Source organism: Oryctolagus cuniculus, chromosome 1, assembly GCF_964237555.1.
Source record: "Oryctolagus cuniculus chromosome 1, mOryCun1.1, whole genome shotgun sequence".
NCBI lineage: Eukaryota > Metazoa > Chordata > Mammalia > Lagomorpha > Leporidae > Oryctolagus > Oryctolagus cuniculus.
Genome location: NC_091432.1, coordinates 217,634,902 through 218,121,574, shown reverse-complemented (window position 1 = coordinate 218,121,574; position 486,673 = coordinate 217,634,902). Strand labels below are relative to the sequence as shown.

The window sequence follows — 486,673 nt, the reverse complement described above, 5'->3', positions numbered from 1 at the left end:
TCTTCCATCCACCGGTTCACTCCCCAAGTGGCTGCAATGCCCAGGACTGGGCCAGGTGGAAGCCAGGAGCCAGGAGCTTCTTCCAGGTCTCCCACATGGGTGCAGAGGTCCATGCATTTGGGCCATCCTCCACTGCTTTCCCAGGCACAACAGCAGGGAGCTGGATGGGAAGTGGAGCAGCCAGATCTCCAGTTGGCACCCATGTGGGATGCTGGTGCCCGCAGGCTGTGGCTTACCCCGCTGCTCCACAATGCCTGCCCCTTGGGTCTTTTTCTGAACCTTCTATTCTATTCCACTGATAAATCTGTCTACTGATACCATCTTGCTTTATTCTTGCATCTTAATTTTTAACATAAATGTTAGCATCAATTTGTCTAGGTCAATAAAAAATTTGATGGCATTTAACTGTGATATGTTAAATTTACAAATTATGTTAAATTTACAAATTAGCTTAGGGGACATTAAAATCTCTATGATGTTGTTTCTTCCTATCCATAAACAAATGGCTTTTCACCTTGTCACTTGTTCAAAACTGCTTTTGTTCTTGTTGTTACTGAGGATTCTTTATTTTTTTAAGTTGGTCCCTTTTTATTAATTTTTATTTTTTATTTATTTGAAAGTCGGGGCAAATTCGGAGAGAGATCTTCCATCCACTGGTTCACTTCCCAAATGTCCAAAATAGCTAGGGTTGGATGAGTCCAAAGCCGGGAGCCTGGAACCCAATCTTTGTCTCCTGCATGAATAGCAGGAACTACATGAGTTATCACCTGCTACCTCCCAGGGCGCACATCAGCAGGAAGCTGGAATCAGGACCAGGGCTAGGAGTGGAACCCAGGCCTCTGATTTGGATTCCGACATTAACTACCGTATCAAATGCTCCGCCTCCGGGGCTATTTTTTAATGTCCTTCATATAAATTTTGTAAATTCCTTATTAAACATATTGCTAAGAAGGTTTGTTGTTCTTATTGTCGTTGGGGTTTTCTGTGTCAATGTTGTTGTAACCAGTTATGGCTGGTGTGCGTTAACATTGAGGATCATATGTCAATCCAATGCCTTGCCTCCGTTTTGAACTCCTGCATGGTTTGGGCTAGTTTTGTCATTGATTCCTTACGGCACACCAGGGATACTATCATGTTATCTGCAGAGACAGCTTCGCTTCTTCTTTCTTTAATTTGTGAGTCTTTGATTCACCTTATCCATTTGTAATGGTTAATGCCATTGTCACCCAGTGGAAATAGTGGGTATCTGTGCTTTACTCCTGATTTTAAGGGAAGTTTTGCAAATGTTTGCCCAATTAAGTAACAAGCTGACTTTGGGACAAAGATTTAAAAGATGATAGACACGTGATAGGTGGTAGATATGATAGGACGGTGACGCTATTTTATTGTTAGGAAAACACCCAGTAATTCCATCTTCTTCTTTTTCTAGCATCTATGGGGGAGGGTGGGAGAATCATATAATTTTTCCCTCACAGTGAAGCCAACTTCCATTCTATAGATAAATTCCACTGATCAGGATGCTTTATTTTCATAATATGAGGTTGGACTACGTTCACTGATCTCTCACATGGCATTTCACATCAGCATGGGTAGGTGATATTGCTCTGTAATTTTCCTTTTTGCATTGTCTCTGTATTATCAACATTCTATGCTCTGTCTCACTTCATACACTCTGGAACAATTTGTGTCATACTGGAACTAGTTCATGTAGAAATCTTGGTCAAATTCCCATGTGAAGTCACTTGGGCCTCTTGCCTTTTGAGGGACAGTAACTCCTTGATAAATCTTTCTATTTCCTCTATGGAAAATGATAGAGTTTCTGTCTCAAGTGTGGCCAATCTGATAAACTGTATTTTCCTTGGAAATTAACCACTCAACTAAGTTCTCAAATTCATTTGCATTCAGGTACATTAAGCACTCTCAAGATTTTTAAAATTTCTTCTGTGTCAGTGGTTATTTTCTCCTTATCTCTTTTTTTTTTCTTAAAGATTTATTTATTTATTTGAAAGTCATAGTTACACAGAGAGAGAAGAAGAGGCAGAGAGAGAGAAGGGTTTTCCATCCACTGGTTCACTCCCCAATTGGTCACAACAGCTGGAGCTGAGCCAATCCGAAGCCAGGAGCCAGGAGTTTCCTCCAGGTCTTCCAGTGCAGGTGCAGGGGCCCAAGGACTTAGGCCATCTTCTACTGCTTTCCCAGGCCACAGCAGAGAGCCAGATTGGAAGTGGAGCAGCCGGGACTAGAACCGGCACCCATATGGGATGCCAGCACTGCAGGCAGCAGCTTTACCTCCTGCGCCACAGCACCCACACCCCTTATCTCTTCTAATTTTCCATTTTCATTTTTCTCCCTCTTTACCTGTTACACAATATTCTTATTTTAATTTTTGCAAAAATAATTTGACATATTACTTAGATCCACTATTTTTCTATACTCTAGTAATTTCTGTGTTCAGTGTTGTACATTCCCTTGGTTGCTCTGTCATTCCCCTTCTAGCTTTTGGAACTAGGACTTTATTCATTCTTTTATTGGCAGGGGTGTTTAAAGACTGTGATAGGCAGAATAATGCCCCTCACCCCACACACCCAAAGACATCTTTGTCCCATTCCCTGGGATCTGTGACCCTGTGACTTTACATTGCAAAAGGAGAGTAAGGCAGGAAGCACACAATTAAGGCTGCCAACTAGTGACCTCAATAGAGGCAGATAATCCCTGGTAGTCTGGGTGGGCCCATTCTAATTACTGGGAGACAACCTGCAGCCCAGCTCAGGAGCAGAGAGCACATAGCACAGAGGGCAGGACTGATGGAGGGCAGGTGGCAGCATCAATGGGGTTCAATTGGTACATCCCACTCATAAAGCAACTAGGCCTCAGCCACTAACCCAAATCTCTCTCTGCCACTTATTTACTGCGTCACCTTGGTCAATAAACTCTGTTTACTCATCTGTAAAACGGGTACAGTAATGGCCCAGTGAAATCATGCCCCCCACATTCTCCACTCTGCTTGGCCGTATCTTCTCTGGTGAAGCGTACTTTCCTGCCCGTTGGGGTCCGCTGTGTGACTTCCTTAGCCAATGGAAACTTTGCAGATGGCTCACCAGCAGGGGTCCAGGAATCTGGCACCCCCATGGGCAGAATGTGCCTGGCTAGCCTCTTAATACCAGAAGAAGAGGAGAGAGTGAGGCAGGACCACCCCAGCCACCCTGAGAAGCGTCGTGGGCAGAGGGACGGTGCACTGCAGACAGCACCAGCAGATGCTGCCCTCATCCCTGCCTCCAAACCCAGCCCCCACCCCAGCCCCAGCATCGCCTGGTTCTCCATCTCTGTGACATCACAGTAGGTCTCCTGTCCGCTCTGCCAGCTCCAAGTAAGTGGGAGGGAGTTGTTTTTCTACACTACTAGGACAATGCCCCCAGCACTGATGGGCGCCTACCCACTGCTAGAGGAAGCAGACAGCTCACCACTTGCCCTGGACCGCCATCTCCCTGCCTGTGCTCAACACCCCCTCTAAGGGCGCCTCCAATTCCAGAAATCATCCCAGTTTTCCTCGCTGATCTTCCTTGCTCTGGCCAAGGTGCCCTGGGGTCACTAGAGACCTGGGGCTTACTAGGACAAGCCAAGTGCTCTTCTCTGCGGCACCTGCTTCCATCTAGAGGAGGGCACTGGTAGTGCAGGAAACACCACCCTCACTGTGCCCCAGCATGGTCCTTGGAACTACTATGTGAAGGATCCCGTGCCCTATTTTGTATCTTTATATCACCCAACCCTCACAGCAACATTCGGAATAAGATAGCGATCTCATTGTGCAGGTAGGAAAACTGAGGGTCAAGGAGGTTGGATTGCTCTAAATTACATGGCAAGGTGTAGCAGGTATCAGGAACTCAAGTTCATCCAAGTAAAAATTGGGTGCTCTTCACTGCTGCTCTGGCAAGCCCCATTTGGAGCCTGTCCCTTTATTAAAAAGAAAAAAAAAACAGCCTGCCATCAACTGTCAGAGGACAAGAGCAGCTCATTCTGGAACTGCCCAGAGGGTGAGGCCATGGGCAGCACAGGCTCCGGCTTCAGACAAAATCACCTGAAAATCCAGCTATTCCTCTTGGCTGTGACACCTGCAAAGGCACCGGCTGAGGCTCGATTCCTGTCTTCTGAAAACAGGACAAGACCTTGCCTTGCACCGCAGATAGAACAGTGAGATGGGTTTGTAGAGCCCGAAGGACCTGCCCAAGCCGCTCAGCACAGGTCAGTGTTCTTGGCACCTTGGCTGCGTCTCTTCCTGTTAACTCCGAGGCTGGAGTCGCAGGGGAGAATGAGGACGTCTCAGATAAGGACGCTTGCACTGATTCTCCAAGAAGAGAGTAAAAACGCTGCTCGTAGAAGGCAGAAGGGGGAAAGCTTTGGGCAAACTCTTGTCCCCCGGTCAGTGAAGGACACTTACTCCGTGTACAGCCCAGTGCTCAGGCTGAGCCTCAAAGGGGAGCTGCCTCCCTGAGAGCAGGAATCCATCGCTCTGATCCACCGCAGTAAGCCCAGCACCTCCCACAGTGCCTGGCCCCAGTGGTAGCTCCTCCATAAGTACATGCAAGATGTTTTTATAGGCAAAAATATAGGCAGTGAAAATATAGTCCTTTCTCAACAAATAATGACTGAGCGCCTGTGATGGTTTAGGCAGACCCTGTGCAGGGACAGGTAAGGACCATGATACAGGGAGGCCCAGGGGTTCTGGGAACCCAAGGGAGAAGCCCTCCTTCACCCCAAGTACTCCCGAGCTCAGCCTACAAGCACGATCGGCTAAGAAATGTGGCAAGGCCGTGATGATGGAGAGGACAGCATGTGCAAAGGCACAATGGTGGTGCCTCAAAGGCAGTGAGCCAGGAGTGAATGAAGCTGGCAACACCACAGGGCCAGAGGCCGGAGCAAGTATGAGCAGCCAAGCAGGGGAGCCACTGAGGGTTTGAGGCAGAGGAGGGACTTGGTGGGATTGGCACTGGAGGGCAGATCTGGCTGCAGGTGAGCCAGAGAGATCAGCGGGCAGCTGTTGTCATGATCCAGTGGGACAGGGGACGGTGGTGAGGGCAGCGGGGATGAGGGTGGCAGCTGAAGGAGGAGTGGTATACAAGGGAGACGCCAAGGCCTCAAAGGATGATTGAATGTGGGAGGAGTGGAGGGGAGAGGCAGGAGGAGGAGAGGGGGGTCCCATGTCTAACTTGGCACAAAGTGAACAGTGAGTTTGTCCCCAAAACATAGAACAGAGGGAGGGTAGAAGCAGGCTTGGGTTGGGGAGGGTGTGGCAGGTGGCGGGGAGCAGCTGACCAGGGCCACTGAATCAATCACCCGTAAAACCATCAATCAGTTTGGCAGTGCAGTGAGGCCAGCAGGGTCCTATTGGTTGTAACATTCCTGGAACAATCCAGTGCTCACCTCTCGCTGCTCCCTGATACCCAGGACCAAAGCAGAGTTAAGTGCAGGTTCACGAACCATGCCACACCCATCTGTTAGCTGCCTACTCATGCCCTGTCTTGGGCACCCAGCAGAAACCAAGGAAATTTCCTGCCATCATGGGTTTGCCAGTACAAAGCCAACACTGCAAGCTGACAGATTCTGGGATGTGTCAGAACGAGGCCAGGGTTGAGGGTCATGGCCGGGACCATGAAGAATGGAGTGGAGAAGGGAAGGCAGGACTGCTAGGGGCAGGGCTTAGACCCTGTGCCTAAACAGAGAGAACTGGGTTGGGGACCAGGCCTGAAGCGCCTCTGTGAACGAAATGGGCCCCTTGGGAGGAGCACTGTGGGCGGAGGAGGTGGGGGGTAAGCAGAGAAAACACAGAAAGCCACAGGTCTGGTGCCACCCAACAGCAGGTGGGAGGAGGGGCAAGGGAAGGGTTAGAGCATGACTTTGTCAGAGACACCATGGGTCCCCGGCCACAGTGACGGGATCTGACTCCCATGGAGAGAGCTGACGTGGGGGAAGACCAGCTGAAGGATGCAAGGAAAACAGATAGGGTCCAAGTGAGAGATGATGGTGGCCAGGGAAGACTCAGAGGGGTGGGACACTGGTGCCCAAGGACGAGGCCAGGAGTGAACCCGGTGTACTGTGACCAACACACAATCGCCATGACGGAAATTGCCAAAGTGGGGCTTTGGCCACCGCGAAAGGGGAGCCAGAGCGAGAGACGGCCAGGATCTGGAAGAGAGGTAGGTGATCAAGCCAATGATGGCTGCGTTCTGGCACAGCTGGTTAAGCCACGCCTGCAAGGCCACCATCCCATGGGGTGCCGCTTTGTGTCAGCTGCTCCAGTTCTGATCCAGCTCCCTGTAATGTGCCAGGGAAGGCAGTGGATGCTGCCCAAGTCCCTGGGCCCCTGCCACCCACGTGGGGACCCCCATGGGAGTTCCAGGCTCCTGGCTTCAGCCTGGCCCAGCCCTGGCTATTGTGGCCATTTGGGGTGTGAAGCAGTGGATGAAAGCTTTCTCTATCTCTTCCTCTAGTTCTGCCTTTTAGACCAATAAATAAAAATCTTTAATTTGAAAAAAAAAGGAATAAGATGAACTTTCAGCTTGGGGCCACTGGTGCGGGACGGATCCTTGGAGGTACAATGCACAGGCCAGGTCAATCCACACAGCAAGTGAGCGGCAGCTCCAGGACTTGAACTGGTTAGGGTGAGCTTCCTGGTCATAGCCCCAGGAGGACTCAATCCCAGGGGAGTTAAGGAGCCACATGAAGGGAAGGGGCAGGGGGATAAAAGAAAGACAGAAAGACAATGGGCAGAGTGCACATTTGTGTACCTGCCACTACACTGGCTCACATTCAGCTAGAGAGGGATTCCTCTACTGCTAAACCCACTTTTTTTTTTTTTTTTTTTTTTGACAGGTAGAGTGGACAGTGAGAGAGAGAGACAGAGAGAAAGGTCTTCCTTTGCCATTGGTTCACCCTCCAATGGCTGCCGCAGCCGGCGCACCGCGCTGATCCAAAGGCAGGAGCCAGGTGCTTCTCCTGGTCTCCCATGGGGTGCAGGGCCCAAGCACTTGGGCCATCCTCCACTGCACTCCCGGGCCACAGCAGAGGGCTGGCCTGGAAGAGGGGCAACCAGGACAGAATCCGGCGCCCCGACCGGGACTAGAACCCGGTGTGCCAGCGCCACAAGGCTGAGGATTAGCCTAGTGAGCCACGGCGCCGGCCTGCTAAACCCACTTTCTAGAGAAATGAGGCTCAAAGAGATGACAGAACCAGCCCAGGGCACACACCTAGCAAGCAGACAACAACCCAAACACGAGCTCATCTGTGTCCACTGCTGTGCGTGCTTGGGGTCCCACTGCCAGAGGCCTTGGCAAAGGACAGCCCAGCAGACTGCAGCCACAGTCTCATGTGCATTTGGGAAACAGCTCTGTCGCGAGAACGATGTCAGACCCTCAAGTTCAGCTGACTCAGAGAAGTGTCCCTGCAGGTGAAGACTGGCCAGGTAGAGGTTCCAAGCCCCCACTGCGCAGGTAGGGGACAGTAGAGGAAGGGCTGGCCTGGAGAGGCGGCTTGGGGCATGTGTGCCACAGGGAGCTACAGGAGGTTTGGGAGAAGGGAGGGTCCAGTGTGACCCACTGCTTAAACAACAATGGGCTTCAGGGGTTGGGACTGCACAGCCAGATGCCCAGTGCCCTTTCCTCTTCTCAAAGCCACCAAAACATGGTGTGCAAGCTCTTCTGTTGTTGCTGCAAGGACAGAGAGGAGGCTCCTGACACTGTGGTCTCCTCCACCCCACGAATGTCCCAACAGCATCATCCACGGACCTTCAGTAGGTTCCACACTTGGGTGTGTGCAGTTGGCCCAGGTTCCCGAGACACCACCTCCTGCTAGGACGTCCACAGGTTTCTGCCAGGCTTTTGGTGGTGGGCAATGGGAGTTATGAGCCTAACGTGTAACAAGTCCATCTAAAACCTCTCTTGGCTATTAGATATTAGTTACTGGATGTATTTTTTTTAAAGATTTATTTTATTGATTTGAAAGGCAGAGTTACAGAGAGAGAGAGAGAGAGAGAGAGAGAGAGAAATCTCCTCTAGCCCTGGTTCATTCCCCAAGTGGCCTCAATTGCCAGGGCTGGGACAGGCCGAAGCCAGGAGCTGGGAGCCAGGTGGATCTCCCACCTGCTTCCCCAGGTACATTATCAGGGAGCTGGGTCAGAAGTGGAGCAGCCAGGACTCCAACTGGTGCCCATACAGTATGCTGGCATCACAGGCAGTTGCTTTAACCCACCATGCCACAACACCAATCCCTAGTTACTGGATGTTTAGTGCTAGTTAAGATCCCTGGCATTCGTCTGATGTAGTAGTTTAAATTCTGCCCTGGCTGCTTATTGAACTTGAACTTGACCTTCAGCTCGGAGCTTCAACATCATCTATCTCTGCCAAACAGAGACAAGACGAACATGTTCCCTACTTAGCAGGCTGATGGCAGGATGAAATGCAGTGAGGTTATGTGAATGCCTGGTGCAGCCCCACCACTGAGGCACTCAACAGCTGGGACTGCATGTGTCTATTAGGACCAACTAGGCCATGCTACAGTCTCCATCACTTAACGCAGCTTGCGGTCAGTCTGAGCTCAAACAAGCAGAATTTTTTTTTTTTCTTAAGCCATGAATACTTCAAGGAGTCCCTTCGTGGGCCAAGCCTGCTTGCTTGGGCATCACTCAAAGCCTTGCTCTGGGATTATTTTTGCCTTCATTCTTTCAGATCTGAACACAGATTCTCGCCGAAGGAGTGCACAGCAGAGATGCCCACGCCACTCACCCAAAAAGAAGAAGGGTTGCAACTTGGGAAGACCCTGAACCTTCTAGTGGGTGGCCCCCAAGCCTGCCCCTGAGCTGTGCAGCTGCTGGGCGTATCCACAAGGAAGAGCCGGTGGGCAGGAGTCATGAAGACGGATTCACAAACTCCCCTGGAGGAGAAGACGTCTGAGCCACCCCTGTGCACCTGCAGGAGCGCCTCCAGCTTCTGAAACGGCCAGAGCCGCAGAGGAGCTGCTTCCCATTAAAGTCCTTGGTCCATCAAGGTCGTGTCCCTATTCTTTCCCCCTTTCCCAACGCTGCTTCATGAATGTGGAGCAATTAAGACCCAGGCACCTCTCGTAACGGACGGTGGTTATCTCTTGTGGAAACGCCGTCAATCACTCCTGACAGAGCCGGTGAGGCTCTGCTTAGGAGCAGCTGGGCAGCAAGAGAGACGCTGTAGAGGGATGTGCAGTCAGTACTAGAACCAGAAGGCACAATCTGCCCTCCTAACATGACTCTGCCCAGAGCGCAGGGCCATAATGGACAGAGGAGCAGGCTATGCAGAGCCTAGCAACTCACTGCCGGAGCAGAGGTACAGGGCTGCGTGCAGACATAAGGCACACGGCGGACACCCAACTGCCTGCTGCGCTAGCCAGGGAGCCCGGCATAGCAGCCTGCCACTTCCACGTACCAGGACGCCAGCTTCGGGAGCAAAGAAATGAGGAGCAGTTTTGCAACTGCCTTGGGAATCTGAGGAAGCCCACCTGGAGGTGACGGTGCCTATGTTTTCTGAAGGGTGCAAGGGAACCAGCCAAGCCAGCAGGAAGGGAAACTACTCCAGAAAGGAGAACAAAATCAGCCAAGTAGGGAAACAGAGAGCTGGTAGAGGTGTGCTATGGCTTGGATCTAGTGTAGATGTTAAAAGCCTGGTCTCAGAGTGGCTGTGTTAAGAGGCGGTGGGGCATTGAAGGGGAGGGGCTTAGTAGGAGGTCATTTGGCCACAGGGGGCATTGCCCTCAGAAGCCAGGTGGCCTTCCATCTCCTCCCACCTCCTCTCAGCGGTCACTCTCTGGCCTCCAGCCTGACCACTGACCTCTCTCTCTCACCATTGTGACACCGTCCACCATGAGATCCTCACCAGAGCTGTGCTCATCCAGGCCCATGCCCCTGAACCTCCAGAACGCCCAGTGAAATAAACCTATCAAGTAAGTACCTAACCACAGGTATTTTAATATAGTACTAGGCAGTGAACCACCAGAGGGTCCTACAGAGCACAAGTGTGGTACTGATCAGTCGAGAATGACCTGAGTGTCTTGGCAGAGCAGCTTGGCCCCCACCGGGGATGCCCTCATGCTGTCTCCCAGAGCCTGGGTTGAGTCTCAGCTCCTGTACTTCCTATGCAGCTTCCTGCTAGTGCACATACCATCCCGGGAGGCAGCCGCGATGGCTCAAGTCATGGGGTCACCAGACGAAGTTCCTGGCTCCTGGTTTCATCTCTGTCTCTCTCGCCTCTCCTCCCCTCCCTCTCCCTCTCCCTCCTTTTTCCATCAAATGAATAAAAAGAAATAAAATATTAGGTTGTTTTCAATGAGCAAAGTGAAAAACCTGAGCCAAACCGTGGGTGGGAAGGAGACAGGCCACGTGCCAGCAAGAGCCTCGTATCCAGGGCAAAGGAGACGAACTCCACCCTGAAGACGATGGACAGCCGCAGTTGACCCCTAAGCCACAAAGTAACACAGCCAACGTCTAATGTCTGCAATACAAACAGCGCCGTGGCCCCCTCGGGCTGCTATGACAAAACGCCATACCTGGGTGTGCTTCTCCCAGTTCCAAAGGCTGCTGCAGTACCTGACGAAGGCACCAGCACACCACAGCTGGTGTCAGATGAGGCCCCACTTGCTCGCCGATGGTGCTCCCCACAGCACCCACGTGCAGCGTGAGGGGTGGAGGGGACAGCTCTCGGGCCTGTTTTATACAGCGTGCCCCAGTGCTGCTGCAGTAGAATGACACTCCGTGACTACACTTGGCCCCAGACTGCTCATTCATCGCCTGCAGTCCATTAGAGATTTTTCCTTTCATAACTGGTGATGTTGAGGTTTGTCAGGGCAGGGGGCGGCGGGGGAAGAGCTGCGGAGCTGCAGACCCTGGAGAAGGAACGGGCTGTCCTTGGTTCTGTCCTTGGTTCCCAGTGTCCCGCAAACAGGGGAGCACCCCTGAACAGTCACCATGCCCTGACAGCACCCTAGAGGGAAGACTTCTAGAACATTCTGCCAATGTAGCACCACAGAAATGTCCCCACCTTTCAAAGGCCACAGCCGTGCCCTTCACAAGGTTCAGGGTCTCGGCACAGCTCTTTCTTGGGTGCCCTGTCTCAGCCGCAGGGGCTGTGGTTGGGCCTGTATATGCTGTGCCTATATCCCTGAGAGTCTGCCTCACTTCTTACTCGCCAGGTCTCTGTGACTAATCCCATCATAGCTAACACTGTTTTTCTCCAGAAAACTTCCCTGGTCACCTTACTGTGTAGTTTCCGTCTGCTGATGGGACCCTGACTTACACAGTCGCCCGCTAAGAGGCAATGCAGGCCAGCAGGACGGCCAGTGCTCAGGCCTGACCGAGGGCAGCAGCAGCGGGAGACGGCCCCAAGCTCCACCTCTCAGTCGGGCTGGCCAGCGCTCGCTCACAGTCACGGGGGGAAGAAGGCACTGGGGGCGGGGTTGCCAGCTTCTTCTACAAGGCCCACATCTTCAAAGGAGGCGGCAGTGGGGCCAGGCTGACACCACACAGCAGCACAGCATTTCGCTTTGGGCTATGTTGGGCAGAGGGAGCCCATGGCACAGCCAGATGGCCAAGTTCAGACACTTTAGAAATTTTTTTTTTTGACAGGCAGAGTGGACAGTGAGAGAGAGAGACAGAGAGAAAGGTCTTCCTTTTGCCGTTGGTTCACCCTCCAGTGGCCACCGCGGCCCGAACGCTGCGGCCGGCGCACCGTGCTGATCCGAAGGCAGGAGCCAGGTGCTTCTCCTGGTCTCCCATGGGGTATAGGGCCCAAGGACTTGGGCCATCCTCCACTGCACTCCCTGGCCACAGCAGAGAGCTGGCCTGGAAGAGGGGCAACCGGGACAGAATCCGGTGCCCCGACCGGGACTAGAACCCGGTGTGCCGGCGCCGCAAGGTGGAGGATTAGCCTAGTGAGCCGCGGCGCCGGCCACTTTAGAAATATTTAGCAGGAAAGGATACATGACTGCGGCCGCAAGGGAGCAAGGGAGCTGGTGTGCACTAACAGTTCACGTCGTCACAGCCCCTCCCCGCCATGACAGGTGAAGGGGCAGCAAACACTCCCAAGCCTCACCATCCAGGCCCCCCTTCCACCCCCAGGTGTCACCCCGTACCCCCTGGACCCACCCTCTCGTCCTGTGCTCTCCCACGCCAACGACTCACTTTCCTTCTCCAGCAAATGCCACCTCCTCGCGTCTTGGAGCTGCTTCCTGTGACGGCTGACAAAGGTGTTTGCGTGAAGATGCTCCATAAACACTACTCCTCATTCGGATCGTTCTGAAACGCTTTTACATGGCTCTTAGCCTCAACGACATCTTCCCAAGAGATTTTCAAATGATAACTTTAAAAAATGGAAACCACAGCTGGGTTTACTTCCTTATATAAAATATTTTAAAATGTATTCTAAAGGCAGAGGGAAGGAGAAAGGGGAGGGGGAGAGAGAGACAGAGAGACAGAGAGAGGGAGGTCTTTCATTCAATGGTTCACTCTATAAATTCCCACAATCAGCTAGGACTGGCCCAGGCAAAGTCAGGAGCAGGGAGCTCAATCTGGGTCTGCCATGTGGGTGGAAAGAATCCAAGTACTTGATGGGGCCGATGCCATGGCACAGTAGGTTAATCCTCCGCCTGTGGCGCCGGCATCCCATATGGCCACCAGTTCTAGTCCCAGCTGATCCTCTTACAATCCAGCTCTCTGCTGTGGCCTGGGAAAGCAGCAGAAGATGGCCCAAGGGCTTGGGCCCCTGCACCTGCGAGGGAGACCTAGAAGAAGCTCCTGGCTCCTGGCTCCTGGCTCCTGGCTTCGGATCGGCGCAGCTGTTGCAGCCATTTAAGGAATGAACCACTGGAAGGAAGACTTTCTCTCTGTCTCCCCCTCTCACTGTCTGTAACTCTACCTCTCAAATAAATACATTTTAAAAAATCTTTAAAAAGAATCCAAGTACTCGAGCCATTATCCGCTGCCTCCCAGAGTGAGGAACGGCAGGAAGCTGGAATCAGAAGCAGAGCCAGGGACTCAAACCCAGGCACTCGGGTACTAGACGTGGGCATCCCCAGTAGTCTCAGTGCCGTGCCAAATGCCCACTCCCAGATTTGCTTCTGACCCACAGCAAACGAACTTCCACCAGACCAATCTACCCTCAGACTGATAACGGTAAAAAGCTGGGGTGTTTTCCCCTTAAATCTGCACAACAGAGCTACGAACACTCGGGTCTTGAGGAGCTAAGATCCTGGACAGAAAGGCAGTAGAGGGAGAAGAGAGGCTCAGAGAGGGCTTCTGATCCCCTCAGGGCACCTGCCCAGTCCCAAGCCAGGTCTAAGAGGCAGAAGACTGGCACTCTCAGTAGTCTAACAGCTTGGGGAAACAAAACTGGAGGCTTCAGGGTCACCATGAAGACAGAACCCTAATTTTCTTAAAAAATATTTTGACAGGTTTTCAGTTAAAACTGCTGAAAGGCTACCACTTCAGATCAAGGGCTCACCAGAAATAGGCCAGTGCTCAAAGGTCAGACCTACCCCAGTGGGACTCTCCCAGAACAAGAGCCTGGTGTCAACTTCTCATTTTAAAAAATGTCCAGCACTGAATCAAAACCCATGAGGAAGAGGAGATATGACCAACAGTTGATGGAGAAAGAAGGAGAGAGAAATAAGTCTAAAAAAGAACCAGATTTAGAACTAACATGGGCTTTAAAATACATAAAATTAAATATTGAAGGAAATAGATTACAAGATGCATAGTTTCATCTGAAAACTGGAAACAAGTGAAAATGATAGAGCTAGGGGCCGGTGCTGTGGCATAGCGGGTAAAGCCACCGCCTGCAGAGCTGGCATCCCATATGGGCGCCAGATCTAGTCCCGGCTGCTCCACTTCCAATCCCGCTCTCTGCTGTGGTCTGGGAAAGCAGCAGAAGATGCCCAAGTCCTTGGGCCCCTGCACCTGCATGGAAGACCCAGAGAAAGCTCCTGGCTCCTGGCTTTGGATCAGTGCAGCTCCAGCCGTCGCAGCCAATTGGAGAGTGAACCAGTGGATGGAAGACCTCTCTCTCTTTCTCTCTGCCTCTCCTTCCCTCTGTGTAACTCTGATTTTTAAATAAATAAATACATCTTTTTTTAAAAAAAAAAGAAAATTATAGAACTAAATACTGTATCAGCTGCCATCACATTGAGGGGTAGGCATTGTGGCCCAGCAGTTAAGTTGCTGCTTGGGATGCATGCATGTCATATCCAAGTGCAGGTTTGGGTCCCAGCGACTGCACTTTCAATGCAGCTTCCTGCTGATGTGCACCCTGGGAGGCAGCTTCAGTCCCTGCCACCCATGTTGGAGACTGGGACACAGTTCCTGGCTTCTGGCTTCAATCTGGCCTGGAGTTAGCTGTTGCAGGCCTTTAGGGAGTGAACCAGTGGATGGAAGATGTCACTTGCTCACTCGCGCTCTCTGTCACACTGCCTTTCAAATAAATTAATTAATAAAAAGAAAACAGGATTAATAATCAGTTAACAACAAGGTTAATAAATCAGAAAATATCCGAGTGACTCTGGAAGAGCCAGGAGAATGGATAACACCAGCGTCTTGGGGACACGAGGTTCAGCACGCGCATCGTTAGAGTCCCAGGGCCGGGAGAGTAGACGGCAGAAGCTGTGCTGAGAGACACCATGTCAGACCCTAGATGTGCTCTGAACTCCTGGCAAGATCGACATGAAGAGAGCTGTGCCTAGCCACGGGGACTACAACTACTAAAACCCAAAGCAATAAAAACCAAAAAAACATGGCATCTTCAAACGGTAGAAAGAAAATAACTAACAAGAATTCTTTACTTACCAAAAATACCTTACAAAAATAAACACAGTATTTTCAACGAACAATTTTCCATCGTAAGTCAAATACATAGATACACCATATTAAATGCTACATTAAAGACAAGTGTATCATCAGTTCTGGGGGAAGGAGATTGGTTTCGGTTATATGGAAACACAGAAAGGAACAAAGATGTATTTTTAAGCAATAAATGAATAATAAAAAATGAACATGTAGATAAATCTAACAATATTGACAGTATAGAGCATCAGTGATAATGCTTGTTGTGGTTTATAATACAGAGAGAATTTAAATCCATCACAAAAATAGCCTAACAGACAGAAAGGTGAAGGCTGTGAGGAGTCTGGTTCTCCAGGAAGCAACACAAGCAGTCACAACAGATTTGAGTAAGCCAAGGATGCTCCTTTTATCCTAGCAGGGGTAGGGAAACTTTTTTCTGCCAAGGGCCCTGTGGATACTTATAAAATTATCCACAGACCATACAAAAGTATCAACTTTTTTTTTTTTAAAGTATCAGCTTTTAAAAATTAGCCTGCTATACATTTACTGAATTTCAATTCTCAACATGCAGTAGCCTTGGCAGGTCCAGACTGAATGAACTGGCCTCACACAGCCAGCCAGTGGGCCATTCCCTAGCCCTGCCTAAGGTAACCATTAAATGAAAAGAATATACACCATAACTCATAGGCTAACAGATGACAAAAAAAAAAAAAAAGGGAAGAAGAAGAAGAAACAAGGAAGTCTTTTTTTAAAGATTTACTTATTTGAGAGGCAGAGTTACAGGAAGGGGTAGGTAGAGACAGAGAGAGAGATCTTCCATCTGCTGGTTCACTCCCCAAATGGCCAAAACAGCTGTAACTGGGTTGATCCAAAGCCAGGAGCCAGTAGCTTCTTCTGGGTCTCCCATGCAGGCCCAGGGGCCAAGCAGTTGGACCATCTTCCACTGCTTTCCCAGGACATTAGCAGGAAGCTGGATCAGAAGTGGAGCAGCCAGGACTCAAACAAGCACTCATAGGGGATGCCGCTGCCACAGGCATAGGCTTAACCTACTATTCCACTGCACTGGCCCCAAGAAGTCTTCATCTAAAAGAAGGCAAAAAGGAAAGAAAAAAAATAAAAGAATACAGAAAAAGTACACAAACAGAAAACAGTAAAAGGGTACCTATCAGCAATTAGACACAGCACAATACTCCAATTAAATTAAAATCCAGAGACAATTTTTTAGAAGTAAATAATTTTTCAGAATTAAATAATCCCTCTATAAAGGGGTTATCTGAAATATTAGGATACAGATACGCTGAAAGTAGGATGAACAAAAATGTGCAATGTCATCCCTCATCAAAATAAAGTTGACTTATTAGACAAAGTAGATTTTTAAGGCAAAAACTCTACTAAAGATGGACATTTGGGGCCAGTGTGGTGACCTGGAGGGAAAGTCACCGCCTGCAGCACTAGTATCCCACATGGGCGCCCATTCAATTCCAGCTGCTCCACTTTCAATCTAGCTGCCTGCTGGTGCACCTGGGAAAGCAGCAGAGGATGCCCAAGTCCCTGGCCCCCTGCACCCACTTGGGAGACCAAATGAAGCTCATGGCTCCTGGCTTTGGTCTGGCCTACCCCTGGCAGTTGCAGCCATTTAGGGAATGAAACAGCAGATGGATGACTTTTCTTTTCTCTGCCTCTCTGTAATTCTGCCTTCCAAATAAATAGTAAATGTTGAAAAAAAAAAAAAAAAAGAGGAACATTTCATAAACACAGAAGAGTCACTCCATCAGGAAGTTTCAATAATTCTAAATTTGTATATATGAAATAGCAGCAATACTTACCAGAAGTGAACTAAAATAAATGTTCACACAAAAACCTGCACTGGGCCGGCGCCGCAGCTCACTAGGCTAATCCTCCGCCTTGCGGCGCCAGCACACCGGGTTCTAGTCCCGGTCGGGGCGCCAGATTCTGTCCCGGTTGTCCCTCTTCCAGGCCAGCTCTCTGCTGTGGCCAGGGAGTGCAGTGGAGGATGGCCCAAGCACTTGGGCCCTGCACCCCATGGGAGACCAGGAGAAGCACCTGGCTCCTGCCATCAAATCAGCGTGGTGCACCGGCCGCAGCGTGCCAGCTGCGGCGGCCATTGGAGGGTGAACCAACGGCAAAGGAAGACCTTTCTCTCTGTCTCTCTCTCTCACTGTCCACTCTGCCTGTCAAAAAAAAAAAAAAAAAAAAAAAAAAACCTGCACTGACTGTTCATAGAAGCCAAAAAAAATGAGCAACTCAACTGATGAAAGTATAAACAAAACGTGGTGTATCCCCACATTGGAATACTATTCAGCACAGAAATGAAAGTACCAATATATGCTACAATAGGAATGAACCAGAACATGATGCTACACAAAAATATCTAGACATAACAGGCCACACAACAAGTGATTCTGTTTAGAAGAAATGTGAAAATGCACAGAGCAGTGGTTGCCAGGGAGTGGGAGAGGCGGGAGCAGAGAGTGACTGCTAATGGGTGGGGGTTTTGGAGGGACAGCGGTGGTGATGAGGACGGTCTAGAATTAAAGCGTGGTGATGGCTGTACAGTCTGGTGAATATATGAAAAGCCCACTCAACTGTATGATTTAAAAGATGGTGAATTAATGCTGTATGAACTGTCTCTTTTTTTAAACTAGAGAATTTTTTTAAAAGTTGTTGGAAGTAAAAGGAGAAGGGCTGGTGCTGTGGCATAGCAGGTTAAAGCCCCAGTCTGCAATGCTGGCATCCCATATGGGTGCTGGTTCGAATCCCAGCTGCTCCACTTCCAATCCAGCTCTCTGTATGGCCTGGGAAAGCAGTAGAAGATATCCCAAGTGCTTGGGCCCCTGCACCCACATGGGAGACCAGGAAGAAGCTCCTGGCTCCTGGCTCAGGATTGGTGCAGCTCCAGCCATTGCGACCAACTGGGAGTGAACCATTGGATGGAAGAACTCTCTCTCTGCCTCTCTCTCTCTCTCTGCCTCTGTGTAACTCTTTCAAATAAATAAATAAATATTGAGAGAGAGAGAGAGACAGAGACAGAAGAACTAAAAGAAAAAAAATCTACAGTCATAGTTGAAGATTTTCTCATCTTGGTCCCTGATAGAACAACCTGACATCGGTAAGGTAACAGACTTGAACACGGCACTATGGACGCCTTGCTGATGCACACAGGCAGAAAGCAGCAACCGGAGCTGCAGAAGAAGCTGCCTTCGACTGGGCCCTTCCTGCGGACTCCAGGGAAACCAGGCCCTGTGTTATGCATGCATCACCTCCTGTGACCCCATTCTCTCTGGAGGCAAGAAATGGAGGTGCAGGAGGAACACAGAAGGTGAGTGCCTGGCCCAAAGTCCCCAGCTGCCTCCTTACCCCTCCCCTATGTACAATCTGCCAAGAGATTGGCCTAGACTTTTCCTCACATAGATATACCCCATGGGGCTGGAGTCACTGCAGTCTGATGCAGACTGGAATAAACACCAACAGTTAATGACCCACATCATCAACAAGAATACACATCACACACTTACCGCATACCAGACAGGGAGAAACTTTTTTTTAAAAAACAAAATAGCAACAATTTATTGAACTCTCCTCAAGCTGGTCATGCAAAGCTGCAAGCATTTGAAGCATTCAACACTTTTAATGCCACTGAATCCTCACAGCAACCTGCCAGTGAGCTCCTGCCTATGAGGAGGGAGACGCGAGGACAGCAAGGATGCTCGCTGTCCCCAGGCGGCAGGACTTGGATCTGAACCCATGTAACGTGAGAGCCCAAGCAGGGAGCTGCTGCCTCCACCCCCACACGATGACGCTGCGCCAGCCCCACGGGGGACATGTCTGCTTTTACACGGAGCCGCAAGCCACTGGAGCATGCCCGTGTGTGGACCTCCCCGTCCTTGTAGCCCTGTAACCCAGGAGGGACGGGGGTCACCAGGATCCTATGCAGGAGGAAACCATGGCTTGGATGCAGAGAAACGTGTCTGATGAGCGTGACCCTGCACGCCCCAGCCCACGCTGAGACCACCCCAAGCGCTAAAGAAAGGGCAGCAAAGAACACAGCAAGGGCTCTCAGTAGAACTTTAAGTTGGAAAACAGCCATCTTGTCATCCAACAGGTACATTTTTATTCTCTATTATCATACTCACCAAACACAGGCTTCGCCCTGTGCATAATTTCACCGGGCACACTTGCCCTTGGACTTGGCTAAAGATAGACACCTAAAACAACCGCTTTCAGGGGGCTGATCCATGCACAAGACCCTTCTCCTCTACCTCAGAGAAAGTGAATGATTGGATCTGTCCCCAGGGTGGCAAGTGAGCTGCATCGTTAGCTTTCAAGTTCGCCAGGTCTGTTTTATACAGTAGTACAGAGGGTAAGGGACTCAGCCAGGTGACACAGCCGGGAGGCTGCATGGATCCAGGACAAGAACCCAGGCCTCCTGCGAGCCAGGCCAATCTTCTGCCCAGTGGCACATCAGGCCCAGGCCACCGGAGCCAGGCGGGGCTGCGAGACTGTGACGTGTGCAGTGACACCTGACAGGCCAAGGACTAGGGGGTAGCAGAATAAGCTGGGACTGCCACAACTCTCTTCCTGGAAGGACCCCCAGACTCACACAACCCACCCACCACACAGATGAGAAACAGACCCCCAGCCAAAGCAAGCACCTCGGCAGAGGCAGGTCGGGTCCAGACACAGGTCCAAACCAACCTTACCATTCAGCTGAGCTGGGAGAACAATCTGCAACAGTTGCTATGGAGATGGCAAAGCAATCGATCCACAGGATTTTTTTCCTTGAGCAGGTCTAGGTCATGCATGGAAAGTATAAAATGAAGTCTGTGTCCTCGAGGAATTTATCAACTAGAGAGAAAAATAAGCAGGTGCACAGGAAAGCAGAATTGACAACACAAAACATCAATATAGGGAGCAGCTGTATCAGGAATTTAAAAGAAGGCAAAGAACAGGCAGGGCTGGCTGTGGTGGACAGGTTCCTGAAGGAGGATTATAGAAAGTGGGGCTTTGAGGCATGAACAGGAGTCCAGTAGATTAAAAAAAAAAAATAGGTACTTCCAAAAGAATACTCCTAAAAGTTCTTGGAAAAACTGAAGGAAATGGTAAGTGTAATTTAGTGCAAAAATCAATTTAATTCCATGCAGTTTTTTCATCCTACACATTTTCCATGAACCTTTTGAAGACCCCTCATACACACAGATTTTGAACACTTTTGCACCAAAACAAACTTATTTTTTAATTTGCTTTCTCCAAGCTTTTTAAGGTACCCTCGTAAGTCGGTTCAAGAGTTTCAACTTCAGAGGACAAACCTGCAGAGGAAGGCCAAGTCCTGGGGGCCGCAGGGCCTTCACATCCCAGGCCGGGGCTTTTGACCTTGGGCCCGCGGGGCACTGGGTCTTCCAGCCAGCCTCTGAGCTCATCACAGAACCCCACGAGGGTCGATCACATTGATTCCAGAGCAGCATTAGTGTTAGAGACCACACATGTCAACCAGCGTCTGGAGCATGGAACCACGACCACAGCGTGCGTGCCGTGGACCAAGGAAGGCCGGCCAAACAGGCCCGGTCTCCTCCAGCGCTCCCCTCGGCAGCTCACCGCCCTCCGTCTCCGTCCTCCGTCTCTGCCTTCTGTGGCTCGCGGCTGGCGGCTGACAAGCACAGGTGCCGCTGTTCTTACACGAAGTAGGGGGCAGAAAAGCTCCAGGATGCAGGAAGTTCTCAGTGCGCTCATGTTCTCCAGACTGGAAGGAGGCAGTCTCAAACGGAGGAGGTCAGAGGCCACAGCAGAAAAGCAGTGTCCTCTTTAAGAGGCTCAGTTTCCCAGCCTTCCACGGTGGGGCCGGGGATGGGCTTGCCACGGAGACCAAGCCCTATACACGCCACTGGCCCAGTCTGGTCACCTCTGGACCTCCGAGCAGTGAAAGGGCTGGGAGACCGGCCCTCCCATCCATGCCCACGGTCCTCCGTGGCATAGAGTAGCTCGGACTGGGGCCAGCCAGCAGCTCCTCGAGAGGCCAAAGCCACGCCGACAGGGCCCCAGCTGCACCCCTCCTAGCTTGGGGCTCACCATCGGCCATCCCAGGTGCCAGAGGTCTCCCCCACTTCTCAGTCTTGGAGGAAAATGAGGCTCTTCATCCCGAGGTCACCTGGCCAGGAATGGGCAGCAGCCGGCGCCCAGGAGGTGGGCTTCTATGAGCTGGCAGGGACAGGGAACCTTTGGAGAGTCCAGGTGCCGTGTCCCCGCGGCTTGGGGGAGCTGGGAGGTCACCAGAAGCCGGGTGTAGTAGCCACCGAACACCGCCAGCAGCTGCTGGGCCATTTCCTAGGAGAGGCAGGGAGTAGAGTGAGGGCCATGGGGACGCACCTCCAGGGCAGGGGCACTGGTGCTCACAGGGAAGAACCAGAACCAGGCCGGGCCGGGCCAGGGCAGTCCAGAACCCCAGCTCTGCGGCTCCCTGGCGCTGGGGGGCCCACAGACTCAGCGTCCCCACCACCACGGTGGGTGGGTAACTGCTGACTGGCAGTGCACAGCGAGACGCAATCCCAAAGCACCAAAGAAGCCACCAACTGCACCCGCACACATCTGCGCGTTGCAGTGTGCTCAGTCTGGAAGGTACATGTGGTCAAGGTGAAGCAAACCCCGCTTCAAGATGAGGGGAGCATGTTGTGGCTCAGAGGGTAAAGCCCCGGGTCCGCAGTGCCAGCATCCCATACGGGCACTGGTTCACACACCAGCTGTTTCACTTCCAATCCAGCTCCTTGCTAATGCACCTGGGAAAGCAGTGGAAGATGGCCCAAGTGCTTGGGCCCCTGCATGCATGTGGGAGACCAGGGAGAAGCTCCTGGCTCCTGGATTCAGATCAGCTCAGCTCTATCCATTGCGGCCATTTGGGGAGTGAACCAGCAGATAGAAGATTGCTCTCGTTCTCTCGCTCGCTCGCTCTCTCTCTGTTTCTACCTCTCTGTAACTCTTTCAAATAAATAAAACTAAATCTTTAAAAAAAAAAATATGTGGAGGGAAGCGGTCAGCCTTGTGGTGTAACAGGTTAAGCCACCACCTGCAAAGCTGGCATCCCATATGGTTGCTCATTGGAGTCCCGGCTGCTCCACTTCCAAGCCAGCTCCCTGCTGATGGCCTGGGAAGGCAGCAGAGGAGGGCCCAACTGTTTGGGCCCCTGACACCCTTGTGGGAGACCTGGAAAGAAGCTCCTGGCTCCTGGCTTCAGCCTGACCCAGCCTCAGCCACTGAGGCCACTTGAGGAGTGAAACAGCAGATGGAAGATCTCTCTCTCTCTCTCTCTCTCTGTCTCTGACTTTCAAATAAATAAATATTTTTTTAAAAAAACTGAATTTAACACAAAAAGATACTGTATGATTTGTCACTAATTGGTGGCACCAGGGTGGTAAATTCATAGACACAAAGCAGAATGGTGGCTGCGAGGGTGGAGGGGGGAGGGTAAGGGAAGCTTGCATTGGATGGGCATGGAGCCACCGTGGGGAGATGAAAACATCCCAGAGACAGATGGGGGTGCCAGGTCACACGTGTGCATGCACTGATGCCACGGAACCACGGGCTTAAGAGTGGCCATGACGGTAACTTTAGTTCTTGATTCATTTTTAACTTATTAGAAAAGTGGAGCAACAGAGAGAGAAAGAGAGACAGCGACACAGAGCAATCTTCCAACAGTGGTTCATGTCCCAAATGCTCACAACAGCCAGGGCAGGGCAGAGCCAAAGCCAGGAGGCCAGAACTCAATGGAGGCCTCCCACGTGGGTAGCAGGGACCCACCTGCACCACTGCATTGAATACCCAACCCAAGATGGTAAATTCTAAATGTATATTTTACCACAATGGAAAAAGTTTAAAGGTAAACTTTGAAAAATAATTTTAAGAATCAGAAGGAACGCACGCTCTGAGCACAGCTTTGTGTAAAGTTCCGCTCGGTTACCCAGAAGCTGGGATTACAGGGAAATGCTGGACCTGCTGTCCACTCTGTAACAAACTCCGCTCTAAGTTCCGGCCGGCCGTCTCCATCTACAGAGTCAGTCAGCAAGAACAGGCTTTCGGGGACAGCGCTGTGGCTTAAACTACCACCTACAGCGCCAGCATCCCACATGAGCAAGGGTTCGAGCCCCCGCAGCTCTCATTCCGACCCAGCACCCTGCTAATGCCCCTGGCTTCAGCCTGGCCCAGCCCCAGCCACTGTGGCCATTTGCAGAGTGACCCGGCGAACAGAAGACACCTTGTGTGCGCATGCGCTCTCTCGTGTTCTCTCTCTAACTCATTCTTGCTCTCCTTCTGTCACTTATTGCCATTCTCCCTTCAGATAAATAGTCTGAATGAAAAGGAAAAAATTGCATAATCTTCAATCAGCCGGGCTGGCTTCCGTCCTTGGCCGTGGCACACTCTGCCTCGCTCTGTGATGCTGGACAGGTCAGATGCTGTCTGGGGACCTTATTTCACCCATCCAAGCAGAAAGAAGATAACGCAGACCTCGGACGGTGAGTGCGAGAACCGCACACATGACAAAGGCGCTGGAAAAGCCAAGCGGCCATCCTCACGCTCTCTGCAGGCTCCTAGTGAAAGGGGAGGCGCTGGCCATGCTGAGACTCAGGCACTGGCTTTACTTCCTCTCCGAAATTACCAGGGCAGCTACTTTAAAAACCTGTGCACACACACTTGCTACTCGTGACAGGAAATCGTACTGCTATCGGTCTGAGTGATTTTGAAAAAAATAATTTGAAAGATTTGTATTTAACGGGCTATTGCACATAAACCCAGCCACGCATGCCAGCATCAAACATGTGATCTTATCCATCTTTTCGGGTCTTTTTTAAAAAGCCAGCGGGATGCCGGTGAAGTTTAACACATTTATCCTCTTCCCTTTAAACAGTGCAAACTGCACGTCTCCCACTCCCCACCAGAACGAAAGAGAAAGTCTGAGCTACTATGGATCTTGAGTCCCCAAAGCTCCTGGCTGAGCTGGAGAGCAGGAGCTCTGTGGAAGTTCCAGCTGTCACCCAAGGCTGCCCCTTGTGGCTTTTCTCCCTGCCAGCAGGGTGCCCTCATGGCAAGAAGCAAGCTCAAGCTGAAAACCAGACTTCCGGATTGCTGGGCTCCCGACGCTTAGCCTTATCCAACAGAGAGCGGGACCCAGCGGAAGTCTACAGCTGGAGGGATAAGCAGTCAACGGGGCTGCACACAAATTCTACCACCCAGCTGTGATTGAAGTAGCTGGATAGATGGATGCTGGGAAGGATAAACGGATAACTGAGTGACCAGCTGATAAAGACCCAAATATTCATCAGTATGTTCATGGTTAGGAAAGCTACCATCCACCAAAGCACTTTTTATCTATCCAGTGCAACTATCAAAAATACCATCTGGAGTGGACATTTGGCCTAGTAGTTTAAAAGATGCCCATCCGTGTCTCCTATCATAATGCCTGGGTTCAAATCCCGACACTGCTCCCAATTCTAGCTTCCTGTTAATGCACACCCTGGAGGCAGCTGGTGATGGCTCAAGGAGTTGAGTCCCCACCACCCATGTGGGAGACCTGGACTGAGTCCCTGGCTCCTGACATGAGCCTGGTCCTGTCCTGACTGTTGCAGACATCTGAGGACCAAATTAACGGATGAGAGTTTGGTCTTCCTCAATGTCTCTGTCTCTGTCTCTCCACTCCAAATAAATAAGACAATTTTTAAATATTTTACATAATATCCAAGATATTAAAAAGAACAACCAAAAAATCCTATAAATCAACTTTAAAGGTGCCGGGGTGAAGAGAAACAGACTGGAAAGTGGGGTTTGGCTAGAAGATGGGTATGGTTCAGAGAAGCCACGACTCCAAGAAGCCGGAGCCGTGCAGACTCGCCCCGCGAGGGGGGACGCCCCGCCGCAGCGCCCTCACCTCCGGCTCAGCCTCAGGAACCAGCTGGTGCAGCTCGGTCTGCATGAGCGCCCTCTCTGGAGGGCGAGCAGTGCTGGGCAGGAGGGGTGCAGCCTCCAGGTCCGCCGGCCCCTCCACCACCGACGCCTCTGGGCTCACCCCGGTCTCCATGACGACGCATAACTGGCTCAGTCTGCTTCTCAGCAAAGACTGCAAAGGAAACAAGGGGGTTGGGGGGCTCAGGTGTGTCCTAAACCTGGGTGGGGTCTGAGGGGCTGTCATTCCGTCCTCCTGCGGGCCCAGCAGAGGACGGAGCCACGGACAGACTCAGAGGCTGACCTCAGAAGAACGGAGGAGCTGAGCCATAGTGGTGAGCGCACATCATTCCCCAGCAGAGAACGGGCCTCCTAAAGTACTGCTCCATCCATGGTTTCATTTGTTCTCCAAGGCAGCCTGGGATGTGGGGCATCTCTAACCGCACATATGTGGTTACAGTATATGGGGTGAGACCCCGATGCCGGCTGCAAGACTGGCTGCAGCACTTCCAGGACCCAGGAGAGGCTGATCCTGGGGCAGGAGCCCAGCCTTGGAGCCACAGGCCTGGCCTCCAGGTGGGCATCAGCACCAGCTCCGGGACCACAGGCGGGCAGCAGGGCTTGCCAGAGCCTGTTTCCCCCTCTACTATCAGAACACGATCTCCCTGGACTTCGGGGACAAGGCCACTTTGAACCAGGGACAGCCGTCTAAACCTGTGACACTTAGAGACCCACCAGGATTTACTGTGAATGTTATTGTAGGGCACCTTTTGTCCTCCAAGGGCCATTTGGATATTTACAACAACATCCGCGGGTCACACAAAGTTCTCAACTTAAAAATCCGCCTGCTACAGATTTGCTGGAATTTGAGTGCCGCCTGCGGCTGCCTTGGCAAAACCAAACCACATGATTTCATGGGCCTTGTGCAGCCCTCGGACTGGACGGTCGCCACCCATTATAAAGAAATAAACACCCACTATTGGAGATGTGCAAGGTGTGATTAATTAAAAAGGAGCAGACAAACAGCCATGATTCCCAAACAAAGCATCCACAGGGTCCATGCACGCCTTCTTCCTCCCAGGTGACTCTGGGGACTTTCCTCCAAGGCTGAGGGGAGGCCACCTGCACAGCACGGCCCTCTGCTTTTGTTGGGGCTTCGCTTCTGTTTCACTCCAGATGCTTACCTCTTGGCTGGTCTTCATTTCTCGCACGTGGTCAGACAAAAACTGGGTGCAGTCCTCCAGGTCGAAGTAGACAAACCAGAGCTGTGGGGAGAGGCTACTGTGACCGCTGCAGCTCAGCCCACCACCCGCCTCCTGCAGCTCACCCAACGGAGGGCCGCCTGGTTTACCCCGGGGTTGGCAGACACCTGCTGCTCTGCTCTCTCCCAGAGCCTCTCGTCACAACCACGTGGCCCCGGGAGGACGGCTAGGAACAGGGCTTGCCGGCAAACTTCAGACACGTCCAGCCCGGTTCCGGCCGGCTGCGGCCCCACCTCCCACAGGTCACTAAGCACAGCGGCCAGACTCCAAACCCTCCCAACACCACACATCCAGCCACGGCCACCACCTCTGTTGTCGGTGGTGGGACACCCTTCTGTCAGGAACCAGAACTTGCAAAGAGGTAAATCTCCATGCCCTGGCCAGGTCTCAGGTGAACAGCTTGGGGGAAAAGGCTAAGTCTTTCCCCCTCTCCTACCTCACCTTCTGCTTGAACCTCAATAGTTCCCAGAAGGTCAAGTTCAACTTAACCAGGCTGAACTCCTCCACGTTCACTCATCACATGACATTTGTCAGGGCCACACCTCCCACACATCATAACCAGTGTTCTGCACAAAACTGGTGACCCTTGTCTCACACCTCCACCCACAGACCCCTTCCCTCCTGCCAGTCAGATGCAGGGGACCAAGGTCACATCCCTCTTTGCCTACCCATCTTGCCACTGTCTCACCCCCAAGGGAGTGTTTTTCAGTGGGCTTTTAAAAAAATATTTATTTTATTTATTCAGCTGAAAGGCAGAGTGACAGAGAGAGGAGAGAAACAGAGACAGAGACAGATCTGCCAACTGCTGCAACAGCCAAGTCTGGACCAGGCTACAGCCTGGAGTCAGGAGCTCCATCCAGGTCTCCCACATGGGTGGCAGGGGCCCAAGGACTCGGGCCATCACCGACACGCCGCTTTCTCAGGTTTGCTAGCAGGAAGCTGCATCCGAAGTGGGCCAGCTGGGATTCAAACCCGCACTCCATCCAATACAGGATGTCAGCCTCGCAAGCAGTAGCTGAATCCACTGCACCACAGTTGGCGGTCCTGATTTTTTTAAAAGGCTTTTACTATGAAAATTTCCAAACATGAACAGAAGAAGATGGCACCAAGCCATTGTCCTCCTTCAGCCATTAATCACTGCGGCCACGCCGGTGCCCTCTCTACCCTCACGCATTGCGCATCCCCAACACCCCCCACCCACTACTGCGCACCCTAGTAAATTTGAAGGACATCCTAGACATCGTGGCACCTCGTCCCAAAATAGCGTCTTGAACATGAAAGAACTCAAGCTGTCTGAAAAGATGAGGCCATCCATTAGTCACCCATCTATCCATGTATTCAGCTAACGTCCAAGCCAATTGCCAAAGCTGACTCAGCGGTGAGTAAGGTAAACGAGGCTACAGAGGACCCCAGGTGCCAGGAGCTCCCAGCCTGGGAAATCACACCGGAACTGCTTCACCCCCACACTGGACAAGACGGCCTCACACCCCACGCTGTCTCAGGTGTGATCAGTCCCCACAAAGACAGGGGTCTGGGGTGTTCTCTGCTGCAGCCCCAGCAGCCAGAACACAGCAGGCTCTCAGCAAACACTCAGAAGATGTGCAAGGCACATGGACATGGTGCTTCTTCCAGCTTCCCTGTGAACACCACGACCACCCCCGACAGTGCATGGGCTGTGACTGGTGACATCACAGACCAGGTGCCCAGCCCAGGAGACTCTGCAAGCAGGTGGGCGGTGGGCAGAGCCCAGCCAGGCTCAGGTGACTGAGGGCTTATTCAGCCCCAGCTGTGTCCCCACCCCTGAGTGACCTTGTCCTGGGCACTTTAAGATCTCCCCACTGCCTTTAGGACAAAGACAATGATGAAGCCAGGCAGACAAAGCCTGCAGGACCTGAGCCTCCCTCTCTAGCCTCATCTCTCTCTCTCTCTCTCTCTCTCTCTCTGTGGGGCCACTCCTTGGGGCCAGGGAGGCTGCTCTAACAGTATGCCTGGGAGCTCCGGCAGGACAGGGACCTTGTAGGGTCCCTGAGCATCTTCACTGGCCACAGGGCTTAGTGCAGAGCAGGAGTAGGTACGCGCTGTTCACAGCCATCTCATCAGCAGACTCCCAGACACACAGTGCAGGCTGGGTGAGCGTGAAGCCACCTCTCGCAGTTAGCCCAGCCCCGAGGTGGGCCACGCGGGGGCGGTCACTCCAACACGCGGTACCTGGATCACACTCTGGCATCCTTCCACCGTGTCCGTCACCCCCAGCAGCACCCGGTGTCTCAGCAGGGCTCCATTGGCAGCCGCCAGCCTCAAGTCAGTGTTGGTGTTGGCCTGTAAGACAAGCATCAGCCCCTTAGTCAGAACTCCAGGCTGCCACCACCCCACCCCTAGACACCATGGGACAATCCTCACCCTCGGGTCTCTTTCCTTCCCTGTGAACCCCAGGGATTGTGGGGTTGTCAGGATAGTAAACTCCAGCGTTAGGCATCCCTGGCTGTGTGGCCCTCAATGAGGTATGTCCCATCCAGCCTTGTTTCCAAATACAAAGTGTGTCCTGGTTTCCCAGGAACGTGGTGACAGCTAGCTGAGACTGCATAGGAAGCACTTCACCTTGGTCCTTGGTCTCGGCCGGGGTGCACAGGGAGCTGTGAGAGGCGGTGGGAACAGACGTTGCACCTGCTTGGTCTATGCAGCACACAGCGTGGTGCCTGGCCCTCACACGAGACTCTCAGAATCAGAGTAAACAAGGCCCAGAGGGGCTGAGCTATAACCCAGCCTAGGCTGCACAGCTAGCAAATGACAGAGGTATCCTGCCCACTTGGGAGGTTGCGTCAGGCACAGACATCAGGCCTCACGCACAGAGTAACTGCTCCTTAAATGCGGGTCGTTATCAGGACGGAGCAGATCCTGCAGGGTCTCCTGGATGAACAAACAGCAACCGTGGTGCTGTCACTGTGCCCCCGGGGCCTCCATGCTGCACCTGTGAGCACAGGCCCGGTGGTGTTCGTCTCCACTACCTGCGCCCAGCACGTTACCTGGTACTCACAGGGCTTCATAAATCCCAGCTGAATAAAAGAAGGGGTGGGCGTGTTGGGGGGGGAGAGGGGAAGCAGAAGAGCAAAGCAGGCATTCCCTGAACTGCATGAGCGACGCCTGCGTCGTTGAGGCACCTGCCACGGGCCGGATTTTTTTGCTTGCTTCTGCTAAATCAGATCGCGCTGTTCTCTCCCCTCCCCGAGAAAAGCTCCTTGTGGCAGGAGCAGCCAGCTCAATTTTATTTTTTTATAGCCAAGCACAGGGGCCATGAAAGCATCAACAGAGCCCAGGGGTAGCATTAGTTTTGTCATCTTTTCAGAATGATTAAGCCATAAAATTCCTATTTGTCCCTGTGAACGTAGGCACTAAATGGAACTCATTCCCCACCACCCTGCCCTTCCCCTTGTGAGCGAGGCAAGGGGGCGTCTTTGCTCCGGGATCTCAGAGCTCAGCTCTGTGCAGGGGCTGCAGGCTGAGGGGACAGGAACTTTCCAAGGAGCCTGAAACACAGCGTCAGTGTGGCACACAGCACAGTGGTCCCCTGAAGATGTGTGCGCCCCATTCCCCAGAACCTGTGACTCTACCGCTAGTGGCTAAGGGGAGCTGAGGTGCTGGGCAGAACGTGTGCTGCTAACCGTCTGTCTTTCAGGCTCGGAGACTACACTTCATTATCCGTGTGGCCCAATGCAAGCCCCACGCCACGCCCCAACAGTGGAAGAGGGAGGCCCAGGACTCTGAGAAGGAGACTCGGGCTGTCAGACGGAGGAAGGGGCTGTGAGCCAAGGAACGCACGGGGCCTCTGGGAGCGGGAAACATAAGGAAACTGCTGCCTTCAGAAGGCATGCAGTCCGGCCTTCCTGGTTCCAGCCCACTGAGACCACGCCCACTTCTGCAGAGCAGGAACATGGGCTGCCACCAGACATCCCGCTTCTGCCATGTGTTAAAGCAGCAGCATCGGACAGCCCCCGAGGGAGGGGACAATCTGAGCATCCTGGCCTTGAACTCCTCTCTGCCGTTATCAGCAGCCTGGCCTTGGGCTACTCCTCGGGCCTTTCTCGGAGCCTCTGCTTCTTCCTCCTCTGTAAAAGGAGCGTAGCAGCCTCTATGCAGACAGGTGTGGGGGAGGGGGAGGTTAATGAATTAGCGTGCAAAGCACAGGAGGGTCTGCAACACAGGACGTGCTCAGAACGTAGCACAATGCACACACGGAGGAAACAGAACACAGTGAGTGTCCTATGCATCAGCAGGGGCCGCGGATGGAGCAGCCCTCAGCCACAATGCTGGGGAGCAGAGCTGCCCCACACTTCAGATAGCGACTTGGCGATACCTGCAGCAGCAGGACCTAAACACACAAAACTCACTCACACTTCACGTGCACCTTGCACATATAGCCTGGAGGTGACTTTATACACTACTTCAGTGCCTCCGCATTTGACTGAGACCGGTCACGCGAGGTCAAGTGTGGAATTTTCCACTCGTGGTGGCACGTCAGTGCTTTCTGAAGTTTTGGATCTTGGAGTGCTTCAGATTTGCAGATTAGGGATGCTCAGCCTGCACCCATCTTTCCTCTGAAGATGACCAGGGATCAAGAGGACTTGAGTTGGCACCCTGGCTCTGCCACTTACAGCAAGATTCAGAATAAGTTACCTAATCTCTCCGACCACTCATGCTGCCCCAAAGGGTACTGCTGGGATTAAATGAGGCATGGCTACCGCTAAGGGACCATGTCAGTGTCTGCCCAACACAGGAGGGAGCAGTAAATCACCACTCTCCAACCTTCCTCTGCACACGTCCAGGGCACGTCACTGGTGAACTCCCAGGGACACGGGGGCATGAAATGGTTCAGTTAACTAAAGGACCGCGAGGATACTGGTCATCGATGCCCTCCTCCCAGGCTTGCTCACTCGCTTTCCACACAGCTTGTTCCCAGAAAAGCAATCCACAAGGATTAGGTAGAAAACAGAGAACATAGTCATGCATGTGATTGGATTTCTTTTCGGTGCTGGGCATATGGGCTGGTGTGCACGCTGCTGCTTGGAGACATGCTTCGAGGTAGGTAAGAGAGAGATGCTGACTCAGGAGTCTCATGGCCCCGCTACCCTGCTGCAGGAGGCGTCTCACCTTCCTCTGGTGTCTCTCGAAGACAAGCATGAGGGTCAGGGTCAGGCTGACCGCGGCCAGGGTCACGAGCAGCACGCCCGCCCAGTGGCTGCCCAGGGCAAACATCTGGCTGGTGGAGTAGATATTGGCCCACACCACCACGTAGAAAACCTGCCGGGAGCCGGGAAGAGAGCGTGGTCAGGTACCTCGATCCTCAAACAAAGGAGCTCCGCTTGAAGGAACACACTGGGGACACTCCTGCCACCAGGAGGCTGATGCAGGTGCCCGGGTCTGTGGGGTGAGCTCCTGCTCCTTGTTTATAAGGAAAGGGGCTGGCAGCCACTCCTAACTGTAAGCCACCCTGACTGCAAGTAAGCTCAGAAATGGCAGGAAGCCCTGGAGTGAGATAAATGTTAGTCCAAAGCCCGCAGGGATCCTTCAATTGCTGTGGGGCCTAGGAAAAGTCAGAACACCTCTCTGCGCCTCAGTTTCCACATCTGTACAATGGGGGTAAGATCCCTACTTCACAGGGTTGTTCCAGAGTTAATAAGGTAATGGATTATCACCCAGCACTCATTAGGAGATCAAATGCTGGTTCCCCACCCTTCCCCTTCTCCTTAGACGTGGCACGTGGGAGGCAGGTGCGCTGTCTGACCACTGACACACAGAAAGCAGCAGCAAATCATCGTGGCTGAGAGCACACGTGCTGAACAAGACTGCCTGGGTTCCAGCACTGCCTGTGCCATACGTGTGTTCATGTATGTATGCTTACATGTATGTACAAAATACACACACTCATCAGATTGGAGCTAAAATGGACTCCTCTGTTGATGAACAGGAGGAGAAACCAAGTCCCAGAGAGGACAAAAGTCTTGGCCAAGGTCACAGTGCAGGTGGGTCTGCAAATTCCCAGCCCGAGCCGTGCTCAGAGTAAACCCTTACTTCCTGCGGGGACCGGGTCAGCACTCCCTCCTGAGAACTCTTTAGACTAAAGCCAGGTCCACGTGGCACAGCTGGGTCACCAGGCCCCAGCCCCAATCTGCTCTAGGACACACCACTGAATGTCCTAGAGGTGCCCCAGGAGCCAGGCGGGGCCGGGCAGGGTCACTGTGCGGCCCACACCCCCTTACCACAGCAAAGGCCAGCCGCATGGGCCTCGAGTTGTAGATGATGTATCTTCGCACTTGGGGCTCCAAGAGGGCGCTCTCTGCCAAGCTCCTGTACTGGTCAGCCGGCACCTGCTCAGGCAGCCACAGGAAAGACAGCAGTCAGCCCCAGGACCATCACACCGGCCTCCTTCCTGCCAGCAAGCCCATGGCTCCCAGTTCAAATGACCGTCCCATTCCAGGTCACCCCAGAGGGCAGGGCGAGCTTGGAACACCAGGTGGAGATGACAGGGTGCAGCTCTCAGGTCAGGCAGGCCTGGCACCCATGGGGAGCCGAGACAGCTGGACATCCAGCAGGGTGTTCTGCAGAGGGACTGCCATGCCCGCAACTCCCAGGCCTCGAGGCAAACACAGAGCAGCCCAACCACTAAGGCACAGGCCCTGGCTCAGACAGCCCTGGGCCTGCACCCTAGCCCTCCCAGAAACGTGCTGTGTGACCTGAAGCAAGGCATCCTACTTCTCTGAGCTTCCGTTGCCTCCTCTGTAAAACAAGGAGGACCTGCATGGTAGGGCTGAGGTGCACATTAAACAGGATAATACATCAACGGGGCTTGGCCAGGGGCCAGCCCCCTGGGGCTCCCATCACTACTGCACTGCCACCACCTGTTGACACAGACCAAATACCTGCTAACAAAGCTGTCCCCACACTGACAGCTGCACCCCAGGGCTTCTCAGACCTAGGTTCTGAATACCTGCGTCCTCCTGCCCAAAGAAAACTGTGGACACAAAGGCCCTGTGAGGGTAGACCCAGGAAAACAGAATCTAATCATCAAACATTGTATTGAGGAACACGCATGGCAGAAAAATATATGAACTGTGCACCAGTTAGAAAAGCCAGTTTGGGGGCCAGCACTGTGGTGTAGCAGGTAAAGCCACTGCCTGCAGTGCCAGCATCCTATATAGGCACCGGTTCGAGTCCCAGCTGCTCCACTTCCAATCCAGATCTCTGCTATGGCCTGGCAAAGCAGCAGAATGGCCCAAGTCCTTGGGCCCCTGCACCTACATGGGAGACCCGGAAGAAGTTCCTGGCTCCTGACTTCGGATCCGCACAGCTCCAGCCGTTGTGGCCATTTGAGGAGTGAACCAGCGGATGGAAGACCTCTCTCTCTCTCTCTTTCTCTCTGAGTGTAACACTGACTTTCAAATAAATAAATAAAACTTGAAGAAGAAAGAAGAAAGGATTTTCAGTTGTTAGATCTCTTTTCATCAACCTGCTATCAAGAATGCTCTACATGCAAGTTTCATACCTATGCAAAAACAAACCCAAATTAAAAGTATTTAAATTCTAATGGAGAGTGCACAACAAATACACATGAAACCAAAACAAAAGAGAGCCGACACTGTGGCATACCAGGTAAAGCTGCCGCTTGCCATGCTGGCATCCGTATGGGCACCAGTTCATGTCCTGGCTGCACCACTTCTAATCCAGCTCCCTGCTAATGGCCTGGGAAAAGCAGCAGAAGATGGGCCAAGTGCTTGGGCCCCTGCTACCCTCTTGGGAGACCTGAAAGAAGATCATGGATCCTAGCTTTGGCCTAACTCAGCTCCAGCTATTGAGGCCATCTGGGGAATGAACCAGCAGATGGAAAATTTCTCTCTCTCTCTCTCTCTTTCTTTCTCTCTCTCTCTCTCTCTAACTCTGGCTTTCAAATAAGTAAATAAATGTTTTTTAAACCCCCCCCCAAAAAAAAAGAAAAAAAAGAAAGAAGAAGGGAGAAGAGGAAGAAGGGAGAGGGGGAGGAGGGGGAGGGAGGAGGAGGAGGAGGAGGAAGAAGAGGAAGAGGAAGAAGAGCCAGTCTGAAGGCAATCATTTAAGAAAGGCATGCTAAGGGCCAGCACTGTGGTGCAGGGAGTTCAGCTGCTTGGCCAGCATCGATATCAGAGCCCCAGTTCAAGTCTTGGCTGCTCTGCTTCCAATCCGGCTCCCTGCTAATGCACCTGGGAAAGCAGCGGAAGATGGCCCAAGGACTTGGGCCCCTGCACCCACGTGGGAGACCCAGATGGAGTCATTGGCTCAGTTTCAGCCTGACCCAGCCCCGTTGTTGCAGCCATTTAGGGAGTGAACCAACAGCTAGAAAGTGCCCCCCCCTTCCTCTCCCTCCCTCCCTCCCTCTCTCTCTCTCTCTCTTTCAAATAAATAAATAAAAAGAAAAGCTGTCTTTCTGTGCAAAGACTGAAGGAAAAGGGATGGATCAACCCACTGGTGCTGACGCGGAATCAGCTCTGCTGATGTGGGAAGTCTGCCCTTAGAGGTGGCAAAGCGTTGATCTAAACAGCGCTGCGACTCAGTTTTAAAGGCATACCTTCTGAAACCCTCAGGGTGACAATAACAACGTGTCTCCCCCACCCTTCATTACCGCCCTCGGCTAGCGCAGGGATGACCTAAAGGTGTCAGGGGCTTGGGGAAGAGAGAGAGTAACCCACACCCGTGTGCTTCACAGCTTCCATAGCTAGCTACCCTGTGTCGAGCAGAACAAGTGCTCAGGCACGATTCCCTTTAATCCTAAGAACCCCTACATAAAGGCATTAACATTGTCCTCACTTACGGATGACGACGCTGAAGCTCGGAGAGGTCCCATCACCTGCCTAAGGTCACACGCAGAGCACAGCACGGCTGGATCGGCACCCAGACCTATGGCTGTGCAAAATCTGGGCCCTAATCGCCGGCCCATCACCTAATGAACTCATGTGCGCTTTCCCTTGCACACGCGATTCCCTCTCCTAAAATGCTGTTCACGGTGTTCAGCAAGTTGGTTTCTCTCTCCAGTTGGCTTATTGGCACTGTTTCCTGCAGACTTGCTACAGAAGAGCATCTTTTTTTTTTTTTTCAAGATTTACTATTTACTCATTTAAAAGTTAGAGTGAGAGACTTTCCCTCTGTTGGTTCACTCCCTAAATGGCTGCAACAGCTGGGGCTGGGCCAGGGTGACACTGGGAGCCAAAGATTCCAACTGGGTCTCCCATGTGGGTGCAGGGGCCCAAGCACTTGGGCCATCCTCCGCTGCTTTCCCAGGTGCATTAACAGGGAGCTAGATTGGAAGCGGAACAGCCAGGACTTGAACTGGCACTCTAATGTGGATGCCAGCCAAGCACCTCCTCTCCACCTAGCACACCCAGATTCAGCTTTCAAAACTGCCATGCACTGCCCCTTGCAGGCAAGCTGACTGTTTTCCTCTGGGAAGGTCTTCAGTGCCTGGGGCATTTATGTCATGTTGTCCTGATTTAGCCAATGCATGTCCATCTCCCCACTGGGCTTGCTGAACACTGTGTCCTGTTCACCTACAATGTTGGGCCAGCCTGGTACAGGGCAGGTACCCAAAACACACATGTGTCAGGTGACCTAACTGGGAACAGAGGCCAGTTGTAATACACCTTCCTGATATACCACAGCTAGAACAAAGTGTTTGATAAATATTTTGCGAATAACTAGACAAATGGATACATGACTGAATGGGTGGCTACCTGGGTGGATGACAGGTGAGTGGATGGGTAGACAGACGGGTGGTTGGATGAGAGGATGGATGGATGGACAGACAAATGGACAGATGGAAAGATGTGTGGATGGAAAGAAGCAAAAATGGTAGTGTCTCGGTAAGAGCCGCACTCACCTGAATGCCCCAGGCCTGCAGTTGGTCTTCTGCCGTCCCCAGATCGAAGGAGATGGGTGCACAGGTGTTGTCGACCCGGAGAACCGTGAGCACCTGGCCATTGCGGAGTTCTGAAAGCACACCAAGGGGAGCCCAGGGCCTGAGGGCATCACCTCCCTGGCTGGGAGAACCTCGTGACGAGGACGCACACAGTGGGACAAAGCCTGGACTTGCCAGGGAGGGGCCTGGCAGGCAGATGTGAGGCCAAAGTGAGGAGGCCACTGGCATACAGTGTGAGGCCACGTGAGTGAGGCTGGCGGTGAGTTCCCTGTCACAAGGGGTATTTAAAAAGAAGAAACAAGTAACCACAGAGGGGATGATGCAACAGACAGGAATTCGAGCTCTGCAAAGGGAGCGCAACCAAATAAAATTCCCAGCAGGCTCGGGTAGCCTGCGTGACAGATACCGGCCACGGGGAGCAGAACAACGGCTCCTAAAGACGTGGATGCCTAGCCCCCCTGGACCTGTGAACTGAGGCTGCAGATGGACTTCAAGTTGCTGATCAGCCTGTCTCACAGAGGGAGACGATCCTGGATCGGCTGGGTGGCCGGCCCCATGTAACTCCAAGCATCCTTAGAGGTGGAAGAAGTGGGCAGAAGCAGTCAGAAGTAACCATGAAGGAAAGGCACAGACGCCTTTGACCATGGAGGAAGAGGGCGTCCAGCCAAGAAATGCTGGCAGCCTCCAGAGCCGGGGAAGGAAACAGCTTGTCCCCTAGAGGCCCTGGGAAGGAGCTGACCCTGCCGACACCCTGACCTCAGCCCAGCCAGGCCAGGAGCAGACCTAGAACCTACAGAACCGGACGGTGACAAATGTGCATGTTTTAAGACAGTACCTTAGTGGCAATCTGTTACAGCAATCATAGCAGATCAATACAGGATGCATTGGTTAACCCTTCCCAATCCTATCTGTGGCTTCTTGTCCCTCTAAGAAATACACACCGGGGTGGGCATTTGGCACAAAGGTTAAAACGATGCTCAGGATGCCCACATCCCATATTAAAGTGCCTGGTTCACACCCTGGCTCCTCTGCTTCCAACCCAGCTTCCTGTCAATACGCACCCTGGGAAGACGCGCATCAGATGGCTCAAGTACTTGGGTCCCTGCTACCCACACGGGAGATCCAGGCTGAGTTCCGAGCTCCCGGCTTCAGCCTGGTCCATCCCTGACTGCTGCGGGCATTTGGGGAGTAAATCAGCAGGTGAGAGATCTCTGTCTCTCTATCTGCCTTTCTTTCAAATTAAATGAAAATAAATGAATTTTAAAAATTTAAAAGTGTGCATGGGTGCATGCTCACACACATGCCCCCACACAGGCAGGTCATGACAGCTATCAAAACTCACTCTAACAGTGTCGGGATGAAGCCAGGCCCCAAGAGCAGCTGGGGGCTGAAAACCCAGGAGCCCGGGGAAGGAAGGGCAGCAGCACAAAGCCCAGCCTGCCTGCCCTCGCGGGTGAGGAAAGGAACTCTGGACTCAAGGACAGAGACCCCCTTCGACCACGGCAGGTGGCCCTGCAGGCCGCCCATCAGACCGCTCGTCAGGGATCTTTGTTGGGCGGAGGGAACTCTCAGCCCTGGATCCTCGGGTCCCAGCATTCAGCCACGCATCGCTGAGCACTGAATGTTCTGGTGTGTTCCTGGTGGCTTCTGCTTAGGCCATAAGGCAGGACTGGAGGGACCACACTGTCAATACGTCCTCTGCTGGCCAAAGCTCCCGTCACCGCAGCACAGCTCTGAGCAACTCCTGAGTCTTCAAAGCCACAGGACTAGCTCTACCTGCCTGCAGAGTCCCGCCCCTCCCCCTTCCCTCCCTCATGCAACCCATCACTCAGCCCTGCCAACTGGGCCACCAGAATCTCTCTGCATCCACACACCTCTGCACCTCCTTACCTCTCCCTTGCACCTGCTCGGGGGCCTCCTTCCTCGCTTCTCCAGCGGCAGAGCGCGAGTCGGAGGAAGCCAGTCCCCTGAGTAAAGCACTCAACAGCTTCCCGGTGCCCTGACGACGAAAACCAACCTTCCTATCCTACCTTCCCAGCCCTCGGGAGAACAGGCCTCTCCCAGACTCGCCTTGAGCCACACCATCCTCCTTTGCTCCTTGAACATGCGGCATTCGTTTCCCACTCCTTAGAACGCTTCCAGCGAGCTTCTCCCAGTTAAATCCCGTGCACTATTTGCATCCATTTTCATGGGGAGGTCTCCTTGACCTCCAAACTCTTAGCAGATCATTTTCTTCTGTTATACCTACCTACGCCTTTTGCTCTTCTTTCCATGCACCCAAGAATGAAAATACCCACATATACAATTGTTCGATGAAACGTCATCTTCCTTCCCTACCAGACCAGCTACCCCACATCGGCTGGCTCATCACTGAACTCCCTGAGCATACAGGAGGCACTACACATAAGCTTTAGGTATAAATGAATGAATACGACAGGACTCTGGTCCCCAAACCTGTTAGGGGTCTTTTCTCACAGGGTATCAGTGATGATCGCAAGGATTCCATAATTTCATAATTCTCTGATCCAAGGATCCCTTTCCTTGCATCTCACCAAGCAGAACTTTGCTTTGTTGCTGCTCTCACTGCCTCTCTTGTTTTGTTCCATGGGAGGGGTGAGGGATGTGGAGGCAGGGGGGTGAGTTGGAGGAAGCACCCGCCAGTGTTGGGGTTCGAATTGTAGCTCAGCCTCTCGGGAAGAGAGCAACCTGAAGCCCTGGGCCTTTCTCCTCTCTCCCAGGATGCCCAGATCCCCTGCAGAGGACTTGAGAAATAAGCAAGAGAGAAAGGACGAAGCGCTGACCACAGATGGGCCCCTGAGGAGCTGCTGCTCTGGTCATCTGCCAAAAGCCAGCCGGGCAGATTGGAGAACGCACGGCCGAGCAGCACTGATCCGCTTCTCCTTGGTTTCCGCCCCCTCCCCCCACCTGCTGCCAGAAAGGATTTAAGGTGGCTTCATAAAAAATAAAATGAGAAAACTGAATTTTAAAATAGCAAATCAAGAAAATTAGGCAAAAAGAAAATAAAGGCACGGGGCTGGCGCTGTGGCGCAGCAAGTTACCTTGCCGTCTGCAACACCGGCATCCCACACGGGCTGCCCCAGTCCCATTCCAGCTCCCTGCTAATGCACCTGCGAAGGCAGAGGGAGATGGCCCGAGTCCTTGGGCCCCTGCCACGTGAGAGACCTGGAAGAAGCTCCTGCCTTTGGTCTGGCCCAGCCTTGGCCGTTGCAGCCATTTGGGGATGGAAGGTCTCTCTCTCTTTTTTCTTTTTTTTTTATTTTTAATTTATTTGAAAGACAGAGTTACAGAGAGAGGTAGAGACAGAAAGAGAAGTCTTCCATCATCTGTTGGTTCACTCCCCAGATGGCCACAACGGGCGGAGCTGCGCGGATCCGAAGCCAGGAGCTTCCGGGTCTCCCATGTGGGTGCAGGGGCCCAAGCACTTGGGCCACCTTCTACTGCTTTCCCAGGCCATAGCAGAGAGCTGGATCAGAAGTGGTGCAGCCGGGACTAGAACTGGCACCCATATGGGATGCTGGCATTTCAGGCCAGGGCTTTAACCCACTGCGCCACAGCGCCAGCCCCATCTCTCTCTGTCTCTCCTTCTCTCACTCTTGTAACTCTGCCTTCCAAATAAATAAATAAATAAACAGGTTCTGGACTCCTAGCCCTCTCTGTGCCCCAGGCATGGGGCTTTGGCCTCAGGCCAGATTGCACTGACTCCTCCAGAAGCCCTAAAACATGGGAACCATGAACAGGGAGAGTGAGAAGGGAAGTCAGCGCCTGGAATGGGGGCAGTCACGCGGACGGGGCCTCAGGCTAGCCCTGCACTTTCCCACACAGAACGACAACCCTACGTGCACTGGGACCGGGGCGTGGAGAACCTGAACCCTGCCCCAGCCCGGCTCTTTGCACGTGGAGCCAAGTGTCTGCCAGTGCGATGATGCAAGGATGCGGGCAGTCCACGGTGTCTCCTGGACTCTTGGCAATGGTATCTTCCATCTGTTCTTTAAAGTCAGAACAGAAAGTCCTCCACGGAGAGATACTAGTTTTTATGGCTAAGCCAAGAAAGGCTACCAATGGGGAAGGGAGGGAGGGAGGGAGGAGCAATTTCCTGCAAAGGGGCAAGAACTGGCCTGCCAGCAGTCGGTGAAACCCGTCTTCAAAGTCCTGCCAGAAATGACCGCCCCACTCTGTTCTGCCGCTGCGTGTGCGTACTCGCATTTATACAGACTCCTGTCCTCGTTACAGTAACAAGAGATGCTTGGTTCTGAAGCCAAGCTTTAAAAGCAGCCACACTCCATGGACCCCTGCCTATACCCCGCCACCCATTCATTCATTCAAGAAAGTACCTCTGGGCCGGTGCCGCGGCTCACTAGGCTAATCCTCCGCCTTGTGGCGCTGGCACACCGGGTTCTAGTCCCGGTCAGGGCACCGGATTCTGTCCCGGTTGCCCCTTTTCCAGGCCAGCTCTCTGCTGTGGCCAGGGAGTGCAGTGGAGGATGGCCCAAGTGCTTGGGCCCTGCACCCCATGGGAGACCAGGAGAAGCACCTGGCTCCTGCCATCGGATCAGCGCGGTGCGCCATCCGCAGCGGCCATTGGAGGGTGAACCAACGGCAAAGGAAGACCTTTCTCTGTCTCTCTCTCTCACTGTCCACTCTGCCTGTCAAAAAAAGAAAAAAAGAAAAGAAAAAAAATAAAAAAATAAAAAATAAATAAAAAAATAAAAAAGTACCTCTGAGCATCCACTATGGGCCAACCCGTGTCCTAGGTTCTGCAGGGACAGGGAGGAAAAGACCCCACTGGGCCCCCCACACCACCCCCCGGCCCCCGTGGCACTGGCATTCTAGTGGGGAAGGGATCATTCGGCCTTTCTCACACAGATCGTTATTTCCAGACTGTGATAAGTGCTGCAGGGGGAAGCAGGAGAACCCTGGCTGAGGCTGGCCCGTTAGGAAGATTCCTCGGGGAAGGGATGTTTGAACCAAGCTCTGAAGGATGAATGCGAATTACGCAGAGGGAAAGAGGCAGGGAAAAGCATGACAGGCAGAAAGAGCAGCAGCTGCAAAGGCCCTGAGGTTGAACTATGGCAAAGAGCCAAGAAGAGGGGGTCGCAGGAGGCACCAAGCAGGCATGACAAGCTGGGGGGACGCTGGGTCATCACGCTGTGCCCAGGGGAACACTGGAAGAAAGCGTGGCATGGCCGGATGTGCATTTTAGGAAGCACGAAGCAGGAAGGAGAAGGGAAGATCAGATGGGAAGCTACAGTCAGAGGGCGATGGCAGAGAGCCAAGGACAGAAAGTGGCCTGGAAACACACCCGTAGATAGAAGAATTCCTGCCTCACACACACACACACACACACACACACACACCCCAGACCCTCCATCATGCTATGCACGTGCAGCACAGGCAGAAGGTCCTGACCTTACCTTGCCCCCAGCCAGGAGGGTTCCCCGGAGGCAGGGCGCTCCAGCCATGGGAGGAAGTGGGCAGGGGGCCCGCGGCCCCGCCAGGGTCCATCTGTGGTTCACAGGCCATAGCGGAGGCCCTGCTGGGCTTCTACTTCCCCTTCTCGGAGCCGAGGTTCATCCTGGAGCGGCCGGCTCAGCAGCGCTTGCCTGCAGAACACAGCACAAAAAGGAACTTCAGCCCGGGGCCCGAGCTGCCTCGGGCTCTCTGAGACCAAGTCACCAAGGCCAGGCAGAGCCGCCGGGGGTCGTTCTGCTGACCTTGGCCTTTCGGGCTATGCCGAGGAAAATTCTGGGAAGGAGCAGGAAAGAAAATCCTCCGAGGCCTTTACTGAGAACTTCGCTCAGGTCCCACGGGCACAGGGTGCTCAGCAGCTGACCAGGCCGTGCTCCCAACCCCTTCCTGAAGGCACCCCAGGTCCCCAGGCCCAGGCCAGCTATATTCTCTATAGGAAGCCTTGCTGACAAAAAGGATCTCAAATGGTTTCCCACAGGACATTGCGAAATACAAATGAAAAAAATCAGGTGGTGGGAAAAACAAATTACCAAAAAAAAAAAAAAAAGCCTGACAACCACAAAGAACAAAAATACCCAGACGCTCAGACAGGCAGGTTCCCACACAAAGGCAGAGGGGGACTGTGTGCATGAACATGGACTCCACAGTCAGGCCAGCCAGGCCTCCGTGCCAGCTCTCCTCATCATGGGCCACCTGGCCGGACAGCTTCAGCTCTTCCAGTCCAAGAACCTTCCCTACAGAGCTGCCGCCATGAATGGATGGTTGATGATACACACAACAGTGAAAGCGGCAACGCCCACTGTTCCACCAACGGCAGCCCTGCTGGCTGCTATTTCAGGATGTGACACCTGGGGCCGGCAGAGTGGCTGGCACAGCAACACCAGCATGCTCTATGGGTGCCGGTTCGAGTCCTGGCTGCTCCACTTCTCATCCAGCTCCCTGCGAATGGCCTAGGAAATCAGTGGAAGATGGCCCAAGTGCTTGGGCCCCTGCACTCACATGGGAGACCTGGATGAAACTTTGGCTCTTGGCTTTGGCCTGGCCCAGCCCCAGCTATTGCAGCCATTTGGAGAGTGAACCAGTAAGGTGGAAGAATACCTTTCTCTCTCTCTCTAGCTCTCCTTCCCTCCCTCCCTCTCCCCCCAACCCCGTAATTCTGCCTTTCAAATAATATAAAATAAATCTTTTTTAAAAAAAGGCAGATTTGAGGGGCTGGCACTGTGGCTCAGTGGGTTAACTCCCTGGCCTGAGGCGCTGGCATCCCATATAGGCGCCAGTTCGAATCCCGGCTGCTCCAATTCCTGTCCAGCTCTCTGCTGGGGCCCGGGAGGGCAGCAGAGGATGGCCCAAGTCCTTGGGCCCCTGCACCCATGTGGGAGACTGGGAGGAGGCTTCTGGCTCCTGGCTTCGGATCGGCACAGCTCTGGCCATTGCGGCCAATTCGGGGGTGAACCAACAGATGGAAGACCTCCCTCTCTTTCTCTCTCTCTCTCTCTCTCTGCCTCTCCTCTTTCTGTGTAACTCTAACTTTCAAATAAATAATTAAATCTTAAAAAAACAAACAAATAAATAAAAAGGCAGACTTGACATAGTTGCTGCACCTGAGCCAATCATTTGGTTTTGTGTTTCCAGGGAGCCAAAGCTGCAAGGGAAGCACTGTCCATTAGATGGTGGTCTGTAAGGAGAAAGGAGGGGAGCGGTGTGGCTTCCGGGCACTGAGCCCTCAACGAGCTGGGCAATGCTGCCCAGGGCTCCAGGGCCACGTCACAGGGAGGCACAGGTGGGCAGTGTCCTTAGCCACTTTCTTCAGCAAAAGCCGGGAAGTTTCCTGGATGAAAAAGTCTCCATTGACATCTGCTCTGGCAGCACCCTGCACACGTTACCCACCTGGGGCCCCAGAACCACCCGCTTACCACATAACGTCATGCCGAAGCCCCCTGACATGACACACAACCCCTTAAATGTCAGGGTGCAAAGGCCACCGGCACCTTCTGCAGCTACTCCGGTTCACAAGGTAGGGCAAGACGTGAAGTGCTCGGCGGGCACCTGTTCTCACGTCCTCTTGATCCTGAGCTGCCCAGGGCTCAGCACCGACCAATGCCCATGAAAGGGTGACTCCCCTGTCCTCACCATCTTCCACTCCTCTCAGGATCATGACCGGCAGTGCCCAGTGCAAAAGGAAAATGTGAGGCCCCTTGTTCAGAAATGATGAGGAAGGGCCGGCACTGTGGTGTAGGTTAAGCCTCTACCTATAGTGCCAGCATCACATATGGGTGCTGGTTTGAGTCCTGGCTGCTCCACTTCTGATCCAGCTCCCTGCCAATGGTCCTGGGAAAGCAGTGGAGGATGACCAAAGTGCTTGGGCCCCTGCACCCACATGGGGGACCTGGAAGAAGCTCCTGGCTCCTGGATTCAGCCTGGCCTGGTCCCAGCTATTGTGGCTATTTGGGGAGGGAGTCAACAGATGGAAGATGTTCTCATTCTCTCTTTCTTTCTCTCTCTCTCTCTCATTTCTGCCTTTCAAATAAATAAATTAAATCTTAAAAGAAATGATGAGGAGTTTCAAGATAGTGACAGCTCAGCATGAAACCAAACCAGGGATACTGGAGCCAGGATGCAGGTTAGGCTGCTGCCTGCAACGCTGGCCTCCCATAGGAGCACGAGTTTGAGCCCTGGTTTCCCAGTTCTGGTCCAGCTCCCTGCTAAATGCACCAGGGGAAGCAGCAGAGGATGGCCCAAGTGCTTGAGTCCCTGTCTCTGACATGGGAGACCCAGATGGCATTCTGGGCTCCTGGCTTCAGCCTGGCTCCATCTCAGCCGCTGCAGCTGCGGCGGGGGGACTGCACCAGCAAAAGAAAGTGCCCTCTCGATCTCTGTCACTCTGCCTTCAAATAAATAAATAAATCTTTTAAAAATAAAAAAAAAACTGGGGGGGGGGGTAGGGAGCCCCTGGGTGGAAGGCCCTGAGTTCAGGTTGCATGCACCTGAAGTTGGCCCCGACTTCAAGCTCTGGACACTCACTTGGGAGTGCTTCCAACCAAGCACATATAAAAGACGAGCGTTTCACTAGCAATTATCACACCAGCCTCGAAGACTGGAAGGCAAAATACCATGAAACGCTAAAGCCTTTACAGCCTGCAAACACGGGCTGGAATCCCCACTCGGGTCGTTCATGTGATCTGTGACATCTGCTGCCCCAGGCACTCAGCCCAGATCTTCCTAGCCCCGTTTGGAAAATGGGGGTCAGGAGAGAAAACTGAGGCTGAAAGATGGGAAGAGCCCTGCTTAGGGCGGGGTGGCTGTCAGCTACAGAGCCACAGCGAATCCAAGCCAACCGGCTCCAGAGTCCAAGCCATAGCTGCCATGTCCTTGTACCTCTGGACTCCGGTTCTGGCTGTCTCTTAGGCACCTTTGAAAAAACGGGGTGGGGGGGGGGGTCAAGGAAAGGGCATTGCCCAGGCCCAAGCATGGTTAAGCAACAAATGGCTCACTGTGGCACTCAGATACGATGAGCGTTTACTGTCAATCTGTTCACACCTCACTTCCTTCCCCTAACCTCGAACCCACCAGAGGCCTGAACAGGGCAGGATACCAAATATAGCCGCCAGGCACTCACCAATCACCCGCCCGCCTCAGCCGTCCCCTTCCGAGGCTCAGGAGGCACACACAACGCTTGCAGTCACGGGCCAGAGAGCCTGAGAGCGGGGCAGCTGGGAGCCCGCGGCCCAGAGACATGGGACTGGAGTCTCAGCATGGACTGGGGGACCCCGGAGCAGGCAGGGCCCACACACACAGGTGGAACTGCACAGGCCCCTCCCAAAGTGCCTGGAAGGTTTGTGCCAGGAAGTCACTGCAAAATCCCACAATGAAGTATGGTCTTGGGCAAGAAACCCCAACTCCCTCGTTGGCCTCATCAGCCACCCACAGGTCCCCGTCAGCAGCCTTCACTCGTTCACCTGGACGCTGGGCTGGGCCGGGCTCCAGGTATCCTGCCCGGTCCTGCCACTTCCAACCCAAGGCACCCAGAGCCAGTTCCTTAACGTCTCTCTGCCTCAGTTTCCCCCTGTGTAAATGAGGATACGTTCAGGTCGTTGCGAGGGTTAAGTGCCCGCGGGTACAGCACTCAGAACCCCAGGAAACAGGAGTCACTGGAGGGGCGGAGCTGGCAGCATCTTTACTCCAGGAAGCCTGGAGGCCCGGGTCCTGCACCTTTGCAACTGCAAAACCCAGAACAGAACCTGAAGGCCCAGCTCAGCCCTGCCTGCTGGGGACCCACATCTGGGGAGAAAGACACAGTCACAGAAGAACTGAGAAACAACCACCCAAGAAGAAGCTCCCCGGGGCTGGGGAAAGGCTCTTCCGAAGTGCTTCCAGGAGGAGGCGAGCATCAGCACCTGCCCAGAGTACAGACCAGAGGCCAGGATGGGGCCCCCAGAGCCTCTGGGGCTGCACACCCTAAACTGCGCACTCACCTCCAGCCCCGCCCCCACGGCCCACTGACTAGCCCGAGGGCTGGCTCTGACCCGCAGTACCGCCAGCGTGTCCAGGGTCCTTAGACACACAGCAGGCTGCAGGCAGAGCAGGGCGGACCAGAGCTTTGAGGCGGGCGACCTGGGTATAAACGCCTGACTTCTGAGCTCCCTTGGCCAATCCTGCACTTGAACCAGTCCTGCCAGGCACCCGTCTTGCACAAGTTCGGCTCCCCCAGAGTCTCCATCTCTGCAGACCGTGAGCGCCCTGACTCCCCCAGGAACGGTGTGCCTCCCTGACCTTCAGCCCCCATAAAGAGAAACTTATTTGCCTAAGTTGATTCTGTTTTTGATTGTTACTATGGAGCTCCAGGCTCTCTATTTTACAGCTCAGAAAATTAAGACCCAGAAAAGCAGATGAGGTACCCAAGGTCCAGGACCCAGGGCAGAGCCGAGCCAGAACCAACACCCCGGCTCCTTCAGCCCGGGAGTCCACCACAGGGGCACGAAGCCTTGGCCTTGGGCATTTGCGTCTCAACGGGTCTCTGCTTCCCTGGGGACAGCCTACCGCCCTGCCCCCGCCGCGGCTTCCAGGAGGCGCCGGGAGACCGGTTCCCACGCCCACCGCGTGGCGGGGAAGGGGCCCAAAGGCGCACGGAGAGGCGGGGACGCTGCCCGCGGCGCCCACCCCAGAGCCCTCGGGATTGGAACGCAGGCCGAGGAGGGCGCGCGCAGAAGGCCGCGCAGCAGCCGCAGCCGCGCCGCACAACAGCGCGACCTCGGGCGCGCGCCCCGGGCCCGCGCACACTCACCGTCCGCGCCGCCGTCGCCGCCACCGCCACCGCCACCGCCACCGCCCACGGACGCGGGAGGTCGGAGGGCCCCGCGCCCCTTCCGCGCCGCAGCCTCCCGGTCCCGCCGCGCTGCGCCCCGCCCGCCGCTCGCGCCGCCCGCCCCCCGGGTCCGCCCCCACCGGGAGGAGCCGCCCGCCAGGCTCGTCTCGGGCCCTGAGGGAACGCTTCTCCCGGACCCGCGGGCCGCGTGTCATCAGCCGGCTCCCCCGGGACGGCGCCACGTGCCCGTCCGCGCGCAGCTTACCGGTGCGGTCGCTCGCAGTCACGCGACCCGGCGGATGAGGCCGTGTGTGGGACCGAAGGTCCTGGAGCGCTTGCTCTCGGTGTGTGCGAGGTCCTGCGAAGAGCGTGGGTTTGGGGTCAGAGAACCCGATCTCTAATCCGGCTTGCTCCACTTCTTACATCATCGGCTAAATTAGCTCACCTGGCTGTGCCTTTTCTGCAAAAAGGGGTTGGGGGCGGGTTGGCCAATACAACTATGTCGTGCGAGGGGAATTAAGGAGAGCAGCTGGGAGAAGTGTTGCGCAGCCAGCAGGCGCATAATTACTGCTCAAAGTTGTGGCCGCAACTGCTGGACAGGCCAGAGCTCCCTGCCTGCGGCTGTCACCCCCACGGTGGCAGGATCTGCCGTGAAAAGTAAGTGCCCTCTCCCTTGCAGAAGGCACGACCCGAGCGTATTTTTCCTTAGAGCGCAGGGTGGCAGGACGCGTGTTTTATAGGAAAGGGGGTTCCGTTGTTGTGTGCTGTGGGGCCCTCTGCTTTTGGCATTCTCCGCTTGCAGGGGCACTGGGCTCTGCCTCCCGTCCCCTTGCAGGGCTCTGAGCTCCCCGACTGGCAGGAAGGCACTTGACTCTCCTGGCCCTCCGTCCTGCCCACGAAGGCGGTCCCCACTCCTGCTGCCTGGCCTTGCCGGGATGCGGCTGGGACTTAACGTCCACGCGGCAGCCTGCACTTTTCTACGGGTGGACTCAGAATGCTCCTGCGCTTTTTAATTTCAACAGATCTTGCCAAATGGTTGGGGCCGGGGTGGGGGGGGTTGCTCTTCGAACACAGGCTTGGCTGGCTGTGGTCAGTCAGCCCCACCCCCACCCCCAGGCAAAGTGCTTGGAGGCGGTGGGCGGTACCTGAGAACCCTGGCTCCATCGTTCACCAGGCAACTGAGTGTCCTAGCAGCACTGTCTGCTAACTGCCAGGTGTTGTCCTGGGCAGCGGTAAGCTGTGTTTAGTGCCTGGTGTTCCAGCAAAACGACTTGGAAGCATGAGAGCAAGGGGCCCAAGGAGCTTTGGAGTTTCACCAAATGCTGATAGGCTACTGAAAGACAGCTGCAGCAGGGAGGCGGCCTGGTCCCCAGCAGGACCCCTCTGCCTGGTGAAGCTGGGTGGATGGTCTCTGCCCTTTCTGCTAGGCTGCCTTTACCCCTCCTCCTCGCTGCGGTCACCCTAGCATGCACTTACATGACACATCTGTGTCCTGTATTAGGGAGGCACAGAAGATAGAGGACTTGGGGGCTGGCCAACCTGGCTTGGGGGCATGTGACCTCAGGACGGCTCAGTTCACTTTATTAAAAAAAAAAAAATGGAAAAAAAATTTGTTTGAAAGGCAGAGTGACAAAGAGGGAGAAAGACTTTCCATCTGCCGTCACTCCTCAAACAGCTGCAACGGCTAGGGGTGGGCCAGACTGAAGCCAGAAGCCCAGAACTCCATCCGGGTCTCCAACATGGATGGCAGGGGCCAGAGCACTCGGCGCCATCCTCTGTTGCTTCCCCAGGTGCATCAGCAGGGAGCTGGATCTGAAGCAGAGCGGCTGGGACTCAAACCGGTGCTCTGATGTGGGATGCTGATGCTGCGAGGGCAGCTTACCCCACTGCACCACCCCAGCAGCCCCGCAGTTTGCCTCCTGAACTTCAGTGTTTTTGCAGAGGGTGGACAATGCCTGCTGAAGGGGTGACTGCACTAATGAAATGAAATGAGGAGTTGCTCCACAGAGTGAAATGCAGGCTTGAACAGCAAGGCGTCTTGTGTTTGCATCTCGAAACTCCTGCACGTGGCCAGTCCTGTTACTGTGCCACGGCGCAGTGGCGGCTCCATGTACAATGGAGAAAGGACAATAAAATCCAGCCACGTGTGCTGGAGAGCAGACTTCAGTACTGTTATTCTGATGAATTCACAAAGCCTTTGGCAGTGAGCCCAAGCCCTTCCCTGCCTTCAGCTTGGCCTGGACTAATGTTTATCCACTCTCCCAACCCCTAAAATACCCTAAGCTCCAAGAATACACAGTATCTTTCAGTTCCTCCTACACCCCAAGTTCTCACTTCCAGTTCTCCGGGGTTACCATTCCCTCTTCATTGGGAAGGCCCGCCCCAAACCCCACGGACAGCTGTCTCAGGTCTTGACCGACAGTCTCTGGGAGCCCTTTACTGTCCTGGGCCTGGCTGCACCCCCCGTTCACAGTTACCTTGTTGGACCTGCACCCCAACCTGTCACCTGGTATGCTCGTCATTCAGTTCTTCCCCAGAAAGACAGTATACCTCTGGGGCACGAGGTATTTCTGCCTGTGCTCGGAGCTGTCTTCCCAGCACCCTACCCTCAGAATGTGTTAAATGCATCTGAAGTGCATGGATAGATATGAATGACATCATCAGGGTCTCACCTACAAATAAACCCAAGCCGTCACAAACCCCAGGCAAAGCCACCCTTACGCAGCAGTGGCTCCACCTGTCCTGCCGTGACCCTTGGCAGAGGGCCAGCTGCCAACGCGATTTGGCAACCTGGATGAAAATGATAAACTTCCCAGCTGGTGTTGCTGCAGATGGTACAGGGGACAGCCTCAGCCCCTCGGGGTAAGTGAAAAGGCAAAGATCGAAAATGAGATCTAGTTTTTTTGGAGCTGCCACTTACAGATTCACTGTCTTCCTAAACTTTAGAAATGCACTGTTGAAACATGACCAGAGCCTGAACAACTTGCACTAAAGTTGCCGGTGCCATAGTGGTGGCGTTACTCCCTAGACCCACGCCAGCCCCCTGGTAAGCTATTTTTTAAAGTATTTGCAAAAATGTGCCTGACAGAATGTTTATTGCTGGTAGCTCCATGACACTTGTTTCAACTGCTGAAGTCCCCGGGCCAAGTGACAAGCTCCACTGTTAGATACAAGACACGGGCTGACAGCGCGTGGGAGCTTGGGACTGAACACGCAGCTGTCCTTGTCAGAAGGTGCGCTGGGAGTAAGACAGATCGTGTGCTGTTTGTCAGGAAACTGGGGCACATCAGACGAAAACAAACCCTCTGAATTCCTGACAGGAAGGCCAGCAGCCCTCCTAGGCCATCAGGGATCCCTTTCTACACTGAAGACTGGACAAGTGCTGCCAGGATAGAAAACGGGCAGGGTTGGGGGGGCTCACCTCCAGCTGGGGCGAGGAGGGGAGGGCGATTGAAGGTAACCAGGCTTTAACTAGAGCTTTCCTGCTTTAAAAACACGGGAGGCAGTGGCAGACAGCCCAGTCCTGTCTCAACCACTAGCCTAGCAGCCTCCCCTGAGCTCACCTCCAGCAGCTACCAACGGTTCTAGGACGCTGCCACTCTGCCTTTAGTTATTTTCAAGTAGAAAGGGGCCGGGGCGATCTGCTCCCTGACTCTCAAAGCCTCCCCACCCCACCCGCCACCCCCCACAGGGAGCTATGGCCTTAAATTCACACTTGACCCAGGAGCCAGTCGTTGTCATCTGAAGTCTTCTAAAAGCCGGAGGAAGCAGATGTTGACACGATCCGGCAGCTTCCTCTCCTCGAACCACTGGCCAAGCTTCCCATAAAGCACGCGCCTAGCATGCTGCTTAAAACTGACCTATTTGCAAGGGAAGTGGGGGCTGGGGGCACAGCTGCTTGCTGTGTGTGGAAACTGCTGCAGTCATTTCACAGCCACCAGTCCTGTGACATCAGCTGACAGGAGAAAACGCTCCTATCTGCCGGACTGTCCCTGAACAGGTAGAGGTAGAAATGAGGGGCCCAGAACACACACAACCCTGACCGGCTTCCCTACCCCTGGTGCCATCAGTCTTCCTGGTGGAATGGTGGGGCCAGAGCTTTACTGGGCTGAAGGAGGCGAGTACCCTGCTCCCCAAAGCATTCTGAAAACACCTGAGAGCACAGCCAGGCTTTTGCTTTGCGGCCTCTGAGCTGAGTGGACTTCACGTCCATCACTTCCTTCCTCCACACCTCGAACATTCTCTAAGCCTCTGGGCCGCATCTCTTCTCCGTGGAAATGGAAAGCCAATGCCTAACCTGCAGGGTTGTTATATGAAGTGCTCAGAACATAGTGGGCTGGTTCCCTAACCTCTCTGCCTAGCAGCTCATAGTTGCCTAGTTGCTACGAGGATTAGTTATGATAAAGGCAGCTCTTAGACCAATCGCCAGCCCAGAGACACCTACACTTGACAACTACAGCAAACATTTTTTGCTCATGGAACATCCATGGGCTTCCTCTTTATTTCTCGGCTCCCTCCTGGTTAGATTGGGTCACATGACCTCCGCTGATTAAGCAGCTGAGAGCAAGTGTCCTGTGTCTTTCAGCACTGAAGCATGTTTGCCAGCTTTGCCTTCCCATCCCTGCACCTGAGGAAACCAGCAGCAGAGATGGTGGGACGGGAGTGGAAGTAAACTGAATCACTGTGAAGGCTGTCCTGAAGTCACCCAAACTGCAGCAGGCACTAGAAATAAAATTTTGTTTTATTAAGCCACTGGGATCGCAGAGCCTGCCCTAGCCTCACCACTACTGCTATTATTACACTTTTAATAATGAGTAGAGCGAGAAAATTATGGCTGATTTCAAAAAATTAAGAAACCCTTGCTGAGCACCTAGATCGTTCCAGTACTACATGCAGTGCTTCCCTCTAAGAAACAGATGTATCAATCTGGAAGGGAGAGTGGCAGGGATCTTCCATCCACTGGTTCACTCCCCAAATGGCCTCAACAGCAGGGCTGGGCCAGGCTGAAGCCAGGAACCGGCAACTCCATCTGGGTCTCCCACAGGGGGGCAGAGGTCCACCCACTCGGGCCATCCTCTGCTGCTTTCCCACGAGCGGGGCGCTGAGGCACAGCGGCCAGGACTCTAACCGGCACTCCTATGTGGGATGCGTTTCAGCAGGTGCTGAACCCTCCATGCCACACCAGCAGCCCCTGTGCTTTATTTTTAATCCTTCTGTTATTGCTGTGCAAATAGTTCCCATCTGGGGATGGTGTGGGGACCCAAAAATACGTACCACTTCCCTCAAGCCAACTCCCCCCACCAGCCACTACTGCATCCCTCCCTCAAACCAACTCTCTCTACACACTTTATACTAGGTTCCTCTCCCAGGTCACCAAGCCCTTTACTTTTCAGATGTCTTGTTCTGTCGACTGACCACTGGTCACATCCCTTTTCTAAATACTCCCCTCGGCTTCTGTGACTAGCAACACAGGGCTGCTTGGTTCAACCAGTCATAAAATAAGCAAAGCCTTACCAATCCAGGATGAAAATATCGGTGGCAACCAGGTTAAAAATCTTGGGTCAGTGAGTCTAAGTGTTGCCTCCTGTCTCTCCAGTTTAGGAAACCTGTATTGGCAGGGGCAGCAGGTAAGGAGTTGCTACAGTTAGCAGTCACACCAAGAGTTAAGCTGCAGTAAGCGCAGGATGTTAAGATGGAGGTATTTACTAAACATTCATGTCAAAACATCAAATAAGCAATTTGACAGGAGTTTGAGATACAAGTATCTTCAATACAGACGACAATGCCAGGAAATGAGAGTGGTTTCATCAGGAAATATGTACAGAAGGCCAAGAACAAAACCTTGGGAAAACAGGAGAAGGCACTGGGAAGAGACTGAGAAGCAAGGTAGCTCACCACTGGATAACAGAAGGAAACTAAGAGTGTTTCAGGGCCAGCGCTGTGGCACAGCAAGTAAAGCCACTGCCTGTGGCACCAGCATCCCATAAGCGTGCCACTTCAAGTCCCAGCAGCTCCACTTCCAACCCAGCTCCCCGCTAATGCACCCGGGAAAGGGCAGAAAGTAGCCCAAGTGCTTGGGCCCCTACACCCACGTGGGAGACCCAGATGAAGCTCCTGGCTCCTGGCTCCGGCCTGGCCCAGTCCCAGGCCCTTGCAGCCATCTGAGTAAGCCAGTGGATGGAAGATCACTCTGTCTCTCCCTCTCTGTAACTTTGCCTTTCAAACAGATCAATCTTTCAAAAAAATTAATAAAATGTTTCAGGGGAAGAAGAGTGGCCAAGCCCATGAAATAATCCTAAACGTCAAATGGTAGAAGGCTGGGTTTCTCAGTGTGGACACCACCACTGACCCTGACGAGCAGTTTCAGGGAGTCAGGCGTGGGTGTTTTAACAGTAAAGTCAAACAGCTTGCATAAGAAAACTTTCTGAGTTCTTCTACTACAAAACAGACATGGGGGCCAGCGCTGTGGTACAGTGGATGAAGCTGCTGCCTGCAATACCAACATCCCATACAGGCGCCCATTTGTGTCCCTGCTGCTCCACTTCTGATCCAGAAACTGCTGGTGGCCTGGGAAAAGCAGCAGCAGATGGCCCAAGTGTTTGGGCTGCTGACACACTCGTGGGAGACCTGCCTGGCCTTGCCCTGGTCGTGTGGCTATCTGGGGAGTAAACCAGTGGATGGAAGATCTTGCTCTCTCTTTCAAATATATTTTTAAAAGTCTTATCTTTCAAGCCGGTGCCGCGGCTCAACAGGCTAATCCTCCGCCTTGCGGCGCCAGCACACCGGGTTCTAGTCCCGGATGGGGCGCCGGATTCTGTCCCGGTTGCCCCTCTTCCAGGCCAGCTCTCTGCTGTGGCCAGGGAGTGCAGTGCAGTGGAGGATGGCCCAAGTCCTTGGGCCCTGCACCCCATGGGAGACCAGGATAAGTACCTGGCTCCTGCCATCGGATCAGCGCGGTGCGCTGGCTGCAGCGCGCAGGCCACGGCGGCCATTGGAGGGTGAACCAACGGCAAAGGAAGACCTTTCTCTCTGTCTCTCTCTCTCTCTCACTGTCCACTCTGCCTGTCAAAAAAAAAAAAAAAAAAAAAAAAAAGTCTATCTTTCAAATATATTTTTAAAGTCTTTCTAGCTGTATTGGTAAGGAAATCCCATGCTCTTTCAACCATTTCTACCAGAAATTAGTTTCAAACCAACAAAAGACTTGCAGCTAACAGAAAGACATTTAACTCTTATAAGTAGGAGTGTGAAGTCACTAAGAGCTTCAGTCACGTCCTTTAGCCCACCAGGAGGACACAGGCTGATAAACTGCCAGGGCAGGCCGGTATCAAGAAGCAGCAGCGAGCTGACACTACTTCTTGTTTTGTAAACCAATTTTTAGGTAAAATTACAAGCATTTTGCTTCTTGCTAAATCTGTACATCTTGAACAATTTCTAACTATGAATGCAAATGTGATATGTGAGCTAATTTCCTAAGTGGAATTCTGCAGAATCTGAAGAATTCTGTAGGCCAAAGTGCATTTTGCATTATCATACAGGATGAACCAGAGAAGTGTGAGAGATAGAACACATGACAAAGTCTTTACTTTTAAATTATCAGTACACCAAGTAATAACATGCAATAAGTTCTTAAATTCTATCATCTAGTAATTTTGATTAAGAAGCTAAAAGCAGCCTAAACAATTACACGAGTAATTCATTGCTTTTGCCTTTGGAATAGACATTAAGGCTGGCTGCTGCTTCACACAAGTTACAAGAAACTATTTACTACTTTTTCATAGATAAAGCCCCTGACCTTCAAGAAAGCATAGGGGAAACAAATTGTTTAGTCCCTTTCTTTCTTCAAAGAATTTTTTTTTATACAAGATCTAAGATAGAAAAGTCAACACTGACATATATGTTGCTTGAACTAAAAGGCACAGGAAAACACACGACATATACTTATTGAATGTCTCTAAGAAATATGAAGTAAAAAGATGAACTCTTTGGAAAGTCTGGATAAAGAAGCTAACGAGTGAAGGCCCTCCTATGAAACACACAGAAATAATTTAATGCCTTGTCATGAGGGCAGAGCGTGAGCTTTGCTGAGGCTCCATGCTCCACGAGAGCATCTGAAACGCCCAGCCGTGGAACAAGGGCAGCTTTCTTCTATCCATTTATGCGGTAGTTCTCATGGATTTCTGGCCGGATGTCACAGACAAAGGCCAAGAGGTTATCCAAGACCTCATCCCTGTTCTGCTGGAAGTAGGTCTGCAGGATGGTCATCTTCTCCTGGGTCTCCTTCTCTACTTCGCTGCTGCAACTGCCGTGGGATCCCAGCGCCTGCAGTGGGAGGAGGACACAGAGGGAACGTCAGGAATGGCCAGGACATCCAGAAAGCTGCTTGCTGACTTGGGGAAACCCGGGCTCCTCCATGAAGGTAAGCGACCAGCAGCAGACAATGTAGCCTCATGACTGCACAGCATGTGGGGAAGCAGACACTGCCAGAGTTAACGGGAGTCACGTTCATCCAAAGGTCAGCTGCACGGCCTTCCCACTGCTAGAACCCTACTCCAGAGACGATACTCACATCTCTCCAGAGTCTAAGTGTAGCCTTAACCAGACTAGAATTGATCTTCAAACTCAAAAACTGAGGACTGGTTAAATAAATTAAGGTGCTTCCATGGATGAGTTCTTAAAGTACACAAATTAGGGAGGAAAAAAGCAAGACACAGAGCACTAGTCAGGAGATACACACAATAACACATATGTATAGATATAGATATTTGTGTGTGTGGTTTTAAAAGAGGAAATACATGGTATCTTAAACACTCTTTAAAAATGGCCTGGGAAAAGCAGCAAAAGATGGCCCAAGTGTTTGGGCTCCTGCATCCACAGGGGAGACCCAGATGAAGCTCCCGGCTTCAGTTTGGCCCAGCCCTGTCCGTTGTAGCCATCTGGGTAGTGAACCAGCACATGGAAGATCTCTGTCTTTCCCTCTCTTTAACTCTGACTTTCAAATGACCCAGCAATCCCACTCCTGGGAATTTACCCAAACAAAATAAAATCAGTATATCAAAGAGTTATCTGTACCCCCATGTTTATCGCTAACACACAATAACTAAGATGTGGAATGAACCCAGATGTCCATCAACTGATGACTGGATAAAGAAATTATGGTGTATAAACACACACAATGGAATACTACTCGTCATAAAAAATAAAATCTTGTCTTTTGCAACAAAATGGATGCAACTAGAAACCATTATACTTAGTGAAATAAGCCAATTCCCCAAAAGACAGGTATGTTCTCCCTGATCTGTGGTAACAGAGTACCAAAAATGTAATGTATAGGAGTGAATTTGACATTTTAAGTTTCAATGATTGTTTAGAGCCCTGAACAGTGGTTTCTATTTTTCTTATTCTTAGTATCTGTTTAACTCTTTACTTAGCGTATGGTTAATCTTATAAGTAAACCATTGCTTACATCTTATAAGTATAAAGTAAATCACTGTAAAAATTAAGAAAGGGATTAGGAGAGGAAAAAAGAGGAAGGGTGGGAGCATGGGTGGGAGGGAGGGCAGGGTGGAAAATATCACTGTTTCTAAATCTGTATACATGAAATTTGTATACCTTAAATAAAATTTTTTTAAAAACTATTTAGAAACAAACACAATGAAAATATAGTTTAGGACAAGTATATAAGTTTCACCATTACTGGTTAATGTTTAAGCTCTCAAGTTCATCAGTAGATTCACCAATATTATAAATACATGACATCTGTTCTTTCAAATAGATATTCTAGAAGAACTCACAAAACACTGCTACCAATGTTGAGCTCTGAGGACTTCCAGGCTGGGAGAGAGGCAAACTGATTTCTCACTGCCACCTTTTCTACTCAATATTTTTATCTTATTACACTTTACTCTTCAGTTTTTATTCATAATTTGAGACACGCTGGTTGATGAATGTTCTTTTACCTTCTATGATCTTCACAGTCAGGTAGGCTCTTTGTTAACTGCGATAGTTTATTTGAACTTGACCTATCAGGTTCTCCAAGACATAATTTCATGTCTGAATCTTCTCATCAGCTAGTGTGCTATTTTCTCATATAGATTTATACATTAGTTTACAAAGCATTCTCTCATATTGCCTGTTCCTCACAACAACCAAGGAGGAGGCTATCACCCCTTCTTAGATTAGGAAAATAAGGCTCAAAGAGGGCAAAGTAAACACGCAGACTCAAACCCAAGTCTTCTGAGTGCAAACTTAAGAGCTGTTCATACTACATTATAACTGCTTGTATTATAGGAATACCCTGGAGCAGTTAGTAAGAGATCAGTCACTAATTCATATTTTTAAGTCCATAACCTCTACTCGGGATAAAAACTCATTTCTGTTACCAATATAAACCGCTGCCAAGTTCCCTAAGTTACCTCAAGATGGAAACAATTATAGATGAAAATCACTAGAAAACTCAGCTTTTGCTTTAACAGTACAACACTGATAACATCTCTGTAATTGCACAGTAGAGGGTAAAACTACAGAGATAAGATGGCCGCTGGACACAAGTATTTCTCCACTGTTTTGTTAGTAGTCTGACGACTTATAGCAACAATCAGCCTAACTTCAAGCATCAGGAAACAGTTTAAGATTTTTTTAGATAACATAATTCAGTTTTTGTATTTATTTTTACTTACTGGAAAGACAGACAGAGAATCTCCCATCTGCTGGTTCACTCCCCAAATGTCCACACGAGTCAGGGATGGGTCAGGTCAAAGCCAGGAGTTTGGAACTCAGTCTGGGTTTCCCATGTGAGTGGCAGGACTGAAATGCCTGAGTCAACATCTGCTGCCTCCCAGGGTGCACATTAGCAGGCAGCGGGAATCAGGAATCAGAAACAGAGCCAGGATACGAACTCAGGCACTGAGAGGGGACATGGGCAGCCCAAGAGGTGTCTTAGCCACTGTGCCAAAACTCACCCTGCATTTTAAATTTTAATTTAAAAAATCACCCTGTGCAAAGATGGTGGAAACTTTTGTTACTGAAGGCCAAGAAGGACGCATGTGCCTCTTAATACCAGACGCAAGCCACCACAATGTAGAACTTGAGAACAAAGCACACAAAATCAAAAGCAGAGCTCAGAAAGCAAGAATCCTGAGCGTATTTTTTAAGCTCAGGATCAAAATAAAGTTAGCCTTTCACCTAGGTTTTTAGTTATACCGGCCAAGAAATTCCACTGTGCACCAGTATGAACTGCGTTTTCCAAGAGTGTTGACGGTTTTCCTCCTCCACTCTTTCCCTTTACAGACTGATGATCCCTGCTTCCTCTGTATTTTCTGTGATCTGTTTTTGTACTATGATCCAATGCGTATACTGACTAGTGGTAAATGCCTCTCACTATACTACACTAAAGCAGGGCTCTGTTTATGCTACTTTACAGCTAAAGGTCTGCAAGACTGGAAGCTAAGCTCTGTGAAGGCAGGGGTCAGATCTCTTTCTGTTCACAGCTGATTCCCTATCATCTGTCTCAGTACTCGGCACTATTTGATAGATTATTTGTTAAATGACTGAATAAGTGAAGACTAGGATTCAATGTTAGTAAACAAGACTCCTAAAAGATGCAGCCTGAGCATACAATAAAATGCATGATACCCAAATTTGCAGAACTCTACAAGAGCCAGAACCTCTGAGCTATATTTTTAAGAGCCTGGGGGAAAGAGGAAAGGAAAGTGATGAAAATAAATGGGGGTGGGGGGTGTGGCGCTGTGGTATAGCGGGTAAAGCTGCTGCCTGCTGTGCTGGCATCCCATATGGACACCGGTTTGAGCACTGGCTGCTCCGCTTCTGGTCCAGCTCTCTGCTATGGCCTGGGAAAGCAGCAGAAGATGGCCCAAGTGCTTGGGCCCCTGCATACGCATGGGAGACCCAGAAGGAGCTTCTGGCTTCGGATCGGCTCAACTCCAGCTCTTGCAGCCATCTGGGGAGTGAACCAGAACATGGAAGACCTCTCTCTCTCTCTCTCTCTCTCTGGCTCGGCCTTTCAAATAAATAAATAAATCTTTTAAAAAAAGAAAAAGAAAAGGGGGCCCACCGCAGCTTCCTTGGCCTTGAACTCCTTCTCCCTCTGCAGGCGGTACTGTTCAATTTCAGCCTGTGCTTCTTCTTTGGCCTGCTTCAGCCTCCGGTTCTTTCCTGTTTTCAAAACAGAGAACTAATCAGGAAGTGGTTAAAAGACAAGTAGAAAAGCAGACACCAAAATAGTTAAGTTTTAACAGTAAACAAGGGGAAAAAGTTAAGACACAATCCCAAGAGACAGAGACATGCATGGGAATAAGAGAATTCAAAGCTAATAGGTTCCTGGCGCCACAGGCTGTACCTAAGAAATTACTACATTAAAAAAGATGCCTTCATAATTACAGGCCATGAAAATGATGGAAAAAGTTGTGCAACGTGTCAGAATATTCTCTGCTAGGAACCAACAGGGAACTCCTCTTCCCAAGAAGTATACACCCTAGTATGGGGCTGGCGACAATTGGAGCTCTGATGAGAAGCTCAGCAAGGAGCTAATAGGTTCACCAGGGACATCAGCCTAAAATGTACTAATGAAAGATGATGTAATGCTGGAAACTACCATGCCTGTCACAAGGCAGCCATGAAAGCAGTGACTGGGAGGGCAGGCTGAAGAGGGAGCACTGAATGGGAAGCTGCACACTGGCTGAGAGGGGAGGGGACACAGGTGCCCTGGATTCTAGAACAGGGTAGTTTTTAACACACAGCTGGGAAAAAAGTCCGGTCCTGTCAAAGCCCATATGAAAACAGCACAAGACCAGCCACACATACTCTCTGCTTTCAATCTCTGTTCACCAGATGGAATAAAAAGGGTCTCAGATGATCAACCTGAGTATCTAATTCAGAACAAAAGACACTGTGCACCTGCCAGAACCATACAGATGAAGGAAACTCAGCCTTCCACTTCCTGAGGAGGAACAGAATTTTGAACCTATAACTACACTGACAACATCAACACTGCATGAGCTAGTCTAAAATAGGCTTCTCTCTAAGCACTTCTCTCTAAGCACTCACCCAAGAACTATTTCTACCAGTCTGTATTACTCCAGTACTACTTCAGGCCTGCTATCCCCCTGTACCCCAACATTCGCATGCTATCCTCCGCACTAGTTATACTGGGCCATATTTCAAAGACAAAGATCTTTGTCAAATCAACAATCTACAAATAACATTCAGGGCCCAAACAGTATGCAGTAGCTAAACCTGATTTTATAATACGTTACTCCCAAATCCCACTGCTAACTGAATCCATCACCTCTGCCTCTCAGTAAACATCACAAAGTTCAATTTGATCGGCTTCTCTGAAAATCAAAATATTTGCACAGGAAATCCTATTTCCTCCAAATCTCATTTTCCTCAGGCCTCACACTGGGAGCTGGTGTTTTTTTGTTTTTGTTTTTGTTTTTTTCCGTCTCTTCAATGAAATAAATCACAACAGTCTTTTTTTTTCTTCTTACTAGTAAGGTCCAAAGCACTGATTTCATTAAAACTTGGGTTGGATCATTTTACCACACCAGGCACAGCCTCTTCCCCATTCCTAACTGGGCACGTCAACCATAATTACAGATCAAGATAGGTGATCACTTTTTCAGCCATAGCTCTGAGATGTACACTAACCATAAACTAACTCTCGTGAGATAAATTCACCCAGTAACTACCTAAGGGCTACCCAGGCTATGCAGCTTTACAGGTTCACAGTGCCTCCAAGGCACTCACCTGTTCTTACCCTTTCACCCTACATGCTTGTTCCTGCGCTTCCCCCAGACAGTTCCACATCCTTCCCACTGACACAACTTATTCCCTGATGAGACACCACTGGACAAACTCTGAGAGGTCATTCTGGAAACGCTGTGTCAAGGGCATGATTGGAAAAAGTCTACAAGGAACACAAAACCTTCCAGTCCTAGGCCAAGAAAAGGATTCTTCCCATTCCCCTCAAAGAAAGCTCTCCCTATGGAATGCAGAGTATCACACAATCCTAACTGAGAATGGACAGGAGCCACGCGTGAATCCTACTTGGATGGGGGACAGATTCTAAGTCTTATACCAGGAAACACACTGCTTGGTAATTTACCCTTGCATGGTGAATTTATCCACGCCTCTAAGCCCCAACTAAGCTAATTCCCAAGCTATGGTCAAATCATTTCCCTCTGTGCCTTAGTATCCCATCTGTAAAGTGGGGGTACAAACACCTTTCTCACCAGATGGAAAACTGGATACATAAAACTAAGTCAGACAGTGTCTACTCCCCAGGAACCTGGTCTGGGGACGCAGCCATGTAAGCAAGCACTGAAGAGGGTCCCCTGACCCAGGCTGAGGGGAGGAGCATCAATCAGGGCAGACTTCCTGGAAGAAGCGCTGCCTAAATTCTGAGGTCCAAAGAAAGACGAAGGATTAGAGAACGCGGGGCAGGGAGGAGAAAGCAAAAGCTCGCAGAGGGAATGGACCAAGGTGCCTCGGCGGAGTCACAGTCATTCCGCGTGCTGGGAGACTCGGCGCCTTGAAGGGGCTGTGCTGGATTCTACAGGCATAAAAGTCCGCTGACCCAAAAGGCGGGCTGGCTGACCGCGAAAGGGTGCACCAGAAGAGACCGGCTTCTCCTCCCTGGAAGATGAGACTACGCCCCACCTATTAAGTTCTTTGGCAACCCTGCATTTCCCAACTGGAGCCTTCAACTCACCTGCAATCACCCTACCCAGGGTTTGCTTCCTGGTTTCCTGGGACGTGGAAAACCAGGATGGGGGAAGACCACAGGAGCAGTGGGCACTGGCGCTGGCAGTTATTAGCCGCGTAAAAAATAAAATGAAATAAGAAAGCAACTTTCGTTTTCGGCTGTTCATGGGAGCTCCGAGAAGTTGGTGTCCTGAGCTTAGGTGCCGGCGATGGCGATGGGGGGGGGGGGGGAGGGGCAACCAGACACACAAAGCCTGGGCGACCCAGCGTGGCGATCGGGCTAAGGGGAAGAGCAAGGAGGGCCCCGGGTTCCTAGCGCGAGCAGTGGTGCGGGTGGTGGCTCGCTTCCCGAAGCTCCGTTTGGACAGCCTGACTGTAGACGCCAGCCAGACCCCGAAGAGCGCGCTAACCCACCGTTGTCTCTACACTCAGAATTGTTCTCGCGTAGGGCAGCCTCCGGGCGGCCCACCAGCCCTTCCAGGGCTTCCAAACACACAGGCCTCCGGGACTACCGCCACCCTCGCCCCGCGCCGTTTTTCAGGCCGCCTCCCGAGGCCTAGCCGCCTTCCTCAGCCTCGGCCCCCCGCGGGCAGCCCCACCCCGAAACTCACGCTTGCGGGCCTCCGACACCTTCTCCGCCGCCCGCTTCTCGGCCTGCAGCAGCTGCTGGATCCCCTGCGACTGGCTGGCCATAGCGACCGGCACTCTGGAAGCCCAGAGCAGCGGCCTAAACCGACTCGAAGGCTCCTCTGGTCACCTGACCCACCCACCGGGCAAACTGCGCCTGCGCCTCCGGCCGGCGCCCCGCCCCTACGTCACGTGACCCGCGCAGCGTCGCGTCGGCAGACAACCCAAGGGGCCCAAGGCTCGGGCGGGATGGGCGGGTCGGAGGAGGGATGAGGGGGAGTGGCCGAGTGCGCCTGCGCGGGGACTGTGGCCGGCTTCCTCTCTCCCCGCGCCGGCCGCCTTGCTTGTTGCGTTTTAGCCACGGTGCCACGTCGTAGTTGCCGTAGAGACCCTTACTTTACAGCCAGTGCACATTAAGGTGCCGCGAGAAGGGGCCAACCTAAATCCCGTTCTGCTATCCCGCACACGACTTTTACTCTCTCCTGTTCGGGCACTCATATTAGGGAACAGTTTAGAAAAAAATTATTATTTTAAGTTTTCATTTATTTGACAGTCACAGAGTTAGAGAGGTCTTCCAGCCGCTGGGTCACTCCCCAAATGCCCACCATAACTGGAACTGTGGCTAGGGCTGGACCCCAGCCGAAGCCAGGAGCCTGGATTCTCAATCCGTCTGACACACGCATGACAGGGACTCAAATACCTGAACCATCGCCTGCTGCCGCGCAAGGTGTGCATTAACAGGAGGCGGGAGTCGGAGCTGGGACTGGAATCCAGCCATGCGCATGTGGGATGCTGGAGTCCCATGGGTATCTTAACTCCTGTGCCAGATACCAGTCCATTTTCAGTAGGTTCTTTGTTTTTAGGTTTAGAAAAATTCTTGCCATTTCTAGAGGTGGAGTCCTGGGTTGCCAGCAGGGAAAATTGGGATCAACTCTGTTAAAAAAAATCCGAGTGATTTTGAACAGGTCCCTGTCCATTTCTGAATGTGGGTTCAGGAAAAGCTTGTACTATTTTCCATACACATCTGTGGAACACCTGCTCTGACCCCGGATGTCCTTCGATACTTGACACAGCAGAGAGCAAGATAAACAAGGTCTCTGGTGAGTCTCACAGTTTATGGATCAAAAAGAGGTGAACTAAAATAAATAATCACAAACCGTGGTCAACGCAGCCAAGGAGAAGTGTTTTTAGAAGGATCCAGGGGCCGGCTTCAGGTGCAGACTCATGCTGATGTACCTGGGAAGGCAACAGAAGATGAGCCTAGTGCTCAGGTCCCTGCACCCAGATGGAGCTCCTGGTTCCTGCTTTTGGCCTGGCCTAGGCTTGCATGTTGCCACCATGTGGGAATAAACCAGTGGAGGAAAGATCTCTCTCTTTTTCTCTGGTGTGTGTGTGTGTGTGTCTGCCTGTCTCTCCGTTGTTTAAATAAATCTTAAAAAAAAAAAAATAAGAAGGACCCACTTAATAGCAGGAGGCAAATATGGAGGCTTCTGGGAAGGTTTTTTTGTTTTGTTTTGTTTTTGACAGGCAGAGTTAGTGAGAGAAAGAGAGAAAGGCCTTCCTTTTCCGTTGGTTCACCCCGCAAATGGTCACTTGGCCGGCGCGCTACGCTGATCCGAAGCCAGGAGCCAAGTGCCCTCTCCTGGTCTCCCATGGGGTGCAGGGCCCAAGGACCTGGGCAATCCTCCACTGCACTCCCTGGCCACAGCAGAGAGCTGGACTGGAAGAGGAGCAACCAGGACAGAATCCGGCACCCCAACCAGGACTAGAAACCGGAGTGCTGGTGCCGCAGGGAGGATTAGCCAAGTGAGCCGCAGCACCGGCCAAGGTGTCTGGGAGGGTTTCTGTGAGACATGGCATTTCAAATGACCTCTGAAGAGTGAGAGAGTACCCAGAAAATGAGAGTGGAGGGTGGCAGGGTGAGAGATGGTCTGGGGAGAAGGAACATTGTGTGTGGAGGTGGGGACAGCAGTTGCTATAGACACCCTGATAGTAGGGACTCTATTATGGAGCACCCAAGACTCCATCTTGAGAAAGCACCCCTCCTGTGAGACTATGGTCTGAAACTAAAACATCAGTACACTGCATCCCACTTCACTAAACATAGAAATCCCCTAGAATGATTGTTCAAGCTTAAAACAGATAGGCTGCATCTGGATTGATGTTAAGATTGTAGTTTGCCTATGTCCACATATGATTGAGGTCAGTACCTGGACTAATGTCAAGACTATAATGGGGGGCCAGTGCTGTGGCACAGCGGGTAAAGCCATCACATGCAATGCCAGCATCCCAATAGGTGCCAGTTCAAATCTGATCACTCCACTTCCAATTGAGCTCTCAACTGTGGCCTGGGAAGACAGAGTAGGATGGCCCAAGTCCTTGGACCCCTGCACCTGCATGGGAGACCTGGAGGAAGTGCCTGGCTCCTGGCTTCAGATCAGCTCAGCTCCGGCCATTGTGGCCATCTTGGGAGTGAACCAGCAGATGGAAGACCTCTCTCTCTCTCTGCCTCTGCCTCTCTGTAACTCTGCCTTTCAAATAAATCTTTTAAAAAAATAAAAGACCGAAATTAGTATTGTCAAGATTGTAATTGATATTAGTTTTGCATATGCTTTAGGTCAGCTTGACCCTAGCAACCATGTATTCTCCCTTGTGGTTTTTACCTTTTTAAACCCTGTTGCTTTGAGTTTCAGGGTTGAGAGTTCTTTAGGGCACGAGCCTGCTCTCCACCACCGGCAATCAAGTACTCCCAAGTTTATCAGTGTGTGGCACTCTTCTGTCAGCTCTCGCTCAGGCACAACACCACCACCACACACAGGGAGCTGGGAAGGCAGTGGCTGAGTTTGCCAATGTGACAGTCTTGCAAACACTTGACTTACTCCTCAGCAACTTCAGAGTACTGTTATTAATTCAATTGTATAGCAACCAAACGGAAGATCCGCAGGTTCAGTAATTCGTGGTCACACCACTGACTGTCACACCGTGTGCTTGGACCCAGCCAGGGCTGCAGGGGGAACCTCCCTCATCGTGCTCTTGTGTGAGATCTCGTGGGCTGTGGAAAGAAGCAGATGACTTCTTAGAGACCACCAGGCACAGAGGAGGGAAGATGACGCCAGAATTGTTCTTGATAAGATCTCTGTACCCAAGGAGAAGCTGCATTCATGGTTATTTCACTGAGGTTGGGGGTGGGCTTGGAAAGATGACGTAACCGCAGAATACCTATCGCTTCCCGGCATGAGAACTGGATCTTGATTGCTCTCTGCGAATTTTAAATCCCATTTCAATGATTTCTTGGAAAGATTTATAAATATCTGTGTTCTCAGAAAAAGTGATTCGCCGTCTTCAGAGGACAGACGTGCGTACTTCTCGGGGTGGAGTGAAGACTCAGAGAGTTGATGGTAGCCAACAGTGGAGTGGATACATGAAATGTGGTATATGCACACAATAGAACTGCAGTTGGTCATCAACATAAATAAAGGACTGGTACAAGCTACAGCAGGGACAAGCCTTGGTGCCACTAGACAAAGCAAAAGACACCAGACACAAAAGGCCACCTGTCATACAGTGCTGTGACCTGAAACACCCAGAATAGGCAAATCTCTAGAGACAGACAGAGGCTGGGGGAGAGGAAATGGGGAGTGACTGCCAATTGGAATGGGATTTCTTTTTAGGGTGATGAAAATGATCTGGAACTAGATAGTAGTGATGGTGGCACACCCTTGGGAACATGCCAAAAAACACTTAATGGTAAGCTTTAGAAGGGTGAGTAACTGCTCTATGGCTTATATCCTCCAATAAAGCTGTTATTTTTTAAAAATAGGAAGAGAGGATGATATGATGATGATGACGATGACCACGCTGATGATTGAATGTGAGGGTCTCCCACAGTTTCTTGTTCCTAAGATTCTAAGTACATACAAATCCCAGAATTCTGTTGCCGCTGGAAGCATTTCCAAAGTTTATTGGGTAAAGAGAGAAACACTGGACAGTCCCTCCTCTGAGACTGCCCAGACTGGTTCAGATTTTCTGATGATCTGAGTGGGTGTTTGTTGTCAGAATGGGGGTACCCCGGGAAGGTGTCCTGCAAGAACTAGGAAATGAGATTGAAGCAATTGTCCTCTAAAGGAGCCGAGAAGTCTTGAGCAAGCAGGCAAGAGCAAGCAGTGACAAGGTTATCTGAAGGGCACAGAGGGAGTGTGAGGCTGGTTCCTCTCACCAAGGAATGCAGTAGCAGATCAGAGCAAAGAATGTGGCCACTATTGGGTGTGGTTGTTCAGACACAAACTGCAAACAAGGAGAAGGCACAGGGCTGCTCTTTGTTGGCTCTAGCCTAGCAGTGACTAAGGCAGGCGGGGGTCTCTCACGGCCTCAGCCAAGAGAGCACTTGGCCTGGGTTCAAATCCTAGCCCCCACATTCAGTTCCTGGGTGACCTTGAGCAAATGACTTAACCTCTCTTGAGTTTCAGGCTTTTCATTTGTTAAACATGGCATTAGAGCAGGTGTTTGGCACAGCAATTAAAATGCCACTTGGGGCACTTGCATCTCATGTACAAGTGCCTGGGTTCAAGTATCAGCTCTGCTCCTGATTCCAGCTTCCTGCTGGTGTGCACCCTGGGAGGCAACCGATTTGAACCCTTGTCACCCATGTGGGAGGCCCAGATTGGGCTCCTGGCCCCTGGCTACCCTGCAGGCATTTGAGAAAGGAGTGGTTAGAAGTTCTCACTCTGTCTCTCAAGCTTTCAAATAAAATAAAATAAATAAATAATTTTAAATGGGGTTAATAACAGTATAATATGGTCAGTAGGAATATTAAATCTGGGGCCAGCACTGTGGCGTAGAGGGTAAAGCCACCGCCTACAGTGCCGGCATCCCATATGGGCACTGGTTCAAGTCCCAGCTGCTCCACTTCCAATCCAGCTCTCTGCTATGGCCTGGGGAAGCAGTGGAGGATGGTCCAAGTTCTTGGGCCCCTGCACCCGCTTGGGAGACCCAGAAGAAGCTCCTGGCTCCTGGCTTCAGATCAGCACAGCTCTGGTCATTGCGGCCAACTGGGGAGTGAGCCAGAGGGTTGGAAGACCTCTCTCTCTCTCTGCCTCTCCTTCTCTCTCTATGTAACTCTGACTCAAGTAAATAAGTACATCTTTAAAAAAAAGGAATATTAAATAACTAACTTTGAATGTACTCACCACTCATGAAAATGGAGATATCTGGTCCCCTTATAACGATTCCTCAAAAATAATAATAAATAGGCTTTTAGTTTTTATATGTCAACCTAGTATACTCAGTTAACAAACAAACTGCTTCTAGAGACTGCATGGTTGGACAGGTTGTTCACTGCACAAGGAAGCAAGATTGCTGAAATCCAGCCTGTGCCCACCGACTGCCCAGAGGAAACAGCTTTTCCTAATTTATGATTTTCAAAAGCACGTTGGTGCCCAGCAGTAGTCCAGAGACAAAATCCAGGGTGAGGACGTGACTTGCCCCGGAGGAAACTCATGAGAGAATGAGCTGCCCCACCCCCATCTCCTCCACCCCACAGTGGGTGGCCTCCCAGTAGACAACTTCCTGGCCTCTGCCTGAGGTGACCCCTTAAACATTTGCCACGTTGGGATGTTGAGCATTAGCGGTTAACCCTTCTCCTTTGACTTAGTCTGAAGATAACTGAAGAGACGGAGCCGAGAGTCGCAAACGTTGGGGAGATCCTGTTGATCACCCAGTGGAGCCGGTCAGTGGGCTCTGTGTGTTTATAGGAAGGCGTCCGCTTCCTGGCTCAGTGTCTTCACCGCTAGCAGCTCCAGGATAGGCCTGGCTCACGTTTGCTCCTCTGCCTTCCCAGAAGCTAAGGAGCATGTCTGGAAAATGGCTGAGGGGCCGGCGCAGTGACGTAGTGGGCTAAGCCTCCACGTGCGGTGCCGGCATCCCATATGGATGCCGGTTCAAGTCTCGGCTGCTCCTATTCCAATCTAGCTCTCTGCTGTGGCCTGGGAAAGCAGTGGAAAATGGCCCAAATGCTGGGGCCCTTGCACCCACATGGGAGACCCAGAAGAAGCTCCTGGCTCCCGGCTTCAGATCGGCCCAACTCCAGCTGTTGAGGCCATTTGGGGAGTGAACCAACAGATGGAAGACCTTTCTTTCTGTCTCTCCCTCTCTGTCTGTAACTCTACCTCTCAAATGAATAAATGAAATCTTAAAAAAGAAAGAAAGAAATGGATCAGCAAAGAAACAAAGAACTGCACGTTATTCCTGTAAATTACCTACAAAGACATCTGAACAAAGGCACCAGAGAAGAGGAATTAACAGTATACTTCCAGAAGAAGCTCCTGGCTTAGGCCTGGCCCAGCCCCAGCCATTGTGGCCATTTGGGGAGTGAACTAGTGGATGGAAAATCCCTTTCTCTGTCTGTCCTCTCTCTTTCTCTCAGACTTTCAAATAAATAAATACATTTTTTTAAAAAAAGAAATGTTCTGTAAGTAGGAGATACACAGTCGATTTCTAAGACTTCATACCCAAAAAGGTGTAAAATATCCCATTAACAAATTTGTTAGTGATGACAGGTAAACTTAATAGCTTAGATGAGACTATGTAAAATGTCTTCTTGTCATTAATCTTACCACTTCATCCTATTAAGATAGCTGCTGTCAGGAACAAAGGAAACAATGAGAGCCTATGAGGATGAGAATAGGAACACTTGGGCATTGTTAGTGGGAAGGTAAAATGGTACAGTCACCAGGAAAACAGTGCGGCAGCTTTTCAAGATACTTAATAGAATTCTCTGATGACCTAGTTACTTTGCTTCAGGCTATATGCTCAAAAGGATTGAAAGCAGCGTCTCAAATGAATTTGCTCATGTTGTTAGAGTCATGATTCACAGTAGCCAAAAGGTAGAAGTAACTCAGTATCCATCAAAGAAAGAATGGGTAAACATATGTGGTATTTACCTATTTATATGTACATAACAGAAATATTATTTAGTCTTAAAAAGGTATGATATTTTGATCCATGCTATCACACAGATAACCTTGAGGACATGATGCTAAGTAAAATGAGACAGTCACTGAAAGAGAAATGCCATCGATAGAAAGACAGATAGATAGACAGATAGATGTCGGACTCAGTAGAATGGTGATTACCAGGGGCTGGGAGAAGAAGGGAATGGGAGCTATTAAATGGGTGTAGGGTTCCAGTTTGTGTAGATGAACAAGTTCTGGAGGTCAATTCCACAACGTTGTGAATATACTTAACATGATTGAACTGTACATTTGAAAATGGTAAGATGGTTGTACTATACATATTATTACCACAATCAAATATAAAAACAAAAAAAATCAGAAAAAGATAATTTCACCTTCTCTTCTTTACTTTTTTAATTATACCAGTAGGAAATTTCAATATTATTCATGGGACTTAAGTTGTATTTCTAAATTGCTCTCTAAAAGAACAGAATTTTGAGCTCCAAAGGTTTTTAACAAAGGAAGCTGTTTGAGATTGAAGAAGGAGAGGAAGATACCTACCCAAGCTCCACGTGTCTGTACGGGGCTGAGGTTTGAGGTCAGAGGGCATGAGGAGCTTTAGAGAGAGGGAGAAAGGACAACTTGAGCAAAAGAGAGCATGGAAAGTTCTAGAAACAGCACTAAGGCTGCAGCACACCGAGGGAGGGGTAAGAGGCTCTGAGATGAGGCCAGAGAAGCAGAGGGGGGCCAGCTCGGGGCGGGGGGAGAGTGGGGGCCTTGCTCAGGGCTTTGCTCTCTATCTGAAAGGCAATGAGGATGCACTCAAAAGACTGTTCTTGCTGCCATCTGTAAGGGAGGGGACCTGAACATGCATGTGTGTGCATGTGTGTGCATGTGTGTGCATGGGTATGTGTGTGCGTATATGTGTGTCACTTTCTGGGGGCTGGTTTGTTTTGTGTTAATAAAATAAAAGAAATAAAACCAATGAACTTAATTAAATAAATAAAATCCTTGTCTCATGAGTGATTAACTGAGATTAGAAGTTTGTTCCCCTGAAACTAGCCAGACACCAAGGCAAACATTCTCATTCAGTTGACTAAGACTTCCTCTGATTGTGAAACAATTTCAAGTGTGTGTCTACTCTGTACAAACGTCCGAGATTAAGCCAACCTGTTGTGTCACTTTGATGTTCACATCTGGATGGCTGTTCTTACTGCAATAGCCGAAATCAAATCATCTCCTTAATTGTCCCATGCACTTTTGTCTTTGACAAGATCTTTCACATAAACGAGTTCACAAATTGGAATTTCCTGGTTTAGAAAACATGATCTCAGCATGTATGTGCAAGGCAGCAAGGAGAGATTCAGTCCAGGTGAACACACCACTGGCTTGGCATCTTCTGTGTGCAAAGCTTTGCCGAGCAACAGACTGTGCGGTGAAACAACCTGCCAGGAGTGATTTATCACCTTCCAAGTAAAATGACCATCAAACCGATTTTCATTGTGTGTTAACAGCAACCTTTACTCTCTGTTATCTAAGCCGTAGTTTTCTCATCTGGAAAATGAAAATAAGAGTGCTTATGTTACAGGGGTGTTGGGAGGAGTCAGTGAGATAATGCTTGACATGAGATTCTACTTCGTTATGGGAACATGTTGGAAAACCACTGTGGGCCCAGGGAAGGATTGTTCATGTCCCCTCCAAAATGCACACATTGACACCTAACCCCAAGGTGATGGTATCCGAAGTGCGGCTTTGGGGAGGGTTCGGATCAGGAGGGCAGAGTTCTCTTGAATGGGATGAATGCCTTCATAAAGAGGCCCCAGGCAGCCGCCTTGTCTCTGCCACCATACAAGGGCACGGTCTGAAGGCACCATAATCAAATGAGCACCCCCACCAAACACCGCCTCTGTTGGTGCCTCGATCTTGGTCTTCCCGGCCTCCAAAGCTGTGAGCGATAGATCGCTGTTTATAAATTACCCAGTCTAACGTACACACAGTCCTTGACTTACGGCAGTTCACTTACAATTTCTCGACCTTACGATGGTTTTTTTCCAAGCATTAAATGCATTTTTGACATAGGATATATTCAACATAACTCCATTGTGAGTCAAAGAACATCTGTATTTTGTTGTTGCAGCCTGAATTGACTAAAAGTGACAGACCATAGCTTGCAAGTGAAACAATAAGAAATATATATATGTATGTGTGTATGTGTGTGTATATATATAATTATATATATAAATATATATATATATGTGCACACACATATAAAACTGCCTTCTGGTTCCTGACACACCAAGCTCCTAAAATCTCTGTGATCTCCTGAGTGATATGGCTTCTAGTTATTTTATTCTAATATTTGATCTTTGACTCCAGTTCCTGACATAGAACTTCTTTAAACTTTTTTTATTTACATAAAATGGAGAGGAGAGAGAGCAAGAGCGAGAGTGAGAGAGAGAGAGAGAGAGAGAGAACCATCCATCTGCTGATTCACTCCCCAAATGGCCACAACAGTCAGGTCTGGGTAAAGCTGAAGGCAGGAGCTAGGAACTCCATCTAGGCCTCCTGCGTTGGAGGCAGGGATTTAAGTACTTGAGCCATCCTCTACTGTTTCCTAGGCATGTTAGCAGGGAGCTGGATCAGAAGCAGAGGAGCTAGGACTCGAGCCTGCACTGCGACATGGGATCCCTGTGTCCCAAGTTGCAGGTTAACCCACTATGCCACAACATCCCCTGACATAGAACTTCTAAAGCCCTAAGATCCCCAGAGTGATAACAGTGTCATTTTGAAAGCCACTGGAATGCCTGGGGGTGGTGACCCCTGGATCTTCCTGGACAGAGACCAGTCACCAGAAACACTAAACCCAAGTTGGAAGCTTGGAACCCTTAGCCTCACCCCTCCATTCTGTGGGGAGGGGAGAACTCAAGATGGGGCTGGAGATTGAGTCAGTAATTGAGCATGCCCACATGCAGAAGCCTCCACAAAGCTCGCTAAAGCACAGGGTTCCGAGAGTTCCCAGCTGGTGACCATTCCCCCGCCCCCAGCTTCAGAGAGCCAGAGGCTCCTGCACTTAGTACTCGCCAGAACTCATCTATGTCTGTTACCCAACTGCGCATCCGTATCCTTTGCCTTATCTTTGTACTAAACCATTAAGTGGAAGCTGAATGTGTTCCTGAGTTCTGTAAGGCATCCTAGCAAATGAATGAACTGAGGAAGGGGGCCATGGGAACCCTGATTTAGAGCCGCTGCACACAGAAGCAGGGGGACCTGGGAGCCTACTGCTTGTGATTGGCGTCTGGGGTGGGTGGGCTCTCTTGAGGGAGAGTCTGTGCTCACTACAGGTAGCGAGGGGTTGTGTGAGTCCAGAAAAGGGGTTGTCTCCTTTAGTGCCAAGGAGGAGATCTCACTCCGCATTGGCCGCTCCCTCAGCTCATGGTGGGAGCCGAGTGGCCGAGGGCAGTCCTCGCATGCAGGGTTCCACACTTCTCGTAGGACCTCACAATTCTGTCGTGGTAGAAGCTGCCGTTGCTCCCACCAGATTCCCTGTGATCTTTCAGTGAGTGGGCTGCATCCCATTTCCAACTGCCACCAGCAGCACCTGCCAGCCTGAAACTTTCTTCCTGTGAGAACTGAGGGAGGAGGGTCTTCCCAGCTACAGGGCAGGAGGAAAGTGGCTGAGAACCAAGACCCCCAGGGAGCAGCCCTGGACCAGTGAGGCCAGGGAACTGGCATGGAAATACCTTGTCTTCCCTCCACTCTGGAAAGAGTTAGCCCTGAGGCAGGTTTGCCCTAGACTCCTCCCTCACCTCCCCGGGAATTAAACTATTTGCCCACCATAGCAGCTAGCTCACCATGGCTGCCCCCTCATGTACAAGGCATATGTCCCAAGACCTCTAGTGGATGCCTGAAAGCATAGACAGTACCAAGGCTCACATGCACTAAGTCTGTACCTACACATATACACTTGTGACAAAGCTTAATTTCTAAGTCAAGCACAGTAAGAGATTGACAACCATCACTAATAAAAAATAAAACAAGTATAATCATAGGCTGTGATAAAAAGCTACGTGGATTGTGGTCTGTCTCTCTAATATCTTATTATACTGGACGTCTTTCTTCCTGTGATGACGTGAGAAGCTGCAGTGACATGAAGAGGTGCAGTCAAGGAAGGACTTGGACCCGTGATGTAGTGTTACACTGCTACTGACCTTCTGACGATTCAACACAAGCCGGGTCACCTGCTTGGTTTCAGAGCAGGTCGGTGTGAGATCTCATCACGCTATTCAGAATTTAAGACCTGTATGTTGATTATTTCTGGAATTTTCCAATCAGATTTTTGGCCCACTGTTGACCGCTGGTAACTGAAACTTCCAAAAGGGAAGTCACTGTAATGAGAGACTTGTGTAAGACATCCTCCCTCCCTGGGGCACCTCTGCAGTCCCCTACAAGTCTGTTGCACTTCCCAAATTAAACGTGGTGCTCACAGCCTTACTTCCAAGTCTAGCTCCGATAGAACCCACACTAGCCACCAGACTCCACTGATTGAGCAACCCGTCATCGGCCGTAACTCCACTGGGTGCACGATCCTGGCTAGGTAGAGGAGCCCGGTTCTTCCAGGGAGCACAAAAGGAAGAAAGTAAAGTAACAGAAATAGGAAGGCAACAGATGAGCCAGACCCTGGGGCTGAGGGCATCCGGAGGGAGGTAGGGATCCCCACTGATGTGCCGCCCCCAGGATGTCTGTGTGTCTGTGCAGGTCATTTTCACTTTATTTATCTATCCCCACTTCATCTGAAAGGTAGAGACAGACAGACAGGCAGACAGAGATCTTCCATCTGCTGGTTCACTTCCCAGATAACCACAACAGCCATGGCTGACTGGGCCAAAGCCTGAAGCCCAGAGCTCTATCTGATTCTCCCTCATGGGTAGCAGGGGCCCAAGTACTGGAGCCCTGATCTGCTGCCTCCCAAGGCGTGCATCAGCAGGAAGCTGGATGGGAAGTGGAGTGGGGAGTGGCACCCAGGCTCCAGTATGGGAAGTGAGCATCCGCAACCCAGACTTCACTGTTGCTCCAAACACCTGCCTCGTCTGGCAGTTTCAGAGCAACTTCCACCCTCTGGCCAACAGAAGTATAGTGGTCTGTACAGTCTTATGGATGCTTGAAACTCAAACAGACCTGAGTTCGGCTCAGTTCTGTGTGGTCTTCAACAATTGGCCCTGAGTCTCTGGGCCTCAGTTTTGTCAGTTCTAAGTGGGATGATAGTGAGCACCTCACAGGTATCTGTTAGGAGGAAATAAAGCAATAAAACAATGAAATAAGCAACCTGGCACATACAGAGTTGGTTGCTAATAACTAGTTCTGTCCCTTACCTGAGATCTTTCATAGGTGCTGGCATCTACAAATACTTCCTGTCTTTTGGTCACCATGGCAACCCTAGGCAAGCTATAAATTTTCCCTAATGAAGTTGAGATATCTTTGTTTTTCCCTGCTGGTGCCTGTCTGTGCCTTGGACAGATTTAAAACTCCCAGAGGAGTCACATTTTAGAGAGCACAGCCTGATCATTTATAATCCACATCCCCAACGATGACATAGGCAAAAACAGCCAAACAGGGAAATTAGAAAAGTACCAAGTCAGTGAGCTGAGCATCAAGGTGCTCTGAAGTCTGGGACACTCTGGAGCACACAGGGATGAAGAAATTGGAAAATGCTGGTTGGCACTGGGCGGAGGAGTAGCCTCGGTGCCACTCAAGAGGTCAGCAAACGTGTGCTCCTGCCTCTCCTCCTTCCGCCTTCCCTCCCCGTTTCAGTACACTTCACTTCGCTCAGCAAGCACACCTAAGTACCCGAGTGGGCCAATCCTGAGCCAGGTGTGAGAGTCTCAGACAGGAACCTGGCCCAGGGCCTGCTTCAATACACTCAGAGTTAGCAGCATCGCGTTCCTTCCGTGTAAGAGGAAGCTATTGTGAGTCCCTTCTCACCTCGAGCTTCTCAGTTTTTATGAATGGGAAATCAATTCTCATAGGTTGCCCTTTGAAGGAAGGCTTTACTCAAAGATAAGGATGGGAAATGATCACCGGATCGCAGCTTTTTGCCAGGGTGGGTGTTTGACACAGCAGTTAAGATGTGCACTCTATGCCAGAGTCCCTGGGTTGGAGCCCTGGCTCTGCTTGCAATACAGCTTCCTACTAATGCACACTCCCTGGGAGGCAGCAATGATGGCTTAAGTACTTACGTTCCCTCCACCCACCTGAGAGACATGGATGGAGTTTCTGGCTCTTGGTTTCAACCTGGCTATGCTCTGGCTGTCTCTCTCTCTCTCTCTCTCTCTCTCTCTCGTGTGTGTGTGTTTCTGTGTCTGTCTGTCTCTGTCTCTCTCTCCCTTTCAAATACACACATACATACATAAAAATAAATAAATAAAAACACTCACCTGCCATCTCTCTTTCCCTAATTTAAAAGAACTATCATGTAACAGGGACCTTGGCATGCTAACAGCTGTATCCACCCCTAAGGTTCCAAAAGTGTGGACCAGACATCAGCAGTCAGTTTTGCTTTCATGTTGTTTTGAAAATGCAAATTTGTTCCAAGGCAACTGATTTATTCGAGAACAATTTGAGTATAATGCAAATTCTGCATTTACTTCTGTGTGACTTCATCCACCACCTCCACCAGGTGAAAGCTGCGAGCTGCACTGAGCTGCCTAGGGTCGAGTGAAGAACAAATCCAGGCCAAAGCAAGGAAATTCTTTGTGAAAGAATTTGCACTAAGGGGGGTAAGAGGAAGGACGACTATTGCAAAAGGGAGACCTCTTTGAGCACAAGGCTTGTGAGCGTCTCAGGGGTCAGGCTTTTCTGTTGCACGTGGAGCCCATCCTGAGCAGTGGCGTGAAGGGCTGTGTGATGGGTAGAGGGGCTCAGAGAATGGGAGCGACTCTCAGTAGGATGCTTGAGGAGGGCCTGGAGGGCACCCAGTGTGAAGGTGCACCAGAGCTCAGGGGCCTCACAGGAAGCAAGAAGCATGATTAAAGTTTGGTGAGCAAGAATTGTGGCTCTAGTTAGTGAGACAAAAATTCTAGCTCATTATTTATAAGGTGAAGCATGGAAACTGGAGGGTTTGTGTCTGGCCCTGTCACAGGTTACCAGAGCAGGGCTTCAAAACATGAGGTTTCTGTAAGTCTCAAGAGTCAATGTGGGACTTCGGAGGAAGCTGTTTCCAGAACACAGGAAGGGGAGGGGACTTCTCTAGCCAACACTGTCTTCCAGGATCACAGGACTTCAATAAAATCCTACATCGTCCATAGGAATATGCAAAACACACCCGAGTGTATACTTCAAATATCTACCAGCTGCCTCAGTTCACCATTGTGTTACAAGCCACATCCAGCCTCATGCTGAGTGACAGCTGTCATTCAGGTTTCAGATGACCCCTCCTCCACCACTGCATAATAACCCAGAGGCTGTGCCACTGAGAAACTTTCTGAGTATTGTGCCCAATGCCATCTCCCTTAAGCCCTGTGGCTTCTAACTGCATTTCTTCCAATAGCATGGTGATAATTAGGAACACGTCTGTCATGGTATAGCAGAACTGACTACATTTGCAATGGTGCCTAAGGGGCTTATAGGAGAGAAAGTAGCCTAGGGCAATAGCACTGCACAACTCCGGGGGACCACAGCCACGTGGCATCCTCTGCAGTGCATAGTCCGTGGAGTGCTGAATGTGTTATGCCCAGCACGAGGGTCCTCGGTTGAGGAGCGGAGAAGGCAGTATTTGCTGTGCTTGCCAAGTCCATGGTGCTCCCTGTCTTTCCAGAGGGAGCTCCTGGTCTTAACTCATAGCACACAAAAGAGGGGGCAAATGAGTTTTCATTGCATTTGGAATTGAAGTGAGTTAATTGAATGAGCAGGGATCTGTCTTAAATGCCAAAATGAGACTTTATTAATAATCTAAAGCAGTGCTTCCAAAACCCATAGATAAGGATGACACTGATTGAACACATATTGTCTAAGGCAGCTGGCCAGGAGCTCTGACTGCCTCAGGTCCTACTCAGGCTACTCTGAGAGCTAAAGGGACCCATTCCTCCTTATGTCCCTGCACCTTCACAGTCCAGTCTGCCATGGCTTTGACATAAGGTGAAGGTAAATTAAAGAATCTGTCCCACATGACATCACAGGACCCACAACTCGGAGGAAAAGGCAAGGCAGGGGTCAGGGAATAGGGACTGGCACACCTATTGGGAAAAATACAGCTGTTTTTCTATTAAGGAGACCATGCATCCCAAGTTGGCCAGGATGTTCCAAACAGTCTTCGTAACCTTATTTATAATCCAAGGAGTTGAGACGTCTTAATAGAAATTTGGTAGAACACTGTGATAGAAGAAATATGCACTTGGACTTGATCCTATCCTGGTTCCTGGCCAGGAGCTTCTAAGTGCCTTAGGATTTGCTGAGTGATAGGAGCATCTCTCATTGTTCCCAGGGAGCCCCTTTAGACCGCACACGAAAATGTCTGCTACTGAGACATTTCTTGGTGGCCCCCAGGTAGCTGCAGTTCTGGTCATGTGATTAGAGGGTTGGCGCTTTCAGCTCCACCCGATCCCTGGGGAGGGGAGAGAAGGTGAAGACTGAGTTTGATCAAGGGCCAATGTTTTAACCAATCATGCCACTGTAATGATAGCTCCAGAAAAATCCATAAACAGTGGGAGTAAGGGAGCCTCCAGGTGGGTGAGCACCTCAATGTGCTGGGACGGTGGCACGCCCTTCTGGATCTCATCCTGTTAAAGAGATCGACTGCTCAGTTGTATCCTTTACAATAAACCACTGTCATCAGGATAGCATTTTCCTGCGTTCTGTGGGTTGCCCTAGCAAATTATGGAAACTGAAGGGGAAGGGGTCATGGAGATCCCTGAATTTGTCTCCAAGCTGGGCAGGAATAAAGATAGCCTAGGGACCGAGGACTTGTGGCTGGCCTCCAAAGTGAGGGCTGTCTCATGGGATGGAGCCCTTAAGCTAATGGAATCTGATGCTAACCCTGGGTACTTAGTGGCAGAATAAGGTGGAATTATTGGGTGGCCAGTAGGCAGCCCTTCAAGTTTTAAGAGTACTTTGCTCTAGAAGATCTAACGACACAGACAAATGGTTTGGGAACAGGTCTTAGAGGCAAATGCTGGCCCCTTAATTACCATGACTCTGCCCATGTGCTTTTGGGCTCCCCTTTGAGATGCACCAGGGCTGCCCCATGGCACACCTGCTCAAGTGCCACTCACGGAGCATTCTTGCTTTGTTTTGTTTTGTTCTTTTAAAGATTTATTTATGTATTTGAAAGGCACAGTTACAGAGAGGTAGAGGCACAGAAAGAGAGAGAGAGAGAGAGAGAGTCTTTCATCTGCTGATTCACTTCCCTTACGGTAGCAATGGCCAGAGCTGTGCTGACCCAAAGCCAGGACCCAGGAACTTCCTCTGGGTCTCCCACGGGGTGCAGGGGCCCAAGGACTTGGGCCATCTTCCACTGCTTTTCCAGGCCATAGCAGAGAGCTGGATCAGAAGTGGTACAGCCGGGACTTGAACCAGCTTGCATATGGGATGCCAGCACTGCAGGAAACAGCTTTCCTTGCTACACCACAGCACTGGCCCCACACAGAGCATTTTATAAGAAGATGTGTGGTTCATCTTCTTCAATTCCTAGGAGTAGGAACTCTCAGTGACCTTTCTGGCACCTTCCCTACTCAATTACCATCTACTGTGCCACTTCTTCCATGATTTTCTTTTCTCTGCTCAGATCTGTTGGCTCCACAGATGTCCAACCGTGGGAGGAAATGCCAGTGCCCTGGCTTCGCTTCCAGACACCCTAATTGGAGCCTACTCTTGTCTTAGCCTTAGGGAGGGGACAAAGGGTGGCTCCCTGCTTGAGCACTGCACCATCCACAGGGACAACAATCTACACCTCCCACTCACCTGGGAAGACGGCGGCAGGTCAAGTTCATGTTTTCTCAGTAACACTTGTGGGGCCGTGAATGCTCTGAGATGGGAACACTCTCAGGGCAGGCGACATGATTGACACATCTACCACGGGGTTCTGCTGTCTGGATGCTGAGGCTAGTCAGTCCTTCCTTCTCAAGCATTGGGGAGCCTGCCCGAGAGGCCTCCTAGAAACGTTAGATGGGACTTCACTGGGCTCTGAGATCCTGCAAATAATTGAATTATCCAATCCTGGATGTGACTATCTAGATTTATTCAACAAATATTGATTGAGCTTCATGTTAGGCACTGGTCATTTCAGCCTCATCCAGTAGAAGGGAAAGAAAGTTGAATCTTTCTTCCTGGCCCAAGGTCACCTTCAAGCCTTCCTCCGTCTCCTCTCTTACTCCACCAGGTTGAGTGGATCGATCACTCCTTTCTCTGAACTCTTGATATACCAAGTCCATGCCCTACAGGAGATCTGAACTATTTGCTGGCACCCATGAGGGATGTTTTTGGCGTAAGTCGCAGAAAACTGCCTAACGGTGGCTAAATGAAAGAGATGTTTATGATCTCACTTAAGAACCAGAGTAGCAGACAGAGCATCTGGGGCACTCAGAGGTCCGATGAGCTCATCAAGAGCCCAGTCTCTTCTTACCCTCCGGCTCCTCCCTCCTGAGCAGTTAGCTTTTCATTCTCACGCTTAGGTGGCTGTAACAGTGAGGCTTAAGTCCTCAGACCAACCAACGTCTCCAGGGAGAAAGAAGGAACACAAGTGAACTGTCTCTCCTTCTGAGGCTCTCATGTTTTTTTCATTTTTGTAAGAATGAAAGCCCCCATTTCAGTTTCTTTGGCGAGAACCAGGGCTAGAAACGGTCACATCAGAGGAAGGGATTGTCAAGGCCAGGTTACACACATGGTGACTCATCCCTGGGGCTGGGGACAGGCTCTCACCCTTACAAGCCAGGAAAGCGTGTGGAGGGGCAGGGGATGGCTCTGAAGTCAGCCAACCTTGACCACGGGTCAAATTCTTCAGTGCCTCTGAATCTCCAGCGCCCAAGGCCTCCTTGCACACACCCCAGCTGGAGATCCCTTCTCTTTTCTTGCAAGAACATTGCACTTGGCCCAGGGAGTGGTCAGCCCTGGATCCACGTTTCATAAATAAATGAAAAGGAAAAAAAAAGACAAAGTAATGATCTTACATGGGATCAGGAATGGGGGATGATGGTGGTGCAGAAGTTGAAAGAGATAGATTTCAGGGGCTGGCGCTGTGGTGTAGCAGGTAAAGCCACCACCTGCAGGACTGGCATCCCATACGGGTGCTGGTTAAAGTCTCAGCTGTGCCACTTCTGATCCAGCTCTCTGTTACAGCCTGGGAAAGCAGTGGTAGATGGCTCAAGTCCTTGAGCCCCTGCACTTACAATGGGAGACATAGAAGAAGCTCCTGGCTCTTGGCTTTGGATCGGCCCAGCTCTGGCTATTGTGGCCATTTGAGGAGTGAACCAGTGGATGGAAGACCTTTCTCTCTGCCTCTGCCTCTCTGTAACTCTGTCTTTCAAATAAATAAATCTTAAAAAAAATACATTTCATAGACTCATTGAACAAACAGAACAGAGATCAGATCTCTGCCCAGAGCCCATGGCCAGGTCTCAGGGGGTTCCACAGCCCCCTGAAGTTGTATAGAAGATTTTGCAAACATGTGTATGCATTTGGGATAGGGTGTGTGCTTGGTTTACTTTGCAACCCTCCAAAGACATGGAAGCCCCATCTTAAATGATCCCAGCCAAGATCTCCAATAACCGGTGGATGAAGCAGGAGCCAGCATCCCACCGAGCAGGGCAAAGCACCCGGGATTTTCCTCCCATAGCCGCAGACTCCATTGGTTCTATTTTTAAGAGGCAATTGCAAAGCTGTTATTATTCTGTCTCCCAGCCCAGCCTGGAGTGGAGTAGCCAGACAGGGGAAGGCGTCTCTCAGAGTGACTCACCACCATCTTCCCCTGAGTAATGGTTGTGGGCTCTATCACTCATTGTTGCCAACACATAGGACTGGAAAGCACTCATCCTGAGCCAGGGGTTGGTCAGGTGAGTTTGTGAAACACCAGGTAGCAGAGGCAGAGGGGAAGAGCTGGGGTGGAGGTGGAGCAGGGACCCACCATCCAGGTTCACCACACCTAGAGAGGGAGAGAGTTGGATCATAAATGCTGGAGATGAGTGAGCCACCCAGTTGGCTTTAAAATTACAAACCTGCCCTGCAGAGCTGCTAGTTTTGTAGGTGGGGGTGTGGGGAAATGGGAAGAAGCCCCTCCCTCACTCGGGGGACAACAGCTTCCCATCTACGAGGATGGAGAACAGCTGCTGCTGAGTCCACCTTCGGGGCTGGTGAGCTCATTGCAGGACAGACGTCACCCCCAAAATGCAGGAGTGAGCCCAAGCCCAGGGGAGCTGCTACCATTCAGCCTCCCAGGCTTGCATTCTGTTCGTGAAGCCCTGGACTTGCAGTGTGAACTTGACAAACCCAATTGTCTTCTCTAGTCCTCAGTCAGCTTCCTTACACGGGGTGCACTGGATCAGTGGTTTCACATATTAGCTCCCCAGTGGCCTCTGATTCCACAAAGGGGACTCTGGGTAGGTCACAGTCAGAGAGGGATGGTTCCATTGAGGGGCTTTAGAGAGTAGAGACACCTTGGGGGGAAAAGGGAAGACCCCCCTGGAAGAGACAGAGGGATGTGGCTTCTGGACACTTGATGCCCATGATTCTTCCACATGGCGCCCTTTGGAACTGGGCAAGCTTCAAACAATCGCGTGATTGCTTTTCCCAAGCCTACTAACTGGAACCTGTAGGACCGGCGCCGCGGCTCAATAGGCTAATCCTCCACCTAGCGGTGCCGGCACACCAGGTTCTAGTCCCGGCTGGGGCGCCAGATTCTGTCCTGGTTGCCCCTCTTCCAGGCCAGCTCTCTGCTGTGGCCAGGGAGTGCAGTGGAGGATGGCCCAAGTCCTTGGGCCCTGCACCCCATGGGAGACCAGGAGAAGTACCTGGCTTCTGCCATCGGATCAGCGCGATGCGCCGTGGCGGCCATTGGAGGGTGAACCAATGGCAAAGGAAGACCTTTCTCTCTGTCTCTCTCTCTCGCTGTCCACTCTGCCTGGGAAGGAAGGAAGGAAGGAAGGAAGGAAGGAAGGAAGGAAGGAAGGAAGGAAGGGAGAAAGAGAGAGAGAAAGAAAGAGAGAAAGAGAGAGAGAAAGAGAGAGAGAGGAAACTTTCAAGCTACAGAGGTTGGAAGTCCAAGAGGAGCCAATCCCACGCACTAAGTACCTCTTTCCCGGCAGCCCCCTTGCCACCCTGCAAATGCCAGTTCCAGGAGGCAGCCCCCTCTTCAGAAGGAAAGAAAAAGCTCTCTGAAGCCAGGGAATCTCTGAGGGTAGTTGATCCTGCCTGCAGATGTGCCGAGTGCTTTCAGCTCACAACATCTGTCTCCCGTCTCTTCTGAAAAGCATCATTTCCAGAGCCATGCGTCCATCAAGATCCCGAGTAGAAATCTCATCCCCACTTAGCTGGCGATAGATGGAAACCTAAGAACCGTGTGCTTGTTAGCGCTGGAGAGAAACTCGGAATGGGGTCTTGAAGAACTGTGGAGTGCCTCACGATGTGCGGGGTTCGTTCTCCGGCTCAGTTCCGCTCCTCCCTGGAATGCCTTCGGCCCTATTGGCTTCCGAGATCCCCTTCCTAGATGGAGGATGTGATGTAGCTGGCAGACTGCTGAGAGGAGTGGGGGAAGGGCAGCCTCAGAGCGGGCCAGGGGGTGGTTGCCTAGGGAAGCCATGATCCTGGCTGGAATCCATCATTACAAGGACAGAGGGTCCCACCTCCAGGTGGTTGAAAGGAAGAGGAAATTGACCTGTGTCCAGGAGCTGTTGGCTAATTCCCTAACCTGACCTTGGGAGACAGTGTCACCCTAACCCGTACCTGAGTCCCTCAGGCTCCTGACTGCTCTAGTGTCCCTGTGCTCCATTTCGTTTCTTCAGGTCCACTGTCACCACTCAGAGAAGCTGAGAGCTGTGACTGTCTCCCTCCCTCCCTCCCTCTCTCTCTCTCTCTCTCTCTCTCTCTCAAAATAAGGACATTCACTTTTTCTCGCATTTTAAATTTATTTGAAAGGCAGATAGACAGAAATCTCCTATCGCTGGTCCACCCCTGCCAAGTACCCACAACAGCCAGGGCTGGGCCAAGCTGAAGCCGCGAACCAGGAACTCAAGCCTGGTTTCCCGTGTGAGCGGCAGATTCAGACATTTGAGCCATTGTCTTCTGCTATTCCAAGCCTTGGGACACTTCCTCTTCCTTACCTTTCCCTCTTTCTAGAATGCTCTCTTTTCTCTCCCTGATTGAGACTTGGCTCTAATGTCACCACCTCCATGAAGCCTTCCTTCATTGCCCTCCAGACCTCTTAGCTGGGTAAGAGTACCCTCATTCTGATCCCATGCCCCGGGGCTTCCCTTGGCCATGGCAACTATGAAACTGTGTGGATGGCATTGGTTTTTATGTCTGTTCCTCACACGATGATCTCTTAGAGGACACAGATTTGAGCTTTGTTTTCTCGTCTAATGCCAATGCCTGGCACAGAGCCTAGCATATGGTTGACATTCAGTAAATGTTTATTGGATGGATAAATGGTTGCTCATTATTTTTCAGACAATTCTGAAAAACAGGATAATAAACCTTAAAAGTCAGCTAACATACTGGCAAAAACACCAGAAACAGTTGTTATATATATATGACCAAGAGTTAATACATCTATTCTCCAAAGTAAAGCGACAAAGACACACTTCATCGCCTAAAACACACGAACAAAAAACAATAAACACAAACTGCCGATGAAGCTGTAGAAACACATTGAACAAAGCATTCCAAATGAGACATCATCCAACTTCATTCTCCGTATCGGTAAAAATAAAGAAAAATGGCAATGCATGGTTTTAATGAGGTTTGGGGGCATTGCTGGGAAGGGACACTCTGGTACACTGCTGGTGGCAGATTCCCAAGCTCAACCTCACAATCTGTTCTCAAAGCCTTTAAAATGTGCAGGCTGTGTTAACAAATTATCCTCTTTCTAGCATTTTTACTTCAAGGAGTTAATCGGGAATGCACACACCTCTTCACAGAGAGCTTTCCTAGATTTCTCATTCTTTTCTCTGCCTTGAAGAGCAGCCTAACAGTACCGTGAAAAGATCTGACAGCATCTTCCTGATAACTTAGTGGTGATCCCCTAGTCTGATGGCGGTTGGGTTCTTGGCCAACAGCCGATGGCGGACATTTCTAGAGTTGCTGTGATGAAGTTGTTTGTGATTATGCAGAGTCAGCAAGTTCATCATGTGCTGGCCCATTTGGAGAAGATCCAGCAATTAATTGAAAGATGGATTTGGGAGGTGAATTCTGGCTTTGCCAACTAGGAAGGAAAATATTTATTGAGCACTTTCTATGGGCCAAGAAGTTACTTATGTGAGGCCAAGAAGTTACTTATGTGATCTCATTCTTTTTTTTTTAAAGATTTATTTAGCCGGCGCCAAGGCTCACTAGGCTAGTCCTCCGCCTTGCGGCACCGGCACACCGGGTTCTAGTCCCGGTCGGGGCACTGGATTCTGTCCCGGTTGCCCCTCTTCCAGGCCAGCTCTCTGCTGTGGCCAGGGAGTGCAGTGGAGGATGGCCCAAGTGCTTGGGCCCTACACCCCATGGGAGACCAGGAGAAGCACCTGGCTCCTGCCTTCGGATCAGCGTGGTGCGCCAGCCACAGCGCGCCAGCCGTGGCAGCCATTGGAGGGTGAACCAACGGCAAAGGAAGACCTTTCTCTCTGTCTCTCTCTCTCACTGTCCACTCTGCCTGTCAAAAAAAAAATTATTTATTTATTTGAAAGTTAGAGATACAGAGAGGCAGAGGCAGACAGAGAGACAGAGAGAAAGGTCTTCCACCTGCTGGTTCACTCCCCAGATGGCTACAATGGCTGGAACTGGGCCGATCTGAATCCAGGAGCCAGGAGCTTCTTCCAGTTTCCCACATGGGTGCAGAGGCCCAAGGACTTGGGCCATCTTCTACTGCTTCCCAAGCCATAGCAAAGAGCTAGATTGGAAGTGGAGCAGCTGGGACTCAAACTGGCACCTATATGGGATGCTGGCACTGCAGGCGGCTATGCCATAGGGCCGGCCCCTGTGATCTCATTTTAGCTCTTGCTGGACAGCCACAGTTATGCCCATTTTATTGATGAAAAAGCTAAGATAATGAGTTGAGTAGCCCTTATGGGAAATGCTTGGAACCGGAAGTATTTTAGATTTGGGATTTGGGTACATTTGCATATGTAAAATGAGACATTCTGAGGATGTGTTATGGGTTGAGCAGGAATTGTTGCTCCCCAAGTCCTGCAGCTGTTTTAACTCTAGTGTCCTCCTGTTAATGGTTAGTTGATGAAGGGTGGAGACTTGATCTAATGATGGCATCTGAGAGGTGGGGCCCGACGGGATCACTGGAGACACGCTCTCTTGGTGGGAGGGGTGTTTCTCATGAAAGGCGTGAGTGTTGCAGTTCAAGTTCAGCCTCAGAGTTCCCTTCTTCTTCCTGGCTCGCTATTTGATCACCAAGGAACCTGCCATTTCCAGCCTCCCACAGACCCAAGACGACAGGACCACTCAATCCTACAGTCACAAACTGTAAGATGAAATAAAGCTTTTCTTTCCAAAAGAAATACCTCTTGGGTATTTAGCTAAAGTAGTGAAAGGCAGACGAGTATAGCCTGGGACCCACAACTAAACACAAAATCCAGTTATGTTTCAGACACACTTTACACACACAGTCTGAAGATAACTTTATGCAATAATTGTTGTGTACCTGCATTTTGGCTAACGCAGCCCATGATGTCGGCCATGGAGTTTTCCACTTGTGATGTCAGTGCTAAAAAAATTTTGGATTTTGGAGCATGCAGGGTTTTGGGTTTTCAGATTAGGGACGCTCGATCCGTATAGCATAAGGAGCCAAAGTAGGCTACGAATTAGGTCTGCCTCACTGCAAAACCCCATGAAATTTTCCACTTCAGCACAGCGCACTAGTCCTGAACAACTTAGCACTGGGCTGTGTCACTGGTTGTCAAAGCAAAGGCGATTAAATACAGCTATTCTGGTTGCTCTTTATTAAATTGCATTGAGTGAAATTTTACATTACACCCACGTTCGGCAGCTTCTAATCATTACCCAGGTACGTAACAATAACCTATCACTCAAATGAGGGGGAAACATCTGATTCAGAGCAGGACGGGGGAACACGTTGTCGGATGGCTTGGTGCTTAGGGCAATTGCCTTTAAGCAAATTCTCAATCAGAGTAGCCGGGCATGTTGAAATTATTGATCGGAGACAGGCTGCTCTGTCCTGGCAGCTTGGAAGTTCATCTTAAGTGATTCTTTTTCTTATGCATTTTGTAAAAGAAATACATAAGCCTCATTGCCTTTGCATCCACAACATGAGAAAAGAATGATTATCTGACTCCTGCCTACACGTACGCAGGAACACAGACACACACAGACCACATAGTCACATGCATTAGTTTGTCACGCCTGAGAGGAACCCTGTGACGGGGATAAGGACCCTGGACTGGGATCTGAGGTTGGAATCAGGCACCAAGGAGGAAGGACTACAAAAAGAAAACCTCAGGCCAGTTAGAAATAACTCACTGAGTCTTTTGTTTGCTTTCTTCTTGTTTCCTAGGCATCGGTTCAATTCTTGAATTTTTAAAAAAGATTTGATTTTGATTTGTTGGAAGTTCAACAAATGAGTGACTACTTCAAAGAGTTCTTGGAAAAATGGAATTAAAAATTAAATGGTGCAAAAAAATTCTGAAATCATTGCTTAACTTCTTTTCATGAGACATATCTTGCACAAGCCTTTTGGAGTACACTTGTACTTGTGGTTAGTTTTGGATTTTTACTTGTTGTTTGGCTTTTAAATATTTATTTATTCATTTGAAGGTCAGAGTTACAGAGAGAGGGAGATACAGAGATACAAAGAGGTCTTCCATCCGCTGGTCCATTCCCCAAGTAGTTGCAATGGCCAGGTCTTAGCCAGGAACTAGAGCTTCCTCCAGGTCTGCCTTGTTGATGGCAGGGGCCCAAGCACCTGGGCCATCCTCTGCTGCTCCTCCCAGCCACTGGCAGAGAGCTGGATTGGAAGTAGAGAAGCTGGGACACAAACCAGCGCCCATGTGAAATACAGGCAGCAGCTTCCCCATGATGCTGGTCCCTGTTTGTTTTTTAAGGATGTATTTATTTATTTTAAAGGAAGAGCCAGAGAGAGGAGGAGGAGGAGGAGGAGGAGGAGGAGGAGGAGGAGAGAGAGAGAATTTTCTATCTGCAGCCATTTGGTTCATTCCCCAAATGGCTGCAATAGCAGCGGCTGGGCCAGGCCCACACCAGGAGCCTGAAACTGGCAGGTGGCAAAGGCCCAAGCACTTGAGCCATCCTCTGCCTTCTTCCCAGGCACACCTGCAGAGAGCTGGATTGGATGTTGAGCAGTAAAGACACAACCGTAGCCCATATGGGATGCTGGTTTGCAGGCAGCAGCCTAACCCCCTGCACTGCAATGCCAGCCCTGGTTTTTAGTTTGTGCTAATTTGTTTTTTGGTAGCTCTATATTCAAACATCTGCTTTGAAGATAGGATGAAATGTAAACCCAGTCAACACACAGATATGTACACAGCAATATAGCCAAGGCATACAATTTTAATCATTCATGACAAAAATCAAATTGTACCACTCATGTCTTTCTACAATGATCATAAAGAATCTAAAAATGAGGGGTTGGTCCGTGGTGTAGCGAGTAAAGCCACCGCCTGCAGGGCCGGCAGCCCATATGGGCACCAGTTCAATTCCCGGCTGCTCTACTTCCAATCCATCTCTGCTCATGGGCCTGGGAAAGCAGCACAAAATGGTTCAAGTGCCTGGGCCCCTGCACCTGCATGGGAGACCCAGAAGAAGCTTCTGTTTCCTAGCTTCAGTCTGGCCCAGGTCCAGCCGTTGTGGCCATTTGGGGAGTGAACCAGTGGATGGAAGATTTCTCTCTCTCTCGCTCTCTCTCGCTTTCTCTCTCTCTTCCTGTAACTCTGCCTTTCAAATAAAATAAATAAATCATTAAAAAATAAAAGTAAAGTAAATAAAATAAAAAAGAATCTAAAAATTATAAGAAATATTTTCACGTTACCTGTTTCATTGTATCTACTTGGTGTTCCTGACACCACCATTCTATAGCTGGGAGTTTGTTATGAAAGCAGGTTAACTACCTCGTGTCTCGTCCAGTATCCACAGTCAGCAGTTTTCAGACTTCTCGTGTGAAGAACGCCTTTGAATTCTGCGCTTCGGGATGGGCCACTTGGAGGGATTAGAGGACTTACATCCCCAGCATGGATTGATCAGTGGTTCTGTACAACGGCTGCAGGAGTGAGAGAGTGTTGTGCAGGGTCGCAAAGCCCTGCTGTGATGCTCTTTCCAGGGAAGGACACACTCCGCGGATTACACCTCTCACCAGGGAAACTTCTTTAGTGCCCTCACCATGCCCCAGCTCTTTCAGACTCGCACTATCCAACACAGTAGCCATTGTCCAGTGTAGCTATCAACCAGTCAAAATGTCACTGTTCTGAACTGAGAATCCTACCAGGATCCAAAACACATAAGACCTTGAAAAATCATTATGAAAGGATGAAGATAAAGCCATCCAAAAAGAATTTTTATTGGTTACATGTTATAACATGTTGGATACATGGGGTTCAGTGAAATACTGGTATTCATTTCACCTGTTTCCTTTACCTCCTTAAATATGGCTGCTAGAAATGTAGAATTACATCTGTGGTGCACATTACATTTCTATTGCATTGTGCTACTCTACATGCCAAGTTCTCCAATATTCCAGAAACTCCACAGCACCTCCTTGGAGCTGATTTGGTGTCACCTTTTGTGCCACACCTCTGACTGGGGCAATGCACATGACCTGGTTCCCTGGAGACCTCACAAGATGCAAGACAGACCTTGACCGAGCAAGGCAGCTCCCTGCTGGAGAGGCACCGCCATAAGTCAATAGTGAAAACTCGGGGCTGGTGCCGTGGCTCACTTGGCTAATCCTCCGCCTGCGGCACCGGCATCCCATATGGGCACCGGGTACTAGTCGCGGTTGCTCCTCTTCCAGTCCAGCTCTCTGCTGTGGCCCAGGAGGGCAGAGAGGATGGCCCAGGTGCTTGTCCCCTGCACCTGCATGGGAGACCAGGAGGAAGCACCTGGCTCCTGGCTTTGGATCAGCACAGCGCTGACCATAGCGGACATTTGGGGAGTGAACCAATGAAAGGAAGACATTTCTCTCTGTCTGTCTCTCTCTCACTGTCTATAACTCTACCTGTCAAAAAAAAAAAAAAAAAAAAGAAAGAAAAAGAAGTGAAAACCCGGCGCTCAATTCATCCCACCCCTTTCTGGTCTGGAGATGATTCTTTGCATTTTGCAGTTTTTACAATTTAGTAGAAGATGCACTATTTGAAATTGTGCACAGCTGGCCGGCGCCGCGGCTCACTAGGCTAATTCTCTGCCTACGGCACCAGCACACCAGGTTCTAGTCCCGGTCCGGGTGCTGGATTCTGTCCTGGTTGCTCCTCTTCCAGTCCAGCTCTCTGCTGTGGCCCAGGTCCTTGGGCCCTGCACTGGTATGGGAGACCAGGAGAAGCACCTGGCTCCTGCCTTTGGATCAGCGTGGTGCGCCAGCCAAAGTGTGCTGGCCACAGCAGCCATTGAGGGGTGAACCAACGGCAAAGGAAGACCTTTCTCTCTGTCTCTCTCTCTCTCACTGTCCACTCTGCCTGTCCAAAAAAAAAAAAAAAAGAAATTGTGCACAGTTAATATTTTATATCGTAATATTTATAGTTCACAAAATTCTGATTACATAAAATTGTGTCCATCAACCATGTGATTCCATTGCTCATTCAGTAAACAAAATGGACCAGCAGCTCTTCTCAGAGCAACAACAATTTTACATAATGACCGAAGCTTTGCACTGCACACATAAAGACAGTCCAGTGGCTGGGAAATGCTGACCTAGTCAGGACTGGGGGCAGGCAAAGACCACTTTTCACCCCTAACCTCATGAAAATGGGTCTTCAGAAAGTTCGTGGAAAATGTATATTATGAAAACACAGTGCATGGATTTCAAAACATTCTTACATCAAAATAAATTACCTTTAAAGTTTTAAAAATGTATTTCTTTGGGAGGCAGAGAGTAAGAATTAGATTGGAAGAAAGAGACAGCTTCCATTTGCTAGTTCACGTCCCAGTACAGCCCCTGCGACAGCTGGACGTTTAGTCCTGGTCCCCCCCGTGATTGACAGGGACCCAGGTCCTTGAATCATTGCCACTGCCTCCCAGGGTCAGCATTAGTAGGAAGCTGGAGCCAGGAGCCGGAGGTGGGACTCAAACTCAGGTTCTCATCCTGAGTGGGTGTGGGATGTGGGCACCCTAAACAGCACCATGAACTTTTTTCTGTCCACTGTATAACAGCAGTGTTCCCTTAGAGTGAGTTTAGCATCCCTGTCGTTCAGAGACCACAAGATCGGGGGAAGGGAAAGTCCGAACTTGTCAGCTCCAGCTTCCACACCATGTAGAGGTTTCTTTGCACAAATCTATCAGAAAAAAAAATTTATTTTGTTTGAATAAGACAGAGACAGAGATAAGAAAGTTCAAGATCTTCCACCTGCTGGTTTGCTCCCCAAATGTCTGCAGCAGCTGGGGTTGGACCAGGCTAAACGAGGAGCCCAGAATTCAGTCCAGGTCTCCCATGTGGGGGACAGGGACCCCAGTAGTTGAGCCATCACCTGCTGCCTCGTGGGATGTGTATTTTTTTTATTCTTTTTTTTTTTTTTTTTTTTTTTTTGACAGGCAGAGTGGACAGTGAGAGAGAGAGACAGAGAGAAAGGTCTTCCTTTGCCGTTGATTCACCCTCCAATGGCCGCCATGGCTGGCACGCTGCGGCCTGCGCACCGCGCTGATCCGATGGCAGGAGCCAGGTACTTATCCTGGTATCCCATGGGGTGCAGGGCCCAAGTACTTGGGCCATCCTCCACTGCACTCCCTGGCCACAGCAGAGAGCTGGCCTGGAAGAGGGGCAACCGGGACAGAATCCGGCGCCCCGACCGGGACTAGAACCCGGTGTGCCAGTGCCACAAGGTGGAGGATTAGCCTAGTGAGCCACAGCGCCGGCCTCGGGATGTGTATTAATTAGCAAGGAGCTGGAATCAAAAGAAGAAATGGAACTTGAACCCAGGCACCCTGACACAGGATGCGGGCTTGAGTCTCAGTGGTGTCTTAGTGACTGTGCCAAATGCCTTGTCGCAACCTGTGCATAGTTTCTGATCACAGCCATTTGGCTGCTCGGACTCCTCTTAATGACAGAAAGCCTCTGCCTCCAGAAATTCGGGTGGGTTTCATTGTTTCACTCCCACGACCATGGCTGTAAGAAGTTCGTGCTCACATTGAACCCTGTGGTCAGGTGTTCACTCCGCCATGACCCAAATGAGATCTAGGATTGGAGCAAACTCCCTTCCCCAACAAAGATGAGTTTGAATTCAGGCTCAGCTATTTAGACCTCTTCAAGCCTCAGAGCCAGCACTGGTTGCTTTGTCTGAAAAAAAAAAAAAAAAAAGAAAAGAAAAGAAAAAGAAACCTGAGGGGAATGGTATGAAAACACTGAGCTTACAAAGTCGTTGCAAAGGGCCAGGCAAGAAGAAAGGGCTGTGGACCTGCGAGCCGCTGCCCGTGAGCTGGTCTGCGTGTCTCAGTCTGCGAGTGCTATTTCTCTAAACCAGGCAGGGGCTTCCTTCCTAGTGCCCAGCAAACCCTGACTTTCACAAAGATGGCTTGGCCATTACTCAGAGTCCTATTCTCTTCTCGACGTTTGCCAGTAGATTTGTCCCCACATTTCCAAGTGTAGAAGGTATAGAAACAGCTGAGTAATGAGGCATGGGGAGCCCGGGGAGTCCAGGATGGGCTTTCTGTGTGCAGGAGCAGGTGCAGAGTGAGAAGCAGGTGATCTGAGCTCCACGGGAGAGCAGGGGCTGTGTGCATGCTGTCCACAGACTGCAAGTAAATGGCGAACACTTAGGGCAGCTGAAGTAAGTGCCCTGGATTTGCAGTAAAACAGACACAGGTGTAAATCCCAGCTCTGTCACTTATCAGCAGTGTGACCTTGGGGAGGTCATGCCCTTCACTGTCATTTTTCATCTATAAAATGGGGATAATATCTACTTCGCAGTATCAAGTATTGCTTATGCATTTTGTATACGGAACAAGACTGCTATCTATGAAATGTGTGATCTTTGGAAACTTGCTTTTGTTCACCCATGTTTTTTATTTTTTAAGATTTATTTATTTGAAAGCAGAGTGATACAAGAGAGGAGAGAGAGAGAGAAAGAGCTCTTACATCTGTTGTTCACTCCCTAAGTGACTGCAACAGCCAGGCCTGAGCCAGGCTGAAGGCAGGGGCCCAGAACTCAACCCAGGTCTCTCATATGGGCAGCAGGGACTCTAGCACCTGGGCCATCTTCTGCTGTTTTCCCAGGCTATCAGCAGGGCGCTGGATAGGAAGTGGAGCAGCCAGGACACAAACGGGCACCAATATGGAATGCTAGCTTGCAGGCAGTGGCTTCCCAGGCTGTGCCACAACACTGGCCCCTTGTTCATATTTCATTGAGGGAAGGTTGACACAGCATAAAGTGCAGACTTCAAAGTGTACGATTTAATAATTCTTGCCACCTGTGAATGCATGGGAACCCATCACTACAACCGTCATCTTCACAAGTTTTCTTGCCCCCCCAACCTCTCTCAGTTACCCTCTTCCCAGAAAACCACAGATCTGCTTTCTGCCACAATAGAGTGCATTTTCTAGAAACGCATATAAATGAAATTATATGTCATATGCTCCCTTTTCCCTGGCTTCTTTCACACAGTTGCATAATTTATTTTGAGAGTCAGCCACATTGTTACGTACATTCCTTTTTAGTCCTGAGTATTATTCCCTTGTATGCACACATTACAATATGCATATCCATTCATCTGTTTGTTGACTGACATTTTAGTTATATCTATTTTTGGCTATTACAAATAGTGTTTCTATGAACATTCATGTGTAAGTAGTTATACAGACATATGCTTCCATTTCTTCTAGATAGGTATGTAGAATGAGAATGGTTGGGTCATATATAATTGTTTTTCAAAGTGATTGTACCATTTAAAATTTTTTTAATTTTATTGTTTATTTGAAAGACAGAGAGAAAAAGAGAGAGGGAGAGACAGAGAAAAGAGGATCTTCTATCTGCTGGTTCACATCCCAAATGTTTGCAATGGCTGGGGTTGGGCCAGGCCAAAGCCAGGAGCCTGGAACTCCATACAGTCTCTTACATGTGTGGGCCATCTTCCATGGCTTTCCCAGTGTGTTAGCAGGGAGCTAGATCAGAAGTAGAGTAGGGGCTGGCACTGGTGCAGCAGGTTAAAGCCCTGGCCTGAAGTGCTGGCATCCCACATGGGCACCGGTTCTAGGCCTGGCTGCTCCACTTCCAATCCAGCTCTCTGCTGTGGCTGGGAAAGTAGTAGAAGATGGCCCAAGTCCTTGGGCCCCTGTACCCATGTGGAAGACCCGGAAAAATCTCATGACTCCTGGCTTCGGATCGGCTCGGCCATTTGGGGAGTGAACTAGCAGAAGGAAGAACTTTCTCTCTGTCTCTACCTCTCTCAAATAAAAATAAAAATAAAAAGAAGTAGAGCAGCCAGGACTTGAACCAGTGCTCATATGGGAGGTTGGCACTGCAGATGCTGGTTTAACCTGCTGTGCCACAAAGCTGGCCCTGGTTGTACCACTTTTACACACCACCAGTGGATTAAGAGAGTTCTGATTGCCCCACATCCTTACCCCCTTACCCTTACTCTTGATTTGTCGCTTAGACTGGACTATTCTCGCAAATACTCAAAACTAGGTAACTTATAAATAAAAGGAATTTATTTCTCACAGTTTTAGAGGCAGGGAAGTTCAAGATCAAGGCACCAACAGGTTTGGTGTCTGATAAAGTTCATAGAGGGCACCTTCTAGCTGTGCCCTTACACAGCTGAAGCTCTCTGGGCCCGCAACAATGACATTAGTCCATTTATTTTAATTTGGTTTTTGACACTTCCTCAGGTTTATTTGCACAAACAGCCCAGAAGGACCCTCAGCAAATGCAAATGGCATCCGGAGAGGGGCTCACACATTAGCAGATGGAGGTCATTACTGTGCAAGTTTCATGGTGGAGGGGGGCAGTGGCTGACCTAGAGCTGGAGCTGCAGCCTGAACAGGCCTGAGGCTCAGTTTGAGCCTTGACCTTGCCTCTGGCCAGGACAGCGTGAGACTGTTGGCAATGCAGGCACAAGCATACTTCTTGAGCTCAGGGTGGACAATGCAGGCAAGTTGATTGAGCTTGCAGCTGACAGCTTATGAATCTTGAACTTAACTTCCTTAAACTGGCAAAGGCCCCGACAGCCCTGGCAGGTGCACACCCAGCCTTGGTATTATTGGCCTGCCTCTGTGTCAGATCCTTCTCATTGTGCTTTTTGGCCTCAGGATGACATTTCTATGCCATTCTCGGGGCTGGGTGTGTATGGTGTGATTCTTGAATTTGGCCATGTCTACACTACAACCCTTGGCTCTGGAATTGCTTGGGATAGAAAAAGTCATTAATCCCATCTATGGGCCATTATGCAGTGCCTACCCAGCACATGAGCAGGAAGCTGAATTGGAAGTACAATGTAGCTGGGACTCAAAGGGGCACTCTGAAACTGGATGCCAGTGTCCCAACACAATGCTGGCCCCTATTTATCCTTTTTACATGTGGTTAGATTCAATTTACTAAAATACCATTAAGAAATTTTGCATTTTCTCATTAAGACTCTGTATTCCTTTGGCGCTGTGGCATAGTAGGTAAAGCCACCACCTGTAGAACCGGCATCCCATATGGGTGCCAGTTCAAGTCCCAGCTGCTCCACTTCCGATCCAGCTTGCTGCTGTGGCCTGGGAAAGCAGTAGAAGATGGCCCAAGTCCTTGGGCCCCTGTATCCATGTGGGAGACCTGGAAAAAAGCTCCTGGCTCCTGGCTCTTGGCTCCAGATTGGCGCAGCTCTGGCTGTTGCAGCCATCTAGGGAGTGAACCCACAAATGGAAGACCTCTCTCTCTCTCTCTCTGCCTCTGCCTCTCTCTAACTCTGCCTTTCAAATAAATAAATAAATCTTTTTTTTTTTTAAAAGAATCTGTGTTCCTAAGACCTCTTGGTGTGTAGTTTTCTTTTCCTATAATGTTTTTGAGATTTTCCATTTTTTTTTTTAATGTAGGCGATTAATGTTCTCAGTTCTCCCCATGTATTACTTTATGGCCATCCTTGTGTGCACGACATGGTATCTCATTGTGGTTTGGGAATTAAATTTTGCCACTTGAAATTGTCTCATTTTCCTGATGCTCTGTTCTAATTTTTCTCTGTGTCTGATTTTGGACAGTTTCTCTTGCTATGTCATCAATTTCACTCATCTCTGATCTCTAACCTGCCCTGAATCCCATCTGATGCACGACCTTGTCGTTTTCATCTCCAGAACTTCAATTTGGTGGGGTTTTAATTTTTAAAATGTCTTCCCTGTGTCTAGTTGACGTGCTCAATCTTTCCTCTAGCCTCTAGAAGACATGAAATGAAGCTATGATGACTGACTTAATATTCTTAGCCGCCGATTCTATCATCTATGTCATTTCTGGGTCAGGTTTGATTTATTTTTCACTTATTTTATTACCTTTATTTATTTTTAAAAGATCTATTTATTTCATTTGAAAGGCAGAGTTACAGATAGAGAGAGAAGCAGAGACACACACACAGGGAGGTTTTCCATCTGCTGGCTCACTCCCCAGATGGCTGCAACGGCCAGAGCTGGTCTCATCTGAAGCCAGGAGCCAGGAGCTTCTTCCAGGTTTCCCATGTGGGTACAGGGGCCCAAGGACTTGGGACTCCTCTGCTGCTTTCTCAGGTGCATTAGCAGGGAGCTGGACCAGAAGTGGAGCAGCTGGGGCTCGAACCTGTACCAATATGAGATGCTGGTGCTGCAAGCAGTGGCTTTACCCACTGGACCACAGTGCTGGCCCCATTTTCTTGCTTTTACATGTCTGGTTGTTTTATTTATTTTTAAAAGTAAGTTCATCTTATTAAAATTTTTATTCATTTTGTTCATTTTTTAAAATTTATTTGACAGATAGAGAGAGAGACAGAGAGAAAGGTCTTCCTTCCGTTGGTTCACCCCCCCAAATGGCCGCCATGGCAGGAGCTACACCAATCCGAAGCCAGGAGCCAGGAGCTTCTTTCTGGTCTCCCATGCGGGTGCAGGCGCCCAAGCACTTGGGCCATGCTCCGCTGCCTTCCCGGGCCACAGCAGAGAGCTGGACTGGAAGAGGGGCAGCCAGGACTAGAACCCGGCGCCCATATGAGATTCTGGTGCTGCAGGAAGAGGATTAACCAAGTGAGCCACAGCGCCGGCCCCATTTTGTTCATTTGAAAGGCCGAGAGAGAGAGAATCTTCCACCCACTTTTATTCTCAAAATGCCTGCAAACTCCTGCGCTCGGCAAGGCTGAAGCCGCGAGCCTAGGAGTCAATCTGAATTTCCCATGTGGTTGGCAGGGACCCAAGGACTTGAGCTGTCACTTACTGCCTCCCAGTGTGTGCATCAGCAGGAAGCTGGATCAGAAGCACAATAGCCAGGACTCAAATAGCCAAGCACTCTGATCCAGGATGGAGGTCTCCCAAGTGACGACTTCACCACTGCCCCACCATGTGGCCTCCCGAGTGGCCTCTGAACTGCTGCATCTTGACATTTTATCTTACTATGTGCTGGATAGTATTGTGTTTCTAATATAAATACATAAATAAAATGAAGACTATTTGGGAATTGGTATTGTGGCATAGTGGGTTAAGCCGCCTCCTGTGATGTTGGCATCCCATATCAGCGCTGTTTTTTGTGACAGCTGCTCTACATCCAATCCAGCTCCCCTGCTAATGGCGTGGGGAAAAGCATCAGAAGATAGCCCAAGTGCTTGGGCCACTGCCACGTCTGTGGGAGACCTGGAGGAAGTGTCTGGCTCCTGGCCTGGGCTTGGCTCAGCCCTGGCCATTCCAGCCACCTGGGGAGTGAAGCAGTGGATGGAAGACCTCTCTCTCTCTCCCTCTCTCTCTGTAACTCTGCCTTTCACATAAATAAATAAATCTTTAAAACAAATAAAGACTATTTTAAAGCTATGTTTGTGTCCTCTCTCCACCCCCATTCGGGATGACTGGCCTTATAAAAAAGGCCAAAGAGAGCTCCCGGGCCTCTCCTCCCACGTGGCGACCCAGCTGGGAGGTGCCATCCGTGAACCAGAGAGCAGGGCCTCACTGCAATGACTCCACCACACCATGATGTAGGCTTTCCCTGCAAGGAGAGAAATGTAGAGTTTCTGACCTTTTCTACACATATGGAGCTCATCCACTTATTTTATCTGGCGGGGTCAGAGCTTCCATGTGTGTCTGAAACACATCTCTGCACTGCTTCTCTGGGGTGTGGTTCAGTCACCCTGGAGCACTGGACAGCTGCAGGATTTCTCAGTTTTCTTGGGCCTGAGCAGATCAGCACTTGGTCCAATGGTCAACTTCCCCCAAAGGAGTCGAACCCCTTCTTAGTCCTCCAACACATGCCCCCTAGGTCACGTGCACTTTGGCTTCAGCCCTTGGGAGTTCTGCATGAACTCTGAGCAGTAGCCCCTCCCCGACGGTGCTTTCCCTGGCCTCAGGCGGGTTCCGCATGTGCTCTGACCCAGAAGCAGTACTTGGGAGTAACCCGGAAGCAATACCTGGGAGTGCTCTGGCACAGAGTTCTAGAGTGTGTGTGTGTTCTCAGTCCCTCTTCCTCTCCTCCTCCTCCCCTTCTCCCTCTCTGCCTCTCACTCTCTCGCTCTTGAGCTCCCTTCTCTCTAGTACTCAGCCCTACAGACTCTTGACTCTCTCAGCCGCCCACCTCGGCATCCCCAGCTCCAGCAGTAAGCAGGGCTCTTCCTGGCTTGCCCTGTCTGCAGTGTGGACTGGACGCTCACCGCAGGCACTCAGATGGGGCAGTCGTGAGGATCAGCTCATTTGTCTCCCTTCTCTCAGTGTCATTGCCCTCCAACAACTCCTTTCCAGTGTCTTGCAAGCTCCTGTTTGTTTTTTCAGTTGCTTTGGGAGAGAGAGTGAATATGGTCCCTATCATTGGGCTTAGTCAGAAATAGAAACTGGGAAAGTTATTTAAATCTTCTATGGGACAGTTTTCTCACCTGATATATGAGAATAATAACAGTGCCTTTTATTTCATTCAGCTGGTGCAAGGATTCAATAAGGCTTTAGTACAGGACCCGGTACATGGTAATTGCTCTGTAAGTAGAAGCTATCGTTGCTGTTATTGTTTTGTTGTTGTTGTTGTCGTCTGTGATAACCTGGAATCTATGGGCAGCTTCCCGGGACTCCTGAATTCTCAGTCCCAAGCACAGTGCCTGATACTCCATTGGTGTCAAATATTTGTACTTCACTTACTCTGTCCCCTACCTCTCCAGCAGGTATCGCTTGTCTCCTTGCTTTGGAGCAGGCTAAGAATGACCTTTGAGATCTTTAACAGCCATAATTTCTATGCCTCGGCGATCTAATTGATAGTCTCATCGGGCAAGTTAGCATTTGCAGCAAACATACTTTACTTCAGATTTTTTATGTGCTTTAAATTAATGCAACAAGGATGCTCTGCAGCACAAACCACAGTTTAATTCATAAGAGGCTGGAGGCTGGTCTCTGAGTTAGCTGAAGGTGCTCGGGGCAGGAAAGAAAGAGCATAACCCAGTCCTTGCCAGGCTGAGCGTATGGGCAAGTGAGCTGTTGAGAAAAGGGGAGAAGGCTATTTGAACCTGCAGCGGATGAGAAGGGAACAGTGGCCTCAGCTCCCTGGTCCCCGTCAATTCCTCCTCCTGCCCTCAGACATCTTCTCTAAGTGTTTATGTCGTTGGGGTCAGACATGCTGCTCAGGCACCCGGCTGGGCCCCCCTGGAGGCCAGGATGAAGCCAGCGGAGTGAGGCAGATCACCATGTGTCACCAGGGTAAGTAGGATGTGTTCCGCGGTGGCCTCACACTAAGCCCATGCTTCAGTTTTCTTATAAGATCTCTCTTCCCTCTGCCCCGCAGTTTTGATCAATAGAAGACAGGAGGCTGGAACTCCATCCAGGGCTTCCATGTGGATACAGGGGCCCAACTGCTTGGGCCATCCTCTGCTGATTTTACAGGTATGTTAGCAGGGAGCTGGATCAGAAGCAGAGCAGCTAGGACTGGAACCAGCGCTCTGATAAATGGTGCTGGCATTGCAGGTGGTGGCATAACCTGCTGTGCCGCGACACCAGCCCCCCAAGAACTAAAATTCTCATTCTTAAATCAGCAGCAGCTACTTGATTCTCCTGGTTTCTCAGAGTGGTACTTGCCGTGGTTAATAACCGGCATGGGCTATTTTTTCATTTCTAAAATCAAGATAATCACAAATACAACGTCTTAAAAAACCTGAACACTAAAATGGACGAAGTCTGGTCCCAAAGGGCGGAGCGGGGTCAAAGGACCAGGGATGGATCCATGGCAGGGAGCGTCTCTGCTTCAAAGCCATAAAGTGAGGCAGCATCGATTCTGCTATTTGGCAGTTATTAAGAAAGGATCTAAAATATCCTTCTAGCCTCAGAGAGCTGGCGTTCAATATGGGGTAAGAGACAAGGCCGTAAACAATGGGAAGTCAGTAGAAAATGCTTCAGGCTAGGGAATGGTGATGCATACTGGTTAAGATTTTGAGCACTGAGGTACAGGGAGCTAAGCTTCCACCAGCAATGCTGGACTTCCGTATGAGCACCAGTTCTGGTCCCAGGTGCTCCTCTTCCCAACCAGCTCCCTGCCAATGCACCTGGGAAAGCAGTGGAAGATGGCCCAAGTGCTTGGGCCCCTGCACCCACATGGCAGATAATGTTCTGGTTCTTGGCTTCTGCCTAGCTCAGACCAGGCCAGTACAACCATTTGTGAAGTGAACCAAGGGATGGAAGTTTCTCTCTCTCTCTCTCTCTCTCTCTCTCTCTATATATATATATATATATATACATATATACATATATATATATATATCCACCACCCCCTCTCTGTCATTCTGACTTTCAAATAAATAACTCTTTTAAAAGAGGATTTTGAGAGGCCAGTGCTGTGGCGTAGTAGGTTAATCCTCCTCCCGCGGTGCTGGTATCCCATATGGGTACCGGTTCTAGTCCTGGCTGCCCCTCTTCCAATACAGCTCTCTGCTATGGCCTGGCAAAGCAGCAGAGGATGGCCTAAGTGCTTGGGCCCCTGCACCCATGTGGGAGACTGGGAAGAAGCTCCTGGCTCCTGGCTTCGGATCAGCGCAGCTCCTGCCATTGCAGCCATCTGGGGAGTGAGCCAACGGAAGGAAGACCTTTCTCTCTGTCTTCCCTCTCACTGTCTGTAATTCTACCTGTCAAATACATAAATAATATCTCTTTTATAAAAAAAAGATTTTGAAACTCGGAGTTAAATCTGGGTTCACCTGCTGGTTTTGACCTTGACTAGGTGTGTGCCCCTAGGAAAGTTTGTTCTGTTTCCTGAGCCTTCGTGCTCTGGTTTGTAAAGCAGCCCTACGGGAGCAGTTGTATGGATTTAACGAGATGAGATTTGTGAAGTCCTTAGTGCATTGCTCCGAGCTGTCACCCAGCCCACATTAGCAGTTGTGGTTTTTTCAGTCCAGAAGAGGACAAGATCTTAGATGGTTTCCTGGGGACAGGGTGGGGGTGGCTGCTGGTGGCTCCCCACCCCAGAGAGAAGGTGGAGCTTTGGAACCGGCAGACCAGAGGCTTCGAGGAAAATTCGAAGCAGTTCTACTTCCTTCTGGAGACCTGGGCATCCCCAGTGTGGGGCACATACAGCTCCGGGGGCCCCGGCGTGGCTTATTCCATGCCCTTTGTCAGCTGCATTCATCCGTAGACTGAGCTCCCACCAGAGATGCTCTGATTTCCCATTTCTAAACAGCACCACTTCTCGCCTTGTGGGTTGAAAACTCGCTTATGAATGGCATCCTCTTCCTGGGACGGAAGGCGGAACCCTACAGACATCTTCGGTGCCTCCCTTCCCTCCCTTCCTTTACCCCATGCTACAGATTGTGGAGGGGAGGGTGGTTGCAGGGGCAAGTCCCATGGGTTCTTTTCCTCAGCTTAGTAGAGAAATAAAAAGCTGGGAAACAATTTGCAAAGAGGCAGAAACTTTTATTTGACAGAAACGCGTCTGGTCCGAGAGGAGAGCCGGCGGCGTCCCCGAATGGGACGCCTGCTTTCAGGAAGTGCCCAGGGTTTTTCAGGCATTCTGTGGGGGTGCCCTTTGTACGGGGGGGTTCACATACTGTATGTTGATTGGCTTGGGGCTCATGGAGATGGCCCATCTCCCCCCGGGGGGCTCATCTCCCTCCTCTGCCTGCTCAGGGTGGAAGATTGCAACTAACTTGAAGAGGTGATTTAAAACTGCAAAGTCACTCATGCAGCACAAGAAGCTATTAGTAGGGGTGATGCCCGCCGGTCTGGAAACAAGCTTTTCAGCCACAGCTGGCAGCCGGCTTGTGCAGGACGTTCTACCTACGTCTCAGGGGCCCCCAGGCCCCCCAGCCCCACTGGACAGCCTCACGCTGCATTGTCCCCTAGACTGTCCACAGCCCCATTCAGACCCCATACAGTCCTTCACATCTTGTCAACTGTGCGTGAGCACACGTGCACAGACACCGCCCTGTGCAGGTTACTGTCATCTTTCCGGTGATGGGCTGCAGTGACTGCCCGCCAGCCCCTCTCCTTCTGCCTTGACAAGGCCCGTGGTCCATCCTTCTCTACTCTCCGGGGTCGGGGGTGGATTGAAATGCACCTGTAAGTCTCCCCAGCTGGAAAGCCTTCCCTGGCTCCCTTCACAGCATCCTTCCTACTCATTCATTTATTTACTTACTTAAAAGGCAGACACACACACACACACACACACACAGAGAGAGAGAGAGAGAGAGAGAGAGAGAGAGAGAGAGAGAGGGAGGGAGAGATGTTCCATATGCTGCTCCATTCCCCAAATGGCCACAATGACCAGGTCAGGGTCAGGCTGAAGCCAGGAACCAGGAATACCATCTGGGTCTCCCAGGCAGGTGGCAGGGGCCTGGGGACTTAAGCCATCCTCTGCTTCCTGCCCAGACACATTAGGAGGAAGCTGGATCAGAAGCAGAGCAGGCAGGATTCAAACTTGAACTCCGATGTGGGATGCCAGCGATGTAAGCAGCAGCTTAATGCACTATGTCACTACACCGGCCCCCTGAAGTCCCAATTTTGGACTGGGACAGCAGGGCTCAAACCTTAGTTTTCCAGGCTCCCTCATGGCTTCGTGGCCAGGTTCTGGTGCGTGTGATGTGAGCAGAGGTCCACAGTGCGATGCTTCTTGGGAAGCTACAGTCTTCCTGATAGCAGGGGGTGGATTCAATGGGCACAAAGCACCTTTGCTCTTCCCTGCTGCGTCCAGTAGGGCACACAGTCTAATGGCCAAAGGAGGAGTGATCTTGATGCCGACCAGGAAGACGGAAGGCAAATGTTAGGGATGGTGGAAGAGGAAGCTCCAAGGAATCTGTTTTCACTATGACTTCCTGGGGCAACCACAGTAACCCAGGCCTGTGGAGCTCTGGACTTGTTATGCAAGCAAAAACAATCTCTGTTTGATTAAGCAATTGCATCTCCATTCCTGTTCCTGAAGTCAGACTCAATCTTAACAGACACACTCTCCCATCAACTGGAGGAGCAGCCTGCAAACTGGACTGGCTTTTGGGTCACTTGGCACTGATTGAGATGCAGCATTGGGACCCCACCACCAGATTCTCTCCTAAGGAAATCCTGCCACTGGGATTGTTTAAAAGCACCTTAGGAGCTTTATGTTCCATTGATGACAATTAGAGAAACACTAAATTCTGAACATCACAATTAGACAAAGAAACGCACACAATTTGGATTTACAGGGAATTTAATAACTGGCCCTGGAACTTCTTCAACCTCATCTGGGGTCACTTCCTGCTTGCCTGTCCTTGCCCACAACCTTCTGGGACTTTACAGATGTGGTTCCAAGTTCAAAAACCCCTTGCCACTTTTCCATACCCGGGTCCTTCCTAGGCCACAGGATGCAGCTCAGGAATCACCTGAGATGGGAAGACTCCCATGATTCCCCGGCTGTGCTTGCTGTCAGTCACTGAGGAGCCTTGAAAATCCTGGACGGAAGACTCAGGAGATGGAGAGAAGTGGAGAGGCACCTGCTCCCACTGGCTTGAATGGGAGTAAGTGGGGTGGGGAAAGAGGCCTTTGGAGGATCTTCAGTTGTATTGGTTTTCATTTCATCCTTCCTCTTGTAACTCCTGCAGCCTGGAATCCACAGCCAGAGTTGAATGTCTGCTCCAGAAAGTCATTATCTTTGGTAGACTGTTTTCTCCTTTTCCCTTGGCGTTTACATTTTGGGAGTTAGAGTCAACACCGTACATGCTAGAAGCCATCAGAGAGGCCCCAGTGGAAGCCAGGAACGTCTCATTAAGTCCTTGTATTTGCAGGTGGAGCTGTCAAGGGGAAGAAAAAAATGTTGACTAGTTTGATGTTTACAGAACTCATTCACTCATTCAATCATACATTCACTCATGTATTCACTCCCCCATCTCCAGACAAGACTCTCTTGGTTACCAGTGAAAAAAATACTTTAACTGAGAGAAGGGAAATTCATTGGCTCATGTGGCCGAGAAGTGTTACGTGTTCAGCTGGCTTCCCGCACCGGGGGATTCGACCATGGCCCTGAGGTCTCTCTTCCTCCGCCTCCTACCCTTCTTGCGTCCCCCGTTTCCCCTTTTCCTCTTCTTCTTCATACCTCCCATCTCTCATCCTGCTATCATCAGTCAGGCTCTGTCTTTATGGCAACCAGAAGAGCCTCCGGCAGCCCTAGGCAAACCCCCCAGCAGCTTAGCAACCCTGAGAAAAGAGGTTCTTTACTGCTGGCACCAGCCGCGACATCCCAGGGAGGACACTGGTCTGGCTTGTGCTGCATGTCCTTGACTGACACCAGTTTCTGCGGCCGGAAGTTCAGGGATGTCTAATTAGCAATGCCTGGGGTGCATAGCCAGTGTAAGGTATGAGGGGTCAGGTTCAGCACATTTGTTTACAAGAAATGTGTATCCCTTAGGAAAGAGGGATCCTATTTCCAGGAGCCATAGGAAAGGATACAGATGAGACATAATCAACAGATTCCACCATTATATCCATCCACCATCCACCCATCGACCCATCCATCCATCCATCCATCCATTGCCCCATTCCCCCTCATCCCTCCATTTGTCTGTCCACCCATTTGTCTACCTTACAAGCATTTCTTTTTTTATTTCTTTTTACTTTTTTTTTTTTTGACAGGCAGAGTGGACAGTGAGAGAGAGAGAGAGAAAGAAAGGTCTTCCTTTGCCGTTGGTTCACCCCCCAATGGCCGCTGCGGCCGGTGCACTGCGCTGATCCGAAGCCAGGAGCCAGGTGCCTCTCCTGGTCCCCCATGCGGGTGCAGGGTCCAAAGACTTGGGCCATCCTCCACTGCACTCCCAGGCCACAGCAGAGAGCTGGCCTGGAAGAGGGGTAACCGTGACAGAATCCGGCGCCCCAACCGGGACTAGAACCCGGTGTGCCGGTGCCGCAGGCAGAGAATTAGCCTAGTGAGCCACGGCGCTGGCCTCCTTACAAGCATTTCTATGCATCGTTTTCTAATGCTGGACCCTGTACAGGCACTTATATACAGATCCTCTATCGAACAGTTAAAGGGCTTAGCATGGACTTAGGATAAGGTAGGCACTCACGAAGTACTCAATGGATTAATAGATGAAGGAGTCTTAAGCATGGGTTGGTAGGACTATGCTGATAGCCTCAACAGAAAATGAGAATACAAGCAGGCAGGTGTCTCTGGGATGAGAAGGGCTGGACTGGGCAGAGTATTGGAGCATTCCACGTGGCCCCCATAACTGGTGGTCCCATCACTTCTCTGCTGGCTACAGGAAAGCTGGGCAAACACAGAAATTCTCTGCTGCTCTGCGCTGCCAAGCTCGGAGGCTGGGGACAGAGACAGCTATTCTGAGCCAGCAGATGAATAACTATTTTGGACTGTAGTGAGAGTCAGTGGGGAGTCGTGATGGTACCGCCATGGCGGCACAGTGTGCAGGCTGCTCCGGGGAGCCCTAGTTCACAGCAGGAGGGAGGGCCGGGGAGAGCAAGGGCCCATCGGCCAGGCCGCTGTAGGCTGTGACTTCACACCTCCCACCTTCCTCTCTTTCAGCGGGTGATCCCAGACAAGGGAAGGACACTCTGCCCTGCTCTCTCTTTGGCGATGGCCACCAGCATTTGGATCACATCACTGGGTACCTGTGTGTCCCCAGTGATGGGAAATCTCCTGGGGAGGGAGGCATGGCATGGACATTTCCACGAGGACATCACCGCCAAGCACTAAATCACCATTAGCTCTGTGCAAGCCACTCCATGCAAGCTAGGTAGGGTGCAAACCCAGGGTTGGTTGGAGGACAGGATTCCAATACGCACTCTCACGTTCTAGGGCATTCTTTCATTTGTTCAGTGGTCAATTAACTGATAAAGTCTTTCCTTCAGTTCACTCAGGCCTTCAAAAATATTGGCGAGGTTTGTCATCAGTGCTCCACACAGACTCCTTTCTGTTGCTGTACCTCAAAATCCTCGCCTTTGGGGTGCTTTCCCAGTCCAAAGGCCAGCACCTGGGGCCCCTTTCAGGCCTGGGCGTTCCCACCTTCCCTGTTGCCAGGCGGCCTTTCATCGTGGACCCAGCAGTGCAGAACTCAGAAAGGTCCTGACACCTGGAGCTAATCAGGAACATGCTAAGGTTCTACTTATACTCCAGCTTTTCTGAAGACTTAAAAAATGTTTGTTTATTTATTTGAAAGAGAGAGAGAGAGTGTGTGTGTTTCTATCCGCTGGTTTGCTCATCAGATGGCCACAAAGGCCAGGGCTGAACCAGGCGACAGCCAGGAGACAGGAGCTTCATCCAGGTCTCCCACATGGGTGGCAGGGGCCTAAGTACTCGGACCATTCTCTACTGCTTTCCCAGGCCATTAGCAGGGAGCTGGACAGGAAGTGGAGCAGCTGGGATAAGAACCAGTGCCCTTATGGGAAGCCAACACCACAAGTGGTGGTTTTACCCACTACACCACAGTGCCAGCCCCTTCTGAGGGATTTTGTCTGAAGTCACATCCTTTTCCAGAGGGCTGGGACCTGAGTGAGGCAGGAGGGTCGCCCAGAATTTAAGGAGAGGCTGACCTTGCCAGTCATGCACAAGCGACCTTGTCCCTGGCGCTGCCGCTGGCAGCTTGCTTGTCCTCTCTAGCCTTGGCCCTGAGTGCTAATCTTCCCCCACTTCCCTGTCCGCGTTCCCTGCTCCTTCTGGGCTTCCCGTGAGAGCACTTCCATAATAACCCACCTGCGCAGAAATCTTCATCTCTATTTATGGGAAACCTGACTGAAGGTAATGGAGTAACTGCTGTGTTCTGGAATCCGCTGTGTGTGTGCACGCCATCTGCTCCCAGGAGCTCCCAGTCTGATGGGACTGCATGGCTCCAGGTCTTCCGTTTGCAAATAACTGTGCCACCACTGGGTACAGCCCAGAGAAAGGGAGAAGCCCACCGTCATGTTCAAGTGAGTTTGCGACTGCCTCGGGGCTCACACGTTCCCCGGGGCTGCTGCCGTAAGGAGAATTTGCAGCATCTGGGTAATGAAAAGCACTTCTAGAGCTGACTGTGTGCAGTCAGTGGCTGCAGTCCACCATGCATTTGCATGCTGCGAAGGTTAGAGATTCCTTCTTCACTGACTTCTCTCGCAACATTTGGATTCGAGGTTTAGTGCAATGCCAACTGCAGAAAGACACCCACCTCTCATCACCACCATGCCTTGGCAAGAGGCCAGGGTGCTGGGGAACAGCTGTGTGGAGGAAGTACGGAGCCGACAAAGGGATCTCAGGCTTGGAGTCAGTCCCGAGAACCCCACGTAGGGCAGAACAGGGCCCCCGCTAAAATCCCTGTCCGTGTGAAGCTCAGAAGGTGAGGTTTCGGGGTAACTGACCAGCCTGAGGCCACAGAGCTGGGAAGTGGTGAACCAGGTCCATCTCATCAGAAGCGCATGCTATTTCCAGATGGGAGAAACCAACATCTTCAGCTGGAAACAGAACAAAACAAACAACAAAACAAAACAAAACAAAACAACTGAAAACTTTCCTTTGCTTCAACAGACACTTAACAATTTTGTGGCTAAATAAAAGCAGTCTATCCATGTAGACCCCAAATCTCTATCTCACTCTCTCATCCAGAAGGATCTCAGTGACGGCTTCAGGCCCGTCACGATCTTGAGTGTCTTCTAGAAGCTTCATCAATGAAGAGGAGGTGAGGTTGCTGCATGCAATGCATCCTGTATGAAGTACCAGTTCAAGTTCCTGCTGCCTGGCTCCCGATCCAGCTTCTGCTAATGCACCCGGGAAAGTGGCAGAAGATGCCCAAGTCCTTGGGCCTGCCCCTGCCACCCACATGGGAGACCTGCGTGAAGCTCCTGGCTGTTGGCTCTGGCCTGGCCCAGCCCCGGCCTTTGCGGCCATTTAGGGAGTGAACCAGCCGACCTCCCTTGTTCTTGCTCTTACTTGCCTTTCAAATAAATAAAATAAATGTTTAAGAAAAAGAGAGGGAGAGAACATCCAGACAGAGAAGGCCACAGGAAGGCAGAGGCAGAGATCAGAGTGGTGAAGCTGCAAGATGAGAAAAGCCAGGACTTGCCAGGAGTCCCCAGAAACTAGGGAGAGGGGCCAGTGCTGTGGCGCAGTGGGTTGAAGCCCCAGCCTGCAGCATCTCATATGGGTTCTGGTTCAAGTCCCAGCTGCTCCTCTTCCCATTCAGCTCTCTGCTATGGCCTGGGAAAGCAGTAGAAGATGGCCCAAGTCCTTGGGCCCCTGCACTCACGTGGGAGACCTAGAAGAAGTTCCTGGCTCCTGGCTTCGGATCAGCGAAGCTCTGGCTGTTTCGGCCAATTGGTGAGCGAACCATCGAATGGAAGACCTCTCTAGCTCTCTCTCTCTCTCTCTCTGCCTCTCTCTGTAACTCTGTCTTTCAAGTAAATAAAAATAATAATGTTTTTTTAAAAGAAAGAAACTAGGGAGAGGCTGGGGAGCATCCTGCCCTAGAATCTTCTAGGAAGCATTCTTCTACTGACCCCTTGAGTTTGGACTTGCAGCTTCCAGAACAGTGACAGAGAATCAATTTCTGTCTTAAGTCACTCAATAAACTAATACAACCCCGTCTCTTAAAGGTTTACAGAGAAGGTGTTCAGATGAAGTTATAAGCCAGGGTACAGGCAAGTCAGCCATAGATTAGGGATCAAGAAATTGCAGAAAGGAGGCCACTGGCTCACAGCTGTCAACGGGGCCCCTCCCAGCTTCTCACTAAATCCTGATGACCCCACTGAAAGAGAAGCAACGGTCCCTCCCAGCAGCGTGGGACATGGTGGTTGTCAAGTTAAAGGCAGCATTTAAGAGGGACTAACACCAACACAATGCTGCCCCTCCGGTTCATAAAAAACCTGCCCAGAGGCAGGCATTGTGGCCCAGCGTGTTAAGCCGCCACCTGTGACACCAGCGTCCCATATGGGTGCTGGTTTGTGTCCTGACTACTCAATCTTGATCCAGCTCCCTGCTAATGGCCTGGGAAAAGCAATGGAAGATGGCACAAATGCCTGGGGTGCTGCTGCCCACACGGGAGACCCGGATAAAGCTCCTGGCTTCAGCCTGGCCAGCCCTGCCCGTTGTGGCCATTTGGGGAGTGAACCCGTGCAAGGAAGGCCTCTCTGTCTCTACCTCTCCTTTTGGTGCAAGCTCAGAAGAGACCACCAGAAAAGAATTTTGCAAACTTACAGGCCCACCACTCGCCTGGGGCCTTCTAAAAAGGCACATTCGGATTCAATAGGTAGGGGGTGGGGTGTGGCAGAAGGTAGGATTCTTGGGAGATCCCAGGTGCTGCTGGGGTAGCCCAACTAGCCTTGGATAACAAGACTCTCAAATGTCTCAGAAGCGGGTGGAACCAGGTATGGGCCTAGAGGACACTACAGTCAGGGCTGATTGGGTGGTCAGCAGGTAGAAGCCCGCTAGGATTTGGGGGAGGAATTGAAGCTGTGGGGAACTCTGGGATTTATGCTTCACAATATTGAGTGATCCTTCGTCCGGGAGAATCATTCTCTCCTGTCCCGTTGACATCGGGGCTTGGAGTGGAGCAGGGAGGGCTGGTGTCACTTGGAGACCATGGCATGGCTCATTCGCCGCACCCCTCTTCGGCTGCAGAGCTGGCTCTGCCTGTGTGTCTCGGCAGCCTTGCTCCATCTCTCAGTGCACTCCCCTTGGCCATGTTATCAAGCGGCAGCTTGCCATTGGACTTGCCAGCCTCCAGAACCACGAGCTGGATAAATTCCCGTTCTTTCTGAGTCGCCCAGCCTGTGGCTCTCAGTGACAGCAACAGAAAACAGACCTGGCCACAGCCCAGGAAGCTTACACTAACACGTTTTGCGTTTCAAGTTGGGTTTAGTAGAATTTGTGTGAGAAGCCGGAAATCGGCATTCTTAAACATTACTCACGGAGGACGACACTTGTATAGTCTTTTGATGGATGAATTGGCAAAATGAATCACTTATAGCCTTATCAAAAGAAAACACCCTTGGAACTAGCAGTTATGTTCCTATGAATTAATGGCAAGGATTAAAAAGATAAAGAGATTGTTTATTATAGCTATATTGACAATATGGGGAAGTTAAAAATTATCTAAGTGTAAATAATGAGGGATTGCTTAGTAAATCAGACACATCTACTTGGTCTTTAAGAAAGACACTGTGGCATAGCAGGTAAAGCTGCTGCCTGCGCCACTGCCATACCACATTGGCACTGGTTCTAGTCCTGGCTGCTCCACTTCTGATCCAGCTCTCTGCTATGGCCTGGAAAAGCAGTAGAGGATGGTCCAAGTGCTTGGGCCCCTGTGCCCATGTGGGAGACCCAGAAGAAACTCCCAGTTCTGGTCGTTGCAGCCATTTGGGGAAGGAACCAACAGATAGAAGATCTCTCTCCCTCTCTCTGTCTGTAACTCTGCCTTTGAAACAAATAAAAAATCTTAAAAATAAAAAAGAATGGTGATGTATATTTAGATGTATTACCATAGAAAGGGGTTTATGATGTATTGTTGGAATTGTAGAGAAATTTAAAATATCATATGCGTGTGTATATATATATAAATATTCTTGTTTTTTGTAGGGAGAGATATATTTGAAGAAAATTCAAAAATTTCATGGAAACATGGAATTAAAAGATAAGTTTAATTTTTAAAAAAATTTGCAGTCAATGCATAATTTTATCCTAATATGCTTTTTCCATGAACTTTTTGAAGACATTTTATACATGATTTCAAAAATTTTTTGTACCAAAATAAACTTGTTTTAAAAAGATTTATTTATTTGAGAGGTAGAGTTACAGAGAGTGGGGTCTTCTATCCACTGGTTCACTTCCCAAATGGCTGCAAAGGCTGGAGCTGGGCTGATCTGAAGCCAAGAGCCAGGAGCTTCTTTCGTGTCTCCCATGCAGGTACAAGGGTCCAAGGACTTGGGCCATCTTCTACTGCTTTCCCAGGCCATAGCAGAGAATTGGATGGGAAGAAGAGCAGGCAGGACTCAAACCGGTGCCCATATGGGATGGTGGTACTGCGAGTGGTGGCTTAGCCTACTATGCCACAGTGCCAGCCCCAATAAACTTATCTTTTAATCCCATTTTCCATGAAAGTTTTGAAGTACCCCTCCATGTTTACATAGATACACACACACACAAAAATGTCTGCAAGGTTTAGTAAGAGACCTGACAACGATCCAGCCAATAAACCCTGAATGTTTTATCTGTACTCACACTTAGTATGTCTGTACATTGTGGATTTTTTCCCTCAGTTACCAAGTCTCCTAAACCTGCCAGGTGTCATACAATTCAATTCAGTTCTGACACCGTCTCCCTGGAGTTGGCCCAAATCCCATAAAATTGCCCTCACGTCAGAGGCCAATCACAAGCCCAGGTTGTCACCTGCACTCCCAGACAACGGGCTGTGAATCTGACGTTCCCACGGCCCCCTCCAGGGTCCCATCATTTGCGAGAACGGCTCACAGGGCTCAAGGAGACACGTGTTTTTGTTTACCAGGTTGTGGTAGAAAACATTGCAAAGGAAACAGATGAACAGCTGGCTGAAGGGGTACCCAATGCAAGAGATGTGGGAGGGGGCTCAGGGCTTTCATGCCTTCTCAAGGCGGGATGGAGGGGGCGGGGACAGCCTCCCAGCACCTCCACCTGTTAAGCAACCGGAAGCTCTGAAAACTTGTAGTTTCAGAGTGGTCATGGCCTCTTCCATCTCCGGTCTCTTTTCCTCCTGCGAGGATAGGGGCTGCAAATTCCAAGCTTCTCATCACAGTTTCATTTTTGGGGTGACCACTGCCATTCAGAAACCCACTAACCAGTGCTCCATCTGAACAAAAGGTACTCCTGTCCACCTAGGAAAGTCCAAGGGACCAGCAGTTCTGCATTGGGAACTGGGGTCAAAGACCAGATATTAGCCCGAAAGATGAGATGCACCTAGCACCCCTCTCATTTGGGAAAGCACAAGGGTTTTAGGAACTCTGGGCCAGGTACCGGGGACAAAGCCAAAACTAGGTATTTCTTTTTTAAAATTTTGTTTTTGGGGCTGGCATTTGGCACAGGGGTTGAGATGTCACCAGGGATGCCTGCAGGCCATGCATAGGGCCTGGGTTCGAGTCCTGATACTCTGCTTCTGATCCCACTCCCTGCTAATGTACAGCCCGAGAGGCAGCAGGCGATGCTTCTAGTCCCTGCTGTGCGCGGGGGACGTGCAGATTGAGTCCTGACTCTGTTCCGACCCAGCCTGACTCTGTTCCGACCCAGCCTGCGTTGTTGTGGACATTTGGAGAGTAAGTCAGCAGATGGACGATCTCTTCTCTCTCCTTGCCTTTCAAATAAAGAAATAAAAATAAAAGAAGATTGTTTTCATTGACACATAATAATTGTGCATATTCCTGGGTACAATGTGATATTTTGATACATGTACCCAACATACAATGATCAAATCTGGGTAATTCACATATTCATCATCTCATTTATCATTTTTCTTATAAATCACATTATCATACTGAATAAATGAATGAATAATTACGTGAGTAAAAGTTAAAGACAAAAATGTTTGTATTTGCTTCCTATAGGTGGATATTATAGATGATCTTTTTTAAAATGTGTTTTCATTCTTTTAAAATTACATCTATTTTCTAATTTTTATACAAAAAGCATATCACAAGAAGAAGGAAAAGAAATGTGGGTTTCTGTTAAATTCTGCCTCAACTTAATTTATGATCTGGACACCTCAACCACCCTATCAGCCACAGGGTCACCAGTAAGAAATGGGGTACTGGAGACAGGTGTTTGGCACAGGGGCTAAAATGTCACTTGAGATGCCTACATCCCAATCGGGGTGTGCAGGATTGAGTCCCCTCTCCACTCCCAATCCAGCTTCTTGCTAATACACACCCTGGTGGGCAGAGGATGATGACTCAGGTGCTGGTATCACTGCCACCATGTGGGACACCCAGCTGGAGTGCTGGGCTCCCGGCGTTGGCCTGGTCCAGCCCTGGCCGTGTGGACCTCTGGGGAGAAAACCAGCAGGGGGAAGCTCTCTCTGTGTTTATGTCTGTCCATCTGTCTGTCTGTCTCTCTCCTCCTCTTTCTCTGTTGCTTTTTTGAATAAATAGATTTTAAAAGCTTTAAGAAATGAGAATTGATTAGATGACCCCCAGGGCCTCCTACAGAGGCTGGCTGGCTCGGGGAGGGCTCCAGGCAAAGGCAGGCTGACCCACAGAAGAAGGAGTTAAATCGGTGATGGTTGTTGGAGGTGTGGTGTTGTACCCTGTGCTGTGCAGCAGGTGCTGACACATTCTGGTTCGAATGTGTGAGAATTTCTCCAGGAAATGTACTGAGACATGAAGCTGTCGGCTACAGCGTTGGCATGCTTGCAAGTCTACCAGCTACTGCCAAGGAGCGCTCTGCCATGGTCGTGCCAATTTCCACTCCCACCAGCCCTGTCTTCCTCTTGCATCATAATCTTGTCAGTACTTGGTAATGTCAGATACCTTGATTTTGCCAAGTTGGAACGTGAGAGTTGCTATCTCGCTATTGGTTTAACTTGCAAGTCTCTGATCCCAAGTAAGGCCCAAGAGCTTTTCTGATGTCCATTAGTTGAATGAGATTTGTGCAAAAGAAGTGACCTTGATCAGACTTGGGTTTCTCCACCCTCTAGATCTGGGGGACACCCTTGTATTTGCCAGTTAAATATTAGGCTTCACTTAGTGGGTGCCCTCCCTACCTCTTTCACCCGCCTTCTCCTTGAAGACTCAGTGTGGGCATTCACTTCTTCAGGAGGCCTTCCTGACTTCCAGTCTTCACCTCGGGTCAGGTGCTCCACTCCCACACCCCATTTGCTTCCTTCTCCTAAAATGTCCACTCCCGTTGAATCATAATTGTTCAACTCTCCTTCTAGAACATTCAATTAATGTTCGTTGTATGGATGGATACAGCCCAGGCTCTGTCTCCTTATCTGTTAAATGGGATGATACAGAGATCTTGGAGAGTTGGCATGAAGAACGGAGCATAATGTATCTGATAGAGGAAACACTCGATAAAGTGAACCCGGTATCATTTACAATAGGCAGATCTTAATCTTTTTAGATCACGGATCACAGGAAAATCAGACATTGTCACAAACTTGCGCAAACTATCCTGCACAATCCCAGGAACTTCACAGGTGCTCTTAAGCCATGAGCCCCCAAATCAAGAACCCATAATTTAAAAATATTTATAAATGGCCAGGATGTTTATTTTTATACCCACGCTCAGTTAAAAAAAGAGGGTGTTGCTTAATGATTTGATTTTGAGAGTGGATCAGCTCCCCGCCGACTTCTGAGCCAATGAGCATCTCAGCCCACGGTTGGCTTTCCCACTCCATCACCCGTAAGGAAAGTCGACTCCCAGACCTTGACATTTTCTGTCAGGTGAAAACAATGGCACAAGACCTTCTGCATGGGCTCAGCAGAGCCTCCCAGTCTCCCTGGGCCACCCTCCCCAACCTGCTCACAGTCCTGGAAAACAGTCTCTCTTCCTCCAACCCCGCAATCAGAACCATGCAAATCTGAAACGTAACTGTAATCTCCTTGCTACAGTGCTTTTTAATTAGGCGTCAAAAAGCCCTGGAGATCACACGGCTTCCTTGTAATGGTGTGTTCCAGAAAATTACTGCCGTCGGATTCCATTAAAGAAAGGTTATTCCTCTGATTCGTTAGGCCCAACTCAACAATGCTGGGGCTGTTGCTGCTGTTATTGTTATTGACAGAGAAAGGAATTTGAGGGCACATCTTTCTGGAAGGTTACTGATGAGACAATTGAGTTCTCATAGAACAGCTAGGAGAGGCTGAGAAGTGGGGCCTGGAATTAGGACATCAGGATTTGTGCCAACTAGAGGTAGGGAAAGAAGCACCTAACATCGGTTGAGAATACGTTCAACAACATTGGGCTGAATCGTGTGCCCCTATATTCAGCGGTTGAAGTCCTGACCCCCAGTACTTCAAAATGCAACTGCATTTGGAGATCTTTATAGAGTAATTAGGTTCAACTGGGCTCCTAGGTGATCCCGATCCAGTATGAGTTGCATGAAAAGGAGATTTGAATGCAGACAGGTGCATACAGATAGGTGAAAAAAAAAAAAAAAAAAAACTCGGGAAGACAGACGAAGCAGGCGGCCAAGGAGAGAGGCCTCAGTAGAAACTATCCCAGCCAACACCTGACCTTGAACTCCTAGGCTTCAGAACAGGGAGACAATATACCTCTGTTGTTCCCTGCCCGCCCCCACCCAGGCTGTGATACTTTGTTACAGCAGCCCTAGTGAGCTAACAAATGCTCTATATGCCAGGCGAGAGCTTGGCGTACGTAGGCAGCTGCATTTAACCATCCCTGTACTCTTTATTGTCCACTGAGTGGATGAGGACATTCCGAACCAGAGGGTACCATGTCACTTGCTGCAGGCAAGTGGCAGAACCAGGCTCTGAACGCAGGTCACTGTAACACGGACACCTGCCACACCCTGCCAACCTCGTGAAACTGAGATGAGGGGAAAAGGCAGTCGCTGGCTGGTCTGGATTTTGAACGTCTCCTCCAACCTAAGCAGCCTGTGGTTCGGCATACTGTGGAGCTCAGACGTATTTTTAGCGAGCGCCCGTGTCTATCATCCTCCTGAAAGAGTGCCACACTCTCTGAGGATCTTTATGGAGTACAAGAGTGTCTATAAATCTTGGAGAGCTGTTAAAGAAGGTGCCTGATGCTTCTCCAGGAAAACTCAGAGCCTGCACCTGCAAATTGATGGCTTTCAGAACCCTGCCAAAATCGCTCAGGCCAGCAACCCATGTCTGACATGACCCCACCTCTTCTCACCCCTCTCCAGCCAGATCTCTGGCCATGTGCTGGCTGCATCCGTATGCCTATGCAGAACTTCCTTCAAGTTCCTTGAACATAATTACATCTTTTCTTGCTTCCGGGTAAACCTGCTTCCAAACTTGCGGACTTGATGACAACCCCGTCCCCCCCTCAATTTAGTGTCTTCTTTCAAATGTTCCTTCTTTCAGGAAATCTTGACCTCACCTGCCAGACCCAGGGGCCTCTTCCTCAGGGCACCTGTTGCACTTTGCCATCCTCCATGTGCAGCTACACTCTAAGGGGAGCCCCAGTGGGTGGCACCCTTGTATATTCTCCTCCCCTTCAGTTTCTGCAGAACCTGTGACTTGCTTCTGACCCGCAGAACATGGCCAAGGCGATGGTGTGGCACTTGCTTGAGTGGGTTACTTTATATGGCAATGAGGATGGGGTGTCGTCCCTCTGATTGCGTTATAGAAGGCACTGCTTAGCAGGTGAGAGAGAGGAGAGAGAAGAGAGGGGAGAGGAAAGAGAGGGAGAGGGAGAGGGGGAGGGGGAGGGGGCGGGGAGATTAGTTTACTGTCTTTGAAGGAGTCGGCTGACAAGTGGGGCCCTCAATCACACCATCATGAGAGGTGATGGCCGATGGCGTCTGTATGAGCTTATCTGGGGAAGGGTATCCTTCCTTCTCAGGGAAGATGTCAAGTGAGAACACAGCCTTGTCCTGATTGTTGCCTTGTGAGACTCTGAGCAGAGAAACTGGCTAAACCAAGCCCAGACTCCTGGCTCGTGGGAACTGCATTACAATAAACGTGTGTCCTTGAAGCCATTGAGTAAGCAACAATTGTTAAACAGCAACAGATGACTAATATACTCTCTCATAGCATATAACTGGTAGTGCATTTTTTAAAAGCATTTTTGTTTATTTATTTATTGAGGGGGGGAATGCTTTCATCTGCTGGTTCACTCCCCAGATGCCCGCAGTGGCTGAGACTGGGCTGGAGTCAAGTCAGAAACTCAGTCCGGGTCTCCCACGCAGGTGGCAGGAAACCAACTACTTCAGCTGTCATTGCTGCCTCCCAGGACCTGCATTAGCAGGAAGCTGGAATCAGCAGCAGAAACTGAGAATCAGATCCAGGTGTTCTGATGTGGGATGCAGGCATCTTAACCACTAAGCTAAACACGCACTCCCAGGATTATCCTTTAAATGTGCTTTCCACATAGACGGGAGCTGTGAGAACAAGAGTCTGAGCTCAGCTCTCTCACCCCCCACATGATACCTGGCACACAGAAGGCACTTGATAAATGTTGGTTGAATGGAAAAAAAAAATGAATAGGATCTTTAAGATTCCACCTGACTTTTATTTTATTTTATTTTATTTTATTTTATTTTATTTTATTTGAAATAGTTACAGAGAGAGAGGAGAGAAAGATCTTCCCTCTGCTGGCTCACTCCCCAAATGGTTACAATGGCCCGGGGCTGGGCCAAGGCAGAAGCCAGGATCCAGGAGCTTCCTCAAGGTCTACCATGTGGGTGCAGGGACCCAAGCACTTGGGTCATCCTCTGCTGCTTTCCCAGGCACGTCAGCAGAGAGCTGGAATGGAAGTGGAGCAGCTGGGACTCAAACTGGTACCCACATGGGATGCTGGAACTGCAGGTAGCTTAACCTGCTATGCCACAGCACTGGCTTCCAGTCCACCTGATTTTTTAAAAGAAGGCTATGATTCTAGGCTGTTGAAATTCCATTTACTGTTACCTTCATAGAAGGTCAATGAGAATATCAAATTTCCAAGGAATAAAGAATGCAGAGAGCAAGCATCCATCTGTAACAGTTATGGATTCCTTGACACAATTTGCCAAGTAGTTGGGCACACTGGGCCCTATGAATGTAATAACAATGTCTGCTGAGTGACTTTGAACGTGGTCAAAGTCAAAGGCAGAAATCACAAAACTGGCTGAAAGGCAGCTAGGATCATTAACTGCTATTTGAAACCCGGAGGCAAAGAGACATTGAGAGCCTGGAACCAGTGTGAGTGGCAGTCATCATTCAGCTGTGGAGCCAGGGACACACTCGCAAATCTGCAGCAGCCCCCAGAAAACTCTTCATGCCCCCCCATCCTCCTCTGCCCCTCTGCCCTCCTCCTCCTCTGCCAAAAGCCAAAATAATACAACATGCTTCCCGATCACCTCCTCCAAGCCCCTTACCGTGCAAATGGCAAGCCTGAAGCACACAGATGATGGATTTGGCCAGCAGCGCACAGGGGAACCTGAGAACAGCATTCAGTTGCCGAATTCCCTGAAGACTGAAGTTTAAAGCAAAGCAAAACAAAAAGCTTCCTTGAGGACCAGTGAGGAAATAAGGTGATCATTCAGGAAGTCAGACATCTCACTATTAAAAAAAAATCTTGGTGGGAGATCGAAAGATCTGCAAAGCTACAGAGTGATGTCTCAAAGCATTGCAGTCTTCAAAGCCAACCCTGAGCTGCCCTGGTTCCGTGTTTTTTGGTCCTAGGTGCTGTGTGACTCTTCACATTCCTCGTCTCTGTTAGTCTCTCAAACAGCCCCTTTCAGTAGCTCAATTTAGCTATCTGTTTTTTTTTTTAAACTGTTATTTTTTTTTTAAAAGTTTATTCTCATCTACTTGAAAGGCTGAGCCCGGAATCCCATCTGGATCTCCCACATGGGTGGCAGGGCAACAGGGACTTGAGCTGTTATCTGCTGCCTCCCAGGGTGCACATTAGCAGGAATGCTGGATGAGAAGCAGAGTAGCCAGCACAGCCAACATGGGATGTGGGCATCCCGAGTGGCGACCTAACCCATCGCAGCACAACGCCCACTCCTAACTCTCTTTTATACGGATGAAGAAACTGCGGTACTGACCATGCTGCTTTGATGCTGGGATGAGTCGGGGGGCTGAGGCATTACAGAAGGGGATGCCGGCTGGGAAGCCTTGCTTAGAACACCCACTCCACAGCTCACAATGTTCCCATTTGTCCACCCATGATAACAGTTGCTACACACAACACTGAAGCTCCCAGCGGCTCCAGGAGGGCAGGAACCCGGGGAGGTCAGGGGCCATGGCACCCCTGCTCCTGCTGAGTGCTCAAAATGTTATCTGCCAGAGCAGACAAGCCCCTCCCACTGGGGGGTGACACGTGAACAGCGTGAAAGCATGAATGGAAGCCCCAGCTGACCATGCTGGTGTGCCCATGGCAAGGATGTTTCTCCCAGGGGCTTCTCTCCCCTGAACCAAGCTGGGGTTGGAGTGAGTGTCCTAGCGTTACCAATACATAATCCCCTAATTAAAGAAGCTCTTAGAGACTTCCCAGCAATCGGCTTACAGCACAGCAAGCTCAGTGAGGTCACTTCCACCGCTCTGCCACTTCCAGCCCACAGATGGGCTCCCAGCAATTTATTTTTGTTATGGTGACAGTTCTCCACCCCCCGCCCCGAAAGTGGAGAAAGAGAAATCAGCATGAATTCCATCTGTTTTACTACGAAGCACAGTGAGCACGCAGACTCTAGGGAAGTTACCTGTTGCCCAGACACTCAGTTTACCCAGCTGTCAAGTGGAGTATCCGTTTTGTGAGAGTGGGAGGATTGGAAGAAACGACCCCAGTACAGCATTTAGTCTTCTGCAAGTACTCAGTAGCACTCCCTTTTGGCTGCTAACAAAAGAGGCCAGGACGAGCACCATGGCTCCTGCGATTGTCCCATCTGTAACCCAAAGGCAGAGAGGGAGGGAACCAAGGAACCATTCGGCAACTAATTACTGAGTACACGCTCATCCTTGGCCCAGCACCAGACACAGAGATAAGGGAGCCATGGCCCCTATTCTTATGGGGCTCCCATGTGTAAGAGTTTTTTTTTTTTTTAAGATTTACTTATTTATTTGAAAGTCAGATTTACATGCAGAGAGAAGGAGAGGCAGAGAGAGAGGTCTTCCATCTGCTTGTTCACCCTCCAATTGGCCGCAACTGTCAGAGCTGCACCGATCCGAAGCCAGGAGCCAGGAGCTTCTTCCAGGTCTCCCACGCGGGTACAGGGGCCCAAGCACTTGGGCCATCTTCCACTGCTTTCCCAGGCCACAGCAAAGAGCTGTATCGGAAATAGAGCAGCCGGGACTCGAACTGGCACCCATATGGGATGCCGGCACTGCAGGCAGCGGCTTTACTGGCTATGCCACAGTGCCAACCCCTAAAAGTTTTAACAGAGATGGGTGCCAAGCATTGCAGGAGCACCAGGTGCATGCCAAACACAGTGATGGATACTGCACACAAGAGCACAAGGGATAGTCACAATAATGCCATGTCCCCCCTTTTTACGATTTTTATTTGTTTGAAAGAGTTATGGAGAGAAGGACACACACACACACACACACACACACACATCTTCCATCCATTAGGAGTGAGCTGGACTGGAAGTGATGCAGCTGGGACATGAACCGGCACCCATACAGGATGCTGGCGTCACAGGTGGCGGCTCTACCCTCATGCCCCCGTTTCACAGGCAAAAGAACTCTGGTAGAAAAGCCCTCCATGATTTACCCAAGGTCACAAAGGTAGCAAATAGCAGAGAAGGGTTGTGGCGCCCTTCCTGCACAAAATCCCATGATTCTCTGTGACCATGAGACAGGCCCTTTGGGGATTACACCGAGCCCAAGATAGAGACCTGCATCCCTCCCGTTCCTGCCATTGCTCTGCATTCTCTTTCTCTTGCCTCTCTTATCTCCCTGCACTTCCATCAATTTCACTGCATTATCTGGCAGTCATAGAGGCAGCTGTTTCCCCTCTCTCAGCCAATGCCATCCCCACTGACACAGCAGCCTACAGGCAGCCCATCGTCGCAGGCCTGGCGCCCGAGCGATAGCTCCAGTTGCTAATGTCTTTTCTCCAAGGACCCCAGAGCTCAAAAAAAGCCTCCGCCTGTCATCCAGCATCAGAGAGCTTTGCACCTCCTGATGAGCAGGCTGAGGACCCAGGTCCTCTCCACCACCTTGTCTCAGCACTGTCTTCTTCACAACCCCCTTCCCCTTCCTTCCACCACGGCTTCCCAGGCAGGAATCCTTAGCAACCTCACATGCGCCCAGCCCTGCTGTCTAGAGAGCATGTGGTCCTCACACCAGGCCCAGCAGGGCTGCTGGCCAGTTCAGCACCCTGAGTCCAACACCTGGGAGGCTGCGCTGCACCGTGGTTAACAGTCAGAGCTCTGGGGCCACACTATCTGGGTTCAGATTTCAACTCTTCCATGAACTACTTCCATGCCCGCGGATCTACCTACCTCTCTATGTCTCAGTGTCCTGTCTGCTTTACTAGGAGGAGGATGACAATTACGATGACAACGAAGATGATGACATCTCGCCTATAGAGTATCAGGCAGATACAAGTGTTTAGGGGCCAGCATTGTGTTACAGCTAATTAAGCCACCATTTTCAGTGCCAGCATCCTATATTGGAGCACCGGTTTGAGTCCTGGCTGCTCTGTTTCTAATCTAGTTCCCTGGGAAAGTGCCTTGGGAGGATGGCCCAAGTCTTTGGGCTCCTGACACCCACTGGGGAGACCTGGGATGGAGCTCCAGGCTCTGGCTTCAGCCTGGTCCACCACTGGCTATTGGGACCATTTGAAGAGTGAGCTAGCAGAAGTTCTGTGTGTGTGTGTGTGTGTCCTTCTCTCTATTACTCTGCTTTTCAATAAAATAAAATTTAAAAACACTTTTAAAAATGCAAGTGTTAAAGCAGTATTTGTCTCTCAATAAACATTAGCTATATTTTCTATATATCCTATATGGAAATTATGGACATGATCTCAAATTAATCTCTATTACCTTCTATGGAGACATTCCAGTGGATAAGAGGGAAGGATATATGCTCTGACTCACTGTGAAATAGAACAAGACTTTTTAACACTGTCATGGAAAAGAAGGAAGAGGGCCGGCACTGTGGCGCAGTGGGTTAATGCCTTGGCCTGAAGTGCCGGCATCCCATATGGGCACTGGTTCTAGTCCCGGCTGCTCTACTTCCGATCCAGCTCTCTGCTATGGCCTGGGAAAGCAGTAGAAGATGGCCCAAGTCGTTGGGCCCCTGCACCCACGTGGGAGACCTGGAAGAAGCTCCTGGCTCTTGGCTTCCAATCAGCGAAGCTCTGGCTGTTGCAGCCAATTGGGGAGTGAACCATCTAATGGAAGACCTCTCTCTTCTCTCTGTGTAACTTTTCCTTTCAAATAAATAAATAAATATTTAAAAAAGAAAAAGAAGGAATAATGGAAGGCAGTGGGTTAAGCCGATGCCTGCGATACCAGCCTCCCATATGAACGCCTGTTCCATGTCCCAGCTGTTCCACTAACAGGCCAGAAGCCCTGGAGCTAGTGTGCCTGAAAAGGCAGTGGAAGATGGCCCAAGTGCCTCTGTCACCCACATGGGAGACCAGGATGGAGTTTTTGGCTTTGGCCTTGCCCAGGCCTGATCTTCGTGCCACTTGAGGAGTGAACCAGCAGATGGAAGATATCTCTCTCTCTCTCTCTCTCTCTCTCTCTTTCTCTCTGTCTTTCCCTTTTTCTTGGTAACTCTGCCTTCCAAATACTCTTTTAGGACACTTGAATTTGCAACACGCTCTCATTTGCTGCACAGGGCACAACACACGCAGCCAGCAGCTGGCCTCTGGGGAGCCCCATTCCACCGAGGGGCGGTGAAGCCGCCTGCTGTGGCTCACACCGCTGGCGAAAGGGGAGCTTTGTGATCAGGAGAAGGGTTCTCTGCCTGATATCCAGAGTGCAGCTCCCTGTGTTGCCTCTTGGTCAAAACCAACACATAAGAAACAAACAGCAAACCAAAGCCCAGCTCAACACAGAGTACTCCTAAGCAGGTGCAGGCTGTGCGAAGCACAAAGCACCACCCAGTTCAGGCTTCTTCCTTCTCCGTCTCTTCCATGGCTGCACCTGGGTGTCCCAAGTTTCCAAGAATATGCACGGGGGATTGGCCAGAGCTGGGAAGCCACAGTGAAGAGAAATTAGCACCACGCTAGGAGAATAACGTTTTCCTTCTGAAGAGGGCAGTATGCAGCCGAGGCCAAGTGCTCTCTGACAGGTTCCTCCCAGCTCCTCCGAAGCCCGCATTCCCCAGGGCTTATTTCTGAACAACTGACACATCTTCAGACATGGAATTGAATTCCTGGGGTTTGAGCGCAGTCACACTGCCTCTGATCTGAGGGTGCACAGTGCCAGCTAATAGTAAGGTGGCTGTGCTGCGGGGCTGGGCTGTGTGGCTGCAAGAATCCCCAGCGCTTTCTTTTTCTGCTCTCTCACAAGTGTCTGCCCTCCCAAATCCGCCTCTAAGAAATTAAACAATAGCACAGGATCCCAGATGGTCTCGGATGTTTACAGAAGAAACTGTTTCTTTTTCTACTAAGACTTTTTGTGACAAGGTTTCTGCCGCCTAAGGCAAAACACTTTCTTGAAAACAGCCTTTGCTCAGAGATAAAATGTTAAGGGATCTTAGCTCCCGGGATGCATTTATTAAACCAATCACAGTCATTATAATTAGAATAGAAACTAGGTGAAAGCTAAGTATGAAATACATTTGCAGAAAATCTGAACCTCATACAATTAAGCCCTGTTTGGTGGCATTTTGAGGTATGCCATTAATACATTTTGGGAATGGAGATTAATTTTTTTCTACATATCTTAGGCTAGTTGCAGTAAAGTTTTCAAAGGCAGTTAAGAAGGAAGAATCTGGAAACATACTACAAAGTGCTAAACTTAGACCTGTAAACCGAATGTCCAATGTAGCCTGATTCTGGCTATTTAAAAAAATATTCCTCATACACTCCATCAAATATATTCACTGGGCATTCATTTAAGCTGTTTCAGTGACAATGAAGAAGAGAATTGATGCTGCCTAGAAAAAATATAGCTTTAATTCCTAACCTCCTGTTTTTGAAATACATGAAGTCAACAGTGTTGAAAAATCTTTCCACCGTTCCACGTTGTCCAGAGAAGAAAGTTCATCCTAGGGTTTCTTCACTCAGGTGTCACCTCCTCAATAAACCCCTTTAAACCCAAGCTCCCTCCGCCCTTACGACGCTGGTTCTCCAACTTTGCCTATTTACACCATCTTTCTCCCCAGCCAGACTGTGACCTCCCTCAGGTCAGAGTTCTTGTCCTTTATTATTTTTTTTTTAGATTTTAGATTTTATTTATTTATTTGAGAGGTAAAATTACAGACAGTGAGAGATGTCAGAATTACAGACAGAGAGAAATGTCTTCCGTCCGCTTGTTCACTCCCCAAATTGCCGCTATGGCTGGAGCTGCACCGATCCGAAGCCAGGAGCCAGGAGCTTCTTCCAGGTCTCCCACGTGGGTGCAGGACGTGGGCCATCTTCTACTGCTTTCCCAGGCCACAGCAGAGAGCTGGATGGGAAGAGGAGTAGCCGGGACTAGAACCCGGTGAGCACATGGGATGCCCACGCCGCAGGCGGAGGATTAACATACTGCGCCATGGCGCCGGCCCCTCTTGTCGCTTTAACCCAAATCTCCTGCATCCAATCCACCACTCGGGAGAGAACAGGTGCTTGGAAAATGGTGAGAGAGGCGTGATCAAATCAGTAAATGAATGACTGGCCCCTCCACCCAGGTCCAGCTCAAACCTACTGCTCCAGGTGAGACCCCATCTCTCTGCCACCCCGAAGGGAAGCCATCTGGCTCCGCAGTGACAATTCCAGGGCAGTTTTAGGGGAAACCGGGTGAAAGGTACATGGCTTGTCTGTGCATCAGTTCTTTTTTTTTTTTTTTTTTTTTTTTTTTTTTTTTTTTTTTTGACAGGCAGAGTGGACAGTGAGAGAGAGAGACAGAGAGAGAAAGGTCTTCCTTTGCCGTTGGTTCACCCTCCAATGGCCGCCGCTGCAGCCGGCGCACCGCGCTGATCCGATGGCAGGAGCCAGGAGCCAGGTGCTTTTCCTGGTCTCCCATGGGGTGCAGGGCCCAAGCACCTGGGCCATCCTCCACTGCACTCCCTGGCCATAGCAGAGAGCTGGCCTGGAAGAGAGCAACCGGGACAGAATCCGGCGCCCCAACCGGGACTAGAACCCGGTGTGCCAGCGCCGCAAGGTGGAGGATTAGCCTATTGAGCCACGGCGCCGGCTTGTGCATCAGTTCTTACAACTGCACGTGGTTCTGCAATTATTTCAGAAATTACTGTGCATATGGAGCTGGGGGGAAGTATTCTAGACCTTTCCATCTCAAGTCAAAACGATAAAATACTCCAGTCTTTCATCGCTGCCCTCTTGCATAGGAGAATGGCTTGGGAGAGGCAGTTTAGACCGGCAGGGATTGTGGTCTGTTTGTGTGCCTGCTACAGAGCTCCTTCAAAAGCCACTTTGAGGTATATGCAAGAGCTTAGCTTAGATTGTATTTGGGGAAGGAGGGCAGCGATGAAAGACTGGAGTATTTTATCGTTTTGACTTGAGATGGAAAGGTCTAGAATACTTCCCCCCAGCTCCATATGCACAGTAATTTCTGAAATAATTGCAGAACCACGTGCAGTTGTAAGAACTGATGCACAGACAAGCCATGTACCCTTCACCCGGTTTCCCCAGTGATGACAGATCACAGCCAGGAGGCAGACATCCAACACAATGTCACAATGCTCCTGTCTCGTTCAGACTTCAGGAATTTTTTTTTTTGCACTCGTGTGTGTGTGTGTGTGTGTGTGTGTGATGCGCACACTTTATACTTCTGAAAACAGCTCCCAACCCGCCCTGGCGCGGTCCTGGAGACTGGGCAGGGGTGCGGTGTGATTTTTCCGCGCACCAGCAGGTGCCCAGCAGTGCCCACACACACGCTGGAACTTGCATGGCAGAGCGTGCGCAGGAGGGCTCGCAGTGTTCTAAGGCAGAACACCGAGCCCCGAGCGTCCAGTGTCTGAGAAACAAAAAGTTGGCAATTTCCCCTCCACAGTTGTGAATTAGCTGGCCGGCTAATTACTCCAACCCGATCCTGGTGCACAGGCTGCGGTCGCCGCAGAAGCACAATTTTTAAGGGCCCTCTTCCCCAGGACCCCGGAGCCGCAGAAGAGCGGAGCTCCAAGGGTCCGCGATGCTCCCCCGCCCCTACCCCCACTTTCACCCCCTGGCTTCCCGGGGCTGGCCCGTTTCACCCCGTCTCCAGGCAACCGTCAGGCTCGCCAGGCGGGACGTCATTTCCTGAAGAGCCCGCGGGGGGGAGGGGGCGGGTAGGGGGAGGGGCGAGGGGGCGGGGCCAAGGCTGGGCTGGCGACGGCGACGGCGTCGGAACTCGCTGGAAGACTCGGCCCCGGGCTGCTCAACAGTTCGGAAAGTCCGGGCTCCGCGGTCGCGCGGCTCCGTCTGCGCCCCGGCGGCGCAGGGGCGCGGGGGCCCCCGGGCTGCTGCATCCCGGGGCGGCCTCGGACATGCCCCGCACCCCCTGCCGGACGCCCGCACGGCTCCGCTGGCGGCGACTCGGGAGGCTCGGGGACTAGCGCGACCCCTGCGCCAACTTCAGACTTTGGGGTCCCCCAGCCCGAGGGGAACGAGCAGCGCGGCTGGGGGAGCCCCGGGCGTGGTGTGACGGGGCGGTCGGCTTTACTGTGCCCGCCCTCCGGCCACCCGTGGGCTCCTTGCCCTCCGGGATGTAGCTGCGTCCCGGTGCCCCCCGGACTCCAGCCGCAGTGTCCGCGAGCTCCGGGCTGCGCCGCCAACTCTGCCCCCCGGGAGCCCGGCGCCGTCTCCGCGTCCTCTGGATCCCGGCCGACGTCCCCGCGTCCCCCGGACTCCAGCGTCCCCGCGACCCCAGGACTCCAGCAGCGCTGCTCGCCCGCCCCTAGGATCCAGCCGCTGTCGCTGCGCCCCCCACGCCCATCCTCCAGCCGCCGTCTCCGCGTCTCCCGAAGCCCAGGCTCCAGCCTTGATCTCCGCGTCGCCGGCGTCCAGCTGTCGCTCCGGAGCCCGCGAGTGCAGCGCCCCCGGGCGCGCGCCCCGAGTCCGGCCGGGCCCGGCGGGGAGATGAACGCGCAGCTGGACGGCCTGTCGGTGAGCTCGTCCTCCACCGGCTCGCTGGGCTCGGCGGCCGGGGCTGCCGGGGCGGGCGGCGGCGGCGGCGGCGGCGGGGGCGCGGGGCTGCGGCTGCTGTCTGCCAACGTGCGCCAGCTGCACCAGGCGCTGACGGCGCTGCTGAGCGAGGCGGAGCGGGAGCAGTTCACGCACTGCCTGAACGCGTACCACGCGCGCCGCAACGTCTTCGACCTGGTGCGCACCCTGCGCGTGCTGCTGGACAGCCCGGTCAAGCGGCGCCTGCTGCCCATGCTGCGCCTGGTCATCCCGCGCTCCGACCAGCTGCTGTTCGACCAGTACACGGCCGAGGGCCTCTACCTGCCCGCCACCACCCCCTACCGGCAGCCCGCCTGGGGCGGCCCCGACGGCGCGGGGCCCGGGGAGGTGCGCCTGGTGAGCCTGCGGCGCGCCAAGGCGCACGAGGGCTTGGGCTTCAGCATCCGCGGCGGCTCGGAACACGGCGTGGGCATCTACGTGTCGCTGGTGGAGCCGGGCTCGCTGGCCGAGAAGGAAGGGCTGCGGGTCGGGGACCAGATTCTACGCGTCAACGACAAATCCCTGTCCCGCGTCACCCACGCGGAGGCAGTCAAGGTAGGGCTGCGCTTTGGCGAAGGAGTGGAGGGCGGAGTAGGGGCAGAGTGGTGGGGGCTTCGTGCTGTGTGTCTCCAAGCAAATCGCTAGACCTTTCTGGGCTCCATTGAGACTAGAATAGCTTCTTAGTTTATGGAGCAGATAGGTGCCCGGCCCTGGGGAAGTGCGGATGGTAATGTGCAAAATATGCACGGGCCTTGCCTTTGCGGGGCTTACAGGCTGCCGCAGGAGGTGGCTCTTAGTAAACACTCAGGCAAGCGTGTGATTACAACAGTCGAAAGGACTGTGGATTCCTGAGAGCGTTAGGAGCTGGGCTCTGCCTGGCATACTGTCAGTCATCAGTAGGTGGCCTCACCTGCTCTGCCCTGCTGTTGTGATTCTCCTCATCCTGTAGGTTTTGCCCCTAAGAGAAAGTTTTGTTAGTCCCCTAAGTGGCCTGCAGCGTCTGTTGGGGTGACGGCAGAGTTCCGGCACTAGAGCCTGCAGGTGTCGTGAACAAGTCACTTGGCCTCTCAGAAGCCCTGCTTCTCTCTACTTGGGCAGTTGCTCCAGCCGAGGGGGTCCCTAACGGTCCTGGAAGTCAAAGAGAAATCCCCCTGCCCAGAGAGAGAGAGAGAGAGAGAGAGAGGAGAGTTTGCGCCTCTCGCGGCTGTTAACTGAGAAAAGTGATCCTGTGGCCGTGAGCTGCCAGGGATTCAGCGGTGCTGTGGAAGGGAGTGTGTGTGTTCTCTCATCTCCTGGCCTGGGGCTATGGAGAGCCAGGTGCAGTGCACATGGTGGGTGGTGTTTGGTTCGGGGTGGATTCAAGGATCCCTTGCAGGCATTGAGCACCCCAGATGCTCCCCCATTTGTGTACAAGAAATGAGGTGTTTGGGAGGAACAGAGCGACGCACGCTTTGCTGCAGAGAAATGCTTCCCTGGGTGGGGGGGGCTGCCCGTGACCATCCCTCCACCCCGAGGCCTCCCGGTCCTCCCCAGCACTGGTGTTTAGAACCCTGGCCTGTGGCCTCCTGAGACACAGAGACCTGCGGCCTCTCCCTGTGTGCTGTCCCCTGACCTGTGGCCAGGTGGGTCTTGAGCCACCTCCCGACCCATGCACCTGGGACGCCACCATCTGCTTCTTGACTTTGTCTTCCCTGCCGGTGGACCCCTGGTGGGGGTTGGGGAGGCCTGGGGCTTTTGGAAACTTCTTCGCAGCTTCTGGACAAAGGCCAGTTGATGGATACTGTTCCGGGGTGCGGTGGGCAAAGCTCTCGGTGGGTTTCTGTGCTACAGCTCTGTCTGCCTCTGGCCACATCAATCTTTTCCTTTGATCTAGCCTTCCAGATATTTATAAAGAAGTCCATTAGCCTTGCCCTCAAAAGGTCTGGAGTTCCCAGATGATAAATTTCTGCTCTAAAGATACTCGATCCAAATGGTCATTTATAAATGTGGATTCAATTTTAGTGGCAATTTAAAAAAGACTTGGGGGAGAGGTGAGAGGCTCTGGAATTGCTGTCAGTTAACCCAGATATGAAAAACCCCGACTCTCCATTCCCTTTGCACCTCAGCCGTGGCCGTGCGCAGAGGGTCGGGCTGCTTGGCCGTGAACTTCAGCTGATTGGCACGTCGCCCCCCTCCCTGCTCCCGTTAGGGTGCTCACATGCGGGATCTCCTGGCTGACCTTTCCTGAACAGTACCCCAGGGCCGCGCTGTGACTCGGGGCAGCACCAGGCCTTTGCTTTCGTGCATTTACTCCTGTTGCTTCCAGAACAAAACCTGAACCCTGCATGGCCGGGATAGGGTCCTTGCCGGAGAGGCTGAGAGGAACGGAGCTGCTCTTGGAGCGTGGGAGCCGGTGGTGGCGCAGGAGCCTGTGTGCACCAGGCCACCAGCCTCCCTTCGTCCCTGCCATTGTGCCGCCTTCTGATGGCGGCTGCTAGGCGGAATGACCCCCCTGCCCCTGGGCCAGTGCCAGACACCTAGCCTGCCTGGGCTGGACCCCTTAGGGCCCTTCAGAAGCCGCAGGTGGAGTGAGTGCCGCTTTGTGTCACCTTAACTCCGGGTGGGAGAGAGGCACAGACTAGACTGCAGCAGGTGCAATTTAAACCGGAGGAGGCGGAGCTTAGTCTCTGAGGCCATGGCCTTGGCGGGGTTGCCTGATGGGCAGATAGCTTCAGGGACAGTTTAAAAGAGCACCTGGGAGAGAGCCCTTGACACATTCCCACAAAATGAGGAGCACTGAGTCACCTCACTGCTAGCCTGGCACCGGTGGTCCCTCGGTCCCCCGGAGGGTTTCTCCCGCTGTCGGTGGGCCCAGCTCTGCGTGGCGCCTGGTCAGGATTGGATGGTAAGATGCATTACTGCTAACCCCACTGCAGACTCACCTCCAACGCCGCTGGCTCTCCTGCTCACCCCTCTGTCTGTTCCAGGACATGACCTTGCGTCTAGTAAGGGGTGTCTTTGCAATCTGAAAACCTTCAGTTTTCTTCTGGGATGAAAAGAGAGGTGCGCGGTGAGGGGAGACCCTCGGAACTTCCCAGAGGGAGAGATTAATAGAGGGATTACTTTTCTTTTACTTAAAAAAGTGAAATAAATTTTAGGTTGGGAGTCGAGGAGGGTCGCAGCTTTTTAAAGGGAGGATTGAGCTGACAAATTTTTTCCCGCTTCTCCTTCTGACAGATCTCATGGTCCTTGTTTTCCCAGAGTGTTTTGTCCTCTAGGAGGCCAGGCTGCCAACCCTCTTGGGGAAAAAACCATTTGCCAAATCAGCCCTGACAGGTCCAGGTAGGGTGAGCCTTTTGCTAGTTGCAATTATGTTGAAATGTTTGATTTTTGGAGAAATGTATCTTGAGTGAACAGGAGCCAAACTAATAACAGTAAAAGGTAGATCTTTCCAAGGTTTTCAGCCAAAGATGCTTGCTCCATCGGGCAAGGAGTCCACAGCCCCGGGCTGTGGTAGGCTCTGCTGCGCTCGCTTGCTGTGTGACCTTGAGCAGGCTGCTCGGCCTCTCTGGCCCCAAGCTCAGTCTGTGATGTGCTCTACACGTGCTGCACAGAGGCGTGGGGAATACCTCCTCTCATGTTTGCCTGTTCTGGAACTGCCTTTGGCGAAGGCAGAGTAAAGCAAGTTGGCTAAGGATCGGGAGGCAGGAATCTGGGCAGCCTGTCTGCCATGCTCCCAAGTTAGGAAATCAATGGGTTCCACACTGTTCTGGGAGACCTTGACCTCTGTCTCTCAACCCAGGAACTCATTGCTATTGCCAAGTACATGAGAAACTCACAATAGGATTCTGTCGCCTCAGGCACCACCCTGGGAGTGCTCAGAATCAAATTCACGTCCCCACTTGTTTCCTGAGTCCCCCGGTGATGTGGAGAGCAGAACACGGGGTTTCTGAGTGCTGCTGTATGCATGGGTGTGTTTCATCTCAATAGAAAGAAAACTGCTTCACTGTATCCTCAGTGTCCCCGTGGGTAAGTCTAAGGAGTGTCACAGCATTTGGAATGTTCTGGAAGTTAAAAACTCTGGCTGGCTCTTTGAATCAATTCAAGAGTTATCACATGCTCCTCCCTGTGTATAGTAACCCAGGCAGAACCTGTTAGTAGCGACACACGTTTGTCAATTTCCCCTTACGCTTGGTTAGCCGACACTGTTACACATCACTGCCAGTCCCAGCTTGCTATCTGCAGCGTGGCTTCGCCTGCTCGGCTCCCTCCAGTATTCCCATCTGGAAACCTTGGGTGTTTCCTCTGGCCTTGCTTGTATCCTTGGGCCCTGCGAGCCCTGCCAGCCGTGACACGTGGAAAGTCCATGATTCATAAACCCTGTCTGGAGTGGCGTTGCGGCTGCTGCGTGTCTGGAGTGCGAAACAGTGCATGCAGAGGGTCCATGTCTTTAATTTAGTCTCATGTGTTTATTTGGCTCAAACTAATCCTCCAGGTTTTAGAAAATTATGATGCCTACCTAGGACAAAATCCTAGCTGAGCTGGCTGTTTACTGTTTGGATCAAGGGAGCGTTTTGTAGGGTGCAAGACAGTACCGTTATTTATTTTGAAGGATCCACAGATTTTGAGAAGATTCTCACCTCCTGATTTGCGGCTGGGCACAAAAGAGAGAGACTCGCCCCAGTGCCAGCTTCTTGTTCCCTGCCATTCTTCCGTGCTGACAAGCCCACTGGTGCTTGGTCATGTGATGAAGCTGCAAAGAGAAAGGTGGGCCCTTGGCCCTTGACCGGGACACTGTGTGTGCGGGCACTTGCCTCCTCTGCCCGCCTTCAGCCACAGGCACGGCAGGCCAGCTATGTGCACCTGTCAAGTGCACACAGCCGCTTGCCTGCGTGCCTGTGAGCTCTGCTCACTGCTCATGGAGCCCTCCTCACCGCCCTAATCCTCCTTACGTCCTGCAGAGGGTTTTGCATGGAGGGAGGTGTCGGTCAGGGATTAGGCCCCAGCTGGCTGCCCCTAGCAAGGCTCTTGAATGCCCTCCTGCCACAGCCTTTGGTCTCCACAGCTGGGGAACCACAGACTTGTCCCCAGCCAAGACCAGAGAATCTGATTAGAAGAAATGACATTAAATGGTGCAGGTAGCTGGAGGCTGAAATCTGAGTCTCTCAAAGCAGATTCTTTTTCTGGTTTTAAACCCCCAAGCAAGAACCTGATAGGAATTCGGAGCTCACACAGTCTTCTGATTGTGCCCCAGGGTTGGGGCTGGTGCTGAAGGGTTCTGTGCTGCTGGGTTTCCCTTGTACTGTAGCAGCCTGGCTCGAGGAAGGGGTGCAGGGAGCAGGAATCCAGCTCTCTCCTCATTCCTTTCCCGTGCATTCTGGTGCCAGCACTGAAAGTGGCACCCTGGGGCCGGAGCACTTGGAGTTTTTTTTTTTTTTTTTTTTTTTTTTTTTTTTTTTTTTTGACAGGCAGAGTGGACAGTGAGAGAGAGACAGAGAGAAAGGTCTTCCTTTGCCGTTGGTTCACCCTCCAGTGGCCGCCGTGGCCGGCGCACCACACCGATGGCAGGAGCCAGGTGCTTCTCCTGGTCTCCCATGGGGTGCAGGGCCCAAGTACTTGGGCCATCCTCCACTGCACTCCCTGGCCACAGCAGAGAGCTGGCCTGGAAGAGGGGCAACCGGGACAGAATCCGGCATCCCGACCGGGACTAGAACCCGGTGTGCCGGCGCCGCAAGGCGGAGGATTAGTCTAGTGAGCCGCGGCGCCGGCCGCTTTTTTTTTTTTAACAGACTTTTTATTTTCTTAGAGGGGTTTTAGGTTCACGGTGAAATTGAGGGGAAGGGGCAGAGTCGCCTCATATCTGCTGCCCCCACACCTGCAGAGCCCCCTGACATAAGCACCCCCCACCAGGAGGTACAGGTGCTGAGCTGATGAACTCACACTGACACGGTCCCTAGTGTCCATGGCTCTGTTTAACTTTGCTCTGCCGGAGGGACACTGGGGAGCAAAGAGGAGTACCTGCCGTGCACGGCGACCCACCTGTCCCATTTAATCTTCCCCAGAGCAGGCAGGGAGGCCCGGGGCAGATGAAATTACAGAGTCCGAGGTCACCTTTGGGATTAGGAACCAAGTGGCTTCTCTGCCCGGAGCCTGTCTTTGGGAAGCTGGCGTCAGCCCCCTGCTGGAAGAAAGGAGGATATGCTGGCATAGGGGCCCTTTACCAACCGCCCAGAGACTGACTTCCTGTTACTCAATGGGGACTCGAAATCTGCTCGGCCAAGTCCAGTGTGTCTGTCTCCGCCAACTCCGTCGTCAGAGGGATCATTCAGCCCACCACGCGCCAGTGGCTGCCACTTGCAAGACAGAGATGTACAGGGGACACGGCCCCTGTCCTCATGATGTCATAGGGGACGGAAGGGCATGGACCTGTCCACGGCCAAGGTCACCAAGTGTTTCCACTACTGCGATTGTCCTCTCCAAAGCAGCACCCGTCCCTCCCAGCCCCCCAGCGCTGTACCCTGCTGTAATTCCCTTCAGTGCACCTGTCGCTACTAGGAGGACATTGTTCACTGTCTGCCTCCCCCGTGACAGGTGAGCTCCCCAGGGACCAAGGTTGACTCCCTCGCTTGTTCGCAGCTCCCCAGCTCCTGGCACACAGTAGGAACTTGAATCAGTGAGTGAGGCTTTACTGAATGAACGGAACGATGTTGGTCCTAATCTATCACCAGTGAGTTCAGGCGTCCCTGGTCCCTGAATAGGAGATTGAAGAAAGCTCCCATGTGGCAGCATAGTAGGTGTGGCACGGAAAATTGGGGAAAACCGCAGGCTCTGGCATGTGCTTTGTCACATGTGTTGGGGTGGGCAGTGCACATGATATCTTAGAACCTCAGTCTTTACAGCTGTGAAATGGGCATAGCTACTTCCCTCCAGGGATGGTTGTGGGGACGAATGATGTACTGGGCATGAGAACATTGGAAACCCTCCCTGAGTGTTTCTGTGAAATGCCTTTAAGAAACGTGGTCTGTGCCTGGGTGGGCAGCAGCTCCCCTCTGCCCACCCCCCCCGCAGCCCACATCCATCCTGCGAGGCCTCTGTGGCTGCTTCTTTAGCCCCTCTGCTCTTAATTGAAAAACCCCATTCCCAGATGCAGCTTCTTTGAGCAGCTCACCTCTGTGATTCCAGAGTAGAATTATTTTTGCATTCTGAAGCAATCAATGAACCAGTTTGGAGTGAAAGACATCTTCTGGTATTTTATTTAAAAAAAAAAAAAAAAAAAAGCAAAAAACCCCTCCACTTTGGGTAGCAGGAAGCACTCATTCCCGGCAGAGGCCACGCCCCCAGCAGTCGCTGGTGTGTGGAAGCTGCTATGTTCCAGCGTCTAGCATGCATGCGTAGCTTTGTTTTTTCCTCTGCCAGTCCCAGCACCTCGCCTCCTTCCTCCTTTGAGGATTTGTGTTCTTTGGCTAGATTGGCTGGGGCTTTGCTTCAGCCGGCAGCTGGTCTCAGAATTATTTTTCCTCTCTACCTGAGTTTCATAAAATCAGCATCCCTTCAGCACGGAATGCAAAGCCAATACATCAGCCCTCTGCAAACAAGCCCTGTGATGTCTTCTCCCCCGGTTTCAAAGGCTGCAGGCGACAGGAGGAACATGGTTAAGTGACATCAAAGAGGCTGATTCCATATACACAGGTGTTAGGGGCTTACAGGGGGTGATTCACCAGCCAGAGCTTGCTTGAGAGTTAGCCAGCCCTGCAGGCAAGTCTTCACTGCACTAAGGCTTGGGAACCCCTCCCTTCCCTGAGGACCCCTCCTCAGCGCCCCCATCTGGAGCCACAGAAAGGGTTGACCTGTCCCAGCCTTCGCTCTGGTGGAGCCAGACTCCAGACGTGCAAGCTCATCTGATAACACTGGAAAAACACAAGGAAGAGAGCCCTGGACCCAAGAGGTCAGAGCTGGAGTGGGGTTCATCTGACAGTGTTCCTGGGCTGTGACCTGGGCAGGTAGGTCCTTTTAGAGACCCCTCCCCCCGCCCCACATAAAGAGAGAGAGAGAGACAGGCAAGTCTTTTTGCCTCTCTTAGAGACCCCCCCACATAAAGAGAGAGAGAGAGAGAGAGCGCGACAGGCAAGTCTTTTTGCCCCTCTATGACTTAGAGACCTCCATACACACACACACACACACACACACACATACACACACACACACAGGTAGGTCCTTTTGCCTGACTTAGAGGCCTCCCTACACACACACGCACACACACACGCACAGCTCAAGCTGGCTCCCAGCCCTCACAGACATCACAAGTTCAGAAAACATGGCCCTGGAGGTCCCGCCGCAGGCATTGTAATGAAGAGAGTTATCGACGGCATTCACTTGGCTTTGAATGTCTTCCATTGTGCCTGCTTGGTTTTAGTGCTCTTGGAAGAACCCGTCGGGCCGCAGGGGCCGCGTGTGCGCGTGGTCCATTGTCGCTGTGTGAATTGCCGAGTCATTTCCTCCATGTGATCAATATCCCCGCCTAAACGGGATATTTCTTTCAGGATGTGATTGCGCCTCTCTCTGGCTTTGGGCCTCTGCGTTTTCACTTTACAGCGGTCTGTTGTCAACCCCAGGGGTCGAATGGATTTGTGTGTCCCTACCCTCCCGTCCGATTTTCTGTGACGTTGTCGTAACAAATGTGGGGAGGCCGCGCAGCCAGCGGCCCAGCGTGTGACGGCTGCCGCCTCACCTTGTTCCACAGCATCTTTCCCTGATGGGCTCCCCGGGGGCTCTCACGAGGCGGGAGAGGAGGTGGCAGTTTCCAGAGCCCATTAAAGCAATTAATGCAGGCGAACGTGGTGATTGGAGAACTTGGGCTTCTGCGCTTGAAAACAAACCCAAACCTGTAATTTATTTGAACTGCGTCTGAAATAATGTGCCAGGCCACATCGAGAGTTTTTCCAGCGAGGACAAGGAAAGAAAAGTGGTCCGCCTTTCAGACGTGGACCTGCCACATAGTGGGAGACCTCCCACCAAAGGTGGGCGGAGGGTCTTCCTCCCGCCTTCCCACTCCTCCCCGCCCCCGAGCAGGGGCTGCCTGCTGTTGGTGCCTCTGGGCCCAGCGTACTTGTGTCCTTGGCTTCATTGCCTTGCTTCTGCTCCCCTTCTCTCTCGAGCCCTCTTCTCATTCCAAGAGCCCTTCCCAAACTGAGATTCTAAGACCCGCACGCAGCCATCTCCCCCTGTTCCTTCCCCTCTCTCCAAACCTCTGTGTCTCCCCGGTTTCCTAGCCTTTGCATCTCTGAGCAGGATCCGCGCCTGATATCAGTGGATTTATTTGTTGTCTCTATTTTTAGCTCGTATCCAGCCTTAGGAATCATCTTTATTTGCTCCGGAAGTCCTGGCTCCTCTCCCGCCCTGGGATGGCACCTTCCCTTGCCCTTAAGCCATGGCCATCTCCCAAGGCATTGACCTTGGCCGGTTTCTGCCCCACAGGGTCCTGTTGAGGACTGCACCAGCCCCAGGGGGGTTGCTCTGAGCTCCCTGCAGAGGTCTCAGTCCACACACCCCCTCCTTGGTTGTGGCTGCTTCCTCCACACACAGCTCAGTCCGTCTGTCTCCTCTCTTGCTCACCTGCCCTGCAGCCCGTTCTCCATCCTGGGGATAGGATGGCTTTTTGATGTTTCTGTCTGCTCCAGCCATGCTCTGCCTGGATCCCTGCTCCTGAGCTGGGGGGCTGCAGGCCAGGGGCTGAGCCCTTTCCCCTGGCCTTCAGGCTGCCTGGGACCTGGTCCTGTTTATCTGCGCACAAGCCTCTTCTCCAGCTGCTCCCCAAGCGGAGACCAAGCCAGCAAGCACGCTCCTCTGAGACAAGGCATGGATTCGCTCCACCTGTTGACACCCATGGGTGCTGTTAGGCCTGGCCTCTGTCACCTTCCCCAGCAGACCTGGCCACCCACCCTGTCACTGTGCCCGTGGGTGGGATCCTTCCCTTCCTCTCCTCGGTCCCCTCACTGTCACTGCCTGCTTTGCTTCTGTCATAACACAGATAATATATTTCCCGCTGTTTTCTTCCCTCTGTTGCTCAGTGTATGATAATAACCTTTGTATTGAGCGAGGGCTCGCAATGAGCCAGACACTGTTTTCAGACCCTGTCTGTACAAACCCATTTCAGCCTCACAATAGCCCTTGCAGGGAGTTTGCCACTTGCTAATTGTCACAAAGATAGAAAGTGGTGGGGCCAGTGCTGGTGGGGCAGCGTGTTCAGCCACTAACTGACGCCGACATCCCGTATGGGCACAGGTCTGAGTCCTGGCTGCTCTATTTCTGATCGAGTTCCCTGCTAGTGTGCATGGGAAGGCAGCAGATGATGGGCCAAGTGCTTAGGCCCCTGCACTCACGTGGGAGACCTGGATGCACTTCCAGGCTCCTGGCTTCAGCCTGGCCCAGCCCCAGCTGTTGTGGCCAATGGGGAGTGAACCAGCAGATGGACAATATCAGTCTCTTTGTAACTCTGCCTTGCATATAACTGAATCTTAAAAAGAAGGGAGAGAGGGAAGGTGAGGGGGAGGGGGAGAGTGGCAGAACCAAGCTATGTGTTGGCCCCAGTTTTGCTGACTTGAGGGATTGTGCCTTTACTGCCATCATGGAGAGAGGTGAGATCCACGGTGGCTCTGGAGCCACGTTTCTGGGTTCGAATCCCGACTGGAGCCCTGAACAAGCTTCTAAACCTCTCTGATTCTCAGAGTCCTCCTCAGTCAAATCACAATGTGAGCCAGTCTCTTCACTTCCGGGCAGGTTTCCTCATCACCATGACAAGGATACTGACGCACTGCCGCGGACCTCGTACCGAAGCACCGGGCGCACCTGCGGGTCTGAGCATTCGGTGCTTACCTGCTGGTTCACACCGCTGCCTTGGTGGAGCTGTTTTCCTGTACGATGGCACCCCTCCTGGCACTGGAGAAGGCACAAAATACATCCCCAAGGTGCTGCGAGTGTTAATGAAATGCACCACGTTGACACTCTCTGTGCCCTCTGGAGCTCTGCCCGGCCTCCGGGTGCAGCCCCGTGGAGGGGAGAGGAAACAGAATCGGAAGAGGAGGTGGATTAGAACCCAGGGCTTCCTGCCTTTTCAAGTGCACAGTCATGACCAGGACCCTCGGCTGCTTTAGCGGGGAAGCAGGGAGTGCAGCCCGTGTGGTGGCAGCCGGAGTGGAGGTTCTGCAGATGCTTAAGTGTCCTCCCCCGTCTGTCCTTTAAGGAAATGGAGCCAATTGATGAAGAGGCCCAGGTGGCAGCCGCCCTGCCCTCTCCCAGACAAGTCCACGCGCTTTATTGACCAGGCGTCAGGGACAGAGGCGGCGCTGGGCACTTTAACCCTTTTCTTCTTCCTCTTGCCATGCCTGATCTTTATCAGGTTTTTATGCTGTTCCGTGTCTGTGTCGGTTCCCTGCTCGGGGGCTGTGATCTGTGCTTAAGCCCCATTGGACTAAACCAGTGCCCGTGAAACCATCACATTGAAGGGTGGGGTCTCTGATTCCTCTGCGCTACCACGGAACTGGGTCAGAACACCCAGGGGTGAGAACAGGGTCACAGACTAGACAGCCTGAAGGACTGCGGTTTTTTTTTTTTCTTTTAAAGATTTATTTTATTTATTTGAAAGTCAGAGTTACACAGAGAGAGGAGAGGCAGAGAGAGAGAGGTCTTCCATCCGATGGTACTCCCCAGATGGCCGCAATGGCCGGAGCTGTGCCGATCTGAAGGCAGGAGCCAGGAGCTTCTTCCCAGTCTCCCATGTGGGTGCAGGGGCCCAAGAACTTAGGCCATCTTCTACTGCTTTCCCAGGCCATAGCAGAGAGCTGGACAGGAAGTGGAGCAGCTGGGTCTCAAACCGGCGCCCATATGGGATGCCAGCGCTTCAGGCCAGGGTGTTAGCCCACTGCGCCACAGTGCCGGCCCCAGGACTGCTGGTTTTGGTTCATAGGAAATGGGTAGAGAAGAATCCGTGGAGACTCATCTTAAAAGCCAGTGCTTGTGCGTCTGTGTAGGTGTGTTTATTTCTGCCTGTATCTGAATGACCTCAGATCTGTGAACTCAATTTAAACATTGTGGAAAGCCCCCAAAACAGAAGAAAATCACAAAAATCATTGATATTCATACCTACCTACCTACCTACCCATGAAGTAATTGCTGTTAATAGTTTGATTCCTATCTCCCCCAAAAGACGTTTCTGTGGGAATTCGCTATAAACCTGCCCTTCCAGAACACGGGGGTCTGACCTGCCCCCTCTGCCCAGCCGTGTGTCCCAGCTGTTTCCCCACTTTGACATGTTTTTAGAGCTTGGATTTTTAATGACTGCATGGTGTAGCAGAGCACGGAGGTACCTGATTTATCTAACTAATTGCTTGTTGGACAGTTTGTTTTGTTAAATATTATCCATAATGCTGCTTCAAAGATCCTTGGGCATTAATCTTTAAGCACATCTCAAATGATTCCTCGGGCTGTCTGGCTCGCAGTGGTGTGGGCTTTGCAAAAGGCATAATTTTCAGACATTTAAAAAAAATTCATTTATTTATTTGAAAGGCAGAGTTACAGAGGGGCAGTGGCAGAGAGGGAGAAAGGTCTTCCATCCACTGGTTCACTCCCTAAATGGCTGCATCTCCAGAGCTGAGCTGATCCAAAGCCACAAGCTTCTTTGGGGTCTCCCATGTGGGTGCAGGGGCTCAAGGACTTGGGCCATCTTCTGTTTTCCCAGGCTTTATCAGGGAGCTGGATTGGAAGTGGAGCAGCAGGGACTCAAACCGGCACCCACATGGGATGCTGGCACTGCAGGTGGCAGCTTTACCCACTGCACCACAGTGCCAGCCCCCAGACTTTTGATAACTGTTACTGTTGCCAAACAGCTCTTAGGAAGGACGTTAAAAAAATCTTATTTTTTTTTTGAGAGACAGAAATGGACAGAGTTCTTTCTTCTCCAAATGCCCACAGCGGCCAGGGCTGAGCCAGGGCTGGAGCGGGGAGCCAGGACTTTGATCCAAGTCTCCTACATGTATTGGCAAGAATCCACTTACTTGGACCATCACCACCACCCCAGGTCTACAACAGCAGGAACCTAGAGTCAGGAGCCGGAGCCAGGAATCAAATCCAAGCACTGTGATATGGGACGTGGTGTCTTAACTGGCATCTTAACTGCTAGGCTGAACACCTGGCCCTAGAATTCGGAATTTTTTGTACTTCCTACCAACATTAGCAGTGGGAGGTTACATTTCTTTTCTGTTTTTTTTTTTTTTCAATCTGATAGAAAAGTATCCTATTTTAATTTGCATAATTTAAGTAATAAAATTGAACTCTTTTACATGTTTTGTTTATATGTGTGCATATGTATTCACACACTTTTTTTGGTGCATAACTTCCTTGATATCCTGTGCCGATGTGATCACAAGTTTCGTGTTTTGATATCATCAAATTTATCAGTCTTTTTAAAAATGTGTACATTTTTATTTGAGAGACAGAGAAAGAGAGATCTTCCATCTGCTGGTTCACTCTCTGAATACCTGGGGCAGACCGAAACCAGGAGCCAGAATCTCTCTCCAGGTCTCCCACACGGGTGGCAGGGAGCTCATTAGCAGGAAACAGGAGCTAGAAGCAGAGCTGGGACTTGAATTTAGGGACTCTGATAGGTGATAAGGGCGTCCCAAAGGGCGGCTGAACCCACTGCACTACAATGCCTACCCCTCCATGCTGGTATCTGCTGAGCAGACTTTTAGGAGATGGTTGATTCATCCACCTGGACTCCAGCTCCTTCCATCCGAGGTTGAATTAAATGGGGAGCTCATCAGCTTTTCAACTGAGAAGGGCCAGAGGGTGTTGAGTGTGGGCTGTAGGATGCCTGGGAGGGGAATAAACTCCATAGCGTACCGAGAGAAAGAGATGAATGTAAACAGATATTCCTGACGGATCTGAGTGCGTGTGACATTGATCCGAAACTATAAAACGCTCCATTGCTAACTCACTCTGGCTCATGTGGAGCGATTATATTTATAACTGCTAGAATCTTGTTTGTTCTTCCTTTACCCAAAAAAAAAAAAAAAAAAGCATAAAGAGACAAAATTTAAAAGAACATTCGTAAAGCAATTTACTTAAGTTACAAGGGACTAAAAGCCAGGCTTAGTGGATAATTGAAGAATTGCATTAAAAAGGAATCGATACATTTCTGGAATCTGCTCTGTCCTCTGCTGAGTTGTTTGGCTGAGAAGTGCGCCCCCTGATGGCCACTGTTCTGCAGGCTTCTGGGAGGGTCATCCCCGAAGGTTAAGGTTCTTTGCCCTTCTTTGCTTGCTGATGCTTTTGTTTCTCCCGCAGCCATGGCTCACTGAGACGTTTAGGAGCAGTCACAGCAGAGAGCCGGGACCTTCAAATGTCAGGTCCCTGTTCCAGCCCCTGCGCGGCCCGTGTCTCCGGCACAGGAGCGGGGGTCATGTTCTGCTCCATCCCAGCCTTGGAGAAGTTCACACTCATAAAGAGAAGAGGGTGCTGGGAGCAAACCGTGGATTTGTGTAAACCGCTTTTGTGAGGCTCAAAGGAAAGGCACATTTAAATAGCATTAAAGAAAACCGGGAAGAGGAGAACTCTGCATCGCTGTCCTCCCACCTGGTCATCGGCCCTTTCTCTGCCACCTCCTCTGGCCTTGCCGCCGGGGACCCCCGTTTCCTGATTGTTGAGCCTCCTGCTTGCTGGCGCTTTCATGTGGGGCAGATGCGGTCGTGTTGTTTTGTGATCTTGAAGTTGAGCTGTTTCAGGGAGGGGCCTTGGAGGGGCGCACACAGCTGCCCTGCAGCAGCGCAAGCAGACGAGGGAGTGGGGAACAGACGGGCCGCGGGGAGGCCTGGTGCTGCCTCGGGGCCCGGCTCCCTGATGAGCACACAGATGTTGGGGAAGCTGTGGTTCTTTGAGAAATAGTGAATTCTTACCACGCCGCGACTGGCCGTGTCATTATTCCAAGAGAATATAGATGAGAGAGCAGTTTGTGGATTTTGATTGAAGGGAGATTTACAAATGCCATGCGTTCTCAGACCAGACGTGGCAGCTGCAAAGCATTTGTGGGGAAGGGGGGAGCGAATTCGGAGGAGAAAGCAGAGTAACTGCCCAGGCATCTGGGACGAGCGGCTCAGCTCCCAGCTGCACGGAGAGGCCAGGATTGAGCATTCACTCATCCACTCCGCAGCGGGATTCGAGCCTCTATAGTGTCACGTCGCACTCTCTGTAAACCCCACATAGCTCATGTACGTACTTGTTAGTGTGCTTATAATTAATACACTTACTGATGTCAAAAATCAGATGACCTGAACAGCACATTCTGAAAACGAGAGATGAGTGTGTGTGTGTGTTGCCTTTTATAGGGACTGTATTTCATCATGTTAAAAATATTTAGTTATTTATTTAAAAAGCAAGATGAAGAGTGCGAGAGAGAGAGAGAGAGAGCAGCTGGGACTTGAACCAGCTCTCTGATGTGGGCATACCCAGGTGTGGCTAAACCCACTGCACCATGACACTGGCCCCAGCATTTCATCCTTAAATTGAATTCGGAGCTTCCTAGCAACCAAGGCAAAAACGGAAAATGTATTTTTTTGACTTTTCTAGAGAGGTGGCTGATTCCAAGAGGGAGGCATCCTTGCATTTGGGGACTCACTCACCCCCGACGGTGTTTTCTGCTTATTGATATATTTGTGACCCAGTGAAGAGTGTCCTGGCTTCCTGACCCATTGAGAGAGGCGTAGATCAGGTGATCATTGTATAAGAATGTTGAGAGGTGTCCTTTCGGAGGTGGGGAGCAGCACGTGTGAAGGCTTGCCGTGGAACAGAGCTGAGAGCACTTGATATGTACGGAAAGCTCAGGTGGCAGGGGCTGGCTGTGCGGGCCTCAGGTGCACTGCTCGGGGTTTGCGTTTTCCAGCAGAAGCAGTGCGGAGAGCCTAGGGCAGGGGAGGGACAGGGCCCACTTTTACTCCCGATGTTTATTTTACCTTAATTTGAAAGGCGCACACAGAAAGAGACAGAGATCTTCCATCTGCTGATTCACTCCCCGGAAGCCCACAATAGCCAGGGTTCAGCCAAGCCCAAGCCAGGTGCCCAGAGCTCATCCCAGGTCTCCTACATGGGTGGCGGGGACCCAAGTACTTGACCTGCTGCCTCCCAGGGTGTGCATCGGCAGGAAGCTGGAATTGGAAGGGAGGCCAGACAGGAACCCAGGCACTCTGAGTGGTGTCTTAAATGCTGCACCAAATGCCCGCCCCCTACTTAGCATTCTTAAAGGATCCTGTGGTGGTCTGCAGGTGCCAGTGCTGGGGACTGAGAGAGGAGGCTTGGAGCCATTAGTGGCTGCCATCAGATGAACCTGACGCAGATAAAAATGGTGCAGGTGGAAGGAGTTCTATGGACAGCGTGCTCATTAGGACTTCACTTTCCCGTGTCATTAAAATATGCCACTGGGGCAGAGTCCACATCGCCAATTTCTTCCCTTCCTGTAACTGGGGCTGTGTGGGGAGGTCTTGCTGGCCCATGTGGCTGGACCTGGCACCCAGTAAGGGCTCAAGAGTCTAGGGCCAAGATGGAGGTTGACCTTGTGTTATCTGAACCCCTTGAGCTGCAGGCGAGAGGCAGTGAGGAACAGCAGAGAGGGGGCTCAAGTTGAGGGAGTGCAAGGTTTCTATGCAAGCCCCACCTCTTATCCGCTATGCCTCTCGTAGGACACTTCACCACCCGGTCTCTGCATCCGTGCAATGGGAAGAAGAAAACCTGGTCGCCATTGCAGCTTGGCTGCTGCTGCTAACCTTAGCCACCGTTTGTGGTGCACCTGCTGCCCGGTGTCAGATGTTGTGTGCCCCTTATCTCATCAGTCCTCATTTGGCCCACACAGCAGCTCTGTGGGGCCAGGCACGGGTAACCCATTGAACAGGTGAGAGAGCTGAGGCCCACAGAGACAAGTCAGTCGTCTGAAGCCTCCTAGCTAGGGAGGGGCGGAACACTGTATGGTAATGGCTTCCTGGCAAGTGTGTCTTCCACTGGAAAGCTCTGGGAGTGCAAGTCTCCACCCTAAGACATCAGTTACCCTTTGTGTTTCAAGATCCTTTGCAAAACTTTAGGGAGCAAGGTTTGCCTAACCCCAGATGAACTGGGAGATGGGGCTTGTGGAGGAAAGCTTGCAGGAGAGTGGATCCCTGCACCAGAGAGAGCACTGCCTTGGGAGAAAACTACAGCGGAGGTCTCTCCCAGCCCCATCCAATGGCCCAGAAAGCAGGGCTTCTGTAGGCCCAGGTGGCATAGTGCTGCCCCCTGCAGGTGGTTATAGGAACTGCGTGGGGGAGAGAGGCTTGCCCCCTCCACCCCTGCACATCCTCCCAAAGAACGCGATCCCAGAGATAAAGAGGCACTGCCCCTTGCCCTAGGAGAGTGAGGTGCACGTGCACGTGTCGTCAGGCTGACATATCAAAGGATGTCCATTGCATGTGTCTGTGCTGGCAAAAAACTGGTAATTGATAGGGAAGTGAAATCCAAAGTGGGGAACCTTGGCAGCCAGTGGGCCGTAGTGCCGAGGAGATGAAATTAACATCCCTGAACAGGCGCCGGAAGACCCCGCAGTCCGTTTTCAGCAGGAACGCGGAGGCTGCAGCAGGAGATGCTCAGAGTGCGTCCATTTCTGTCAAAACCAGGTGACAGCGTTGTGCATGTCCGCACACGTGTTTACGACATACAAGGACGAGTGAGGAAGGCCAGACGCCAGAATGCGGCAGTGCTTTCCACGGACGGGAGCTCGAGGGCCCCGCTCTGGCGTCTGGGTTCCAGGAAGAGCAACCCCAGCCCTCTTGTAGCTCTCCACGGTGTTCCGGGACCGAGTGCTTTCTGTGTTGCCGCATTTCCTCCTCGTCACAGCCATGCTGTGAGACGATCCCATTGCGAGCCCTCGTTATGCCGGGGCAGCTGGGGCTCAGGAGGAGGGATGAGTGCCTTGCCCAAGGCTGCCGTGGGCAGGTAGAGCTGGGATGGGCATCTGCAGGCTCCTTCTTCTGCTTCGCTTTCCAAACTCCACCTGTGTCTGCTGGGCTTACACGCACATCAGCGTGGAGTAGCAGGGACAGGGACCTCCATCTGCCTGACTCTGAGGGTTAGTGTGGTTCTTCCTCATCTTCCTCTTCCTCCTATTCTTCATCTTATATGAAAGACGGAGAGAGACAGAGAGAGAGAATCGTCCATCCACTGGTTCACACCCCAAAGCTCGAAGCTGGGAACTCAGTCTGAGTCTCCCACGTGAGCGGCACGGACCCAAGCTCTGGAACCCTGGCGCTCTGATATGCGATGCAGGAATCCCCGGCAGGGACCGTGCTGGGCCACACACCCGCCCTATGCACTGCCCTTTCTGGGCCCTGATTTGCACTGAATCCTGATCCTGGAGACCACCAGACATATGTGAAACTTACTAGGTATCTTGTTGGGTGAATGAATGGGGAAAAGACTGGGCGTGAAGAAACAGGGAGATTGTGAAGGAAATAGCCCACAGGGTGCCTCACCGACAGCCTTACCAACAGGAGTGTGAGTGTCTGAATGTTGAAGGTTAGAGGAAGGAAGTCTAGTTCCTAAGAGGAGGACAGCTGAGGGCCTGGAGGTGGGGAGTGGCCGGAGCTGCTATGTGTTGGGCCCCTGTAGAGGACAGGTTCAGAGGAGGTCCCTGGCTCGAGTCTGGGAGGAGGAGCCGGCAGAATCAGGAAGAGATGAGCTTGCATTGAGGACCTGCTGTGTACTAGGCACCTTAGTTTATTTCTACTTTCAAATTTATTTCTAAGAGAGAGAGAGAGAGAGAGAGAAAGATCTGCTGTTTGCTCCTCAAATGCCCACAATAGCTAGGACTGGGCCAGGAACCCTGAACTCCATCTGGGTTGTCCATGTGGGTGGCAGAGGTCCAAGCCCTTGAACTATCATCTGCTGCCTCCCAGGGTGCACATTAGCAGGGAGCTGGATTGGAAGCAGGGTCGTCATCCTAAGCAGTGATATAAGCAACTGTGCCTAACGGCCACCCCCTTGGGTTTTTGTTTTTTTTTTTTAGTTTATTTTTTAAAAGATTTTTTAAAATTTATTTGAAAGGTAGAGTTACAGGGAAGCAGAGGCAGAGAGAGAGAGAGAGAGAGAGAGAGAGGTCTTCCATCTTCCATCCGCTGGTTCACTCCCCAGATGGCTGCAATGGCTGGAGCTACGCCAATCTGAAGCCAGGAGCTCCTTACAGGTCTCCCATGTGGGTGCAGGGACCTGGGCCATCTTCTACTGCTTTCCCAGGCCATAGTAGAGAGCTGGATTGGAAATGGAACAGTCAGGACTCAAACCAGCACCCATATGGGATGCTGGCACTGCAGGCTGCAGCTTTACCCACTACGCCACAGCGCCAGCCCCTGCCCCGTGGGTTATTTTCGTAATCCTTATAACAGTTGCTTTTCAAATGCAGAAACAGACACAGAAAGGTTAAAGGATCTGCCTAGTGTCACACAGCAAGTCAGCAGCAAAGCCAGGCTCCCTGTCGCAGCTCGGCAAGGTGAAGTCTGGAAGAGCACGGTCCTTTTGTCCCTTCCAGGTCACTGAGCCAGGTCTGGTGACTGTTCTCAAGGTCAGCACCCTGAAGTAAGCGGGCAGAGTCACTGTGATGCGTCCTTGTCGGGACCTTGTCGGCACACTGCCTGCACTGCCTGTGCACCTGCCCCCCGGCGCAGTGCTCTGACAGTCAGGCGGCCTCTGGAAGTCGGTGCCCGTGTCTGCCGTGGCAGCACCGCCCTGAGTCCCCGCCACCAGAGCCCTCCCCAGACTGTTTCGTAAGCCTCCCTGCCGTGGGCTCTCCCTGGATGTCACCTTTTTCTTTTTGGCCATAGATCGTTGAATCCCAGAGGGGCAGGCACAGGCTGCCAGGGCTCCCCTACCGGCAGGGAGGGTGGGATTCTGGTCTTCATTGTGCAGCAGAGGAAACAGATGCACAGAGTGGGTTGGTGGCTGGGGAGGGGGGGCACCGCTGGCAGCAGGCAGTTGGTTCGGGCTGGCTGGCCCTGCAGGGTTGCCATCGCGGGAGAGGGTGCGGGGGACTGTCACCAGCCATGGGAAACAAGCCCACTGGAGACCATGTACCCACCAAAGGATGGACTCAGGAACATGAAGGAAGGAAAAAGCAAAAGGAGGAGGCATTTGTCGATTCCTGGCCTCGAGAGCAGTGGCCAGCGGCGGAAGCGGGCACACTCTCAGAGGGTGAGCTGCTTGTAGAGCTATCGTGCAGAAGCTCCAGGAGGCGGGGCCAGGGCCGGGGGTGGGGGGAGGTCGGTGTTGCTGGGCAGGTAGGCTGGGGGAGGGGGAGTTTACCCTGTGCTTCCATCCTTGAAACTGTTAGGAGCTTAGAAATGGCCCCACGTGTGAGTGAGGGCCTGAAAAGTTGCTTTAAACAGGAAAGTAACAGCCTCTAGTATTTCCTACTACAAAAGCCTGTCCATAGCACAGTTGCTCCGGGCCCAGCCTTCCCCCCGGGGGATCATTCTGCCCGAGTCAGGTGGGGCTCCCCAGTCTGATAACACTAGGTTGGGAGGAATTTTCCATCATGTGCACTCAGCAAATCCTTGGTCCAGGGAGAGGGAGGAGAGAGCGAGCCCGATGCCTTAGCAACCTCAGTCTAAATGCACACTGGGCACTCAGATCCGCTCACCTGTTCGATGGGTGACCTGCTGCATCACACCTGGCTCCCTTGCCAACCACTCCTCGCTGTCTCACGTCTGAATTCTTTCTTGTGCCGAGACAGGAACCTGGGCCCCTCATGTCTGCTAAGTGAGTTCATCAGTTTTAATTTTTTTCCTTAGTCCCCTTTGCAGCTGGGGACTAGGCCCTGGCATGATGGCTGTACTTAGGCTGAGCTAAGTTCTCACAAACATACACCACTGGCTCGCTTCTAACACCAACACACACAGACAGGGCATGCAGGTTGCTTTAAGGTGGGTGTTGGATGTGGTTTGTCTGCAGAGAGCAAGGTCACAGCTGCAGTCCCTTTGGAGGGTGACTCCCTGGCCTTCTTGTCATCAGGTCCCTGCTAGGGATGATGCTATACCTGAGATACCCATCTGCCCTTCTGGTGTTTTCTTAAACCCTCTTGGCCCCTCCCAACTGCTGTGGAGCCTCAGAGCCTTCAGGGTCTGGGTCAAGTTCAAGGACTGGGTCACTGACCTGATAGCAACACTTGCCATGGAGGACGGTGTTCCAGCCCCAGCCTACAGGCCCGCCCAGAGTCTGTCCCTGCACATCCCAGAGGCCTGGATCGCTCTGCCCTCGTGACCTGTGACCACTGTGCCAGTCAGTGTTGCCTTTCCTTCTAACTGCAGCCCTGAACCAGAGAGACCCAGACACTTAGCTGGGGCCAGGACCTTAGCCAGGACTAAGTCCATCCAGGAAGGGGGAACCCCAGTGAGCCAGGTTTGTCCCTGGGTCCCTGGCCCAAGGGCAGCCTAAGGCCCATTGCTGTGTAGGCTCTGGGGAAAGAAGCAAAATGAATGGCTTTGTGCACTTGATGTTGAGCAAGGACCGACCCGTCCCCCTGGGGGCTGGAGCCTCAGGGTGAGTGAGCTGGAGGGCGGGTGGAGCAGCTGTCACGTGCAGAAGGCATTGGGCAGCTCCCCGTAGGAGCTGACTCCAGTGTTTAATGATGTCCTTAAAAATAAGCAAGTGGTGGTGGTGTTTTTAGAATTGTTTTGCTTTTGTGCAAACCTGGAGAGAAGGCAGCTGTAAGATGGGAGAAGCCCACTCCTGAGCCCCCCCCCCATCCCTGTCCTTGTCCCCGCCTGATGCTCAGACATTTCAGTTCAGCTGAAGAGCAGGGGCTGGAGCCTCCCTTCCTGCGGGACCCTGTTCCCAGGGCTGCTTAGGTCCTGAAAGTGCTGTCTCAGGAATCGTATTTTTCTTGGGTTTTGCCAGAAAAATAAGGCAAGCAGCCAAGGATGATGATAGTCCCGCTCCCCTGGACCCTGCGCAAGGTGCGCCTGTCTCCAAAGAGCAGTCAGCATCCAAGGGTCCCGAACGGGCTAAGCCTGAGTGGCTGTCAGATGGGATGGGGCGTCGCCGGCCTCCGCGCATGGCCTGGGCTGTGCCTGCCGTACCCACACCCTGTTCCGTGGCACACTGGCCACCTCCCAAGCCCTCTGCGCACCAGCTCGCTGTGGTGTTCTCATCAAAGGCGTTCACCCCCTCTCCTTTCTCAAGGTTGCCGCTTGCCTATTTATAGAACTGGCCAGGAGGATCTACTGTTGCCGGCGATAAAGAATACGAATGACGCTCCGTGCATTGTTTTCCAGTCTCGGCCTCGCTCTCCATTTAACTCCTTGGACAGTGCTTTGCTGTGGCCTGGTTTTCCTTCTCCATGGAGACCCCATGGAGCAGAGAGGGTTGGGAGGGCTCTGTCATTTGCTGCGCTCCTACTGTGTGCAGAGGCTCAGGATGTCACGTGCAGTGCCGCGTGTAATCCATGCTGCCCAGGGAGGGGCTGTTGTCCTGCTGTCTCTCACCTGCTAGTCCTGTTTGGAGCCAGTTGTAGGCCCAGGACTCTGAGCTAAGCAGAGGCAGAGGTGCCGCCTGAGTGTTGTTGCGCCCCCAGTGTGTTCCCTCCCCAGAAATTCTTCTGCCTTCAACTCTAGCCGTCCAGAAGCAGCCACAGCACGGAGCCTGTGGAGGTCGGGGCTCCCTCTGGGGGCAGGGTTTATTTTCTTGTCCAGTCAGGCCCGTCTTTTCTTAGGACCTACTATGTGCCGGGCGATGCCTCACCTCTTCTGGGACACAGATCTCACAGAGACCTACTGTGTGCTCTGGATGAGGTCGTATTTTTTACCAGATGCAAGCAGCACAAGGAACTGCTGTACACCTGGAGATGCCTTGTCCCTCACTGGGCTGCAAGAGACATGAGATATGCCCGCTGTGTCCCTTCTAGGCCTACACACAGTAGGGCCTCTGTCGGCCCTTGGTCAATGCAGGCAGAGCTTCCTCTCACAGTGTGTCCCGGAGCGAGCAGAGGAGGAGGCAGGCCAGGTGGGAGAGCGAGCTCTGCGCTGAGGGAGGGGAAGCAGTGGGCAGGAGGAGGGGTCGGGGAGACTGGAGGGGCTTGGGGGGACACGGTGGCTTAGGCTCCAGCTGACGCCATCTACCTCCTGGGCCCCACTTTCCACTTCTGGCCGGCCCGCGCCTGCAGCTTCACAGACGTCTGATTGTCCTGACTGTTCCGGCAGGACGCCCCGGGGGATGCTAGAAGAACACTAAATCTCTCCCTGCTCCTCATCTCAGAAATCTCCACGAGCAGAGCTTTGGAGAGCCGCCATCCTCTCATTAGCCCTGCACTGGGACTGCCAGTTAGCGGTGAGGGGAGGCGGGCCCTGGCATCTTCCTCCTCTGGGAGAGGACCAAGTGTCGGAGAGTCCCCTCTCCTGTACTCCTGCCCGGCCAGGGCTCCCATGCATCCACGAGCCCGGGTCCCGGTCACCCCATCTGCAGACATGGATTGCGGGGTGGGGGACTGGCAGGCACAGGGCCGCCGAGGCTGAGTGTCTCCCTCCCCTTCTTTTATTCTTTTAAGATTTATTTATTTATTTGAAAGGGTTAACAGTGAGAGACACAGAGAGACAGAGATCTTTCATCTGCTGGTTCATTCCCCCAGATGGCTGCAGCAGCCAGGGCTGGGCCAGGCCAAAGCCAGGAGCCAGGAGCTTTTCCTGGGTCTCCTATGTGGGCAGAGGGGCCCAAGCACTTCGGCCATCTTCCTCTGCTTTCCCAGGCCATTAGCAGAGAGCTGGATCAGAAGTGGAGCAGCCGGGACTCGAACCAGCATCCATGTGGGATGCTGGCATTGCAGGTGGCAGCTTTACCCGCTACACCACAGCACCAGCCCAACCTCCTCATTCTTAAGAGTACTATTTTCTTTTGATGTTGAGAGCCACATACCCTCAGTGTGGAACATTTGGAAAATATTGAGAGACAGGAAGAACAAAATCTCATCACTCAGCATCCTGCCGGCCAGAGAGCGCTGCACGCATCTTAGCACAGTGCCTGTCTGTTTTGTTCTTTTCTGTGTGATTTTTCCCTTAACATCACTGAGATCACACGGTAAGACCTGACTGGGTAGCAGCCTTCTGGCCCGACTGATCATCACAATATCTCACAGTTCCATAGCGTTACAAACGCGTGGTCGATAGGATTTTAACAGCAGCATAAAATTTCACCACGCATGGATGCCACCTCTTATGCACACAGCCAGCCCCGTCATGGGGTGTGTTAGCCGGCTGGGGCTGCCACAGCCGAACGCCGTAGACCGGGGATGCTGAGCCACAGCAATGTGTTTCCTCCTGCTTCTGGGGACTACATGCCTGAGAGCAGGGTGCCAGCCTGGTGTGGCTGTGGTTGTCTCTTTGTGTCCTCCCACGGAGGACTGAGGGCAAGCTGCGGTCCCTCTTCTCACAAAGCTGTGGGTCCCACTGTGACTTCCTCTCATTGCCTCTCCGAGGCTCCATCCTCACGTCACCACCGTGTTGTGGGCTGGACTTCAACGTATAGAAGTCGGGGAGACACTGGCATCGGGCGTGTCTGCTGCTTGTCCAGATGCTGAGTGACAGGCTCCCGGGGTGAACTGCCCTGTCTCAGCCACTGGTGCCTGGCGGTGTGGCCCATCTCAACTTCTACCCCGTGATGTGGTGTTTGGGCTTCCCGGTCTGTGTGCTTGTTCTGTCCCCCAGCTGTTTCTAGTACAGGTGGCTGTGGGAGGAACCCCTTAATAGCTGTGTAGGCAGATGATTTTCCTCCATTTCTTCATCTGAGTGGTGAGGTTCCCACCCACAGTGTGGATTCCATGAGATACGGCCGGGCAGGTGCAGAGCAGTGTGCCTGGCCCACCAGCCCCTTTGCAGACGGGAGGCTGTGGCTATTACCAATGCTTTTTTTGCTTGACCCTCTTGTCTGATGTTTCCCTGGAGTCCCTAACACCACCGCCTGGTTCGGCGACCCACTACGGAAGCTCCCAGGGCTCAGCATGTGCCATCGTCCCTAGGTGTCTCCCGGGGAGATTGGTTCCAGGATGCCCCATGGATACCAAACTCCTTGGATGCTTAAGTGCCTTATATAAGAGGACATAACTTGCTCATAACCTCTGCACGTCCGCCAGTATACTTGCACTTTAAGTCTTTTCTCTAAGTTATTTATAACACCTAATGCTGTGTAAATAGTTGTTAGACTGTTTCATAGGAGATCGTGACACGAAAAAAGCCTGTACATGTTCGGTACAGATGCAGTTTTGGTTTTAGATTTTATTTATTTTATTTTAAAGGCAGAGAAAGAGACAGAAAGCTTACATGCACTGATTCACTCCCCAACTGCAGCAGCTGGGACTGGGCCAGGACCCTGGGTCTCCTACATGGGTGGCAGGGAGCTAAGCACTTGAGCCATCACTTGCTCCCTCCCAGGGTACGCATTAGGTAGCTGGTTCAGAAATAGAGCCAGGACTCTGATATGGGATGTAGGCATCTCAAGCAGTATCTTAACCTCTGCCCCAAACCAGATACAGTTTTTTTAGAAGATATTTTTGGTGCCCCGTTGGTGAACCCATGGCTGCAGAGAGCCAGTTGTGCTTGTATTCTTGGCTAAGGTTTTCCCATTGAAAGGGTGCAGAGTGGACTGGTGCAGCTGTGATGCAGGTGGTTAAGCCACCGCCTGCAATGCCGGATGCCCTATGGGAGCGCCTTTTCGAGTCCCAGCTGCTGCACTTCTGATCCAGCCCCCTGCTAATGTGCCTGGGAAGGCAGTGGAAGATGGTCCAAGTGCTCAGACTCCTGGCACACACATGGGAGACCCCAATGGACTTGCTGGCTCCTGGCTGCAGCCTGTCCCAGCCCTGACCGTCCAGGCCGTTGGGGGAGTGAACCAACGGGTGGAAGACCCCTTTTTCTCTCTGTCCCTGTCTCTCTGCATGTGTGTGTGTCTCCATCTTTCTGTGTCACTCTGCCTTTCAAATAAATAATAAATAAATAAAATCATAAAAAAGAAAGGGTGCAAAGCATATGAGCACAAGGATAGGTACAGTGGGCGAAGGCCAGAGGGAAAGAGACACAGCTTCAGGGTCTCCTCGCCGTGAGTCCCATGGGACACACTTCATCCCTCCGACACCAGCTGTGACATCCATGCAGAATATTGCCTGTCTGGGAAGCGGGGCCGGGCGGGGTGGGGGGTCCCTTACACCACCTGGCTGCTTGTAACCCCTGTGTCCCTGTCTCTCTAGGCGCTCAAGGGCTCCAAGAAGCTGGTGCTGTCGGTGTACTCAGCGGGGCGCATCCCCGGGGGCTGCATCACCAACCACATCTACACCTGGGTGGACCCCCAAGGCCGCAGCATCTCCCCGCCGGCCGGCCTGCCCCAGCCCCACGGCAGCGCCCTAAGGCAGCCCGACGGTGAGCGCAGGAGTGCCCTGCACCTCCTGCAGAGCGGGGATGAGAAGAAGGTGAGCTCCCGGGCCAGAAACACCGCTTCTGCTTCCATGAGCCTGGAAGGAAGGCTCTGTGCGGTCCCTCTAGTCCTTTCTGAACAGTTTTGTGTTCTGTCTTTTGCCTTTGTTTTAATAAAATAGGTTTACTTATTGTATTGGAAAGTCAGAGTTACAGAGAGAGAGAGAGAGCAGAGAGAGAGAGAGAGAGAGAGATGTCTCCCATCTGCTGGTTCATTCCCCAGATGACTGCATTGGCCAGGGCTGGGCCAGGCGGAAGCCAGGAGCTTCATCCTAGTTTCCTATGTTGGTACAGGGGCCCAAGCACTGGGCCATCTTCTGCTTTCCCAGGCCATTAGTAGGGTGCTGAATTGGAAATGGAGCAGCCAGGACTTGAAGCGGTGCCGATATGGAATGCCTACGTCGCAGGTGGCAGCTTTATCTGCTGCGCCACAGCACAGCCCCCTTTTTCTTTGCTTTTCGATCTATGCAGCATAGAGTATGAAGCAGCCTAAGCTGACACAGGAGAAGAGCCCAGGTTCTGGGATCTGCGTGAGAGGCCTTTCTCCTGCACGTAGTGGAAGAGAGGGGAGCCTCCAGTCTCTCCAGACTCGTGCCCTCTGAGTACCACCTGCTAGAGTTTGGCCCCTCCAGCTGCCTGGTTTAGCCCCCAGGAAAGGGGAAGAGAGAGATCCCAGGGCATCCTTTTAAGATACAGGGGATAGAATTCCCACGGCCCAGACCCCAGCGTGTGGCCACATGGAGCTGCCAGGCCTCCAGGCCACACAGCACCCTTGGCCATGTGCGCTTGGGTCTTCAGTGACAGAAACCCAGGCTGGCCAACTTCCACAAAGTTGGACGGCGTCGGGAGGCCGTGGGCAGCCAGGGAGTGAAGCTGGGGCTCTGGGGAGGGGGCATCCACCCTTGTGTCCTCTCTGTCCTGCCCTCTAGGTCCGCGTACCCGGGAGGGGGCACGTGATTGGCTGGCGGGGGCACTTTGATGGACAGGACCGCCCAGATTCTGTGGCCCAGAGCACTGTGGGGTGTCGCCACCTGAGGAAGGCCAGACCTGGCCTGTGTTTCCAAAAAGACTGAAGTGGTCCCCTGATGGTTCCACCTTCTCTCTGCATGGTGTTGGCGCTGTGTCCCACTGGTGTCTCTGGGACCGAGAGCGTGACTCCGGCTGGCAGCTCTCTGGTGTCCTGGGACCTTGACACTGACAGCCAGGAGGCCGCGCAGCTTGGGGCTCCGGGCAACCCGCCGTCCCTCGGGAGACTTTCTCAGCTTTCCTTTTCCAGTCGATAAAACCCTAGTGTTGATTTAACGCATCTGGGCTTTGCACAGACGTCAGCCTGCAGAGTGTGGTGGCCACTGGGGCCGCTGGCTGGAGCTGGCAGAGACGGCCTAGCTGCCTGCTCTGCACCGTGCAATCCACTGGGGCTTTCTTAAGGGGGCGCCAGGGGAGGTTGCTCTCTGGCCATCTCTAGAGAGCGCTGCCTGTGACATGGAGTCAGGTTCAAGGCCAGCTTCCAGCACTGACTGAGAACTTGCTTTTTTTCTGTGTGAGGCAGGAGCTTAAAGTAGTGAGTGCCATTGGCCAGGGGCTCCCTGTGTGCCCAAGCTGCCCTGCAGGGTCAGTGTTGCCACCTCTTTTTATAGACAAGGAGTCCGAGGCCCAGCCGAGCTGTAACCAGGACCGAGTCAGCGAGGCACCTGTGTGTACCGAGCTCCTCTGGTGCGCCTGAGTGTGTTCTTGGGGGGGTGCAAATAAAGCTGTGGACACAGGAGCTGGGGCTCACCCAGGGAAGCGTCCAGTGAGTATGGAGGTGGTAGGAGAGGGAGGCCGAAAGAGACACAAGCATGGACAGTTTTGGCTCAGTCCATTTCCTGTTGTTGCTGTAACAAAATTCTGCTGCCTGGGTGACTTTTTTTTTTTTTTTTTTAAGATTTATCTATTTATTCGAAAGGCAGAGTTACAGAGAGAAAGGGAGAGACCAAGAGAGAGAAAAAGAGAGAGAGAGAGCAAGATCTTCCATCTGCTGGTTCACTCCCCAAATGGCTGCAATGGCCAAAGTTGGGCCAAACCAGAGCCAGGATCTAGGAGCTTTTTCTGGGTCTCCCATGTGGGTGCAGGGGTCCAAGCACTTGGACCATCTTCTGCTGCTTTCCCAAGCCACTAGCAGGGTGCTGGATCAGAAGTGGAGCAGCTGGGACTCGAACCATTTCTCGTATGGGATGCTGGCATTGCAGGCGGCAGCTTAACCCACTATGCCACAGCGCTGGCACGGTGTAAAAGCCTCATTGCCCAGATGGCGAGGGGTGTGGGCTCAAGTCTCTGTAGCCCTTGCTGCCGGATCCTGGGCATGCCGCCTGGGGGGCTCTGCTTCTCTTCTCCCCAGCAGCCTGGTCTCACCGTGTAATACTGCAGACAGCAGGGCGTGCCTGCTCTGTGCACCGGTCTTCGTGGTCAGCTCCGGGAATCCACTTAGAGACGTGGTGGGGTCAGGGAGAGCCAGGACTCAGACGCCCCACAACTTCCACCTGCTCCTTTGTCCAGGAGCCTATGGTGGCCTCCTGTGTCCCTTGTGGTGTCCACACCCCACGGTCCCCAATCCTGCAGCATCCACAGCTCCTCCAAGCTCCATTACAGAAACAAGATGGGACCTGCCCTTCAGCTTAGCTTGGGAGGAAGGGGCCTTTGGGCTCAGTGGTGCTGGGCTTGAAACCCATTTTCAGAACTTCCTGACTGCAACCTTGTGCAAGTCGCTTAACCTTGCATGAGTCCTGTAAGTGTCCCTGAGTGTGGTTTGGGGATCATCACACCAGCCACAGGGTGCTGATTGAAGGATTAGTAATCACACACAGAGTTCGGCACCTGGGACACAGTAGCCGGTAGCAGCTGTCAGTTCACCAGTGCCAATCGGGTGCTATGTGCATTTGGTACCTCCCCCTCAAGATGTTTGTTGAGCCCCTATAATGGGCCCAGAACTGTTCCAGAAACTGGGAACAGTAGTGGACAGGTGAAGATGGCCACTGCCAAGGGCTCACCTGCTCGTGTGTGATAGGACATTCGAGTAAAAGGTAGAAGATTGCAGTGTGGAGGGAGGAGGGCGAGACAGGGCATGGGGAGGGGTCACAGGGGTGCAGGGACGGCCTCAGGGAGTGCCCGCGGATGCCCACCCTGTGGGGGCAGGGCGCGCCTGGCCGGGGAGGCCTTGATGGCAGTGGCAGGGCCCTTCTGAGGGCGAGCAGAGGGTGAGGCAGCAGCAGTGGCTTCAGGCTGTGTCTGTGGGGTGCACCCTGAGTGCGATGGGAGCCCTGGCAGAGCTTAGAGCAGCAGAGGGGCCAGAAGCAGGTGAGGTTCCTGCAGGTCCACTCAGGCTGCAGGTAGAACAGGGGTGGATGCAGGGAGCCCAGCCGCCCTGATGGCCACAATGTCCCCACAGTGCACCTGCAGCTAGGGTTGTGTCTGGCTGCAGGTAGCAGCACACCTGTATTGCAGGTGCTTGTGCAAGGGGCCTTCAGAAAGGTCATGGGCGCTGCCTATCGCCAGTTCACTCTCTTTTCCTGGGAGCTTTTGGAAGTCCCTTCCCTCGCCCCATGAACGGGGTCTGTTGTCTTCAGGTGTGGTGGGCCAGGTCGCAAGTCTCTCCTCCCTCTCCTTCTTGGGCTAAACAAGCAGCATCCCCAGGCTTGTTGCTTCATGGCTGCAGCATGGCAGCATGTGCCCCTGCCATCACAGCCCCTTCCAACCTGGTCCAAGCAGAGTGGATGGAGGGGGCAGAAGGGCTTTCTCCTACTAGGTGCAGGCCTACTAGGGGCAGGGGCCCTGCGAGCTGAGCCCCTGAGGCCAGGCCTGGCTTGGTCTCCCCTCTCCTGCACCTGCACCCCCAACCCCCAGGAGTCTCTTGGAATCTGCATGTGAACCTGCCAGGCACCTGCTGCTTTCCAGGCCCTCTGCTTGGCTCAGGCCCCTGCAGGCCGAGCACGCCCCTGCCCCCACCCTGGGTCCGGCTTCGCTGTGGCTGTGTGGAGCTGCACCCCGGCCTATAACTGGGCTTTAGCACACGCGGTGGCCACAGCACTACCTGTCTCACAACCTCTCCCACAGCCCCTCAGCCTTTGGGGCCATGTTTCTAAGGAGCTGCACCTGCAGCCAGGCTCCCAGGACTGCCCTGAGAGACGTCTCTGGAAGGCAGCAGTGTCCCCAAAGATGTCCCACCTCCAGGTCCCTGGAACCTGCACAGGGCACCTTAGTGGCAGAAAGGACTTGGCAGGCGTGGTAAAGAGAAGGACCTCCAGGTGGGGGCTGGCCTGCGGTAGCCGGGTGGCCTGGGGGCATCACAGCGTCCATGCAGGTGGAGGGAGATGTGGTAAGGGGAACAGAGAGAGGGAGGGGCCAGGGGACACTGCGCTGCTGGCATTGCAGAGGGAGTGTGGCGCCATGAGCCCAGGAGCTGGGACAAGCAGGTCACAAGGTCACCCCAGGGTCACCCCTAGGGCCTCCAGAAGGGCCGTGGTCCTGCCAGCCCCCTTGGGAGAATCAGGCTGTGCAGTCTGAAGCCCCTCGCTTGCACGGCTTTCCCACACAGCAGTGCAGTACCCTGGGGCCAGCGCTGGGGGAGGAGTGAGGGACACGGGCCTGGGCCGAGGGAGGAGGGGGCTGCAGCAGCACTCACACAGCAAGCCCGGGCTGGTCCCATGGGGGCTCCGGAGCAGAGTCGTCCTGAACTGAGGCAGGGTTGGCTCTTGACCGCCCCGTCCACCAGGCGTTGGATGGAGAAAAGGTGTGATGGGGGCAGGGGGCAGCCCTGCATCCAGCTGTCAGCTGTCAGCTGCCGGCGCCCGCAGCCCCTGGGGGCCGAGTGCCTTGGTCACCTTCCCAGGAGGCCCACACAGACCCATGCTTCCTCTTGGCCTTGTCTCACTGCCCTGCAGTGTCAGGAGCCTCTGAGAGTCTCCCTTGCTTGTGCCCAGCACAGCCTGCGTGGACCCGAGCTTTGACAGGTGTCTGCCTGGAGCCGGGCATCGGGTAGCCCACGCGCGTCCTGCCTGGGAGGAAGGCCCTGCCACTCTCGCCAGCGTGCACCTGCAGAAGCCTGGCCTCATGGCCTGTCCTGGATGCTGTGTCGCAGGTCGCAGTAGCCAGCATCCTGTGAGGGCGTCCTCTGTGTGGGTGCTCTATGGAAGGGGTCCGTTCATCCTTTGCAGCAACACGGTGAAGTACCAGGGCCCTTCGAAAAGTTCATGGAAAATGCATATCCTGAAAAAATGGTATGTGGATTGTACAACATTTTGCACTCAAACTTTTTTTTTTAAGGAGAGGTCTTTTTTTTTTAAATTTATTTGAGAGGCAGAGTTACAGACAGACAGAAGGAGAGACAGAGAGATCTGTATGCTGGTTCACTACCAAATGGCCACAATGGCCAGAGCTGGGCTGATCTAAAGCCAGGAGCCAGGAGCTTCCTCCTGGTCTCTCACATGGATACAGGGGCCCAAGCACTTGGGCCATCTTCTGCTGCTTTGCCAGGCCATAGCAGAGAGCCGTATCGGAAATGCAGCAGCCGGGACTAGAACCGGCACCCACATAGGATGCCAGCACTAGAGGGAGAGGCTTCACATTCTATGCTACAGCGCCAGCTCCCCAAATAAACTTTTAATTCCGTTTCCCCTGGACTTTAAAAGTTGTTTATTGGAGAGACAGAGACAGACATACAAAGAGAACCCCCAGCTGCTGATTCACTTCCCCAGTGTCTGTAACAGCTGCTGTACAGCGGGGGGGCTGAAACCAGGAACTCCCTCCAGCTCTCCCCGGGGGCTCAACTCCTTGAGCCATCACCTGCCGCCTCCCAGGGTGTGCATAGCAGGAAGCTGGAGGCAGGAGTCAGAGGCAGGAGTGGAACCCCGGTCCTCTGATAGAGGACACAGGCGTCTTTATCGCCAGGCCACCCCCGCGCCTCCAGGAACTCTGAAGCAGCTTCGCGTGTGTGTTGTGTCTCCTGGTATTTCAGCGAGGGAACCGAGGCACAGAGAGGTGAAGCTGCCTGCTGGAGGCCACGCACGCAGCAGGTGTTGTTGCCAGGATTAACCTGCAGCAGCCCCACACCGTGGCACCCCCCAGGGGCACCTGCGTGTGACCAGGGACTGGGCTGGGCCCCTGTGGGCTTGGAGGCAGCACTGCATCAGGGCGGGGAGGGCACGTCCCAGGGGCTGCCCTCCAGTGTCCGCGGAGCCCGCTGTCTGCAGGAGCCCATCTGCCTCTCTCACAGCTCCGGGTAACTGCGCGTGAGTCTCCCCGCCCCAAGCTCTGTGCCCTTCCTGCCGCTGTGGTCGGATCTGCCTGAGGAGGAACCCCGTGCCAGCCCCAGACCCCAGGGGGCTGGGCCTCCCCGGCTCTGTCCTGCCGGATGGGCCACCCTGTCTTACGGGGGAGCTGTCGCCTTAGGAGCAAACGGAGGAGGCCCTGGCTGCCAGGCCCTTTCCCGACACCCTCTGGCAGTCAGGAGGGAGCCGAGCTGCTGCAGCCTGGTCCCAGCCAGCGGAGAAACCAAGCCTGGAGAGCTCTGGGCTCCAGAAGCGGGCAGAACCCTGCACGCGGGTTATTTAACAGGGCCACTTGGTTGTGCAGTGGCCAGTGTTAATTGCGCACTTGCTGTGGGCTGGAACCTCATCTGCAGACTCTCCTTGCTCTCCTAATTTGATCCTCCATCCAATAACCTTACAAGGCAGGCAGTCTGATTTTCATCCTCATTTTCAGATAGGGCCCAGAGAAGTTAAGTAACTTGCCCAAGGTCTCCCAGCTGGGTCCTCCCTCGGGCAGCTTAGACCGGAGTCTCTCTTCTTCACCACCAGGGGGTTGAGGAGTTCACTGAGAGAATCCGTGTCACAGGCTTGTCCCCGTAGCTTGGGCGGAACAGTGCACCGAAAAGTCACTTTTCAGAGGCAGAAAGCCAACGGTGTGGCCTTGCCTGGAGCCGAAGGTCCCTGCCCCTGCCTGTCCCCTAGGGCAGGCACACCATGCTCCAAGTCACTCAGTGTGCCATCGAGGCTGCCTGTGTGGTGAGGCGGGTTTGGCTCTGGGCTGGGTTCACACTTTCTCCGCCGATCCCCCTCTCATGCCCAGGACCCATACAGTCCTGCAGGTGCCTGCGTGGTTAAGGCAGCCTCCCAGAGTCTGCCGCCAGCCTCTCCTGGAGGGCCCCGCGGCTGCCTCTTCCCAAGCCGAGGGCCTGGCTGTCCAAAGCCTGCTAATGCTGTGTCTCCCTGTTGCAGGTGAACCTGCTGCTGGGTGATGGCCGCTCCCTGGGCCTCACCATCCGAGGGGGAGCTGAGTACGGCCTGGGCATCTACATCACCGGCGTGGACCCAGGCTCTGAAGCGGAAGGCAGTGGGCTCAAGGTGAGGGTTGGGGGAGTGAAGGGGGACGGGGAGAGGGGAGGACCCGGGCCCAGAGCTCTTTGTGGCTTCAGCGGTGCAGTCAGCACCCAGGGAGGAGCCGTCCCCTGGCTCAGAGCAGCAGCAGGGGCCTCCTCTGGTCCTGGGCAGCAGGCCGGCTGGAGTTACTCCTGACTGCTGTTTTGTAAACACTGCTGAGGTCTGTGATGGCCCCGACTTGCGTGTTTCTCATGGTGCATGGAGATGGGAGAGGAGAGGAGGCTGTGGCTGGGGTGTGGGTTGCACGGGGCAGCGTCAGGGCTGGCATTGAGTCCGGGGAGTCGGCAATGATCTGATGTGATCAGCACATGTTTTCAGGAGGGCTACCCGCCTGCCCAGCCTTTGTGATGCACCACACATGTGTCTTCCCCGGAAGACACTCGGGCTGCCCTGCGGGGCGGATTGTTTTTCCTGCATTTTCCAGCTGAGGCCCAGAGTAGTGGACCCAGCCTACCCAAGCTCACACAGCTGGTGGGCTGCAGAGCCAGATTTGAACCCAAGCCGTGGTCTTTATGCTACCTGGGGTTTGGGGGCGGGGTGGGCAGGAACTTGTTTAGGCAGAGAATCTGTGTCTGAGGACAACGAACCTAGGACGTGTGCTTGGTCGAAATCCTGATGCCCTGGATGCCAACACAGCAGCAGTGCGGGAGGGTGACTGTGGCGCGGGTGCTGTTGGAGCCAGGCCTGGGTTGGGGACCGTGCGTGAGACAGGTGGGTAGTAAGGGGGCTGGGGCAGAAAGGGAGCAGTTGGCTGAACCGTGGGTGGAGGGCAAGGCCCCGGGGCTTGACGCACAGGTGAGACTGTGACTGCAGCAGGGGCTTGGAGTGCCCTCGGCTCGATCGTCCACACAGGCAAGGAGAAAAGGTGACGAAGAGCTCTGGCCTTGCAGTCAGGAAGGCCCGGCTCAAAGCCCAGTTGAGCTGTGGGACCTTGGGGCGGGGGCCCCTCCACCTGTCTGGGTGTCCCTTTCCAGGATTTCTGAAAGGGCGGCGCAAGGGACAAAGGGACGTTATTGTTACTGATCATAGTGAGCACTGCTGTGGACCGAATGTGTCTCTGCGAACTCCCCTGTTGAACTCCTCACCCCAAGGAGGTGGTGTTGGGGGGGTGCCCTTTGGGAGGTGATGATGTTGTGAGGTGTAGCCCTCATGAGTGGAGCTTGCGCCCTTGTTTGAGACCCTCGCCCCTTGTGCCGTGTGAAGATGCAGCCAGAGGCACCAGCTGTGAACCAGGAAGTGGGCCACCCCCTGACACCTTGATCTTGGCCCTCGCAGTCTCTAGGGCTGTGTCCATGAGCCACACAGTACTCACAAGTACTTAGTTACGGCAGCTCGAGTGCTAGGAAAGTCGTCGTCAGCATCTTAGTATTAGAAACATCATAATGAGCACTTGCTTGTGTCTCTTCTTTCCTGGTGCTCTTCCGGGCCCCCCACACTGCCCCGTTGTGAAATCTCCTGATGCCCCCGCGAGCAGGTTCTTTTCTGTGGCTCATTGCACAGGTGCAGCAGCTGAGACTCAGAGTCCCAGAGCTAACACGAGGCAAAGCCAGCATTCCCATCCTGGAGTCTGGGCCCAGCTGGGCTCATAACCAGGCCAGCTGGGGAGGCGGCAGGTGCCCCGCAAATGCCACGTGGGTCCAGTTGATCGAGGTACCCCGGTCACTTACTGTGCTTTCACCAGCACCTCGTTGGGACTCCGAGTGGAAATGGTCTCGTGATGTTCCACGTACAGGTTTCATTTAATAAATTTGTCCTTTTAGACACGTTAAGATTTAGTTGCAAAAGGAGTTCCCAGGTATCCCTCCCTTGGTTTCCCCTGGTGTTGGCATCATCTGTGTCCGGGGTGCAGTGCTCTGAGACCCTGACACTGGCATCAGACTTTTAAACAAACTGCAGATCTGTTCAGTCTCCCCCAGCCTGCCCACTGACACCCTTTTGTGACTCTCTAATCCGGCAGACCACAGTGCACTCAGTCTGTATGCAATTTTCATGCTATTGCCTTCCTCCCAAAATTCCAACGAAGACTGGTGACAACTTCTAAACACAGAAGATTTTTTTAAACTGAGTGAGGGGGGCCGGCGCTGTGGCAGTAGGTTAATCCTCTGCCTGTGGCGCCGGCATCCCATATGGGCACGGATTCAAGTCTCAGCTGCTCCTCTTCCGATCCAGCTGTCTGGCCTGGGAGGGCAGTAGAGGACAGCCCAAGTATTTGGGCCCCTGCACCTGCATGGCAGACATGGAAGAAGCTCCTGGCTTCAGATTGGCTCCGCTCTGGCTGTTGTGGTCATTTGGGGAGTGAACCAGCAGATGGAAATCCCTTCTCTCTAACTTTCCCTCTCAGTGTCTATAACTCTGCCTCTCAAGTAAATAAATCAAATCTTTAAAAAAAAATGAATGAGAAAGGGCTTGGCATCCTGGCGCAGAAGGTGAAGCTGCCACCTGTGACCCTGGCATCTCGTATCAGGATGCCTGTTTGAGTCCCGGCTGTTCCCCTTCCAGCCCAGCTCCCTGCTAGTGCGTCTGGGAAGGTAGCGGAAGATGGCCCAAGTACTTGGGCACCTGCACCCATATGGATACCTGAATGGAGTTTCTGGCTCCTGACTTTGTCCTGGCTGTTGTGGCCTTCTGGGGGAGTAAACCCGTGGATGGAAGATTTCTCTCTCTCTCTCTCTGTCTCTGTCTCTCTCGTTCTCTGCTTTTCAAAGAAATAAATCTCTTGTTTTAATGAGTTGGGAAATGGGGGACACCGATTCCCAAGGGCGGTCTCTTTCATCATCTTGTCATCCTCTGGTTGGGCCGCTGCCATGTCGGCAACTGTGCTCCGAGCTTCCCATTCATCCTCCTAAGTTTTGCAGCAACCTATTTCCATAGGGCTGTTCCTGTCCCCACCTTAGAGCCCACAGACTCAGGAGCAACGTGAAGCGGCCTCACCCGGCTGAGGAGTGCCCGAGCTCGATTTGAGCTGACAGGCCCCCTCCAAGCCCACGTCCCAGCCACCAGCTTCAGCTCCTCTCGGTGACGGCGCCAGCCTGCCCGTCCCCGGCCTACAGCTGAAGAAACCCAGGCTCGCACAGCTCAGAGTCAACTTCTTTCTCAGGTCAGAGCTGGGGTTGAACCCGGGCAGCCTGGTGTTGCCGTGGGCAGGAGAGGACAGGAGCCGTGCACCTGCCCCTGAGCAGGTGTGTGAAGGTGGGCGTGTCCATGCAGTCTGGGTGATCTCGGAGGTCTGCTCCTAGGTCGGCCTGTTTTCCCAGCCTGGGAGGGGCAGAGGGTGCCTAGACGCCAGATCATTCTCCACGCTCCTCCCGCTGTGGGCTCCGTGTTCATAGAGAGAAGCTTGCCCGTGACCTGCCGGCGCATCCCTCCTTTGTGTAGGCGTCCTGGCTAACCCGCTCCCCTGCCTTCTCATCGAATTGGCAAGTGTTCGCTGGCACAGACGCTGGCTCTGCCCCCTGAGCCAAGCCAGAGAGATTCAGCCTCAGACCTGCAGCTTATGTTCTAGCGGGAAGACTAGAGGTGGTGGGCGTAAACACATCGCACAGCCATTCGTGGGATTACGGCCGTGGCGATGCACACGGAGCCTGCGAGTGTGCAACAGGAGGGACACCTGCCCAGGTCTCGGATGTCTGGAAGACTTCCTGAAGGAAGAAGCATTGCAGTTGAAATTTACAAGAAGACAAGGGCCAGTGTCGTGGCACAGAGGGTTAGGCTCCCTCTTCAGATGCCAGCATCCATATCAGGGCACTGGATAGTGTCGCTCCCCCTCTTCGTGGAGGAACGACACAGGACCCTGCACTGTTCTTTTGTCTGCTCGGCCCTCCCCGGGTTTGCTGCTGGTTCTTCCCGGGTTGGCTACTGTCCCTTCCACCTCCGTGGAAGGGCGGTTCCCCCGGCCACTTTCCCCACTTCCGCGGGGGAGCAGCACACCGCCGGCCGGCTCTCGCGGGGGCTGCACAGGTGTTCCCTCAGATGTTCCCCTTAGATGTTCCTGGTGCATGCCGTCTCTCTCCTCCTTTATAGTCCTCCTCCGCCAATCCCAACTTGGCTGCCCACACGCCGAGTACGCTGCTCTCCTCCAATCAGGAGCAAGTCCTACAGTTTATTGGTTGAACTGGAGGCAGCTGTGTAGAAGCTGTTTCCCTTCTCAGCACCATATTGTGGGAAAGCAGATGCATAGAATAAGTCTTAATTCCAGTAACTTAGTCTAGTCCGAGTTGCTCCCCACAGATCCCCCTTTCTTTTTATTTTTGGCGTTGATACGCGCCTGTCTTCGGTGCCCCGCAGCACACACTCTGCTCTGCTTGCTAGAGTTGCCCACAGGTTCTTACAAGTCCTATCAATCAGGCAAACCGAATCCGGGTCCTCTGTTCGCCATGTTGTGAGGAGGTTTTTAGGCGCTGATGCATGCCTGAGTTCGGTGCCCTGCAGCGCATGCTCTACTCTGCTAGAACTGCTTGCAGGTGCTTACAAGCCCTACCAATCAGGCAAACCGAATCCAAGCCTTCTCATTGCCATATTGTGGGGAGACTTATTGGTGTTGATTCGTGCCTATCTTCAGTGACCTGCAGCTCATACTCTGGTCGAGCTGCCTGCTGGTGCTTACCGCCTTACTAATCAGGCAGACCGAATCCAAGCCTTCTCATTGCGGTATTGTGGGGAGACTTATTGATGTTAACTCGTGCCTGTCTTCGGTGACCTGCGGCGCATAAACTGCTAGCCGCCCGCAGGTGCTCACCACCTCCCTAATCAGGCAGACCGAATCCAAGCTCTCATTGCCATGTTGAGGGGAGGCCTTATTTTAATCTATTTCTCTATCTCCAGGCATTCCTATTTCTCCCATTTTACTTCTATCTGCCAGCATTCCTATTTCTCTCATTTTACTTCTAAACTTCTGTTTCTCTTATCCCTGTGGCTTCCCGGCGCCCGCCCCGAGGCTGCTTCTCGGCGGCTTCCCGGCTCTGAGCCGCTTCAGCCCGCGCTTCTCTCATCTGCGTGGCTTCCCGGCTTCGCGCACGCACTCCGCGGTCTCCACGCCCTTCGCGTCCGCACCACGGCCTCGCGCCAGCCCCGCGTTCCCTATCTATTCACGCCCCGTGCTCTCTCTGCACACAGTGGCTTCCGCGAGTCACACAGCCCCAGCTCACGTTTCCGCCACTAGTATTCAATCTAAGTTCCCCGGGCTAACCTGGCGAATTCAACCTAGCTCACGCGTCTGCGCCTTTCGGTCTGGCTTCCCGTCCTTTGCTCCCCGGGCTAATCTGACGGATTCCAACCTGGCGGCCCACGTCTCTGCCTCTGGTTCCAGATTTTTGCCTTTTGCCCCCCGGGCTGACTTAAAGAATTCCAAACTGGCTTACGTCTCCGCCTCGGCCTGCCCCCCGCGGCTTCAATTTCCCTAACATTTTTCTCTACCCGGTATGTTTCCCTAAGTTTTCTTCCAACAATATTCCTCCCTCATTTCTCCTGGCTTCTCCCCACAGTCCGTATCCGAGTCTGTTTGTTCTAGCTTTCACTTTCGCTTTCGGCCTTAGAGATTTCTCCCAGCTTCCCCCCGTAGTCAGTATCTGAGTCTATGCCTAGGCTTTCAATAGCTTCTTCCGGCACCTTTTTCGTCCGGCTTTTCCCTAGGCTGTTTGCTAGTCTCTCTCTCCGATATTTTCCACTTCTTCCCGTTTCTTCCCTCCTAAGTTTCCTATCCGAGTCACAGCACCATTATGTTGCTCCCCCTCTTCATGGAGGAACGACACTGAACCCTGCCTAGGCTTCATATCCGAGTCACGGCACCATTATGTCACTCCCCCTCTTCGTGGAGGAACGACACTAAACCCTGCCTAGGCTTCATATCCGAGTCACGGCACCATTATGTCGCTCCCCCTCTTCGTGGAGGAACGACACAGGACCCTGCACTGTTCTTTTGTCTGCTCGGCCCTCCCCGGGTTTGCTGCTGGTTCTTCCCGGGTTGGCTACCATCCCTTCCACCTCCGTGGAAGGGCGGTTCCCCCTGGCCACTTTCCCTACTTCCGCGGGGGAGCAGCACACCGCCGGCCGCTCTCGCGGGGGCTGCACAGGTGTTCCCTCAGATGTTCCCCTTAGATGTTCCTGGTGCATGCCGTCTCTCTCCTCCTTTATAGTCCTCCTCCGCCAATCCCAACTCGGCTGCCCACACGCCGAGTACGCTACTCTCCTCCAATCAGGAGCAAGTCCTACAGTTTATTGATTGAACTGGAGGCAGCTGTGTAGAAGCTGTTTCCCTTCTCAGCGCCATATTGTGGGAAAGCAGATGTATAGAATAAGTCTTAATTCCAGTAACTTAGTCTAGTCCGAGTTGCTCCCCACAGATGCCGCTCTGCTTCTGATCCAGCTCCCTGCTAAACACCTGGGAAGACGATGGAAGATGGCCCACATGCCTGGGCCCCTGCTACTCGCATGGGAGACCTGGGTGAGGTTCCTGGCTCCTTGTTTAGGCCTGGCCATTGCAGCCATTTGGAGAGTGAGCCAGCAAATGGAAGATCCCTCTGTCTCTGTTTCTGTATCTCTCTAACTCTGCCTTTCACATGAGTAAAATAAATCTTTTTAACAAATGTAAGAGACCATAATTAGATGAAAGAGGAACTAAGAACCTCGGGCAGAAAGAACGGCTCAGGCTGAGCCCTGGCTGCAGGAGGAAGTGGTGCAGGGTGCTAAGGTGCCACCGAGAAAGCGGGGTCCAGAGAAGGTGGCAGGCGGTGCCAGCAAGAGTGGAGGGAGCTGATCACCCAGGACGTGTCCTTCGCCCGAGCCGTGCAGCCGTGCGAAGCTGGAGATGTGGGTGCTTGTCCCTGGTCTGTGGTGAAGTGGGAGGCACAGTGCAAGCTGCAGGGTCTCGTTTGCATTGTGTCTGTGCATGCAAATGGGCCTGGAGAAGCCCGGGCGCCAGCCGACGCCCAGCAGGAGCCAGTCCACGCACACGGGTCTTGGCTGTATGTGATTTCCACTTCGTTCCTCCCTTCCTTCTGCAGCCTCCGAATGGAGCAGGGATTACTTTTATCATTGTGAAAGCAGCAACAGTCAAGCCATTTCCAGTTCGAAACAAGGCAAGGGGAGCATATTCCAGAGAAGTCCGGCCATCATGTTAGCTGGCCTCTCGGTCGCAGGCAAGCAGAGGCCTTGTTTGCTCCCAGAACGCGCACCTTCCATCATGTCCTCCCCTCTGCAGGCTCGGCCCTACCACGCCCTGCTGTGAAGCACCTTCTGTTCCCTGCCACTGTTTCCCTTTCGCTCCCAGGCCCCTCGACTAACACCTGCCCACACTCACTCGCGCGGCCGGCGCTGATGAATTCTGCTGATTGCCGGTGCACTTCCAGTGGAATTAGGCGTATTGAAATGGAATAAAGGGGCTTGGCTGTGTGGGTGGTGGAGCCAGGAACAGGCTTTATTTGTAAATAGGGCTCCTGGCTGCTGTGCGGAGCTCTGCTGGGGTGAAAGTGCCGCCTCTCCCCCTGGCTGCCAGCTGTTCTGCCCACTTCGCTCCCGGGGGCCCCGTGTGAGTCCAAGCAAGGGGAAGGACCAGGCTGCCTGAAGTGGAGAGGCACTTACGAGGTCAAGCCGGCCCCCAGCATTTCCTCTGGAGGTGGCCTCGCGTGACTGGGGACTTCTACCCCGCTCTCAGGAGGGGCAGGTGCCCGTTCCCCCTCCCCCACCAGCCTCAAACCCCATCACTAACTGGCTCATAAAGCCTTCTTTGTTCCTTTAAGAGCAGCTGAGATGGATGGTTTAAAAATAGTCCTAACGGTAACAGTTGCCACTTATGAACTGGTTGTTAGGAATGGGCACTGTGCAAAGCAGGTTGGACGCACCTTGATTTAACCCTGCCTGTAGCCCTGTGATGGGCACTAATAGCACCGTTTGGCAGCTGAGGCTCAGAGAGCTGCAGCAGCTTGCCCAGGATCACACAGAGGGATCCGGGCCCCAGCCCTTGAGATCCTCTGAAGGCCATGTGCTTTGATCGCTGTCTCCCTAGTATCCTAACAGGACGGAGTATCAGAAGGATGCCCAGAGGGGACACAAGGCGTCAGGCAGCCTTTGAAATGTCCAAGCTTCCGAAGCCCAGCGTGGTTGCCTTGGCCCTTGCTCGGCCCCTGGGTTCCACTCCTGAGGTTGTCCAGGGAGGGAAGGCCCATTTTGTTCCTGCTCATGGGGGCCGTTTCCCGACCTGGCTGAGGTCCTTAAAGCAGAATCTCTGTCCCCATGCATGTTTCCCTTGTGCTATGGGTCAGGCCCGTCAAATGGTATGGGAACAGCATCTCAGTGCCCCTGGTGTAGACGGGGCTGCCGCAGGCACTGGGTGTGCTGGGACTCAGGGCCGTGTGCCGACACCATTGGTGCAGCCAGGGTGAGCCCCTCCCAGGCTGCTTTTGCCATGTTCTGTTCTCACGACCTGGCCTCTCTGCACTGAGCCCTTGTACAGTGCCCTTGGCCATGAACGCCCACCTAGAGGCAGGTGGTCTCCATGCGTCTGGAGCTATGGGTGGGGGGAGCTCAACCCCACCTGTAAATTAGCAGGGTTCAGTTAATGACCTTCTCCAGATTGTGGCAGCACGGGGCAGAGACAGGGTGTCCTCGACACCCCATGTCCCTTGTCCCAGACAGTGCTTGCCACAGGGTAGGTGTTCAGGAAATAGTTCTGGACTTGAAGGAGCAGCTGTGCCTGAGACAGGACCGAAGCCCGGTGCCCTTGACTCTGAGCTCCATTTAGAAGAGTTCTAGTGTCTAGCCCTAAACATAGACAGGGCCAGCATTTTTTTTTTAATTGAAGACTTTTTTAAAAAAGATTTATTTATTTGAAAGAATTTTAGAGAGGGATCTTCCATCTGCTGGTTCACTCCCCAGATGACCACACAACTGGGGCTGGGCGGAGCCAAAGCCAGGAGCTTCCTCTGGGTCTCCCACATGGGTGCAGGACTCCAAGCACTTGGGCCATCCTCCACTGTTTCCCAGGCTATTAGCAGGAAGCTGGATCAGAAGTGGAGCTGCTGGGACTCAAACCAGTGCCCATGTGGGATGCCGATGTCACAGGTGGCGGCTTTACCTGCTACGCCGCATCACCAGCCCCAGGACCAGCATTTTTCAGAAGGAATCAGTCCCGCTCAGAAGCGTCAGTGCTCACAGCCCCACTTGCTCAGGCTGTGAACTGAGCCGGCAGACTCTGCAGGCTGCAGGGAGCTGAGTAGCAGCCACGCCCACACTGAGCTTTGCTTGCCACATGCTCTGTGGGCGTCAGGTGCCACCCTCAGCTCTCCTCTGATGGAGGGAACGGCAGGGGTCCGTCCACACACATGGATCTCAGCCTCCAACTCTAGGGTTTCAGACAAGAGGAGTCTGAGGGCCTGCAGGAGGGCACGGCACTGGCTGGGTGGAGGGTCCTGGTGTCTGGATCCCCAGCACTGAGCTGTCACCATCAGGGCTGACCCTGTCCTGTGCCCCCCAGGATAAGCCTGACTCACTCTTCAGGAACAATCGGTTTATTCTTAGTGGACAAGGGATGTGGTTACTTAGACAATTTGTTTGATAAGCAGACTTTCAGTGTACTTTTTCCTGTGTTGTGGCTGGTTTTTATGGAAGTCCTAATGAAACTGACAAAAACAGTGTCTTTAAAATTAATAACTCTGTGCCTTTAAGTTCTATAACTTAGATGAATGAACCAGTTTCTTGGACGGCACAAACCACTAACACTCAGGAAAGAAAAAATAGATAGTCTATATATCCTGTATTGATTTGTATCAAAGAAATTGAGTTTTTAGCTAAAAATCACCCTAAAAGAAAGCTGGAACCTAAGATGCTTCCACAAATGGAATCTACCAGGCACTCACAGAAGGACTACTGTGTTGTGCCTACTTGAAAGGTGAGGGAATACTTCCCAACACTTTATCTGAGACAGAAGTATGGAAGAAGACCAAACACACTGCAAGAAAAGAAAACTGCAAACCACTGTGCTTCGTTAATGTAGGTTCAAAAATCCTCCACAAAATATCTGCAAATAAAATCCAGCCATCAAAGGACAGTAAACCAAACCCAGTGAGCTTCATCCAAGGAATGCAAGACCAGTTCAGCATTGGAAAATCACTGTGATGATCAAGACAGAAAAGCCATGTAATCATAAAATTGTCTTTTAAAAAATGCAGTACCCATTGATGATAAAAAGGAAGCAAACTACTGGGGCCAGCACTGTGGCATAGCGGGTAAAGCCGCCGCCTGCAGCGCCAGCATCCCATATGGGCACTGGTTGAGTCCCAGCTGCTTCACTTCCAATCCAGCTCTCTGCTATGGCCTGGAAAAGCAATGGAGGATGTCCTGGGTCCTTGGGCCTCTGCACCTACATGGGAGACCCCGAAGAGGTTTCTGGCTCCTGGCTTCCAATTGGCCCAGCTCTGGCCATTGTGGCCATTTGGGGAGTGAACCAGTGGATGGAAGACCTTTCTCTCTCTCTCTCTCTCTCTCTGTCCCTCCCTCCCTCTGCCTCTGTCTCTCTCTGTAACTCTGCTTTTCAAATAGATAAATACATCTTTTTAAAAAAGTAATCAAACTGGAATTTAAAGGAAACTTTCATAATCTGATGACAGGCATCTAACAACACCTACAGTTGATGTATTTCACAGTGAAGAACTCTGCACTTTTTCTCAGATTAACCTATGCCAAAAATGTCATCTCTCAATGGTCCTCTGCAACATCATGCTAGAAGTTGTAGCTAATGCAATAAGCTAAGGAAAATAAATGAAAGGCATACAGGTCAGGAAACAAGAAATAAATCTCCCTTTATACAGAGACAGACTATATGGAGCTCCACAGAACCTGAAAAAAAAAAAAAGCTCTGAAAACTGGCAAGTGAATTTACTGAGGTGAAAGGATATGCAAAGTCAGCCTAAAACAAGTTGTATCCCCTCCCCATATTTGGAGTAAGCAACCAGAATTCAAAGTTATTAAAACAATATCAATTATAATAGCACCCAAAATCCTTAGGTATAAAAATCAAACAAAATATGCGCAGTTTTTGTATGCTGAAGCTATAAAACAAAAAAGACCTAAATAAACAGAGAGATGTACTATGTTCATGGATGGAAGACTTAATAGTATGAAGATGTCAGATTTCCCCAGTTTGATTTAGATTCAATACAGTGCCACTTCTAATCCCAGCAGACTTTTTTGTAGATATTTATAAACTGATTCTAATTTTTTTATGCAAAGACAAAGAAATTGGAGCCAAGACTGTTCTGAAGGACAGGAACACAGTTGGAGGATCCTGTACTTGATGCCATGACTTAGTGTGAAGCTACAGTACACAAGGTAGTGCACTATTAAATGAGAGACACGGAGATCAATGGAACAGAATTAAGAGTCCAGAAATAAACCCACACAAATACTCCTGATTCTTGGCAGAAGTACAGAGGTAATTTAATGGAGACAGGTGCTAGAACAATTGGAGTCTGTTTGCCGAAAAAATGAACCTCAACCTCACACTTCATGTGAAAATCAACTCAAAATGAATCATAGATTTAAATGTAAAATGCAAAACTCTACTTCTTGAGGAATACGAAGGGTAAAATCTGCATGACACCGGGTTAGGCAAGGAATATTTCACAAAATAAAAAAATTGAGCCTTGTTACAATTAACAACTTTTGCTCTTCAAGAGACACCTTTGAAACAATGAAGACTGGTCACAGGAATAGGATATTTTCTGATCACACTTCTAGCAGAGGGCTTGTTTGGAGAACGTACACAGAACTCTCAAAATGGACAAAAGGTGGTGGGAAACTTTGATGTTGGAACTGTAGTGACAGACACATGACTGCGTTTGTCAAAACCCATAGAACTGTGCATCGCAGAGTGAACTTCACCCAACTTTCTAACACTCCACCAGGATGTGAGTGTGTAGGTTGCGGATGGAGAGATGGATGTGGCTGAAGTGGATGAAAACAGAGGAGTTTAACTCTATTGCCAGTGGTTCCCATAAACACACCAGCAGGGGAGAGAGAAGAAAGGGACTGATTTAAGTATTTGAGAAAACATTGATTCAACTAATATTGTAAGGCAGAAGACAAAAAGGCATACAAACACTGCACTCCAGTTGGCAGATATTTTTCTTTTCTTTCTTTTTTTTTTTTTTTTAGAGATTCATTTGCAAGGCAGAATGACCAGAGGGAGAGAGAGAGAAAGAGAGCTCCCATTTACTGGTTCACTCCCCAAATGGCCACAATGGCTGGGGCTGGGCCAGGTCAAAGCGAGGAGCCTGGAACTCCGTCTGGGTCACCCATATGGGTGGCAGGCACCCAGGTGCTGAGGCCATCTTACACTGCTTACCCAGCCACATCAGGAGGAAGCGGGATTGGAACCAGAGCAGCTGGGACTGGGACTGGCACTCAGGTATGGGACGCTGGTGTCGCAGCATAGGCTGACCCCTCTGTACCGACAATTTTTTTTTATCCTCAAAAGGGTATAGATTAGTAATTCTGAAGCTATTTTGTTTCAACTAATGTTGGAAAAATAAGTGATCCTGTTTTAGATAATGAAAGTTTTCTCACTCTTGGGAAAAGTTATAAGTAAGGAAAGGAGGGAGAGAGAATTAACGGTGTGGTGCTAGGGTAGAGTCAGCTGTATCAACATGGACTGGTTTATAAAAAGAAAAGAAATATGTGTGTGTGTGTGTATACATGCAGAAATATGAGGGTACTTCAAAAAGTCAATGGAAGATGGAATTAAAAGTTTTATGTTAGTGCAAAAATTTTTTTGCAGTCCATGCGTACATGTCAGTATGGATGTGCATATGTGTGAGCTGTTAAACATATGTGTGGTCCCTCACTATCCATGAGGGGGCGCAAGGCAGGGACACCCCGATAAAAAAGCACACCTAGCACTCAGCTCTCGGTCTCTAAATGTCCTTCTCCAGATAAAAGGAACCAGGGCTCTTTGTAGGAGTGGTTGGTTCTAGAGTTAGCACAAGGAAGGTACAGGCCTGCTATAAAATAATCGGTCCATAAGCTTGTCAGGCGGCAGAGACACCAATCAAAAATGCACTCCCAGTGGCCCAAGGAGAGCAAAAGAAGCATGCAGGAGCCTGCGCTAATACTGAATACATAAACAAACAAACAGGAGAGGCGAGAGCGCTACCTGAGGGCTAAGTTCCTTAATGAATGTGGAAGGAACAGAGGGTAAGAAAGTCCCCCCCCACTGCCCGAGCACCTAGCATCAGTCATCACCGCTGTGGCCAGGTGCCCCTGGGAGTGCTGGAAAGAGGGCAAAAGTCTCAGCAGTAACAGGGCTTTGGGGGTAAAGTATCAAAATCTCTGGATACTTGTCTTTCATAATTATAATGCATGTACAGTGGAAATTTCTGGCTGTCTCCCACAAATATAATACTTAAAAAACATCTTTCTTGACTGTGTTTTCCAACTGCAGAAGTGTTCCTTGCTGGCTGTGGAGGGGAGAAGCAATCTGCAGGCTCCTGGTTGCTCGGGAAGTCCATTCTCTCTAGCTCTGTCCAGCCTAGCGTGTGACAGCTGGGGACCCTCCTCGTCCATTCTCTTCCTTTTGTGAACCAACCATCAGCTTCTTAGAAAATGACTTGCCTTCTCTTTGAAAGCCTGACATCGCTGATTTATGAGATTCCCACTGAGATGGGCACACACGTAGCGAGCATGTATTTTAGAGTCTCGTTGCTCTGTTTTTCTGCTAAGATTTAAAATCTATAACGTTCTCTCTTCTGCTAAAAATCAAGGCAAGAGACCCCACAAAAGGCCCCTGAAGGTGCCTGCTTGCTCATCTTTCTTGACAGCATTTGGAGAGAGCTGTTTGCTGGTGGCAGAGGGGGCAGCTGTGTCCCCCCCGGACACCCCAGGGCCCCCTAGGTCTTCCTTGTGAGACCACTGCGGGCATTTGGGGGGCACCAGGTGCTGGTGATTCCCCAGGCCAGGACAAGGTGTGTGCGACCCCACATGGGGACCTGCATCTGTTGCGTGTTCCGTGTGGAAATGATGTCAAACGGGGAGGGTGGGAGTGGGAGACGGAAGGCAGCAAGGACTGGTGGCCCAGGGGATGCGCGTGCTGAGTGCTGGCAAAGCGAAGGATGACAGCACAGCAGAACGTTCTAGGCTGGGCCCCTGTCGAGCACTTTTTCCGATGTATGCTAATGACTCCCGGAACAATCTCCCAGGCAGGTTTGGTACCGTCTTTCACTGAAAGAGGAGCAAACACAGGCGAGGAGCGGTCATCACTCGCCCAAGGTCCCACGGCAAGGAACTGACGGAGGTGGTTCGGGGTTCTGGCTCCAGGACGTCCCCTGTGAGCCCTAGAACTGAGTGTGCAGGGTAGAACAAAGCTGTCAGCCCTGGGCCGGCAGACGAGCAGTCAGCCTCCTGGCTTCAGCCCCGAGCGCTGCCATCAGCACGTTAGCACTCACCTGCCCGCTGTTTCTGCACACTCTGCTTTTGGATTTGGGACCTGGAGGATCCTCTGGCCGTTCAGCATGTGTTTAAGGAGAGGCCTGATGAAAATGGTGGAAGATACAGCGGCATGAGGTGGCAGTGATCATAGGGCGCTATCTAACAGACGTAAATTAGGAGAGCAGTCTTGCAGTTACTTTTCATTTATGCTCCCTCTGTGCCGACCATGGTGCTTAGAGAGGGCTGTGCCTGCAGGGTGTTGTGGAGTCCCCAGAACCTCTGGGAGGAGGCGCCGGTGTCATCCCCATTGTTGAACTGGGCAGCTGAAGCCCAGAGAGGTGCGGTCACTTGCCCATGGTCGGGCAGCTGGTAGATGGAAGAGCTGGAATTACAACTGAGGTGAGTCCGTACACAGTCACAGAAGGGCCCTTCCCATCTCTTCCCTCCCCCATGCCTCTCTGGGGGCTTCTGGTGGGTCTTACAGAGCTTGGAGGGGTCAGCCCTTTGTAGAGAGGTTCTCAAACAGAGCCCTGAGTTCCCGGATCCCCGCTGGAGGGGAAGGAGTGAATGATAGACACCTTGACTCCAGGGTCTTTCTGTGTGTGTGTGTGTGGTGTGTGTGCACCTGCCGGCATCTTCCTGATGTCTGCAGAGCAGGCACAGCATGGATGCACCTGCTTTCTGACCCCACCAGCTGGCCCCCTGCCCTGCAGGTGCTCTGTTCTGTCCCCTTGGTAGTCCCAGGAGGAGGCCCTGATGAGCTTAAGCCACTCGTTCCACAGCATATTTTTTAGTTGGCAGAGAAGCGGCGATTCTAAAGCAGGGCTCCCCGCGGCCACGTGCGTCACCTCTGAGCACTGCCGCTGGCACGGCCCGCTGAGCACAGCAGTTGAGTGCTGGGCACTGTGAAAACGATTTCTGTTTTACATTGGGAAGGGCTTTGTCCACGTTTCTCTGACCCCAAATCCAATGCTCTGCAGGACAGCAAGCAGTGTAGGTCGTGCACGCCAGCACCATTTCACTAGCGTGACTGTGGAAGCGTTTATGCATACGTGGGTGCAGTCGGCTGCTTCAGAGCGGGTACTTGACTACTGATGCAAAGACTCGCTCTGCGGTGTGTCCTGGGGGGCAGGACACACTGGGCAATGGAGAGTCTGCTGGATCCATGTGACAGCATGGATCTGGCTCTACTTTTAAGACTAGTTAAATAAGAATTCTCGACTATCCTGCTTAGCCAGAAAATGTGTTTTGGGGCAACGCTAATAACAACAGGCTGGCACCGCAGCTCACTAGGCTAATCCTCCGCCTTGCGGCACCGGTACACCGGGTTCTAGTCCCAGTCGGGGCGCCGGATTCTGTCCCGGTTGCCCCTCTTCCAGGCCAGCTCTCTGCTGTGGCCCGGGAGTGCAGTGGAGGATGGCCCAAGTGCTTGGGCCCTGCACCCCATGGGAGACCAGGATAAGTACCTAGCTCCTGCCATCGGATCAGCGTGGTGCGCCGGCCGCAGCGCACCAGCCGCGGCGGCCATTGGAGGGTGAACCAACGGCAAAGGAAGACCTTTATCTCTGTCTCTCTCTCTCACTGTCCACTCTGCCTGTCAAAAAAATAAATAAATAACAACAACAGACGCTGCTACTTACTGTGTGCTGGGCGCTGGGACGTGAGCGGCGCTGGTGGTTCAGTGCGGGTGCTGTGGAGTGAGGTTCACGGCTGTGTCCCTGTGTCTCCTCAAGACTTGGTTTCCTCTCCAGCAAAGCCGGGGTGCCTGCGCCTCAGTAGGAGAGTGGCAAAGAAGTCGGCAGGGAGTCTGGAGTGCAAGGGGTAGTGGCCAAGACAGTGCTGCCTTAGCCCAAGTCTGCCCCTCACTGTAGCCCTGTAAGGGAACCACCCTCAGCCTGGTTGGAGGCCCAGAAAGTGTGTGTGGGGGGAGGGATAGTCACCCCGTATCACATGCCACGAAAGGACTGCCCAGGGCTGCGGGCCCAGCTCTGTCCTCTGACGCCAGGGCAGGGCTGTTTGCACTGTGGCCCCAGGGGACAGTCTCAGGCTGTTCCACCTGGGACAGGGTAAGTGACGCTATTCCGGCCACTCCCTCTTGGGCACAGCAGCCCAGGGCCCCAGGTAGGGAATCAGGGCTGAGCAACGTGCTTACAAGCCCCTGACTGGGGCCCTGAAGATCCCCCCAGCTCTTCCTACAAGAGGTGGGGTGACCCCTGCCACACTGTTGGTGCGTCCCCGCTTAGCCACCCCTCTCCTCCTGGGCAGGGAGGCGATGATGCGGGCCGAGCTCTGGGTGCTTGGTCACATGTGTGTGGATCCCCGTGGGACAGGGCAGGTGCAGACTGCGGTCAGCTAGTGGTGCAGTCACGGTGGCTGCTGGAGCATCTCGGGAGTAGCCGTGGTTCTGCTCACGACACCAGGAGTCAGGAAGTGGACAGGGCCCAGCAGGGCAGCCTCGATGCGTAGACATTGGCATCCTTGGGAGGCCAGTGTCTGTAGGTGGGTGCTGGCTGGCAGCCAGAGGCCCGGTCTTCTCTATCTGGGCCTCTCTGTGCTGCCTTGCACAGGGTGGGCTCAGCATGGTGGCTTAGAAGGGCACCCGGAGCCAGGTGCCGGGAGAGAGTGGAGTAGGGGAGGGGGCCTGTCTTCTTTCTGTGACCTAGCCTCCAAAGCCACCAAGACTCACCCAGCTGGGCCTGTGTCCAGAGGAGTCACATGTTGGCGAGGTGCAAGGGGAGGGACTCTTCCTGTCTGAGACAGCAGTGACCGCGAGCTGGGTGCTGGGAGACAGCAGGTGTCTGAAGATGGAGGGCCCAGAGGCCTGAGAGCGAGGCGTCAGCAGGGTCGTGCCCCCCCAGACTTCCGGGAGACCCCTTCCTTGCCTCTCCCAGCTTCTGCTGGCTCCCGCAGCCTCACTGCCGCCTCTGCCTCTGGCTCCACAGCACCGTCCTCCCTGTGTCTCTGCGTGCATCCAATCCCCTCCCCTTTCACAGCCATTACATTTAGGGTCCCCCTAAATGCAGGATCCTCAAGATCTTGTTTCCAAAGAAGGTCAGATTCACAGGTACTGGGGAGTAAGACTCCAGCATTCTTTTTTCTCATTGTATTTGAACCACAGAGAGACCGAAACCTTCCATCTGCTGGTTCACTCTCCAGATGCCTGCCAAGGCAAAGCCAGGAGCCTGAGACTCAATCTGGGTCTCCCGGGGTGGGCAGGGACCCAAGTCCTGGAGCCATCACTGCTGCCTCCCAGGGTGCACCTTAGCAGGAAGCCGGAATCAGAAGCGGAGCCAGGACTCAAGTGCAGGCATTCCCATGTGGCTGCCCCAGGTGGCATCTGAGCCACTGCATCAAACACCCGCCCTCAGACACAGCTTTTTCGGGGGACACAGTTGAATCTACCACACTTTACGGTGGGTGGCGAGGTTCTAGGGCACGCATGGAACTTGGAACAACACAGACCACCTCCAGAGTTTTGGGACAGAGCCTAGGATCTTTGCTTTTCCTGCCAGCCACAGATTACGTTGACAGCCGCTTGTCTTACTCTGTCCGCCTGCCATAACTTCATACCTGAGCCTGACTCCCGGTTCTGGAGGCTGAGAGAGGGAGAGCAGGGAGGCCAGGAGGCAGAGCCCTCATGGCTGAATCACCTCTTAAAGGTCCACACCTTAATATTGCTAGGACAGCAACTGAATGTCCATGTGAGTTTGGAAGGGGACAGACATTGAAACCACGGAGTGGCTGGTCCACAGGCAGAGACACAGGAGACTGCTTTTGAATGGCTGAAGACCTAGTGAGCAGGAGCAAACAGTAACCAGCAAACTGGGAGCGAGATCCTTAAAGAGGTACTGTCCTATTACTACCAGCAGCGCCTGATGCTTCGGTAACGCACAGCACCTACTGTGTATAGACACTGCTGTAGACACTGGGCACATAGCAGCTCCTTCAGCCCTCACAGCAACCTTGTGATAAGGATTCTTTATTTTTAAAATTTATTTGAAAGACAGAGTTACTGAGAGAGAGAGGGAGATCATCCATCCACTGATTCACTCTCCAAATGTCCTCAAAGCCCAGAGCTGGTCCGGTCCAAAGCCATGAGCTTCTTCCAGGCCTCCCATGTGGTTGCAGGGGCCCAAGCACTTGAACCTTCTTCTTCTGCTTTCCCAGGCACGTTAACAGGGAGCTGGATCAGAAGTGGAGCAGTCAGGACTTGAACCAGTGCCCATATGGGATGCCAGAGTTGCAGGCGGCTGCTTTACCTCCTGTGCCTGCTATGCTACAACTCCAGCCCCATGATAAGGATTCTTATCCCTTGTTCATCAGTGTGAGCTCAGAGAGGTTAAATGACTTACCTAAAGCCACACAGCCAGGACATGGGGGAGCCAGGACTTGAACCCGGGCCAGCTGGTCCTCCTAGGTGGGCATTGCACGGTGCTGTCCATGCTGGATGCCCAGGAGGGAGCAGTGAGTCCAGGTAAATGGTCAGTTGTGATGGCAGAGAGCAGGTGGCTCCCTAGCTGGGTCGTGCGGGGCACGTATGTGGTGAGCAGATCCTTGCCCAGCAGCTGTGCGGGCATGACATGCCAGCGTGAGCCCCAGACCACGTGATCTCAAACCTTCAGACGTGGCCAGGCTGGTTGGGGTGTTGACGGTGCGGGACAATGCTAGCAGGGAATGGAGGGAGACATCTACAAGGCAAGAGGAGAGGGGCAAAGGCACTGGGGCATGGGGTGGGGGTGGGGCCGAGTTTGCTGAGAGGAGCCGAGGGGCTGAGAGGAGCCGTGGGGAGGGGGCCTGCAGTAGGGTAGACACGGGTGCCAGCAGCTGGCTGGGCACGCCTAGGATTGCACGTGGCAGTAGGATTGATCGTATTGATTCCAGAGTCACGAGCTGTGAGCCGTGTGGCAGATGGAGGGAGAACGCAGCTTTCAGAGCCGGGGGTGTCCAAAGAACCGGGGAGGGGGCTGCGCCAGAGCCACTGACCCTTTGAGGAGCCTGGTTCATTTCAGTTTCTTCGATTCCCCCATCTAGCGTCATGCTAAGCTCAGTGTCTAACACAAATGCACGCACAAACACGCGTGGAAAGTAGGATGCTCCAGACACACTGCCTCCTCAGGGCAACCTTACCATAAAATCCCTCTTTTTAACGGTAGAAATCGGTGGTATTCAGTATCTTCACAAGGCTGTACAGCATCCACTATCTACTTTCAAAATGTTTTCATCCCTCCCCCCATAATCCCTGTACCCCTTGAACAGTCTCTCCACATCCTCCCCTCCCTCCACTCCCTGAAATCCACGCATCTACTGTCCGTCTCCATAGAGGGACCTGTTTGGGGCATTTCATAGCCATGAGTCACGGAATATGTGGCCTTGTGTCTCGTCTCTCACTTAGCATAACGGTGTAGCTTGCAACAGAAACATCCCTTTTTATGGCCGTAATCTATTGTGTGTCTACCCTGTGTTGCTTCTCCATTCATTAGCTGTGAGCATTTGGGTCGCTTCCCATCTGTTAGCATCTCGATGTCATTTTTTTCCTTCTTTTCTCTTTTTTTTTTTTTTTTTTAATGGGATCGCCGTTATTTGGCACGTGCTGCTTTGCAGTCAACGTTTTTCACTCGTGTCCTCCCGCGCATGGTAATTAAAAGCTTCTTGCAAGCACAGTTCGTAAGAGTTGCAGAATAATATTGCGTCTGCAGCTGAGTTTCCCTAGCCAGGCCCCTGAAGTCAGGTGTTTAGCAGTTTCTAATTGGAATAAGGTTTTCAAAGGAGAGAAACCTCACAGGGTCTTCCCGGAGCAGTTTAAGCCGCCTCCGAGTCTCTGAGCCAGCAGGCTCCCGAGCCCGGAGACAGTGGCAGGAATGATTAATCCTCAATTACTAGGAGGCCTCCATCACACAGAAGATCCTGCTCTGGCTCAGCTCGCAAATCTGCTGGGGCGCAGACCCCCTCGTCCCCAGAGCCCTGACAGACGGACGGACGGACGGAGAGCGGAGGAGAACGTGGAAGAAGGCTGAGGAGGTGACAGCCCCTACGGTGTCTGCTCCCAGATTTGTATCTTTGAGGACTTTTTTTTTCCTTTTTTAAAATTTTTTTTTATTTTTATTTTTTGCCAGGCACAGTTAGACAGTGAGAGAGACAGACAGCAAGAGAGTTATAGACAGTGAGAAAAAGACAGAGAGAAGGGTCTTCCTTTTGTTGGTTCACTCCCCTAATGGCCACTACGGCCGGCGCTGCGCCGATCCAAAGCCAGGAGCCAGGCACCTCTTCCCGGTCTCCCATGCGAGTACAGGAGCCCAAGCACATGGGCCATCCTCCACTGCCCTCCCAGGCCACAGCAGAGAGCTGGACTGGAAGAGGAGCAGCCGGGACTAGTACCCGGCACCCCAACCAGGAGTAGAACCCAGGGTGCCGGCGCCGCAGGCGGAAGATTAGCCAGGTGAGCCACGGCGCCGGCCTCTTTGCAGTCCTTTTAACCCGTGGATGGGTAGTGTTATGACAGCAGGAAAGCAGCTGGAATGCAGAAGTGAGGCATGCGCACAGCAGAGAATCCTACACTCGGGGGAGAAGTCCTGCAGCCACCTCAGACTGTGTCCATCCTTCGCATATTCTTTTTATTTTATTTTTTAAGATTTTATTTGTTTACTTAAAAGAGTTACAGAGAGGCAGAGGCCGAGAGAGCAAGGTCTTCCATCCACTGGCTCACTCCCCAGATGGCCGCAGCGGCCGGAGCTGCACCATAGGGAACCAGGAGCCAGGAGCCTCTTCCAGGTCTCCCATGCAGATGCAGGGCCCCACACACTTGGGCCATCTTCTGCTGCTTTCCCAGGCCGTAGCAGAGAGCTGGATTGGAGGTGGAGAAGCCGGGACTCAACCAGTGTCCATATGGGATGCCGACACTGCAGGTGGTGACTTTACCCGCTGTGCCAGAGCACCGGCCCCACCTTCTGGCATGTTCTGCCAACGTGGGCTAGAATTTGGATAAGACTATTTTAACATGATTGCGATCAGGCTGTTTTCTCTCCCCCAACTTCCATAACAAGGTAGCATTTGGTTGCTTCCGTGTCAGAAAGACCATTGCAGAATACCAAGTGAAGAAAGCAAAGGGAGAGGTTTTGGTTTCTGAAAGAGGGAAATAGATTTGAATGTCTACATTTCTTGGTGCAGGTGCTGAGACTTCGGTACCGGAGCTGTGTTTTAAAGGGAGCAGGACTGGCGGAGGAAGGTTTACAGCTTGTCTATACTCCCTCTTCCCCATTGGGCCGTTTGTACTTGGTGCTTAGATTAGGCTTGTTGCTTTAAAAGTGTTTAATTAGGGAAAATCAGTACATGCCATTAGATATTTCATAACATTACTTTTATTTAATTTTTAAAAAGATTTATTTATTTATTTGAAAGGCAGAGTTACAGAGAGGCAGAGGCAGAGAGAGAGAGGTCTTCCATCTGCTAGTTCACTCCCTAGGTTGCTGCAATGGCCAGAGCTGCACCGATCTGAAGCCAGGAGCCAGGAGCCAGGAGCTTCTTTTGGGTCTCCCACATGGGTTCAGTGGCCCAAAGATTTGGGCCATCTTCTACTGCTTTCCCAGGCCTTGGCAGAGAGCTGGACCAGAAGTGGAACAGCCAGGACTCGAACCGGTGCCCATATGGGATGCCGGCACTATAGGCGTTGGCTTTTCCCGCTATACCACAACGCCAGCCCTATAACATTACTTTCAATAGCGTTACAAGCACCACTGTATGGGTCTACCAATTGATGTTTAATCACTGACTGCTAGACATCAGGGGAGAGTCCAGATTCTTGGTATAAATATGAAATTTGCACAGATGGGGTTGTTTGAAGGTTAATTCCTAGGAGTCAAGTTCAAGGGTTTTGGCACTGTTCTGCCAGATGCACCTTAGCAAGTTTCTACCATGTCATGCTGCAGCTGACGAAGAGCTGGATGCCCTGGTAGTCCTTTCTCACCCAGATGGGGAGGCGGTGGCAGCCTTTTGGTGTTTAGTTGTATTTGGTTAAACCATGGTGCTCACCGTGTATTTGGTGCCACAGGTGTGGTGGGCAGAATAATGGACCCCAAACATCCGTATCCCGGTCCCTGGAAGCTGTGAATGTGCTCACTCATCAAAGGGAACTAAGGTTGCAGGTGGACTGACTTTGCAAGTAGGAGATGATTCTGGGCTGTTCCGGCGTGATCACACACGTTCCTTAAAGCAGGAAGGAACCAGACAGAAGTGGAGAAGTGACTGCGTGACGTCTGGGCCCAGTGATGTTAGCTTTGAAGGCAGAGGAGAGGGCCCCCAGCTTAGGAATGTGGGCGACCTCTAGAGGCTTGGAAAAGACAAGGAAACAGATTGACTCTGAGGCTCTCTGGAGGGGAGCGTGACTTGAGCCCAGGGAGATGGCTCCAGGACTTGGATGCGTGGGGGTGGTTTTCAGCCACTGCGTTTGCAGTGCTTTGCTACAGCGGCTGCAGGGGGCTCACACCATGGGTACTGTGTTGCCAACACCCCTTAGAGCTCTGGCCCCTGGGGAGCACGTAGCTCTTGCCTGTCGGCTTCCGTGCCCTGGTGTTGGCCTCACGTGCGTTGCCTTCTTCCAGGTGCCAGGCTCTCAAGTGTCTGGAGGGGCAGATCCGTCTCCTTCATGCCTGTCAGGCACGTTCTGGTGTCTGATGCTCCCTGTGGAAAGATGGGACCAGGACGGTTTTGTTAAGTGCTGGACTTGGAAAATCCTGCAAACAACTCCCGTATACCCTTCACCTCCACGAACCGATCATTAATGTCTTGCCGTTTGTCTTATCACTCTCTCTCTGTTGCTGTCTTCTGTATGAACCACAGGACTTGTACACCTCATGCTCCTGTCTTCCTGAATACTTGAGCAGCTTTTTTTTTTCCTATGAACAAGTTCATTCATGTAGCAAAATCACAGAGCAGGGATCAAATTCGGTCAAGGTAGCATCAGTGCCGTGCTGTAATCTGATGGCGATGCCTCATTCCCATGTTGCCCCTGGTCCCAGGAGAGTCCTTTTGTAGCAGTGCATTTTTGTTTCAGCGCTGAAGCCAGTCCAGGGTCACACATCGCATTTAGTTGTCCGACTGTTTGATTGCATTTCCTTTGGAACTGGTCAGCCTTTCTATATCTGCCTGTGGCGTCCATGCCTTTGAAGGATTCCAGCTCATTATTTTGGAGAATTTTCCTCTGTTTTGGTCCCAACCATGAGGCAAGGCCCCAGGTGGATCCCATGATGTCAGTGTGTCCCATTATTCGTGAGGGCCACCTCCATCCCCTGGGTCAGTACAGTCTGTGCCAGATTTGAAATTACCCTTTCTTCCTATTGTAATGTGTAACTACTTTATGGGTGATATGTATCCACTTGCTCATGAAATGTGAGTTCTGCCTGATTTGGAAATGACTTACTCATTTTCTCAGCAACTCTTGATTTTTTATTGTCAGGATGACTAGTGTGACCATTATATATATATCCCAACAGTAGTCCATGCAGTCCCCAGGGCTCCACCCCATCTCTCCCTGTGGTTCACCCGGCACCTCTGGCCTCCTGGCAGAACGAGGGCTCCACTTCTCCTTTATTTGCAACAATTTATGGAAACTCTTCTGTCATTTTACCATAGAGAGCAGCTTGGTTCTCTTCTGTATTTATTTCGTGTAGACATGAGCTGGTGCATTCTTGCCTTATTCCTTGTGGTCATGAATTATTTTGGTACCCAAAGTGTCCCAGATTTGGGCATGGCTGTCCCTTCGAGCTGGCTTCGGTGTCATTTTGACAGGTGCCCATCATGCTTTGAGCACTTCCTTACTTTCTGGCTCAAGAAAATGGTGCTGACTCACCTGGCTGTTTTCCTGGCCCAGCTGTGGACTCAGCCATTCTGCAGTAGGCCCTGGCTCCCTCAGTGGGACTGGCATTGGGAAATCAGGGTCTGGAGCTGTCTTGGACTTGGTGCTACTGTGCTGCCATTGCTGACAGGCTCTTCAGTGGAGCAAGCTAGGAGAAGTATTTGCATGTCTTTGTGTGCATGTATGTGATGCATACTGATTCCATGTACTGCATGTGTGTATACACGCGTGGGAAATGTATTTCAATATCTGTCTGAAACTGTGTGTCCATTCCTACTGGACCCTCCTCTTCCTCAAAGCCTTCACCTATCTCTCCAACAGCAGAAAATCAAGAAGCCCCCTCAATGGATTAACTCCTTTGCGCCTTTTTCCAATAGGCAAAAGCAGTTGCCGAATCACTGCTGCCCACCCCCGTGGAACAGGATCTCAGGAGAGTCCCCGAGCTGTTTGAAGCCCGTTCGGTCTTTAAGCTGAGCGTGCACTGAGGGCTGTGCGCTGGTGTCAGTGCCTTGGGCACGGTGATAGCATTCGTTTGAGATAAGGTTGATTTATTTCTGGTGGCATTTGGTGGGGTTCCCCATCTTTATTGGGGTGATTTTACTTTCTGAGTAACTACAGCTAAGCCAAATTCTACAGGAAGGTAGACTTGGAATATGACTTCTCCCCCACATCCATTCTACCCACATGTGCCTACTTCTTGAACGTAACCAAATGAACAGGTTTCCAGTTTATTTCAGCCAAGCTAAGCAGGCTTGTGGGTGCTGCATCTCCTTTCTTATATAAAAGGTACTATGCTGCACATGTTTACACTAAATTTTTAAAAATTTATTTCATTTATTTGAAAGATAGAGTGACAGAAAGAGACAGGGAGAGATCTTCCATCCCCCGGTTGACTTCCCATATGGCCACAATGACCGGGGCTGGACCCGGCAGAAGCCAGGAGCCAGGAGTTTCATCTGGTTTTCCCATGTGAGTGACAGTGACAGACACATTAGCAGGGAGCTGCATTGGCATTAGAGCAGCCGGGATTCGAACCAGCTCTCCACTGTGGGGTGCCGGTGTCCCAGGCAGTGCGCTCCACACAGCGCCGGCCCCTGCACTTAATTTTTTAAATGTGGTAGGTTCCTGGGACTCACCTCATGGCGTCTCCTCTTTGCAGCAGGCTGCTCTCTGCCTGGGACTGTCCCATGCTTCATTCAGCTGCTGTCCTCTGTGTGGGCATTCAGGTTATTTTCAGTATTTTGTAGCTGTAGGCGGCGCTGCAATGAGTAACCATGTGTACCTTTTTTATTCGTTTGTTTTTACTTTGGAAGCAGTCTTCGTGGGCGATTGCTCACAGTGGGATCCCATAAGTGTTTTACCTCCGGAATTCCCGTCCGCCGTGCAGGGGGTCCCTGTGTCCCGTAGCCTACAAGTGCTGTCGTGTTTGTCGTGTTTTCTGGCTCCTTCTGATCAGATGTGTGAGAAATGGAATCTTTTTTTTTTTTTTTTTTTTTTTTTACAGGCAGAGTGGACAGTGAGAGAGAGAGACAGAGAGAAAGGTCTTCCTTTTGCCGTTGGTTCACCCTCCAATGGCTGCCGCGGCTGGCGCACCGCGCTGATCCGATGGCAGGAGCCAGGTACTTCTCCTGGTCTCCCATGGGGTGCAGGGCCCAAGCACTTGGGCCATCCTCCACTGCACTCCCGGGCCAGAGCAGAGAGCTGGCCTGGAAGAGGGGCAACTGGGACAGAATCCGGTGCCCCAGCTGGGACTAGAACCCGGTGTGCTGGCGCTGCTAGGCAGAGGATTAGCCTAGTGAGCCGCGGCGCCGGCCTGAGAAATGGAATCTTGATGAGGCTTTATTTTGTAGATTTCTTACTATGAGTGAAGTTAAGCATCTTCAATTTTAAATCATTTTTAAAAGATTTATTTATGTATTTGAGAGGCAGAAATAGCGAAAGAGAGAGAGTGAGAGAGAGAGAGAGATGGAAACATCCTCTGGCTCACTCCCCAAATGGCCACAACAGCCATGCCTGGGCCATGCAGAAACCAGGGACCTGGAGCTCCATCCAGGCCTCCCACGTGGGTGCAGGGACCCAAGCACTTGGGCTGCCTTCTGCTGCCTTCCCAGGCACATTAGCAGGGAGCTGGATTGGAAGCAGAGCAGCTGGGACTGAAACCAGCACTCAGATAGGAGATGCCAGCGTCACAAGCCACGGCTTGACCTGCTGCACCATGACAGCGGCAAACTGTGTTACGTTTCTTAAAACATTTTTTTTTTCCAGTGCTTGCTATAAGCCATCTTTGGCTGTTAGTGTTTTGTTTTTTTACTTTTTAAAGTGAATTTATTTTTACTTATTTGGAAAACATAGGGACAGAGAGAAAGAGAAAGCGAGAGAGAGATCATTTGCACGGAGACCTGAAGGTGAAGAAGGGAGGGGAGAATGTTCTGGGCTGAGGAACAGCAGGTGCGGAGTTCCTGAGGTGGGAAGGAGCTCTTTCTGTTCGGTGAATTGACAGATGTCAGTTACAGCTGGGTTGGAGGGAATCTGGGGAGGGACATGCGAGATGCGGCTGCGAGCTAAGCCCCCCACAGGTTAGAGGAGGAACTTGGAAGCCACTATGGAGTTTTGAGGAGGGCGAGACAAGATCACACGTGCAGTCTGAATCAGTGCCGTTGCTACCTGGGGTAGCAGGGGGCAGGGAGACCACTCAGGACGCCGTGGCAATGGTCCGAGTGAGAGCTGATGGTGGCCGGGAGCAGAGTGGACGTAGTGGATATGGAGGGTCCTGTCGGGGGAGAAGAACTCTGCCTTTAAGTAAAATAAATCTTAAAAAACAAAACAACAACAACAACAAAAAAACCTGAGGCAGACCAGCCCGTACCTGAGCTCAGCGTGTGCCCTTACCTTTCTATTATATTTATTTTTGAATATGAGCAAGGTTTCCTGACTTCTGAACTGTTGGGAAAAAAAACAAGTGTTGTCTCATTAAAACTGCATTGCACACTTATCCTGAAAGGGAAAATAAAGCCCATTAAAGTTTTATACCTGACATGGAAAACTATTAAAGATTCATAATTGCAATAAAACTCTTTCATCGAATTTGGATTTTCATTGTGGTGATGCTGCCGCCAGCGGGATCCTCACTTGAAGCCACAAAACCCGTTTCAGGGCAGCCTTGGGGAGGCGGCGGGGGAGGCGGAGAGGCAGGCGGGGCCGAGGCCTCTTGGTGAGCACTTTCCCGGCACGGCTTGCACCTGCCCGCCTGTCCCAGGAGGAGGGACTCCCCCTCTCTGGCTCCGCACAGGATCAAGTTGTTGGCTTGCTCCCGACAGCCTCTGGCTAGGGAGCTCAGAGCTCCTGTCGCCTGCTTGTCTGTTTCCAAGTTGTCCTCACCAGGCGTGAACAGAGTCCCTACTGTGTGCGTGGTAGAAGCCCAGGACCAACTGGGGAGAGGTGGATGCAGGGCAGGCTGGCTGGCTGTTATTACAGGAGGCATGGTTGGTATGGGTTCAGGCATGGGTTTTGCAGGCTGGCGGCCACATCCCAGCTCTTGTCACTTCGCTTCTCGGCCTCATCCTTCTCGTCTGTAAAATGGGGAGAGTGGTGGGTGCTTCATGACCCCAAGGTCAGTGCATGAGGTCAGCTGAAGCTGGAGGCGGGGCCGAAGGAAGGGTAGAGGAGCTCAGAGCACGTGGAGGGCACCCTGCCGGGTAGCCGGCCTCACGCTGCAGCGGTGGGTGATCCGGCTCCCAGCACGAGGGAAGGAGGACTTGGAGTGGGTGAATTGCTTTCCCAGTGGCAGGGGACAGTCACCCAGGCACCCAGGGTCCGGCAGCCTTCCCCCACCCCCATGCTCCTGTGCCTGCCTCCACCCTTGGGCAGCGAATTCCCTGCCTGCTCGTGGTTGGCCAAGTTCAGAGGATCTCCGTGTCCTGCCCTCGTTCAGATCCCTTCGCTTCCTCCTCCCAGGGCTGTGCATGACAGATGAGTCCTTCCCTGGCCTTGACCCGCAGGGCACGCCCATGGCCCGCCCCCACTCCTCCTCACTACTGATAAATAGGACGCCATGGTGACGAGGGAAATAAACTGCCTGATTCACGTCTCCTTCTGTGTCCTCCTGCCAGCGCCAGAAGTGGGCTGAGCAGTGACAGAGGCCTGCTCATGCATTGCCATCGCTCCTGTCCCTGGGAATTCGGGGGTGCCTAAGAGGGTGCTGTCAGTTAGAACCAGGGTCTGTGCCTCTCCATCGCAGGTCCGCACAGAGGAGTCTCCCAGCTGCAGGAGACCCCTCGGAAGACCCCAACACCTGCAGCCTCTGTTTGCTGCCCATTTGCCACTGCCATCTGCAGGGAATCCCCAAACAGAGCACGTGGCGTTCTCTGGGAGAGAGCAAGATCACGCCCTCTCACTGCCTGTCCCCCCCCCCCCAACCTCAGATCGCCCCGACCGAGGAGAGGGAATAAGAGGGAAGTGACATGGGGAGAGGGAGGACAGGTGGCCCCATCGCTCACCGTCCACTGATCTCCTGCAGACCAGCACTGTGCCAGGAGAAAGGCAGCCCAGGTGGGAGGAAGGCTAGGGGGCGGGTGGGCTCCACTGCTGGCTCCGTGTTTGCTTCCTGTGTGATGAGTGACCTTGAACTGGCCGCTGGACAACTCTAAACCTGTCTCTTCTGGAAAGGAAGCCAATGAAGAGCTTAGCTCGTGGCTTCAGCCTCTCCTGTCTCAGGCTCTGTGGTCCCATTTGATTGTCACAGCTACCTGGGAGTTGGTTGAATCACACCCATCTTACAGATGAGAAAACTGAGATTTGCAGCACACCTGAGTGCTGTGGGCAACACGCAGGTAGTATGGCATGGTGGCCTGGCGTCTGAACGAGGGGCTGCGCTTGAGGGGCAGAATGCCACACCCCCCTGGCCACTCAGGGCTGCTGTGAGAGCTAGGGGGACGGGAGTAGGTTGAGGGTAGTTTGGGATCTGTGAATCACCCTGTCCTGACAGGGCTTACAGAACTCTGGCGCTTTCCAGCAGGTGGAGCAACTGAGAGCGCTGGGCACGCGAAATGGCCCAAGTCAGACCACCTGGGCTGCGGGGAGACCCTGGAAGCAGCCTCGAACAGATCTTGGAAAACAGACCCCCGAGGAAGAAAAGACAGCAGCGCCCTGCAAAGAGATTGGGAAGATGGGTGCACCGACGCCCGCTCAGCAGGGGCTTCCTGAGTCCGACTCCCGTTTCCCAGCCGCTCCCCCGCTGGATGACCTCACGCTGCCTCCTGCAGATCTGGCGGGAATGTATCTATTTGGCAGGCCTGAGCGATAATGTGGCCAGCACAGCAAAGCTGTGATTTCACGGCTGTTACTGCTGAGGGTGAGGTCCGGGGGTGCTGCGTGAGTCACAGGACTCAGGTTGTGTAAGGGACAGGTGCGGGCGCAGGGCGAGGGGCAGCACTGCAGTGTGGACACCAAGGCACCGCCTCAGCCCCGGCCCGAGAGCCCGTGGCTGCAAGGTCACCGACACCCCTTCTCCAGGGCTGCCAGCTGTGGGCGCACTGAACAGGCTGCACATTGAATGTGGAGTTTCAGGTCAACAGTGAGCCTTTTTTTTTTAGACTATGTATTGTGTATGCAGTATTTGGGACATACATTATATTTCCAAGGAATTGGTTGCTTATCTGAAATTCAAGTTTAACCGGGCATCAGTGTTTTATCCAGCTGCCAGGGAGAGGCTGGTGGAACAGAGTTGGTCGCTCCCCCCCCCTTCTCCCCCAGGAATGCACCTGGGGGCAGAGTCTGCAGGTAGGGGACATCCTTATGTACCTGGTCTCTCCAGCGCTGGTTCCTTCAGTTAAACTGTGGGGATGGCATAAAGTGCATGAAAGGAAAGATTCAAATTGGTTCCCTTAGTGCAACGAAGGCTAGAGCTGTAGAGGGAGATATTAAGCAAACAGTGGCTGCCCGGCACAGCCTGGACTCCGGCGTGGAGCAGTGGGTGCTGTGGGGAGGACTGTGCGGGCAGAGACGGAGATACAGCTGCCCCCCGATCAGGGAGGGAGGCTGTTTAATGAATCTGGTGCGAGTGGAGCTGGCAGGATGTGTGTTTCTCCTCCACTCTCAGAAAGTCCTGGGGGCCTGGGGCGGGGCGGGGGAGTCTCCTTCACTGCTGCTCTGCTTAGCATCAGAGAGAGAGGCCAGGAGGGGGCTGTGGAGGCAAAGTAGGAACTGTTGAAATCCCCACCTCCGTGCATAAGCACACATCGAGCGCCTGCTGGATACCAAGCCTGAATCTGTTGTTGGGGCTCCTCTCAAGAGGTATACAAAGAGACCAGCTAGGACTGCCGAAGCTCCAGGGGCCCAGGCTCCTCACTTAGGGGGCTCAGAGCCACAGAAGGGAAGGAGTTACAGAAATCTCTGGGGGATAGGTAAAGGGTGTGGCATTCGGAGACAGGTGGGACAACGGGCGTGGCCTTGGGACACAAGCTCTGGTGACCATAAAACTGAGAGGGCAGTCCTGAGCCAGGACCCCTGTTTTACACCCAAGGAAAGTGAGGCACAAAAGCTTGTTGAGGGGCTTGTGGGGGCCACACGGCATGCAGTAGCAGAGCCAGGATGTGTGAACCCAGGTCGGTGGGCCCCTGAACCATAGCAGTTTGCTGCAGGGACGGTCACTGGGGATTTTTAAGCAGAGAGGAGCATCCCAAAGCAAGAGGGTGATGAGATCCATCTGGCGCTGTGGCTGTAGGCTGTTTAGACGTGAATGCGCTGGCTCAAGAACCTCAGCGGGGGCAGCCGGGGCCCAGGGCCAGGCTGCTGGCATGGACAGGGCTGAAGGTTGGAAGGGACTTGTTGAAGAAGCCACTCGGAGACCGCAGGGCAGAGTCAGTGCTGGGGTCTGGCGTTCAGATCTAGCTGCTGCAGTGGGGCCAGGGAAGGGTGGCAGGACAGTGGGCTTGGACATGCTGGACTTGAAGTGATACCACGTGGTCCCCGCACAGAGCCCCTGGCAGCAGCCCTGGAAGTGCGAGGGCCCAGCCGCCCCCTGCACGTGCTCTGTGACCGCAGACCACGGGCTTGCCCTCTCTGAGCCTCCATTTTCCCCTGTTTATGGAGAGCAGCGATGCCTCTTCTGTAGGATGTTGGGGGCGGTGTGGCAGGGGAAACGTGTCACGATTCAGACAGGGCTGGCGCCGGGCAGTTGGCCCTGCTGGGCTGGGGCAGAGAGGCTTGTGGGAAGGAGCGCCTTACTCGCACGATCACTTGTCACTGAATTCCCACTGTGGGCCAGGCCCTGGGGAAACAGTGTGGAGCCGCTTGTGGAAAAGCCGGTGACAGCACCCAGCGGAGGCCACTCGCACCGTGAGCGACTCGAAGCAGGAGCCAGTCGCCCCACGCAGCGCAGCGCCTGGCACATAGTGGGGCTGCAGCAAATGTTGGGGGGACACTTGAAACCCAGCACAGACTGCCCACTGTGCCTGGGTCCTGGACACCCAGTGTGGCTGCAGGTGCAGAGGGGAGAGGTCAAGTCTGAGTTAGAATCACTTTCTGTCCCAAAAACTCCCCCGGTGGGGGGCCAGACAGTTCAAGGAGAGACAGGAGCCTGGGGCCAGGGTTTTGGCTCTCAGCCTGGTTATCACATCGCCTCTCAAACTCATTTTACTTGGGGAAACCCTGGGGATGACTGGGGGGGGGGGGTCGCTCACGTGCCATCCGCAGGTTGGAAGCTGGGGAGAAGGCGGAAGTACTGAGGGTGACAGACCTTGGGCGGCTGCCCCAACAAGCCCCGGTGGGTGGGGCTGCCCCTGGGCGGCCCCCACACACCCAAAGACCATCTCGCACTGCCTCTTCTTCCCTCCCGACTGCTGCTTCCATTTTTGTCACATATTTATTTTTATTGCAAAGGCTGGGGTTGTTTGCAGTTTTTTGCCTCTCTTTATTATCCTTGCATAAAAAATGGTTTTTGTGTTTTTTTTTTTTTACATGATACAATAAAGCTGCCCACTTGTGGTAGGATTCCAAGTAGTATATATTGCTCTAATGGGAAGCTGGTTTTCTCATTTATGGCTTTAATAAATTAAAATGTTGCTTACAATTTAAGGTGGTGTAAGAACGCATGCTTAGGGCTAAATTCTCAACAGTGTCGAAGCATGGAAGAACACAGAAGTCTGACCTCTTCCCTCTCCACTTCTACCCGCACTGCAGCCTGTGCAGTGACTTATCTCTGGATGAGGGGACCCTGGGGGTGTCGCTGTAGACCCTGCAGCTCTTGCTCGGGGCAGCGTGGGCTCATGGTCAGAATTGGGAGGCCAGCTCTGCCGCTGACTTTGCTGTGTGACCCTCGGGCATCTGCACGACCTCTCTGAGGCTCCCGGGAGGAGGAGGAGTGTTGGGGGTCAGCGTCCTGCCAGCAGCCCTGGTGACGGTGTGTGTGGTGGTCCTGACAGGTCGGGGACCAGATTCTGGAGGTGAACGGGCGGAGCTTTCTCAACATCCTGCACGACGAGGCCGTGAAGCTGCTCAAGTGCTCGCGGCACCTCATCCTGACCGTGAAGGACGTGGGGAGGCTGCCGCACGCCCGCACCACCGTGGACGAGACCAAGTGGATCGCCAGTTCCCGCATCACGGAGATCGCCGCGAACTCTGCAGGGTGTGGCCGCTCGGCGTGCTCTGAGCTCATGTCTGCAAGCCAGGCAGCCCCTTCCCAGCCCCCCCCCCACACACACACACCTGCTCACGGGGTCCCCTTGCTTTGCAGGGCCTGGCCTTGAGCACATCCTTTGCTCCTGCTGGCCTCAGTTTCCCCGTGGGAAGCGGAAATGCATGATCCCATTCTCTGCTTTCTCTGTCCTCAGGCAAACCCCTTGCCTCACTCTCGGTCCTTCCTGGCCACACCTGAAATGTGGGTGTCGTCCCCCTGCCCCGTCCCCAGCTGCTGCTAGTGAGGGGCCTGTGAGGGAGTGGGAGCGACAGGGTCTTGGACATCACTGAACCATGACGCATGAGCCAGGCGGCTGCACAGGTGCTGACAGTGCACTGTGTTACCTGTTGGGCCCCTGGCAGCTGTGGCCCCCAAGCCAAACACACCCCAGAGCAGCTCTTCTCGCTCTGCTCCCCCCCCCGCCTTTCTTCCACCTGCACTATATGATGCCTTTGAAGATATCAATGGCCAATTTTTTTTGAAAAATCTTTCCCATAAAAAATCAGGTCTCAGCCAGCGCCATGGCTCAATAGTCTAATCCTCCGCCTTGCGGCGCCGGCACACCGGGTTCTAGCACTGGACGGGACACCGGATTCTGTCCTGGTTGCCCCTCTTCCAGTCCAGCTCTCTGCTGTGGCCAGGGAGTGCAGTGGAGGATGGCCCAAGTCCTTGGGCCCTGCACCCCATGGGAGACCAGGATAAGTACCTGGCTCCTGCCATTGGATCAGCGTGGTGCACTAGCCGCAGCGCGCCGGCTGCAGCGGCCATTGGAGGGTGAACCAACGGCAAAAGGAAGACCTTTCTCTCTGTCTCTCTCACTGTCCACTCTGCCTGTCCAAAAAAAAAAAAAAAGGGTCTCCAGCTGCTGCCTCACCCTCAGGAAGTCGGGCACCTGGCACCCACTTTTTGGTGTGAAAAACATGGGCAGGAGCCAAGCCACCCACAAACTGCATCTGGGCCCTCCAAGATTCCCGTCCCCGTCCTGCCGAGGGTTGGGGGCCCTGGTGCAGGGCAGTCACCCGTGCCCTCTGCTGTCTCCAGGTGTTGCTGGCCTGCTCCTGTGGGGCTGGAAACAGCCTGAGACCCCGCCGTGTGGGTGCTGGGGGCTGGGAGCCGCCCATCTGGCCAGGGGTTCATGCATCCCCGAGGAACCCCTGGCCTGAGGCCGAGACGCTGTGGTTTTCTTAAAGCTTCTCCCTGCCTGTCCCTGGTGGGAGCCAGTTGGGACCACTCGGATGTGCACCTGAACATGCTTGTCTTTCTTCACAGGTTTCCCGGGGACCTCACAGCAGAGGGGACACACAAGGTAGGGCGTTCTCCATCTCGGGGTGTTGTGGGCTTCCTCACAGATGCCCGGGTCAGGAGCTCGGGGCTGGGCAGCAGGTGCCAAGTTGACTTTGGCACAGTGTCCCCTGTGAGCCTACAGTCCCCTGACTGCCCTTGCATCCCCCGTCCCTGGTGTCCCTGAGTGCCTGCCAGGTTCCAGCGTCACCCCTGGCCCCAGGGTAATGTCAGAGAACAAACAGATCAGGTCCCTGCCCACATGGAAGCCCCACCCAGGCAAGGACAGAGATACACAAACCGGTGATTACACAAGGTGCTCAGAGCCATCGAGGTGGGCTGCGGGGGATCAAGAGAGAGGTAACAGCGAGGCCAGACCTCCGTGGGGTGGGAGGGCAGAGGGAGAGGGAACCACCCCTCCCCCGGTGGTAGCAGAATTCTGGAGCTGTGAGCTCATCGCTGAGTGGAAGTTCATGGGATCAGAGTCTGGTGGGGGCAGGGGTGGAACACAGCAGGTGCCAGGGCCCTGAGGCAGGGAATGGCTTGGCTTGCTGGCAGAGCAGAAGAAGGCATTTGTGGGAGGAGCTGGGAACTAGCGGGCAGCTCATGGGATGGTAGGATCACGTGGGTTTGGGGAGTGGTGAGGGCGTGGCTCCTAACCTGAGATAGGAGATAGCCCTGGAGGGCTGTGAGCAGGAGCCACACGGCAGAGGTGCTGTGCTTGTGGCTAGGAGATCTTTGCAGCAGCTCCTGCCATTGATAGAAAGGGTCCCGGGGGCCCAGGGGAGACCTGACGGCGTCTGGGACACAGTTGGCCACATCTGAAGAGATGACAGAGGCAGAGGTGCTGTGTGGGTGCTGTGCCCTGGCTGTGGCCACATGGGGGACATCCATGGGGCTTACTGCGTGTGCTGACACCACCCGGGGGCCGTGCGGACCGTGCCACCCCTGTGTAGTGCTGCCACCGGCTTGGCCCGCTCGCCTGGCCACAGAGCAGCTCAGAGTCACCGGGCTGCTGTCTTTCTGTCTTTCAGCTGGGATTTTACAGGGGCCCGGTGGGCTCGCAGGTGACCCTGAGCAGCCTGGGAAACCAGGTGCGTGTGCTGCTGGAGGAGCAGGCTCGGCACCTGCTGACCGAGCAGGAGCGCGCCACCCTGGCCTACTACCTGCACGAGTACCGTGGGGGCAGCGTCTCCGTGGACGCCCTCACCATGGCCCTGTTCGAGCTCCTCAACACCCACGCCAAGGTGACACTCTGCCCTCCGCCCTCTGCCCCCAGCTCCTTGCCCGAGCACCTAGGAAGAGGCAGGCCTGGACTGAACCCCAGGCAGAGACTGGGATCCAAGACAGCCCCCCCGCCCCATCCCCAGGAAGCTGTCATATCGGTGGGCAGTGGTGTGGTGACTGCTAATGCAGTGCCTTTCAAGGCTGAATGCGTTGTAGAATCCCCCATCCACCCACCTACCCATTCCCCATTGCTCTTAAAGCAGCGCCGGGCCCCATCCCAGGCTGGCCGAGTCCTCTCGCCTGTGCACGGCGCCAGCCAGCAGGGCTGTGCACAAGATCCCCAGGGCACTGGGCCTTGCAAGCCTCCAGCTCTGGTGCAGCCACTCTGAGGCCCAGAAGTGTCACAGAAGAAAGGGATGGAGTCCGCTGGGGGTGGAGTATGTTTTGGGAGACTTAACAGAGTGAATGTGGCGTGGAGACAGGTTGCGAGAAGGGGGAGCCAGGGTCTCCTGGGGTGACTCGTGCAGGTATGTGCCTGCAGGAGGCAGGTGACGCTGGGCCCCGTGGCCGGGCACAGGTGTTTGGGCTTTGTCCTGAGAGCACTGGGAAGCCATAGAGGGTTACAGACAGAAGGTCTGATGTGTATTCAGCAGGGGTGCAGGGGGTCTCACCTCCTGTGCTGGAGGACTCCAGATTGAATGCCCTGCCTGTCTCCTCCTCCAGTTCTCACTGCTCTCGGAGGTGAGAGGCGTCATCTCCCCACAAGACCTGGAGCGCTTTGACCACCTGGTGCTGCGGCGTGAGATTGAGTCCATGAAGGCGCGGCAGCCCCCGGGCCCTGGGGCCGGGGACACCTACTCCATGGTCTCCTACAGCGACACGGGCTCCTCCACAGGCAGCCACGGCACCTCCACCACCGTCAGCTCGGCCAGGGTGAGCTGCCCGTGCCCTGTCCCCAGCTTGAGGGCCAGGGCCAGAGTCCAGATTCTGGCCTTGGAGCTAGACCATTCTGGGTTCGAATCCCAGCACCACCACTTTCCTGCTGTGTGCCCTGTCTCTCCAAGCCCCAGTTTGTCCATCTGTAAGAACCCGGTAGTTAACTGAGTGCCTACTGAATGCCAGGGAGACTGGTGAGCAAGAGCCATGACCCTGCCCCAAGGGGCTCACAGCCTGGGGGCCAGGGGCGGAGGTTAAAAAAAAATCATTATAATACATGGGAGGACCAGATGGGGAAACAGCAGCCCAGTGCCTGGCCCCTGGAGAGCACTTGGTAAATGGTGGCAGTCAAGGCCACAGGGCCATGATTCTGGTTTTCTCAGCAAGCCACTCTTTGACTCTGGAGCCCCAAGCCCAGCCTGACTTCCTTGCAGACTCACCAGCCCACCAGAAAGGCACCAGGGCCCTCTGGAAGTATGGTTTCACCCCCAGCACCCAGAAGTAAATTCATGCCAGGAGGCGTTGGCCGGGAACAGCCTGGGGGAAGGGCCTCAGGGTCGTGCCATGAGCAAGGTGGCATGGATCAGGGGGCTGCTGGGCTCCACCAGTCCTCCATGCTCCGAGATCACCCCTCCCCACCATCACTGGGAAGGGAAGGGGAGAGGAGTGTTTCTTAGCCACTGTTGTTCCTAGATGCTGAGCTGGAAGCCTCCTGGGGAAGTCTGAGCCCCGAGGCAGACGGCGTTGGACAGGGGCAGCAGAGGCTCTGGGGGTGCAGGGACGTTCAAGGCTACAGACGCATGGCTTCCTGGGCATGGGGGAGCTGGCAGCTGCCGAGACACTGCGTGCCCCTCTTCCACGGGCTCCAGCTCCCAACATGGCTTTAGCTCTGGGGCTGGGGCTGTCTTGAGGATCTTCTGCTCCGCTGCCTCTATCCTGGCCATCTCGGGTCACCTTCATCCCCAAGGGTCCTCGTCCCCTTCCTGGGGCGACCCTAGAAATCACCACGCATCCCTCCAGGGCTCTGGACGAGGCCGCAAAGGAGGCAGTTTCGTGTTTTAGAACAAGGCATTTCTATGTTGTTTGTTTTTATATTTGACTTTCTGAGCGGCAGAGAGAGAGAGAGAGACTAACGGAGAGATCACCCATCTGCTGGTTTGCTCCCACATGCTCAGTCCAGGGCTTCCACGTGGGTGGCAGGAACCCGGTCACTTGAGCCATCACCGCTGCCATCCAGGGTCTGCATTGGCAGGAAGCCGGAGTCAGGAGCTGGGGCTGGGAGTCACACCCGGGGCCCTTCAGTGCCGGCAGGAGGAAGCTGGCCCTGCCTATACTGTGTCTGCGCTGAGCACGTGCAGTGACGCCACACCCCGGCAATGGGCTGCTGTTGGCCTGCAGGGACTTGGCCAATGTGACTGCTTTCTCCTGGAACCGGCTCCACGGAGATTGGATCCCCGGGGGTTCTTCAGGAGCCCGGAACCAGTGCTCTACAGCCTGGGGTTCCCTGTTGCAGTCCCAGCGTTGTTCCTTTAGAATGAGGGATGCGAGACCCTGTGGGCAGGCCGGCGTGTACTCCAGCCTGGGAAGCAGGAGATCTGCATTTGAGCTCTGGACTCCTGTCCAGAGTTTCCCCGTGGTCTGACGTCACTGCTGGCTCTGGTCACGAAGCCTGAAGCCCCAGGCGCGGATCAGGCTGGAGCATAGGAGGATCCAGGTGACCCTTACACCTGGAAAGGGCTCTGGGCAGGGCTCAGGACCCCCAGCCCAGCCCCAGCTCAGCACTGGCCCGTGATGACCTTGTCCCAGTCTGGACCCCAGCGATGGCAGTGGGCCCTGCCCTGCCCCAGGGGCCCTTGCTGCAGATGGCGCCCCCTGGAGGCAAAGCTCAGAAAGGCCTTGCAATGGCTTTGAGAGTGAGTTTCGGGGGAGAGGCAGCAGGGGTGGTCCTGGTGCCTTCTCTGAGTTCTCAGGATGGGAAAGGCCCTGGGGACTTGGCAGTCCACGGCCCACCGGGTGGACACATCCGGGGTAGGGCTAGCCTAGAGCGGGACGAGCTCCCGAGAGAGTCGTACAGAGAGGTCACTTGGCCTTGGGGCCTCGGTTTCCCCGCTGGCGGAGGAGTGCTGCTGTATCCTCCCGCTGTGCACTGGGAGGGTTAACCCAGAGAAAGGACCGAGGCCCAGCATCCGGCGCAGTCAAGGGTGGGGGGCACCGCTCTTTCTGACCATCCCCAGCCTGCCCAGGGAGGTCCAGCGGGTTTCTCTCCCGGGTCTGTGGACACCCGGAGGCCCCAGGAAGCTCAAGGCTGGGGGCATGGCATTCCCCACTCCCGACCTGCCTCCCGCCAGGCGCCCTGCCCATATACCCCCGGGGCTGTGCTCTGCGTCACGGGGCTTGGGCCTCCCCAAAATGCAGGCCTCCTCTGACCCAACAGGGCTGTCTTCAGGCTCTGCCTCTTCTTAGTAGGCATGGCCTTGGGCAAGTCTCTGCCTTCCCTGAGCCTGTTTGTCCATTTGCCAGGTAGGGGTGGGACCGGACCTGCCCAAGGGGAGCAGCCATCTTCCACAGGCCAGGATGTGTGCATTTCGTTATTTTTTTTAAAGATGTATTTATTTATTTGAGAGGCAGAGTTACAGACAGAGAGAGGGAGAGACAGAGAAAAGTCTTCCATCCGCAGGTTCACTCCCCAAATGGCCACAATGGCCAGAGTTCCGCCAATCCGAAGCCAGAAGCCTAGAACTTCTTCCGGGTCTCCCACATGGGTGCAGGGGCCCAAGCGCTTGGCCATCTTCTACTGCTTTCCCAGGCCATAGCAGAGAGCTGGATCGGAAGAGGAGCAGCCGGCACAAGAAACAGCACCCATATGGGCTGCCAGCGCCACAGGCGGAGGCTTAGCCAACTGTGCCACAGCGCCAGCCCTGCCAGGTGTCATTTCTTCAGGGCCCCGAGGACTCCTCAGTGTCCCCCAGAAGCAGGCAGAACACAGGGTGCTGGTTGTCACAGGGAGGCCTTTTTCTCCCATCCCCCCCCCCCCCGCCCCCTCTATCTTCCTGCCTGGAGTAAACAGAAAAGGCCCTGGAAGGTCACGCGTGTTTTGCATGTGTGTGTGTGTGCTTTGGGGGCGGGGTTGTTGCTGTGCCCACCCCTCTCCCTAATGTTTATTTGATGCATTTTTCTTTTTGCCTTTTGCCCGACCTTCCTCCCCAGGAGCGGCTGCTGTGGCTTATAGACCTGATGGAGGTACCGTCCTTCCTGCGGGTGGGCGTGGTGGGCGTCCCTCAGCCAGGGGCAGAGGCAGGGGGCTGTGGCCCTGCTTGCTGCCCCCTTGTGATGGAGACCAGGACTGCTGCGTGGTGCTCTGGGTCCCTCCTGGTCACCAGGTGGTCAGGTGTCACAGGCTCTGGTGTGAGCGTGGCCCCTCCAGATCCGACTCGGCTGCCCCTGGCGGTGTGGCCTCGGGGACAGGTCCCCTCTGTGGCTGCAGCTTTAGGGTCTGTACAGTGAGGGGGATCGTTTCTCTGCCCTGAGGATGAGAAGCCTCTTGGCCTTTGCATATACCATGTACTTTCTCCGGAAAGTTCTCCTTCCCACTTCTTACAGCTTGACTGCCTCCTCTGTGGCCTCCCCACTCAGCTCAGCACCACCTCTCAGGAGAGAGGACCCCCCCCCCCAATCCTCTCCAGGGGCTGACTTTTACCCCCAGCTCCTCTAGCCCCTGGGGCCTCCTGTGGTCTCAGCCTCTGTCTCAATGCATTCTCTGTCTACTCAGTTCTGCCCAGCGCTGCCCCTGAACACAGCAGCTGCAACTGTGCCTGCCGTCACACACTGAGTCCCCAGTGCCCACCCAGATCCTGACCTGTGGGAATGATCCAGGCCTTTGTTAGCGGTGGTAGAGGTGGAGGACAGCTGTTGAGAGCTGGCTGTGGCTCTGTGAGAATACTTCTCCCTCCCGGTACTGCTGTGAGCCCCATTGACGGCGAAGAGAGCGGGAGCTCAGAGACACAGCTGGCAAGTGTGGAATCAGGATTCGAACCCGGGTCTGCTGGCCTCCGAGGTGGCCCAGGGGACCTGTGCTGCTGGCAGCGACTCTTCCCTGAACCTCGCCAGCTGCTTGTTAGCTGCCTGTCTCCTCCTCGTCCCTCCTCTCTGCTAACGAGTCTTGAGTGCTCGCTGTGTGCTCTGTATGGTTCTAGGTGCTGGCAACCTTTTCTGTTGTAAATTCAAAGGCAAGCAGGGGTGACAAGCAGTGTGCAAGATGCATATCTGAACTCAGGGGCTTCTTTTTTTTTTTTTTTTTTTTTTTTTTTTTTTTTTTTTTGACAGGCAGAGTTAGACAGTAAGAGAGAGAGACAGAGAGAAAGGTCTTCCTTCCGTTGGTTCACTCCCCAAATGACCGCTACAGCCAGCGCCGCGCCGATCCGAAGCAAGGAGGCAGGTGCTTCTCCTGGTCTCCCATGGGGTGCAGGGCCCAAGCACTTGGGCCATCCTCCACTGCACTCCCTGGCCACAGCAGAGAGCTGGCCTGGAAGAGGGGCAACCGGGACAGAATCCGGCGCCCCGACCGGGACTAGAACCCAGAGTGCCGGGAGGGGGTTGGTGGGGTGATTGGAAAGTGGCACTTGTGTAAGGACCTGCAGGAAGGGAGGGAGAGAGCCAAGAGAGCCACCCCCTGGGAAAAGAGCAATTCAGACAGCAGGAACAGCGTGTGCAAAGGCCCTGGGACAGCGTTGTGCCTGGGCCAAGTCCAGGAGGCCCAGAAGGCCAGAGCAGAGTGAGCGTGTGCGGAGGACTTTCTGGCTTTGAGCGAGCTGGGAGTCCTTGGCAGGTAAGAGCAGGAACAGGCATGGTCTGACTTAGTTTTTACAGAATCCCTGTAGTTATTCACATGCAGGGATGGGCTGGTACAAGATGGACAGTTTCCTTCCCAGGAGCCAGCTGGGCCCAGAGGTGTGTGGACCACGCAGGGCCTGGGGCAGTGGTGCAGCCTGAGCTGCTAGGAGCCGTGCTGATGGGGCTTCGCAGGTACGGCTGCCAGCCCAGCCCCTGCCTCGGTATCTCCTGGGGAGGACTTGTGTCGCACACACAGCAGGCCTCAGCCTGGAGACCCCATGCACCTCCTCCACCTGGAACCCCTCCTGCAGGGCCTGAAGGGCACAGGAACTCATCCTGGGAGCCCAGAACCCCACTGAAGACAGCCCATCACCACTGCATACGACCCAGGGAGACCCCCCGACTCCTCCCACTGTGCGGGGAGGGGCCGGAAGCTACACAGGGAGGCACAGCAAGGATTGGTGACCCCGTGTCCCCAACAGCTGTGTGCATCTGGCAGGGGAGAGCTCGAGGCCACCCTCAGTGTGACTGTCCCACCCCGGGTGCCAGGTTCTGGCCTGCGACGCCCCTGTCTGCGTAAGCTTTTGCTGCAGTAGTGCTGGGTAGCAGACAACTTCAGAATCTCTGTGGACAGCAAACAAAAGCCTTTCTTTCTCAGGGCCTGATCCCTTCCCTCGTGGAGCTCCTAGGCTTTTAAAACTCATTCATTCATTTGTTCTCCATTCATTCATTTTGGTATTGGAGAGACAGAGAGAGCCCCCATCCACTGGGTCACTCCCCCAGTTGCCCGCAGCAGCTGGAGCTGGATTGAGGCCACAGCTGGGAGCCTGGGACTCATGCCCAGTCTCCCATGTGGGTGGCAGGAACCCAAGTCCTCGAGCCGTCACTGCTGCCTCCCAGGGTCTGCAAGAGCAGGAAGCTGGGGTCAGGAGCCAGAGCCCAGTGTCAAAGCCAGGTTCTGCAGTGTGAGACGCCGGTGTCTGCACTGCGAGGCCAGCGCCTGTCTGCCGTTCACTCCCTGCTGGGACACTTAGCACACACTGCTCCCTCTGCCCGACTTTCCCATCCCCAGGACATGGGGAGAGAGGGCAGGGACCTCATCTTTCTCCTGGCATGGGGTAGAGGCCTGGGGAGTGTGGAGTGGAGCCACCCCCCAGCTACCTGCAGGCTCATCTCTGACCTCTCGCCTCCCACACTGTAGGAAAGTCCCCTTGGCTCTGGCATGCAGTCGGGCTGGCTGCCGGTGACCAGATGTCCCGGCCATGGCTTCGGTCTCGCCCGTGTTCCCTGGCTCGTGCTGTGCAGTCGGCTGTCCCTGCTTAGACGCGGCTCGTTCCGCAGCCAGTGTCCCCCAGACCAGATGCAGTCAATGAAAGGAACCCTGATGCGGCCTCCTCCACCAGCAGATCGGGTTTGTTTCCATGTGTGGAGCAGAGTCAGCCTTGGGCCCCTCTGCCGCCTCCAGGCAGTATTTCTTACCAACAGGTGGTGGCCAGGACAGCGGGGCAGAGAACGGCCTGAACGACGTGACTTGAATTCGTCTGGTGTGAGCAGGCCCGTGGCAGAAGGGCTCTGGACCCCTACCCTCTGGCTACTGCCCCCCAGACTAGTAGCCCTCTCAAGCAAGTGACCAGGCCCTCCAGGCCTCAGCTTCCACATCTGTGCAGTGGGCTGTTAGAACCAGCCATCTGTGTGTTGAGAGGAAGCGTCTCTGGGAGAAGGGATGTGTGGTTGTAGGGTGTGTGGGGGTCAATTCTGTGGCTGGAAGAGGGCACTGCAAAGGGTTTTGGAGGACAAGGGATTGTCAAGGTCAAAGCCAGCCTTAAACCCTGGTGAGGTCAGAGCGTGGCAGCTGGGTGGAGCCCTGCCCTTGACCTCAGGAGTCTTCCACCTGCACTTGAGAGGTTTTGTGCTCCGGGCCCCTACTGTGCCTGGAAAGAGGCTCCCAGGGCCTGCCCAAGGGTGTGGGATGGGGCCCATGCCCCTGAAGGGCCGGGTCTGCCTCCCTCCTCCTGCCCCCCACAGGAAGGTGAAAATCAGGCCCGGCAAGGCCGTCAGGACTTGGCTCCGTCCGCTTCCTCCCCATGCGGCCTCTGCATATCCCTCCTCGTGGGGAAGCCCAGGCCTGGCTCGGGCTCCTTTAGCTGCCGCGTGCCTGATCGCCAGACAGCACTTTGCAGAAACAGGGAGCAGAGTATCGGGGCCTTCTCCCTCCTCCTGCGTTCTGAGCGCGGCCCCCCGTGGATGGGCTTAGAGAGCCTTCCGCTGGCCAGGCCTCTCCCAGGAGCACAGGGCAGGGTGGGAGAAGAGACTCCAGCTGCGCACTCACTCATTTGTTTAGCCACTCCTCCCAGTCTGCAGCAAGTGCTTGTCAGGTGCCTCCTGCCCAGCGGGCGCTCAGCCTCCGCTCCCGGCCTCAGGACGGCTACTGGAGGAGGCAGCCTCAGGGGAAGTCAGCCACATCATTCACCTGATGACCCTGCGGTGTCCCAGAGAGATGCTCAGGCGAGATGGGAAATTGGGCACCGGCCAGGCAGCAGATGAGGTGAGACGGCTTCGTGGTGACTGAGCTGGGAGGCACATGACCACTTGGAGGAACCGAAGGGGTCAGAGGGGCCACCAGGCCAGCAGGGGTGGGAAGAGGGCAAAGGTCAGGGACAGGAGGTACCAGGGACCTGCATTCAATCTGAAGCCATGGGACACCGTCCGTGGTCCTCCGTAAGGAGGTGGCCAGGTCCTGTGTTTGCGTCTTTTCTAAGCCTCCCCGGTACATGGGGAGTGCTGAGGGGCAAGGTGAATGGGATCCCCTGGTGCAGGGAGGACTGGTACTACTGTCCAGGTGTGCAGGTGCATTGCTGATGGACTGACCCCACGTGCCCCACCCAGGAAGCTGCCCAGTGCCCAGGAGGAGCTGAGCAAGGCTGGAGGGTGCCCACCGCCCTCTCCATCCCAGGTGCACCTGACCCTTGTACCGCCACATTCATGTTAGCCACAGGCATGAATGGCCCTCAGGGTCACCTTGGCTTTACCTTGGCTGGAGTCTGAATAGGACTCCACCAGTACCTTGCTTTAAAGAAAAAAACAAACTTTTATTTGATTATTCATATTTATTTGAAAGAGACTTTCCATCCACTGGTTCACTCCCCCCGAATGCCTGCAACAGACAGGCTGGAGCCAGGAACCCCATCTGGGTCTTCCATATGGATGGGAGGGACCCAAGTACTTGAACCATCCCCACAGCCTCCCAGGTTGTGCATTAATTAGCAAGAAGCTGGAAATGGAAGCAGCGCCGAGTCCTCCCATATGGGATGCCGGTGCCCCACGTGGCGTCTTAGCCACTGCACAAAACCCCACCCTCAGTAGTTTTCTTTGTCTGCAGGGGTTTATGGGACACCTGCCTCCCGGGTGAGGACCTGGGATGCTTCGAGCTGTTTGCACCAAAGAGCCGAGGCCATGGCACGTGGCTGCTGTGTGCCTCCCACACTGTCACACCAGGGAGTTGGTCTGAGTCTGGCTCAGGACTTGGTTCTTCTCTGCTTTTGTGTTGTGGAACCCTGCCGCCAGCTGGTGAAGCCCTGCCCCCACCTCAGAAAAACAGTTTTAAATGTTTAAAAAAGAACCAAAACACCTCAGTCAGCCATAAACCCAGCCTTCTAAAATCACAGTAGATATCGGTGGGTCATCTTGAGGCTTACATGAACAGTACAAAATGACCACAGAACAAGCTGCACTTTCAAAAATTAAAATACTTCGATTGACAAAGGGAAGAACCATATAATGAAATACTTTTTTTTAAGATTGATTTATCTGAAAGGCAGAGTTAGAGACATAGAGAATACTTCCATCCTGTGGTTCACTGCCTCCCTGGGGTGAGAAGAGCCGGAGCCAGGAGCCAGGAGCCGCTTTCAGGTCTCCCACATGGGTGCAGGGGCACAAGCACGTGGGCCACCTTCCGCTGCTTTCCCAGGCACATTAGCAGGGAAGAGGAGCAGCTGGGTCTTGAGCCATCGCCCGTACAGGATGCTGGCATCACCTCCGTGCCACACGCTCAGCCCCTGAAATGCTGTTTCCAACATGAGGGAGCACCTGTCATCCCGGCTGCTTAGCGAGCACGCCTGGGGCCGAGGTGGGGCCGGGTCAGTGACGGTGTCCTCCTGAAGCCTTGGCGAGCGGCCATGGGCCCCGGCCGCATCTGTGACGACTGCGCCGTGGTCAGGAAGCCGAGGCCTCGTCCCCTCTGTCCCCTTGTGAGAGCTGGGTGGAAATGCACTGGCGCCCTTCGCCCACCACACCGGTTCTCGGGCCCCTGCCCCCACTCCCCGAGCCCCGCTTTCCAGAGCTCATCCTGGGGCTCCTGCAGCCCTGACCGCCTGCAGATTCTGGGTCACGTTCTCCTCAGCCAGTGACCTCCTTCTCCCGACCGTAGCAGGCTGCATCATAGCAGAGGGAGGAGCATCTGGCCAGCCGTGACACAGGTCTCCTGTGACAGCAGTGACCCGGCCCCGGCCCTCACATCCCCGCCCCGGCTCTGGAAGCTTCCTGGAGACCCTTCTGCTTTAGTGGCTTGGTGCTCAGATGTGCTAAGTAGAGTAGACTGTCGACTACAGGATGCCAAGTGCCACCCGCCCCCATGGCGGGGGTGGGGGGAGGAGCTCAGCCACACCTGCTCCCAGGCCGCCCCCCTGACCTTGCCTTTCGCCAGCCAGCTCCCAGCCCCACTGTGTGCTTGAAGTTGGAGGGGGGAAACAGTGATCCCCTGTCTCTGCCAGCATGGCTGTCATCCCGGGGTCCAGTCCCACAAGTTCTTCAGCTCCCTGATGGCCACCCCTTGGCTCTGGGCAGCCCCACTGTCCCCAGGAATCTGGGCCCACACAGGTGACCTTCCAGAAGCTTTGTGCCTCAGTTTCCCCGTAGAGTGGGGGATGGGCTAGCTCTCCCAGAGCTCTCGTGCCTTTGGGGGTGAAGGGAGTTGGCCTGAGTCACGGTGAAGAGCAGGAGGAAGAGCGAGCAGGAAACAGCGCCTGGTGCACGAGCCCTGCCGTGGTGCGGTGAGGAAGGCCTGGGAGGTGCAGGGATGGCCCCGGCCAGCGCCTGACCCTGGACAGCACCCAACCAGGCCTCCTCTGCCCACTTCAGCGCCCAGGTCCGCCAGCAAAGGCTGGCGCAGGGCAAGCCCCCAATCATCCCACGTTGCTCCATTTACCCCTCACAGTCGCCCCAAACCAGGCTCCAGCCACCCCTGCAGCTGTCTGGGCCAACTCGAGCAGGCAGGGGTGCGGGGTGGGGGGCGGTCTGTCTACACGGGAGGGGATTGTCTGAACCGGCACAGGCAGGGGAGAAAGGCAGTGGAAGAGCCTGACCTGGAGTTCTGTTTCCTGCTCTGTCCTTGCTGTGTCACCCGGGCAGGTGACCCTCCCTCTCTGAACCACAGTCACATCAGCTGTGCAGTGGGGGAGGAAGACGCACTGAGCCGCTGGGCTCTGGTTTCCACAGGCTGGGGGAGAGGGTCCTGGGCAGCTGGGGTAGGGGGTGGCCAGGGCGTGCAGGCTGCGGCTCTGACCTTGAGCCTGCTCCGGACGGCTGCGTTTCTGCTGACGCACCCCGCGGGTTCTTAGCCTGCTGTCTGAAGCTATTTCCGACGCACACGCAACATGGCTCGGGGACTCGGGGCTCCTGAGTGTCTGGATTCAGCAGATGGAGTCTGGCAGGGCTGGGCCCTGGCCCGTCTGCCGTTCGCTCCATTTCAGGCCTCCCTCCCTCCTGCACCCCTCCCCCTCCCCCTCCCCCACCTCCTGTCTGGCCGCCAGGATGCCATTAACAGTGGCCAGTGGTGGCTGTGCTCAGCACAGAGAGGTCCCCACGATGTCAGGGTCCTGTCCGCTGCTTTGGCTAGGCCGGAATAGCATGGGTTTGGGGGTGACCCGGGCCGTTCTAGAAACCTCATCTGCTGTAGGACAGCCCTGTGATGAAGCAGGCACCGTTGCCTCTGGGCTGTGGGAAAGCCAAATGAGATAGAAGTGACCCACCCAGCCCGGAGCTGGGCCCCCTGTGGCTTGTGGTTCTCCAGCACCCTTTCCAGCAGACGGTCGTGAGTTATGGGTGCCCAACGAGTGTTTGTTGAACGACTGAGTGAGTGTTCCAGGCTCTGAGTGCCCCAGGACAGGACAGAACAGGGGGCCCCCCATGCGCTGTCATCCAAGCCTCACCAGCTTCCCCCAGAATGCCCGTGGCTGCACTGAGTGGCAGAGGCCCCTGCTGAAGCCAAGGCCATGACTGCGAGTCTTGGGAGGAAATCGCAGGCCCCAGCCCTGCCGGTTGTCTTAGCTCTGTGTCTTCAGTGTTTCAGGGGGCAGTGGGCTAACTGCGCCTCGGGAGAAGGGGCTTGTACAGTGCGGCTTCCGTGCCCTTTCCAGCATTCGTTTGATGGCTGGGCGAGCTTTCGAGGCCCCTGAGCCCTCAGATTTATGTCACAGCCGCCTTTCCCTCGTACGTCGTGCCAGGTTCTGTTACAGGTGTTTTACAGGTGTCCACATGCCCTCAGCATCCGGCACACACTGCCCATTTTACAGCTGAGAAAACCGAGGCACAGAGGGACTCAGGGATTTGCCCACCAGCGCTCAGCTGTGAGCCAGGTGGGATCTCAGAGGAGGCAAAGCAGAGCCGGCGTCGCTCGTCAGTGGGTGGGAGAGCGCCACCCCCCCCGGCCCTGCAGTGTCACCCAGGCTGTCAGCCTCTTCCTGGGGGGGAGGCAGGCAGCAGTGAACTTGTCCGGAGGCTGCGGGCTGCACAGAAGCCTGTTGTGCTGGGACAGTGACAGCGGGGCCCAGGCCTGCCCATGTGGCAGTGGCATCGTAGGGCAGAAGAAGAGCTGGGGGCAGAGCAGGGAGGGCTCTGAGCCTGGTGGGCTCTGGGCTCTGGTGTTTGGGGTCAGAGGCCCTGGGCTTAGGGCTTCAGGGAGACCATTGGAGGTGGGGGTCTCCCGGCCTCTGCCCTCAGTCCAAGCGGTCACCACTGCTCCCACGAGGGCTGCAGCAGCACCCGCCCCCTGTCTGCTCAGGGCTCCTCCCCTCGAGGCGTAGAGCGATCCGTGGGTTCCTGCATGGCTTCATTCATTCGCTTGGCGAACACTCATCAGGCAGCCGCCGTCTGAACACCGAGGAGAGAGTGGGGGTGGGGTAGTCACAGGTTCTGCCTTCTCAGAGTTTCTTTCCCCTGGAGAGACTGGCAGTAAGTTAGCAGGCAGGACGAAGTCGGGTCGTGATAGAGGAGGGCAGGGGCACACAGGGTGAGCTGGTGCACCGTGCTGTTGCAGACAGGCTGGTCTAGGGGGAGGGGGTCTGCTGAGGTTGCTGCCAAAGGGAATGAGCAGAGAGCAGGGGTAGGCAGTGAGAGCAGCAAGTGCAAAGGCCCCGGGGCAGGAACGAGCCCACCAGCTGGAAGAGCAGCAGTGAAAGGCACAGTGAGTGTGGTTTGAAATTTCCTGCAGATGAGCCAGCCCCCAGGGCGGCGGCTGAGCTGGGAGGAGACAGGACCTGATTCACATTTCAAAGGTTGCATCCTGGCTGCTGCTCGGTGGAGGAGAGACCAGAGAAGAGGAGAAAACAGCAGGGCAGGGCTGGGGTGTTCAGTAGCCGGGCCGGGTAGACCTCCCAGAGGAGGTGGCGCGTGAGTGGGGTCTTAGGGAGGTGAGCAAACACCGCACTGTGCGCCGCCCAGCAGAATGTTCCAGGTGGAGGTCCTGAGACGCCTGCCTGTGGTGCTCGGGCGTGGCGAGAGAAGACAGGAGCCCAGGGCATCCTGGGAGAGGGCAAACTTGACCCTGTCTCCATAGCAACCTGCAGTGCTCAGGCACAAGCCCCATAGCACCCACTCAACTCCGGCGGCTGCTCAGCGCTTCTCACACCCACTGTTTCCTTCCTGCCTTGGGTACTCTTTCCTCTGTCTGAAACACTTGGCCTTCCCTCTGCCCTGTTCACCCACAAGACCCCACCTTGAGCTGCACCCCCTCCTTCAGGAAGCCTTCCTGGATGCCCCCCACCTCTCCCAGCTGTGTTTTATGGCCTCGTCTGCCCACTTGGTGCCCTTGCTGCATGGTCAGCTGACCCCGCTCTCTCTAAGTTCCGGGAGGCGGGGGTGGTGTCCCCAGTCCCACATCCGTCTGGGGCTCAAGAGCTGCTCAGTATGGATTGCTATGCAGGAGACGAAAGCCGGGTGTTGGTGGCTGTCACTCAGGCTCCCCCAGAGCAGAGCCCAGGGGCTAGCTGCATACAGACACAGGAAGTGCTTGGTGATGGGGGCTGGGAAGGCCCCCATCTGCCATCTGCAAGCCAGGGGCCAGGAAAGCTGCTGGCTCCCAAAGTCCAGCCCAAGTCCAGGGCCCAGGAGCCAGCAGCCTGGGGTCTGAGGGTCCCAGCTCCAGGAGGGCAGGTCCCCCTGCCCACCTCTGTCGTCCATTCAGGCCCTTGACTGACACCCACCCACAATGGGGAGGGGCGCTCTTCTGCCCTTGGCCTGCCAATCAACTGCCAGTCTTCCCCAGCAGTCATGCAGGTACACCCAGAAGTACTATTAGCGGCTGCTGGCCGTCCCTCAGCCCGGCCAAGCTGACACGTATTGGAGTGGCCGAGGCAAACTGACCTCCCGGGCTCTGGGGCAGGTGAGAGTGAGCCCAGCAGGCCAGAGCTCTGCGCGGCCACCCTGCAATGGCTGGGGATGGCCCTGGGCAGCTCCATGTCACTTGCGGGCCGGCGCGTTGGGCTGCTTCCGGTGAGTTAGGGAAAACAGGTGCACGTTTCCACAGAATAAGCCCATTTCAGCCTTCGACCGCTTTCCCCACTCCGTGGGCCTAAGACAGTTCAGAGAGGGGCTCTCCTGCGACTTCTCACCTGCCCCTGCCACTCGCACAGCCTCTCGGGATTTTGTCAGTGCACAGAGGAGACTTGGGCTTCGGGGGTGCTGAGCTCTCACAGCCAAGTCCAAGAGCTGGGGCTGGAGACATCCCTGGGACCTCCTCCCCAGAAGTGCAGGGAGACCTGACATCCCCAAAAGAACCAGCTGGGAAGTGCCTGGCGTGAGAGGTGACGTCAGTGTAAGGGGTAAAGCAGAGTGTGCCCAGGGTCACGTGAGCCGCGGGCAGGCTTTGGTGTCCTGGCGAACAAACTGTTTTCCCTTCGCTTTGTTTTCTCACCCTGCTTTCCGTCCCTTTCCAGAACACTCTGGACCTCGAGGAAACTGGCGAGGCCGTCCCGGGCAACGTCAACGCCCTCCCAGATGTGTCCGTGGTAAGGCCTGGCTGGCCGTGGCACTGGGTTCTTCCCGAGGCCTGGGGACACTCTGGGGGACAGCCATGGGGAGGGGGTCAGATGATGGCTGAGAGGACAGAGGCACCTGCTGGGAGCCCCCAGCCCAGCTGCAGGCCCGGGCACAAGCACCCACTGTGCCATCTGCAGCAGGGGCCAGAAAGGCTGGGCCTGGCGCTTTGGGGTCCAGCCATGAGGCTGACCAGACACCTGCTCGCTCGGTGACCCATCAGAGCGGGTACTGACCCCTGGAGCGGGTGGCAGGCGCTCTGAGAGGCCATGTGCCCAGGCTGGAACTGGAAGCTAAATGTGACATCATCTTCCAGTACTTCTGAACCACCACGTGGCTTTTGAACAGCCTGGCCTATGCAGCCAGACTGCCTGGGCGCAAATCCCACTTCTGTCACCCGCGGTGCGACTTGGGATGAGTTTCTGAGTCTCTCTCGGCCTCAGTTTTCCTGTCTGTAAAACAGAGATGATAACAGCACCCAGCTGCCCCGTACAGTTGAGCCTGCCAGGCTGTCAGAGCTCGGCAAATGTTGGCTGGGCCTGGCAGAGGGAAGAACCTCACTGTACCCATAGCTGCTGCTCACTATGCACCTGCCGCGTGATGGACAGCTTGCTGGCATCATACACGAGGCTCCTCCCATCCCCCCACCCCAACTGAGCCACTGTACTTTTTCCCCAGTGCCCAGAGGCTCGCTCAGAGAGGTGCCGCACGTTGCCCAGGGCCACTCAGCACCACAGCCCAGGTGTCCCTTTCGCCCCAGCTATCAGAACCCCCATCTCTGGTAGCCGAGATACTCCCCTAAAAAGAAAAGCCCACGAAATGCCCATCCATGCTCTCATCCCTGATGAAGTCCCGCTCCCCATGGCGAGATCGCCAGGCCCCGACTGTAACGAGGCCGTCCCCAGAGACGCCGCCAAGATCCCAAGGCTGATCGCTGCCGAGATGCGGGAGAGATTTTCCACTGGGTGCTGCATTATTCAGATCTGCATAGGCTGGAGCCGAGAGAGCAGGGCCAGAGCTCCAGCCTCCCCGCTCCCAGCTGCCATGGGCTCTGACTCCTACTCCTGCTGGGTCTTTTGGCAGGATGACATAAAACCCACCTGCGAGGGGCTGCCCAGCTGCAAGCCGCCGCCTCCCCCACCACTCCTGGCCCAAGGCCACGACCGCCCCCTGGGCCAGCTGAGGAAGCCGGGGCGAGAGGACCCCCCGGCGCCCTCCTCCGCGTCTTCGCACTCGGGCATCGTCTTCTCGGCTCCGAGGACCTGCAGCCCGCCGGCGGGCACTGCTGCCACCCCGGGCTCCTCCTCTGCATGGGACTCGCCCTCCTCCCCCATCTACGCCTCCGTCTCCCCCGCCAACCCTGGCTCCAAGAGGCCCCTGGACGCCCATCTCTCCCTGGTCAGCCAGCACCCCATCGGCCCCTTCCCTCGGGTCCACTCACCCCCCCACCTGAAAAGCCCCCAGGCCGAGGCCCCAGGGGCTGGGGGCTGCCTCCCACCACCCTCGCCCTCCAGCCCCCCAGACCCCACGGGCACCAGCCAGCACTTCGTCATGGTGGAGGTGCACCGCCCAGACAGTGAGCCCGACGTGAACGAAGTGCGGGCGCTGCCCCAGACGCGCAGTGAGTACCTTCCCCGCGGGCTCTGGATGCTGGGGGTCCTGTCCTTTGGGGGTCAGCCAGGAGCTTGCCTGGGAGCCTGCCAGCCTGGCAGTCCTATGGCTCAGGGTCCAGGTGGCCAAGGGAGCAGTACCCTGGGTGCAGTACTTGCATGGCCTTGGAGTAGACAGAGACTAGCCTGTGGCCACAGACCAGATGCTCTGCCTTCTGGGTCTAAATGAAGCAGAAACGGGTCCCAGCCCCGCCAGGGTGCCACCAGGGTTGGGAGCCTCCTCCAGTGCCCCCAGCCCTGCCCCCATATTCACACCAGAGTTTCCCCGGTGAGACTGAGCCCACTCAGGGCAGGGTGGCTTCTGTTGTCCCCAGCCCCCAGGGCTGGGCACGGAGCAGGTGCTGTGGGAAAGTATGTGTGTTGCAGGTGAATCTCTGGCTTCCTGGCACGTGGAACACAGGGCTGTGGGGTCAGAGTACGGGGTGGAGCAGACCCCCGGGAGGCCGGGCCTGAGTGGCAGCTGCTGGTTTTCCAGCTGAGGAGGAGGAGGAGGGATAGGACAGCCACTTTCCCCCCCAGGAGTCTCTGGGGCTCCCGCTGGTACATTTTGGTGGAGTCTGCTGCCATCTTGTGGCGGCAGTGGTACTGCGGGCCTGCTTGACCTGGGAACGGGGCAGGCCAGGTTGAGGACGTCAACGGAATGGGTGGCAGAAGGCGAGGTGCCGGCATTGGCAGCTTACTCAGGGGAGGCAGCCAAGGCGAGAGCAGGCAGGATGTGGTGAGAGAAACCAGGGCTGGCACAGAGCTGCACGCGCGTGGGACAGGGAGCTGACGGCTCTGCCGATAGTGAGCACTCTCCGAGCACCGGACACTGATCAGAGTGCCTTCATGCCTCACTGACTCCCTGAATCCTCCCAGCAGCCCTGTGAGGCTGGCACTGCTGTTACCCCATTTTACAGATGGGGAAACTGAGCCACAGTCGGTAGTTGAAGAGCCAGGCAGTCAAACTCCGATCTGCTCTCTATGCTTCCCTGTGCACGTCGAATCTGTGCACCTTTCTTAAAAAAAAAAAAAAAAAAAAAAAGGATTTGTTTATTTATTTAAGAGGCAGAATTACAGACACACAGAGAGAGATCTTCCATCTGCTGGTTCACTCCCCCAAATGGCTGCAGCAGCCAGAGCTGGGCTGATACAAAGCCAGGAGCCTGGAGCTTCTTCCAGGTCTTCCACCCGGGTGCAGGGGTCCAAGCACATGGGGCATCCTCCGCTGCTTTCCCAAAGGCATTAGCAGAGAGCCTGATCAGAAGTGGAGCAGCCAGGACTCAAACCAGTGCCCATATGGGATGTTGGTGCCCCAGCAGAGGCTTACTGTGCCATAGCGCCGGCCCCAGATCTGTTCGCCTTTCTATAGCCGCCTGGGTAGGCAGCACTGGCTGCTGTGTTATGACAGGAATGCAGAGGCTGAGAGAGGCTGCGCTGCACACCCAGACTTGCACAGCATCAGGGGGATTCAGACCCCACCTGCCAGAATGCAAAACGTGTGCTTTCAACCCAGGGTCTCACCCTCAGGCCAGGAGAGGTGGCTCGGGTGGCGGGAGCACCTGCGGGTGTGCACCCAGCGCTCCGCCCAGGCCTGGAGTCATGCTGGGCCCAGACCTTCCTCCTCTGTTTGAGAAGCTACAAATTCAGCTTTTTTGTTTGTTTGTTTTAACAAAGGGACTTCAAAAAGCTCATGGAAAATGAAATTAGAAGATGTTTATTTTGGTGCCAACTTTTTTTTTTTTTTAATTTATTTGACATGTAGAGATATAGACAGAGAGACAGAGAGAAAGGTCTGCCTTCCGTTGGTTCACTCCCCAAATGGCTGCTATGGCCAGCACTGTGCCGATCCGAAGCCAGGAGCCAGGTGCTTCTCCTGGTCTCCCATGGGACGCAGGGCCCAAGGACCTGGGCCATCCTCCACTGCCCTCCCGGGCCACAGCAGAGAGCTGGCCTGGAAGAGTAGCAATTGGGACTAGAACCCGGCGCCCATATGGGATGCTGGAGCTGTAGGCGGAGGATTAACCAAGTGAGCCACGGCGCCGGCCCCTTGGTGCCAACATTTTTTTTTTATTTTTTTTTATTTTTTGACAGGCAGAGTGGACAGTGAGAGAGAGAGACAGAGAGAAAGGTCTTCCTTTTGCCGTTGGTTCACCCTCCAATGGCCGCCGCGGCTGGCGCGCTGCGGCCGGCGCACCGCGCTGATCCGATGGCAGGAGCCAGGAGCCAGGTGCTTTTCCTGGTCTCCCAAGGGGTGCAGGACCCAAGCACCTGGGCCATCCTCCACTGCACTCCCTGGCCACAGCAGAGAGCTGGCCTGGAAGAGGAGCAACCGGGACAGGATCCGGCGCCCCGACCGGGACTAGAACCCGGTGTGCCGGCGCCGCAAGGCGGAGGATTAGCCTAGTGAGCCGCGGCGCCAGCCCGGTGCCAACATTTTAAGATCCACGCCTGTGCACATCCATGGAACATGTACACCATGAAAACACCACGTGTGGATTTCACACTGTTTTGCACCAAAATAAACTTTAAATTTTTGCAATGCATTTTCATTTTATTTGAAAAGCAAGAAGACAGATGGAGAGAGGGGTCTTCCGCGTAGTGGTTCACTCCCCTGATGGCCACAACAGCCAGGGCTGGGCCAGGGCTGGGCCAGGTGCCTAGGACTCCATCCAGGTCTCCCACGTGGGTGGCAGGGGCCCAAGCACCTGCACCAACACCGGCTGCCTCCCGGGCTGTGCCTCAGCAGGAGGCTAGACTGGAAGCAGTGGAACGGGGACAGGAAGCAGGCACTTCCCTGTGAGGTGTGTGCTTCCCACGCAGCAACTTAACTGCTATGCCAAGCACCCACCCCTAAATTTGTCTTCCAAAAAAAAAAAAAAAAAAAGACATGTTTATGACCCTGTAGTACATGTCTCTCTTTATGGGACACAGCTGCAGAATAGAAATTTAAATTTTATGAGAAATCTCCTACTTGGAGTGTGTCAGGCCATCGTTAATAATTAACAGTGCTGTGTGGTTAGAAACCAAGAAACCAAGCCTGGGAGCTGGGTGTGCCTCCTGATCTGTTTCCATCACTGGGAGGTGGAGGCAGGTGTGGAAGCAGTGACCTTCAGGCCAGGTTGCGTCGGAAGGGCAAGGCTTCAGGGCGTACACGAGGTGGTGGGGAGTCTCCTTGCCCCTTCCTCCCCACCCCCGCCAGCCCCACAGTGCCCTCATTCTACCAGTCTGCTAGCCTCTGGCTCCACCACTGCCTCCAGGAAGCCCTCCTTGCCTTCAGCTCTGTAAGCTGTTGTTCTCCTCCCATTCCCTCCTCCCAGCAGCCTCCACGCTGTCACAGCTCTCAGACAGCGGGCAGACCCTGAGCGAGGACAGTGGGGTGGACGCTGGTGAGGCGGAGGCCAGCGCCCCAGGCCGGGGCAGACAGACGGCGTCCGCCAAGAGCAGGAGTAGCAAGGAGCTGCCTCGGAACGAGCGGACCACAGAGGTGGCTAGCAAACCAGTAAGCTGCAAAGCGGGCTGTGGGTGGGTGGGAGGGGGCAGCTGCAGGTACAGACATGGAGGGGAACCAGGTGCAGTTCGGCAAGTGACCTCCAGGGGAGGTCGTGGGGCCCCTGTTGCTGGAGGGACTTGGGAACCAGGAAGGAGCACTGGGTTAGGAGCCCAGAGGCCCAGGTGCACTCCTACCTTGGCCATGACCCTGGGCCAATGGGGGCTGAAAGTGCATCCCGGGAACCTTCTGAGTCCACTCCGCTGTGGCCTCACTGACCCAAGTCCTGATGCCACCACCAGGCCCCCGTGGGCAAGCCTCAGCTCCCTGAGCCCCAGGGGCCTTTGTGTGGCCACCGCGGGTATAGCCTAGTGGCTGGCACGCTCTGGCTCTCAGCCTGGGGCTGGAGTCTGAGCCCTGTTGGTCCAGGGCCGAGTCACAGCCCCACCCAGCCCCTGGCCAGGCCTGGCCCCCGAAAGGCCCCAGTGCTGTCCTTCCTCGCACCTGCAGCCTGGACTCCTGGAGCCCACGTCCACCCTGGTTCGCATGAAGAAGAGTGCGGCCACCCTGGGCATCGCCATTGAGGGCGGCGCCAACACGCGCCAGCCCCTGCCTAGGATCGTCACGATTCAGGTACGTCCCCAGAAACCTCCCTTCGCAGCCCCTCCAGGCTCTTGCCACTCCCAGACGTGACACAGCGCCCAGGCTGCTATCACCCTTGCTCTGCTGAGCCTCAGTTTCCCTCATCCGGGCAATGGGCATCCAGTTGCCTGGTTGGTTGGCAGTGTCGGGCTTGGCCGGGTGGGTGGTTAGAGTCAGCGCACCAAATCCTCAGGCGACCCCTGACCCTTGTCTTGCCCCTGCAGAGAGGTGGCTCGGCCCACAATTGCGGGCAGCTCAAGGTGGGCCACGTGATCCTGGAAGTGAACGGGGTGCCGTTGCGTGGCAAGGAGCACCGGGAGGCCGCCCGCATCATCGCCGAGGCCTTTAAGACCAAGGACCGGGACTGCATCGATTTCCTGGTCACCGAGTTCAACGTGATGCTCTAGGGACTCCACTGCCCAGCCCATCAGCAGGCTCCAGGAGGGCTCGGGGGCCGCGTGGCCAGGGCAGCAGGAAGACGGCCCCCTCCACCCCGGCCTGCCTGACCCGAGCCCGGAGGAGACGGGAGCCGTGTGCTGGGTACCTGTGGGCATGCGGCCGAAGGGCAGCGCTCTGGTTTCTCCATGTTGGATGAGGGCATTGCTGCCCCCCCGCCAGCCTAGGAGTCGGGCCACGCGGACGAGGCCCCGCTCTCAGGGGCATCTTGCAGGACCTTTAGTGCCACAAATAAGCATCGTGCACCCCCCTCCCATCATACCCACCCCTTCTGGCTCCCTCTTTCCCGTGGTATTTATTATTTATTGCGCCTCTTTGCACCCCCCCCCCCCCAGCCTATCCCAGAGGCTGCCCAGGTAACCAGCAATGTCAGTGTATTTATATACAGAGCTTATGACTTTAATTTTTCAATAAAGAAATCCGTACAAGGTTAGGACCAGCGTGCTGTGTGGGCTGCCCGTGGGGCTGGGCTTCTGCTGGCTCCATGCGGAGAGCAGTGGGCAGGAGAGAGGGCTGCACCTCGCGCATCACCCCTCGCCCACCTCTGCCTCTGCCCCCCACCCAGCACAGTCAGGCTGGAACAGGCATTGGGGCGTGCAAGAGCGCTTGAGCCACAGCCGTGTCTTGGGGCATTTTCCTCGAAGCTTTGCATGCTGAGCTTGAGTATTTGCAGGTCATCTTCTGGGACTGAGACACACAGTGCAGAGTGCACATGCGCAGGAATGGTGGCCAACTCAGGGGTGGCTCCCTGGAGCTGGCTGTGAGAAAGGGGCTTGTGTGCAGGTGCTGCACCCCAGGGGAGACCAGCAAGGGCGTGGGGGAGCAGAGCAGGGAGAGACCCCCTCACGGAGGCTGCCCCGCTGTCTGGGGCCGCAGCTGCAGGTCGGGGGGGGGGGGGGGCCCTGGGGAGGCGACTGTGGTCAGGGTGATGCTGACTGCCGGAGGCCTCTGGTGTGAGTACGGCACACTTTTTCCAGGCCCCAGTCCTCGTGCGTCTGTTCTGAGCAGGGAGCTTTCTACCCGCCGCCACTCACCTCCTACAAGCATTGTGACCGCAGGGACAGGTGGCCACCGTCCTTGCACCTGCCCACTCGGTCCAGCCACCACTAGCTGCTCCCCACGGCCCCACATTTGCATCCCGGAAGAGCAGGATAAGCATGAGTGTCTTCAAATGCTGCCGCCGCCAATGCCTGGGCCTGACTCTGGGGCTGTGGCCATTGGGTAGGGAAGGATCCCCTTCCCCAGTGGGATGTTGCTTTTTTGTTTGTTTGTTTATTTACTTGAAAGAGCAACAGAGAGGGAGAAGTGGTGGCAGAGGCAGAGGATGGTGGCAGGTGATGCTCCATCCACTGGGTCACTCCCTACATGTCTGCAACAGCCAGGGCTGAGCCAGGCCAAAGCCAGCAGCCTGGACCTCCATCCATCTCCCACGGGGAAGGCAGGGCCCCAAGCACTGGGGCCATCAGCTGCTGCCTCCTAGGTGCCTTGGTAGGGAGCTGGATCCAAGGCAGAGGCGGGACACAAACCCAGGCACTCTGATATGGGACGTGGGCTCCCTAGCAGTGGCTTGTCCAGTGCACCCCAACGCCTGTCCCCCCAAATTCTTCTGTATGTACCTTGGGAAGTCAAGTGGCTCACCCAAGTCACCAGCCAGCAAGGACCTGGGGCCTGCTCTTTCTAGAACTGGAAGCCCCAGGATCCTGCACACCCTGGAAGGGACCCGCTATGGTGAGTGCAGGCAGAGGGCCACCTCACTGCACATAGGCGGACACGGAGGCCTCCCTTGCTGGAGAACCCCTGGGGCAGGTGACACACCTCACCAAGCCTCAGTTTCCCCCTGTTCAAGTCCCCCAGGACTGCCGGGCTGCTCAGTTCCAGGGACACAATCACTTCCCTGACAATGAGAAACCCTCCTGGGCCCCTCCTGCTCCACATTCCAGGGACCGGAAGGCTGATGAAGAAGAAGGCGGGGAAAGAAGGGGCTTGCGGCTCCTGGGGTATGGGCCTGCCCTGACAAGCACTGAGAGGCCCTGAGCCCTCTCTGCCTGGGAGAGAGTGGGGGGAGGAGGAGCTGGCCCAGAGGGGGAGAGATGTGGAGAACAATGCACGACCCAGACTGCACACCTCAGTCACAATCTTCCCCTTCAGTGCCCTGCCTCTGTGACCTTGGGCGAGTCCTTCAACTTCTCAGCCTCAGTTTGCCCATCTTTAAATGGGGAGCATAATATTCACCTAACTTGTAGATTATCCTAAAGCTTAGCCAAACTGTGTGCCCCAGGCACTAAGGAGGACCTTGGTGAGCGGGAGGCGCTCACAACAGGGCCCAGTGCTCAAGAAAACTTTACTATTGCTCCTACTCAGCGGCCCGTGTCCTCCCCACAGTGCGTGGCTTCTGCCTCACCGCGGCTCCATGCAATCTCGTGTCACATCCCCCACCCCCCAACCCGCCCCGGGCCACAGATCCACGCGGTGCGGCTCCGCAGGCTTGAGAAGCGCAGGCTGGGGCCCGGGAGTCCACCAGCGCGCTCCCCTGCGTCACAGCCCTCTCTGCGGCCCGCCCCCTCTCTGCGATTGGTGAGGCCTCCCGAGGCCGCGCCTCCAGGGCCCGCCCCCTGCCGCCGCGGGCGGGTCTCGGGGATTATGCAAAGAGGCCGCCGCCCCGCCCCGCGCCCGGATTGGAGGCCTTTGTTTGCCGCTCAACTCCAGGAAACCACCCGCGAGCAGGGCGGCCGCCGGCAGGTGAGACGCGGGGAGGGGCTCGCGGTGGGTCCTGGGCGGGCCCCGACCCCTCGCTGGGTCTCAGTTTTTCCGCCGGGAGAATGGGGAGGGAGAGTGGACGGCGCCGGAGGGCTCGGCTCCCCAGGAGCGGCGCTGCTTTCGGTCTTCCCCCACGTGGAAACCCCACGCGCACGGGGGAAAGAGGACGGATGGCCGTCCCGGAATGGGAGGGAGCCCAGAACCGGCGGTCTGGGCTGGAGTCCAAACCCCGCTGGCCGCGGCGTCCTGCGGCCTCCACCCTCGGGCCTCAGTCTCCACCTCCGCACAATGGGGGCGTCGGCCTGTTCGCGTCTCTCCGGCCGAGGCTGGTCGCAGGCAGGGGAGGGGGTCCCTGGGGAGCCCGGGAGTGGTCCTTGGCGGGGCCTCGCGCTGTGTTTGGGCTGGAGGCGGGGCTCGGGTTGCTGTGGTGACTGGGGAGGTGGGGCTTCTGGGCTCTGGGATTTGTGTGCGGTTCGCTCGCCCGGCAACGACCCGCGCAGCCCTCCCGCGGACGCCTAACGCAAGTTTCTTTTCCTCTTTTTGGCAGGGGGAGGGAGGGAGAGCAGGGGCCAGCGGGGGTTGGGCAGCCCCGGCAAGGGTGGGGACTGGGACGGGCGGCAGAGTGAGGCCGGTCCCCTGTCGGCGCGCTCGTGGAGGTGAGGCCCAGAGAGGGGCGCGCCTGGCCCGAGCGCGCACAGCAGGGGCACGGGCTTGGCGCGCGCCCGGCCAGACTCTCCCAGTGTCCCCCTGCCTGGGTTCTCGTTGGAAGGAATGACAGGTGGGAGGGGATGCTTACCTGTGTTGAAAACTCTGCTTGCAAGTGGCAAGGTCGGAAAGCTGCCGGTCACAACCCCGAGTTAAGTCGGAGCTGAGACAGTGGAAAGAGGCGGCGTCTCCATCCCGTGCACTAGAAGTGGGCTGAGGCCGAAGCAGGCAGGGTAGGGGTTAGATATGTAGAGGGACTTCCCAGGAGCGTTTTCGGGCACGCCCTCTGGAGTGGGTGGGTTTTCCTTTTTGGCTGTTTTGTTAAGAGGGCAGAATAGCTGCCCACCTGGTTGGGGGTGGAGGGGGGCGGGTCTGATGTTTTAGGGACAGTCTCTTTGGGTCTGTTCCGAGAGACAGCAGCCAGCCGCCCTGCAGGAGGAAGAAGACGCCTGCGTGGGGCCAGCCGGTTTGCATTTGAGACACGTGACTGGGGCTGTTCTTGCGAGGGGATTTCATCAGCTCCCACCGTCCAGGCAGATTCTGCCAGGGCTGGGGATTCCAGCGCCTGCAGGGCTGAGAGGGTGTTGTGGAAACCAGTGCACCACGTGGACATTCCCGCCTACCCCGCAGGCCAGCGGGAGAGTCCGAAGGGCCCAGCAGATGCCAGGTTCCTTTTCGGGATTCTTCAGTCCTGGTACATGGGAACTAGTGGCGACCTGGAGTGAGAAGACCCGGACTCAAATTCCCGGCCCGGCTCCCATGCTGAGAACTTCAGTTTTCTCCTCCATAAAATGGGTGCAGAAGTAGCACTACTTTAGGGCACAGGGGAGGTAGCGTCCTAGGAGGCTTTTGCCCCGGCCACGTGCCAAGTTTGGCGATGAGGGAATTGAAGCCCAGACAACGAGGGAATGACAGCAGTGATGCTGTTAACCCAGCAGCTAGGATTTGTCGAGTGCTGTGTTCCAGCCGCTACACCAGGGCGTGCGCGCCAGGGAGTGAGGTCTGAAAGGGCAGGAGCACCTGTTTTGTCATGACTGTCGCTCTCTAGTGCCCAGTACAGAGCCCTGCACACAGTAGGTCCTCAACACGTCGCGGTTGATCATCCTTGTTTCAGGATGTTGAGGTGGGTGTCTCTCCACCCATTTTACAGAGGAGAGCAATGAGATTCAGAGAGGTCAAGTCACTTGGCCAAAGGCACACAGCGCCGCCCTGAGTGAGCTGGTCTTTGCTTTTGGGCTATGTAGTGGTGTGCTGGCACCAGGGCTGACTATACCCACGTCAGGGTACTAAGAGAGAGAGACGGCGTTGTGGGGTGGAGGGCCAGCCTTGCTTCTGCATGGGGCCTAAGAGTGGGGGTTCCTGACAGTGCAGGGAGCAAGGTCCCAGCCTGCACCCTGCAGCTCCCCTACGCTGTGGGATTGGGGAGAGAAGCTTTTTGGGGCTGGGGGTCCTAACCCATGATATGAGTTGTGCACAGCAGCCCTCTGACTCGGGAACAGGGGCAGGAGCCCAAATATTCCAGGCCAAGACATCTGACCTTTCACCCACAGTGATGGGAGCCACCCCCGGCCTCTCGAGGGGCAGAGGCCAGGCCAGCATGGTGCTCTGGGGAGACCGATGCCACAGCTGCCCCAGGGGGTGAAGGCGGAGTCGGGCCAGATGACTAGGGAGAGGGAGAGGCGATGTGGTTGTTTTCTGAGCGTGTCCAGTGTGCTGTGTAGACAGAGTGGGTTAGCCTGTTGCCTCGTACACACACCCCTCGGTGGAGTGCTGTCCCCAGTCTGTGGGTGAGGACAGGAGAGAGGCCGGGCAAGGGGTCTGCGGGCAGTGCAGCCGTGCCTTGCTGCCCCAAAGCCCTGACTGCTCAGGACCCCGACCCCCTCTCCCTTGGCAGTGTCAGCCAGACTCCGCTCGGTTGCCTGCCGAGGGAAACTTCCTGCTCCCAGGGCTGCTCCCCTGCCGCCCCAGGAGCCCAGATCTCCGCCAGAATAGAGCGCTCTGTCTCCTCAGGGTCCTGGGGGTGCAGATAAAGACCCAGGAGTGCAGGAGAGGCCTCAGGGCCCCGGGGACCCCACTATACCCCCCTAAAGACGGGGATGTAGACCCAACCCTGCCCTGATGCGCCGTGTGACTGGGGGCAAGTTGCACACCCTCTCTGCGTCTTTCCTCGTCGGCACATGCCTGGTGGTGTGTGAGGACCCCACCAGGCCACACAGGCCGTGCCCCAGAGCGCTGAGAGAAGCTAAGGCTGGGGCCGACCGCCTCCTGTCCCTGTGAGGTCTCCACGCGTCCCCGCAGGTGGCACAGCGGCTGTTTTCAAAGACAACACCGCGTGGTGTGTGAGGCCCAGGACGTCAGGACTGCGAAGGCCCCAGTCCCCGGGGCGGGGCGTGCATGGGGTGGAGGTGCGGGGGGAGGTGCCCAGGGCCTCATGGGAATACAGCTGTGGTGCTACGCAGACACGAGGCCTCTGGGTTTGCTTTTGTCTTCCGGAGCCTGGCAAGTCCTCCCTTCGTGTTTCTCTTGAGAGCAGCTGCTGTTCTTAGCAAATAGACGTAAAAAAGGTAAAGGCGCTGATAACTCTCCCGCCTGGTCACGGGGATTGTGATTTGGAACACACGCTTCTCTCTCGTCCTCCGTAATTTCCTGCTGTGGCTTTTTTCCTTGAATGGACACCAACTAGACATAGGTCCTTTTATAACTGCTTTCCGATTCACATCATTTCTATTCCGTGCCTCTTCGTGGCTTCCCAATATCCCTTCGAGTGGAAATAGGATTTATTTCAGCAATCCCCTGTAACTGGACACTGCGGTTGTTTCCAGTCTTCCCCTCCGCCCCAAGTGTCAGTGGCAAAGCGCTGAAGATTGAATTCTCTGAATTCAGACAGCAGGCTCAACCGCGGCTTCCTCACCTGGAACACAGGCACGGGCGTTTCTGCCGCCTTGGATTGGGGTGAGGGCTGCGTCACGGGGTCCTGTTCTGTGCAAAGCTTCCAGGAAAGGCCTGTGGCGCACAGCAGGTGCCCAGTAAAGCTGTCGCTCCCAGCCACGTTCTCCTGGCACGTGGGCTTTGTTCATTTGCTTTTGTGAGAAGAGCTTAACTGTGTGTGGGAATGTGTGTTCATGTGTGTGCATGTGAGTGTGATGTGAGATTTGTGTGCATGTGTGTGTACATGTGTGTGAGATTGTATACTTGTGCATATACCTGCATGTGTGTGGGTGTATGTGTGAGATTTGTATGCAGATGTGTATATGCATGCATGTGTGTGAGTGTGTGAGATTTGTGTGCATGTGTATCCACGTGCACATGTGTGTGAGTGTGTGAGATTTGTGTGCTTGTGTATCCACGTGCACATGTGTGTGAGTGAGATTTGTGTGCATGTGTATACCTGCATGTGTGTGGGTGTATGTGTGTACATGCATGTGTATGAGTGTGTACGTGTGTGAGTGTGAGATTTGTGTGCATGTGTGTATACCTGCATGTGTGTGGGTGTATGTGTGTACATGCATGTGTATGAGTGTGTACGTGTGTGAGTGTGAGATTTGTGTGCTTGTGTGTATACCTGCATGTGTGTGTGCGTGTTCCTCACTGTGGCCGTACCCTGTTCATAGCCCACATCCCAGAGGGCCGAGGAGAGCCTGTTTCACCCACTCCATGTGGGCCATGGTTCCTGGTCCCCCAGGAGACGGCAGCATTTCTCTCGCGTGGGAGGGCTGCCCTGAGACCCACAGCTGGAGCTCCCGCCAACACCGAGGGAGCTGCAGAGACGTGAACGCAGTCCCGAGGAGCGGGACGTGTGGCCTTTCACTCCCGCCAGTGGCATTTATTCGCGAGCCGTTGCTCTGTGCCAGCTGGACCCTGGGCCAAGCGCCTAGGGCCATAATCTCATTGCTCATCCTGAGAACCCTGCAAGGTCAGTGTGACCCCATTTTACAGATAAGGAATCTGGGGCTCAGAGGGGTTAAGGGACTTGCCCGAGGCCACAGAGCTTTCAAGGGAGAACCTGGAGTTCTCCGTGGGCCCACACAGCCGAGGAGCCATTAACCCCTGCGCCCGGCCGCCTCCCCGAGGGAGGACACCCGTTCCAGGTTGCTCAGGCTGGCCTGGGGTCTCCACTTGCCACGCTGGGTTTCCATCCATCTTCCTGGTCCGCTCTGGAAGTCCTCGCCTGCCTCCTCTCTTTCCCAGACCCCCTGTGGATTTTAGTTGCAGGAGTCACTCCGGCAACCTGTGCAGGGAAGAGTGGCAACTGCGGGCCAGGGGTGCGGGGTGGGGGTGTCATTTCTTTCCCAGGAAAAGGAGAGGCAGGTGGGGCACTCACTCAGGAGGGGCTCAGAATGGAACAGCACAGCCTGCAGCCTCCAGGGCCCCCAAAGCTGCCAGCCCCGGTTTCCCCCAGGGTGGCTGGGAAGGCCACTGCATCCCCAGGCCTGAGGACATGGTGTGAGTAGTGGCTGTCCTGGATGGATCGCATCTGCAGTCTCAGCACGTGCCAGGCCCGGGGGCCGTCCTGGGCCGCATCTGAGGCTTAAAGAAAGAGCCGCTCTCCTGCCCGGTTACCCCGAGGCATGTTGGGGTGCTGGAAGTGATGGTGGGGAGAGGGCGAGGGCGAGGGACGGCCGAGGGGCTGGACTGTGAGCCAGAGAGGGTGAGGAGTGCCGCAGAGACTGGAGGGAGACGGCTGAGGGCATGCTGGGGCCCCAGGGGCAGGGCTGGAAGGCCTGTTACTGGACCAGTCCTGGTAGCTGGAGCCAAAGGCTTTGGCTGTTTCTTCTCTGGGTGGGTGACCAGGAAGTAATCTGTCCCCTTCAAGTGGCCTCGTTGACCTCACCTCCACTGTGCAACGCTGCCCTGGTCCCACCTGCTCCCCAAAGTTCTTCCCAGGCTTGTGGTGCTAGGAAGGCTGCAGAAGCACCTTGGAAAGCCCAGACTCCCGGCGGAACCAGGACCTCACGGGAGGTCAGCGCCTTGGTTGGCTGGGTTGTGGTTGTCAGTCACAGCCCTGCTCTGATTTCCTCGTGTGCGGCGTTGACCATCTGCAGGCTGCAGTGTGTGGGTCAGGAGCTGGGTCTCCGGCAGGTTGCTGGGTTCCGGGGGCCTCTGTGGGTCCAGCTGTAAAATGCAGTTATGAGGACTAACGCAGTCGTAAGTCAGGCTGGGGCTACTGATCACCCGGCGAAATGCATTGCGTTTCTGCTGTGCATCAGGGTCTGTCTGCGCCGGGGACATACCCGTGAGTGGCTCGCAGAGTCCCCCGTGGAGTGCAGAGAGCTGTGTCAGCGAAATCATCCTACATGAGGTAGGATCCCAGGTGACGAGACCCTGAGCATGGCAGGCTGGAGCTGTCTGCGGGGGCCCTGGAAGTTATAGGGGGAGATGTGGAGTTGGCTGCCAGGGAGGGAGGGGCAGGGCGCACCTGTCTGGGGATGGCAGGGAGTCCTGGGCTGCAGAGTGAGGGCAGGGGAGGGCGAGCGGAGAGGCTGAGCAGTGGCTGGCCATGAGCTTCCGGCCTCTGTCTCAGCTGTGGGCAGCTGCTGAGGGTTGTAAGCACAGAAGGGCCATGGCTTGGGGGACCCTGAGAGCTGTGCAGGCGAGGCCATGCCGGAGGCCACACGGGAATACAGACACAGGCTAGGGCAGGTTCTAGAGAGGTTTAGGGAGCAGAATCAACAGGACTTGATGATGGATTGGTTGTGGGGTATAAAGGAGAGGGAAGGGGCCGGTGCTGTGGCGTAGCGGGTAAAGCCGCCGCCTGTGGCACTGGCATCCCATATGAGCACCGGTTCTAGTCCCGGTTGCTCCTCTTCCAATCCAGCTCTCTGCTATGGCCTGGGAAAGCAGTAGAAGATGGCCCAAGTCCATCTTGAGCCCCTGCACCCATGTGGGAGACCTGGAAGAAGTTTCTGGCTCCTGGCTTCGGATCGGCCCATCCCTGGCCATTGCAGCCCTTTGAGGAGTGAACCAGTGTATGGAAGACCTTTCTCTCTCTCTGCCTCTGCCTCTCTGTAATTTTGCCTTTCAAATGCATCTTTTAAAAAATAAATGAGTAAAAGCGAGGGAAGTGGGTGGGATGAGAGTGGATTTTGGAGGTCTTTTTGTGGGGGGGCGATATTATGAGCTCAGCTGGGGACACATTGCATTGGTTAAGCAAACTTGGGCCTGTACATGGGGATGGTGTTCCAATGGGGGATCCTGGGTGAGCAAAGGCAGGGAGGAAGACAGGCAAAGCTTAGGGGTGGCAAGGAGGAGAACAGTGTGTGCTGGAGGCTGCCCCTGAGATGAGCATGGGGCTGCTCAGGGGCTCTGGGCGCACTGGCAGCAGCAGCCACCTGGTGCGGAGGGCAGCTGCCTGGGTTAATGACTTCCAAGGGAGGGAGCATGAGTGAATGACAGGGTGTCAGCAGGGCCCGCCCAGTGCACAAAGGCCCGCAGGATCCCAGAGCTGGCAGAGAGCCCTCATTAGGTTTTGGCTCTGCTCCCTAGAGGGTTGGGGGCTGTGGGGAGAGCCTGATGTGGGTAAAAGGCAGGGGAGGGGGCAGAGAGGTGGGTTGATGGCAGGATGGAGGTGCCTGGTTCCAGCCTCGGTTCTGCCAGATGCTCACAAGCTGACGGTGGAGAAGTCCATTCGTTCATCAGCCACAACCAGGGGTTGGGTTCAAGGAGGGCTGTTGAGGTCTAGCCCGCCCGGGAGACCTGGGACTTGAACCTAAGCAGGGACAGCAATAGCTGGAATTGTAAAGTAGCTCAGTAAGGAAGCCAGGCTGCTGGTGCCCTGTTCTATACCTGGCTGCGTCAGGACAGCCTGGTACTGTGGCTGCTCTTCTTACACCTATTTCACAGATGAACAAACTGAGGTTTAGAGAGGCAAACCCTCGAGGGTCCCGGAGCCCCCAAGAGGTGGGCCTGGGATTTGAACCCAGGTCCAACAGACTCTAAGATTCACTTTCCTTTCCCAAACCTGGCTGCTCAGCAGAAGCACCTGGGCAGCTCGGTGGGCAGTACAGAGAGCCGGTTTTTCCCCTTTTTCTTTTTGTTTCCTAACCCAGAATCCCCGAGTCAAAAGAGCCATGTGATGTGGAGGCGGGCTCGTGTGCCCCTTCTCCAGCCCCATCTCCTTCCTCTCCCCAGAGGCTCCCTCTGCTCGGGGGCCACAGGTACTCCCACTGGGGTCTTTGCACCTTCCCTCCCACGATACCCTGCCGGCCTTCCTGTGCCTGTTTGTGCCCCCTCGTGCTTCTGGCCCCCTTGTTTGAATGTCACCTCACACGGACCTTCCCAACTATCTTATAACCCTCCTCCCCAACCCATACTCTCAGCCCGACAAGTTCCCCTACCTGGGCCACACCCCCCATCACCTGCAAAGTCACTGAGGCCCAGGGACTAATGCGGTTGGTCTCAGGGGAGCCCCAGGCATCAGTGCCCTCACAGTCTCATGGGGTGTGGATGGTCACTCCCTTGCACCTGCTCTGTCTTGGTCACACCTGTCTCCCCCAGATGACACACCTGTTTGCTTATTGTCTGGGGCTCCCTTAGAGTCGAGGAGTGCGCTAGCAGTCTTCCCAGCACCCTGAAAGGTACCTGCCACACAGTGTCGGCTCAGACGACCTGTCTCTGATGAATGAATGAATGAATGAATGAACGAACAGGGTGACAGTGACTGTCTGCTGTCCTGTGCTGAGTCCCTGGAGGGTGCTTACAACAAAGGGTGAAATTCCCCCTCCTCCAGGCTGCCTGGGCAATCCCACTGGAGCTGCAGGCCTGCCTCAGGGCGGGACAGTGGATGAGATGACTGACAGGTCATGCACTGGCAGACAAGTCAGAGCTCCAGGGCTGCATGGTGTCTGAGCCTCCCTTCCACTGATGGCCACTGACCCTGCTGAGGGAGGGAGCCTGGCTCAAGGTCTCCTGTGGTTGAAGAGGCCCTGGAGAGTAGGGTGCTGTGTGAACTTGACCCAGCCTCTGACCTTCCCTGGGCATCCCTGTCTCCATCTGCTCCCTGAGTGGGGGTGGCTGGGAAGCTCCCCTGAGCCTGCAGAGAGCCTGCAAGGGGTTAAGCTCTCGGGGCTCCGGCTCTGCAGCCCGCAGCCCCCTCCTTCTGACAAACACTTGTAGGAAATCAGGCCCAGCGCTTCCTGCCGTGGCAGCCTCACTGCGGTGGGGCGGGGAGAGCTGAGCGATGCTTGTCTGGGAGCTGGGGCTGGGGCTGGCAGACTGGCCTGGAGGCGGGCCAGGGCGCGATGGAAGCAGGGGGCTCCCCGGGTTTGGAACAAAGACCTCCCAGGCTGGTCTCCTGAGCCGGGGCCCACAGGACAACGGTGGAGCAGCCCGAGAGAGGTAAGGGAACTGAAGGGAGGCAGGCTGGACACAGAGGCCGCCTTCCTATGCAGACCGTCCCGTCCCGAGGCCAGCCCAGCCCGGCCAGGAAGTTGCAGCTGCGGCCGCTGTTCCGCTTCTCGCCTAGCTTACGGGAACCTGGTCCCCCGGACAACGGTGGATTTTAGGGGATTTGGTCAAGCCTCGGGATGCCAGCTGGCAGTCCCCATTTCTCATCTCTTGTGAACTTGGGCAAGTGGCGGTTGCTGTCTGTCCTGGGCACTGCAGGGCCCAAGACTTTGTGCCCTTGGTTGCTTGGGGGCTCAGAGATGTGCAGGGACCGGGAGCAGGAGGCACGGGGCAGGGGTCCCCAGGGAGGGAGAGGAGCCAGGAGATCAGGATGGTGAGTCCGGAAGGGTCCCCTTCTTATCTCAGCCCCGGGTGCTGGAGCGAGCGGGCTGGGGCCTGGGGTTCGAGAAGGGGCCGCCAGCTTCTACCCAGCTGCCAGGGACCCCTGGAGTACAGCTGGTGGGGGAGGTGCTGAGCCCACAGCCCTGCCTTTTTGGAGGACCCAGCTACTTGCTGTGTGGGGGAGAGGGAACCTTCCTTCCTCTTCTTCCCACTCCTCCACCTCCAAGTCTGGGGCACTCGGCTTTGCATCCCTGGGCCACACTCCCTGGCTGCAGGGTCTTGGGTAAGCCGCCACTTCTCTGAGTCTCACCTGGAGGGTGGGAAGGGAGCAGGACCAACCGTGCCCTGAATGGCCCTGGGTGGAGGGGACGGGGCAGCCGAGAGCAGAGGGGGACTGTGCAGCTGTGTGGGCAGGGCCGCACACCCAGGTCCTGGGGGTGGAGGGGAGGGAGCGGAGAAGCCCCCTTCTCTCCGGGGTGGTGGGAACAGAAGTCCAGGCCACCTAGGAGCTGAAAGAAGACCACAGGGGTCTTCAAGACCATTGAGAGAACCGGTCAGGGCGACAAGGGGGAGGGAGGGGCAGTGGCTGGCACTTCCTTACGGGGCCAGTTTCTCCATGGCAAGGACCCTGAGCCCAGCAGCCCAGCCCCTAGGGGGACTTAGTCCTAAAGCTGGCCCTCCTGGGGTCAGCACCCAGCTCACGTGGCAGGAACCTTCACCAGACCCTGTGGCCCTAACGCAGGCTGCCCCAACAACCCTGCGTCCAAGGCCCCTCCCTCCAGCGCCCGCAGCTCTCCTTCGAGTTCAGTTTACTCTCAGACCACCGTGCCTTTGCCTGCGCCATACCCCTGCCTTCTCCTTTCTTCTCCCCCAAATCCTCCTGGTCTCTCGGGCCTGCCCTAGGGCCTCCTTCTCAGTAACCTTTCGGTCCCATCCCTGCCCTACGCCGCTCTGTGTTCTTTGGGTCTCAGGCAGTGCCTGGCAGATGTAGGAAACTGTTAGATTTGTAACGTGAATTTGCACCTGTGGGCGCCCGGTCTTGTTTCCTTGGCACTTGGCACTGTGGCCTCAGTGCTAAGTCAAGGAGGAGGCTCCAAGTTCGTCTCACCCCACCCCCTGCCTCCCCACCCACCCGGGCAGGGCGATGCCCGCTTGCAGGCACGAGGGCAGGTAGTATTTCTCCAGTTTGCAGGGAGGGAAATTACGGCCCAGCCACCCTCTGTAGCTCTGTTGCAGCTTCCTCCCAGGGTGAGGTTGTCCTGTGGGTGACACTAATGTGTGTTTGTTGACTGACTAACTGACTGAATGGTCCCAGCTGCCATGGCTTGCATGGGAGACCAGAGGCCTTGCTCAGGAAAGTTGCACAGGTAGAGGGACCAGAGGGGTAAGCACAGAACTGCAGCCGGTGACCGCAGCTGCCTGCGACGTGCAGCGTCCCGGGTCGCAGTGAGACTGGTGTGACCAGTGAGTCATCCCAGGAGACAGGCTGTTCCTCTTTGTGCACCCGAGGGCCTTTGTGATTGGGTAGGCTGCTTTGCGGTAGGGCTATGAAAACACCCTAAGAAGTCAGAAAACCGCACACCACCCCAGCGCCTTCCTCAGTAGAAATGTCAGAAAGCAAACAGCACCAGCTCACCCAAAGCACCTGCCCCAGCGGCAGGACCCGGAGGCCTGGGGCTCTGGGGTAAATATTTTCACAGCAGGGAGGACAGAGGCGGGGCCCAAGGTGCGCCTCCACTCAGCTCCTGATTCCCACGCCTGTGTCTTTTTGTATATTTCTGCATTTATTTTTATTTCTTTGAAAGGCAGAGACAGAGAGAGGGATTTTCCATCTGCTAGTTCACTCCCCAAATACCCACCAAAGCCAAGAGCCAGGATCTCCCACACAGGTGGCAAAGACCTGCATACTTGAGCCATCACTTCTGCCTCCCAGGGTGTGCATTAGCGGGAAGCTGGATCTGAGATGGAGCGAGGACCGGAACCCAGGCGCTCTGCCGTGGGACACGGGCATCCCAAGCAGGGTCTGCTGCATCAAGTGCAGATTCCAGGGCCACTGAGTCAGGCTGTCTGGGTAGATCCAGGAATCTGCTTGCAGAGGGAATTTTTTGGTCTTGCTTTTTTTTTTTTTTTTTTTTTTTTGACAGGCAGAGTGGACAGTGAGAGAGAGAGACAGAGAGAAAGGTCTTCCTTTGCCGTTGGTTCACCCTCCAATGGCTGGCGCGGCCGGCGCGCTGCGGCCAGCGCACCGCGGCGATCCGAAGGCAGGAGCCAGGTGCTTCTCCTGGTCTCCCATGGGGTGCAGGGCCAAGCACTTGGGCCATCCTCCACTGCACTCCCTGGCCACAGCAGAGAGCTGGCCTGGAAGAGGGGCAACCGGGACAGAATCCGGCGCCCCAACCGGGACTAGAACCCGGTGTGCCGGCGCTGCAAGGCGGAGGATTAGCCTAGTGAGCCGCGGCGCCGGCCTGGTTTTTTTATTTGAAAGGCAGAGCATTAGAGAGAGAAGGAGAGAGATAAAGAGATCTTCCATCTGCTGGTTCACTCCCCAGATGTCTACAACAGCCAGGGCTGGGCCAGGCTGAAGCAGGAGCCAGCAGCTCCGTCTGGGTCTCCCACCTGGTGGCAGGGGCCCAAGCACTTGGGCCATCTTCTGATGCATTCCCAGGTGCACTAGTGGGCAGCTGAATTGGAAATGGAGGAGCCAGGACTTGAACCAGTGCTCTGATTATGGGATGCCAGTGTGGCAAGTGGAGCTTAACCTGTGCTGCCCACAGCGCTGGCCCTGCTGGAGCTGAGGTCACTGGCAGGGGTTCCTAGGAGAGGTGTAGGCCCTGCAGAGGGTATGGGGAGCAAAGATTAGCACTGCTGTTTATAATATTTTCTATTACATCTTTTTTAACTTTCACATTTAGAAATACTCTAACACATGTAATTGTGTGAGAATCCTGGACTGTAGGATTGAAAGCAGTGTGGAGGCCCCTGGATTCCAGTTGACTGGGACTTTTGGAAAACTTGCTCTGGCACTGGCCAGCGGGGTGGTCTTGGCCAAGTCCCAGCTCCATGCTGCACTTCAGTGTTGTCATTTGAAAAACAGCTTTCCTGTGATCTCCCTAGCCCGCACCTGCCAGGACAGGTGGAGGAGAGGTGGGAAGACTTCTAGCTAGGCCGGCATCCAGTGGGCACACCACATGTGGTGGGGGTGGGGGGCACACAGGGGTGATCTCGGGGCTCTGCACTGGGGGGTGCAGTGAAGAAAGCAGGGTGAAGGCAAGAGGAGGGAGGGTTCTGAGCCCCTGTCCCAGAGCAGTGGAGCAGAGGAAGAATGCTCTCCCTGTCCCTGCTGCAGCCCTGAGAAGTCCGCCTTGCCAGGGCTGCACCAGTCCCTGGGGAACTGTGTGTCCAGAAATAGTTGCCTGCTGACTTTTCTCAACTGAGCACATCAAGGCTCCTGATCAGGATCCAAGCGCTCACGAGGCCGGCAGCACAAACACAGACGTGTCTGTGTTCAGGGCCTGGATTCTACCCCACTTGTCCCAGACGTGGGCCGGGAGACTGATTGTCCGGACCCGGGTGTGGCCCTGGGCAAGGCCATCCACTCTCTGCGACTTCCGGCCTGCAGAAGGAGGCCTTTGTAAGGGTTGACCTGGGGGCCCCTCCTGCTCTGGTTCCTGGAGACCTCCAGGCCTGGGAGCTCCCGGCATCCGTCACCCTGGCTGTTGGCTTTGGGTGTCCTGGTCGCACTGTCTGCTGTCAGTGGCACCCAGACCCCACCCCACGCCACAAGCATTGGGAGACCACCAATGGAGAATAACCAGGGGCTCGCCCCCTTCCCCTCCCAGGCCTTTGTACCCACAGCCCACCATGCCTAGGGTGCTTTAAAAATGATTTCATTTATTTGAAAGACAGGATTACAGAGAGAGAGAGAGAGAATCTCCATACCCTGGCTCACTCCCTACATGGCCACAATAGCTGGGACTGGGCCAGGCCAAAGCCAGGAGCCATGAGCTTCTTCCAGGTCTGCCACATGGGTGCAGGGGCCCAAGGACTTGGGCCGTCTTCTACTGCTTTCCGAGGTGTATCAGCAGGGAGCTGGGTGGGAAGTAGAGCAGCAGAGACTCAAACTGGTGCCCATATGGGATGCTGACATCACTTAAATCATGCTACGCCACAATGCTGGCCCACATTTATTTTTAAAAATGTGGTGAAACTCACATAACATAAAATTAACCATTTAAAGTAAATGATTGAGGGGCCGGGGCTGTGGCGTAGCAGGTAAAGCCCCAGCCTAAAGTGCTGGCATCCTGGGTGCCGGTTGGAGTCCTGGCTGCTCCACTTACAAGCCAGCTCTCTGTTGTGGTCTAGGAAAGCAGTGAAAGAGGTACCTGCACACCTACAAGGGAGACCTGGAAGAAGCTCCTGGCTCCTGGCTTCAGATCAGTGCAGCTCTGGGGAATGAACCAGTGGATGGAAGACCTCTCTCTCTCTGTCTCTCTCTCTCTATGCTTCTGCCTCTCTGTAACTCTGTCCTTCAAATAAATAAATCTTTAAAAAAATTAAATGATTCAGCGGCATTTAGTATATTCACCATGTTGTACAACCATCACCACTACCTAATTCCAAAGCATCCTCACCGCCCTCAAGGAAACCCTGTAGTTACTCCCCACTCCCCGTTCCCCAGCCCTGGCAACTGCCGGCCTGCTCAGTGTCTGTCTCCGTGGGGCTGCCTGGTCTGGATAGACGCATACGTGGCATCACGTGAGACGCGGCTGTCCGTGTGTCTGGCTTCTTGCAGTCAGCATGATGTTTGTGAGGTTCGCTCCCATGGTAGCGTGTATAGGACGTCAGTGCTTTTTCTTCCTTCCCCTTTGTGGCTCAGTAACATTACGTTGCCTATGGATGCCCACATTGTGTAGCCATTCTTAACACCATGGCGCTATGGGGACAGTGCTGCTGCGGCCGTGTGCCGACCTCGATTCGTCACAGTGCCTATTTCCAGTTATTCCCGGTGCTCGAATGCTCTCTTCACCACTCTCCCACTATCAATCGGAATACTTTTCCAGATTTATTTATTTGAAAGGCAGACTGACAGAGAGAGGGGGAGGGAGAGGACAGAGAAAGAGTGCTTCCATGTACTGGTTCAGTCCCAAAATGGCTGCAAAATCTAGGACCGGGCCAGGCTGAAACCAGGATCCAGGAACTCCATCCGGGTCTCCCAAGTGGATAGCAGGGTCCTAAGCACCTGGCCCATCTTCCAATGCTTTCTCAGATGCATTAGCAGGGAGTTGGATGGGAAGTGGAGCAGCCAGGGCTTGAACCCACACTCTGGGATGGGATGCTGGCATTGCTTCTTAAGAAAGACCCCCGTGTGACATGGCCTCTAAACAGGGGCTTCCCTGACCTCCCCAGGCTGTGCTGGGCCCCAGCCCCTGAGCCTCCCCAGCATGTCCACCTGGGTTGCAGGTGCCTGGTTGTCTCTCGGGTCCCTCCGGAGCTCCCAGCTGTCCTGGGAGCACACACAGAGCTGGGCACCCAGTGACAGTTGCCGTGGCTTGGTGCCCTGGGCCCTGGCCTTCTCATCCGGTCCCGAGTCATTTTACAAGCTGCTGGCAGGAGAGAGGAATGACTCAAAGGGAGACAGAGGGACTGCCCCAGCTCACACAGCTTGAGGAGGGTGGGGCTGGGCCCCGGGGGAGTACGGTGGTGCTGCTGCTGCCAGTGTCCTGTTGTGGATAAAGGCGAGGACTCAGGGGTTCACAAGGTGTCTTTCTTGTGTCCCCAACAGGCCACAGGTGGGATGGCTGGCATCTCTGTCTCCTGAGGATGAAGTGGCCCAGGTGAAGGCCAGGCCAGGCCTGGATGGCCAGCACGGGGGCTGAGGCCCACTGGGCTGAGCCCAGCCTGGGGCAGGGGTTCCGGCGGCGGCGCTGGGCCTGGGCCACGGAGGAGAAGGGTGCCGACAAAAGTGGCCCACGGGGCTGGGGAGAAGAGCGGCCCTCCCCCGGCACCCCCAGCCCCGAGCTCTTGGAGGACTTCCTCCTGGCCCAGCCGCACCTGCTGCCCCCGGAGTGGGGCCCAGACCTGCAACCGGACACACATCAGGATTCCTCATCCGGGGAGTCTTCTGGAGAAGGTGAGAGCCCTCCCCGGGCCCCTGTGGGGGTGTCCAGTCCCCCGGTGTCCCACCTTCTGGCAGGCGGATGAGGGAGCCTCAGCATTCGTCACTAAATTCTGTAAAAGCTGTCATTTACAATCTTGAAAGATTTAAGTCATACAGGTAATACTGTTCATCACAGAAAAATCAGAAAGCATAAGTAAAAAAGAGATAATATCACAGATTACTTGTTAAGCCACAACAGCTCCAGACCCATGTTCCTCCCTTAAGACATAAATATGCAAATAAGAATGTGAATAGGGGACAGTGTTATGCACACCCCATTGTAACTGGCTTTTTTTTTTTCTTTTTTAAGATTTATTTATTTGGGGTTGGCGCTGTGGCGTAGCAGCCTAAGCCTCCGCCTGTAGTGCCAGCATCCCATATGGTACCAGTTCAAGTCCCGGCTGCTCCTCTTCTGATCCAGCTCCCTGCTAATGCACCTGGGAAAGCAGTGGAAGATGGCCCAAGTGCTTGGGCCCCTTCATCCACATGGGAGATCTGGATGGAGCTCCTGGTTGCTGGCTTTGGCCTGGCCCAGCCCTGGCCTTTGTGGCCATTTGGGGAGTGAACCAGCGGATGGAAGATCCCTCTCTTTCTCCTCTTCTCTTGGTAGCTCTGACTTTCAAATTATATATATATTATATATATAAAAATTTATTTATTTGAAGGAAGCATCACTGAGAAGGACAGAGAGAGGGGTCTTCCATCCGCTGGTTCACACCCCAAATGGCCACAAAAGCCAAGGCTGAGCCAGGTAACCAGCAGCTCCATCTAGGTCTCCCAGATGGGTGCAGGGGCCCAAACACGTGGGCCGTCACCCACTGGTTTCCCAGGTGCATTAGCAGGGAGCTGGATTGGAAGTGAAGCAGCTGGGACTCCAACCAGTGCTTGTGTGGGACGCCAGCAATGCAGGCAGCAGCTTAACCTGCGGCGCCACACGCTGGCCCCTGTAATTGGCTTTTTCACCTAAGGGGTGTGCGTGCTGTGCTGGCTCATCACGTAGCCTTGCACAGGCCTACAGTTCTGTGCTTGCACAGGTCCCCGGCGGGACTCCTCTGCAGTTTGTCAGGGCTGTTTAACTCTTGCTGGGAATTGCGAAAATCTCGGTTTCTATTGCAAGTAATGCAAAGAAGGTGTCATTAGCATATCCTGGCATGCACACTCGATTTGATAGCATCTTGGGTCATTTGAACCACTTGGTCCAGGGGTCATGCCCATTTTAAAGATTTTTTAAAATCCCAGTTTATCAGTGGGAATCTGATATTCCTTGTCTTCTATAATAACTATTCTCCTTCCATCAAGTCCAACTTAGACTAAATTCCTGGTTTTGCTTGGCAAGTGCCTTCTCTGAATCTTGGTTTCCCCATCCATGAAATGGGAATAACAACCCACTGAGATTAGTAAGGCCTTGGGGCGTGGTGGCTGTCGCCGTCAGGCTGTGAAGGCCCCTGTTGCAGGACCCTGGTGAGTTTCACCCTCCTGATCGACTACTTCTGAGCTCTCCATCAGGGAATGGAGACAGGTGCATGGGGTGACAGGCAGAGGCCCGTCTTACTGGGGTCACATGGTAACCCCCTGCTGTGATGTAACAGCTGCTGCCATGCCCTGTGCCCTTGCTGTGTGCCAGGCCCAGGGCTGGCTAGGGCCTGGCCTTCTCTCCTTCCCGCCTCACCACCTTCTGCCAGCTGGGAGCGTCGAGCACCAAGTTCTAAGGACTGCCAGGGTGGTGGGTGACTTGTCCCTCGCCCCCGCATGACAGCCCGGGGCAGGGACGAGCTTGCCTGCATGGCTGAGGTCTGGCTTCCGAGCCACCGTGTGATCTTTGGCAAGGTACGTAGCCTCTCGGGCCTCCAGGTGTGTCTCTGTAAACTCGGGTGACTTGCTGAAGGAGGCATGAGGATGTGAGGTGTCAAGGGGAGGGGGCAGGAGAGTGACCTAAGAGGCCCTGCCAAGGTGCATCTGGCTGGAGCAGAGAGGCTGGGCTTGGTGGCACTGAGACTATGTCTCAGGAAACTCTGGCTGTGTCCCAGAGGCCAACAGGGGGTCCAAGACAGAGCCTGGGCTCAGTAGACATTGACGGCGTGGATGATGGGTGCTGAAGGGCTGCGTGAGGGATAATCGAGTGGCTGGGTGGGTAGGTGCATGGGGCGATGGACGGATGAATATTTCTTGGGCACCCATCCTGTAATAAGGAAACAACACTCCTTTCTTGAGGATACCTCATTGTCCTCCTCCCCTTCCCGCCTCCCTTCTGTCAGTCAGCAGAGGGCTGAGCAGCTACTGTGTGTGTGCAAAGATGAACAGAAACAGCTTCCTTGCCCTCATGGAGCTTGCAGTGTAGCAGGAGAGACAGATATCAAGGAGGCAGTGGCAGGAATCCATGGAAAACCGTCACCATGACAAGTGTGACAAAGCAGAGGTGCCCAGTCCCACGAGGGCCCCGGGGAAGGGAGAGCGGGACCCAGCCAGGATGTAGACTGCTTTGAGGAGCTCAATATTGAGCTAATCCCTGGAGCAAACAAGGGTCCACGAGGCAAAGAGAAGGAGAGAGAACGGCCCCAGCAGAGGCTGAGCCTGGGCACAGTTCCTGTGGGGAGGGAATGGGCTGTGTGGGCTGCTCAGCAGGAGCAGGGAAAGACTGACGGGCCAGGAGAGCCAGTGGGAACTGAGGTGGCACAGGCCCCCCGCCAAGAGTGAGCGCTCTGCTGTCGTCCTAGGGACAGAGGGAAGATTTTGATGAAGTTCCAGTCTCGGAGTGCGGGCAAGGGGAGGGTTGAGGGGAGGGTTAGGGGGTCACTGCAACAGTCCAGGCAAGCCAGGCAGGTGTTAGCTTAGAGCAGGAGTGGATGTGGCAGCACCTGGTGACATTCTGGATGGAGGAAGTGGGGTGCGGGGTGGAGGCAGAGATGGCCAAGGTGTCTCCCAGGCCTGTGGCTCATAACTGGGTGGGATGGCCTTGGCATGTGATGAGACGGGAGACACTGCAGGGCAGCCAGGTTTGGAGTTTGGAGGACCTCTGAGGCCCTCCATGGAGCTGTCAGAGGATTCCTGGGCCATCTAGGGGCTCAGGGGGCTTCTCGCCACCCCAACGTGGAAGCCAGGGAGCAGAAGCCAGGGAGCTTCCTCCCGGAAGCCTGGACCTGGCTGGCACCTGCTGACTAAGCAACGAGGGGGCCTGTCTTTCCAGAGACTGGAGCCGAGGATGTGGACAGCCCAGCTGCCTCCACCTTGCCTCTCGGCTGGCTGCCCCCACCGGACCCGCATTTGGACATGACCCAAGAAGAGCCAGATGAGGCCCTCGCAAGTGCCAAGGCTGAGGAGGGAGGGGAGAGCTCCCCACCACTGGAGGAGGAGGCTGGTCCCAGCTCGGAGGGCGATGGAGACACCTGCCTCGTGGCCCTGGGCCAGGCTCAGGCCAGAGGCTGGACGGCCTCTGGCAGACAAGGCAGCGGAAACAGACTTCTAGAACATTCTGAGGTCAACTCGGCAAGGTCCTGGAGCAGTGGAACCGTGAGCCTTGGCCACCTTAGTGACAGTCTTGATTCTCCCTGGGAAGGAGACCTCGATGTCCCCGGGCCCCCCGCCCTGGAGGAAACCTTGCCACTGAACCCCAGCAACCACCCCCTAAACCCAGATGTCAGAACTGGAGGCACTGTTGCCCCGGTGACCCCCACGGAATTCCAGGACACAGCGGCCCCAGCCCAGCGCTCTGGGTGCGCTGCAGGCAGATGGAGCAAAGACACCATCGGCGTCTCCTGCCCTCAGCCCGAGGACCAGACCTGGAAGCGGACAAAGACATCCCCGAAACCACTCCCTTCCCGATTCACCGGCTCCATCAGCCCCATGAATCCTCGGCCTAGGCCAGCCCAGAAGAACAAGATGCCGCCCAAGCAGGGAGCCACTCTGGCCAGCCACTCGTCTTCTGATGTCCCCATGTATGGCCGGGGGCGGCTGAACTACCCACTCCCTGATTTCTCCAAGGTGGGGCCCCGGGTGAAGTTCCCCAAAGATGAAAGCTACCGCCCCCCCAAGTCCAGGAGCCACAAAGGGCAGCCTCAGGGCCCTGCCAGGCCCCTGATCTTCAAGTCCCCGGCAGAGATTGTGCGAGAGGTCCTGCTGAGCAGCGGAGAAGCCTCCCCGGTGAAGGACCCCCCTCCAGCCCACCCCATCACCAGGGTACCCCAAGAGTTTCAGACGCCGGAACAAGCCACTGAGCTAGTCCACCAGCTGCAGGTAAGCTGGGCTCAGGCCCTTAGGTGTTGCCGAGGCACCTGTTGGCCTGGAATGGCGCAGGCTGGGTGGGAGGTGTTGGGTCTGAGCAGGAGCCCTCTGCTGGCAGAAGGAGGGTTGAGCCCCCAGCCCTTTGCTCAAGAACAGCTGTGCTTGTAGGTAATGTTTCTTGTTTATGTTCACCTTAGATTTAAAAAAAAAAAAGTCAAACATGTACATGAGAGCAAGTGATGTACTGGACTCCATGCACCCAGTGTCACTGTTGGCAGCTCCTGGACCTGTGGCCTGACCTGTACCCCACTTCAGGCAGCCCATCAGTTTACCCAAACATATTCTAGTGCATCAAAGTCCAGAGATAATAACCATTTCAAAACCTAACTGTTATCACACCTGGAAGTCAACACCACTCTCTTAGTATTATCAAATGCCGGTCGGCACCCAAGTCTGTCCCTGTGTCTCATAGGTGACTTCTTGCAGCCTATTGGACTCCGAATCCCGTAGAGTGCAGTGGGTCCGTGTGCTTTTCAAGTCTCTCCTCCCCCTGTTGCTGTTCCTGGTTTTGCATTTTGTTGTCAAGTCTCTGTTTACCCAGACATCTTTCCTTGCCTCTCCCTCCTTGCTCATAATTTCCCATCGAGGAGCCCAGCTGTCCACCTCCTGTCCTGGGCTTTGTTGTCATCACCCAGCACATCTCTGCCTGTGTCCACTGCCTTCCCTTTCTCCTGTCACTGGCAGATTTAAAGGGAGTGGCTTTTCCAGGTTGGGGGCACCTGCTTTGGGAGACTGGCACCGCTCCAGGCCGTGACCTCTGTGGGGCCAGGGCACATCACCCGTGGCTGTCTGCTGTCTTCAGAGTCTAGGACACCTGTTAAGACACCCACAGTCCCTGCTGCTGTGTCTTGATCCAGCCCTTCACTGGGGGTGACTTAAATGGTGGTGCCGCATTCATTGATGGGACTCTTCTGAGCAGTAGAAATTGCCCTCAGCAGCTGTGGAGTCACCAAGGTCCTGTTCGAATGGGAAGGAGTAGAGCAAAGCTAGATTCTGCCCTTTTAGTTACTCGTTTTCAGAGCCCTGAGTCGTTTCCCTCGCGAAGGGGTCCAGTGACGAGTGTCGAAGGTGAGTTCTGAGACGCAGGGACCGTGGCTTTGAAGTCACGGTTCGCTCTCCCAAACGACTCTTGGAGGAGTCCCTCAGCCGGACCTTAAGCACGCATGACCACAGCTCTGGGGGAGGTGGGGTTAGGCCTTCCCCACAGGTGGGCAGAGAACCTGCACGAGTGAGGGAGTAGCGGCAGCCGGAGCCCCGCGTGCCGGACTCAGAGGTGGGAATAGCAGCGCCCCCTCTGCTGCCCGGAGTGCGGGATTTGGACTTGGGGGTCAGTAGCGCACAGGATCTGAGGCTGTCTGCTCAGAAGAACCCAGAAGCCTCACGGATAGGGCTGCACCTGCAGAGCCGGGTGCCGTGTGCCGGGGCGGTGACCGTGCGGCCCTCTTCCCACAGGAGGACTACCACAAGCTACTCACTAAGTATGCAGAGGCCGAGAACACCATCGACCAGCTGCGCCTCGGGGCCAAGGTACGAGGCTGGGGGGAGGCCCGCAGCCCCAGAGGAGGCCACTGCCTCCCGCGCCCTCCGAGACCCTGGAGGCAGTGGAACCCCAGGCTGTGTTCCATGCATTGGCCTTGCTCTGTGTGGGCTCAGTCTTCCTTGCCGCTGATGAGCCTTGAAATCCTTGAATGCCAGAGTGCAGACTATCACAGGAAGCTGTTTCCTTCTAGACGGGCTCTGGAGTGACCCTACCTGTGCTCGGCTCCCGCCTCCGTTACTAACCAGCTGGGCGACCTTAAGGCAGTCACTTGGGCTCTCTGAGCCTCAAGGCAGTAGCCAAAATAGTCTGCTCAGCTTCTGGTGCTTGGTTCCTGGCCTGATTCTTCCTGGATCACATCTTGGCCTTTCTCCGTCCCCCGTCTTCACCCACAGCCTCTCCCCAGGCCCTGACCCAAGTGTGGCTGAAATAGAGTGGAGGGAAATGCATGCCCCCAGAGGGCAGCTTCCCCATGCCACCCAGCCCCCACCGGCTTTGCAGGAGGCTGTGAATTTGCACCTTCCGCTTTTCTGGGGGAGGCAGGAAGTGGGACCTGTTGCGGGCCCCTCGTGGCTTCCTGCTTTCCTCATAGCCCCTGTGGCCCCACCAGGCGGCAGCGGAGGAGGGGTGGCAGGTGGCAGTGTTGGTGCAGAGATGCCCCCTCCCCAGACTCAGCCCCCAGCCTCTGCAGAGGCCTGGCCCTGTCATGCAGCAGGACCGCTACCCCCTGCCACGCTGCTCTCAGTGTTGAGAGGCACTTCCGGGACACGTGGGCACCAGTGGTCATGGCGAGACAGCAGAAGGGAGTCTGGAGTTGGTTCCCAGCCACCCCAGCATCATACACATCTGTAAAAGGGGGGATTATTCACACCCTCCTCCTGGAGGCCAATGTCTTAAGACTCCTTCCAGGTCTCTGAGCAGCTGGGCCATGTCCAGGGGGGTCGGAGGGGGCGCCGAGGTGGGGTCGTCCTCTGTGGAGAAACCACCTATTCAGGCCCGTGGACTCCTGGAAGGTCCAAGAAGGCACCTGGCTCTCCCACTTTGCAAATGGAGAACCTGGGGCCCCAGTGGGGCTGGAGGCTGCCACAGGTCATGGGGTGGTCCAGGGAGAGGGTCAGTGTCTATGGAGGCCACACACCTGGCACGTGCAGTTAGGAAACTTGAGCATTGCAATGCCATTGCATGCCCAGGGTGTTCAGGGTAAGGAACAGCTGGGCAGGGTGGACATGAGCACAGCTGTGGGGTCTCCCCTCGTAGCCGCTCCCCTGACCAGGGGGACATAGAGCCCTTCTCACCCCGGCCCGGCTGGAACCCAGACCCAGCTTGAGTGCGAGGGGTCACGGGAGGGAAGGTAGGAGGGGCCAGAAAGGGCTCAGCCCCCCTCTCCTGCTTTTCTGGAAAGATGACTCTGTGGCCTGCAGGTGCCCTCAGGACGAGGCTGGGCATGGTCCAGAGGCAGGGCCTCCTCTCCCCCATCTCCCAGCTGCCCCTGGGGTGTCTAGGGGGCGGCGCTGTGGTCCCAGCATGCAGAGGAGAAAACGGAGCCCCAGGTCCAGGATGGTCTAGGCCAGCTGTGGTTCTGCCCTCTGCCTGGGGTGGGCTCTGGACACCTCGGTGCGGGAGACCCCAAGATAGTGTCCCGCTCAGAGCCCTGGTCAGGGAGCCCAGGACACGAGACAGTCCTGTCTCTGCCGGGACCTGCCAAGCCCCTTAGCTATGCTCAGAGCCCCTGTGGGGAGCCTGAACCTGTGTGGGAGGGAGCCAGAGTGGGCGCGGCCAGGCCCAGCAGGTAGGAGGGCAGCAGCAGGTGAGGATCCATGGGAAGGAGATGGACATTCCTAAGCCACTCAGAGGGCCAAGCCCCAGGCTTAGGGTCTTTGCACCCAACCCTCTCGACTGTGGCCCAGCCAGGTGGAGTGGTTTGCTCAACATGGCACAGCTGGTGTCAGGGGCAAGTTGGGACTTAAGCCCCCATCTGCCTGACTCCTGCCCCGGTGGGCAAGCCCTGGCATGGAAATCCCAAGAACACGAGTGGGTGGTGCTTGTTGCCCGTTCTCCCGAGTCATCTACAGCTGGGGAAGCTGAGGCACGGACAGGCTAAGTAACTGGCCACGATCACTGAGTGAGTCGGTGCCACAGCTGGACTTCGAACTCTGCAATGGGGCCCCAGCGCCCACATCCCTGGCACAGACCAGGAGCAGATAACTGCAGGATCTGTGTCTCGGGAGGCTGAGCAGGGAGTGCCAAGGCCGGGCTGGGCAGCCCCAGTGGATCTGGAGCCGCTGGGTTGGGGCAGGACCAGGGAGCCCGGCTGGGCAGCTGGGAGGCGTGGGGCAGGGAGCCTGGCGAGTCGGGCATCAGTGGTGGGCTCTGTTCTCTGCCTGGCCTCTGGCCAGCATGCATGGTGATCTCACTGTCCTGTTGCCACCTCCACCCAGCCCTGTCCCCGGTCTGGGCTTCAGGGGCCTGCAGAAGGGCTGAGGTGACCAAATATTACCCTAGAAAGAATTACTGGGTCAGAGGGGGAATCAAAGCCATCTTTTCCAAAGTGTGTTCTGATGGCTGCTGGCTGGTCCAGATGCCCCCGTGGGGGTGGGGGTGGGGGTGGGGGTTCCTGTGTTCAAAGGAGCTGAGGGAAGGACTCCTGCTCCCCCACCCTGCCCCTCCCGCCCCATTCATCAAGGCCATTAGCATTCTGAAGGCTGAGAGAAATCCATCTGTGCAGAGAACAGTCATCTGTTTAACCCTTTGTTCCCCACACTCCCTGACCCACCACCTTGCCAATGTCTCCCTCAGGGAGTACCGCCGGGAACACCCTGGCTTCGGAGGGGACCCCCCCAGCTCCCTGGGGTGGGTCTGGCTGTGTCCAGGGGACAGGTCTTGGGAGGCCAGGCCACATCCTCACAGGGCAGTTGCCACCCGAAACCCCGCCCCATCTCAAGTCCTGGACAGCTGCAGGCTTTGGGCCTCTCTGCTCCAAGCCCCTCCTGGATTCCTCCAACAAAGGGGCTTCCCCAGGCCCCGCCTGGCCTGGGAGCCGCGGGTTTCCTGGTGCTCCCCACCTGGGCCCCAGGGAGGGCTGGGGAAGGCTCCCCAGGATTCAGGTCACCTCTTGGGGAGAGGATGCTGGTGGCGAGCCCCACAGGAGGGCAGGCCTCAGAGCAGATGGTGGGGGGATTATTAAAATCCAGCTTTGTTCTCATCTAGCCAGGCTGGGCCTGAGAGGGGGAGTGGCGGGGGCCCGGGCGTGCCGGGGTAGGGTTTTCTGCCACAGCTGGGAATTGGAGTGCAGCTTGAACAGGAGGTACTGCTTGGCCAGGTGCCAGGGAGCCACCTCCAGCAGGCCCACCCTAAGCTGCCCATTCCCCACCTCGGGGCTATAGGGGACAGTTAAGAGGATCCACCTGACCCCCTGAGGAGCAGGTCCCACCGAGGTACCACAGACTCCATGGTGATGGTGATGATGGCGATGGCCGCAGAGATATTGGTGCTGGTAATGGTAATGATGATGGTGGTGGTGGTGATGGTGATGAATGCGGAGTTGGCAACTGAGATTTACTGAGCATTTACCTTGTGCACACAGAGGTTAGCCAGATCAGCTGCTCCAGGACAAGTGTTTGGCCTAGCGGTTAAGACGCCCCTGTTGCATATTGAAGTGCCTGGACTCTGGCTCCTGACTCCAGCCTCCTGCTAATGAGGACCCTGGGAGGCAGCAGTGGGTTCCTGCCACCCGCCTGGGAGACCTGGATTGAGTTCCCAGCTCTTGACCTCGGCCTGGCCCAGCCCAGGCATTTGGAAAGTAGACCAGCAGCCAGCTAATGATAAATAAGTCAGCTACCCTAGGACTCAGAGGTGTGCAGTGGCAGAGCCTGGACATGAACCCAGGCCAGCTGAGCCTGGATGCTGAGCCAGGCTTGGCAAGCTTTGTCTGCGAAGGGCCAGGTTGTGAATATTTCCACCTCTGTGGGCCATCCAGCGTCCGTCGCCACTCCTCACCTGTGCTTCTGCCATGTGGAAACATCAACCTATAGCCATGGCTGTGCCCACTAAGCCTCAGTCACAACCCCAGACCATCACTTTGTAAGCTCAGCTCCAAGCCAGCTTCCCCGTGTGAGCTCCAAAGGGTCTTTCCTGGTCATCTGCCTGACTCCAGACTTCTCCCTCCCAACCTGGGCTGTTGGACAAATTAAGTCCATTCCCTGGGCACCTGCGTTGTGGTACATGGGGTTAAGCCACCGCCCGCAGCACCTGCATCCAACATGAGCTCCAGTTGGAGTCCCTGCTGCTCCACTTCTGATCCCGCTTCCTGCTAGTGCACCTGAGAAATCCGCGGAAGATGGCCCACATGCTTGGGGCCCTGCCACCCAGATGGGAGACCCGGGTGGAGCTCCAGGCTCCCAGTCCCAACTGTTCCAGTCATTTGGGGAGTAAACCACCAGATAGAAAATCTCTCTTTGTCTCTACCTCTCTCTCTATAACTCTGCCTTTCAAATAAATAAGTAAGTAATTTAAAAAAAAAATCCACCCTCAAATGATGGAGCTTTGCTACCAGGGAGGGAGGGATTTGTTGGTTTACTTGGTGGCTCATTCATCCATTAGTTGCTATTATCAATATTATATTACAATATTACCAATATGATAAAATGATTGGAAATGTTTACAGTTTCATTAAGATTAATAATTGTGTGATGAGTGTTGTATAGTCATTCTGTTATAATTATACTGTAACCATTATTGTTAGTAGAAGTCATTGGCCAACTGTAGATTTTTTTTTTTAAGATTTTTGTTTATTTACTTGAGAGGTAGAGTTGCACAGAGAGAGAGGAGAGGCAGAGGGAGAGAGAGGTCTTCCATCTGCTGGTTCACTCCCCAATTGGCCACAACAGCCAGAGTTGGGCTGATTGGAAGCCAAGAGCCAGAAGCTTCTTCTGAGTCTCCCACATGCGTGCAGGGGCCCAAGGACTTGGGGCATCTTCTACTGCTTTCCCAGGCCACAGCAGAGAGCTGGATCAAAGTGGAGCAGCCGGGACTAAAACCGGCGCCCATGTGGATGCCGGCACTGCAGGTGACAGCTTTACCTGCTACACCACAGCGCCAGCCCCCGAACTGTAGATTTTGAGGCTGAATTGAGTCCCCAGCTGGAGATGTTGAGTAGGTGCCGTAAGCTCTCTGAGTCTCAGTTTCTTCATCTATAAAATGGGGATGACGGCCCCTGCCCTGCCTCCCCTTCAGGTCAGCCCCCGCCCACGGGCCCCAGGACAGGGTAGTCACTGTTGCCCGCGTGTTTGCTGAGCTCCCTAGTGGAGGTGGCGCTGTGGCCTTTCTGGTGGGGTGTGCCCGCCTCTGACTAGGCCCTGCCTTTGCTCTTCTACACAGGTGAACCTGTACTGGGACCCTCCCCAGCCCAGCCACAGCACCCAGCACAAGGGGAGGCCGGTGCAGGGGGCCCAGGCCTTGTCCTTCACCATTCCGCAGCCCCGCTCAGCACAGTGGTGGCCAGCCCCCGCCACAGACCCCCAGAGCTCGGAGGCCTCAGGTGAGTCTGGGAGGGGTGTGTGGCTGGGGGCACCTCCCGCCTGTGGATCTGCTCTGAGGGGCCCTGGTTCGCCCTGGGGACAGCACTAGCTTCGGGCAGGGGACGGAGCTAGGCGAGGCCCCTCCCTGAGCCCTCTGACCTGGGGTCACCTGGCGATCTGCCAAGTGTACCGCTGACCTGCAGCCCCGGCCCTGGCATGTGCCATCTTAGCCATCTTGAGTGAGTTGCACGACAAAGACGCTCGGCCTTGGAGAGTCCACGCAGGGGCCAGGCCCTGCACTGGGGTGTCAGCCTGGTGAGATGGGCACCATTGCTGCCCCAGTGACAGTCACAGAGACCAGGGCTCAGAGAGGTGAGGACACGGTGAAGGTCACGTAGCTGTGTTGGGGAGGGATGGGGACTTGACCCCACGTCTCCTGAGTTAAGGCCCATCCCATTGGCTGGAAACCCAGAGGCCTGGCATGGCTCCACTCCTTCCAGCTGTGCCAACCAGGGCGCGTCTGCACCTCATTATTCACGCATGCAAGACGGCTGAGCTGTGGCTTGTGGATGGCAGTGGTGCCTGGAGCCTCCACAACAGCTGTCTGGGGCCCCAGTGTTCAACACTTGTGTGTTACAGGGTGGCCGATGGCTCGAGGAGACCTGGGTGCCTCCTCGCCCCCCAGCCTGCCCACCCCAGGCTGGCTCCCAGAAGACCAGGCCATCGCCCCGGAGCAGCCCCCTGCGGAGTGGACCGAGGCACTGGCTTCTCAGGCCCATCGGATCCTGGCCCAGGTGAGTGGAACCGCAGGTGCACCCCAGCAGGACTGAACTCACCTGCAGAGGGCAGGGCCTCTGAGACCGCCTGCGAGACCCCCGCGTGCTCTGTCTGCGCCGAGTGAACGTGGCCTTCGGGAAACGTGACCCTCCCACCGGTTGTTCCCACGCAGCCCCCGCGCTGGGTTTCGCCCCCTTTTTGGTCTCATCAGAAATCCTTCAGCTGGGCTTGAAAGGCTGTCCCGTTTGGCCTCCTGGGAGGCTCGGCCTTTCCAGGATTCTGGCAGGGGGACCTCCACTCTGCCTGTCCCCTCCGGGATGAGTCACCTCACTTTCTCAGTTCCTGTCAGTGTGGAAGTCAGTTCTCCGTTACTTCTCACAGGGCGTGGCGTGCTCTTTGCTTTCTTTTTTAAGATTGTATTTATTTATTTGAGAGGCAGAGTTATAGACAGAGAGACAGAGAGAAAGGTCTTCCATCCACACAGGCCAGAGCTGGGCTGATCTGAAGCCAGGAGCCAGGAGTTTCTTCTGAGTCTCCCATGCTGGTGCAAGGGCCCCAAGCACTTAAGCCATCTTCCACTGTTTTCCAGGGCATTAGCAGGGAACTGGATCAGAAGCAGAGCAGCCGGGACACAAACCGGCACCCCTATGGGATACCAGTGCTGCAGGCAGAGGCTTAACCTACTGCGCCCCAGCACCGGCCCTGGACCGGGGCATTTTCATAACAGTTCCAAGTGACTGTAAATTGTGGGCAGGTCTATTTACATCTGCACTCTTGGCCCTGTTACAAACGTGCCCTAAAGCAGATTGGACAAACATTATGTTTTGCTGCTTTCTGAAAGCGGAAGTGAAGAAACTAGGGCGGGGGAAGTAAAGGCAGAAGAACTAAACTTAGTGTGAAGTGAGCCAACACAGTGTTCTCTGGGACCGCACTCACACACTGGGCTTTGAGTGTCTTAGTTGCCAGTGCAAAAAGGGAAATGCAACTGTTACATGCACCACTGTGTCCATGGTGCAATTCCTTCAGAGAGCGCCACCATGCTTTGCTTCTCTTTTTGGTATCAACTTTGTTGAGCTGTAATTCACATACCATACAATTCACTCATTTGAAATGTGTATTTTGGTGGCTTTTACTGTATTCACAGTTGTACAGCTATCATCATAATCAAATCAAATAAATAAATAAAATGATAATATTTGAATAATAATAATACTATTTGAAAGGCAGAGTGAGAGAGATCTTCTACCTGCTGCTTCACGCCCCAAATGGCTTCAACAGCCAGGGCTGGGCTGGTCTGAAGCCAGAGTCCCAGAACTCCATCCTGGTCTCCCACCTGGGTAGCAGGGGCCCAAGTACTTGAGCCACTACCCACTGCCTTCCGGGTGCATTAGCAGGGAGTGGAGCAGAAGCACCACAGCTGGGACTTGAAGTGGTGCTTGATATGGGATTGCTGGTGTCGTGGGCAGCAGCTCAGTTCACCACGCCCCTGCACTGGTCCCCACACCCAGTTCTACAACCTCTTCATCACCCAGGGAAAAACCCCGTGCGGTTTATGTCACACCCCACTCCGCGTCCCCCAGCTCCTGCCAGCTGCTCACCTACTTTCTGTCTTCATGGATGCGTCAGTGGATTCATTCAGCATTTGTGTTTTTCTCTCTGATGCCTTTCCCTCACCCTCACCATGAGGTTTTTCAAAGGTTTTAATCCAGGTTAGGATAGCATGGACAAGTACTTCGTTCCTTTTCCTGATTTCCTTTTCAAATATTTATTTATATGAGAGCCAGTCACTTTATGTTAGGGAAGTAAATTAGATTTTAAAAAGTTGGTCCTTGCCTATTTTTTAATTAAGAATTTTTTAGAGGGGCCACCGCTGTGGCGTAGCGGGTAAAGCCGCCGCCTGCAGTTCGAGTCCCGGCTGCTCCACTTCCAATATAGCTCTCTGCTACAGGCTGGGAAAGCAGTGGAAGATGGCCCCAGTCACTCCACAGATTACCACAACATTTGGAGCAGGGTCAGGCCAAGGCCAGGAGACCCGGAAGAAGCTCCCGGCTCCTGGTTTCAGATCGGGGCAGCTCCGGTTGTTGTGGCCACTTGGGGAGTGAACCAGTGAATGGAAGACTCTCTCTCTCTCTCTCTCTCTCTCTCTCTCTCTCTCTCTGCCTCAGCCTCTCTATAACTCTGCCTTTCAAATAAATAAACAAATCTTAAAAAAGCAATGTTTTAGAAAGGCAAAAGACGCATGTAGCAAAGACCATCACACAGTGCGAAGGCCATTTGCAGTGGAAAGTCAGACTTCCCTCCTACCCACGAGAACCTCTGCAGGGCACACACGCGCACCCGTGGAAGCGATGGCACGTACGCTGTGTTGTGCCTCGGCTCATTTAATGCCCCAAACTGGAATATGGATTTGGGGGTATTTATTTATTCTGAAATCACATGGTTCCAAGTTCAGCGGAGGTAAAGACCATACCGTAGAAAATCCCCCTCTGTCACTGTCTGCCAGCCACCCAGGGCTCATCCCCTGGAGTCCTCCTAGAAATAGTCTGGCCTCTGCAGTCTGCCCTCCCTATCCACGACTCTGCATCTGTGCATGCAACCAACCACGGGTGAAAAATGTTTTTTAGAAAGCTGTGTCTGTGCTGGAAATGGTCAGGCTTTTTTTTCCTTGTCATTGTTCCTAAACAGTACATTAGAATGACTCCTTACATTGCATTAGATATCATAAATATTCTAGAAGTGACTTAAAATATATGAGATGTCTATATAGGTCATGTACAAATGCAAACCATTTTTTTTTTTAAAGATTTAGTTTTGAAAGACAGAATGACAGAGAAAGGGACAGAGACAGAAAGAAACGTGTCTTCTGCCCACTGGTTCATTCCCCAAAGGACTGCAGCAGCTGGGCTGGGCCAGGCCAAAGCCAGGCGATAGGAACACAACCTGGGTCTCTCACATTGGTGGCTGGGGCCCAAGCATTAAGCCATCCTCCACCACCTTCCCGGGGACATTGGCAGGGAGCTGAGTCGGAAGCGGAGCAGCCAGGCCTCGAACCAGCGCTCTGTTAGTGGATGCTGCTATAGCAAGCGGCGGCTTAACTGGATGCGACACCAGGCCCAGCTACGCCATTTCCATAAGGGACTTGGTGTCCTTGAGGTGGAGAGAGGTCCTAGAATCAATCCCCTATGCATACTAAGGGACAATCGTACAGGAAAATGCATTCGCACCTTCCTTTGTGATTCCCTATGTATTTGATACAAATGGTAGCAAACCATGTACCTGGCTTTGACCCTGAAAAACAGGTCTAGGGGGTACTTACACAGCAGAGCATCCACATGTACCTTCCTCCTGCTGTTCCATGGACAGGCATTTAGGCTGTTTCCTGCTCCCCTGCCCCCCCACCCCTGCCCGCCCTCCACACACACACAGCCGTATCCTGGTGTTGCAGGTCTTCATACACGTGCATAAGTGTACTTTGTTGTCTGTGAACACCTGCAGATTCCACCAGGGTTTTCTCTAAGGCTGCTCTGGCTGAGGCCAGCAGTGGAATCTGTGCATGGTAGAAAGCCTGTCTTCCAAGGCCAGACCCAGTGGTTTGTGCCAAAGCAGGAATGTGGCTGAGAGTGGGGGCTGTGCAAGGTTCATCTTCAGGGTCTGCATTAATGGAGCCTTTTTCCTTCCCCTCCCAATGTCCAGGTGGACTCCTTCGAAGGGCTGATGCAGGCAGGCCAGCTCACGCCCCGGAACCAGCTCAAGGTACGGCCCAAGTCGGGAGATGGCCCGTCTCCCATAGCTGAGTGTCTGGAGCCGGTTCTGCTGCAAGAGGCAGAGGGGAGAATCCCGCACAGCGCCTGTGTTCAGAGCAAGCGGCTCCTGCTCAGCACCCTCAGGGGAGCCATCCTGATAGCACAGCAGTTACCGCCGATGAAGCCATGGTGGTGCCCCAGGTGCTGCCATCACCCCCATGAGCCTGCAGAGGCAGTTCTCGTCACCACCGTATTATTTTTTTAAGATGTATTCATTTATCTGAAAAAGTTACAGAGAGAGAGAGAGAGAGAGAGAGTGCGCTCTTCTACCTGCTGGTTTACTCCCCAGGTGGTCACAATGGCTAGGGCTGAGCCAAGCCAAAGCCAGGAACCAGGAGCTGCATCCAGGTTTTGGACCTGGGTGGCAGGAACCCAAGTATCTTGGGAATTCACTGCTTTTCCCAGGCCATTAGCTGGGAGCTGGATTGGAAGTGGAGCAGCCAGGACCCCAACCAGAGCCTGTGTGGGATGCTGGCATCGCAGGCAGTGACTCTACCTGCTACGCCACAGCACCTGCCCCAGTCATCATCTTCTTTAACCAGGATGGAACTTAACACCCAGAAAGCTGCTTTGAAAGCCTCCTAACTTGTGGGCAGCAGAACCTGTAGCCAGGTCTGACTCCCAAGTCCAGGGTCATGATCACTGCCAGGGAGTGCTTCCCATTGCTCAGACTGCCTTGCAACAAGCAGAAAAGCTCCCTGTCTTTTTTCCCATTATAAAAGTAGTTGCAGGGGCCAGCGCTTGTATAGCGCCAGTTAACTGCTCCACTTCCAATCCAGCTGCCTGCTAATGACCTGGGAAAGTGGTGGAAGATGACCCCAGCTCTCGGAACCCTGCACCCACATGGGAGACCTGGAAGAAGCTCCTGGCTCCTGGCTTCAGATTGGTTCAGCTCCGGCCATTGCAGCCATCCAGGGAGTGAACCAGCAGATAGAAGACCTCTCTCTCTGCCTCTGCCTCTGCCTCTCTGTAACTCTGACTTTCAAGTAAATAAATAAAAATCTTAAAAAAAAAAAAAAAAAAAAAAAAAGTGGTTGCTAGGACTTTGGAAGTTGGGCCTAGTAGAGGAGATTGTTACTTCCTTTTGGGCTTGGGAGTTTCAGGTAACTCTAGCCGTACATCCAATTTAGATTCCTGATGTATCAGTCAGCATCCCAGTGAGGAGCAGGTGGAGACCTCGGAGCTGGCAGTGCAGGGGTCGGGGAAGGGGCTGTCATCACAGTTGGGGGTGGCATCGGGGAACCCACCAGGCCTTGAGCCCAGGGAGCTGCAGCTGTCTGAGCGGACCCCACCCCCAGGCCTCTCCCCTCCCACACTGTGGTCTCTTGTAGGTCCCTCCCTCTGCACAGACCCAGGCAGAAGCTGGCAGGCAGGGAGACCCACTGACACGGCAGGGTCGGGAGAGGAGCTAAGAAGGTGGGGCACAGCACGGGAAGTTTCTAAAGACACGCAACGTCGTCAGTGTTCTCCTGTGCTGTCGCGGGGATGGCACACATGCTTGCCAGTTGCACAGTGGGTGATGGGTGTCACATCAGCAAACGCGCCATCAGGGGCCTTGAAAATGAACACCCTGCCTTTTCTTGCATTCTTACTTGACACCAGTGGTGCGTGTCTGTGGCACACGGTGTGACGATTCCAACCATGTATGCAATGCGTAGTGACCACGTCAGGGGTTAGCACGTCCGTCTGCTTCGACATTGACAGCTTCTTTCTGTCTCCTCTCTTGTAGTTCTTTCTGAAATATAGTCATCGTTGCAGAGCCTGGCCGCCCTACTGTGCAGGAGAACACTGCTCCTGATTCCTCCTTTCTCATCCCGTGTTGCTCCCTGTGAGCCACCTCCTATCCCCCGCCTCTGCCCCTGCTGGCCTCTGTGGCCCACGGTGCTGCCCCCTGCTCCCAGGCCATCCAGCTTTCTTACATCCCCATGAGACTCTGCAGTGTTTGTCTGTCTTTCTTTCTTTCTTTCTTTCTTTCTTTCTTTCTTTCTTTTTAAGATTTATTTATTTGAAAGTCAGTGTTACACAGAGAGGAGAAGCAGAGAGAGAGAGAGAAAGAGAGGTCTTCCATCTGCTGGTTCACTCCCCAATTGGCTGCAATGGCTGGAGCTCTGCTGATCTGAAGCCAGGAGCCAGGAGCTTCCTCTGGGTCTCCCTTGTGAATGCAGGGGCCCAAGCACTTGGGCCATCTTCTACTGCTTTTCTATTCTATGGCAGAGAGCTGGATCGGAAGTGGAGCAGTCAGGACTTGAACCAGCACCCATAGGCACTGCAGGTGGCAGCTTTACCCGCTACGCCACAGCGCCGGCCCCAGTGTTTGTCTTTCTGAGTCTGGTTTCTTGCACTTCACCTGCTCTGGTCCCTTCCATGGAATCACAAATCACGTAAAGCCCTTCATCTTCTTCCTCCCTGCAGGCAGATCAGGCCTGACTGGGATGTCTTGGCCCCCACGTGCCCTGTCAGAGTTGGGAAGGACAGGGACGATTTCCAGCAGAGCACAGGGCCCTACTTCCTGTGGTTTTAGCCACATACTGCGTGTGGTCACGTTAACCCTGGAGGCCCAGCGTCATTGTTAGGACCTGGGTTCCAGTCTTGACTCGGCACCAACTTGCATAGCCTCTCTGTGTGTTGGTTTCATCATTTTGCACTCAGATGGTAAATGACCCCTCACTGGGATTGTGCTGAAGGTGAGATGAAGAAGTGCAGAGGGCATCAGCCTTGAGGCCCAGTGTGTTAGGTGTGGTTACTGACAGTGTGAAGGGGGACACCATCTGTCCTGGCAGTTCACAAGGATTCAGGAAGAGAATGACTGACTTTGCAAATCCAGGCTAAGGACCCAGCATCTCCCAGGGGTGAGGTCTGTCTGGAACATAGGGATACTGTGTTTTGCGCTGCAGCTGTCATGGTGCCTTGCAATCCTTGTCTGTTTACCCAGGAACAGCTGGTGCCCAGGCCCTAAGTGGTGCCTTTGCCATGCCAGTCTGACGACAGAGAGCCCCACCAGTACAGGCAGCTTCCAGAGATTTCCAACCCCCAGCCTCTGGCTCCTGGTGACTCAGGGGCCCCTGAGTGCCATCCCCCCTCCCAACCACCACTTTCCCTGCCCCAAGCCTTCTCATGGGGCTGTGTCTGCAGGAACAGAGCCTGCACCTGGGGCTGGGCACTCAGGTCGTGTGGCTTGGTCTGGTTTCAGGGCTTCCAGCGGCTACAGGCTGCCCATAGGGCCCTGGAGGAGGAATACCTGAAGGCCAGCAGGGCGCAGCACCTGGCCCGGCAGCTTGCAGGCTCCGAGGGGACACCTGGGAAATTTGATCCTGGCAGGTACGTGCTGGGGGGAGGTGGAAGGAGCAGGCCCCCGGGTTCCCTCTGTCACCTGGAGAGGGTCACTTGGTCCTCATAATGCGCACACAAGAGAAGCAGAGAGAAATCCTCCCCCAGGTAGTGACACATCCACATGGTGGACCACTGGAACACTGAGATTGTGTTCTTTGGACAGACATACTGCAGAGAGAAGACACTCTGGATACAAGAGCTGAGGCCCCATGTTGGGTTGTGGGGAAACTGAGGCCAGAGGGGGATGCGGTTTCCTTAAGGTCCCGCAGCCTGTGGGTGGCCCAGGGAAAGCCCAGGCGAGGACTCCCAATGCCCAGTGCAGTCTCCTTTCATCTTGTTTGTTTGGAGTTCATTACCATTATGCAAATGCTGAGGCCTCCCCTGGGTCTCTGCTGTGATACCTGGCCTCCCAGACCTGCCTGATGGGGCTGCCGCCCAGGGCTCCTAACACTGACCTTGCCCCATCCCAGGGAGCTGGAAATGAAGATCTACCATCTGGGAACTCGTCTGGAAGAGCTGAAGGACCTCGTGAACCAGACCCAGCAAGCCCCTGAGCCGTCTGGGTGCGACTCAGCTCCGGACATTGCGCCGGACATTGCGCCAGCCATGCCCTCATCCCGCCAGCCCAGACATCTGCCCACCCCTCCGGGACAGACCCCCGCACCAGACAGTGAGACCGCCTTCCTGGAGGTACCCCTCTGCATAGCCATATTGGGCTGGGCCTTCCTTCATTTGTTCCTGTCTTTGCTGATTTGCATATTTATGAAGTATTTACCAAGGCCAGGACCCCAACGCATGGTAGGATCAGGGAGGTGTGAGGACAGGGGAGGGAAGTGGCCTCTTCCCTCCTGGAGTTTTCAGTGTGGTTGAACTCGGTACACAGTTGCTTCATGATCAGTGCTCGGAAAGGGGAAGGTGGGATTCTGTGAAAAGAGAATAGGGGGCCCCAGGACTGTGTTTGGGAGGGGCGTGTCAAAGGAATATTCAAATGAGACCTGAAGGTAGGGTGAAATGACTCAGTGCAGAAGAAGAAAGCCACTCCAGCTGGGAAAGCAGCTCGTGCAAAGGCCCTGTGGCTAGAACGTGGGGCATGAAGGGAAAAGCCATCTGAGAATGGCTGGAGAGGCGGGCAGGGGCTGCATGACATAGGGGTTTGTAGATCACGTTGGGAGTGTGGTCTTTAACTCTTCTGGGCTTCCCAGTGCGACGAGGGAAGCTGGTTTGCTGGTGAAACAAGCTGAGCCGGGGCGAGGGGAGGCAGGACACAGCGAGAGATGTGCATGGGCTTGGGACAGGTGTGGCAGCACGGCTGACTGTTCCGGGAGTGGCCGTGAGAGACGAGGGCACCAGGAATGGCCTCCGGCTTCGAGCCTGTCGTGCTGGGTGCTTGGGGGGCATCTTCAAAGATGGACGGCCCAGGCGAGCACCACACAGGAGGGGCTTTGTAGAAGTCCTTCCAGCTCATCGCAGCCCCCGAGAGACGATCCCCATCTCCTTTTTGCAAACTGAGTGTGCAAAGACCACCCAGGCGCAGTGCTGAGGTCCCTGTGTCCCCGCTGGGGAGGATCGGAGCAGGACGATGACTCCGCTTGTTAGGGGGGCAGGGTCCGGCGAGGGTTGGGAGGCTGGGACATCCCTGACCACGGAGGCCTTGCTGGCCCGTGATTTGGGGAAAATTCCCCCACAATGTGCTCAGCCCAGGTAATGGGCAAACCCTACCAGGCGGCATCTCCTGAGTGTGTCGCTTTGAGGGGCCGCTGGGCTCCTGCAGTGAAAGGTGCTAAGGTACTGGGCAGCCAGGCTGGAATTGGAGAGGGAGGGGCACAGGAGAGGTGCTGATGGCAGGAGATCTGGGTGCGAATCTCAGCTCTTTGTGGCTTTGGGCAGATCACCTGAGCCTCCATTTCCTGTCCGTCAAATGGGTTGAAGGGAGGCATCCATGCTTGCGGGCTTGAGAAGTGATGCCTGGATGGTGACTGGCACACAGGAGGTGCTCAGTGCTCAGCGCTCAGCCAGGACTGAAGATCATTTTGCAGAAGTGTGGATGGGCTGTGTGTTAGCGAGGGCAAGGCCTCAGCACCCAGCAGGGGCCTGGCGTGAGGCAGGTGCGTCAGGGTGGTGGCTGCGTACCTGCTGAGTCTCTGCCCCTCTGCCTCTCTGGCCTCAGTCTGCCGCCACTGGCCCTGGCCCTGGACCATTGCACGTGAACGTGGAGGTGACCTCTGGCAGCAGTGAGGTGGGGGACAGGCCCAGAGAGCTCCCAGCCCTGCTGCGGTGCAAGGAGCTGCAGATGGAGCAAGATTTCCAAGGCCTCCTGGACCGGTGAGCACCTGCGCCGTGGAGGGCTGGGGTGTGCAGCCAGTGGCTGGGTCTCTGCGGCTCCCACCCGGCAGAGGTGCATGTCCTTCTGCGTGTTCTACAGGAACCTCAGTGTGAAGTCTCTCTCAGAGGTCTTGAGGATGGAGGAAGAGGAGGAGGAAGAAGAGGAGGAGGAAGGCCACACTCTGGAAGTCGATGGGCCAGCTCTGGTGCCAGGGAATGCCGAAGCCAACAGGATGTGCCGAACGCAGCACCCAGCACAGGCTGAGAAAGGTCACGGGGCGCCCGTTGAGTAAGTCCACACCACTCTGAAACTGGAGGGGCGACGGTTGTCCGAGCAAGCTGGCTAGGCCTTGGCAGCTCAGGTGTGGAGCACCTGGCCTGCCTCCCAGGGTGGAGCGTGTGTCCCCCAGAGCCCTGGAGCTGGCCTGGGGGTGTGGGACAGGGGCAGATGCAGTGCACTGAACACCACGATTGTCCTCCAGCTGTGGCCTTCTAATGACAGTGAGGAGTTGCTCATATCTTTGATGCCTCCCTGGGTGGTCCTCTGAAAAGAAGAGGGGCGGGGTAGGGGGGAGCAGGACAGAGCGCGTGAGCAGGCCTCCGGCCCAGAGCCTGCAGGAGGCCACAGGATGTATCTAGAACGTAGTATTGTTTTCACGTTTCTTGTATTTATTTTCAAAGCTTGTTTCTATTTTAGCACAAAATCCTGGCCTTCCTGTTGGCAACTGTCTATTTGGGGAGGGGGAAGTTTGTGGGTGTGGCTGAGAGAGGGAAGGTGGAGGGCCGACTCCGGGCTGCCTGAGCCCACTTCTCTCCCCATCTTTCCGCTGTGGTGTAACGGGCAGCTTTGGTGGGCATCTCCATTTTCCAGTTGACAGCAGTGAGGTGCAGGGAGGGGAAGTGCCTTGCTTGAGGTCACACAGCTGGCAGGTGGTAGAGCCAGGATGAGCAGCCAGGGGCATCTGACTTCAGAGCTCATGTCCTGGACAGCCTGGCTCCCCGCACAGGCTGAGCCCCAGGTCGGGGCTGTCTGGCTCGTGTTGGGACCAGGTACCTCTCCTTCCCTGTCAGGGAGCCCGTGGAACAGATGGTGTCCCTGAAGCCACGAGGCCTACAGACAGCCATGGCCAGAGAAGGGCACGTGCCAGGCCTGGGCTCTGCTGGGACGGCGACTCTAGGCCCTGGTGTGCCATCGTCCCCCGCTCTGGGTGCCAAGTCTGAGGCGTCCCACCAGAGCAGTGAGAGCAGCCTGCCAGGAAGTGGCTTCTCCGAGCGCCTGCTGCCGAAGTCTCTGCACCACGCCGGCGGGCCCCATGCAGAGGTGAGCATCCTCATGGGGACCCGGCCTTGGAACCTGGGACATTTCCTCCACCTCCTGGGCGCTCCGCCTCTGGCCCTGGCTCATGCTACTCCTTCTGCAACGCCTGCTGCACCTGTCCCTGCCAGCCACTGTCCCGCCCCTGTTCCAGGAGCACCCGTTCCTCCCTTGAGAGAACCTATAGCCCACTGCTTATATGGGAGCCCTCCAAAACACCTGTGGAAAACGGAATTACACATTGTTTACCGGGTACGCAAAATTTTGAAATCCAAGCGTCTGAGGCACCTTCAAAATGTTCCTGGGAAGAAAGCCTATCATGGAAAAACTCGGCATGGTTCAAAAAATTTTTGTACCCCAGTAAACTTAGCATTTAATATGATTTTCCATGGACCTCTGAAGCAGGCTGGTATCTCCCTGAGCCTGCTTATCAAGCCAGGGCACCCTACAGTTCTTGACACAGTGGGGTTTGCATCCTGAGAGCAGTGATTCTGAAGGGGCCTGGTGGAAATGCAACTTACACTTTGCATCCTGTTGGAGGGGAATGCACGTGTGTACACACATGTGCACACGCAGACACACTTCCGTGGTCCTGCCAAGCCCATGGGCAGCCCTCGGCACTCCGCACCGTGAACCTGCGGAGTGCAGGCACCTGTGTCTCTCTGTTCTTTTTGCCCGGAATTAAAGCCCGGACCCAGGAGGTACACATGGTTGATGGAGTTTATTTTCCTATTAGATTGGGCCTCGTCATTTCTGCAGTCAGGTGAGACCACAGCAGGCCAGGCCCCAGCCAGAAGATACAGGAATAAGACTTGCTCCTTTTCCTCCCTCTGTTCTTGTCTCCCCTACTGTCTCTCCCAAGGGCTCGGCTGCCACTTGCCCGAGGGTCCTGTCGGGCTCTGGAGTCCCTGCTATTTGTCAGCCACTTTCACCTAGGGCCTAGGGACCTGAGAACCCTCACCCCCTGGTGGGCCTGGCTGTGGGGGGCTGGGCCTGCTCCCCATCTGTGACCCGCTGGAATGTGAGGCCCAGGCCAGGATTTGGGAAGGGCTTCCTGCTGCGCCCTGGGCACATTCCTCACACTTAAAGGGATACTGCCTCTTTCAGGAGCCCTGGATGGCATCCCCCGAGACAGACAGCGGCTTTGTGGGCTCAGAGACCAGCAGGGTGTCGCCCCTCACGCAGACCCCGGAACACCGGCTCGCCCACGTCAGGTATCCTGGGACTCTGCCACTGTCCCGTCACGGTCACACACAGGGCACAGCCTGGGGGTCAGAGTGTTCGTGATGCCCCAGAACAGGGGTGCGTGGTCTGCGCGGATACCGGCCCTCGCTGTTCCCGCCACCCCCCTGCAGTATTCCTGGCTCCCGTCTTCCTGATAGGGGGAGCAGAGGCTCAGAGAGGGCAAGCGACTTCGCCAGCGTCACACAGCCCGTCAGCGGCAGGACAGGGAATTATTATTTGTTGAGCAAATGAATGAGTAAACTAAAGCAGCAGGGAGGGCTGCGTGAGGTGCACAGGGGACAAAGACAAAGACCGCGCCGGTGGTTACCTGGGGCGGCGATCGGGCTGCACCCCAAAGAGGAGAAGAGAGCGCAGAGGGGCCATGGGGGCCATCATCGACCCTGCTGGCTGCTGACCAGGTACAGGTGCCCCCAGAAAGGATCGGACGTCCTATTTCTCTTTGTTTTCTAGAAGGCGGGTGGAGCTCTATCATTGCCTGTGTGTGGGCTGCCAGGTGGACTGCTAGGTGGTTGTAAAGAAGTGGCTGGGTGACGTGGGTCGTCCTTGGGATGTGAGCTTCCATGGGCGGGGAGAGCGCTGGTTTGGTGCAGAAGGGATCGGCCAGCATGGCCTGAGGGGCTCTCTCTGCGTGACCTCAACGTGTCTGTCCCTCCGTGGTCCCCTAGCACCCCAGGGACATCAAGCCAGCCCTTAACTGCACCTGTGCCTCACGATGGAGCCTCTCACCCCAAGGCCAGGGGTTCTGCCATGGCCGGAAGAGCCAGGGAGCCCAGCACGCCCCGGAGCCGAGCCCAGAGGCCCCTCTCCAGCCCCAGCAGTCCGCCGCAGCCCAGGAGATCCAGCTTCCGCGGGGAGCGGGCCCCGCTGGCCGAGATGGGTGAGTGGATGGGTCTGCAGGTGGCGGAAAAATCAACCAAGAGAAAACCTTGCGCCACCCTTCGGGATATGCCGTAGGTGACAGGCCCCGTGTCGGGAAATCTGAAGTCTCTCTCGTACACTGGAAAGCACCAGGGCTGACATTTTGGGGTAGAATCTGGGAGCTGTCTTCTCCCGAGTGGGAGTGTGCTTGGTTACACGCGCTGTGTAAGCGGCTGGTCACTACACATGGGCTTATCTATAAAACCTGTATGTGATTTGGTTTTTTACCTTTGAAGACTTATTGAGGCCGGCGCCGCGGCTCACTAGGCTAATCCTCCGCCTAGCGGCGCCGGCACACCGGGTTCTAGTCCCGGTCGGGGCGCCGGATTCTGTCCCGGTTGCCCCTCTTCCAGGCCAGCTCTCTGCTGTGGCCAGGGAGTGCAGTGGAGGATGGCCCAGGTGCTTGGGCCCTGCACCCCATGGGAGACCAGGAAAAGCACCTGGCTCCTGGCTCCTGCCATCGGATCAGCGCAGTGCGCCGGCCGCAGCGCGCCGGCCGCGGTGGCCATTGGAGGGTGAACCAATGGCAAAAGGAAGACCTTTCTCTCTCTCTCTCTCACTGTCCACTCTGCCTGTCAAAAAAAAAAAAAAAAAAAAGACTTATTGAAACAAGACAATCACACAGACATTGATGAATTTTCACAAAGAACAGAGACCACAAAGAACAGAAACTCAGTGTGATCAGAATCCCAGAATCCGACCCAGGCCTCTTCCCGGCCCTGCCAACCACCCCAAACATAGCCCCCGTCTGACTTCTAACACCTCACGGTAACTTTGCCTCTGTTTAAAAGGTGTGGACGGGTGGGTGTATTTTATTTGAAAGGCAAACAGATACGCAGAGTTCTGTTCACTGGCTCGCTCCCCCAGGTATCCCAGTGGGCGTGTCAAAGCCCGGAGCTGGGAACTCAGTGCAAGTCCCCCACGCGAGTGGCAGGGGCCCCAGTACTTGAGTCATTATTGGCTGCCTGCCAGGGCCCAGGGCCGCAGGAAGCTGGCATCCAAGACGCAGGCATCCCAAGCAGCAGCTTAGCGCTCTGCATCTAAACACCGGCACCCTGCCTCTTTTTACGGTGCATCATTTTTCAGTCATTTTTATTAAACTTTTTTTTTGAGATCTTTGCATTCTCATGCAGTTTAAGACATACTGCAGAGATTCCAAGTGCCTTTCCCAGCCCCCCGCCCCCACCCCACCCCCAGACCACAGCTTGCAAAGCTGCAGGGCCAGGTTGCAGCCAGATGTTGACACTGATGTAGTCAGGACACAGGAAGCTCTCATACTGAGGATTCTTTATGTTGCCTTTTTATAGCTACTCCCTCCCCCGCCATCCCTAATCACTAATCTGCTCTCTGTTTCCGCAACTGTCATTTCAAGAAGGTTTCATATATGGAGTTGTATACTATGTAGCCTTTGGGGCGGGGCTTCTGCCCTTTGCGTCAGCCCCTGGAGACGCCTCTCCATTGCTCCTTGCATCCAGAGCTGGTCCTTTGTGTATTGCCCAGCCCAGGAATGTTGCCGCGGAGTCGCTGTTGTAAAAGCATGGGCGGTGTGTAACCTTTGAGCACTCTCCCCAGGCGCTCCCACGCAGGGTGAAGGTGGCACTGTGATTTCCCAAGGACAGGGGAGGCACTGCAGCCAGTCCCGCAACAACACCATCAGGTCAGGCCCGGGTGACGGAGCAGTTGACTCTCTGTAGGGGCCAATTCCAGACCGTGTGAATCCGTGGTATTGGGAGGAGGGGGGCGGGGCCAGCTCAGTGTCCCACGCTCCCAGCCAGAGCCAGGACTTCCGGCTCTCAGGTCTGTAGCTCATGGACCACATCAATTCTGACCTCTGTTGCCATGGTCTCCTCGCCACCCTTCGTTCTATCCACACAGGTTTAAGCTTCGAGGGTTTTCTGCTCCGACTCACTTGTATCTCTCTCTCTCTGCCTAGCGACCCCCAGCTCCGAGTTCGAGAGGCCAAAGCAGAGTGCTGGACAGCTCCTCCCCAGCAGGACAATTGGCCCAGCCCCGACCCCGGCCCCAGCAGCTGCCCCTCTGCCCTATGCACCTACGACGGGGACCGCCCCCAACTTCGTTCTCAGCAGGGCGGGCCGAGAGTAAGTGGGGTACTCAGAGTTCAGATCCATTGTGCAGGCTGGAGACTGATACCCCTGGGAGGGGGAGGGAATGGCTGTGCTGGGGCCTCTGCCTCAGCTCAGGGCTGTGTCTCTGGGGCCGCATCGATCCAAACACTTTGAGGACAGTGCTCCAGGTGGCGGGAACCGACCTAGCCGCTGACCCTCCCCATTCCTACCCCCACCCCAACCCCCACCCCACCCCACAGGTCTGCCCTGCCCGGATAGGTTATCTGCAGTTCGCGCATCCACTGTACATGTCTGTCCTCCCTTCCAAGGAGTTGTTGCAATAAGGTCATTGCTCCTTGCTTGGCGAGGAGAGATGGGAAAATAGCCGGTCCAGCCTCTTGCCCCCTTGTTGGTGGCTCTGGGCCCATGTCCATCACAAGCATTTGCAGGTGGGGTGTCAGGCTCGGAATGCCCCGGGGAGAGCACTGGGCAGGCAACAGTGGACCAGACATTGCCTTGGCCTCACAAGGCTCATGGCCTTGTAGGAGGGACAGACCAAGAATCAGGCAGTTGCACCCCAGTGTGAGGGTATGGTAGTGGCAGAGATGTACAGGACTGTGGGAACACAGGGAAGGGGCTTGTAGCCCAGGTAGAAGCTTCAGGGAGGGCTTCCTGGAGGAAGTGGTGTCTCAGCCCAAATCAGAAGAAAGAGAGAAGAGGATCTCCAGCAGAGGGAGCAGCATGTGCAAAGGCCCTGGGCGAGAGAGTGCCCATTCCCTTTGAGCTCATGATAGCTGCATCCCTGAGTGTGAGGTGGTGAGGTGCAGAGCACTGAAGGCCTGGGAGAGACTCGCAGGGCCTTCAATGCCGTGGTTAGCAGTTTGGATGGCAGCTCGGTCAGAGAAGGCATTGGCTGACTGTCCCTTGAGTGCAGAAAGGCTCACCCTCAGGACGTGAGGGGCACTGCTAGCAGGCAGTGGTGTGGGTGAGAACAGAGGCCGGGAGACAGGAGACAGCTGACCAGACTGTGTCTGCCGGGGCAGAGGCGACGGGGCCTGGACTCCAGGCAGGACAGGGGCAGGGAGGCGGAGGGGTTACTTGAGAAGACATCTGTGCGCTTGGTGCTTGATCAACTTCAAGAGTTGCTGGAGGAAGGGAAAGATCTAGAAGGTCTCAGGTCGCTGGCCCGTGGCCCGAGATGCTGCGTGCGGAGATGGAGCAAGTCTGCAGGGCGGGGCGGTCCCAGAGCAGCTGCAGAATGAAGCCAGGAGCACTGAGGACTCCACAGGAGACCAGAGATGGGAAGTGACCCCAGTGAGCGCTTCAAGCCCCAGACCCACGAAGCCCTGGTCAGCGCCTTGGGCCTGGGATTGGAAGCTGGAGCTCTCCCTCGCAGGGGTTAACTGGTGACCTCACCCTCCTGCAGCCACTGCCCCGCCCCCCTCAGCCTTCACCTTGGAAACCCCAACAAGCGTCTCCCTGGGCGTTGCCAGGGGAGCTCCCTGCCTTGCCCACACCACACAGACACAGCCAGAGAGAGGGCGCCCCCGCCTGCTGGCCACTCATCCGAGAGCTGTGCAGGTGACACCCACAGTTCTAGGGGCCACCAGGCAAGGAGTAAGCCGAGGGGAGCCTGCACCCCAGGAGCCAGCCTGAATGAGTGGATGTGGCCTGCACCAGCCCACAGCACAGCCATGCAGTGCCCAGACGTGTACGCTGCTCCGTGGGTAGTGGATCTGGGAGTCGGGCCAGGGGCGGTGTGACTTGTCTGTCATAAGCCAGCAATGCCCAGCCCACAAGACTTTAGCGATGCCAGGACTGAAGAGATCCTAGTGGCTCGGTGCCATACCTGTGGGTGGGGGGCTGGGCTGTGTCTGGGGTCTCACGGTAGCGGGGGGGGGTGTCACAGCAGCCTGGCAAGCAGAACCCTGTACCTCCCAATCTGCTCACATCCCCCCTCTAGAAAGGCTCTGAGGGGCCCGTAAGCTGTGCGCAGTCCTCTGCTCCCTTTTGTGGCCTGGGTGCCATTCAACAGTGTTTCCCGTGTGCCTCTGTAAGGTGGGGTCCCAGGGCTATCTATGAGATGGGGAAGCCCAGCCCCTGCCAGTGGCTCCCTCTGTGGTCCAGGAGACAGGTGCATCCAAGGGCCAGGTGCAGAGACATGGCCTGGGACGGCAGCAGGAACCTGGGGAGTGTGGGAGTGAGCCGCGGGGCCAGGCAGAAAGGAGCCAGGTGTGGATAGATGGATGGAGATCTGAACGGGGACCCCTAGCCAGTGCTGTCTGCATGGCTCTCTGTGGCTTGAGATGCAGGCGCCTGTGGGCGAGGAGGGGCCGGTCTCAGAGCAAGGGTCTCCTTTGCCTGCGAAATGTGCAGGAACATGAACTCAGAAAGGCCCTGAGATGTGTCACGGAAGCAGTGATCACACAGGGGAGTTCTGGAACCCCCGGGCAGCCTTGTTGGACGCTTGTGCCTGCTGGAAAGGATCACAAGGCTGCCCATCCAGGCGGCCCCTGGGGGGGACGCTGCTGCAGCTCTGCTCCTTGGGCATCCGTGCTATGTTTCCGTCCTCACCCCCACCCCAGCCAGGCCATCCGCGAGCTGCAAGAGGAGGTGTCACGGCTCCGTCTGCGACTGGAGAGCAGCCTGCACCGACCGCCCCAGGGCAGCCCCGTGCACCCAGCGTCTGCCTCCCACCCCCCCGCCCAGCCCTGGGACCGGCCTTCGGACTCAGCCACCCGGGGCTCCCACTTTGGCAGGTAGGTGACCCCGGACGCCCTTCTCTGTGCCCATGGGAGCCATAGAAGATAGATGGGACTGCACTGTGGCTCCCCCTGGACCTAGCATGCACTCAAACACCGCCCATTCACTAGTTCCCTCATTCATTAGCTCCTCCATGTGCACAAAAGCCCTCCTGTAACTCATGTTAGTAGTAAAGCACTACACGGTGGGGGTCCCGGAGCCCACGCCCAGGTGGAGAGCCAGAGGCCCCCAACACGCCCCCCACCCAGCGGGACTCCCATGCAGGTTTCTGCGGGAGGGTGCTGGGTCACGGGTTTTATTGCCATTGTCCTAGTTGTCCTTCCAGGAACCCTCTGAGAGCGCATTGCTCTTTTTATCCCCATTTGACAGATAAGGGAATTGGGGGCCAGAGGGGCTCAGAGCCGCTTTCTGGGAAGCCGTCTCCAGGGTCCTGGGCTCTGGCTTCTGCGCCCTCTTCCTCCCATGGTGGAGGAAGCATTTCTGGGTCATCTGTGACCAGGCTGCACAAAACCACACCCAGTGACGTCACCTCCTTTTCCTTTCACAGTAAATCCACAGAGAGATTGTCTGGGGAGCCGGGATGTGCAGAGCGAGCTTCGCCCGCAGGAAGGCAGCGACCCAGGTCCTCCTCGGTGCCCCGGCTGCCCCTGGGTAAGTGGCCACCTGCCAGGACTGATTTCTGAAGACCAGGGCGTGTTGGCACCGCGGGTGGGGACCACAGCAACAATGCTGATTGCAGGGATTCTGCATGGCTGTTGTAGGCTATCGCACTGCTCCAAATCTCAACCCACTTCTTTCAAGACTTATTTAGTTTTTTGAAAGGCAGAGCGACAGACTGGGAGCAACAGGGTGGGTTTAGGGTTCTTCCATCTGTTGCTTCATTCCCCAAATGGCTGCCTCTGCCAGGCTGGGCCAGACTGAAGGCAGGAGCCTGGAACTCCAATCAGGAGTCCCACGTGGGTAGCAGGGACCAAGGATTGGCCCGTCCTCTGCTGCTTTCCCAGGTGCTTTAGCAGGGAGCTGGATCAGAAGCTGGGTTGCTGGGACTTGAACCAGCACGCATGGGATGCCGGCTGTGGCTCAACCACTGTGCCACGGCACCTGCCCCCGCGGTGTGCTTCTGATGACAGCCATTGCATACAGCACACCGACCAGGTGCCAGATCTTTAAGTACTTCACCTCACCTTACCCTCACCGTGGAATGGGTCACGTTATCTACCTGCTTCAGATAAGGACACCAAAGCCAGGTAACACAGGGCACTTGCTGGAGGAACATGGCTCAGGAGCCAGGGGCCAGGATTCCACTCCAGCCTGTCTCAGCCAGGCTTTTTACAGGCTCTGAGTTAGAGGCACAGCCAGCTGTGGAGTAACAGTGGCAGCCGCCTCCTGGGACTGCTGCCCAGAGGCCTGGGCTGGCACACTCAGTGTGGGGACAAGGCCCCGTGCAAGGCAGGCAGGGTTCCGGGTGCGTGCTGCCATTCCGAAGGAGCAGGCTGGGGGTGAATACCCAGGCATCCACCCTGGAGCCGGAGCCCCTGATAGGCGCGCTCCTGCCTCTGGGGCCCTCGGCCACCTGCCCCCTCTCACGCCCCGCCTCTTTGTACCCCAGGTTCCGAATCTGAGCCTCCCTCCCCGCAGCTGTTGTCTGAGAAGAGCAGGACCCCCGAGGACGAGGCACAGGTGGCTCGGGACGGAATGAGAGCGGTGGGCAGCACCAGGCGCCCGGACAGGGTCACCTTCCGGGGCCAGTACACAGGTGGGTAGGCAAGGGGGAGGACTGGGCTGGGCTGGGCTGGGCACAGTCCCTGGGCCAGCCTCTACTGCCATGGCCTGTGGGGAGCAAACCGGACTAGACTGAGTTACTGGAATTAAGACTTATTCTATGCATCTGCTCTCCCACAATATGGCGCTGGGAGAGAAGTAAACAGCTTCCGCACAGCTGCCTCCAGTTCAACTAATAAACTGTAGGACTTGCTATTGATTGGAGGAGAGCAGCGTACTCGGCGTGTGGGCAGCCGAGTTAGGATTGGCGGAGGAGGACTATAAAGGAGGAGAGAGACGGCATGCACCAGGAACATCTAAGGGGAACATCTAAGGGAACACCTGTGCAGCCCCCGAGAAGAGCCGGCCGGCGGTGTGCCGCTCCCCTGCGGAAGTGGGGAATGTGGCCAGGGGGAACTGCCCTTCCACGGAGGTGGAAGGGACAGTAGCCAACCCGGGAAGAACCAGCAGCAAACCCGGGGAGGGCCGAGCAGACGAAAGAACAGCGCAGGGTCCTGTGTTGCTCCTCCACGAAGAGGGGGAGCGACAATGGCCGGCCTTCCCCCTTCACCAGGTGGGCCGTTCACATTCCATTTTCCATGTGTCCTGTGATGGGAAAAATATCAGGGGGCATTTGTTCATTTACTCATTCATTCATTCAGCAGTTCCTGATGCCTCCCCTTCGCGAGGGCTCGTGCTCTGTCCTGGGCATCAGGTGGATCATTGAGAGGTTCATGACCTTCTGCTCCCTGCCAGGGTGGACACTGACCCTCAGCACCCACACCTGACTGACCCCTGGGACCTGGTGCCAGGGCCTCTGTGTCCCGTGTGCCAGGCACGTGGCTCACAGGGAAGCCTGAGATGACAGCCGGTAGCATCGCAGAGTGCTTAGCGTTCCGAATACAGACGAGGATATGGTTCACGTGGGATGCCAGCTGCACGAACCCGATCCCAGCTTTGCAACAGTGAGGGAGTGATGGCGGTAGGGGCCGCGGGCCACTAGTGCCATGTCCACATGGCCGAGTGTGGCAGGAGGCAGGGGGCGCATCCCTGCCCTGTGTTGTGCTGTGAGACGACAGCCCAAGGGGCAGGGAGAGCACAGGAAGTGCAGGGCCTAGTGCGACACCCAGGGGGCGGGGCCACCTCTCAGCGGCTTCAGCAACCTCCCGAGGCTCTCATCGGAGCCCTAGGCGTGGGCCGGGCAGGAGCTGGTGGGGCGCCCAAGGCTCATATCCGTGAGTGCTTTCCATCCGCCAGCCCCGCGTGGGAAGCCTCAACGGATAACCGCCCCGTTCTGTCCTCCCAGCGAGACTAGGAAACCCGCGGGCACTCAGAGCACAGGGGAAGACGCCACTGGTGTCACGCCCGAGCCGTTCGAGTCAAGCAGCACCTCCGCCTGCCTGCTCTCAGGCCCGACTCGGGACGCGCTTGTTGAATGCCCCTGAGCGGCAGAGCCAGGCGGCTGCTCCCAGGCTCTGAGATGGAACCAGGAGGAGTCTGGAGAGGCTTGGACTCATCAGATCCGTGTGTTCTATGTATGTGTGTGATGGCTTGTCCACGCTTGTGCACGTATGTGACACATGTCTGCTCACATGACAGCCGGATAGAGAGACCTATTAAAAAAAGATTTGGAGGAAGAGGAGAGGGATCTTTATACGACTCCTCCCCCAGTTCTGCTTCTGTGCAGGGGCTGACACTGAGCCTTGTGGCTTCCTTCCCCAGGTCAGGAGTACCAGGTTCGACCCCCCAAGGCTGTCCCGAGAGACGGTGGTACTGCCTCCTGTCCTAACTGCCTGCCCGTTAGGACCCGTGACTCAGGTAAGGGCTGGTGCCTGGAGGCTGTAGCTCCCTGCTGTGTGGGGAGTGTGTCGCTGGCCAGAGTGGGCCTTCGCTGAGCTCAGCACTGGGTGGTAGCTGCAGACAGGGGCCAGGATTCTTTTGGACTTCCGAGCCCTGCAGGGTGCCTGCCGTTACACCTGTTGCCCCAGGCGCCATGCCCTCCTCGACCTAGGAAGTCCCTGCAGGTCCTGATAGGGGGGTGCCTGGTAGCAGGGAGCTGGAGGTGGTGCTTCGGTCTCATCTCCCACCCCACCCCTGTCCCCATCCTCCCTCCACACCTCTCCCTGTCCCCCAGTCACTGAGAACAGGCCACCCACTCTTGGTTCTGCCACTGACTTGCTGTGCACCCTTGGATCAGTTCCTTGCTGTCTCTGAGCCTCAGGCTCTGAGTCCACATTGGAGGAGGTGGTCTCAGGCCTTTTCTTCCCATGATGATGATGATGATGATGGAGCTGTCATTGATTAGGCTCCCACTGTACACAAGGCATCAGGCAGAGGATTGTGCCTATCCATCCATGCAATTCTATGAGGTACTAATATGACATCCATCTTACAGATGAGCAAACTGAGGCTCAGAGAGTTTAAGTAACTTGCGCGAGGGCACACAGGTTACCCAGGCATTTGGATCAGTGGTTAAAGCACAGCTTGGGAAGCCCGCCTCCCACATCCGAGTGTCTGGGTTTGAATCCCAGCCCTGCTTCCTATTCCGTCTTCCTGCTAATGTGCATGAGGGTGGGGGTGGGAGCAGCAGATGACCCAAGTACTTGGGTCCCCACCACCCATGTGGGAGGCCATGTTGAGTTCTGGACTCGTGGCTTTGGCCTGGTCCAACCTTGGCTGTTGCCGGCATTTCGGGAGTGAACTCATCAATGGAAAATCTCTTTCTCTGTCTCTCTCTCTCTCTCTCCACCCCCTCTCTGTCTGCTCTGTGCTGCCCAGGCAAGCCTAGGGGGCTCCAGGTCCTCTCCTGACCTCTCTCCTTCCTCTTCCAGGCAGTGCTGCCACCAAGGACCCCCTGGGGCCCCATCCCACGGAGACGCTCCGATGTCCGCTGTGCGGTCAAGTTGGGTTCCCCGCCGAGGGAGACAGCTCAGGCCCGGCCACCTCCGGTAGGGACAGCGCTGGATGTCTAATGCTGGGGCCCGGGGCGAGTCTGGTGGTGTGGTTGCTGCCCCCGCAGGGAGGAGTGGTCTCCCCAGGGGGAGGCACGGCGGGGTCCAGCTGTCACGGGGATGGGAGGCCGGGCCTGCCCACGTGGTCAGACTCTGGCCTTTCCTCCCCCCACAGGGGCAGAAAAGACTGCCACGAGGAGAAACGCACCTGCAGCCTCCAGTCCCAAGCAGAGGAGCAAGCGGGCGGGGTCGCCGGCAGGGCCGCCCCCTGGACTGTGGTACCTGGCGGCCATGCCTCCAGCCTTCACCTACCTGTCCTCAGTTCCCGTCTTGCCTTACCCGCCAGCCACCGTGTAAGCTCCTCCCCTTCCTGCTTCCCCGCCTCTGCCTGAGTCAGCAGACGGCTGTGCCAGGCAGCTGAGAACCCCGTGCTGCCCTCGTGTGGGTAACGTATGGTACAAGCCTGACACGCACGTGGTTGCTCAGCAAACCGAGTGCACCCTGGGGACTGGGGAGCATCTCTGTCCTGGGCAGAGGGGCCTTCTCCTGGGAACTCACAGCCCCCAGGGAGACCTGGGACCCTCAGCGTCTTCTGTTTCCTGTGACCCTTCCCAGAGATCCAGCAGTGAGCACCCACTCCTGTTATTTTTTTTATTTATTTATTTGGTAGACTTTATTAGGACCAGTTTTGTTGATTGATTTTAAATTTGTAGTTGAGAGGGAGAGAGAAAGTGTGTATGTGCTGCCACCTGCTGGTTCATTCTCCAACTGCCAACAATAATAGGGCCGGGCCAAGGCCAAAGCTGGGAGCTGGGAACATAATCTAGGTCTCCCACGCGGGTGGCAGGAACCCTCCTGCTTGGGCCATCACCACCGCCTGCTGGGGTGTGCCTTAGCGGGCAGCCGGGACGAGGAGCTGAGCTGGGTACTGGACCCAGGTACTCCAGTGTGGGTCATGGGTGCCCCAGCTGGCATCTCGGCCACTAGGCCAAACGCCCACACGGAGAACAGTTGTAGGTTTACAGAGAGGCGAGCAGGAAGTGCGGAGAGGTCACATCTACCCCGCCCCACCCCCAGCTTCCCCTACTGGCAGCCCTGTACGTGAATGCGGGGCATTGTCACCGTTAGTGAACCCCATCGCCAGAAGCGCGAGTCCAGGGTTTACCGAGGTGTCCTTGGGGGTCCGCTGACTCCGCCCAGGAAGCCACGCCCCCTAAGGCTGCTCTTGGCCGTGACCGAGTCCGCCGACCCTGCCGTTATGGAGGCGTGCAGGGGGCAGGCGCGTGGGCACTGGAGGAGGAAACCGCCTTTGCCGGTCCTTGGAAAAGAGGTGGCAGTGGAGGCAGAAGTGGCTCAGAGCTGGTCGCAATCCGCCTGTCCCTCATCGGTGCGGTGGTCTCGGCACAGCCGCTCCGGCTCTGAGCCCGAGCCTCCCGCTCTGTGAAGTGGAGCCGAGAGAGGACCAGAGGAGACGCGCGCGCAGTGGGTGGCGGGGAGCCGAGGCGAGCTCAGAGCTGCGGACCCGGCAGCTTGGTCACCGCGCTGCTCAGCGCCGTGGTTCGTGAGTAAGAAGACGACTGATTGAGTGGGTGCGACCAGACAGGATTGTGTAGGGGGGACGCCTGGCCAGCTGGGCGGCCTGTCCGACCGTCCCCAGCAGGTTCTCTGCCTCTGTTTCCCCCAGCTGTAAAATGGATCTGAATCTTTAGAAGTCCGTGTCTGTGGGCAGTGAGGGCCTGGCTCACGGGGAGTGAGAGCTGGTATGTGGTGGGAGCAGGGGCCTGGGTCCGTCCAGCCCGGTGCCTCTGTCCACGGGCCAGGCCTCGGCATACAGTTTCCTGCTGCTCTTCCGGCGGAGGCCGGGCAGGTCCTGCCGTGGTGCTGTGAGCCCATGCCATATGCTCAGGCCCTGGTGGGAGTGGGTACAGACACCTGCCCGTGTTCCGACTCATTGGACAGGAGAGGGTTTGCCTGGAATGTGGTGGCCCCCATAGGAGCCGTGGGGTGTCTACTGCTCTGGTGCCCCCTTTTGTATCTTTTCAGGCTCTGTTCCATGGGCACAGCCAACCGGCTTGCCGTCTGCAGGCTTGGATGGGCCGCAGAGAAAGGGAAAGGCCCTCAGCTTTAGTGGGCAGTGGTTGCCGGATAACCTTGGGTCACTTTACTCTCCTGTGCCTCACTTTCGTCTTCTGTGAAATGGGTTGTAGTGAGGAGGAAATGAGCTCATGCCTGGGAACCCTAGTGCTGCTAAGGCTGCTAGAATGTGAGCAGGGACCGCCCTGGGCTTTCTCCAAGCTGCTCCCTTGGCAGCACTGAGTATGCTCAGTGGCCAGGGCCAGGGCGCAGCTTAGAAAGCTAAACGGACCTCTACTGCCACCTGCTGGTGATCTGCCCTAACAGCCCTGCAGCCCTAAATTAGGAACTTAGGGGGTGACTTTCAGACCAGGCTGGTCATCAGATGGACAGGAGATGGGGGGCATGAGAACCCGGTGGTCACACAGGACGGCCCTGAGGGAGGGAGTGTGTGCTGTCATTCATAGGATGCAAGCGGCCCACTCACTCGGTGTAGAAGCTGTCAACTCCTGCCACTTGCTAACAAGCCCCTGTTAGAGACGCTGGGGAGAGTCAGGTCCAGGTGCCAAGCCAGCTCTCTGGTGCCAGGCCTGAGTCACTATTTTTGTAGCGCAGGGCCCTGGCCTGCCAGTGAAATGATCTTGACCTGAAGCTGCCCACGGGCTCTGCCCTGGGAGGTAGCACTCGATGGCTATTTGGGCTGGGAAAACAGAGACCTTGAAAAGGGATGCAACCTGCCCCAGGTCCTGCAGCTGACCAAGCTGAGTGACCGGGACCAGGAGCAGGCTTCCAGGGCCGGAGCGGCTGCTGCTGGTCTGTGAAAGGCAGATGGCAGTACCGGCTGGCACATGGGTACAGAGACGGAGACACCCACCCAGAGGTGGGCTCTGCATCTAAACTTTGCTGTTTCCCTTTGCCCTTGCACACAGAGCTTGGGCAGTGCTTGTTATTCCTCCTTTATTTATTTTATTTTTAGTTTTTATTTATTTATTTTGTCTGAAAGGCAGAGAGAGGAAGAAAGATCTCCCATCCAGTGGTTCACCCCCAAAACAGCCACAACTTAGCCTGGACCAGGTCAGGCCGAAACCAGCACTCAGGAACTCAGTCTGGATCTCCTGTGTGGGCGGCAGGGCCTCCCAGGGCGCACATTCACAGGGAGGTGGAAGGAGGAGCAGAGAGCAGAGCCGGGGTTCAAACCCAGGCCCTCTGATATGGGATGCAGGCGTCCCAAGCAGAGTCTTTGATAATTTCTTTTTTTTTTTTTTTTAAGATTATTTATTTATTTTAAAGGCAGAGTTACAGAGAGGCAGAGGCAGGGGAGGGGGTTGTCTTCCATCCGATGGTTCACTCCCCAGTTGGCCACAATGGCTGGAGCTGTGCCGATCCGGAGCCAGGAGCCAGGAGATCTTCTGGGTCTCCCACGTGGGCGCAGGGCCCAAGCACTTGGGTCATCCTCCACTGCCAAGCAGAGTCTTAACTGGTGCACTGAGCACCCACCTCCCCTACTATTCCCATTTTAAAGGCAAAGAACCTGAGGGCCAGAGAGGAGGGCCCAGTGGCCCAGCTGGGGTTCGGAGGGGGGTGGGCTCCGAACACTCTCAGCCCGCTCTGCAGCTAACAAGCACACGTTTCTCTCCCCAGGTACTATGCGCCCCCAGCAGCACCTACCTCAGCCTCCTCGGGCACAGCCTGCGGTCGGGCAGCCCGAGGGTCCCGGCACTCCGTCCAGCTCGACCCGGCTGACCTGGAGGAGCTCAGCAGGGCCCTGAGCCAAGCCGTGCGGGCCGCCGAGAGCGTCCGCTCCACCAGCCGCCAGATGAGCCGCTCGCTGTCGGCTGACCTGCGCCAGGTCCGCAGCCTGCGCGGCTCCTGCCTCTTCTGACTCTCTCTGGAGGCTCCGAGCCAGATGGGGACAAGAGGGCAGGTGCCCCTGCGGACCCCCAGGCCAGGAGTCAGCTGCAACCACTGACGCCCACGTCCCGGGCGTGGTCTCCCTCCAGCACGGGCCCCGCCTGCCCTGCCTCCCTGCATCCAAACTGGATGGGGCCTTGGCCTGCTCTCCTAGGGCAGTAACTTCCCAGGGGGACCAGCCCCCCAGGGATGCTGTGACCAAGGCCACCTGTGCCTAGTGGCACCTCTGGGACTCTCCTGGTCCTGCACATGTGCCCCTCCCGCTAATAAGATGTCTTTTATACACATATGGACAGTTTTCTAAACTGGGGCATATTCCTGGCCTTGAGTTCCCTTTAGGAGGAAAGGCCCAGACCCCTGGAGCAACCCCCACCCCCACCTCTGAGCAGCCTGGCGGGAGACCTGGCTCCTAGCATTTGGGTACCTGTGGGCCATCTTAGGACGTTGGAGCCCCAGCGGGACACGTGCCCCCTTCTCCCAGGCTGCACAGGCCTCTCCGTGGGCCTCCTGGGATGGACACCACCCCGTCCACACTGTCCCTCTCGGTGTGTCCTCCCGAGGCCCCAGCCCTTCCCAAGATGCCAGCGGCGTTGAGAGTGGCCAGCTGCCTGCCAGGCCCCGGTCTGGGGCAGGACTGTGGCTGTGAGGCCTGGCCATCTCCCACTCCCCACCCCATAGCAGCGCATACCTCAGCATTTCTGGAATGTGTGTGCATCAGTTGATGTGTGTATATTTGAGGCATTAAAAAAATCTATTTTCATTATAAGAGCAAATGAAGAAGAAATGAATGAATATTGCTCTTACAAAAAAGCTGCCCATGTCTGAGAGGGTGCCGTCTGCCTGGGAATCCTAAAGTCCAGTTTGCAGATGGGAGGTTGGATGCCCGGGCCGGCTTCCCCAGTGCACCTGTTACAGGTGTGCGCACCTCCTGACTCTGCCTGCCTCCCCCTGGTGCTCCGTCTTCCCAGCCCTCCCCCTCTGCTTAGCTCAGCACCACAAACCTTCCAGCTGGGCAGGCGTGCGAGGAGAGTCCATCTGGCCAAGGTGGCAGGTGCTGAGGCCAGAGATAGCACAAGACACACAGCAAGCCGTTGTTTGCAAAAGCCTGAGCCTGGACTTCTCCAGCGCTGCTTTCGGTTGCAAACACAGCTGCCGCTCCCAGAGCACCTGCCGGACCCTGATCCCAGAGCTAAGCACCTGGCGTGTCCTTGAACCCGCCTGCCCCCATTTCACAGAGAAGCAGAGTGAGGCTGCACGGGGCCTCTGCCAGAGCTGGCTGGGGAGAGCGCCGGGCTTTGCTCTCCTGTCTGTCTGATGCCCCGGCCATAGGTTTTGTGCCTGTGTCTTGCTCCCTGGACCTTCTTGGGGTTTTTCTTTGCAGCCCTGACCCCTCTCCACCTGGTGTCCTCACCCGTCGCCCTCACTGCTCTGCTCTCTCACGTCCCCGGCTCACCAGCACCTGCGTCTGTTTCCTTGAGTGGTCTCCGCAGTGGCATCCCACCGCAAGTGACAGCAACATAGAAAGATTTCGCATAGATTCTGAGCCCCATGTCCAGACCCTCTGGGCACCGAGAGGCACCTCTGTCCACCTGTGTTCTGAGGACACCAGGCTGGGAAGTGGGGGACCTGGGATGTCCCTGGCCACAGCAGTGGCCACAGCTGATGGACTCTTGGGCCTGGGGGCTGTGCTCTCAGAGGGGAGGCCCAAAGGGCACAGGTGCATAAAGTCGCAGGAATGGGCTTGGGGCCTGGGCTGCAGATCCTGCACTGGTGGCTGAGGCAGCCACACACAGGCCTGGGCGCGTCAGCCCCAACCCTCCTGCCAGCCAAGTGGTGCTGCTTTCCCCGCTGCACAGCAGCCGTGGATCAGGAGCCCCTGTGGGGTCAGGGAGTAACCGGAATTCCAGCATCTGGCTCCAGCTTTTGTGCCAAGCCTCAAGCTGCACCCCAAGGGCCCCAAATCATCTCCCAGGTGTCTCAGGTGGGCACCCTGAGGACACTTGCATGGAGGGACCCAGCCCCTCTGACCTTGGCCCCAAGTCCCCTGCATCACCCCGCCTTGCCTGGGCAACCTCCTGCAGCCAGGATGCCTGACTCAGCCTCCTCCCAGGCCTTCCTGCCTCCTGTCGGGCCCCTCCCCGATGTCTGATTGCCAGTCACAGCTTCCGGTGCAGGGGCACCCGCAGCACGGTGGTGATTGGCACCCAGCCTGGCCTATGTGCCAGGTACTCCAGCAGGGGCCCTCCCAACCAGGGGCGGGGCTCATCCTGGACCCCGATGGGGCTCCCTCCAGACCAGGCTTCGCCATGAATGAACGAACGAATGAATGACAACCTGACTGGTCCAGCAGTTTTATTGATGCAACCATGGGAAAGAACAGAGATTTACAAAACAAACAAAAAGGCAGGTGCAGGGGGTGGGCCCTATGACTCTGCCTTTTCCTTCTTCCTCTCCTCCTCGTGTTGCTTCTCCAGCGGCTCGCACAGATCCTAGGAGACGGGACAAGCAAGTGCAGTGAGGGCACAGGGTTCTAACCCTAGCCCTGCCGCTCCCTGCAGGGAACATGGCGAGTAAGTCATTTCCCTCCCGCAGCCTGGTCTAGGCACCCCTAAAATAGGGGCCCGGGCCCTCAAGGACCAGTGGCATTTCCTGAGCGCTTGGGGTGTGGCAGCTCACTCCCCAACCCCAATCCCTTCACGTCCCCTCCCCCAACCCCGCTGCGTGTCTGCTGGATTCCTGACAGTCTCTGCCGCTGGTGGGGGAGGCAGGCTGTGCACCAGCGGCACCCACCCCTGTGGCTGCGGCTCCTAAACCCTGGGCTCTGAGGATGGCAGCCAGGGTGGGGAAGGGGGTGTGGTCCTGGGGAGGACTCAGAGGCCAAGCAGGTGGGGACCGCTGGGTTTGAATGGTCATGAAAGCGAGGTGTATCCATCAGAGGAACAGTGACCAGCTCATGGGCTCTGGGGATTTGCAGGTAAGATGGCGAGGGCAATGCCAAGGAAAACCTTTCACTCAACACAGCGTGAAAGAAAGAAAAGTAGTAAGGAGATCAGTGCACAGGTGATTCACAAACCCGGGACTTGCTGCAGTTTGCGTGACATGGAAAACCGCAGCCTGGATTCTCCGCGATGCAGGTGTTACACAGTTGTGGGGGTGGGGTGGGGCCGAGTCTCTCCCTTGGTTCTGCCTGCTCCCTTCCTGTAAGCCTGACAGGTCCTAGGCATCTGCACCCCGAGTTCACAGGGACTGCTCCCGGCCGGACTCTCACCCACAGCCCCGGGGACTCTGACTCAGCAATGGGTCCTTCAAAGCAAGCCACCTGCCTCTCTGCGCAGCCTGGGCTGAGCCACTTTCCCTCTCTGGGCCTATGAGGTTGCCTGCGGCGGGCACTGCGCAGCCCCCTGGCTTTACCTTTGTCCAGTCAGTGTAGACGACTTCCGTCTTGTTCATGCCCAGGCATGTGAGGGCTTCGTAGAACTCTTCCAGTTGTTCCGGGCTGGCCTTGGGCTTGTCGGCTGCAGGGGAAGCGAGGCAACTGTGTGCAGGCCCAGGAGGGAGGCCAGGCAGGGCCAGGGGGCTGGGAGCCCAGTCCCCAGGGTGGGTGGAGTCAGGGCAGGCCGGGGGCGGGGTGTGGCTGCCGGGGCACCTACTGTAGAAGGACATTCCCTTGTCCTGCTCCTTCCCAGCGAAGAAGACAAGGAGGAAGCTCCCGGGGTCCCTGAGGAGCAGCAGGTCGGCCACGCTATTTCGTATGCCGTCTGCAGGAGAGAGGCCTCCGGTGAGACGAGGAGACGGCACAACGGTCACCATCTCAATGGAGGAGGCCCTGGCGTGCCAGGGCTATGGATCACCAGGGAAGGATCCCAGCCGTCCTGGCGTGCCCAACCCTGCTGTGTGCCAGGCTGGCACTGAGCGCTTGGTGATAAATATAGGCTCTGGCTGTCAGGGCCTACATGCCCATTTCACAGATGAGGGAGATGAGGCTCAGGGGTCCGCTGAGTGGTGTCTGGTCAGCCCCATGGGTGTGTGTGTGCTGTCTCTGTGGGAGTAGTGGGTGTGTAAAAAAATAGGCTCCAGGGCCAGCGCTTTGGCGTAGTGGGTAAAGCTGCTGCCTGCAGTGCCGCCATTCCATATAGATACTGGTTCGAGTCCCAGCTGCTCCACTTCTGATCCAGCTCTCTGCTATGGCCTGGGGAAGCAGTAGAAGATGGCCCAAGCCCTTGGGTCCCTGCACCCACGTGGGACACCCGGAAGAAGCTCCTGGCTTCTGGTTTCGGATCAGCGCAGCTCTGATCATTGCGGCCAATTGGGAAGTGAACCAGTGGAATGGAAGACCTCTCTCTCTGCCTCTCCTTCTCTCTCTGTATAACTCCGACTTTCAAATAAATAAGTAAATCTTTAAAAAAAAATCACCTTTAAAAAATAGGCTCCACCCATAGCTTCCAAAGTGTTTAAACAGTGGTTTAAGGAAGAGGAAGAGGAAGACGGGGAGGCAGCCTTGGGTTTGAATTCTAGTTCTAAGCATGAGCTGTGTGACCCCAGGGGAATTACTTGGCATCTCTGATTCCTGTTTTCTGGTCCTTGTCCTCTTAGGATTGTTTGTGAGAATCAAGTGAGTTCATTCATGCAAAGCCCTCCAAACAGCAGCCGGCACAGAGTAAGAAGTCAGAACTGCTGGCTGCTCTGTGATCACAGTCAGCCTGTCCCGTGTTCTCCGTGCCCGAAGCCTCCGGGGCCTCTGTCCGAGGCCTCCTGCCTCGGGCCCAGGGCTCACCGTGTTTGGAGAGGGTCCCATTCTCTCTCTGGACCCTCACGATGCTGGAGTTATAGAAGCACGTGTTGTTCCTACAGCCAGACGGGAGGTGAGAGACAAACAGCAAGATGGTCAAGGAAAAGCGGTCAGGCACGAATGGAGATTAGAATCGACCCTCCCCATTCCACGCTTGGGAAGGCCAAGGCCCTGGGGACGGAGGGACTTGCTCGGAAGCAGGGCCCTGGGTGGGCTGGCATGGGGACTCACGTGGTTATGTACTCCCGGAGCAGCAAGGTGTCCTCCTCTTTGATGGCGGTGAAGTAGAAAAAGGCCGCCTGGGTATGCTGCACCAGCTGCTTGTACTTGGGGTTCCGGAAGGCCGAGGCGGTAAAAAACCACTTGTGGGAGAGCTGGGGAGGAGAGGGGGCGCTGACGGGGGCTCGGAGCTAAGTCTGGGGCAGTCGGCAGCCGCAAGATCTGGATAGAGCTTTCCATCCAATTTGCAAACAGGGAAACGGAGGCCCCAGGTGGGGAGCGGACAGGCAGGGGCTCACGCCGGGGGTCAGGCATCCCCCACGAGTGGCCTCTCCGTGCCCTGCACAGAATTGTCCCTTGTTGAGGGACTGTGCAGCAGGGAGTCTGGGGAGTGCCACCCCGATTCCCCAAGCTTGTCAGAATTTCATCCTGCGAACCAGGAGGGGAGGGGCAGAGCAAGGATGAAGGGGCTGAGCACAGCGAGAGGGACAGCGGCTGCCCACCCTGGCCCCGACACTCACCTGGTCCAGGGTGGCATTGGTGATAGGGCTGGTCGAGAAGTTGGCACACGCTGGGTCCTGGGCATGCAGCAGAGGGAGGAGGCTCAGGACGGCGAGGGCCCAGGGCAGGGCCATGCTGAGACACAGAGGCGCTGGAGCCAGGCAGAGCTGGTGGCTGGAGGGCACAGCCACCTTTATAGTGCGCTGTGGGAAGGGCAGGTGGGGCCCAGGGAGGGCCCGCCCCCGCCCCCGCCCCAGCCATGACGCAATCCCGCCTGCACGCTTAGGAAATACTTTGCACAAAACCTTCCCCTGGGCCGGAAGCAAGGTACAGCTGTCAAGTCCAAGTTTACCGTGGATGACTGACCCTGAGAGAGAGGTTACCAAACCTGAGTCTGGCTTATTCAAGGCCCAGGTGACTGGCAGCCTGGAGTGTGTGAGTCCACAGATTCCAATAGAGGGAGCCTCCTCCTCCTCAGTGGGCTCCCAGGTTTTCATTCTCTGAGCTCCCAGAGTTGAGCAAGACCTAAATCAACACCGAATGCATCAGAGCAGGTGCCCCGGATACTGGGGGTGGGAAACGAGACATTGAGTTCCAAGCAAAGGTGGGAACAAGTGCGAAAGGGCAGAAGTTCAATGGAGCCCCAGCCCGGGGCTGGAGGCAGGGACATTCCCCAAAATGGACACAAGTGGAGCCTGTGTTTCCAGTAAATGTATGCTGAGACCTACTCCTTGCTGTCCCCCGTGCGGCCCCCCAACCCCCCAGCCACTAGGTGGGGAACTTCAGTGCCACATCCCCAGTCCTGGAATAAGCCCGGCGGATAGCGAACATTGGCGAAATGCTGTGGGAGTGGGTGCACTGCCCATTTGCACTGCTACCCCGGGAGTGAGTGGACTGCCGCAGGAATCAGCTTGCGATGGTATATTCACAATTTTGTATTCTTGCTCATTTCCTGTAAATTGAATACTTTCTCATGTTTTTGTGTGGTCTGTAGTTCACATCTGGGGGCTGGTGTTGGGGTACAGCAGGTTGAGCCACCACCTGTGACGCCAGCATCTCATCTGAGCACTGGTTCAAGTCTTGGCTGCTCCACTTCTGATCCAGCTTCTGGATAATGTGCCTGGGAAAGCAGCAGGTGATAGTTCAAGTGCTTGGGCCCTGGCCATCCAGGTGGGAGACCATGGTGGGAGCTCCAGCCTTCTGGCTTCAGCCCAGCCCCCACCATCGCAGCCCTTTGGGGAGTGAACCAGTGGATGGAAGAACTCTTTCTCTCTGTGTCCCTACCTCTCTCTCTGTCACTCTGCCTTTCAAATAAGTAAATAAATAAAATTTTTGTTAAAAAGAGAAAATACAAATTAATTGACGTCCTAATTCCTCCTATCAGCACACATGCAATAAATGCACTATTAAATTGTATCTCAGGCATGCTGGGAGCCCATCTTCTTGCAACCCGTGGGTGGGGAAGTCCTCCTGAGTTAGAAATAAGCAGTATTTGCAACAGTGGCACAAGACAGCTGAGAAACATTTTTGCAATATTAAATCAGTCCTATTACTCCTAAGTTTGCATCTAGGTGGTTGGCACACACATTCAGTATGAATCTGATTGCCGTGACACTGACACCAAACGTTTGAATATTAGTCTCCTGAATGCTTTTTAGTTGCAAAAAGCTTTTTGACTTCAATTTTAAAATTTCAGGGGCACACATTTAGTGCAGTGATTAAAATGCCACTTGGGCCGGCGCTGTGGTGTACTGGGCTAAGCTTCCGCCTGCAGTGCCGGCATCCCATATGGGCACCGGTTCAAGTCCCAGTTGCTCCACTTCTGATCCAGCCCTCTGCTATGGCCTGGGAAAGCAACAGAAGATGGCCCAAGTGCTTGGAGCCCTGCACTCATGTGGGAGACATGGAAGAAGCTCCTGGATCCTGGCTTCGGATTGGCCCAACTCCAGCCATTGTGGCTACTTGGGGTGTGAACCAGTGGATGGAAGATCTCTCTCTGTGTCTCTCCCTCTCTCTGTCTGTAACTTTGTCCCTCAAGTAAATAAATAAATAAATCTTAAAAAAAAAAAAAAAAAAACACCACTTGGGACATGCACATCCCAGATTGGAGCACCAGGACTTGAGTCCTGGCTCTGCCCTAGATTCCGGCTTCCTACTGACACACAGCCTGGGAGGCAGCAGGTGACGGCTCATGTCCTGGGGCCCCTCCCACTCACGTGGGGCACCTGGATGGAGTTTCAGAGTCCGGGCTTTGACCTGGCCCAGCCCCACCTGTTTCAGGCACTTGGGAAGTGAACCAGCAGATAGAAGATTCTCCCTCTCTCAATATTTCTATGATTTCTATGTCTCTCTTTCAAATTAAAGAAAGTAGTTTTCAATGTCAGCTTCATTACATACTTTTGATATCTATGGTTTTTCTATTGAGGCCTGGTCTGCAAGGCCCCCCGCTTGTGCATGGCGGAACGCCAAGGACAGTGTCCGTGGGAGGAGCGTGAGCAGAGAGCGCCTCGCCTTCTGAAGAAAGACCAAGGGCTGTGCGTGGTCTTCACCGTGCTCACGCTGCTCAGCCCCCGCCCCAGGGGGGTCTCACTGACCACCCGTGATGCTATCCACGGAGTTTCTCCCCTCAACCCCCCAACACAGGACCATTTCCCCATCTCCTTATATTCCAGGCAAGCTCGGAGCCTCTGTGGATTGAGGTCCTGGGCCAGATCTGCCTAGCCTGTCTCTCCATCTGTTTGTGGGGAGGCAGGGATTTGGCACAGTGATTAGGACACCGCTTGGAAGGTGCATATCCCATACTGGAGTGTGCGAGTTCGAGTCCCAGCTCCGCTTCTGATGCCAGCTTCCTGCTCAGGTGCACCCTGGAAGCAGTGATGGCAGCTGTAGTACTTGGGCCCCCGCCCCCCCATATGGCAGACCCTCATTGAATTCCAGGGTCCTGGCTTTGGCCCAGCCCTGCCCTACCTGTTGCTGGCATTTAGGGAACAAATCAGCCAATGGGAGATCACTTTGTTAGTATCTCTCTCCCTCTCTCTCTCTGTCTGTTGGCCTCTCCCAAAAAAGTTTTTGGGAAGGAAAGAGACAGAAGAATCCTCAGAGCAGGAGCGGATGGTGATGCAGCACTCCCCTGGCTTTACCAGTTCCTAGCTGTGTGACCTTGAACAAGTGCCATAACTCTCAGAGCCCCAGTAATTCAGCTTGTAAAATGGGGCTAACAGTACTGACTGCGCTGGGTTATTATCAGGCTTCAGCTAGCTCGTATTTGTACAGTGCTTGCTAAGTGAAGCAAAGACCGTCTAGGGTCTGCTGAGACCCTAAGCATCGCCATCAGGTCGCCCTCAAGCCGGGAAGGAGTTCACAGCTGAGACCGCTTGTGCTCTTCAGTGGTTGCAGGCCATGCCCCTCCTGCAGGCAAAAGGCAAAAGCAGGTGTCCTGCAGGGTCAGGAGGAGGGGTGATTTCCCCACTCTGCAGAGGAGGGAAAGAATGGCCCGGCAAGATGAGGCCATGTGGCGGTAGGCCATACTGCAGGGAAATGCACCCGTCTGAAGCCGCTCGATTCCTGAAACAGTCACCTTGTATTTCCCCTCGCCCTGGGCAGCCCTTAGCTGTGCGTCTGAGAACCGACCAGCTGTCCCCTTCCACCAACCACGAGGAATACACTGGCAGAACAAACGGTCCGAATTAGGAACTTCGTGTCTGGGGTGAGGCAATGCACAAAAGAGGTTTCAAGTTCAAATCCTGTCTTGTGATCTTGGGAAATTTACATAACCTTTCTGAACTTCACTTCCCTCATCTGAAAAGCCAGGATCTTCACACGCAGCTCCCGGGTCGTGGGGCAGACAGAACACAGCACGCGTAGCACGGAGCTGTGTTCAGAGTTCACAGCCCTGCAGCCATTACTACTCCCCATGGCACTGCTACCCAGGCAAACCGTATGACACTGCAGATTCTCTAGGTCACAAGCAGCCGAGCACCATGCCTTCTTGTACGGTTCCCCCTGCCCTTCTGGAACAATCGTCCTGTCCCTGGCTGGCCAGCAGGGCAGGGCATGCAGCCCCATTTTGCCCAGAGAGAAAAGTCACCCTCCGAGCCACATCCCGGCCAGGCAGCAGACTGGGCCCCAGCCGCCAGCTTTCCCCTGCTCTCCCCACTTCCTCCTTTTCCTCAGTTTCCCAGCACCAGGCAGCTGCACGTTCTGGATGCGGCCATCCACAGCTGGACCCGGTTCATGTGGACACAACAAACACAGGCCAGCCTGGGCTTTCCCCTGGAGTCTACCCTGCCTATTTCCTGACAGTCGATTGTGCAAGAAGAGGTTAGGAACTGTGGGCGCTGCCTCTGGTTCCCCCACACCACACTCTCCACACGGGCCAGGCGTGAGCTCGCCTGGCTCCAGCGTCCTCCCTGGCCGGCCAGGTCACACAGGCCCACCTGGAATTGGGGACCAAGTGAGAGTCGTGAGGGGCACAGCTGTACCCCACCCCTCTTGTCTTTCGCCTCTGGCCCAGCTTGCTGGCTCTGCCCTCTCCCTGCCCCTCCGAATGGCTTCAGAGCCACACAGGTGCTGCCAACGCCTCTGCAGCTCTGATGGACGTGTCCACCTCTCTCTGGTCCTCTCAGCTCAGCCAGCCGCCTCCTGCACAGGTGAGCTCCAGGGCTCCATTGCCACTAAAACCCACCTGGCCAACCCAAACCCCTGCTCTCTGATGCAATCCTACCGGTGCTCCCCGTTCCGTGCCCCAGACCTCCCACCCCCTGCCCCGTAGCGCCACACTGAGTTACTGCTGTTCCCAAAGACTCAGCACCACCTAGGCTGCACGGCAGGGCAGCTGCTGGCCTCCACCCACAGTGCCCTTCCCATCTGCTCCATTCCCCAAAAGACGGCAACAGCCAGGGCTGGATCAGGCTGACGCCAGGAGCCAGGAGCTCCATCCAGGGCTCCCGAATGGGCGGCAGGGGCCCAAGCACTCGGCCTATCTACTTCTGTCTTCCTGGGCCCGCTGGCAGAGAGTTGCAAGAGAAGCAGAGCAGCTGGGACTCGAACCAGGACTCTGCTATGGGATGCTGGCGTCAGAGGCGGTGGCTTAACCTGCTGTGCCGCAACACTGGCTGCGCACTGCCTGCTTCCTCTTCGTTCTCTCGCAAGCCCAGCTTGGGGACTGTGGGGGTTAATTTCATGTGTCAACTGGAGACCAGGCCACAGGTGCCCCGCCATTTGGCCAAACCTTATTCTGGCTGGGTGCATGAGGGTGTTCCAGACAAGTAACCGGTTGACTAAGGCATGGCAGATTGCCCTCTGCACTGTGGGCGGGTCTCACGCAGTCAGTCGAAAGCCTTAATAGAACAAAAAGGCTGAGGAAGAGCCAGTTCCCTCTGCCTGAGCGCCCTCAGCGGGGCCACCAGCTCCCCCGGCCTCTGCACGTGGAGGGTGGCGCTGGCTTTTCCCGGGCCTGGTGCCTGCGGCGATGGATGGCAGCCAAACCACGGGCTCTCCTGGCTCTCCGGCGGCTGCAGCGCTCGCCGCTTTCCCAACACACAAGCCCATTCCTGAAAGTAAACTCCCGAGCCGATCCTCTAGGCTCGGTTTCTTTGCAGAACCCTAAACCCTGGCTCAGGGGACCCAGCCCGGCTGCCACGGGTGCAGGGAGAGTTGCTTTGTCGGAAAGTTGGTCCCAGTGCCACAGGGTCGGGAGGTGGCTCAGGCCCGCAGGGCTCTGCCTCAGGCATGGATTCCTGCCTTCACCGGGGGAGTCGTGACGTCCATCGCGGGCCTGTGGGGGGGAAAGCAAGTGTGGCCACCAGCTCTCCTCTCTCATATGCGTGCTCTCATGGCAGCACAGCAGGCGGGCCCTTGACCTTGAACCTTGGACAGTCCCAGCTTCCAGGACCCGGAGCCAAACATGTTTGTCTTCTTTGTAAATGACTTCATCTGTCGTATTCTGTGCTACTAACACGAAAGCGACTCGGGGAATGGGCCATGCTGACTCAACTTCCTTTTTGATTAATTGTCAAAGGAATGAAAAGAATATTCCTGGGGCCAGCATTGTGGCATAATGGATTAAGCCACTGCTTGCTACACAGGCATCCCATATGGACACCAGTTCAATCCCAGCTACTTCACTTCCACTCCAGCTTCCTGCTAATGTGCCTGGGAAAGCAGTGGAAGGTGGCCCAAGTGCTTGGGCCCCTGCACTCTTGTGGGAGACCCAGCAGCTCCTGGCTGCTGGCTTCAGCCTGGCTCAGTCTTGGCTGTTGTGGCCATCTGGGGAGTAAACCAGTAAATGGACAATCTTTCTCTCTCTCTCTCATCTCTGTGTTTCAAACAAAATGAATTCTTTAAAATTTTTTTCTTTTTAAATTTTTATTTACTTGGTTTTATTTATTTGAAAGGCAGTTAGAGAGACTCTTCCCTCCAATGGTTTCTTCTCCAAATACCTGTAAGAGCCAGGGTTGGCCAAGGCCAAAACCAATAAGCCTTGAACTCAATTTAGGCTTCCCACACGCATGGCAGGGACACAAGTCCTTGAGCCATCACTGTTGCCACCCAGGGTGCATGTGCATCGGCAGGAACTGGAATCAGAAGCGGAGTCCGCTCCGAAACCCAGGCCCTCCGGTACAGGATGTGGGCTTCACAGTGCGATCTTAGCCACTGCACCAGACGCCCTTCCCACGCCACCCCCACCCCGGTGCTCGGAAACCGCTTCCCAGCCTTGGGACCCAGGACAGCGTGGGGGTCTCAGGATTCAGCATGCACCAGAATCTGCAGTGGAGCCGTGAGAGCACAGATCGCCTGGCCCCGTCCCGGGGGGGGCTGTGACTCAGGGAGGGTCTGGGGTGGGGCTGAGAATTTAAATGCAGGGCTGGCGTCCCATATGGGTACTGGTTCAAGTCCCAGCTGCTCCACTTCCGATCCAGCTCTCTGCTGTGGTCTGGGAAAGCAGTGGAAGATGGCCCAAGTGCTTGGACCCCTGCATCTGCCTGGGAGACCTGGAGGATGCTCCTGGCTCCTGGCTTTGGATCTGCGCAGCTCTGGCCATTGCAGCCAATTAGGGAGTGAACCAGCGGATGGAAGACCCCTCTCTCTCTCTGCCTCTCCTCTCTCTCTGTGTAACTCTGACTTTCAAATAAATCTTTTAAAAATTTTAATAAAGATTTATTTATTTGAAAGGAAGAGTTACAGAGAAAGGGGGAGAGAGAGAGAGAGAGATCTTCTCTGGTTCACTCCCCAAATGGCCACAATGGCTAGGGCTGAGCCAGGCTGAAGACAGGAGCCCAGAGCTTCTTCCAGGTCTCCCACATGAGTGCAAGGGCCCAAGCACTTGGGGCATCTTCCTTTGCTTCCAGGTGCATTAACAGGGAGATGGATCGGAAGTGGAGCAGCCGGGACTCAAACCAGCACCCATATGGGATGCCAGTGTTGCAAGATGGTGGCTTTACCCGCTATGCCACAGGGCCACATGGGCCCCGTGAGAATCTGTACTTCTAATGAACATCCCAGGGGCTGCCATTGCTGACCTGGGCTGAATGCACCTAACAGTGCTGTCACAGCCTGGCCTTGCCCTCCTCGCTGACCTTGGCTTCCCTCTACATGGAACGGGAGGGTGTGCCTTGGACGTGGGACTCTGCCTGCCCTTCCAGGCAGAACCCCGGGGAGTCCGAGGGAGCAGTGAATGCTGCAGCTGGAACCCAAGAACGTCTGAGACCACCCGAAGCTAGAAGAGGCCAGGAGGAGACCTCCCCGGGGAGCTGGGCTCTCTCCCAGGGGAGCAGGGCTCTGCCAACACTTTGATTTCTGGCGTCCAGAGCTGGGACAGAGCACATTTCTGTTGCTTTCAGGCACCGAAGTTCCAGTGTTTGCGGAAGAATAAGCGGGGGTGGGGGGCCCTCTGAGCATCTTCCCCTCCACCAGCCCCACCCCCCCCAGAAACCACCTGCCCCGCCATCCAAGGAGCACACGGCCATAGACACGGCGTTCCATTGCCTCAGTTTTAAATATTTATTTAAAATCCAGAAGAGAAAGGAGAAATGGAACCCATGGGGGTTATCACACTGACATGTGGACAGAGACGAAAAACGAGGACAGCAGAAAATCCGAGCACGAGACAGAGGCCGGGCAGGCACTGGTGGCGACGCCGTGGGGGAGTGGGTAGCTGCAAAAGGGCGCTTCCCTGGGGAGCGTCCAGGGCCACAGCGGGGGTCCGAGAGGCGGCGGGCGGGCCAGAGTGAGGTATTAAATAATGAAAACCAGATCCAAGTCCCCCAGGGACACAACTACGGAAGAGAAATGCACAAATAGAGACTTTCACAGAAATGTCCCCCTTCCATAAAAACGATGCCATCGGTGACATAACCTCGGAATGCAAGCCAGGGTAGCATTCGGGTGACAGCTGAATGTGGCTATCACAAGGACCTCGGGAAGGCCCAGGGTTATTCTCGTCTCCTCAGCCCAAAGGTACACACGGAGCTAATGACAACAGGCTTCTACAGGGAAAAGCTGGAATGGCCACTGACTCGGGGCACAAGGGCTCCTGGGACAGAGGAGGACCTGGGGCAGCTTCAGAGGGCTCGAGGCTAGCCCGGACCCAACTCGGCACTCTTGTGTTCTTCAAGGTCAAGCCTTCCCCCAGGACTTCTGTAAGGCCTGCTCTACCAGGCCACGCCCCCTCCCCCAGGACCACGGCAGGCCACGAAAAATGCGTAGTAAAAGATCAGACATTCCCAAGTCCATAAGTTAAAAAAAAAAGTCAATCTCTCTACTTCTGGTTTCTGGCAGTTTTTTTTTTCCTTTTTTTCTTTTCTTTTTTCCTCCTTAAGAGATTACCTGACAAGCATGGAGGGTGACGCCAGGAAAATAAAAAATTCCCAACACATTGTCACCTGGAGGACAGAGCAAGATGTGGACAAGGCCCCACATCGGATCGTGTCGTCCAAGTCTGGAGCAAAGACGGTAGCACCTTCAGAATCTTAAATAAGGTTTTTGTTTTTTTTTTTCTTAAAAAAAAAATCACATATACTACGAGAGATAATGGCGAGCACCAGCGAGTTCACAGTGGGAGGTAGCAGACACAGGCACCCCCAGCCCCAGGCCCCGCCCCTCCCACCCTGGCTGCTCCTCCTCCGCCTCTCACCCTCCCCAGGTGAGGAACGTAGTACCGCACCTTCCGTTTTAGTTTAAATAATATATATAGACGTCTTTCTTTCCTTTTCTCCTTTTTTTTTCATGTCTTCTTTGTAATATTGCACATCGAAAGCTCCCTGGCATGGGACCAGCTGACGAGATGCCCCCTTCCCTCGAGTTGGCTTCAACATGGGGCTCTTTGGGCAGGAATCTGGGGCGGGAAGGGGCTGGCCGCAGAGCTGGGACGGGCCACGCGGGGTTCAGGCGGGTTGCAGGCCCAGCTGGCTCTGGCTGGCTCTTTGGTTGGTCTTTGGGGCTAAGCTGTGCTGGGCTGTTTCCAAGGAACACCTCGTTCCCCACTACCCCCTACCCACTCCTGCTGGGCAGAACATAGCTGGGGCCTGCCCCAGGATGCTTGGGCAGGGGGCTGCCTCTCCTGCAAGCCACCCTGCCTCTGACTCTCCTCCTGTCCCCCCTCCCCTCCCCTAGGAGGCCTGGAGGAGCTGGAGGTCAGAGGTCAGAGGTCAGAGGAAGCACGCGGGTCCCACTTCGAGGCGGTACTGCTTCCCTGATGAGGAGGGCGGGAGGTTGTCCACGCCCACGATGGGCAGCTGCTGGGGGTCCTGGGTCCGGAAGGTGAAGAGCGTCTGATGCCAGCGGCCGTCCTGGACCTAGGGCAGAAGCGACAGCGCGCGTGTCCACCGCGGTCTCATGGCTTGCCCAGCACCTGTGCTGGCACCGTCCCGTCCTGTTTCCTGTTAAGCGGTGCCACCCTGGAATCATGGCAGCCGAACCTCTGTGCACCCAGAAGAACTTCTACAAGCATAACTGCTGGCTTAAAGGCCAGGGTCTTTCTGAGGTTTGGGCTGTGTATCAGATACATATTTTACTTAAATACACACACACACTCATTTAAATCCTCTCTGATTTGGCTGTAAATTTATCCTACATGTACTATATATATACATCTATATAGCTCCCAGTATTTCTTCCCCACACCCTCACGTGAGAGTGTTGGCTTCTTCACACCTGCCCTAACACTGTGTATGACCAGCATTTCATTTGGTAATTGTTGTTTCTGCTTTTTAAAGATTGCTTATTTATCTGAAAGCCAGAGTCACACAGAGAGGAGAGGCAGAGAGAGAGAGAGAGAGAGAGAGAGAGAGCGAGCGCACGAGCGAGCTTCGTCTGCTGGTTCACTCCCCAAATGGCTGTTCTGGCCTGGGCTGGGCCAGGCTGAAGCCAGGAGCCAGAAACTCCATCCAGGTCTCCAACGTGGGTGGCAGGGACCCAAGCACTTGGGCCACGGTCTGCTGCTTTCCCAGGTGCGTTAGCAGGGAGCTGGATCGGAAGTGGAGCAGCTGGGACTCAAACCGATGCTTACATATATGGCTTTGCAAGTGGCAGCCTAATCCACTGTGTCAGAATGCTGCCCCCCCCCCCACTTTTTTGATAATTTTCTGTCTCTCCCTCCCCTGACAACCCACTCTGCGAGGCATTTGAAAATGACATAAAATATTAAGAGAACAAATAGCCTGGCCAGGATGGTGCAGAGAGAAGAGAGGAAATACATTGTGTTTTAAGTATGGTGTCTACTGGCTCCAATCTCTCCTCAGAAAGTTCCCAGAGAGGAAAGTAAAGGGAGAAAGTGTTGTAAAACTATTACAATAAGAGGCCAGCATGTGGCGAAGCAGGTTAAGCTGCCACCTGTGACACTGTCGCTGAGCGCCGGTTCAAGTCCCGGCTGTTTCACTTCCGATCCAGCTCCCCGCTAAGGCACCTGGGAAGCAGCAGATAATGGCCCAAGTGCTTGGACTCCTGTCACCTGCATGAGAGAGCAGGATAGAGATCCAGGCTCCTGGCTTTGGCCTGGCCCAGCCCCGGGTATTGTGGCTATTTGGGGAGTGAACCAGCAGATAGAAGACCTCTCTCTGTCTCAACTTCCCTCTTTGTATCTCTGCCTTTCAAACAAATAAATCCCTAAAATGAATGAAAATTGGCTGGCGCTGCGGCTCACTAGGCTAATCCTCCACCTAGCAGCGCTGGCACACCGGGTTCTAGTCCCGGTCGGGGCGCCGGGTTCTGTCCCGGTTGCCCCTCTTCCAAGCCAGCTCTCTGCTGTGGCCCGGGAGTACAGTGGAGGATGGCCCAAGTGCTTGGCCCTGCACCCCATGGGAGACCAGGAGAAGCACCTGGCTCCTGCCTTCAGATCAGCGTGGTGTGCCAGCTGCAGCGCGCCAGCCGCGGCGGCCATTGGAGGGTGAACCAACGGCAAAAGGAAGACCTTTCTCTCTGTCTCTCTCTCTCTCACTGTCCACTCTGCCTGTCAAAAAAAAAAAAAAAAAAAAAAGAATGAAAATTGTTACAGGAGGTGAAGTGTGGCACTATGAACAGATTCAAGTATGAGCGGTTAGATTGAGCCGCCTGACACAGGCTTTGTCCCCTTGTCCTGACAGGTTACCTTGCAGCCGTCCACAGACACCTCTGGCCTGAACGGACCCCCAGCCTCAAAGATCTGCCCATTCCAGGCCCGGAAGCGCACAGCCTGCTTGGCCGGGGTCTGCCCGGTGCCCTCCTGCCACACGGTCAAGTTCAGGCAGTGGATGGTGATATGCTGCGTCACCTCGGAGCTGAGCAGGTGCAGAAAATTCATCTGGACCCGGCTGACAGCAAACTCCACCTGCGGGGTGGACACAGGAGGGGGCGGGGACAGCATGGTGGGGACCCGGTGGCTGCCTGCAGCCCTTGGAATTCCCCGCTTGGTGGGGCAGCCATGGCCATGCCCTTTCCTGGTAAGCTCTGCCCAGCAACGGTCCCACAGGTGTGCCCTCTTGAAAGACAAGGAAGTGAGCGCTACATGAGCAGGTGCCACGGCCCCTGGGTGTGCAGCAAGCACAGCTCTGCTCGACTGCACAGCCAGGGCTCCGAGGGGCCTGGTGTCCTCTGCTCCCCTACCCCATGCTACGGAGGTCTCTAGGGGCTGAGCCAGGATCCAGAGGCCCAGGGAGAGACTGAGAGCGAGAGAGCAAACTGTGCCCAAGGTTCAGAGGTCTGGAGGCTCAGAGGAGCTGAGAGGCACTTTCTGCAGTCCCAAGATCCCTGTAGAACGCATGAACGACAGGCCAGGGTCAGCACGAGGTCAGCAGAGATCAGTGCATGGTGGGGTTGGCAACCCAGAAGGGCAGTTACACTTGCCAACCCAATCGCCAGCTCCACCTCACCCAAACTGTGAGCCCTGGGGGACGGGGCCTGCAGAGGCCACTGTGTCTCCTGGCCGTGAGCTCTGGCTACAGGGCAGCAGCGAGTCTGACCTCCCCTGCCTGGCACAGGGCAGGGGCCCAACAAAGACGTGTTGGCCAGCTGGTGCCTGCCTAGCCTGGAATTTGCCATCTCCAGGGCTGACATGGTTAGCACAAGGCACCTCCAGGGGCACCCTGGGGGTGGGACACCTGGGGTTCTGAGTCTCCACCTCCCTAGTGGCCAGACAAGCTTATCATGGTAGGACTGGCTCCCACACAGTGGAGGCTTAGTGGAGCTACACACCCACCCTCCAGCGAGGGAGGGGTACCTGGGCAGGGGGCAGTCACACCCTTCTGCTGCTGCCCGCCTCATTTTGTTGTTGGATTACCCTGCTATAATGCGCAGCGCAGACAGAGGCACGAGGCAAGGAGGCCCTGAGCAGCACTGACACATTTGCACCTGCGACTCTGTGTGGCCGATTCCAGAAAAGTCCCACCCTGGCTGGCTTCATGCAGGTGAGGCCTGGTTCTCTAAAGCCACGCCAGCCTGGCCAAGTGCTCTGCTCCAGACATGAGGCCGGAGAGGCGACTTGAAGATGCATCAGGATCAGACTTGGAAACCACAAGAGGGGAGCCACTCACCCCCTCTGCACACAATAAGGCCATGCAGTAAGCCAGGCAGGGGTCAGGACAGAACCCAGGGACCCCAAGGCTCAGCCTTGGGCTGGGTGAGGGCAGCGGGGTACCTTGGAGGCCGTGATGGGCTTCAGACATGTCTGTCCACCGTGCGTGAAGTTGCAGGAGACTTCGATGGTGTCGGATGAGCAGCCGAGGTTTGGGTCCACCCAGTAGGTACCTGAGGGCCGTGTGGGAGGAGGGTGGTGGATGACTGTGGGGAGGAGCCCCTGACCCGCTGAGCCCCAGATGGGTACGAAGCTGGGGGTGAGGTAGGAAGAAAAGGCAGCCTTGTGGGAGAAGCTCCCAGCAGGCAAAGTGTGGAGCAGGTCACGCATCCAGGTGCTACGATGCTATTGGGATGTGTGCATTTGACACAGGAGATGGCAGCGGGTGGCAGGAGCTGAGTCACTTGCCCAAGGGAGCTAGGGATCATCCTGCGGAACGGGTTTTTCTAAGACCAAGGGCTCCTCCCGAGCTGGCACCCCATGAGCCAGGCACAGGGGCTTACATCCGGCCTCCCACTGGGCTTCCCAGGGAGCCAAAGGCCAGCATGGTGGCGGGCCTCAGCAGAGGAGGCTCACAGCCAGCTAGAGATGTGGCCCACACCAGGACCCAGCACTGTCCGTCTCCACGCTTGTCTGTCCATGGCGCCCAATCAGCTGGCACGTGACAGCCCAGGAGGAGGCAGCATGCCTGAGAGGCTATGGTGGGCCTGGGGCCTTGTGCTGCCAAAGCTCTGTCTCCCTGCCGTGGTGTGGACATCCCCAGGGGCTATGTCTTGGGACCGCTCCTCCTTGTTCCCCACTCTGTCCCCACACCCCAGGAAGACCAGGCCTGGCACGCGAGGCTCAGTGACTGCTACATGACTTAGCCCAGAGGACAGAATCTCAGCTGAGGATAAGAAACAGACACTCCGTCTCCCCACTATGCCAGCTCCTTCTAGAACATTCCCTCCCCCCCAGCCCTCGTACCGTCCACCATCTTCTGCTCGCAGTCCATGAGGTCCCGGCAGACCCGGGCGGGGTTCTCCTTGGTGCCCAGCGGCGTCTTAATGCTCTGGATGAGGTTGCTGAGGTAGTGTAAGGTTTTGAAGATCTGCCCTCCCTGGTCCAGCACCAGGCGGTCCGAGGGGCTGTAACTCTGTCACGGCAGACCCAGCGGGCCTTATGTCCCCGCCCAGCCCCCAGGCCTTGCTCCACACCCCCATCTCTTTCCATGGACAGTTCGCCAAGGGCTCATGCCTCTCTTCCCCCTCCCTGCATTGTGCACCCCGAGAAAGCCAAGGCTGTGACTCGGCATCCACCTGCCCCAGCACCCGGCGTGGGGAACCAACATGATGCTTGTAGGAGGTCGGTATGTTGCAGGTAGTAAGTTCCCCGTCATGAGAAGGAGGCAAGGCTGCAAAGGGAGCTCCTGATGGGGGCTGGACTAGGGGACACCGGAGGTCCTTCCCAGCCCGGAGTCTTGAAGGGAGCCAGCTACAGGCTCAGGGAGTCTCAGGAGACACTGTGGGGCTGCCCACAAGTTTCTTGCTCCTAAAGGAACCCCAGGCAAGGTATGCGAAGCCGGTGTGGCCTCTGGGCTCCAGGGAGCATCCCCCACCCCCGACACAGCTCAGCAAGGGTGCCAAGACCCCGAGGGGCCTTTGTTAGGTCAAGGGCGCCCCAGGGCCTGCTTGTGGCCTTGCTCTGGCCCTGCTCTGACTGCAGCAGCCATGTGGCCTTGAAGTTCCGCATGCAGCAGCCATGTGGCCTTGAAGTTCCGCAGCTGCTCCTTTGGAGCCTCAGTAACAACCCTGACCACAGCTGTGCAAGGCCTTCAAGGCCAGGGCTGGGAAAAGCTTGGTGCAGGCCACGTGGCGAGCAGTGACCACACGCAGGCCACGACTTGTGTTTCCCCGAGAAGGGAGCCCGTGCGGGCGGAGCTCCTGGAGGTACCTCCGCTCTGAGTGCTCCACCGGTGTCCATCCACGTCTGGAAAGCTGCCCCAAGGTCATCTTGCTGCTGTGCAAGGGTAAGACAGGGTGTGTATCCCGGCCTCCAGGTCCCCCGGACCTCCCACATGGGAGCCTTGGGGTCCAGGCCCGAGTTCTCCACCTGAACCTCCCCTGGGGAGATGCTGGCCAGCACACAGGCCCTCCGTGGGACTCCTTCTCTCCCTTTGCAGACAGAGCCAAAGCCGCTCTGGCCACTCCCTTCCTATAGGCACTTCCACAGCTCCCCACTGCCCTCAGGACTCAGGTGTCATTCCTCAGCATGGCGACAGGGTCCACTCTGAGTGCTATGGTCTCAAGCCGCATCCCCCTCCTAGACCAATGGCTCTCCACCAGGGACCACCCAGCCGGGGCAAGGGACATGGCTAGAGGCCAGCAGACACACCCTGCTAACATCCTGCTAACAGTGGTGTCATGTCCACGGTGCTCGCTGAGACCCCGTCACCCACTCCGAAGGCAGCTACTCCCGATGATGCTCACACCCCCAGGCTGGGGAGGCCCCTTTGCTCTGTGTACCCACCCCCCCCACCCTGTTTCTCCCCGACCTTGCACTGTCATGATCCAACGTGTCAGGGGACCCCAAAGAGCTCCCGGAAAATGGAACAAAAGGATCAGTTCATTTGGATGCAAGACTTTTGGGTGGCTTTTTCATAAAATGCACTTTTCATGAGCTTTTTGAGGACCTCTTGTATGCGCCACCAAGGGACAACATGACATGACACCCCCCGGGCCCTGTATAGGGTTCTGTCCACTGTGGTCAGAGAGGAGTCAGCGGCCTCTCCTGCCCTCTTACCCGCCCCAGGCCTCACCCCTGGAAGGCAAAGGGAATGTTCTCCAACTTACAAACTGGATAGGACCCCCTGGAGGACCCTGGAAAAGAAGACCGTGGGTCAGTATCTGTTGGGGATTGGGGGACTGGGGGGCTGGGGGACTGGGGGACTGGGTGCCAGGGTGCTGGGGCTATCAGGGACAAGCTGACCCCTGCTCTCCTGGAAGCCTGGCCACCCCTTTCCCAGGCTGCTCTGCACATTCCTAGAAGTGTTTTTGAGCTATAAGAGCCAAGCAAGTCCTGTGAGGTCAGGGCCAAGGCTTGGTTTGCCAGGAAAGCCTTGAGTCGCACTCAAAGGAAGCCCACCGCCTGCTCCCAGGAGCCCAAGGTACACTGGGCACTTGGTCACCTACCGGTGGGCCAGGCCGTCCTCTCGGGCCGGGAGGACCCTGGGGGAAGAGAAGAACAGTGAGCCTTACAGCTGGGCGCGGGCCTCCCAGCCCCCACCCCCACCGCAGGCTCCTCCAGCAGCCCTGAGCCCCAGGGAGAACGGTGCCCCTGGCACACATGGGTATAAATAGACTGGGTGAGGTCCAGAGCAAAAGGAACCCAAGGACATCAGCAGTCATAGGGAGGGGACCCCGGGGTGCCCGTGCCCCACTGCCCCACCCCCAGCCCTCACGCCCAGCCCACTCACCCTCGGACCTTGCAATCCCTGGAGGGAGACACAAGCAGGAAGAGGGAGAGTTAGGGAGCGGGGCTGAGCCACGGCCCCACCCCCGCTGCACGGCTCCCGGCCCGTCCACTCACCAAGTCTCCCCGGCTGCCTTTGTCCCCTTTCGGACCCTGCAACAAACCACAGCCCAGGGAGACAGGGGTCAGAGGGCAGCTCTGCTCCCCTCATGGGGAAACCGAGGCACAGAGTCACAGAGACAGTGTGGATCCAGGAAGAGGAGGGAGCAGTCTTGGCGCCCTGGCCCCCGCACGTACCGGGAGTCCTGAAGGTCCCAGGATCCCGAGGGGCCCGACGATGCCTTCCTTGCCCTAAAGGAGAGGGAAAAGCTGGCATGTCCTCCTTGTTGCCAGGGCTAGGTGTGCCCAAGTGAGCTACAGGAGTGGGATGAGGGGAGCATGGGGGGAGGGGGGAAGGAAGGCAGTGTGGTTGGCAGGAAGAGCATAGCGAGGTGTGGAGTGGGCGGGAAGACTCCGGGTAGAGTGAGGAGGAGGACAGATGTGCATGCAGCTGGGGCCGGGGCCACAGAGAGGGGGCTCACCATCAAGCCAGGAGGCCCCCGCGGGCCCTGGATGCCTTTGAAGCCGATGTCTCCAGGGGGGCCCTGCGGGACACAGAGGAACAGGTGTCTCTCCACAGGAGCCACTGGGCGAGGGCCTCACTGCTGCCTCATCCCCGAGGGCCGGACCCGCCTCCCGGACGAAACAGCCACTGTGGAGCAGGTGCCATTGGGGAGCTGCGTGGTGTAAGCTCTGCTCTTGGTTCTCGCCATGACCCTCTGCTGCGCTCAGCCCCATCTCACGCAGGAGTCAACCCAGGCCGCGAGGGGATATGTGGCTTGCCGGAGGCACAGAGCAGGAAAACAGCGGAGCTGGGCTTGGAGCCCAGGTCTGCGGCAGCAAGAGTGGGCATGGTGGGGGGGGGGGTCCCTGCTTGAGTCCAGCTGTTTCAGCCAGTGCTGTCAGAGCTCCACAGCTATCTGTTGAATGACCACATGGACGAAGGGGCAGGTGGCTGAACAGGACATGGGGCCCACGCCACGAACAGTGAGGAGAGGGGTTGTACCTTGGGCCCGAAGAGGCCAGCCATTCCCGGGAAGCCCATCTCGCCAGTGTCGCCCTGTGGGGAGGACAGGAAGAGGTAGGGAGAGGGGCAGCAGGGTGGGGGTGCTTGGCCGGCCACGCAGGAGCCACGCCAGGGACACCTGCAACTACACCGCGGAGCCAGCAGACGAGTGCGCGCAGCTCACAGACCTGGCAGCCTGGGCTGGGACGGGGCAGGCACCTGCACCCTCGGTCAGTTCGGAGGACTCCACTAGGTGGGGGCACGCAAGCAGCTCAGGCCCCGCGGATTCAGGGAAGAGGGTGAAGCCCCTGCGGACTCCTCCCCAAAAGCTCCATAAGGAAGTAAGTGCCCGAAGGTAACCCCGTTGGCTGGGGGCCTGCTGGGTGTCCTGCGCACTGCTATGCATGCGTGTTCATGACCCCCAGCAGACAACCTGGCCCCTGCCCACAGAGGAGGAAGCTGCAGGGTGGGAACCGGCTCCAAGTCACACGACACCAAGTCGTGGAGTGCGTGAGACTCAGTGCAAGGGCCTGTGTGCCTCTGCTCCCGGCGCCCAGGCTCCCATCTCCAGAGGAGGCCAGCCAGCCTGCCGGGCCTGGGCCGAGGAGGCAGGGCCTGGACCTCCAGGGACGCTGCAGCTGTCATTATGAGCACACTCCCCGGGCTTGACGTTCATGCTCACAAGTGAGAAAGCCACGGGCTGGAACCTCCTGCCCCTACGTGGTGACACCTGGGACAAACCACTCCCCCCACCCTGCCTCAGTTTCTCTGTCTAAAACAGGATTGTAAGTAAGCTGGAGGAGATGGTGCGCTCACGCAGGTAAAGAGCTGGCCCTGGGGAGGGAGGGGAGGCTGAGGGGTCAGGCTGTGGGAGGGCCCCATACATTCTGAATTCCACCTGCTGTATCTGTTCAATACAGAATCTCATGGAGTTACTGCACTGCACGAGATCCATCTTCTTATGGTGTCTTGACTACACAAATGGGCAATTTCAGAACATTTTCAACCATCGCCAAAGACACCCCACACCATGAGCATTCGCCACACCCCTCCCCACTTTCCCTCCAGCTGCCGGCAACCACTAAATTATTCTCTGGCTCTACGGATTTGCTGATTCTGGACATAAGGGGACCACGCAAGAAGCCTTTGGTGCCTGGCTTCTTTCAGTTGCGTGGCACTTGCAAGGTTCATCCATGCTGCAGACTGCGTCAGCATGTCGGCTTCCCTGCCGGTCTCCACCACACAGACACAGCAGGTTACTACCATGTGTGAGCTGGCACACACTCCAGCAGTGTGCATTTTGGCACGAACAATGCTGGTATGAACACTGGTGGGCAGGTTTTGTGTGGACGCCTGGGTTCAGTTCTCCTGGGTGTGCAGCTGGGAGTCAAGTGCCCCATTTCCCCCACAACTTTGTCAAACACTTTCAGCTGTGTTTTTATTGTAGCCATCGTGGGAGGAATGAAATGGTGTCTTATTGTGGTTCTGATTTGCCTTATATGTGCTTATTGGCCATTTGCAGATTTTCTTTGGAGAAATGCCTATTCAAATACTTTGCCCACATTAAAGTTGGGTTGTCCATTTATTCTTGAGTTATAAGTGTTCTTTATACATCCCAGCTACACAATTCCTTATCAGACACACAATTTGCACTTTTTCCCATCCTTTGAGTCTCTTCATTTTCTTGATGTTGTCCATTGAAGCTAAACTTATGTTTCTTTTTTAAGATTTATTCATTTACTTGAAACTCAGAGTTACACAGAGAGAGAAGGTGAGGCAGAGAGAGAGAGAGCTGGGTCACTCCCCAGTTGGCCACAAAGGCTAGAGCTGTGCCTATCTGAAGCCAGGAGCCAGGAGCTTCTTCCAGGTCTCCCACGTGGGTGCAGGGGCCCAAGAACTTGAGCCATCTTCCACTGTTTTCCCAGTTCATCACTTTTAGCTGAATTTTGTTTGTGGTATAAGGCAGGGGTCCAACATTATCCTTTGGTATGTGGATATGTAATTGTCTTAGCATTATTATTTTTTTACTTTATTTACTTATTTGAAAGGCAGAGTTACAGAAGAGGGAGATTCAGAGAAAGATCTTCCATGCACTGGTTCACTCTCCAAATGGCTGCAACAGCCAGGGCTGGGCCAGGCTGAAGCCAGGAGCCAGGAGCCAGAAGCTTCATCCAAGTCTTCCACATGGGTGACAGAGCCCAAGTACTTGGACCATCTTCCGCGGCTTTCTCAGGCACATTATCAGAGAGCTGGATCAGAAGTGGAGCCAGTGGGACACAAGCTGGCACCTGTATGGGATGTGGCATCGCAGGCAGCGGCTTAACCTGCTACACCACAGCGCCGGCGTCATCTTAGCATTATTTACTGAACACAAACACACAAGCTGTTCCTTTCCCATTCAATTGTCTCAGCACCCCGGTTGAAAGGCAGTTAACACGGAGGGGTTTATTTCTGCATCCTGAATGCTACTCCATTGATCTTTGTCTATCCCATGCCAGGGGGCATTTTACTGATCACTCTAGTTTCGCAAAGCATGGTAACAATGGGAAATGTGAGTCTGCCAGCTTCGATCTTCATGGAGACTATCCTTGAATTTCCATATGACTTCCAGGATCGACTTGTCGGTTTTTGACAGGAAAGTCATTTTGAGAGGGATTGCATCGAATATGCAGACCAGGCTGTGGGAGTAGTGCCGTCTTCGTGATCCGAAGTCTTCTTACCCACGGACAGGGTTTGTCTTTCCATTCCTTCAGGTTTTCTTTAGCTTCTTTCAACAAGCTTCGAAGTTTTCACCCGACCACGTTTTGAAGTTTTCACCATGCCTGTCTTACTCTTATTTGTTAAATTTCTTCCTATTTTATTCTTTTTGATGCTATTAAAATTATTTTCTTAAATTTCACTTTTGTTGCTAACATACACACAATGGATTGTTATATATTGTATGAGTACATAAAAGCAATAATTTTGTATATTAGTCTTGCATCCTACAATCTTATTAGCTCTAATAGTTTTATTTTGTGCATTCATTATGATTTTCTAAGTTTTCCATAGATCATGCCATGTCACTTGTCCCTTAGAAGTGGTAAAAATGCACACTGGCTTGCTCCTGATCTTAGGGGTGAGCCTGCCACCGTTCACCGTCACCTGTGAGACAGGGGTGGATCCTGGACAGACGAGCAAGTTGGGCAAGTCCCTTCGACTGCCGCTTTGTTTTGCTCAAGAAAGGATGCTGGATTTTGCCAAATGGCTCTTGGCATCTGCCAAGATGACCAAATGATGCTTGTGCTGTATTCTATTCATGTGGGGTGCCGCACCGATTTCATAGGATGAACCAGCCTTGCACTCTCGGGGAGACTCTCTCTGCCCTGTGGACAGCCCTCTACACACGTCGCTGGGTTCCCTGTGTTAGTACGCCACTACGATTCCCACGTCTGTGTTCACTGGGGATGCGAGTCCGTGAGTTTCCTATCTTGTGATGCCGTTGGCTTGGGCACTGGGCTGGCAGTGGCTCCGAGGTGGGCTTGTGAGCCCTCCTCCCTGTTCACCTGTGTACCTTGTCTCCCCTACTCCATCATCGGGTGCAGAGAGCAAGTACGTTTTCAAAGCTGTTCCTTAGTAAAACCGGAGATGAATAACAGCTGCATAAACTGTGCAATCTGACGAATTCTCACACGTGTGCACATTCATATACCCATCGCCCAGCCCCCAAGTGCCCGTTCCTCCTGCCTGCCCCCCCCCCATCTCCAGGAGCCACCGCTTCCCTCGCTGCAGCACACTTTGCATTTTGTCTCTTGTATAAACGGAATCCCACGGCAGGTGCTGTTGTTCATCTGACTTCTCTCACTCCAACCAACGGTTCTGAGGCTCATCCGTGTTGTTGCACAGGTCAATACAGACAGCCCCCAGCTGAGGATGGTTCGACTTAAGGCTTCTCACTTCATGATGGTGCATCTGGTGGAAACTCGCCTTTGACTGGGGTCTCTTTCCGGCCTCGCAGCGCCTGCCTGACACCCTCCTGCAGAAGTGGGGCAGCAGGGGCAGCTCCCTACCAGGTGCACCATCACGCGGGCAGGCAATCCTCCCAGACAGCGCACCGCACTGCTGAGCTCCGACAGCCAGCAGGTCGGGCGTTGGAAATGTATTTTCAACACACAATAGGTGTCTTGGGAGGCAAGCCATGGTAGATTGAGGGGCATCTGTAGTTGACTCTTACTACTACTGAACAGGGCCCCAGCGTGTGGACAGACCATGGTTAGTTTATGTGCTCAGCTTCTGATGTGCACACATGGGGCTATCACACATAATAGCTTCAAGTGTACTCTCTATGCGCACGTGCTTATTTGCCTTTGGTAAACTGCTCAACGGCTGGACTATATGGTAAGCGGATGTTTAGCTTTTAAAGAAGCTACCCAGCTATGTCAAGAGTGGTGGGCCAGCCGGCGCCGCAGCTCACTAGGCTAATCCTCCGCCTTGCAGCGCCGGCACACCGGGTTCTAGTCCCGGTCGGGGTGCTGGATTCTGTCCCGGTTGCCCCTCTTCCAGGCCAGCTGTCTGCTGTGGCCAGGGAGTGCAGTGGAAGATGGCCCAAGTACTTGGACCCTGCACCCCATGGGAGACCAGGAGAAGTACCTGGCTCCTGCCATTGGATCAGCGCGGTGCGCTGGCCACGGCGGCCATTGGAGGGTGAACCAACGGCAAAGGAAGACCTTTCTCTCTGTCTCTCTCTCTCACTGTCCACTCTGCCTGTCAAAAAAATAAAAAAAAAGAATGGTGGGCCATTCTCCATGCCTGGTATCAGAGTGTGGGAGCTCAGACGCTCCACTTCCTTGCCAACACTTTGTATGGTGAGTCTCTGAATCACCGTGCTCAGAGGCGTGGTTTTAACAGGCATCTGCCCAGTAGCCAAGGACATTAATTTTCAATCCGTGAGCTCCCTGGCCATTTGTATACCTTCTTCACAGGATCCCTCTGAATCGTCGATGTAATTTTTTTCCTGTGCTGATCATTTTCTAAACACTGAGTTTTGATGACTTTTTATATGTTCTGGATAGAAATGCTTTATCACAGAGATGACTTGTAAATATATCCCAGGATGTTGCTTGTCTTTCCATCTTTTTTTTTTTTTTTTTTTTTTTGACAGGCAGAGTTAGTGCGAGAGAGACAGAGAGAAAAGTCTTCCTTTTTCCGTTGGTTCATCCCCCCAAGTGGCCGCTATGGCTGGCGCATTGTGGCAGGTGCGCTGCGCCGATCCGAAGCCAGGAGCCAGGTGCCTCCTCCCGGTCTCCTATGCGGGTGCAGGGCCCAAGGACCTGGGCCATCCTCCACTGCACTCCCGGGCTTTGCCACTGTCCTTCAAATAGCAACAGTTTTACATACTGATGGATCCTAATTTATCAGCTTGTCTTTTATGGCCCATGCTTTTGGTATCATATCCAAAAAAAAAAAAAAAAATCTTTGTCTAATCCAAGGTCTCAAAGATTGTCCTTGGTGCTTTATTCTACAAGTGTCATCGTTTTGGGTCTCACATCTAAAATCCGGGCTGAGCTTTGTACATGGAGTGAGGGATCCACTGGTCCTGCAGCACGTGTTGGAAAACGCGATTCTGTCTTCACTGAATTGCCTTAGCAACTGTTTGCTCCGGACTGGCTGTCCGAACGGCCGGTGCGTTTCTGGGACTCTAGTCTGCTCTCCCGCCTGTGAGGACATGAAAATCACCGACTGGCAGCGAGTCCGGGAAGCAGCACCACCGTCCTCCGAGTTGGCTCTCCTTTCCAAAGGCGTTCCTGTCATTGCAGTTCCTATTTCCATGCGAACTTCATTATTAGAACCAGCCTGCCATTTTTCCCCAAGAAAAGCTTGAAGAGATTTTGGTTGACATTGTGTTGAATCTGCAGGCCACTCTGCAGAAACACTGACTAAAGGGTATGGAGTCTTGGAGCAGGTGTTCAGCCTGGTCGTGCTTAATTAAGTTAAAATCTGTTTTCAGATGGGGTGGCGAGAGCAGGCGCTGCTTGGTCTCTGCTTCGGCCGCCTGTTCTTGGCTCACTTTCTCCCCTTTCCAGGGACAGGGCAGCTCTGTGCCAGGAGCTCGCGGAGCCCGGCTTCCGGTTGTCTGCCCCTCTCCTTGCTGTGAAGGCCCTCCTCCCTCCCTCCCCACACCGCGTCCAGTGGGCCAGGATGGTCTCCCGTGCCAGCGTGAGGTGCGCTGCCCTTGTCACAAAGCAGGCCAGGGCTTCTGGTCTGGCTGTGCATGACGGAACACGTGTGCATCCCTGTAAGTGTGTGCACATGTGAGCACTGCATGCAAATGTACATGTGTGCACATCGGTGCATTCATGTGGGTCTGTGTGTGAGTATGCGTGTGTGTAGGTGTATGCATGCCAGCATGTGTGTACGCTGAGTGTGCAGGCGGGTGGTGCACTGTATGTGTGCACGTGAGTACCCGAGTGTGCACATGCAGACATGTGTGCGTACATGCTGGTGTATGCATGTCAGTGTGTGGGCTGTGCATGCCAGCATGTGTGTACGCTGAGTGTGCAGGTGGGTGGTGCACTGTATGTGTGCACGTGAGTACCCGAGTGTGCACATGCAGACATGTGTGCATACATGCTGGCATATGCATGTCAGCATGTGGGCTGTGCATGCCAGCATGTGTGTACGCTGAGTGTGCAGGAGGGTGGTGCACTGTATGTGTGCACGTGAGTACCCGAGTGTGCACATGCAGACATGTGTGCGTACATGCTGGTGTATGCATGTCAGTGTGTGGGCTGTGCATGCCAGCATGTGTGTACGCTGAGTGTGCAGGTGGGTGGTGCACTGTATGTGTGCACGTGAGTACCCGAGTGTGCACATGCAGACATGTGTGCATACATGCTGGCGTATGCATGTCAGCGTGTGGGCTGTGCATGCCAGCATGTGTGTACACTGAGTGTGCAGGAGGGTGGTGCACTGTATGTGTGCACGTGAGTACCCGAGTGTGCACATACGCACGTGTGTGTGCGGACATGCTGGCGTATGCATGACAACGTGTGGGCTGTGCATGCCCAGGGACTCACTCACCGGCTGGCCTTTGGAACCAGGCTCCCCTTGGCTCCCAGGAAGTCCGGTTCCGCCCTCTGTCCCTCGCTTGCCAGGGGGTCCCAGCTGCCCGGGGAGCCCGCTTTCACCCTTAAAGAAACACCAACATTGGCAGTCAGAAGGGGGAGGCGGTGAGGGGTGGCAGAAGGGAAGGGGCTGGGAGAGGAGAAGGGTGACTCCCAGGAGGGTGGGGCAACGGTGAGGGCCTGGGGAGGGAGCGCAAGGCAGGAGCATCCGGGAGAGGGCCCCTCTCCACACCCGCCACGCAGCTCCCACCCTGCACTGCTTCCCGCTCCTCCCTGGGCCAAGCCCTGCACTCTCAGAGGGCTCCAGCCAGACCTCGAGCTTGGGGAAGGCCGGAGCCAAGGCCCGAGTCCTTCCTCCCAACCTCCGCTTCAGCGCCCAGCTCTGGGCTTGGGCTGACACACGGTGGCCTCCACCACGCACCGCACCGATCCAGCAAGCTCCCGAAAGTGCCTCGGAGAGGAGCCCGCGGCCGGCAGCAGCACCTGCTGTTCCACAAAGCCCCACGAGAGGGCGCACTCGGACAACCCAAACACCCGCTGCCCCCTGCTCTAGCTTGTGGCCGGGTCACCGAGCCCAGGACAAGTGTGCCTGATGCTTCGGCACCACGGTGCTCAGTGCCCAGGCAGAGATGAGGGTGGGGGTGGGGAGGACGGAGAGGAGAAGGGGAGGGCAGGGTCTGACCTTGACTCCCGGGGGTCCCTGTGCTCCAGGCAAGCCGGCCACGCCTGGATTTCCTCTCTTCCCAGCGGGGCCCACAGGGCCAGGGTCCCCATCGTCCCCCTGCTCCCCCTGTCAAGGAAGGTTTCTCATATTTAGGAAGTCGGCAGCCAGGGAGGCGGGACGGGACGACTGGGAGGGCACAGGTGACGTCCTCACCCCAAGGGAGAGTGTTGGGTATAGCAGAAGGGGCAGGGTGTAGGGACCAGGAGACCCCGAAACTGGGAGCCCTATGGCAGAGCAGATGAGCGGAGGACTCTACTCCCAGCCCCCCAGGGGTGAGGCCACTCCACTCGACGCCTTCCAGGGGACTTTTGGATCTGATGGTTCTGCCCAGCCCCAGCCCAGCCAGCTCTGGCCCACAGCCTATGGACGCCCCCCCCCCGCCCCCCCCCCCCACACCTGGTCTCCAACAGAGACACCATCTGTTAGCCCGAGCCCCACTCACCTGCTGTCCAGCTCGACCGTCCCTGCCAGGAAACCCATCTGGTCCCGCGACGCCCTCAGGGCCCTGTCTCCCCACCACGCCCCTGGGCCCTGGCAGCCCCTGCAAGCCCTGTGAGTACAGAAGACACGGTGAGAGCTTCCTGGAGAGCAGGGGCACGGCGGGAGGGCAGCAGCCACGGGTCACTCACCTGGAGCCCCCTCCGGCCTGGCGACCCGGCCCTGCCTGGCTTTCCCTTTGGTCCCTGAAAAAGCAAAGGCCACATGATAGAGGCCTGCCTGGAGGCGGCAACGAACCCTAGGCGTGCTGGGACGGGGCACTGAGAGGCACATGGGGCTCTGTGGACATTCAACTTCACCCAGCTGGCCCTGGGGTCTGCCACCGCAGTTGTCCCCTCGTGGTCCCACACACGGAGGCTCTGGCCATTGCCCACTTCCTTGCTGGCTGGCCCATCTGACCCCCAGGAGCATGATGTCCCTGGGTGTGGGCAGAGGGGCTGGGCTAGGGGCAGGGGAGGGCACTGAGGCAGTGCTGGCCCAGCCTCAGTGGTGGGAGCACAGGGGCCCTGGGTCCAAGGCTCGAACTTGCTTCTCCATGCGCATCCGTGCCTTGGGAGAGCCCCTGCTGCGCTGGTCCCATTCTCTTGTTCCGTGCTGGACAGGGGCTGGCTTTGACTCTTGCCTGGGTTCAAGTCCCACTGGCTGACCTCCTAGAGGGGCTGCCCTGGAATGTGGAGCCGGTCTGCCCCCTGCCCCAGGCTGCGTGAAGGGAATGGAACGGGTCCGGCTCCCTCCTGGCCCTGCTGCTGGGGCCCCGGGCTCTCTTCCCGTTCACTGGGCCTCAGCCTCCTTGGGGTGCACGGAGACCTCTTACCTCTTCACCCTTCGATCCTTTGGGTCCCGGCCGCCCCCGGGGTCCCGGATGCCCCTGCAAACCAAGGTGAGATGACGCAAGGCAGCCCCAGGACTCTCTCCCAGAGTGGGCAGCCAGTCTCCGCCTGGAGGGGGAGGGTGGGGAGGGGTTTGGGGGCTGCCCCAGCCTCCCCAGCAAGAAGGGTCACTTTAAGCTTTAAAGGGCCCAGTTCCTCAATTCCCAGCGCTCCACCCCTCCTCGGGGCAGGGATGGGACAGGCATGGCACCACTCACGGGCTGGCCCTGCTGGCCGGGCTTTCCTCGGAGGCCTTGTACACCTTCCTGACCCTGGAAGCCAAGGAGACACAGGTGAGGGCCACCTAGGAGCGGGGTGTGGCCAGGAGCCCTGCTTTTCCCCAGTCCTGTGTCGCTGTCACTCTCGGCCTCTGCTTCCTCAAAGGTCAGATGGGTGAAGCGAAGACCCCAGCCCTGCCCAGCGTGGACAGAGAGGGGGGAGGAGGAGGGGCAGGTGCCCCCAGCACACATGATCCATCCCCCCTCACAGTGTGAAGGGGAGGTCCTAGCCACCCAAAGGGTCCTGAGGTGAATGCCAGGGCTTGGCCAGCGACACAGCCCCCTTAGACACTCCTGTTCCTGCCCACGGAGTGCTCCGTTACTTACGGGGTATCCAGGGTCCCCCGGTTCCCCGCGGTCTCCTCGGTCACCCACAGGGCCCTGAATGACAAGGACAACAGCAGAATATGGGCCCTGTGCAGGTGCAGGGACTGCTTGCCACACCCCCTGGGAGTGTCCCCCTCCCCCCTCAACAGGGGCAGAGGTGCTTACCCGATCTCCGGGCGGCCCAGGGGGCCCCTCGGCCTTACCATCGTCGCCCTGCTCGCCCTGCAGACACAGAACCGGCTTTAGGACAAACACTTGCCTGCTGCTACAGAACGCCAAGAAGCTGGGCCCAGGGCCTGGGCAGAGCTAAGCCTGGCCTGGACTTACACACAGTGAGACTGAGGCCAGAGAGACAAGGGGCAGCTGGCTCTGAGCTAGACCCTGGGGGTGCGGAGCCAGGACTGCAGCATGCAGAAGAAAGTGCGCCTCGCTGTCCATCTCTCACCCCCCCACCCTTAGTGAGACCCCGCAAAGTCAGGGAGCTAAGTCGGGGGTCCCTCCAGCTGGGAAATGGGAATGGGGACAGTGGTGAAGCCCCTGGCAAGTGGCAGGAATCCCAAAAAATGACACACAAGATCCTGAACCATGCGTGGCCAGACTAGCAACAGTTGCCTCCGCTCGGCCACTGCCAAGGGCCCCGCACAGGCAGGCTCACCAGAGACCCCCAGCCGCCCCACGAGGCAGGTGCTAACATCATCCCCATTTCAGAGGTGAGGCCGCAGAGGCCCATGGGGAGGACAAGACCTACTCCTCAGCCCCAAGAAAGGGCCCTGTCTCTGGTCCTGGCTGGGAGAACCTGGATGAAGAGCCCTCTCCCCGTGGCCAGGGACCCCCACCCCAGCGAAGGCCACCTCGGGGTCCTGCACGCGACACCCTTTTGTGAGCACAAGCGGGACTGGGATGCCTCGCGGTGCTATCAGCACGCGGCCGCTCACACGGGCTCAGCACGTGGCCGTGAGAACTGCCGCTGCTGATGAAGATGGCGGTGGCCGTGGGCCACACAGCCGTGACAGGGGACAGGCTGGGGCAGGGGCAGTGTGGACGGGAGGGCGTCAGCCATGGCCGCCCCCCAGGGACCCGCCGCCACCTGCCAGCCGCACGGACGGTATAAGCAGAATGGCATGGGGGGTCACCCTGGGCTTGGCCACCGCAGCCTCAGACAACTGGGGGCCCTTTGGTGCAGGGATGGGAGGGGCAGCTGGAGAAGCAGAAGGGAAACTGCATCCGGGGCCTGAGAGCATCCCTGGCCAGCAGCAATGCTGGGAGCTGGCGGCCACACGACTTGGCCACCAGCCTCTGTGGTCCTGTGGGCAGAGCCTGGAGGCAGGCGGGGTGCCTGGGCGCCGGGGCTCCAGGGACAGGCCCAGGCTTCCCTGGAATGTTCAGGGTGTTGGGCACATCCTGAGGTTTGTCTCACACACAATTCCATAGGCTCCACAGCTGTGCTGCTCGGCCTAGGGGGGAAACTGAGGCCCTTTGCCAAGGCCCTCCGGCCAGAGCCAGCCATGTAGACCCTCACTGCCCCATAGCGCAGCTGCCATTGGGGATGAGCTTGGAGAGCTGGAGTCCTGTTTCCAGCCCGTCCCTTCAGGTCTGATCTTGGCCTGGGGAGCAGGTCCTGTGATCAGTCTGGATCCCGGCCCCGCCCTGCCCTGCCCTCAGGGCATGAATCAGTCCCTGAGCATCATGGAAACTCACTTTCCCCACCCGACACTTTGACAGGTCCCAGAGAGCGCTCTGGGGGAATCCTGGGTCTCTGCCTGCTCTCTCCTTTCCCGATGCCATCTAGGTTGTGGCCAGGACTCTTGTGACCGTGGTCATGACCATGTAAAGATGCGTGGGACAGTGACTGGCCACGTATACACTGGGCCCACAGAATATCAGCACCCCATGCTGTTCTAGCCACTGTGGTCTGTGTGACCCCACTCTACAGCGTCCCTGCTGCCACAAAACCACCCAGTGATGCATTTCTCAGAGCGCACGCCACCAGGAACCAACACACAACAGATGAGCCCCTCGGGACCCCCTGCCCAGCCCCTAGCTCAGCGGCTGGAGCACACCAAGTTGGACAGCTGGAGGAATGAACAGATAACACCTTGGAGGCCACAGCATGCACCTGGCTGACAGGTAAGCGGTGTCCCATTCAGCCCACATTTCCAAGGTACTCACCCACTTACCAGATGGGACAGACAAGGCCCAGGAGCCCTGGGACCTGCCGGCTGCACAGTGGAGGCCTTGGGGGCACACTGGCTCCTCCTTCTTTTGTGGTCCCCATTAACCTTCTCTATGCCAGGTGCAGCAGCAGGACCCCGGGGCTATAGCCCACTCTGATCGCAGACCCGTCCTCCTCCAAGCAGGAGGTGAAGCCAGCGGGGAAGCCAGCCGGGCCCCACAGCAGGAGGGAGTTCATGGGAAGCTGATACAGCCAGAGAAAGGGGGGCTGGGGAGGCACGGTGCAAAGCAACAGGGCCGCCTGCGAGGAGTGGCTATGGCAGAGCAGCCGGGGAGGCAGAGGGACTCAAGGCGTGGGCTGTGCTGCCTGCGGATGGGACCCAGCGCTGACGCCTGGCACCTGCTGGCCCCCACGCCCCAACCTGCACCACCACCAGTGGGGCAGGTGGTACGCTAAGCAAGTTTCCGTCCAGCCGTCACTCGACCCACTGCGGAGCCACAGGCTGGGGTGGACACACCTGTGGCTGTGCCGCTGTGGTGCCCGCTTCGCTGTGACCGCTGGGCTTCCCCACTGCCCAGCCCAAGCCCTCTCCTCGCTCAGAGCCCCGTCCTCACTCTCTCTGCCAGGTCTCATGGAGATGGCTCGGCACTGCCTGACCCGTCACATGACTGATGTCTGCTTCCCCTGCGCGGCCCTAGGCCCCATGGGGACAGAGGTCGCGTCTGCTTTTGTTCCAGTGCTGGGCACGGAGATGACACCTGATCCAGTGTTGAACGTGGACCTGCTGGCTCCAGCCTGCAGGGGGCATCGCCATGCACGTTCTGTGCTGCCATGGTCCCCAAGGAGTCCAGGACTGGCGCTGGCCCCGGAGCTGACCTCGGTGCTGCCTCCCTGAGAGCAGACACCCACCTTTTCACCTTTGGGTCCAGGAGGTCCGAGGGGTCCCACAGTGCCTTTGTGTCCCTGCAGACAAACAAGATGGAGGCGGGGGCACGGGGGAGTTAGGACTCCGGAGGAATGAAGGACAGGGACAGACAGAGTCACAGGGCTGTGCAGCAGGGCCTGCCTCTGCCCCAACCCTCCACATGTCTCTCTGGGCCCTGGTCTCCCCAGAAGTGGGACATGAGTTTCGCTCAGCCACCCTTGGGGAGGTGCTAGCTTGGGTGACAGTGGGCTACTCCCTGCTGTGAAGAGCAGTCGGGGTCTCCCGGGTCGGAGCTCAGGCATGGCGGTCTCGCCGTCTGCCCCACCCCCGCCTGTCCTACCCGTGGGTCCCGGGGCCTCCTGGAGCAGGTACAGGGAGGTGGCATCTACTTACATCGTAACCAGGCAGTCCTGGCTCTCCTTGGGCCCCCATCCGTCCTGGAGCACCCTGGGAAGGGAGGAAGCTGTCGTTGGCACAGAGTGTGGCTCTCACAGCAGGGTGCCGCTGGCCCCCACTAAGCTCCACTGCCCAGGGGACAAGGTGGGCAGCAAGTGACCCCAGCCCTCCTCTCTGGAGCACCCTGTGGCTGCCCTCGGCTGGGTCTCCTGGGATTTTCACACCAGTCGAACAGAACCCCTATTAACAATGAAATGTTGCAGACCTACAGTTAAACCCATTGTATCAAAGACAAGTGGCTAGAGCTTTGCCTGTGTTTGCCTAGTCCCTGGGCTGGGACCCGGGTGGTGGGGACACCACCTGCGCACCCTGTCCCCACCTCAGCCTGCAAAGATTTCACCACAGCAGCTTGAGATCGGCCGTGACGCCACGGTCATTGGCAGACGCCACAGAGCAGTGCAGGTGCTTGTCGCACACCGCCCGTCCCCCCTCCCTGGGGTCAGCAGTTCTCCCAGCAGCTGTCAGAGCCCCCCATGCCCCTTCCTCCAGGGCAGCCCAGCAACGCCCTGAGACACTGTCATGGTCTTCCTGGGCCCTGCAGTGGCTTCACCCTGATCCTCCTGCAGCTGCTTTCCAAGAGCAGCTGTCCCCGCCCCAATAGCAGGGCTTCCTCCTCTGGGGCCAGAGAGAGCTCCCAAAGACCCCGAGGCCCCTCACGTGGCTACAACGGGCTGTGTCGTCTAAGTTTTCCCAGAGCGATGGGCCGCACCTCTCTGCGGGTCCCCAAAGGGTCGAGGAGTTAAAGGACAATGAATCATGGGACACCTTGGGATGGTGACAGCCAGGCGTTCGGCCAGTGGTGGGAGTGGGCAACAGCTGTGCAGGGGAACCCAGTGCCTCCCTTCCTGCCCTTGGCCCCCTTCCTCCATGCCTGACTCCCCCACCCCAACCACAGAGTCCTCACCGTTGGTCCCAGGCTGCCCCGGGAGCCTTTGGGGCCTGGCATGCCAGGGACTCCAGGGTCTCCAGGGACACCCATCTCGCCCAGCTGTCCTTGGTAGCCCTTGGCACCCTGGTGGCAGGAGGAGAGACAAGCTGTGAGCCGGCCAGCGTGACGGGCAGGGGCGGGGCCTGGGCCAGCACAGCAGGGCGGGGAGCCTACCTTGGCCCCTGTCCGGCCCTTCTCGCCTTGCTTCCCCGCCTTTCCTTCAGGTCCCTGTAGGGAGAGGAAGGCAAAGAGCAGGAGAAAGGTTAGGAATAGACGTGAAATTGAGGTAGATCCATCCGGTGCCTTCTGCAGCTCGGTGCCCTGTGACCTTGAGCATGACCTAACCTTCCCATGGCCAGCTTAAGGATTCCACTGAGGGACATGGGAACAGCTGACAACAGCGCCTGCCCACAGGAAGTGCTGGGACCAGCGCAGGGTGGGGCTTCTTCAAGCATAGCACCTGTGCAGGCTCTGCTGTCGCCATGGTTACCACCTGGCACTCAAAGCACTGAGCTCTCTCCATGTGACAAGCACTGTTCCACTCTGCTGCCAACCCTGATGCCAGGCCTAGACTGGGTCAGCAAGGGACCCAAGGGTGCTGTGACCTGCCCAGGGCCAGCAGTGGGCAGCAGAGTCTCAGTTTTACCCCAGGCCCTCCGGGCTCCATGGCCAGGGACTCTTCTACCACCCGGCTGAGAGTCCCCGATAATGGCACCAGGCAGCAGGAGGCATCTGCTGGGCTCCCGCGTCTCTGAGACGCCATGTGTCACTTCCGTACATCCCTGGAGGCTGTGGCCCAAGGCACCATGCTGGACTCCTTCTGGGGTCTCTAACAGGACACTCTGCCCCTGCCCCAGTGGAAGCCAGTGCTCAGCAGGGGTGAGTGTGTGTGAATGTGAGGACAGACCCAGTTACAGAGAAGGGCAAGGGCCAGCCCTGGGCCAGCCGAGCATGGGACACAGAGGGGTAGGGCAGGCCACCCTTGCTGGCCTGCAAGGCGCTTCCTGACCGCAGGCCTCAGTGGAGTCGGGCAGCACATGCGCCCTGCTGGCAAGCCCCAGAGGGCTGGCTTTGGTCAGTCCCTCTGGAATGAGCTCCAGGATGAGGGAGGTGAGGTCCCCTCTTGGATCGGGTGTCGCTGATGGTGACGAGGGTCAGGAAAGCAGGTCCTAGAGGAACAGGGAAACATGTGGGCTGGGCATGGCTGTTCTGGAGTAGGGACGCTGTGTCCTCTGTGGGCCCAGCACGTAGAAGTCTGGTTGCGATTCTGCAGGAGGGAGAAACGTCACTCAAAAGACACACATGGCAACAGTGACTGCGGACGACACCTCTGTCCCAGGTCAGCCCACACTGGCCTCAGAAGGGCGGGACAGAGGCCTTGGGAGGGTGCTGGGCTTCCCGCATGACCCTTCTCTGGGCCTGTTTCCTGGAGGTCTTGGGCCAGCGCTGCATTGCCTGATACAGGGCCTTCAACCACATGTGGCTACTGAGCTCTGAAATGTGGCTCCGGTGACTCGGGAAGTGAATTCACCAGCTTACTTAATGAGTTGAGATTTCATTTAAAAGCTGACATGCAATTCAGCTACTGGAAAGCTTTTACATGTGTTGGGAACAATTCGTGTACATGAAGGTACACACCTTCAACAGCAAAATTATCAGGGCCCGTGCTGGGGTGCCGTGGGTTAAGCTGCCACTTGGGTCACCGGCATCCCACATCGAGCACCGGTTCAAGTCCCGGCTGCTCCACTTCAGATCCAGCTCCCTGCTAAAATGCCTGGAAAAGCAGTGGAAGATGGTCCAAGTGGGAGACCCGGATGGAGCTCTTGGCTCCTGGCTTCAGCCTGGCTCAACCCTGGCTCTTACAGTCATTTAGGAGGTAAAACGGAGGATGGAAGAGCTCTCTCTCTTTTTCTCTCTCTCTCCCTTTCAAATAGTAAGTCAATAAATAAATAATGCTTTTAAAAAGTCATGAGATCTAAATACAGATCAAGTATTTCCCATGAAAATTTACATCTGAGTGGGGATGTGCTGTGTCAGCAGATTTCAAACAGTACAAAGAAACGGAATGCCCAGTATTTCAACGATTTTTATATTGCGCATGTGTTGAAATGATACTGTTTTGGAAATCTGCACTGAATAAAACCTATTACTAACATTCATGTCATCTGTCTCCTTTTACCTTTTTACAACGTGGCTAAACGAAAATCCAAAATGACGTGTGTGGCATGCGCTCTGTTGCTGTTGGACAGCGCCGCCTTGGCAATCCCAAGGTCTCCGGCTCCTCCAGTTCTGAAACCGGAGCAGCCCTTGCTGCCTGCCCCAAGGGCCAGGCCCTGTGTCTGCCCCCGGGGCAAATTCTCGCTGAATGCTCACCACAGTGTGGGGAGGAAGACACCTTTCAGCCCAGGTCTGAGCTAAAGCAACTAGAATCCGGGGGCAGGAGGTGCCACCTGTGGGTCACCTGGCTGCTTAGAAGGAGCCGGGGACCCCTGCTTTTGGGGGCAGCTTTGTCCTGAGCTTGTGCTGGCTGAGCTGTGGCTGGCGGGCTCTGCGGACTGCTCCCTCGGAGGGAAGAAGGAGTTAGTAGCAAAGCCCGTGGCATGGGCCGGGGGACAGGCCCCACGCTGGTTCTGCTGGGCCCTCTCCCACCCAGAGTGTCCCCCTGGTGGAAACCCCCAGTCCAGGCTGGAGCCTTCGGTGGGGTGAGGCTGTGCTTGGTCAGGGGCACTGCTGCCTGGATGGGGACACGTTCTGAGGAATGCAGAGTCAGGCGCTTGTGTCACTGTGAGGACATCAGCGCCAGAGTGCAGGACACATGCATGAGGCGATGGTGTCACGGCGCGACTCTGGTGGAGCCGGTGTCACAGATGCAACCCATGCCGAGCAGGGCCCTGTTTCGTGTATGTGTTTCTGGAAAGCCCCTGATGACTCAAATTCTATTTTTAAACATCTAGCTGTTCCCAGGCCACAGACCAGGAGGCATCTGTCCTGCAGCCCTGAGGCCTGGGAGACTCAGGGACAGCCTCCCCCACCCCCACCACACCGACACACACTCAGTCTGGCCCCAGCGACCCTTTCCAACCTCAGCATAGGAGAATTGCAAGTGACAGCAAAATACCGACAGAACCACCAACACCATTACTACCACCACAACTGCAACTCTTGTCGCTGCCTTCGCCCGCTCCACCAGTGTCATTACCATGCCACCATGCCACTACCATCACCGCCACCATCACTGCCACCATCACCATCACCAATGCCACCACCATCACCATTCATCACTACCACTATCACCATCATCATCACTATCACCACTACCAACACTATTACCATTACCACCATCACCACTACTATCCCCATTATCATCTTCACCATCATCACCATCACCATCACCACCACCAGTTACCAAAGCCACCACCATCACCGCCAACACTACCTAGGTCACTGTTATCACCACCACCACTATCATCAGCTTCTAGTCATTTCCTCCTCCAAATCCATAGAGAACTTTTTAGATTTCCAGTGCATTTTCTAAAGTGCCCTCTCATCTCAAGCTTCCTTCAATCTTTACAGACGAGAAAGGCCCAGGGAGGGGCAGTGATTTGCCCCGAACCACACAGAGAAGAGGTTGCTTCAGTCACAAACGTGGGCTCAGCCTTGGGATTCTGCTTCCAAGGTGATTTTTGTCACACGTGCTGCCTGTTCAGTCATGATACTCACAGCTCACTATAACTCGGGGTAATCTTAGCCCACTATCCTTCCAACCCCTCCATCATGTCCAGGGCAGGGCCAGAGAGGGCGAGGAGTGAGAGAAGTCACACAGCAAGTTCCTGATGGAGAACTGGGGCCAGGGCCAGCACCCCTGCAGCTCAGTCCCCCCACCCCCGGCCACCCTCCGCACCCCTGAGTCAGGTCCAGGGGCGCCTCCTGGCGTGGCTGTGGGACCAAGCACCTCCTGTGCTCCTCTAGCTGTTGGGTGAGCTCATTCCATAGCAGCTGTTAGGACATTAGCGCTTCAGTTCTATTTTTAGGAAACAAATGTTTCCCCACCACCCGCAGTTTGTTGCAGACTAATCTGGAGCCGTCCTGGGTGAGCCATGGGAGCCCTCCAGGAGGGAGAAAGGCTGTCATGAGCAAGCCTGAATGCAGCTGGGCCACTGGGCCAGGCAGGAACCTCGATCTATGCACTTGGGCCTGAAGGCTGAACTGCGCCGCAGGGGAGGCGGCCGGCAGCCGAGCGGCCGTCTCACACCTGCTGGGTCCAGCTCAAGGCACACAGCTGCAGGCCTGGACACTCAGGTGCTTGTCTGCGGGGCCACCTCGTCCACTGCTCCCAGGCAGGGTGAGTGAGCCGACCCCCTTCCCCCGACATGGCACACATCCTCCTCAGCCGTGGAAGCTGCCCTGGCCCCACTCCAAAGTCAAGTTCACGTGGTCAGTCTAACGCTTGAGATGTTCTAAAACCAGGCTTGCACCTCCGCCCAGCCTCTGCCTCACAGCTCTTCAGCCGAAGGCCTAGATTTCTACCACATGAGAGCATCGTGCAAGCCCCAGCCCCGCCATTTCTACTGTATGAGTCTGGGCAGGGTCCGCGACCTCTCTGATAACAATCAGAGAGTCGGGTGGGATGAGGCGGGCAGGGGCTGGGTGTGTGTAGGGCAGAGCAGCGTCTTAACCTGGGAGCCATGCACAGTTGAGTAGGGGAGGGACATGGCCTGAGGAGTTCTCTGGCCAAGCCCCCGGAGGAGGAAGGACCACGGCAGGGTGTGCTCAGGGGGCTGCTGCCCAGAGACTGCTGGCCCGCTGTCTGAACAGGCAGGGGCACTCCCCACACAGGATCCTCAGGGCCAAGAAGCAGCCTGCACTTACCCGGACTCCGGTGATGCCAGGGGGGCCAGGGGGGCCCTCCTCGCCCTTCAGCCCTTCCTGGCCTTTCTCACCACGTTCACCATCAGGCCCAGGGTCACCCCTGTCCCCCTGGATCGCGAGGGAATGAGGAGGGAAGAGAGAGAGAGAGAGAGAAATTAGTCCTCAAGCCCACCCGAGCCCCTGACCCTAGGTCTCCATTCTCATATCCTCTGCTCACCGGTCCCTGGGTTCACCTGGCAGTGCCCGGAACCACCAAGAGGGTCAGGGCAGCATGGGCAGCTGGCAAAGGGCACAACCCAGCCAGGGCGGGAGCCACACGCCCTCAGCTCCGAGAGACGCCCACGGAGTTCACAGGAAGGGGTCGGATCCGGGAGACAGGGTTACTGCTCCCCGGCTGACACATGGGAGGACCAAGCCCCTCAGAAACAACTCCGTCCAGTGCTGCGCGCAGAAATTGTTGGTGACAACGGCCGGAACAGCCACGATCGTCGCGTGCCAGGCGCAGGAGGGAGGTGCCTACTCCAAGCTAAGGAAGCCACGTGGCAGCAAGCTGAGCTCTGAACGCACCTCCCAGGTGGGCTGCCCGGTCCCGCCGTTCCGGCCCTTGCTCCTGTCTTCCTCCCCTTGGTCACCCAAAGTTTTGAAATCCATGTGTGATTTTCTCCTCTTTTGAAGCCCTGCCCTGGACCACGTGCTGACTGTATCTGGGGGTCTCTGACTGAACCCTCACAGAAGTCCCCAAGGGAGGTGCAAGTCAAGGCCGAGTGGAGTTGTCATTCGACCCAGAGCAGGAGGGGCAGAGCTGGGATTTGAAACAGCCACTGAGACATTTGGCCAGTTCCTGGCTTGGGTTGGGGGGGGGCACCTGCTTGCAGTTACTGGGGGGGATCCAAGGTCTGCTTGGGACTTCAGGGGTGTGGGGCAGCTGGGGTTGTATCCTGGGAAAGGCAGCCTTTGGCGTGGGTTTTGGGAGTTAAGGGCAGACTACTGATGCTCCTCTGTGAGCCCTGGCCTTGCAGAGCAGTTTTGAAGCGAGCAACCCCGTGCGTCCCCAAGCCTGCCCTGTCTCATCACTGTCCCCTTCACTTGCTCCTGCAGAGACGGGGCAGACCGGGCCCTGGCAGTGTGAGGCAGGGCCAGAGAAAGTACGAGAGCTGTGAGCTGGGCAGTGGCTGCAGGGGGCAGAGCAGTGGCCACCAGCAGGGCTGGCGGGCTGCATGGGTCTGTGGCCAGCTGGCACAGGGCTCTGCTACCTGCCCAGGAGCCCTGTGCGAGAGGGCATGGAGTCCCAGGTAGGAGGAGGGGATGGCGAGGGAAGGGGACATGATGGGAACAGCAGAGGGCGTCTCTGCCGGGCTTGTTTCACAGCACCACGCTTCACAAAGGACACTGACACACAGGTGAGTGTCAGAGGAGAGAGGGCAGGGCAGGCTGCTGGAGCCTGGGACTTGGCCTGGCTGAGAAGACAGGCTAGGGGTCATGATCACCGAGTGCTCACCCTTGCCTGAGGCCTGGGCTCCAGGGCACCTTTAGCTTGTGGGGGCGTGGCCATGGATGACCCAGGTAAGGGGCAGATGACCCCAAGTTGGGGCATGGCCCAGCACAGAGCAGATCTGGGCACCAGGCTGGGTTCTCAGGTCCTTCCCACCGGCACTCTCAGATTCCAGGCATAGCCTGGCATGAAGATGGGGTTGGTCCAGGTGCCCATCACAGACTCCCCAAGACAGAGCCCTGCTTCTGGCTGGTCAGCCTGGCCACCTGCTGCCCTGCTGCTCAGAGGCAGGCAGCATGCTCCTGGTCCTGCATGAGCCCAGGCCCCACTGATGACTCAGACCCCCACGGCCTGGGCTGCTACACAGCTGGAGTGGCAGCCCCTGTGGACCCCATGCAGAATGGTAGAGCATGGGTGAGCCCCCAGGGTCTGGCTCCTTCCTATCCCCAGGTTGTCTGCTCAGGGGACAACTCCACCCCTGTGTTTCCAGGTCTTGCTGCCTTCCCTCAACAGCCATGTGACCCCGGGGCAAGTCTCAGTAAAACAAGGATCCCAGGGAGGCCTGGGAGAGGGGAACCAGGCAAGAAGCTGCACAGGGCGTCTGGCGGGTGGGCGCTGGGCAAGGTCCACTGTTACTGGTCACCACTACCATGGCCACCATCAGCTGGCTGTCACCAAGGAGACAACGGGCACAGAGGGACTCTATGGTGTGGTGCCCATCAAGATGTTCTTTTCACCATGAAGGCGATTCCTGGACAAACACCGTAAAGCAAACAGTCCCTCCTGGGATTTGTGTGAAGATGCTGTGTGAGTGACGGCTCTGGTTCAAGGACTATGGGAGAATTGGCTGTGGAGGGAGTGAAAGGGGGCAGAGCCAGGAGCAAGGCCGCATGCCGCCGTGCCTCTGTCTCCTGGTCTGTCAAGTGGGGTGGGTGATGGTCCTCGCTTGGAGGAGTGAGTGGGGCAATGCATCGGGCAATGCTTGGCATTCAGAACATCTTAGCCACAACGCACACCACCATCGTCACACAGTGCCGAGCAGTGTGCCCTTGGCAAAGGGTGTGGGGGAACTGGCAGAGGCTCTGGACCCGGCTGCTCCCTAGGGTGCATCAGGGCTGGGGGAGAGAAAAGGCAGATGACGACAGACAGGGGGCGCTCTCATCCTTGCAAGAAAAACACCAAGAGCCTGCAGGGGCCTGTTTCTAAGGCATTCTGGGAGTGCGGGCACCAGGGGACTACGGAGAGCAGGTAGAGGGCATAGGCCTAGGGATGGGGAAGCTGAGGCCAGCGAAGGAGGTGCCTACCTGAGATCACATGGTAGGTGGGTGGCAGAGGGGACCCAGGGACATGGAACATGGGACTCTGAGCTGGGGAACTGACTTGCACAGTGGGACATCCCAGCCCTGGGGGCCAGGGTGGGTCAGAGACAGAGGCCAGAAACCGAGGTCAGAGAGCAGGGCCTGCCCAGTTGCCCACCCACACTTCAGCTGGGTCCATGCTGCCTTGAGATCCCAGCATTTGTGGCTGACAGAGACTCTGAAGCGAGCAGCAGGCCCAAGTAAAGCCAACAGGTTTGGAGCCTGTGAACCGTGGGTTTGAACTTCAGATCCTCCACTCACAGCGGACCCTGGATGACCGTACCTCTGCCTTCCTCTGAGCCTCAGTCTTTCCCCCTTTTAAAATGGGCACATGGAACAGCAGAGCAAGCAGAGGGGCTGGGGCCACACAAGTCCAGATTTGGGTCCTGGATGTCAATTACTGCTGTGTATCCATGGGCAACTTGCTTATTTTCTCTGAGTCTGTTTCCCCACGGGAAGACAGGACTTCGCTCAAAGCACTGATAGGCGTGACATCATCAAGGGCTTAGGGCAGACCTGGCACAGGTATGACCAGTCCTCCCATGGGGCCTTGCAGGCACAGCTGTTATTCCCTCCACCTCTGGGGAAGTTTGGAAGAGAACAGAGAGTGGGTGCTCAGGAGCCACCCGTAGCCAAGAGAAGCTGACGTTGGGAGAGGAGCAGCCAGGGAGACGGATGGGTGAGGTTCCCAGGCCCCAGGCCCACCTCAGCAGGCAGCCAGGGGTCCAATCTCAGAGCTTGGTGGGAACACACAGGGCTTCTGGGAGGACACCTAGGTCTTGGATGGGAGGGCGGGGCCTAGCTAAGTCCTGCCCATGGGGCACTTACCTTTAGCCCGTCGGGCCCCATGGGGCCGCTGTCACCTTCCAGGCCAGGCTCTCCCTGGAGATGGAGGAGAAGATAAGGAGACATTACTGGGGAGGGGCCACTCCCTGCCACAGGACTCGGATCCTCAGCAGTGGGAGCTGGGGGCCCTGCACATAGTGGGTGCACAGAGCCACAGCTGAGTGAGCGAGCGAGGGGTGAGGTCCTACATTCAGCTCTCTAGGAATCAGAAACAGACCCCGGGCGGCTACTGTCAGCAGAGGTGTGGAGTAGAGGCTACATGGAGTCAGCTTGTCACAGAGTTGTCCTGGACCCATGTCTGGAGCTGGCTGGGCAGGGGAGGCCGTGTGGCCCAGCGGTTCAGAGCAGGTGCTGCTGTGAGACAGGCCTCACCACCACATCGCGGCTTCCCACTCGCTGGCTTTTGACCGCAAGCAAACCGCTCAATTCCACGGGCATCGGTTTCTTTAAAAAGTGGGCTGATAGCACTGCCTTCAGGGGTGGCAGTGGGGCACACACAGCGCAAGCACCCCACTATGGAAGCCATCTGAGAGATGATGCCTAGAATTGGGGCAAGCCCTTCTTGGCGGAATCCCATTTCTTAGCTGAGTAAGGTGAGGCCAGCCCTCAGAGGATGTGCCAGCAAGCACGAGAACCATAGCAAGAGCCTTGGTAACCTTGGGACCCTCAGCTAGGCGCCTGGATTGCTCTGCCAGCACTGGAGATGCCCCTGATGCCTGGGTTCCCTAATGCCGATCCAGTGAAGTTAGGGGCTCTCTCTGCTTTTAGAGCTCATTGCAGTTCAGAGCCAGAAGGGGTCGTCAGATGTCGCTCCCCGTCTTCGTGGAGGAACGACACAGGACCCTGCGTTGTTCTTTCGTCTGCTCGGCCCTCCCCGGGTTTGCTGCTGGTTCTTCCCGGGTTGGCTACCGACCCTTCCACCTCCGTGGAAGGGCGGTTCCCCCTGGCCACTTTCCCCACTTCCGCAGGGGAGTGGCACACCGCCGGCCGGCTCTCTCGGGGGCTGCACAGGTGTTCCTTCAGATAGATGTTCCCCCTAGATGTTCCTCTTAGATGTTCCTGGTGCATGTTGTCTCTCTCCTCCTTTATAGTCCTCTTCCGCCAATCCCAACTCTGCTACCCACACACCAAGTACGCTGCTCTCCTCCAATCAGGAGCAGGTCCTACAGTTTATTGGTTGAACTGGAGGCAGCTGTGTAGAAGCTGTTTCCCTTCTCAGCACCATATTGTGGGAGAGCAGATGCATAGAATAAGTCTTAATTCCAGTAACTTAGTCTAGTCCGAGTTGCTCCCCACAGTCAGATGCGGGGATGGCAAAGCTGTGACAGGTGTGCAGATTCTGCTCTTCCTGCACCCGTGGCAGACATCACTAATCAATCCACCTAGACATAAGTTCCAGGACACAGGCCTCTCCCTCACTGCTGTGCACTCAGTGCCGTGAGAAAAGCACCTGATTCACAGTGGACGGCCCATGAGTGCTCGTCATTCTCTCCCACTGAGCCTCCATGGACCCCCAAGATCCCTTTTAACACAGCCCTCCAAGCCTCTACTGATCAATTGTCACACCTGCTGTCTCAGGGCACCAAGCTCCACCAAGCTCAAATCAAAGTCCTGGAGGCAGCATAGAGCCCTGCTCTGCCCCCTGCCCACAATCTCCCTACAGACTTCCCAGGGAGAAGGGATTGGCTTCCACTTACCCGCTGCCCAACAAGGCCCTGCTCCCCAGGGGTGCCCAGGGGTCCAAGGTCACCCTAGGAGAGACAAACACAAGGTGAGCCACCGTGGAGCAGCGGCCAGGCCTGTTTCCCCCAGCTCTGAGTGAGGGTCGGGGACGGGCAGTGCGGAAGGGCCTTCTTCCCATGGATCAAAGGGAAATCCCAGAGCACCTGCCCGAGCCGCTGTTCCAAGTCAGCCCCGGCCACAGGCATCTCCCATGCTAGGGCGGAGGGACAGCCACCAGGGCCACCGCCACCACCACCATCCACAGGGGTGGTGGCAGCAGAGCTCACCTCCACAGCCCTGTTCTAGGGGCCCTGTTAATGTGGGCACCCCGACCATCCCCACAGTGGTTTCCTTTCGGACATGAGGCACAGGGAGCAGCCCCGGTCTGAGAGCACTAACCCACGACAGCTTTAGGCCTGGAGGCTCGGGGGGCATCTGGCGCGGGCGTGGGGCTCATCACCCCTTCTCCCCTCCCCTGGGAGACTTGGAAGAGGAAGCCCTCCTGAGCCAGAGTTGAGGCCATCTGCCCTCTAGAAGAGTCCAGAAACAAGGGTCTTTCTTATTCCGGGGGTTCTGGCCTACGCTCCTGGCTGGCATTTGGGGGCATAGAGGAGCGAGGCAGAGCTCTGAGCGGTCCCCAAATGGGACAAGCCCACTTCCACTTCCAGCTGCTTGCTCTGAGGGCTGACTTCCTCCCGTCCTGGAAGTAAGCCAAGTGTGACAGCCCCAGGCTGCCCCAGCTCCCTCTCTGAATGGCAGGGACACCCAGAAGGGGTGTTCGGTCTCCAGGCCCACAGCCCTTCAGCCTGGATCCCCTGGGCCTTGCCTCCACGATGGCCCAGGCCGGCCAACATGGCTCCTCGGCCTGGCCCCGCCTGGATGGGGAGTGGGGCCACCTTCCCACGGCAGCGCAGGGAGGGAGCGCTCCCCAGAGCCCAGGGATCAATGGGCGCCTGTTTCTCAGCAGGTAATGAGTGGCAGCAGTGCTGAAATGCAGATGCTATCGCCTGAGGCCAGGAGGGACGGCTGCCCCAGCGTGGAGGCGGGGGCAGGTGCCAGGGAAAACAGCAGCAGGCAGGGGGCAGGGGTGGGGGCCCCGGGCCCAGCTGGACACTCGACGGTGGCCACGGCCAGGGCCCCCACTCCCCTGGCCAGGAGCACAGAGAACCCATTATCCTGGCACAAGAAAGGCCCATTTCTCCTTCGCAGGGAGGACACGGCCGCCAGCTGGGAGCCGGTTTCAACAAGTCATTTTTCTCTGCTCTCATCCCGCTCACCTTCATCCCGGCTTCCCCAGGAAGGCCTGGTTCTCCCACTGCACCCGGCGGCCCCTAAAAGAAAATGCCATGGGTCCCTCCTAGGGCAAAGCCTGGCCCCTGGCTGGATGTGAGGGGGATAGGAGAGGGCAAACAGTGCGCCTGTGGTCACCAGCAGGAGGCAAGCGAGCCAGGCTGCAGCTTCTCAGAACCTGGAGCTGGGACTAGGGGGGCAGGGGGGCGGTCAGGTCCAGGCTGGCAGAGCCTCAGGACCGCCCGGCGACAGTGGCTGGAACCCTTTCCCTCCCACACGAGTGTGGTTGACCACAGCGGGAGCCCTGGGCAAGCACAGGGAGGAAGATGCCACATTCACGTAGGGCCGGTGAGGAAGCCCAAGGATGCTGCCTCCAGCCCTGCTCTGTGTAGCTGAGCTGGCATGGCCAGGGTGGCCAGGGCGGGAGAGGTCCTGAGTTAGCCCCACTGGCATGGGGCTTTGCACACACCCTGAGGCCTGCTTTCGTCCTGGGGATAAGGCCCAGGCATCGGGGACCCTTTCCAAGTCCTTGTGAGTGGCCCCCAGCGGGGTGGCGCTAGGCCAAGTGCCAGGAGGGGTAGAAATAGGGGCATTGCTGCTTTTAGGGATGCGTGAAGAGCCCTGGCTTCCCCCCCTCAAGGGCCCCTGCACCCCTGCATCCTGCTCCCCGCACCCAGTTCTACCTTCTCTGCCTGCGTGTTCACCCTCCCTTCTCTGCAGTTCCCAAGTGAGGGCAGGGAAGGGCACACAGGGACCCGGGCATCTGCAGGAGCAACGGCAACAAATGGGGGTCTCTTACCACTCACCTTGGGTCCCATCTCTCCCAGAGGGCCTACTGGCCCCTGGGGTCCCTGAGGGCCCTGGAAGACACACAGACACACAGGCAGTTGGGAGAAGATAGTCTGGGAATTCTTTGGGGTCTGAGGCTAAGCAGCCACTTTGGGGGGTCAGGGTAGAAGGTGGTAAGGGAGAGACCTGCAGAACCAGGGACTGTGCAGCCTGCACCCAGTGCCTGAGCCTGCAGCGCCCGCCTCACCTGGCCCCGCACTGCATCCCAATAGCAGACCTGCGCCTTGCTAGTCACCAGGGTGAAACCCTGCAGCCTCCCCTGCCCAGGACCCTCCTGCTCTCCGGCCTGCCTCACTCTGGCTCCTTTCATCTCAGGTCCACCTCTGAGAGCCCCCAGCCCACCCAGGGTTCACGGGCGATTCCTGGGCATCTAGACGTGGGAGTGAATACAGCAGTGGCCCAGGGTGTGGGAGCCCCCTGACCACCACCTGCAGTGACCTGGGATCCATCCACCAAGCCCCTTGAGTTCTGTCCTCTCCCTGTTGTCTCCAGCAGCTTCTACACAGGGCTCCCCGACACCTGGGCTGACCCCCAAGTCCTTCCTTCCCAGGGCAGGGATAAGGGGCACCACTGATCATGCCCCCCCAGGGCCAGGGCCCAAGCCTTTCCATGGCTCCTTGTTGTGCTGTTGGCATGTGACCTCCCCCTGCCCTCTGGAAGCTGACAGCTTTTATCTTCCTCCATTGCACCCTCCTTCAGTCCTGCCTTGGCTAAGCACTCTCTGTACATTTTCTCATTTCATCTCCACAACAGAGCGGCCGGTGGGGGACAACTGTTCCATTTTCCCCGTGGGAAAACAGGCTGGAGAGCAAGCAGCCTGGGACTCAGACCCACACCCCCCAGCCAGGGCCCCAGCCACCTGCCCAAGGCCCAGCCCTTGCTCACTCATCTCCATGTCTGAGCACCGGGCCCCTACCCTGGGTGGGTGGGCCAGCTGAGGCCAGCTTGCCTGGGCAAAGGTCCCAAGAAGAAGGAAAAAAGATGCATACCGGTTCTCCAGGGAGGCCCTTGGTGCCAGGCGGGCCCGAGGGGCCTGGGATGCCCTGTGGAGAAAGACAAAGGTGACTGGGTCCCTCCGCAGCCATCTGCATCTGCCTGACCCTGTGAGCTCAGGGTGGCCGCCACAATGGACTAGGGGCCCAGCCCACTCCCACAGGGGAGGGGGGTACTGGAGGGGCTTCAGTGCAGAGATGGGCAGCTAGGACCTTGCAGCTTCCTCACCCCACCCCAAAGTCCCCCGCAGAGGGAATTTCACGAACTGGCAGGACTCACAGGGAAGCCTCGTGCGCCCGAGTAGCCTCGCTCTCCAGCCGCACCCTGGAAGCAGATTTGGAGGTCCTTAGAGGTGCACAAGGCAGGGGTGGGGAGGGGGCTGGTGAGCTTGGCCTTGGCCTGACCTACCTGCTGTCCAGGCTGGCCCGGTCTGCCCTGTGGTCCTGGAGGACCCTGCAGGAAGCAGAGCACGTGAAGGAGGGAGACCATGCTTAGGAGGACCACTCCCCAAAAAGGGACCACGAGACCACAGCATGCACCCTCTCCCCTCTGTGCAGGTGGGAACACTGAGCCCCGCCCCATGGGGTGTGGCTCGCCATAGCCTCCAGGTACACAGAAGACTTTTCCGTCCATGGGGCAGCCAGAGGTAGGCCCAGCTCTCAGCAGCCTAGTGGGGCTTTGAGGGTCCTGGTGCTCAGACTCCTGACCCAGCACGGGAGGCATGAGGAAAGGCAGGGTGTGGGGGCTGGTACCTTCAGGCCCCTGGACCCCTGCTCCCCAGTTGGTCCATCTGGTCCTCGGGGGCCCTGGAACAGGAAGAAAGGACTAGCACAGTGGACAGCAGGGGTCTCCCTCGGGCTAAGAACCAAAAAGGCAGGGCTGCCCAGCGCCCTGGGTCTCTCTCTGCACAGCCTGGGGTCCAGTATCCTCCCTCTTCCCAAGCACCTGCCACCTGAGGCAGGTCACCTATGCAACACCTGCTGAGATAGCTCTGCACGCGGCACAGGAGGGGCGGACTTGGCTGGAGGCCCAGCCCTTGCAGAATGGGGCTAGGCGTGAACAAGCCTGTTTCAAGAGTCCCCCAGCTAACCCATCTCACAGATGTGGAGACTGAGGGCCAGAGTGCAGAGACATGTAGCCAAGTCACCCAGATGGCTCTTCAAGCTCTGCTGTTGCTCCTTGTTCTTCTATGGGGGGGGGACAGAGGCAGATCTGGGGAGGCTCTGCAGGTAGCCAGATGTGTAAGCTAGATGGCCCAGCTCAGAGAAGGAACTGACGTGAGGAGAGAGCAGGACCAGGGCAGGGCTTGCAGCAGGGACCAGCGACCAAGCTGCTGCTCCCTGGGGCACAGTCTGACCCCCAGATAGAGGCTAGTGGAGTCCCTCTCCTGTTCCCCTTGCCCAGATGGGAACACCGAGTCTCAGCCAAGGTCCCCCTGCACATCAGCAGTTGGGACTCCCAACAGGTTTCCCACTACCCCCATGGCTGGGGTTTGTTCTGGAGGGGTTGAGGAGGCCTGGGCTGGGGGTCACAGGGGATCCTGTGCAGGGGTCTGGGCAGCTGCGGGGACCAGCCTGTAACACCCCCAGACCAAAGCACTGGGGACGTGTCTGAGTGGGGACGTGGAGATGAGGACAGAGAAAGCTAAATGAGGGAAAGTTATTTACAAATCAAACAAGACATTCTGAATTAACAACTGAACCTGCAAAAGCGAAATTTCCACAGAGCAGCTACCTGCGGCTCCCAACACAGCCCCTCCACACCTCAGCTTTAAAGGGTACCTCAGACTCTCAGGGACACTGGCAGGTCACATGTTGATCTGGGGCCACAGGTGGGGCGGGGGGGGGGGGGCACCCAGTGAACTTGTCTATGGTCACACAGCTAGCAAGAAGAGGAAGAGCTAGAATTTGAACCTCTGTCAGCTTCTGCCTATTTCATTTCACAACTGCCTGTCACTGTTGACCGGCATAAGAGTGAGCTCCCCATCACTGGGAGTATGCAAGCCAAAGCCTGGAGGAGCCTGGGTTGGGGAAGAACTGTGTAAACCCCATCCTATCTGGGAGACCCACAATCCCCAGGGGCTCAGAGAGAAGCTGGGGACTGAGGTGGGGGAAACAGGACCAGCCCCCAGCCCCCTTGTCTCCATGTCTTCCTGTGCAGGGAGAGGGGCCAGGGCAGCTACAAACCCTGACACTTGTTTTGGGCCACTCAGTGGCTCGTCCCCCAGTCCTGCCGCTTCCCTCCCCAGCTGCACTGGGGCAGGCCATGCTGCTGGAGGCAGGCCTGGGTTTCTCTCGGAGGCACATGTCTGCTGTCTTATACGAGCTCCCCAAGGAAAGAAGTTTGTAGCCACAGCTGGGGCTGCCCTCCAGCCAGGCCGGGAGGAGGAAAAGCTGGCCAGCCACAGCAGTTTGTGGAAAAGGGATAGAGGAACGAGAAGGAAGAAAGGCAAACTTCACCAGCCCGAGGCACTTACTAAGCTCAAGACAGTGATTGAATTGAGTGATTGAATCCCCGCGGCCATCTCACCAGGCTGGTCCTGTTGTTGGCCCATTTTGCAGAGGCCCAACAGGAAGCTCGGGGAGTGACAGTGGGTGGCCCCAGGCCCAAGGGGAGGAGCCAGGAGGCGAGGCCAGACCTGCTGAGCTCTCTCCCTGCTCACAGCAGCAACATGCAGCCGTGGGCACCCCTTGGAAGGGGCCGTGCCAGCTACCCCAAATAAGTGATAGGAAAAAGTCTCAGAGAGGTTAAGAAACTGGCCTGAGCTTCCACAGCCGGCAACTGGGAAGGCTCAGCCTTGCCCCTAGGCCTGCCTGACCTAAGCCCCTGTGCCTTCGGCTGGGGCAGGTGGAGCCAGACCCTACTCAATAGCCCTACGGAGAGTGGAGTCCCCACTTGGTCTTAAGTTCTCAGAGCCCATTCTTTCCAGGGCTGGGGGTGAGTGGGAGCAGGACCCCTCTCACATAGAGGAAGGAAAGCTTGCAGACCCCCACAGCACAAATGGGGGAACCGAGGCCCAGAGAGCAGAGGCCCTTGCTAAGGGCACGGGGCAAGCCCAGAGCTGAGCATGCCCAACCTAGCAGGGAAAGGGGCCGTTTGCCTCCGAGACTCGGATGGGGTCAGAGCCTGGGTCTCAGCAGGAAATGCATCCTTGAAACCATCATTGGGTGCAAGGGTGGGTTTGGCAGGGGTGGGGATGGGGGCAGGGCCGATACAGCCCACCCTCCAGTTCTGTGGCTTCCTGGGACACAGGGCACATGCACGGGGTCAGAATGGGCCCCAGCTGTCCTTGGGCCTCAGCCCACTCAAAGTGACCAAAAGACATGGGCACAGGGAGGCCCTGACAGGCCGGAGGAGTGTCCCTTACCTCCCCTCTATCTCAGGTTGACCACTCTGGCCAGCTGGGTCTGGGGAAATCCACGTGAAACTCAATCCCGAGAATAAGCGCCATGGACTCCCCTGTGTGGGGTCACTTACCGGGCCTGGGTTGCCTGAGCTGCCTGTTTGTAATAACACTGCCTGGCCTGACACCCGGGCCCCATTGGCAGCAGGAGACCATTACACAGACCTTCCCTGCACGACTGGAAATGAGGCTGGATTCTGTGTGTGCAGGAGGCACACTCAGCAGGTGCAGGAGGCACGCTCCCCAGGTTCGGAGCCCAGCTCTGCCCCTGATGCTCCTGTGTGACAGGCAGTGCCTGGCAGAGTAGGTGCTGCTGGTCACCCATGCTTCAGGCTCTACGGGGCTCAGACCAGCCCTCGTGCAAAGCGCCCTATGGTAGAGTGCTCCTCCGGGAGCCCAGCTATGGCATATGGGGCCCTGCCTGGCTTGGTTCCTGCTACATCTTGGACTGTGCCTCTCCTCTGGGTCTCTGTTGATCATGGGGATCCCTAGACATGCCACCTCTTCTCGCACCTTAGTGCAGTTCCCCTGCCAGGCTCTCTGCCCCAAACCGGGCATCAGCTCAGCTCTGCTACCTCCTCAAAGCCTTCCCTGGGCAGCAGGACAGGGGCCTCCTCTAAGCTCGAGCGCTTCCACCATCCACCTGCTGATAACCCTGGCGTGGCATCACCTGCATCTGCCCAATGCTCTGGCCTACTGAAGGGTCACCTCTGTCCTGTTCTCTGTGCTCACTGTAGATCCACCACCACTGGCACAGGAATGAATGAATGAAGCAAGCACCGGACCCAGAGAACCTGTCTGTGCCCACTGGATGACAAGGCCTGAGGCTGAGAAACGGGCTGGAAAGATGGCTGGGGCCCCCACCGAGCCGGAACCCCGCCTGGTGCTGTGAAAGTGGCCGACGTCCCCGCCGGGCAGGGCCAGGGCCCAGAGAGTGATGTCGGGCAGGGGGTTCCACTGCCAGCGCGGGCCTGACTTACCCGGCGTCCCTTGGTGCCCCTGGGGCCTGGCGGGCCTCGTGACCCCGGAGGACCCTGCGGGGAGGAGAGAGTGTAGAGAAGGCTTTGTCAGGAAGCGAGAGCAACATAGAGCTGGGAGTGTCGGGGCAGAGCATGTAGCCTCAGCCCTGGGTCCCACAGGCACCATCTGTGGGAGTGGCCGCCACCCTGAACATGGCCCATGCCCTGGGTGACCTGGGGGGGAAGGCCCTGATCTTTCTGGGAGCCCAGGTAGCAGAAGAAGGCTCCCCAGGATGAGCCGCATCCTTCCTGTTAATCTGAAACCAACATGGAGAAGCTACACCGGCCCTGTAAACCAAAGAGCTCCTTGGGCGCCCTCTTCCTCCCTTTCACTCCCACATGGGCCAGGGAAGGCGGTGGCCCAAGCCCCGGCCCTGAGGCCCACGGGAATATACCGTACTCCCGCCCCAGGAACAGCCCTGGGGCAAGTGTGGGAAGCAGAGGGGGCCAGGTGAGGGGGACCAAGGAGGAGGGTGGTAGGGCAGAGAGATGGGAAGCCACCCAGTTGTCTCGGATTTCTGCAGGAAGGAGAAGGGAGACGGGGTCAGGAGACCAGGCAGGGTTGGCTCTTTGTGCCAAGCCCTTAGGGATCTGGTGAATGGACAAAGGATACATGAATGAATCAAGACCCAAGGGCAGGAGAAGGAAGGTGGAGAGCCTGCCTCACTTCTCTTCTTCTGGTCCCAGGCCCCGCTTGACATCCACCGGACAGGGACCCCTGATGGCTGCAGGGCTCCCTGCTCAGCACTGATGCTCAGGGCGGGATCCTGTAAGTCAGAAGTCTGCCACACTGCAGACAGAGGCCCAACACCTGGGGGGCCTGGGGACACTGCTGTTCCCACTTCTCCCCTGCCCACCCCGCCCCCAGCCTCCAGGGGTGCCACCACCCGGCAGACCTCATGGGTGCCGACCTAGCCCAATAAAAAGGTGGATCTGACTGCCTGACGGAGCAGGGCACGAAGGTTGGGTGAGCAGGGACCAGGTCCCAGAGCGAGGGCACGTGATGAGTGTCTGCCACACCTCAGCAGCCAAGTCTTGACTTAGAGGCAGCGGAGTGGCCGACAGACTGGGTTGTGCCAGGGCACTGCACACAGCTCATGGGAAATGCATCAAGACGAGTTTATTTTGAAGCAAAGGAAATGCAGACACACGAGGGGCCCTGAAGAGGTCCATTTATAGGCACGTAATTAAAAACAAATCTGCATGGATTACAAACATTTTTGCATTGAAATAAAACTTAGCTCTGAATTCCGGGCTCCATGAGCTTTCTGAAGCAAGCTCATTGCACCAGGGAGCCTGTGTTCAAATCCCAGCTCCGTCACCTACTTCCCGCGTCACCTAAGACAAGTTACTTAACCTTGCTAGGCCTCAGTCTTGCCACCTAAAAAATGGGGCCAAGAAAAGTCCCTGCCTCCTGGAGCTGCTGGGAAGGCAGAATGGCACAGGAAGCCTTCAGGAAGAGGTGGCCATGCACTCCTTCCCAGCCAGGGCGGGGCCCAGATGACACCGAACCCAGCTCTGGTCCAAGGGGGCTCCCTGCAATGGGATAAACACCTTGACTGACCTCAGGGGGCTACAGGAGAACAGGGATGTTAAAGTGATGTAAAATGCCAATCGATTAGCTGGAACCAGCGTTCCTTTCGTGGTGATGCCTCACTACTCATGGTGTTAATTACTGTATCTAACAAGCAGCTGTTACGGTTGGCTTCACAGCGCTTTCTCAGTGCAGGAAGTTTGCCGAGCACCACATCCTGCGCCATCCCGTGCATTTCTCCTAACAGTCTCACGGACAGTCTCCCGGTGAAGGTGCCAACACCTTGCTAACTTACAGAGGAGGAAATTGAAGCTTGGAGAAGCTACAGTGTTGCTAACCATCACCCAGCCTAAGCAGGGGGGGCCAGGATTTGACAGCCCTCTGTGCTAGCCTGCTCCTCCAGCAGCTTCAGGGGCAGTAGGAACCCCACAAGACCCTACGGACTGGGCCCCTGCTGTACCTTGCAGGGTCAACAGCAACCCTGGGATCTGACCACAGTAAGCATCTGATTTCAGTACGTCTGATGAACCCATTGAGCAGATGGCAGCACTGAGGAAGTGTGGAAGGATGGGGAGAGGTGGAGGCGGGGCGGTGAGGGATTCAGAAGAGGCCTGTGTCTTCCTTCTGTGCCCTGGCCTGGATGCCCCACCGGCCTCCAGCTCCCACTGGCCTTCCCTTTTGTCCCAGTGACTCCTGTCCAGGAGTTTCTCCTCCCACCAGACAGCCAGGGAGGCTGAGGTTTCAGGAGGCTGAGATCTGAAGCACAGGAGGCAGAATTTGGTGATGGACCACAAGCGTTGTCGTACTTGGGTTTCGGCCCCACTCTGGGCACCTGCCATCCCAACGGGCTCCAATGCCAAAAAGGGAGGCTGGGCAGCGGCCTCTCGGCTGGTGGGGCTGGAACTCCCAAACCCTCCTCCTCTGACCTGCCCACAGAGCCACTTGCACATCGCCAGTCCTTCCAGCCCCTGCCCACCGTGGCTTTTCCTCCGTCTGATGAACAGGCAAAAAGCCCCACGTTACTGGGAACCCGGAGTTCCAGACGCTGCTCCTGACCCTGAACGATGCAAACTTCCCAGTGCATCTAAAGAACCGTGGGAATGGCAGGGTCCCCGCTGCCTGGCACTGGCTTCTTTGGATGCCAGTTACTTACGTCCAGGCCTCTCCCCTGGGAAAAGTCCCTTCATACCCCTCCTTGGCACCCCGTGTTGCCTGGCACAGAAGTACAAGTCTTTCAGCACAAGTCTTTCAACAATGAGAGAATGTTTGCCCTTTGCACCCACTCTGGACAGGGAGAATCTGAAGGGAAGGACCCATTTCTTAGTATTTTGCACCTCCAAGCCTGGGCATATATGCCCAGCACTCAGCAGGTGCACAAACAAGATGAGATCTGAGCTGGTCTTGCTCCCTGATCGGTGCAGGCAACCTTTGTGAGCGTTCCTTGGGGTACAACCCTTCAGACGCTCTCATGTTCTCATCAGACCCCAAGGATTCAGGCAACCTGAGCTCATCGCCCGGCAGCTCTGTCCTGGAATCAAGCCTGACTTTCCACCTGCCTGATGTCCACCCTGGAATGGTTCCCAGCCCCAAGCCCTGACCAGGGCTGAAGTGAGAGTCCTTGCCCAGGTTCCTCCCTCCCAAAAATCAGCAGCAGAGAGACCCCAAGCAAGTTCCACCTGCTCCAAATGAGAACAACCCTTCCCCCAGTCCTCAGCAGCCTTAGGGGCAGGGAGGGGGCTCCCGCATTGGGTGCTCCCAGCTGACCCATGTCCGAGCCTCCCAGCCTTGCCCATCATGCTCGCCGCCTAGAAACAGCCCTGCTCCTCTGAGCTCAGCCTCTTTGGCCTGAGCAAATGCCGTCTTCTGCCTCAGCTGCAGGTAACCCTGGTTTATTGGATTCTCTCCACCAGGCAGGGGTTATTTCTGCCATGCCGGCTGCTGGGCCTCAGCTCCTGCACCTGCCCAGGCACAGGTTTCCCTGCAGTTCCCGAGCCAAAGGACAAAAGCAGCAACGCTGCGGATGCCCAAGAAGTTCGAGCGATGAAGACCGTTCAGTAGCGGCCAACAGCCACGGCTGTGTTTCGCCCACACAGTCACGACCACCCTTCCTGTCTCTTTTCTTAGATAAGCAAATATTTAGGCTCCCACAAGTAAAATTATCTGCTCTGCAGATACAGCCAGGGAGCGGTGGAGCTCGGATCTGTTCCCTGGTCTGTCTGAGGCCATGACCTCCTTATCTGCCCCAACCCCCGCCCCTACCCTTGGCAATGGGCCTGAGTTCAGGGGACCCAGGGCTTTGCTTACTGGGGGTCCAGGCTCTCCGGGGGTCCCAACACCACCTGGCGTTCCAGGATGACCCTGCCAAGAAAGAAGACAACGGAGAGGTCACCAGAAAGAAGTGCCTCTTCCTCCCTCAGTCCCACCTCGGCTGGCTCAGCCCCAGCCCAGGGCCACGGGGCCAGCAGCCAGGCCTCCCCAGAGTCATCCCAATGGCTGGGGCAGGAAGGGCAGGGGTGTCACCTGAAGCTGCGACAGAGAGGGATGAGGATGCAGACTTACTCCTTACCATCGCCCCCTTGGGTCCAGGTGCCCCTGGAGGCCCCATCACGCCTCGGTCACCCTGTGGCAGAGACAGCAGTACAGGAAGGTCATGGCTGTGGCAGCCTCTGTCGGGGGTGGGGTGGAGGGTGGGGGAGGGGCGGGACAAGGACCTGCCCAAGGTATGTAAAGTTCCTGCCTGTCTCACGGCCATTGCACTCAGGTGGGGAGCTAGGGTTTCACTCAGTGGACACCAAGACCTTGGGCAGCTCCCACTGCAGCTGGCCACAGGTCTATTCCCCAGGCCAGGATGGGCCCGATGTCCCCTTTGGTCTGGACCCATGTCACATGGTCCCTGTTGGGCCTGGCATCCCCTGGGCTGGGCTTGCTGAGGAAAAACAGACATGGAAGGCATCTGAGACGCTGGGGACGCTGGGACGTGGCTCACTCCCTCTCCACAATCAGGTCAGGGCAGAGACGGTGGGTGTGGAAGTCAGAGCAACTGCTCTGGGTTCAAATCCTGGCTCTGTTTTTGTGTATCCTCCTAACTGAAAAGTACTTCTTGAGTACCTACTATGTGCCTAGCACATATGCCAGACCCTGCTTGAAGCATGGTGAACAGAGACAGACCTGGTCGTGTGAAGCAAGACACTCATGTCACAGGGGGATGACGTAAGAGCTGCAGTCTGGAGCGGGTGCAGAGAGGGAGGGGCTGCAGGGGTAGGGTGCTGGGGAGGGCTTCCTACAGGAGTCTGGCTGGAGCCCACAGCTAAAGGATGCTTAACAGTAATCCAGGGAGGTGGTGGTAGAGTAGGGTGAGTGGACCTGGCCCAGGGAAAGATATGGCAACAGCCTGGAGGTGAGGAGGGCCAGGGGTCGCGTGCTGGTGGGCTGCAGCTGTGCGGGACTTCACCGCGGGAGGAAGCAGAGTGAAGGGTACACAGGACGTTCCTGGACGGATTTTTGCAACTTCTCATGAATCTGTAATTACTTCAAAATAAAAAATTAAATTTAAAAGAAGGGGCTGGCGCTGTGGCTCACTTGATTAATCCTCCACCTGCGGAGCCGGCATCCCATATGGACGCTGGGTTCTAGTCCCGGTTGCTCCTCTTCCAGTCCAACTGTCTGCTGTGGCCTGGGAAGGCAGTGGAGGATGGCCCAGGTGCTTGGGCCCTGCACCCGCATGGGAGACCAGGAGGAAGCACCTGGCTCCTGGCTTTAGATCGGCATAGCTCCAGCCATAGCAGCCATTTGGGGGGGGGGGTGAACCAACAGAAAAGGAAGACCTTTCTCTTTGTTTCTCTCTCTCTCACTGTCTAACTCTGTCAAATAAATTTTAAAAAATTAAAAAAAATAAATTTAAAAGAAGCGGGGTGGGGTGTTGGGGCCAGCATTGTGGCTCAGCGGGCTGAGTCACCACCTGGGACGCTGGCATCCCGTATGAGCGCCGCTTTGAGTCCCAGCTGCTCCACAACTGATCCAGCTCGCAGTTAATGCAGCCAGAAAAGCAGTGGAAGATGACCCAAGTCTCCTGCCACCCACGTAGGAGACCCGGATGGAGTTCCAGGCTCCTGGCTTAGGCCTAGTCCAGCCTTGGTTATTGTGGCCATTTGGGGAGTGAACGAGCAGATGGAAAATCTCCTGCCCTCTCTTGCCCCCTTTCTCTCTGTAACTCAAGAAGCCAGAGGGTCTGGGCTCAGCAGTGATGAAGAGTGGAGCATAGGCGAGCCTGGCTGGCCAGGTGTGATGAGACGGTGTGCTATCTCCCTTGACCCCAGTAGCTCTAGCTATCAATGGGACAAACACTGGTGTGGCACACAGGGCCAGGCACAGAGTCGGTGCTGCGCTGGGGATCAGCAAATGCATACAAAGGCAGGCAGGTGCCCTTAGGCCCATGGTGGGAAACTGGCTGCTTTGGAGCCAAGATGAGGCAGTGTGTGACTTGGCAGGCAAAGTGTGGCCTTCGCGATGAACTTGATTCAAATCCCAGCTCTGTCACTTACAACCTGGGTGACCTTCAGCAAGTCACCCCCTCCATCAGGGCCCCACTCATCTCATTAGCAAACCAGAGCTGCTGGGGGGGGGGGGGGTTGGTTAACGGAAACAAAGCAGCCCAGGAGAAGCTCACACTTCGTCTCGATAGCAGAGGAATCGTCCCCTCCTCAGTCGTCCGCCCCTGTGCAGTACCAGCAGGCAACTGCGGGGGCCCCCAGTCACACCCATGAGTTGGTTGTCATACAAAAGTCTGACTGTAATTGAGGGCGGTGTCGGGAGGGCAGGGGGATGCCAGGAAAGGGGCACAGGCCCGTGGAGGGTCTGGAATGTCAGGGAGAGTGGCCTCAATCTGGACATCCTTGGAAAACTTGAAACCCTGGGCACGATCTGGTCCCCAGCATGGCTCACCTTTTCTCCCACGATTCCTGGCTCGCCGACCAGCCCGATGAATCCCATAAGTCCCTAGGAGGCACAGAGGCAAAAGCGAGAGGAAACAAGGTGACTTGGAGTTGCTGTGTTTTCAGTGTCCCTCACCTGTGTCTTCCTGCCCCTTGAGTGTGGTGGCTCAGGTGCCACCCGCCCGGTGCCGGCGAGGAGCGCCTGGCCTCTTTCTGGGCACCGTCCCGACTTCCTTTGCTCTGCCAGATGGTTCTAATCCTGGAGCCAAGCAGTAGGGCCACTGCCAACACCCCCGGGAGTGCCACACATTCTTCCCGCGCCAGAAGCAGGCTGGGAGGCGGCCTTTAAGCATGGCTGGGAAGACGCCATCTGTCCCCATCTTGTGGGACTCTGGGATGGTTTCAAAGAGGGAAATGAACCTGCTGGCTGGGGCAGAAATGCCTTGACAGTCTCCGCCAAAAGATCAGGTTGAAATGTGGGAAGTGGAGGCCTCTATACTGTGTTCTGAAACACACACATGCACACACACGTGTGCACATACACACGGTGACAACCTGCCTCTGTGTTCTGGGGCTCTCTGGGCAGCTCTGCCTTGCAGTCCCCCTGAGCAGGTACCAGGCACAGGGGAGGTGGGAGGCCTAACACAAGTCTCCCAGGAGGGCGGAGCCATTTCTTGTTGAAGCCCCGCCCTCTTCCCTGCTAAGGAAAATGTCGGCAGGTGTGGGGGTGGGGGTACTGTCTTGTGTAGGTTAGGAGCGCAAAAGTAGCTTTAGAAGCACCTAAATTTGCAGCCAAAAATTTCTGGGAGAATTAGGAAAGATGAGGGATAAGCAGACTTGTCCCATAAAATCTGCTTCCTGTCACCCAAACCCTGGCCAGAGCAAAATGAGACCTGCGCTGCACCCAAGAGGGGTTGGAGACGCCAGTTCCCCGAGACCCACGCTTCCTGCCCCCCAGACAGGGGCAACTTCAGCCAGGACCAGCTGTGCGTGGTTGCCCCAGCCTGGGACTGTGACGCCGGCTGTGGCTGCAAAGCCCATGTACCTGCCTCTGCGCCTTGAGGCCCCCAAAGCAGTGAGGGGGGCCCCAGATCACTCTGAGACCCTGGCACATGTTGCCATTGTGGGAGGAACCGGGTCTGCCCCAAGAGTCCCTGCAGGGGTGAAGCAGGAGGTGAGAGGGAGCTGGTACAAGGTAATGTGCCAGCTAACCGTGGCCAATTTGTCTCAGAGAATAACAAAGTAGGTATCTGACTTCTGCAACAACTTACATTAAAAAAAAAATCAATGAGGGTATTTCCAGGGTACTAGCAGTATTACCAACACAGACTACACAAGCCCTGTGCCTGGCACTTTATCTACAGCGCTGTCATTCAGCCCCGGGGTTTGCAGAGTCTGGACCAATCCCAGAGTCTTCTCTGAGCCTCATCTGCAGAATGGGCATAACAAAGTTCCCTCCCTCCCTGCTGGGCTCACTCCAAGCATCCAAGGTTATGCACGGCACATACAGGCACCCAATAAATGCTAGCTCTCTCCCATCTCATCCTGGTTTATTTCAAAAGGGCACGGGGTTAAGCCAGAGGCCCAGGCTCCCACAAAGGAGCAGACAGGCATTTGGAAGACGCAGAGGAAAGCGAATAAAATTGCTCTGCTAAAAGGCCCCTGCCTGATGGAGCACAGAAAGAGAAATTTCATAGCTACTTTAAATTTATGAGCTGCGGGGTCCTGGAACGCAGGCAGGTGATAAACCTCAGACAAGAAGCCAAACAGGATCCTAATGAATAAAGACCATACAGCAAGTGCCCAGTCCCTGCCCCCCGCCACGTCCCACTCCGGAGGCCCCCTGGGGCACTGTCCGGGAACATCCTGGCAGCCTGTGCTATGGATGGTCCAGGGAAGCCAGCCCCGGAGGCCGAGGGCTGCCGCCTGGCGGATCAAGGAGAGAAGCTGCTGTGAAAGCCACAGGTATGCTGGCTCCACTTGGGCTGGCAGAAGGTACAGGGCAGAGTTGGTGCCATTGCCTATAGGGGGCACTGCACAGGTGGGCTCAGAGTCCCCAGGCCTGGTGCCCACAGTGCCTGCAGGTGGAGGGCCAGGGTCTGCACAGGGGCTGGTCTGTCATCCCCCTGCCCCTCTCAAATGTGACGTTCTGCTGGACCCCAGCACAGATGGTTGCACATGCTCCGCTGGCTGCACACGCAGGGTTAGGGGCTCCCATGCTCAGTTCTCCCCCAACAGAACTTCCTGCAGGCAAGGTCCTTGCCTTGTCCCCAGTACCTAGGACAGGGCCAGGCAGGCGTCTGCAGCTGGCAGATAAATGCACTTGGGAGATGGGAGCTTTCTAGCCCTTGTGTGTGTGGGGGGGTAGGTCTGGGGAGCCCAGCAGACCTCAGTGTCAGCCTTGGCTTGGACAGTTTTGCTTCTGCCTGCAAGATCTTGAACAAGACGCTTAACTTCTCAGAGCCCCGGGTTCCTCACCTGCAACACGGGGGAAATGAGCCCCACAGCCACGGGGTGTTGAGGGCACTGCAGGTGACAGTGCAGGCAGTGTCTGGCACAGGCCTGGTACCCGGCAGGTGACCAGTCGATGCAGCTGTCACTATGACTATAAGGAGGTCCCGTGGCACGAGCTTGGGAACTCTTTCCCAGTATCCTCTGATTCTGCCATGCGCGGGAAATGCCTGCCCTTTACACTGTGACCACAGAGGGAGGGGTCAAGGGCACGGCCAGTGTGGTGCCCAGCGCACCGCAGGTCAGCCACTGGGTCCAGCTCTGATTCCTAGCTCAGAAAGCGCCTCTCCTTTCTGTATGGTCCCAGCTGCCTGGGCCTCTGCGGACCAAGTGAGCCCAGGCTAAACCAGGCAGGGTTCCCCCGCTGCTGGCCCCAGCTCTGCCTCTGTCCCACCCACTTGTCACCCTGGAAGAGCCATTTCCTCTCCATGATCCCCGGAATAGCAACATGGGTGGAATCCAGGGTCTCTGTGAAGCTCTAAGGGTGGAATTCAGAGGGTCCATGAATTTGAACTTGAATTAGAAAAATTTACAATTTGCCTTGCAATATCCTCTTGTTGATATTGAGCATTTCCTGCAAAAATGAGTGTAGGCAACAAACTGCAGATCTCAAAACACATCACTAAGGCTGTGACCACTTGACAGTTGAGGCTACTGTGACCACTGCTTAATGTGTTAATGTAGAAACGCAGGGGCCCGTGTTGTGGCACGGTGGGTGAAGCCACCACGTAAAAAGCTGGCATCCTCTACTGGTTGGTGTTCCAGCTGCTCTGCTTCTGACCCAGCTGCCTGCTAATGCACTTGGGAAAGCAGCAGATGATGGACCAAGAGCTTGGGCTCCTGCCACCCATGTGGGAGACTCAGCTGGAGTTCTAGGATCCTGACTTCAGCCTGGCCCAGTGCTGGCCATGGTGGCCATTTAGGGAGTAAACCAGAGGATGGAAGATCTTTCTTTGTCTTTCATTCTCTCTATATAATTCTGCCTTTCACATAAATAAAATAAAATAAATCTTTTTAAAAAAACTTATATCAGAGCATGTCACATTTCAACATATTTCCCTATTTTCAACATAGTTGCTTTCTTTTACTTTTTATCTTATGCATTAAAAAATTCTACTCTGGGGACCAGCACTGTGGCGTAGTGGGTTAGGCTGCTGCCTGCAGTGCCGTCATCCCATAGGGCACCAGTTCAAGGCCCAGATGCTCCATTTCAGATCCAGCTCTCTACTGTGGCCTAGGAAAGCAGTAGATGGCCCCTGCATCCACGTGGGAGATCCAGAAGAGGCTCCTGGCTTCAGATCAGCACAGCTCCAGCTATTGTGGCCAATTGGAAGACCTCTTTCTGTCTCTCCCTCTCTCTGTAACTCTGCCTTTCAAATAAATACATAAATCTTTAAAAAAAAAAAATTCTACTCTGTGAAGGGATGGCCCTGGGCTTAGGACCCCGGACAACAGCGTGAGGTGCAGGGGCCCACGGCCTGGGAGGTGAGCATCTATCCCCTCCCAGCCCAGGGCCCCGCCATTAGCATAGCTATGACACTGAATTTGCTGATCGCACTGCGTTTTGTTTTTTTTTTTTTTTTTTCCAATCAGGAAATACATCCAGGCCACCGCAGCCTTTCCAGACTCCCGGGCTTCCCACAAAATGTGCTCGAATGACACTGGAAAGATGTCAAAAATCCAGGCCTCCCCGGCTTTAATTCCTTTCTTCCCCCCAACAGATGTTGGAGGCCTGGTGAGGAAGCCCAGGCTGTGCGACTCTCACGCCACAGACGGCAGCACACACTGATCGGTGTGGGTCCCGAGCATCCTGCAGCCTCCTTCCTGCTGAGGAAGCCCCTTCAGGGGTCTCGGGGGGAGCGGGGACATTGCCACCTTTGCACCTCGGAGCCCAGTGGTGGGGGAGCGAGACGGATGCTGTGTGTCTACCCAGCTCCCAGCATTGCGTCTCTGCACTTGGATAATTGAAGCCTGCCGTCCTCAAACCCCCTTTTAATGACTGGTTGCAGCCTCCGTTCTTTGGGAGACATTGGCCTCGCTTCCCAGCTAGCCAGAGCTACTGGTTCGAATTTCATCTTCTTTATAATTTTGGGATGCCTAGACCAAGAGCTCCTGGCACATGGTTATGTTCCTCTGACCGTCGGCATCCTGATAGGCACACCGACCAGGACAGCGGCCGCATCCCAAGCCGGCTCTCCCAGCGTCTCGTGCCAGGACTGTGGGTCTCTGAGAATCACCCTGCTCTGGAGCCGTGCTGAAGGTTCAGTGAGGCAGTGCGTGGCGTGAGCTTGGCGAAGGGCTTGGCACACACTGAGTGCTCAACAAAGGGTTCAGAGGCTGTGGCTCACTCACCTGCTCACCCACGGGCCCCGGCCGTCCAGGATTGCCTGGTTCCCCCTGCAAAGAAACAAAGAGAAAGATGCACTGGGGTGGGAGACGGGAGGCAGGGCCTGGGCACTCCCAGGGCCCCTGGCCTTGGTGACCACCCCAGTGGGGAGCGACCAGCAGCCTGTCTCCAGATTGCAAATAAACGGCAGGGATGGAAGAGCCCTGGGACAGAACCCCTGGGGCCGGACGTGACCACGGTCATGCACTCCCAGCACCCTGATTTACATTTCCCGTGGGTCCTTCAGCAACCCAGTGCACTTTGTGGGGGCCAGACAGGTGCAAGGACCTGCCTGGGGCACACAGCGAGCAAGAGGAGCTGGAATTGGAATGTTGGTCTGCCTGATGGAACACCCAGTCCCGCTGCACCAGGCTGCTTTGCAGCAGGGAGCTAGGGCTGTCAAGGACCCTCCAGGGCTCTGCCCCCAGGTCCAGGGTGAGTCCTGTCTCTGCTCTGGGCTCCACCTCCCCAGCTGTAGAGCAGGGAAGCACACTCTGCCTCTTCCCAGGCTTCATTCTTGGCAGCCTGGTCTGTCAGCTCGGTCCCATGCTTGGGGTGATTCCTGCTCCGCAGATGACCACAGCTGCCTTGGGATCCTCCAGCATGAACTGGAGAAGAGAGCAGATGCATGGGATAGAGCCACCCAGGCTGTCAGCACCCCCGCCACAGGTCTCCTGCTGGCATCTGGGGGAAAAGGGCCGAGACCTCAGAGGCCAGGAAGTGGGCTCAGACTCGCCAGCAGTCCGGGCCCACGGTGCGGGCGGCTCCTCTTGTTCAGCCTCACACTCATGCAAACCAGAGGGTGGGCTGGGACAGACGTCTGGGCCCTTCCCTCGAAGGGAGGGAGCTGTGGCCAGCCTGGGCTCACCGGGCTCTGCCTCCTCTGGGTTTGCCTATCTGCAAGCCTGCCCCAACAAGCTCTTGCCCCAAATGGCTGGAGACATCCAACTCCTCCGGGGGAGTCCTTGGAAAACCATTACGTGAGGCTGCCCATGTGCTTGGGATCACTATTCTACCCTGGCCCTTTCTGCTAACTTATAAAAAGAACACCCAACCTGTTAACAACAGCAAAACAGACCTACTGGACACAATGGGGAAAACACAGGGTGTCAGAGAAGACTGTGAAAATCTGTTATCCAGCCGTCCCGAGATAACCTTGTCCACGTCCAGCCTCCACTCTGCAATGCAGCCCTGCTCAGGGCTCCATCTCCCTCCTGCTTCCTCCCAGCAGCACCACGCTGCACACGGGCAGCTAGCTCCCCATCTTGAAACTGTTCTGTAGCACTGTCTTGTGTGGCTGCAACTACTTCCCATTTCTTGAAAAATCCCCCATCGCTGGACACTTAGATTACGTCCTTTTTTCCCCTCCTCTGTTACCAACACTTTTGTGATAAGTAGGAATCAACTGTTCCTTCCTTTCACAACTGGGCACGGGACTCAGGCTGGTCCCCGGGTGCTCCTATCTTGTGCCCCTGCTACTCCCCTTCATTCTCTCATCCCCAGGCATCACTAGGTCTCTCACCTTTAAGCCATCTGGACCAGGCCTCCCAGGAAATCCCTTCCTGCCAGGCTGACCCTGCAACAGAGAGAGAGAGAGCTGAGTGAGAGAAGTGGGGGAAGCACAGTCTTGCTGGGGTCCAGGAGTTCGGAGGATCTGGCACGGGGTCTCCATGGGCTGGAGAGAGCCACAGTGCCCTGGGAAGGCTGGGACACACAGCCCTGATGCCACTTTGCAGCCAGCTGTCTTGGAATACAGGGAGGGTCTCCTGCTGTGTGGCCTCGCCTCCCCAGGCCGGTTCCTTTGAAATCCAGGACAGGACAGCTGCTTTCCAGGGGTGGGGAGAGGAAGGTGCGTGGCCTGTAACACCCAGGGATACAGGGGAACACAGATTTGACGCTACTGGTCCTGCAGCCCGGGGAGGAGGTTTACAAGGTCAAGGCTATTCTCATAACAACACTAAGATGCTACTCTCAGTCCCAGGAGTGCAAGTGGAGTTTTCCAGAGGCTGCGGGACGCGTGGGATCCCAGATCACAGCCAGAGGCAGGACTGAGTCCAGCTGACTTCGATTAAGCCAGACATGAAAGCGATTTGCAAAAGATGCTAAAGCAATGCCACTCTTTCCACTCAATTGTCTTGCCTTGGAAATTAGAGTGATTTTTGGTGAAAACATTATTTTTGTTAACATGAAACGGGTATGTTACTAATTTTCAGTGAATTAATAAACACATTGGAAATTTATTGGTTTCAATGACTCATATCAAGAGACAGAACCATACACACAGAAACACTGGATCCTCAGGCATTTGTAGGAGTATAAAGAGGAAGTTGTACGCTGGCGGTGTATGCAGCCGGTTAAGCCGCCGCCCGCGTAGCTGCCATCGCATTAGTGCCCCTTCGAGTCCTGCCTGTTCCACTTCTGATCCAGCTCCCTGCTAATGTGCCTGGGAAAGCAGCTGAAGATGGCTCAAGTGTTGGGGCCCTTGTTATGCTTGTGGGAGACCTGGATGGAGTTCCAGGTTCCTGGCTTTAACTGGGCCCAGCCATGGCTGTTACAGCCAGTTGGGGAGCAAGCCAGCAGACAGAAGATCAATCAATCTGTTAACTCTGCCTTTCAAATCAATCAATCAATCAATCCTTAAAAAATAAAAAGATTACAGAGAGGCACAGAGACCAAAAGACTCATGAATGCTGCTGTTCTGCATGGTGGCTGGGATGAAGATGAGAGTGGGGCCAGAAGCTTCCGGAAGGCTGCTCAGAGCAATGCAGAGAATCCAGCTGAGGTTCCAGGCAGAGCAGCCCCACTTCCCGGCTGCGAGATGCTGTGCTCAGCCCTCACTCCCTGAGCCTCACCTGCCTCCTTTCTGTACACCCATGAAAAGCAGTGCCTTTCCTGGGAAACCCTAGCTAGACAGTGGCCATGAAACTGCCAACACAGAAGGTGGGCAGTGGCAGGCAGGTTCCTGCCTGCTGTCCCTCTCCTCTGGGGCCCGTCCCTGTCCTGTGGCCAGCCGAGGCCTCACTGATGTCTGCTCTCAGGAGCAATGGCCACATGCTGCCCTGCCTGTGCCCAGCTGACTCGGCTCCAGAAAACCTCACCTCCCCCAGCCCGGCACTCACCTCCAAGCCCGGGACCCCTGGTGGTCCCATGGGGCCCTCATCTCCCTAGAGACATGAGAGAGAGGAAGGAAAAAAGGAGAAGTTAATCCAGTGGGGCTCTTAGAGACCTGTCCTGTGAGCAGGGTGACGGAGGCCAGAGGGGAACCCTCCTGGACGGAGAGCCCAGGACACACCGAGCCCACCTGCCGGCCCTGCCCGGGGACAGAGTGTTATGAGCTGTGGCCCAGCAGCCAGGCCCCACCGCCACTCTCAGCGAGTGCACAATGAGGAACAGCCTCCTACTGTGGCTCAAAGTCACGGGCTGGGCTCTGGGCTCTGCTACTTACTCACTTCAGACCTTAGCCTCGCTGTATCTGTTTCTCCATCGTGGAGAAGACCCCCACCCCGACCCCGGCCTGGCTTTAGGGGAGTCCCCAGAGAACAGCAATGATGCCTTCCTTTTGACATCATCAGGACAGTGGATGCTGGGTAAGTGAGCGATCGAGAGAACGGGCATGAGTAAGAGGCAGGCATAGACGGCCTTCTGGGAGTGGTAACGGGGGTGTGGACAGAACTGCATGGCCGGCGCCGCCTTCTCCTCGCTCCCGTCCCACTTCTAGCCCACAGGAGTCTCCAGGCCCCCCACAAGCCCAGGCAACCCCCAGACTGGCCCCTCCTGGCAGGCCAGGCCTAACCAAGGAGCTCCCTCCAGAGCAACCCCCAACTCCTCTCCCCCGGCTTCCAGGAAAGCAGCCCCACGTGGCAGTGCCCCGAGCCAGTGCTGGGACCTGGCCAGACCCAGAAGCAGCTCTGAGCAGGGATCCGTGTCAGCGGCTGCCGGGCTGTGGTCGGGATGACTCTGAATCTCCCACACCCTCCCCTGAGGCAGGGGCCTGAGCTAAGGTGGACTGTGAAGGGGGGAGCCGTGGGGGCCTCATGCATCTATGGGGTGCCCTACAGTCCAGGTGCTCCCTCAGCCCAGAGAGGCCCCTCAATCCCCTGCACCAAGTAAGCAAATGAGCCAGTTCCCCCGTGCCACTCACTAGCTGCACAACCCTGCCTGCTACTAACTCAGGGACCCAGTGGTGTCTTTGTATTTCTTTGGGTCTCAGTGGCTTCACCTGTAAAATGGGCTGACAACGCCTACCTTCCCATATCAAGGCTTCGATAAATGGCCACTGAGCACATGAGCAGTGACAGCCACTCTGGGAAAGGCCCAGGACGATGGGGTGACCCATCCTGCCAGGCCAAGGCAGAGAAGATCCTGGAAGGGCCTCAGGGGCAAAGCAGTAAAGGATGATCTGGCAGGTAAGTCTGAGGCAGCCCCAGACTGTCCCCACTAAGGGGCTCCGGGTGCAACTTGGGCCTTCAGCACCCAGGACAGAGCAGGATGGAGGCGGCAGTCGGGCCAAGCAGGGCAGTGTGGGGACAGGGCCAGATGGTCTCACCTCGGGCCCCAGCTGTCCAGGGGGTCCTGGCAGGCCTCGAGCTCCAGGCTTACCCTGGAGAGAAGAGAACAAGAAGGTGGTCTCAGAGGTGGCACCTCCATCTCCATCACAGTTGGCGAGTCAGGGAGCCGACTGCTCCTGCCCCTAGCGCTGTGCTGGGTGGGGACTCACCTTCATGCCTTCTGGGCCATTGTCCCCAGGGGGCCCAATGTCTCCTGGGAAGCCCTGAGGGGAAGCAGAGAGGAGGGTCACCAAGAGGGCGGCACAGGGTAGTGCTAAGGGCTTGGGGGCGAGAGGCGCACCCCCCACACTAGCCAGGATGTGACTCAGGCAGGTCAGAAAACACTCGGATACTGTAGTCCTCAGTCCTTAAAGTGGACTCTTACTTAGTATTTATGTAAAAGGCAGAGAGAGAGAGAGAGACAGACTTCCCTCTGCTGGCTCACCCCCCAAATGGCCACAACAGACCTCAAAAGGGATGGTGGTGCCAGCCCTGACACTCAGAGAGCTGCTGAGAAAAGCCATGAGACTGTCTAGGGAAGCGCTGAGCTCATCCCACACAAGGCTGTCTAACCCAGAATTCCCACGAGGGACCATGAGGGACTGGCGTCCCGACGCACTGCTGCCCACAGCCAGCTGTGATGCCTTGCAGGATGGCCTGTGACTTTGAAAGGGTCAGAAGCTGATGGCCCTGCCCCGTCTGGCCAGCTGTGTGACTCTGCCCCGTGCTTCCCCCGGGGGCTCACTGTTCCCTGATGAGGCCAACAGAAGGTTCTCCCTGGCATGGAGCAGAACCACCCCTCCCCTACTGCACAAACACAGGGCTCCCTCTGCACCAGGGTCTCTGCACAGTCTGGGGACCAGTGCCCCACTCCCAGGGACCTGCTCTTTTCTGTCCTTTCAAGGGACAGTCAGCCCATCTCCAGGACACCTGTGCTTCTCAGGGTGGGGTCTGAGCAGCATGAGCCAGGGTAGGACATCCCCTCCCTTGGTTTAGGTGTCCTGCCTCTGCTAATTCAGCCTAGGACTCCATTAGCTTTGGGGCAGTCCCCTGACTCCTTCAGTTTCAGCCAGCCTTTTTTAATGAACACCGTGACAAAAACGTGCCCTCCCATGTTGCCTTCATAAACTGGATTTTCTTTTCTTTTTTGTCCTCTTCTAGTAATTCCCATTCACTTCCAGCTCAGGAGACAGGTGTTCGGCATAGCAATTAAGACACGACCCACGTCGGAATACCTGGGTTCAATTCCCAGCTCCGCTTCCAATCCAACTTCCTGCTCATGCACAGCATGTGCTCCAGTACTGGGGTCTCTGCCATCCCCATGGGAGAGCCAGATGGAATTCCTGACTCCTGGCTTTGGCCTGGCCCAGTCCTGGCTGCTGTGGGTATTTGGAGATTAAACCAGCAGATGGGAGGGTTCGTTCTCTCTCTCTCTCTCTCTCTCCTCCCCCGTGTGTGTGTGTGTGTGTGTGTGTGTGTGCGTGCATAGTCTTTCTGGTTTCCAAATAAATAAAATAAATGTCAGAGTTCCAGCTCAAACATCCTCTCACCCTTTCCCTGGCCAAGGCAAAAATGGTCCTGAATTTGGAGCTAATACAGGAAGTCAAAGCTCCATCTTTCTCTTCAAAATTCGAGGCAGAGAATCCCCTCCCACCGCCCATCCCCGCATGGCCCTGGGTCAGCTCAGTGGCCTCTCTGGTCTCAGCACCCTCATCTGAGAAGCAGTGACCCTAACACAGCCTACAGGGCTGTTCTGGGGGCCAAATGGAACAGTGCAAGCAGAGAGCATCGTGTGCGACCCGGCTCCCCATAAGCACTCCATAAAAAGCCACATCCCAGAGGTCGTGCGTCCCCTGTGACAGCAAAGGAGCCTGCCAGAGTGGCCCCATCCTTGGCAGCAAGGATGCTGATCGCACACATCTGGCTCATCAACGAGCAAGGGAGATCATCCACCCGGGTGCTGCCCAGTTCCCGGGCCCCGCCCTGGCTTTGGGGAGAGGCGCAGGAGCCAGGGAAGGCGCTGACAGGCCCAGCAGCTCCTGCCTTCCGCACAGTGTCTCCTGGTGATGGCATCAGCAAAGCCAAACAGAACGCGGCGATGGGTGAGGCGGCCCCCTGCACTGGCCCAGCACCCAGCGGAGAGCCAGAGGAGGCCTTCCCTACTCCCACATGGCAGAGTGACCCCGACTCATGTGCAGATGGAGAGGGAGCAGCCCCTCCCCTCCTGCCACGGATCGTGGCAGCGACTCAGCAGGTGCCATCCCTGAGATGCCACACAGCCCCCTGGCACCAGGGGCTGCCTCGGGGACATGCAGGAGCACGGCACACTCTCCATCCTCTCTGGCAGGATGGCTGGGAAACCCAGACTGTCAGTGGTCAGGGGAGGAGAGGCCGACTCCATCCGTCTAAAGATAGGACAGCTTCAGGGCCAAAGTCAACAGGGCTGGAAGTCAGAACCGCGGCTTGTAGGAAACATTCCCTCATGCAGCTGGGCGAATCCAGAAGTATTCTTTGGAAGGCTCTGGAGAACCCACGGGGCCAGACTTTTGTCTTGGATGCAGCGGTCTTGGGGACGAGCAAGGCCCAGAGGCCAGGAGGCTATGCGTGGGGTGGGGTGGGGGTGGCGGGGCTCCGGCTGGGGTTGGCCTGGGAGTCAGCGATCCTGGGATGCAGAGCCAGCAGCCCGGGCTCCTGCTAGGCCCAGTTTCCCAGGCCTGGTCCGTGTCATGGAGAAATCGGCCAGCTTGCCTCATCCACCACGTGTAAGCTGAGTGGACAGACCGATGCCAAGTTTCATGGCCATCCGAAACTCCCAGGGGAACAGCCGCGTGCATTGCTAGACCCATCCCTCGTTACCGCCCTCTCTGCACTCAAAAGCCAGGACTCAGCCTTGACATCTCGTTCCCCATAGCTGGGAGCCCTGAGGGCCGTGCCCTCCTAGGGAGCTTGTGAGCGGTCAGGCCCACAGGGCCTCTGTCTCTTGGGAGGGCCCAGCCAGTAGAGCCTGGAGCTCTATGGGAACCACACAGCCCAGTGGCCACAAGGCTGGGGAAGGACTCTTCGTCCCGCTCTTGGGTCCCCACCGCCTTTGAGAGTCTCTGGGTAGGACAGGAAGAGCAGAAGTAGACGAGAAGAGACGGCCAATTGAGCAAGTTCTGTTCTGTGTCTCGCCTCTCGCTTGCTGTATGAGCCTGAGCCAGTCCATCTGCCTCTCTGGGCCTCGGGGTTCTAAGGACACCCACCCTGATGGAGCCGCAGGCAGACACAGAGAAATGGGGCATCACGTACCTCGGGGCCAGGGGGCCCAGGAAACCCGAGAGATCCTTTGTCTCCAACTCTGCCCTGCGGAGAAGAGAGTGTGGGGTGCGGGTGAGGTGAGTGAGGAACTCCCCCTTCCACCAAGCCCTCGCATACCCCGCCCCCCTGGATGGGGGTGGAACAGGAAGTTCTAGAAGATGCAGATGAAAATCTGCCTCAACAGCAACAAGTTCAAATCCCGCCTCCGACACACACTAGCTGTGGGGCAGAGGGCAAGTGACCTCACCAGTTCCGCCATCCTTAACAGGGGAGCAGGGGGCGGTGGAAGCCTTCAAAGCAAACAACACAGCCCAGGCTGGTGCCCCCCGTGAGTGACACCCATGGCTCCTAGGAGTCACGGGACTACTGCTTCCAGGGCACCGGGGTCTCTGCTTCCTGTCAGGGTGCTGCCTGTAAGGCCTCTCCTGGCCTCAGTGCCCCCATCTGTCAGATGGGCACATTGTTCCCAGACACGTCACACGGCCAGCAGGGGGGTGTGAGGGGAAGGTACTCACCAGAGGCCCTGGCTTCCCCCGTGCACCTGGGAACCCTGGCAACCCCTGGCTCCCCTGGAAAAGACCAGAGCAGCCCGGGTTAGTGAGGAAGAGAAGTGGCTGGCCCCAGGCCTGGAGGAAGCCCGTGTCTGAGGGCGAGCAGGTCCTCTGTGGGTTTCTCTGCCACAGGCCCCGGCTTGGGACAACCTGCCTGGCACTCTGGAGGCTGGATTCCAGGAAGGCTAAGGGGAGACCACAGCCCCACCCTCGCTAGGACCCAGAGACCCTGGGGCTCCACTCATGCTGGGGGAACTCCGCAGACAGGGCCCAGGCAGCATGGCTCACAGCTGTGGACACTGAGGCCGGCTCAGGGTGGGTGAGCCAGGACAGAGGGAGGAGCCTGGGTGCTGGACTCAGAGTGGCTGGGAGAGGTCAACACGTGGCCATGTGCTGCAGGACACAGGACCAAAGAGCCAGCCTCAGCAGGCCCATGGCTGGGCTCTGGAGGTCAAGGCTACTATGGTTCACGCCCTGGAGCAACCTGTCGGTCAGGAAGGCCAGTTCCTCACTCCCTCCAACAATTCCTAGCTAGCCACCATTAAGGCAGCCTAGGCCCTAAGCACAAGTACCCCCAAACCAGGGGAGAGGGGTGGACCCCAAGTGCTGCACGGGGACCGCAGAGGGAAGTAGCCACTTCCTCAACGGGTGGCAAAAATGGACTCTGCATAGGACAGTGCCGACAGGCTGGGCAGAGGGTGACCCAGGCAATGTGGCAGTGCAAGCAAAGGCCTGGGGTGCAGTGGGGCTGAGCCCAGAACAGTGAGAGGCAAGGGCGGGAGAGGGTCAGAGAGACCCACTGAACTGGGTCCTGCGTGCCAGGGTGAGGAGGAGGAGGCAGCCGTGGAAGGTGTGAGAGCCCTCAGAATAATCTGATGATGAGTGAGGGAGACAGACTGGGAGGGAAGAAGAAGCTGAAAATAAGTTAAGGGGCCACTGTGAAGTCTGGGAGGTGACCAACAAATGGATTGAGGATGCAGAAGACAGGACTGTCGGACACGGAGCCATGTCATAGGTGTCCCGGCCCCTGAGGGGCCCTGGGAGGGAGGCCAGGCCCAGGGAGCAGCCGGGCAGGGGCAGAGGTTGGGAAAGTGTGATACAATTACCTTGTCTCCTTGGAAGCCGGGATCTCCCGACACACCTGGAAGCCCTTGTTCACCCTAAGTACACACCAGCGAAGAAGGTTACCATGGCAACCACAAGCCCTCACGACGCACCGCCCCCTGCAGACCCGCGGGCGGGGTACAGCTAGGCTGAGGCTGGCCCAGAGTCCCCGTGACCAGCAGCAGCCTGGACGACAGAAGACAGGATGGGCCGCGCGGATGGGGACAGCAGATCCTACGTGAGGGCCTGCCAGGGGACGCAGCCACAGACACTGAGCAGCCCCGGTCAGAATGAACTCTTGCAGAGCAAAGGAACTGGACCCCTCTGGACCCTTCAAGCTGGGCGCCATGAACGGATGCCAGCAAGAAAACCGGTCTTCACTTCCGTCCGGCACTTTTCTAAGACAGTGTATATAGCACAGCCCTCGGGGATACTGAATTTGAGAGGCGTCCTGGGCGCTCCTGCTTTTAGCTGGGTTACACCAAATGAGCTGCCATAGCATAGACTGGGGGATGGCTCTCCTCAGGCCCAGAGCCACCTCACCCCGTCCCCACCAATGCCAGTCCATCAGCCTCAGGCCTCAGAACCCTTTGCAGGCCGGCGCCGCGGCTCACTAGGCTAATCCTCCGCCTTGCGGCGTCGGCACACCGGGTTCTAGTCCCGGTCGGGGTGCCGGATTCTGTCCCAGTTGCCCCTCTTCCAGGCCAGCTCCCTGCTGTGGCCAGGGAAGGCAGTGGAGGATGGCCCAAGTCCTTGGGCCCTGCACCCCATGGGAGACCAGGATAAGTATCTGGCTCCTGCCATTGGATCAGCTCGGTGCGCTGGCCGCAGCGCGCCGGCCACGGCGGCCATTGGAGGGTGAACCAACGGCAAAAGGAAGACCTTTCTCTCTGTCTCTCTCTCTCACTGTCCTCTGCCTGTCAAAAAAAAAACAAAAACAAAAACAAAAAAAAACACCCTTTGCAGCCCTGGGAGCTGGCAGAAGTGGGAGAAAAGCCCAGGCAGAATGGAGAATCTTCGAGAATCCACCCTGTGCAGCCAGGGCCATGACCCGGCAGACGGACTTCCTGGGCAGAACAAAAGCCAGAATTGAAAATAAAAATTATTTTTTAACTTACTCCAGTTTTTCCAATTTGGAAAATCCTGTACAACACTCTGGAGTTTTGGAAACCCAGAAACATTTTCGAATGTCCAAAAGAGGAACGAGAGGCTCAAAAATAAAATTCAAATGGGACAAAAGCAAAGCTGGAAAAAGGCCCCTAGGAAATCAGGACAGGGGTTTGGAGAATGAGCTGGGCGGGAGCAGCTTCGGTTCCAGAGCGCGCCTCCACGCTGGGGAGGGAGCCAAGTGGTTGTAAGTGGGACTGAAGCCGGGCTGGGTCATGGAAAACCAGCGACCTGGACAGCAGTGACCACAGAGAGTGAAGGGACAGCTGGGTCATCCCAGGGGAGGCGGGTGGGGGTGGGGGCACGGTGTGCAGCTGGGATCAGAGGACATTCAGACTCCGCCCCAGCAAGGGCACAGAAAAGACTGCTCTCACTCTGTGCCCTGCTCCCCCAAGACTTCTTTGATTCTCCTGAAAACTATGGGCATGAAAATAATGTCCTACCCCTCCCCCCTTTTTTTCCAGAGTTTTCTCATTGCTAAGCGTCCCCCGCAGCCCCCAGCAGCAGCCCAGCCGCTTCCATGTAGCGCATTTATTTCCATGTTCCTGAAGCAGCAGGGAGCCGAGGCCAGCTTGGCGAAGCAGCCTATAAAAAGCTCCGTCTCACTTCCCCAGCTGCCTTGCGCCCGGTTGGTGACTTCGTTTCCAGGGCACTGATGTCTCGAGCCTCAGGATCAACAGGTAGGTGTGGGGAACCCGGCTTCCACCAGGATGTCCCTTCAGAGAAGGCCCTGCAGGGGCGGGGGGGCTGCAGCGGGAAGCACGGCCACAACAGGGGAGGCAGAAGGGGGAAGAAGCAGGTGGAGCAAGGACCAGGACCAGTGCTGCACCTGGCTGGCTACCTGGGAGCGGGCATGATCAAACTCTGGGGTGCCCACTGCTGCCCATCAAGGGCCTGCGCTGGCTCCCCTAGGAACTCATCACATCTTTGACAAAGCTCTTAACCCCTTTCAGGTCTGTTTCCCCAGGCACAGCGGGAGGGGAGTCCCCAGAGCCTCAGCTTCTCCGACCTTCCAACCTTCCTTCTCTCTGGGACAGGTGCCTGGTTCGAATCCTGACTCTCTACTTACCTGTGTGTGGCCTGGGGCAAGCTTATGTCTTAGGGGGTGGAGGAAGAATGGGTTAATCCCCGTAGCATCCTCAGGGGGTGCCTAGCCCCTGGCACCTGCTGCTACGACTCAGGTGGAGGAGGAAGCAGTGGTCTGAAGACAGGTGCAGGAGTCTGGCCACGGGCGGCTGCGAGGCAGTCAGCCCCTCAGATCCCCTGTGGGTACTTGGAACGCTGCCCCGTAGCCCTCCCATAGTTCTCTGAGGGGTCCTGGTTGGCCAAGGGACTGGAGGTAGGGACAGGAAGTCAGCCCTGGGGCACAGCACAAGGAGTGCGGCCCATGTCATTCAGACACTGCCTGCTCTGGGCCCCTCCCCCACCTCCAGTTCTGGTTTGGCACAGGTTGACACAGGGAGGGTTCAGGAGCCGGGCTGATCAGAGGACACGTGGTAAAGAGGCTTCCCCCGTGGCAGCTGGAGGAGAGGCAGGTCCATGGCTCAGAGGCCCGGGTGGGTTCCCGCTGCATTCGCAGACAGCACGCCCTGGAGATCTGTTTTTCCACTATTCCTCCCCTAGGCTACGGGCCCTCAGGAACACACACTGGCCCCCTCTCTGCTCCCTGGACCCTGAGACCACCTTGACTCACCCCTCACCCTTGGAGCAACAGCGGCCCATGCTCCGTCTGCCAAGGTGTGCAGGCCCCAGAACCACCTGCCCGAGCCCTGCCCAGAGTGTCCAGGAAGAAGCCGGGGAGCACAGGGAGGCAGGCAGAGTGCAGGGGTGTGGACCTGGCGAGAAACCAGCAGCAGCCTCCGGGCGGGCGGGCGGAGAGGGGGCAGCATGCAGAAAACCCACAGTGCAATAAGGGAGCATTCAGATCACCTTATCACCTTTCAGTCCGGGCTCCCCCACGCTGCCCATCAGCCCCTGCAAGACAAAGGCCCCGGGGTGGGCTGTGAGTCAGCAGCCTCGGCCCTCACCCACGCCCTCGCCACAAGACCCCGAGCTAGGTGTCCCAAGCCAAGGCTCAGTGTTCCCATCTGTAAACTGGGGCAAGCACTCCCAGGGCACAGGGCACGGGTGTGGAGACAAAGAGCTAGGAGCAGGGGCGCTGGGCACAGCTCCAGAGGAAGGAGGGGAGGGCTCAGTGAGCTGTGTTGCAGAGACGTTGGCCAAACTGGGTTGTCCCAGCACTTTTAGCCTGTCCTCCTGCACGCCCCTCCCCTTCGGGGATGGTCGGAGTTCACCGGTTCGCCATCCTGGCGATGGCCCCTACCAGACTTCCAGCGCCCTGAGGCCCGGAACAAATCGGCCTCCTGCTCAGCCCAACGACTGCTGCCCAATAAAGACGTCTGGCCTAAATGACACGCAGATGACGGCTGGCGCTCAGCCCAGAGAGCTGAGCTCCAGCTTCCGCCCCAGTACTCCCCACCCCCACGGAGCATTTCCTGCAGCATCAGCTAAGGTCACCCTTCCTCCCGGGCTGCCATGGGCTGGAGCTCGTGGGGACAGGGCAGGGGGAGGGAGGTGTGCCCAGCTGGGATGAGGCCCGAGTTGGGGGTCAGCTTGCTTACCTTCACACCCTTGGGTCCTGGGTAGCCAATTGGACCCAACGCTCCCATGTCACCCTGGGGAGAGAGAGAGAAGATGCTGTGTGAGTGACGGGCGGCTCCAGGAGGACCAGTCCCATGGTTTCAAGTTCAAGGACACAACTCCACTGGATTGATCTGGGCGTTGAGAGTGTTCCTCACTCCATTCACTGCCACTCAAGCGCTGGAATAAAGTTCACGTAGATGCTTTCTGGTTCACGGCCTCAATGCTGCCCCCCACCCCACCCCCTGCTTCGTTCCACGTCAGCTACCAAAGGACTCAAGGCCTTTCATCTGACTTCCTCAGACCTCAGTCTTCCTCTCCATAAAATGGAGCCTGCCGAGCCGCTGCAGAGTTAAATGAAATGGAAACAGGAGTTTTGACTCCCTGAGCTGAGGGAGGGGGAGACCCTCTGCTTCTGCAACCAGGAACCCCAGCATGGGAAATGGACCCTCAGGAGGCTAAAATCAGCCACCAGAGCCTGGCCAAAGTAGGAAGACCCAGCTTCGGGTAGGGATGGTGTGGGGTTTGAGACTCGCAGACAGCTCTCCCGTGAGGGCCTGGAAGGTGGGAGGGGCACTGCTTCGAGTCAGTCGGGCCGCGTGCCCTCCTTTTGCTCCACTGCTGGCTCAACTTCTCCCTGCCTCAGTGTCCTCGTGGGACAAATGGGAATGAATGAATGAGTGAGTGAGTGAGTCAACAGTCCTGTGCCCCTCCCAGCACAGCCTCAGGAGTCCTGACTCAGCGCACACGGCTGTCTCAGCGTAAGCGGTGCTCATGGCAGCTGGTAGATACAGGTCAGGGGTTTTGATCAATATCCCACAAGGCACAGGAAACCATACCCAGCCCCGAACGCCGAGAGTTCTAAGGCCAAGAAACTCTGGTGGAGGGGAGGCCACTGGATTTCCTTTCCCCCAGTCTCCTCCATCCGCCCCTTCACAGCCATCACAGCAAAGCCCACACACAGACAGAGGACCCTGAACACACTGCCCTCTCTCCCTTGCCTGTCCTCTGCTCTAGGCATATGGCTGTTGTGTGACCTCAGTCAACGTGCTGGCCCTTTCTGGGCCTCAATTTCCTATGACTTCAAATCAGACTCTGTGGAGACCCCTAGCAAGTACCCAGGGTCAGGGGCACAGGGTCAGGGGCACAGCTGGGAAGCACTGGAGGCACAAGTCTGGGACTCAGGTTCCTGCCGGAGCTGCCTGGACACTCAGAGGGATGCCGGGCCGAGCGTGAGCAAGTGCATGCCTGCCTGGGTCCTGCAGCAGACAGGCGGGCAGCAGAATGTCCCCAGGAGAGAGACCCAGGGATGGTGCGGGCCCCACATGCAGCAGGGCCTGGCTAAAGACAGGCCCGCTCTCTGTGCCCTGCCCAGAGTGGCAGGAGCCCGGCCCTGGCCATGCCGCGGAGGGGCTGTGTGACCTGCGGCAAAGAGGGCAACAGCAGTCACAGCCGCCCACGGCCATACTCGTGCCAGGGAGCAAGCAACCAAGTCCTTTCCACGGCACAAAAGATGGGTCCTGCTACCACCACTCTACAGAGGAGGAGACTCCTGCTAGGAGTTCGGGCTGCAGCAAGGTTGCAGAGCCAGGGGAGAGCTGGGATCCGCACCAGGAGGTCCTGGAATCCGCACCAGGAGGTCCCTTGCCACAGCTTCTGGGTACTCTCCGGAGAGGAGGCGGGGAGGGGTATGGCGTATCCCTCCTGGCCACCTGAGGGAGTGAGGGGTGGCCGCCTCCAGGTGCCTGTGGTGTGCAAATAAATGGCCAGCTCTGCGGGAGGAGGCGACACACAGGCCGGGCAGCGGGCACAGGCCCAGCCAGCAGCTTGGGAATACACACAGGGCCTGCAGGCGGCATGATGCGTGGGGACTCGGTGCAGTGCCGGCTGGCACAGTCGCTGCCTCTGCTGGCCTCTCCAGAGGGGTCCATGGGTGCTGGGGCCAGGAATCCAGGGCAAAGGGCTGCTGGCTTTGGGGTGGCTGGAAGAGAGGAGGTCTTTGGGTGTTGGCAGGATTGGGGGCACTGGGCTATAAATGCCTCGTGGGGAGGGGCAGAGGAGACTCCAGGCCACCTTCCATCCACTGCTGGCTAGACCCCTGGAGGGCAGTGTGGCCAGGGAGACGCACAATTCCCACTCCTGACAAAAGCCAACAGTGAGCGAGGTCCTTCATTCAGCTCCTTGTTCCCCTCTGCTCTGAGCCGCCAGCACTGCATGGCATGCTCTGGCCCCGCCTTCTGACCCCTGCCAAGGCCACTGTCAACTGCACCAGCAACGGCTCAAGGCCCCGGGCGTGCCAGACCCTGAGCAGCACTAGTGCTGGCAGCTCAGACACTCACCCACTGCCCAGGGCAACCCCCTTAGGTCAGCACCGGGGCGGACCCCACTCCATGTTACAGACGAGAAACCGAAGCTCGGATGAGGAAGAACCTTGCCCACAACCAAGCAGTGACAGGGGCTGAGGCAGGACCAGAATCCAGGTCTGTCCGCCTGTCTGACCCCAGTGTCACGGGCCGTTGATTCCAATAAAGGACCCAAGGCTGCTTTGTCGCTGCTGCTCGTGCACCATCAGCCGAGAGCACCAGCTTGAGACTAGACACAGCGGGAACCCCAGCCGGGACGCCTCCAGTGACCTGCTCCACCCCCAGCGGTGCTCACCTTGCTGCCCTGCTGCTCCCCTTCGGCTGGACAGACCAGGCCATGTACCTCCCCAGCTTCTGGCTCTTACTGCTACTGTACTTGTCACCCTGCTTACACCGTCTGTCCAAGGCCAAGGTCATCTCCCTGACCTCAGGGACCATATCATGCCAAGCTGTCAGGTCAAAAGCCCCCTGCCTTTTGCTCATGACCCTCCCCACACAGACTGCCATTTCTGTGCATGCCAGTGGGGACACGGCTGGCACCAGACTGAGGGCAGGTGGCATCTGGGGACCTCACCTCTGCAACCCCAGCACCTAGCACAGGGCACGGCCCTGAGGACGCACTTACTGGCAGCAGCTCAGTGGACAGTGACAGAGATCTGCACATCTCACAAACCCTCAAGGGGACTGCCTCTGGGGGAAAGCACACCTCTTCCCAAAAACCCCAAAAAGGAGTGGGCTGAGGCTGGTCTCAGCTTCTGTGTGGTCTTCCAAGGCCCCAGCATGGCCCCACACACCTGCTGTGGCATTCCAAGTCTTGCAGAGCTGGCCACATGGGGCAGCGGGGAAGAGTGTGCGGTCTGGCAGTCAAGCCTGGGTCCAGCGTATCAGCTGTGTGGCCTTAGGCAGGTGCCTCACCTTCTCTGAGCCTTCCTGAGCTGTGAAATGGTGATCCCACTCCCCACCCTGAGAGGGTAGGCTTGGGTGGGTGGCAACTAGTGGGGCTCCTGACTTTGCTTTCTAGACAAGAAACAAAGCCAGATGAGCTCTGTGACAGGATGTGGTAGACAGAACGTGTGGACCCCACAGGCTAGGGCTTTTGGCCAGATTGTGTGTTCTTTGGGTTTCATTAAATGGATGAGCTAAAATTCCCTCTGTGTCACTCTGAATCAAAAAGACAGACATTGTCTTTGTTGAGCAGATTCTGGAACCTGGTGCCATTTGCTTGAGGGCCAGCCAAAGGGTTTCAGTTACTCAAAGGGGCCCTGGGGAGGCCCTCGCACCTCGGAGGCCACAGGGGGCCCCTGGCGGCTGATGGGAACTGGGTTGGGAGTCACACACTTCCGCTCCCCGGCTGGTGACCCAGGGCACCCGATGCTTGCACAGCTAATGCGTGTCAAGCACACGCAGAGCTCAATAAATGCTCGGCTGTCGTCTCGAGTCCTTCCTGCGGCTGCAAGGGCCCCGGGGTGGGGGGGGAATCTGAGCTTCCATCTGCATGCAAATCATGTCGGCTGACCAGACAGCAGGCGCTGGACACGTGCGACCCTCCACTCAGTAAACGCCAGTCCCATGTGCATCCCCTGGAAAACCAGAGGTGACTCACCAGGCCTCCTCCCGGTTAGAAAATTCCTTTCTTTTCCAACTCATTGGGGAGGCAAATTTTTCCCCAGGCACAGAAGCTGCTGTTCCCAAAAAAATCCAGAGCGGGAGGGAGGCACTCGCTTGGGGAACCGTGGTGACACGGGGGACCCGGGTCCAGCCCTGTGACAACCCCCTCTCCCCAAGGCACAAGTTGGAAGGGACATTCTGTTTGGCTGCAAAGGGCATCTAAGCATGGGGCCCAAGAGAGGCTGAAAGCAGAGAAAGGCACAGGGCAAGAGGGAGCCACGAGGCAGCACAGAGCCGCGCTGTGGCTGGGGTGTCACGCAGCGGGCACAGGCTCTGAGACAGGCAGGGTGCTCCTCCAGCTCAGGTCACTCGGTGCGCTGGACTGGAGTCGGGAGTCACAGCCTCATTACACCTCTGTCCTCTCTTGCCTTGCATGTGACCTTGGCCGAGGGCCTCAGTTTTACCAAGTGTCAGACAGGACTGTCCGAAGAGAGACAATGGCAAATGGGGTTGCGAGACTGGATGCATAAAATGACGGGATGTCCAGCGACATCTGCATGTCAGATAAACAAATGATGGCTTACAATGAACGTGTTCTGAATATGGCAGCTGACTTTTCAAAGGAACCAGGCGTCTTATATTTTCTCTGGCTACGCTAACTATGGACAGCAGAGGTGGGAATGAGTTGCCAAGAATCAGGACGGCCAAGGGTTGGGACAGCCAAGTCTGCATCTCCAGAATGTGCATTCATTCAGCACATACTCCTGCCTCTCTCGGGACACCTAGCAGTCGCTGGGACAATGACAAATGGGACGCTGTGCCAAGGACGACAGCCAGGAAATGCAGAAAACCTGTGGGGACTGGGCTTGCTGAGCCCGAGGCAGGGGCCTGAGGAAGAATGAGAGCATCTTGACCCCTCCCAGGGACAGCAGAGCTGCCTGGGCTCCCTGCACAGGAAAACACTGAACCATGAGAGCCCCGTTAGAATGGCCTGGGCTCCAGGGCACGGAGGGAGCTTCTAACACCAGAGGGGTTCAACTGACCAAGACGCCCAGGGGAGTTTCCTGCTGGCTTAGAGGGAGCTGGACTACAAGACATCTAGAGAGTTCTCTAACCCCCGTGGCAAATATTTCTGTTTCCAAAACATCTAGGTCAGCACCTTGTGCCAAAGAAGGTACTCAGCAAAGTGCTGTTGAATGGGCACCAGGGGTGACAAGTGTGTGACTCATATGTTAACGCTTGCCCATCCAAAGCCAAGGCAGGCATCACTAATCAACTGCAGCAGCCTCTCCTGTCAAGTTCCAAAGGGAATGCAATCCTTCTCAATTCAGCAATCCAGACAGCTGCTACCAGGCATAAAACATCCTGTGTGCATATGCATGTGAGTGTCTGTGATTGTGCAACACACTTGTAAAAGAGTAACAACAGCTATTATAATGACTTCTCAAGTGCTCACTATGTACCAGGCACTGCATAGGTACTGGTCCATTTCAAACTTCACAACAGTCCTCCATTACCAGTATTATACCTATTGTGCAGATGAAGAAACTGAGGCACGGAGAAGTTAAGACATTTGCTCAAGATTTTGATTAAACAGGAGGGAGAGCCAGGATTTGAACACAGGCAGTCTTGTTCTAGGGACTGCTCCCTTAGCTTCAGACTGGACGGGCAGTGAGGCTCCCGAGGACTTCTCCAACCTCCCTCTGGGCTGAATGTCTTGGCGCAGTTGCCAGAGTGGCAAAGCTGGCCACTCATTGTGAAGCTAGGGGAGAGTTGACATGGCCTCCCAGCCTCAAGCCTCCTGAGGCATGACCCAGGGGACAGAGCACAGGGGGCACCAGATGTCCCCAGAGTCCTTTCCCAGGCCTGGGCCTCTCACAGGCTCTTGAGGGCAAGGTCAGGACTCACAGTCCAAGGTCAGAACCATTCTCGAGACCTGGCCAGGTGGGATGGAAACCAAGCTCAGGCCACCTTCTGCCCACTGCACACCAGCCTCTCTTGGGGGTCACAACACTAATGAACAGAATGACCTCTGCCACAAATCACGCACTCCCCGAGTACCAGATCCTGTGCCAAGGACAATAAGGTGATGCCTCCTTTAATCCTCACAACCACTCCTCCCCTCCATTTTACAGGTGAGAGTGACGTGGCCCCCATCACACAGCCAGGACATGGCAGATCTGAAACCGGAACTCTGGTGGTCTGGCTGCATAGTCAGTGCTTTGAGGAAGAGGGCAAAGACTGCCCAACATAGTCCAAGCCTCAGTTTCCCCCCTAGACCTCAGGGAACGGGCATGCCAGCACCTGCCCCAGACTTTATAGGGTGACAAACAGGTAGCAGGTGGGAAAACACATGGGCAATCCCACGTGCCACACACCATGCCATTGAACCAATGAGGAAACAGGCTCAGAGTAGGTAGGTGCTTCACCTGAGGCCACACAGTAGGGCGTCCCCCCCTCAGCCCTTCTTGGGGTCTGGTCACACAAGGGACTTTGCAAGCTCCCCCCTCTCCTGAATCCGGCTCCACCCAGTCCCCACTCCCAGGCGTCTGTGGTCTGTGTACTTACAATGAGGCCGGGGACTCCTGGGGGCCCTGGCAGGCCCAGCTCCCCCTGCAGATGAAGAGAGAGTGGGCGGTTACTGTCCCTGTCCCTCCAGGGCCCCTCCCTCCATGCCATCTTCCAGTAAGGCACTTGGCCGGATCTTTTGGAGCCACCATTCTTTGTTCCTGACCACAGCATCCAGCTGACTCTCCCAAGTCTGGCCTGAAATTGGACAAGACCTTCCCCCCCCCCGCCTCTGCCCTCTGCTTCCCACATCTGTAGAAACGGGGGTGTGGGTGGCATCGCAGTCATGGTAACAAAGGTATGCAGAGTGCTTGCCATTTCATGCCCACCTTTGAGACGGGAAAACTGGAGCTCCACAGGTGACGTGATTGGCCCAGAGTCAGGTGCAAGGCAATCACAAAGCTAGGGGTGCTCTTGGCTGAGTGACACCAATCATCCTACCTCTCTCTCTGATGGGGGCCCTTGGAGGACCCCCCCCAACACCAGGCCCTTGGGTTTCCTCCATCGGGAGCCTCTGAGACACCAGAGGGGTTCCTGCAGGGGCATCAGGGGAGGAGGCTCAGGGTGTGATGTGTCCCCTACAGCTCAGTCACTGCACCTCTGAAAATGAGTCTTCCTTGCTCGCACCAGCCAGGACAGGTGCAGGGGGTAGCATCAAGGTCAAGGTGGGAAAGAACAGAAGAGTAAAGAAAACTTGGGGCTCTAGGAGTTGTGAGAACCACCACAACCCTCAGGGGGTATCTGCCTCCCTTGGCGCCATCATGGGGCTGCCCAGGTGGGAGGTCATCACCTTGGCCACCAAGAAGGGGACAAGGAGGGCAAATGGGGAAACTGAGGCTCTGCCAAGGGAAGTGGCTCGTCCAAGGTCACTTAGTAAATTGGAGGCAGAGGGGACAACGGACTTCAAGTCCTTCTGCAATTCCAGGCCATGAGTGGCGAGACACCCTCACCCCCGCCCAAGGAAACTTCGGGAACGATGTGGCTTATTGTGTTGGTGCATCCAGTCAGTCATGCACGGATAGAAAGCTCTGACTCTGCCTCCCTCTGTGACTGCTTGCGCTCCTTGTTTTGCCTGGAAGGTACCCTCACTTTCCTTCTCATCCCAGTGCTAATGTTACCATCCCGTCTTCCCTGCTCCTGCCTCCCTCTTCAATCCCACCCACCTCACTGTGCAATGGGCTGGACAGGTGGCTTGTGAACCCCAGGGGCCCAGGGACCATGCCCCCTCTCATCATCTAGCAATTTCTTTTCCTGCTGTTTGTTTGAAAGGCAGAGAGATAGAAACAGAGACAGAGGGAGAGGGAGAGAGCGCTCCTATCCACTGGTTCACTCCCCAAATGTCTGCGACAGCTAGGGCTAGCTCAGGTCAAAGCCAGCAGCTGGAAACTCCATCCAGGTCTCCCAGATGAGTGGCAGGGACCCAGCTACCTGAGTCACTACCTGTTGCCTGCCTCCAAGGGTATCTGTCAAGACAAGGGTACCCATCAGTACAAAGGTACCTGTCAGTACAAGGGTACCTGTCAGGACAAAGGTATCCATCAGTACAAGGGTACCTGTCAGTACAAGGGTATCTGTCAGGACAAAGATACCCATCAGTACAAGGGTACCCATTAGTAGGAACCTGGAACCCAGGCACTCTGATAAGGGATATAGGTGTCTCCCATGGAACCTTAACTGCTGGGCCAAATGACTGTCCCTACCCAGTATTTTCAGTTGCTCTACCCACTGAGCACCCATGGTGGGCCCAACCCCTCTCCAGGCCTCAGTTTCACTCTCCCCGTAGCCCCATGAGGCTGGCATTCTGATCCCTCCTGCCCTACCCCGATTCACAGCGTAATGAGAGTTCAGAGAGACGAACTGATTGTCCAGGCTCATACTCCTGGCAAGGCGTGCAGCAAGATTTAAACCCAGGTGCATTGGGCTCAGAGGTCAAGGCTGACCCTCAGGGGAGCCTGGCTGGGTCAGGCTCAGGGGGTACCTACCTGTGGCAGTGAATTAGCACATAATCAGGTGCAGAGTGCATGGCCAGGCAGGGCCATTCTGGCAAGAAGCCCCAAGGAGAGGTGGGGGCCGTGGCAGGTGTCCCAGAGCTCTGGACACAAATGAACGTCTTCCCTGCTTGGGACAGACTGGAAGAGGCGGCCTCGGCTCCCCGGGGCAGGCTGACCTGGCTCAGAGAGGGGATAGGGACTAGGCCTCTGATTATTTACAAAATCTATAAACAAGCCGTGGTGGAGAAGCCTTTAGAAGTCGGCTCTTCTCTCCAAACAGGGCCTGCAAATTGTTCACTTTCCCAGCCGCTGGGGCTCATAAACATTTCTGATGCTTTGTAAGATGGCAGCAGCCAGAGCCTCGCCAGTGGGGAGTGATCATGAACTTCCCGATGTCCCAGGGATTGGTGCAGCTGGGACCACAGCAGGCCGGGACCTGGGGCTCAGGGAGGTGATGCAAAGTGTCCAGGAGCCCTCAGTGAGCAGGCTGCGAGGCTGTGATCCAACCTAGGTCTGTCTGACCCCAAAGCTTAGGGCTCATTCTGAATCTCTTCCCTGTTCTCCAACATTTTAAATACTTACAGGGTTTCCATCCAGTCCGGGAGGGCCTCTTTCCCCAAAGTCTCCAGGGAAGCCCTGAGACATGAGAGAGAACACACAGCAAGGTCAGTGCTCACACCTGCAGGAGGCCTGGGATCCCGACCCCCAGGGGGACAACACAAGGACGACGTCTGAGCACTCTCACTGCTTCCCCCTGGGGCCTGCGCTCACCCCCTGCCATCAGCGGACACCAGCACACACACAGAACTGCTCAGGGCCAGGCTACGCAGGGGCCAAGGCCAGGGAGTCCTCTTTTGTACTCCCCCCTCCCTCCCCCTGCCCCAGTTTGAGACCTGGTCCTGATGGACCAGGTGGCAGGGGCAGGAAGCCTGGGTCTGGGCCTGGACCACTGCTTGCTGAGGGTTTTAAGAGCATCCGTAGCATCACCAGCACCCCTCCCCAACTCGCAGCCTCAGTTTCCCCACTGGCCAAGAGGGGAAGGCCTCTGTGGCTTGTTCCAGTCCAGATTGGCAATGCCTGTGATGCTGCTCTCCAACCACTGCACTGTGCAACCACGTTTCCCATTTTACAGAGAGAGAAAGTGAGGCTGGGAACAGTCAGGGCCCAGGCTGCACAGGACGTAGGAGGCCACACCGCTGGCCAACATCACAAGCAGCACCTGCACAGGTGAGCTTCCTCGGCTCAGAGAGGCGGAGCTGCCGGGCTCCTCAGCCCCTGCCTGATCCCACTGCCCGCTCTCTGGGGAGCGCACAGCTGGGAAAACATCAGCTACGGGGCCGCCTCCAGGCCTGGGGAGGATGCCAGTCCTACTTCAAAAGGAGAAGAAAGTCCTCAAGTCCAGAGTATGGGGAAACCTCCTCTCCTCCCCTCCGTGGACTCAAACCATTGTTTTTCCAGGGAAATCTAATAAAAGACAAAGCACGTGTCTTCCCGACCAAGTGGATGCCTGAGCTGCCTCCCCAGTGCCAAGGCCTCTTGGAGGTCATCACCGCTGTGGTTTCTAACACCACAGGGGGAACCCAGGGGGTGGATTAAGCCCAAAAGACCAAACCTGCAAACAAAACTCACACCCACAACCAATCGCCTGCCCCCTTCAAATCCCTCCTCTGTCAGGAAAGCATGGAGTCTCCTCCTGGGCCTTGTTGTGCTCCAAGTATGAGGTGTCCCTCTCTCTTGGATGAGAAGAGCAGGGCTTGGCATTCACCACCCAGAAGGCATGGCTGCACTCAGACACCAGAGGAGGACATGAGGACACGACACTGAGGTTCCAACCAAGCTGGGTCAGGCAACCTGTCACTTGCCTTCAACAGCAACCCTCAGGAGAAAAAGGTTCTTGGTCCTATTTAACAGATGGGGAAACAGAGGCTCAGACAGGAAACACCACTTGGCCCAGGCCATAAGCAGAGCTCCACCTCTCTGGACTGTCAGATTCTTGCGAGCTGTGCATGGGCAGAGCCTCGCATACAAAAGCTGCTGGAAGGTGTGTGCTGTGGGGGGCAGGGAGGCGCAGGTGTCTGTGTGGGTGGGCGCCCAGCTCTAGGCCATGCCTTTGCAGGGGCACATCTGACCCCACCCAAGCCTCTTTTCCTCACATCCTTGGGGTCACCTCCTGGAAAATGCCAGCCTCACCCCAACGTAACCCCTCTTGGCCATGCTTGAAGGGAGAGCTGGCTCACCTGCTGGGGCAGAAGACAGGGGCATTCTGGGGAGGCCTTGAGTTCCCACCTCTGGCCTCGGCAGGACAGGGAGGGGATCCGAGGGGTGTTGTTCTGCAGGGACTCGAGATGTCCCTTCTCTGTTCTCCAAGACCAGTGTGTGGAACTGCCTGGAGAGGGCCCTGGCTATCCTGCCACCTGGCTGCATGGCCCGGGCGGCCCCTCCTTGGCCATGTCCCTCTCAGGTCAGGGGTGACAGCTACACAAGGCCCAGGAGAGGGGAGACTCCTCCCCTAGGTACAGGAATGCCAGCCACTCAGCCTGGGCTCTGGGACCTCGCCAGCGGCCCCGTCTCAGCACCCGTCCTGCAACATTCAACAGGTCCACATCTAGCGGCCACCTGACCCGGATCCAGTCCCAGGGGTGTGCATCCTGAGACTGCTCCAGGCAGGCTCAAGGCTCAAGGGTCCCTCTATGATCCAGCGGCCCAGCCCAGGCCCCATCTCAGCCCTGGCTCCATCACTTGCAGGCCTCTCCGAGTCTCAGTTTTGTCTGCTATACAATGGGCCGAGATGTTGAGGGTGAGCCCTGCAGCCAGGATTAGGCTCAGTAACAGAGACACCTAGGGAGACCCTGCCAGCAGGATTTTGAGCCAAAATCCCATGGGAGTCGCTTCTGCAGACAAGACAAAGCCTGAGGACAGGCAGTGGGTGACGCCGGTGGGAGACAACAGACAGCGACGTGGGGTGGGCTCCCGGCAGCCCCGTGAGACAGGGGCTGTTACCGGCTCCCTTTTACAGATGAGGAAAGTACGAGCTGGAGAGGTTAGGAAGTGTGTCCAAAGTTACACAGCTATGAAAGAGCAAGGCTGGGACTTGAACTTGACTCTGGGGCTACGGCTGTGAATGGAGCAGGCCTGTGGCCTCTCCAAGGCCTCTCCGGGGCAGGATGGATACTGACTCTGCTGGGGCGTGCTGGCTGAGGCTGCCTCCTGCCTCGGTCTTCACTCTTCCTTCCTACAAAGGGTCCAGCAGCGGCCGCTAGGAACCTGGGGTACGTCATCAGGAGCACGGAAAGAAAGCACTTTCACAGCACTGGAACAAATCCTGGATTGAAACCACCAGACGGTCCCAGATGGAAAGACCCTGGATGTTCTTGAACTTCAGCTGCTCGCTGCACCAGTGGGGAGACTGAGGCCCAGTCCCCCCACTCTCATGTAGAAGATCCCATGTCCAGCGGTCACCAAGACCCCTCAAAGCTTGGCCCTCTGGATCTCAGACAGGCGGCCTCTGAGCTGGGCAGGCAGCTCCCATGTCCACCCTGTCTGCTTCCCTTTCTGGCTGCGTCTGTTCGCGCCAGGCAACCACATGGCCTGCACACCCAGCCTGGCCAGCGGCAGGGACGGTCCTCTGCAGGCCTGAGCTCTGGCTGCAACAGCCTGGCTCCAGGCCCAAGGAAGGAGCCTGGCTCCCTGCCGAGCCCCCGCCACGTGGTTTGTGCACTTCCCCAGGTCGGGCCCCTCTGGGGAACTGGACGCTTCGTACTTGGAGCACAACAAGGCCCAGGAGGAGACTCCACACTCTTGCGGGCCTGCAACTCGGAGGAACAGAGGTGAGGACGGGGACAGTCCTCATCACCATATCCAAAGCTGGAGGCCAAGGGCTGCCGAGACCTCCGGCCATCTCGGCCCCTCCCCCGCCTCTGGGCAGGGTCCACCCCAGCTGTCTGCTCCGGAGGGTGGGCTGTGGGGGCAGGAAGCACGGAGCATCCATGATCCAAAGGGAAGCTGAGGCCTCTAAGGCTTGGCTCGCTGGCCTACAGAACAGTTAGCCCCACCCTCCTCTGCAGGCAGGGCGGGGCAGGGGAAAAGGGGAGGTGTTTACCATCCCTAAGGCGCCCTAGGCTCCATAGGGTTTGTGCCCACTCTCAGACTACCTCAGCTCTTCAAGGAGGAGGAGGAGCCAGAGGAGGGGGCAACCTCAGCGAGGCATACATTCCGTCAAGTCCTGGAGCTCCTCCCACGTGCATCCTTCACTCTGCCCTTGTAGCAGCCTGCATTCTTTCCAGAGGGGTGTGCACACCAGGTGTGCGGTCCCACAGCACCCAGCACGCTGAAGTCTGCTAGGAAAGGCAGCCAAGCCACGTCACCTCTGGAAAGACGAGGACACAGGCAGGCAGCACTGTCCCCAGGATCCCAGGTTGCCAACAGCCCTGGGAAGGCTCCGGCTCACGTCTGGGTCACTGGGCACCACACTTCTGGCACAGAGCATCACCCTAATCTGTCTGGGCCTCAGCTTCCACACTCGAAATCTGAGCTTTCAGTCCCTGGGATCCCTGCTCCGCACAAACCGGGAAGCAGAAATGGCCCTGAGCTTGAAGCTGAAATGCACAGTGTTAGAAGCCCTGGACCAGGCCGGCGCCGCAGCTCAACAGGCTAATCCTCTGCCTGTGGCGCCGGCACACCGGGTTCTAGTCCCGGTCGGGGCGCCGGATTCTGTCCTGGTTGCCCCTCTTCCAGGCCAGCTCTCTGCTGTGGCCCGGGAGTGCAGTGGAGGATGGCCCAGGTGCTTGGGCCCTGCACCCCATGGGAGACCAGGAGAAGCACCTGGCTCCTGGCTTCAGATCAGTGCAGTGTGCCGGCTGCAGCACGCCGGCTGCAGCAGCCATTGGAGGGTGAACCAAAGGTAAAGGAAGACCTGTCTCTCTCTCTCTCACTGTCCACTCTGCCTGTCAAAAAAAAAAAAAAAAAAAAAAGCCCTGGGCCACTCCAGGCAATGGTCCCTGAGCCACACATGAGGCCGCTGGAACTGGGGCTGGGTCCTCTCAGCTCTAAGCTTTCGGGTCTGTTTTCCTGATGCACAGCAAAGAGCTGTCTGTTGGCAGAGCTGGCCAGGGGCCAGGAGAGGCCAGGAGGGCAGGCAGCAGGCCGGTGGCGAATTCCGAGTGTGGGAGACAAGAAGACTCGCAGTGGGCAGTACCTTGCCAGCCCCTGGGAGAGACCCTGGCTGGGAGGCGTGGCTCAGCCTCCCGCTGGCAGCCACGCCCCACAAAAGCCAGGCCCAGCCAGGAGACACCTCTTCCACGGCAGCCAAGCTGCTAACACCTTCACCCTCTGCAGAAAACCACCGTGCATTCGCCTTCAAGCAGGAGTTGCAGGAGGGGAGGAGGCCTGGGTTCCAATCCTGGCCCTGCCACTGGCTCGCTGTCTGACCGCGGGCAAGTCACTTGCCTTCTCTGAGCTACATCTGCTTATCTGTCTGACCAGGCTACCACTAAGATTCCTACAGCTCCACTGTGCTTCAACCTCTGTTGTCTTTCTCAGCTCCCTACAGCACAAGACCCCCACACACCCTCCTTGAGGGTCAGCAGCAGGGGGACCCCATGCAAGGGCCCCAGGGTTGGCCACAGCCACAGACAAACCATCCCCAGCCCCACGAGAGACACAGTCCACCACGGTCACTCTGCTGACACTGCCTAGAAACAGGCTGACCTGGAGCTGGGACGAGGAGGGACAACCACTTAAGGCAGGCGCTCTCCACCCCCGGGCCCCTGGCAGATGACGAAGCTGGCAGCACTGGCTACAGACAACCCTGCAGACAGTGCAGGGGCTGTGGGGGCCCAGGGACAGGCAGACCTGGAGGCCCAGCAGAGGGACAGAGCTGATAGGCTGCCTATTACATGCATATTAAATCATATCTGATTAGCTCTTGCCAACTTGCTGGCCACGGCGGCTGGATCAGAGTCAAGGCTGCTTCCAAGGCTCTCGCGAGCATTGCAGGGGCCCTGGGGCAGTTTGGCTGAGAAGGGCATTTTCTGCTGCCTGTGACTGGCACCCTGGTGCCGGGGCAAACCCCTGTTCTGGAGGCCAGGGCTGATCTTATGAAGCGAAAGGGAAGGAGGCAGGAGACAGGGAGGCTGGGGAAGGATCAGTAATGGGGTTCTGGGATCCCTGCTCCCATGCCAAGGCCATGGAGGTGCTCTGGACAGACACCTTTGGTCTGAGCCTCTGCTCCCTCACCTGGGGAACAGAGACAGTGAACCTTGCCTTGGCTCAGTGGAAGAATCCTTTGTGGTTCAAACACCATGCACAGCAAGGCCTCAGTAAGCAGTGCTCTGTCCATTTAAGGGGGACGTGGAGTCATAAGCACACTCGGTGGATGGCTTATTATTTATCCAGTGTCCACCTTAACACTTAGCTCCCTGACATCAGAGATTTGTGTCTGGTCTATAGTGCAACCCAAAGCGCATGGCACACGGTAAACCTCTGAGGACTGAGACACTTGCGGGTGCCCTTGGGTCACGCCCAGGCAGCTGTATGGTGCCGAGCGCCTCATACTGGGGGCTGCCTCTGCGACCCTGAACAGGGAGGCTTTCAGCTCCAGGAAGAAACCAAGAAGGTGCAGGGAGGTGGCTGCTGCTGGGAGAGCAGAGGAGGAGATAGGAGGAGATGGGAGGGCACGGCTGCAGCAGGTGCCTCTGCGGGTCAGGGCAGGGGGAGCCGTGACGTGCCCTCATGCACTGATCTTGCGTCTTCTGCGGCCAGAACACTCTGCACGGCTGTGCTCTGGGGCAGACATGGACAGCTGCAGCCGCCTCCTGATCCAGTTCTGACCCTCAGCCACTATTGACCTTGGCCCAGACACTCACCTCTCTGAGGTCCGATCTCATCAAGGGCCAGAGCCCGGCCCCCTGTGAAGTTCCCAAGATGAAGTCTGAACAAATCCCCCCCCACCCCGCCCCAGGCGGCTGGGAGGCAGGCCTGGGTGACGAGGCCGGGTGCAGCTAGAGACTCTAAGGCAACCACCCCCGCCCCATGCAACTTCCACAGTGGGAAACCAGGCCCAGAGAAGGTCACGCCATTGGCCCAGAGTCACACGACACACAGTCCCCCTCGGCCACCCAGGAAAGAAAGCCTGCTACTGCTTACTCAGCTCTCGCTATGTGCACAACGATCCCGTGAGCTAGAACGACCGTCCTCATTTCCCACATGAAAACGCTACATTCCAAAAGGCGTGAGCCCAGGGCCTTTGCACCTGCTCTTACCTCGACCTGGAATAGCCTTCCCTAGAAAGTCACACGGCTCCCACCCTCACTACTCAGATGTCTCTTAACTTAGGATGCTTCCCAGCACAACTTAGCCAGCCGCCCATACCTCAAGGACTCGGGTGCCCACTCCCAGCCTCAGCAGTCAGCACTACCTGACCCTCATTTAATCACACCTTCTTTTCCCCACTCAATGACTGCGTGTCTGTCCATCTGCCCCAGGAGAGTGGGCCAAGCGCTGCAGCAGGCCCTCAAGAGACCACACAGAGCCCCAAGTCTGAGGGTGGGGACCTCTCTGTTAGCTCCCTGAGGCCACAACCTGGGTTCTGCTTTTCTATGCACCCCCTGCTGAGCCTGCAAAGGGCCTGGCCTCACACGTGGTCACAGGGAGTATGTGCACTGCTCAGCCCAGGAGGGGTTGGGACCTTTAAGGGGTGGGGCCTGGCAGGAGCAGAGCCCGCTACCCTGGGCCGGGGGGGGGGGGGGGGGGCAGGCAGGGCTCTGGCTTCCTCGCTCACTGGCTCCCCAGCCCATCTCTCCCATGCGCACCATCACCTGTAAGGCTCCGCCCAGAACGCAGCCAGGGCCAGCATCAGGCCTCAAAGCTCCACAACCATGAGCCAAGCAAACCTCCTGGCTTTATATGGCACCCAGTCTCAGGGATTTTGTCACGGTGGAAGACAGCCCCAGATGCTCCCCCACCACAGAGCCACAGGCCACGCCCTCGCCGGCTCCTGGAGCCCTCTCATTCTGCCTCCACCCCTACAGGGCCTTGTGCATCAGCCACAGCCTGGGCAGGCCCAGCCCCAGGGCTGCCACGCTGAACCCACTGGGCAGCTGCGGATGGGGGCTGGGTCCAGGAGAGAGGCCTCAGTGACAGTCCTGGGCCCGCCTCAGCCTGGCAGAGGCGGCCTGGACATGTGGCTCTGCCTCTTGGGCCTCAGTTTCCCCTTCTGAATAAAGACATAATGGGAATGGCCTCTTCCAGGTGAAGACTCTGGGGACCCTAGTTCTGCAACATCCCACCAGCTGGGGACCCCGAGGAGCTGTGTCACCAGCTCAGAGACCCCGGGGACAAAAACGCCCTGACTGGGCAACCTGATGCCGCCGATCCCTAGTGGCCACTTAGTGAGTGCCCCGACAAGAGGAAAACCCTCTTCCTACCATGAGGACACAGGCAGAGACAAGGCTGGGGACCCTCCTGGAGCCTCTCCTGCTACGGACCTGGCCACACAGCCCTGTCCTCAGGCCTCATGAGTGCATGAGCAGAACTGGACAGGGTCGAGGGGCCCCAGGACAGCATGGACGCTGTGTGTTCTCTGAGAAGGGAGCACATCCCCAGCCCAGCCCAAGCCCCTGGACACAAACACGCTGGACAGAAGCCCCCAGACCCAGCGCTGGCCCCAGGGAGAGAGAAGCCACCTGTGGGAGCCCCAGTCCCCACTCAGTGGCAGCAGGACATCCAAAGCAGAGAAATGGGCCAGCAGAGCAGTGGAAGATGCCAGCCGCAGGTGGGTGAGGGCAGCGTGGCCAGTGGGAGGGCGGTTCACCCATAGAGTCTACATAATAGACACGGAAAATCTTTACCGGCCTACCCATCTTGCCCCTCTTGCCAGGAACGCCAGGTAGGCCCTGTAGGGGGAGAGACAAGGGAAAGGTTAGGATGGACCCTGGGAAGGGACAGCCAGAGCCACCCCAAGGCAGCCCCAAAGGTGCCTGCAGGAGGAAGTCCCACAGGGCTTGGAACCTATGCCACATACACAGTGGCACCAGTTACATGCACACAGTATAGCCGGCCCTTGCACTCTGTAGGGTTGGGGGCTGCACAGAACTATGCTGGGGAAATAAAAGCCCCATCCCTGCTCCTGGTTTTCAGCAGGTGCTTAATAAGTGCTCCTCCCACTTTCCTGAGATTTCCCATCCTCAACTTATTGATAAGATTACAACTGAGTTCCCAAATTCGGTTTCAGGCATGGAAGGGGCTGGGAGGAGGACGGTCTCTACGCCACTGGCCAGGGGCTTCTAACAGACATCAACCCTGGGCACAAGGTCTGTGGGCACCCCTGCCCATCCCTAAGCTAGACTCAGTCCCGTGCCCAGACAGCTGCTTCCATGCCAGAGACCAGGTGCCCACTCCAGCCTCCCCTTCCCCTGGTCCCCGACACCCGCCCTCCAGCTCCAATACCCGCAGCCAGTGGCAGCTGCCTCCAGCCTGGCCTTGGGCGCCAGTGACAATGGTCACAGGGGCCTCCTGCCCACAACCCTCCGCGCCCAGCCGTGTCCACTGGAGTAGACAGAGATCTGTCCGACACGAGGGGCAGCAGGTGCTTCTCTAACAGGCAGATGGGGCTATTTCTGGCTCTGTAGGTCCTAGCAGTCTCCGTGGCTCTACCCAACTCTGCAATGCAGCCCCAGGCAACAGCCAACAGAGCAGCCCAGGCGAGTTCAGAAAACTGTACAGGAACCGGGCAGCAGCAGGCTGCAGCAGGCCCTCAGGCCATTGTCTCTGGAATACATCAGACCCCTGATCTGGAATGTGGGGGCCAGTCCCAGGTGCCCATATAACCCTACCCCCCAGTCCCCTCTAACTCAGTGCTTTGAGCTGACAGGTGAACTTGCCAAGTTACCAGACGTCCCTGACTTTGCACATGCTGTTCCCTGTGCCTGGAAAACACCTGCCCTGACTCGTCCCCTTAGCAGATTCCTACCCAACCCAAGGCCACCTCCTGCAGGAGGGGTTCCGTGACTTCTCTGGGCAGGCACCAGCAGGCTCTGCTTTGCCTGAGCAGGGGATGGCTGGAGAGGTGGGGACAGAAGACACAAACTTACCCGCTCTCCATCAGACCCTGGCAGGCCGAAGAGCCCTGGGAGTCCAATGTAGCCCTAGGAAAGAGCAGAAGCGAGATCAGGAAGGTCAAGAGGCAGGGCGTGGCCAACCCGGCACATCCCAGCCCCGCCCCCACCCCTGTCCTCCCACGCCCGGCTCCTCTTCCTCGCAGTGGCAGTGGTGGCTCCTCGATGACATAGGCCTTGAGGCAAGTGTATATGCCCATGGACTGCATGGTGCTGGCTTCCACGATGTAGTCCAAAGGCACATACCCTCACGCCAGGGAAGGGCACGGGCGCCTGCCCCGTGCCAGGGCTCCAGGACCTGCAGGAGGAAGCTCGCGGCTGGGTTAGAAGCTAGCAGGGCTCCCAGTCCTACCCACGCCCAGAGATGCTCGTGGGTGCCCGTGGCTCCTGCAGCAACTCCTCTCAGGCCTCCACATGCCTGCAGCCTGGCCTGTGTGTCCATTACTAGTGTGTTAAACCTTTCTGAAGACCCCACAGATCGGCTGTCGTCCTGTTCGCTGGACACACAAGGAAAGTGAGGCTCGGGAGCTAAATCAACTCAGTGAGTCAGTGGTGGGGCTGGCAGCGCCCTGAGCAAAGTTCTGACAGCCGACACGGAGGCCTGGATGCTCCTCCAGCCCAGGACCCTCGCCTAGAACGGGTCTGACTTCCTGCTACCCAGCCCTCATTCACTCTGTTCCCTCCAGCAGGCCTGGGCCTCCCAGCACTCTGGCCTCAGAGCCGGCTCTCCTGCCTCCTGTACTGCCAACGCATCCCTGAGGGCCCAAGCCAGGGCCACCCCCAACTCTGGCACCCCACTTGCACCTCACTTTGCAGCTCCCAGCACTTTCCCCATCTGCTCCAGTTGTCTTCATTATTTGTGCCCACGTTTCATGTCCCCCATTAGCAAGGGCAGGGACACAGCCCAGGGCTGCTCCTACTATCAGCATGCTCTTGCTGTTTGTGAACGAGTTTCCTAACAACTCGAACAAAAGCTAACAGTTATCGGGCACCAACTATGTGCTAGGCCCAGCACTCTGCGTTCTTCGCCTGCATCCAAGCATTTCCTGCCTCCTTACATGGCCCTAGGAAGAAGCCATGAGGAGCCAGCACCCTGTAGATGTGAGAATGTTCAGGCCCAGAGAGGTGAGGTGACTTGCCTAGGGTCACACAGCTGGAATGCAGTAGAACTGGCATTTGAGCTCTGGGCCCACTTTGCTACGCTGCCTCCTGCAGTCAAGCAAACAATGGGGGCTCACAAACACTTCCCCCTCCCTTGAAGGCATCCAGTGCAATTAACACCCACAAGCTCTGGATAACACTGAGTGACCCTTCAGTGAAGGACTTATACCACATGTAGGTAAGAGAAGGAGCTCCCAGCACTGGTAAGTGGCAGGCAGATTTCAAAGCCAACCATTCTGGTGTTCTATGAGGCTGGGGTGGACGCGGCTTAGAAGGGCAGCTGGAGAGCCCCCGCTCACCAGCCTGCCCGGGGCCCTGGGACCTGTAGGAGTCAGGGGAGCCACGGCCACACAGGCCTCTCCCTCCAGGCAGCCTGATGATGCTGCCAGCCAGGCAAACACCAAGAACACAGATGTCACTGGCATGTTCTGTCCTCCCGTGCAGGGGCCTGGGGTTGGGCTGAGCTCACAGGAACAGTTGGACAAAGGGAGGGGGCCCAGCACCCTGGACAGGGGCTCGGCAGGCCCCACACAGCACAATGACTTTCTGGGGATCGGGCCCATCCACTACTCACCCATCTCCCAGCCATGCCTCAAACTGCCAGCCTGCCTGGGGGGTCAGAGCTATGCCCCCGCCTTAGATCCCTGGCATCCCTATAATCACACTAGAGGTAAGATGGGACCTCACTCCCATTTTACAGATAGGCAAACCAAGGCCCAGGGTGTGTTCCATGGGAATCTCTATGGAAGGGGAGATCCAGCAGCTCCAGCAGCCTCCAGGCCTGGCCAGTCTGCACCTACCAGGCACCAGTGTCCTCCAGAGGTTACCCATTCAGTTGGGAGCAGGCAGGAGGCAGAGCAGGTGGGAGGCATCTAAGGATCACAGGCAACTGAAGTGGCCTGGCTCTGGCTTCTGGGCCACTTGCAGGCTGGCCCGGGGCACACAGCAAGCAAGTGCTCAACTGCTGCTGGAAACCACGTGGATTGACCTGGCCCCCTGTTCTCTAGGGAGCACTCAGGCAGGGGCCCCAGCCCCAGTCCCTCCATAGAGCCCTGATTTCCCATCAAGCCCACAAGAGGGATCCGCAATGCTCACCCAGGCCCCACCTGTGAGGCCCTGACCAAGGACCACTTACCCGACTGCCTTTGGGGCCAGGGTCTCCTACTGGTCCGGGGAGTCCCTGGAACACAGAGGAGAGCAGGGCAAAGACATATGGAGACAGTCTACCTGCTGCCCACAGCCCTGCCCAGTCCTGGTTCCTTTGGGCCTCAGCTATTCCCTCTGTAGAGTGGGTGTGGGGTAGAATGGGTCAGGCCCAGCCCTGACAGCCCCAGGGAGGGAGGAGCCCAAGTCCCTGCACCCCCCAGCAGGACCCCTCCTGAGCATCCTGCACTGCTGCCTGCAGAGAGGCTGCAGGGCTCCAGCCCCTGGATGCCCTCTCCTGGAAGCCCACCCAGCAGTGCCGCTCCTTGGCTCCCGGCCCGCCACCTCCCTCTGCCTGGGGCACCCATGGCCATCTCCATTTCACCATGGCCACGGAGCTTCCAGAAGCCATATACTGCACCTGCCTGCCAGGGTAACCTTTGGCCCCTGGGCTGCCCTCAGGTCCCGGCTGCCCCTGCAAAGCAACAGAGAGAACCGTGAGGAAAGGAGAGACCCTGCCCGGCTGCAGCCTTGTGGTGGAGGGGGGCTGGGAGCGGGCAGTGGGGCTGACAATGGACAAAGGAGCGGCAGGAATGTGAGATGAAACAGAAGGAAAGGGAGGCCAGGGGCCTGCAGGGCTCCCAAGCCCACCCTTCTGTGGAACCGGTCAGACCAGCTTGGAGGGACAAAACCCCCTCTGCCTGCAGCCGGGGACTAAGAAAGCACTGAGGAGGCCTGGCCGGCGCTCCCACGCTGGCACGGCCACTGTTTAACTTGGGCCAGGGCAGCCCAAATTCCTGCAAACCCCGCGGCGGCGTGGATAATATCCCCTAACATTGCCCAGAACAGGCCAGCCATTCATGGCTCCAACCGGAGTGGAGAGGCTCGTGCCAACCCTGGGCCGGCATGGACTCTGCTCTCCCAGGCAAATGTGGCTGGAGGAGAGGTGGGGCAGGCTGGGGGGCAGCAGGACATGCAGCCCAACCACCTGGCTCCAGGGTTTGCTGCAGCCAGGAGACCAGAGAGCCACAGGGGCTAGAGGTGGGCAGAGCCGGCAGGGCTGGGCCTCACCTGTTCTCCAGGGTGCCCCGCTGGTCCAGGATAGCCCTTGTAGCCCTGTAGGGGGGAGAAGGCGCATGAGGCAGGGAAGACACCAGGGGTTGTGTGGACAGCTACAGGGGCCCAGGCTCCCTGCCTGCCTCGGTCAGCACTGGGCGCACCATGCCTGGGACACAGACCCTGCTTCGCAGCCACTCCCCAGCTGCACACAGTGTTGAGCTCAGCAGATTCCGCAACTTCATCTCTGCTCTCAGTGGCTCTTGGGCCAGAAGAAGTCACAGGGCCAGCAGCTCCCGGCAGCGTCTGCGAGCTGCCCTGGGCTCCAGCGACATTGACCAAGCGGTGCTGGGTCCCAACCACTGCTTCTGAAGCCAGAGGGTTGGGGAGACCATCAGAAGCAGGTGTGGACAGAGGGGACCAGCCCAGCACCCTGTGATGCTGGGACTCTCTCCCCTTTGACTGCACACACACTGCCTGCATGTGTCTCCTCCCGCCTGCTGGCCCTGGATCCTATGCCAGGGAGGAAGAGGCCACCCAGCTGCCCGACTGAGATGCTCTGGCAATGCCCCAGTACAAACCTTGACCTCTGTCCTGATGGCCCAATTATCACAGCATGTCCAGGCCAGCGCCCCGGGTCAAGCTGTGTGTGTGTGCCTCTGGGCCACACAGGGGGCCACCACCGGGCCATTTTATAAGCCTTAGGAGTTCTCTGGGGGAGACCCCAGACTCCAAGCTTCTGCCAGCTTAAGGCTGCTGGGAAAGTAAGACTAAGCAAGGGCTTCCACTTCCGACGGGGAAGACTACACCCATCCCCGTTAGACGCCCTTATCCAGGGAGCTCCGGCCTTGGTTTAGACATGGCCCTGCCCTACTGTGCAACTTTGGGTGGGTTACTGCCCTTCTCTGGACCTCAGATGGGGGAGTTAAAACTCTGAGTCTCCTTCAGCTCTGTCATTTTAGAATAATAGGGTCCTCAGACTGCTCCAGAGGCCAAAACAGACACACACACACACACACACACACACACACACACAGGTCTGGAGATGCACTGAGGACTCCTGAACCCACACACACCCACAGACTCCCTGCATGCGCCGCTGCTCCCCCAGGGCACTGCGGGGGTAGCAGATGAGCTCATCCGGCCAGACGAGGTAGAGGGGACTCTCACCTCCACTGCATGGAGGAGAAAACTGGGTCTCAGGGAGCAGAAGCCACCTGCGCCGAATCCCGTCACTAAGGAGCAGTAGGCACCCAGCTGCCAGACCTCTTTGACACCTGAGGCCACATGGGGTGCCTTGCAAACTCCCCAGATGCGTCCTGTTCATGCACCTGCACCAAGGCACACAGGAACACACACATACACACACACACACACACACACAGCGCCCCGCCAACTCCCCAATTATCCACAACCGAGTCGGTTGGATGAAGAGGTCTGAGGCGTTTAACAAGCATTCTTTCTGCACCCACGCACGCGTGCCCAGTGACACCATCACTCTCACATCCTGGAGCCTATGAGACAGAGGCAACACGGCCAAGGAAGCATCTTCTAGCTGGGGCTCGGCCCATAGCCAGCGGCGAGTGGTGAGGGCTCGGTTTTCACACTGGGCTGGATTCCCGGGCTGCTCCCCAACTGGGTGCCTGGGGGACCTGGCGCCAATGACTTCACCTCTCTGAGCCATGTTTTCCTCAACTGTACAATGGGTATGTAAGGGCTGGAGTGTGCATTCCACGCTGTCACGTGCATAAACCACTTAGCGCAGTCTCTGGCATTGGCTCTAAGGCCCTGCAGAGACTGCTCTTAGCACCGTCATCCTCACTGCTCATCCATCCATTCAGCCAGCACCGTTCCAGGCACAGGACAGACAGAGGCGCCAACAGCATCCTTTGCCATAATGGAGTTTACATTCTTATTAAGGAGCTATAAAAGCCAAAGAAATATAACCATAACACCTGGTGGGGTAAAGGGGGCCAAGGAAGAATTGAATGAGTGTGGAGTTCCAGGGATACAAGAGGAGAAGGTTCTGGAGACTGGGCACACAACCAGGCGAATGTGTCTAATAGCATGGACCTGCTCGCCTACAAAAGGTGAAGATGGCCAACTGGATGTCCTGTATTTTTTACCACAAAGAGAACAATTAAGAAAGAGAAGCAGCAGCTGGTAGTGACCAGAAGGCTGAAGCAAGGTCAGCCAAGTGAGGCAAGGGGCAGGGCAGCACGGGGGAGGCAGCGGGGAGGGCCCCTCTGGAGAGGCCCCAGGTGGCACGGGAGGCAGTGCAAAGGCCCTGAGGGAGGGAGGCCCGGGTGGGTTTGTGAGCACAAGGTCCGAGGGACAGAAACAGCATGGGTGAGGGTCCTAGGAGCAGCAGGAGTGAGAGCAGCTGCTGGGGAGACCATGGGAAGCCCATGGGGACGTGGGGCAGGGTCCTCCCCAGGCGCAGTGCCTCTCACCACCTCTGCCAGCACTCTCCACGTGGAGCTGCCAGAGGAGGCCCACGCAGAGGCTGCTCCCAGCCGAGACCTGAACCGAGCCTGGCCCTCCTGGCTGTGCGACTTGGCATGGCCGGGCGCCCTCTTGGAACCTCTCTCTGCCATCCCGTGCCTGAGCTAATGGAGTCACAGGGGGCAAGGACCCCAGAGAGCCCCAAGAGCAGAGCCCGGGGGCTTCCTCTGCAGCCTCAGAGAAACCTGCTGAAACGCAGTTCTGCAGGCCCTCCCTCTGCAGGAGGTAGAGGCGCCCAGGGGAACCCAGGACGCAGCTAAGGACACAAACACTCGCGGACAGCCCTAGGCCATCTCCGCACCCACGCCTTGATGCACCAGCTCATCAACTTCCCTGGGAGGAAGGACTCACCATGCACATCTGCCCATTGAGGAAATGGAGGCTCAGAGAGTTAAGGAGATTTTCCTGAGGCCACACAGCTTCCCAGGACCAGAGCCAGGCTTGTGACTCCAGTCTCTATGTCCCTAACCACAGAATCACTGAGGCCTGAGGCCTGCCCAAGAGAGCCACAGGGCCACCCACAGAGAGGCTCCTTAGAGACCCACTTCCCTGGGACAGCCGCTCTTGGATCGTCACCGTGTCACCGGGGCAGAGGGCAGTCACAGACTGGGAGCACATGAGTCGGAAGCAGCCTAAGCCTTCAGTTGGATGACATGCTTTCTCACTGGACAGACTGAGAGGCGAGGGCCAGAGAGGGTCTTGCTCAAAGTTACTGAGCCAGTTTGGACCCCAGACTCATTGGGCTGGGTTTCATCCACAAGACCACAATTCTGAGCTGGCATTGTGGTGCTGTGGGTTAAGCCACCACCTGCAAAGCCGGCATCCCATAGGAGCACTGACTTGACTCCTGGCTGCTCTACTTCTGATTCAGCTCCCTACTAATGCACCTGGGAAGGCAGCAGAAGACAGCCCAAGTGCTTGGGCCCTTGCCACCCACACAGAAGACTTGGATGGAGTTCTTGCCCCTGGCTTCAGCTTGGCCCAGTCCCAGATGCTGTGGTCATTTGGGGAGTAAACCAGCAGATGGAAGACCTCTCTCTGCCTTTTAAACAAATAAACTAAATATTTTTAAAAAAGACCACAATCCCAAAGTCTCTCCCTATCGGTGGGCCCTGAAGGGCCTTGAACATGGCCTTGAACTCTGCAGTGCCTGCAAGCTGGTGGAGCACAACAGTGACTGAGCAAGGCCAAGGCGGGGGTGGGGGCAAGAGGTGCTTATGTGCCCTGAAGCACCTTCATGGTGTTTACCACTAGGGGCCAAGAAACAGCTTCAAATGACAGGGCCTGGAAAATCAAAGACACTGTCTTCCCCAGGGCCCCGCAATTAGGAGGCAGGCACTGACCACAAGGTGGACTCCCAGGCAGTGGTTTCCCAGCTAGCGAGGGGGCCGGCTGGTGCTGGTGGGGGGTGCTGGGAACCCCCGTGTGCGCTGGGGGCCTCTGGCCGCCCAGCAGGCGGGTCTCCACAGGACCTGTGTTTATAACAGCACTCGGGCTGTATTTTGGTTTGGGAGCCAGATTAATCATTGCTTACAATGCGCGCGGGGAAACCAGACATCACCTCACTGCTGCTGCAGACGGTCGCCCCGGCCGGCTATCGGGCTTGGAGCAGCAGGGGAGGGGTCCTGGGAACCAGCCTGGGGGAGGCCCTGGCCCTCCTTGGCCTGACACGGAACTCTGCCCACTGCTTAACACTCCAGTCCTCGCGCTGAACTCACCTGCCGCCCTGGGCAGTCAGCAGGACAGAAAGAACGGAAGAGGACACCACTCGTGCCACAGTCCTGGGCAAGTCCCTGTGTCCCTCTGTGCCTCAGTTTCCCCAGCTAGCCTCTCCACGGATACAGTACGGGGACTCTGAAACCCGTGGCTGGTCTACACACAGCCAGGTGCCCCTCACCTAATTCCGCTCACGGGTCCTTGAGACAGGTGGGGCAGGAAGGTATAGTTTCTGTGTGGCTCTTCATTCATTCATTCATTCATTCAGTTATTCACTCACCCCACAGATGTCTGCTGAACCCTGACAATGACTAGGGCCCCGTGTCAGGAGCCAGGGATACACCAGTGAACAGAGCAAACTCTTTCTGCCTTATAGAAGGAAGCACAGCCATTAGATGCAGGCTAAGGGGAATGAATAAGAGCCGGGTGCGAGGAGCGGGTGCTTCCACTGGGAGGCTGCTCTGGAAACCGAGGCTTGAAGGAGGAGCTGGGGCTGTACAGGACACATGGGATGCAATAGGACAGATGCCAGCGACCCTGGGTACAGAAGCCACAGCAGCAGGGGGTTTTCTCTGGAACGTGGCTCTCCAGCCTTGCTAACTGCTCCCTACTGGACAAACCCGCCCAGCTGGGGGGGGGGGGGTGGAGTGTGGCCTGGTGTCCAGCAAGGGGACACCAGAGAAGCTGCTGCTTCTCCATGGTCCTCACGATCACGCATGCACTCATGCATCAATCATTCATGCAACAAATGCACGTGAATTCCCTGCCGTGCACCAGCCCCCTGCTGCGTGCTCGGGACATGACAGCTCCTTTGAGCCCTCAACTGTGACCGAGGTCACTTGTGCCAGGCTCCCCCAGCAGGAGAGGGACGGAGCTGGGGCTCTGGATGGTCTGCTCTGAGCCTTTCCCCAGCAGGGAGTATGGGAAGGGCCGGCAGGCTAAACCCTCTTGGGAAAGAGACTCTGGACTCCATGAGCCCTTACTTGTTGAAGGGCCTGAGGCCAGGGACCTGCCTGAGTGGCTCCTGGTTGCCTGCAGGTGACAATCACAGCTGCTGATGGCTGGGCCCCTCTCTTAGGCCAACCAAACCCGAATCTTGGTGGTGAGGACCCCACTCTCCGGTCAGTTCTAACGTGCAGCAGGGCTGGGAGCACCCCTGTGGACTGCACCCCTGGAGGTTCCCCAGTGATCTCACTTGTCCTTTAATACCTCAGCCAGCACAGGGCCTGGCACCTCAGTGCCTATTTGCAGAACGACTGGAAAACTGAATGCCTGAGTGAGTGAACTAATGAGACCTCTTTGGGCCTCAGCTTTCTCAGCTGTAGAATGGGCACAGACTGCCCTACTCCCAGAGGCTACTGTGAACCAAAAGAGAAACCTCCCTGCCGCCTCTCATTTGCCAAGAGCCCTCCCTCTCCCCTGCCTGCTTTGCCCCCAGCCCCAGCCTTCTCCATCCTCTGCCATGCCACACAAGGATGCCGGCTCAGTGAGGGGCCAGGGATTTTTGTCTCTGTTCAGCTCCATGGCTGGCACACAGTAGGCACTGAACATACGCTTGTTGAGTAACAAAACACACAGGATGACTGGGATCATTTTGGAATGGCCTCAAAACTCAACCCTCTGGTGTGCAAAGGGGCTGCCAACCTCCCTGTTCTCTCAGGCATGTCCCTGCCCCCTTGAGGACCCTTACGGAGATGACACAGAAAGGCCACACTGGGGGACCAGGGCAAAGCAGCCACTGGTGTCACCAAAGACGCTGAGGGGAGGAGACACTCTTACAGGGCTGCCCACCCATCGTCTCTTCCCGGACCCCCCACCGGCAGGGGGCCCCTGCCTTGGATCTGAGTTTCCCCGTGCACCCCCTGTGAGGGGCCACACGAGCTGGCCACAGACCAAATTCCTTCACGGAGTGAATGACTTGGCTGCGCTGCAAGCTGTTGCTTAACTTAGCAAAGCTGCCTCTCCCTGCTCGGCTCCGCTGGGCTGAGGGCTGTCGGCCTCCCTGGACATCTGCTGCGTGCAGGGAGACCCGGAACCCCAGGCAGGAGCCAGGCCCAGGCCAAGTCTCCCATCTCCCGCTACCTCCACTGGACTCCCAGCCCCATGCCGAACGAGACCACCACTGGCTGCTTTATGAGCCAGGTCTGGAAGGAGCCTTTTCCACTCACACCTCATCCATCAGCGAGGGCTGGGGCCTGCAGGGAAAGCGAGGGGGAGAGGGAGTGCCTGAGCATGCCCGGAGCCAGGAAGACCACGTTTCCAGCTCTCACACAGCCGGGCCTCTGAGCACTGAGGCGTGGCCTGCTCACGCTACAGAGGGAGGAGGGGAAGTAGAGGGTGTGGGCACATGGTCCTGCTGGTCCCCCTGAGCCACGGGGACCCGCGGAGCGAGGGCAGGATGGAGCCCGGAAACACCAGAGCTGTCCAGATGAGAGCCAGATGGCCCAGAGAGGGGGCAGCTGTGGCCACAGCTGGGAGCCAGGGCGGAAGCTTAGGACGTGGCCCTGGCCCGTGTATCTACTGGATGACCCATCAACAAGGGGAGTCATGCCTGTGAGGCCTTCCTGTTTCCTGGACACCTGCTACGTGCAAGGCCCCTGCTAGGCTCAACAGGGAGAGCAGGGGACCAGGATTTCACACCCTGGCTGGCGAGGCGAGACTCAGGGCTGAAAACAACTAAGCTAAGCTGACCTAAGTGGCCTGAGGCCTGGGAGCTCCCTGAGGGCTTCCTGGAGTAGGTACAAGTAGAGTAGAATCTTGAGGGATGGGAGACCCTGGCTGGAGAAGTCGGAGAGGAAGGAGTCCAGGGGGTACTGCAGGCTGTGGACCCACACAGAAGGGCCAGGAGTGTGCCACGAAGGTGGCCTTTACAGAGTCCCCTCGGCCATCCACAGGGACGGACCCTGCACTCAGAAAGGATTCCAACTGAGGGGAGGAGTGGCCCTAGCACCCACTCCCTCAACCTCTGGGACCCAGGCCTGACTCCTGGGTCATCCAGCCCCAGGCTGTGGGGGATCAGCGACAGGGGGTCATCTCCCCATTTCACACAGGAGGAGGCTGAGGCTCAGAGATGGATGCCCAGGGCCACTCGGCCAGCGGGCAGCACAGCCGGGACTGACACGGGGTCCTCCCAGCTCGGCAGCAAGAGCTTTTGCAGCCGCACACACGCCCTTGGGGTCAGCCTCCAGGAGCAGCTGGGCCCCCAAGAGGAAGTCGAGCAAACCAAAGGCTGCTTCTTATCGCACCTCATTGACCATGGAAGGCCAAGGTCACCTCGCTCCCTCCTGCCCCTACGCCCTGGGCCTCAGGGGACTGGCCTGGGTAGGGCCAGGGAACGACAGGTGAGTTCACAGCTCCACAGCCTCAACACCTGCAGTGCAGGAAGCCCCGACCGGGCAAGGCCAGGTGCCAAAGCCAAGGTGTACCTTGCGTCCCAGAGGTCCTGGATTCCCGACGAGCCCAGGCAAGCCCACGTCACCCTGCAAGACACAAGCGGGGAGGCTGAGGATGGCAGCAGGGGCAGAAGCCCTGCTTAGGCCGCACAAGTGACCCCACATGGGCCTCAGAGGAGACCCAGGAGCCACCCGGTGGAGTGAGAGCAGAAGTCACGCAGGGTCCCCAGCCCACTCCCAGGCTTGTGCAGAGGCATCCACGTGGAGAACAGGTTCCCATACTGAAGCTGAGCCTGACAGCCATACAGCGGTGCTGTGCCAATCAGTGCTCCCTCTGCTCCCGCTGCTGGCCAGGGCCACCAGCCTGGGTCACCCAGTGCGTGTTTGCAGTGAGAACACGAAGCGGTGAGCTCCTGGTGTCTTTGGGAAGTCCCGGGCAGTAGCCACGTGCTCGTGCGCTGGCATGGGACCCGAGAAGAGCAGCGTGTTCTCTGTACTGGGGGGCTCTTTGGCCATGGCCAGAGGGAGGCCAGACAGCCCGAGTGAGATGCCGGGTGACCTCATGTGGGGTGCTGGGCTCCCCTCTCCCCACCCACTCCCCAGCGCCCTTGCTCCATGTACTGGGTAGACGCATCATGAATGGATGGAGTCCTTTAGCCGAAGTGTCTTCTCTTTGGTGGACGAGGTTTCTGCTGGGCCCTGCATCACCAGCCCATTCCCATCCCCCCCTCGACATAGCCATGGTATTGCTGCTGCAATTAACCACTACAGGGGGACCTGCTGGAAGCCCCCTGAGCCCAGGCTACCAAGAAACTTCTGGATGCTCCCGGTCAACAAGCAGGCCCCACAGGAACTCTCGCAGTGCGTTCAGCAGAAGGACAACACTCAAGGTATGTGTTGGAGACCGCATCGCCAGCGGGTGTGCTGGCTGCACCCCAGGAAGAAGGCAGCTTTGATGACCGTGGCTTTGGGGCTGGGCGAGCCCAAAGGGCTTCAAGGGGCAGGTCAAAGCACACCCTGACCTCTCCAAACACCCCCTGGGCCAGGGCAGCCGGCCACAGCCTGTGCCACGTTCTCTGCCCTCCACGCCCCCTCTTCCCTGTACACTGGGGCCCTGGAACCTACCTTGGCCCCATCATGGGCCTTTCCTGGTGACAGCCCCGGGTCCCCTTTCTGTCCCTGAAACAAAAACAATTCCACTTTGGCCACCACGTCACCTAGAGCCGATGTCTCCCCACAGCCTCTGCAGGAAGCCCTACTCCCCAACTAAGTGCCTTCCCACCCGTCCCCACTCACACCTGCCATCATCACTCCCATCCTCTGACACCTGCCATGGCTCCGCAATGACCACATGACGACAAGGTCCAAACCCCTCCTTCTGGTGTGTCCCACCTCTTCTGCTACCTGGCCCCGGCCATCCTGTCCTGACTTTGCTCTCCTGCAACAGCCAAACCCACACAGAGGGTCCCCGACTCTGTCCCCAGACCCAGGCCAGCCACTTCTGCACGTCCAGCGGCCAGTCCTCAGCTTGGGTCACCATCCCCAGCTAGAAAATCATGCCCAGCCATCATTAGTCAAGCCCTAAACAGGTGCTGCCCACCAGGAGAGCTCTGGGCCTGGCCCACAGGTGAGCAGTTCTCGCCTGCGCGTGTGGCTGGGACTGGCTCCTCGCAGGCAGCTTCTGAGAGGGGCATCTGAAAGCTCACTGAGCCCTTCCGGCTTTCAGAGCACGGATGGCCACCCCTTGCTCTCTCATTACCTGAGGCCACAGCAGGTGGCGGTGTCGCTTGCCTGCCGCTTTCCCACAAGTGGCTGATGACACGGGCCAGGGAAGTGTGATGACCCTCCTGATTCACTGGGGGAAACTAGGCAGGGGCCAGGAAAGGAGCTAAGGCCCCAAGATGAAGCCCTGAACTTCTACCTTTCAGACTTGGGTTCCAGGAATCCTGAGACCCGAGGGGTTGAAACATGCAGTGTAACCGGGCACAGGCAAGCACTCCCCGTCCAGCATGTGGGAGGGGCCCCTGTGAGCTGGGACTGCAGCCACATCTCCCCCAGGGCTGGGGCGCTCTGCAGGCCAAAACTGCCTGAGTTACTGAAGAAGTAGCCCGTTGGAAAGTCGGTCCACCCCGATGTCACCTCCTAAGAGCTCTTAATCCCTGTTTCCGTCCCTCCCGTCCCTGCCTCAGTGGGGTTCAAAGTCAGAAGTCCTGGGGTGCCACGGACTCTCAGTGGGACCTCTCTCTCTCTCTCTCTGTCTCTCGGAGCCTCTGTTTCCTCACTTCTAAAATGGGGTGCAGATGTGTGAGCACCCACACAACCACACACACACACCACACACACATACACACACACACACACACACACACACGCTGGTTCCCCAGGCTGCTAGGCACTGGGACAATGGCTGTGATACAGGCAGGGGGCTGGTGTGGCCCAGCTGGAACGAATTCCCAGTGGGTTCTTCTTTTCATCAGAACTTGGCCCTTCCGAACCCTGACGTGGCCACTCTGCTCCTGAAATCAGTGCCTCTGGAGCCGGACAGAGCGAGGAGAGGGAAAGGAACGCCCTTTCGCTGCCCACCTGCTACGCACAGGTACCACGCTAGGGGCGCTCTCTGCACCAGTTCCTGTAGTCCTCACATCACCCACCTGTGCCTATGCAGGACAGGACTGGGGCTCTGGGAAGCTGCAGTCCCAGCCTGGGCTGACCTGGCAGGTCAGGGGCAGATAGGTCCCCTGGCTCTCATTTGCAAATGGGGAGCCTGGTTACTTCTCCCAAGGCTCTAGGCCCCAGCAGGCCAGCCCTTCCTCAGTGGGCCCCCCAGAACTCCAGCCAGTGTACCTGGGCTCCCCAGGTCACTTCTGCAGGGGCTGCCTCTGGGCCCTACCTGGCAACGCAGCTGCCCCTCGCCGCCACTCTCTCACCCACACTGTTCACGAGTCCAGCTCCATGCCTTTTATGTCCATGGCGCAAGACCAGGCCCAGGGCTACCGAGAATTCCAATGGCCAAAAAAGGACAGCAGCTTCTCCTCACCACCCTGGCCCACCTCGGTCAGCAGCTGCAGGAGGAGCTGGGCTCAGGCAGCTTGCAGGGGTGGCTCTTGGTGCCTCCCACTCTGTGATTTTACACAAAGGCAAAACCGAGTCCCAAAGAGATGACAGATTTGCTCCCTTGCCCAGGTCCTTTTCTTTCCCAGGGGCATTTTAGGAATTTATGGGTTTCTCTCTGCATTCTCACCAGCCAGCCCAGTGCTCTGAACACAAACCCTGCCCAAGCATACCACCAATGGGGACAGCATTGATCAAACAGCTACTACAAGCCAAGTTCCAGGATGAACACAGGAAGACCAGGGCAGAGGCCGAGACAGGCCTACGTCTACGGGGAATTTCTGAAGGAGAAATCAGTGTTACTCATTTAATCCTTCACGTCCAAGAGTTGGCAACCATCACTAACCCTGTCTTGCAGAAGAGGAAGTGAAGGCATAGCAAGGATCAGTCACCTGTCCAGGATCAGGCAGGCAGCCTGGGTCCTGAGCCCAAGATCCTGACATTGCAACACACCCTGGAGTGACAGCACAGGGCAGGAGGCGGCGGGGAGAGCCTTCCCCAGATGGAGGGCAGACCCATGGAGCAGTGACAGTGACGTGGAGGCTCGAGGTACTCCTGTCCCGGTGAAGGGACGACTTCCGGGATGGAGAAGACTGTCTGTCTCCCTAGCCAGACCCCTGCAAACTCCCCCAGGAGTGATACAAGGAAGACACTTATACCGTGGCCAGGACAAGAATCTGGTCGCCAACCAACGAGCTCGTGTGGCTGTGAGCAAACCACTGCCCTTCTCTGAGTGGGGAAGGGCGGGTGCTGCCTGGAGCAGCCAGTGGGCTGCGACGGGAGGAGACAGGTGGGCAGACCCGTTCCACATCCTAAGTGCGGAGAGCGCAGCAGGAATAGAACTGTGCTGAGCTGCTTTCCTGCACGCAGGGTTGAAAGGAGGAGGAGAGAGGGCGCTCCAGGTGCTGGAGGCCCAGAGAGCTGCTGAGACGGAGGAGGAGCAGACCGCAGAGGACGGGGCGTTCTGGGCTGCATGCCTCCTACCCCCGTCATCGCTGGCCTCGAACACACAGCAGGGCCTGGTCTCCAGGAAGCCTGACATACTCAGAGCTCACAAGTGAGCGAACAGAGCCTTGAGAGCCCTCGGGAGGGCCGGGATGGGGTCAGATCCGGCCCCAGAATGTCTTCCGAAGAGCTGCTGGATTCCCTCTATCACTGTGACTGTTTCACGGGTTTAGAGCTGCTGGCCAAAGCAATAAGGCAGGAAACATAAATAGGAACCGCTAACCTTTGAGGGAAAGGAGGCACAAGGAAGCCTTTCTTGGCAAATAATATGAGTGCCAGAGCATAGACAATCCAGGAAACTAACTGAAATACTATTAGAACGAATAAGATAACTCAGGAAGGGGGAAAGTTATAAATTAATCACAGAAAGCACAGAAATACAAAACTCAATAGCTGAGAGCCAGCAAGGAAACATAAGGGGGGAAGAATATTCGATTCCCGACAGCAACAAAAATATCAAATTTCTGAGTATGAGCTTAATAAGGAACATGCAGGGCTTATGCAATAAAACCTATAAAAGGTTTACTAAGGTAACATTCAAAAACTCAACCAAATGGGAAGACTTGCTCTTTGTAGACAGGAAAATGTAATGTTTTAAAGATACGAATTCTTCACAAATTTGTATCTACATTTAATACAATTCCAATAAAAATCTCAAGAGGTTTTTTTTTTTTTTTCCTTAAAGGAAATTGGTAAGATGGCAATAAAGTTCATTTGATGGAAAAAAACAGCCAGAAATATTTTAAAAGAAGAGGGGAGGGGAGACAAGGAAAGTAAAAGCCACATAAAAGAGAACTTTACTAGAATGCAGATCTACAGCAGAGCAATGAGACACGATGGAATGGCTTGACACAGACCCTGCTCTGCCACATGACAGTCACTGGGGGAAAGGTTGCTTAATAACTGGCTAACTCCCTGGGGTGGGAGGGAATAGTGCTAGCGCCTACTTCATACCCCCGAACCCCAATCAAGATTCATTTCAGATGGTTTAAAATTGCCAAGGGTGCGGATGGTGTTGTGGCAAAGCAAGTAAGCCGCCACCTGCGATGCTGGACCTCATCCTGGAGCACAGGTTCGGGTCCCCGACTTCCAATCCTCTCCCTACTAAGGCGCCTAGGAAAGGAGCGGAAGATGGCAAAGGATTCGGACCCCTGCACCCGGGTGGGAGACCCGAATGGAGTACCTGGCTCCAGGCGTCAGCCTGGCTCAGCCCCGAATGGCATGGCCATTTTGGGAGTGAATGAATCAACAGATGAAAGCTCTCTTTCTTTCTCTGCCTCTCTCTGTCACTCTTCCTTTCAAATAAATATTACAAAAAAAAAAAAGAAAGAAATTTAAAAAATTCTTAAGGATGCAAATGATATTATGAAACAACCAGGAATAAATGTTCCCCATATACTCCTTTTTTTTAAAGTAGAAATAATATGGGCTGGTACTGTGGTACAGTGAGTAATGCCACCACCGATGATGCTGACATCCCAAATGGGCACTGATTCCAGTCCAGGCTACTCCACTTCTGATCCAGCTCCCTGCTAACAAAAATGTGCCTGGGAAAAGCAGCAGAAGATACCTCAAGTGCTTGGGCCCCTGCCATGCACGTGGGAGAACCGGATGAAGCTCCTGGCTCCTGGCTCCTGGCACCTGGCTTAAGCCTGTCCCACCGCCCACAGTTGCAGCCATTTGGGGAATAAACCAGCAGATGGAAGATCTCTCTGTCTCTGTCTCTGTCTGTCTGTAACTCTGCCTTTCAAATAAATAAATAAATCTAAAACAAAAAAGGATGCATAACACTAGCACTGGTTGAAAGTCATCACAATACTCTTAATAGACAAACAATAATCTGGAAAACATTTGTAAGGTAGGTGAGGCTTTCATAACCTTAATATATAAATAGGAATGATTTCTACAAATCGGTAACATGGGACAACATGCCAAAATCAAAAAGAAACCAATTCATAAATGGTTAAGTAAAAATGGAAAACAGACATGAGAAACACATTCATCTCTCAGGGGTACAGAACCTTTTTTTCTGCCAAGGGCCATCCGGGTATTTCTAACATCACTCACGGGCCACACCAAATGATCAACTGAAACATAAGCTGCTACAGGTTTGCTGAATCTTGAGTCCCGCCTGGTTGCAGCGGCAGGGCCAGACAAAAGGATTTCCCAGGCGGGGGCTGGATATCCCCACCCCTGTGGGACGGTCAAGGAAGGGGTGAACACAACAATGAATGATTTTCGGAAGGTGCCGCGGCTCACTAGGCCAATCCTCCGCCTGCGGCGCCGGCACCCCGGGTTCTAGTCCCGGTTGGGGTGCCGGTTCTGTCCCGGTTGCCCCTCTTCCAGGCCAGCTCTCTGCTGTGGCCAGGGAGTGCAGTGGAGGATGGCCCAAGTCCTTGGGTCCTGCACCAGCATGGGAGACCAGGAGGAAGCACCTGGCTCCTGGCTTTGGATTGGCGCAGCGCGCTGGCCGTAGCAGCCATTTGGGAGGTGAACCAAAGGGAGGAAGACCTTTCTATCTATCTATCTCTCTCTCTCACTAACTCTGCATGTCAAAAAAAAAAAAAAAATACCAAAACAATGAATGATTTTCTTTCTAACACATTGTTCTCTAACGTTAGCAGCAGCATGAATCAGGTCAGCCTTGCTAGACGGCAGTTGGTGATTAAATACCTCAACACTCACAGAGCTCCTACATGCAAAGCATGCTATAAATTACCCACATGCAGGTGCCCATATGCATGCATACATACACGTGTCTTGAGATACACACACACACACACACACATTTAGCTTCATCTTCAGGACAATCTTGTAGGAGAGGACCAATCACCATCCCTGCAAGTTTATATAACTTGCCCAAAGTCACAGAGCCAGCAAGTGGTGGAGCCAGTGTTCAAACTCAGGCACAAGGGCCCCTGAATCTACTCTGGCGATTCTATATATAGGAATCCATCCTAATGAAGTAGCTACAAAGAACGCTACATTTATATATGCTAACATTCTTCAAGATCTTATTTCTGGGGCTAGCGCTGTGGCGCAGCAGGTTAAAGCCCTGGTCTGCAGTGCCAGCATCCCATATGGGTGCCGGTTCAAGTCCCTGCTGCTCCACTTCCACTCCAGCTCTCTGCTATGGCCTGGGAAAGTGGTAGAAGATGGCCAAGAAGGGGCCCAAGTCCTCGGGCCCCTGCACCTGCAGGGGAAACCTGGAAGAAGCTCCTGGCTCCTGGCTTCGGATTGTCACAGCTCTGGCCATTGTGGCCATTTGGGGAGTGAACCAGCGGATAGAAGACCTTTCTCTCTCTCTCTGCCTCTGCCTCTCTGTAACTCTGCCTTTCAAATAAATAAATAAATCTTTTAAAGAACAAGATCTTATTTGTATATTAGTTTAAAAAGGAAGTGGCTTTTTTAAAAGGCATAGGTTATAAGAAGCCCGGGATGCCAATGCCAACAGAATGCCATGCAGCCACTAAAACCCATGTGGTAGAAACACAAAGTAACTTACGGGACACCAGCCTGGGCAAGGCGGCTCCACACCCACACACGTGACCCAACACCGGGAGGACCGGACAGCCCGGGTGCACGCAGCCTGGGGCTCCTCACCTCACTTCAGCTCCGTGGCCCACCTGGCCCCACCACATTCAGCACCAGCACCCCCACTGGAGCACTGTGGCCTCCCTTGGCCATGACCACACCCTGCTTCCCAGCCACCTGCAGCAGCCTCAGCACCCCTCACCTGTGCGAGGCACCTCCGCTCAGTCCTTGTCCTGTCTCCTGCGCTGCTCTTCGGATGAAGTCCAAAAACCCAACCGTCACCCACTACCAGGCCTGCTGCCCTCCCCCGTCTCCTCCTGCCCCCTCGCCCAGGTGCCCCCTGCACTTTAGATCCAGGTTCAACCTCCCTGAGGAAGGGGTCTCTAACCTGCCAGACATCAGGTATCTTCTTTTTTTTTTTTTTCAAAGGATGTATTGGTTTATTTGAAAGGCAGAGTTACAGCGAGAGGGAGAGAGAAAGAGAGATATTCCATCTACTGGTTCACTCCCCCAATGCCTGCAAAGGCCAAGACTGGGCCAGACCCAAGCCAGGAGCCTTTAACACCGTCTGGGTCCCCCATGTCAGTGGCAGGGGCCCAAGTGCTCAGGCTATCCTTCATTGTCTTCCCAGGTGCATCATCAGGGAGCTGGATCAGAAGTGGAGCAGCAAGGACTTGAACCAGCGCTCACAGGGGATGATGGCATTGCAGGTGACAGCTTAACCCATTGTGCCACAAGGCCGGCCCCTTGTCAGGTTTCCAGCACACTGGGCCTCTCACTCAGAGCCCCCAAACCCTCCCCCCATCATGGTTCTACATTTATGGGCATGACTGGCTTCCTTCTCTTGCTTGCTTGCTGGCCTGCACACTCTGCAAGGGAAGGGGCCGTGCCTGTCTGTGCACCTCTTGCCCCCAGCACCTTGCACATGCTGACCCCTGGCCCTTAAGTAGCACTGCCCACAGCCCAGCACCAGTCACAGAGCGACTGCTACTCCTCAGGACAACCCAAAGAGGCACTGCACTGATGACTCCAATTTCCAGATGAGGAAACTGAGGCAAGGGACCCCCAAATGATTTTCTTGCCATCACAGAACTAGGAGGTGACTGAGTCTTGATTCGACTCTTGGGCCCTCGGGCTGCAGGGTCTGTGCCCCCACCACCATGCTCTCCTCAAGCTGCAACTCCGCAGCCAGCGGACGAGTGAATCCACCCAGGGACTCAACCCTGAGCTCTGGCCACCTGGCCTTCCCAGGCTCCGGCCTCTCTGCCTCCTCGGAGTCCTTGATCTTGACCCCATGTGGGAACTGATAAGCCCTCTTCTCACCTCATGTGAGTGTGGCATCCACAAGCATGTGGTATCTGGGTGCAGCCTTGGGCTCTGGGGAGGGAGAGTCCATTGCAGCCTGGCTCTGGCCTGTACCTGCTGTGGGGCCCGTACAAAGCTTGTCTGGCTGACGGATCCCAGGATCCAATGTACCGCCCTGGCACTGCTGAGGGTCCCCGGCAGGTCACCTGGACCCTGTGACCTTTCACTCCCAGACTTTGCTCTTTCTCCCTCTCCTGACCCTCCTCCACCAGCCTGCCTCTCCTATCCTCAAGGCTGGCGGGTGAATTTTCATCCCACAAAGCTGTAAAAGCTCCCGAGAGTGGAGACAATGCTATGCGGATGACAGCACAGCCTGACCAAGGGCAGGCTCCGTGCCACCTGCGCAGGCCCTGAGGGGCTGCCTTCTCTGACAACGACACACAGCAGGTGTCCCATGAATACCAGAAGATAAACCGACAGTGGTGGGCTATAGTGGCGGGCTCTGGCCACCAATGCTGGGCTGGGGGAGTGGAGGTGGGGTAGGGCAATCGGTGAATGACCCACTGACCTTGCAGTTGGCTTAGCAAAGCAATGACCTTGTACCAGGTCCAACAAAAGCCCAGGGGTGTTCTTCACCTGGTTACCCCACAGGCAGGACTGGGCAGCCTCCAAAACCACACCCCTCTTCTCCTCCTGGTCAGCCCAGCTTCCTGGTCAGCCCAGTCACTGTTCCCTCCACTTCCATGCCAGCATCTTCCTGCCCTCCCCCATCTCCAGCCATTCCCTGAGCCTCTCACCCAAGACACCACCCCAGACAACCCGGTCCTCAGCCTGCACTTCAGGAATGACCCAGGAGCTGGGCAGCTGGGGTCCACCTGCAGCAGTACAGCACCAGCTACTGTACTGTGGTCTCATGAAAAGTACACTGGGGGATTCCAAGAGGGCTCCCTGGGGGAGAAGGCATCTCTGTGCCAGCCTCAACCTCGGGCTCTGTGTCCAACTCAGTGTGCTCCTGAGTTCAGACCCCTGTGCAGACGGATGGGCACCTGGCTGGCCCACAGCTTCCCAGGGACACCATCGTCTTAGTCCCAGATCAGTCACCCAGGCTACCACCAGGGAGCCACCGCCTCTCACCTGCCCAGCACCACGCTCCTTGCCCTGCCTCCTTCACACCCCAATGCCTACCTAGGCCACCCTCCTCTCTCTCCCTAGCCTCTAGTCTCTTGGCCTTGGCTCTGGCCCCACCAGCCAGCCATCCTGCTCAGGGCATCCAATGACTTCCCCGAAGCACTGTCCTTCTCCCCCGGAGTACACAGTACAAACCCAGTAAACCTGTCCTCGGTCTGACATGCAAGGCCCTCCCTCGGCAACAGGTTCCCTTGGCACCTCCGCCCCGTGATGGTGTAACATCCTAGCCGCCCTCCCCCCACCACATCTCTCCCACCCAGAACTCGAGGCTCCCTGGTGTGGCCCGGCTCCAGGAAGCTGCTCAGGGGGCCGCCCGGCAGGAGCCCCAACAAGTCCCCAGATGCAGCCCCACCCCACCCAGACCCCACAGGAAATACTCACTTTGGCTCCAGGAGGACCAGGAAGGCCTGGATTTCCATAAGGCCCAGGAGGACCCTAGCAGGGAAAAGAAACAAAGATGAGAGAAGATAGGAGCTGTCCCATGTCCACGTCCAACACCGGCACCTTCCTCCTGCCTGCTGGCCAAGCGTCCTCTCCCGAGGCAGCCTCAGCCACAAGGTCCCGGCTGCTCAGCTTATGCTCAAGAGGCCCAACTCGAGCCCCGCCCCGCAGGAAGCACCCTGCACACAGCTCCCCACTTTATCCCACCGTCCTACCAGATGGGTGCTCTCACCCCTCCTACTCACAGCAGACGAGGGAGCCAGGGCTCACAGGGGTCTGCCACCATCTCAGGTCACCCAGGAGACCCCAGAGCATAAGCCCTTAACCCCCAGCCCCACAGCCTGGTCCCATCTGCCCTTCCCAGCTTCCTCGGGCTCAGACCACAGCGGGCAGCTCGCTTCTTATAGAGGGCTCCCTCTGCTCTCAGCACCTGGCATGTCTTTCCCATCCCCCTGGCCCAGCTGAAGCTGACCAAGCCTCCAAGGCCCGACTCCCCCAGGGACTCTTTCGGGACCTTGGCAGACTTTTTGCAGGAGCCCTTGGAGCCCAGAGCTCAGTGAAGAGTGCACTTGACCTTCCGTGGCTACAGTAGGCGGTCGGAGCTCCCCCCTCAGACTCCTCCAAGCTCTGAGTTTGCAGGGGTCCTCCAGAGACCGTGCAGCTGGGAAGAATAGACCCAGAGCCCAAGAGTCCCGGTCAAGGTCGCACAGCAGTGCTGTGGCCAAGTGAGATGGAACCCAGAGCTGATTCACAGCCCTGGATTTTCCCAGGCCTTATCCGAATCTCCCTGCGACAGCTGGGTCCTGTTAGATCCACTTTCTCTACCAAGAGCCGTGGACTCGAGTCTTGCAGCCCAGCAATCGAAGCTGAGTCCTACAAATCAGGCAAGACTCAAGTGAGGGTCTTTGCGTAGCAGGAAAAATCTGGGACACTTCAGGGGCTTCCACTGGTCCCCTGATGCCACCAGCCTCAGGACGCACAGCCCTGGTCCCTGCCCACCCTACCCATCGGGCCAGTTGGGAATGAACTTGCTTCCTTCCGCCCCTCCAGTTCCCCAGCTGCAGCCTGTCTGGCCCATTGCGACCAAGATACCTCCCTCTTCCTCAACACCTCCCCTTCTCCCAAGGCACCAGGAAGGAAGTGTCCAGAGAGCATGCTCCTGGGGAATGTGAAAACCCCCATGGGACGCTGCCTCTACCACAGTCAGCCCCCGACAGCCCACTGAGGACGCAGGAAGACTGATGTGTCCACACCTCTCCCAGCACCCCCAGCCTTGGTTTCCCCATCTGTCCTGTGAGTGCCTGGGCCCCAGTGGTCCCTAAGCAATCTGGAAAGCCCAGATGTTCACCCAGCCTGGGGCCTTTGGGGGGTCTAGCCACAGAGCTCAGCCGGAATTGAGCACAGGTTGGGCGGGAGTGTTTGAGGAGGGGTCCATGGCACCAAGCTCCCCCCACAGCCAGGCGTGGGCCGCACAAGGTCAAGGGTGGCTGCCTCTCCCTAGTCGTGCCCCCAGCTGCCCCCCAGATGGTGGGCCGGAGCGCTCAGCCACCCCAGCTGCAAGGGTGAGGGTGGGGGCTTCCTGCCTCCCCAGCCCGCCTCCCCAGCCCTCTGCAGCCACTGCTTTGCAGCGTGCAGGCACATAGTTGACCTGCAGCCAAGCAGACTGATTCTATAAATGTTGCAGCCCAGAGAGCCAGGCGGGGGGAGGGCCCGGGATTCCCCAAAGGCCCTCCACGGGCCGGGGAGTGTGTGGAGGGGGCAGGGGCCTGCACGGAGCTCTGGGTGACCTCAGGTGGGAGCCTACCCCTCCCTGCACCCCAGAGCCACCATCTACGCACAGAGGAGCTGGGGCTGTTTACAGCCAGCATGCTATTACCTTTGGAATTCGGGGATCTATGGAATTTCCAGTCTAGGAACAGGACGATGCTGGAGGTAGGGCAAGCAGACAGCCTGCAGGCGTGGCAGGAAAAGCAGTCACCCAGAACTCCAGGGACCCCTGGCAATGTCTTACCATGGGGAAACTGAGGCTGGCAGGAGGGAAGCAACTTGCCTGAGATCATGCAGCTTCTTGATGGACATGTTCTGCATGCCCAGATTAGAACTCTTAGTAACCACTGACTAGGTGGTTACCAAAACTCTTAGTAAGCATTTACTGATGTTCCCTGCACTCACTCAGCGCACCCGCCAGGAGCAAGAGACAGAGACGGAACCCCTGCCCGCTCTGCAGGCTGCAGGGGCTCCGTTGAGCAGACGGGAAAAGGATGCTTAAGATAGTAGGAGGGGAGCTCAGGCTGCCTGGGTTCGAGCCTGGCTCCGGCAGTTACTCCGACTTTACCCAGAGTCCCTCAGCCTGTCTCAGCCTCAGCTTCCTCACCTATAAAAAGACCATTCTGGAATGGCCAGCAGGATGGAAAGAGCTCACGCACGTGCAGCCCGGGAAACAGCCCCATGGTCATCAGGAGCTTTGATGAGAAAACGATTCGTTCCACACACAGCGTTAGAGGCACTGGCGCGGGCGTTCAAAGCAGCGCCGGCCATCAGAGGGGCGTGGCGTCTGATCTTCGCAAAAGAGCATGCGCGGGGAAGAGCGCATGCCCAGAGCGAGGGCGCAGAGGCCCGGCCCCGGAGGAATGTCGGGAGTTGAATTTGATGGCCTGGGCCTGCGATGGTAGGTGGAAGACCCTGACCCTGGGCCCAGGCTGCACAGTCCCACGGGCTAGCAGTGTTCCTGAAACCTCTGTGGTCCCCAGCTCGGGACCCAGGCTCCCTGGAGGCTTGGAAGCCAGAAGGAAACGCCGGACTGCAGAGCCCTGGGCCCAGGGAGCGCAGGGCCAGGCCTGCAGGGAGCGGAGTAATCGCATAACCGGAACCACCCGCTGGGCTCGGAGCTAAAAATACGCCCCAGGCGGTTATCTCTGCCAGGGCCTCGCCAGGCACCCAGCGCGGGAAGGCTGATGCAGCCTGGGCACCGACGCCTGGTGCCGCTGGCCCCGGGCCTCTTGGGAAACAGGCAGATTTCCCTTCACGAGGACTCAAAGGGTGCCAGCACCAGGTTAGGCCTCACCCCCACCCCCGGGGCTCCCGTCCTGGTCTTGCCATTCTCTGCATAGTTCCCTCACACCTAAAATGAGAATGACCACTCTTGCCCGTGGGGCCCGCGGAAGGGGCGGAGATAAGCAGAAAGGGACAGCGCCCATCAGCTGCTGTCACTCCGAGGTCTGGGCCAGCTCATGGTCACCACAGCCATGCCACGCTGCCCTCAGCCTCTGGGCGACCCTCCCAGCCTGGGGTCTTCGTCCTCCCTGCTCCCCAAGCCAGGGTCCACCCATCTGGTTGTCTCTGTCATCCACCCTAGAAGGCGTTGGGGAAAAGGACAGAGAGATGCAGCGGACATGTGGTCCCAGGCCAGTTTTTTTTCTAGAACAAACACAGAAGTCCATCCATTTGGGGAGTGTGGGCTTCAGGATCCCTCTCCCACCCCAGGCTGCGAATGGCGATGCCCACTGGGTCACTGAGAGCCTTCAAGGGGCACTGTTCCAAGCCATGTCATCCACATAGCCGCCCCTCCCCAGAGCCCCAAGTCCACCCCCACTGTGAGGGAGCAGGACTGGGACTTGCAGAGCCATGGGGTGCGGGCCAACCAGAGCTCTGAGGGATGACGTGCGTTCACTTACCCGTGGCCCTCGGGCACCAGGGGGGCCAGGCAGCCCAGGCAGCCCAGGGGGACCCTGGAGAGAAAGCACAGGAACAGCGTGAGACAGCACCAAGTGGCAGCATTCAACAATCCTGCCAGCGCTACACGGGTGAAGACCCCATGCCTGAGAAAAGGGGTCCCCTGGGGCCCTGCCCTGAGGAACTCAGGCCCCTTGGGGATTTCAGGCAGGTCAGCCACGCGGGGCAGCTGCAGTTTCTCCACCATTTTAGCCTGCGCCTTTTATCAGTCAGCAAACACGGGTTGTCACCTCCTCCAGGGAGTCATTCCCGATCCTTTCCCTAAGTCCTCTCTTTCTTTTTTTTTTTATTTTTTGACAGGCAGAGTGGACAGTGAGAGAGAGAGACAGAGAGAAAGGTCTTCCTTTGCCATTGGTTCACCCTCCAATGGCCGCCGCGGCCAGCGCGCTGCGGCCGGCGCACCGCGCTGATCAGATGGCAGGAGCCAGGAGCCAGGTGCTTTTCCTGGTCTCCCATGGGGTGCAGGGCCCAAGCACCTGGGCCACCCTCCACTGCACTCCCTGGCCACAGCAGAGAGCTGGCCTGGAAGAGGGGCAACCGGGACAGAATCCGGCGCCCCAACCGGGACTAGAACCCGGTGTGCCGGCGCTGCTAGGCGGAAGATTAGCCTAGTGAGCCGCGGCGCCGGCTAAGTCCTCTCTTTCAAAGACCACTCGATTGTTTGGGGAATTGCCTGCTTAGAAGCCTGTGTCTCCCATCAGATCGTGGGCTCCTCAAAGGAACTAATGGGCTATGAGTCATCACTCTCTTTCCCCAGGGTTCAGCCAAAAGTTTGATCAAATAAAACAGTGTGAGACCTCAGCTCAGCCAAGTTCTCTGCAGAGCCGGAGCAGAGACTGGACCAAGGTCACACCAGGCATCTTTGCAGCAGGTAGAGCCCAAGCACAGGCTTTGAGCCATGAACCTGGGTTCAGACCCCCACTGCCATGCACCTGCTGGGCTCGGGCAAGGTCCTCCAGCCCGCTGGACGTGATGAGACCCCACTTGCTGAGTACTCCAAGGATGAAATGAGAGACCATAAGTGCTTAGCACAGTGGCTGGCACAAGATTCTACCCGTTCCCACAGCCTGGCCCAACTCCCATCACTGCACCCCGAGAATCCACAGCAGCCCTGAGACTGGCCTCCCTGCCCCCACTGCCTCCACCACGCAGCCCCATCCACTCTCTCAAGGCTACTCCCTCTGCTCAGCAACAATGAGTGGCTCCCCACTTCCCCCAAGAGGCAGGCCTGACCCCGAAGTGTGGCACTGATGGAGCACCTGTCCGGCTGGCGGCTCTGCTTTCCACCCGGGGAGGGAAGCTGTATAAGGCTGTGCCTGACCTTTGATCGACTCCTGCTTTTACCACTCAACAGCTGGGGACTTGGTGCAGTTAATTCCTTCCGCCCGTGTGAGGCTCGGTAGCCGCCCCCACAGGAATCACCGAGGCTTAACCAAGCATCTGATGTGAAGACCTGAGCCTGGAGCCTTCGAAGCATGCCAGGGCTTTCGAGGATGTGTGAGGCCTGGGGAATTCATTTGTTTCAAATCACCATCAAGGAGATGCCAGGTTCCCTGCCCGGAGTTAGAATCGGTGTTGAAAACCCAGGACGCTTTGGCTGGTAATTAATCCAGAGCTCACCCAGGGCAGCCTCGGCTCTCAGCCTGCAAACGCCACACGCTTGCTCGCCCGTGAATAAAAACCAGAGCAGAGATCCAGACAGGCAGATATGGGCACCGAGGCCTCAGGTCGCAGGGCAAGGGCCCCGGGCCGAGGCAGGACATGCTGCAAGTCCCAGTCGCCTCCGAGCACCCGGCTTCCTCTAGCCAAACTGGCACCTGTCTTCCTTCCATCTGGGCTCACGGGCGGAGTAGAGGGTCTCTGGCCCTGTGTCCAGTTCTGCAGGTTCAGGAGTTGGGGCCAGGCTAGCCTGGTCTCATCCTCTCCAGCTGACTTCGGTGGAAGCAGTGGATGGTGGTGCATGTCCAATGGGGGGCCTACGGGGCCCCCCACTCACTAGCTTGGTGACTCTGGACAAGTCTCTGAGCTGTGGTTTCCATAAATGTAACATGAGGATAAGAATAGCATGACGCCGACAGATAATCTATAAAAAGTGCTAATCCTGGGGCCTGGCACACAGTTCATGCTCCAAAAATGTTAGCTGTTATTTCTGCTAGGCGAAGCCCTGGCTCCTCCCCAGCTCAGAATGCTCAGCCTCCCGCCTGCGCAGCTGTGGTGGGGACAGAGCCCAAGGTGCCCCTTCCAAAAGGCCCTCCTGGGCCTCATTCTCCCAGAGTGGCAAGGGGAGACGCAGGGGGCCGAGGCTGAGCCTCACCCGCAGGGATACCATGGGCCTTCATCAGAGAACCACAGAGAGGCAAGTGGCCCGCCCGAGGCCACACAGCTACCAAGAGGCAGAGCCTGCATGTTCCCCTAGGCTGTCGCCGGCACTGGCAGTGCCCGAGCTGTGGAGGCCGGGGAAGGAGTAAATTCCTCCCCAAGCTCATCAGGTGGGAGCTGGCCCGTGAGCTCACGCCCATCTCACAGAGGAGAAGGTCAAGGCCCAGGGGAGGGAGGGGTGAAGGGGAGTGAAGGCTCCACAGGGTGTGTCTCCCTCGCTGGACCCAGGTCCGGGTCACAGCTGCAGAGGCCCGGACACTCCCTCTTGGCATTCCTTCTGCCCCAGAAATGGGGGCGTCCAGGCTGGAGTCTGAGCTCATCCACAACATCTGCAGAGCAGACTCCAAGTGCCAGTCAGGACCCACGGCCCAGCTGGTGATGTCAGCCCCCACCCCCGGGCTGGCCCGAGCCCTCCCTCCACCAACCTGGGCCAGGCCTCCCCGGCCTGACTCTTCCCATCAGAGCTGACTTTGTTTGCGGGCGCGCGAGGGCGGCCACCCCTGCCCCCTTCCTCTCTCCCCTGCTCCGAGCCCCTGCCTGTTCCCATGCAGTGGAAAAACGCTGCCATTTCTTTCCAGGGCCCCAAGCCTGAGCGGGTGACTCCGGGATGATTCACAAAGAGGTCGGGGTGGGATTTTCCACTCCACGCTGCAAACAACGGGGCCTCTGACAGCGCCCAGGGCTGGGGAGAGGAGGGGAGTGGGGCTGCAGGCCTGGCCTGGGGGAGCTGGAGGAGGCCCGGGCCCCAGGCACACACAAACAGAGGCATGGAAACAGCCAGTTCCCCACTCCAGGCTTCCCCCAGGGTCCTGGCCTCCGAGAGGGAATCCCAGCCATTGTCCGCCAGCCACGCCTTGCAAGGGCACTGAGTGCTGGCTGGCACCTCCCTTGGCAAGAACAAGGAGAGGTTTTACAGGCCTGGGCTTTGGGAGCCCACAGTCCAGTCCTGGGCATGCCGATTGCCACATGACCTCAAACAATTGCCTCCTCCCGTCTCTGGGCCTGTGCCTGATGGGGGTGGGCAGGGAAGGGGTCTCAAAGCCACTGGCCATCTCTGACCACGAGAAGTCAGGATTCCTCTCAAGGACAGCGCTCAGGGCACTGAGCATTCCCTAGCCTCTGTTCCGGGGCCTGCTCGGCCTCCGGGCCTCAGTGTGTCTGGCTGTGGAATGGGCTGTGACTGTGTGCACTGGTGAGTGCCGCTCTGCTTCCCAGACCCACTCTGGGCCCTGGGGAAGCCAACTCCAGACGGCATCCCCTGGCTTCCCTGCCCACGGCTTCTGGCAGGATGGGGCCAGTGGGAGAGGAACGGACTACAGTGGAAGAGGTAGTGAACAAGGTGCCATGCCCCTGGCCCTCCCTGCCAGGCTGTGCCCTGCTGTGGCTCTCACTCCTGCCAGGAGACCCCTGGACGTTCTGGGTGGTAACAGTTTCCTGGCGCCCCTGAGGGACCCGTGTGCTTGGCCAGCTGCCGCTGGTACCCTCTGAGGCTGCCCACACCCCTGTAAACTGTCCCCTCTATGTCCCGATTCAGCAGGCACACTGCGTAGCACGGGGCCTGGCCCGCAGCCGGGGCTCTGAACACCACAGGCCACGGACCAAGCCAAACCACCCTCAGCCCTCCTCCGTTCTAGATGCTGCCGGAGCCAGGGGGATTTCCCAAGATCTTAGCCCCAGTTTCTGACTGGGAAGGGCCTGGAACTGCTACAAGATGCCCCTCCAGCTGTGCCCTGGAGCGGAGGCCACTGGGGAAAAAGAAATGAATGAAAACTCACCCAGAAACTCTTGAGTACGTGCTGGGAGCAGAGGCGGAGCAGGTGGGGCGGCATCAGAAGCCTCATGTCCTGCCAAGCTCCCCACCAACAAACCCCGTGCCAGTGTTCTCAGAGCACAGCTCTCTAAGCAGCCGTGACAGTGAGTCCAGAACAAGCTCCCGGTCCTCTTGACATCACCATGGCCCCTCTCAACACCGCCCCCCGGCCCCCCCCCAATCAGTGCATAACCACAGCCACAGCAATGCCTCACGACCCAGGTTTCATCAGGGGGGCACATGCCCCCCTCCCTGAACCCACATAACCCCAGAAACAGAGTTGGCACCATATCCCCGTTTTGTAGAGGTCGATACTCCAACCCAGAGAGGGTAGGTGACTTGCCAAATGTCACACAGCACCAGGGAACTTACAAGGCGCTGGATCAATGCTCATGCAAAGAATGAATGACTGGCTGGCTACACAAATGGCTCAGATCCAGGGGCTCCAGATCCAAAGTCCGTGTGCTGTTCCAGTCCACAGCCTCCTCAGCCCCAGCAAGAGGCTCCCGTGTGCCCCCAGGGAGCCTGGCAGGGGAGTCAGGATGATGGGGTGGGGGAGCTGTAAGGAGTAGATGCCCTCGTTCATTCCACAGATAGCCCCGGAGAATCCGCTGTGAGCCAGGCCCTCCGCCGGGTCTCCCCAAGGGGACGCCTGCACACAGCGCAAGCGCGTGCAAACGCCAGGGAACGACTAGGGCCTCGCCTGGCCTCCCGCGGGCGTGTGGCTTCTGTGCAGCTTCCGGGCCTTGCTCGGCCGGGGCCCAGCTCAGCTTTTCCATGCCCCCTCCCGGGGCTCCCACAGCGCTCCCTTGCTCCCCGGCTCCTGGCAGCCGCTACCCGGACCTCGCTCTCAGCCTCTGCCAGGTGCTCTCGTGCCCGGCCCGGGACCACAGAGAACAGGTCCGCGCCTGCACACCCAGCCGCTGCAGCCTGCTCATTCACTGCACAGTCCCACAGGCATTGCTAAGGGGAGAGCTCTTTCATTGCCCTAACAGAGGGGAGACTGAGCCCCAGCAAATGGACGGAATGCCCCCAAATATAAAACTCAGCAAATCTAAATGGGGGCCAGCACTGTGGCATAGCAGGTAAATCACCACCCGCATTGCCAGCATCCCGTATGAGCGCCGGTTTGAATCCCGGCTGCTCCACTTCTGATCCAGCTCCCTGCTAATGCACCTGGGAAAACAGTGGCGGATGACCCAAGTGTTTAAGTCCCTGCACCCATGTAGGAGACCTGGAAGAAGCTCCTGGCTCCTGGCTTCAGGCTGGCTTAGCCCTGGCCATTGCAGCCATTTGGGGAGTGAACCATTGGATGAAAGATGGATGTCTCTCTCTCTGCTTCTGCCTTGCCCTCTCTGTAACTCTGACTTTCAAATAAATAAATCCTTAAAAAAAAAAAAAAAAAACTAAATGAGATGGCCCAACTTGCTTCCTTTTGAGGACAGGTTTTTATGCAAATTCTCAGGTCGGCCTCCCGACGTGGGCAGTGGGAGCCGTCATCGCCTTCCATTCTAAAACAACCAAAGCTCTGGGCCCTTCAGTCATGGTGCTCACAACAGGGAGAGGCAGGATTCAAACCCAGATCTGAGTCCCACCCAGGGTGGGGACCACTGGGCCCTGTGCCCCAGGCAGCACAGCTCCGGCTCTGCTGGGCTTAAATCCTGAACACAGATAAAAGAAGACAGAAAGGATGGAGATTCAGATCACCACTGCTCACAGGTGCCACTGCCATTGTAGTGGGAAATTCAAAAAGTCATGGAAAACGAATTAAAAGGTAAGTTTAGGAGCAGGTGTGGTGCAATAGACAAGATACGCTTGGGATACATCCAAGTGCCTGGGTTCCAGCCCAGGTATCCTGCCTCCGACCCAGCTTCCTACTAACACGCACCCTGGGAGGGGGCGGACTATGGCTCAGGTCCCTGGGCCCTGTCACCCACCTGGGACACCGGGACTGAGTTCCAGGCTCCTGGCTTCAGCTGGGCCCACCCCTTGCTATTCCATCAAGGGATGGATGATCTGTCTGTCTCTATGTCTCTGTGTCTTTGCCCCTCAAATAAAATGAAAATTTTTAAAAATTCTTTTAGCAAGTATATGTTTATTTTAGTGCAAAAAATGTTTAAATCCATACATATGAGGGATCTTTAGAAAATATATACTATGATAAAACTGAATAGATTTCAAAATTTTTTACACCAAAATAAACTTAGCTCCCCATTTGCAGTTCCCATGACCTTGTCTGATGGCCCCCTGCATTATTCTGGTATCTGATGAAAAAGAAGTGACCCATGTTCCACCTGCCACAGGGTGCACAGAGTTTCTGGCAGCTCCTGGCTCCTACTGGAAGAAGCCTTGGTTCCAAGCTGGAGGCAGGGTGGGGCAGGGGCGGCGATGACAGAGCTGGAGCAGCAGGTAGGGCCTGGGCCCTGGCTGGAAGCCAGAGATGCAGAGTTGCACCCAGCTCCTGCAGGAACTTGCGGGGTGCCCGTGGCCAAGGTCTTCAGCGGCCCCGCCCCTGTTCAGTCACCTGATGTGCACGGACCAGCTCACTCTGCCCTCCTTAACCAGTTCCCATGAGGTCCTAAAGGGAGTCATGGGCCTGTGGGAGAAGCAGCTCACAAAATGGACAGGTTATCAAAGCACAGGGTTCCTTAGACCTTGGGCTGCTGCTCTGAGGCCAGGGACGGGGCCTGTCTCGTCTGGAGTCCCCAGACCTGGGTCCCAGAGCCTCAGAGTGGACGCTCAGGAGAGCAGAATGGAGTGAGCCGCTCTAGAGTCTGGGGTGTCCAACTCTGCACGCCAAGTGCTGTGTGGCCTTGGGCAAGTCTTGGCCTTCTCTGGGTGCAGTCCTCTTCCTGTCTCTTTTCCTGCTAGATTGATTTCCCGGGCATCTGTCCAGTGCCCAGGTGGCCTCGACACCTTCACTGATGAGGGGAAAGTTCCCGTGGGAGGTCTGGCCAGAGGCCTCCCCACTGCTAACCCAGATCTGAGTGGACCCCAGGGCAGGTGCTACATCCCCAAGCTCACTCCTGCCTCCCCTGGCCTCCATGCCTCACCTGGCCTCAGAGGGAGGGCTGGCCACCTCCACTGGGCCAGGGCCCTCACCACCCTATCACCAGGGGGCGGGTCACCAGTTTCCAACTTCACAGCTCGGGGAAGGCAAGCTGTCGGCACCCAAAGGCATCAGCGCCAGAGCCCAGCCCGGCAGCCTGGGCGGGTGTGCATGTGTGTGTGCATGTGTAGGTTAAAAAGACTCCTCATTCTTTCTCAACAGAGCTGAGGCTTCAGCTCCCTCGGCTGCCAATTTCAGAACACGGAAACTCGACGGAACATTGACATAACTGCCCAGCAATGCATAGCCGTTCCATAAGTCCCACAATATGGTTATAATAAAAGCGCACTCTCGGTCCCCTTGGAGACAGGCTGAATAAATATTATTGCTAATGATTATTAAAACTCATTAAGTGTGTTTGGAGGGCCTGGGAACTCCCAGCATCCGCCACTGTCTCCACATTGTGCGGCGCTCCAACCTCCAACACGGAACCCAGGGAGAGACCCGGCTCCAGAAGCCCCCGGTGGTCCTCCTCCCGGGGCAGAGGCCCGAGCCTTCTGGAAGCTCCATCCCACGGCTCCCCCCACACCCGGAGGAACTGGCCTCCAGCTGTGGAGAGGTCGTTGCCCTGGAGACGGCCCCAGGCGTCGGCCCTGAGAACATCCCCTGCTCATGGAATGTTCTTTCACACTCTGGCCCACGCTCAAACTTCCTCAGCCCAAACTCCTCCACTAGGGGCTTCGAGAGGCCACATCCATGCCGCCAGGGGCCAGGCAGGCAGGTACCATGGGCGGCTGTGCCAAACTAAACACATCCGGGGCTATCCGTGAGTGACCTCTGTCCACAACCCCCAGACAAGCGCTGGGCTGATGACTCTGCTCCGGCCATGCCTCGTACGGCTAGGCCTGGGAGGCCACTCGAAGGCTCACTCTGCAGACCTGGGGCCAGGCACCCAGTGGTGTTCCTTCCTTAAGATACTTGACCTTTGCAGTTGGATTAGCAAAGAATGGCCTAAAGCCCGCCCCCCTCCACGGGGGTTGAGGGACGCAGCCCCCAGACCAGAGGCTGTCCCAGCAGACGGTCAATCTACTGCAGGATATGCAGCCATGCAGAGGGCAGAGCCAGGGAGACGGGGCCTGGGTTGGAGCCGAGGCTCCGCTCTAAGTAGCTCCCTTCCCCCTGCCCTTCCCAGAGGCAACCACTTGGCCCAACTGCAGCAGCCACCCACGCTGGCCCCCAGCAGCACACAGACCCCACCCCAGCTTACCGGGAAGCCACAGTCTCCCTTGGGCCCGGGAGGCCCCATCAGCAGGGGGAAGGGCGTTGGTCCCGCCAGGTGGAAGAAGGGATAGTCACGGCTTGGGGAAGACAGGAGTCGCGCTGGGGCCACGGCCAGGGCCGGGGTCATGGCCAGGGCCGGAGTGGTCTGCCGACTGGGCTGGGGCTGCCTGGGGCCGGGCCTGGTGCTCGGGTCGTTCAGCGGGGCGTCCCTGGCTGCCTTCCCTGGTCTGAAGGGGTCGGGCTCCGGGGAGCTGCTCTTGGGGCCGGCTTTCTTTGAGGCTTCTGAGCCGGTGGGCTTCTTGCTTCCAGCAGAGGCTGGGCTGGGCGTGACGGTGGGAGGCAGTGTTGTTCTGGGAATTCTGATGCCAGAGGTGGGGGGCACTGCCGTGGCTGGCGGCCCAGGGACCCTGGTGTAGCCAGAGCCAGAGGAAGGAGATGGAGGCGAAGCAGTGGGCTGGGGAGGTTTGTGGGTGCTGGTGAGGGCGGGGGCCGGCTTGCTGGCACGACTGGGCATCCTGGGCTCAGTCTGGGCTCCTGGGGGACTGGGTTTTGTAGAGCTGCCTGCGGTGGGAGGTAGGGGCCGGGTGCTGGGGGTTGGAGGCCGAGGCGTCACGGGGGCCCTCTGCATTGACTTCTCTGATGGACGGGGGACTCTGGCAGGAAGTGGGTGGGAAGTAGGTGGTGCCAGCTTCTGGGCAGGTGGGGTGGACTGCATGGGTGAAGGCAGAGCCGTCTTGGGGGCAGAACGGGGGCTTTTGGTGGGGGGCACTGATGAAGGGGGTGAAGGCTTGGAGGAGAGACTCGGGGGGGTTCTGGGAGCTGTGATGTGTGGCAATGGTTGGGCAGTGGCAGGCCGAGAAGCTCTGGTGGAGCCAGCCACAGAGGCTCGGGGGGCCGGAGGTGCGGAGGGAAGCGCTCTGCTGGCCCACTGCTTGGCAGGTGGCGGTGTGGTCCAAGCTGGGCCTCCAGCTGTGACATGCTTGCCAAGGTCTATGGAGCTAGTCCTTAGGGGCTTGGGGGGTGTGGCAGGTGCCACAGTCACCTTGGGTCCCCTGCCTGCTGGCCGTGGCCCCAGGGCTGGCGTGGCAGTGGTCAAGTTCTCCATGCCTGGCAGGGCCAGGTCAGTGTGGAAGGCGAAGGTTCTTGCTGAGTCTCGGAGGAAAAGGGGTCCCAGCTGGGGCCGGTACACGTCAGCCTGTACACACTGCTTTCTCAGATGGCTGCAGTAATTGTGAGCGACCTGCGACACGGGGTGGATGCTGAACTGGCACAGGGCACCTTCAAACTGGACCGAACGGGGGCTCATCTTTCCCAGCAGGAAGGCACCCCCAGGGTCGAGCGCCGGGTCCCTGCGGAACGGCAGCGGGACAGGCAGGCGGCGCTGCCCGCAGGCCGTCACCAGGGTGACCGTGCGGCCACGCAGCTCCAGGGCCAGGTGGTGCCAGCGGCCATCATGCACGTCCAGGTCGAAGGCCACGGAGCGCCGGGGCCCCAGGTGGACGACCGTCTTGCCAGGGAGAAACTGCAGGCCCAGCTGCAGCTTGTGCTTCCGGCTGCGGACGGCGAACAGGAAGGCATGGTTCACCCGGTGGGAGCAGAGGCTGAGCACCAGCGCCAGCTCCGTGCCCAGGGCGGCGGGGATGACGGCAGCCGTGGGGGCCTGGAGCCGGGCCTGCTGCGTGAAGATGAAGCCCGACTGGAAGGGAATGACTCCCGAGGGCGCAGGGCTCCGGCCGGCCCCCACCTTGGTCCAGCTGAGGCCCAGCCGCTGGAGGACGTCCACATCTGGGGAAGAGGCAAGAGGACACAGTCAGGGCCTGCTGCAGCCCCAGACTGCGCAGGTGCATGGGTGGTGTGGCCAGTGCACCCTAGGGCACACGGTGATGGCTTCATTCATCTAAACTTCGCGCTGTTCCCAGGGGTCGCTGGGAACACCACCTTGGGTGACGTCCCCTTGTCTGGCCGCATATCACCATTAAAAAACACAGACTCCAGGGCCAAACCTCCTGGGTTCAAAGCCCAGCTGGGCTGCGTACCAACCCTGAGCCGTTAGTGCCTCAGTTCCGCCATCTCTTCAATGGGAGAAGAATGGGAACAACCTCTGCAGGGTGCTGTGATGACGGCGTGATTGAAAAAGTTCCCGGCACAAAATAAGCACCTCGATCGACAGCTACCGATACTTATGAAAACCGCCGAACGCTTGCTCGTGCTGAGCCAGAGAGGCAGCCGGCCCGTGATGGTGTCACCCTCTTCTCTACCTCGCAAGCCAGGGACCAGCGTGTCACAGGAGCTCAAGAACAATGTCCCGGGGCCTGACTGGTTTCACCACCACCACTACGTCCCACCCCCACCCCCACCCCCACTCAGGACGCTCCGCCGCCCCCTCCTCCCTCCAGGTCTGTCTCTGGCTGCAGCAGGCGAGGGGAGCTGCTGTCTCCACCACAGGGCCCCCTCCTCCCCGTGTGGCTCTGGGGGCAGCAGGGGAAGGGAGGGAGGCATCTCTACAAGCTGCATCCTCTGGCGAAGTGTTTGGACCTCCGACTGTGGTCTGGCGGGTCACAGCCGCCCCGTAATTACGTCGGCGGGGCTGGCCAGGGCAGAAAGCGGGTTTCCAGAGTGTTTATGGAAAGGCTGCCTGACCTGGCCTCTCCCGGGTCATTGGACCTGCTTCGGCTGGCTGAGCCGCCGGGGCCTGCAGAAGCCGGCTCCTGAGCTCCACCTCAGCGGGGAAGGGGAGCTGGCCTCTGGAACCGGGGCCCGGGTCATGTCCTCAGGGTCCTGCCTCTGACTGCTCCCTGTGCTCTCCCTGCCAATCACAATCACCTGGTGCAAAGGCCACGTGGTAGCCTCTCAGTTGACCACTGTGAGATGGGTGGAGGGGTGGATGGGTGGATAGACAGATGGATAGATGGAGGGATGGAGGATGGATAGATGGACAGAGGGATGGATAGATGAAGAATAGAGGAAGAGAGGGAGGGAGGGAGGGAACCTCTGGATGGATGGATGGACAGATGGATGGATGAATGGAGGGAGGGAGGGAGACAGAGGGAGGGGTGGACGGATGGAGAGATGGATGAATGGACTGATGGATGGACAGACAGATGGGCTGCTAGGAAAACCGAGAGCTCTGGTGCCGGCAGCATGGCTAATGGCTCCCTAACAGGCTGCAGAGTCAGAGGCCTAGACGAGGAGTCTGACAAGACCTCCCGTGAGCCTGGATTCCGAGTTCAGTTCCCTCCGCTGTAAAACAAAACCACAAAGAGTGCCTGCACCCCCAGGGAGGCCGGGAGGATGAAACAGTCGCCTTCCTCATTATCCCCACCCCGCACTGAAAAACTCCGCTGCGGTCTCTTCCTGCCCCTAAGGCCCTAGTTTGCCTGCCTGGAAGACGAGGGCTCTGAGCCACACCTGGAGAGGGCACCAGGTGCTAAGAACGTTCTAAGAATTCCAGCGCTCCAGGTGCCGGATCGGGGGGCTGGGATGTAAGACCCAGGACCCAAGGGCCTTGCCTTTCACTTCAAAACCCTCCCTCCCAGCCTTGCTCCCAGCTCTGTGCAGGTTCTCCCCTGAAATAAACCACTGCTTATGGGTTTGCCCAGTAGCAGTGTATCTCATCTGTTGTAATCACAAAACCATCTTGTCATAAAATACTGTTCACTCCAAACAGCCTAAAAACAGGGAGAGCCACTCGGGTGCGGAGGCAGGAAGCCACTGCCCCTTCCTCTGGGGCCACGATGGCAGCCCCCCAGGCCTACTCACGCTCCCCCACCACTACATGCATGAAGTACACAGCTGGCTGCTGCTGTGGCCAAGGGAGGACCACCTGGCCAGGGCAGGTGGCAGACGGGGGTGCTGAGTAGGTCTTGAGGCCGACCACCAGCTGGTCCCCAAGGGCCAAACCCCAACCTGCAACACCTGGAGCCAGCGCAAGTCCCCGACCACCGAGGGTGGCCCCATGGGCAAGGCCATTCCTGCCCAAACTTTTCAAGTGAATAAAATAACAGCAATAATAAAAACAGGATTTATGGAGCACTTACTGTATACCCAGTGCTTTATGCACACACATCCTCTCATCTGATTTTCTCACAACCGTCTCTGGAACAAGGACTCATTACGTCCCCCGCGTTATGGGGTGGGGGGAGTAGTTAGAGGAGCTGGACAGAGAGCATTCCTTGCCCAGGCCACGTGGCTTATAAAAGGCACAGCTGGGGTTTGCACGCAAGGCCCCCGCCCCGACCCCTGCACCGGAGTCTCCCAGATTTGGTGCAAGGCAGCATGGAGACACGTCCAGGATCCCATCAGCGGGGAAGAGACGGGGGATGGGAATGAATTCAGCCCCGCGCCGACAGGCAGGGACGCAGCCAGCTGGCCTCGGCACGATCCCTTTATTACATAAACCTGGCTCCGCACAGCTCCGGCCTCTCCCCAGCCCGCTCCGTGCCTGACTTGGGACTCCAGACAGCTGTTCACCTACTTCATGGGGGCAACAGCGGCCTTGGAACATGTGACATTTGCAGAAAATGTTTCTGGGCAGTAGAAGGCTCTTCCGGGCACGGTCCTGGCCTCCCGGGGGCCTGACGCCCTCCCAATGGCCAGGTCGAGTCACGGGGATGCTCAGAGCTGCCGCTATTTTAGGAGGCTCTGTGGCTGCCTGACAAGCAGATGTGGGAGAGGTTTCCATTTCTGTGGGCAGCTGTGCAGCCAGCCCACCATTGCCCTGGCCCCTGCACAGCTCCTCGGGGTAGGAGAGGGGGAGAGGGAAGCTGGGAGGCCAGGCGTGGGCGAGGGCAGTCATGGCCTCAGCGCCTCCTCTGAGCAGTGCTCAGGGTACCCACTGCACAAAGAGGGACAACTGAGGCTTCCTGAACCAGAAAGACTCAAATCTGCCCCAGACAGGAATGCCAGGATCACCCTACCACGTTCTGCACTCAGTCCTCGTCCTCGTTACCCCTTGCAAAACTCCCAGTGTGGTTCCTTCAAGCCCCCAAAGACTGTCCCCATTCTACAGACAGGAAAATTGAGGCACTGAGCTCCACGGAGGGGCATGGAAGTCTTCCACCCCAGAGCTCAGGCCCCTCCCATCCTGCTTTGTCCCCCTCTGGACAAAGAGAAGAGAGAATTACCTTCAGGAGCTCCTTGGGCGGAGGCCAGGTGACAGGCAAACGAGACCAAGATCCAGGCAACGAGAAAACCCCTGGAGACCGGGAGACACAAGCAGATGCGGCATCAGCTTCCAGCCCTCGTGCCCAGATCCGGCCCCGCCCCGCCCCAGTCTCGCCCGTGGGAGGTAGGAGGCGAGGGGAGGCGCCAGGAACCCATCAGAGAAGCCCACACTCCGAGACCTCCAAGCCCAGCCTCAGGAGCGGGAGCGGGACGAGCTGACAACACAAATGCAACACCGCATTTCATAGCCGCATGAGCCACGCAGGAAGCCCTGCCCTGGGCATCGGGGCATTCGGGGTCCAGCTCAAAGTCTGGCCCTGACTTCCTTTCTCCGTGCCTCAGTCTCCCCCATACGCACAGTGGTCTCGTGATAGCGAGAGGCTTCTGAAGGCCCTAGGCAGGGCTGATGACTGTGGATTGGAAACCAGGTTGGTCGGCTAGGGCGGGAGAGAGCGAAGATCTGTGCCCTCCTGGCTTCAGCCCAAAGGCAGCCCCAGGAGCAAACCTGACGGCGACGTGTCCCAGCTGTGTGACCCCAGAGGAGTCGCTCAGCCTCTCTGAGCCTCCCTTGCGCCCTCTGAGACACGGGCTGATACTCTCTTTCTTGCAGGCTGGGCGTGACTATTCAACCGGCCTGTGTACACTCAGGGCTCGGCCTGGTGTCCGCCACAGCAGGGTGCCTGGGACAGTCCCAACAGGTCCTGCACTCTGGGGCCTGGAGGGGTTAAAACTCTGCCCGGAGGCTCCTGCCAGGTTGGGCAGAGGCAGCAGCGGTCTGATTTCACCTTCCTGTGGGAGCAGCCACTGGTGACACCCGAAGCCACCAGGGCATCTGATCCCCCAGCGGGCAGACGGGAGGGCGGCACGTGGCCAGAGACGGCTGGGTTGCAGGCGGGGAGAGCTGTGCCAGGCCAGCGGTGAGGGCTCAGAGTGGGCCAGACAGGCCCAGGATGCATTTCCAAGAGGAAAGCTGGGATGGCGTGCCACGGGGGACTCGTGTAATCCAGGAAACCACCTGCTGGCAGCGCCTCTGGAGCCTGGGCGCACAAAGCTCACGGCCTCGCTCAGCTTCCCCGCCCCCGCCGCGAAGCTGCACAGCAGTTAGGACCTGGGCACTGTGAAAGACACTGCTGGTTTCCTATCCACAGCCATCCCTCTCCTTCCTGCTCGCTCACGTACAGGCATGAACTTGAGGGGATGCCAGATGAATCTGAATCAGCCCAAGCCATTCTGGGAATGTCATCTGCCACGCTAGTGGCTGGTTTTGGTACAGACACATGGCCTAAATGTGGCCAATGAGAGGTGAGGGATACCTGTTAGGGACCCTGGGAAAGTGCTTCCAAGGGACAGAGGTTTATGATATTGAGGATATACTGCCTGGAGCTGTTGCAGCTATGTTGTGCGTATGAGGGAACAAGCCCCATGAGCACATGAGGATGGCAGAGCAGTAAAAACAGTGGGTGGCTGATGATTCTGTTGAGACGCTGAATTAACCAGCGCTTGTACTGCTCCTCCTTGAAACGGGAAGTCATAACCAGCCTGTTGTTTATACGAGGCTGAGCTGTGTCTATCACCGGCAGCAGAAGGCAAACAAGAGGGCATTCTCGAAAGCTCTCTCCAGCTCAGGCCCTTTGCACATGCTGCTCCTTGCACGGTCAGCACCCACACATCTGCTGCATCCCGGCGTGGGTGTCAGCTCCTGGAGCCTGCTGCAGGTCCCTCACAACAGCGGGTATCACAAGTGTGGTTTATTTCCCATTTCCCTTTTCAGATCGAGTCCCTGAAGGACAAGGACCCCTGGCTCCTGCAGACGCCGGCTGTCAAGTACACTTCTGTAGGATATGGGCACGTGACCTAGGATTCTGGACTTGAAAAAGTGTCTTCCCGAAATCTTAACTCTGGGGCCAGTGCTGTGAGCCAGCCGGTTAAGCCACCTGCCACCTGCAACACCAACATCCCATAGGAGTGCCGGTTCAAATCCCGGCTGCTCCACTTCCATCCAGCTCCCTGCTAATGGCCTGGGAAAAGCAGCAGAAGATGGTCCAAGTGTCTGGACCCCTGCCATCCATGTGGGAGACCCGGATGAAGCTCTTGGCCCAGCCCTAGCTATTGCAACCAGCTGGGGAGTGAACCAGCAGATGGAATATCTCTCTGTGTCTCTCCCCACCCCCAACTCTGACTTTCAAAATAAATAAATCTTCTTTAAAAAGGAGCAAACGGCAGCTCAGTCCTTGGAGAGGGAGAAGTTTAATTTGACAAATGAGGGAAACTGAGGCTCAGAGAGGGCGGGGCAGGTGTTTTCTCCTGAAGGCCCCATGGACAGACTCTGGGTTCGCGATCTCCAGGATGATGGCCACGTCCTGGAAACCTTGGCCCGTCCTGACAGTTCCCAAAGGCTCTGACAAGTCCTGTAATGAAGAAACTGACTGCACTTTTTCGCAGTCTCCAGATTTAAAGGATCAAGGAACTCGTTTTCCCGAGATGCCTTCTGGGAAGATTCCATCCCTCGCTTGCCTGTCCCTGTGACCCCACTCATTTCTGTTCCACCTCCTTCCCCAGCCGCAGCCCTCACTCCTCTAGGGCTTTCCTGCGCCACAGCCCTTCCACCCTTCCAAGCCGACAGAGAGAGGCTGGCTGCGGAGGAGAGGGTGCAGGAGCCACGCTTGTCCTTGGCCACTTTTCCTGGAGATGCAAGGTGGCTGCTCTGTAGAGGGTGGATTTCTTCTAATCCCCAAAGGTTGGGAGAAGGGGGACTCCCAGGGCAGACAGAATCAGAATCTTCTCAATAAAGCCTCCTGACGCCACACCTTCCCCCTGCAGCCCTGAGGCCTGTGACACCAGGGTCTCCCCCACCCCTCCGTGAGACACTCACACTCATTCCCCTCCCCAAAGGCAGCCGGTCTTCTGGGGTCCAGAGTCTCCGTGCACTTGACCCCTAAACTTGCCAAGCACAGAACACATCACCTTTGAGCTCATCTAGGAGGCAGGTTCTAGCCCTGTTGCTTCTTCGGAGAGCTGGCCAACCAACGCCCAGAGAGGGGAGGGGACTCGCCCAATGCCACTCAGCACGCTGACGCCACCGCCCCACAAACAGCCCTTTGCCCTTGCCGTGTCTCCCAGGGAGAAGAAGCCAGAGGCTTGCAGGGACTCATCCCCTGCCAGAGACGCCGGCCCCAGCCTTCACCCACAGGAGCAGGGATGCAGCCCAGGGAGGCAGGGAAGTGCGGACGGCAGCTCCAGGCCTGGAAAGTTGGCTCCCGGAGGGAGGCTCTGCCGGTTCCTTTTGCTCCCGTTCCAATCCTGTTTAGGCTACTGCTAATAACGTTTAGTGCCTGCGCTGGCTCGGGCCTTTGTTCTTCCAGACTTCTGTTTGCACCGCTGCCTCCTGGGCCTTGGCTCAGCGAACCCGGGGCTCCAGAGTGTTGGGAATGCCAAGGGGCAGGGGCCAGGGGCCAGGGGCCAGGGAGGGCAGGAGGCTCCGAGACTGGAGCCACAAGGAAGGCAGCACTGGAGACACAGCCCGGCTGCCTGGCCCTCTGAGAAGGAACCCAGGTGCTCCTGGTCTTTGCAGAAGGCCCCCTGCCAGGACTGCCGCCTGCTGGACGGGCTCCTTGCGTCCTTGTCACCTGGGAACACACAGGGCTCAGGCACCCTTGCCAACCTGAACGGGTACAGAGGACACACAGCTGGGACCCATGGCAGGAACACACCAGGCAGCAGCCCTGTGCGTGCTGGGCTTGGCTGTCCTCTCCTGGGGTCAGCTGGGAAGGCTGATGGCTGGGAGCCAGAGTGACAAAGAAGGTGGCCCTGTCCCACCTGCCTCTGTGGTCTGGCCAGAGCCAAGCCCCTTTCTTCACACCTTACACCCCTCCATGGGGAGGCAGATGGCCCATCTGTCTGGACAGGATGTAGTTCAGGACTTTCCCACTGACTCACACGCCCCATTCAAGAAGAAGCGGACAGTAACACAAAAAAACAGCTGCCTTTAACTGAGCACTTACTGCACGCCAGGCCCCATTTAGAGCCCTCCACAGGCCTCGCGACACTCTACTGGCCGGGAATGGAGATGCCCGTTTTGTGGAGGAGGAAATGAGAGGCTGGGAGGCTGGAGTCTGGCCCAGGCTGGCAGGGCACAGCCAGGACCCACACTGGAGTCCAGTGGACTGCAAGACCCGCACTTGCTGCTCTGCAACCGGCCTCGGAGAACGTCCCTGGGCCATCCTCTAAGGCCAGTGACAAGTGACACTTTCGTGGGCTACAGCAGTCCGTGAGCCTAGCCGGGGCCTCTGGACCCAGAGATGCCACACGTCCCAGGGGTGTGTACTCAGAAAGGGACAGACTAGGGCCCCAGAGCACTGATGGCTGTTGAGGGAGCACCGGGGAGGGAGAAAGGGAAAGGCAAGTCAGGCCAGCAGAGGCTCCTGGGACAGCATCCTGGGGACAGGGGCAGGCAGCAAAGCTTCCAGGCACACTGGGCATGTCCTGGTAAGAGAGGCAGGGAGGAGGAGGCTGGCCCTCAACGCGGGCTGACTGCCCACTCGCCCAAAGCCTGGGCCCCACCGTGGGGTGCTCCCCTGGCACCACGTCTTGGCCCAGCTGCTGGCATTTGCCCTGGCTCAGGGTGGCCTGGAGAAAATGAGTCAGCAGTGTGCTCACTGGGGCCCTGTGTGCGCCCGTGGGTGCGTGTGCGTTGGGGGGATCTCACCAGCCAGCTTTTTCCAAGACATGGGGAAGCAGGGGAGCACCCCCCCATTTCCTCTAAGGGGCAGGGCTTGGTGGTGTAGGGCGGAGCTCCAGCCCTGATGAGTCTCTAGGGAGTGTCCTGGGTCCTGGGGGCAGGCTGGAAAGCCAGCAAGCTCTGTGCCGGGACTCTGGTCCCCGGGAGGGCTGCTCCCGGCCTCGCTGGCTCCACGCACTCCCACACTGGGTGACTTGGCTCAGGCTGACGACTGCTACCCGGCAAGCCTCCGCGGAGATGCCCTGCCCGGCTCTGGCCCCGATCAGGGGTTCCTCTCGGTGACCCCCTCTGGGGACATGCAGGCTCTCACTTTCTGCCGTAGGCGGGAAAGGGACAGGCACGGACAGCTGCCCCAGAGAAGCCAGGAAACACCGACCCCTGACCCAGGCAAACACACACACACACACACACACACACACACACACGGAGATTTGCAGAAAGGCGGGGGACGTGCCGAGTCACACAGACACCGAGATGGGAGAGGCCGGAGTCCGGGAGACCCAGAGACGCGCAGCCGGTTTCACGGGAACACATGCAAACCGAGAGCCAGCCGCCCGGGATCCGCACACCGGGAGCCACCGGAACACACCGAGACAGGCAAAACCCAGAACCACCCCCCCGCCCCCGCGCGCGCAACCTAACGCCCCCTCTGGCCCCCGCCGCGCGCTCCGGGCGCCACCACCCGCCCCCACCCCGACCCCAGGGCTGGCCATTTACGGACCCTCCCCAGCTGGGCCCCCGCCCCGCCGGGATCGGCAGCCCAGCCAGGCGCGGCAGGGTGGGAGGTGCTCACCACCCCTCGCCCGGCCGGGGGCGCAGCCCCCTGTTAACCCTTAGCGTCCCGGCCCGCGGGGACGCAGGAAGGGACAGGAAGCTGACGTTCGGCTGCCAGCGTCCGGCGCGGCGGGGAACTCCAGCCGTCTCCAGATCGCCACCGCAGCAAGCTGGGGAGGGGGCGTCCCGGAGCGCGTACTCACCCCCCGCGTGCCTCCGCCGCAGCTGTGCCTCGGGCCCCCGGTGCCAATCCCGCGCCCATGGCAGGCCCCTACTTCATGCTCGCGAGTCCAGGGGGCAACTGTGGGCGCGCCCCATGGGGCCGCCAGCCCCCCGCCCCGCCGCGCCAGGCCGGCTCAGAGCGCGCGGCCCCCGCGCCCCCAGCGCAGCCCGGCGCCCAGGAGCGCCCAAGCAGGCGGGCAGCGCGGCTGGGGCCCCGCGGGCGCCCGCGCCAGGCCCATGGTCCCAGGAGTCCCGGCGGCGCGCTCGCCCCTGCCTCGCTCTTTTGCTGCTTCCACCGAAAGGGAAGAAGCAAGAAGAGAGAGAGAAAAATGATCCAACTTTTGGAGGCGGGCTGCCGGCGGTCCCTGGAGGCAGAGTGAGTCCGGGCGAGGGCGCGCGGAGGGCGGTGGAAGCTGCCTCCCCGCCGGCCTGGGGGAGGAGAGGAAAAGGAAGGATTTGGGGGAAATGAAGGCGATTTAAAGTCTCGGCCCGCGGCAGCTCTCCACTGTCCCTCCTCCCCGCGCCGGGCCGCCCTCTGCTGCCCGCTGCTGCCCCCTGCCGGCCGCAGCCGGGGACACAACCTCCGGCGGCCCACGACAGCCCCACGGGGACACCCTTCCCCTCCCCGCTGGCGCAGACCGGGAAACAGATTCCGAGAAAGGGCTGCGCACGGCTGCAACCATGCACCAGAGTCCTGAGACTCGGCGGAAGGTGTGACTTGCGAGATTGGCGGTCCTCGAACTGGGGGGATGGGGGGGACACGGGGTGCAGGAGAAGAGGAGTTGTAGGGACAGATCCGGGATCAGGACGTGGTGTCCAGCCGTCCAGGGCACCCAATGTCCTAACTCCGGAGCTCCATCCGAAAGGTTGCGCTCCCAGAGCCGGAGCGTCCAGGATGGGTTATATTCTCTCTCTCTCTCTCTCTCTCTCTCTCTCTCTCTCTTGCTCCATCTCTCCCTTGGGTCAGAAACGGGACTCACACTTAACAAATCCCGAGTCGCTGGGGCGCAGAGTTGCCCACTTGTCCTGCGGGCACCCTCACCCCGGCCGCGCTGCAAAGGCCCACACCCGCCCAGTGCGGCCCCGAGACCAGAGCCTCACTCTGCCTGCACCTCCGCTCCTCGTGCACAGCAGATCCGCACGCGCACTCCCCGGTGCGCGCACTCCGCTGCACGCACACTTGCCCGGGCCTCGGACACAACACACACAGTCGTTCACAGGCAGGCGCAGCACACGCGACGCACACACCCGCGAACGTCTGACTTGGGCGCGCACTCGGACTCCTCACACGAGTGCTGACACACACAAATGCACGCCGTACTGGCCAGATCCTCTCAACACGCACACCCGCGCGCCCTTGTGCACACACATACAAACTCAAGTGCACACTCACGCGCACACACCCTCGCAGGCGCCCACCGCGCGCGGGAGCCCGGGCGCTCGCTCCGTGCGCGCGCACCTTCCCGCAACCACCCGGGTACTCCCAGCGCTCCAGGGGGCCCCGGGCACTTACTGGGTCCCTAAGCACGAGGCTGGACGGTCGGTTCTTCCACGGGCGCCTAACGGCATTTGTATTCATGGGTCCCCGCAGCCCCAGGCGCGGGCGCGGGGGCGGGGGTGCGTGGTCCCCTTCCCTAAACCGGGCGCGGGCGCGCGGAGCGCTGCGGCGCCGGGAGGGGCATGGGCGCGCGGGACTGTGCCGCCAGCCCGGTCTGCCTGCCCTCGAACTGGGGCCGTTCTGCGTCCTCGGGCTCCGGCGCGAGCTCCGGGCGCGGGGGGCGGCTCATAGGTGCTGGGGCCGCGGCGCCCGCCGGGCCTTTTGAAGTCTCCGCTGGGGGCGGGGAGGGGGCGCTGAAGGCGGCCTTTTAAACCGTGGCTGCACGCGGGCTCGGTGGAGCAAGGTGTCTGGTTTCAACAAACTTTAGGAAAAGTCCCAAGCCGGAGGGGGGGGGGGACGAGGGGAGCCGCAGAGCTGTGCGCAGCTTCCTGTAGGGGGCAGAGCACCGGTGGCTGCCAGGAGGGAGCCCCGGCGCGGTCCTGGGGCACCCGCAGGCGGCTGGATGGCGCGCGCAACCACCGGCGCCTGCCCCTCTCACGGAGTTCTTAACCTTCCCGCGGACGGACCGCAGGCAGCGCGGGAACACCCCAAGACTGTGCATAGATTGTGCGGGCTCCTGCATTCTTCTGGGAGAGGCGCCACGGGTTTTCCCGCCGGGCTGCCCAAGTCCACGGCCCCTGAAGGCTGAGAACTCCCCATCCAATCACCGCGCATGTTTCTGAGCTGCATACTTGTGCCAGGCAGATCCTGGCTTTATTTACTTTTTTTTTTTTTTTTTTTTTTGCATTTTGTTCGTGGTGGAGTTTTTGGATTACTTTCCAGTCTTTTAAAGGGTTGCATTAGAATATGTCTTTGATTACTTGGGGCAGGGGGTGGCACCCTTTGGTGTTCATCTCCATTGGTGCCTTTCTCTAACAGGTTGCAATTTCACTTCCCTCACCCTAGTGGAGTGTCTGCTCAGCACCCCCCCCCCTTCCCCCTTTGGAGAGAGGCCTGTGTGTGTCCAGGGTCAGATGATGCCTATGGGATTTGGACCCAGGTAGCCTGACTCCCGTCATCTCATCTGAGCACGAGGGTCCAAGCCTGGAGGGGCAGCTGAGCAGATCCCTGCCAGCCTTCCCAGCCCCTGTTCTGCCCCTGAGCTCCTTTCTCTCCATGCCTGCCACCAGGACTCAGCCAGCAGGGCTGCTTCCAGCCCCTGTTTCCTCCCAGCTTCTCTCTCTGCCCCTGATCACAGCCTCTGTCCTCCTAAGTGCAGCTCAAAGCCCCACCCCCACCCCGTGCTGCATGTCACCGCGTTATTGCTGTCATGTGCATCTCTGTCCCCCCGCCCAGCAGGGAGCCTGCACCCAAAGGATGTTCCTCCAACCACCCGTGATTTGAGTGTCGTTGCTCTTTCCTGTTCTGAAGCCCTGTGACAGGCGAATTTGTACGTGGCCCTGCCCTCTGTGGGTGGACACAGTTGTCCCGTGGACAGAGGACATGCATAGCAAATTGGGACAGGGAAGGGAGCCTGGATAGGTGAGATCAGATACTGCCATGTTGGGGAGAAGCCCCTTGCAATCCCACAGAGGTAATAAGGAGAGGATGGGAGTGATGTAGATGAGCTGTATCATCAAACAGACCAAGGGATGGAGAAACCAAGGAGGGCTCCCAGGAAGAGGAGGCATTCAGACCCCGAAGGATGTGTGGGATGAGCATGTGGCTGTGGATGAGGGATGCCTGTGAGAGTCACAAAAAGCCAGGAATTTTTTTAAAGATTTATTTATTTATTTATTTATTTGAAAGTCAGAGTTACACAGAGAGAAAAGGGGAAGCAGAGAGAGAAGAGAGAGGTCTTCCGCCTGCTGGTTCACTCTCCAATTGCCGCAGTGGCTGGAGCTGTACCAATCCGAAGCCAGGAGCCAGGAGCTTCTTCCGGGTCTCCCACACAGATGCAGGGGCCCAAGCACTTGGGCCATCTTCTACTGGCTTCCCAGGCCACAGCAGAGAGCTGGATCGGAAGAGGAGCAGCCAGGACTAGAACCAGTGTCCATATAGGATGCCGGCACTGCCGGCCAGGGTGTTAACCCACTGTGCCACAGCGCCAGCCCCTTAAAACAAATTTTTAAGATGTATATATTTATTTATTGGAAAGGCAGAAGACTGGGAAGGGGGGGATCACTTACATTCATTGGTTCACTCTCCGCATGGCTGCAACAGCCTGAGCTGGATTAGGCCAAAGCTAGGAGCCAGGAATTCCATGCGGGCCTCCCACACAGGTACAGGGACCCAAGCACTTGGGCCGTCTTCCACTGCTTTCCCAGCCGCATTATCGGGGAGCTGGATGGGAAGTGGAGCAGCCAGGACTGGAGCGGACTTTACACTCAATCTTAGCCAACAGGCTGAGAAGTGACGGAACCGGGGGCTCTGATGTGGGGTGCAGGTGCCACAAGGAACAGCTTAACCTGCTGCCCCAAACAGCAACCCCAGATTTCAGGTTTTGGGGAAGCATTAGGGGTGCACAGCAGAGAAACTGCGCAGTTCTCCCCTGGCATTTCCCAAGTGACACCACGTGACTCTGGCCATAGAGCCAGTTCCAGGCAAGGGCATGCGATTCTGCAGAGGCGAGGAGCGGGGCAGTGGCTGAGCACAAAGCTGATGGTGCAGCGCTCAGCACTGGGAGCCTGCTCCCCTGAGCGAAGCCCTGAAGACCCATGGGAAGTCTAAGAGGCATCCCTGCCCGGAGCCTCACTCTAGCCACCTGCAAAATAGGTGCATCAGACTTGGAGTGTGCGGCTGTAATTCAGCAACAAACCCAGTTGCTAGGTTGGGGGTGGGAGGAGTGGCCTGTGATCTTCCAGGAGCTCACGGTCAGCAGGAAGGAGAAACCGTCCCGATCAGAATTTGGGGGCGGGAGGTGGTGCTGTGGCATAGCGGGTAAAGCCGCAGCCTGCAGTGCCAACCATCCCATATGGGTGCTGGTTCAAGTCCCAGCTGCTCCACTTCCGATCCAGCTCTCTGCTATGTCCTAAGAAAGCAGTGGAAGATGGTCCAAGATGGTCCTTGGGCCCCTGCACTCGCATGAGAGACCCAGAAAAAGTTCCTGGCTCCTGGCTTCGGATCAGCCCAGTTCCAGCCATTATGGCCATTTGGGGAGTGAACCAGTGGATGGAGGACCTCTCTCTCTCTCTCTCTCTCTCTCTCTCTCTGCCTTTCAAAGAAATGGATAAAAGAATTCCAGAGACCGGGCCTGGTGGCCTGCCCCTGCCACCTCTTTGCAACAGTTTTTCTGCCAAGTAGTTCATGGCACCGAGCCAGTGACCGGGCATGAGCCATTCTGATGGAAATTGGGTGCAGAAGACACAGCCGGTGCCCACCCTGTGGAGGGAGCCAGGCCCTCACCAGCCAGCCTTCAGGGGGCCCTCTCCATGGAGCACAGGGCAATGCCCCAGGGACCAGTGCAGGCGGAGGGCCAGGCTGGGCAGACGGTGGGGATTCCTGGCCTGGCAGGGACTCACTATGCCCAAGCAGATCAGCCATGGACCTGTCACTCTCAGAGACACAGCAGCCTTGAGAAAAGCCATTGGTCTCTATAGCTTCAGTGGCGGACACGTAGTAGGTGTGCAGTAAGTGAGTGGTTTCTTAAAGAGCCATGAGGTGGCGTGCTAGCCCGCAGGGAAGATGCTGTACACCATCAAGGCATCCATTCACAACCTTAGGCTGGCACAGTGGCGCAGTGGGTAAGGCTGCTGCCTGTGATGCTGGCAGCCCACAAGGGCGCTGGTTCAGGACCCGGCTGCTCCACTTCCTTTTTTTTTTTTTTTTTGGACAGGCAGAGTTAGAGAGAGAGAGAAAGGTTTTCCTTTTTTCTGTTGGTTCACCCCCCAAATGGAAGCCAGGTGCCTCCTCCTGGTCTCCCAGGTGCAGGGCCCAAGCCCTTGGGCCATCCTCCACTGCCTTCCTAGGCCACAGCAGAGAGCTGGACCGGAAGAGGAGCAACCGGGACAGAACCGGCACCCCAACCAGGACTAGAACCCAGGGTACCAGCACCACAGGCGGAGGATTAGCCTAGTGAGCCGCAGCGCTAGCCCATGGGTGCCGGTTCAAGACCCGGCTGCTCCACTTCCAATCCAGCTCCCTGCTCATGTGCCTGGGAAAGCAGCAGAGGAAGGCCCAAGTGCTTATGCCACTGCCACCCACATGGGAGACCTGGAAGAAGCTCCTGGCTTCTAACTTCGGCCTGGCCTATTGCCAACCATTACAACCATCTAGGGAGGGAACTCTCTGCACAGCAGGCTGGGCTGTGGTCTGAAGAAGGCAGCAAGGAGATAGACAGATAATGCACGCCAGGAAGTCCCACCCCCTACCCTTGCTGCTTTAACTTCTCTTGCAGAACTAAGGTCCCGCATACCGTTGTCCAAAACTTCCTGATGCCCTGCGCTGTTGAGCACACACTGTTAGGACTGCACCCAAGCGTGAAATGCGTGGGATACACCCACAATACACATCTGCTAATAGAGTCATTCATCCCGGGGTCCCTGTGCGTCGGCCCCTGAGCTGGGCCCTGGCCACGGCAAGCCCAAGCCCGAGTGCCTGTTGGGAGGAGTTGCGTGTCTCCTTTCTGACAGCAGTGCAGAGCTCAATGCACGGCCTGCAGAAGTGCTGACGGCGTGAATGAATGAAGGAATGAGCACCTGAGTGAGAGAACTCACCAGATCAGAGCAGACGAACGCCCCTGGCCCCATTACGATCCAGATGAACACAGATCAGTGTCCCAGCAACTGACATTCGCAAACACCTGTAGGGCACGTGCCACGCGCCGCGCTCTCTCAGGCACCACCCATATGCTAATGAACACAACACATAGCGCCTGTTTTCACAGAGGAACGGAAAACCCAGGAGCAGATCCACCTGCTCTGGGATGTCGGGTTGTCACATGAAGAGTAGCAAGCAGGGAGAGGGGTTAGAGCGTGGTGGGCGGGGCTATGTAATTTTTTTTTTTTATTTTTTGTTTTCATTGGTTCACTCCTCAAATGTCCAGAGGAGATAGAGACGGGCCAGGCTGAAGCCAGGAGCCCAGAACCCAATCAGAGTCTCTCCCATGGGAGTGTCAGGGACCCAACTATTTGAGCCATCACCTGCTGTGCGTCAACAGGAAGCTGACTTAGAAGCGGAGGATCCCAGATTGGAACACAGGCACTCTGATGTGGGTTGTGAGTGTTCCAAGCTGCAGCTTAACCACGCACCAAACGCCTGCCCCAGGCCAGTCTTTCATCATGTGGGCAAGTTAGGCTTCTCGGAGGAGGCGCGCTCTGAGCAAGCACCTGGGAGGAGCCAGGGAGCATGCCGTGTGCAGCAGAACGAGCCACGTCCAGCAATGACAAGCACAAAGAAGGCAGGACAGCCTAGTGACTGGTGGTCACTCTAATGCCTGCATCGGCGGGGCTGGGCCAAGCGGCAGAGGGCGAGCCAAAGCCCCCATGCAGGGGCCAACCCTGACCCCCACGTGGGAGCCCCCGGGAACATGCAGGCCTGGAAGAACCTACAGAGCTGCCTCACCCAGATCCCCCACTTCACAGGTAGGAAAACTGAGGCTCAGAGACAGGGTTGCATGCTATTCTCAAGGTCACACATAGTCAGTGGTGGGGTGGGCAGGGGTGAAAAGTCAGGCCTCTCATATTCGTGTCCAACCTGTAGAGGATCGAACCTGTCTCCTCATCTTTGGGCTCCTTTAGTCCTTGGAAGAGCCAGAGCCGCTTTCCAGATCCGAGAGCTCAGGGGAGTTAAGTTCCCGGGATCCTCTCGGAGGCTGCGTCTGGAACCATGGGCCACCCCCAGCAGCCAGGAGCAGAGACAAAGCAGTCAGTGAACTTGGAGAGGTTCGGTTTTCAGGCCTTGGCTCCTGGGGCTGCCTGCCTGCTCCTCCTTACTGGAGTCCTGCCTCGGTTTCCCCACAGCTTGTCCACGCCCTGCCCCCACCCTGCTGGTCCTTAGCTCACCATTTCAGCACCACGTCTGGGTCTCCCACGCCTGCTCAGCTAGGAGCTCCTGGAGACTCTGCCCTGTCTTTCCTCCTCTGCGGCCCCCAGTAAGCGCTGGGTGAGTGATGGAAGGAAGGGACTGGGGGGTGTGGCAGGGAGGGAATAAGGAAGGCGGAGCTGGAGTGGGGTGCCCCCGGCGCGCCCACGGCAGGGACTGCTGCTTCATCCTGTCCTCTTCGACAGCCTCATTCAGTGGGGGCTGTGTCCTTCTCAAAGCCTAGGGGTTGAATCCCACTTGGACAAAACCCACCACAAATGACTTGGGCATGGACATAAGCTAGTGTCGGGCCACTGAGATGTTGGAGGCATTATATATTCTAGGGTCTGCTGAGAAAGTTTCCTCACTTTCCCAAGTGGACAGAAACTCGCGATGGCTCTCTTTCTTCCCTTTGGACCTTGTGGATTTAGGATGTGCTGCTTGGAGAGGCTGCAGCCATCCTGCCACCTGAGGCGACAAGCCCTGGATCTACGGCCGGCAGGCTGAAGATGGCAGAAAGAAGTCAGGTCCTTCAACATATTATCAGAACAACTTCAAGTTCAAGGCTTGGCTTTCTAAACAACAACCCCATGAGACAGGTCAACAGATAGCTGTGCCTCAGGTGTAGAGACGAAGAAACCAAATCCAGAGGAGGAAGATCTTGCCCGAATTCATTCAGCAGCAAGGGGAAGAAAAGTGAGAGCTAGAACGTGTGGAATGCTCATCACAAAAGAGCAAGAGCCACGGCTGTGTGAGGAGTGTATGAGGTCCCTCCTCATGAGGTCACCACCCCAGGAGCAGCGGTCAGCAGTCAGTGCCAGCAGGGGTAGGACCACCAAGTGCATGTCACGAAAATGCACCCAGTTCCACGCCTGTGAGCTTGGCAGTCAACTCCCACGTGGCGAATCTGCTGTCACACGCACTGGACAGGCAACTGAGTCAGGGGGGCGCCATTGCCCCTCCACCAGCTGCCTTCTGTATCCCAGGATCTCGGCCGCCTCAGGTCCCCATGCCTAGACCAGATGGTGTGGTCCATTCTGGGTACTCACAGGGAATGCTGGGAAAACAAATGCCTGTGGATGCTTCCCCTAGCCACAAAGTGAGGACAGAGGGGACACACACACACGCGCGCACACACTTGTCGGCACCCCTTGCAGGAAGCCAGTTCTGCGAAGAGCTCTTGAGACCCTGTCCCCATAGCACCCTGCCAGAGCCTCTTCGCAATGACTGCTGGGAACCACAACTCCAAAGTGAGCCAAAGCCTCACTCTGTAGCTCAAACCACTCTGAAGGCGGCGAGCCTGCCCCCACGCCATTCTTTCGCCAGCGCCAGCATTCTCCCTTCCTCCAGTCACTTGTCACTTGACACCCCCTCCACATCTGTCCCACATGGTTTCCTCGAAGGCGAAGGCGTGGCCGTTTGCACACTCGGCCACTATCAAATGATCCCAGCGAAGTTCATGGGTTCGAGTGGCTTCTGACGTAGCATAGGATGGAACCTAACTATCACCTCCTCCCACGTACGTAGGCTATGCTCCTGTTAATGCAACCCCAGTGCGTATTAGATTTTTTTGGCAATTGTACCATGGCATTCACACTAAGCTGATGACCATCAAGAACCCCTAAGTTTTTCTCACGGGCCTCCTGTTGTTCCTTGAGAGGTGGGGCCCTGTTCAACCTGTCTGGATTAGTTTGGTTGTTTCTCCTGTGACTGTATGGCACTGACCATGCATCGGAGCAGGAAACACCCTGACCAATCGTGCCACGTGGTACCCAAGATCCGAGGCATTTCAGTGTGGTTTCTACCAACTTGGAGGCATGGTTTATGGTTAACAGTGAGACTAATGTTTTATGCTTGGTCTTAATGGGAACCCCGCACCCCCAGAAGGCTCTGCCACTGGGACTGGTTTCAGAGCAGGATATGCCTATATGGCCTGCAGGGAACAGGAAACCCCAGGCGAGACTCTGAGGCTCCTTGGTTCTGAGCATGGGTCAGGGGCTCCCGATCCCAGACAGAAAGTGCATCTGGTCTGGCCCTTCAAGGGGAGGACAGGGGCAGCTCCCACCCAGCCTCTCCAGGCTCCCGCTGCCAGGCAGCCTGCAGCCAGGGAGCATACGCTGAGTGTGGCACGGGTGCTATGTTGTCCCCTGTGAAGAGCTATGGATGGGTACACCTTGTCATTGTGAGTCCTGGGAGTCTTCTCCGGCCATGGAAGCCTGCCTGGCTGCCACCCGTGGTACAGGGCCTTTGCACAAGTCGAAGGAGATGCTGCCAGCCAGGCCACCAAGTGACCACATTCTTCTGTGAGGTCTCACCTCTCTAGGAGTCTGGAAGAGGTCATGAATGAGAAGCCCCCCAAGCCCGCTCAGCACCTGAGGCTGGCTACAGGATGTGGCCAAGCTGACACGGCTGGGCACGTGTCACAGCTGCACTTGCTTAGCCACGGGACGTGGCCCACTCCTTCCTCCTCCCCTCTGGGCCTGCTCATTCATCTATTAGGCTGGGGAAACTAATACAGACCCCATGGCGCCTCTCCTTTCTACCACCTCCATCAGGCCCCGTGAGGCGAGCTGTCCGGCCAAGCCCGGCCGGCACCGTGGGGGCTCCCACACCACCCTGAGCTGCCGAGGCTTGCTCCTCCCTTGCCGCCCTTGCAGTCCCTGTCGGTGGTGGCCGACAGCGTCTCAGGTGGAATCCCTGGCTCTGTGGTCATGGGCATGACATGCAACTCTCTGGGCCCATGCTTCTCTGTCTGCAAAGGGACAGCAGCAGCAGCCTTGTGCCTTACATTGGGAAAATGCTTCGTAGCTGGTGCCCGTGATCTGAGGATCGAATGAGTTCCTCTATGTAAAGCCCCTGAAACCGTGCCTGGCAAAAGGATGACGAGTGCAGGTGTGCTTGCTACTGCAGCTGCTATCCCCCACCCCCGTGGTGTAGGTGCCGCCACAGGGAAGCCCCCACTTGGGACACCTGCACCCCACGTCCAAGCTCCCGGGTTCCAGTCCTGGCTCCACTCTCCACTCCAACTTCTGGCTAACACTCACCCTGAGAGGCAGTACTGATGGCTCAAGTACTTGGTCCCCTCCCTCCACATGGGATATTAAGGTCTGGCCTTGGCTGCTGCAGGCATTTGGGCAGTGGGCCAGAGGGTGGGAGGTTGCTTTGTGCCTGTGCCTGTTTCTGTCCATCTGCCTTTCAAGTAAAAAATAAAATCAATAACAAGGGGCCGGCGCTGTGGCACAGCGGGTTAACACCCTGGCCTGAAGCACTGGTATTTCATATGGGCGCCGGTTCAAGTCTTGGCTGCTCCACTTCCCATCCAGCTCTCTACTATGGCCTGGGATAGCAGTAGAAGATTGCCCAAGCCCTTGGGCCCCTGCACCCACATGGAGATCCGGAAGAAGCACCTGGCTCCTGGCTTCGGATCGGTGCGGTTCCGGCCGTTGCAGCCATTTGGGGATTGAACCATCAGATGGAAGACCTCTCTCTCTCTCCTCTCTATGTAACTCTGACTTTCAAGTAAAATAAATGAATCTTTAAAAAAAACAATAACAAGATTTTTAAAATAAACACATAAAACAGCATTGTTTTTTTTTAAAATGATTTGTTTATTTGAAAGGCAGAGTTAGAGAGAAAAAGAGAGAGAGATCTTCCATCTGCTGGTTTACTCCCCAAATGGCTACAACAGCTGGGGCTGAGCCAGGCCAAAGCCAGGAGCCAAAAACTCCACCCAGGTCTCTTACATGGGAGGCAGGGGCCCAAGCATTCGGGCCATCCTCCTCAGCTTTCCCAGGTGCATTAGCAGGGAGCTGGATCAGAAGTGGAGCAATCAGGGCAAGAACCAGCGTTCATGTGGAAAGCCAGCGTTGCAGGTGGTGGCTCTACCTGTTGTGTTAGAATGCTGGTCCAAGAGACAGCAAACTCTTGACATGGACAGTTGATAGAGACATGAGACCCTGTGCCAGCCCTGGCCTGGAGCCGTCCTTTTCCCTGGCGAGGGGTCTCTCAGAGGATTTTGTTTGTTCTTAACTCTGGTGCTGAATCCCAGAAGGCACCAGGGACCTGGTTCCATGTCCCTATGCACCGTAGGTCAAGACAAAGAACTCTTCAGGATGAGCCTGGTCCAATGCCTGCAGCCAGGAAAACGAAGCCCAGGGGCCACAGAGCCTCAGCCATACCCACGGACACTCAGCAGGTCAGGGCCAGCGTCCCTCCTGCCAGGGGCGAGCAGAGCTGGCTCATGCCTGCTGCTACCCGCTCACAGCGCACATGGTTAAAGTTTCCAGATTTCTGTAAGCTCCTGTTAAATGAGTCATTACTAGACACTAAACTACATGAGCATACCCTTAGGGAAATCACGTTCTAAAAGTAATAAGTGCTCTGAATTCATCTCTTGCTGTCTTCTTGGGCTGTCCACGAATGGCTGGAGTCCGGGAGCACCATGCGTGTCTCCTCTCGGGTCGGCGCTCAGGGGATCGGCTTGCAGCTGGTGACATGGGCCCTGGTGGAGCATTTGACCCACAGATGTTCACAGACGCTGCCAGTCAGAGCTCTTTGCTCCCAGAGAGCCGGCTTCTTAGCACACATCATCTTCCCAACGTGTCTCTTCTGGCCACGCTGTAAGCCGGAAGCAGCCTCTGTCTCCCAGACCTGCAGTCTTGTGCCCTGAGCGTCCACCTGGGTCTTGCTCAGTCCTGGGGCATCACTCGGTGCTGTGGCCTTCGCTGCTTTCTTGAAACTCCCTTCCTCTGCAGCGTCACACATTGCAGCGGCACTCAGCTCCTTACAATTGTCTGAATTCAACCCGCTTTGTCCTCAGGCCTCCAGCGCTTTGCACGCTGAGTTCCTTCTTCGAGGGATGTTCTCCCCCTCTAGATGCTTATTCTGCAAGGTAACTCCTCTGGGAAACCTTCCTTCCTTTGGGGAGCTGGCGTTGTGGCGTAGCAGGTAAAGCTGCCACCTGCAATGCTGGTATTTCCCATGACACTGGTTCTTGTCCTGGCTGCTCCACTTCTGATTCAGCTCCCTGCTGATGGCCTGGGAAAAGCAGCAGAAAGTGGCCCAAGTGCTTGGGCCCCCACACCCACATGAGAGAACAAGAAGAAGCTCCTGGTTCCTGGCTTTGGTCTGGCCCAGCCTTGGTTGTTGTGGCCAACGGGGGAGTGAACCAGTGGATGGAAGATCTTTCTCTCTGTGTCTCTCCCTCCCTCTCTGTAACTCTGACTTTCAAATAAATAAAATAAAAATCTTATTTAAAAAAAAAGAAAAGAAAAGATGTGCCTGCCTATTTGAAAGGCAGAGTCAGAGAAAGAGGGAAAGAATCATCCACCTGCTGGGTCACTCCCCAAATGGCCGCAATAGCTGGGGCGGGGCCAGGCCAAAGCCAGGAGCCAGGAATTCCATCCAGGTCTCCCGTGTGGGTGGCAGGGACCCAAGCACTTGGGCTGTCTTATGCTGCCTTCCCAGGTGCCTTAGCTGGGAGTTGGATTGAACTGGCATCCATATGGGATGCCAGCGTTGGCTTAACCCACTGCGTTACAATGCTAGCCCTACAGGGAAACTTTTTTTTAGAGATTTATTTATTTATTTATTTGAAATTCAGAGTTATACAGAGAGAGGAGAGGCGGAGAAAGAGAAAGAGAGAGGTCTTCCATCTGCTGGTTCACTCCCCAGTTGGCTGCAATGGCCAGAGCTACACTGATCCGAAGCCAGGAGCTTCCTCTGGGTGTCCCACGTGGGTGCAGGGCCCCAACGACTTGGGCCATCTTCTATTGCTTTCCCAGGCCATAGCAGAGAGCCAGATCGGAAGTGGAGCAGCCAGGTCTCGAACCGGTGCCCCTATGGGACGCCGGCACTTCAGGCCAGGGCATTAACCACCTGTGCCACAGCGCCGGCCCCTGGGAACCTTTCTTAAAGCTCCCTGCCCCCACCTACCCACACTCTGCAGGCTGTGGGTGGGCTGGGCTGGTAAATGACCATCAGTTCTCTAGGATGGGAGAGGGAAAAACCTATTTTTTATCATCTGCCTATCTCCTGGTTGTAACTCTCCCCATGGTGGTCAGTTTCAAGCTCCTAACATGTGCCCTTGAGAGTGGGGCTGGGAAGACAGGGACCAGCCAGGCTGGGCTCACCCCAGCTCATCACCATCAGAGGTCTCCTCCGTCTCACAGCAGCCGGCACCATCCTGCTCCCCCCTCCCACCCCCGCAGCGCTGTGACAGCCACATCTGAGCCAGAAGCAGAAGGGGACATCACCAATACCGAGCCTTTCTTTATTTAAAGATTTGGCTCTTGGCTCATCCTGATTCTCTGCCTGAATTTTGATTGTTTAAACAACACTGCATGAAAAGATCATCTGTCTCGGCCACCGGGATGCTTGGAGCCACATCCGATTGCGTTGCAGGCCCTGTGCTGGGGGCGTTTTCCCCAGGGCTAACCTGCAGCCTGGGGCAGTGGCCATCGGCAGCTGAATCTGGAAAGTGGGGAGTGCACTAGTACCAAGGGTGAGAGGTCAGCGAGGCAGAGGTCCCTTAGTTCCCAGACCTTGGGGGTGCAGAGTCCCTGTCCCTGGCTGGTTCCCGGGACACTGCCATTTGGCAGGGCTGTTGGGAAGGCAAGCAGAGCAGTGGAGACCGCTAGGCAGCTTCCACGTCTCCGTTTGATGGGACACCTGCTGACGACCGAGGGCACTGGGGTTTGTTCCTGTGTCTGGTCCCGCCTTCACCTGGATGCACCCCACCACTGCCTTTCCTAACTTCTCCCAGGACCGGGCTGGGATGGGACTTCAAGGGCTCTGTTTCGCTAAGAGAAGCCTCAACTTCTGTCTTCAGTGCTTGGCATGTACTGGGCGTGTGCAAAGTGCACAACAAACAGTCTGTCACTCACTGATGGCTCACAAAACCCTGGGTGGGGGCATTACTCTACCCTCTTCAGAGATGAGGCCCAGAGAGGCTGGCAACGTGCCCAAGAACACACAGCTGGGACCTCCAGGACCTGAGTAGCTCACCTAGGAACCCCACCCCCACCCCGCATTGGCTCCTCTTGATCCTGGGCTTCTGCCCTCTCTCCGCCTCCAGCCGGTCTCAGAGGGAAGGTGGAGGTGACTGGCTCAGCCACCTGCCAGTCCTCACCTTGAGGGGTCGGGAGAGGGGAAGGAAGTGAGGAAGCAGGGAGCATCGCTCATGTGTCTGGCTCCATAGCTACTCAATGGATCCTTCTGATCCCAGGACAAGAGGGCAGATGCTACAACCACTCCCATTCCCAGGTGAGGTAGGGAAGCTTTCTCCTGCCAAGGGCCATTTGGGTCTTTCTAGCATCCCTCATGGGCCACACAGAATTATCCACTGAAGCATTAGCCTGCTGGGGGTCGGTGCTGTGGCATAGCAGGTTAAACAGCTGTCTATGATGCCAGCATCCCATATGGGCGCCAGTTCAAGTCCCAGCTGCTTCGGTTCCAGCTCCCTGCTACAGTGCCTGGGACAGCAGCAGAAAATGGCCCTAGTGCTTGTCGCCTGCCACCCCTGTGGGAGACATGGAAGGAATTCTAGGTTCCTGGCATTGGCGTGGCAAAGCCCCAGCTGTGGCCATTTGGAGAGTGAACCAGCAGCTCTGTCTCTCTGTCCTTCTCTCTCACTTTCTCTATCTCTGTTTCCCCCTCTTGCTCTGTAACTCTACTCTCCAAATAAATAAATAGTTTTTAAAAATTAGTCTGCTGGGGCCGGTGCTGTGGCATAGTGGGTAAAGCTGGCAGCTGCAGTGCCAGCATCCCACATGGGCGTGGGTTTGTGTCCCGGCTGCTCCAGGACTCTGCTCTCTGCTATGGCCTAGGAAAGCAGTGGAAGGTGGCCCAAGTCTTTGGGTCACTGTACCCATGTGGGAGACCTGGATCCTGGTTTCAGATGGGTGTTGTTCCAGCCATTGCAGCCATTTGGGGAGTAAAACAGCAGATGGAAGACCTTTTGTCTCTCTCTCCCTCTGCAACTTTGCCTTTCAAATAAGTAAATATATTTTTTAAAATTAGCCTGCTATAGCTTTACTAAATTTTGGGTTGGACCTGTGGTTGCCTTGGTGGGACCAGACCAAATGATTGCTCGGGCCTCAGCTGGCCCGTGGGCCAGATGCCCCCCACCCGTGTCCTGGGTGGTTAGCCAGTCACCTACTGGTGGCTAGTTAAATGTAAAATCCTTCAAATAAAAAGACAAGGAGACCTTCAGTTTCTCGGCATCCCTAGCCACGTCCCTGGGGCTCGGTAGGCCCGTGTGGCTATTGGCTACTGTAATAGCGTTGGTCTGTGCAAATATAGGACGCTCCCACTCGGGCAGAGCGCTCTGCTGCACAGCATTGTCCTGAGGGAGAAGCGAGAGTGGGAGAATGATTTGCCTAGAGCCACACAGCGAGTGGTAAACAGACCTGGGATGGGACCTGTGTGTTTTGCTTCCAAAGCCTCTGCTTGGAATATATTCGCCACCACCTGGCCCCGGAACAGGCAGGATTGTTTGCCTGGGATGGAAGGGTCAGCTCGGGAAACCAAACAAGCGATCAGAAGACCGCGGGTGGACGAGAGAGTGGAGGACAGGAGCCGGCTGTTCTGGTGGATTATTTTTATCCTGCCCAGATAGCCTAGGGAGCTGCCCTCCTCCTGCGGGAAGCTATTTTTATCTCAAGAGCTGGGCTGGGAGCACTGTCTCCCTGGGACGGACCGGGGGCTCCATTGACACATCACCATCCCGCCGGGGCTCGCACAGCCGTTCTCCAAACACCACGTCTGTGACAGTGCAGGAGGCCAGCAAAGCCAACGGGCGGTGTGCGCCCCAACTTCCAGACAGGGAAACTGAGGCGCCAGTGGGCGGAGCGAGCTGTTTCAACAACGCAGGCGTGGTAGAGCGGAGACTTGTAACTTAAACTGGGCCCTCCTTTCTGGGCAGGAGACGGACTCCATGTGAGGGGTGTCTGTTGAGAAAGAGAGACCGCTGCGCTCCAGAGCCCACGGCGCCCCGCGGTGCCCCGTCTGGCTGGCTGAGCCGGCAGAGTGCTCGCCGTCACTGGCCTTCTCTTCCCTGGTCCGTAGCACGGGGCTTGCTAATCTCACTCTCTGCCTCCGCCACAGTCTTCCTGGGAATCTAGCCAATGGAAAAATTTTTGGTAACTTGGAAAACACCCAATGCCAGGAAAAGGTTTTCCTCCTCCTCTTCCTCTTCATCACCATCATCATCCTCATCTTCATCATGGTAAGCTGTTGAGATCCCTAACTGTGTGCAGTCCCCCCACCCCATCCCCCCCGACCTTGGGCCTCAGTTTCCCTGCGGGAAACCTGAGCTGTTTGGCCCGGAGAGTCTCCACGGGGCCTTCCTTCCCACCCTGGCTGGCTGTTTCTATGACCCGTTCATTCGGTCAACAAGTGTTTATTGAGTCCGAGCCGGCTGACACGTGGGGAAACGCGGCCCCAGCCTCTGCAGCCCGGCTCCCCGGCCAGCCTGCCGCAGCCACATACGCAGATACCTTGTGTTTTCAGAAGGCAAGTTATGGCAAACATGTTATTCTCCAAAACACACTCGCCCCATCTCACAGGGAAAAAAAAACTCTCCGGCCCCACCAAGAACGCAGCCAGCAGAGGCCAGAAACCCACCCTTGTTCCTCCGGGCAACAAGCCAGGGGCTCGCGTCCCCACTCAAATAGGGGACACTATGCGACCGTGTCTCTCTGAGAAACAGCCTGTGTTTGTCCCAGCTCCTGCCATCCTGACAGATCAGCCACAGCCAGGGGGAAAAACAGCCCCATTCTGTGCCCGACCTGTCCCCAGAGTGAGGAAAATTGTCCATAAATATTTTTATCTGCATGGTCACCAAGGGAGCTCAGAGGAGGGCTTTGATTCTCCCAGCTCCAGCCACACCTTTCCTCCTGGGACCCCGCCGGGGTCAACGCGGACCTGGGCGGCCCATCTCCCACCCTCAAATTATAGGCTGCCACCCCTGCCGCCTGCCCCGAGGAGGTGCTGGGATTAGCAGTGGGACCACACTGCACCACCACGACCAGCCCCGGGGCTGTTGGAACAGCCTCTGTCAGCCAGCTGCTTTCCTGCTGGGAGCCGGTACTCAAGGTTAAGGAAGGGGAGGGCCCAGAGATGGGACGAGGGGCACCCAGGGGGCCTGGGGCTAGGGAGAGAGAGGGGGCCTAGGGTCTCCATCTGCACCTTGCATTGCCTCAGTCATCCGGGCTGTGACCAGGAGGCCATGAGAGTGTTACTGACCCGGAAGTGGTTTATAGGGAAGTGGATTTGGGGGGGTCAAAGGTCAGTCTGTCAAGATGCAAAGAAAGAATGGCAGCTGGCCGGATGTTAGCCATAACCACTGAGCCGGCAGCCAGGGGCACGGATCCTGACCCGGAACTCCTAAGGCTCTCCGATGCTGACAGGACCGCTTGTGTCCTGGCCCTCCTTACTGCAGCCTCTTTGTCTACCGGAGAAGACTTGCTACTTCTAGAAATTTCCAGCTCAGACTGGAGAACCACCAAGGTCACCAAGTGCAAGGTTCTGTGACCTGGGGTTCCAGGATCACCTGCCCCGGGCGAGGCTCCTGCTGCCTTTTTGACACCAGAACACCACGGTGCTGCAATTCTGGAGCCCCCCCCACCCTCCCCGCCCGGGCCCTGCTCCTCGGCTTCCATGATTCGTGCTTCTGTGGCTAAGGTTTCCGTGATCCTCCAACTCCGTGACCTATTTCAGGGCGCACCAGGACCTCCCACAAGGAGGGCATTCATCCCCAGCAGGGATTAGGTGCAGGGGAGTCCCCCGGGGGCAGCTCTTCTGTCTGCGATAGGCAGAATTCCACGGCCCCAGACTCCCAGGGCCCAGCTGGCCTTCTGACCATTTCCGGACCCTATCCTCACGTGACCTCCACTTAATCCCGCTCAGCACCACCCAGTCTGGGTCTTCAGGACTGAGTGAGATCCTGCAGCGGCCGGCGGCAACATCTCTTCCCGCGGGACAGGGGGTGAAGGAGGTGACAAGCCTGTTGCTCTGGGCAGTGTGTTCCCCAGGGAGGCAGAGTGGAAGCTGGGCCTGTTGCTGGACCTGGTCCTGACTTGTTTCAGTGTGACTGACTCAAGCCACCACCAGAACTGCCGGATCTGTGTGATTGCAAGGTCCTTTCCGCCTCAGAACAGCCCTTTGGTGGCCTGCCTCCCCGGCAGTCCCAACTTGAGATTCTACTCTAGGTAAAGATGCTGTTGGGGACAGGGAGGCATTGTAGGGTAGCGGGTTAAGCCGCAGCTGTGACCGCCCACGTCTCATATCCACGTGCAGGTTCCTGTTCCAGCTCCTCTACTCCGATGGTGCTTCCTGCTAATACGCCTAGGAAGGTAGCAAATGGTAGTCCAAGGTCTTGGGTCCCCATGTGGGACACCTGGGTGGAGTTCCAGGCTCTTGGCTTTGGCCTGGCCCAACCCAAGCTGTTGTTGCTGGCATTTGAGGAGTGAACCAGTAGATGCAAGACATCTCTCCCTCTTTCTCCCTCTCTCCATTTCTCCCTCCCTGTCTGTCATCCTGCCTTTCAAATAAATAAATAAATCTTTACAAAAAAGACTCTGAACTGGAGGGAGACAAAATTCCTTTATTTTGTTGCCTTGCTTGTGTATTCAGCACGCACAAGGACTACATGGCCTTCCTCTATGTCCTTAGCATAAACTAAAATCCTGCCTTGACTTCCCCATGTCACCACGCTAGCAAAAGGTTCAGTCTTGGTCATAACTGAGGCTCCCTTCCATCTCCCAAATCTGGGTGTGCAAAAGTCCTGGGGTCTCATGCAGGCAAATACATTCTGAGAAGTCTGTCTTTCTGCTCCCTTCTGTGGCCCCTGGGGTACTCGCTGTGTCAGACGTCCCCTTACCAAGTCCAGTGGCCTGGTGACTTTGCTAAAACTGGAACATCCAGCCTGCCTAGCACACTGAGGGGCACCCCCTGGGGTTTTCCCTGCTCTCCACTAAAGATCTGACCTTCCACCTTCTTGTCTTTGGAATGCACTGCCCCTGGGCCCCTCAGCTCCTCCCTGAGTTCACAAAGGACTTCGCACCAAGCACCTGCCGGCAACCAGAATATCTTGGCGGCCAATCCCTGGCTTGCATCAGGGCAGGCGGAAGGTGCACGCAGCTGTAGTGCAAGTGGGCACCTCGCGAGCTCATTACCACTCGCACATTTATTTGTGCACAATCTTGGAAGATTTCTCAGAGCAGCTGCCTGGTTCTCTGCTGACAAAGACAAGAGCCAGGCCCTGGAGGAATGAGGTGCAGCATGGGTAGAGCTCGTGGGGTTAACGAAGGAGTGAGGACTGAGCACGGGGTCCTCTGGGAAGTTAGAGCTGGGTGCAGCGATGTTGGGGCTCGGAAAGGAGATGAGGTGTTAGGGGAGGCCTCATTGGCTCGGTTCTCCCCAGGGGAAGGATCCTGACAATGCCAGTGAGAGGAAGCCACACCGTGGGAGGCGGATCTGGCAGCTGTACCAACAGCGCTGGGTGTAGAGTTAGAGCCTTGACTTCTGGACGGGCGCCCTCTCTGGGCTCGGCTGTGCATCGAGAATTCAGAGTGTGGGCTGGGGGATGCCCGGGTTTCCCTCCTGTAGTTCTGTCCTGTTTACTTGACACCCAGGACTGCATAACTCCATTGGGCTGTCTAGCCATCCTTACCTTTGGTCTACACTGAGTCCCTCGGGCCATCTTGCATAGAGCTGGCCAAGGGCTGTGGTCTGAGTGGAGCCCACCCCGGAATGAGCCCAAGGAGGGCAGGGCTGGGCTGGAGCACAGTCTCACCCAAAGCAGCTGCTTCCCCCAGCTCCTTTGCTCCCCGAGTCTCAAGGATCAGTGTGTGGCCCCTCCTCCCACATACACATAACCCCCACTCCCACTTCCATGCAAACCAGGCTTGGTCTGCTGGAGGAGGAGAAGCATCGCTGGTGAGGGGCTCAGCCAAAGAGTCAACGCGGCAGGGCCTTGAAGGCCGCTCTTGAGGCACCAGGACCCCTGTGGTCCAGCCCGACCTGCCCTGTGGTCCAGCCCAATCCGCCATTAAAGCCCTAGCAGCAGTGTGGCTCCTTCGGCAGTGCTGGCACTGGTCCTGTTGGGACCCCTCGTGGCCCAGCTGCACCGGAGCAGTGATGGTGAGAAAGAAAAGGGAGCATGAGCTAGAAAGACTGAGCGGGAAAGAGACACAGAGTTTGGAGCTGGGGGAGGGCGCAGAGAGGGAACTGGGAACAGATGGAGTGGCAGGGAGGGAGAACGAGAGAAGGCAGCAGTAGTGGGGGCCGGCACTGTGTAGCAGGTAAAGCCTCCACCTGCAGTGCCGGCATCCCATATGGGCGCTGGTTCAAGACCCGGCTGCCCCACTTCCAATCCGGCTCTCTGCTATGGCCTGGAAGGCAGTAGAGGATGACCCAAGTCTTTGGGCCCCTGCACCCACATGGGAGACCTGGAAGAAGCTCCTGGCTTTGGACTGGCTCAGCTCTGCCTGTTGCAGCCATTTTGGGGTGATCCAGCAGATGGAAGACCTCTCTCTCTCTCCCTCTCTCTGTCTGTAACTCTGCCTCTCAAAGAAATAAATAAAATCTTAAAAAAGAAGAAGCAGACAGCAGTAAGGAGATGCAGTCACCCAGAAAGAGAGAGGCAAGGACACACAGGCAGAAAAGGCAGAATGGGACTGAGAGGAGTTTTTTTTTTTTTTTTAATGGAGAAAAATCTAAAGGAGAAAGAGAGACAGGGACCAGGCAGAGAGGGGGAAAGAACACATTCACACACACACTCAGGCACACACATGCATACACACACAGACACTCAAACACGCAGGAAAACTCACACACTCAGCGACACACATAAACACAGAGACACACAGGCACACACTCAGGGGCACACATGCACACATACAGGGACACACATGCACTCAGGGACACTCAAACACACAGGGATACACACGCACTCACACTCAGGCACACACAGGGACACACACAAACTCAGGCACATACGTGTGCACACACAGGGACACTCACATACATACTAGAGACACACATGCACACAGGGACATTCACACACACACACTAGGGACACACACTCACACAAGGACACTCACATACACACTAGGGACACACACTCACACAGGGACACTCATATACACACTGGGGACACACACGCACACAGGGACATTCACACACACACACTAGGGACACACACGCACACAGGGACACTCACACACACACTAGGGACACACATGCACACAGGGACACTCACACATGCACTCAGGCACACACGCATGCACACACCCCAAGGACAAGCCAGCAGAAGAGCTGGGAGCAATTAGGAAAGAGCTGGGAGCCAGCTGGGCCCTCCACAGCCAGGCCAGCAATGACCCCCGAGGACCTCAGAAGCCCGCGTGTGCTGAGAGCCCTGCCACCCTTCACCAATGAGAGGAACTTGAACTTCACACTTGTGAGAGAGGAAAACCCTTCTCTTCAACAGCTGGGGTCTGCTGCCCCTGCCTCCTGCCGTCCACCCTGGCAGCCCCCGCCTCCTGGGGCACTGGGGCTTCCTTTGCCCGAGGACTTGGCTGTGGCACAGGCGACGCTGGGAGAGGAGGTGGAAGCTGGCAGGTGAGAGGCCGCGTGTCTGCGGTGCACCCAGCCCGGGGATCTGAAAGTCTCCTGGCTGAGCACAACAAGAAAAGGAGGGCCCTGGGGTTAAGGCTCCTAGCGAGTTCCTGGCTCCATCACCAAAGGCCTCCTGAACCAGGCCAGCTCAGGCATGAACAGCCTGTCCCAAGCTCTCCCTTCTGTTTCAGTCCCCTGCCAGCTTGGGCGTGGAGGCGGTCACCTCACTAGAGTGCTGCTCCTTCTACCTGCTGGCCCCGCCCCCCTCTCCAAGCCTACGGAAGATGCTGACCTCCTCCCCTCCCCCCAGCCCCCAGGGCTGCCCCTGGAGGCCAATGTCTGATGGGAGGGGGCAAAAATGTGGCTGCACCTGCAGGGAAATGTAGGCCTCACCCCTTCCCATGCCTGTCCTGCTGGTTTCCACTCTTCAGACAACCAGGATAAGACTTCCCCTTCAGGATTGTTTTGACAACTGCATGAAAGTGGTACATAAATCACTCGCTATGGGGCCTACCTGGCACTGAGTAAGCCCTTGATACACGATAAGCCACATCGTCATCATCATCATCATCATTGTACTTTAATATCCTCCATCATCATCACCACCACCATCATCTCCATCATTGTCATTGTCACCATTACTGCCATCATCACCATTACCACCACCATTATCACCTTCATCACCACCACTACCATCATCTCCATCATTGTCATCATCACCATCACTGCCATCATCACCATTAACCACCACCATCATCATCATTACCACTACTATCATTATCACCATAACAACCACCACCACCATCTCCATCATCACCATTACCACCATCATCACCATCATTGTCATCACCACTTTCACTGCCATCATCACCCCCACCATCACCATCATCACCACCACCACCACCATCACCTCCATCATTGTCTTTATCACTATCACTGTCATCATCACCATTACACCACCACCATTATCACTTTCATCACCACCACTACCATCAACTCCATCATTGTCACCATCACCATCACCACCATCATCACCATCATTGTCACCACCACTTTCACTGCCATCATCACCCCCACCACACCATCATCACCTCCGCCACCATCATCTCCATCATCGTCATCATCACTATCACTGCCATCATCACCATTACACCACCATCATCATCACCTTCATCACCTCCACCACCACCACCATCTCCACCATTGTCTTTATCACTATCACTGTCATCATCACCATCATCACCCCCACCGCCACCATCACCTCCATCGTTGTCATCGTCACTATCACTGCCATCATCCCCATTACCACCACCACTACAACCACCATCATAACCACCATTGTCATCATCAGAACCTCAGGGGCCCTGGGGTGAGCAGGGAGACAGAGGCAGGAGCCTTCCAGTCAGTGCTCTGCCTCCAGCTCAGTCATCTCCCATGAGCTTCATGTCCAGCTGTCCAGTCCCCCTGGGTCCTCCCAGTTGCCCCATGGACACATCAAACCCAACCCGTCCCAGACTTAACTGTCACCTCCTCATCCCTCAAACTTGCTCCCTCTGCAGTGCGCTCCACACCCCTCCTGCCATCCACTCCAACCATTCCCAAGACAGAAAGCTGGAAGCCGTGCGAAACGCTCCACCTGGCCGTGATGGGAAGTTACCATCTCAGTGATGTGGAGAGCACACACTATGCCACTTACTTTGATTTCAAGTGACAAGGACAGCGCCTGACCTAGAGGTGATACTCAATTCACATTTGCTGAAGGAATGAATGAATGAATGAATGAATGGGAAATGTCAGCCAAGAAGTGCACCTAGAGTTCCCAGCTTGCCTGGGAACACACACAGCACCAGGAAAACTGGAGCTGGGACGCAGGGCTCCTTCCCTCACAGGCCGCCACAGGCAGGCAGGCAGGCAGGCAGCAGGAGCTGCTGGGAGCCAGCCCAAGGCAGCGGCTGCCCCCACCCCAGGCCTGCTGAGCCTCTGGGAAGCACACCTTGCTGCCATCCTAGCCTCCCCTGCCCCGCTCCCAAGTTGCGGAAATAGGGGAGCAGCGACAGGAGAGGCCCAAGGTCACTGACGGGCTCTCCCGGGAAGTGGGGGCAGGCCTCCGCCCACTCCCACCTGTCCTGGCACCGTCTGCTCAGCAGGCCCCCAAGCGATGGCTGCAGCTCTTCTCCTCGGGGAAGACAAGTGTGCTGCGCCCCTGCTCACTGAGTCCCGGACTGCAGGGCCCCGGGCCACTGCCCATTACACAGACAGGATGATGGAGGCCCAATGGGATCATACAAGGTCACTCCATGAGTTGGCACAGTGCTTTGCCAATCACAGCTCCTGAAGTCAGAAACACCAGTCTAGTCCCGGTTGGGGCGCCGGATTTTTTCCTGGTTGTCCCTCTTCCAGGCCAGCTCTCTGCTGTGGCCCGGGAAGGCAGTGGAGGATGGCCCAAGTGCTTGGGCCCTGCACCCCATGGGAGACCAAGAGGAAGCACCTGGCTCCTGGCTTCGGATCAGCATGGTGCGCTGGCTGCAGCGCACCAGCCATGGTGGCCATTGGAGGGTGAACCAACGGCAAAAAGGAAGATCTTTCTCTCTGTCTCTCTCTCTCACTATCCACTCTACCTGTTAAAAAAAAAAAAAAGAAACACCAGTAGCTTCCCTGGCTACTGATTGTCTAGTGGGTACTCCGGCTTATGGCATCTTCTTCAATTGCTGCATGGATTCCAAGGTGAAGGTTTTATTATCTGCATGGTATATAAGAGGGAAATTCCAAAAGTCCATAGGAAAATGAAATTCAAAAGGTGAGTTTATATGGGGGCAAAACACGTTGCAATCCTTGCAGAGTTCTCGCGTGATATGCATTGGCTCAGAATGCTTCGAAGGCCCCCCACCCAGGAGCACGGGGCAGCTGGCTCAAGGTCACACAGCCCCATGCACAGGGCTGGAAGGCCAGTGAGTCCAGCTCCCCACAGCCCTCTCTCCCTGCAGATCCGCCACTTGCCGGAGGCCTGCGCACAGGTACCCAGCCAGTGCCGAGGGCAAGGACTCTCACCTCCACGGCCCTCCCCGGCAGGCCCTCAAAGCCCCCTTTCACAGGCCTGCTCCACACCCCACTGGGGAGGCCTGGACAAAACCGCCAGTGTTGAGATTATTTTTCTATTTCCAGATGGATCCGTTTGCTGGCTGCATCCAGGGGCCTCCCATCACTGCGTGGGGGCTGGGGGCCCAGAGCCAGGTTAATATTAGGAGGCAGCAGGAAAAAAGGCAACGCAGTGCAGCTCCTCCTCGCAGAACTCTGGGCTGGTTCCCTCCGTGCAGCCTCCTCCTGGGGCATTTAAGGGGGCCTGGCAGCCAGGCAGGGCATGAGAACAACACACACATATCTTTTCCAAGGATCCTCTTGATTGTCTCATTTTGGGCTGGGGGCCAGGACACAGTCCCTAGGAGATGTGGGGGCTGAGCTGGGCTCACCACTCATACTGAGCTCAGGAGGGTAGATTAAAATTCAACCATTTGTCTACTACTCACTACCAAATGCTGGGCCACACACAGGGGACAAAGGTTTCTACTCACGGAGCCCATGATCCCACTGGGGGACACATATTGCCCAGGTCATCACACTTGTGGACAGAAACTTACCAGCGTCGATAAAGTGCAATGGAAGGGGCTGGCACTGTGGCATAATGGGTGAAGCTGCCACTGGCAGTGCTGGCATCTCGAATGGGCACCGGTTCAAGTCCCGGCTGCTCCACTTCTGATCAGCTCTCTGCTGTGGCCTGGGAAAGTAGTGGAAGATGGCCCAAGTCCTTGGACCCCTTCACCCTCATGGGAGACCCAGAGGAAGCTCCTGGCTCCTGGCTTCGGATAGGCTCAGCTCTGGCCATTGCGGCTACTTGGAGAGTGAACCAGTGGATAGAAGACCTCTCTCTCTCTCTCTCTCTCTCTCTCTCTCTCTCTCTCTCTCCTTCTCTCTCTGTGTAACTCTGACTTTCAAATAAATAACTAAATCTTTTTTTAAAAATGCTATGGAAAAGCAAGCCCAGATAGAATGCCATTGGAGGGCTGGTGGCTTTTCTTGCTAAAGAAAACTACCCAAGTTCAACACCTCATTTTCTTCAAAAGAAGAAAAATCCAGAGGATAGTGATTCTCAGGTCCCAAGAAAGGGTGACAGAGCCAGAACTGTGCCCACCCACTTGAGCCGGGCCACAGCAGAACACTGTGTACAATGACAAGATCCTGGTAGCCTTGCCCTTGACCTTGGGGAAACATGGGGAGTTCAGGTGTGATCACATGCATTGGAGCCAAGGGCAAAAGGAAGTTGTCTCCAAAGATCATGGAACCCATCAGTTAGAGGAACCCAGCTCAGGAACTAGCACCAAAAAACTCCAGCAGATCAAGGTGGGAGTGTCTCATGTACCTCCTGGTCTCTGCCTGGCCCCTGAGTTACCAGTGCCCAAGAACATCAACAGATACAGGCCGGTGTCTAGTCTAGGTGGGAAGTTAAGGCAGGCAGAGGTGGGAGGTCCACCACGGAGCAGCGAGTGCCTGGGGAGTTTGGCCGGAAGCAAGTATCGGGGAGGGGGGTACTGTGCACCTGCAGCCTCGGAAGGGCATGCCCACCTGCCCATGGGGTCTGGACGGCCTTAGGGACAAAGTGCCTGCTAAGGAAAAGGTTCAAAGGGCAAAAGGGTCAACATAGAAGGCAGTAAACAGTCAGTCCTGGGTGGTGCAAGCAAAAATAATGCCTTTCTGACAGAGACTTGAAGGGAAACCTCTGGCCTGGTTAGGGCTCTGGGCCAGCACCCCGGGCCCAGTGAGATCTACAGACGCTGTCGCGCTCAGAGCCCCGCAGCAGGCCGCACACTCTCAAGCGGTCAGCTGAGAGACCACGCCGTGACAGCAAGGAGCTCACACTCTGGGTGCTGCTACTCTGGAGCATAACAAAGGACCGGGATGAACTCAGCAGAAATGCTCAAAGCAAGCCATGCTGGGAGGAGCAGGTCTGCCTACGGGAGCCAGGCAAGCTGATCCTATACCCTGGGACTGGGGTCCATGGGATGCAGCGGGGACAGGCAGTGTTCCTGGAGGCAGGCAAGAGTGGGAGCCATGGGAGGGGGATGCTGAGAGGGTCTGTGACCTTGAGAAAGTCACCAGCACCAAAGCTACGGCAGGAAAGAGGGGACCAGCACCCCAACCTCTCTCTTCTCCCTCCTTCTGGTTGGCCAGTGCTTTCCACTGAACAAACACGCTCAGAGGTCATGGGAAAGGGAGCCAAGTCCAGGGAGGCCAGCCTGGAGAAGTCAGCCTGCTGGAACACGGGACAGGACCAGGAAGGGCAGGGTCCAGGGGGATGTGGCGGTTAATTTCAGGTGACGACTTACCTGGATCCTGGGCTGCCCAGATGCAGCACTGCTTCTGGGTGTGTCAGCCAGGGTGTTCCTGGATGTTAGGAGCACGTGACACGTCAGGTTCCAGCAAGCAGCTGGCCCTCCCCAGTGCAGGTGGGCATCGTCCAATCCACCAAGGGCCAGACGAGAACCGCAGGTGGAAGGAGGAGGAGTTGCACACACACCCGCCTTTCTCCCGCCTCACTGGTGAGATGGGACATCTCGTCACATCTTCTGCCTTTAGACTGGGGTGGATGCCATCCACTCCCTTGGTTCTCCTAATCTCTCTCTCTCTCTTGTCTCTCTCTCTCTCTCTCCTCTCCCACCACCTCCCCCCACCCCCCGCCCAGTCTGTGTGCCCCACAGATGCTCATATTTGTGTTCTCAGGGAAGAGGAACTGGATGAAGATAAAAAAAAAAAAAGCCACTTGTCCAGCATATACCAAACCCTTGCCCTCCGGCACGTCCTGGCCAGACTTCCGGGGCCCAGGGATGGTGACGAGTCACCTGCTTCACAGCCTGATGGGGGAGACAGGCATCTCTTCATTGAACAAGCAGGTGCCTGCCAGGCACGGTCAGGATGTAGCCACGCGCCTGGATTCCCCCGACTTGATAGTCTAGTTGGAGACAGACTATTAACCAGGAGGCCCATGAATGTATGGTTTTTGAAAACTGAGAAAGAAAACAGAGAAAGACAAAGCTGGCTCAGCGAATTGAATATGAAGAGAAGGACAAGACTTGTGGGGGTGATCACGCACTGTGTCAAAACCCGCACACGCCGTGGCCCAACCCAAATGCCAACTTCACGGTTGCGGGTTCTGGAGGTGAGAGGCTTGGACAGGGCTTGTCTCGGCTCCGTGACACCTGGGGCCTCAGCAGGCAAGACTCAGGTGCCTGTGGGGGGCTTGAAGAGCTGGGGGCTACAGGCATCAAGAAGCATCTTCATTCATGCAAGTGTAGCTGGCACCGTGAAGTCCCCTCCCTCCCTTCCAAGGATGCCCCGGTCCTAACCCCCGGGGCCTGTGAATATCCCTGTTTACTGCAAAAAGGATTTGCAGTTGTGATCAAATTGGGGATTTTGAAGTGAGATTATCTCTGATTATCTGGTTGGAATCGAAGTAACCATGAGAGTCTTTACAAGGAAAGAAGAGGTAGAAGAGCCAAAGAGAGGACGACAGGTGCCAGTGTCATGGTGCAGCAGGTTAAGCCACTGCCTGTGACACCAGCACCCCATATCGGAGCACCAGCCGCCTCTCTTCCCATCCAGCTCTCTGCTAATGTGCCTGGGAAAGCAGAGGAAGGTGGCCCAAGTGCTTTGGCCCCTGCCATCCACATGGGAGACCCAGATGGAGTTCAAGGTTCCTGGCTTCAGCCGGGCCCAGCCCTGGCTGTTGTGGCCGTTGGAGAGAATGAAGAGCAGATGGAAGAGCTCTCTCTCTCTCTCTCTCTCTCTTTGTCTCCTCTCTCACTTGTGTCACTCTGCCTTTCAAATAAATAAACACATCTGAGAGATGACACAAAGAGAGAGAGAGAACGACAGACAGAAACAAGCAGAGAGCCTAACCAGAGACAAATCAGAAGCCACTACTCCTGGCTTCAAAGAAGAGGGAAGTGGCTGACCGTGAAGGAAGCTGATGGCCTCCAGGGACTGAGCAGGCAAGGAAAGCTGTCCCTGCAACCCCTGGGTTTCAGCCCAATGAAACCCACTGTGGCTCGCAACCTCCAGGACGGCCAGAGAATAGACCTGTGTTGTGTGTCACCACTGTAGTTGTGGGGATGTGTCACAGCTGTCCTGGGGAGCTAAGGCCATGTGCCTGGTGCCCCGGCTGGGATGACTGAAATGGACTCCGCCAGCAGAGACGACCAGGGCAGCTGCCCACAGCCTCCGCAGGTGGCCTCGGGCTCCCAGCATGCATTGCAGTCCCAAAGAGACTGGGTCTGCAGGGCCCATATATGCCAGCCCAGAAGGTAGACGCTCTGGGGCTTTGTACAGCCCGGTCTCGGAAGCAGTCCCAGGCCCAGCTAGTGTCCACAGGCCGGGACAGAGACCCAGCCCTGAGCAGAAGGAGTGCCAGCAAACTCGCAGCAGGGGCTTTCCAGCCACAACAAGGCTAGCTTAGACCGATGGGCCGGGAGGACATCCAGAGGAGTCCTGGAGAAACTGAGGGTGCAGGGCAGGGGCAACTCGGGGGGCGGGGAGCTTCCAGGAGAGGGAACAGCGAAGACAAGGGTCTGAGATGAGAAGTCCAGAGGCAGGCGGATAACCAGACAACTCTGATCCCTGGGACAAACGGGGCAGTGGGGGCCCACAGGGCTGCAGGAGAACCAGCCAAGCACACCTGGCACAGAGAGGGCTGGCCATGGGAGCCGGGGGCCCCCAGGGCAGCAGGGACAAGCTCCGTCCTGCACCCCGCCCTGCCCTGCAGGGGACGGAGGATCGGCCCTTGCTCTGCTCACACTCCCCCTGGGCCTGTGTGCCCAGCCAGGGGAGGCCGGCTCAGACCCTGGGGCTCAGGCCAGCTCCCTCTGCATCCCTGGTCCCCAGCCCTGGCTCCACAAGATGAAGTCTTAGCCAATTAACCCAGGCCTCTGCGAGTACACTTTCTCATTAAGGTAAATAGAGCCAGAGGGGAAGAGAAAGAAGCAGTGTTCACAGGGGCGCCTGGCTCCGGAACCGGACACCCCAGGCCTGCAGCCCGCCTTTGCAGCTACAGCCGGGTGCAGCCAGTCAGGAAGGGGCAGAGAGAAACCCTTTCTCTGGCCCCTGGGGTCAGTCCAGGGAAGCAGCCTTTATTAAACGTTGGACTATTTAGTTAAAAGACAGAGAGCAAGAAAGCGAGCGAGCGAGAGAGAAAGAGATCTTCCATCTGCTGGCTCATTCCATAAATGGCTGCAATGGCCGGGCCTGGGCCAGGCCCAAGCCAGGAGACTGAAACTCCATCTGTGTCAACCCCAAATACTTGGGCCATCATCTGTCACCTTTTCATGCGCACTAGCAGGAAGCTGGATCAGAAGCGGAGCAGGCAGCGCTTGAGCCTGTGCTCCAGTTTGGGAAGCCGGCCTTGCAGGCATAACTCAACACTGCAGCACAACACCTGCCCCTCAGCACATCCCATAATGGGATACGCATGCTCTGGAGTCAGGCTGCTTGGGGTTGAATCCTGGCACCATCATTTACTAGCCCTGAGCCTCAGTGTCTCTAACTGTGGTGGGGTGGGGATCAGAGTCTCGTTACTGAGATGAGGGTGTCCAGGGCGAAGCAGATTCTTGGTGACAGCACATCGGCCATCATTGTCATTACCGCTGTGTTTCTGTTCTCGCAAAGCCACCTAGGCTTCCGCACAGCACCCTGGCTCTGCAGGGGCCAAGTCATCCTCCTGGGGAAGCAAAGGGTTAATGGGCTCCTGGCCCCCCGGGGGTGGGGAGGGAGGCCAAGGGGCCTGCAGGAGCACAGTGGGGAGGAGCCGGGAGCTGGGCCCTGTGCTCCCTCGTTCAGTGGCGGGAGCTCCCACGCGGACTCTCTCTCCTGCCGCCTTTCAGAGCCGTGGTCATAGATACGAGGAACAAGATCGCCCTACAGTGCGGCTGGGAGGCGGGGGTTGGCGTGGGGGAGGGCGGTAACCCAAGCTCTCCCCACAGCCCTCCCAGACAACATAGAATCTGCCCTTCTCTTCCCCAGAGGCCTGGGCAGGTGGAGGCCCTGGGCTGGTGTCACACAGCTTATCTGGCTTTCCATCCTGGAGGTCCCTAATCCTAGAACCCTGTGCCATCCCCACCACGGCCACCAACCTGGCCCAAGAGCACTCCTTGGAGGACAGTGGCCAGGGATGGGGTTCCTGGAGGGCTTCACTTACGCAGGCCTGAGATAGGGAGCCGGGCCAGAGCCTTCCCGCGTGGGTCAGGTGGCGGCCATCAGCCAGCAGGATCAGGTACCAGGCCCTGCCCTTGTGCCTTTGGGCTGGGCCTGGGGGAGGATCAGCTGCTCCGAGGAGGAGGGGGCTGGGGCCAAGGAGGGGAGCGGCTGGCCAGGCCTTTCCCCTGGGGGTGGGAGGGGCGGTCCCGCACTCCCAGGCTCAGTCTCCTTTCTTGCTCTGGCCCTGTCCGTCTTCCGGTCTGCACACTGTCCCTCTCTGTTGGCCTGTGTCTCTCCTCCTGTTTCGCTGCCCCCTACCCCTCACCCCCTGCAGTCCCTCCCTGGGTGTCTCCTTTGATCTCTGCCCCTCTTTTGCTCTGACTTTCAAGGTCTCCCCACCCAGTCTCTTCCTTCCTCTTCCTCCTCTCCTCTCTGCTTCCTTCTCCTCTCCCTCCTTCTCTCACTCCCCTTGGCCCTCCCAGCCAAGACACCGGGGCGTGGGGGTGGGGGTGGGGTTGAGGGCTGCAGGGTAGGGGAGGCCTGAGCAGAGCCGGGAAGTTCCACCAAGTGGCCCGAAGGTGGGGAGGGCGTGCGAGCAGACAAGAGGCTGCTGTCCCAGCCTGGGTGACAGCGGCCAGGTCTGAGCCCTGGGAAACAACCCATGTGAGGACAAGGTGGTTGTAAGAACGGCTCCAAAGGAGAGGCCGGAGGGTGTCGTGGGCCTGGAAGAAGGGATGCTTTGGAGAGGACGCAGACACGGGAGGGTGGGTCTCAGCTTGAGCAGGTGCCAGAGGGCATTTTAGGCTGAATTGCAGAGCTGGAGCTGTGTAAGCAGAGGTGCAGCTGGGAGAGGCAAGCGAGGAGGCAGCTGCCGAGGCCGGGAGCCCAGGCAGGGCAGGCCTGGGGAGGGCCTTGAGTGCCAGCTAAGAGCCTGCACCAGCCCCTGGGCTGGTGGCTTTTTATACGAATCTGACAATGAAACTCTGGCACTCTCCCCAGACAAATGCTCATGCCCCATGCCTGGCATCCAGGTCAGGGCCTCCAAGACCCCGTGAAGGTCCCCCCAGAAACCACAGACACCTGAGGAGATGAGGCTGGCTCCCGGTGCTGGGGAGCTACAGATTTTACAGGGGAGGACATGAAAGACTTGGACTTGAGAAGGTGAATCCAGAGGGGTACGGCCTTAGTTGTTCGGCAGAGAGGCTGGGCAGCCATGGCCAGGGCCTCTCAGGGGCACCCTGCTTTGTGGAGGCCCCACAGGGATGTTTGGGCCAAACCCAGAGGAACAGGCCTAAGGCGGGAGTTGGGGTGGCTGCGACCAGGGCACCCGGCATCAGAGCTAAGACGGCAGCTGCGGGCTGGAGGGGCTCTCAGCTCACCGCCATGAGGGACCCCCATGCTGAGCACCTGGGCCTGGCCCCCCCCCCCAGCTCTTAGGATCACCAGCCCAGGGGCCTGAGAGAGCAGCCCAACCCCACCCAGCCCTTCCTTCCCACCCACCCCCTCTCCTCCCCCCTGCCCCGTATGCCCTGCTTTGAGTGCCAACCTCCCAGGACACCTGTTTAGAAAAGGAGCAGCCTGGGTGTGGGTGCTGTCCTCAGGCTGCCAGCTCATCCAGCCTGGTGCTGGCAGTAGGAAACTCTCAGCTCCCTGCTCCATCAGCCCATTGTACAGATGGGGAAGCTGAGTCCTAGAGAGTGGGGGGGACCTGCCCACTAATTTCCCAGCACGTTGGTGACCCCAGCAATTGTCCAGGTCCAGGGCTCTTCTGCCTATACTGCAAGGATGGGCCTCCAGCTCCTGCCCTGCCCAACCTCTACCCCTGAGGCTGCCCCATCCATGCCATTGCTGTAACCATGGCAATTATCACGTACCTACTCTGTGGTCCCATCAACAGCCGGCCCGCCGGGACGATGTTCCCCCATTGCAAAGATGCAGCAGCTGAGGCTCAGAGAGAGGAAAGTCACCTGCCCGGGTCCCTCCTGCTGGTGACTGCCAGAGCCAGGATCGGGACCCAGGTGTGCCCAGCTGCAGAGCCCAGGCCTGTCCACCACACCACATCCTTTTTCTACCATACACAAGGACAGCAAACCTGCCCCTATAGCCAGGAGTCCAGGAACCCCCCCAGGTGCCAGAGACCAGCGGGGAGGCCCTCAGCTGCACAGCGAGCAGCAGAGCTGTAGGGGAGAATGGAATGAGATGCCCATGAACTTGGACTCCACAGTTCTAGCTCTGCCACTTGCTTGCTGTGAGGCCGTGGCCTCCCAGGCTCCCTTCTCTGGCTGTGCCTCTGCCTCCCGCTCTGAATCCCTGGGGGAGCTGTCCCGGCTCCCCCGAGGGCCACGCCAGCTTGGTGCCTGCCATCCCTTGGCTGCAAGGCCATGTCTCCGTGCCCTTTGGTCAGAAGCCGTGCCAGGCGAGGGGTTTGGCACGCCATCTTTGCCGGCCTTGTTCGGGAGTGACTGTCTTATTCCAGCAAGGAGCCACCCCCAGGGTGGCCTGCTCCAAACCCCAGTGAGTCACTTACGGGGTGAGGGGCGGGCACGCAGGAGCTGCTTCTGTGGCTCTTGGCGTGCAACGGTGCCCACGGGGCCCACGAGCCCACGCTGGGCGGGAACTTGTGTCAACCGCTGGCTCCTATAAATCGCAGGGGCAGGACAAGGTGGGACTGTGGACCGCCCTTGGAGAGAAAGCTCAGTCTGTGTGCTCTGGAGAGGTGACCCCGGGGGACCCGGGCCGCTGCTCGGGGGCGTTAATGAGCGTGCCATCTGGTGCCATCCCCAACCACGAGCCGCGCTGACACAGCGTTTCGGCCGGGATATGGAGTGCAAATGCTCACTTTTTCCTATCCGGAAAAATCCATCCAAAGAAAGGGAGATTGAGGATGAGGAGCGGAAGACAGCCTGACTCCTATTCCCACAGGCTGCAGCCCCTGGGCCGGTCAGCAGGGAGACCCCAGCTCAGAAAAGCCCGGGGCAGTGGGCAGTCAGGGCCAAGATGCAAATGTGACCTTTTCCTCCCAGCCCCAGAGCTCTGACCACTCAGCCATCCTGCCCGCTTCACCAAAGGCCAGCTGTTCCCTTGGCCCCAGTGGAATGCGGGCCCTGGAGTTTCCTGACTCTCGCTTGGATTGAAGATCGTCTTTCTCAGAAACCCCAGCATCCACAGATGTTCCTCCCAGGAGGCGCTTGCAGCCTTGACTTTGGAGGATTTATCGTCTTCGAGGCACAGGACAGAGCTTGGGTGTTGAACTGAGGCCACCTCTCAGTGCCGTTCCCAGAGCTTTTTATGTAGTAGCTCATTGAGTCTTCAATACAGCTTTTGAAGCATCATCAGCCCCATTTTACAGATGAGGAAATTAAGGTTAAGTAAATCTCCCTGGGTTGCACAGCTAGGAAGCTGTGGAGTTAGGGAGCCTGGTTCTTGAGTCTACACCAGGAAGAAGGTATCCGTGTGGCCACCCTGGGCCAGTACTGGGGAACTTGTGGCAGAAAGAACAGACAATAGCTCTGCCCTCAATCCCACTTTATCCTTCTATAAACTTATCCATCCAGCCATTCATCCATCCACCCATCCATCATCCATCATGCATCTACCCAACCATCTACATATCCATCATCCACCCATCCACCCTTCCATCCATGCACCCATCCATCATCCATTATCTATCCATCATCCATCCAACCACTCATCTATCTATCCACACATCCATCCATCCACCCATCCATCCTTCCATCCATCCATCATCCATCTGCCCATCTCTTCCATCCACGGCTGTCTGTACTCACTACTGAATCCCCTGTGTACAACACAGTACCTGGAACCCAGCAGCTCTTCAACAAATATTTGCTGAAGGAGTAAAGACAGATTTGGAGCCTGGCCAGGAGCTCTGGGCTCTCGTCCCCTACCCTATCCCAGGCATGGCACAATGGCTGGGAGAGGCCACTGGGCTGCCCGCACAGGACTCTGGGCAGGCTCTGAAGGTGAGTGGGCAAATGCGTGGCATTTGCAGCAACATCACCAGCTTCAGGGTGCCGGGTGGTGTGCAGGAACCTGGGCTCGCTGGAGCTGTCTTGGTCAGATACCGCATGCGGGTGAGACCTGTCAGAGCTTCCCCGGGACCTGCCAGGAGGCTCAGAGGGAAAGCAAATGGACATTTAATGAGCATCTGAGGTGTGTCAGGACCTTGTACCTCCTTTAACCCTCTCCTCTCTCTTCCTGCACCAAAGAGACACGAGCCCAGAGAAGTCTGTCATTTGCTCAGGTCACACAGCCAGCGAGGAGCAAGCCCAGTTTGAACCCAGACCTGCGAGACCCAAGGCCTGGGCTGGCGACGATCGTGCCCGTCACCTCCCCTCGGAGGGCACGCAGCCAGCTCCCCGCCGTCCTGGGGCTCTCACACCCCCGCCGCTCAAGGCTGCACAGGCACTCCTGGTAGAGCCTTGGGCTTTGTTGTTGTTGTTTTATTTAAGTATTTCCATTTAGTTTTTGCACCTATTATTTCCTTATTGATTTATAGGAATACTCCTCCCCCTTTTGTTTACAAAGCCAAGCCCGTGTAAAAGTTCCCCTACACACACACACAGACACACACACACGTTAACCCTTGTCTGACCGAGGTGGGGCCCCCAGGCTGCCGTCTGGGGAGGGGCACAGCTGCGTGCAGGCCCTGCTTCTCGGACCCCCGCCAGAGTTCACACATGGGTGTGGCTGTGCCGCTGGCGCCAGCCATCCTCGGTGGTCGGCCTCCGCTTCCTGGGACCCTCAGCGGAGACAGGGCCTTCTAGGACCTGAGGGGAAAGCACAGCCTGACGCCCGAGGCCAAGCGAGCAGTCTTCCCGCAGTCTCTCCCCTGTGCCACAGGCCGGGCCAGAAAAAGGAATGCCCACAGCCACCGCGCCCGGGGCCACCCACCGAGCTGTGACACAGCACCGGGCACCGCCCCAGCATCCTCGCGCTCAGTCCGCGCAACAGTATGGCTTGGTCTCCGTGACCCCATTGCACAAACGGGGAAGCTGAGGCCCCAGTAGGCAAAGGCAACTGCCCAAGACCACATAACTGGCCAGGGGCACACAAGAGCAAGACGTGGCCCTGGTTGACAAGTTGCTTCAAGTCCAGAGCTAAAAATAAGCCGCGGTACACAGACAACGGCAAGGACTTTGGTGCCACGTCCTGCCCGCCGACCTGGGGACGCCGATCCAAGGAGGAACTGGCAGCAGCCGGTCCCTATGCTGCTCCAGACTGCTGGGTGGCCTTGAGCTGGTCACTCTCCTTTTCTGGGCCCTCCCGTGGGCTGCTCGCTGTGCCATGAGTGGCTAGGATGTTTCTGTCCTTATGCTTTGCCTTGCTTAGCTGTGGGGTAACAATTTCCAGAGGAGATCTTGGCGGGGGAGGGGGCGCAAGAAGATGACTGAGATCCGGGCTCTTGTCCTCCCTCCCAGGGGCCCCACCGCCAGCACCCAAGGGGCGAAGGCCCCAGGGAGGCGAATTCAGGTCTCCCCAGGGTAGAGGAACCGCCAGCCCCCGTGGGTTGGGGGGAGGCAGGCACGGAAGGGAGGAAGGGACCGCATAAGTCACTCCACGCTTGCGGCCCGGACTCCCTCGAGCGCACTTGTGGGTGCCTCCTCCCCAGCCCCCACACCCAGGGCCCCCAGCCCCAGCCCCCCGCCCCTGCCAGCAGCGGCTCCTCCCGGAGCTGGCTCCCGCCGCAGCCTGCTCGCCATTTAAGGCTCCACCTCACCCCTTTAAATTCTATTTTTTCAAACCACATTCTTGAACTTGGCAGATAACACGGCAGCCCGACAAGAGCCCCATTTACCCGGCGCGCCGTGAATGGGCCCTTTATAACAGGCTTCATTAATATTTCTACCTATTGGCCGGCGCTCCCTCTCCTCCCCCGAGGCAGACAGATGCTCCACACAGAAACACTTTTCAAGCGCTCGTGTTGACTTTCCCCGGCCGGCCGGGGTGTGGAGGCTGTGCCGGGGAGGGGGCGGCGCGGCCCGTGTGCCCGCCTGGGCAGGAAGGAAAGAGGCCGGCTATTCATGGCCAGGGCAGGTACGCCGGCCTCACAGAGGTACACTGAGGCCAGCCGGCCTGGCGTGCCTCAGCCCGCCTTATCTCTGTGGGCTTCACCTGTCCGTGGGCTCTACATCCTGCTCCTCCGAGCGTGGTCCCCACAGCACGGCGGCCCCGAGAGCTGGCGAGGGAGGCGAGGTCTCTTGCTCAGTTGCCCTGCGCCTGAATCTGCCGCTTGGTAACGTCACCGAGTGGCCGCGCGCACGCACAGTCACCTCCTAAAGGCATCTGATCTACACCACTGCCCCACCGCCACCAGGGCTGTCCCAGGGCCCCAAGGCCAGTCCAGGCCTCTAACGTGGACGGGAAGTTGCCCTCGGCTTGGTGGCCCATGCTGGGACTCGGGATATAAGTGCAGACAGAAGCAGGCTGGGAAAACCACAGCCTGGCACTAGCAACAGCCTTGGCCTTCTCCAGCACAGAGACAGCTGTGAGGAGTAGCCCTGTCCATCATGCCAGAGGCCACGCCCCTCGGGCCTCAGCAGCTAGGATGAGATCCCTGTCCCTTGGAGAGATGCAAGCAGAGGCTGGAGGATCTGGGAGGGCAGGAGGGGCAGGTGGCAGCCCCATGCGGAAGGGACCTACCTCTAGGGTCTGCGCTGAGCTGTCACGGCTGAGCACACCCACGGGTGATCTTGGCAGAAGCTGGAGGGCCGGCCAGCCCTGGGTTTGAATGCTGGCAGTACCACCACCCCCAACCGTGATCCCCCAGGCCAATGCCTTCGCTCCCCTTGTACGTACTCACTCAGTACTTGTGTGTTCTGTGTCACGCTTCTGCTGGGCCTTGGGGACGTCCTGGTTCATAAAACAGACTTTGTCCTTGCCCTCGCGGGGGTGGGGAGAGACAAACAACAATCAATGAACAAGAAATAGGCACACTAGGGAGGAAGTGGGGGAGGGAGAAAGAGACCAAGTGCGTGTGGGGGACCGTTTGACGGGGGAGTCCTCAGTGAACAGTGACTTGATTGATTGATTGATTGATTGATTGAAAGGCAGAGTTACAGAGAGAGAGAGAGAGAGAGAGAGAGAGAGATCTTTCATCTGATGGTTCACTCCCTAAATAGCTACAACGGCTGGGGCTGGGCCAGGCAGGAGCCAGGATCCTGGGCCTTCTGGGTTTTCCATGTGGACACAGGGGCCTAAGCAGCTGGATCATCTTTTACGGCTTCCCAGGTGCATGAGCAGGGGGCATTAGCAGCCGGGACTCGAACGGGCACCCTTATGGGATGCTGGCGCTGCAGGTGGAGGCTTAACCTGCCACGCCACAGCGCCTGCCCTGAACAGTGACTTTTTACATTCAAACCTGAAGACAGAGGAGCCAATGATGAGAGCTGCTGCCGAAGGAAGGGCACACCTGGCAAGGGGGCACAGCCTGTGCAAGGGCCCTGGGGCAGAAAACAGTTGGTGCTGGAAACGGGAGTCGTGTGGTCATAGTGATCTTCCCATATGGGGCAGAGGGTGGTCATTTCCACCTTATGAAGCTGCTGGGAGGTGAGCGTAGGACAGGGTAGGTGCGCAGAGCAGGACATACTTACCCTTCACTGACCCTCGGCCCCAGCTGCTACACAGAGCCCCTATCAGAACTGCTGCTTGCTCTTTTGCCTCTCAGGAACAGCAGGGGCCATGGCCAAGGACAGAGCCAGCTGAGCTGGAGGGGCTGAATGAGCTGCCTGTGTGCACCTTGGCTACCCACAGCTCGCCTTTTGGGGGAGGGGGCAGCATGCCCTCCCCCGGGATGCCTGCCTGGCTTCGGCTGGCTGGGGCCATTTGGACAGGAATTCTTGACCCCCTGCCCAGGTCTTGGCAGCCAAAGGCCAGACCCTCTTGGGAACACAGAGCCTGCCAGGCAGTCTACACCTGACCCCGGGCCAGCCCTTTAAGTACCAGGCTGGAAATAACCAGTTGTCCCTGCCTCTAGGGGCTGGGGGCTCGCTTCCGACCAGGGCCTGGGCGGCTGGACAGACACCACTTGGGTTCTTCCAGCTGGGAGGCCCCTGCACTCAGGCTAGTGCGGAGGGTTGGGTTCAGACCCCGGCTTGGCCGTTGACTCCTGGGAGCCCTCCAAAGGCTGCCTTGCATGAGCCTCTTCTGAGCCATGAAAGGGAGTGGATCACCCCTCGGATGGTCATTGGGAGAATTCAGTTCACATCCAGAGCTTGGCAGATGGGACGTGCCCTGTGCGCCGTGGTGATAGTGTGGGGGGCGGACAGCTCCCACTGCACATGAGGTCATGGGAAGACTCCTGGTGGTGGCTGCTTTTCTGAGAGCCTCAGTTTCCCCAGCTGTAATGTCAGGAGCTCCACTCCCACCTCGAAGAATCTTACCAGAATCTAATGAATTCAGACTGTGTGTACCATACCCGTCCCTCCTTCAGCCGGACGGGTTCCTTCCAGGGACTCAAGATGAGGACCAACTCCGGGAAGCAAAGGACCAGGGCACAGGGAGTACAGAGCTGAGATCCTTGCTCAGTTTTCTAAGATTTATTTCTTAGAGAAAGAGAGAGACAGAGAGAGAGACAGAGAGAGAGAGGCAGAGAGAGAGAGAGAGAGATCTTCCATCCTCTGGTTTATGCCCCAAAAGACCACAACAGCCAGGTCTGAGCCAGGAGCCAGGAACTCCATCCTGGTCTCCCACATGGGTGGCAGGGCCCCAGGTACTTGAACCATCATCTCCGCTTCCCAGGTGCATAGCAGGGAGCTGGACAGGAAGTGGAGCAGCTGGGACTTGAACCTGCGCTCAGATATCGGGTGCTGGTGTTGCGAGTGCTGGCTTAACCCACTGCACCACCACACTGGCCCCTGGTTCAGTCTCCCACCGCCCCCTCTAACTTTGAGCAAGTCACTCACCTAGGCTTCGGCAAGCCTCAGTTTCCCCACCCATGAAGACGGGGAGTATGAGCACCACAGTAGCCTACTGATCCAGTCACATGAATCGCTATGCGGTGCTTAGCTCAGGCCCCGGCCCACTGCGTGTGAGCCACAATGTCTGATGCTAGCAGAGGTAGCAGCCAGGGCCCGGCGCTGCGGCCAAGTGGGCTAAGCCTCCGTCCGTGGTGCCGGCATCCCATATAGGCACTGGTTTGTGTCCTGGTTGCTCCACTTCTGATCCAGTACTCTGCTGATGCGCCTGGGAAAGCCGTGGAGGATGGGCCAAGTACTTGGGCCCCTGTACCCACGTGGGAGACCTGGAAGAAGCTCCTGGCTCCTGGCTTCGGATCAGCACAGCTCCGGCCACTGGGGCCATTTGGGGAGTGAACCAGCGGATAGAAGATCTCTGTCTGTAACCCTACCTCTCAAATAAATAAATAAAATCTTAAAAAAAAATTAGCGATGAGTAATGTGCCCTCATTGCCGCAGTCGTAGTAGTAATAAAACCGTGGCAGGACCCAGGCTGGTAGAAGCTGGGTTGGGGGGGGGGGGTAGAAGTCATAGATGTAGCAGAAACACTAATAGGAATTATGGCTGTAGGAGCACGTGGGGTTGGGGGGGGGGAGTACCAGTACTCGTGTATTAGAAGCTCTAGTACTAGAAGCATAGTAGGAAGGAGGAGACGCCTTGGTGGTGCTGGAGGAAGGCAGTGGCGGCAGCAGGACAAGGCGTGTTGGTGGCGGAGAGGTGACAGAGTACTTGCAGGACCAGCAGGCAGGGGCGGAAGCCGTGCTAGAAGTTACCAGCAGTCAGAGTCCTAGCAAACAGAGCCTTGCCTGCAGGGCAGGCGGGAAGGGGTCCTGTAGCACCCCCACCGGGGTGGGGGTCTGTGTGCAGGGGGCGGGGGAGGGGAGGCCTCCTTCCACATGGGGGAGGGGCCAGCAAGGAGAGAGGAAGGGGTGCAGAGCTGGGGAGGGGGCTGCCTCTCTGGGCTGTGTGCGCCCGTCTCCGTGGGGTCTCAGCTCCCGGCCACAGGCCCTCCCCTTGCCCTTCAGCTCCGGGACACTGAGGCCCAGTGCCTGCCTTGGGGACCGTCGCTCGCTGGGGCAGCAGAGCAGGCAGTGGGGGCCGCGCTGCTGCTTCCTGTCCGGCCCAGCTTTGGGATTTGGCTGCCAGCTTTGGTGGAAGTCTCAGCTCCACGTTCCGGCACCCCAGCTGCCTGAGCGGCCACTCAGCCCGCAAGGCCTGGCACTGGCCCAGGCCTGGGGAACTCCGTGTCCCTGGCTGATAGGGTGGGTGGGACTTCTTGGGAAGAGCCCGGGGGAGGGGGTGGCCCAAGGCTCCGCTCCCCTGGAGAGCTGCGTGGAGCCGTGCCTGGAGGCGTGTGCAGCCAGGACTGTGTCCCGGGCTTCCAACAGCATGGAGTATGAGCCCACGCTCCCCCAGCCTTCCCTCCCACGCAGCAACAACCAAACCTTGAACTTGCTCCACCGCTATCTTTGCCTGTGCTGTTCTCTTTTGCCTGCCCCGATTTCTAGCCCTCTTAAGCCTGTCGCAGGCCCAGCTCCTGCTCGCCCCAGCCCTCCAGGGTGCCCTTGGCATTCTGTTCTACCTGCCGCTTCGAGTTTAACAGACATGCCCCGCCCACCTCTTCATATTCTCCCACCTGTCTCTGCCCTCCGAGAGCTTAGAGACCTAGGGGACAGACAGATGATGACACCTGCCCCATCACCCCTGCCAAATGAGTGAGATCGTGGGGGCTGATAAGAGTGGGAGGCTGTGAGTCCTCAGAGGAAAGCTCCCACCCCAATCCAGGAGGAGGCAGCCGCTCTACGTTCACACCCAAGTGACACACTGGGCCCCTAGCACCGGGTTGTGACCCAGCATGTGGTAGGGGCTTGGGGTATGCCGAGCTAACATTCAAGTCAGCGTGCAGCTGCCCCTCCTGTGTCGGACAGCCTGGGGAGTCTGGAAAATTCTCCAAGGGTTCCCAGGGCAGAGGCTGCAGCCGGTCCGCCCCATGCAGCCTACGCCAATGTCTCAGTGGATTCCCGGCTGGAAAGGCAAAGAGGAAGCTGGGAACCACAGGGAGGTGGCTCACGAGGACATCTGGTCCCAAGAGAAGAGTGGGTGCACTGAGGAAACAGAAGCAAGATCTCAGGATTCCCCCGGCGTGCCAGCAGCCGGCATGGAGCCCAGTACAGAGCTGGCTGGCTGGCTTTGGTCAGCAGGCAAAACCGAGACCCCCGTGAGTCAGCCCTGCCTGGGCCTGGGAGTCACCTGGGCCACTGTCCCAGCACCCAGGCCCCGCCTGCCCCTCCCAAACCACTCCACCAGACCCCCCTGGGGGGGGCTACAGGCTCCAGTCGACTCTGAAGCCGAGATGGAGCTCCTGGGGCTCCTAGGGGGACTTTGAAAGTCTGTGGGAGGAAGAATGGATTTCAAGATAGGTGTGGCTTTTGATGCAAAAACAAAAATCCTTTGGAACTCATGCACAGTGTTTTATTCGATTCTTTTTCTGAAAAGCCCTGGTGCACCACCCTCCCAGGAAAGAAGGCAAAGCAGTGGGATGGCGAAGCTAAGACAGATTGTGTTGAAGACAAGAGGGTTAGCCTCGCAGAACAGTTCCCCAGAGGAGGCCTCTGGGAGTGGGGGACAGACCCCAAGCTCCGGCCACAGACACATCGCCCCTCCGCCACTGCGACTTTGAGCGAGTTCCTGAGCATCTCTGAGCCTCAGTTTCCTCATCTGTGAAATGGGGGCATCGTTGTGCCAGTCCCAGGGGGCTGCCGTGACACTCGGTTAAAGCAGCGTGGGGAACAACGTGCCCATTGTTCAATACATCTCAACTCTCGGCCCTCTGATGCAGAAAGTCCCGGCACACAAGGCACCATTGCACAGGAGGCGGAACAAATGCGTCTCAGCAGGTACAGCTTTAGAGGAGACGCGTGGCTGCGGGGCGCTCCCAGGGAGAAGACTGAGATCCTGGACGCCCCGGGAACCCGAGTCGCGGGGGCCCATCTTTCCCGGGAGATGGAACTGGCTTCGGGGCGTTTCATTTCCTCTCCACACGTGCTGCTCTGCGCCCCACCCCTGTCCGGGGCACTGGGAAGCCATCCCCACTGTCTCAATGCCCCAGGTCCGGCGGGAAGCCTGGCCTGGCCGCCAGTCTCCACCAGGAAGGAGAAGAGCCCGGGGTTCAGGGGACAGCGTGGCCCCCCGGGGCGGTGCCCACGGCGGGGGGGGGGGGACAGTCTCCCGCCCTGCTCCACGAAGGCAGCGGCTGCGGCAGCCTGGCCCCGCCCCCTCTGGTTTCCCCATCTGTGAAATGGGGGTGGGGGGGCGGCAGCTACCCGGAGCTCCCTTGGGGTCTCTGCTGCGGGGGAGTGTTTGCAATGAGTCCGCTGGCCCACACGCTCGGTTTCATTCAAGATTTCAGCGAGCTCGGTTTGGAGAATTTCACAACAGGCCCTGGACCCATCTGGCTTTTCCTCCGCGGGGGGTATGAGCGGAGCAATGAAAAATGAGAGCCATGCAGTAAAGGGAGGGCTTCCTCCGCCTCGCTCAGTCCTCTGTCCCACGCAACACTTCCTGGGGCGCGTGTGTGTGGGCGGTGCACCCCTACTGCCCCAGGCCTGCGCCTGACAAGTGGGGGCGAGCCTCCGGGGCTCCGTCGTGGGGGGTGCTGGGCTTACCTGGGGGTTCCAAGTGTGTGGCCCACGGTCGGCTGTGGGGCCAGCTTGGCTCAGGAGGGGGAATGTCACCCCGTTTCTGGGCGCTATGGAGAGCACTTGCAGCAGGAGCTGATGATGTCCGCGATAAATGAGTCCCTGCAAGAATCCTTACATCATCAAGCCGAGTGTTTGCGGTTAACGCCGGAGGGAGGGGGGCGGGGGTGAGGGATGAGGTCAGGACAGATGCAGGGCTGCCCCCCCCCCCCGCAGCAGCCTCTCAGCCCTTCCTCCTGTCCTCTCTCCCCTCCCCCACAGCACACAGCTCCTACTGTGTGCTGGGTCCCATGCTGGCTCAGAGACCACAGGGCTCACAGACACACTCCTCCCTGCCCCAAACAGGCAGGCAGAGCAGCCCAAGGAGACCAGGGCTGCGTGGAGGGAAGCCCGGGATGCTGTTGGGGACGCAGACCCCTCTAACCTGACCCAGTGGCCGGGGTGATGAGGAAGGCAGGCAGGACGGGTGGAAGAGCATTCCCACACGGGGAACAGCGTGAGTGTGCAATGAAGGAATCAGAGGATGGCTCTCGGCCGGAGCACCGGATGCAGCGCGGGGCAGGTGGGGAGGCAGAGACAGGGTGGTGGGCAGGAGACACAGCCTCGGGACAGCAAGTGCCCAGCTGGGGAACTCGGGCTTTGTTCAGAGGCCCGCAGGAGTCCGAGGAGGGTCTTCCCGGGAATGGCAGCTGGGCAGAAGGGAACAGAGGATTCCAGGGGCATGGCCCTAGGCAAGGGGCCACGGGAGGGGCCCCTCATCACTCGGTCACCTCCACGCCAGGCTGGCAGCCCCTCCGCCCAGCACAGGCTCAGGGAAAGTGGGAAGTACAGGGCCACCCAGGACAAAGCCTGCTTTGTGGGGCGCGGGCTGTGGTGGCACGGCGCTCTGCTGCCCTCTAGTGGGGACTGAAAGTGCGCCCCTGCGGCACCTAGCCGGATGCTACCGACACCCAGGGGTTCCCAGCACATCGCTTGCTGTTCCCATGGCAGGCAGGCTAGGAACAGGTGCAATTGCCAGCAGAGGGCAGACTCCAAACAGGGCGAAAAGGGAGGGGATACAGAGGGTCCAGTGGCGTGGTGAAGAGTGGCTGAGTCAGGGGACAAGTGAGAAAAGGCCATAGTGCTGGTGGTGGCCGCACTGGTAGGAATGTGGCTAACACTGGCAATGCGGTTGTCGTGATTAAATGATGCTGGGGCTTGCCCGTTGGGCAAGGTTGGTGAGGCTGTTAACAACAGAGAAGATGTTGACAGCTGTGACTCCGACTGTGAAGGGTGTGGCAGCTGGCTTTCGGAGGCCATGTGCACCTGTTTCTCCGAGGCACAGACCTAGCGTGGAATTGCTGATGGTGGGATGGGACCTCGCAGGTTTTCAGGAAGTGGCTAAATCTACCCTCTCACCCATACCCCACACTCAGCCCGCTCCCACACGGCATTGTCTTCCGCTTGTGTTCATTCAGGTGCGTGTGCAGTGGCATCTTGCTGTGGTTTTAATTTCATTTTCCGGGGGACTATGTTGGGTACATTTTTTATCTTTATTAGATACTGAGTATCAGCTTTTCTGAAATACTAGGTCAGATCTTTTGGTCAATTTTATTTGTTTACCTAATTTTTAAAATTTTTAAAAATAATTTTATTTATTTGAGAGGTAGAGTTACAGACAGAGAGAGGGAGAGGCAGAGAGAGAGGTCTTCCATCCGCTGGTTCACTCCCCAATTGGCTGCAACGGCTGGAGCCTCGCAGATCCGAAGCCAGGAGCCAGGAGCTTCTTCCGGGTCTCCCATGTGGGTACAGGGATTCAAGCACTTGGGCCATCTTCTACTGCTTTCCCAGGCCATAGCAGAGTGCTGGATTGGAAGAGGAGCAGCCAGGACATGAACAGTGCCCATGTGGGATGCTGGTGCCACAAGCAGAAGCCATAGCACCGACCTCTTACCTATTTATTTTTATTTGAGGTGGGGGAGAGCACTTCCCCATGTACCGGTCCACTCTCCAGATGCCCACAGTGGCCGGAGGTAGACCAGGACTAAGCCAGATGGCAGCTAGGAGCTGGAACCATGCAGGCTTCCCACATGGGTGGTATTCCTACCAGCTAACCACTGGAGCCGCCACCACCACCTCCCAGGTCCACGTGAGCAGGAAGGTGGAGCAGGTACTCTGGTGTGAGACACAGGTGCTCTAACCAGCAACTGAACCACCAGGCTGGATGCCCACCCCCTTTCAGTCCATTATAAACTGAGTTTCTGTCTTTTCTCATTGGTTTCTAGAAGCCATAGATACATCCTGGAGGTGAGTCCTGAGTCCTTTGCTGTACATATTGCAAATAGCTCTTCTAGTCTGTAGCCAGCCTTTTTACTCTGTTACACTGAGTTTTTGATGAACACTAGTTTTAAATTGCAATGTGGGGCCTGGCCCTGGCCTGAAGTGCCGGCATCCCATATGGGCGCTGGTTCGAGACCCAGCTGCTCCACTTCCAATCCAGCTCTCTGCTATGGCTTGGGAAAGCCGTAGAAGATGGCCCAAGTCCTTGGGCCCCTGTACCCACATGGGAGACCTGGAAGAAGCACCTGGCTCCTGGCTTCGGATCAGCGCAGCTCTAGCCATTGTGGCCCACTGGGGAGTGAACCATCAGATGGAAGACTTCTCTCTCTCTCTCTCTCTCTCTCTCTCTCTCTGTAACTCTGACTGTCAAATAAATAAATAAATCTTAAAAAAATTGCAATGTGGTCTGATACATCTTTTTTTTTTAAGAAAATTGTTGTCTGTTCCCAATGTTATGAATACATTATTCAGATCCCTCCAAATCTGGAGCTATCACTCATTTCAAATCAGTATTGCAAGAGGTGTGACATAGGGTGTCAAAGAGGAGTACATTCCTTATACGGATAGCCAATCACTCGAGCCTAAGTTATTGAAAAGACTACTTACTCCTTTGTCATACATCAGATGCTGCAGACATATGGGTGCGTCCCCGGCGGGTCCCTCTGCCCGCACTGAGACCACACAGCATTACAAGGAAGTCGTGCCCTCCAGCCTCCCTCTTCTTCACTGTTGCTTCCATGTAAATGTTAGGATCAGCTTTCAGAAGTCGCTGCTGGGATGTTTATCAGGATTGCATCGAATCCATGCCAGTTTACAGAGAAGTGACCTCGTCGCCACCTTGTATCTTCTCACTCATGAGCACGGTCATTCATGAGCATGGTCATTCCGTCCCTTTGTGTAGGCTTCTTGCCGCCTTTCCTTCCTTTATCTGAGAGTGAGACAAAGAGAGCCGAACTCCCATCTGCCGGTTCACTTCCCAATGCAGCAGCTGGGACTGAACTCTGGGGCTGGAGTCAGGAGCTGGGAACACAGCCCAGGTCTCCCATGTGCGTGGCAGGGACCCAACTACTTGAGCAGCCACCTGCTGCCTCCCAGGCTGTGCATTAGCAGAAAGTGGGACTCAGGAGCCAGAGCCAGGACTTGAACCCGGGTACTGTGATAAGGGATTCAGGCATCCTAAGTGGTATTTTAATCAGTAGGTCAGATCCCCACCCCCATTTAGATCTCAGGTACTTCTCAGCCATGTTTTGCAATTTCCACACATAGTTTTTGCACTTCTTTCATTAAATCTATTTCTAATAAGCTGATTTTTGATGCTACTCTAAATGTTTAAAGTTTAATTTCCAGTTGTGTATTTTATATGTAATCAACCTCTGCTATTTATAATGTATGCTTGTTGAGAAAGTCCAGCGACTTTGCTAAATTCACTTATTAGTTCCAGATGCTTATTGAGTGCTGTGACACATGACATCTTCGCTGACCTCACTCCATTCCCTCCAGCTGCTACCTCTGCTGTCTCCCTTCCTTGAATGGAACAGGGAGTTATGACGTCATTACGTGCGATGCTACCTGTAGGATTTGTGCAGACAGCTTTTACTCAATCAAGGGATCTCGCTGTATTCCTGGATCATTGAGAGCTTTTTGTAAAATCGTAAACAAGCGTGAAGCTTTGTCTTTTCTGCATCTGTTGAGATGATATCAGTGTGTTGAGTCACATCGATCAACTTCAAAATGTTAGGGCAACTTTTGAGCTGCTGGAATAAATCCGCAGGTTTATGATTTGGTTTAGAGTCGGTTTGATTGGCTGATAGCTGTTTGTGATCTTTGTGTTCAACAAAGACAGTGGCCTGCAATTTTTTGTCTTGTGCTATTGGTAAGGACTCATTTTAAAAACCAGGAATTTTGAAATGATGAAAATTTGTGCAAGAGTATTAGTATTGATTCCTTAAATCAATACCGGGGAGGTGGGAAGACTCCCCATTCAGCTTCCTTTGTGGAGATGTTTTTAATTACAAATTCAACTTGCTCACTGGATATAAAACTTTCAGGAATTGTACTCTTTTCTCATACCCATTTTAATAAGTTCAGCCACTTAAGGGACTTGTCCGTGAATTCATGAACACAGTCAAGTTCAGATTTATTGGCATAAAATGTTATTAATATCATTATTCTTTTGAAATCTGTAGGCTCTGTAATAAAATTCCCTTTTACTTCTAATATTAGTGATTTGCATTTTCTCCTTTTGTTTTCTTTATTGGTTTTCTAACTATATATATGAGTTGTCGATCCTATCAAAGAACCAACTTCGGGCTTTGTTGATACTGTCTGTTGTATAGCGGTTGTGTGTTTCATTGCTTTGTGCTTTTGGCTGTGCTGTGTCCTTCTTTCTTTGGGTTTAATGTGTTCTTGTTTCTCGAGCATCCTGATATGGAAATTCTGATGATTGATTTCTCAATCTCCCTCCTTTTCTAGAATAAGCACCAGGGCTCTGAGTTTCCATCCGAGCACTGTGTGACTACATATTGTCCTTTCATTATTGTTCATTTCCAAATCTCTTCTAAGCACCACTGTGATTTCTCCTTCGATCCAGAGGTCATTTAGAAGTATTTTTGTGGTATTCTCAAACATTGGGAGGGGGGTATTTTCTAATTAATTTTCCTTTATGATTCTAAGTTAAGTCTTCTATGAGTGGAGAACATGCTCACAAGGATTTCAGTCCCTTGAAATGTCCAGGCCGGCCTTATAGCGCACCCTGTATTTTGGCAAATGTTTCATGTGCACTTGAAGAGAACATGCATTCTGCAATGACTGGGTTTGTTGTTTTGCATGTGTCATTTAGATCAAGCTGAGTAACAGTGATGTTCTAACTTTCTATATTCTTACTGAGTTTCTGCCCATTGTTCTGCAGTTAATGAAAGGTTGTGTTAAGAGTAGCACCTGGGGCCGGCACCGTGGCTCACGTGGTTAATCCTCCACCTGTGGCGCCGGCATCCCATATGGGCGCCGGTTTCTAGTCCCGGTTGCTCCTCTTCCAGTCCAGTTCTCTGCTGTGGCCTGGGAGTGCAGTGGAGGATGGCCCAAGTGCTTGGGCCCTGCACCGGCATGGGAGACCAGGAAGAAGCACCTGGCTCCTGGCTTCAGACCAGTGCAGCGCTGGCTGTAGCGGCCATTTGGTGAGTGAACCAACGGAAGAGGAAGACCTTTCTCTCTGTCTCTCTTTCACTGTCTATTACTCTACCTGTCAAAAAAAAAAAAAAAGAGTAGTACCTGTGGGGCTGGCACTGTAATGTAGAGGGTAAAGCTGCCGCCTGCAGTGCCAGCATCCCATATGGGTATTGGTTTGAGACCCGGCTGCTCCACTTTGAATTTAGCTCTCCACTATGGCCTGGGAAAGCAGTAGAAGATGACCCAAGTCCTTGGGCCCCTGCATCCATGTGGGAGACCAGGAAGAAGCTCCTGGCTCCTGGCTTCAGATTGGCACAGCTCCGGCCATTGCAGCCAACTGGGGAGTGAACCAGCAGATGGAAGACCTCTCTCTCTCTCTCTCTCTCTCTCTCTCTGTGTGTGTGTGTGTGTGTGTGTGTAACTCTGACTTTCAAATTAAATAAATATTTTTTTAAAAAGAGTAGTCCCTGTGACGGTAGATGCACCTGTTTCTCCTTGTGGGTCTGCTATTAGAATACGTTGAATCACATAATAAAGTGCTTCTCATTGCCTCTCTCGATGCTCCTTGCCTGGGAGTTCACTGCCCTCGTGTTAGTGGAGCTGCGTTGCTTTCCTCTCATTAGACCTGTGTGGTTTAACCTTTCCTAGTCTATCATTTTCTACCTATTTCTCTTATATTTGAAATGGGCCTTTACCTTGAAACAGACACATGTTTTGTATTTTGTATCCAATCTAACTTTCTTCTGTTTGGAGTAGTTTGTGTACAGTTAACATATGAGTGCTTTCTGATGTTACTGGGCTGAATTGTATCTTGTTATTTGTTTCAAGTTTGTTTCATTTATTCTTTGTGACTCTGCTTTTCCTTTCTTATCTTCTTTGGGTCAACTACTTTACTTTCATTTTCTATACTATTAGCTTCTCAGGTTAAGCTCTATTTTAATGGCAGTTCCCTTACGGTTTTCACTATCCATCCCTGACCTGCGGTAGGCTACCTTTAATTAGCACTTCCAGCACTTCCCACCAACGGAAGAAGCTATTCTGTAATTCTGCGGCTTCATTCTGTTCAACTCTCTTACCCTTTATGCCATGACCATGTAGAACTAAGTTTACTTTTAGATATATTACAATTACAGAAAGAAACTAGTATAACTGTATTTTAGATGGAAAATGATTTTACATACACCTCTTTATTCCTTTCTACAATTCCATGTTCCACATGATCATTCGACCTAAAAAAAGCAAAAACCAAACAAAGTTCCTTCAGTATTCTTTGTAGTGGTGACCGACTGGCACTCAATTACTGTGGCTTCTGTCTGTTCAAAGCTGTGTATTTTACTTACTTTTGTAAAGGATACTTCTGCTGGGCATAGAATTCTGAGTTAAATTTTCTTTTCTAATTTCCACACTTTAAAGATGTCATTCTATTGCCTATTGGTTATCCATAGTTTCCATTTGAAAGTGGTTGTCAGTCTTGCTGTTTTGAAAATTGTGTTTCCCCCACCACCCACATAGCTGCCTTTAAGGTTTTTCCATTGTCTTTGGTTTTCAACAGTTTAAGAAGTGCTTGAGGGCCAGCGCTGTGACGCAGAGGGTAAAGCCTCTGTGCGCAGTGCCAGCATACCACATCAGCACTGATTCACGCTCCAGCTGCTCCACTTCCAGTCCAGCTTCCCACTAACACACCTGGAAAAGCAGCAGGAGGTGGCCCAAGTTCTTGGGTCCCTGAACCCTTATGGTAGATCCAGGTGAAGCTCCTGGCTTCAGATTGGCCCAGCTCTGGCCATTGTGGACATTTGACTATTGAACCAGTGGATGGAAGATTTCTCTGTCTCGATCTCTCTCTCTTTCTAACTCTACCTTTCAAATAAACAAATCTCTTTTTTTAAGAAGTTCTTGGTGTCCTCCTGTGCTTATACTTTACTTCTCTTACGTATCTCATCCGATATTTCCATAAGCATTGTCTCTGCAGTACCAACATCTTCATACTCCGTTGACTTTCATCACCTCCATTTTCAAACCAGGGCAAAAGCCAAGTCCTTAGTGTTGCCCACAAGGCTCTCTGGGATCAGATCCCGCCTCCCCTAGGACCTTCTGTCTCCCACCCTCCCCAGTTTCCTATGCTCCAGCCACTCTGCCCTCTTCCATTCCGCAAACACACTGGTCATGCTCCATCTCAGGACCTTTGCATTGGACACTTCTGCCAGGGCCGCTGTCCCCCAGACATGCACTTGGCCAGCTCATCCTCTTCCTTGAAGTCTTTACTCGATGGTCACCTTCTCAGCCAGATGTTCTAAGACCACACTATTCAAACAACAACCTTTTCCTCATCCCAACAGTCGCAATCTCCCTCACTCAGATTGAGTATTTTCATAACATCTGAATTTTTTCCAGGCCATGTAAATTATTTATCTACCTATTTTTTATTGTCTGTCCCATCTCATTCAATTTTGTTCGCTTGCACACCCAAGGGCCTAGAAGCCTGGCACTGCTCCTGAATGTTCCACGTATGCATAGCACAGTTCACACTCATCGTTACTAGAGAACAGAACCAGCGCTCGGCTTGTGCTTGTGGTCAGCTACTGCTGCCAACATTACCATTCAGGCTGGGAAACCTGAGACAAAAGTTCCCACAAAGCAACACATCACACCCCACACGCGCCTAGATGCCCTGTCTCCGCACTTTTATCAGTCCAGTGTCTCGACGTCCAGTATGGGCAGCTGCCCGTGAAGACGTGAAACCCATAGTGCTTAACAGTGTTATGGACCTTTAAAGGGACCGCTCGTTCACTCATGGGGTTGACAGCTGAAAAAAGCAGCCGCCCACAGCAGACAGCATCGAGTCTTCCAGCTCAGCACGCTGGGCAGCTCAGACCTGCCGTTTGTAGTTGCTTTCTCCCTGGACAATCTCCACTGCCTACCTCTGCTATCCTGTTTTATTTATTTATTTATATGTATATTTATTTATTTATCTTTGACAGGCAGAGTGGACAGTGAGAGAGAGAGAAAGAGAGAAAGGTCTTCCTTTCCTGTTGGTTCACCCCCCCAATGGCCGCCGCGGCCAGTGCACTGTGCTGATCCGAAGCCAGGAGCCAGGTGCTTCTCCTGGTCTCCCATGGGGTGCAGGGCCCAAGCACCTGGGCCATCCTCCACTGCACTCCCGGGCCACAGCAGAGAGCTGGCCTGGAAGAGGAGCAACCGGGACAGAATCCGGCGCCCCGACCGGGGTTAGAACCTGGGGTGCCAGCGCCGCAGGCAGATGATTAGCCTATTGAGCCGCGGCGCCAGCCGATTTATTTATTTTTTTAAATACAAACAGTAATGTGAACTTTGTTTACCAAAATGTCTCAAAAAATAGAATGAGGAATTTGAGAGCTGAATGGGATCTTGGGTTATCATCTGTGGATTTTTAACTTTTGCTTTTAGTTAATCCTATACAACTCTTGTTTCACTTTAAAACCATACAAAATAGGAGAATCTCTTTCTATAGAGAGGAAAGAGGTCCAGAGAGGACCAGGCCCTATGAAACTGGCTGCAGGGCTGGGGGCAGGGGCTCATTGTAGCACTCGTTTTCGATCCAGCAATAGATCCTTGAACCAACACACCAGTCTTGCACAGCTCCAGTGCACGGCGAGCTCACTGCCTCCCAAGAGAGCCCACGCCCCAGTGGGGTGGCTTTGCCCACTGTCTGCCATTTGTGGTGGCAGAGTGTGCTACACTGAAGGGGGCTGATCTGGGGGGCTTTCATACCAACACGTATCTGGGGGGGAGGGGTTTGCAGAAATATTCTGTGAGTACATAGAGACAGTCTCAATGGGGGCAACAACACTGACAATCGGACAGTGTCACGGCCCCAGCTGTAGGCCTTCAGTGGATTCTGGGTTCCCTGAGGAGTGACTGCGGTGCCTTCCATGAGCTGGGTCCAGCCTCAGACCACCCCTCCCCCCGCCTCACATGTTTCCCTACCCTAGCCTCCCTGAGGTGTGCCGCCTCTGCCTGGCACACCCTCACCTCCCTGTCCTCCTGGCTCCCATACACCTCTCCCCCAGAAGCCCCACATGCTGGTTGTCCTTGCCTGACTCCAGGGGCCAGCTGATCTCTACACGATTCCTCGATTCCTCGGCCCTGGAGCCCAGCATGGCGTCTGCACGGATTGTGCGACTGCCTGGCCCCGGCACACTCGCAGGCATCTCTGCTCTCACAACCCGGAGCAGGAGAGGGTTAAGCAATTGCTTGGATTAGCCTTGGCATCGGGAAGGCGGGTGCCCCAATGTTTAACCAGATGCTTGGAAACCTGCTCTCAGTCCAGCCAGGTCTCCCTACAGCTGACTGAGCCCTGAGCTCCTCCCCTCCCCGGGCTCAGAGAAGCCCTGATGTGCAGGGGGGGACTGCAGAGGAGTAGGAAGAACCTGGACATGGTCTGCCCAGGCTGGAGCCTTGGCCCTGCCAGAGCCCTTCCCTCCCCAGCTTGCTATACCCCTGTGTGCACAAAGGATGCTGGTGTTGAGACTGGTGGAGAGCAAGGGGTCCCACACTCCAGACCCCCTTGGCTCGAGGTCCCCTAGGCTGGAAGAGAGTTTCCCAGGCGCAGAAGTGGGGGTGGGTAAATCTTTAACCAGCTAGTCCTGGGCAGGCCCAAGCCTTTCCGGATGGATGGAGGCCTGGGATGGGAGGGGGCTGGGAAAGCAAGTGTATGTGGACAGCCCCAGCGTCGGGGAGGAAGGGAGGGTAGAGGGGGGAAAAGGAAGGAGAGAGACTCGGGAGGAGCTAACTGCGTGTGCAGAGCCGGACATGGAGGAGCGCGGGTCTCCCGACGGGTAAGTAGATTGTAACAGGGACCTGGGAGCGCAGGGCGCCGGGATGCTAACCCGCGCTGCTGCCGCAGGGACCCCGCACGGAACCTGGAGCAAGGCCCCGAAGGCCCGGAAACGTCCATCCAGGTGGTCCTCAGGTGGGTGCAGGCTGGCTAAGAGGCATCCGGCCATGGAAGGGACTGATGGGGACATCAGGACGGACCATTTGCCCTCCTGTCGGGCTCCAGGGTGCGTCCCATGAGCGAGGCGGAGCTTCGCAGGGGGGAAAAGAGCGCCCTGCACTGCTCAGGGACCCGGACTCTGCAGGTGAGGATCCCTACCCTTCCTCCATCCCCAGAAAACCTATCCAAAGGACCCGCAGCCCCTCCGGGAAAGCAGCTTAGTCCAAGGCCCGGCCCTCGCCCCTCCATCCTCCGCGCCCCACCCTCCCAGGAGTCTCCGCCCTCCCCAGACTGTCCCGCCCCTGCGGAGTGGCACGCCCTCCACGACTGCCAAGCCCTCCCCTAGACGGCCCCACCCCTCCACCCGCCCCTCCGCAGGTGACTCCCCCGGGCGGGGGCCCCGACGTGGCGTTCCGCTTCGGGGCCGTGCTGGACGGGGCGCGCACGCAGGAGGACGTGTTTCGGGCCTGTGGCGTGCGGCGTCTGGGCGAGCTGGCGCTGCGCGGGTGAGTATAGGCTCGAACCCGGCTCTACACCCCTGCCACCATACCCCTCCCTCACCCCTCACCCCTCCCCTGGGCTCAGCCACGCCCCTGCCACCCGCAGCTTCTCCTGCACGGTCTTCACCTTTGGCCAGACGGGGTCTGGGAAGACCTACACCCTGACCGGACCTCCTCCCCAGGTGAGCCCGGCGCCAGTGGAGCCCACGTGGGTCTGATGGCTTGCAAGCCCCTGGGGTTGCAGCCCTGTCCCCCTGGTTTGCAGACAAGGAACCTGAGGACTGTGGAGAGGGGGCTTGCCCAGTTTGAAGCATTGAGGTTCAAACTTCGGCTCTTGCCTTGTTATCTCTCAGTTCCTTCTTCAGTAAGATTAAAGTGAGCTAACATGGGGAGCCTTGGTATGGTTCCTGGTGCAGAGTGAGTGCTTTGCAAAGAGGAGCTGCTGCTGCCGGTGATGATGAAGGTGATGATGATGGCAGCCCAGTCCCCAGGCGCAGCTCTCTTTGCCTGCAGGGGGAGGGGGAGCCGGTCCCCCCTGGTCTGGCTGGCATCATGCAGAGGACCTTCGCCTGGCTCCTAGACCGCGTGCAGCAGCTGGGGACCCCCGTCACCCTCCGCGCCTCCTACCTGGAGATCTACAATGAGCAGGTCAGGGGTGAGGGGCGAAGAAAGCAGCGACAAGGAAACAGACGGGGCGGTGGGGACGCAGCAGCCTCAGGGGGCTGGATGCATGGATGGAGCACCCTCCTCACCCTCCACCCCCCTCCCAGGTTCGGGACCTGCTGAGCGTGGCGTCTCCCCGGCCTCTCCCCGTTCGCTGGAATAAGACACGGGGCTTCTACGTGGAGCAGCTGCGGGTGGTGGAGTTTGGGAGTCTGGAGACGCTGATGGGACTGCTGCAGCTGGGTGCGTGCTCTCCAGGGCAGCTTTGGGGGCCGGGTGCCCAAGCCTCCACCTCCACTGAGCCTGGCCTCGGTGTGGACGGGGGCTTCCGAGATGACTCGGGTCAGGTGGGGCAAGGGCCAGTGACCAACAGTTCAGACCCTGGCCCTGAGGGTGCCCCTGCTGGCCCCCAAGGCCTGCTAACTCTGCCTTCCAAGTTCCTTTCATGCCCAGCCCTGCCCCCAGCCTTGTCATACTCCCCACCTCCTGGCTGGCCCCTGCTAGGCTGTTTCCAGATGGAATGCCCCACCCTTCTGGAACCAACACGTACTGCCCTGCCCTCTACCTGGACACCTGCTGGCTCCTCCCCCAGGGAGCCTCGGCCCCTTTATCTTCCTAGGAAGAAGCCCAGCTCCCCGTGTGTTTCCCCTCCAGGTCTTAGCCGGAGAAGGAGCTCTGCTCACACCCTGAACCAGGCTTCCAGCAGAAGCCACGCCCTGCTCACTCTCTACATCAGCTGCCAAACTGTGAGTTCTCCCGGCTTGGGGAAGGCGCTGGCCCAGGGCCACCCAGCAAGGGCGTGGAAGCCCACCTGGGTGTGCACGGGAGGTGACTGTGGAAGCCCTTCCCTTTGTGACCTGGATTGGGACAGTCGTTCCCAAGCCCCAGCCAACCCCGGTCCCCCAGCCCCAGCAGATGCCTCCTGTGGACTCCGGGGCGCCCCCTGCTGGTGGGAAGCTGTGCTTTGTTGACCTGGCCGGCAGTGAGAAGGTAGCAGCCACAGGGTCCCGTGGGGAGCTGATGCTGGAGGCCAACAGCATCAACCGCAGCCTGCTGGCTCTGGGTGAGAGTGGTGCCAGCTGGTCTGAAGTCCCGGGTCCCTCGTCTGGGGTGGGCCCACCGCCGGGGGAGTTGTAGGGTGGCGATGAGGGCTGGGGTGCTGTGATAGGGAGCCCACAGCCTCATTCTGGGTCTGCTCTTAGAACGTGGCTTGGGAATCCATCACTCTAAGGGTCTATAATGTTGGGTTCTACAATGGGAGGTGGGAATTCTTAGCTGCAGAGCACGAATCCCCAGAGACACTTGGGAAGGTGGGAAGACTGGGAGCCCGTGGGGGGAAGGGATGGCCTCGTCTCCCCACCCCCACCCCATGGATTCTCCATGCTGGGCGAGGGAGGTGTCGGGAAATTCCTTTCCGTGGATTCCATTTCTTGGCAATCTCCTGCGCCCGTCCCTTCCCTGGGCAGTGGGAAGCAGAGGCGGACGAGGCCACCCTGCCGTGGAGCAGCTGCTGTTTGGTGGTTAGACCAAGCAGAAAGCGATGAGATCATGGGAAGATGGGTTTGGAGAGTCCCACAGGCCTGGGGGCAGGGCTCAGCTCTGCAGCGTCCCAGCTGGGCAAGCATCATAACCATCCTGGGCTCGCTCTACCCACGCAGGCCACTGCATCTCCCTGCTGCTGGACCCCCAGCGGAAGCAGAGCCACATCCCCTTCCGGGACAGCAAGCTCACCAAGTTGCTGGCCGACTCGCTGGGCGGACGTGGGGTCACCCTCATGGTATCTGAGGGGAGCTGGGCAGGAGGGCTGGGTCCCCAAGAAGGGGCCCCCAGGGAGGAACACTCAGGCTGGGTGACCCCCCTCCCAGGTGGCCTGCGTGTCCCCATCAGCCCAGTGCCTTCCGGAGACCCTCAGCACCCTGCGATATGCCAGTCGTGCTCAGCGGGTGACCACCCGGCCACAGGCCCCCAAGGCGAGTGTGGGAGAGGGGCAGAGGGAAAGGCAGGGGCCACGGTGCACGGTGGGTGGGCGGGTAGAGGGATCAGGCAGTAGTCAGAGCCTGGGTTGGCATCACAGTTGGAATCTGGGACGGGATCAGAGTTGGGATTACTGTTGGAGCCTAGAAGTGCTGTCACGGTTGGGTAGGGTAAGGTCAGGGCTCCAGCCATGGACAAGGTCAGGATAAGGTAGGTATAGGCTTGGAGTCTGGGTGGAGATGTGACTCAGAGCCTAACCAGGATCTGAGCTGGTATCCTGGTTGAGTCTGACTAGAGCTAGGGTCAGAACCCAGGCCAAGGTCTGCACAGAACTGAGTTTGGTGTTGACTAGTATTGAGAGCAGAATCCAGCCCACAGTGGGGCCCTCCAGGGTGACAGAGTTGGAACAAGGTACCCCCTGCAGGATGACACGGTCTGTGCCAAGATGCCAGGCTGGCAAGGCTGGCAGTGACGCTGAGGCCGGACTTTAGGCCCCAGGCACTCCCCACACCTGGAAACCCTTGTGCAGTGCACAGCTTGCACAACTAGAAAAGGTGGCCGTGGGCTCTTCCTCCACAGTCCCCCGCGGCAAAGCAGCCCCAGCGTTTGGAGACTGAGATGCTGCAGCTTAGGGAGGAGAACCGACGCCTGCGGCTCCAGCTGGACCAGTCAGACCCCAAGGGTATGAGCTCCTTGGGGGCACGGGTGGGGTGTGGTTAGGGCCTGGAGCTCCTGTGGCTCCAGCCATCCCTGCCTCCTTACAGCCTCTGCGCAGAGTGGGGCCCGGCTGGCCTGGGCCCAGCGGAGTCTCTACGGGATGCTCCAGGAGTTCATGCTGGAGAATGAGCGGCTCAGGTAGGGCCCCGCCCACAGCCTGAGCGGCTCAGGTAGGGCCCCGCCCACAGCCGGAGGCTCCGGGCCACAGCTCTCCCCTCCCCTCCCGGCCTCTCCTTGTCTGCACCTGCCTCCCGGGACCGAAACTTGGCTGCCATGAGCAGGGCCTGAGACCCTTCCTGCTCTCCCCAGGAAAGAGATGAGCCAGCTGCAGAGTAGCCGGGACCTGGCGAGGGCTGAGCAGCGCGTCTTGGCCCAGCAGGTGCACGAGCTGGAAAGGTGAGCATGGAGTCAAAGAACAGAGGCCAGACATGGCTGCGATGTCACCGCTGGGTCAGGCCACCCGCTTCCATCTGCAGCTTGGCCCCCTCCTGGCTGTGCCACCGTGGGCCACATGGGCCATGGACTGAAAATGGGCCGGTGTCTCCTAAGTGCTCCGGGCGCCTCTGTTGAAATGGGCGATGTGGGGGTCTGCCTGGGAATAGGTTTGGGGGCCACAGGCACAGACCCCACTGTTCTTTTCAGGCACCTCCACTCTGCCTGCTACCTTCGCCAGCCGGGTCCCGGCCCGGCCCCACCGTGTCCCTGTGGGATGGGACCAGCTCCCCTGTGCCATGTGAGTCTCACGGCCCAGCCTGGAGGGGCGACAGAGAGGGACACCGTGGAACGCTCACGTGCCCTCTTGCAGGCACTGCCGCCTCTCTGCTCCTGCCCCTGCTGCCACCTCTGCCCTCTGTGCCGAGCACCTCTGGCCCACTGGGCCTGCCCACAGGGAGGGCGCCACCTGCCGCAGGTATGAAGGGCCCTCGTGGCGGGGAGGGAGATGGGAGAACTCGAGACCTTGATCCAGTTGCAGCAGACCAGGAGACTCCAGAGCCCCAGGCATCCCAGGCTTCCAGACTGTGACGTGAGGTGTGGCTGGCTGGCGGAGGGGCCCTCTGCCTGGGACTTACCTCGCTCCCACCCCACCCGGCCTCTTTTAGGGGTTGCTCTGTCACTCACTTAACTCAGGTATGCACAGTTATTCCCTGTGCCAAAGACTCAGGTAGCCACTCCCAGCTCCACACACTCTCCTCTGAGCTCCTTTCTCTGTGCCAACTGCAGACGTGGGCACTGAGGGTTCAGAAAGAAACCAGACGCACTCCTGCCCACGTGGAGCACCTAGCTGCAGGAGCAGACATCGCCAAAGCCACCTGCTGCCTGGCAGAAGAAAGCGACCAAGACCCCGCCCCTTTCTTGCCAACCTGCCGTTCTTGGCACCTTGTGGGGCTGGCCTGGCAGGGGCACACAGCCAGCACCAGGGAAGTAGGACACAGAGGGGACAGGGCTGGGTCACCCAGTGTGCACTCGGGGCTTTCCTGCAGATGCTGACCCCTGAGGCCCCAGCTGGTGTGCCCCTGTCCGGCCGGCCCCCACCCTGGGCGCCCCCATGCAGCCCTGGCTCTGCCAAGTGCCCAAGAGAGAGGTGGGCCCAGCCCCGGGGCACTGGGGTGGGGGAGGAGGAGACCTGGACACTCACAGACTCACCGCCCGCCGCGCCCTGGCCCAGGACTCACAGCGACTGGACTCAGATGCGAGCTCTGGCTGAAACACTGACCGAGGAGGAGGAGGTGGCACCGTCTGCACCCCCCCTGCCCGTGGGGCCCCCAGACACATCACCGGCACTGAGAGGTGACACAGGGAGAGAGGGAGGGGCCCCTGATGTCCTCTTGGTCTTGGGCCAGAACCCACCTTCTCTGAGCCTCAGTATCCCCGTCTCTGGAATGGGGGCAGTGTTGAGGGGTGATTTTTTAAAGTATTTCTAGTTCTCAAACTTGGAATTCTCTTTTTAGGACTTTTTATAGGCCTAGATGTATGCTGGAGCCCATGGATAGAGAGTAGGGGGTAGAGGGTGGGGGATGAGGGAGGGGTGGAGTTTACCACCCGAGGCTTCCCCTGCGGGTGTTGGGACCCACCCACCCCCCACCCCCCACCCCCCACCCCCCACCCCCACCGCTGGCTGGAAGGGCCTGCTCACTTTTTACTGCTCCTTAGGTGGGGCCGGAGTTCCCAACCTGGCCCAGAGACTAGAAGCCCTCAGGCACCAGATCGGCAGCTCTCTGCGGCGTGGTCGGAGCCAGCCACCTCCTCACCAGGGCACTCAGAGCTCCGGCCAGGCCCTCCCTCCCCGCTGAAGCCACCTGGAAACCCAGGAGGCTGCCATGTGGCCTCCGCCTGGCTCTGTGCACTTGGACTTCAGCTCCCCCGGCTGCGAATGGGAATAGCGGCCGCTCACCCTGCAGCCGGGCTGGGCAGAGGCCGGCTCCAAGGGCAGGGGGTGGGGCGGGTGCTGGTGGGGCTGTCAGGGGAACAAGGGGACCCTGTGAAATAAGTCTGGACTCCGGAGAACGCAGGCAGCGGGTGGTGAAGTTCGTGAATAAAGAGAGATGCCGCTTGTGAGTCAGGCTGGTCCTGCCCTCAGGGGCACCAGGCACTTTCGCGAGGGGCAGTCTCCTGGGGGAGCCTGGGGGCAGCAGGTGTGTGTCTCCTCATCTGGAATGTGCTGGGCTCCCATGTCCTCCCGTGTGCTATGCGTATTTTAACTAAGCAGCCACTAGGCCTGGGTGTAAAGGAACAAAATGTTGGCACCTCCGGGAAGAAGGCGTGAGGGAACCTGACCAGGCTCCGGGCTGGGGCAGGCAAGGCGCCCGCCTGCTGTGTGCCAGCAACACGGGCCCTGGTGCTGGCTGCCTCTGCCAGACCCCAGCAGCCCCACAGCCCTCTGGATCGCTTCCCAGTTTTCAGTCCGTTCCGCAGGGAGCCTGGCTCCCCCTCCCACTGAGTTCTAGCGAAGGTCATGGGTGCGAGGGAGGTCACGGCTACTGGCCGTAAGTGCCCACAGAGGGTCTCACTGGAAAAGCCAGAGGTCCATGTGTCCTTAGGGAAACTGAGACCCCGAGGTTCTCCACTTTATCCATGCATTCAACACTGATGCAGCCATCGACGGCAAATCACCCTGTGAGGTGGCAGTGAGACCAACAAGGGACATGGCGGCCTCGCCCAGGGAGCTCCCTGCTGGGTGGGGACAGACAGACGGACATCTACAACCTTGGAGGGCTTTTGGAGCCTCAGAGGCGGGTTCAGGGAGGGCCTGTGGGAGGACAGCCCGGGGGAGGTGCAGGGGCTGTGCAGGCAAGGGCCCAGGCAGAGACCCCTGACCTCTGGAGGCCACCAGGACCAGGAACAGCTCCTTGGGGGCCACAGCCAGGGTCTGGGCTTGTGCCAAGGGCAGAGGGAGCCGTGGGAGGGTCTTGAGCAATCACGAGCTTAGCTTTGTATTTTTCCATTACCTTGCCTGCTAGCGTGTGTGTGTGTGTGTGTGTGTGTGTGTTGGGGGGCGTGGCCTGTGACAAGGCTCGGGGGGAGTCAGGGGACGAGTAAAGAGACCAGCACAGAGGCGGTGAGGCACCTTGGCCAGCAATGCCTGAGCCGGGCCCTGGGTTGGGCAAGGCTCCAGGCTGACCAGCCTTAGCCACAGCTTGGAGGGCACTGGGAGAGGAGCAGGCCGGGGCCAGAGGGCCAGCCAGGCAGCAGCTGGGGAGAATCGGGGAGCGTGGGGATGCTGGGGTGGTCGCAGCCATCTGCTGGGACAGTGCTCTCTGCTGGGCCTGGCCCCAGCGGACCGATCGCCCTCCCCAGGGCACGTCCGAGCAAGGAAGGACTCCGCTCTCCCTCCCATCATTCCAGAACAAAGCCCTGGAGTCCATTCCTAAATGTACTCCAGTGTCCTGGGGACCCAAAGATAGACTGAGCGCAGGGCCCCTGGCTCCTGAGCCTGTGCAGTGCTGGTCAGCCCAGGTTGGAGCTGCAGCGGCCAGGTAGTGAGAGCCAAGACTTGTCACTGGGCATCGGGGGTGTTTAACAGTGCCGGTTTCCCGGAAGGCAGAGCTCAGGGAGGTGGGGGCGTGGCCACACTCCACGGAGCAGGTGGCCATGAGGCCCACAGACTGAACCACACAAGTCCCAGTCCCAGTGTTGTCCGTTAGGCCTGAGTGGTCCTGAGCAAGCAGCCTCACTGCTCTGAGCCGTGCAGCTCGTGTCCCGCGGGGCACCATGACAGCGCCTCCCTGATGGCACCCGGCCCAGAGCTGTTGCAAGCATGAAACACCCCGATCTGTGGAAGGAGTGCCCCGTGTGCCCCTGCTTGTTGCAACCTTTGGCCAACCTGACCACTTGTTGGAGTTGACAATCCCAGTCCAGAAAAAATAATCATTTAGCAAATGCTGCCTTTTTTTTTTTTTTTTAAGATTTATTTATTTATTTGAGAGGCAGCGTCACAGAAAGAGGGAGAGACAGAGAGAAAGGTCTTCCATCTGCTGGTTCACTCTCCAATGGCCACAATGGCCAAGGTTGGGCCAGGTGAAAGCCAGGAGCCAGGAGCTTCTTTGGGGTCTCCCAAGTGAGTGCAGGGGCCCAAGCACTTGGGCCATCTTCTGCTGCTTTCCCAGGCCATAGCAGAGAGCTGAATAGGAAGTGGAGCAGCCAGGACTCGAACCAGCACCCATATGGGATGCCAGCACTGCAGGCAGAGACAAGCTACTATGCTACAGTGCTGGCCCCCAAGATTTGTCTATTAATTTAGAAGACAGAGTGACATGGGGTGGGGTGGAGAGAGAGAGAGAGATCTTCCATTAGCCTCCTGCGCCACAGCACCAGCCCCAGCAAGTGCTTTTTGAGAACCTGCCTTGGCGCACTGAACTCCCCTCCCGAGTCTCCTTACCCTCATGGCTGGCACGCCGGCGAGAAATGAGAAGACGGGCGAAACACACGACAGTCAGGCGGTGAGAAACGGGGCGAAGCTGCAGAGCGGGGGGTGGCCCTGCCCAGGTGGGGTTGCGATTCCAGATTGGGCTTCCAGAAAGGTTTCACAGGGGGCACACTGGGAGGGGAGGGGAGTCCAGTGAGCACCATGAGCCCCTCTTTTCTACCGCAGGTGGTCTGGGTGCCACATCAACGTGGGTGACTCTGCAGGGCTGTGCCAGAGCCCCCTCCCTCCCCCACCTACATCAGGGAGGCCCCTGGCACTGAGCAGGAGAGCTTTCCTCAGCTGCCTGGGGAGGGTGGATGAGGCCCCTCCAGGGGGACCCCGGCGGCCGCTGCTTCGTCCCGTCGGGGTGATTCCTCCTGCAGCCAGCCATGATTCCCTGTCCTGAGTCCCCCGCCCGCACGCCGGCCCAGCAACACCCTCACTGCCTTGTGCTGAGATGGCCCCGGGCCTCAAGGGATGGCCCCCCACCACCCCCACCTCACAAGCCACGCAGCCTCACTCTGCAACCGTCTCCAGGGTCGCGGAACCCCCGGGGGCCCGTAGGGCGCCAGGAACTGCTGAGACTGCACGTCTATTCGGGGGCTTGCTGAGCACGAGTGGTCTCGGCAGGGCACCAGTGGAACCCTGAAGGCCACAGGCACCTCCGGGCCTCGGGGGCGGCGCCCTGGGCCCTGACCCATGGTCATGGTTCTCGGGAAAGTACCCAGCTTCAGCAAAGGTCCCTGTGTCCTCGGACCTCGGGGACTGGGGGAAGTTCTCCGTGACCCTGAAGCACCACGGGGTCGTTCCTGGAATTCCTAATCCCTAGAGGATCTCTCTGGAGTCTCTGGACTCTGGTGGGTGGGGGAAGGGTCATGGACCAGAGCTCCCTTCTGGCCTCATCGAGGGCCAGAGAAGCCGATGTCGAGGGCCCTGGTTGAGGTCTCCAGGTCCTGGGGACCCCGGTGCAGAATGGGAGCGCAGCAGCAGGTGTGGCCGTGGCGTGACCGTGGGGTGGCAAGAGCTTTGGGAAGGGCACTCCTGTGGCTGCTTCTATTTAGAAAGCTGCGAGGTCGCATCTGGGGGCCAACCCCAGGCAGGGCCCAAGACGTGGAGTCGCCGTGAGAGCTTGGGGAGACGCTGTCGCAAGAACGTGTCACCCCGGCCTCATCTCTGCCTCCCTTTGCCTGGTGGCACGTTTGTCCCAAATCCATACTGAATTCCAACCCCTTGTGATTAGTTTCTGTCCCTTTCTGGGCTGTTTTATGTCCTTCTGAGTGGTGTCTCCACTTCCATCTTCCCATTGAGTTGCCACGGACACACCTTCTTGTATTTTAAACCCGGCGGGACTGGTGGCAGAGGAGGGCGTGGTCTTGCTGTGGAGGAAGGAGCAGCAGGGCGCCCGGCATGGGGGTGGTCTCCAGGCCACAGAACCCTGGGCAGGCTCTTCCTGGTTTCTCAGCCTCTGTCTGCGTGGCTCAGTGGCAATGCCAGCATCCCATACGGGCGCCGGTTTGAGTCCCAGATGCTCCACTTCTGATCTAGCTCCTTGCTAATGTGTCTGGGAAAGCAGCAGAAGATGGCCCAAATGCTTGGGCCCCTGCACCCACATGGGAGACCCGGATGGAGTTTCTGGCTCCTGGCTTCGGCCTGGCCCAGATCTGATGGTTGCAGCCATTTGGGGAGTGAACCAGCAGATGAAAGATCTCTTTCTCTCTCTCTCTCTCTCTCCCTCTCTCTGCCATTCTGCCTTTCAAATAAAATCAATCCATTGATAAAAAGAAGTGTGAATCCATGTCCACCCTTTAGCGTGGAGCCCAGGAGGTGGTGCGTGCTAAGTCTCGGCTGGTTGCTATTGCGTGTGGCTGCTCTGAGCACTGACAGCCGAGGTGAACCCTGTACTGGCTGCAGAGGCATCGGGTCGGTGTGTAGACTCGAGCTACAGGCCTGCGACCTGGCTGGCATCCACTTCGGCCAGCTCCTTCTGCGAAGGATCCCTCCAGGGAGAGGCAGGTCTATGGGGACTCACTCACCTGGGGCGAGGGCCAGGCAGCGGCCCCCACGGCCCTTCCCAGGCAAGAGAGGGATTTGCCTTCCATTGAGACCAGTGGGACTTCCATGTCCCCTCCCTGTCACCTGGGAGCTGGGACCCGCCCCTGCAGGTCCTGCTCCGGCGGACGGATGAGCCCAGCCCACCAAGGGCAGAGAAGCGCCTGTGTGTCTTTGCTGAGCAGACAACGCCCGAGGAAGCTGCTGTGGGAGTCCTTTCCCCGGATGTAGGATGTGCAAAGCCAGCCGGCGCCCAGGCCACAAGCTCGGTCCCCAGGGAGCCCGGAGCTCCAGGACACTCTGAGCTCCCAGCTGCCTCACTTTGGGAGCCCGGACAAGTTCTCCAGGCTCCACAGTCAGGAGCCCTAACCGACCACGTGCAAGGGCGCCCCTGACCCGGGGCGCGCGTTCCTTGTGTGTGAAGCTCTCTCCAAAGAGCTTCTTACCATTTCACTCTCAGCCGCCCCGTGACCTCCGCTCACCCCACTGGACAGAGGAAATGACACAGGCTCGGAAGGCTGAAGTCACTTCGCTAAGATCAAACGGGCAGCCGGGGGCTGCAGCCAAGACTGGGTCCCCAGCGTGCCTGGGTGCAGAGTTCAGCTGCAAACACGACCCACGGCACCAGGCAAAGCCTGGGAAATCGTCCCAGCCCCAAACCCCGAATCCAGGACTCCAGGACTTGGGGACAAGCCGCTGGGGAGCGATCGAGCCATCGAGGGGTCCGGGCATCTGCTCCCTTACCGATCTGCTCACTCACCGATCACTGTTAAATGACCTCGGGCACAGGGATTCCTCTCTCCCGACCCCCTCGACTCGACCCCTCGGCTCTCTTTGGCTTGGTTCTGAGGAAGTCGATCTGCACGGCTTGTTGAGCACCTATTGTGTACCCAGCACAGTGCTAGGCCCCCAGGGAAAACAGAGGGCACACGTGGGGCATGCTGTTAGCCAAGGAAGGGAGAAATGGGCCCACGTAAGCCTGACCCGGCTGTGGAGAGTCCAGTGCAGGGAGACCCCTCAGCTCTGGGGTCCCAAGAACATGGCCAGGAGTGCTGCTGTCTCTCAGGGGACTGAGGTTACAAGGTCAGAGTCATTGCCCACGGGCTGGGTGACCTTCAACACTTGCTTGTCCCATCTCAGCCTGTCTGGGGATGGGCAAGTAGAGGCTGGATGTCCTACACTTACCCTAGTAAACAGCAAGGAAGCCTGCGTTGGCTCCCTATGGGCCTTGCTCCAGGCCGCCATCTCCCTTTACTGGGAACAAACCCCGGCTGTCGTGTTGGAAGTTCTCTGCTGCCCCCTAGTGGACACAGGTCGCTCATGCCGCCTTCTTGTAATTCAGCCTGCTCTCTGGAGGCCATGAGCTGGGATGCTATGTTAAGTGCCTGTGAGAACACCGGGTCCCTCAAGTGCACACACATGGGGGCACTTTTATAAATGTCTCTTATTCTGTATTTAACCCAGCGAGTGTGGCTCCAGTTGGGAGGTCTGGATGAAGCAGCTGAGGCCAGGGAAGCAAAGTCCACCCCAGGGTGGCTCAAGTCCCTGGATGGCCTCGCTCCTGGGAGCAGGGCTGGGGGCTAAGCCTGAAACAGAGCCTGAAACAGCTGGCAGTGTTGCTGGTCGTGGGGCCCTGGGCACTGCCCACTTTCACCTTGGCCATGATGCCTAGCAGCGTTGAGCTGCTGCTGAGTTCAAAGGTGGTGAGCAGGGCCAGGCCCTGTCGGGAAGGAGGCTCACCCTGCCGTCTGCAGAGGAGACCTGACCGCTGGCCACATCTCCTAGTCTGAGGTCCCCCGCCAGTCCTGACGCCCCTGCTGGTGCACCCACCCAGGGCCCTGGGCCCCTCCTGCCTCCTGGAAATCCTGTCCTGGGTCTCCCATGCCCGCAACCTCTTGACTCCTCTCTCCCCATTACAGATCACATGGCCGCCTCTCACTTCTGCCAAACTGCCGTCCTTGGCCCGGTGATCCCGGCCCCCTCCCTGGCCTTACCCTCGCCCTTGCCACTCCCCTCCCCCAAGCTCCAGAGCTGCAGTTTATTTTCATTCTTTTGCCATCCAATTGCACCTCTCTCTCCTTCCAATCTCCTCTAAACCTTCCCAACTCCTCTTCCCTGTGTTTGGAACACCTTCCCCCGCCACCCCCTTCCCATGCATTTTTGTCCGCTGTGGGTTCAACTTCCCTCCCCGGCCTCTGCTTCCCCGTCACAGGAGGGACCACCCTGCCCCGCCACCTCCTCCTCACATGTCTGCCTCCCTCCCAGACCCCAGGCCCAGGCAAGCTCTGGGAGGCCCGCTGTGGTGGCCAGCCTGGCCCCAGCTCCAAGGTGCGCGGTGCATATTTGGTGAAAGAGGCTGTGGCCCATGAGCAGGGGATGGGGGCGAAGCCAGCCAGGTGACCTGGAACAAGTTTCCTCCCTCGCTGAGCCCAGTGTGCCCATCCAGAAGCCCAGGCCTCAGTTCCCTCTGCACGGGGCACCTCCAAGGCCTTCCCCTCCCCCTTGAAATGGGCCCAGAACCTGGGAAATCCCTGGGCATCCTTGGACCCCCAGGACCCGCCAGGAGGGCAGGGGCCACAGAGCCTCCATCCGCCCACCCCGCCAGCCCGAGGGGGAAGAGGAGCCACCTGGCCGCTGCCCAGCTTGCATTCTTGTGGCCCTGGGGTTAATTTTTAAAAAAGCAGCTCAAAGTCCAAGAGGCCCTGACAGTGGCAGCTCTCGCTGTGCATGCTGGTTAATCATCTCAGGAGCGCAAACATCCCGGGAGACAGGAGAGGAGTTCACCGGGAGAGGCCGCACGGCTGAGCCATCAGCCAAAGAGGCCGGGGTTGGAGCTTCTGCACCCCTGCGTGCCTCGGGCTTCCCACCTGCACAATGGGTTGGAGTTCAGATGAGCCGGGCTGGTTCCCTGTGAGCAGCCCCGAGCCCTGGCCCAGGTGAGGCAGAGGACGGTTCACAGAGCCTTCTGCATGCACTCTCTCCCTCTCTCCCTCTTGGCCAACAGGGCACGTCCCCCTTATTGCAGTCTGCAAATAAGGGCGATGGGGTTTCAAGAGGGAAAGCCATCCCCAAGGTCACATGAGCAGGGGAAGTCAGGGTCTGGCTTGCCTTCTATACACACTGAGAGCTTAGTGAACCAGGACAATGACCCAGAAAACAACACTAAGCCAGTTGCTGGGCTAACACTCGTATCATGGTTTTGAGCTTCCTGGCAGCCAAAGCAAAAAGGTCAGTGATGGTCCAAAAGAAACACATTTATGAGTAGAGACACGTTGGTTCTGGATGCGAGTGAGAAGGCAGGTAGAGACCAGTGTTACAGAGGGCGCCACGCTGGCGGGAGCCCCCGATTCTCACGTGAGCAGGGGTCTTCTCCCCAAACCAGCTATCTGAAGGGATCAGTCCCAGCTGTAGCAGGGAGGCTGCTGTGGGTGTGGACTGTCCCTTGCCAGGACTGTCCCTTGCTAAGTGGTCAGGGTGGCAGCTTGGACCACAGGCCACCGAAAAGGACTGTGGCGTCACCGGCAACAGCCAAGCAGACCTGACTTGGTAAAATGCCTCATCTAACTTAAACATCGTCGACGCGTTTCCTGCGTCCTTGCTGTCACCAAGGACGGGCCACGCAGCGCT

The 486,673-nt window shown here is 56.0% G+C and overlaps 7 protein-coding genes, 2 long non-coding RNA genes and 1 other non-coding gene across 26 annotated transcripts; 5 read left to right on the top strand and 5 right to left on the bottom strand.

The window, feature by feature from the left end:
- Positions 1-14,814: 14,814 nt before the first annotated feature.
- On the bottom strand, positions 14,815-52,460 carry TMEM268 (transmembrane protein 268). Of its 4 annotated transcripts, XM_051842662.2 has the most exons (10): positions 52,290-52,460; positions 47,041-47,133; positions 41,419-41,607; positions 35,948-36,057; positions 32,304-32,411; positions 31,195-31,344; positions 28,258-28,368; positions 25,972-26,052; positions 24,774-24,962; positions 14,815-21,184 (listed from the first exon to the last, which is right to left on the bottom strand). In XM_051842662.2, the coding sequence occupies exons 3-10, from the start codon at positions 41,525-41,527 to the stop codon at positions 21,005-21,007; spliced, it is 1,038 nt and encodes a 345-aa protein (XP_051698622.1). In that variant the 5' UTR covers positions 41,528-41,607; positions 47,041-47,133; positions 52,290-52,460; the 3' UTR covers positions 14,815-21,004. The 4 variants fall into 4 exon arrangements, with proteins under 4 accessions (XP_051698622.1, XP_051698619.1, XP_051698629.1 ...); XM_051842659.2 differs by lacking the exons at positions 47,041-47,133; positions 52,290-52,460 and adding an exon at positions 46,755-46,907; XM_051842669.2 differs by lacking the exons at positions 31,195-31,344; positions 47,041-47,133; positions 52,290-52,460 and adding an exon at positions 46,755-46,907.
- Positions 52,461-54,325: 1,865 nt separating this feature from the next.
- ATP6V1G1 (ATPase H+ transporting V1 subunit G1) lies at positions 54,326-62,368 on the bottom strand. Its single transcript, XM_002720414.5, has 3 exons — positions 62,108-62,368; positions 58,846-58,946; positions 54,326-55,094 (listed from the first exon to the last, which is right to left on the bottom strand). Exons 1-3 carry the CDS (start codon positions 62,187-62,189, stop codon positions 54,921-54,923), a joined length of 357 nt encoding a protein of 118 aa, XP_002720460.1. The 5' UTR covers positions 62,190-62,368; the 3' UTR covers positions 54,326-54,920.
- Positions 62,369-126,034: 63,666 nt separating this feature from the next.
- Positions 126,035-217,975, top strand: WHRN (whirlin). Of its 6 annotated transcripts, none has more exons than XM_017350103.3 (13): positions 126,035-127,440; positions 153,155-153,373; positions 160,628-160,753; positions 193,469-193,671; positions 194,992-195,028; positions 196,038-196,250; positions 196,954-197,163; positions 200,374-200,406; positions 211,206-211,277; positions 212,389-212,926; positions 216,275-216,456; positions 216,955-217,077; positions 217,311-217,975. In XM_017350103.3, the coding sequence occupies exons 1-13, from the start codon at positions 126,802-126,804 to the stop codon at positions 217,491-217,493; spliced, it is 2,778 nt and encodes a 925-aa protein (XP_017205592.2). In that variant the 5' UTR covers positions 126,035-126,801; the 3' UTR covers positions 217,494-217,975. The 6 variants fall into 6 exon arrangements, with proteins under 6 accessions (XP_017205592.2, XP_017205593.2, XP_051698648.2 ...); XM_017350104.3 differs by having other exon boundaries at positions 126,036-127,440; positions 216,278-216,456; XM_051842688.2 differs by lacking the exon at positions 153,155-153,373 and having other exon boundaries at positions 126,036-127,440.
- Positions 217,976-220,182: 2,207 nt separating this feature from the next.
- On the top strand, positions 220,183-275,235 carry AKNA (AT-hook transcription factor). 5 transcript variants are annotated; one of them, XM_008273396.4, is made up of 22 exons: positions 220,183-220,281; positions 235,511-235,858; positions 239,070-240,115; positions 241,616-241,690; positions 247,077-247,236; positions 247,856-248,010; positions 251,687-251,746; positions 254,987-255,114; positions 255,597-255,816; positions 257,294-257,448; positions 257,549-257,737; positions 258,520-258,769; positions 259,871-259,977; positions 260,674-260,885; positions 262,860-263,025; positions 265,578-265,751; positions 266,303-266,406; positions 267,365-267,511; positions 269,239-269,334; positions 270,348-270,464; positions 270,643-270,820; positions 274,182-275,235. In XM_008273396.4, exons 2-22 carry the CDS (start codon positions 235,585-235,587, stop codon positions 274,420-274,422), a joined length of 4,254 nt encoding a protein of 1,417 aa, XP_008271618.2. In that variant the 5' UTR covers positions 220,183-220,281; positions 235,511-235,584; the 3' UTR covers positions 274,423-275,235. The 5 variants fall into 5 exon arrangements, with proteins under 5 accessions (XP_008271618.2, XP_051698662.2, XP_008271619.2 ...); XM_008273397.4 differs by lacking the exon at positions 220,183-220,281 and adding an exon at positions 229,120-229,338; XM_070055844.1 differs by lacking the exon at positions 220,183-220,281 and adding an exon at positions 229,576-229,720.
- Positions 275,236-276,788: 1,553 nt separating this feature from the next.
- ORM1 (orosomucoid 1) lies at positions 276,789-280,129 on the bottom strand. The gene is given in 6 exon segments (NM_001101695.1): positions 276,789-276,940; positions 277,863-277,966; positions 278,102-278,209; positions 279,226-279,296; positions 279,472-279,614; positions 279,981-280,129. Coding segments are annotated over 6 exon segments (606 nt in total). The 5' UTR covers positions 280,095-280,129; the 3' UTR covers positions 276,789-276,874.
- Positions 280,130-287,937: 7,808 nt separating this feature from the next.
- COL27A1 (collagen type XXVII alpha 1 chain) lies at positions 287,938-418,211 on the bottom strand. Of its 4 annotated transcripts, none has more exons than XM_051842706.2 (61): positions 417,679-418,211; positions 411,924-411,994; positions 406,787-408,585; positions 398,224-398,277; positions 394,490-394,543; positions 385,091-385,144; positions 383,999-384,052; positions 376,368-376,412; positions 375,718-375,771; positions 375,289-375,333; positions 372,969-373,022; positions 371,727-371,771; positions 363,463-363,516; positions 360,890-360,934; positions 354,332-354,385; positions 353,640-353,684; positions 350,546-350,599; positions 349,404-349,457; positions 348,880-348,933; positions 345,762-345,815; positions 345,591-345,644; positions 344,164-344,208; positions 342,567-342,620; positions 341,011-341,055; positions 336,158-336,211; positions 333,783-333,836; positions 333,521-333,574; positions 329,644-329,697; positions 326,013-326,066; positions 325,669-325,713; positions 325,540-325,584; positions 325,257-325,310; positions 324,225-324,278; positions 323,406-323,459; positions 322,104-322,157; positions 320,389-320,442; positions 316,711-316,818; positions 312,016-312,069; positions 311,818-311,925; positions 310,851-310,904; positions 310,442-310,495; positions 307,525-307,581; positions 307,360-307,413; positions 306,973-307,026; positions 306,700-306,753; positions 306,017-306,070; positions 305,830-305,937; positions 305,346-305,453; positions 304,620-304,727; positions 297,561-297,614; positions 297,037-297,099; positions 296,753-296,806; positions 296,573-296,608; positions 296,460-296,477; positions 296,176-296,211; positions 295,837-295,863; positions 294,938-295,003; positions 293,972-294,140; positions 293,069-293,178; positions 291,545-291,763; positions 287,938-289,754 (listed from the first exon to the last, which is right to left on the bottom strand). In XM_051842706.2, exons 1-61 carry the CDS (start codon positions 417,735-417,737, stop codon positions 289,608-289,610), a joined length of 5,604 nt encoding a protein of 1,867 aa, XP_051698666.1. In that variant the 5' UTR covers positions 417,738-418,211; the 3' UTR covers positions 287,938-289,607. The 4 variants fall into 4 exon arrangements, with proteins under 4 accessions (XP_051698666.1, XP_051698668.1, XP_051698679.1 ...); XM_051842708.2 differs by having other exon boundaries at positions 294,938-295,000; XM_051842719.2 differs by lacking the exon at positions 350,546-350,599.
- Positions 352,053-354,556, top strand: LOC138847491 (uncharacterized). The gene is made up of 2 exons (XR_011385321.1): positions 352,053-352,390; positions 352,664-354,556. It is a non-coding gene; the product is annotated as an uncharacterized lncRNA (long non-coding RNA).
- On the bottom strand, positions 373,180-373,237 carry MIR455 (microRNA mir-455). Its single transcript, NR_162651.1, has one exon. It is a non-coding gene; the product is annotated as a microRNA mir-455 (primary transcript).
- LOC103352031 (uncharacterized) lies at positions 397,119-400,816 on the top strand. The gene is made up of 3 exons (XR_007918203.2): positions 397,119-397,217; positions 399,039-399,152; positions 399,636-400,816. It is a non-coding gene; the product is annotated as an uncharacterized lncRNA (long non-coding RNA).
- Positions 418,212-471,950: 53,739 nt separating the features above from the next.
- On the top strand, positions 471,951-478,650 carry KIF12 (kinesin family member 12). 2 transcript variants are annotated; one of them, XM_002720485.5, is made up of 19 exons: positions 471,951-472,082; positions 472,151-472,216; positions 472,307-472,385; positions 472,619-472,746; positions 472,847-472,922; positions 473,254-473,388; positions 473,511-473,646; positions 474,058-474,149; positions 474,310-474,466; positions 475,062-475,180; positions 475,269-475,373; positions 475,957-476,059; positions 476,142-476,232; positions 476,404-476,490; positions 476,737-476,827; positions 476,900-477,004; positions 477,576-477,676; positions 477,761-477,882; positions 478,246-478,650. In XM_002720485.5, the coding sequence occupies exons 1-19, from the start codon at positions 472,057-472,059 to the stop codon at positions 478,383-478,385; spliced, it is 1,959 nt and encodes a 652-aa protein (XP_002720531.1). In that variant the 5' UTR covers positions 471,951-472,056; the 3' UTR covers positions 478,386-478,650. The 2 variants fall into 2 exon arrangements, with proteins under 2 accessions (XP_002720531.1, XP_069911917.1); XM_070055816.1 differs by having other exon boundaries at positions 473,511-474,149.
- The last annotated feature ends 8,023 nt before the right edge of the window (positions 478,651-486,673 follow it).

Excerpts from the sequence above, each read along its gene's own strand:
- COL27A1 (XM_051842706.2), bottom strand. The coding sequence starts at position 417,737 with ATGGGCGCGGGATTGGCACCGGGGGCCCGAGGCACAGCTGCGGCGGAG. Across the intron at positions 394,544-398,223 it reads CTGGTGCCCGAGGGCCACGG|GGTCCTCCTGGGCCTTATGG; the intron begins GTAAGTGAACGC and ends TTTCCCTGCTAG. Across the intron at positions 312,070-316,710 it reads CTGGCATCACCGGAGTCCGG|GGACCTGAAGGAAAGGCGGG; the intron begins GTAAGTGCAGGC and ends CTCTCCCTACAG.
- KIF12 (XM_070055816.1), top strand. The coding sequence starts at position 472,057 with ATGGAGGAGCGCGGGTCTCCCGACGG. Across the intron at positions 474,150-474,309 it reads TCTACATCAGCTGCCAAACT|CCCCAGCAGATGCCTCCTGT; the intron begins GTGAGTTCTCCC and ends CCGGTCCCCCAG. Across the intron at positions 476,060-476,141 it reads GGACCAGTCAGACCCCAAGG|CCTCTGCGCAGAGTGGGGCC; the intron begins GTATGAGCTCCT and ends GCCTCCTTACAG.
- TMEM268 (XM_051842662.2), bottom strand. The coding sequence starts at position 41,527 with ATGGCCTGTGAACCACAGATGGACCCTGGCGGGGCCGCGGGCCCCCTG. Across the intron at positions 31,345-32,303 it reads TGCGGCTGGCCTTTGCTGTG|GTTTTCTACGTGGTGGTGTG; the intron begins GTAAGGGGGTGT and ends GGCTCCCGGCAG. Across the intron at positions 21,185-24,773 it reads TTCCTGAGGCTGAGCCGGAG|GAAATGGCCCAGCAGCTGCT; the intron begins GTGAGGGCGCTG and ends TGCCTCTCCTAG.
- WHRN (XM_017350103.3), top strand. The coding sequence starts at position 126,802 with ATGAACGCGCAGCTGGACGGCCTGTCGGTGAGCTCGTCCTCCACCGGC. Across the intron at positions 127,441-153,154 it reads CCCACGCGGAGGCAGTCAAG|GCGCTCAAGGGCTCCAAGAA; the intron begins GTAGGGCTGCGC and ends CTGTCTCTCTAG. Across the intron at positions 196,251-196,953 it reads TCCTCAACACCCACGCCAAG|TTCTCACTGCTCTCGGAGGT; the intron begins GTGACACTCTGC and ends CTCCTCCTCCAG.
- ATP6V1G1 (XM_002720414.5), bottom strand. The coding sequence starts at position 62,189 with ATGGCCAGCCAGTCGCAGGGGATCCAGCAGCTGCTGCAGGCCGAGAAG. Across the intron at positions 58,947-62,107 it reads GGTGTCGGAGGCCCGCAAGC|GAAAGAACCGGAGGCTGAAG; the intron begins GTGAGTTTCGGG and ends TTTTGAAAACAG. Across the intron at positions 55,095-58,845 it reads TCAAGGCCAAGGAAGCTGCG|GCGCTGGGATCCCACGGCAG; the intron begins GTGGGCCCCCTT and ends CTCCCACTGCAG.
- AKNA (XM_008273396.4), top strand. The coding sequence starts at position 235,585 with ATGGCCAGCACGGGGGCTGAGGCCCACTGGGCTGAGCCCAGCCTGGGG. Across the intron at positions 260,886-262,859 it reads GGCCCCGCTGGCCGAGATGG|CGACCCCCAGCTCCGAGTTC; the intron begins GTGAGTGGATGG and ends CTCTCTGCCTAG. Across the intron at positions 265,752-266,302 it reads CGGGGCTCCCACTTTGGCAG|TAAATCCACAGAGAGATTGT; the intron begins GTAGGTGACCCC and ends TTCCTTTCACAG.